The 576716-nt window shown below is 36.7% G+C and overlaps 4 protein-coding genes and 1 long non-coding RNA gene across 6 annotated transcripts; 4 read left to right on the top strand and 1 right to left on the bottom strand.

Moving 5' to 3' along the window:
* The first annotated feature begins 154121 nt into the window (after positions 1-154121).
* On the top strand, positions 154122-175094 carry ZC3H15 (zinc finger CCCH-type containing 15). The gene is made up of 10 exons (XM_060016466.1): positions 154122-154336; positions 162282-162383; positions 166893-167004; positions 167660-167812; positions 168262-168353; positions 169450-169632; positions 170941-171087; positions 171253-171354; positions 172103-172226; positions 174057-175094. Exons 1-10 carry the CDS (start codon positions 154262-154264, stop codon positions 174245-174247), a joined length of 1281 nt encoding a protein of 426 aa, XP_059872449.1. The 5' UTR covers positions 154122-154261; the 3' UTR covers positions 174248-175094.
* Positions 175095-177378: 2284 nt separating this feature from the next.
* On the top strand, positions 177379-226437 carry LOC132428084 (uncharacterized). Its single transcript, XR_009520067.1, has 4 exons — positions 177379-177660; positions 177975-178015; positions 224958-225012; positions 226177-226437. It is a non-coding gene; the product is annotated as an uncharacterized lncRNA (long non-coding RNA).
* Positions 226438-239006: 12569 nt separating this feature from the next.
* Positions 239007-326112, top strand: ITGAV (integrin subunit alpha V). Of its 2 annotated transcripts, none has more exons than XM_060016465.1 (30): positions 239007-239475; positions 249802-249932; positions 272785-272876; positions 275337-275451; positions 281334-281395; positions 283385-283430; positions 286007-286132; positions 286994-287038; positions 287798-287841; positions 287929-287985; positions 290450-290502; positions 290906-291108; positions 295441-295632; positions 298283-298328; positions 299918-300025; positions 302537-302595; positions 304137-304291; positions 307193-307330; positions 310833-310900; positions 311508-311655; positions 312183-312275; positions 314150-314229; positions 314608-314688; positions 315196-315301; positions 315943-316101; positions 317065-317178; positions 320991-321104; positions 321206-321313; positions 321926-322048; positions 322306-326112. In XM_060016465.1, exons 1-30 carry the CDS (start codon positions 239291-239293, stop codon positions 322399-322401), a joined length of 3147 nt encoding a protein of 1048 aa, XP_059872448.1. In that variant the 5' UTR covers positions 239007-239290; the 3' UTR covers positions 322402-326112. The 2 variants fall into 2 exon arrangements, with proteins under 2 accessions (XP_059872448.1, XP_059872447.1); XM_060016464.1 differs by having other exon boundaries at positions 239169-239475; positions 249805-249932.
* A 9724-nt stretch (positions 326113-335836) lies between these two features.
* FAM171B (family with sequence similarity 171 member B) lies at positions 335837-401653 on the top strand. Its single transcript, XM_060015618.1, has 8 exons — positions 335837-336160; positions 371212-371445; positions 376299-376391; positions 379358-379516; positions 387854-388024; positions 391190-391306; positions 396659-396782; positions 397026-401653. Exons 1-8 carry the CDS (start codon positions 335941-335943, stop codon positions 398368-398370), a joined length of 2463 nt encoding a protein of 820 aa, XP_059871601.1. The 5' UTR covers positions 335837-335940; the 3' UTR covers positions 398371-401653.
* Positions 401654-461342: 59689 nt separating this feature from the next.
* Positions 461343-479629, bottom strand: ZSWIM2 (zinc finger SWIM-type containing 2). The gene is made up of 9 exons (XM_060015617.1): positions 479465-479629; positions 478251-478327; positions 476633-476673; positions 470554-470764; positions 469204-469455; positions 466167-466251; positions 465354-465463; positions 463077-463230; positions 461343-462155 (listed from the first exon to the last, which is right to left on the bottom strand). The coding sequence occupies exons 1-9, from the start codon at positions 479627-479629 to the stop codon at positions 461343-461345; spliced, it is 1908 nt and encodes a 635-aa protein (XP_059871600.1).
* Positions 479630-576716: the final 97087 nt, after the last annotated feature.

Genomic DNA, 576716 nt, shown 5'->3' with positions numbered 1-576716 from the left:
GAATATTAACTTAGTTGAAATGATGTATATGCTTCTCCACATAAACTTTTGCATCCATCTCTCTCAGAGGCAACCAATCTCCAGAATTTTGTGTCAGAAAGACATTCACTTACATTTTCTTTTAAATTTTTGAAGAAAAAAATATTCACATTGAAAGTTTTACTCCACCTGGAAAATTCCTTTGTTTTTTTTTTAATTTATTAATTTATTTTTGGCTGTGTTGGGTCTTCGTTTCTGTGCAAGGGCTTTCTCTAGTTGCGGCGAGCGGGGACCACTCTTCATCGCAGCATGCAGGCCTCTCACTGTCGCAGCCTCTCTTGTTGGGGAGCACAGGCTCCAGACGCGCAGGCTCAGTAGTTGTGGCTCACGGGCCTAGCTGCTCCGAGGCACGTGGGACCTTCCCGGACTAGGGCTCGAACCCGTGTCCCCTGCATTGGCAGGCAGATCCTCAACCACTGCGCCACCAGGGAAGCCCCAATTCCTTTGTTTTAGCTTGAGATAACGTGTCCTTTTTTTTTAAACTTAGATGATCAATTATCCAGGCACCACATAATGAGAAGATGTTCTTCTTTCTACTTATTTGTAGTTCTACTGATGCGTTTATATCCACATCTCTGTCAATATCAATTTATACATATTTATGCATAGTACTGATTCTGATCTCTATTGGATTTTTAGGATTATTCTTGTAACATTTGTCTTCTTGACTTTTTTCTTTTCAATTTTACTTAGGAACAGCTTGACACCTTTCAAGGAGAAACTTTTCATTGTAATTGCATTTGATTATAAACTGAGAAGGAATGAGTTATTTAACATATTGGGTAAACACTGCTTATTCTTTTTCACCCTTCAGTGTGATTTTATGTTTCTCCATATAGGTCTTGCACATTGTTAGATTTAGTCCTAGATATCTTACAAATTTTATGGTTTTTTATAGGAATATTTTTGCACATTCTATATTCTGGTTAGCAACTGTTGGTGTATAGAGATGTTATTTTTTTTATGTTGCTTTGCCTTCAGGAAATACTAAGCCCACAGTTTTAATAAATTCTTTAGGATTTTCTATAGAAATAATTATAGCATCAGAATAAAAAGAAGTGGACACATTTCTGTTCCAATGTTATACATCATTTGCTTCCTTATTGCATTGGTTAAGACCTCTATTACAATGATGAAGAAAAGAAATGATAGCATTTTCTCTTGTTCTTGACTTTACTGGGAATTTGTGTACAATTTCACCATCATTATACTTGATATAAAAAATTTTAGATATACTTTTGAAGGTTAGTAAATTTTTTCTCTTAATTTGCTAATGGTTTTTCTCCTGATGAATGGTAAACTTATCAATTCATTTTTCTGCATCTACAGTAATGATCCTTCACCCTCTTTAATCTATGGATGTTGAAAATTTCTTGCATTTCTGGTATGTATCATTGAATTGAGACATATTACTGATTTTTACATAATCCTGAATTTGAGTTGTAAGTATATACTTATAAACTATTTCAGTTCATAAATCAAACTGGTCTATAATTTTATTTCCTTGCACTATAGTTATTCAGTTTTTGTATCGAAGTAATAGGAACCTCATAAATGACTTGAATAGTTTTTGCTGTTTCTACTCTGAAAAGTATACATATACATATAGATAGGTATTCATAATAAAAATATTAGAAGTACCTTTTTTCAAATTTGCTGTTAGATGATGAATAAGTTCTGGGGATCTAATGCACAGTACTATGATTATAGTTAACAATACTGTCTTATATACTTGACAGTTACTAAGAGACTAGATCTTAAATAGTCTCACCACAAAAAAGAAATGACAATTATGTGTTGTGATCGAGGTGTTAGCTAACGCTACAGTGGTAATTATATTGCACTATATAAATGTATCAAATAAACACATTTTTACATCTTAACTTACACAATGTTATATGTCAATTATATCAATTAATAGATATATATACTTGTGTATATATATATGAAATATCTTTTTTAAAGAAGTTTGATAAAATTAATCTGTAAGACCATCTAGTTATGATGTCCGTTGTTAAGGGAGATTTTAATTATTGATTTAATTTATTTAATTTTTATTGATTTACTTGGATTTCTATTTTTTGTTCAACCTCTTCATTTACATTTACTAAAAAATTTTCTATTTCATCCAAGTTCTGAAATGTATTGGCACAAAATTGTTCATAGACTTCTCCTAAGATTTCTTTCTTTTTTTTTTTTTTTTGCGGTACGTGGGCCTCTCACTGTTGAGGCTTCTCCCGTTGCGGAGCACAGGCTCCGGACGCACGGGCCCAGCGGCCATGGCTCACGGGCCTAGCTGCTCTGCGGCATGTGGGATCTTCCCAGACCGGGGCACGAACCCGTGTCCCCTGCATCGGCAGGCGGACTCTCAACCACTGCGCCACCAGGAAAGCCCAAGATTTCTTTTATTAATCTTAATATATTTCAGGTCATGTTGCCTTTTTGTGATGCAACTATTATTTATCTGTGCTGCTTCTCTTCATTCCTTGATCATTCTAGCTAAAGATTTATACATAATTATATTTTCCAATAACCATCTTCTGGTTTTATTAACCTATTATTTCTAATATTTCTTTTTAATTTTTTTCTACTCATTTTTATTTTGCTTTGCTCCTACTTCTTTGTTGTTTAGTCTATTGTTCTAATCTAGATTCCTGACTTAACACATAACTTTTTTTTTTTAGTCTAAGCAATTGAGGTTCTAAATTTACCTCTAAGTACCATTTTGACATCCCACAAATATCAACATGTAGTACATTCATTTTCATTCAGTTATAAATATTTTTTAGTTTCCCTTATATTGATGATATTCTGAGAATATGACCTTGACAATATTTAGCTATATCTACATAGACCAGGGTGAAATCTACCCTGAAAACTGAGATTCTCAATCTCATTAAGTGTGAGCTGCCATAAACTCATATGGAGACAACCTTTGTGATCCTGAAGGAATAGGATGAATTGTCAGCCAGCGCTAAAGTGAGTACCTCAGGCCAAAATAGTTGAAGCTCTCTGGTGAATTCAGAAGTTTGCATTTTAAAAGGCCATTTTTCCTTCCACAGTCATAAAGAATGCTGCAGAGCCTTATCTGTTAGCCAGAAACTACATTGTTCTTATCACCACAGTCTTCTGGAAAAAGTGAAAGGAAAATCCTATTTAAAAATAACATAAAATTTATAAGATATCTAGGACTAAATCTAACAATGAGGTTTTGATTTCAGTCCTACTTCAGCTTTATAGTTCTGCCAGGATTACGTTGCAGGCAGGTAAGACATCCTGCTTACATCAGTAGGCAGGCACTAGAAACATCCCTTTACGTTTTCTGTAAATTGTTCTCATCAATGCAAGTTTTTAAATGTAGTCAATTTATCCCTGCCACGGTTATAACACTAACAGCTCTGGCTAACGCATTATGTTGGCAGAATAATGTTGGCATTATGTTGGCAGCTCTGGCAGAATGGAAGAGTAGCATTCTCTGTCAAGTTACAACACACGATTAATTTATAAGAATGAAGTCAAAGATTACGATGGGAGTAAGAACATATTTTGATCAGTGCCGACCTTCAAAAACTGTTAGGACTTCTGGTTTGTATTAGGAAGTATTGTGATTATCCCTGGCTGAGGAAACCTAGAAAGAAAATCACTTTACAGGTAGATATTGTACCAGTATTTATGTATGAACACAAGTATGCCTCTTTTAACTTAAACATTACAATCAGTGAAGTATATTCATATACATACTTTTTACTCAAATGTAATTAAACTAAAAAGACTACTTTTCTTGTGATTCACCAGTCTTTCTTTTATCTCAAATTTGGTAATCACAATTGTTTTGAATAAATTACATTTGGAGAAGACCAAAACAAACTTAATTATCTCTATTATCCTTCTTCTTTAGAAGGTGAGGGAGCAAATCTTTGTGTTCCATGGTGGCCACTCCAGAAAACACACAGATAATTCAAGGCATCTTAACAGTTTTATTATTCAGAATTTAGGATGTGATAAGGGAAAGAAAAAAGTAAAGAAAATTGTCAGGTGAGACAAGACATGAATATAAGTATATTTTTAAAACACAAGATATAATTACTAATATAAGTAATATTTAAAAGCATAGCAATGTGTAACTGTGATTTTTAGGAACATAACATAAAAAATAAGGACTGATTCATTAAAATGTCTTAAAAATTTGCCATAAGGACAGAGTTAACATAACATTTTGACAGTAAAAAGGAACCTGTGTTATCTAGGCATAAAATAATTTGATCATTTCACAACAGAAAACCTAAATTTCAGTTTTACTTTTCTAATAATTTGTAATTAAAGATGTAACAATTTGTAATGAAGTATATCCAAGATGACTGTCATGTCCTAGAAAATTCTTTTTAATGGCGTTAAGAATTGTTATATACTACACAATGGCTTTATACTTATAAAATATAAGTACACTTATACTATACTTTATACTTGTTATATACTTCACAACCCTTTATGCCAATGCAAGTGGACAATCTGGAGAAAGAGCAAAAAAAAAAGAAAGACATGTTGGCAAGAATGTGGAGAAAAATGAAGTCTTGTGCACTGTTGGTGGGAAAGTACCTTGGTGCAGCCAGTACAGAAACAGTATGGAGGATCCTCAAAAAATTAAAAATAAAATTACCATATGATCCAGCAATTCCAATTCTGGGTATATACCCAAAGGAAACAAAGTCACTAACTCATAAAGATATCTGATATCTGCACTCCCATGTTTATTGCAGTATTATTTATAAAAGCAAAGACATGGAAACAATCTAAGTGTCCACTGACAGATAAATATATAAAGAAATTGTGAATGATATAATATATGCATATATGTGTACATATATATATAATGTATACAATGGAATATTATTCAGCCATAAAAAAGAAAGAAATCCTGCCATTTGCTACAACATGGATGGACCCTGAGGGCATTATCCTAAGTGAAATAAATCAGACTGAGAAAGGCAAATACTGTATGATCTCACTTATATGTGGAATCTAAAAAAAAAAAAAAACCAAACTCATAGATACAGAGAACAGACTGACAGTTGTCAGAAAGGGTGTTAAATGAGTGAAGGTGGTCAAAAGGTACTAACTCCAGTTATAAGAAATAAATCTTGGGGATGTAATGTATGACACAATGACTACGGTTAACAATACTGTATGTATATTTGAAAGTTGCTAAGAAAGTAAATCTCAAAAGTTCTTATCACAAGAAAAAATTTGTAACCATGTGTGGTGATAGGTGTTAACTAGACTTGTTGTGGTGATCACTTTTACATACATATATGTATATATTTATATATACATACCAACATACAGGCATACCTTGGAGATATTTCAGGGGTTCAGTTCCAGACCACCACAATAATGCAAGTCACATAATTTTCTGTGGTTTCCCAGGGCATACGAAAGGTATGTTTACAACTATACTGTAGTCTATTAAGTGTGCAATAGCATTATGTCTTAAAAATGTATATACCTGAATTAAAAAATAATGCTGTTGGAAAAATGGCACCAATAGACTTGCTCAAGGCAGAGTTGCAATAAACTTTCAATATGTAAGGAATGCAGTATCTGCAAAATGCAATAAAGCAAAAGCAAAGTGCAATAAAATGAGGTATGCCTTGTATGTGCATATATACCAAATCATTATGTTGCACACCTAAAATTAATACAAGGTTAAACATCAATTATACCTCAATTAAAAATAAAATTAAAAATTTTTAAATAAATATGAACATGCTAAGAGACAAGAAGAAACTCAAGATGCAGGAGAGACAGACAGAAAGAGAGAAGACTGAAAGAGAGAAATTGATAGAGCAAGGTCCTAAAGAATAATGATCAGAACATGGCATCAAAAGCACAAGTTGAAAGATATGCCTTGAACAGAAGGATGAACATGTATTCCCCTGAGACCAGTAAAAAAGTACAGGATTCTGCAAATGCAGCCATGTTGGTCAATGACAGTCAGATTTGAAGGCATCACACTTTTTCTGTGATATAGGCGGTGAGGTTGTTCATTGTCTAGAATGTGACTTAGTCTGTTCAGGCTACTATAGCAAAATAGCAGATTAGGTACCTTATAACAACAGAATTTATTGCTCATAGTTGTGGAGGCTGAGAAGTCTAACAGCAAGTCACCAATATGGTCACATTTGATATGGGCCCTCTTCCTGCTGCATAGCTGACATCTTCTCTCTGTGTCCTAACATGGTGGAAGGACCTAGGGATCTCTCCAGAGCCTCCCCTATAAGGCACTTATCTGGTTCATGAAAGCTCCACCCTCAAGACCCAAGCACCTCCCAATGCCTGCCTCCCAATATCATCATCTTTGGAGTTTTGGATTTCAACATATGAATTTGGGGGGAAGGAGGAACAAACACTGAGACCATAGAGAATGATAAGGTGTGAATCTTAGATTGAGGATTTTGAGAGGACACTCTTGAAATAATAAGTGCAAATGAGAGGGATCTAAACAAGGACAAATATGAGAATAGATAAAGGGTATTGGAAGTTCAAATGATACAAAAACTGAACTTGTAGGGGACCAATCCATCAACATGTAATTTTATTTGCACTGAGCACTCAGGCATAGGACCAGAAAAGTGTGTGAAGTATGAAGTAATTTATTAAAAGAACAAGGAGATGAGGAGCTTATGGATATAGTCAAGAGAGTAACTGAAGTAAACTTGAAAGGTCAAGAATCTGAAGACCAAAAAAACAGGAAAAATGCAGAAGGGAATGTTTATGCAGTGTCTGCAATGAGCCTGCCATGCTGCCAAGTACTTTGCCTTTGTGATTGTTATTCAGCTGTCACAATAACCTTTTGTAACAGTGTTTATTTTACTGATGGATAAACTGAAGTTCAAAGAATTAAAGTGAGTTTGACCCAGATTATTAACCTAGAAGGAAAGGAGGTGATGATGAAAGAATGGGATATTCAAGTTTAAGATTTCAGACATAGAACTGAAGAACCTGGGCATATCTGAACATAATTTAGTGTTGTAATCAAATAAAATCTATAGTAATAATTTGACAGATATTAATGACATTCATCACAGTTGTTACACATAAGGTAATTATCCATGGATGATATGCAGTTTTCATTATTCTTATTGATGACTATCATTAGTATTAATTTTATACACCGAAGTCAAGTGATTTTTTTTTTTCTCTTATTAGTTCTCTGATAGCTATAAAAACCCTTGGTGGTGGCAGATATTCCTGATACCAAGGAGTAAAATCATTATCATGCAGTGTTAGAAAATTGTTTCTGAGCTCACTTATTTACTTCACAGAGCTTCCTTTTATTTCTCCCCAGTCCACTCAATAGTACCAAGTACTAAAAAGGAGAAAAGGCCTATTAATTGTGTGTTATGAATAAAAAGAAGAAAAAAGAGAAATCAAGTGCCCTTTCCCCCAATCTCTACTGCTAGGTTTAGGGCAGACATTCTTCCACAGGATAGATATGTTAGCAAAAAACTGATGTTAAGTGACCACTCTTAGACCAAGACACAGTCCCTGAAAGGCTACCATTTTTAATTGCTCCATTGCTTTTCCTGGCAAAGAATAAGCGGCAGAGTGTACTAAGAGAGTGGTAAATGGAATCAGACTCCCTAGGTTCTAATCTCAGCCCTAGCTGTTATGACTAGGATAACTTAGCGAATGGACCACAGAGAGGTAATCTGGAAGACAGAAAGAGTAATTGCAACATTAACTGTTTTTAGTATTTAAACTTCTTATAATCAAACAAGTTAATGTCTCACAGCAAATCCAATCCCTGAGGGGCTTTGCCCCTTCTCTTATTATCTGACCAACAGAGAAAAGCTAATTGCTCACCAGTCCTGTACCATTTGTATTGTACTGTATAAGAAGCTGAGGACTTTTTCATTATTTAAGCTCTTTATCCAGTGTGCAAATATATACAAAATTTACTTTATAAATTTTATATTTTAAACCAAAACATGCTTATTATCTGAATACTTGACATTAATAAAGGATGTGTTAATATAGAATATAGGCTATTTCAAGGATAGAAAATTATAACCACATTCTGCACAGGAAAAACCCCAAAACACAGGTTGACCCCTGCTGTCATCTCAGCCTCCAAGATTAGTTAGTCACAGACAGAATATTATGAACCAACTCTATGCACTAGTATACACATTTATTGGAAAGCACATGCTTTTGGTCCAATCCAGCAGCCAGGAGGTCCTACGCCTCTCCCATCTCCAGATGCAAGTCTCAGAGCTCCCCTCTCCACATTGAGAGATTTTAGAGCTACACTGCTAGACGGTCTTTGCTGCTCAAACTTTCTTTTCAGGAGCATCCTCTTTTGTGACTGCAAAAGATCTCATGTCTCTGAGGCTGCTTATCAAAGTGAGTTTTCTTTCCTTCTCCTGAATTATTACTGTTTTCCTAGGGTCTTTTTTTTTCTATATGTTTATCTCAATTCTTGTGGATTAGGCTTTTCTCTGTATGTACAGATGCTTGGTTGAATGTTAATATTTAAGAATTAATCCCTGAATAGACATTTCTCCTAAGAAGACATACAAGTGTCCAACAGCCCATGAAAGGATGCTCAACATCATTAGTCATTACAGAAACAAAAATCAAAATCACAAAGAGATACCAACTGCATACCTATGAGGATGGCTATCATTAAAAAGATAGTAACAAGTGTTGGTGAGGATGTGGAAAAATTGGAATCCTCATACATTGAGAGTAGAAATGTAAAATGATGGAATCTCTTTAGAAAACAGTTTGATGGTTTCTTAGAATGTTTAACAGACTTACCATATGACAAAGCAATTCTACTCTTAGGTATATACCTAAAAGAAATGAAAACATATGTCCATGCAAAAATGTGTATACAAATTTCATATAGTATTATTCATAACAGCAAAAAAAAAAAAAAGTGGAATTGAATTAGAGCAGTGGCAATGGAAATGGACAGATGTGGAGAGGGAAACATTTTAACCGTAGAATCAACAACTTGATTAATAGGGTGTGAGAGGTGAGAAAATGGGGTTAAGGATTCCTTACAGATTTGTTAAGCAAACAAATGGATGGTGTTTCACTTAAAGATAGAAAAAACTGGAGATGGATTTTTGTAGAGAAGATCAAGAGTGCAGTGCGGGATACCTTAATCATTCTAAGATATGCAAGAGCAGACATCAATATATTTATTTCCTCTGTTCAGTTACCTAAAGTATTTTTTTACTAACAATCATTATTTAGTTAATGGGCTTTTCTCCTCTACTTTCCAACCCTCTCAAGAATTTTGTTATATAATCTACATAAAATGTTTTATATTTTAATTAAATTTTAAAAATTAGAATGTAAGTTTTGTATACAACACTGCGTTGAATAAAGGTTAAACTTGAATACTGCAAAAAAATTTAATATTGCATTTTCCTCCATAACAACATAAAAATACATTTTATACAATTGTCTGTGGAAGGAGAAATTAAATAGAAGCAAAGCTTAAATAGTTTTAATTTTTTCCATCCCATAACCCAGGTTCACTTATGTAGTTACAGGGTAAAACTGAAATTACATGGGCCATTCAATTACTATGAAAAAAAAATGGAATCTAAGTTTCCTGCTAGAGATTTTGAGTCAGTGGAAAACAACTTTTCTTCTTGACTGGTACAGAACCTGAAATTCCCTTCACATTGATCTAGATTTACGTGCCATTTCTCTTTCAATCATACTAGCAAAAGCAGTGAGTATTCTCAATTCTTTTTTGCAACATGTAGCACATGCTTTACTTTTAATGGTAATGGTAATAAAAATACTAAAATTCATGATTTCATATCTTCTAAGAAAAGAAAATCTTATCAGAATTGAATACTGCAAGCATCACTTTATATTTTATTTCTTGTTGAACTCTGTCACAGAATAGTTTTTCTGAATTTCATGTGACATTGAAAGTATAACTAAAATTTTTCCTTGTTAAAAATTTTTTAATAATTATCTTTATTGCAGGGCTTCCCTGGTGGCTCAGTGGTTGAGAGTCTGCCTGTCGATGCAGGGGACACGAGTTCGTGCCCCGGTCTGGGAAGATCCCACATGCCGCGGAGCGGCTGGGCTCGTGAGCCATGGCCGCTGAGCCTGCACGTCCGGAGCCTGTGCTCCGCAACAGGAGAGGCCACAACAGTGAGAGGCCCGTGTACCGCAAAAAAAAATAAAATAAAATAAAAAACAATTATCTTTATTGCAATGTGTTCATAAACAGTCTCAAATCATTTGTGTCTGCATAATTTGAAACTATATAAAATATATAAAATGGGAAGTAATACCTGATTTTTGAAGAACCCTGGATAATCATAACTTTGCTCCCTGTCCTTTGAACCAAAATAGAACTACAGTTTGTGTAACATGTGCTCAACTTTTACTTTGTGCTAGGAAATGTCACACATGCTATTTGATAGAACATCCTAAACAGTGCAGATGACAAAGGTAAAGAACAGAGAGGTTGAGTAACTTAACCAGAGTCACCAAGGTAACATATGGCAAAGGCAAAGCTCACACCTCAATCATGTGCCTGCAAGTCCAGGTTCTCTTCACAGAAGAAAGCATACTATTTATTTTTCAATATACGTGGGAAGAATGAGAGAAAAATTAGAAATTAACTTTAAAAGTACTTTACTGACATATTAAAGAAGTAAAACACTGAGTAGATTAATATGAAAAATTAATATTCATGGTTTTTTACCTCTCAACTTTCTGAAGGCAAAATTTGGAACCAGTGACTCATAATGCCAATGGCATAACCATTAGGTAGTTGTTTTGGTAGTTGTTTTCTCTAAAGTGTTCAAAGCTATTATGAAATTATTTTTTAACTGAATATTCCAGCAAAGTAAATAAAGTGAAAGGGGCCGGAAATTCAAGTCTCAACATGAACTTCTCTGTGGCTTAATACTCTGAAGATCAACAATTTATATCATTAAGTTTTGAATTATTATTTTTAAAAATCCAACTACATATGGGTAAATGAAATTGCATCCAAACAAAGAATATCTTCCATTAAAAGAAAATGCTGACAGCTAGATGGTAGTCAGGCTGGAGAAGTAGCAATGGTTACCATGGAGGCAAATTGGAACAGATAGAAAAGACCACAATGTATCAAACTTAACACCTCAACTTGCTTCTCAGTAATTACTTCATATCAACATCCTGTTGCTTTAAAGGCATTCTGTGCTGGTTTGTTGTAAGAGCACGTTGACATACCATTAGGCCTCAGGTCTTTGTGACTCCTATATAGGACTTTAGTGTGATTCTTCTTGTTAATCTTCCTTATGTTTTCTCATTGACATTGGCAATCGTAACTACAGACTGCTGAATTTTTTTAAATATAACATTTCCTCAAAATTAATGAAGAACATCCTACTTTCTAACCTAATATGTTCGTAAGAAAAATGTTCTGAGTCCAAAATTAAAAGTAAACATGACCATTTTTAGGAAAGGAATATTTACTCTTTTACACTAATAATACTTTAAAAGATCCATTAAATAGGATATGAAATGATTAAAAACAAACAAAAAAAAGTTGCTTTCATTCCTCATTGATTGGTTCCCACTAGGAACAAGGGGTTCACTCCAGTAACTTCTATCTGCATATTTTAGATATAATCACAAATTGAAGAAATGTTCTACAGGCCTAATGCGTTACGATATGTATTATAGGCACAGTATATCTATATCATTTACATATTTTCCCAATTTTTTTAGTTAAATATCCATACTTTCACAGTAAAGTTAATAAGATTTATTTAATTTCTCTACCCTTCAGGAATCACTATCAATGGCCAAAAGAAGTCCAATGCATTGCAAATATTAAAATATTGAAATGCATATAGATTGCAAAATTACAAATAAAAATAGCTTTATTGGGCTTCCCTGGTGGTACAGTGGTTGAGAGTCCGCCTGCCGATGCAGGGGACACGGGTTCATGCCCCGGTCCGGGAAGATCCCACATGCCGCAGAGCGTCTAGGCCCGTCAGCCATGGCCGCCGAGCCTGCGCGTCCGGAGCCTGTGCTCCGCAACGAGAGAGGCCACAGCAGTGAGAGGCCCATGTACCGCAAAAAAAAAAAAAAAAAAAAAAAAAAACTTTATTTCCCCCAACTGCATTATGTTAACTGAAACCTATCCATTCTGGCACACTGGTTTATTTTAACACATATTCTTCATATAACTAAATTGGCCTAATCTGTTGAGCACCTCATTACATTATACCACTTCTTTTATTTGGTCTCATTTTCAACTCTCCCACTTCCAATAAGTCACATCAGTATTAAATGTGATACTTAACTGAGCTCTGTGAACGTTTTACAACATGCATTATATTATGTAGTGTATAATACATATGTATATTTACCCCCCCCTCCTCTTCCCTAAACTTTCTTATGAGTTTATAGAGATAGAAGACAGTGAATACAATATGGAAGTTTCCCAGTGGCATGCCTCCAACAGGTTATATGTGGGCCACAATATTATATTCTCTATCTCACTGGCTTCTATCACCACACACTCAGTCACCCAGGTTAGAACTATTAATCATACATGACCCCCTCCTCTCTCTCATCACCATTCTAATCATTGTCAAGTTTAACTTCTAGATATTTCTCCAATTAGTCCACTCTCCTCCATCTGTATTTTCACTCCCATAGTCCAACTCATCATCATCTGTCATATGGAATATGTCCTCCTAAATGGTCATCTGGTTTGTACTTTTTTCACCTTCAAAATTATCCTCCACAGAGCCACCTTTCCAAAATTAAATCTGACCATAGCGCTCTCTGGCCAAACTAACACAATGGTTTCCCATCATCACTAGAATAAAGTCCATGCTTCTTAAAACCGGGCCACAAAGAACTCCATGATACAGCCAATATCTATTTCTTTGGTCTCATATTTAGCTAAATCCAGCTAAAGATCCAGAAGTATCACACTGCTTGTATTCCACTTCATACAACCAACTCTTTTTCATCCTTATGCAGTGATGTGGTATAAATTGCCTTGGGACTGGCAGGGGATGTAAGTGGAACACTGATTTATAACATTTGCCAAGTTCCATATTATAAATACTCCCACCATGGCCAATTTCAAGCTACTAACATGGCAACACTGAACATGAAGTTGGGAAGAGATGCACAGTAGTATATAATTACATAGCACTTCCACCACCTAGACAAAATAAACATAAATAATCTTCAGCACATATATAATAATAAGATGTAGTAAAATAATTAGGAAGTGATGTTTTCCATGTTTATTACTTTTGCTTTTAATATAATTTACTTAATTGCAAGTTCATATAATTTAATCTAATAATGACTGTGTTTAACAAGTGGCTCACAAAATTCCTGAAAATTTAACAACCAATGCTTGCAAGCCAGAATGAAAGGCCCCAGCACACTCACTGCCTTTATGCCTTTGCTCAAGGGTGTTCTTATGCAATATCTTATTCAATTCTGCAGCCTGCTTCCTGCCAAGCTGAGGGCTACTCACCCTTAAAAGGCAGGGTTTTTAGAACTATGAACATGAACCACCTGCATGAAATCTCCCGCAGTGTTTGTTAAAATTCAGGTTCCTGGTATTCACCTCCCACACTTACTGAATCTAAAATCCCCTGAAGGCCTAGGAATGTATAGTTTAGCAAGCTAGCTTGCTAGGAGAGTCTGAAGCACACAAAAGTTTGAGAACCATTCGTTACAACTGCTTTTCTGCTAAGGTGTCATATCACTCAGGAAACCTTTCCTGTCCGACTCACTCCCAGGAGGACAGGATGGGGAAAGAATAAACAGAGTCACAGTAGCCTGAAATAGGCCCAGAAAACTGCAGGAGGTTCAGCAAGCCTCTAGGATGAAGAATGGGAAGCATAAATCAGGACACACAGGTCAAGAGAAGTTGCTAAGGGCTTTACCACAGAAGGCCTTTTTTTTCCGATTGGGGACTTTGGACTTTATTATAAAAGCAGTGAAAAAATAATTGAAGGGTCTGAAGCTAAAGAGTAATGACCAATATATTAATAAGACAACTCAACCTTCTTTATGCAAACTTTAATAACTCACTGAACAGTATAAAACCATTTTAAATAAAAGCATATAGGTTTTTCTCAGAATGACTGAGATTTTGCATATTTTATCCATATGATAAATGATCTCCTGCATTCAAAACAGAAAGAAACAAAAGAAAATAGTTCCAATTATTTTATTCCTAGGTGGATCATCTCTCTCTGAGCAAGGGAGTTGACAAAAAGCAATGATTCCTGTTCCTTCCATTAGATCTTCTCCTTTGGATTCCTTTACCCTATTTTGAACCAGCGATGACAGTGTTACTCCCCAATCTGCTCACTCTTAAACCTTTTACAGCTTTGACCCATGAACAATTTTGAATTAGTAAAAGAATGAATTTAAGGAGTCTAAACATGATTGTTTGAAAGGAACATGTCCATTAGAATTTTCCCATTTCATAAATAAATGTGAGGCTTTGAAAATCTAGCTCTGTAATTTGTGTACAGCTAGAATAGAGTCCTACAGCAAATAAAAGTTCTCACCATTAATTACTTATTAAATCTCATTCATTTGAAATTACTACACAGTTCCAAACAGGCATCTAAGTCCTTTTATGGTGTTTTTTAATTTTTTTTAATTAGAGTTGATTTACAATGTTGTGTTAGTTTCTGGTATACAGCAACGTGATTCAGTTATCATACATATACATTCTTTTTCCATATTCTTTTCCATTATGGTTTATTATAGGATATTGAATATAGTTCCCTCTGTTATATAGTAGGACCTTGTTGTCTATCTATTTTATATACAATAGTTTGTATCTGTTAATCCCAAACTCCTAATTTATCTCTCCCCCACACCCTTTCCCCTTTGGTAATCATAAGTTTGTTTTCTATGTCTGTGAGTCTCTTTCTGTTTTGTAAGTAAGTTCATTTGTATCAAATTTTAGATTCTACATATAAGTGATATCACATGGTATTTGCCTTTCTCTTTCTGATTTACTCCACTTAGAATGATAATCTCTAGATCCATCCATGTTCCTAAAAATGGCATTATTTCATTCTTTTTAATGGTTGAGTAATACTCCATTGTGTGTGTGTGTGTGTGTGTGTGTGTGTGTGTGTGTGTGTGTGTGTGTGTATACACCACATCTTTATCTATTCATCTGTCAATAGACACTTAGATTGCTTCCATGTCTTGGCTATTGAAAACAGAGCTGCTATGAACATTGGGGTGTATGTATCTTTTCTAATTACAGTTTTGTCTGGATATATGCCCAGGAGTGGGATTGCTGGATCATATGGCAACTCTATTTTTAGTTTTCTGAGGAATCTCCAGACTGTCTTTTCCCCACTGTATATTCTTGCCTCCTTTGTCACAGATTAATTGTCCATAGGTGTGTGGATTTATTTCTGGTCTCTCTATTCTGTTCCATTGATCAGTATGTCTGTTTTTGTGCCAGTACCTCACTGTTTTGATTCCTGTAGCTTTGTAGTATTGTCTGAGGTCTGAGAGGGTTATGCCTCCTGCTTTGTTCTTATTCCTCAGGATTGCTTTGGCAATTCTGGGTCTTTTATGGTTCCATATAAAGTTTAGGATTATTTGTTCTAGTTCTGTGAAAAACTCATGGGTAATTTGAGTGGAATCACAAAAAATCTGTAGATTGCTTTGGGTGGTATGGCCATTTTAAAAATATTAATTCTTCGAATCCAAGATCATGGGATATCTTTCCAATTCTCTGAATCATTTTCAGTTTCCTTTATCAATGTTTTATAGTTCTCAGCATATAAGTCTTTCACCTCCTTGGTCAGGTTTATTCCTAAGTATTTTTTAATGTGATTTAAAAAGAGATTATTTTTCACTTTCCCTTTCTGATATTTCATTGTTAGTGTAAAGAAATGGAACAGATTTCTGTACATTAAGCTTGTATGCTGCTACCTTGTTGAATTCTTTTATCAGTTCTAGTAATTATTGTGTGGAACTTTTAGGGTTTTCATATCACCTGCATGTAATGACAATTTTACCTCTTCTCTTCCAATTTGGATATTTTTTATTTCTTTTTCTTGTCTGATTGCTTTGGCTAGTAATTCCAATAATATGTAGAATATGGTGAGAGTGGGCATCCTTGTTTTGTTCCAAGTTTCATCAAGAAGGCTTCAACTTTTCACCATTGAGTATTATGCTGGCTGTGGGCTTGTCATAAATAGCTTTTATTATTTTGAGATATGTTCCCTCTATACTTACTTTGGTTAAGAGTTTTTATCATGAATAGATGTTGAATTCTGTCAATGCTTTTTCTGAATCTATTGAGATGATCATGTGGTTTTTGTCTTTTCTTTTGTTAATGTGGTATATCATGTTGATTGATTTGTGTAGGTTGAACCATCCTTGTGACACTAGGATGAATCCAACTTGATTGTGGTGTATGATTTTTTTCATGCATTGTTGGATTTGGTTTGCTAATATGTTGTTAAGAACTTTTGCATCTATATTCATCAAAGATATTGGCCTGTAATTTTCTTTTTTGGTAGTATCTTTGTCTGGTTTTGGTATCAGGATGATGGTTGCTTCACAGAATGATCTTGGGAGTGTTCCCTCCTCTTCAATCTTTTGGAAGAGTTTGAGATGGATCGGTGTAAGTTCTTCTTTGTGTGTTTGGTAGAATTCCCTAGTGAAGCCATCTGGTCTTCGACTTTTGTTTGCAGGGAGTTTTTTTTATTACAGATTCTATTTCACTTCTAGTGATCAGTCTGTTCAAATTATCTATTTCTTCTTGATTCAGTTTTTTTGTGGGCCGTATATTTCTAGAAACTTGTCCATTTCTTCTAGGTTGTCCAATTATTTAGCATATAATTACTCATAGTATTTTCTTATGGTTTTTTTGTATTTCTGCAGTATCGGTTGTTATGTTTCCTTTTTCATTTCTTATTTTATTTATTTGGGTCCTCTCTCTTTTCTTCTTGGTGAGCCTGGCCAGAAGTTTGTCAAATTTCTTTACCCTTTCAAAGAACCAGCTCTTGGTTTTATTGATTTCTTCTATTGTTTTTTAATCTCTATTTTATTTATTTCCTCTCTGGTCTTTATGATTTCCTTCCTTCTGATGACTTTAGGTTTTGTTTGTTCTTCTTTTTCTAATTGTTTTAGGTGGTAAGTTAGGTTGTTCATTTGAGATTTTTCTTGTTTTCTGAGGAAAGCCTGTATCACTCTGAGCTTCCCTTGAAGAACTGCTCTTGCTGCATCTCACAGATTTTGTATGGTTTGTTTGCATTGTTATTTGTCTCAAGGTATTTTTTAATTTCCTCTTTGATTTCATCGTTGACCCATTTGTTTGTTAGTAGCACACACTGCTTAGTCTCCATGTAATCATTTTTTTCTTGTTTTTCTTTCTGTGGTTGATACCTAGTTTCATGCTGTTGTGGTCAGAAAAGATGCTTGAAATAATTTCTATCCTCCTCAAGGGATTTGTTGGGGTTTATGTCCTAGTATGTGGTCAGTCCTAGAGAATGTTCCATGTGCACTTGAAAAGAATGTGTATTCTTTTTTTGGATGTAATGTCCTGAAGATATCAATTAAATCTAACTATTCTACTGTATCATTTAGGATCTCTGTTGCCTTACTAATTTTCTGTCTGGAATATCTGTCCGTTAATGTGAGTGGGGTGTTAAAGTTTCCTCCTATTATTGTATTCCCATCAATTTCTCCCTTTATGTCTAGTACAATAGTATTTGTTTTATGTATTTAGGTGCTCCTATATTGGGTGCCTATATGTTAATGAGTGTCTTATCCTCTTCCTGTATTGATCCTTTTATCTATATATAGTGTCCTTCTTTATCTTTCCTTACAGCCTTTGTTTTAAAGTGTATTTTGTCTGATATGAGTATTGCTACCCTCACTTTCTTGTCATTTCCATTTGCATTAAATATCTTTTACCATTCCCTCACTTTCAATCTATGTGTGTCCATTGCTCTAAAGTGGGTCTCTTGTAGGCACTATATTGTAGGCTCTTGTTTTGTTTTTGTTTTTGTTTTTCTGCAGTATGTGGGCCTCTCACTGTTGTGGCCTCTCCTGCTGCGGAGCACAGGCTCCGGATGCGCAGGCTCAGCGGCCATGGCTCACGGGCCCAGCCATTCCATGGCATGTGGGATCCTCCCAGACCGGGGCACGAACCCACATCCCCTGCATCGGCAGGCAGACTCTCAACCACTGTGCCACCAGGGAAGCTCTAGGCTCTTGTTTTTTAATCCAATCTGCCACACTGTGTCTTTTGATTGGAGCATTCAGTCCATTGACATTTAAGGTAAATATTGATACATATGTATTTATTGCCATTTTAAAGACTTGTTTACCAGGTGATTCTATGTTTCTTCTTCATTCCTTTCTTTTTCTTTTTGCGGTATGGTGGTTTTCTTTTATATTATGTTTGTATTCTCTTCTTTTTGGTTTTTGTGAATCTATTGTATGTTTTTGATTTGTGGTTATCCTATTTTTTTTTAAGTACGTTAACCAATTACTATATCTACTTGCTTTAGACTGGTAGTCATATAGGTTCAAACACATTCTAAAAAAAAAAAATCTGCATTTTCTTACTCTCCTTCCCCAAATTTTCTAATTTTGATGTCTTCTTTTACATCTTCACGTTTATCCTTTTGCTGTCCATTGTAGCTATCATTGCTTTCACACACAAAAAAATTGTTTAATCTGTGTACTGGCTTAAGTGATTTACTTTCCAATTGTGATTTTCTCTTTCCTATAGATTCTTGCTTCTTTTCTATTTAGAGAAGACCTTTCAATATTTCTTTTAGGATAGGTATAGTATTGCTGTATTCTTTTAGTTTTTGTTTGTCTGAAAAATTATCTCTTCTTCTATTCTAAACGATAATCTTGCAGGGTAGAGTATCCTAGGTTGCAGGATCTTCCCTTTCAGGACTTTGAAAATATCTTACCACTCCCTTCTGGCCTGCAACATTTCTATATAGAAATCAGCTGATACCCTTATGGGGGTTCCCTTGTAATTAACTCTTTGATTTCCTCTTGCTGCCTGTAAAATCCTCTATCTTTAACTTTTGCCATTTTAATTAGAATATATCTTGGTGTATGTCTATTTGGGTTCATCTTGTTTGGGACCCTCTGTGCTTCCTCTACTTGGATATCTGTTTCTTTCTTTAGGTTTGGGAATTTTCAGCCATAATTTCTTCAAATACATTTTGCATCCCCTTTTTTCTTTCTTCTCGTTCTGGGATCCTTATTATGCATAGATTGACATGTGTTACATTATTTCATAGGTTTTGTATACTTCTTTCATTTTTTTAATTTGTCTTTCTGTCTGCTGTTCTGATTGGGTGATTTCCATTATTCTATCTTCCAGATCACTTATTCACTCTTCTACATTATTCAGTTTACTATTTATTGTCTTTAGCTCAGCTCAGCTTTCATCTGGGCAAATGAGTCTTCTAATTTTACTTGTTTCCTCTTTATAGTTTCTAGTTCCTTTTTACAGTAATCTGCATTTCTATCAATGGCCTTTCTTAATTCCTTCAATACTTTCATTACCTCCTTTTTGAACTCAGAGTCTATTACACTGGAGAGATCTGTTTCATTGTTTGTTCTTTCAGGGGAATTCTCTTGATCTTTTAATTGGGAATAGTTCCCCTCCTTCTTCATTTTACTTGTATTTCTCTGACTCTGAGTTTAGGAGAAACACTTATCTACTGTGGTCTTAGAGGGCTATTTTTATGTGGGAGCATCCCTTTGTAGCCTGCGTGAGTCTCAGGTTCTGGGTTCAAGGGCTGTTTTTAATATGGATGCCTGCAGTGTCTTTCCTTGGTGTGTGCTGGCTGTTATCCCCTTGATAGGGGGTGTGATTTGTGTTGTGGTGACCAGAGCCTGCACTGGATGTTGAGCAGGGCCTCCTCTTTGCTCTGTGGTTGTCACAGCCCTGTCAGGGGCAAGGTCTCCTCCCCAGATGTCAGAGTAGAAGCCACCAGATCTGTTTCTGAACTGTGGTGTGAGGTAGGTGGTACTCAAACACACTCCCTGGGAGATGAGCCATTGAGTATTTCTCTGCAGGACTTGTTCACTGGCAAGTGCACTCTGTGGTGTCACCTGTCACTCAATGTGCAGGCTCACAAAGTACACTATTGTTTGCACTGCCTTCAGCCCTGCCTCAGCCATGGGAATGCAAGCAATAGGCCCTGGTGTCCCTCAGGCACTGTGTTCGAAAAGCCACTAGTGCAGATCTGTAGGCACAGATCCACTGAAGACAGGCACCAGGATGCAGTAGTCACACACCTGGACCCACTGTGGGAGCTAGCAAAATAGCCCAGACCCTGGTTCTGCCTCAGTGTATCAGCGGCTGCACCCACAAAGCTCACAGCTGCTAATGCCAGACATGCCCCAGCCACAGGAGCACCAGTATTCTGCTGGGATGTCTCACAGGTACTGAGTTTACAAAGCCTGTGGTGGTGTAAATCTGAGGATTGCACAGCCGTGGGGAGAGAGCTCAGATTTCAGCCCTGCTTCCTAAGTCACACAGCCCCTGGGGATCGGCTCGGGTTTCAGTCCCACCTCCACGAGTGGGTAACCCACTGGCACTTGCGAGCAGCCAGAACTGGTAGAGGCAAAGCCACTCCCCCTGTGAGCAGGTGACAATGAGGCTGCTGTGGCAGGCCCTGCCCTCCCTTCAAGCACAGAGGTTAACAATGGGGCTTCAATAGCGGACCCGCGCTGCATCCCGCACACACTCTTGGTTGCAGCCCAGAGCACACTCCAGCCCCTCCAGGCTGTCTCCGTGCAGCCAACCCCAGTCCTCTCCCCACATCTGTCCTCTGAAGCCTGAACTTCTGCACCAGCACCTGCCCATACCAGCAGGTGCCCGTCTCAGGCTGGGGGGCGCAGGGAGGTGGCCAGGACCCTTCGTGCTGGTCTCTCTCTGTTCTGCCTGTCACAGTCCAGCTGCTACACTCTCCTCTGAGCCTCTGAAGCTCACTTTCTGTCCTGCTGATCTCCCCGCCAGTAAAGGGGGTTCCTAGGGTGAGAGAACATTTCCTCTTTCACAGCTCCCTCCCAAGGGGCAAGATCCCATCCCAGTTCCTTTTTTTCTTTTTTTTTTCTCTCATCCCACCCGGTTACATGGTGATCGTTTTTGCATTTTTGGTTTTATGAGATCTTCTGCCAGCATTAAACAGATACTCTGTGAGACTGGTTCCACATGTAGATGTATTTTTGATGTATTTGTGGGAGGAGGTGAGCTCCATGTCCTTCTATTCTACCATCTTGATCCGGCTCTATGGTGTTTTAAAGAAACAGATTTTGTGAGGTTTTAAAAATAATTTCTGGTGAAATGTAAAAGTGTTCTCATTAATTCACAACGGATGCCTTTAGTTAAGGAAGCACCTGTTTGGGAGTGAGGGGAGAATACAAGTCCCCAAAATGTGTCATTTTGGCATATGGATTATTTTGAGCTGAAGGCAATCAAGACCTGGCAGACTCAAGAAAAGCTTTTATCTTTCCCTTAACTATCTAAAAGAATTTATACAGGAGGCCTATCTAAGAAAGGAGGCCTATCAGAAAGAAAGCTATTACCAGAGTTAATTTTTTATCTGAAAGGCTTATCTGTGGGACTTCCCTGGTGGTCCAGTGGTTAACAATCCACCTTCCAACACAGGGGACGTGGGTTCAATCCCTGGTCAGGGAACTAAGATCCCACATGCCACGGGGCAACTAAGCCCACGTGCCAAAACTACTGAGCTCCAAAACTACTGTGCTCTGGAGCCCACACGCCACAACTAGAGAGAAGCCCGTGCGCCACAACAAAAGATCCTGTGTGCCGCAACTAAGACCCAACACAGCCAAAAAGAATTAAAAATAAAAATAAAGAAATTGATGAACCTCCAAAAAACATAAATGAGGAGGTTTGTGGTTAAAAAAAAAAAAGAAAAAGACCTATCTGTATGAATGCTTTCTTTGTCTCTTTGAGATGTATGTAAATCTTTTTAAAAGCTAAATGAGTCTTTTGCCAGTTTTGTATCCCTAGGAAGGTCTTTCTTAGGGACCTGAAATCAATCCCTTTGAAATGTGAACATCAGGGAGGATGATGCCCTATTGCCCTGTCTCCTCTGGAGTTTAGCTGAGGTGCCTGGCTCCAAGTTATAACTTCCTGCTTGTCAAGAAGATAAAGGAAGTTTTCTTTTTCCTTGGATAAAGACAATTAACATGTACATAATAGATTATGTCTGCCTGGCTACATAAAAAGAGTATGATTTCTTTTTGTCTTTTCAATTTCTTTAGCATATTGCCTATAATGCACATCACAGTCTGATTTAATGATTTTACAATTAAAAAAACTGTTTCATTCTTTTTACATTTCGTGGAGAGGATTCACTGGGTTGGCAGGAGATTTTATTTTTAATTATATTTCCTCAGTAAGATTCAGATACTCATTTTTTTTAATAATTAGTTTTTGTTATAAACTTGGAGTTGAAGAGAAAGACTAAGCTGTGTTAAAACAAGAAGACTGAATAAAACAAAACAACCAGACTCAGGCATTGAACATGTTTCTTGTCTATTAAAAATGGAGTAAATGCCATGTACTTGTATTGGGGCAAGGACAAAGATTGTAGAACTAACGTGCTATAAACTGAATGTTGGGAAGCAGAGCTTGAAAAGCTCAGAAAATTCAGAGCTTTTGGTCTTAGTTAAATCCATCTCTGTAGGTTAATAAAAGGAAACTCAATAGTTCTCACATCAAAGCAACCAATTTATTTCAATGACAACTAAAAAGGAATTAAACTACATGCTAATAAAGATATTTAATTGATGAAGATTGGGGGAAAATTCTCAAAAACTTAAAAACGCAAAGGAAATACCCACATCAATTAATACATCAAAACCTCACCATAGGAGTGGTCTAAAAAAAATTCATTCCAAAAAAGCTCACATTATCTGTATTATCCCTAATTATCACTTGATTACATGTTTACATCATCTAGTCTAGCACAAGAAGAAAACTTACTGAAGATCAAAACACCATTCATATGCTTCTTCAATATCAAAAACTTGTCTGTATAATTAGGAACTTTGGGTTTATAAGCAAAGAGTTCTAATTAAATAACTGACCAAGAGAGCCTTAACAATCCCCTTGACCTGGTTAAATTTTAGACAGGCTTCTTCCTGACTCTGGGCCCTGGCCTCTCTTGGAGCATTTGCTTTAGAAAACTCGTAATTTTAAGTTCTTTCTTTGCCCCTTTGAGAGGTACATTTTTTTAAAGGCCTCTTGGCTGTTTTATAACCCAGGAACACCTTTCTCAAGAGCCTGGGGTCTGTCCTTTTGATATGTAATCAACAAGGAAGACAGTGCCCCTATCTCCCAGTCTGGAAGAGGGCAGGAGCCTAACTCCTTTGATAAGCACCAATTAGCAAACACAGATGGCCTAATCACAGAGAAAAATAGATGCAAACTCAGGAAATAACTGAATGTGTTCAACAGATCCCATTGATCAACCTCCCCTTCAGTGTTTTTCCACTAGTTTACCTCAGTTCTTAAAAATCCTCCTGCCCATTGTTTCAGTGGAGTCGAGACTTAGTTTTGCTTTTACTGTCCTATTGCAACTGCCTTGAATAACATCCTCTTTGTCTGTTTATCTTTATCCAGTGCAATTTTTGCTTTGACAAAACCTAACCAAAGAACTTTTTAAATCTCTACCAAAAAAGAAATAAAGTAAAACTTGAAGAGGATAAGAACTATTTAATCATTTATTTTGTTTCAAAATGAATTTTGTTGATTGCTGATAGATAGCATAGATGCATATTACATTACAGCAGATATATGTATCTGTACTTTACATATATAATTATATATTTATATAAATATATTGAAGAGAAACAAAATATGCCACCTCGAATATGACTCTGATATTATTTTGAGCTGAAGGCATTTGAGGAATAGCAGATGCAGGAAAATCTCTAAAAACAGAACATAAATTTTCCTTTTGTAAAGGAAATTTAAATTTACAAAGGAAAGTTCCATTTGTAAAGGTGTCTTCCTCTCCTGTACCAGGAAGAAGGAAGACAACTCTTAATTTAAGAGCATCATTTTTATCTTGTTAAAATCATTTAGCTAATTATGTACTTAATAATTTTTAGTGAGAGAGAGGAAAGGAACAGAGAGGAAAGGAACAGAGAGAATATACTTAGCCAGAGTATATTTAGCCAGAGGGGAATTTTTAGTTAGTTCTGCTCTCTTCCTATAAACAGAGACAAGGTATGAGTATACTGAGCAAGCTAAGCTACTAATGGAGGAGTTTTACTAACTTAAACATCTTAAATGTTCTTCTAAGAGAAGACACAGACCAACAATGTGATTTTAAAATCATCACTTAACCCATGTAAAGAAGAGGTGAGGTATAGTGTTTCCTATTTTCTAAAGGTTTTTGACATGTAAACTTTTGTTTGTTTGCTGGTTTGCTTGTTTTTGTGTTAGGTACTGAGCATTAGGTTACTGCAATCTGATGAGTAAAAACTGAGAAATGCTGGAGTAGATTATTTAATATTTTAATATTTTACTACTTCAAGAAATCAAAAATGAGCAAAAACTCCAAAAAAAAAAAAAAAAACTATTATAGTAGCCTCACTCTTACTACCCCCAAAATCCAAAGGGAATAGAGAAAGCGTGCCAAGGCATTTTAATTGATCTTTTTAGTTTTTCCTTTGACACTTGGGGCACTAAATCTTTTTTCTTCTGTGGATAAAACAGTACTACAAATCCTTTACTCCCATAGATTAATTCAGATAATTGAAAGATCTCTCCTTTCTTCTTTCATAGCTTAGCCAAAGCCATAAGCCTTTCATTCCAGAATCAAACCAGAGCCTAAGCGTTGTCCCAGGAAGGTTTTCAACGAAAGCATCACAGCTCCATCCAAACTAGACACTTATCTTTCACTTTAAATATGGATCCTGGACCTAAGTCCTATGTGGAAACTCTCACCTGTTGTCTCCTAAATGTCCAACTTTTAAATTCCTAGAATAGATGGAAGGTTGATATCAAGGCACAAATGACAATACAAGATTCATAATTATTCAACGTATCAGTAAAGATAAAAACAGAATTGAATCCAAGACCCAAATGAATACTATAGTATTTTACAAATCATGCACAATTCTCTAATGCAATAACAGACTTTTTTTCATTGACTGATCAGACTCCATTTGACTGGCAAAAATGCAAGAAAAAGAGAAAAGCATCATGGTCAGGTTTTTTAGGGTCTTGAAAAAATCCTTTTCAATTTTTTGGAGTTCCTCAATGTAAAACTGGATTAGATACTGCCATTGGGAAGACTATGTGTTGAAAATATTTATAGACTTTTGTAACGATGATTACAAGCCCGGGTCTCCTTATAACATCACATTTCAATGTGTTTGAGAGCCTCTCCATGTCCGCCTTTATTCCTACATTCTTGCACCTCAATTCTGAATTATGTGGACTCAGTCAAGAGATACAGCCTCTGTTCTTTTTCTGAGAAAGATTCTTTACTATTGTGAAGAATAGTGACAATACAGGTGGCCATCTGAAAAACATTCACAGGTTCTCCCTCCCCACATAATTATTATGAGCCACACATTTATTTTTTATGTCAGATTTCTGTCACCCTGACTTCTGTCATTACTGCCTGCTTCGGAATTCCTTGAGCCTCTAGCTCCTTATTCCTACAGAAGAGTCTTTCCAGGTTCTTATGTTTGCACACCACTTTGGCTCCTAGATTGTTGAATTAGACCTGCTCTTAAAATGCTTTCTAAGATCTACCTTAAAAGTCTTTGCCTCCCTTTGCATTTTTTAAAGTCTCTTTTCAGCTCTTGCTTTTCCTTGCCCTTAGGTGTCCATTCTACTTTCATGGTTCTCCAAACAGCCTCTGCAACCATCACATAAGACCTAGATCTCCTTTCTTCAAGTTTTGCCATGCTACCTGCACTTTATAAAGTTCAGTTGGGGTTATAAATTATTAAATGTACCCCAATTTGGCCTCACTATGCTATTACTAATTCTTCTATTCCTATTTCCCACAGTTTCAGTCTATCTCTATTTCTATTTTCCAGTTTCTTTTTTAAAAACAAGATTTTTAAAACTAGATTTTTTTAAGAGGCCAGTTTGACCTTCAATTTTAAATTTGGCCTTCCATGCTATAGGAATTTTCTTTAAACACACTATATATTCTGAAGACTTCCCATATAGCCAATGTTTTCCTAATATGTCTGAGCAAATATGGCTTTCAGATCCAGAAAGTTCCAAGCAAAGACTGTAAATATTCCTTCCTGATTCAGTAAATTTTCCTATATCTCAAGCTAAGTTGGTTTCTTTTTTTAACTGCCACATAACAAAGGAATCTTTTTTTTATTTTTTTGCGGTACCTGGGCCTCTCACTGTTGTGGCCTCTCCCGTTGCGGAGCACAGGCTCCGGACACGCAGGCTCAGCGGCCATGGCTCACGGGCCCAGCCGCTCCGCGGCATGTGGGATCTTCCCGGACCAGGGCACGAACCCGTGTCCCCTGCATCGGCAGGCAGATTCTCAACCACTGCGCCACCAGGGAAGCCCCAATCCTGTCATTTTTTATTGAAGGATTTTACCCACCAACACACTTGGTTACAGATAACTATGCCCATGATGAAGATTTAGTTAAAAGTCCACTAGAAGTCTAAAGATTCCTAAGCAAAGGATAAAAGAATAGGGGAGCTCATGGACCCCCAGCAATCAAGCCATGAAAGTAATCATGAATTGATACTTTTCAAAGTGTATATACTTACCCACGTAATTTATTATATCCCCAAACTCTATTTTCTCTCAAACATTTGGCACTGAAAAGCAGAACAAATGAATTCAAGCAAACTGCAGAGTCTAAAGTCGATTAATGCAAGTGATTCTGCCACCGCTCCCTTCTTGACCCTGAAGACAGTGAGGAAGGACATTAGAAGGCCTAGAAAATAAGGTGCTTGATGCTTACTTCAAATCTTCCTGAGAAACAGGGAGAATAGGAAAAACTCTGAAGCTAATATTCTGTAATGGCATAAACAAAGTAATGATAATGATGATGGTGATATAGCAAGCAGGTACGTAAGGAAAAAAATTCCCAGTGCTACAAAAATTGTTTTTCCTACCAGAGATGAGTAGAAAAGTGACAGAGAACAGGGTATCTATAACAGGCTTCTCCTGAGACCTACAAATTGTAACAGTGAATGAAAAATTATTTATTCCAAATATTTAACATATCATAAACTTTACAGTCTCAAATTAAAATATGTGAAATTATGCTATATTTTTCCAGTCAATAAATTTATTGTGGATTTGATTTAAGTTGTTCAATATTTTAGTACTTCATGAATTACTAAGGCTAAATATATTTGTGCATTATTGCCTAAAACTAAATCATTACAAAGTCTATGCCATAAAAAGAACCTAATGCCTGCAAGAGATAGATGAAAAGTGATTAATGACTCTCTTAGTTGAGTATTATCATTTACTATAATTGAATTACTTTAAGAAATTGGCCCAGTATGTACTATTACTAAATATATACAGAACAAGTAAAACATGCCAGGGAAACAATGTCTTTGACCTTCAGAAATTCACAGTTTAATTACTTAACCAATTCAATTTATGATCAACAATGCAGAACAGCCTCTCAGTGTGGGATTCAAATATATGTCCTATGTACTGCATATATGTGGGATACTTCCAGACCATTTCTTTAATCTGTCGTATATCATGACATATCAAATATCTCCCATTGCTATCATTTGAATTTTGGATGCTATTTATACCTATTTTTTCTCAAAACGACCTACTTTCACTATTAGAAAATTATTATATCTTTGTCATTCGTTATCTGGGGTAGGGAGGGCAATTTTCACTTAATGTAGTTTCAATTTTATATAGCTTTTTTCAATTAATTAAAGAAAATTACTCATACTATAAAAGTATAGAATATATAATAACTGGATGTTACCTCAAGATAAAACTGTTTGTTAAGAAAGTTTGTGATTTACAAGACTGATAGCTTGAATTGCACTTACTAAACATGTTCTTCAGATATGCTTTTTCTCCCAAATCTGACAGGTTTTTATCTGTCTTTGTAGCAAGGATTTTACTTTCAGCTTTCATTTTTTTAATAACTTCATAGAGCTATATTTTACATATAGTAAAATTCACCCATTTCAAATTTACAATTCAATGTTTTTAGTAATTTTACCAAGTGGTAAAACCACCATCACAAATTATTTTTAGTGCATTTTCATTCCACCAATAAGATCTCTTATGTCCATGTATAGTTAATTCCTGTTCCCACCTCTAGTCCCAGGAAACCACTAATTTACTTTCTGTCTTATAAACCTGTCTTTTCTGAGCATTTGAGATAAACATATAAGTCTAATACCTAAATTCTAGGTATTAATCAATTGGGAGAAAGGAGTTAAAGCAACTGGATGGGATTCATTTCCCTCCTCATTTGGTTGCGGAGGGGTGACTGTCCTGGGGAAAGAAAGAAGGCCTAGGTCCTGGTCTAATCTCCTTATAAAATGCTGATAACTGGACCACCTGGTAAACAGAATACTGATATTTGATAAAAGGATAGTCCTTATCTCTGGAACGTTATGAGGAAGATGTACATGATTTAGTATTGTTTATAATAATCAAACATAGGATCTATAAATTTACTGGGAAAAACATCAAATAAGCAAAGTGACCATCAGGGTATTAAGTGGATATATTTCATACCCTAAAGGCTATACTCTTCCCATGAAGCCCTCAGCCAAGACTGAGCACAGCAGGTGTACTAGGGTCTGCCCATTTCTTCCCATTACAGGATCCTAATAGGCAAGTACAGTATTTGCTCCAAGTTCTCCATTGAATTTGCCAAGATCTGCATTATTGGCTAAGGTTCTCCCTACCTACTTCTGCTTCCTTCCCTCATTCCTTTCACAGGTGTTAGATTTGCATCATGGTCTGAAAGCTTTCCTTGCCTAATTAATGCTTCTTTCCCTTTTTATCTTCCACAGGTATTACCTATCAATAAGGCTTATAATGGACTGAATTGTATCTCCGCCAAATTCATACATTGAAGCCCCAACCCTCAATGTGACTGCATTTGCAGACAGGACCTTTAAGGAGGTAATCAAAGTTAAAGGGGGCCATAAGGGTGTGGCCCTAATCCAATATGACAGGTATCCTTATAAGAAGAGGAAGAGACACCAGGGTAGTGTGAAGAGACACCAGGGTAGTGTGTGCACAGAGAAAGGGCCATGTGAGGACACAGGGTGAAGACAGCCATCTGCAAGCCAACAGTAGAGACCACAGGAGAAAACAAAACTGCCAACACCTATATCTTGGACTTCCAGCCTCCAGAACTGTGAGAAAACTAATTTCTGTTGTTTGTCACCCAATCTCTGTCATTTTGTTATGGCAGCCCTAGCTGAGTAATACAAACTTCTTGCAGCCCTAACTCACTCTCAGCATTGCTTCCCGAAGGACCCAAAAGATATATTCTCCAAGAGTAGATCATAACATATCAGTCTAACTAAGGATTGATTTCCTACTTCATGAGATCAGGCTAAGAGAGATCCCTTTTTATCACATAAATTAGCCTTTGCAGAGACACACACACTTTCAAATTACGACTATAATATAAGCTACCCTTAATGTTGCCTCTCATCCTCTTGAGAGCCAGTGGGGAAGAAATTCTAGCCAAAGAAGGAATATAACAGCTGCTGTTTCTCACTACTCAAGTCTGCATTCCAATCATACCAACCGTGGAGTTATACAGGTGCATCCATTCTAACAGTCTGGAGGTCCCCAAGATACTGGGGCTTTCTTTGTCTAATTAGAAGAATAGCCTTCACCTCCCTTTCTCATTGGGTGCAACAGTAGTTACACAAACTAATTAACATACTTATCCTGTTGACTCATGCAGTCTGTCTTAGAGAGAAGACAATCAGAAATTCACTTTAGTAGTGTCAGTTGGATTATACACTCAACTTTTATAGGGCAAGACATGCAAGGGTCAAGTAATCTAGGCATATTGAAGTTGTCTATGAAAGTAGGGGCTGGAATGCCCAGGAACAAAAATCTTTTTAAAAAATGCATATCCTATACATCCACCAGAATGACTAAAATTAAAAAGACAACATAAAATTTTGACAGAAATGTAGAGCACTCAGAACTCTCGTGCATTGTTGATTGGGGTGTAAAGTGATACAACCTCTTTTGGAAAAAGTCTGGCAGTTCCTTATAGAACTAAATGTATACCTACGCTATGACCCAGAAATTCTATTTATTGGTATTTATTTAAGAGTAATGGAACGATATATTCATTATAGCTTTATCAATAATAGCCAAAGACTGGAAACGACCCAAGTGTTCATAAGAAGGAGAATTAATAAGCAAACTGGTGTATCCATAGAATATATACTCAGAAATATAAAGGAACAAACTAACAATACCCACAACACAAATGAATTTCAAAAACATTATGCTGGGTAAAATGGCCTTATCTGAAAGTGCACACAGTGTATGATTCCATTTACATGGAGTTCTAGAAAAGAGAAAGCTAATTCATAATTTTTAAAAATTATAAAATGAAAAACAATTTGTAAAATGATTGCCTCTTGAGGGGGAAGTTGGACAGAGATTGACTGCAAATAGACCCAAGAATACTTTCCGGAGTAATGTATTGGTCTACATCTTAATAGAGATTTGGTTTATGAAGGTGAATACATTTGACAAAGTCAGAAAGCATAACTTAAGCTTTATGAATTTTATTGCATGTACATTTTACCTCTAGAGAAAAAGAACTATAAAAAATATTGAACTATAGTTAATGATATGCATTGCTAAAATATTTAGGGAGAAATGTACTGATGTCTGCAATATACTTTAAAATGGATCAAAAAAAGGCAGATTGGTGATAGAGAGATGAATGTAATTATAATACAGTAATATACTGAAAAGCTAATGGTAGAAGCTAAGTTTAATAAATTTTATATGTTGAAATGTTAGAAATATATATGTGCATGTGTAAGAGCATACTATATTCTTATTTTTCAAACACAGTATGGACACCTATTTTAAACTGCCCTATTATATGCAGTTGCATCTTTTAGCTTTATATCTAGTACCTTCTTATCTAACACAACCAAAACAGATAGTTTATCAGTTAAGCAAAATGTCAGTTAAAAGGAAAAATAACACATACCAATGCAAGCAAATCTTTTTATATATATAAATTTATTTATTTATTTATTTTTGGCTGCATTGGGTCTTCTTTGCTGTGCACGGGCTTTCTCTAGCTGCAGCGAGCGGGGGCTACTCTTCGTTGCAGAGCATGAGCTCTAGGAGCCCGGGCTTCAGTAGTTGTGGCACATGGGGTCAGTAGTTGTGGCTCACAGGCTCTAGAGCACAGGCTCAGTGGTTGTGGTGCACGGGCTTAGTTGCTCCGCAGCATGTGGGATCTTCCTGCACCAGGGATCAAACCCGTGTCCCCTGCATTGGCAGGCGGATTCTTAACCACTGAGCCACCAGAGAAGTCCCACAAGCAAATATTAAACATTTTCTTTTTAACTCTAAACATACAAATATATAAAATATTTCTCAATGTTTTGTCGTAGGATTTGTTTTTTTTTAAATTATTGTTCTAATCACTCTCATAATGCATCATATACTATTTCCTTTCATGGTTTCTTCAAATTAGAGGAAAAACAACCCTGCAAACAACTAAATCTACAATTCTTATATATTTTTGTCTTTTAGAATTTTCTAGCATACAACTAATTTGACAAAAAATTATCTTTGAAGTGAATATAGAGTCTTCTCAAAGCATTCATTTAAAAACTCCTTATTTCTTTGTCATCTTCCATTTTAGGTACCATTTAATTAAACTGTTTTACAAATTATTACCTACCTACAGTAGCAAGTATACCTGTCATAAAGAGATTGGGTCAAAAACACAATTGTAGCTATACAATCAAAATTCTACTATAACATAAAAATCTAACCTGATTGTAGTATTTTTAAAACTTTAGTTAAAAAGAAAAAGATAAAATAATAACACTTTCTTCTGTCAATGTCATTCAAAGACTACTCTTTGCTTGTACAGCAGCTCTAAATTCCCTTCAACACAGTCCCACTTAATTCCTATTGAGGCTTTCTCTCCTGACAAATTCTTTTTAAAAAAACATTTTTTTTTTCAGAATGCTGCTTGGCTGTTTCACTTATTACCACCACCACCACCTGCCCACTGTGCACTCCTTTGTCTAGATTACTGACCACTGAAATAATTCTCTCTCTTCCTCTTTCTCTAACTCTCTCTCCCTTCCTTCAGCCCTCCCTCCCTCTCTCTCACCTATTCAGTCTCTCTCCTGCATATGCCCTCCACCACTATCAGTACAGTAGATGGTGTACATTGGCTCATTCAACACCTATTCAAAATAATGAGATTCCCAGCCCACCATGCACCTAGGTGTGGCCACATGGCATAGCTCTGGACTTTGAAATATAATCAGAAGTTTTCAGGGAGTGCTTACTTTCCTGAATAAAGTCAAACAAGGATCTTAAGGCACTTCCAGTTTTCAATCAACCAAAAAATATTCAAGTATTTCATGCAGCCAATATTTTCTAAGAAAATATTTCAAAAAAATTTTTAATGAGGCTAAAAATAAAAAATGAGTTTTTCTGTTTAACAAATAAATAACACACTTTGTTATCTAAGTGTTCTGTTTCATAGCTTGATTAGTTTATTCATATATAATGAATAAACAGGGGGAAAAAAGGTGGCCATATATTTTTAAAGTTTTTTTTATTGAAGTATAGTTGATTTACAATGTTTCAGTTGTACAGCAAAGTGATTCAGATATATATATATATATAATATATATATATATAATTCTTTTTCAGGTTCTTTTCCATTATCGGTTTTTAGAAGATATCGAATATAGTTCCCTGTGCTATACAGTAGGTCCTTGTTGTTTATCTATTTTATATATAAGGGTGTATATGTTAATCCCAAACTCCTAATTTATCCCTTCCCTGCTCCCCACTATCCCCTTTGGTAACCATAAGTCTATTTTCTATGTCTGTGAGTCTATTTCTGTTTTGCAAGTAAGATCATTTGTATCATTTTTTTAGATTCCACATATAAGTGATATCATATGATATTTGTCTTTGTCTGACTTACTTCACTTAGTGTGATAATCTCTAGGTCCATCCACGTTGCTGCAAATGGTATTATTTCATTCTTTTTTATGGCTGAGTAATATTCCATTGTGGGTGTGTGTGTATCTCACCTCTTCTTTACACATTCATCTGTCAATGTACATTTAGCTTGCTTCCATGTCTTGTCTACCGTAAAGAGTTCTGCTATGAACATTGAGGTACACGTATCTTTTTGAATCTGAGTTTCGTCTTTTCCAGATATATACCCAGGAGTGAGATTGCTGGATCATATGGTAGCTCTATTTTTTGTTTTTTAAGGAACCTCCATACTGTTCTCCATAGTGACTGCACCAATTTACATTCCCACCAATAGTGTAGGAGGGTTCCTTTTTCTCCACACCCTCTCCAGCATTTATTATTTGTAGACTTTTTGGTGATGGCCATTCTGACTGGTGTGAGGTGATACCTCATTGTAGTCTGTAGTTTTGATTTGCATTTTTCTAATACTTAGCAATGCTGAGCATCTTTTCATGTGCCTGTTTGGCCATACATTTTTAGTAGATACCATGCTTTAAGAACATGCTTCCTAAACGAGGATAAATATATCCAGTACTATCCAAAGAAATATATGAAATAAAATAGATATGTCTCATTCTAGTGATGTATTCCTTTTCTTTGAAAGCAAGTCATTTTAAACATTATATTCATATTAAAACAACATGGAGGGGCTTCCCTGGCGGGGCAGTGGTTAAGAATTCACCTGCCAATGCAGAGGACATGGGCTCGAGCCCTGGTCCAGGAAGATCCCACATGCCATGGAGCAACTAAGTCCATGCGCCACAACTACTGAGCCTGTGCTCTAGAGCCCATGAGCCACAACTACTGAGCCTGTGTGCCACAACTACTGAAGCCCGTACACCTAGAGCCCATGCTCTGCAACAAGAGAAGCCACCGCAATGAGAAGCCCATGCACTGCAACGAAGAGTAGCTCCCCCTCAATGCAATTAAAGAAAGCCCACGTGCAGCAACACCCAATGCAGCCAAAAATAACTAAATAATTTAATTTAAAAAAAAAATTTAAAAAACAACATGGATATAATATGGAATAGAATTTTTATACTTGCATGAATATATATCTTAAAATAAGAGAAATATTATGTTTTGAATAATGTCATGAAGGAGAATATTAAAAATTGAATTTCTAGACACAGATGACCTTTTGCTTTTTCCACTGACTCTGCACTAGTCAGTGTGAATAATTAATCATGTAGTTTATATCTACGCTTTCTCACTTGCAACCAAAATACCAAAAAAAGGAAAACAGCAGCAATATTGTAACAAACTCAATAAAGATTTTAAAAATGATCCACATCAAAAAAATAAGTATTATTCTTAAAAAAAAAGTTTTCTTCTTGATCCTTGGTTAAAACAACATCCTTAGCATAGTCATGGTGCTAAAATATAAAGAGAAAATGCCTGAATATCCCCTTCCAGCCCTATGAATAACAAACTTTTATCCTCTGAAATCGATAAAATATAAAGCTTTCCTTTTTTCTCTCCTCTCTATATCCTCCTCTTCATATTCTCTGCCCCAGTGACCTACTCTGATAAAACTAAAAATAAATAAACAAAAAGAAGGCAATAGCATATCATTCACAAACTCTTACCTATCATGGCATGTATCATTTATGTGATGAATTGCATATGCCTGTTAGTGGCTCAACAACTTAGTTATTTAGTTATTTTAGAGCTTTCAGTCAGCCTCCTTGATTTATTGCCCTGGGAAATAGCAATACATTCCAAGACCAAAGAAATATCACTGTATGTATCTAAAACAGAGGATAAATCTTATTCTACAATATAGGGTACAAGATAAACCAGTAGAGATTAACATGAACAATGCAGGATCTTCTCATTTTTTTAATGCTTTTTTAATTACTAAATTTATTTATGTATTTTTGGCTGCACTGGGTCTTCATTGCTGTGCACGGGCATTCTCTAGTTGCGGCGAGCGGGGGCTACTCTTTGTTGCAGTGCATGGGCTTATCATTGTGGTGGCTTCTCTTGTTGTGGAGCATGGGCTCTAGGCACACGGGCTTCAGTAGTTGTGGCTCGCAGGCTCAGTAGTTGTGGCTCACGGGCTCTAGAGCACAGGCTCAGTAGTTGTAGCGCACGGGTTTAGTTGCTCCATGGCATGTGGGATCTTCCTGGACCAGGGCTCGAACCCGTGTCCACTGCATTGGCAGGCGGATTTTTAACCACTGCACCACCAGGGAAGTCTCAGGATCTTCTCTTTTTGTAATACCAAAAAATGAGTACATAGTAAACAAATCTATAGTACTCAAAAGAGGATAAATGATTTCTCTATTTTCCCTTTTTTCATAAAATGATTTATCTTTAATAATAAGGTCTCTAAAAGGTCACTTTTATATGTCAAAGCCATAATGATAAATGTATGATATAAAGTATACCATCAGACTTTTAAAAGAGCATTTGGATGGGAAATCTCTAGAGTTACAAAACAAAAAGAATACATAAAAAGATGTCAGAGGCTTATTGATCTCAAAAAGGATCTTAAGACCCTCCCCTTTGCCTCTTCCCTTCCTTAGTCTTCCCTCCACAAAGTCAGTATGAAGGGCAAGTACATTTTGATGGATCTCAGTACTACAGGTGGTGATATCCACAGTCACAAGTATGGAAGTTAAAGATCTGAGCCTGTCTGGGTGTTCTCCTCCCAGCTCCCTTTGAAGGTTCTGAGTACCTGTTCCCAGTGGCTGGGAGAAGAATCAACTGCGGTTCAGGAGCTAAACCACCCTGAAAAGGTCTCTAGTGAAGTACCTAAGTACAATGACAGTACGTACAACATTCTGTGATTAAGAGTGAGAATTGAGAAAATGGATAATGGTACATTTTAAAAGTCAAAATCCTCATGTTTTATAATATAATATATATATAATGGCCAAAATGTTCGTTCGGGTGTTTCTGTAAGATCTTATGGAAGATGTTATGGAAACACCCAAACGATCTTTTTGGCCAACCCAATACATACATGCACACTGTGCAAAATTTAATCATCTTTCCTTAGCTAAAAAAAAAAATGTTAATTACCTCATTAATATGACAATAAGAGGAACTGTTCTGACAAATATTCCTTCCAAAACAGATTACACCATTTTCCTTTTAAAAAATTCTATTAGGCTATGAAATATGTAAGCAAAATTATGTGTTATTTACCTATATTACTAGTTACTGCTGTGTATACTCCATGGAAAAACATTTGCTTTAAATAACTGAAATCACCCATCACTCAGAGAAAAGGTTTCCCTTAAACTGCATTCATTTTTAGAAAAAGCAGGGAAATGCCCTATTTACTATATTATAGCTGCTCGCAAATCTATACTGATAATGAAATCAGTATCATTATAGCCTTTGCAATTAGAAAAAACATAGAACTTGTTAAATATCCCAGATAAAAGACCCACGATAGAATATTAAAGATGTTCGTTCGTCAGAATAAGAACTAATTGGATGTTTCTCAGTTAAGAAATGCTGGCATTAGACAACAACCTGGTGTGCAGTTAGAAATAAAAAGGACAATTCAATTTGAGAAAAATTATGTAGAATCCAGGGATGTGGAAAAGCAGAACAGGCTAAACATGAGTAATCTCCACCATAATTTAATGCCTGAATAGATGTCCTATCAGCAATATCTTCTCAGAAGTCATTACATAATAGATACACAGAGAGAAGAGACTAACTATAATTACTGCTTAATAGCACACCTACTGAGTCTCCTACATGCTCAGTAATAATAGTTTGAGTGCTTTCTACAAGGGTCTGCATTGTATTTACTAAGAGTTAATAATAACATCCAACAGGTAATAAGCATGTATTTGTGCCAGGTAATGTACTAAATGTTTTACAATGGATTATCTGATTTAGTGATCAGAACAAGCCCGTTAGTACTATTTTCCCCATTTTTACCATTGAAATAACTGAGTCTTAGACTAAGTAGACCAAGCAAAATCACACAGTTCTTAAGGGTTGGAGCCAAAATTCAAAATCAGCCAGTCTAATCTAAGAACACTTCCTCATAAGCTCTATGCCATTTTCTAAAAATATTACATATACTACGAAGTTTTACAAAGGGAAAAAATGAGTCCTGGAGTGTTTTAATAATTTTTAAAAGAAAAAAAAACTAATAGGTAGATAAGAGCTTTATGGTGAACTCAAAGCTGCTTATGCTCTTTGACTATGCCACATATTACCGCTCCATCAACAAAAAGGTAGAATCTGAAGAAAAAAAAAATTAAGCTTCTGAAACAAAGATTGGTTTTTAAAAAGTAATCCCTCAAATGAGATGCAGATTTCACCATTGTCATTAGTCCTTCTCTTCTTTACAATTACAATGTTCTTTGGAAGCAATGCAACAGCAGGAAGCAACATGCCCAACTTTCCTCACTCACCAGGCAGGGAAGAACAACAGTTTCCAGACTAACATTATTTTGAAATCACTTTGTACTAAGATTGCTAGGAGAACCTGTCACAGCTTTTCAGTGAAGAAACAAACACATGACTCCTGTTGGGCCCAGTCCTATGATAAGCAGTGAATTAAAGGATTCAAATTCCAGGCTAGACACAATAACTGTGCCTGCTAAACTCAGAGGACGAAGAGAACTTTTAAAATCTATTTTTCTAATGATGACTTAACTACATGCAACTTTCAATCATTTCAAATGCTTATATCTACTTGTTTGTATCAATCTACTAACATCTCTAAAGTAATCCTGAAGTAGTTGCTAGCATGTAGCATGTGTATCTAGCAGTTTGGACAGACTCAGAATGAGTGGCATTACCCTTAACTGAGAAACTTTCTGAGCGTAAGTTAAAGAAATACAGTAGTTTGGAGTTAAGGGGCCCTAAAGATGATCTAGCCTGACATTTTCTACCTAGTGAGAGAAAGTAGGACTCATGGAACTATTTTCTGATTAAGATAGCATCTAACTAAAAAACCCTAACATGGTTTTCTACATATAAAACATCTGACTAGAAAACTGTAACACAATATTCTCACTGAAATATTTATGAAGACACAGAATATATATGAAAACTCAACACTGTAAAACTTACATTTAACCTACTGACAGATCTATAAAGAAATTTCATACAGGATATATGGTACTTAATTAGTAACCATTATCAAAACTTGACAAATGCGTTATCATTGCTAACTTTGTTAGCAACAACAAAACACATTCTACTAAAAGTTAGTCGAAGATACTTGATCTCATTGGTTGTGTACCCTGGCTGAAAGTCCTAGGATTTGTACTGACCATAGAGTGGGCAGGCAGATAGTTACTGTTTTACGAGATGACTACATTGGCTCATATACAATTAGTCTGTTACCTTCTCCAAATATTCAAAGATGGCCACCATAGTGGAAATTGGAAAAGATTAACCATCAATCCAACAGACTGAAGTGCTACAGGGCTTCAGAGATACAATGTGTTGCTGATCACAGAAACATGATCAGTGACGGCCCTCTTTGTTGAGACTGGACACTCAATTACAATTGTTTTATTTCACAAAATCACTTAAAGCTTAAATTAGAGCAAGTCGATATATTTTTGCTGCAAGTATATTTTTGAAATTGTTGCAATGCTGCTTGACACAAGCAATACCCAAAAAGGCATTCTTATATTTTCAACACAGCTCATTTAGGAAGAAAAATTTTACAGAAAGAAGGCACTTAAAGACCTACTAGTTCACCCCCATCATTTTTTCAGCTGAAACTGAGGCTCATAGGACTAAGAAACTTGTCCGTGTTCAAGTCTACTTATGACAGAGCCATTGTGCCTAATTTCACTATTGTTTTAACATCCAATACTGCTCAACTATACAAGATCAGAAATGGTTAAGTTTGTGATTTCTAACACTAGGAAAGAGAGGTCATATGAAGAAGAGAAAAGAGCTGCAGGAGAACTACACACTGGGTAATTATCCCTTCCATGGAGGGGGAAAAAAAAAATATGTTTTCTTTTTTTCCTAAACAGTAAAAGGGTTGTATTTACATGAGGTTTGCTTACATTCATCATTAACTTTTCTACTAAAATTCTGTGAGTGATTAGAGTGGGCCAATTTTTCTTCTGTTAATGAGCCAATGTGCAAATATTACCTCTAGTTAATTAATCTTAATAAGCAAGCCAGTGTTACAACCTAGATTTTGATATGTGAAAAATAACTCACATTTAGGACCCGATTCTGGTAGGTCTTACTTAACAACCTATAATTTAAAAAACAGTAAGCCAGGAGGCACTCACCTCATGGCCTCACTATACTAGAACACAAAATTTCAATACCAAAGCAAAGCAAAGCAATTTTTTCCTATTGCTTATAAATGGTAAATTGAAGACACAATTTAGAAGAGACTTAGTTGAATAGGTGAATATTGATTTAAAAAGAGATACTTCTGCATTGTTCTAAATTGTGCCTTTAGTAATTAATATATAATTTAGAGGTAACCTTTACACATACTACTGAACACAGAAAAATTACTGGTAAATCATGATTGAGGATTATCGACATTTTGAATTATAATAACTTCTAACATTTTATGTTTATCTGTGATTTATTTATATTCCGACTTGTTCCTGTTGTGTATTAAGGGTGACTTGCAAAAATACATAAAATATAAATAGACAGCAGAAATTTAAAGTTTTTAAGAAAAATGGGGCAAAAGTAAACTCAGAAATGTCTGAAAGAACCAGGTACAAGGGGAATCAAGAGAAGGAAAAACGTTTACGTATGCTAATGTCTTTATTCATAGTTGCAAATCTGTAGCTAGTCTCTAATGCTGAAAAAATATCATTGACAAAATGCAATGACCCAATTTCTTAAATTTTTTTAGTATCTTTTTTAGTTCTAGAGAGATACTCCAAGGCTTAATATAGTTCTGTGATTAAAACCAAGTATTTAGTGTAAAGTTTAAAAATTACTTCAGTTTCAGGTTTTTATTAAATGCATGTTAAATGTCACATTTTAATTTAAAATTGCATATAAAGACATGAGAACATGGGGAGGAGGAAGGGTAAGCTGGGACGAAGTGAGAGAGAGGCATGGACATATATACACTACCAAATGTAAAATAGATAGCTAGTGGGAAGCAGCTGCAAAGCACAAGGAGATCAGCTCGGTGCTTTGTGACCACCTAGAGGGATGGGATAGGGAGGGTGGGAGGGAGACGCAAGAGGGAAGAGATATAGGGATATATGTATATGTATAGCTGATACACTTTGTTATAAAGCAGAAACACACCACTGTAAAGCAATTATACTCCAATAAAGATGTTAAAAAAAATAAAAATGATTAAAGGAAAAAAATTGCATATAAATTATTATCCCATCTGCTCCAAAATTATTTTTACCTAGCTATCTATCTTTCTACCTGTATGTACACAAAGAGATATCTTAAATGTTATTCAGCAAGTATTTAAAGTGATTATTCTCTCACAAAGACTTTGGCTGATTTTTTTACTTTCTTCTTTGTAATTTTTCATTTTTAGTTCTTTATATGTACTGAAACTGTTCCATTCTTATGAAAATAATACATACATTAGTCTTTTTAAATCAACTTCAAGCTGAGATTTTTTAAATATTTTAATGCAGATGTTGGGCATTTGGATGTGCTTAAATGTATGCAATGCAATTTAACCTGCTAGTAACCTTGTTCCCAAGTTAGACCATATTTGCGGACAATAAAGAGCTAAAGTGTAATTACAATCTTAATTATATAGGGCTCCAAATCCCAGCCCAGTTTTATGAATGGGACTGCTACCATAGCCGCCGCCACACACACACACACACACACACACACACACACACACACACACACCCCCTCCTCCATAGCCGCCGCCACACACACACACACACACACACACACACACACACCCTCCTCCATAGCCGCCGCCACACACACACACACACACACACACACACACACACCCCCTCCTCCATAGCCGCCGCCACACACACACACACACACACACACACACACACACACACACCCTCCTCCATAGCCGCCGCCACACACACACACACACACACACACACACACACACACACACACCCCCTCCTCCATAGCCGCCGCCACACACACACACACACACACACACACACACACACCCTCCTCCATAGCCGCCGCCACACACACACACACACACACACACACACACACACACACCCTCCTCCATAGCCGCCGCCACACACACACACACACACACACACACACACACACACACACACACACACACACACACACACACACACACACACACACACACACACACACACACACACCCTCCTCCACATTTGGGGACTGGTTTCCACTCCGTTTACAGGACTGATTTCTGCAGCCAAAGAGGGAAAACCATTACTCTCTCATTCCTGGGAGGTCCTGCGTTATTGTAATTTCTACTATTTCAGCTTTCTCACTCTTTTGTTCCTGTTAATGAAAGAATTCCCTTCCATCTTTCAGATAATATTCAGTAATCAGACCATTCAGGACTTATCAACTGGCCTCATTTTTTCAGGGCCCTCTGCTAAGGAACCCACTGAAGTTCCTAAAAGCAGGCACTACCAGGCCATTTGAATCAACCTAGTGAGGATTGAATTTTCAAGGCAGTCCTTACCAGCCATGAATTTGCATTCTGAGAAGCATTTAATGAGCTTTTCCTCCTGCAGCAGGAAAGGTTCTAAATCAGGGTTTGAATTCCAGTCCTGACACTTACTAAGTAGGTGACTTGGTCGTATTTCCTCACCTGTATGTTTTGAAGCTGTGAGGATTAACTGCGTGAAATTTTCTAGCACAGTATCTTAAGCTAACAGGCAGGAATTCAATAAACTTTCCTGCCCTTCCATTCTTGGTTCTTTCCTTACTTCCTTTTTTTTTTCTTAAGTTCCTCTGTTCTACTGCTTCCTTCCCTTTCTCTCTCCTGCTCTTTGTCCACTCCCAGACCATCAGACAGCCTTCATATCACATTCTTTTCCTGGCAAGTTCTAACCCAGAGCTCCTGAGGACCTGGCCATCTGTTACAAACTCCTCCTAACAACTTTCCCAGGACATACAGGAAATCCAATGGAAATATAAAACGTGGAACCTAGACTTGATCTTCCATAGGCCCTGAGGTGAGTAACTACATTAGACACTGCAAATCACATTTATCCGTGAAGAGATGAAGGAAAAGCTGACATAATCTTGACTTTTTTTCAAGAGCTAACAAAGGGAAAATAAAATCTGTGAAATCTTGGTTCATGATATAAAATTAACACCAAATATGAGCTACTTGACACATAAATATTAACCATATGAGCAATAAATACATGCATATAAGTAAAGACTGATTAATGTGACTGTTTAAAAGGAATACGATACCAATCTTAGGCCCACATGGTGGACAGAGTATGAGCTTCTGTCAAAACTTAAAACAATTGAAAGAAATTTTAGTTAGGATGTCTGATTTCTATCCTACCTCTAACACTAGTTATCCTTGTCACTTCAAGTTGATACTGTAACAACTTTAGCCCTCGATTCCCTCATTTATAAAAAGAGGAGTTGGGGTTATACAATCCAAACAGCCCTCCTTGCCCAAGAATTCAATAGAATAGTTCATTCTTGTTTCTTATTTGTAAGAACAAGGTAATGACAGTATGTGCTACACAGCATTTCATTAAAGAATCACTGATCCGCATGGCCCTTGCTTGTAACTATTGGGCATGTAATGATAGTTTAGTGCCTCTTTTTTTTTTTAATAATATCCACATGATAGCACAAAACATCAACATCAATTACTCCCTGTAAACTCTGCCTGCCTTCTTAGTGTTCAATATCCACATCCAAATGAAAAGCAATGGTATCTGTGAGTAAACATCTCTTTGGTTTATTGCTAATTTCTATCAAAACATATATGATAAATACAAAAGAGAGGCAACGTAGATAGCTGTTTTATATTCAACCTTCTGTAAGAAATTACTCACGCCAATTAACTAGAATGCTGAGGTGTTCCATTTATTTTAAAATATTCATTTTCTAGCCCAGTAGGTTAGAATTTCAGGAAACAGTATTTGTGTTCTACTAAGCTCAAGGAAAATTATGTTTTTCCAAATCTCCCTAAGAACTGTTATTAACATTTTGCTTAAAGTAACCATTCATTCATTTGTTCAACATTTAATGATTATCTATGACTGTGTCAAGAGCTAATGATACTTAAATGAATTAGATAAATTCCCTGCCTTCTGGAAGCACATGGCTCAGTGAAAGAGGCAGATAAATATGCAGTTCTTGACAATTCAATTTGATAATAGAGATGTGCACAGGGCAGAATAAGAAGTGCCTGGGAGTCAAGGAATTATTCACAAAGAATTGAGTAGCACAGTGCCTGGCACATAGTTGATGCTTAATACGAATTTCTGAATATTAAATGAGTTGAGTTTTGAGCTGAGTGTTTAAAGGATATGTAGACACTTGAAAACAAGATAGGGAATGACATGGTAAATAGGGAAAACAATTTCTGCAAAGAAGTTTTTAACATTGTACCCTGAGATGTGTAACAGTTTAGTGAGATAGATGAAGCCAAAGAAATAGGAAAGGTCTGACAACTGCTGGCCTTGTATGTCAAGATAAGAAGTTTGAGTTTTACCCTGATGGATATGGAGATCATATATGCATTTAGAAAGATGACTGGGAGAATCTGCAGAGGAAAAAGATAGGATGCAGGTGAACGTGTCAGAAGGATATTATAATAATCTCTGCAGAGAGGACCTGAAATACAGCCTTTTCAGAAAGAAGAGAGGCATACTGAAAAGAATTTAGGAGATGACAATAGATCAGTAGCAGAAGGTAAGGCAGAGGGTGGTGTCTAGAAAAACTCCTAGGATACTGGCTTACAAACGTCAGTTAACAGTGACACCATTTACTGGGAATTTAAGAGGAAATACACAAGAAAGCGAAGAAGATAATATACGTTTTAGACTTGTTAAGTTTCAAATATTTGTGTAACATCTAGGAGTGTACATTTAGCCTGTTGTAGGAAAAATGGATATGAAACCAAAGAGGACAGATTCTACTAAACATCAAAACCTGAAAACATCATTTTTCACAAAGTAGTTGAAATTGTGGGCACTAGGGAGATCACCTAGTTATAGTATAGAGAGAAGAGGGCAGAGAATGAGACTCCAGGAAATGTCATATATTAAAAAGGGAAAAGCTAATGAAAAAGCAGAGTATGCTGAAGCCGAAGAGGCATGTGAGAAGACCCCCAGATAAGTAGGAACTGCAGAAGAGGAAAGAGGAAGGAATGTTTTTAAAAAAAAAAAAAAAAAGAAATCATCAATAATGCCCATTCTACAAACAGTCAATTAAGATGAGAAGGAAAGCTAGCATTATTCATTGATCACCCATATGAACAAGCCAATAAGCTATGTTTTTTACATAACTAATCTCATTGACAATTCTCAAAAACCTTGAGTTATGTATTATTTCACCCATCTCACAGTCAGGAACTGGAGGCTCAAAAATTCCTACTTTCCTAATAAGGACGAGAAAAGAAAATCAAACACAATTCTGCCTGGCTCTAAAACTCTTGTTTTAGAGAAACAGAAAAACCAAGATTCCCAGAAAATTAACAATTTTCATGCACTAGTCGAAAATGCAAAATGAGAAAGGTAAACTTCCTGGCTTCGACAATAAATGGCTAAGAAACAATGAAGGCAGTGTTGCTTTGCCATCAACAAGAAGTTAAAAACACACAAAGAGAAACTTCCATTTGTCTATGAAGGGCCCCATAGAAAAAATGTGACACATAGCTGAGCTCACATAGGATTCACACAGGAAATGGGAGGCTCAGGTCTGAGCAAAGGGCAGCCATTCCTACCACACGGAATGCAGCAATGCCATTGTACCCTAACCACACACATAGGCTACAACTACAAGAGAACCGATTACCCATCTCCTTCCTCTCTAGATACCAGTGCATTTGACACACCACTGTCAGGTTATATTTTCTAAAGCTTGGACCCCTTTATTTTTTCACCCAACTCAAATGAATTTTATCGTTGTCCACTATCTCCATCCAAACTGGAGAGCCAGAAATTCAAGTCTGCTCATAATATTTTCCCAAATTTATCATCTTTATCACACCCACAGATGTTCAAACTGAATTCATCTCAGCCTCATGCAGATACACTGAATTTCCACTTCCTTCCTCATTTCACTTTTTCTGCCTGGGATTCCCTTTTCCCATGGCCTCTTGTATAACTCCTACTCATGCTTCAAGGCCTTCCTAAATATCATTTCCTCCTTAAAACTGTTCACATAGTAATGTTTGAATTCATCTTTGTACATTATGCAAGAAAAGATCTCTAAAGCCCTGAACTCAGTAGGTTTTTGTAACACAGAAGTTGAATGGATCCTCTCTTGTTAGAATAATAACATTCCTGGTATTTAAATAAATCCATCCCAAGCCCTTTTTTTCATTACATGGTTCATATTCAATTTTATAGTATGAATGAAGAATAAAAATCAATTTTATATCCCATAGGCTTCACTTGCATTATGATACCTTCAACTTATTATGAATAAAATGTCCTTTGTCAATTCAAAACTTCTACCTATCAACAAAAATACTTTGAATAACCATTATCAATGAAACATTAAATGACTGAGGTACATATAACTAATTCATTAAAATCATAATCATCGACCTACATGCTATGTGCAAATGTATATATTACGGTGTCTTACAGCAAAACACAGTGAAAATGCTGTGCCTTAAATGCCCAGTGTTCATGGTTTAACCAGCCATTCCAAACTATGTTTCCGCTCTGGTCTGACGTATGTCATCGCTAATTAAAATTCATACTGATAATCTCTCCTTGGACCATCAACATCTTACTAACTCGAAGAGAGGTAAGCCCCCATTGGGGAAGGAACAATGTGCTCACAGTAAGGAGGAGGAACATTGGAAAAGATTGCCCTAGGCTAAAACAGAAGAATGATAAAAGATGAGAGCCTGCCATATGGTAGAAAGAGAGGAACACACTGAATGAAGAGGCCCAGGGGCTCCCTCGGACTTGAGGCACCTAATTCCCCACAGGGGCCGTGGGTAAAACTGACAGTGGGGAATGAGCTGAATAAGTTTCTGACGGACCTCACCCTGAAGTTTTTCACCAGAATAGCTTGACATCAGAGTCCCACCAGAATGCTTTAAGTCTACAGAGGGCTCATGAAAATCCCAGAGAAGGAGACAGAGCTCTTCCCCCCAAGGTCTTAAAAATAACCCAAAGACTGCTGTCAGGCATCCCCAGATGGGGACTCAACACAGAGAAACCTGCCCCATTGAGGACTGAAAATCAGACTTTACTTAAATGCCTTGAATTGCAGGAAATTTCAGATAACCTGCTAGTGTGTGTGGACACTTTTCCAGGATGGGTGGAAGCATATCCCACAGACAGAAAATCTCTAAAGTGGTTAAAGCCCTCCTTAGGGAAATTATCTCCTTATTTGGATTAAGGCATTAAAACAACATTCATCCTGGAGACCACCACCAACAGAAAAAAACAAGAAAATGAATCATACATTAAAAAGGAAAGTCGCTAAAATATGTCAAGAGACATTTAACTTGGGATAAGGCCTTGCCGGTTGCCCTGTTACGGATCAGTGGCTCCCAGAAGCAGGCTTAAATTAACCCCTTTAAAATACTGTATGGTAGGCCATTCCAGGTGTCTGCCCAGATAGGAGAATCTATAAATGCTAAAAGACCTAGCAGTTGCCAACTATATTAAAACTTTGGGCTCTATGCTATTCATGAGTTTGCCTCCAACAGGTCTTCCTATCCAACTGAGGTAGATGGGAATTCCATCGTAGCGGAGAAGGGGCAACCAATTTGTTTAATTTTGTCCAAATAAATAGCACAGGAATTTAGTATATGTACTGGGAACTGGAACCAAAACCCCAAGTCCAATTATGAATTAGACAACACAGTGCTAAGAGGTTGCATCTGGTTCAAATAGTTGTGGCTAAAAAATGACTGACTAAAGATTCTAAGGAATATTCATCACCTCCATTCAACAGAATGGTCTTCATTCCTCTTCCCAGAAGTGTAAGGTCGGATCTTAACAGACGGCACCGCGAAACAGAGGAAAGCTTCAAGTGAGCTTTATTAGGGAGCGCTCCCGGGCGAGGTTCACTGGTCCGAGAGAAAGGGGCCAGAGAAGTCGCACCCGGGCGAGGGTTGGGCAAGATTTTATAGGGGAAGAAGGGAAAGGGGTGTGGTGAATCTGGGAGGGCGCAGGGTATTCCTTATTTGGCGGTCTTTTCGGGTATCCTGGGGGACGGTTGGTCCCGCCCCTCGAAAGGCGGGAAGGCTGGGCTGGGTTCAAAGTCCCCAGGTCAGTTCCTGGAACTGGGTGGTCCGGAATGTCTCCAGGGCAGTTTCTGGAACTGGGTGGTCTGGAGAATTTCGGTCTGATGCAACTTGTGAATCTGATTGTGTTCCCCAGCCTCGGGCCAGTTGGCCTTACAAGAAGATCCTGGAAAGGACATTGACAGTGGGGAACTGTAATAGAGAAGAACCTTTCCTATACTGTTACAAGTTAATCACTAAAGGGACATTGCCTGTAAGCTTAAATTGTACATAATGGCCCATCTCTGGGAACCCTGCTTCCCAGGCAATAAGCATTAAGCTAAAATACCTTTGTTTAGCTCACAGGAAACATCCTGACCAGGTCCACCTGTGAATGACTGCAGAGAGGAAGAAATTAACACATCCCCTCCAGAGGCTGATGGGAACCAGGAAGTGCTGATTTTACTCCCTCCCCTTTTAGTATAAAAGAAGCCTGAATTCTAACTCAGGCAAGATGGTTCTTTGGGGGTACAGCCCACCGTCTTCTCGGTTAGCTGGCTTTCCCAATAAAGTCGTTATTCTTCGCCCCAACAACTTGTCTCTCAATTATTGGCCTGTCGTGCGGCATACGAGCTTAGACTCGGTAACATTATATTTTTTATAGTGATCTGCGATCAATGATCTTTAATGATCTTTAATGTTACTATGACTTACTGAAGTCTCAGATGACAGTATCTTTTAGCACTATTTTTAAATTAAGGTATGTACTTTTGTTTTTAGACATAATGCTATTGCACACTTAACAGACTACAATAACATAATTTAAAATGCACTGGGAAACCAAAAAATTCATGTGACTTGCTTTTTTGCGATGTTCACTTTATTGCAGTGATCTGGAACTAAACCCACAATATCTCTGAGGTATGCCTGTTCTCATCTTGTGGCCACCCAAGACAAGTCTTGTTAAGTAAGTTTCCTTACTTATTAAACCTACCACCTACCGATCTAGGTGTAAGGCCAACTGGCCCGAGGCAGAGGAACACAATCAGATTCACAGGTTGCATCAGACCGAAATTCTCCGGACCACCCAGTTCCAGAAACTGCCCTGGAGACATTCCGGACCACCCAGTTCCAGGAACTGACCTGGGGACTCTGAACCCAGCCCAGCCTTCCCGCCTTTCGAGGGGCGGGACTAACGGTCCACCAGGATACCCGAAAAGACCACCAAATAAGGAATACCTTGCGCCCTCCCGGATTCACCACACCCCTTTCCCTTCTTCCCCTATAAAATCTTGCCCAACCCTCGCCCGGGTGCGACTTCTCTGGCCCCTTTCTCTCGGACCAGTGAACCTCGCCCGGGAGCGCTCCCTAATAAAGCTCACTTGAAGCTTTCCTCTGTTTCGCGGTGCCGTTTGTTAAGATCCGACCTTACACTAGGGTAGTCTGCCTTTTTCTTTGTTCCCTCCTTGTCCTCGGAGTATGGGGACTGGTCTCAGATTACACCCAGGAAGCTTCCAAGGAGGTTGGGAACACAGAGCATTCTTGAAAATGTAGTTCCCAACCTCAGAAGAAATGATGATTGTGCTGAGTTGACAACAGACAATGCAGCACAAGCTGTTAGAAGCAGTCATTTGTTGGATGATTTTCAATCACAATGTAAGCTTAAATTTTTTCCAAATTTACCCACTCTAAATTATGACTAATTTGAATTTCATTTATGGGTGCAAGCAAAATTAGATTTTGTCCTGTGTTAAAAATGCAAATTTATAGTTTAATAAAATGTGTTAATTTGAATAAATCAATGAGGTACTTTCTTGAGATAGAGCTTTAAAGAGAAAACAAAAGAACAAAACCTAAGAACTTTAAGTTCCTGAGAAGGATCAATACCACAGAGTAAGAACAAGGGGAGAGAAGAGAAAAACAAGATATTGAGAGAGACTAGCCTAAGTGTATCCTGAACAAAGTGAGGGGGAAATTGTGTCCGGTTTCCATCATAAAACAAATAAGATAATTTAAGGTACCCTTATTAAATTGTAACAATAAAGTTATTGGTTAAAAATAGGTCATTTTACAGAGAAATTTATTTTATAATTAAACTTTTAATCATTGATAAAAGTAAATAAATTTATCATGGGACTCATGCTATAAAAGATAATTATGTCTTAATCAGTCAAATTGAATTTCACTTCGTTCCTTTTAATAATCAGTAGGATTTTTTCCCCCTAATGTTTTATTCAGAAAATTTTCCAATGGTAGGATTGTTTTTATGGCTCCCTCCTACCAGAAGAAAGCAAACGTGATTTTTTTTTTTCCTTAGTAAAGTCATTTACCAGCCGTTGATTGCTAGAATTCAATCATCTGAGAGGTGACCACAATTAGGAAAGCTGAATCTCTTGATATGTTTATTAGGAATATAAAAAAACTGCTGCAAGACTGGACTAGTGTACACACACAAATTAACAAAGTTGGAGTCCCCAATTCCTTTCCTACTAAGTATTTGAGGAGACCCCAGGACATGTAAAAGAAACTGTAATCCCCGAAGAAAATGCCGAGGCAAAACTGCCTGAAAGATATGAAAAAGATATCTTGGTAAGGGAAAAGAGAGAGGATTAAGATAAATACCAGAGTTTTCAGAACACAATCAGAAGAGCTGAGACTAGTAATCCCCTGTTGACATATAATAGGAAGCACTGATGTAAAGTGCCTTTCAAGATACCGGCACTATGAACTGAATTCATTGAAGAATATTATTTACCTGTGCTCAGTCTGTGAATGTACTATGTAGAAAATAATGATGGAGATCAAAAATTTCAATCTTACTGACAATACTTAGGGATGATGCTCTAAGACTGCACTGGCAACTTCATCTTAAAGTTCTGCTTTCAATTGTTATAAATTTTCTCAAAAAAATAATACTTCAGTGTTAATATTTTTCAACTGGTCTCTTGGTGACTATTATAAGGAAGATTGAGCAAAATCTATTCATCTGTTTTGTGTACTTCATCTAGTAAATATTATTTCCCAATATTAATCCATAAACCTGTCATCATATGGTTCCCCGCAGTGATCAAAATACATTCCCTGGGCTTCCCTGGTGGCGCAGTGGTTGAGAGTCCGCCTGCCGATGCAGGGGACACAGGTTCGTGCCCCGGTCCGGGAGGATCCCGCATGCCGCGGAGCGGCTGGGCCCATGGGCCATGGCCGCTGGGCCTGCGCGTCTGGAGCCTGTGCTCCGCAACGGGAGAGGCCACAGCAGTGAGAGGCCTGCGTAACGCAAAAAAAAAAAAAAAAAAAAAATACATTCCCTGGGATCTAGGATTAGATATATTCTGCAAGCACAATAAACAGCAAATTAAGGTTTTAACACAACAGGAAACAAATAGAAGAGCAAGCAAGAAATATATATAATATAAAATATAATAAAACATCTTAGCCCTAGTCACACTCTTAGGTAAAACAGATTTATTACCTTAGAAGTATATTTTCACCCCCACATTTAGGAGACCCCTAACCCTGCCTAAAGAATAAGTTTACTTGGATGATTTTACCTTCCCTAATTGACTTCTTACCTAATGTTTAAAACTTCATGATTAAAGGTTTCTCTTTTCAACTAAAGCATTAAATTAGCTGTTTAAAATGGTACACTAAGCCTTTTAAGATCTTCCCCCTTTCATGTAAATCATTTATCTTATGCTTTCTGAGTAGAGAACTCAAAGTGGCAAGAGTGTGACGGCAGGAGCCATGGAAATTATCTTTTCCCTATCTTTTCAAATTTCCCAGGGCCAACTCTGGTCCAAAATCCCAGGGAAAAAGTCCAGGGAAATTATAACTAATCTATGGGTCATCTCAAAAAGGAGGCAAGTTTCTGAGGGGTAGAACATGGTTTATAAGGAACTAAAAAAAGATTCAATTAGTTCATACAATGATTTAAGAGATAATTTAATGAAGAGGCAAAGATCAGAACAAGAAAGAGTCTGAGCAAATTCATCTAACCTCTCTTTCAGAGTCCCCTGAACAATAGAATGTATGTGTAATATATATATATTACATAGTATAGTACTATACCTTATATAATAATTTATAATTATTATATTAATATATTATAGTACTAGAAAACAATAGTGATATTGACAGATCAAATATTTAGGGGATTCCAGGAAGATAAATTGACAGGGAAAGGAAAACAAAGACAATCCACAGCCAAATGAATGCAGGACAAAACTACACAAAGGTAAGAGCAATTTCAGAGATATCCAAACCTCAGAAACAGTATATATAAAGATAAGGGGCCCTGAAGTAAGTAAAGAACTTCGTAAATTCTACAGCTAAACCAAAAGACTCTTTATTCTCCTCTTTCACCTTGCCAAGCCAGAATCAGCAATGGCTTTAGCAAAAAGAGAGGTTTGTCTAGAGAGAGCACCCAGAACTAGATAGTCGTTCTCAATACTGGTTACACATTAGAATCACCTGTGGAACACTTGAAAGTCCGGATGCCCAGGCCTTACCCTCCCCAACTAATTAAATCATAATCTTTGGAGGGTAGGGGACCCAGACTTCAAGTTTTTAAAACTCCACAGGTGAATACAATACACAGTCAAGGCTGTGAACCACCATCCTAAAATAAACAGTAGGGCTGGAGAAGGAAGGAGAAAAAAACCTTAAAAGAAATTCTAAAACTCTACTAGGAATATAGAAAAAGAAATTTTTAAGAAAAAAAGAAAAGAAAGAGTAATATCAAATAGAAGAGATTTAAAGTAGAGATTCCAATAGGAACATTCAGAGTTGATTCAGGGACCAGACTGGCAAAATGATTGCTTCTAGCAGGTAGCCTCGCTTAGTAGGTAGAGATCACAGGCACAAGCCTTATAACTAAGAATGTACTGAGGGGCACACTGGCTCAATGATTGGATCTGTTAGCCTGAATACCTTCACAGGCAGGATCACAAAAGAAATAAAACATAATATGCAAACAATACAAATGAAAAGAAGCTGGATGGAGTAAATATCAATATGAGTCTAAAGCAGAACTTAAGGCAAAAAAAGAAAACATTAACAGGGATTAAAAAAAAAATTCCTAGGCCTTACATAATAAGAAAAGGAACAATTCAAGAAGATAAAATGATAATGGTTATGTTATACCTAAGATATACCTAAAACATTCAGTCTTGATATCTAGAGAAAGCAAAAATGAACTCAAATACAAGGAGAATTTTAAAAGCCCTCAGTCAGTTGGGGACATTTTTAACCCATATATATCAGATATTGATAGGACAAATTTTATATAAAGTTTTATAAAGCAAAATTAGCACGTGTGATCTAAGACATACAATGAGCTTTTTTTCCATATACAAGGAACATTTACAAAAATGATCTCATAAATGGTAAGAAAGGAAAAGTCAAAAGCTGTCAAAGAATTCAATTACATGCACTATATTCTCTGATCACAGAATTTAATTAGAAGTCAGCAAGTAAAAACAGCCCCGGTGGGGTGGGCGTGGGGGTGTGGGGGTGGGACATATACATATACCTGTTTGATGACAATTACAAAATATTAAGAATCAAACAATGCAAGCACTACCCATGGGATTCAGCTGAAGTGATATTAGAGTTTAATTTACAGCCATAAACCCATACATTTTAAAACAAGAGATTAAAAATAAGTGAGTTGTGTTCAATTCAACATGCCAGAATAAGAACAAGAAAGTAAATCTACAACATGATGGTAGGATGAAATTTTAAAAAGACAATGAAAGACATTATATAGGAAAAAAAGAGGAAAAAAACACACAAAAAAACAATTTTTAATTAACAAAAGCAACATATCTCCAGCAAGACTTACAGAGAAGAGAGAAAGCTGAAACTAAACAATATTGAGAATGGAAAATGAAACAAACCTGAGGGACATTAAAGACTGTCAACAAATTTGAAATGTAATTTCCTATAAAGATAGACTACCAAATTGATTCAGGAGAATGGAATTAAGCAATAAACATTAACAAACTAATCATCTATCAGAGTCTCTTGTCTCAAGACACCATAGCCAGACAACACTATTTTCTTAACCTCAACAAAAACAAAACAAAACAAAACAAAAAAACAGCAATTTTAAGCTAGGCTAAAGAAAAATAAGAATTCACATGCTGCTAGTTGTCACAGTGTTAAAATCACCTCAGGGAGCAAAGAGCAATGTTGCATCATCTAATGAAACTGAAACTGGCCATAGATAAGATCCAACAATTCCAACTCTAGGTATCTATAATAGGGAAATGCCCAAATATATTATAAGAAGTAATATACCTGTTTCTTGCAGCATCCTTTACAATAGCAAAATTTGGAAACATATTAAATGTTCTTCAACAGGAAAATATATACATGTATGTTGTGATATACTCATAATGGTACACTAGTCTGCAGGAAAAATAAATGAACTAGAGTCACATATAAAAACATGGTTATTTCTCGGAAACATTTAAATATTAAATGAAGAAAAGACATGGCTCATAATGATGCCTACAAGTAAGATACCATATAAAAAAAGTTAAACACACACATGAAAAAACCAGTATGTGCTGCTTATGGACATATATAAATGTAATTAATAGTATGTGAAAATGAAACTAAAATTAGTTCTTAAAAGTGCTTTCTCCTGGAAAGAAGAATATCTATAATGAAGAAAATCAAACAACATAATTTAGGCAAGTAAAGTATATTTAGATTAGTTATTTTTAAAATATGCCCTGCTTTAAAATTATATTTTTATCTTGGTGTTTTAAAAAATCTTCAAGAGTTAAAAATCTCTCTTTGCTGTTAATGTCAAGGTTTCTTAAGATTTGCCTAGCTCTTTTTATGGTAATGTATGAAATTACTATTTTATTTTGCAACAAATATCCCCACTGTATTCCATGAAGTATTTTCTTTATTTCTAAATAATGAAAAATCCTGAAAAGTGAGAATAAGAAAATAAAAGCCAAGAACTTGTATGAGTGTTGAGAAGAGAGAGATGCAATCAAATTCCTCATCATTAGTTGATACTCTCTTCTAATGTTCTGAGGAAATTAAAATTATAAGCACTGGCAGATGAAAGGGAATTATAATCAGTAATAGAAGGTAATTGTGTAAACCGTGAGGTACTTATTAATTATCTGATGATGATTTAATAATAGTAATACATATTAGTCTATTTGTATTTAAAGGAAGCAAAGATACTCAAACCTGCTGCCAACAGGGAAAAATTATTCTTCATTATGAAGAATCAGACTCTACTCTTAAGGGACTAAGAAAAGTAAAAATAATGATCATTTCCTTACCATATATGGTCCTACTTTCTCACTTGATAGCCATGCTTCTCAAACTTTAATGTGCATATAAATCAACTAGGGATCTTGATAAAATGCAGATTCTAATTCAGGAAGTCTAGATGGCCTATAAAACCTTGCTATTTAAAGTGTGGTCCTCAGCCCATCAAAATACACAACATCTGACAGTTTGTTTAAAATGCAAAATCTCAGGGCTGAAAAAGAATCTTCATCTGACAAGACTTCTATACAATTTATATCTCAAATATTAGAGTTGAGAAGCACTAGTCTATATGATATATGATCTGAAACCTTTAATAAATCAAAGACAAAAAGGGTGAGGAAGATTTTACAGAATAAAAAAGACTCAAGAAATATAACAACCAAATATAACATGTGGAACTTGGTATATGGTATCTCTAGTTAGGATGATACTAGAGAATTACAGTTAATTCTGTTAGTTGTGGTAATGGGATGTGGGATAATATCAAAAGTCTACAATGTATATAACTGGAGCCTCCGAAGGAGCAGGGGGAGAAAAAATATGTGACAACATGATGGCCAAAATTTTCCCAATTTGATAGGAATCATAAAGACACAGATCCAAGAAATTAAACAAAATCCAAGCATAATAAACAAAAACCACACCAGAGCACATAACTAAATTGCTGGAAACCCGGCATAAAGTGAATAAAAGTAGCAACAGAAAGAAAAGACACAATACATACAGGGGAACAAAGATAAGATTGGCAGTAAAATTCTCGTTAGAAACTATGCCACCCAGAAGACAACAGAATATCTTTAAATTGTTGGAAAAAATTGAAAGAAGCTTAATCTAAAATTCTAGACTCAGCAAAAATATCCTTCCAAAATGTAGATGAAATAGAAACTTTTTGAAACCAACAAAAGCTAAATAAACGGTTTCACTGCAATGCCACTAACCCCTAACCTGGAACAGAATAAATGTAAAAGAAAATCTTCAGGCAGAAAAAAAGTGATGCCATATGGAAATGGTGCATTTATGGATGAATATAAAAGAAAATGTTTTAAATTTTTCAATCTTGTAAAGATAATTCATTGTTCATAGCAAAAACAATAATGTATTTTGACATTTATAAGTAAAATATGTGGCAATATATAAATATATATACACCCAAAAACAGAGCTTGAAATACATGAAGCAAAACTGACAGAACAAAAATGAAAAATAAACTCACAACTACAGTTGGAGATTTCAGTGCTGCTCTCTTGGCAACTGGTGTGACAAATAGACAAAACAATCAGACAAAAAATATAGGAGACTTGAAAAATACCCTGTAATATTAATTGAAAAAGACCACATATTGGCCATAAAACAAGTCTCAACAAACTTACTGAGATAAAAAAAATACTGACATTATATAGAACATGATTTCTGATCAAAATGGAAATAACTACAGATCAGTAAGAGAAAGAAATCTGAATAATCTCCAGGCACTAGGGAATGAAACAACATATTTCTAAAGGACCCATGGTTCAAAGAGAAAATTACAAAGGAAATTTTAAAATATTTTGAACTTAATTAAAATGAAAAATGCATATCAAAATTTCTAAGATACAACTCAAAAATACTGAGTTTGGCACTTTCTCACAAATTTGAACTTATACTTACCATATGACTTAAAATTCTATTCCTATGTATTTACCCTAAGAACTGAAGATGATACATAGATAGATCCACTCAAAATTTGTGTGTGAAGTGATAACTAGTGCTGGTATGGATGTGTAGAAAAGGAAACCCTTGTGCAGTATTGGTGGGCTTGTAAATTGGTACAGCCAATGTGGAAACCAGTATGGGGTTCCTCAAAAATTAACAACAGAACTATCATATGATCCAGCAATTTCACTTCTGGGAATATATCCAAAGGAAATGAAAACACTAACTCAAAAAAATATCTGCACCCCTATGTTCATCTTAGCATTATTTACAATAGCCAAGACATGTAAACAACCTAAGTGTCCACTGATGGATGAATGAATAAAGAAGTTGTAATATATATAAAGACAATGGAATATTATTCAACCATTAAAAAATGAGGAAATCCTACCATTTGCAACAACATGGATAGACCTTGAAGACATTAAGTGAAATAAGTCAGAAATACAAATGCTGCATGATCTGACTCGTATATGGAATCTTAAAAACAAAACAAAACAAAACACCAAACTCATAGAAAAATAGATTAGATTTATGGTTACCGGAGGCTGGAGTGGATGGAGGGCGAGTTGGAGGAAGGTGGTCAAAAGGTACAAACTTCCAGTTATAAGTACTTACAAGATAAATAAGTACTAGGGATATAATGTACAACATGATGATTATAGTTAATACTGCTATATGATACATAGGGAAGTTTTTAAGAGAGTAGATCCTGAGTTCTTACCACAAGGAGGAAATTGTTTTTCTTTTCTTTTTATTGTATCTATATGAGATAGTGGATGTTAATTAAACCTATTGTAATCATTTCATGACACATGTAAATCAAACCATCATGCTGTACACCTTAAACTTATACAGTGATGTATGTTGATTATTTCCCAATAAAACTGGGGGAAAATCTAATGTGAAGCACAAAATTTTTTTAAAAATTGTATGTGAATGTTTGAAACCATTTTATATAAACTAATGTAATAAAAAAGGAAACATAACATATGCAAGAGCTATAAAATGAAAATTACAGATATTGCTGAAGAAAATTAAATATGACCTAAATAAATGAAGAGATGAACCATCTTCAAGTTCCAGAAGACTCAAAGCTATAAGATAAGAATTTTTCCAAAATTAAGCTACTGATTCTACAATATGCCAATGAAAATCTCAGGAGGATGCTTTTGTAGAAATTGACAAGTTGACTCTAAAAATTATATGGAAATGCAAAGAACGTAGTATAGCCAAAAATTTTTTGAAAAACAACAAAGTTGCAGACAAACTACCTGATTTCAATACTTACTATAAATCTACAGTAATCGAGACAGTGCTAGTATTGGTGTTAGGTGTTTAGATGAATGGAACTGTAGAAAAGATCCACTCATATAAAACAATTGTGCAAGTTGAATTGTGGTAAGTGATCCTAAAAATCAATTGGAAAAAAACGATTATTTTGTGACCTTTACAAACATTTGTTAAAACATTAAAAACTCTCTGACTGTTGGTTATAAATATATAGGGAATTTTTTAAAAGTGAAACTGATATTTATTCAACATATTATAATTTATAAATTCGTTCTGGAAGAGGTAATGAAAAGAACATGACCACCAGATAACCTGTGACCTGGATCCAGGCAATCTCGGAGTTCCCTCACCCCTTCCCTTGCCCACGGAATGTGCGTTCCGCTTGCTTTCCCCATGCTGGAAGCTGCCCAAGGTCACAGCCTTGAGTTAGTAAGGTGGTGTTGAGGCCTTCTAGATGGTGTACATGACTGAGCCTAACTAAAGCCTCTATATATACTATTAAGATTCTGGCAGACGGGTGTGGAGATCTACTTGTATTATAGCCACCCAAGACAAGCCTCAGATGTAAGTTCTCTTGCTTATTAAACCTGCCACCTACCAATCTAGAGTGGTCTGCCTCCTTCTTCAGTCTCTCCCTACCCTCTGTTTATAGGGGCCCATTTCAGGTTCCCCGGGAAGCTCCCAAGGAGGTGTTTTCTTTATAAAATACACATGGCCCCCGACTTATCACTGGACTCGCGATTTTTCAACTTTACAGTGGTACAAAAGCAATACACATTCAGTAGGAACTGTACTCCGTATTTTGAATTTTGATCTTTCCCCAGGCTAGTAAAATGTGGTATGATACTCCCTCCTGATACCAGGCAGTGGCAGAGAGCCACAGCTCCCACCCAGCCACACAATCATGAGTGTAAACGATCGATACACTTACAACCATTCTGTTTTTCACTTTCAGTGCTGTATTCAATAAATTATATGAGATATTCAACACTTTATTATAAAATAGGCTTTGTGTTAGATGATTTCGCCCAATTGTAGGTTAATGTAAATGTTCTGAGCACATTTAAGGTAGGCTAGGCTAAACTGTGATGCTCAGTAGGTTAGGTGTATTAGATGCATTTTTGACTTAACAATATTTTCAACTTATGATGGGATTATGAGGCTATAATACCATCATAAGTCAAGGAAGATCTGTACTAACAAGAGTAGTATGAACAGTGCTTCCTTCTACTTCTTGTCATATAATACAATACAGAGCAAGCATCTTTTCTGTGCCGTGAAAACTGTCATATTCCTATGTTTGGATTGGCTTCCACCATTTTATCTTTGTATTTTCTTTTTCTTTTCCAGGAGGCAGACTTCCTGGGAAGGGACAGGGCAGGAGCGGTGGCCTCTCCCACCACTCTCCCATGAGTCAAGAACCAGGGTGTGCTCTCAACAGAAAAGTTCATGTGTAATAGATGCTCCTGTTAGTTCTGTTCACTCTTTTAGAACCATCTCAGCTCCCATGAATATGGCCAAGGTTCTTCGTTCATAAAGGTTATTAGTCAGGTCAAGGTTTTATGGTCATTGGTGAAGGAACAAGAACACTGGTCTTAGAGTTATAAGTTCTGGGCTCAAGAGTCAGCTCTAGGGACTTCCTTAGTGGTCCAAAGGGTAAGACTCCGGGCTCCCAATGCAGGGGGCCCAGGTTCGATCTCTGATCAGGGAACTAGATCTCTCACGCATGCCGCAACTAAGAGGTCCGCATGCCGCAACTAAGACCCAGCACAGCCTAAATAAATAAATAATATTTAAAAAAAAAAAAGAGTCAGCTCTACCACTCTGTGACACTGAGCAAGACACTTAACTTCTCTGGGCCTCAGTTTACCCAATGATCATCTGTTTAATGGGCATAATAATACCTGGGCTACCTAATTAAAAGTATTAGTATGACAGGCAAATGAAATTATGTCTCAAAGCACTTTGTAAAACATGAGACTATATGATTTTTATTCCATATGAATTTGGAAAAGAACTCAAAAAGCATTCCTAGATAATTTTTCCCAAAAAAACAAAAAGGAAATGAGAAAACTGGGTTGGCTTCACTTTCAAAATGGAGGTACAGCTTGGCTTCCCGTTCCCACCCCCCACCTCCACTTTTTATCTTTGTATTTTCAATGTCATAAAATATTTCCAAATGTTCCTATAATGTTGTTTTCTGAGACAGTGTCACTTTCTCTGGGACATCTTTTCATTACAACCACTTTCCTCATTTATGGTGATAAGTTTACCTTTACCACGTTCCTCTGGCTGCGTATCTAGAGTCTCTCCAGTGGATCACTGTTAACATTCCCACAGTCAGCTTTTACTTCTATAATGTCATTTACGTTCAACTGGAATTTCATGTCAAACATTATCACCTTCTGTTTCTTTGCTCCACTTTCATCTTGATTAGCCAATTTCCTCCTTCAAATATCTATTTGTGTGTAAAATGTCACCTTGATTTACCAATGGGTTACAAAGAGGCTACACAACTTCACACTTTGCATGAATCAAATAACATGCACACTGACCAATCACCAACAGACTTTGAAAGAAGTGACATGATTGGTCACTTTATCATAATATTCATCTATTATTTATGTAGTAATTTGTGGACTGAAGAGGTAACAGTGAAATCTGTATTTTATGTATCTAATATACTACAGTAACTGAAATTTGAGCTGTGTTGTTGGGAAACTGGTATCATTTAACTAAACCATGGTAATTAAAGATCATGTACATTGGAATTATGTAAAACAAGAACTTCCTTATTGAAATAAGTGTTAAATTTCAATTATTTTGAATACTTCTGTGTGTCTACCTTGAATATAAAAAAAATTTTACTTACACTTACAAAGGTTTTTACTTTTGAAAGTGTTTTCACATGTATTAACTCTTAATGATTTTTCGCAAATCATAAAATTTAAAACTAGAAGGAAACCTCTACTGTATTAGTAAGATAGGTTTATTGTTTAATAATAACCTCAAATTTTCAGTGGCTCAATACAATAAAAGTTTTATTTCTTACTTAGACAGTTGCCAAATGTGAGACAGCAAAAGTAGTTCTGGTCCATGCAGTCATTCAGGGTCCCAGGATTATTCTGTCACGTGACCTGCCCTGTACAGTGCCTTACAGTTGTCTCCATTCAGCAGACAGATAAAGAGACATTTGCCTGTGGGAATTTTTATGGGCCAGGACTGGAAATTATATACATCACTTATATCAGATTTCACTGGCCATAATTCAGTCACATGGGCACCTGTAAATGCAAAGGAGGCTGCGTGTCCAATAGGAAAAGGGAATCTGTTAAACAACTATCCAGTTCATGTCCCAGGAATTTTCTAATCTGTACGTTTTAATTTAAATAAAAGGCTTTTGGAGTCCAGGGAAATAAAGGTCACACAGTGAGTGACAGTCAGCCTGGGACCGGAATTTACATGATCTGACAGCCATTTCAGTTCTCCTGCCTTTCTATCAAATGACAACAATTGCTCTCACATCTATTCTATTTTCATCATTGCTTATTTGCCCTTTAATTGAATTCATTTTAAATTCAAATACTAAAATGGATTGAAAGACAAAAAAATTAAGCTGCTGGTAAATTATACAACTGAAAATTACCTCAAAGTCAAGTTTATTAGGGGTTCAGATGAATACCAAGTAAACTATAAGTTCATAAACATATAAATTGTTTTAAACTATCTCCCTTAAATGAGACATGATAGATGAATTGTATTTAATTGTACGTGCAAAGATAACTCAGTCATGAAAAACTTAGCCCTCAGTGTTGACTCTTGTATGCCACTGCTACACATTTTCTTATTTCCTCCTGAACATCAGACTTTCTGAATTAAACAAATATATCTATACCTTGTGATTACAATTCAACGATTAAAACCTTGGAATTTAAAGAAGTATCATTTATTTTAGAGCATGAAGAGTTGTTCGTCTTTCCAAATAACTAGAGAAAAGAGGTTCCCCACAGTTCACATGCTGTTTATGCAGGTAATATTGTGTAATTCATCACTAGATAAAACATGACAGGCAAGTTCAAAGAAAGCAATGGCATTTTAACTTTTGAGCCTGATGAAGCACATGTAACAGCAGAACATTCTATTAGTATTTCATGGTATTAGAGCATGAACTTTCTCCCACCTCAGGCCCAAGTTAACTTTACTATTAACAATGGCAGTATTATCCTTGAACTGTTTTATCTTCCCATATCACCTAAATAAATAAATCTACCTTACATTTTGTTCTACTACTTTTGCTTAAATACTCATCATTATTTACCATTATTTTCTTTCCTTTTGCAATTTATTTTCCCATTCTTAGACCTCATAACACATGGTAGGTATGGTCTATGCTCTACTTAAGGAGGACTAGGTCCTTCTGTCACACTGAAAATTTGCCTTGTCCTAATTAAATAGATAGATTTCTAACTCAATGAAGTTAAATGTTCATAATACAAATACAAATTATCTACACTGTGCTCCAAATTTACCATATACACACAGTGTCCTTATTCACAACTCACATCATCCAGAAAGGTAACTAAAGATGAAATAACCCTAATCTCCAGGAAGTTAGAATTTGATAGAAAAATCTCACCCTGAATCCACCCTCCTGTAGAATCTAACGAGGATTTTCAATGTAAAACCTCACATTTCCTCATTATTTGCCATTACTTGGAGCCCAACCCAGTATAATATGTGGCTTTGTTTCACCAACACCTTACATATCAAAAAGGGCATAAATACCTGAAATGACCTTGAATTCTAGAGAAGTCCAGAAACATAAATTATTAGACAAAGACTATTTAGAAAACTTGGAAGTAATATCATGATTGTAAAAATATATTACATAGATAGGTTCAAGTTCAAATAATATTTTAGAGATAAGTAGGTATAATCATCAAAGGAAGAATTCCTTTGTACCAAAACCAGAACCAAAGAACAAAGACACCAGAATAAAATAGATTGGTCAATTTAACACTAATTGGTGTCTGTAGGATAAACTTAAGTAGCTTGGGCTTTGTTTGTTTGTTTGCTGTGTACAATTAAGACTACAAATGCATAATACTGTTTCCATGTATTGGAAGCAAACCAACCAGGATTAGAAAGTACTATACAGTTACCAAGCAAGGTAGCCTGGGACCCCAAACCTCTTCCCATAGTATACTGACATAATAGTAGTAGTATAATAAAGTAGATGCCCAAGCCTAATAATGGCATAAAATAAGTAGCTCTTTGAGGACTATCCAGGAAGTGGCACATATTGTTCCTAGGGCAGAAATGGTGGGAAACTTTGTGGAGACAAAAGAAGGAACAATGAAGGGGGTTAGATCTGTATTTGTAAAAGTATGCAAACCCTGGCATGCTTACTTAGAACATTTCAGGGTTGCAGACCTTTCAGTGCTGCCACTGAGCCAGTAGCCAGCCAGTGTGAATAAATCAGTATTATCTGATTTCCTGTTGCTTCTCTTCCTCTACTCTTCTGCCTACTGGCACCTGTGCAAATTCTTAGACTAAGAATCAGAGGAGGTAACTCTCTGAGTACTTGGGAATAGGATTGGCTTTGTGGCAATCCTGACAGTCAACTAACTTTTCTCGTGTCTCTTATAGCTGCCAAAGAAAGGTGAGATTGCCTAGATTAAGAAAAGGAGATGGGGCAGTCAATAAAAGAGTATAAGGATAGGACACAAGTCATAATGACATTGAGTGTGAGCTAAGAACTAGAGTAGACACTGAGAGGAAGTAATGGCCAGCAGAAACTTCCTCAGGAAAACTGTACATTAGATAAAAACTGTAAATTAGTTTATCTCAAATATTATACATGATTATTATGCTTATTATAGTCGGGAAAAAATCCAATTTTCAGTGCCTGAATTAACAGTAAGTACATAGAGACCTGCTTTTTAACCAAGAATTTGTCCCCAAATAGCTAAGTTATCTTGAGAAAAACTGTGCAAATTAAGTCCCTCTGGATCTTAATTTTCTTATCTTGAAAACAGTCATTTTTATTAGACTATCTCTTCTAACATGAACATTCTACAACTACACTAAAATTAAGTACATCAAATTTTCACCAGTAAAAGAAATTCAAGGTTAAGTTCACAAGTTCTCCATTTTTAGCCTCTGGCTTTGGATGACATTAGGCACTCTAATATCACAACCATTACGACATTACATGCTGCTTTTTTTTGGTCTTCCTTTCCCATATTTCTTCCTTCTTAATTGTTTTCTTGCCAAGGTGTCCAACATCACATGATTTAACACCTGGCCGTCACTGAAGATTAATGTACTGGTCAGCATATGAATTGCTAGGTAGCCTATGAATCTTTTCTAAATCTGGTCTGAATCCAAGATTTTTGGAAATGGCAGAGGGCCAAAAGTCTAACATACTACAAGCTATGGAATACAGAAAAAGTTATCTTGTCTCAAAGATTAAAAGGAGAAAACCAATATATCTTGGATAGCAATTTCAGGAAGTTATATATATTCCTATATCAAATAATTGTAAATGTTTACCTTTTTCCATGCACACGAACATACACACACACACACACTCACATTCACACTCACTCACAGGCTTCTGCCTACTCTATATTCTCTAGCAAATCCAAACACAATCTTCCCTCCAGAATCTTTTCAATCTAAGACAAAAAATATTACATGGAGGAAAAAGCCTGCTAAGGCAATTAACAAAAAGTATTTGTAATCTGCATGCAACCTCTTATAGGTTCCTCAGAAATAAATCCATATGAATACATTCAGTAATTCCAGAAAACATCCATCCCACCCTTAATTTTCCTACCCTTTAATAATAAGGCTCTGAAGGTAAATGAAAAGTTTAAACCACAATTTAAAATAAAAAGACAAATAAATGAAATTGCAGGATCTAGACGACCAATTTTCTATGCCTCTGATGTCAGGCACAATAATAGCTTCATTCCCCTGAAACCATACAGAAAGCATTTCTATTTAAGACATACATGAAAAAGGAATATAATGGGGCTTCCCTGGTGGCGCAGTGGTTGAGAGTCCGCCTGCCGATGCAGGGGAGACGGGTTCATGCCCCGGTCCGGGAAGATCCCACATGCCGCGGAGGGGTTAGGCCCGTGAGCCATGGCCGCTGAGCCTGCGCGTCCGGAGCCTGTGCTCCACAACGCGAGGGGCCACAACAGTGAGAGGCCCGCGTACCGCAAAAAAAAAAAAAAAAAAAAGGTACTGAGCCAGACATTAGCCTTCCAACAAATATGATACTTTTCAAGCATAAAATAAATTCAACTGGACTTCTGCTACTAATGACAGAATAAGCTAAAACCAGACTCACACAGAGTGTGTGTGTGTGTGTGTGTGTGTGTGTGTGTGTGTGTAAAAAATACAAAAACAGCTATCTGAAGATATTTTTATATTTGTCATACCCAATACAAGATGGCAAGGTTCTTGAAGGCACAGTATTAAATTATCTTCTTATACTCTGAATTAATTACTATAATGTTTACTATAGTTACTGTGCAATATATATTTGTTGATGTGAACACTCTGTGCTCAATAAATACAAGAGTGGTTAATTGTAACCAATTAGCAGAGCTACAGAAATGTCTTTTCCCTAGTCAGATCCTACACATTGACTATTGTTTACAGGTTTTTTTCAAGAGGCACAGGTCTATCGGCATGGTCTGATACCTCACACTGGACAAAAGCATAGCAGAATTATATTTTTCAGTATCTTTCCTTCCACCACAAATATGGCAACACTTACTAATACGAAGTGCACTGTCCCCTTACAGTGTTCAGGATTCTTCCTGGCTAACCCTCCCAGATTTAAGGGGAAATAAGGAAAATGTTAATAGCATAGAAAAAAACCTGAAAATTATCCCAGAATCATCTCAACTCTTAAAACAACAAAATTCTGACAAATAGAAGAAATAATTAAAGATTTACTTATCTTCTTTTTTCTGAGGGGCCAAGCACAAGATGACAGGTCAGTCCTTAGAGCAGCCTGACACACAACAGGAATGTTTTGAGGGCATTCTTTTTTTTTTTTTAATTTATTTATTTATTTATTTTTGGCTGTGTTGGGTCCTCGTTTCTGTGCGAGGGCTCTCTCTAGTTGTGGCAAGCGGGGGCCACTCATTTTCCTCTCCCGTTGCGGAGCACAGGCTCCAGACGTGCAGGCTCAGCGGCCATGCCTCACGGACCCAGCCGCTCCGCGGCATGTGGGATCCTCCGGACAGGGGCACAAACCCGTGTCCCCTGTATCGGCAGGCGGACTCTCAACCACTGCGCCACCAGGGAAGCCCTTGAGGGCATTCTTTACAACATCAATGAGTATCATTGTCTGAGGTCTATGGGTGCAAGTTCTCTTAGGTTTCAATATAAGAAATAACAAAAACTATCACGAAGCTGTCTTGAATCTCAAAAGAGATATTATACATTAAAGTATTCAGCACACTCTCCAGCATATGAGGACTCTGTAACCGGTACTATCACTACAATTATTACTATATTCCTAAATAACTGGGACTTCCCTGGTGGCGCAGTAGTTAAGAATCCTCCTGCCAGTGCAGGGGACAAGGGTTCCAGCCCTAGTCTGGGAAGATCCCACTTGCCGCAGAGCAACTAAGCCCGCGTGCCACAACTACTGAGCCTGCGTGCCTAGAGCCCGTGCTCCGCAACAAGAGAAGCCACTGCAATGAGAAGCCCACGCACTGCAATGAAGAGAGTAGCCCCCGCTCACAGCAACTAGAGAAAGCTTGTGCAGCAACAAAGATCCAACGCAGACAAAAATAAATTTATTTAAAAAAAAACAAAATAACTGCTTAATTCATAGCTATAAACACATAACTCATATGATCTGTTCACAGCTAATAGAAAATGAAAAATCTAGTATTTAACCCAGACACTTACTGACTTCCTACTATGTCCCAGACTCCTCCTCTTTCCACAGAGTAATTTTACTAATATGTGGTCAATACCTTTTGATCACAAGACAAAATATTTCAAGTGATCTTGTAGCCACAGGATGATGAAGTTTAAAGCCTTTGGGGAACCACACCTCAATAGCAATAGTCACCCTTCATGAACATGGATCAGGGTTAACAAGTTTATGCTTTTTGTGTGACTGTTTTGTTTGTGTTTCCTGGTTTGTTGTTGTTCTTGTTTGGTGGATGGTTCTGTAGTTAGACTATCATGAGGTACGAGAAGCTTTAGTGAAGGCACAAAGGACTTATACCCAAGAGTAGTCAACATAGAGAGATTAACCAGTTCAGAGAGGTTAATATCTTCTTTTGGTTTGTTACTGTAAGATCAGCAAATTGCATAAAGGAGTGAACTGGGAAAGAAACTTCCCAGTCCCTACCACTAGTATCTAGAGTGTGAAAGATAAAAACAAAACTGTTGTGGTAATGAGCAAATAATGCCAAATTTAAAAAGCATGTGGTAATAAAAGTAATGAACAAATAAGGCGGAAGCAACCTGGGAACTAGCAGATGCAGTGTATGATATAGGAGGCCACTGGGGAGCAAATGTTGCCCCAAGAAAGAAAATGGCTTTAAGATCTTAGAGAGCAGGGACATAAAGGGTTTATTTTATTTCAATAAACATATATTAAAACAGTGGTAGATGATAAGAATACATCTATGGAGAAAAGAAGAAGACTATGTTTTGTTTATTGCTTTGCCATGTAGCAAAAAATCATTAATGAATATTTATGGATGAATCCCCTTTAATAAGCAGAGTGACAAATATAGAGAACAGAAAAGCCACACCTACCTGAACTACCACTGCTACTGCTGTCAAAGCACACTGACCATATGTTATTAATAAAAATATCCTTTTTCCCTTGGATATACTGAATATAACATTCTGCATGTGGGTAAAATCACCAACTCATTCAAGACAATTAAGTTAACCTGGTTCTGGAAAGCATCTGAGGCTGTTAGAAATTGTGTCATTCATAAAACTTAACAAATCAGGTGTATGAAAAGATGCTCCAATCACCAATCATCAGGGTAATGCTAGTCAAAACCACAATGAAATATCACCTCACACCTGTTAGAATGGCTATTATCAAAAAGACAACAGATAACAAGCATTGGCATGGATGTGGAGAGAAGGGAGCCGTGTACATTGTTGGAGGGAATGTAAATTGGTACAGCCACTATAGAAAACAGTATGGAGGTTCCCCAAAAAACTTAAAAATAGAATTACCATACAATCCAGCAATCTCACTTCTGAGATATATCCAAAGCAAAAGAACTCAGTATCCTGAAGAGATTAATGCACTCCCATGTGCATTGCAGCATTATTCACAATACCCAAGATATATATGGAAACAACCTAAATGTTTCCATACACACTCTGGACTATATATATATATATATATATATCTCCACATACACAATGGAATATTATTTAGCCTTTAAAAAGAAGGAAATCCTTCCATTTGTGACAACATGGATGAACCTGGAGGACATTATGCTAAGTGAAATAAACTAGACACAGAAAGACAAATACTGCATGGTCTCACATATAAAGAATCTAAAAACGTTGAATTCATAAAAGCAGAAAGTAGAACTGTGGTTGCCAGGGGCTGGGGCAGTGGGGAAAATGGGGGAGATGTTGGTTGAAGGATATAAATTTTAATTTATCCATGATTAATAAGTCACAGAGATCTAATGTACAACATGGTGACTACAGTTAGTAATACCGTACCGTAGACTTGAAATTCGCTAAAAGAGTGGATCTTGTAGTCTCACCAAAAAAAAAGGAAAAAAAAGTAACTATGCGAGTATGTGAGGTGATGGACATGTTAACTAACTTGACTGTGGTAATCATTTCACACAATGTATACCTATATCAAAACACCATGTTGTATATTTTAAATACATACAATTTTTATTTGTAAATTTTAACTAAATAAAACTTGAAAATGTTTTAAAAGAGGTATTCCTTTGAAATTGAAAGGTTTTAATATCAGAGTTATGTAGAATAACAGGATGAAAGTTAATCAAGAAACTCATAATACAGTTTTCCTTCTTTTTTATTTACAAGGAAGTATTATACTTCACCTTTGAATATATTATCACTACTATTAAAAGCCTTAGTATGGGGCTTCCCTGGTGGCGCAGTGGTTGAGAGTCCGCCTGCCGATGCAGGGGACACGGGTTCGTGCCCCAGTCCGGGAAGATCCCACATGCCGCGGAGCGGCTGGGCCCGTGAGCCATGGCCGCTGAGCCTGAGCGTCCGGAGCCTGTGCTCCGCAACGGGAGAGGCCACAGCAGTGAGAGGCCCGCATACCGCAAAATAAATAAATAAATAAATAAGCCTTAGTATGAACTTTTAAAAGCAGTAACGCATCTTCTCATACTTTTATAATCGAGAATAGAAACAAATATTTTAGAAAAAGAACCTTACATATTTCTAGTAGTAATGCTATATCATAATTATCAACATACTTAGAAACTTGCAATCAGATTTTATTTAGAAATGTCTCTGTTATAGTTGTTAATGCTTAGATTCCCCCAGACTCCAGTTATGCTTCTATAGTGCTGTGGTTACAGAACAGAATATCTGTCTAAATTTAGGAAGCTCTTTTAAGGTAAAGAATCATTAACATTTTCAAGTGTCAAGTTGTTAACTTGCCGACTTTTATTTACAACTAACATCTGAATGGCAACTGGATATAGTAGGTACAGGAGATCTATATTTCTCATTGCAAACTCCCATTAATACTGTGAACTTGAACAGACCACGGTGCTTTCCTGGTCTTCAGTTTTCTTATTGGTAAAATGAGATGATTTGAACTGAATTCTAGGATCACTTCCAAGTAGAAAATGCTTTGAAATCAAAGAGCTACAGCCTAGAACGTTCTTCTCTAATTTGAAGGTGAAATAATGACACTAATTGAGACAAATTAAAAGTGAGACAATGACACGAATTGCAGGAGAAACAGGACCACAAGATGTGGCCTGTTTATTGCTTTTACTGGGGACCAATTTAGCATATAATCTTTACTGCCAAAGACAGATGCTGAATGGCAATTTGTCCAAGTTGCATTAATAGGTAATTTCTTGGGACAGTGAGTTTTCCCCAGTGATATCTCTGAAGTTTTTCTGCATGCCAAAATCTGAAATGACCTTTCTTTTTTCCCTCAAAAAGTAGCTGAAAAGTAGGAAGATCAAAGTTTAAATGTCTCTGCTGTTATCACCAGGGCCAAGTCAAACTCAGACCACCACAGACATTTATCTTCCACTTGTGGGGTCCAATTATAACTGTTTGAAAAATTAAATTCAAGAAATGCAGAGTTAGGGGCTCCCCTGGTGGCGCAGTGGTTGAGAGTCCGCCTGCCGATGCAGGGGACACAGGTTCGTGCCCCGGTCCGGGAAGATCCCACATGCAGCGGAGCGGCTGGGCCCGTGAGCCATGGCCGCTGAGCCTGCGCGTCCGGAGCCTGTGCTCCGCAACGGGAGAGGCCACAACAGTGAGAGGCCCGCATACCGCCAAAAAAAAAAAAAAAAAAAGAAAGAAATGCATAGTCAGTATATATATTACTGTTCAGATTATGTCTAATTCTAAAAATAAATATTTATGTCTTATGGGTATGATTCATCTACTTTATGAGAAAAATCTGGTAAACTTGAAATGTATCCATTTAGAATGATGAAATAAATGGTTTGTTAGCAGAAATTGCTCCTCAAATAAATATTCGACTTTTTTAATAATTCTTTGCACAATAGGATTCTGTAACTTTTTGTCATGTGAGAGGTGATGGCCAAGCACAAAGATGTGGGAGCCCTGAGTGTATATGTATGGAAGTCATTTCTACTAAGTTTCTCCACCCAAACAACCTGTGACATGTAAAATCATTTTTCAATAAAATGTAGTTTGGAGCAGTGATTTTTAATTTATCCTTTCAGTGAAAACTGCTCTATAAAGACTTTTGTCCTTCTATTTTAATTCCTAACTATTTTGAATGTTGAATTAAAAAACACCATGATTTTGATAACGTAATTGAGATATAGTCACTATCATTTTCTCCAACTCTACTGCTATCATAGTTCTTGGTGATTTTCATATATTCAATCTTGATGATTTTCAATATATTTTCATATATTTCAATATTCATGCAGTTCCTTGACCTCTACTCTTTCAGTAACTTTGATCTCCACCCTTCTTAAGTCACACACTGCCCTAAACTGCATTCCTTTCACAATCTCAAGTTGAAACATTATTCTCTTTTATCACCACCCCCATTACATGTTTCTCCATTCCCTCTGGTACCAGATTTTCAATATTTCTTCTACCCACTGAAAACCACAAACTTGATTTTTTTCACAGTTTACTGTCCCCATTATATTCTAACCCCTTTCCTTACACACCTCAGATTCTGCAGTCCATCTTCACAATCTCATCTCAACCATTTTGCCCATTGTGATTAAATTCAACCCCATGTTTTCTTTGCACCTATATTCACACGGGTCCAAGTAGCTGGAGAAAAACACATAACCATGCTGACTGGTCTCACTTTAAATTCAAGAGCATTAATCTCAATTAGGCCCTTTATTTTGCCCAAGCAATCATAGTATATTTTCCTACCTTATTAACTTTCCTTGTGAGTATTTCACAGCTTTTTCACTTTCCTCAAAACTTTAACACCTCCACCCTCAAATTATGACCTGGCTTCCATTTCATTGAGATATCTGAAGCAAACAGAATTCCCACAGGCTCCCATCACCACACCTATGCCCATACTGCATCCCTGCCAAAATAGTCCACCTTCTCTCCAATCTTAGACTGACCTCTGCACTTGTGCCCTAGATCCCATTATCCTCCACCTACCCACTTAACTTCTAGGAACACTCCTCTCTTTAAGGCATCATCCCCTTCATTTGCACACAAATATGCAGTAATATATTCCATCTTACAAATAACTTCTTGTTACCACATATGACCTTTACTCTGCTCACCTTTATAGCAAAACTCATCAAAAAATTTACTGTACTAACGCTTTTTCTTCTGTTGAATGCCATCATTGAAACCAAGGCCTTAGTCACCACTACTTCACTTACGTGAGGACTTTCCTGACCACCCTATATGAAATCAAAATACAGCCTCCAACCCAGAAGCCCCAGCCCCCTCATGCATTTATTTTTCTTTATAGTACTTATCATCTGTTATATGACATACTTTTTTTTTCTATTTTGTCATTCCTCATTAAATACAGGCTCTGTGAGTATAAGAATATTTGTTTGTTTGCTTGTTTGTTCATTCACTTCTCTAACACCTAAACAACACCTGGTATATAGTAGTAACTCAATAAATATTTGTGGAACAAAGAGACCATTTTACATAATTGAACATCAAAATCTGATCCAAAGAGTCTGTCATTATTAAAAAGCACAGAATCTCAAAGCATTAGAGCTAGAAAGAACTTTAGAAACTATCTACCAAAAATAAAATGTTTCCATTGTCTTCCAAGGATACCCCCATAGGCAAAGGGAACATGAGTTAGGACCAGGGAAGTGTAAGGCCTCAGTTACCACTCTGCTGCAAACACAAACAAAGCAGCCCTATTTTCTAATTTGTTTTCTCTTTTAGGCTTAGATATAATGCTTTAATAAATATTTTGAAGAAAGATCTGAAACCGAAAATCTTGTACTATAGATCAGGTGTAAATCCCCATTCAGACAAGGAGATTGAGTCCTGAAAAATGAGGTGAGTTAACCCAGGTCAAATTACGAGAGTTTGAGAAAACAAAGGCTGGAATTCAAGGCTCCTCAATCTTTTAATTGAGCTCTCCCCACTCCAGGCCAAGGTTTCTCCATGCAGAGCTCTTCATTAGTGGCATAACTGAGTTCGATTTGCATTGCCTTTCCAAAAGGTCCAAATGTTACTTCAGATTTAAGTGATTACCATATTCTCGATTTCTTATAAAATTTTTGAAATTTCAAATTCAATAATTACTTTTGCAGAGTGCTGAAAATAATACACATATAGTCAAAGTTTTCATAACTTTTCATAAAGAAAACTAATTTATATTCCAATTGCTAAAGCAGCGCAGAGGGCTCGATTACAGTTTGCTATATTTAAGTATCTCCCCAAATAGATGATATAATCTAAATTTTCTGCACAGTATTTCTCAATTTCTCTTCACTACACAGTCCATGGAGCTGAACTGGTTTGTGATCGGAACAAATGAGAAAGAAAATGTATGACCCATGTGCATTCTACTAAGCTAACACAAGCCATGTGTTTCTGTGCTAGGTTTAGATTATCCACTGATTTGATGCACCAACTGTCCCATTTCTTGTAAATGGGTTTTCTTCTGTTCAGTGTTTAGTAAGCCCCTTGTCAACAAGATAACTCCCTAGGCTGAATAAAAATCCCCTTAGACCCTGACAGCCTTGGAGGATTATTTGCTCACTAGTGATTTTTAGAGGCCTCTGACAACTTCATTTCATATATTTTCCCAGAAGGTATATAACTAAATACCCTAAACACTTAAACATTTGCACTTTTAAAGTCTTGATGCTCAGAGAACAATGGGAATTCTACCAGGATTTTTGATGGCTATCTTGAAGATGGGATGGCTAATTTGTTTCTTCATTTATTACAAAGAAGATAAATTCAAGGCAGCAGTAATTCACTTGATCAAAAGAAGTTTTCAGCCCCAAAGGACTGTTTGTGGTTCCTATGACTGGTCCTGTAAGGAAAAAAAAATAGACCGAGGGCAAGGAGTTGTCCCAGCATGGGCTCCATGTACCATCTACATTTCCAAGATTCTATTTCTTGGTAGCTGAATGTTGAAAACTAAATAATGGACCATGTCTACAGCTTGCAATCATAGTCCATAAAATATTATTTATAACACAATAGAACTTATTGCTTTCTTACTTTAAATAGTCAGTGATCTTTGTATACTCAAAAGTATTTGCTATATAAATTCAGTATACTCAGACCTTGAAATCTATCTCTGTCACCAATTAGCAGTATGACTTTGATCTTGGCCTCATAGGTATATGAAGATTAAATGGGATAATATATTCAAGGTACCCAGTACAATGAATGGCACATAATAGTCTGTCAACCAGTGTTAATTTCCTTCCTTCCTCCTTTCTCCCTTTTCAAGCACATACAACCTTATTACATATAATGCCATAATTTCAGTCACTCATTTATTTTTAAAAGTATTACGTATATACTACGGATCAGTTTTTCTGCATTGCACTGGGCAACAGAGCTGTACAGAAACCCTGCAAAGCCCCTGTCTCATGGAATTTACACTTTGGTGAGAGATAACAAAACAGCAGTGTTTTACCTTAAATGGTAAAACAGTCAAGAAAGGCTTCTCTAGAGAGCTGAAACAAAAAGTCATGTGAAATTCTGGAAAGGATTTTTTGAAACAAAGAATGGCTAATGCATAAACTGGAAGAGCACATGGGTGCGTTGGAACTTAACACTAAGTGGGGTAGCGTAGCCAAAATTCCTGATGGAAGACAGAGACTTAGATGATACTCTCTTATTCATAAAATGATGCTGATAAAAGCTGCTTCCAAAACACTGGCTGACCCTATGGCTTCTGTGACACTGATCTTAGGAGGAAGAGGATGAGGATAGACTGTTGACTACTGATGAGTCAAGCCACCTACAGGTTGGGTGACCAACATACAATATCCTCAATGTGACAAAAAAGGAGCCCCAACCTGTTAATAAAATAATCTTCGGGACCAAGGAGCCAGGAAGAAACATTTGCAAACCACTCTACGTTAAAGGAAAAAACACATCGGAGAAAAAGACCAAAAAAAAAAAGTCTTTTAAAACCTTCTATCACCTCTCTCTCACTTGTTCGCTCTAGGGAAGGTGTGTTACCATGTTGTGAGAAGCCCTTGTGGAAAGGCCACATGGTGAGGAATTAAGTCCTCCTGACAACAGCCATATGAGGGAACCTTCTTGGAAGCAGATCCACCAACCCCAGCCAAGCCTTCAGAGACTGCAGCCCCTGCCACCATCTTGAATACAGCTTCGTGAAATGCCCCAAGCAAGAACCACCCAGCTAGGCTTTTCCAGGATCACTGATCCTAAGAAATCATGACCAAAACTTCACCAGTCTTTCCAGCCACCACAGGACATCATCTTCTGCTAAAAATGTTTCCTCAAGGCTGTAAAAGCTCACACGTGAAGTGTGTTTATCATTTAGTGCAAAGGTCAGAGAAGGAACCTGCCGGCGCACAGGTGGGACAGTGAGCTCCTGGGAGAGAACAGTCTGGACTCTGGGGTAGGGGAAGATAACAGCACAATTTCTCCACTTCCAGAGTCACGTCTCTATCATGGAAACATAGTGCTGGCTGAATCAGAAACATTTCCATTCATCCTCAAAAATCTTCAATAGCCCAGATTAATGAGATTGACCTTCAGCATCCTAGATGACCTGCCTCAAGGCCCACTTCTAGCCTCACCTGACATCTCCTTCTTTCCCTCATGTTCGTTCCATCTGAACATGTCAAAGCCTGGCCCAAAAGGCTCAGTGATGAAAAGAAAGGTCAAGAACCACAGTCCCAGCCACACAGGGGATCTTGAGAGTCTTGAGAGAAATGATCATGTTCATCAAATCAGGCATTTCTCCCCCATCATTAAGTGCATTTCCCCCCTTGACTGCCTCCTTTAGGGGCTTCCAGTTTAGAAATACATACCCATGTCTTTCAACTTCTCACATCTATGTCACAGTTACAAGCTTTGTGAGAAAGTAACCTGAGCAAGTTACTCTGTCTCTCTGAGTTGTAAAGTTTCATCTGCAAAATGAGAACGACTTTTAAATAGCTAAACAACTCTTTCTCTTCCATCTGATTGATAGTCACTCAAATTAAATACAACTTTCCTTGGAAGCTATGACTTATTGAGAGCCATGCGCCACAGGACACTTTCCTTTATCTTATTATAATTCTCTAAGGTGGCCTCATTATCTCCATTTTAAATATCCCCCTTTTAAATTGAGCCTCAGAGCCCACACAGCTACTAAACAACTGAGGTAGTGTTTGAATCCACAACTTTATGTCCCTGTAACATCCTCAGAATGGAGACACAGGTGTTCCGACTTCAGTGCCCCTCACAAGAAGACCTCCTAGTAACCATCCATAGACAAGACACCATTATGAAAATCTCAGAAGCGTCAGGGGGAAGCTGAAGCACTCCCATGGACCACGGAGACCAAGAAGAGCCGCACTGGAAGGGTAAGAGGAGCAGCTACACTTAGACCACATTGCAGATTCATAGGTCTGCCTAACTGCAGCGCATAGTCTCCAGTCCCACCCCTCTGGGACACACCTGGAAGCTGTGGAGCACAGCCTGCCACCCTGGCAGGGAGCCAAGCCACCAGCCAGGCCCAGCTGTCGAGCTTGGCTTCTGGCCCCACTTAACCAGGGAGCCTGAACAGTGCCCCTGAGCAGCCTGGGCGCCCCGCCTACAACCGCACCCAGCAGCGGTGCCCAGCACTGGGCCCCTGCCAGATGGCTGAACGCAGCCTGCAGCCTCGCTGGGATAGAGAACCCAGCTTGTGACCCCGCCCAATCCTGGAGCAAGGCCTGCGGCCGCACCTAACACTTAAGCCAGAACGAGGACCCAGCCTGCTGCGTGGGGAGCAGTCTCTAGCCCCACCCAGCTACAGAGGCACTACAGCGTCCCCGCTCACCAAAGGAGCACAGACAATGGCCCACCTGATTGCGAAGCCCCGCCTGTGGTTCTGCACAACTTTGGGAACCTTCTGCATTTCCACTTGATCTCAGAGCACAGCTCTTGCGTCCGCCACCAACCGAGAAGCCGGCCCGTGACCCCGCCTGAACGCAGCGTCCCGCCATACGCGTCATCCAATCAATGAGTACGCCTGACGCCTCGTCCAACCAGGAGTGAGCGCGGAGCCCCGAGCCCTGCCCAAAGGCAGAATCCAGCCCGTGGCCCCGCCCCGAAAGGGAACACGGCTTGCAACTTCTCGTGACGTGTTCGCGGAGCCCAGCTAGTGGCCCCAACCTGACCGGGGAGCCCACCCAGCAACCCCACATACGTACAGAGCCTAGCTCGCAAGCTTACCCGGGGCCCAGCCAGTGGTATCCCCTCACCTCAGGGCAAGGGCAGTGTCCTCACCCAACAAGAAACCGAATAGCAGGCCCCACCTGCCTCCAGATGCTACCAATTGACTCATCCAGTACCCTACACTGAGCTGATTGTAGAAGGTCTGTCCTTGCTGAAGTGCACCTGTGAAGTCTGGAAGAAGCGACCACTTACTCAAATGCACAGATACCAAAGCAAGAATGCAAGGATACAAGGATCACAAAGAATCCGGTAACGCTCCAATAACTGACCCTAAAGAAATGGAATACTATGAGGTCCCTCAAAAATTAAAAATAGAACTACCATATAATCGGGCAGTCCCACTTCTGAGTATATATCTGAAAGAGATGAAATCACTATCTTCAACAGAAATCTGTACCCCATGTTCATTGCGGCATTGTTTACAGTAGCCAAGACATGGACACAACTTAAGTGCTCATCCTTCATATAAATATAAATTCATATAAATATTCCATTATTCATATATAATACATATATATTCCATTATATGCATATAATGGTATATTATTCAGCCATAAAAAAAGCAGGAAATCCTGCCATTTACATGGCAAATGATCCTGGAGGACATAAGCTAAGTAAATAAAATAAGCCAGTCACAGAAGAATAAATAGTGAATGATCCTCACATTATGAGGAATCTAAAATTGTCACACTCATAAAAGCAGGTGGTTACGAGGGGCTGAGGGCAGGGAGAAATGGGAAAGTGTGAGTCAAAGGGTACAAAGTTTCAGTTATGCAGGGTGAATAAATTCTGGAAATCTACTGTACAACACAGGACCTATAGTTAACAATATTGAATTGTATACTTAAAATTTTTTCTAAGAAGGTAAATCTTAAGTGCTCTTATCACACAAAAAAAATAATTTTTAATAAAAGGGGATGAGGGGAGACCTCTGGAGGATGGATGAGTTCATGGCCTTGGTGATGGTTTCACAGGTGTATATCTCCAAACTCATCAAGTTGTACAGCCTGAAATTCAGGCTGTTTCCATCCTGGAAATCATCTCAACAGGCAGCTTCCTTGGTTACCAAGACAGAGAACAGATAAACTGAGCATCCTGAAGAAGTTCTTCAGTACTTTAGCCCAGCAATGACACACTTGACTTCCACTAATAGGCAGCTGGCCAGAATTTGTCACATGGCATGACCCAACTGCTAGGGCCTAGCAGGTGTGTTGGAGTACATGCTAGTTCAGTAAGTGTTACATGTTTCTGTGGTAGCAACTAACAAAATATTTGTTAGTTTGTCCACAATGTAAAATTGAACAATATTACAAAGGAAAATTAACCCAAAAAATCATGAGTTTTAATTCACTTCTTTTAGAGAAGGAGAGGTCAAGCAAAAAGAAACAATAGTATGTTATTTTCAGACATATGTAGTGAAATAAAGTTTTTAAAAATGCACAGAAATGCTGAATACTATCTTCAGGACAGTGTGGGTTCTCAAGAGGAAGTAATGGAACCAGAATTAAGAAAGACTACACAGAAGATTTCAACATTATCCATAATTTTATGAATTTTATGTTCAAGCTTCATACTGCATAGATGATACTAGTTACATTATTCAATATTTTTGTATATTGAAATATTATGTAATTTTTTAAAGAATATATACATGTCTGTAATAGTTTTCTATGCTGTTCACAAACTTAATGGCTTAAAACAACATACATTTATTATCTCACAATTTCCATGGGTCAGGAGTCAGGGTATGACTTAGCTGCATAATCAGATTCTCAGAAGGCTGTAGTCAGGGTGTTGGCAAGGACTGGAGTCTCATCTGAGGCTTAGGATCCTCTTTTAGAGTCACTTGATTGTTAGGAGAATTCATTTCCTTGCATCTGTAGAACTCATGGTGGTTTGGTTCTTCAAGATTCAGCAGGAGAACTTCTGAATGCAGTCAGCTAAGGCAGAGTTGTGTACAATGTAACATAATTATCATCTTGCCATATAATGTAATCTAATCAAAGGAGTGACTACCCCCTCATATTCACAGGTCCTGCCCACACTCAAGATGAGGGGGATTATTCACAGCAAGTACACCAGGAGGCAGGAACCTTGGGAGCTGCCTCAGAACTCTACATACCACAGTACCTCAAGGCTCTTATAATCTGGTAGAAGACATAGACATAAGACCAACAGTTTAAAGAAATGTGAGATGAGCTATATTAGATGTGTATACCTGTTTGGGTCCCCCAAAAGGTGACCCAGATAGAAGGCCTTGAGTGCAGTCTATTTTGAACCAGGAAGCATAAGTGAGACAGCGAAAGTAGAAAGGCCAATATAAAAGGTGCATTAAAAAGCAGTTTAGGGGGACTTGCCTGGCAGTCCAGTGGTTAAGAGTTCATCTTCCAGTGCAGGGGGTGTGGGTTTGACTCCTGGTTGGGGAGCTAAAATCCCATATGCCTCATGGCCAAAAAATCAAAACATAAAAAAAAAAACCCACAGAAGCAATATTGTAACAAATTCAATAAAGACTTTAAAAATGGTCCACATCAAAAAAAAAAAAAAAAACCTAAAAGAATAAAAAAGCAGGTTAGGGACTTCCCTTGTGGTCCAGCGGTTAACTCTCCACACTCCCAATGCAGGAGGTGCAGGTTCGATCCCTGCTCAGGGAACTAGATCCCGCAGGCCAAAACCAACAGCCCCCATGCAGCAACTAAAAGATCCCTCTTGTCACCACTAAAAAAGATCCCACATGCTGCAACTAAGACCTAGTGCAGCCAAATAAATAAATATTTTTTTAAAAAAAGGAAAGCAGGGCTTCCCTGGTGGCACAGTGGTTGCGAGTCCACCTGCCAGTGCAGGGGACACGGGTTCGTGCCCCGGTCTGGGAAGATCCCACATGCCGCGGAGCGCCTGGGCCCGTGAGCCATGGCTGCTGAGCCTGCGCATCCGGAGCCTGTGCTCCACAACGGGAAAGGCCACAACAGTGAGAGGCCTGCGTACCGAAAAAAAAAAAAGGAAAGCAGGTTATCACTATGGGCACTGGGGCTAAATCCCACTGTGGACCCGCTGACAACCATATGAAACATACTTCACAATTGCCCCACAAGTAGATGGAAAAGCTGAAGCACTGTATGCACTTGACATCTGTCTCCTATTGGCCAAGGCTCTCTCCCACTCTTCTGAGTTGCCACTGTGCCTGGCGAGCTTCATGTGGTGCCAGAGAAATCCCTCAGACATTGAAGCAGAGAAGTGAAGATGTTTAAGATGCAAAGTGGTCAGTGTGCCAGAAACCCTCTACTCCAGGTGCGGGTAGCTCAAAGCTGAGGATGTAACAATATGGGAAAGGGCATTAAGAACATGTTACATCGTGTGTATTAGATAAAGTAGGGCTTGCTGTTGTAACAGATAAGTCCCCAAATCTCAGTGACTTAATACAATAAAATTTTATTTCTCACACAAAATTCAATCAATAGGACTGTAGGACTGAGTTAGGATGGAAGAGTGGCAGATGTATTCCTTCCGTCATTCAGGAACCCAGTTGACAGGCTCTGGCATTTCAATATACGGCTTTCAAAGATAACTTGTCTGTATAAGCAAAAAACTAAGACAAGAGAAGAAAGAAGAGCAGATTGTGTGGGAGAAATTTAAGTGTAAGGCTACATGGCCACACCAGAGCACAAGGGAGTTTGGATAATGTACTCTAGGTGAGTGCCCAGCAGGAAAAGAAAATGGATTGGTTGAACAGCTAACAATCTGCCACAGGTGCTCTGGAAAGCAATTAACTCAGCCTATAATGCTCAGAAAAGGCTTGAAGGCACAGAGCACCTTTGGGTTAAATATAGGAAGGTGTGATGGTTAACTTTATGTGTCAACTTGACTCGGCCAGGGGAGCTCAGATATTTGGTTAAACATTATTCTAGGTGTGTCAGAGTGTTTCGGATGAGATTGACATTTGAATCGGTAGACTAATTAAAGTAGATTGCCTCCCCAACGTGGGTGGGCCACATCCAATCCACTAAAGGCCTGAAGAGAATAAAAATGTGAAAAGAGAATTCTTTCTCTGCCTGATGGTCTTCAAGCTGGGACATGTTTTCTCCTACGTTTGGACCCCAGCTGGAACTTATACCATAGTTCTTCTGGTTCTCAGGTATTGGGACCCAGCCTAAAACTATACCACCAGCTCTCCTAGGTCTTCAGCTTGCTGACTGCAGGTCCCAGGACTTCTCAGCCTTCGTAACCACATGAGCCAATTTCTTACAATAAATCTCTTTATATGTATATTTCCTTTAGTTCTATTTCTCTGGAAAACCCAGACTAATACAGAGTGTAGAAATTTGTCATGGGATTAAGAAGGGATAATAGCATTCCAGGCACACAGCAAACAACATATACAGGGGAACAGAGAAGAACTCCGGCAGATTCAGAGAACTAAAGTAGATTTGTTTTGACAGGACCCAAAGTGGGTGTGGGTGCACCAAAGAAGAATCTGCAAATACAGGCAGGAACCTGACAGTAAGATTTCTCTTGACTTTACACGAAGAAGGCAATGAGGGGCTAGAGGATTATAAACGAAAGTATAAACTTATGAAAGGGGTTTTACAATATGACTTAGGCAACATCAAGAAAGATGTTTTGTAAGAGCAAAAGGATTTTCTGCTAAATACTGTTAAATATCAACTGTCTTGAGCTCCGTGATGTTAAACAAGGAAGGATTATGCAGTTAATCAAATGTGCATGGGCTGGATGTCAGACCTGAGTTTAATGTTATCTGGTAAATTCGTTATAAGAATTAGATAGTTTGTATGTAAAGCTGCCAGCACAATGTCTGACAAAGTAGTATGTGTTCAAAGGAAAAAAATAGCTCTTTTCTTTCTTCTCTGAACAACAAAATAAATAGAAAGCATGAGTTTATTTGAGAACCAGAGGAGGAGAAAATGAATTGGTTGAAGCTCTGCAGCCTGAAAACTACTTGATATTGCTAATACCCTTTGTGAACAATTGTACCCTGTGAAAGTAATAGCCAAGAAATTCTAAATTTGTAGCTTACAAACTCAAACTCTGAGCAATGCTAAACCTAAGTGCTTGCTGATATGTACTAATTGGGTTTGAGAAATGTGCAGCAAAATATTTAAAGACGGTAATAATACTGAGCCCCAATATTAATATTGAGAAACATTGACAATTTATAATAAATCGAAATCTTAAAATGAGCAAGAAAAATACTTTTGGGGCTTCCCTGGTGGCGCAGTGGTTGAGAGTCCACCTGCTGATGCAGGGGACACGGGTTCGTGTCCCGGTCCGGGAAGATCCCACATGCCGCGGAGCGGCTGGGTCCGTGAGCCATGGCCGCTGAGCCTGCGCGTCGGGAGCTAGTGCTCCGCAACGGGAGGCCACAACAGTGAGAGGGCCGCGTACCGCAAAAAAAAAAAAAAAACAAAAAAAACTTTTGAATTAAAATTATTTGACTCTGCATGAATCAGCTGCCTAAGTATATTTCTTACATCCTATTCACTTTTTTAAATTAACATTTTTAAAATAAATTTATTTATTTTATTTATTTATTTTTGGCGGCGTTGGGTCTTCGTTGCTGTGAACGGGCTTTCACTAGTTACAGCGAGCGGGGGCTACTCTTTGTTCCAGCGTGCGGGCTTCTCACTGTGGTGGCTTCCCTTGTCGTGGAGCACAGGCTCTAGGTTCTCTGGCTTCAGTAGTTGTGGCACGTGGGCTCAGTAGTTGTGGCTCACGGGCTCTAGAGCCCAGGCTCAGTAGTTGTGGAGCACAGGTTTAGTTGCTCCACAGCATGTGGGATCTTCCCGGACCAGGGCTCGAACCCGTGTCCCCTGCACTGGCAGGCTGATTCTTAATCACTGCACCACCAGGGAAGTCCCCTATTCACTTTTTAATGAAATGTTTGTTAACAAGAAGTTTGAACTTCATAATTAGATACATAATATTCATGCCTTGTGATTCCCCACAGAAAACAATTTATTCTGTATGTTTAGTATTTTTAAACTCAGGCAATATATTTAAGAAAATTAATTTAAGGCATGACAGGCTGAAAGCATGAGCCAAAATTCCATACAATGAAAATCTGAAGAAGACAAATCTTATTTGGTAATTTGACCCAAATGAGTAAGAATTATTTGATTTAAAAAATAATAAAATAAAAGCTAAATTAAAGTTTTTTTTCTTAATGAAGTAGGGCTTTTTTTGTATAATTAAGAAGCTAATATACTTCTGTGTTACAATCATGTCACATCTTTATTTACTTTTACCGTGCTTATTTTAAAGTTTCCAATCCATAGAGCAATGGTTCTCAACATTGGCTGCACATTTAGAATCATCAGGGGAGCTTTTAAAAATACTTGTACTTAGGCTTCACCTCAGATCCACTGAAAAAGAATATTTGAGAGTGGACCCCACAGGAGAATTATTTTTTTAATTTATAGCTTTTCACACTATCACTATGCTGTTCAGACCTTCAGTATCATTTATCTAGACTGTGACCCACCCAAGAAGCCACCCAAGGTGTCTCATCACCATCCTTCTCCCTGTTGCCAAATTAAATGTCCTAAAATGTAAAATAAGCATTTTCAGAACTCTAATGGAAAACTGATGAACTCATAAAAGTGCTAACAAAAGATCAAGATGAAAAAAAAAGTAATTACATGTGACTGAGTGAACTGATGAGGATGATTATAATTTTTGTGACTTTCTGTTTGAATTAAAAAAAAAATCCCACAGGACTCAGAGGCAAAAAATATACAAATCAATTTTCACTGCAAAGTAAAGGAGCTGTTACAGTGGAGGATTACTGGACTGAATGTCAATATTATGACATAGTATGAGTGTGTTTCGTGTTTGGTAATTGCAATCATCGTTGCTTTTGTTGTGGTCATCCATTTACAATGCTTGATGTCAGTCTATTCATCTTTTGGAAAAATAAAATACAGTGTGTGTGTGTGAAAAAAATAATAACGAAATACAATCAAAAAAATTTACTTGTCAAACTTGAACATGCATGTAAATCATGTGACGGTCTTGTTAATATGATCATACAATAAAGGCTCTAATTCAGTAGATCTTGGGTGAAGCTTGAGATTTTACATTTCTTTCAAGTTCCCAGATGGTGGTCATGCTACTGTGATCCAAAACAACCACACTTTGAGAATCATGTTCTAATTGTATTACCAAACAAATTGATTAATAGTTAAAATAAAATGTGTTTTTATTATTTACCACCCTAGTGTGAACATAATAACATTTTTAATGAAGCAGAGAAAAGTAACAGTACGTTCTTACAAGTATAAGAAGTTACACAGACCCAAATATATACACACGTACATATGCACATATGCAAATTAGCAGAGTTGCTAAAGTATTGCTCGCTGCAATACTTTAGATTCCTAAAGTATTTCAATTACTGATCGTGCTTCAGCACTTTCACTCTAGTCTTTTTTTTTTTCAGACTTCATCCATAGCTCTAAGTTCTTTATTTTACTTCAACTTGAACTATAAAATTATTTTCAACCAATTAACAAATAAATATGTATTGATTGCCATTACTATATATTAAGACTTCCAGAGTCATGAAGAAACTACTGGTACCACTTTTTCATTTTTTTTTCTTTCTTAAATTTCTCCTAATTTCATTTGACATTGTACATTTAAAAAGTAGAATTTTTCTCCGGCTGTTTAGTGAGTATCCATGCTAGTTAATATGTTCAAGTAAAGATAGATTTTTTGAGGACTTGAAACTCTGGGACAGTTCACAGGACAAGTTTGATGTAAAGAGTGCTCTCCCCTTACGGACAGATACTGTAAGATATAATATTTCTCCCTGAGCAAGTTCAGGGTCATATATACTAAATATACCAAGGGTTGGCAAATAGCACTACAATACTTACTTATTAAAAATTATAATTTATGGTAGGTAGGGGAGAAAAGGAAGACGTATAGTTGGAAGATTAGAGAAATACATCTAACTTAAATCTTGCTTCCATAATTTTCCTAACCATCTATTACTGGATTTTTAAAAAAAATCTTCTTCTTATGATAGTCTAGAAATTAGCCATGCTATCTGAAAACTAATACATAACTGGTATTGTATACCCATTTTAAATAACAATACCTGGAAACATACAGACTGAAAGAAATTATCCAGGAATTGTTGACAAATATTATTTAATCTTAGTGTAATGAGACATTTCCTTCCTTTGTGGTTACCTAAAATCCTTAACAAGAAAATATTAATAGTTTGGGTGTTCAAGCCTTCACATCTGCTTTCCTGAGTTTCCAGCTTGCCAGCTACAGATCTTTAGATTTTTCAGCTTTCATAGTCTCCTAAGCCAATTCTTTACAATAAATTTCATATATATATTTTATATATATATGTACATATATATATATATACATATATATATACACCCACACACCCTATTGGTTCTGTTTCTCTGGAGAACCTAACTAATACACAGAACAATAGGTGTAAATTTTTAGTCATGCAAGATGAAAAAGTTCTAGAGATCTGCTGTATAACGTTGTGTTTAAAATCGATAATACCGTATACTTAAAAAGTTAAGTAGATTTCACGCATTTTATACCACAATTTAAAAAAGAAAAGAAAAAAAGAGGATTTCTTTAGTCAGGGCTAATATATTTTGAATAATGGCAGACTCATTGAAATAAGTATACAAATTGCTAAGAAAATAATACTCACTGGAATATAGAAATTCTAATGTTTCTAAATTCTTTCATTACTTTGTCAGTATTTACACTGAAGTATATTTTACTATTTGCGGGTTTCATCAGTAGAAAGTAAAGAGCTTTGTATAGGCATTAAGATGTTTTAAGCCTGGATTTTTTAACTGGATATCAACTATTAAATTATAGCAAGTGTTTTTATAAGCAGGCAGCTACCATTCCTTATGTAGCTATTAGTTCCAGATCAGTGTTAACACCATGAGAGTTGCAGTTTTAATATTTAAAGTCATCACCAGAATTGCAAATACATCACAAGCTATTATACCTGTGAAACCTTGAAAGTGTACCCTGAGAGCCTTTCCAGCCTAAAATGAATTACAAGAAATGAAGTAAATTACAAATATGTCCCTAGCCTGGGGTTAGAAAGCTCATGAATTACAATACCAAAAGAACCCCCAAGCCCTAGATATTATTGTAAACCTCATCTACTTTGTTGTTATGGGTAGAACTATTTATAATATCAAAATAATAACATATATGGGATTTTCCCCTGTAATTCCAGTATACATAGTAGTTATAGTTTGTGTCTCAAACTACCCTTGAGAAAAAACACACATTAACGCGATCATAATGAAGTCACTGGAGGACTACTGTTGCTTAGGAACATAAAATTCTAGCATGGATTGAGGATTTATTATCATATGAGCCATTGAAATCAGCAATTGGGTGCTTTTCTTTTGATTAAATGCTATATATCAATGTGGCACCTCTAATACTTCCCAGTTAAGCTGATGAATGAAATCAATTTTATATTACATTACTCAGTGTTTGCTGTTTAATTTGGAAATAAAACCGTACTCTTATAAATCTGAAAATACAAACTAGAAATGTAAACACAACATAAGTCGTTGTTTTCCTGTTGTAAATGTTTTTACTATTTTCTAAGTTTTACTCACGTTCATGCGTTTAGTTCTCCTTGTCACCTTTCCTCTTTATCAGGGAAAATACACAAATAACACATTTCTCAAAGTCTATTGATGCATGAGCACTTATTCAAAGGGCCATTTCTGATTACTAACATACTATGTGCCGTGGCGATTTATGTTTACAATTGTAGAAATAAGTGGCTCGTGTTTCAGATTTTCGTGAAAAAGATAAGCCTCCGAACTCAGAATTTTATTATGTATAGCATTAATTTTAAAAGTGACATCTTGAAAAATTTTTAAAAACATTTCAACCATCTGCTTTGTCAGCTAAACTTTATAGTGTGTGCCAAATCATTTTTCTTGGATTAGCTCAACCTATTAGTCAGTTTTGGAGGAATACAGCTCATCTTGTGTTCCACTTAAAATTTATCCATTGATGGGACTTCCCTGGAGTCACAGTGGTTAAGAATCTGCCTGCCAATGCAGGGGACACGGGTTCGAGCCCTGGTCCGGGAAGATCCCACATGCCATGGAGCAACTAAGCCCGAAAGCCACAACTACTGAAGCCTGCGCGCCTAGAGCCTGTGTTCCACAGCAAGAGAAGCCACCGCGATGAAAAGCCCACGCACCACAATGAAGAGTAGCCCCCGCTCACTGCAACTAGAGAAAGCCCACATGCAGCCAAAAATAAATAAAAAAATAAATTTATAAAAAAAAGAAAAAAGACTTATCCACTGATGTGATGTAGAACATAGAACGTATCACTGGAGTCTAATGAATTGCTCCCACCCTCTCCTTTGTATTTTATGTGTCATTATTATGATGAAGGGGTAGTAGAAAAAGAAGGGGGAAGAGAAAAACTATTGGGTATATTATAAAGTCAAACTCTGAGAAAACAAAGGACAATTAATGTTTCCTATTTTACTTCAAATACCAGATTAATTATTAGAATAAGACTAAGAACAATTTGCCACATTGCTTGGAAATTCACTTAAGAGGGCATATCAAGATAAGTCTAGGTACAAGACTAAAAATAATGACTTTTCCATATCATAGTTAACAAGTTTTCTAATAATAAGAAACTATACCAGATTATTCTGACACAAGATGATTAATTCTTATCTCAGGAGAATCTACGTTCATTAACAGCTGGTTCATTCACTGGATCAGTCAGTTAACAAATATTTACTGAGCTCCTTACTTTGTGCTATTCTAGATGCTGAAAATAAAGCTGGAAACAATACAGACAAAACCCCCTGCCCTCTTAGAGCTTTCTGTCTAGTAAGAAAGACAGGCAAAAAGTAAATAGACAAATAACAGAATGTCAGACAGTGATAACTTCTTCAGAGAAAAATAAAACTAGAATTGAATAGAGAATTATGAAGGAAAGCTTTCACTTTTAGAGTGAACAAGAAAAGCTTTGCTGAAGAGATGATATTTGAGCAGAGACCTGAATGAAGTAAAAGAGTAAGCCTCGTGAATATCTGGGGGAAACATATTCCAGGGAGTGGAACAGCAAGTGCAAAGGCCCTGAGGTAGGAGTGTGCCTGGGATGCTTAGAAAACAGCAAGGAAATCAGTATGGCCAATACAGTGAGTCAAGAGGAAGAGTAGCAAAAAAAGCACAGGTAAAAGAACTAGCCAAGAGAAAATCATACAAGTTTTATCAATTACAAGAATTGTAATTCAACTATTGAGGTAGGGGAACACTGGGGAAGAAATAGGATTGAATGGAGGATTTCTGTTTGAGGTAAAAGGTATCTACTTGAACTCCAAGTAGAGGTTTTGAAAAAGACAATTTGATAAATGAGTCTAGAACTCATAGAAGAGGCTGGGGATATAACTATGAGTCAAGTTTACCGGTGGAAATCAAAGCCGTGGCACTGGATGAGATGACCTGGCGAATGCGTGTAGCTAGAGAAGGAATAAGGAGCAATAGAAAAGTTAAGAAGAGGAAATAAATGCAAGGGAGACTGAGAATGTGTGACCAGTGAGGTGTGGGTAAACCCAAAAAGGAATAGTATCCTAAGTCAAAGAAGACAGTGTTCAATGTATTGGGTCTAATTGTTGCCAAATGATGCAAATAAATTCAGGTAAGATGAGAATTGAGATCTGGCCATTGATTTTGGCAATTTGAAAGCCAATAATTACCTTAACAAGAGAGATTCTAGAGGAATAGAGAAAATGAAAATCCTGTTGGAATGTGTTCAGGAGAAAGTTGAGGTAAAGAAGGAGATAGAGTGAAGATAGATAACCCTTTTGAAAGGGTTAAGAAAAATGGAGATAATAAATAGGTTAAGATAATTAGGATAAGAAAAATAAGATCGGTACATGGAAAAGAATGTAAGGACAGAGAGAGTTACTTTAAAGACAGCGAATATATTGGTGTCTTGTTGGCAATGGTCCATCAGGAAAAAGGAAACTGTTAGTAAAGAAGAAAAGGGAGTAATTGCAGAACCAAAATCTTTTAACAGGGTGGGATCCAGTATACAGGTGGAAGTGTTGTCCCTAATAGGAGCAGAGAGAGTGGATCCATTGTAACAAGTGGTAAAGTAGGGTATGTGATTACAGATACCCGAAGGTCCTAAATTTGCTGATACAACCAGAACATTTTAACCCTGGGATGTTAAAGTAAGCATTAAGTAGCAACCTCACTATCTGCTCCTCAGCCCAGGTCTCTGATTCTCCATGCCTGAAATAGCTGAATCCTGATCCCTCTAGCAAGGTAACAGAGGACATGGACCATCTTACCTAGTTCCCTCTACCCCCTCTCCTAGGCACTACCTTCCGTGATCCACACCTTGAAAGTCCACAAGAGGTAACAATTGCCTACAAACATTTACTAAGCCTGGTTTCAACAAACCTGACCTACATTAATCAAAACTTTTTCTTTCCCTGTGACTCTACCAGCCCTTCTGCCCTTGACCATTTGAGTTACTGGCTCCTTCCAGAGGGTGCGAGCCTTTCCAACCTGGTTTATTCCTTTCTTCCTCATAGCCATCCACTCCTAGTCTTCCACCTTTATTCTTCTACTTCATTCTAATCTCACTCCCCCTTTCCTATGCCAGTTTGTAACTGACAATGACAATCATTTCTATTGGAAATAAGTAGGTCAAGGTTCTTTATGATTAGTTCTCCACCTACCTCTCCCTCAAACTTTAGAACATTCCATTCACTGTCTTTCCTTCTGCTGTACTGAATAACTTGTGAACCGCCTAAATCTTCATGTTATTTCATAATCCTTTCAAATGCCTCTTCAAAATGCCCCTTCCTCCTATTGTGACATCCCCCATTTCTTCATATAGCTAAATAAAATGTCAACTCAAGTCTCAACTCTTCTGGGACCCCATCTGTAAATATCCAGATCTCTGATTCTCAAAGTTGGCTGCACATTAGAATCCCTTGGAAAGCTTATACATGTGGAATCTAGAAAAATGATACAGATGAACTTATTTGCAAAGTAGAAATAGAGACACAGACGTAGAGAACAAACATATGGATACCAAGGTGGGGGAGGAGGGGTGGGATGAATTGGGAGATTGGGATTGACATATATACACTACTATGTATAAAATAGATAACTAATGAGAACCTACTGTATAACACAGGGAACTCTACTCAATGCTCTGTGGTGACCTAAATGGGAAGGAAATCCAAAAAAGAGGGGATATATGTACACTTAGCTGATTCACTTTCCTGTACAGCAGAAGCTAACACAACATTGTAAAGCAATTATACTCCAGTAAAAGTTAATAATAATTGGGACTTCCCTGGTGGTGCAGTGGTTAAGAATCCGCGTGCCAATGCAGGGGACATGCGTTCAAGCCCTGGTCTGGGAAGATCCCACATGCCGCGGAGCAATTAAGCCCGTGCACCACAACTACTGAGCCTGTGCCCTAGAGCTTGTTGCTCCACAACAAGAGAAGCCACCACAATGAGAAGCCCGCACACTGCAACAAAGAGTAGCCCCTGCTCGCCGCAACTACAGAAGGCCCATGCTCAGCAACAAAGACCCAACGCAGCCAAAAATAAATAAATAAATAAATTTATAAAAAAAGAAAACAAGCCTATAAAAAATTAATAATAAAAAAAGAATCCCTTGGAAAGCTTAAAAATAAAACTGAGGCCTGGGACCTACCCTCAGAGATTCTGATTTAATTGATTGGGCTGCCACCTGGGCATAGGAATTTTAACACCTTTCCAGGTGATTCTAATGTGCACCTAAAGTTAAGAACTACTGCCCTAGATGATATGAATATCATCCTGCTTCAACTCCCTATCTCTTTGCTCACCATTATCAGAACTTCTCACCTTGTATATTTGTCTGTGGACCATATTTTATTAGATTTTGCATCCCCAGTACCTGCTTCAGAAAATAGAGGAATGTTCAACATACAGGTTTTAGGTGAATGAAGGAATAAAATTATTTCATGTTTATTTATGAATGTTATTACTACTTAATCAGATAAGAAAACCTGTAATATCTTGGGGAAAATCACATAACTGGAGAATAAAGGAAAAATATAGTTGGAGGTGGTTGCATGATACCAGGGCAATGTTTGGAGCCAGGAAAATTTTAGAGTGATTCTTGAGTTGCACCGAAAAAAATCAGCAGATCTTTTACATAAGTAACAAAATGAGATAGCAGACAGTCACACTTTCTCCCCATTGTCCTAAAAGTGTCAACATAAATGAATCTTTAGCACTGCTCTGGTACCTGCTCTTTCATAATTCTGAAGATTAAATAACATGTCAGCACTTTTAAACTTTATCCTACTTATTTGATCCCAAATCATGAAGTTGTTGTTAAGTTACTGGAATCTAATACCCTTTAGATTACTGAAGCACCTAGATTCCCCTTACTTTATTATCCATAATCCATCTACTTACTTATTTGAAGGCAAAAGAAGATAGATTAGAAAGAAGATACAAAGACAAAAACAAAAAAACATGTATAGTAAAATCAGCATGAAAATAAATACTGGTAAGCACTAGGAGACTAGACATAATGCGTAACATTAGTATTTAATTGGAACATCGTCCAATTATGGTATGTTTAACCTTGGGTAAATATTAACTATAAATCCAATGATCAGAATGTAAGGTAATATAAGCCAATTTTGCAAAACAAATAAAACCTGAATTTTAGATTCATGCTTAAGCATATATTATGATAACATTTACTTTTTGTTAAATGGGTAATAGCAATTGCAATAAAAAATCAGAGCATTGGGGGACATATTATTTTCAAATTGAAAGGAAAGAAAATATTTTTAAGAAAAGCTAGCCCTGCCATTGAAGGTACAATCTCCAAAGCTAACATTAATAATTCAGCAGAATTCTATCAATTTTCAGAGGGCCAGGAATTAAAACTGTTGATTTTTAAGATTTCTAAGATTCCTGATTTATAAGAGTATAGGTGTGTTACAAAATGGGCCATGTTGAAAACCATAATTCAAAAAGAGTCATGTACCACAATGTTCATTGCAGCTCTAGTTACAATAGCCAGGACATGGAAGCAACCTAAGTGTCCATAAACAGATGAATGGATAAAGAAGATGTGGCACATATATACAATGGAATATTACTCAGCCATAAAAAGGAACAAAACTGAGTTATTTGTAGTGAGATGGATGGACCTAGAGACTGTCATACAGAGTGAAGTAAGTCAGAAGGAGAAAAACAAATACTGCAATGCTAACACATATATATGGAATCTAAAAAAAAAAAGAAAAAAAAGGGTCAGAAGAACCGAGGGGCAAGATGGGAATAAAGATGCAGGCCTACTAGAGAATGGACTTGAGGATACGGGGAGGGGGAAGGGTAAGCTGTGACAAAGTGAGAGAGTGGCACGGACATATATACACTACCAAATGTAAAACAGATAGCTAGTGGAAAGCAGCCACATAGCACAGGGAGATCAGCTCGGTGCTTTGTGACCACCTAGAGGGGTGGGATAGGGAGGGAGGGAGGGAGGGAGACGCAAGAGGGAAGAGATATGGGGACCTATGTATATGTATAACTGATTCACTTTGTTATAAAGCAGAAACTAACACACCATTGTAAAGTAATTATACTTTAATAAAGATGTTTAAAAAATTAAATTTAATTTAATTAAAAAAAAGAAAATAGTGTTATTTATGGAAGGGCTTTAAGTATGCTACCATTCTAAAGCTGAAAAGAGAGAGCTGATCATTTTTATCTATTTAGGTCAAAGTTAATTTGTTTTTCTTTTTTGGTATAATCAGGTATTATTTTTGCTGTTGCTGCTCGCTCTTTGGCTTTTGAAAATAGATGAACACAAGTATCTGAGTTTCTATTACAGTTGCTAACTCTCTAGTCGGTAATCTCCACATTCAACTCACAACTTAGGAAAGGGAAATTGTCTTGCCTAATAACAAATCCTTAGGATGGAGGATTATTTCAATATTCAAAATCATGGACAGCAAACAAATATTTACAGGAGCCATTCAGGTAATGTAAAGGAGAGAAGCTGGCCACCAAGACAATAGGGAATGTTGAGAGCTAAAGAGAATTGCAAATCTCATATCCCATATAAGGGCACTGAGATTTATGATAATGACGATGATGATGATTATGCTATCTACCATTTGGTCCCTACATTAAATTTAATAATTTATATAATGATTTTCCCTAAAATAAGAGATTCTTATACTAAAATTGGTCAAGAAGTTACACAAAATAAATTTTTGTTTAGAGATATTCCTTAGTCCTAAATAAACAACATCCATCAGCAAAATTGCCTAGCTTAACTTGGTACACAATTACACAAAAATCTTTTCCTATTGTACCGTATTTTCTTAGATTTACACATTACCTAATATACTTTGTAACTAAGAGGCAAAAATAAAGAAAATTTAGAAATAGAGATGAATATTTACTGAGTACCTAATATTTCTAGACCCTATATTAGAATTATTTCATACATTAGTGTATTTAATCCTCACAATAAAATTATAAAATAGGTTTTATTAACCCCAAGGTATGAGGAGCTTCGAGATGGCGGAAGACTAAGACGTGGAGATCACTTTCCTCCCCACAAATACATCAGAAATACATCTACACGTGGAACTCCGACAGAACACCTACTGAACGCTGGCAGAAGACCTCAGACCTCCCAAAAGGCAAGAAACTCCCCACGTACCTGGGGAGGGCAAAAGAAAAAACAGAGACAAAGAATAGGGATGGGACCTGCACCAGTGGGAGGGAGCTGTGAAGGAGGAAAGGTTTCCACACACTAGGAAGCCCCTTCGCGGGCAGAGGCTGCGGGTGGCGGAGGGGCGAAGCTTCGAAGCCGCGGAGGAGAGCGCAGCCACAGGGGTGCGGAAAGCAAAGCGGGGAGATTCCCGCACGGAGGATCGGTGCCGACCAGCACTCACCAGCCCGAGAGGCTTGTCTGCTCACCCGCTGGGGCGGGCGGGGGCTGGGAGCTGAGGCTCAGCCTTCGGAGGTCGGATCCCAGGGAGAGGACTGGGAGAGGCTGCGTGAACACAGCCTGAAGGGAGCTAGTGCGCCACGGCTAGCCGGGAGGGAGTCCGGGAAAAAGTCTGAAACTGCCGAAGAGGCAAGAGACCATTGTTTCGGGGTGCGCGAGGAGAGGGGATTCAGAGCACCGCCTAAATGAGTTCCAGAGACGGGCACGAGCTGTGGCTATCAGTGCGGACCCCAGAGACTGGCATGAGATGCTAAGGCTGCTGCTGCCACCACCAAGAAGCCTGTGTGTGAGCACAGGTCACTATCCACACCTACCTTCCTGGGAGCCTGTGCAGCCCGCCACTGCCAGAGTCCTGGGATCCAGGGACAACTTCCCAGGGAGAACGCACGGCGCACCTCAGACTGGTGCAACATCACGCTGGCCTCTGCTGCCGCAGACTCGCCCCGCACTCCATACCCCTCCCTCCCCGCGGCCTGAGTGAGCCAGAGCCGCCGTATCAGCGGCTCCTTTAACCCAGTCCTGTCTGAGCGAAGAACAGACGCCCTCCGGTGACCTATATGCAGAGGCGGGGCCAAATCCAAAGCTGAGCTCCTGGGAGCTGTGAGAACAAAGAAGAGAAAGGGAAATCTCTCCCAGCAGCCTCAGGAGCAGCGGATTAAACCTCCACAATCAACTTGATGTACCCTGCATCTGTGGAATACCTGAATAGACAACGAATAACCCCAAATTGAGGTAGTGGACTTTGGGAGCAAGGATATATATATATTTTTTTGCTTTTTCTTTTTTTGTGAGTGTGTATGTGTATGCTTCTGTGTGTGATTTTGTCTGTATAGCTTTCTTTTACCATTTGTCCTAGGGTTCTAATTGTCAGGGGTTTTTTTGCTTTTTGTTTTGTTTTTAGTATAGTTGTAGCCCTTGTTATCATTGGAGGATTTGTTTTTTGGTTCGGTTACTCTCTTCTTTCTTTGCTTTTATTATTTTTCAATTTTTATTTTTAATAATTATTTTTAATATTTATTTTAATAACTTAATTTTATTTATTTATTTATTTATTTTTCTCCCTTTTATTCTGAGCCGTGTGATGACAGGGTCTTGGTGCTCCAGCCAGGTGTCAGGCCTCTGCCTCTGAGCTGGGAGAGCTGAGTTCAGAACACTGGTCCACCAGAGACCTCCCAGCTCCACATAACATCAAACGGCAAAAATCTCCCAGAGATCTCCATCTCAACGCCAAGACCCAGCTCCACTCAATGACCAGCAAGCTACAGTGCTGGACACCCTATGCCAAACAACTAGCAAGACAGGAACGCAACCCCACGCATTAGTAGAGAGGCCACCTAAAATCATAATAAGGTAACAGACACCCAAAAACACACCACCGGATGCTGTCCTGCCCACCAGAAAGACAAGATCCAGCCTCATCCACCAGAAAACAGGCACCAGTCCCTTCCACCAGAAAGCTTACACAACCCACTGAACCATCCAAAAACAACAGAATACACTTTCTTCTCAAGTGTTCATGGAACATTCTCCAGGATAGGTCATATCTTGGGTCACAAATCAAGCCTTTGTAAATTTAAGAAAATTGAAATCGTATCAAGTATCTTTTCCTACCACAACTCTCTGAGACTAAATATCAATTACAGGAAAAAATCTGTAAAAAATACAAATACGTGGAGACTAAAGAATACACTATTTAATAACCAAGAGATCACTGCAGAAATCAAAGAGGAAATCAAAAAATATCTAGAAACAAATGACAATGAAAACATGACGACCCAAAACCTATGGGATGCAGCAAAAGCAGTTCTAAGACGGAAGTTTATAGCAATACAATCTTACCTCAAGAAACATCTTAAATAAACAACCTAACCTTACACCTAAAGCAATTAGAGAAAGAAGAACAAAAAAACCCCAAAGTTAACAGAAGGAAAGAAATCATAAAGATTATATCAGAAATAAATGAAAAAGAAATGAAGGAAATGATAGCAAAGATCAATAAAACTAAAAGTTGGTTCTTTGAGAAGATAAACAAGATTGATAAACCATTAGCCAGATTCATTCAAGAAAGAAGGGAGAAGACTCAAATCAATAGAATAACGAATGAAAAAGAGAAGTCACAACTGACACTGCAGAAATACAAAGGAACATGAGAGATTACTACAAGCAACTATATGCCAATAAAATGGACAACCTGGAAGAAATGGACAAATTTTTAGAAAAGCACAACCTTCCAAGACTGAACCAGGAAGAAATAGAAAATACAAACAGACCAATCACAAGCACTGAAATTGAAACTGTGATTAAAAATCTTCCAATAAACAAAAGCCCAGGACCACATGGCTTCACAGGCGAATTCTCTCAAACATTTAAGTACAGCTAACACCTATCCTTCTCAAACTCTTCCAAAATATAGCAGAGGGAGGAACACTCCAAAACTCATTCTATGAGGCCACCATCACCCTGATACCAAAACCAGACACGGATGTCACAAAGAAAGAAAACTATAGGTCAATATCACTGATGAACATAGATGCAAAAATCCTGAACAAAATACTAGCAAACAGAATCCAACAGCACGTTAAAAGGATCATACACCATGATCAAGTGGGGTTTATCCCAGGAATGCAAGGATTCTTCAATATATGCAAATCAATCAATGTGATACACCATATTAATAAATTAAAGAATAAAAACCATATGATCATCTCAATAGATGCAGAAAAAGCTTTCGACGGAATTCAACACGCACTTATGATAAAAACCCTCCAGAAAGTAGGCTTAGAGGGAACTTATCTCAATAAAACAAAGGCCATATATGACAAACCACAGCCAACACCATCCTCAATGGTGAAAAACTGAAACCATTTCCACTATGATCAGGAACAAGACAAGGTCGCCCAATCTCACCACTATTATTCAACATAGTTTTGGAAGTTCGAGACACAGCAATCAGAGAAGAAAAAGAAATAAAAGGAATCCAAATCTGAAAAGAAGAAATAAAGCTGTCACTGTTTGCAGATGACATGATACTATACATAGAGAGTCCTAAAGATGCTACCAGAAAACTACTAGAGCTAATTAATGAATTTGGTAAAGTAGCAAGATACAAAATTAATGCACAGAAATCTCTTGCATTCCTATACACTAATGATAAAAAATATGAAAGTAAAATTAAGAAACACCCTCATTTAGCATTGAGACAAAAAGAATAAAATACATAGGAATAAACCTACCAAAGGAGACAAAACAACTGTATGCAGAAAACTGTAAGACACTGATGACAGAAATTACAGATAATACAAATAGATGGAGAGATATACCATGTTCTTGGATTGGAAGAATCAACATTGTGAAAATGACTATACTACCCCAAGCAATCTACAGATTCAATGCAATCCCTATCACACTACTGCTGGCACTTTTCACAGAACTAGAACAAAAAATTGCACGATTTGTATGGAAACACAAAAGACCCTGAAGAGCCATAGCAATCTTTTTTTTTTTTTTAACATCTTTATTGGGGTATAATTGCTTTACAATGGTGTGTTAGTTTCTGCTTTATAACAAAGTGAATCAGTTATACATATACATATGTTCCCATATCTCTTCCCTCTTGCGTCTCCCTCCCTCCCACCCTCCCTATCCCACCCCTCCAGGCTGTCACAAAGCACCGAGTCAATATCCCTGTGCCATGCGGCTGCTTCCCACTAGCTATCTACCTTACTACGTTTGTTAGTGTGTATATGTCCATGACTCTCTCTCGCCCCGTCACAGCTCACCCTTCCCTCTCCCCATAACCTCAAGTCTGTTCTCTAGGAGGTCTGCGTCTTTATTCCTGCCTTACCCCTAGGTTCTTCATGACATTTTTTTTCCCTTAAATTCCATATATATGTGTTAGCATACGGTATTTGTCTTTTTCTTTCTGACTTACTTCACTCTGTATGATAGACTCTAGGTCTATCCACCTCATTACAAATAGCACAAAAACAGAAAGATAGATCAATGGAACAGGATAGAAAGCCCAGAGATAAACCCATGCACATATGGACACCTTATCTTTGATAAAGGTGGCAGGAATGTACAGTGGAGAAAGGACAGCCTCTTCAATAAGTGGTGCTGGGAAAACTGGGCAGGTACATGTAAAAGTATGAGATTAGATCACTACCTAACACCATACACAAAAATAAGCTCAAAATGGATTAAAGACCTAAATATAAGGCCAGAAACTATCAAACTCTTAGAGGAAAACATAGGCAGAACACTCTATGACATAAATCACAGCAAGATCCTTTCTGACCCACCTCCTAGAGTAATGGAAATAAAAACAAAAATAAACAAATGGGACCTAATGAAACTTCAAAGCTTTTGCACAGCAAAGGAAACCACAAACAAGACCAAAAGACAACCCTCAGAATGGGAGAAAATATTTGTAAATGAAACAACCGACAAAGGATTAATCTCCAAAATTTACAAGCAGCTCATGCAGCTCAATAACAAAAAAACAAACAACCCAATCCAAAAATGGGCAGAAGACCTAAATAGACATTTCTCCAAAGAAGATATACAGACTGCCAACAAACACATGAAAGAATGCTCAACATCATTAATCATTAGAGAAATGCAAAGCCATAGCAATCTTGAGAACGAAAAACGGAGCTGGAGGAATCAGGCTCCCTGACTTCAGACTATACTACACAGCTAAAGTAATCAAGACAGTATGGTACTGGCACAAAAACAGAAATATAGATCAATGGAACAGGATAGAAAACTCAGAGATAAACCCATGCACATATGGTCACTTTATCTTTGATAAAGGAGGCAAGAATATACAATGGAGAAAAGACAGCCTCTTCCATAAGTGGTGCTAGGAAAACTGGACAGCTACATGTATAAGAATGAAATTAGAACACTCCCTAACACCATATACAAAAATAAACTCAAAATGGATTAAAAACCTAAATGTAAGGTCAGACACTATCAAACTCTTAGAGGAAAACATAGGCAGAACACATAAATCACAGCAAAATCCTTTTTGACCCACCTCCTACAGAAATGGAAATAAAAACAAATATAAACAAATGGGACCTAATGAAACTTCAAAGCTTTTGCACAGCAAAGGAAACCATAAACAAGACGAAAAGACAACCCTCAGAATGGGAGAAAATATTTGCAAATGAAGCAACTGACAAAGGATTAATCTCCAAAATTTACAAGCAGCTCATGCAGTTCAATATAAAAAAAAAAAAAACCCAATCCAAAAATGAGTAGAAGACCTAAATAGACATTTCTCCAAAGAAGATATACCGATTGCCAACAAGCAAATGAAAGAATGCTCAACATCATTAATCATTAGAGAAATGCAAATCAAAACTACAATGAGATATCATCTCACACCAGTCAGAATGGCCATCGTCAAAAAATCTGGAAACAATAAATGCTGGAGAGGATGTGGAGAAAAGGGAACACTCTTGCACTGCTGGTGGGAATGTGAATTGGTTCAGCCACTATGGAGAACAGTATGGAGGTTCCTTAAAAAACTAAAAATAGAACTACCATATGGCCCAGCAATCCCACTACTAGGCCCATACCCTGAGAAAACTATAATTCAAAAAGAGTCATGTACCACAATGTTCATTGCAGCTCTATTTACAATAGCCAGGACATGGAAGCAACCTAAGTGTCTATCGACAGATGAATGGATAAAGGAGATGTGGCACATATATACAATGTAATATTACTCAGCCATAAAAAGAAATGAAATTGAGTTATTTGTAGTGAGATGGATGGACCTAGAGTCTGTCATACAGAGTGAAGTAAGTCAGAAAGAGAAAAACAAATACCATATGCTAGCATATATATATGGAATCTACAAAAAATAATTTTAAAAGGTCATGAAGAACCTAAGGGCAGGACGGGAATAAAGACGCAGACCTACTAGAGAATGGAGGTAGGGGGAAGACACCGGGATGGGGAAGGGTAAGCTGGGACAAAGTGAGAGAGTGGCATGGACATATATACACTACCAAATATAAAACCGATAGCTAGTGGGAAGCAGCCGCATAGCACAGAGAGATCAGCTCGGTGCTTTGTGACCACCTAGAGGGGTGGGATAGGGAGGGTCGGAGGGAAGGGAGACGCAAGAGGGAAGAGATATGGGGATATATGTATATGTATAGCTGATTCACTTTGTTATAAAGCAGAAACTAACACACCACTGTAAAGCAATATTACTCTAATAACATCTTCTTTATCCATTCATCTGTTGATGGACACTTAGGTTGCTTCCATGTCCTGGCTATTGTAAATAGTGCTGCAATGAACATTGTGGTACATGACTCTTTTTGAATTATGGTTTTCTCAGGGTATATGCCCAGTAGTGAGATTGCTGGGTCGTATGGTAGTTCTATTTTTAGTTTTTTAGGGAACCTCCATACTGTTTTCCATAGTGGCTGTATCAACTTACATTCCCACCAACAGTGCAAGAGGTTTCCCTTTTCTCCACACCCCCTCTAGCATTTATTGTTTGTAGATTTTTTGTTGATGGCCATTTTGAGCAGTGTGAGGTGATATCTCATTGTAGTTTTGATTTGCATTTCTCTAATGATTAGTGATGTTGAGCATCCTTTCATCTATTTGTTGGCAATCTGTATATCTTCTTTGAAGAAATGTCTATTTAGGTCTTCTGCCCATTTTTGGATTGGGTTGTTTGTTTATTTGATATTGAACTGCATGAGCTGCTTGTATATTTTGGAGACAAATCCTTTGTCAGTTGCTTCATTTGCAAATATTTTCTCCCATTCTAAGGGTTGTCTTTTTGTCTTTTTTGTGGTTTCCTTTGCTGTGCAAAAGCTTATAAGTTTTATTAGGTCCCGTTTGTTTACTTTTGTTTTTACTTGGGTGGATTCTGTATTTGACTATCAAAATTAAGTGAACAATAAAATGAGCATTAGAATCTTAGGATAGTATTTTTGTGACCCATAGGAAGTTCTGGATTATCTATTAACTGGATATGCAATTATATTTTATGTTTAGTTATTCTAATACATTGAAGTTTCATCATTTCCCTAAATTGACTACACTATCATGTCTTTAAGCACTATCAAATGACACCTTTTTGACCATACTTCAAACCAAATCAGTTGCCAGTTTAACTAACTTCTTAATGTTTGATACCTCATCATAACTCTTTGTGTTTATGTGTTGGTAAATTTGTGTGTATACCTAACACCATTAAATATATTCAATGTGTTGGTACAAATGATGTCATGAAAACTTAAATAGGGGCAAATTCCAGAGAACCCTATATCCTTCTTTTAAAATTATACAATTTTAAATGATGTATAGGAAACATCTAATTTCGTAGCTTCAAATGATGGAATTAAATTTCTCTCCCAAGTGGGAGACTTCCCCCCTATGTTTACAACAGTAACGTACAAACTGTTATCCAGCTGGTCCATCCACTACAAACTCAAACTGGTAGATTCATTCAATAATTGCCTGCTGTCACTAGTGTTAAACACAAGAAAAAAACAGGGCATTTATCTAAGGCAAATTGAAAATCGACTTTTACTCAAATTGCCACACACATTTCCAAAGCTTTACAAAAAAGGAAATTGTTACTTTAAATTAATTAATTAATTAAATCAAAGAGAAATGACTTAACTGACTCAGCTATTCAAATAGCAAAAAATTAAATATTGATCATACAAAACAATATCAGTTTATTCAACCAAAACATTCACTTGATTTTTTTAAACTTCTGTTTATACAGTATTTACTTGGTTACATACTAATATATCCTATGTTCTAATCAACATTTCTGCACTTTTGTAATTAGAAAATAAGAATGGTCACATTTCCCACGTAATATTCTCCTATATTTTGTGTAGAATTCTAGGTTAAAATTCTAAGTTTTCTGCTTCCAACCATCACTAAATAACTGGCACTAAATTAACTATCTTGTTTTAAACATATATAAAACTAAACAAATATATGAAGCATCAGATGTCACATTTTTGGTGACAGGTAGTGAAGAACCGTAATCCATGAGAGAAAGGAAACTCATCAGGTGAGTCCCACAATTGCTCGGACTTTGGTCTGGAAGCACTTTCCGAACCACTGCACAAAAATGTGGAAGCCAGGCAGAGCACAGAGTCCCCTTTTTGTAGAAACTGACAAAGCTGTTTGTAAAATTTACATGAGAGTTAAAAGGATGTGGAATAGCCAAAATAATCTTGAAATATAAAAACAAAGTTGGAGGATTCACAATACGTGATTTCAAAACTTACTATAAAAGTTATAGTAATCATTAAGGTAGACAAATAGATCAATGGAATAGAATAGAGTCCAGAAATAGACACACAGTTATATGGTCAATTGATTTTTACAAAGGCCTAAAGTAATTCAATGGGGAAAGGAAAGTCATTTCAGCAAAAAGTATTGGAACAACTGGATATCTATATGAAAAAAAAAAAAACAACTAACTTCAAATGTCTCTCACAATGCTCAAAAATTAATTTCAGAAGGAGAATAGATAGAAACACAAAAGCTATTATTACTGGGTTTTAGGAATTCTTTATATATTCTGATAAAAATTGTTTTAAAATGTTTTTCTTGCATGTATTTTCTCAAATCTGTGAATGCTTATTCATTTTCTTGATGGTATCTTTTTGCTAAACAGAAGTTTTCAATTTTTATGAAGTCTTATTTATCATCTTATCATTTTATGCTGTGTGCTTTTTGTGTCTTGTCTAAGAAATCTTTAACACCAAGGTTGCAAAGATATTCTCTGTTTTCTTTACCTGGTAGAGCCTCAAATACAAAAGGTTGTTTGTAATGACTGCTCAGGTGTCTTCTTCAGTGGATATTTTTAAAAATGAAGGATTTATCAAAGGCTGCTGAAAACATTAACTCTCACTTCTAGAGCAGACCATTTTGGGGGCACACAAATGATAGCTACAAATGTCAATTTTATTCTTGCTTTAAATACTATGTCCTAAAGTTTGATCCAGAATGAAAAATAAGTTACATGATATCTCTCTCAATTTTGTATATAATATAACAACAGACAATATAGACCATTTAAAATAAAACTTAAAAATAAAAAACAAAAAACATTTTTGACCCACACGACATTCTATTGGCAAAGAAAAATTGTGCTAAGGCTCAACAGAGGGACTTCCCTGGTTGTCCAATGGTAAAGAATCCGCCTTCCAAGGCAGGGAATGCAGGTTCGATCCCTCATTGGGGAATTAAGATCCCACATGCCGGGGGGCAACTAAGCCTGCGTGCCACAGCTACTGAGCTCCTACACCTCAACTAGAGAGAGGAAATCCACACACCACAAATAGAGAGAAGCCCGAGTGCCACAATGAAGAGCCCATGTGCCACAACGAAAGATCCCACATGCCGCAATGAAGATCCTGCATGCTGCAACTAAGACCCGACACAGCCAGAAATAATAAATAAATAAATAAAATATTTTTTTAAAAAAAGCCTCAATAGAACAGTCCCACCAATATCATATTTTCAGTCCAGCACCATGCTGAAATTATGATAGATCCTCATCTGTTTCTAAAGTGCCTTTTGCCTAATTATTTACATTACACAAAAAACTGCCCAAATCTATTCTGTCGTACAAACTACACCTTGTATGGATTTTAGGGAAAGTGTGATGTGCTATAGCCTGGCCTGACACAAAGAGAAATAAAACTTGAGTGTGCAACAAGGTATTGCTTTATAAGGCAGTAGGTAGACCATTTAGTGCTGGCCTGGCTGCTTCCCTGGCTGATGTAGCTCTAAGCCTACAGTTTCTTACACTATGGGTACGATATTGATCATCAAACTAAGTACTCATCTCCATGAAAAACTGGAAATTTGGAGGAACTGTATCCATTCATATATATTCTTTGCAATCTTGATTGCTGATTCAGCAGAAAATCAAAGAGAATGATCCAAAGTAGATTCATAATGTGTATCAACCTATGAACTTCAACCAGCCTTTGAAACCTGACATAGTGAGTAAATGCCCAGACTTTCTCTAGGCTTAGGGAATACAAAGATGAATGAGGCAACCTAAACCCTCAAACTGAAATAGCTATCAAATATTCTGAATTCGAATTTTCTGAATTCTGAATTTAACTGGTACATGACCCATAGCCAATCTACCTGACTCTTGACTTACAAACAAATTTGGGGAGTATCACTATTTATTAACCTTATTTAACAAGAGAGCTATAACTGTGTTATCTTAAACTAGAATCCATCTGTGCCTTAAAGTCTATAATATTGTAATATTTTTGTTGACGCAAGTATGCATTGCTACATACTGTTGGATTAAATAAGCAACCCCAAATTGATAAATCATTGATAAAATGACATCAAAATATCATGATTTTTAATTTAAAATCAAGAATAGCAGCAATTTAGAAATCACAGTTAAGAGAGGATGTACTTGTAAAAGTATCCTTCCTGAAGTTACTGAAAATTACAACTAACAAACATTGCTTGAAAAAGGAAAAGAATTCTAAGAAGAATATAATATGTAATAATAACGTGATAGAGTTTATGATGCAAATTTCAGCAATCTTTATAACTCATCTCACAAGCAATCCTTTGCTTTCATTCATTAAAAAAATTATTTTGGGGGTCTTACATGTGCTAGGTGCTGGCAGTATAATGGTAAGCAAAAAAATAGCAAAAATAAATGATCGTGCCATCATGGTACAAACACTTTAACCGAGGAAACATGTAAATCAGTCAATCAATCAATTACAAATAAATAGGAAATAGAAACTAGGAAATCATGTAAATGCTTTATGTACACACACACACACACACACACACACACACACACTCCACTAATGGATTTTGGCTTCATCACAAGGTCAGAGGAGATCTCCTGAGGAAATGACCCTAGAGTTAAAATCTGAAAGATGAGTATGGGTTAATTAGAAGAAAAAGATGGTTACATTCATTTGAAACCTCAGGAAGACCATAAGTAATGTGTATGGTGGGAGCAAGCTTGGGGAATACTTTGGAGTCAACAAAGACCTCTGTGTCTGCAATAGGCAGTGAGAGGGAAAGCGCAGTGTGTGATGAGAATGGAAAACTGGGTTAGGAAGAGAATATGTAAGACTCTGTAGACCTTTTTAAGGATTAACATCTAACAAAATGGAGTGTTTCAATTTAATATTTAGTTTATAGGATATCCTGATGAGACTGTGAGTAAGCTAGAAGAGAAATTATCATCTCTAAGAAATACTTGGTGTCTTTTCTTTTAGGGGAAATAGTGAGGATATTTTTATACACAAGGGATAGTTGCGTTATATGGCATGATATAGTTGCTACTGTCTAAATGTGTATAGTTTAAATTTGGATGATGTGGACTTCGCTAGATAGTGTGTGGATACTCAGTAGAATAATATATAAGATCAAGTGTCATGTGAATGTAAAACATATTATATTTTTAAACAGATATTAGTGGTATCATGAATATGTGATCGAAGATGTTCAGCATCGTGAAATCAAGAAAACACTCCCATTTACCATTGCAACTAAAAGAATAAAATATCTAGGGATAAACCTACCTAAGGAGACAAAAGACCTGTATGCAGAAAATTATAAGACACTGATGAAAGAAATTAAAGATGATACAAATAGATGGAGAGATATACCATGTTCTTGGATTGGAAGAATCAACATTGTGAAAATGACTCTATTACCCAAATCAATCTATAGATTCAATGCAATCCCTATCAAACTACCACTGGCATTTTTCACAGAACTAGAACAAAAAATTTCACAATTTGTATGGAAACACAAAAGACCCTGTATAGCCAAAGCAATCTTGAGAACGAAAAAAGGAGCTGGAGGAATCAGGCTCCCTGACTTCAGACTATACTACAAAGCTACAGTAATCAAGACAGTATGGTACTGGCACAAAAACAGAAAGATAGATCAATGGAACAGGATAGAAAGCCCAGAGAAACCCATGCACATATGGACACCTTATCTTTGATAAAGGAGGCAGGAATGTACAGTGGAGAAAGGACAGCCTCTTCAATAAGTGGTGCTAAGAAAACTGGACAGGTACATGTAAAAGTATGAGATTAGATCACTCCCTGGAGTGACCATACACAAAAATAAGCTCAAAATGGATTAAAGACCTAAATGTAAGGCCAGCAACTATCAAACTCTTAGAGGAAAACATAGGCAGAACACTCTATGACATAAATCACAGCAAGATCCTTTCTGACCCACCTCCTAGAGTAATGGAAATAAAAACAAAAATAAACAAATGGGACCTAATGAAACTTCAAAGCTTTTGCACAACAAAGGAAACTATAAACAAGACCAAAAGACAACCCTCAGAATGGGAGAAAATATTTGCAAATGAGGCAACTGACAAAAGATTAATCTCCAAAATTTACAAGCAGCTCATACAGCTCAATAACAAAAAAACAAACAATCCAATCCAAAAATGGGCAGAAGATCTAAACAGACATTTCTCCAAAGAAGATATACAGACTGCCAACAAACACATGAAAGAATGCTCAACATCATTAATCATTAGAGAAATGCAAATCAAAACTACAATGAGATATCATCTCACACCAGTCAGAATGGCCATCATCAATAAATCTAGAAACAATAAATGCTGGAGAGGGTGTGGAGAAAAGGGAACCCTCTTGCACTGCTGGTGGGAATGTGAATTGGTTCAGCCACTATGGAGAACAGTATGGAGGTTCCTTAAAAAACTACAAATAGAACTACCGTATGACCCAGCAATCCCACTACTGGGCATATACCCTGAGAAAACCGAAATTCAAAAAGAGTCATGTACCAAAATGTTCATCGCAGCTCTATTTACAATAGCCCGGAGATGGAAACAACCTAAGTGCCCATCATCGGATGAATGGATAAAGAAGATGTGGCACATATATACAATGGAATATTACTCAGCCATAAAAAGAAACAAAATTGAGCTATTTATAATGAGGTGGATAGACCTAGAGTCTGTCATACACAGTGAAGTAAGTCAGAAAGAAAAAGACAAATACAGTACGCTAACACATATATATGGAATTTAAGAAAAAAAAAATGTCATGAAGAACCTAGGGGTAAGGCAGGAATAAAGACGCAGACCTCCTAGAGAACAGACTTGAGGTTATGGGGAGGGGGAAGGGTGAGCTGTGACGGGGCGAGAGAGAGTCATGGACATATACACACTAACAAACGTAGTAAGGTAGATAGCTAGTGGGAAGCAGCCGCAAGGCACGGGGATATTGGCTCGGTGCTCTGTGACAGCCTGGAGGGGTGGGATAGGGAGGGTGGGAGGGAGGGAGACGCAAGAGGGAAGAGATATGGGAACATATGTATATGTATAACTGATTCACTTTGTTATAAAGCAGAAACTAACACACCATTGTAAAGTAATTATACCCCAATAAAGATGTAAAAAAAAAAAAAAAAAAAAAAGAACTACCATATGACCCAGCAATCCCACTACAGGGCATATACCCTGAGAAAACCAAAATTCAAAAAGAGTCATGTACCACAATGTTCATTGCAGCTCTATTTACAATAGCTCGGAGATGGAAACAACCTAAGTGCCCATCATCAGATGAATGGATAAAGAAGATGCGGCACATATATACAATGGAATATTACTCAGCCATAAAAAGAAACAAAATTGAGCTATTTGTAATGAGGTGGATAGACCTAGAGTCTATCATACAGAGTGAAGTAAGTCAGAAAGAAAAAGACAAATACCGTATGCTAACACATATATATGGAATTTAAGGAAAAAAATGTCATGAAGAACCTAGGGGTAAGACAGGAATAAAGACGCAGACCTACTGGAGAACGGACTTGAGGATATGGGGAGGGGGAAGGGTGAGCTGTGACAGGGCGAGAGAGAGTCATGGACATATACACACTAACAAACGTGGTAAGGTAGATAGCTAGTGGGAAGCAGCCGCATAGCACAGGGAGATCAGCTCGGTGCTTTGTGACCGTCTGGAGGGGTGGGATAGGGAGGGTGGGAGGGAGGGAGACGCAAGAGGGAAGAGTTGTGGGAACATATGTATATGTATAACTGATTCACTTTATTATAAAGCAGAAACTAACACACCATTGTAAAGCAATTATACCCCAATAAAGATGTTAAAAAAAATAAAAAAAGTTCTCAAACATGAAAAAAAAAAAAAAAGGTGTTCAGCATCATTCTTGCCCTTCTAAAAAACATTCCTCATTACCACAAGGACTAGAACCCTAAAAATACATTTCTCAGAAGACTTTGCAGGCAATTTTCTGGTTTAAATTCTTCAAAGAGGAGCACTTTCAGAAAACATAGAAGATTGAAGAGAAATAAAAGTATTGTTCTCCTCCAGAAGCAGTGTACAAAACATGTCTTAGACCATGAGCAAGACTTTGAGTGCAAATAGCTTGATTTGGAATTGATCCAGAAGCAGGAGAAAAGAGTGCAGAAGTAAAATAAGAAAGGAAAGAAAGGCAATAAAAGGACATTGACATGTGGATTACAACTATAGCCAACTAGGGCTCAGTCCTGCTGGAAACCCTCCAAGGGACTAGGTAGAACATTTCAAAGTTGTCCCACTTAAGGCAAAATTGCCTTAATTGTCCCACTTAAGGCAAGGAAGCTGCTGTCCCTCAGGGTTGCTCCTGAGGCATTCACTTCCTGCCACCTATAGCCTGTCCCACATACAGTATGCCACTACAGCCAGATAAAGCCCTCAGAGAGACACAACATCTAAATACACAGAAATTGATCCTACAAAGTTTCAAGGGATGTTCAAGATAAGCCAACGTCAACAATGAGGGCAGAGCTCTTAGGACTTGCTTCAGCATTGCAATCACAACTTCCCTGTGATTCCTGCATTTCTGGACTTCCTAACTACCAGAAACACTTTCTTCTGATCTTCCTTCTCTCAGCCTTCCAATAGTGTTGTGTCTAATTTTCTGTATCAAATACCTTCCACCTAAAATGATTTCTGTTTTCCTCACCACACTAGCTGAGAGGGACAATATAGGAATAAAGATGTGGAGATATTCAAGTAATAGTTAATAGGAAAATTTACCTTGGTCAATAATTGGATTGGGGGAGGAGGTGAAAGAGGGGAAATCTATAGCAAGCAAAGTAGGATATACATATGGAGCAGATGTGTTCAAGTTGGAGTGAGGGGCAAGGAGAGGAAGATAGTTCTTTTCCAGACATGTAGAGTTTGATGAGACTTTAGGATAGGTACTATAATTCCTAATAAGAACTATATTTAGGAGGTAGTTTGATAGATGTATGAGTGTATTATACATTTCAGAGAAGTTGTTGGGACTGATGACATAGATTTAGTAGTCATATGAGTTCCAGAAATATTTGAAGCTGGATGAGATTTTCCATGAAGACTATTTAGAGTAGGTACAAACATTGAAGGTGCTAATGGGGAGACCCTGGAAAGAAAATTGGGGAGCAGCCAATAAAGTGTAGAAGGAAAACTAGAAAAGAATGATGTCAAAGGAGCCAAGGAAGAAGAAAATTTCAAGACTGACCAAAGTTTCAGACTGAACAGGTTTGGCAAGAAAGATAAGGTCCTAAAGTGTCCTTTGAAATGGGTGATAATAAGATTATTGGTAATTGAAGCAAAAGCATTTTCAGTGGTATAACTGGGAGTAAGTATAACTGAAGCAGGTTGAAATTTAGAAATTTAGCTGTGAAAGTGAGAAAAGAGTAAGGGAGGTTGCTAGAGAAAAATATATATAAATGTAAATGTCTATATTATGAATTCCATAATAGATTCTTGTATTATTCATTTACCTATGTATACTCAGGTTCATAAAAACACTATGAATATAAATACAAATATTTTTATATTTATTCAATACTTCATCAGTTTTTTTAAGACTGTGTTATTCACACCGAAAAAGAATAATTTTCTCTTGATTTATTATTTTATCTCTGGCTAGTCATTTAAAATGTACAACTTTTCTTACATTTAAGCAATATTAAAAATTTGAACTCCTTTATATACGCTAATCATTTAGCTTCTATGCTCTTTTCATGCTGAAAGAGTTAAAGCTTTTAATACACTAGAGCTGCCTGCTAGAAGCTCAGAAATGCTTGTATTAATTGAGAATTTGTCAGTATGCTACCCCTGGATGCATGTGGATAGATCACACTGGTATTAGCAGAATCACAAAAATGCAATGCAGTAAGGCTTTACAGCTTTTTATTTTTAACACAATTCATGGCTCATGGCATATGCTACCTCTTAAAATATGAATTTAGAAAATCCTGTGCTGGGCACAGTGGAAGTAGTATTTTTTTCCTATATTAGAATTTACATAGAGGTACAATCTAGAAGAATTCCATGGGTCTACATTCAATCAGTCGTGCCAGAGCCTATGCTAAAAACCAGAGATATGGGCATCAGGAAGACTTGCCTCGGAGTAATTTTTTTCAAACCACAGCTTGAGACCAATTAGAGATTTGTTAAATGAATATATTGAGTTGTACCAATGTTTTTAAAAAATGGAATTGAAAATAGCAGAGTACAGTTCCCATAATAAATATAAGTATTGTTTTGTGCAATTTAATTTCAGTTTTATGCATAACTCACATAAAATGTATTTCTTACTATGGTTGACAGCAAAAAGATTTGAAAGTTACTCTTCTAGAATATCTCACAGTCCAGGGAGGTGGTTGGGTCAGAGGAGAATGTTTGGTGATAGACATGTAAAGAGAAAATTTCAAGGTAATAATATAAATTCTATGATAAAATTATATGTAGGGTTGTATGGAAACTGGAGAAAAGGCATTTATTTAAGCCAGCCTATGAAGAAACAGGAGTCTTTAAAAAGGAAATAAATGTAAGTATCTATCAGTTATACTATTTAACAACATGAGCTTATTTGTTATATAAAATTCTAAATATGTAAAAAATTTTTGAAGTACTGCTCTTAGAAATGTTTTTACAATATGCACATATTTTACATACTACTTAAATATTAAGGCTTCACAAGCTACACTAACATGCCCTTTAATCAAATTAAGAAAAAAAGTTATATGGTAACTTTTATCCACATATTTTTTGTTTTAGAGTTCATTTTTCAATTTACAGTTACAAAATATGTCTTAAAACAAGATTATATTATTCACATTCAGATACTTTTTCAAATTGACTTTCTTACTATTTAAAATAGGTAGCTCGGGCCTTCCCTGGTGGTGCAGTGGCTAAGAATCCACCTGCCAATGCAGGGGACATGGGTTTGAGCCCTGGTCCAGGAAGATCCCACATGCGGTGGAGCAACTAAGCCCGTGCGCCACTACTACTGAGCCTGCGCTCTAGAGCCCGCGAGCCACAACTACCGAAGCCCACGTGCCTAGAGCCCATGCTCCACAGCAGGAGAAGCCACCGCAGTGAGAAGCCCACGCACCACAATGAAGAGTAACCCTTGCTTGCCACAACTAGAGAAAGCCCACAAAGAGCAACGAAGACCCAATGCAGCCAAAGAATAAACAAATAAAATAAATAAGTTAAAAATAAAATAAAATAGGTAGCTCCATATTAAAGAAAAAGAGACACAGGTCCAAAATGCAATATACATATTTTAAACATTTATATTAGACTTTAGAATATTATCACCAAACAGATGGACACACTCACCTTGATTCTAACTTTGATTTTTTTTTTTTTTTTTTTTTTTTTCTAACTTTGATTTTTATACTATTCTACAGGGCTTCTAGGGATTTACATGGTGATGATCCCCAAGTCTATATTCAGCTCCAGACCTTTATTTCCCAGTATTGAACATCTCCTTCTGAATTTCCCACAACTATCTGAAATTCAACATTTTCAAAATAAATTTATTATTTTATTCCAAATATAGGGGTTCTCTTTTATGTACCCTACCTGTTATTGGCATCACCATCTGACTAATAACTTAATCCAAGAATCTACTGGTTATCTTAGACTCTTTCCTCTCCATTATACATCATATCCAATTAGTTAATAAAACCAGTGGATTTTCCAAACTGAATTCATCCCTCCCTCTTCACCTTCCACTGCTTTAGTTTAACTCATTTCTTATAAAAGTTTATTAGTTTCCCTACCTCCCTTCTTGGCCTCCTCTAGTCCAACCTCTTCTCTGCAGTCAGAGTGATGTTTCTATAAAAGAAACCAAATGATGTTTTTCCTCTACTTAATATTCTTCAATAGCTCCTTATTTCTTATAAAATAAGATCCTTAGTATGCAAGGGCTTTCTACTAGCTTGCCCTCAAAGGCAGTAATCCTATCTTTCCATCATTATTCCTCCAGCCCAGCAACTTGTTAACATGCTTAATGTCAGATGTTCGTTACTAGTTGGTACCCACTCTCCTACCACAATTCCCATCACCCTTTCTCCTTTACATGCACATTATTTTCCAGCAATACTAAGCCACTTGTAGGTGCCTGAGGACACAATTCTATATCAAGATGTGACTTTTCATAGCCTAGTCCTTTTTCCTGCAATTACAATTTTCCTTTTACCATTTACATTTCAAGACTCAATATAAAGGTTCCCACATACTTTATGACTATTTTTTTTCTGAACTTTTTGAAAATTTTTCTAAAATTCTCAAGTAATCAAGGCAAAGTTAATTATTGCCTCTTCTGTATTCCCATGGTCACTTATAGTTCCATTATAATACTTATCATACAAGTATTTTGTTAATATAGTATATTAATTATATTATTATAATATTTATAATATTGCCATAATTACGTTTTTATCCCCACCACTAGGTATTGAACCTTCAATGTTTGTGGCTCTATTCATCCTTGTATTCTGAGCATGTAGCATAGTCTGACACCTAAGAAGTGAATTTAATAAAGGTATGTTGAGTAAATAAAACAACATAAGACAAAAACAAATAGCATTAAGTGGTTGTTATCTTAAATACTTGCTTTCCTCTGAAAAGACTCCATGAAAAGAATGTGTGATCATTAAGCTATATTCAGATTAAACTTGAAGATGATTATTGTTGTCATATGTTTATACACAATCAAAACCTTGCAGTTATCATGTTACTTCTGTTTTTTCAGTATTGGAGAGACTAGTTTCAATGCTTTCAGGATTCTTTTGTATACCTCACTATGCACTTTGCATCATGGAATATCTTTCTCAACATGGAAAAGCAAGTGGCAGGGGCAGAAGAAAGACTAATTTGGCTTGAATTCATTTTGGCACAAATATGTTTTCTCTTCATGATTTGATTAACACTTCCTTCAACATTTTTCTCAGAATTCATTTATCAGATTGTAATTTCTAGTATTCACTTTTTCCCTTCCTGGAAATCAAATTTCTCTGTCTATAGTTGTTTATCTTAAAAATCAAAGTTGATTATACCTAGGTTTTTTTTATTTCTCAAGTTTTTCAACATTCCTACAAAGTTTCTGATGGTTCTTTGATCACATACATTAATGGTACTATTTATGTATTTGTAAAAAATGTAATTCACCCAACCCAAAGAGATGAATTCATTGAAGTGATGATACTTTTAATTTTTTCTCACCTGATATTGGACTTCAATTATTCTTAATTATGATTGTGTCATATTTTGAAGCCCATTCCCTCTTAATAGGTAAAATAGGAGTAAAATACACATTGAGTAGTTGGGCTTTTTCCTAACATTTGTTAACACTACACTAACTGCTTGAAACAGCAAACCTGTCTCTACTTCATTCTCCCGTTCTTTCTTCCTGTCTCAAAATAGGTTTTAATTCCATTTTTTAATTATTTGTGGCATATTTCAAAAAGTTAACTCATGAACTTTAGTTATCCAATTTACCACCACTGTTATAGGCCCATACCATTATTTTTGTATTTATTTTCTTCCCATCTTCTGTAAATGGTCTTTAAACTCTCTGTTCAGCATCTTGTTCACATTGGTTTCTTCCACTGCAGCTCCCTATTCATTATCAATAGAGTACATGGTACATTCTGCATTTAATTTCATGCTTCCCCAACCATCTAGAACCATATTTCCACTTAAGTCTCCAAGCATGGTCTTATGCCTATCTTTTTTTCTGAAGTTTTTGAAATTTTCTTTCCTAGAATCCACTATATATACTTGACTATGTTCAGTGTCACACAGAGTTTTCTCTCAAGCTACACATCAGTTCCACATCATCAATCAATACTTTCTTATTTGGAGCCTGCGTTGCCACAGAGCTGGAACTCCTGGCTCGGGGTCTCTTCCCTCCGCCATCACAGAACTGCCCCGGAGCCCGAGGGGAGGTCGGCCTCACCGAGGCTGGCGGTTCTGGAGGAGCCCCGGTGGCCGAAGCCGCAACAGTCTTGGGGACGGCAGGCCAGGAGTTGCTGGCCTGCCACCTGCTAAAGAAGAGGATGTGTCACCCATACCTGCTGCTGGAATTTCTCCCTGGGCAGAGCCAGGAGTCAGTGCTGTGCCTCTGAGGTGGGAGAGTCAACTTCAGGGCACTGGTCCACAAGAGACCTCTCAGCTCCACATAATATCAAACGGTGAAAATCTCCCAGAGATCTCCATCTCAACACCAGCACCCAGATTCACAAACGACCAGCAAGCTACAGTGCTGGACACCCTATGCCAAACAACTAGCAAGACAGGAACACAACCCCATCCATTAGAAGAGAGGCTGCCTAAAATCATAATAAGGCCACAGACACCCCAAAACACACCACCAGATGTGGACCTGCCCACCAGAAACACAAGATCCAGCCTCATCCACCAGAACCCAGGAACTAGTCCCCTCCACCAGGAAGCCTACACAACCCACTGAACCAAATTTAGCCACTAGGGACAGACACCAAAAACAACAGGAACTATGAACCAGCAGCCTGCAAAAAGGAGACCCCAAACACAGTAAGATAAACAAAAGGAGAAGACAGAAAAACACACAGCAGATGAGGGAACAAGATAAAAACCCACCAGACCTAACAAATGAAGAGGAAATAGGCAGTCTACCTGAAAAAGAATTCAGAATAATGATAGTAAAGATGATCCAAAATCTTGGAAATAGAATAGAGAAAATGCAAGAAACATTTAACAAGGACCTAGAAGAACTAAAGATGAAACAAGCAATGATGAACAACACAATAAATGAAATTAAAAATACTCTAGATGGGATCAATAGCAGAATAACTGAGGCAGAAGAACGGATAAGTGACCTGGAAGATAAAATAGTGGAAATAACTACTGCAGAGCAGAATAAAGAAAAAAGAATGAAAAGAATCAAGGACAGTCTCAGAGACCTCTGGGAAAACATTAAATGCACCAACATTCGAATTATAGGGGTTCCAGAAGAAGAAGATAAAAAGAAAGGGGCTGAGAAAATATTTGAAGAGATTATGGTTGAAAACTTCCCTAATATGGGAAAGGAAATAGTTAATCAAGTCCAGGAAGCATAGAGAGTCCTATACAGGATAAATCCATGGAGAAACACGCCAAGACACATATTAATCAAACTGTCAAAAATTAAATACAAAGAAAGCATATTAAAAGCAGCAAGGGAAAAAAAACAAATAACACACAAGGGAATCCCCATAAGGTTAACAGCTGATCTTTTAACAGAAACTTGACAAGCCAGAAGGGACTGGCAGGACATATTTAAAGTGATGAAGGAGAAAAACCTACAACCAAGATTACTCTACCCAGCAAGGATCTCATTTACATTTGATGGAGAAATTAAAACTTTTACAGACAAGCAGAAGCTGAGAGAGTTCAGCACCACCAAACCAGCTTTACATAAATGCTAAAGGAACTTCTCTAGGCAAGAAACAGAAGAGAAGGAAAAGACCTACAATAACAAACCCAAAACAATTAAGAAAATGGGAATAGGAACATACATATCGATAACTACCTTAAATATAGATAGACTAAATGCTCCCACCAAAAGACACAGATTGGCTGAATGGATACAAAAACAAGACCCATATATATGCTGTCTACAAGAGACCCACTTCAGACCTAGAGACACATACAGACTGACAGTGAGGGGATGGAAAAAGATATTCCATGCAAATGGAAACCAAAAGAAAGCTGAAGTAGAAATTCTCATATCAGAAAAAATCAACTTTAAAATAAAGACTATTACAAGAGACAAAGAAAGACACTACATAATGATCAAGGGATCAATCCAAGAAGAAGAAATAACAATTGTAAATATTTAGGCACCCAACATAGGAGCATCTCAATACATAAGGCAAATACTAACAGCCATAAAAGGGGAAACTGACAATAACACAATCATAGTAGGGGACTTTAAAACCCCATTTTCACCAATAGACAGATCATCCAAAATGAAAATAAATAAACACAAGCTTAAATGATACATTAAACAAGATGGACTTAAGGGATATTTGTAGGACAGTCAATCCAAAAACAACAGAATACACCTTCTTCTCAAGTGCTCATGGAACATTCTCCAGGATAGATCATATCGTGGGTCACAAATCAAGCCTTGGTAAATTTAAGAAAATTGAAATTGTATCAAGTATCTTTTCCGACCACAACACTATGAGACTAGATATCAATTACAGGAAAAGATCTGTAAAAAATACAAACACATGGAGGCTAAACAATACACTACTTAATAACAAAGTGATCACTGAAGAAATCCAAAGGGAAATCAAAAAATACCTAGAAACAAATGACAATGGAGACACAATGACCCAAAACCTATGAGATGCAGCAAAAGCAGTCCTAAAAGGGAATTTTATAGCAATACAATCCTACCTTAAGAAACAGCAAACATCTCGAATAAACAACCTAACCATGCACCTAAAGCAATTAGAGAAAGAAGAACAAGAAAACCCCAAAGTTAGCAGAAGGAAAGAAATCATAAAGATCAGATCAGAAATAAATGAAAAAGAAATGAAGGAAATGATAGGAAAGATCAATAAAACTAAAAGCTGGATCTTTCAGAAGATAAACAAAATTGATAAACCATTAGCCAGACTCATCAAGAAAAAAAGGGAGAAGACGCAAATCAATAGAATTAGAAATGAAAAAGGAGAAGTAACAACTGACACTGCAGAAATACAAAAGATCATGAGAGATTACTACAAGGAACTCTATGCCCATAAAATGGACAACCTGGAAGAAATGGACAAATTCTTAGAAAAGCACAACCTGCCAAGACTGAATCAGGAAGAAATAGAAAATATGAACAGACCAATCACAAGCACTGAAATGAAACTGTGATTTAAAATCTTCCAACAAACAAAAGACCAGGACCACATGGCTTCACAGGCGAATTCTATCAAACATTTAGAGAAGAGCTAACACCTATCCTTCTCAAACTTTTCCAAAATATAACAGAGGGAGGAACACTCCCAAACTCACTCTACGAGACCACCATCACCCTGATACCAAAACCAGACACAGATGTCACAAAGAAAGAAAACTATAGGTCAATATCACTGATGAACAGAGATGCAAAAATCTTCAACAAAATACTAGCAAACAGAATCCAACAGCACATTAAAAGTATCATACACCATGATCAAGTGGAGTTTATTCCAGGAATGCAGGGATTCTTCAATATACGCAAATCAATCGTGATACACCATATTAACAAATTGAAGAAGAAAAACCATATGATCATCTCAGTAGATGCAGAGAAAGCTTTCAGCAAAATTCAACATGCATGTATGATAAAAACCCTGCAGAAAGTAGGCATAGAGGGAACTTTCCTCAACATAATAAAGACCATATATGACAACCCCACAGCCAACATCGTCCTCAGTGGTGAAAAACTGAAAGCATTTCCACTATGATCAGGAACAAGACGAGGTTGCCCACTCTCACCAGTCTTATTCAACATAGTTTTGGAAGTTTTAGCCACAGCAATCAGAGAAGAAAAGGAAATAAAAGGAATCCAAATCGGAAAAGAAGAAGTAAAGCTGTCACTGTTTGCAGTTGACATGATACTATACATAGAGAATCCTAACGATGCTACCATAAAATTACTAGAGCTAATCAATGAATTTGGTTAAGTAGCAGGATACAAAATTAATGCACAGAAATCTCTTGCATTCCTATACACTAATGATGAAAAATCTGAAAGTGAAGTCAAGAAAACACTGCCATTTACCATTGCAACAAAAAGAATACAATATCTAGGAATAACCTACCTAAGGAGACAAAAGACCTGTATGCAGAAAATTATAAGACACTGATGAAAGAAATTAAAGATGATACAAATAGATTGAGAGATATACCATGTTCTTGGATTGGAAGAATCAACATTGTGAAAATGACTCTACTACCCAAAGCAATCTACAGATTCAATGCAATCCCTTCAAACCACCAGTGGCATTTTTCACAGAACTAGAACAAAAAATTTCACAATTTGTATGGAAACACAAAAGACCCTGTATAGCCAAAGCAATCTTGAGAACGAAAAAAGGAGCTGGAGGAATCAGGCTCCCTGACTTCAGACTATATTACAAAGCTACAGTAATCAAGACAGTATGGTACTGGCACAAAAACAGAAAGATAGATCAATGGAACAGGATAGAAAGCCTAGAGATAAACCAACGCACATATGCTCACCTTATCTTTGATAAAGGAGTCAGGAATGTACAGTGGAGAAAGGACAGCGTCTTCAATAAGTGGTGCTAGGAAAACTGGACAAGTACATGTAAAAGAATGAAATTAAAACACTCCCTAACACCATACACAAAAATAAGCTCTCAAAATGGATTAAAAACCTAAATGTAAGGCCAGAAACTATCAAACTCTTAGAGGAAAACATAGGCAGAACACTCTATGACATAAATCACAGCAAGATCCTTTTTGACGCACCTCCCAGAAAAATGGAAATAAAAATAAACAAATGGGACCTAATGAAACTTCAAAGCTTTTGCACAGCAAAGGAAACCATAAACAAGACCAAAAGACAACCCTCAGAATGGGAGAAAATATTTGCAAATGAAGCAACTGACAAAGGATTAATCTCCAAAATTTATAAGCAGCTCATGCAGCTCAATAACAGAAAAACATACAATCCAATCCAAAAATGGGCAGAAGATCTAAACAGACATTTCTCCAAAGAAGATATACAGACTGCCAACAAACACATGAAAGAATGCTCAACATCATTAATCATTAGAGAAATGCAAATCAAAACTACAATGAGATATCATCTCCCACCTGTCAGAATGGCCATCGTCAAAAAATCTGGAAACAATAAATACTGGAGAGGGTGTGGAGAAAAGGGAACACTCTTGCACTGCTGGTGGGAATGTGAATTGGTTCAGCCACTATGGAGAACTATGGAGGTTCCTTAAAAAACTACAAATAGAACTACCATATGACCCAGAAATCCCACTACTAGGCATATACCCTGAGAAATTCATAATTCAAAAAGAGTCATGTACCAAAATGTTCATTGCAGCTCTATTTACAATAGCCCAGAGATGGAAACAACCTAAGTGTCCATCATTGGATGAATGAATAAAGAAGATGTGGCACATATATTCAATGGAATATTACTCAGCCATAAAAAGAAATGAAATTGAGCTATTTGTATTGAGGTGGTAGACCTAGAGTCTGTCATACAGAGTGAAGTAAGTCAGAGAGAAAAAGACAAATACTGTATGCTAACACATATATATGGAATTTAAGGAAAAAAAATGTCATGAAGAACCTAGGGGTAAGACAGGAATAAACACACAGACCTGCTAGAGAATGGACTTGAGAATATGGGGAGGGGGAAGGGTAAGCTGTGACAAAGCAAGAGAGTGGCATGGACATATATACACTATCAAACGTAAAATAGATAGCTAGTGGGTAGCAGCCGCATAGCACAGGGAGATCAGCTCGGTGCTTTGTGACCACTTAGAGGGGTGGGATAGGGAGGGTGGGAGGGAGGGAGACGCAAGAGGGAAGAGATATGGGAGCATATGTATATGTATAACTGATTCACTTTGTTATAAAGCAGAAACTAGCACACCATTGTCAAGCAATTATACTCCAATAAAGATGTAAAAAAAAAAAATAATACTTTCTTATTTAGAATTAATCACAGACTGGCAATACCCCTTAGTCTCTTTTGACCTTTTGAGAGGTGAGATTGTAAGCAAAATGTGGCAAGAATTTGTCAGAAAATCTGCTTTTACAGAATGTGATTTCTTGTACTTCGGAGATGGTTGCGATAAAGAATGATATATTCAAAATAACTCTGATATTACGCTCAGGGGATTTAGATAATGCTCTACCACTTATTATTTGTGTGATTTTAAGAAAGTTACTTATCATCTCTGATCCTGTTTCCTCATCTGTAAAATTAAGTTAAAAATATCTCCTGCAGTTGTTATGGAGATCAAATAAAATGATTACATGAATTTAACATATGGCAGGTAATATAATATAGATAATAAACACTTTAAAAAACAATTTAATTATACTATTATCAATGTTACCTCTCTAAAATCATTGATAAAGCACAATAAGGTATTTAAAAGTATAAAACTATAATGCTTTAATATTAAAGGATTAAAAGGGTGAAGGGAGGAGTGTTATGAGCAAAATCTTCTTTATTCTGCATTGATGTATAACTGACAAAATTGCAGTATACATTGTGAAAGGATTCCCATCATTCAGTTAATTAACACATCTATCATCTCACTTTTTTTTTTTTTTTTTTTTTTGGTTAGAACACTTAATTTCTACTTTCTTAGCAAAATTTTCAATTATAAAGTTTGTACCTTTTTAGAAGCATCTCCCTATTTCCCACCTGACAACCACCATTCTACTCTCTATTTCTATGAATTCAACTTTTTTTTTTTAGATTGCACATATAAGTGATATCATACAGTATTTGTCTTACACTACCTGGTTTATTACACTTAGCATAATGCCCTCCAGGTTCATCTACGTTGTCGCAATGGGAGGATTTCCTTCTTTATTAAAGCTGAATTTTATATATATATAATATGTATCATATATATAAAATTATACCACATCTTCTTTATCCATGCATCTATCAATAGACAATTAGGTTGTTCCCATGTCTTAGTTATTGAAAATAAGGCTGCAATAAATGTGGGAGTACAGTTATCTCTTCAACATAGTAATTTTGCTTACTTTGGATAGATACCCGGAAGTAAGATTGCTGGATCATATGATAGCTCTATTTTTAATTTTTTAAGAAACCTCCACACTGTTTTCCATAGTGGCTGTACCAGTTTACAGTTCCACCAGCAGCGTATAAGTGTTCCCTTTTCCCTACATTCTTGCCGTAATCTGTTATCTGTGATCTTTTTGATGATAGCCATTCTAATAGATGTGAGGTGATATCTCGTTGTGGTTTGATTTGCATTTTCCTGATGATTAGTGATGTTGAGCACCTTTTCATATCAGTTGGCCATTTGTATACCTTCTTCGGAAAAATGTCTATTTGGGTTCTTTGCCCATTTTTTAATTGGCTTGTTTTTTTACTGTTGGGTTGTATAAGTTCTTTATATATTTTAGATATTAATCTCTTATCAGATATGTGGTATATTTTAACAGCTTATTTTAAAATAACAACTTAATTTCAAACATATACACAAGCTCTACATTTTTTAAAAATAGATCTTTATTGGAGTATAATCGCTTCACAATACTGTGTTAGTTTCTGTTGCACGACAAAGCCAATCAGGCATATGCATACACATGTCCCCATATCCCCTAACTGTTTTATTTTTTTTTTGCGGTACGCGGGACTCTAACTGTCGTGGCCTCTCTCGTTGCGGAGCACAGGCTCCGGACGCGCAGGCTCAGCGACCATGGCTCACGGGCCGAGCCGCTCCACGGCATGTGGGATCTTCCTGGACCGGGGCACGAACCCGTGTCTCCCGAAGCGGCAGGCGGACTCTCAACCACTGCGCCACCAGGGAAGTCTCCACTAGCTCTTGAATCTCCCTCTGATCCTCCCTATCCTACCCCTATAGGTCATCACAAAGCACTGAGCCGATCTCCCTGTGCTATGCTGCTGCTTCCCACCAGCCAACTAGTTTACATTCGGTAGTATACATATGCCGATGCTACTCTCACTTCGCCCCAGCTTCGTCCTCCCACCCCATGTCCTAAAGTCCATTTTCTATGTCTACCTCTTTATTCCTGCCCTGCAATTAGCTTAACCAGTATCTTTTTTTCTTTCTTTTTTTAGATTCCATGTATATGCTTTAGCACACAGTATTTGTTTTCCTCTTTCTGACTTATTTCACTCTGTATGACAGAAGCTACGTCCATCCACCTCACTACAAATAACTCAGTTTCGTTTCTTTTTATGGCCGAGTAATATTCCATTGTATATATGTGCCACATCTTCTTTAGCCATTCATCTGTTGATGGACATTTAGGTTGGTTCCATGTCCTGGCTATTGTAAATAGTGCCACAATGAACTTTGTGGTACATGTCTCTTTTTGAATTATGGTTTTCTCAGGGTATATGCCCAGTAGTGGGATTGCTGGGTCATAAGGTAGCTCTATTTTTAGTTTTTTAAGGAACCTCCATACTGTTTTCAATAGTGGTTGTATCAATTTACATTCCCACCAACAGTGCAGGAGGGTTCCCTTTTCACCACACCCTTTCCAGCATTTACTGTTTCTGGATTTTTAGATAACAGCCATTTTGACCAGCGTGAAGTGATACCTCACTGTAGTTTTGATTTGCATTTCTCTAATAATTAGTGATGTTGAGTATCTTTTCATGTGCCTTTTGGCCATCTGTATGTCTTCTTTGGTGAAATGTCTATTTAGGTCTTCCACCCATTTTTTAACTGGATTGTTTATTTTTTTGATATTGAGCTCCATGAGGTGTTTGTATATTATGGAGATTAATCCTTTGTCTGTTGTTTCATTTGCGAATATTTTCTCCCATTCTGAGGGTTGTCTTTTCGTCTTGTTTATAGTTTCCCTTGCTGTGCAAAAGCTTTTAAGTTTAATTAAGCCCAATTTGTTTATTTTTGTTTTTATTTCCATTACTCAAGGAGGTGGGTCAAAAAAGATCTTGTTGTGGTTTATGTCAAAGAGTGGTTTTCCTATGTTTTCCTCTAAGAGTTTTATAGTGTCTAGTCTTACATTTAAGTCTTTAATCCACCTGGAGTTTATTTTTGTGTATGGTGTTAGGTAGTGTTCTAATTTCATTCTTTTACATGTAGCTGTCCAGTTTCCCCAGTACCACTATTTGGAGAGGCTGTCTTTCTCCATTGTATGCTTTTGCCTCCTTTGTCATAAATTAGGTGACCATCTGTGTATGGGCTTATCTCTTGGCATTATATCCTGTACCATTGATCTATATTTCTGTTTTTGTGCCCGTACCACACTGCCTTGATTACTGTAGCTTTGTGGTGTAGTTTGAAGTTGGAGAGCCTGATTCCTCCAACTTCATTTTTCTTTCTCAAGATTGCTCTGGCTCTTCAGGGTCTTTTGTGTTACCATACGAATTGTAAAATTTTTGTTCTAATTCTGTGAATAATTCCATTGATAGTTTGATAGGGATTGCATTGAATCTGTAGATTGCTTTGGGTAGTATAGTCATTTTCACAATGTTGATTCTTCCAATCCAAGAACATGGTATATTTCTCCATCTGTTTATGTCAATGATTTCTTTCATCAGTGTTTTATAGTTTTTCTGAGTACAAGTCTTTTGCCTCCTTAGGCAGGTTTATTCCTAGGTATCCTAGGTACTTTTTTTTTTTTTTTTTTTTTGCTGTACGTGGGCCTCTCACTGTTGTGGCCTCTCCCGCTGCGGAGCACAGGCTCCGGACGCACAGGCTCATCGGCCATGGCTCACGGGCCCAGCCGCTCCGCGGCATGTGGGATCTTCCCGGACCGGGGCACGAACCCACGTGCCCTGCATCGGCAGGCGGACTCCCAACCACTGCGCCACCAGGGAAGCCCTCCTAGGTACTTTTTTCTTTTTGTTGCAGTGGTAAATGGGAGTGTTTCCTTAATTTCTCTTTCTGAATTTTCGTTGTTGGTGTATAGGAATGCCAGAGATTTCTGTGCATTAATTTTGTAGCCTGCAACCTTACCAAATTCATTGATTAGTTCTAATAGTTTTCCGGTGGCATCTTTAAGATTTTATATGTCATCTGCAAACACTGACAGATTTACTTCTTCTTTTCCAATTTGTATTCCTTTTATTATTTTTCTTCTCTGATTGCCGTGGCTAGGTGTTCCAAAACTATGTTGAGTAAGAGTGGTGAGAGTGGACATCCTTGTCTCGTTCCTGATCTTAGTGGAAATACTTTCAGTTTTTCACCATTGATTATGATGCTTGCTGTGTGTTTGTCATATATGGCCTTTATTATGTTGAGGTATGTTCCCTCTGTGCCCATTTTCTGGAGAATTTTTATCATAAATGGGTGTTGAATTTTGTCAAACGTTTTTTCTGCATCTATTGAGATGATCATATGGTTTTTATTCCTTAATTTGTTAATGTGGTATATCACATTGATTGATTTGCGTATATTGAAGAATCCTTGCATCCCTGGGATAAATCCCACTTGATCATGGTGTATGATCCTTTTAATGTGCTGTTGGATTCTGTTTGCTCGTATTGTGTGCAGGATTTTTGCATATATGTTCATCAGTGATACTGGTCTATAATTTTCTTTTCTTGTGATATCTTTCTCTGGTTTTGGTACCAGGGTGATGGTGGCTTCATAGAATGAATTTGGGAGTGTTTCTCCCTCTGCAATTTTTTGGAAGAGTTTGAGAAGGATCAGTGTTAGCTGTTCTCTAAATGTTTGTTAGAATTCACCTGTGAAGCCATCTGGTCCTGGACTTTTGTTTGTTGGAAGATTTTTAATTATGGTTTCAATTTCATTACTTGTGATAGGTCTGTTTATATTTTCTAATTCTTCCTAGTTCAGTCTTGGAAAATTATACCTTTCCAAGAATTTGCCCATTTCCTCATGGTTGTCCATTTTATTTGCATACTCCTGCCCTATTTTATGTTTTTGATGTCACAAGTCACATCTTGTTATCTTGTGTATCTGTTAACAAATCATTGTAGTTATAGTTGTTTTTAATACTTTAGTTTTTTAACCTTTATACCTGATTCATGAGTGATTTACCCACCACTAGTACAATATTAGAGTATTCAGAATTTAAGTATATATTTAACTTTACTAATGAGTTTTATACTTTCATATGTTTTCATGTTACTAAATTAGTGTTCTTTCATTTCTGCTTGAAGAACTATCTTTAACATTTCTTGTAAGACTAATCCAGTGATGATGAACTTATTAAGCTTTTGTTTGTCTGGATACTATTTATCCCTCCTTCAATTCTAAAGGACAACTTTGCCAGGTAAAGAATTCTTGGCTAGCAGTTTTTTGTTTTATTTTATTTCAGCGCGTTGACTACATTATCCCATTCCTATCTGACCTACAAGGTTTCTGCTTAAAAATCTGCTGACTGCCTTATGGGGGTTCCTTTTATGTAACAAGTTGCTTTTCTCTTGCTGTTTTCAATTATGTGTCTCAGTGTGGGTCTCTTTAGACATACATTTTCTGGAATTTTCTGGGCTTCCTGGATATGGACATGTATTTCTTTCCCCAAGTTAGGGAAATTTTCATCCATTATTTTTTGAATAAGCTTTCTGTACCTTTTTCTCTTTTGCTTCTTGGGCCCCTATGAGGTATATATTGGTGCCCCATAAGTCTCATAAGCTATCTTCACTCTTTTTTTATTCTTTTTTTCTTTTTTGTTCCTCTGATAGAATGAACTCCACTGACCTGTCTTCAAGTTTGCTGATCCTTTCTTCTACAGTATTTAGCCTTTTGTTGAACTCCTCTACTGAATTTTTCAATTCACTTATTGTATTCTTCATCTTTATGACTTCTGTTTGGCACTTTTTAAAATATAAATTTATTTATTTATTTTTGGCTGCATTGGGTCTTCGTTGCTGCATGCAAGCTTTCTCTGGTTGTGTCAAGCGGGGGCTACTCTTCATTGCGGTGCGTGGGCTTCTCATTGTGGTGGCTTCTCTTGTTGTGGAGCACAGGCTCTAGGCACGCAGCCTCAGTAGTTGTGGCTCATGGGTTCTAGAGTGCAGGTTCAGTAGTTGTGGCGCATGGGATTGTTTGCTCTGCAGCATGTGTGATCTTCCCAGACCAGGGCTTGAACCCGAGTCCCCTGCATTGGCAAGCATATTCTTAACCACTGTGCCATCAGGGAAGTCCCTGTTTCGTACTTTTAATTAATTAATTAATTTATTTATCTATCTATCTATTTATTTTGTCTGGTACTTTTTCGCATTTCTGTTTGTTGAAATTCTTGCTTTGTTCATGCACTGCTGTACTGGACCTCAGTGAGCATCTTTATGACCATTATTTTGAACTACTGGATAAAGCGTTTCTCTCCATTTTATTGAAATTGATTTCAGGATATTTGTGCCTTCTTCTTTTGTTTGAAACATATTCTTTTGTTTCTTAATTTTCCTTGACTCTCTGTGTTGATTTCTGCACATTAGATAAAACAGCCACCTCTCCCTATCTTGACAGACTTCTGTAGGAGTTGAGTCTCATCAATCAGCCTGGTCTGAGCTCCTGTTTGCCTCTCAAACCTTTTTAATTGTCCAAGTTGCCATCTTTTTTCTTAATGGTTCCTAGTAGTTAAGGGTGTGCCAAGACCCAGCAGTGTCCCAAAGGGGAGGATGGAAGTCAGCACCTAGATGCAGGCTGGGTAGAAGCCAGACTCTCAAGCAGCACCTGGGAAAGTATGCAGTTAAACTCCTTCCAGGTAGGAACTGGGAGATGGGCATTTTGGCATGCTCCCCCAGTGCTGAGCCCAGGTATATAGCCTGCGTTGGAAGGCGGTGCTTCTTTACCCATTTAAAAACTGCTGTTTTGTGACTTCCCTGGTGGTCCAGTGGTTAAGGCGTGCAGGTTTCATCCCTGTTCGGGGAACTAGGAGCCCACGTGCTTTGGGTGCAGCCCCAAAAAATAAATAAGTAAAAATAAAAACTGCTTTTTTCTTTGCTGTAGTCTTGTGGGCCTTGTAAATGCAAGTTCTGTTGGCTATCAGAACTGCATGATTTGTAGACTGTCCCTCAGGTAGTAGCCATAAAAATTGGGGCACTAGATGTGTGGACAAGGGACAGAGTAATGCCTTTCCTTACCCTGTAGGCTCACATAATAAAACAGCTTTAATATTGTACAAAGTAATGTATTCATAGGTTAAAATAGCCCCTTAAAACAAATGCAAATGCAAAATCCTCACTGTATTGGCCTTCTTTTCTTGCTTTATGAATTATGAATTTAACCAGAAAAGTATGGTATTCAAAAAAAAACCTCAGTTATTGGTTCTGACATACTTTCTAAATGATATTATTAATATTTTATGTGTTTAATTTGAATACCTCTGAAATATTCATTAATATCACAATTTATTCTTTAATCCTCCTGCTCTGTAGGTAATTCTAAGTCAATATTGTGGCAGAAACCAATGCTCTGAGGGCAGGAGGAAAGAGGAGAAAGAAATGTATTCAGTTTGCCTTGTAAAATACTCTGAGGAATCTCTTTAAAGCACACTTACACAATGAGATATCTACATTTAGAATTTCAACAGTTTTATTCTTTTAGTGATCTCTTCAATGCTGATGTTATTAAAACCAAGAAATCACATTAAAATTACCATAATAAAGTATCAACATAATTCATTTATTTTACAAAAGGTGTTGGCTGCCATCTCCTGGACTATATGAGCCTTTTGCTTTCAAAAACAACAAACAAATTAGGCCTTATATTACTAATATTTCTTCAAGAAGGAAATAAGAAAAATTGTAAAGAGCTGAGCTGCAAAAAATGTTATTTGCATATACTTGATTATTTCATGAAAAATCTGGTTTCTAAAATATTTATATATGTGGTTAAATTTTCCTAGATGTGTTAAAAGAGGTTTATCCCAACAGGAGGCACACACACACACACAAAAGTACTGTATACATTATCCCAACTTTAAGCTTTATGGATTTTTAAAAAAAATATTACTTGTGTACTTCCACATGGTCATTTTTCTATCTTATATAGTTATGGCTACAACACTGTTCATTTCTCTCCTTAATATATTAGTTAATAAGATGCCAAGGCTGATTCATTTCCTCTGAAGGTAGTTGACAATGTGAATCCTCAAGAGATAAATAATTATTGTTTTTCATTAGAATCAAGTTTATTTTATGGACGTCGTATAGTTGGAACTAATAGGACAAAAAGAAGGCATAATTATTGGTATAAAACTAGAGTACATGTAAATTATACTCACTTTATGGAAGTTAGTGATAAAAACTCACATTTTAATCTTCTCACTACTCATGAGTGCTTCTGTATGACATCTGTTTGTATTTTTTAAAATATTTTATAGACTAGTGATTTTCTAAAAGTTAAGGAGAAGGTATTTGAGATGCCTCAATCTCTAAATATGTATATTTAGTTTTACCTAGGAAATAAAGTACAAGACTGTGAAAATTAAAACCACAGAATATTAAAACAAAAGCAGTTTATCACTCTTTTTTTTTTTTTTTTTTGCGGTATGCGGGCTTCTCACTGCTGTGGCCTCTCCCGTTGCGGAGCACAGGCTCCGGACGCGCAGGCTCAGCGGCCATGGCTCACGGGCCTAGCCGCTCCGCGGCATGTGGGATCCTTCCGGACCGGGGCACAAACCCGTGTCCCCTGCATCGGCAGGCGGACTCTCAACCACTGTGCCACCAGGGAAGCCCAGTTTGTCCCTCTGTTTTTGCGGTACGCGGGCCTCTCACTGTCGTGGCCTCTCTCGTTGCGGAGGACAGGCTCCGGACTCGCAGACTCAGTGGCCATGGCTCACGGGCCCAGCCGCCCCGCGGCATGTGGGATCCTCGCGGACCGGGGCACGAACCCGCGTCCCCTGCATCGGCAGGCGGACTCTCAACCACTGCGCCACCAGGGAAGCCCTGTCCCTCATTTTAAAAGGAATCCTAAAACAACCTGCAAGTAAGTAAATGAACATTTTTAAATGATGCTGCTTTCTAAAGTAATAAGTGTTAATAAGCTCAAACCTCATAATCCCACTGAGGCTTATTGTGTATGTGAGAAGTAGAAGTTATTATTGGCAATTAGTAAATTGCAGTAATGTTATTAAAATTAAAGAATATTTTGTCACCTAAAAAAAACTTTGGTTTTCTATTCTTAATGTGTTCTATTAAAAATTTGAGAAGGTAAAAAGAACACCATTTAATTGTGTCTGGGGTTGAGAAAATTGCTTAGGTATTTGAAATGATCTAATTTTAAAATAATTGTTATTATGTTATTGAGTATTGCACGTGCATGTAATTATTAATTATTTACCCTCTCACCAGGCAGACCATCTAAGGATGAGATTACAGAAAAACTAAGGAATAATGGGTCTAATATACACATCATTTTGAGTTCTGACTCATTTGTTTAAGTACTAAAATCCACATTGCTTGATTTCTTATTTATCTAGGCAAAAAATTCAAGGGATATTACAAGTACATGGAAAGTCAAAAATACATGAATACAAAGAGAACTAACAATTGTTTTCTTTTTTATTTCTGCCTTAACATATGTTTATTTTTCAACTATTCTGTAGATTTTGTTTTGTTAATTTAAATTTTTTAGATAATTGTAGATTCACATGCATTATAAGAAATATGGAGAGATCCATTCCATGTACACTGTAACCAGTTTCCTGTAATGATGACATAACGTAAAACTGTAGTATAATTTCACAACTAAGGTATTAACATTGATACAATCCACCAATCTTTTTTTTTAACATCTTTATTGAAGTATAATTGCTTTACATTGTTGTGTTAGTTTCTGCTGTATAACAAAGTGAATCAGCTATACGCATACATATATCCCCATATCCCCTCCCTCTTGCATCTCCCTCCCTCCCACCCTCCCTATCCCACCCCTCTAGGGGGTCACAAGGCACCAAGCTGATCTCCCTGTGCTATGTGGCTGCTTCCCACTAGCTATCTATTTTACATTTGGTAGTGCATATATATGTCCATGCCACTCTCTCACTTCTTCCCAGCTTACCCTTCCCCCTCCCCGTGTCCTCAAGTCCATTCTCTACATCTGTGTCTTTATTCCTGTCCTGCCCCTAGGTTCTTCAGGACCATTTTCCTTTTTTTCAGATTCCGTATGTATGTGAAAATTGTTACCAAGAGAAGAAATTGCTGGCGTCGCTGGCTTAGAGTTGTAAACTCATTGTGACACCTGGTGGATATTGTTGAAAAGGCAAGTAATAGTAGTTTGCTTCCAATACGACAGCCACTAGCCACTTGTGGCCATTGAGCACTTGAAATGTTGCTAACCCAAACTGAGACTTGGTGTTCAAAGACAATATTTTACTATAATGTTCTATATTGATTACATTTTGAAATGATAATATCCTGGATATACTGATTAAATAAAACATATTAAAATTAATTTCACTCATTTCTATTTACTTTTTCTTATGTTGCTACTCAAAATTTTAAAGTTACATATGTGGCTCACGTTTGTGGCTTGCATTATACTTCTACTAGATAGTGCTGTGATAACATCTAAGCCTTTGATATTATATAGGTATTACGGAAATTCTCAGCTCATTTGTGAAAATAGGAAATATATCCGTAATTTAAGATTGATGTATGTGGTAGGCAGAATTTAAGATGACTCCCAGTGATCTACACCCTTGTATAATCCCCTCCCCTTGAGTGCAGGCAGGGCCTGCAAATATGGTGAGATATCATTTTCTTGATTAGGTTACACTATATGGCAAAGGTGAAGGAATTTTTCAGATGTAATGAAGGTGCCTAATTAGTTGACTTTGAGTTAATCAAAAGGGAGATTATGCTTGGTGGGGGCCTGCACTAATCAGACGAGCCCTTAAAAGAGGCTCAAAGCAGCAGCAAACACCTTCCTGTTGGGCTAGAAGCAAACTGCCATGTTGTGGAAAGAGTCACATGGCAGAAACCGAATTCTGCCAGCAACCTTGGCAAGCTTGAAAGAGAACTCAAGCCTCAGATGAGTTGCAGCTTCATCTGACAGCTTTATTGCAGCCTTCTGAGACCGTGAGACAGAGGACCCAGCTAAGCTGTGCCCAGACTCCTGACCCATGGAAACTGCAAGGTGTAACTGTGTGTTGTTTTAAACTACGAAGTTTGTGATAATTTATTATGCAGCAATAGAAAACGAATACACTATGCCTTTGAGTTTTTTACTTTACTTGTTTGTGTTATATTACTATAGTTCATTTTTTTTGTTTTTTTTTTAACCTGACATATTCATCATAAGAAATCAAAATCAGCAATGATAACCGTAACTTTATTATAGCATATAATTTACTGTAACTTCATTGTAGCAAGCACTTTATCATGGTAAGCACAATGGAAACAGAAATAAATACAAGGAAATAATATAAAGGCTAATATAAACCTCTCATTAGAGCTGTGCTGCTATATAAATCATGGTAGCTCCAGCCCAGAGCTCTTTTAAATTTAAAGGAGTGATGCATTCCTTTTTCTTCATCATTTAGTGCTGTTTTGGCACTTAAGGGCACTAGACCTCGAATGGTCAAGAGACAAATGGGTGCTAGTAAAGGGAAATTCAGGTACATGGAGAGGTGAAACCAATCCTAACCTAAGCTGGGGCCTCTAAACAGAACTCCTAACCATCTAGAAGTTCATCTAGTATCAGAGACCTTTCGCTCTGCTGCTTTGAATTCCCGATATTTATAGCATAGTCTTGACCCAAGTTCCTCAAGTCGAAGATTAGCTCACAGAGTAGTGGCACTTGAAGAGCTGTGCCCTGTGGCCTTGCCAATGATTCTAAAGGTGGCAGCTGTCATTAGCTCCTCCGATCAACCTACTATTCATCAAACTCACCATAATTTTTCTATGCTCTTGAGCCTTTGCACATAAATTTTGCTTTTCCTAGAATAAATTTTCCATTACTTCCATGCCTGGAGAAGGTCACTTCCCTTGAGAACCTTTCCCATTACCTTCTGCTGACTTCCTGGGTAGCTTTTGACTTTTTTCCCAGTCAAATGTTTCTTCTATTCAGTGAGTCCAACTGGGAGAACAAGTATGGCCAACAAGATTATGTGGCCATTTTGTGATTTAGTATCTGCACTGATTTCATCAGAGTCAGTGAGTGAGGCTACTGTAGGTTTGCGGTACCCAAAGAGTTCTCAGGTGCACAGGCTTGGATGTACATATTTATACAAAAAATCAAAAACTCCTCTTCCCTTTGTTTCCTCTCTTGACCACTCCCCCCTGGGATTACATTAGACCCATGCCTCTTCCTATTCGCATATTATAATACAGGGAGCTACCTGTCCCCTTGTTATTTCTCCCTAATGCCTGCTGGCATTAGGCCAGTGGGGTCTGTTTTCTCACTATCCTTGTATTTTCACTTCTGATCTTTGGAAGAGGCCTTTTTTCTTAAATTAATTTTTACTATGTCAACACATTTCCAAAATACTATAAGACCTACTTTTACATCCCATTACATTTCTTGTCACCCTAATATAAAGTTCATTGTTCTTGGCACTATGGTTTCAGAATACTTTGCTGACTTCTGTTACAGAATTTACCAAGTTGTATAGTAACTACTTCATGTCTATATCCACCATTATTAAGGACAGGGACCATGCCTTATTCAGCCTGGCATCGTTAATCTCTAAAACACAACAAAACAAAATAAAATACACTATCTAACTTAGCTTAAATGAAACATTTAGGATGAACTTGTGTTATCACTAATAGTAACCTTCCCATCCCTCTGCTAAAGCAATAGCTGATTGCTTATTGCTTTAGCAGAGGGATGGGAAGGTTACTATTAGTGATAGTTGGCTGAGCCAATGGGGGAGGGGAAAGGAGAGGGAGGAATAGGCATGAGACTGCAACTGTTTCCTCCCCTTCCAGTTCCCAGTGACTAGATAATTGTCATTATCTAAGATTTCAGAGCCAGAACTTCTTTAACAAGTATTTTTTAAATTACTTAAAATGACACTTCCTTATAGGTGAAGCTGATGTTGTAGATTGTACAAGAAGAAGAAAATGAGAAGAGGTGAAAAGGAGGATATAGGAAAAAAAGATTAAAGCTATGCTCCAGTTTTCCACACTGAAGGTCATGAGTACCCTTGAGGTGTTTTGGTTAGCTTCACTTCTCATGACTTGTGAGATTTATTTTGATAATTATAGTATAGAAATTTTTTTTATGAACATCTTGTGACTCTATATTTATCTCAGTTATTATCTCTGTATGAACTTAGCTATTGCTTGAGCCTGTCTCAGCCAAGTTTATTGGCAATTGCAGTCTATTTGCCAACAATTTAAGAAGCACCAACTTTAAACTAAAGTACACCCAATCCTTAAATGCAATCCTGCCTCAGGTTCATAAAACCAAATCAATAGAATCATTCAAATCCAAGGTTAAATCTTATCTTGGAACTAAGCTCATTTTATTTTTGTAAACTTTTATTTTTGCCTTATTATGAAGACCAAAAGGACCGTGGGAGGGCTGTAGAAAGAAAGCACCATAAACAATCTATTTATGTCCCTTTGTAATACCAATTAATTCATATAATTTTTACTTCCAACTTCATTCCAAGTATAATTGTGTATCTTCTCATATATAAGAATTGTCTTTTTCTGTTTGATGGAAGCCTTTTCAAATACCAAATATTATTAGGATTTTCTAAAAATATTAGGGAAACAGAGGAATGGAAATAAGTCAGATGTATTGCACATGAAACGGTCACACAGCTTTCTATAAGATCAGAGAAGAAAAAAGTGTGTTTGTGGAAGCATATTTCTCAGAATTAATCTGTTTTTAAAGTATTTTAATTTACACTAGAACTGTAATTGACACTAAAAAAGAAGTTGATATTTTTATTCCCTCTACTTTTTCCTGGACATTTTGATATTCTTTTTATTTTGTCTATGATGACAAAAGCAAATATACAGGTAAATGTAAAGAGAAAAGATTTATGGAGCAAAACTAGAGTTTCCCAGAAAAGAAGGAATGCCACCTCAATATGGTAACAAGATTGCAACATTGACTCTTACCTGAATATCCAGCCTGCCCGCCTGCCCTACAAATTTCAGGATGCTAGCTCCCAAAATCACATGAGCTAATTCCTTATAATAAATAAATACACATATATGTCCACGTGCACACTCATACACACACAAACACACCCAAGTTCTTTGCAGAATTCTAACTGATATAATAGGTATATATTGTATTTTCAACTACAAAGAAGTGTGCAGGAAATGTTAAACTCCATTATTTCTTTAAAACCAAATTAATTCCAACTCCAAGTTTCCATTCCACAGATCAGCAAAAAATTTCAACCTAGGTCATTTAGAGTTCACAGATATCCTCTCAGCTTTATCATATTTCCCTTTGATATCTTATTTTTTAAGGCCTCTTGGTTCCTGAAGGCAGATGGCTCTGTTCATTCTATGTCAAACCTGAGCACTGGAATCTCTGTCAAAGCTGGGAGTCCCATTTCCCGGTCCAGTCTCTCTAGGAGCACCACACAGCAGATCAACTCAGATGTCTTGCCAGTTCCTGAAGGTACTGCCAGGGAATAGAGGGTGGATCACCACTATTTTTGAAGTTCATAAACCTCCAGGCTCAGTGTTGGGGGATTTCTCTTTCCTCATTCACTTCCCTCAAAGGAATTTAACTCTCTTCTTTGCCCTAAATATTCTTCAGAAGCTCGGGTCTCACTATAAAATAAAAACTAAGAAAACAAGCTCTTTGGCAAGCAGTATCTACTTTCTATCAGGTAATACAAATTCTTTTGAGATGAGGAATCCAAAATTATATCAATAAATTTTCATACTCTGTTACATAAAATGACCCACCTTGCACTATGAGTAGATCTTTTACCCACATATAATTCTGTTAACTCATGCATTGGTCTTTTGAAAAATATCAGTTCAATGAGTTATATAGATTTTCCAAATGTTTATTATAAAATTATTTTTTTAAATCACATTTGTTAATATCACCACCATGTCATCAGAAAAATCTTTAGACAGTATGAAGCTGTCAAGCCCATAATGACAAGTACAAGTTTTTCAAAATTCTAACTTTTGCTTGAAAGGCTGAATTTTACCATTGACAACAATTAATTTTCCTTGAAGTGATAGTCTCACTCAGTTGTTTTTCAAGAAAATATTTGCAAAATACCCAAGTCTAAATAACCATAGTTTATCAGTCAGTCTTTTAAATAAAAATTCTGTTCCATAAGAAAAGCAACTGGTTCAGCTTCCAACCCAAACAGTTGCACAAATGCTCTTCTTTGAGACAGCCATTGTGTTTCAGTATGCATCAGAAGAGCTTTATAAATAATTCTGATTTTTGCCACACAGAATGCTACATAGATGTATTTAAGGGTCAAGTTTTAATAAACTTCATAGTTTACACTACTTTATCAAGGACATTCTAAAGTGAAACTTGCTTTTTTTCTGTAAGTGGCAACAAAGCATACAAAGACTGCTAATATTGTTGGGTGCCACTGCCTTGATATGCACCATCAGTGCAAATGTTAAAACATGTGAAAGGCAAATAAAGTCTCAACTTCATTATGAAAATAATTTTGACCTCATGGACCCCCTGAAAAGGCTTGGAGGCTCCCTCCCCCACCCCAGTGTTTATGTACCTTGATTTGAGAACCTCTGATCCACAGCACTGAAGTACTGGGAACTAAGGAACTGGCAAACACCCCCCACTTATCTCCTGGCAGAAATGGGCAACTCAGTACCAAATAGCTGCAACTTTATGTACTAGTCCTAACCTAGAAACAGACCTCCAGACTAAACAGGATGCAAAAATCAAGTTTGTGTAGAAAAGATTAGAAGAGGAAAACCAGTAGGAAGGCATTTGCAATCATTCAACAATAATGTAAGAAAAACTGGAACATAGGGTAGTAAAAGTTACAATAGAAGAAAGGAAAGATAATTTAAAAGGCATTGGAAAAGTAAATATGTCAATAATGCCTTAGCTTTGGGGAACTATGGCAGAAGTGGTATAAAAGACAAGTCCAAGATTGGTGGTACTAATAGGAGAAAAGTAGAATCAGGAGAAATCACTGGAAAAATAGAAATAATAATAACAATAACATTTACTGTAATAATGTACTAAGTAGTATTCTAAGCACTGGTTTTAGACACCTTTTTGTTTGGGGCTTTGTTTTTATTTTTTTAAAAAATGAGAGGATGCTGATAAAAAAACCTGACAAATTTTAAAATTTCAGTCCCACCTCTTTGCTAGTGTCTCTTTCTTCTTTCTCCATTACTGTATTACCACTGCAGTATCTGGCAACTGTGTTATAAAGAATACCAGACACAAGTCAAAGGATAACACTAAAATCTTAGCATTATTAATCTTCGTTAATGTGTAAAATCAAAAGTACATGCTCATTAAGTAGAAGGGAATATGAGTCAGTCCACATATTTGTCTGTGAAATTATTGCTCTTAATCAATACAGATTGTGTGATAGGTGCTTTCTAAGATGCCCCTTGATGATCTCAGGACCCCTGCCCTGGTATTCATAACTTTGTGTAATCCACCCCAGCCCCAAACTGTGGGCTGGACTTCGTGGTTTGCTTTACGAATAGAATGCAGCAAAAATGGCAGACTGTCGCTTCCAAGATTAGGTTACAACAAGACTTTGGCGTCCAACTTGCTTGCCCTTTCTTCCTCTCTCCCTGGCTCACTCTGATAGAAGCCAGCTTTCATGTTGTTACTGCCTGATGGAGAGGCCCATCTTGTCAGGATCTGAGGGACATCTCCAGCCCACAGTCCATGAGAAACTCAGGCACTCAGTTGAACAGCCCACAAGGATATCAACCACTTGAGTGAGCAGGAAGTAGCTCCTTCCCTAGTTGAGACTTCAGATAAGATCACAGCCCTGGCCACCCCTTGATTGCAGTTTGAGGACCCAGTAAGCCAAGCCCAGATTTCTGACAAACAGAAAGTGTGAGATGATAGATGTTTTTTGGGTTAAGCCACTGAATTCTGGGGTAATTTATTATGCTGCCACTGAGAACAAGTACACATGGTCAACATTTGCTCAACATTCATTTATTCATTCAGTGAATAAATACTAAATGTCTTTGTGTCAGTTATTGTACCAAGGAGAGGCAGATGTGACTATCTCACATGGGCCCCCTACACTCGAGAAAATCAGTCTGGTGAGGGAGATAGTGAGGTAAATAATAGTATATAATATCTATAGCAGAGATTGAAGAAAAAATCATGTGGGACTATGAAAAAGAAAATAACTCTATTTGAGAAGGCTTTACTGAGTAACTGCCATTTGAACTAGATCATAAAGTTTGAGCACATTAAGACTCCCTGGCACATGGCACTGATTTAGTTCAAGCTGCTACTTCCAGAAACCAAACCTAGAATTCTGCATGTAATCATTTTCAACCTACAGGCAGTAATTACATAAAGCCATGAGAGAGAATAGGATCTCTTTAGGAAAAAAAAAAAGCATGTAGAGAAAAGCAAAGACTCAAGGCACACATAGGCAAAATAAGGGAAATGATTAATAAGATGAATAAATACAGGGTCAAAAAGTGCTTACGTATAGCATTTGACACAACTCCTCCTCCTAAAAACTTTCTTCTCTTGGCTTTTTCAACACTACTCTTTCTCCTTGTTTCCCTTCTACCTCTCTGATAACTTTTTGTCTTTTTTCCTTCAATGTCTTTGTATTAGTTATGTATTGCTATGTAAGAAGCTACCCTAAAACTTAGTGCATCAAAACAACAAACTTTACTTATCTCAAAGTATCTGATGGTCAGGAATTCAGGAGCAGCTTGGGGTGGGGAGACAGGGACATTCTGGCTCAGGGTCTCTTATGAGGTTGCAGTCAAGGCATTAACTGGGGCTGCAATTATCTAAAGGCTCAAATGGGGAGAGGGGATCCATTTCCATGAAGTTTCACTCACATGGCTGTTGGCAGAAGGCCCCAGTTCCTATGTGTCCTATATGTCTCAGTTCCTCACCAGCTGTTTGCTAGAAGCCTTAGTTCCTCACGATATGGGTCTCTCCACGGGCTACCTAAGTGTCTTCACAGCATGACAGATAACATCCCCCAGATCAAGTAAAGAAGGACAGACAAACAGACAAACAGAAAAGCTGCAGTACCTTTTATGCCCTCCTCTCTGAAACTGTCCACTCTTGGAAGTTAGCCAATAAGTTCATCCCAACACTGAAGAAGAGAGGAATTAGGCTCTACCTCTTGAAATGTATCAATTTGTGGTATATTTCTTAATTACCACAGACTACTTCATTTCATTTCTTGAATTGTTACTAAGAGGTCTTACCAGTCCTTTCACCATCTCACTTTATTCACTCACCCTGGGTGATCTCAACTACTCCCATGGTTCCAAGTGCCGTCTATATTGTTGAATATACGCATCAATATTGAATCTCAAATCATTATTTGAGATTCATTATTTTAGTCTTCATCTCTCTTCCAAAACCCATATTTGTATTTTCAACGGCCTATCACACGTCACCTAGAAAGCCAGCTTAGCCTAACCAAAACCAAATGCTTGTCCTCGTCTCTCTTTGCTTCCAGTTTGGCTCTTCTATATCTTCAATGCAGTTACCCAAGATAGAAAACATGAAGTCATCCTCAATTGCTACCTCTCCTCACCTCTTATATCTTTGTTATAGATTTATCCTTATTGTTTATGCCCCCTAAATAACTCTCAGTTTATTTCCTCTCTCCATCATCAGCATCTTTGTACAGGTCGTCATCATCTCTCTCTAAGACTACTGCACTAGCTTAATAATTGATCTTTAGGTCTAGTCTCTCCTTTTTCTAATTTATCTTTTGTCAGATTTATCTTGGCTAAAATATGTATCTGAAATCATATATCTCTATAAAAACCTTGAATGGCTCACTAATAACTTCAGTTTAAAGCCCAAGTCATTTAAAATGATATATAAGGCCCTTTAAAATCGGATCCTAATATGTTTTTAGCTTCATCTCTTGTCACTGTCTCAACACATCTTCCCCAAATCATTGCCGTTCCCCAAAAATGTCATGTACTTTTATACATTCATATATTTGCACATGCTCTTTTTCTCTGCCTGGCATACCCACTATCTCCACGCTGCTTGGTAAATTCTTATATTTCAAGTTCAAACAACCTCCTCCAAGCTTCTCCCTCTGACTTCCCTAGGTGAGAAGTCATTTTCATCTACTATGGTTTCACATCATCTTGCATACACTGTTAGTATATCATTTTTTAAAATTTTATTTTACTTATATGGCTGCGCCGGGTCTTAGTTGCAGCACGTGGGATCTTTTAGTTGTGGCATATGGGATCTAGTTCCCTCACCAGGGATTGAACCTGGGCCCCCTGCATTGGGAGTGCGGAGTCTTAGCCATTGGACCACCAGGGAAGACCCCTGATGGCATATCTTCATCACCTATATGTCATGGATGTTTTTAGAACTGTTTCAGTTTCTAATGTTCTATCTTTATGTCCTCATAAGAACATGAATAAATTTATCAGAGTGCTTCCCACTTTTAATGCAGAAAATATGATTACTAGTGACACTACTTGTCCCCTCTAGGAATTCCAGAATAACCTATTACAGGAAGAGGCTTACCTGTCTCTTGCAGAATTTTTGGAATCTTTTCTGATTTTATGTTGCAAACGTGCATCATCGAAGAAGGCAAAATATCATTTAAAGCCCAGAGCACAAGTAAATATTTTATCAACGTTTATATCCTTCTCCACATTGCCTGTTCCCCATTCACCACAACCCCCACCACACCATTAAAAACCCACATTCCATAATAAGCAGCAGAGATGTCATCAGGAGAACTGAAAGAAGGGAAGCCTATAAATGTGTCTGTACATCTAATTATAGATGTGTATCCTCAGAGGTCTCATCTATTAATTTTTCCTGTTCTTGTGGAATCTTGGCATTTAGTGACATATAGCATCCCCATCATAACTGGAAAATTCCCCAGTTGGATCTAGATCCTCATAACATCTTGGCACAGAGGCTTTTATTAAGCTCGCCTTCAATAGATGAGATAAATACCAAAGCTAAATACACTCTTGCAGAGCAAATGAGAAAGAACTCTTGTCTCTCTCACCTTAGTTCCAGGCCATCACTTTTTTTTTTTTTTAACAGATCTTTATTGGAGTATAATTGCTTCACAATACTGTGTTAGTTTCTGTTGTACAACAAAGTGAATCAGCCATATGCATATATATGTCCCCAAACCCCCTGCCTCTTGAGCCTCTGTTCCACTAACCCTATCCCACCCCTCTAGGCCATCACAAAGCACCGAGCCAATCTCCCTGTGCTATGCTGCTGCTTCACACTAGCTATTTTACATTCGGTAGTGTATATACGTTGATGCTACTCTCACTTCGCCCCAGCTTCCCCCTCCCACCCCGTGTCCTCAAGTCCATTCTCTACGTCTACATCTTTATTCCTGCCCTGCAACTAGGTTAACCAGCACCTCTTTTTTTTTTTTAGGTTCCATATATATGCATTAGAATATGGTATTTTTTTTTCTTTTTGACTTAACTTCACTCGGTATGACAGACTCTAGGTCCATCCACCTCACTACAAATAACTCAATTTCATTTCTTTATATGGCTGAGTAATATTCCATTGTATATATGTGCCACATCTTCTTTAGCCATTCATCTGTTGATGGACATTTAGGTTGGTTCCATGTCCTGGCTATTGTAAGCAGTGCTGCAATGAACATTGTGGTACATGTCTCTTTTTGAATTATGGTTTTCTCAGGGTATATGCCCAGTAGTGGGATTGCTGGGTCATATGGTAGTTCTAGTTTTTTAAGGAACCTCCATACTGTTTTCAATAGTGGTTGTATCAATTTACATTCCCACCAACAGTTCAGGAGGGTTCCCTTTTCACCACACCCTTTCCAGCATTTGCTGTTTCTAGATTTTTTTTGATAATAGCCATTCTGACCGGCACGAGGTGATACCTCAATTGTTGTTTTGATTTGCATTTCTTTAATAATTAGTGATGTTTAGCAGCTTTTCATGTGCCTCTTGGCCATCTGTATGTCTTCCTTGGTGAAATGTCTATTTAGGTCTTCCACCCATTTTTTAATTGGATTGTTTGTTTTTTTGACATTGAGCTCCATGAGCTGTTTGTATATTTTGGGGATTAATCCTTTGTCTGTTGTTTCATTTGCAAATATTTTCTCCCATTCTAAGGGTTGTCTTGTTTATGGCTTCCTTTGCTGTGCAAAAGCTTTTAAGTTTAATTAAGCCCAATTTGTTTATTTTTGTTTTTATTTCCATTACTCTAGGAGGTGGGTCAAAAACGACCTTGCTGCAGTTTATGTCAAAGAGTGTTTTTCCTATATTTTTCTCTAAGAGTTTTATAGTGTCTGGACTTACATTTAGGTCTTTAATCCATTTGGAGTTTATTTTTGTGTATGGTGTTAGGTAGTGTTCTAATTTCATTCTTTTAAATGTAGCTGTCCAGTTTTCCCAGCACCACTTATTGAAGAGGCTGTCTTTTCTCCATTGTATGTTCTTACCTCCTTTGTCGTAAATTAGGTGACCATCTGTGTATGGGTTTATCTCTTGGCATTCTATCCTGTGCCATTGATCTATGTCTGTTTGTGTGCCAGTACCACACTGCCTTGATTACTGTAGATTTGTGGTATTGTTTGAAGTCAGGGAGCCTGATTCCTCCAACTTCGTTTTTCTTTCTCATGATTGCTTTGGCTTTTCGGGGTCTTTTGTGTTTCCATACGAGTTGTAAAATTTTTTGTTCTAATTCTGTGAAGGATATCACTGGTAGTTTGATAGGGATTGCATTGAATCTGTAGATTGCTTTGAGTAGTATAGTCATTTTCACAATGTTGATTCTTCCAATCCAAGAACATGGTATATTTCTCCATCTGTTTATGTCATTTTTGATTTCTTTCATCAGTGTTTTATAGTTTTCTGAGTACAAGTCTTTCACCTCCTTAGGCACGTTTATTCCTAGGCATTTTTTTCTTTTTGTTGCAGTGGTAAATGGAAGTGTTTCCTTAATTTCTTTTTCTGAATTTTCGTTGTTGGTGTATAGGAATGCCAGAGATTTCTGTGCATTAATTTTGTAGCCTGCAACCTTACCAGATTCATTGATTAGTTCTAGTAGTTTTCTGCGGGCATCTTTAAGATTTTATACGTATAGTATCATGTCATCTGCAAACACTGACAGATTTACTTCTTCTTTTCCAATTTGTACTCCTTTTATTTCTTTTTCTTCTCTGATTGCTATGGCTAGGACTTCCAAAGCTATGTTGAATAAGAGTGCCGAGAGTGGACATCCTTGTCTCGTTCCTGACCTTAGTGGAAATGCTTTCAGTTCTTCACCATTGAGTATGATGCTTGCTGTGGGTTTGTCATATGTGGCCTTTATTATGTTGAGGTATGTTCCCTCTGTGCCCATTTTCTGGAGAATTTTTATCATAAATTGGTGTTGAATTTTGTCAAAAGCTTTTCCTGCATCTATTGAGATGATCATATGGTTTTTATTCCTTAATTTGTTAATGTGGTGTATCACATTGATTGATTTGCATATATTGAAGAATCCTTGCATCCCTGGGTTAAATCCCACTTGATCACGGTGTGTGATCCTTTTAACGTGCTGTTGGATGCTGTTTGCTAGTATTTTGTTCAGGATTTTTGCATCTATGTTCATCAGTGATACTGGTCTATAATTTTCTTTTCTTGTGACATCTTTTTCTGGATTTGGTATCAGGGTGATGGTGGCTTTGTAGAACGAATTTGGGAGTGTTTCTCCCACTGCAATTTTTTGGAAGAGTTTGAGAAGGATCAGTGTTAGCTGTCCTCTAAATGTTTGCTAGAATTCACCTGTGAAGGCATCTGGTCCTGGACTTTTGTTTGTTGGAAGATTTTTAATTATGGTTTCAATTTCATTACTTGTGATAGGTCTGTTTATATTTTCTAATTCTTCCTAGTTCAGTCTTGGAAAATTGTACCTTTCCAGGAATTTGTCTGTTTCTTCGTGGTTGTCCATTTTATTGGCATAGAGTTGCTTGTAGTAGTCTCTTAGGATGCTTTGTATTTCTGCAGTGTCTGTTGTAAGTTGTCCTTTTTCATTTCTAATTTTATTGATTTGAGTCCTCTCCCTTTTTTTCTTGATGAGTCTGGTTAAGGGTATATCAATTTTGTTTATCTTCTCAAAGAACCAGCTTTTTTTTTTTTTTTGCGGTACACGGGCCTCTCACCGTTGTGGCCTCTCCCGCTGCGGAGCACAGGCTCCGGACGCACAGGCTCAGCAGCCACGGCTCACGGGCCCAGCCGCTCCGCGGCATGCGGGACCTTACCGGACTGGAGCACGACCACGTGTCCCCTGCATCGGCAGGCATAGTCTCAACCACTGCGCCACCAGGGAAGCCCAAGAACCAGCTTTTAGTTTTGTTGATCTTTGGTATTGTTTTCTTCTTTTCTATTTGATTTATTTCTGTTCTGATCTTTATGATTTCTTCTACTGACTTTGGGTTTTCTTTGTTCTTCTTTTTCTAGTTGTTTTAAGTGTAGGGTTAGATGTTTATTTGAGAGTTTTCTTGTTTCTTGAGATGAGATTGAATTGCTATAAACTTCCTTCTTGGAACTGCATTTGCTGTGTCCCATAGGTTTTGGGTCGTTGTGTTTCATTGTCATTTGTTTCTATGTATCTTTTTATTTCTTCTTTGATTTCTTCAGTAATCTCTTGGTTATTTATTAGCCCACTGTTTAGCCTCCATATAATTGTGTTTTTTACAGTTTTTTTCCTGTAATTGATTTCCAATCTCATAGCACTGTGGTCAGAAAAGATGCTTAAATTTTCCAAGGCTTAATTTGTGACTCAAGATATGATCTATCCTGGAGAATGTTCCATGTGCACTTGAGAAGAAAGTGTATTCTGCCACTTTGAGGTGGAATGTTCTATAATATCAATTAAATCTATCTGGTCTATTATGTCATTTAAAGCTTGTGTTTCCTTATTTATTTTCTGTTTGGATGATCTGTCCATTGGTGTAAGTGGCGTATTAAAGTCCCCTACTATTATTGTATTTCTGTCAATTTCTCTTTTCATGGTTGTTAACATTTTCCTTATGTACTGAGGTGCTCCTATGTTGGGTACATAAGCATTTATAATTGTTATATCTTCTTCTTGGATTGATCCTTTGATCATTATGTAGTGTTCCTCCTTATCTCTTATAACAGTCCTTATTTTAAAGTCTGTTTTTCCTGATATGAGTATTGCTACTGCAGCTTTCTTTTGATTTCCATTTTCATGGAATATCTTTTTTCCAACCCTTCACCTTCAGTCTGTATGTGTCCCTAGGTCTGAAGTTGGTCTCTTGTAGACAGCATATATATGGGTCTTGTTTTTGTATCCATTCAGCCAGTCTGTATTTTTTGGGGGAGCTTTTAATCCATTTACATTCAAGGTTATTATCAATATGTATGTTCCTACTACCATTTTCTTAATTGTTTTGGGTTTGTTTTTGTGGGTCTTTTTCTTCTCTTGTGTTTCCCACCTAGAGAAGTTTCTTTAGCATTTGTAGTAAAGCTTGTTTGGTGGTGCTGAATTCTCTTAGCTTTTGCTTGTCTGAAGAGCTTTTTATTTCTCCATCAAATCTGAATGAGATCCTTACTGGGTAGAGTAATCTTGATTGTAGGTTTTTCTGTTTCATCACTTTAAGTATATCCTGCCACTCCCTTCTGGCCTGCAGAATTTCTGCTGAAAAATTAGCTGATAACCTTATGGGGATTCCTTTGTATGTTATTTCTTTTTTTATGTTTTTCCCTTGCTGCTTTTAATATTTTTTCTTTGAATTTAATTTTTGTTAGTTTGATTAATATGTGTCTTGGTGTGTTTTTCCTAAGGTTTATCCTTTATGGTACTCTCTGCACTTCCTGGACTTCGGTGACTACTTCCTTTCCCATGTTAAGGAAGTTTTCAAATATAATCTCTTCAAATATTTTCTCAGACCATTTCTTTTTCTCTTATTCTTCTAGGACCCCTATAATTTAAATGTTGGTGCATTTAGTGTTGTCCCAGAGGTCTCTGAGATTGTCTTCAATTCTTTTCATTCTTTTTTCTTTTTTCTGTTCCTCAGCAGTTATTTCCACCATTTTGTACTCCAGCTCACTATTCATTCTTCTGCCTCAGTTATTCTGTTATTGATTCCTTCCAGTGTATTTTTCTTTCAGTTATTGTGCTGTTCATCTCTGTTTGTTTGTTCTGTAGTTCTTCTGGACCTTTGTTAAACATTTCTTGTGTTTTCTCAATCCGTGCCTCCATTCTATTTCCAAGATTCTGGATCATCTTTACTATCATTACTCTGAATTCTTTTTCAGGTAGATTGCCCATTTCCTCTTCATTTATTTGGTCTTTAGGTTTTTACCTTGCTCCTTCATCTGTGAAATATTTTTTTTGTTGTCTCTTTTTTTTTTTTTTTAAATGAGTGGGATTGTGTTCCTGTCTTACTGGGTGTTTGGCCTGAGGCGTCCAACACTGGAGTTTGTAGGCTGTTGGGTAGAGCTGGGTCTTGGCGCTGAGATGAGGAACTTTGTGAGACCTCACCCTGATGAATATTCCCTGGTGTCTGAGGATCTCTGTTAGTCCAGTGGTTCGGACTTGGAGCTCCCACTGCAGGAGCTTCCGCCCAACCTCTGGCTCATGAACCAAGATCCTGCAAGTCACGTGGGGTGGCAAAAAAAAAAAAAAAGAGAATAACAAAGTAAAAAATAAAATTAGATTAGGAAACTAACAGATATGTCAGAAAGAATATAAAAATAAAAATACAGATGAATGAACAACCAGAAGGTACATCACAGTACCACAGTAGTAAAAAAGAGGAGGGAAAAGGAAAAAAAAACGAAAGAAAGAAAAAGGGGGGGAAAGGCCTTGGCTGTGGAGGGAGGGTGGGACCTAAGCAAGGGGAAGGTTTGGGTGTTGGGCGGGGCCTATACTTAGGACCCACAGAGCAGGAAAAGGCCCTGGGGGCTGTGGGTAGTGGGGTTTAGGCTCAAGGAACAGAAGGGGCCCAGGCATGCCCCCTGCCCCTGGTCTCAGAGGGCAGGGCACCTCACCTGGGAGCCCAGCAGGTTTCCTGGGCTTGAGGTGGAGGGGCAAACGTCCTCCTCTCCTCTCTTGCTCCTCTGGTCCTGGAGGGCCCTTCCCACCGGTCTCTCCTGTTGTCCCCGCCCTCCCTCCTATGCCCCCAGAACCAATGCGGCTGGGGGCAGGGTGTCTTGGAGGTCAGGGGACTAGCCAGGGAGCTCAGCAGCCTCCCCAGCCCAAGTGGGCCAGGAGATTGCCCTCTGCTCCTCTCCCGCTCTTTCCAGAGGGTCCCTCCCGCCTGCTTCTCCTGATCCCCCTGGCCTCAGGGGCGCCGGTCCTGTCTGGCCTCCACTTCTCCTTCTCCCTCAGTCCCCCCACGTCCTACCAGTTCACTTGGAGGTTCCTCCTGTCTCCTTGGGCATCAGCGTCCCCCACCAGTGGCCAGCAGGTGCCCTAGTTGTGGGGAGATGCTAACTCGACATCTTCCCACACTGCCATCTTGACTCCGCCCCCATCACTTATTTTTTGACACATGTATTGAGATCCTTCTAAGAGACGGATTGTGTTAGGGGCCATCAATGGAGCAGTACACAAGAGACCCAGGATCCCTACTCCAATGAAGCTTATATGCTGGGGCAAGAGACACCCAATTAAGAAATAAAGAAACAAAATTACAAAGTAATTACAGCTTGTGGTAAATGCTATTAAAGAAATGAAGAGAGTGATGAGATAGAGATTAACTGGGAGTAGGGGAGGGAGGCCCTTTAGCTCTAATGGTCAGGGCTGGCCATTCCGAGGAAATAGCATTTGAGCTGACACCTCTGGGTGAAAACAAGCCAACCACGTGGAGATCTGGGAGAAGAATATACCCTAAAGAGGGAACAAGGGCGACCATACCCGAAATATAGTACCTTAATCACAAAAATGCATGTTATTAGCAGACAGCAGTATCCATATACAAGAAAAAAAATATAGGCCAAGATAGTTTGAAATATCTACTAATTTAAGACTTCTATGTCTTAAATCGGATGTCCAGTATGTCTCACCCTATTTCTGAATGAGTAGCCACATTTTAAAGCCAACTCCAGAGTCAAAACTACCCTGGTGACAACCTCCGACTTGAAAGGTTCTTCTCCCTAAGCATCCCTATCATAGTTGTCTCTTGTCACTTTGCTTCCTGAGCTGCTTCTTCTATATTTGCCTTTTAAATGTTTTTCCCTTACATTCCTACTCTTTTTTTGCTCTGTACAATTCTCCTCAAAATTCTCCATTCCCATTGACATCCATATGTTCCAAAGTCTCTCCCGAATTTCCAAGTCAAATATCCATATTCCATTGGATTTCTCCACATGGATGTCCCACTAGCACTCTAAATTCAACAGAGCCGAAACTGGATACATTACTCCCTGCCCTGCCCACATACTCCACGCATTGCCTATGTAACCTGTCTAGCACCATCAGTGATCATTTGCCCACACTTGACACCTGGAAGTCCTCTCCTATTTCCTGACTTCTACCCCCTCAGCTCCCACACACAGTCACCCAATCTCCCAGTTTTACAATCTTAACGTTTCTTGGCGTGAGTTCCCCCAGATTAAGTCAACAATGAATTCTTTACTTCTTTACACTATGAACTGGAGTTATAGTAACATAAACTAATTATGTGTTTAACAGATGTTATGCATTCTGAATGATTCACATGCATTATGTCATTTCATCCTTCCAATAGCCCTGTGAGTTATGAACAGTATGATTATTTCTCTTGTGTATATAAAGAAACTGAAGCTTAGAGGTTTTTAGCAATTTCCCTAAAGTCCCCTATGGAAGTGGAAGGGATGAGATTTAACCTACACTTTTCTGACTCTAAAATCTGATCTTTTAAACATTATATCATAGAAAAGTAAAAAAATTAGCTTTCATAACAGAAAAATTAAGCATTTAACTTGACAGTTCTCCCTAGGAACAAACGTACCACTTTAAAGATTTTAAAATTCTGGGATAACAGGCACTAAATCCAGCTATGAAGGTGACATGGTGTTCGATTAATTAAATCAGTTATTGTGAAATGTGTTCAGAAAACAGACATCTGAAAGTTGTGGTGTTATTTGGGTAACAACCAAAACAATGACACCTTTAATTTCACCAAAAACCTAGATCTAATGTTTCTAACAGAAAATAAGACTATATTTTACTTAAATAGCTCCACATTATTTGGAATGTCTAAAAAACACTTTTAGTCACATGAAATATTTTATCCATCCATTCCTGCTGGTTTCTTCTTTGTTCATTTGTTTTATGACTTGCTAGCTAAAAATGCTAGCAGCCTGCCCATTTTTAAAGAACAAATGTGAAGGAGAAATTTTGAAATTGAGAGAAAGAGTTTCTTGCAGTAGCCCAAGCAAGAGATGTGGCCCTGAAATAAAGTAGTGAGGTAGGAAGGGCATAATTTGAAAGATATTTAAGAGATAGAATCAATAGGACTTGACTGGATTTGGAGGTAGAAGAAGGAATCAAAGATGACTCACCAAAGTTTCTATTTATAATAGATGGAACATAGCAGTTTTTGTTTGGGGTTATATACATAAAACTATAGTGGTCCCCATTTATCCACAGTTTTGCTTTCCATGGTTTTAGTTACTTGTGGTCAACTTTGGTCCAAAAATATTCAATGGAAAATTCCAGAAATGAACTACAGTAAATCCCCTACATACGAATGAGTTCCGTTCCAAGAGTGCATTCGTTAGTCCAATTTGTTTTTAAGTCCAACAAAGTTAGCCTAGGTACCCAACTAACACAATCAGCTATATAGAACTGTACTATAATAGGTTTATTATACTTTTCACACAAATAATACAAAGAAAGACACAAAAAGTAAAGAAAACATTTTTAATCTTACAGTACAGTACCTTGAAAAGTACAGTAGTACAGTACAACAGCTGGTATACAGGGGCCGGCATCGAGTGAACAAGCAAGAAAAGTTACTGACTGGAGGAGGGAGAGGAAGTGGGAGATAGTAGAGCTGAAAGGTCATCAGCAATAGGAGACGGAAGGCAAGCTGTAATTTCACTCACGCCTGACGATGATGGCACAAGTTCTGGTTCCTTGCTGGATTCAATTCTATCTACCCTCTTGAAAACACGATCCAGTGATATCTGGGTAGTAGCTTTTTTTTTCTCGTCATTGATGACACGGTAGCACTGGATTGCATTCTGAATGGCTGCTGCAAATTTCGTGTACCATTCTACATTCAGGTCCTGTGCCTCAAACACTAACAGTGCCTCCTCAAATAAAGAAAATCCTCTTGCCATTTCCCATGTCGTGAATCTCATCAGTTCTTCAGTTACTTCTTCCTCCTGTCTCTCTTCATCCTTTCTCTGGGCCGCCATTTCCTGGCGCTTCTTAGCAGCACCAGCTACATCACCGCTGCTTTTACACTTGCTTCCAGACATCCTGGGCTTGAAATAAAGACACTGTACTACTGTACTCTATACAGTACTGTACAGTAAAGTACACAAAAGCACAACCACTTGCAGAAGATGCAGACACATGAACTAACTTATGTGACTGGACACGGGAACGCAGGTTCGCTTCTTTGAAAGTTTGCAACTCGAAAGTTCGTATGTAGGGGACTTACTGTATTTGTAAGTTTTAAATTGTGTGCCATTCTGAGTAGCTGTTCTGAGTGGCATGATGAAATCTTATACTATCCCACTACATCCCATCCAGAACATGAATCATCCCTTTGTCCAGCGTACCGGTACTATATATGCTACCTGCCCGTTAGCACTGTACAGGAAAAGAAAACATAATATATAGAGAGTTTGGTACCATCTGCAGTTTCAGGCATACATTGGGGGTATTGGAATATACATACCCCCGATGGATAAGGGGGGACTACTGTATTTATGAAAAGCTCTAAGGCAGTAGAGAGTAATAGGTGGGGTGTGGAGAGATAGGTGGGGTGTGAGAGATAGGAAAAGTTGGCCTAAAATGGGCAGTATAAACTGAAATAATAGAAGATAAAAAGCAGACATAACTGGGTGGAGGAAAGAGTGGAATCCCTTGTATTAATTCAAAAGGACATGGGAAACCATCAGAAAGCTAGTACTAGGGAAATGCTGTGATTGATGGGAATCATGAGAAATGGTTTTAGCTTCAATGAAGCAAAAAAATATTTGGAAATTGTACATCTTGATTTCTTGACAAATGCCATAATAATTTTATCATAATGGCACCAAGAAATATTTCAAATAGAAACAGATAAGTCACACATGTAAGTCACCCATTTAAGAAAACTTTACATCAGCGTAGGCTGAAGTGAAGGTTCATAGAATTGAAACTCAAACTGACAAGTTAAAAGAGATTTTACATGCGCTACTGAAACAATGGCACATCTTTTGTAATAGTTTATTATTTGGGAGAGGAAAAAATGTCTTAAGGAAACTGCCAACGTGTCAGAAGCATTTTGAAGCCCTCAATATTTAAATCAAAATACTTTCTAATATGTACTGCCTCAATCCATAAATCAGCAACTTACATGGCCAGTCAAATTAGTCTTGTCTTGATGACAAGAATTTATTTACATAAACTAGTAGTCTTGCCTCTGCTCACCGTAACAACACCCACAGCATAGTTTGGTCCTTTATCAGTTAGTATATTAGTATGCTATGATAACAAAATATCACAGACTTGGTGGCTTACACAACAGAAGTTTATATTCTTATGGTTTTGCAGGCTAGAAGTCCAAGATCAAAATGTCAGCCGATTTGGTTTCTTCTGAGGCCTCTCACCTTGGCTTGCAGATGGCTACTTTCTTGCTGTGTCTTCAGGTGGTAGTTCCTTTGTGCACATGCATACCTAATGTTTCTGTGTGAAATTTCCTCTTCTTATAAGGACACCAGTTAGATTGTATCACTATTAGAGCCCAACCTAAAAGCCTCATTTTAATTTAATCACCTCTCTAAAGTCCTTACCTGTAAACACAGTCACATTCTGGGGCACTAGAGATCAGTGCTTCAACATATGAATTTGGAAGGGTGGGGGGAGGCACAGATCATCCCGTAACAGTCTTTAGGTGCAAACAACTAAAATCAAGCCCAATTTAATATATATATATTAAATATATATATATTATATATATATAGGAAATGTTGCCCACAGAATCTAAGGAATCTGGTAAACTTAGGATATCCAGAATCTTGAGAAGCCTGGAGAATCAGGCTGGGAAAACCTAAAGAGCAAGAGATAATAGCAAAGAATGTAATTAAAGTGTAAAGCAGATACTGCCACTGACCTACCACCTGGATTTGTAATAAAGTGTATTCTTCTAATGCCCTGAAAGACTCCAGAACTCTTCCTGAGTCTTGTCTCATTCCTTTGAGATAAAAAAACGTAGACATGGGGGTGGGGGGAGGTGGCAGGAAGAATCTGCCTGCCCAACCCTAAATTATGTAGCTAGAATCTGGTTCTGTGGGATAAGGGAAAGGGAGAAACTTGCCCCTTTAGTTTCTAAAGTGGGAATTTTAACGTAATGGGTTATCCCTCTCTCTCTCTCTCTCTCTCTCTCCCCCTCTCTCTCTCTCTCTCTCTCTCACACACACACACACACACACACAGGAAGGACCTTTGGTTTTGTTTGTTTTGGATCTTGGATCTCTATTCTTTTCTCTTACCCCCGCCCCAGATTTATCGAGATATAATTAACACATAATATTGTGTAAGCTTAAGGTGTACAATATGGCGATTTGACATGTATATGTTGTGAAACTATTACCACAATCAAGTTAGTTAACACACCCATCACCTCACATAAGTTACTGTGTGTGTGTGGGGGTGTGTATGCGTGTGTGAGCAAACTTTTAAAATCTACTCTCAACAACTTTCAAGTATACAATACAGTATTGAGTTTTTTACTATTTATTCTAAAATTTATTATGCATCTTTTTAAAAATTGAAGTATAATTGATTCATAATACTATATTACCATATTGTTAACTATAGTCAGGAAGCACCTTTGGCTGCTGGGTAGCAAAGAAATAATTTCTTCAGTACCAAATCTCCTACTCCCTAGAGACTCAGGTCCAAGTAATATATTCTGATGTCTTCTGAAGAGGTAGTTAAGGGAACAGACTACATCCAAGGCAATAAATCCACAGCCTGTCTACCAAATCAATCAGGCAGGACCAACATTTTTTTTAACTTTTTTATTTTTTGAGCTCTTTTATGGTGGGCATTTACCTCAGGTTTGACGCTGGTCCACTATTCCTTAGTGCAGGGGTCCCCAACCCCCAGGCCTCGGACCGGCGGCCTGTTAGGAGCTGGGGCGCACAGCAGGAGGTGAGCGGCGGGCAAGCACGCTCCCCATCCCTCTACATCGCTCGCATCACCGCCTGAACCATCTCCCCACCCCCCCCACCCGACCCCAGTCCGTGGAAAAATTGTCTTCCACGAAACCGGTCCCTGGTGCCAAAAGGGTTGGGGACTGCTGCGCTAGTGTATTTCATTCATCTCGACACCCATGTTTATATCCCTGCTTTCTGGGGCATTTGAATTTGTAACCCCTGGACTACACCTTTAAACTTTGTTTTGTGGAAGTTTAGTTTAAATTATAAAGGAGTAAAAGGTATTGAATTCCTAATCCTACTTTCATTTGCTACTGGATACCACAAACAAGTAATTATCTCAGAAAACAGTGAATTCAATGAGTTAGACTTATTTCTAATCTATGAAGAAATGACTATGAGGGACGAGGGCTATCAGAGGAGGTACTATATTTTAAAATGTATATATTCCACTTAAGGCAAGACAGGATCTTTTTTTTCTGCCTGGATCACAACTGCGGGGCAGAAACAAAAGTAATGGTCGGACGTAGAAGGGAATTAAGACCTATGAACCTGGGGCCACTACTATAATTTAGTTTCTAGATTCTTTATAATGCCCCCATATTTGTTACTTATAATTCATCAGTTTTATAAGAATGATTACCGATAAAATTCTTCAAAAATCAAAGGGCCCAAAGCTATCCTTGGGAGCACTAAAAAGAGAAACAAGGCAAATACATTTCACCCCCACGGGAAGTCTTAAAGGAGAAGATTCTCAAAAAATCAAAGATTATAATACTGAATAGAGAAGAAGGTGGGGGTCCTTCCGTCTTCTGACATGAACTACAAAAATAATAAAAGATAAACAAGAAAGTAAATAAGTAAAAGACAGGGGAGTCCACCCATCAACCAGGGATAGGATCCCAGATGAAGTAAAATACGTCACACACACACACACACACACACGGGATTCTTTGGCATTATCTTATGCAGAAAGTTTCGAAGTTTACTTCTTCGTAAACCTTCACAGTAACCTGAAGCACGCTGCACTCGCCGGCCGACCGGCCCTGCCCCACCTGGGCACGAGAAGAAGGTAACTGGGTACCCTGAACCTCCAAGCATCCCCGAATTGCTGCGGCTGCTCGGTGATCACCCAGGCTGTGGATGCTACAGGCGACCACTAATCCAGCAGGCAGAAAAAGCCTCCACCCGAGGCGAAGATGGGCATGAGTCGCACACCCTCAGCGGAACAGGATGCGCAGGGAGAACTCAAGCGCAGTGTGTTCCAACCCGCTCGCCCCAACCATTATTAGGCCTGCCGCAACCAAGAAAATGCTAGGCGCGTAAGTGACATCACGTGTGACGCCCGGTCATTTTTCCCACGTCCCGTCCCTGCCCCATCCTGGCCGGCCGCTGCGGAAGCGCACGCGCACCTCCGCTTCCGCGCTCCTCCGCTTCCGCGCTCCTTCGCTACCCACAATGCTCCGCAGCACCGAACTGTCGCAAAGGCCGCGTTTCGGCGGCGAGTGAGCGACTAGCTTTCCGTGTGGTGCGGCGGCAACGGCTGCGCGCGTCTCCCTCCTCCTTCTGTCGCGGGGCCAGAGTGCCTGAGGGAGTCCAGCTACGCTTAAGTCTGGCCGGTGCCACCTATCTCCGCAATGCCCCCCAAGAAACAGGCTCAGGCCGGGGGCAGCAAAAAGGCGGAGCAGAAAAAGAAGGAGAAGATTATTGAAGTGAGTACCCACCCCCTCCCCCACTCACGCCGCGAGTCCTCAGGAAAGAAGTCTCCCGGTTCCCCGCTCCCCGGCTCCTGTTCGCGTCTTCCGGGGCCACGTGCCCCTCCCTTTGGTTCTGTGTGCCCACAGCCCCTTCTCCAGCCCCCTGATGACGCTCACTGCCTCTCATCGCTGTAGTGACGCCGCTGGCGCCTCCGCACCCAGCCTTTGCTTCTCCGCCCACACGGTAGCCTTCACTGGGTCGCGTGCGAAACGACCCCTACCCCAGTGCCCACACAAGGTTGGGTCCTTCGCTAGTCACCGAAATTGAAGACGTTTTTAGGCTAGTGTTTTAAAAAATACGCTGAACTGCCCCGGACCAGACTGTTTCTGGGAGGCCGACTCATTACGAGCCTTTGTGTTCCTTGTTTCTTTACCCGTCACCTAGGAATAGTGGTTACTTCTTTCAGAGCAACAAATTAGTTCTTCATGGCCGTCTCGATCCATCTCTAAACTGTTTGAAGTTACATAAAGAGAGGAGGTTTCTTTCATGTCGTAGCCCACCGTCTTGTACATGGCGCTTGTCACAGATTCTGAGTTACATTAAATCCAATGACGTTTTAAGAGAGATTAGGTCTCATGTCACTAGCTCTGTACAGTGCCGTATCTGGATTTGTTATATATTATACATATTCATTTAGTGCACTAAGCCTGTTGCCCTTTAATGGCAGAGGAACGTTGTTGACGTTCTCAAATGTTTTATAAGTTTGTAGTCCAACGACTGTATCAATGAGTTTCCTTAAGAGAGTGGACCGTATTTGAGATTCCATAAACGTATAGTGTAGTCCCCAACAAGATATTTCTTCCCTCAATTCCTGTTATTAATCCTTCTCATAATTAAACAGTTCCTCGTGTACGTTAGAAGTAATTGGAAAAGCCATGACCGTTTTTCCTGCATGAGGTATATCTGAATAATTAATGCAGAGCCTTTTGTGGAATAGTTAACTTTTTATTAGAACACGACCAAAATGCGTGTTGTGCGTGTTTTGAAATGAGATGTTTATTTATAAATGATTATTATTTTTAATATTTAGTATTTATAGCCTTGAAAAATAGGATTGAAAGCCCCCAGGGTTTCATTGTATAAATCTAATCATAACTTTGTCAAATTTCACAGAAGTTTTAGTCTGTTGGTTGAGTTTAACTAACATGCTTATTTAGAATTCTGGTAGCCTTGGCCAAGTTCCAACACTGAAACAGAACCTGTATTCTTATTGCCAGTTTGTGCTATTTAGAACTGTCATGAGTAGCATAACCAGAGATTTGAAAACAGAATGATTGTCACCTTCACACCTGTGTCTGCTATACCTTTTTGAACAATCTGGACTCCTGGCACTTAGGTAGATCTCTGGGGATGGAGATCTGATGGCATTCGGTACTGTGTAAATAAACCAGGAGCATTTTAGGGATGACATTTTACCTGTTAACTTCCTTTACTGAGGTTGTATTAACATGTTAGACCATGATGCCAAATACAACTCCCATATAGACATGAAATTAAATGTTACATGACAATTTAAGTATACTTAACACATTATCAAGTTTTAACTATATATGATTGTTTCTGTTTTTAAATAAATATTTATTTTTGTTTTAAGGAATTGTAAATGAAAGTTACTTATAGTATCCCATCGACTAAAAATGGTAGTTATATTATGGATTCATTCATCTTGTTACAAGGTTATTTTTAAGATAAAGAGGACTTTAGTTTCATTAATGAAGACTTCACAAAAGAAAATTGCAAAATAGCTGTATTCTTTAGCCAAAAGTATTCTAACGGAATGGTGAAATTAAGCCTTTTTTCCTCACATTTAACATATATGATGAGTGTGTGTTTTTTTGTTTTTTGTTTTAAATGGTAGTGTGCTGCATAGATCTTTGCTACCACCAGAGAGGAATGACAATATTTTAAGTTGTAGGTTAAGTTATATCATTTTTTGTGAAACTAGATTTATAGAGAATATTCATCCTGGTTAGGAAACAGTATATTCCATTTTGTTAAATATCATATGTGACTTTTTTTTTTTTTTAAACTTACCTAAAGCCCTAACATATCTCAGTGGCTCTTGCAAGGGGTTGAGGAGAGTTATAGCAGGCTTAGCTCCCAGCTCCTCAATCAGATTCCATCCAGAACAGCACTTTATCAATTTTTGTATAATTTGCATAATTTTGAATACTAGAAAGGATTTTTATTACCAAAGCCTTTAAAAGTTAAGATGAAGTAAAAAATATATTTTTAAGAATTCTACATGTTTTTTAATTTTTTAAGTTTTATATACAACTTCTAAAGGTTACTTTCCATTTATAGTTATTACAAAATATTGACTGTATTCTGCGTGTTGTACAGTACATCCTTGAGCCTATATACACCCAATAGTTTGTACCTCCCACTTCTCCACCTGTATATTCCCCCCTCCACTGGTATCTAGTAGTTTGTTTTGTGTTTTATTCACTACTTTGTTGTGTTTTTTAGAGTGCACATATAAGTGATATCATACAGTGTTTGTCTTTCTCTGTCTGACTCATTTAACTTAGTATAATGCCCTCCAAGTCCACCCATGTTGCTGCACATGGCAAAATTTCATTCCTTTTAATGGCTAAGTAGTATTCCATTGTGTGTGTGTGTATGTATATGTACCATACCTTCCTTATCCATTCATCTGTTGATGGACACTTAGATTGCTTCCATATCTTGGCAATTGTAAACAATGCTGCTATGAACATTGGGGTGCATGCATCTTTTCAAATTAGTGTTTTGGGGGGGGTTGTATATATACCCAGGAGTGGAATTGCTGGGTCATATGGTAGTTCTATTTTTAGCGATGTAAAATATATTCTGCAACAGACTTATAATGAACGTAATTGGAACCTGGTTCATACTGGTTGTTTATCTCTATGACCATAATATTTGTGGAAAAAAATATTTCTTTAAAGTCTATACTTTGACCTGTAAAAGGCTAATACTTATTTAAGTGTCTGGTTAATTTTGGAAAGTTTTTATAGGACTATGACCCGAAATTCTAAGTTTACCAAAAATTGACAGTTAAGTAGAACATACGCTTTTTAAGCAGTACTTTTGAAGAGATTTTAAAATAAGTGGTTGCACTACTTGCCTGTCCCATCTTCTGTACCTCTGTTGCTTCCACTGCCACCACCATAGGCACTCACTATAGAAGAACAACAGCAACACGTAGCTTTTGAGAACTCCAAGTAAAGGAAGTAAAAAGAGGCATGAGAGACAGTCTAATTTAATGAAAGAAGCACTGGCTTGGGGTGAGATAGACCTGCATTTGAGTCCCATATTTCACATTAAAATTTCAAATTTTGGAGGCTTCCCTGGTGTGGCAGTGGTTAAGAATCTGCCTGCCAATGCAGGGGAAACGGGTTCGAGCCCTGGTCTGGGAAGATCCCACATGCCACGGAGTAACTAAGCCCGTGCGCCACAACTACTGAGCCTGTGCTTTAGAGCCTGCGAGCCACAACTACTGAGCCTGCGTGCCACAACTACTGAAGCCCGCGTGCCTAGAGCCCGTGCTCTGCAACAAGAGAAGCCACCGCAATGAGAAACCTGTGCACCTCAACAAAGAGTAGCTCCTGCTTGCCACAACTAGAGAAAGTCCGTGCGCGGCAACAAAGATCCAACACAACCATAAATAAATGAATGAATGAATAAATAAATATATATATATTTCAAATTCTGTAGTTCTAGGCAAGTTACATGACCTATCTGAACCTCAGTTTCTCATTAGCAAAATGGAGCTAATTCCTATATTACAGAGCAGTGGATGACATGTAAAGTACCTGACGTATGGTATATGTTCAATTAATGGCAGTTGTTAATTTATTAATATAAAAAGCTAGTTAGGGGAAATAGACTGAACTGTACTGTTATGCAGTGCTTACTTTCTATCACTTGAAATAATTTCCTTATGGTGCCTTCATTTTTTTTCTTTCCCTGTTTAAACTCCCCAAAATTTCATGAATTCATTTGCATTTATAAGTATTTTCTTTCCGAAATGAGTATATCAAAAAGGGTTATTTAAAAAAAGGGTTATGGTTCTGTTAAACATTCACACTGTTGTCTCAAATGGCATGCACTATTTGCTTTCTTTGGATGAAATTTAATAAACTGAAGTCAGCTTTGGGAAATGGAAGGTTTGTTAATGGAAACGGGGGGATAATCTGGGTTTAGGGCAAGCAAATAAAGGATGTCCAGCTAAGGCCTTGTAGCAGCAAGGAGGTAGTAATGGAGACCTATAGGGATAGGATCCAGGTATGTGAAGGATGGAGAAAGAAATGATTCTCGTTGCCAGTGAAAAACTTCAGCTAAGGTCAGCTGTTGATTACTTGAATCTATATTAACCAGCTGCAGAATATCCATTGCGTGGATAGACAACAAAAGTATACTGGAGTGCATTTGGGGAACAAACTAATGAGGTAAAACAGTGCTGGCCTTTGTTTATACCAGTGTCCCAAAAGGAGGACTCCAGTTATCTTGGAGTACTATTCATTATTGACCTGCACTCCTGCCCGCTTCCTTTATTCAGACATCTTATTTAAGGAGTAGAGGCTGTCCTGTAAAAGAAGCAGGATTACTGAAGAGTGGACGGGGGAGAAACTGTCAGTTTTAAGTGAAGTCTGGAGTTCACTGAGTGTTAAGGCTTTTGGAACCTCTGGGAGTCGTCCTTTTCTTAGAATTACTGCCTGTTCTCTAAACTCCTTCGTATTTAATTTCCCAAGTCTGAAACACACACTGTTCCTTCCTTATCACTTAATGAGGACCACTGTTTCCCTAGTTTTATTTTAACCATGATTTGGGGTTGAGTATAACCTCCAGTCTTCCCATCTCATATCCCCTGACCCTAAATCCAGGTTAATCTGTAGGTAAGGTCTGTCCTGAACTCAAGAAGAAGGGAAAGGAAGCCTTTTGGAAGTATTCTGAATTTCAAACTATCCTATTTTCAAGAGGTACTGTTAGTATCCCAGGTCCACAGTGTAATATTCAGAAAACGTTGTGTACCAACCGACCCAATAACCTAACTAGTTTCTCTGGGAAGTAGTTTTTCCTGGTGGAAAGAACAAGGACTTTGCTTGGAGTCAGATATACCTGGGCCAGACACAGTTCTCAGTGTTTTGGGGAAAGGAAGGAAAAGAAACAAGCCATCTACAAGTGATAAATTTACACAGCTCCTTTAATTCTCTCACTGAGATAAGTACCTTTTTGCAGTTGAGGAAACAGAAACAGGTTAAATAACTGGCCCAAGGTTATTAAGCCGGCAAGTGGCAGAGTCAGGATTCTGGCTCCAGAGTCCTTGATGTTAACCACTGTGTTCCACCTCTTTGTAGTAACCCTAAGAGGTTAGAGTGAGACCCACTTTACAAATAAGAAAACTGACAAAGAAGGTAATTTGCCCAGTCCTGTTTGGGATTAGAATTTGGCCAGTCTGACTCCAGAGCTTATACTCTTGAATCATTACATTGTACAGCCTGCCCCTTATTAGCAGTGTTACTTCAAAAGAATTGTTGCAGATTTCTGAGTTTCAGTATCAACATTTACAGAATGAGGTAATAGTATATCATATGATTGTTAAGAGGATTCAATAAAGTATATATTCAGAAGTTTATGTTTAGTGAATACTAGGTAAATAAGTATCCCTTATCTCTGGAAAAAAATAACAATTTCCAAGTTCTAACCTAATTAGAGACTTCCAAGACACAACTCATTCATTCTCTTTAGACTGGTTAATTATGTGCTAAAGCAGTGTAATTAAACCTGAAAAACTTTTTCTCCTGGAATCTGGAGCTTATATACCTCTACCAGAAGCTGTTGTCATGAGTACTTTCTTCTCTAGCTGGCCACATCCCCTTAGAGGACTTTTTTCTTTCCTAAGTTTTCATATATCAGTATCTACCTTGCCGTTTGGCCTTGTTTATTCACAGTTTGCTTCTCATCTGTAGTTACATGTGGGGCATGAGTTGAACCCCAGAAACGCTGTTCTCTGATGAGACATATGTAGATGGTGTTGTACTTTTGAACCTCAGCATATGAAGATTGATAGTAGATGGATGAGTTGGTTAACTGGCTTAGTAGAGCAGAGCAGTTGGGCCTGAGGGCCCACCTAGGAGTGTGCGATTGAGAAGCAGGTGGGTTTGCTCTGAAGAAGTCTGCAAAAGCTTGACAGTGGGAGGTACTAGGTAATGCAGAAGGCGAGTGACTGAAAACTGGGTGTTAAAAGTATAGAAGTAGCTGATAGCTCTTACCTATTCCTCTCGCCAGAAAGGGGGTGGAGGGGATAAATCAGGAGGCCTCTCTGCTTCTGTAACTACGCACAAAGGATGTGGGGAGCATGGTTAAAATATGAGCCTGAAAAGGGCCACTAAGGAGTCTGTGTAGTAAACTAAGAGACACCTTCTCCCACCTGCTCTCTTCTCCAGTCCTTTAGCCAGGGTTATTGCTCTCCTAGCTAGAAGATTCTTCTCCAGAGAAACAGAAAAGACAGGAAAAAAGACTTCAGATACCAGTGTTTGGTGGTTTCCTGACAGCCTTTTCACCCGTTTACCTTAGAGTGAAGCTCACTCAGTCTAGCTTCTTGTGTTAGTTTCTTAGGGCTGCCATAACAAATTACCACAAACCAGGTGACTTGAAACAGAAATTTATTCTTTCACAGATGTGGAGGCTAGAAATCTGAAATCAGGTGCAGGCAGGGCAGTGCTCCCTCTGAAGACTCTAGGGAAGAACCTTTTCTTGCCTTTTCCTGGTTTCTGGTGGCTTCTGGCAGTCCTTGGCATTCCTTGGCTGATAGCTGTGTCACTCTAATCTCTCTGCCTCTTTCTTCACATTGCCTTCTCTCTCTATGTTTGTGTCCTTTCCTCTTCTTATAGAGATACCAGTCATTGGATTTAGGGCTCACGGTAATCCAGTGTGACTTCATCTTAATTTATTACAGCTACAAAGACCTATTTCCAAATAAATTCTCACATTCTGAGGTCGGGGTAGGCATGAATTTGGGGGGAGGACCCTATTCAACCCACTGTAGCCCCCAAACACACACACAGTTGTGCAGTGCTTTCTAAATGTTTTTGTGCTGTATACTTACTAAATATGAATAAGTAGTCAAAGACTACTGTTAGTGCCTTGCACATAATGAGCATACCATAAGTGATAGCTGCTATTGTATTAATAACTTGCCCAAATTACTATTTAATAATATTCCAAATTTAGATTGTTGCTTTTTAGTTAGGAATACTTCAATTTTAATATTTCCTTTTTAGCAACAACTAGTAGTGTATATTTTAGTAGTTTGGTTTCTATAAATTTAATTGTTTTGAGAGGATAGCTCTATTACCCAAAAAAAACAATCCAGAACTTAATGTATCTTCTTATGCAGTATTCCCTAAAATGTGTTCAGTAGTGCATAATCCCTCAGGATACTCTGAGAAAAATGTTTTCTGAGGTAAAATAAGATTTGGGATTGCTGCCTACTGTATCTCCTCTGGTAAAGGCTCTCACATATCTTGTGCTTGAGAATTAAAAACCCTGTTAAATAAGCATTTTCCTAAACTTATTTGACTGTTGAACTAATTATCCTGGTGTAACAACTCTGCACATCCTGTAATACTGATACTCTAAAAACACAATTCAGAAAAAGCATTATAGGCTAACAAGCTTATTGACGATAGTTATAAGTATGTATTGAATCCTAAAGAATCCTGGGTGATGTTTTGAGCTCATATGTTGCCTAGACTTGTCGTTGTAGTGTTTTGCATGTCTGTGTATAGCATAAAGAAAGAATAATTTTCTTACCAATGCGTAAATGAAAGAATGATTTTTAGACATGACTGAAAAAATAGATAAGAAATTAATATAAATTGCTAAGATATCTCAATAATTTTTCTCACTTAGGACAAAACTTTTGGTCTAAAGAATAAGAAAGGAGCAAAGCAACAGAAGTTTATCAAGGCTGTCACTCATCAAGTTAAATTTGGTCAACAAAATCCACGTCAGGTAAATAACTTAAATTTCTTCGTTTTCTTCATATGGATGTAGTACAGCATCGTTGCAGATAAAAATGTTTGATATTGTAATTGTGTTTCAAAATGGAATCCTAGGGCTTCCCTGGTGGCGCAGTGGTTGAGAGTCCGCCTGCTGATGCAGGGGACACGGGTTCGTGCCCCGGTCCGGGAAGATCCCACATGCTGTGGAGCGGCTGGGCCCTCTGTGAGCCATGGCCGCTGAGCCTGCGCGTCCGGAGCCTGTGCTCCGCAACGGGAGAGGCCACAACAGTGAGAGGCCCGCGTACCACAAAAAAACAAAAACAAAACCAAAAACAAAATGGAATCCTACTCTATAAACTTTCCTGCATCTTGCCTTTGTTACTCAGCAATACCTTTTAGATATTCCTCCAAACCATTTTGATATAGTTCTAATTTATTCTAATGGCTGCATACTATGATGCGGATGTACAGTATCCATCCATTTCACTATAAGTAATCATTTTGTTTCCAGCTTTCTGACATTAAGAACAATTGTACAAGAAATATCCTTATACATGTGTTTTTACATGCATTTGTGTTTTTATTTCGGTAGCATAAATTGTCTGGTGACACATTTCTAAATAAAGGGAAATGGATTTCTAATTTTTAATAAATTTGCCTGATCATTCTCCATAGAGATTGTAATACTTCAGATTTTCATTTGCAGTATGTGAGTTTTAGGTACTAAAGCTCTTTTTAATGTTTTCCAATCTGATTATGTATAAAGTGATACCTCATTTTTACTCTTTCCCTTACTCCTAGTGAGTTTGAGTACCTTTTCATAAGCTTGTTGGCTAATTTGGTTTGTACTTCTCTGACTTGTCTATTCAAATCCTTTGCTTTTTTGGTTATTTGTCTTTTTATTGTCAATTTATGAGAGACACCTTCTGTCTACATTATAGATAATTTGTGATGTTTCTGTTACATTTTGTTGTACAACAGTTTGTATTGTCAGATATGTCTAGTTTTTCTTTTATATGGCTAAAATGTCTCCCCTGCCATGAGATTATGTGTGTTTTTCCTCGATTTTTTTCTAATTATTTTGTTTGCACAGTCTGTAATTTTATCATATAAATTTATTTTGTATGATACTAAGTTTATTTCTTTTCAAATGAATAGCCACTTATACCAGCATCGTTCATCTCACTGAATTGAAATACCCATATTGACATATATTAAAGTCTCATGTATGTTCAGATCTATTTCTGGATTCTCTTTTCTTTTCTGTTTATTGTCTTTCCCTAAACCAGTATCACATTGATTTTGATTATAGTGACCTAGTAACATATTCTGTTAGCTATTAAGGCAAGTCCTCCCCCCCCAAGATGTTACTCCTTTTCTGTTTTTCCTGGCTGTTCTTAGGCGTTTATTTTTCCATATGAATTTTGAAATTATTTTATCATTCATCAGTTTTACCATTTTATTCAAAAAAATTTAGCTCCATTTTCTTCACATCTCTGTATTCTCAATTCTTCATTTTATATAGATCTTTCACTTTATTGAGTTCAGGATTTTACAGACATGGACCTTTATTTTAAAAAGTACTTTTTTCACCACCCTATCTCCTTTTCCTCAACTTTTGGAAACACTTTTTTTTTTCCATCTGAAAATATCAGAATATATATTTGTGAGATGGTTAACCTCTGTCACTGATGCTGTCTACAAATTAGTGCCTCCAACACTTTTGTTTCTCTTACACAGTTTGACTCTAAAGCCAAAAGCTTGATCTTCCACACTGCTGACTTAATAGCTTGGTTTCATAAAAATGCATGCTCAGGCCTTGGAATCAGATCAACTTGAGTATGCATCCGCCTATCTTATTTGTTACATGATCTTAAATTATTTAGTGACACTGGTCTTTAATTTGTAGTATAGTATAAGGGGGGCAGTTACCCTTGTAGGGTTTCTGTGGTTTAACTAAAAGAGAAGATAATGTAAATCATCTGGCATAATATAAGAATTCATTTCAAACATGTTCCCTCCCCCCTGTTTTTTCTTCTAGTGGGAAGTATATTGACTGGTATTCAAATTTTATAGACCTGAGAAAGCCATAAAATGTGTTTTGGTTGTTAGGCTTGATAGTACATTTAATAATATATTTTTGATAATTTCTTGGGTACCTGACCTTTTATCTGTGAGCTTGAGTTATCTAAACACCATCCGTAACATTGGAAATGAGCAGCAGTCTTGCTGTTGGAGCCAAGCAAGAGATGCCTCACCCTAAACCCTGTGATGCCGAGGATGACCCTACTCTGTGTCTCCTCCAGATGTACCTCTCCCCACACCAGCTCAGGGCCTGCAAAGGTCAGTTACCCCAAGTCCATCTTAGGGTATACTACACTGCCAATATGCCTGAAGTAGTCAAAGGCAGGATATGTGCTAGGAGTGTGGACAGAGCCTTGATCCATTCCATGTTCTCCTCTGCACCTTCTTTCTCCCTGCACAAATGTGGTGGGATGAAACTCAGGGTGGGAAGCGGAGGAGCCAGGGGTTGACTCTCACTTTACTGCCATGCTCCAGTGTGGAACTCCATGGAGCCTAAGCATTTTAAATTTGAAACTGTCCTTCCAGGTCACAAGGTATGTTTGTCAAGTAGGGGTACAAACCATACTAGGTACAAACCATACTTTATTTAACATTAGTTTGATTTCTAATTTATAAATATTTACAAAAATGATTTGTAGGCATCCACTGAACTCTTGCTTGGGGTCCCACAAATGTCTGAGATGGGCCTAATGAGCAAAGAATACTTTTTATTAAAAATAAAGTGACTTAAATGTTTTCTTTTTAGAAAACTTCTCCCATTTTTCTGTTTAAACACATCCGACCCACAGGGTCAAAGTCAGGATTTAGAATGCCTTTAACCCTATTATAGTATTTGGCCAATCTTTCCCTAAAATTTCCTCTTCCTTTAATACATCTTTGTCCTGGATTTCTGTTTCTTTGATGTTTCTTTGTTCCTTTAACAGGCTTTTTAGGTTCTGTTGGCTTGTTTAATATTGGTATTCTTCAGGGAGCTGTTCTCTGCTCTTACCACTTTTTTATGCTGTCCTTGCGTAATCTGATACACACCCAAAGTTTACTTATTTGTAAGCAGCTGTTTCTAAAATCTTTATCTCAAAGCAGACGTTCTCTCCGGGAATCAAGATCCATGTCCAGCTGCCTTTTAAATAGCTCCACCTAGATGCCCTGTAAGCATCTCATACTCAGTATGTCTAAAACTGAGCTCATCCCCACCTCCTGCCCTGAAACCTGTTCCTCCTATATTCCCTGTCTTGTTTAACAGCACTAACCATGCAAATGATAATCCTAGACTCCTCCCTCTCCCTTATACTTCATGTCCAGTCACTTAGTCTTAACAGTTCTACCTCCTTAAGAGCTCTCCTTCCCCTTTCCTCCATCCTTGCTACTAATGCCCATTTAAATTAAAACTCTTGTGCTTTCTTGCATACAGCAATTTCATTAGCTTCCTAATTTTTATTGCCTTCATTCTTGGGCTCCTTCTAGTCCACCCTTCGCAAAGTTGTGATCTTTATAAACTACAATCTGATTGTATCACTGGCTTACTTTAAACTCTTGAGTCTTATCCTGTCACCTGTTGATACAGTCCAAATTTCTCATTGATGTCTCTCATACCTTTTTCATATCTTTGCACTGACTGACACTCTCTGCATTTCTTGCCCATCAAAAGAATTCATCCGTAAAGTATTAGCTCAGTCTAATTTTCTTAGGCATATTGGCATTCTTTGTTCCCAGAGCACCATGTATTATATTATAGTTGTTGACATGTCTGTCTTCCCACTAGATTCCGAGCTTCTTTAAATAAGCATCTTTGTCTTTTCATCTTTGTATTCCCTGTCATCTAACATAGGACCTGACATATAAATGTTTGGATGAATCCTCTAATCATATTAGGTATGTAAATTGTGTGCCTGGAATTATGTCATATGTCATGTTTTGTTTTGTTTTGTTTGATCTCCCCCATTGACCTAGCCCAGTGTTTTTCCACAAGGGTACTTATAGGTATTTGGGTTGGTACAATTCTTTATTGTGTGGGACTGTGCATTTCAGGATGTGTGTATCTCTAATCTTCAAAATGCACCTACTTGTTTCTGGGTTGTTGTCACAGAAGAAATTCCCAGGTGAGAACCATTTGCTAAAAATGCTGGGCATGTAGCATATGCTTAATAAATACTATTGCTATAAGCTTTTGAATATGCTTTTAACTTGGCATGGTACCATTTATAGGGTTTTTTTGGTAAAAGTCAGCTGCTACAAAATTTAGCAATTTCATTTAATAGTTTAACCACACCATTTAATATATACTGGAAGGCCATTGTAACACTGATATTAAGAAGTAAGAACTATATACATGTAATATGCACTTGTCTTTATGTCAGTGATATTGTATATTACTATATAGTAAAAACAATTCATTATATGAAATCAAATTTACATTTTATACCTGGGAATATTATAGGTAGCACAAAGTGAAGCTGAAAAGAAGTTGAAGAAAGATGACAAGAAGAAAGAATTGCAAGAGCTAAATGAGTTGTTCAAACCTGTAGTTGCTGCTCAAAAAATAAGTAAAGGTAAACTTTAAATTTCAGAAACGTTATTTTTATCAAATGTAATTCATATTTTAACACTCTTACTATGTTTTCTTCAGATTATAAGCCAGTTGTGTATGCTATGAAAATAATACTCCCTTTGTCAAAGTTATCTTTGTCAGTGACTTTCTTATGGTTCCTTTATACATGTGCATAGCTGTGTCATACAACTGTAAGACCAGCCATTAGCCCCTCACTTAAGGGAAAATTAAGGATTTGGGGCAGTCTGCTAGTTGATTTATAATATCCAATCTTTGGTAGTGGGCAAAGCAAACCTATGGTTGTAAAAACTGTAAATCCCAAACTGTTGGTAGTATACCTGCATTTATATTTCTCTTTTGCCTCCTGCCTCATTGACGCTAACTAGACAAGTGATGATAGAATAACCTATGTGTTTGCTTGGTTTCTCACCCCTGCTCTCTTTCTTTTTGGTAAGAAAAAAGGAAACAAAAATAGATATAAAATGCTATAGAAAGAACTTAGAAGAAATGTCTTATTGTTCATTTATATATGGCATTTCCTCTCACACCAGTAGTAGAAAATAACAAGTTAACCAAAAGTAATTATATCTCAGATAGAAGCTCTACTTTGTGATCTGGCAGAGTATAGTACAAATACCATATGCTATTTGACATAGGTGCAGATCCCAAATCCGTGGTATGTGCATTCTTCAAGCAAGGACAGTGTACTAAAGGAGATAAGTGTAAGTTCTCTCATGACTTGACTCTGGAGAGAAAATGTGAAAAACGAAGTGTTTACATTGATGCAAGAGATGAAGAGCTTGAAAAAGGTATTTTTTTTTAAGATATTCTCTTAAAAATAAATGTATATTACTTTTGGTTTGTTGTCAATAAGATATTTAATAACTTGAAGACTATTTCAGTCTTAGTAGGACTGTGTTTGTCCTAAAGAATAGTTGTGTGTTGTTGTTTTTCATAAAATCTGAATTTACCATATTATGCCCTTTGATTAAGTAAATGAAGATGTTTAAAAAACAGTGGATTATTTTGTATTTGTCTCTTACCCATTCTTCCAGTACTACTTTCTCATTTCCCTAAAGTACTTAGATTTTAGTGGATAATCTCACAACAGTGTTATTCCTACCTTTGGTGTTTTAAAGGAAATGTGTTTGGTTGTGGGTCTTAAAATAGAACTTTCCTGTGTAAGGATATATGCAGTGTGTTTTGGGGACAGTAGATAAAATTACAGTATTTAGTCTCCATATCTCTTTTTATTTAGATACTATGGATAATTGGGATGAGAAAAAACTGGAAGAAGTAGTGAACAAGAAGCACGGTGAGGCGGAAAAGAAAAAACCAAAAACTCAAATAGTATGTCCTTTTCTTGAATTGAGTTGCTGTGGTATTTATCATTAGGGAGAATTAAGTGGCAAGGTATTTGCTGCTGTTTTCTACTGGATTATTCTTTAAGTTATTGCCTCTTTTCATAAAGATTAGGTGAATCAAGCTTTGTTTTTGGAATTTACAGGTGTAAGTTATACAAAATTTGTTTCTTGTTTAAAAGTGACTTGAAAACCATGTGACTGAAGTCCTTCAAATGCCGTTTTCTGAGGTGGTTTTACTTTCTCAAACATGTAGAATTCTTTATTTTTTTGTGCAAAATGAATGGAGGTAGAACTATTAAATTAACCCACTTAATTCGTAACATATTCTGTTTTAATGGTAGGGAGACATTAATAAATCACAAGGGTGAAAATATTGTTGCATATGAATTGCAAAATGAATTTTTATTCTGTAGTATAGTTACCATGAAAAACCTTGCCGTGTTAGAAAAATTCTAAGTATTGTTTTTACTTACTTCTATTGTATTTTTTCAGGAAAAAAATGATACTTATTAGTTAATTTTTCCTTCTTGTTTGTAAAGCGTGTTTACCTAAGGCTTCAGTACAGTTGCATCTTGCACCCATTCATGTTTTAAAGGGTCACTATCCTTTGTGTTTCTTTTGTGCCTTGCTCCTTTCTTAGATGTAAGAAATTGCCTATAATTTCAGGTAATTCAAATAGTGTTAGTATCTTTACGCATGTGATTAGTTTTTAGGAAAGATCAAATCAAAACAAAGTTGTTGGTTTTTATTTTTTTGTAACCATTTTTATTTTCTCATATTTGAAAACCAGACTTTTGGATTACATTTACAAAGCCTAAATGGCAGCAAATCTTTTTTGTATAATTCAGTTTAGAGCAATGTCAAAAATAGAAATTTTATACAGATCCTCTCTAAAGGGAATTTACCATTGTATTAAGTATTTTAAGATTAATTTATATTTACATTTCTGCACGCAAGGTGCTCTGTACGTAAGTGGTTAGCCTAAAAAAGATGTGAATTGAGTATACTTGTTCCATATACCTAAGCATTTACCTTGGAAATGGACCACACTGAGCCACTGCTTGTGAATATTGTCTCTATAGGTGTGCAAGCATTTCCTTGAAGCTATTGAAAACAACAAATATGGCTGGTTTTGGGTATGCCCTGGAGGGGGTGATATTTGCATGTATCGGCATGCACTTCCTCCTGGGTTCGTCTTGAAAAAAGATAAAAAGAAAGAAGAAAAAGAAGATGAAATTTCATTAGAAGATCTAATTGAAAGAGAGGTAACTAGTATCTTTTTCCTACCATAAAACACTAAAGCAGTATTTATTGTGAAATTCTAATATTTACCACTTGGGGGCAATAGCATGTTGTTATGAAAAGGAAATGTAAGCCTAGCCATAATGATTAGCCAAGCATGACATTAATTTTAGGATTATGAAATATTTTTTTAAGTACTAGCTGCTGGCTTATCAAATAAACTGTTTCCATAAGATTGATATACTGGTATATCAGTTTGTGAAAATGCTTAGTCAGTATTCAGAGTGATGGAACTTGAAGTTTTAGATATTTTCCTTGGTGTCTTTATTTTTTGTCATTTTACTAATTATTTAGTAGTTTTTAACATGTGTGGAAGCAGACAACTCCACTACAGTTTTTCAGCTATGTGTTTTATCATCATTCCTGGACTCAAAGACTCTTCAGCTGCTCATCTCTGGCTCAGCACAAGAGTTTTATTCTTGAGCTAGCAGATAGGGTTACTGAGTTAGCAGATAGGCTCTTGGCCTTGACATGAAAAATGTTGAGATTATTGGAAATACTAGATTTAGGGTTGTATGCTTCAGACTGTATCCATTTTGCCTTGTCTTGGGTAATCTAAATGTGTTGTGTACATGTCTAATGTTGAGATTATATACATTTGTTCTTAAAAGGACATACTGTTTGGTGTCTCACATAGGCAATATACTGTGATAGAAAATGTAGACTTCGGAGTCAGATATATTTGAGATTACTATTTGTATCCTGGTTCTGCCACATATTAGCTAATAACCTTTGGTAAATTTTCCATCACCCTCTGTTTGCTTATTTGTGGAGATGGATGTGTTAGCATATGTGTATGAAGTATTTAACATTGAATACCTGGCAGATGTTCAGCAAGTATTATTTTTCTGTATATTTATTATTTGATTATTGGCCCTGAGGAAAGCAGATGGTGCCTTTTGCTTAGTTTGTTTTCTCATCTCTTGAGGATCACAAATGAAACTTGGATATTGTCATGGTGCTTTTCGTATTTATTGTTTTCGGCAATTGACTTATTTTAAAACTATTTCTTGTGACGAGTTTTACTCATCTTCAATTTTGAAAAGACATCTAGCTCAGGATAATATATTTTATAATGTTTAGAAATGTTTGTATCTCTGGACATGCATTTTGCTCCTTGCCATGTAAAGTGAAAATAAATCAGTTTATTCTAAGTTTAATGTCTTCATAACAGTCATAGGCAAGGGCTTAATTGAAGTAGGAGAAAACTGTTAGATCATAGTATCATAGATGACTTTAGGGGGAGAAAATTAACTTTTTTATCTTTGCAGCGTTCTGCCCTAGGTCCAAATGTTACCAAAATCACTCTAGAATCTTTTCTTGCATGGAAGAAAAGAAAAAGACAAGAAAAGATTGATAAACTTGAGCAAGATATGGAAAGAAGGAAAGCAGACTTCAAAGCAGGGAAAGCATTAGTGGTATGTCCCAGACTCACCCAAATAGATTCTCTATTCTTTCTTCCATTTTATAATTTCTGTATTATGCAAGATTTTATCCTTATTTAATTATGTGTATGTCTAAAATAAGTGACCAAGAAATGTTTGAATTTTGTCCTGAGTTGATATATGTGTGTATTTGAATAGATCAGTGGTCGTGAGGTGTTTGAATTTCGTCCTGAATTGGTTGATGATGATGATGAAGAAGCAGATGATACCCATTATACCCAGGGAACAGGTGGTGATGAGGTAAGAGGAAGCGTTGTCACCTCATCTTCTCATGTTGATTGAGAGAAGCAGTAGAGAGTGACAGTAGAGCAGTATAGTTAAGAGTACCAACTTCGGGGCCTTGGTTCACATCCTGACTCTAACCTGGGAAATTAGTTACACGCTGGGCCTCCACCCCCATCTGTAATACGGACATAATGATAATCCCTACATCACAGAGTACTTGTGAGAATTAAATGAGTTTATAAGTTTATGTTTATTTACAGTTCTTTATAGAACTTAGGTCAGTGCCTAATATATAGTTAAATGCTTATGTGTATTAGCTGTAAAATATGTTGTTTTCTCCCTCTAAAAGAAAAAAGCGTTTTGTTTAATATTTTATACTAAACAAAAAAAATCATGAGACAGACACTAAAAAGTACAGAGAAGGGAACAGGAGACAGCAGCAGAATTATTTGGTGATACAGAGACTTAGTATTAGCAGATAGCTTTTCATTTTTCATATGGTTATCATAAAATTCTGACTTCTGCCTTTGAGTTGAAAGATGGAAATATATATGTAAAAATATGATGTCAGAGGAAGAAGCTTCAAGTATGGCATTGCTATTCCTTTTTCAAGAAGTTTAGAAAAGTGAATTTTGGCAATAGTCATTTGTTTTCATTTGGCATTATTAATAATTTTATTTCATTAAGATAAATGTCAGAGGTAAAAGGCAAGTAATTTATGAAAACTTATTAGTAACACTTTCTTTTCTATGTGTTTTTAAAGGTTGATGATTCAGTGAGCATAAATGACATAGATTTAAGCCTGTACATCCCAAGAGATGTAGATGAGACAGGTATTACTGTAGCCAGTCTTGAAAGATTCAGCACATATACTTCAGAAAAGGATGGTAAGTATGCTGACTTTTGTGTAATTCTGAGAATTCAGAAACTGTCTAAAGGGGGTTAGGCCAGGCTTGGCAAACTTAGATGCCTGCAGGTATCTGACTGGTAACATATAAACATGTGATTTGGCCGTATATAAAAGTAGTAAACAGTGGAGGCTGTGGAAATGGGTGGCTGGTTGGATATTGAAGCCATTAACAAACTAGAAGTGGGCAAAATGAGTTTCGAGATGTAGCTAATGAGTTCATTTCAGGACCTCATGAGTATGAGATATTTTGGTTATTAAAAGTGGCGTTGTCTAGGGTACTGTGTAGACATTACCAGGAGGAAAAGGTTTGAAAGTCATCTGCATTGGTAGCTGAGAGTGAATGAACACACCCAGGCACAATACATATGATGAAAACATTCTAGAACAGACTGCAGAAAATATCAATGTTTTAGAGTAGTCAAAAGAGAAAAAAGCTTGGGAAAGACACTGAGAAGGACAGAGAAAAATTAAGAAGAATTTCAGGAAGATTAAGTAGGATGAGAATTAGAAATAATTCCTTAATTGTGATTAGGGAAGGAGTTGTAGGAATAGGGTACACAGTTTTCATTGGGACTGCAGTGGTATGAGGAATGAGGAGAAAAAAATGACTACAGATCACTCACTCTTAAGAACTTTGAGGGGGAGACATGGTCAGGATGTCATTTCATTTTAGGATATGGGAAATCTAAATATATCTGTTGGCCAGAGAGAAAGGATCTGGGAAAGAATGAAAAATTAAAAATGAAACAATATCAGGTATAGAAGCAAGATCTGGAAGTATAAATAATGAGTTCAGTTAAGAGTGAGAATGGAGGAGAGGCTGGCTAGGTGTATTTGGAAATAAGGATTGCTGATACAATTTATATCTAATTGTGCCTTGAGTGAGGATTTGAAGAAAAAAGTAAAAGTTTGGCATGGTTGCTGTGAGAGAAAAAGGTAGACTACTGATCAAGGCAAAAGTTGAGGGAAAAAAAGCTAAACGTTGTTTTTACAATAAAGGAATAAAAGTTATAACTTGAAAAACTGGCCTGTTCTCCTGAGATTTGAGAATGCTGTCAGACTACTGTCTTAATGCCAATCTGCAGACTGATTTGCTCCTTTGAAAAGTAGGGCTTTGGTGACAATAGGCACAATTGCAAGTACCTCAGAGGTTATAATTCCCAAGAATTTGTCATCAAAGATGTTTGAAATAACTTTAAATTAGGCTATTAAAAATTCTGTGTGTTCAGTATTGATGTCATTGAACAAGAAAAGGCAGCATTTTTGTTTTCTCAGTCATATAATTATAGCCTGAAAGGAAAAGTAGCTCCATAGCCCCAGGGTTGTTGGGTTTTTTTCCCACAGTTTGATGACAAGATGAAATATTTCTGCATTCACACTCATTTACAGCATTACAACTAGTGTGACTTAACTGCTATTTGTAAAACCAAAAGCTAAGTAGCTGCTTATATCATAAATGTTTTTTTTTATTCCATAATCATTTATTCAAACAAAATATGTGGAAGTTGACTGTTTAAAAACCTAATTGTTGGGTCATGTAGAGGACACAAGGTTGTATAAGATAAATCTTGACCTCAAATGTATGAACCGTTAAGCAGTCAGATGTCTACAGTGAAAGACATATGTTATAGTAGGTATAGATAATTGATACAAATAAGCTCAGAAAAAGAGCAGTTCTTGTTGGAATAATCTTAGGGAAGGCTTTCATGGAAAAAGGAAAAGAAGTGTATCAGTCTGTGACTGTCCGTTGCTAATGGACTAGTGTTTTCTTTTTCTAGGCCTTACTGATTTCAATTTTTATTTTTAGAAAACAAATTAAGTGAAGCTTCTGGAGGTAGGGCTGAAAATGGTGAAAGAAGTGATTTGGAAGAGGACAACGAAGGGGAGGGACAGGAAAATGGAGTCATCGATGCTGTTCCTGTTGATGAAAATCTTTTTACTGGGGAAGATTTGGATGAACTAGAAGAAGAATTAAACACACTTGATTTAGAAGAATGACACCAAAGAAGTCAATGAAAAAATTAAGTCAGCTCAGCATGAGTTGAAATTGACTACATTAATTTTTTTCCACCTAGAATTCTTCAACAGGATGTTTGTTTCCCATGCTGATTCTGGAGGGCTTACTCTCCAAAAAAGGAATATTCTCCCTACATCTTGTCTTCTGACTTTGGCTACATCTCATAGTAAGTTCAGAGTAGTTCATGATAAGTTAAAAATATAATGGTCATTGCAGAAAATGATTGATTGTTGTAACTGTCCACTCAAGTAGGAAGTGTAACTGCTTTTCCAGCTTTTGATTTTCAGTGGGCATGCGTTATTACAAGGACAACATAAGTGTAAATTACCCTTCATTTAATGCAGTTTTTAATGAGTGATTTTATTTCCTTTGTATTTATATGTTTAAAAGACTGCCTGAGATATGAGCCTGTACTTCATAAAGGAAACTGCATATGCAGATTCAGTATTGTATATCTTTGGACAATTAGATGGACATTTAAAATGAAACTTCATTAATCTGCCAGGATCAGCTGCAGTGCCCTGTGTTAAACTGTTTTAAACTATTCCTTTTCTTTTTTGCCAATGAAGTTGTAAATAAAGACCGTGATACATTAAAATCCAAGTATGGGCCTTTTTTTTTTTTAAGATTTTTCTATGAAAGTTTTCTTACCATTTCTAGCTTGAGAATTTTAACTAAATATCTGTTAGAGTTAACTATCACAGAAGGCACAGACACCTAAAGGGGTCTCTTAATACTGATTATAGGACTGTGTAGAGTGCTGATAGCCCTACTATGAGCTTAGTAACACCAATACTTAGCCTCAGAATGAGACCATAGGTGATGTTATATGAAAGGGTAATTACTGAATTGAGGATCATCAACCTAATTAAGTATCATCTACAGTTGAACTAGATACTACTAAAGCATCATTGTGGAGATCCATGGTGTTATAATAGTACCTGATAAAGTTTGATTACTCTGTTTGAGAGAGTGTAAACAAATCCACAAGAAAACTGGGCTGGGGGCCTTTGATATTGAGATCCCCTGAAAAATTAGGGTGATACATTTAAAATGGACATAATTTGCCAGTAACATTTAATACTAGTTATACCTTTTTATCATTTTTATGTAAGTATATTTTCAAATATTAATACAGTGCTTCTTTTGTTATTTGCAAATATAAGTGGATTTTAAGATAATAGCACTAAAAGGTCAGGTGACCTGGGCCCTAATTAATTTCTGCCTCAGATAAATTATATGATTTTTAAATCCCTGAACCTTAGTTTCTTCATCTGCATAGAGAAGTTAAAGTGCTTCTGAATTGTAAAACCTAAGAAAACGTGACTGTAAATTTTGTCAAATGATAACATCAAAGTTGGTAAAGAAATTGAGTTCCTGGCTGTTCAGTACTATAACATAATTGACATTTTTAAAATGTAGAATGTCATGAGCCAAGTTTCCCATCTACCGTGGAATTATACTTAAATACTTTCTATGAAAGATTTTTTCATTGTTTTTATTAAAAAGTTTTAAATGTTACTTATGCTTGATTTAATAATGAAACATTTTCAGTTTAAAGTATTACTACCTTACAGTAAGCATGTGATTTTGAAAACCAAATTTTCTTTAATCAGTGAGTTAAAAGGAAAATGCTACATTGTGGAAGTAATTTTTGAAACCCACAATTCTTCATCTAGCCTATAAGTGTCTTTCATTAGAAAAACAATATATGCTCAGAGAACGCAAAAAAGCATTTAAATCTGAAAAAATCAAAATGCAAAATTAAATTTGCTTCTAAAGTAACATATACAGGCATACCTCAGAGATATTGAGGGTTTGATTCAGACCACCAGAGTACAGCAAAGTATTGCAATAAAGCAATTACACGAATTTTTTTGATTTCCTGGTGCATGTAAAAGTTATATTTACACTATACTGAAGTCTATTAGGTGTGCAATAGCATTATGTCCAAAAAACAATGTACATTCCTGAATTTAAAGCTATAGCTAAAAAATGCTGTCATCTCAGCCTTCAGGACGTCATTGCATTAATATCAAAGATCCCCTATCACATATCACTAAAACAAATATAATAATGGAAAAGTTTGCAATGCTGCAAGCATTACCAAAGTGTGACACAGAGACACAAAGTCAGCAAATGCTGTTGGAAAATGGCACCGATAGACTTGCTCAGCGAAGTACAATAAAATATGGGTATTGCAGTTTTAACAAAGATCTGTGGCATCCCTGCATCAAGCGAGTATATCAGCGCCATTTTTCCAACAGTGTTATTTTTAAATTAATGCTGTTTTTTAATGTTTGTTTTTTTAGATGTAATACTATTGCATACTTAATAGACTATAGTATAAACTTAACTTTTATATGTACTGGGAAGCCAGAAAATTTGTGTGACTCATTTTATTGCAATATGCACTTTACTGTGGTAATCTGGAGCTGAACCTGCAATATCTCCGAGGTATACCTAATATTGTTTACAGTGTAGTTACCCTGTCTTAGTATAATAAATCTGAAATTGGCTCTTGTTTTTCAAACTCATTTACACATAACTTTAAATAGTTTTTTCTTACACATTGCTCTTTTATATAATTTCCATTGTAAACATAGTCTCTGTAATCTAATTTTAATTATGTGATGACTTAGCTTCATTTTTAAAGATTTGTGATTTAGAAATTTAGAAACTTACAGTGTAAGCCTTCTACAGGAGGAGAACTGTGGCTTTGCACCTATTTCCATATAATTTGTAAATGAGATCATTTTCCAAAACATAAGAACTTTTTATGTTCTCGTTAACATCTAGGAATTACATCACCCCTACACTCTTTTATCCTGTACTCAATAACAGTTACAACCTATAATGATCCCTTGTTTGCCAAAATATTTCTAATGCAAAATAATTAAATTATGAATTTTAATTTATTTTTGCACAAACGATTTCATAATAGGCCCACCATGGATGGACTGATACCAAATTGTGTAATTGTTGTACCATATATTTGAATTTTAGTCCATTCTGATCATTAAGTGATTTAGAATGTGATAAAAATGAAGCTGCAGGATCACACATTTAGGTATAGCACATCATTAAGAAAGCATTGCATCCATCCTCAGGTTTTAACACACAAAGTACACAGAGAGAGTTTGTGACAAGTTAATACAGATAATTAATAGTATTACTGAATGAGTTCCATTCGTATTCTGGGTATTGAACTTCGTATAAAGAACTTTCAGGATCACAAGCTGTAGGCTACTCCTCACTCTATATATTAAGTTCAGGTCTGTGATTCTGATACATATACTATTATATTAAAGCTTCCAGGTATTAAAACACTTCGCACCGTATGAACTCATGTACGTGTTGCAATGAATGTATCACAAGGAATACTGTATGAGAGGTAGGTGGACTACCAAAGTCTTGTGTTTTGGGTTTTTGTCTTTTTTCTGGTGCATATCCCATTGGTAATAGCAGTGTTTTCTTAATAAAGATAATACCTTGTTTCTCAATAAAAACTACAAAGATTGAAATTAGTAGAAGCCCACAGCATTTTAACTTTAAACTAGAATTTAGTAACATCCACAGAATTTCATGACATCTTCAGAAATAAACCTGAATGGCATTAGTACAAAATGTATTTCCAAATACTCCCCTCCCCACCCATTTTAATGTTGTATGTTTACCCTTTCACTGTTCATTGCTTTCTGTTTATAGGCAAAGAAGAAAGAATTAGCTTTTATTCATTCAATTAACAGGTATTTCTGTTATTATTATTCTCTCTAAAACTGTCAAGTGGTTTTTTTCTCCAGCCTTAAGTAGTTTCCTAACATGCACGAGCTAGTCAGCAGTACTCAGTTGAAGACACAAGAGAGACCCTTTGTGTGTCTCCAGAGTTCTCTCTGTGTGTGGCTTTCATCCCTGGCACTTTGCCTTGCAAATTCTAGCTGCCTTGGCTTCCCTAGACTCCATCTCCTCCTGGGTTTCCCCTTCATATCCTTTGGCTAGAAACTCCAGGCAGTAAGCTTGGAAAAATCATGGGGGTCACTTTTGTTTCCCATCTCTTAGAAATCATTGCCTATTGTCTGATATTTATATCTTGAAAACAATTGTTTATATATTACATCTGATTTTTTAATTGTTTCAAGCGGGAGGTAAATCTGATTCATTGCATCATCTTGGCCAGAAGTAGAAGTAAAATCTGAATTTAGATTTTCATCACTTTTTGATACAGGAAATATTTAAATGAAAGCTGATTAATTTTCTCTACAAAATCTGCTAAGATGTGGGTGTTCACAAAGTACCAAACCCCTAGTTAATTCTTCACCACATTTCCTATGTTTACCTGGGTAACTTATGGTTTTAGTCAGTACTACTCATAAAAATCTACTTGACAGAAATAGCTTTGCTAATATTAAGAATGTTCATATTCCCTCAAAAATCTGGTTTTCCAGATTCTTTTTTAATGATTAAGTATTGGAATAGAAATTCTCTATATGTGAATATAGTATAAAGTATTAAAATCTCATGAAAGCAACTCAGATGTAATATAAATAAATGTCAAGAACTTCAAGGGAAAGAACTTCAGGAGTCTACTAAGTGTCTGAGAAAATGATCTTTTACCTAGTTCTTTGAATTCACTGTTGAAGAGATATATCAGTATTTAAAATGATTCTGTGAAACAAAGAAGATTCCCCCAAATTACTGTTCTTTCTTTCTCAAGGCTTTTAATGTAAAACCCACAATAACTATAGAACTTTATAGAAGCTGAAATATTTAGTGGATGACCTTCTCAGAGAAGATACAAATATATCTTTATGTCTTGTTTTCATTTCCATATGTTTAAATTAAAAGCTGTTGCTTTAAATTGGATCTCTTGGTTCCAGAAGTATCGGAGTAGAAATTCTCTAAATGTGAATGTACTATAAAGAAATATATATTTCTTGGTTCAAGAAATATTTGGATACATTTGACCACTTTTGTTTTCTTGGTTCATTTACTTACCCATATATTGATGATGAAGACTGAAGCTAACAGCGCCCTAAAAATGGGGAAAACATTTGAAGTGATAATAACCTGTTTAAGATCTTAACTTTAAAACTTAGGCTCTAGAAATTCAGGGAACATAGAGGATAACAGTTTATTTTACCTCAACCTCTGTACATATCATCCACATAATTATTTAGCTGTGTAATCATCCTGGGATGCTCAGCATCTGCACAGGCTATTTACTAAACATATTGCCAAAAACAGGTCACAGAATTTTTTTTTTTTTTTGGCTGCATTGGGTCTTGCTGCACGTGGGCCTCTTCTAGTTGCAGCTAGCAGGGGCTACTCTTCATTGTGGTGCGTGGTCTTCTCATTGCGGTGACATCTCTTGTTGCAGAGCATGGGATCTAGGCACACGGGCTTCAGTAGTTGTGGCATACGGGCTCAGTAGTTGTGACTCACGGGCTCTAGAGTGCAGGCTCAGTAGTTGTGGCTCGCAGGCTCAGTAGTTGTGGTGCACGGGCTTAGTTGCTCCGCGGCATGTGGGGTCTTCACGGACCAGGGCTCGAACCCATGTCCCCTGCATTGGCAGGCAGATTCTTAACCACTGCGCCACCAGGGAAGTCCCTCACAGAATTTTTTTAATGACATGAATATTGCAGTCCATTTTCAAAAAACAAAGATGAAGCCATTTATAATGTCAAACAGCGTATTGTCTAGAGAAATTCTAGCCAGTCATTTAGTGACTGTTTACAACTTATTATTGAATGTGCTTTACCATCAGGAGCAAGCTTCCCATGGTGATCATATTAAAAATTATCAGTTTTACATTTGAAAGGCCCAATGCCAACCTGGAAAAATTGGTTGCACTGATGAGTAATAAATTGCATATTGCAGATTCCCATATTGCCTGAATTCATTTCATAATATTGGCAAAGAATCTGAATTTTTAACTGGATACATACATGTTTCTCTTCCAAGCAGGTATTAAAAACACATTGTCTACTTTTCAGAGAATCATAGAGTTGCTGCACTATGTCTTTCTGACAGTAGTTTAAGGTTTGAAATTTATTGAAATTGCTTGAAAAGATTCATTATCCTGCTCTATTTCTCCTCCATAAATTTAATATAACTCCAGTGCACTGTACCATTTGTTTTTAGATGTATGGATGGAGAAATACGTGGTCTACTTTGAAACTGTTTTCCCTCCAAAAATGAATTTTGTTAAATGATGGAAAAGAGTTAAATAATTGCAAAGTCACTATTTTCAGTTAGACTTGTAGTAAATGATGTATATTATTGATACTTATTGAAACATCAAAGTTTTTTTAAAAGGAGACAAGCTTAAAAAGCATGCCAGTACTCCTGCTGTTTAACTCCAACTTTCTAGACAGTTAAATAGAGTTTTGCATTTGAAGTATTTTCATATGGCTTTGTTTTAAGGGCAAAAGAATATGAATTTGCCTTTCAAAATGTAAAAATTTTAAATGCACCTTTTTTCTCACTTGTCAAAGCAGCCTTGAAATTAAACTGAAATGCCCTTTTATATGTTTTTATCAGTGCCGTATAGTAATTTGAAGGTGTACCTGGTCTTTCATAGGTAAAATTTATCTCTCTATATAAGTGAAAGAGTAAGTCCTGGGCTTTCCCATATGAACACTAAGCAACTTGTCAATATACCATATAGTTCTGAATGCACTAATAATACAGAGCTTAATTCTGTTCTTTAGTCTTCATGTCATCACTGATAACGGTGGGAGAACCCTCAGCTTGACAATCTACAGCAAGTTATGTAGGAAACAATAACATTATTATTCTTATACATATATTAATGTACAGGAAAATGAGTGACAGAATGTAGATACTTGAGTGGCCCATATCACTTACGGCTGTTTTTAATCTTCTTTTATCAATCACTGTAGTCCTGAGCTAAAAATATATTTATAACGTAACACTCAGGAGTTCACATCAAAAGAAAAAAGTTGATAAAAATGTCATGAAATGATAAAAAGCAGGAAACAGTTTGTGAAGGTGCCCTTTGGTTTCCTGATGAGCTACTTTCAAACTCAGCATTCCACGTGGGCAGTTGGTAATTTTGACTGGGCTCAAGATGATCAGTAATTATAGAACTGTCTATTAACCTCATTTAGTATTTATAAGATGAGAGTTTTTCTAAATAGGTATTCCTTGAGGTCCTTCAGGCCTCTTTGCCATCTTTGATTATTCTCTATTCCTTGGCAATCTCATTCACTCTCATGATTTCAGTTATAATTTCCATATGTACAACAGTATTCCAGCCTCACATTTCCAGTAAGCTACCACACAGCTCAACATGATATCCTGCCAGTATATCAGATTCCAAACTAAAGTCATCATTTTCTCTCCTAACTCTTTTCTCCTTCCTTTTTCTTTAATCTCTTTTTTAACCCATTCTTGAGATTTTTTTTTTCTTATCCGGCCACTTGAACTAAAAAAATACCTATTATTCTACCATGCCAAGATTTCTCTCACGTCCATCCTCCTTTCTTTTCACACTGCCACTATCCTATATTACTCAGATTCTCATCTCCCTTCATATTTAATCACATGGTTATTTCTCTTCCAAACCAGGACACTTTGGAGTGTAAAAGGGACATTATGGAGAGTGAAGAAGGCTCTTTTAACACTTATATTAGGACAACTGTTATACACTCAGACTGTCCCTTGCAAACTTGGGCATATGATCACTGTACACTAGTTAATTAATTTATTTCCTTCCTTCCTGTAACAAATCCATCCACAGCAATACCAGATTTGTCTTCTTTTTTTTAAATTGAAGTATAGTTGATTTACAATATTGTGTTAGTTTCAGGTGTATGCCATAGTCATTCAATATTTTTGCAGATTATACTCCATTATAGGTCATTACAAGATAATGGGTATAATTCCCTGTGCTATACAGCATATCCTTGTTGCTTATCTATTTTTTTAAGAACTTTATTTATTTTTGGCTGCGTTGAGTCTTCGTTGCTGCGTGTGGGCTTTCTCTTCATTGTGATGTGTGGTCTTCTCATTGCGGTGGCTTCTCTTGTTGAGGAGCATGGACCCTAGGCACATGGGCTTCAGTAGTTGTGGCTCGCGGGCTCTAGAGCACAGGCTCGATAGTTGTGGTACACGGGCTTAGTTGCTCCTTGGCATGTGGGATCTTCCTGGACCAGGGATCGAACCCTTGTCCCCTGCATTGGCAGGCAGATTCTTAACCACTGCACCACCAGGGAAGTCCACTTATCTATTTTATATATAGTAGTTTGTATCCGTTAATCCCATAACCATAATTTGGCCCTCCCTGCTCCTCTCTCCTCTTAACCACAAGTTTGTTTCCTATGTCTATTTTTCTGTTTCTATTTTGCATATACATTCATTTGTATTATTTTTTAGATTCATATATAAGTGCTGGCATACAGTATTTGTCTTTCTCTGTCCAGTTTATTTCACTGAGCATAATATTCTCTAGGTCTATTCACATTGCTGCAAATGGCAGTATTTCATTCTTTTTCATGGCTGAGTAATATTCCATTGCATATATATGCCACATTTTTGTAAGCCAGTCATCTGTTGATGGGCACTTGGGTTGCTTCCATGTCTTGGCTATTATACATGGTGCTGCTATGAACATTGGGGTGCAATTAGTGTTTTTGTTTTTTCCAGATATATACCCAGAAGTGGAATTGCTGGATCATATGGTAGTTCTACTTTTCGTTTTTTAAGGACTGTCCATACAGTTTTCCATATTGGCTGCACCAATTTACATTCCCCCCAACAGTATATGAGGGTTCCCTTTTTTCCACATCCACTCCAACGTTTATTTGTAGACTTTTTGATGACAGCCATTCTGACAGTTGTGAGGTGATACCTCGTGGTTTTGATTTGCATTTCTCTAATAATTAACGATGTTGAGCACCTTCTCATGTGCCTGTTAGCCATCTGTGTATCTTTGGGAAAATGTCTATTCAGATCTTCTGCCCATTTTTTGATTGGGTTGTTTGTTTTTCTGATATTAAGTTGTATGAGTTGTTTATATATTGTGGATATTAAGCCCTTGTCTGTCACATCATTTGCAAATATTTTCTCCCATTATGTAGGTTGTCTTTTCATTTTGTTGATAGTTTCCCTTGCTGTGCAAAAGCTTTTAAGTTTAATTATGTCCTATTTGTTTATTTTTGCTTTTATTTCTTTTGCCTTGGGAGACTGATCCAAGTAAATTTTACTGTGCTTTGTGTTAAAGAGTGTTCTGCCTATGTTCTTTTCTAGGAGTTTTATGGTTTCAGGTCTTAATTTATGTCTTCAAACAATTTTGAGTTTATTCTTTTATATGGTGTGAGGGAATGCTCTAATCTCATTGTTTTACATTTGGCTTTCCAGTTTTCCCAGCACCACTTGTTGAAGAGACTGTCTTTTTTTCATTGTATATTCTTGCCTCCTTTGTCATAGATTAATGACCATAGGTACATGGGTTTATTTCTGGGCTCTCTATTCTGTTCCATTGTTCTATGTGTCTGTTTTTATACCATTACCATATTGTTTTGATTACTGTATCTTTGTAATATAGTCTGAAGTCTGGGAGGGTTATACCTCCAACCTGGTGCTTTTTTCTCAGAATTGCTTTGGCAATTCAGGGTCTTTTGTGGTTCCATATAAATTTTAGGGTTATTTGTCCTAGTTCTGTGAAAAATGTCTTGGGTATTTTGATAGGAATTGCATTAAAACTGTAGATTGCTTGCTTTGGGTAGTATGGCCATTTTAATAATATTAATTCTTCAAACCCAAGAGCACAAGATATCTTTCCATTTCTTTGAATCATCTTCAATTTCCTTCATCAATATTTTATAGTTTTCAGAGCATAGGTCTTTCACCAGCTTAGTTAAATTTATTCCTAGGCATTTTTAATGTGATTTTAAATGGGATTTAAAATTTTTTTCTCATTCTGATATTTCATTATTAGTGTATAGAAACACACCAGATTTCTGTATATTAATCTTGTGTCCTGCAACCTTGCTGAATTCATTTATTAGTTCTAATACTTTTTGGATGGAGACTTTAGGGTTCTCTATATAGAGTATCATGTCATCTGCAAATAGTGACAGTTTTACCTCTTCCCTTCCAATTTGGATACATTTTATTTCTTTTTCTTGTCTGATTAATGTGGCTGGACTTCCAATACTATGTTAAATTGAAGCAATGAGAGTGGGCATCATTGTTTTATTCCTGAATTTAGAGGGAAGGCTTTCAGCTTTTCACTGTTATTTTGGCTGTGGGTTTGTCATAAATGGCCTTTATTATTGGGATATGTTCCCTCTATACCCACTTTGATGAGAATTTTTATCATTATAATGGATGTTGAATTTTGTCAAATTCTTTTTCTGTGTCTGTTGAGATGATCAAGTGATTTTTATCTTTCTTTTGTTAATGTGGTGTATCACATTGATTTGCATATGTTGAACCATCCTTGTGACCCTGGAATGAGTCCAAGTTGATCATGTTGTGTGATCCTTTTTATATATTGTTGGATTTGCTTTGCTAATATTTTGTTGAGGACTTTTGCATCTATATTCATCAAAGATATTGGCCTGTAATTTTCTTTTTTTGTAGTGTCTTTGGTTTTGGTATCAGGATAATGGTGACCTCGTAGAATGAATTTGAGAGTATTCCCTCCTCTTCAATTTTTAGGAATAGTTTGAGAAGGATAGGTATTAGTTCTTCTTTATATGTTTGGTAGAATTCCCCTGTGAAGCTGTCCAGTTGTGGACTTTTGTTTGCTGGGAGTTTTTAGATTACAGATTCAATTTCACTTCTAGTGATAGGTCTGTTCAAATTGTCTGTTTCTTCTTGACTCAGTCTTGGCAGGCTGTATGTTTCTAGAAATCTGTCCATTTCTTCTAGGTTGTCCAGTTTGTTGGCATATAACTGTTCATAGTGTTCCTGTATGGTTTTTCGTATCTCTGTGGTATTGGTTGTTATTTCTGCTCTTTCATATCTAAGTCCTCTCTTTTCTTCTTGGTGAGCCTGGCTAAAGGTTTATTGATTTTGTTTATCTATTTTAAAAAACAGCTTTTGGTTTCAATGATCTTTTCTATTGTTTTTCTTTAAACTCTAATTATTTCCTCTCTGATCTATATTATTTCCTTCCTTCTGCTGACTTTGGGCTTTGCTTGTTCTTTTTCCGGTTCTTTTAGGTGATAGGTTAGGTTGTTTATTTGAGATTTTTCTTGTTTCTTGAGGAAGGCCTTTATCACTATGAAATTCCCTCTTAGATGTGCTTTTTCTGAATCCCATAGATTTTGGAAAATTGTGTTTTCAGTTTCATTTGTCTCAAGGTATTTTCTGGTTCCCTCTTTGATTTCATTGTTGATCCACTAGATTTTATTAGCATGTTGTTTAGCCTCCATGTGTTTGTTCTTTTCCTGTTTTTCTTTCTGTAGTTGATTTCTAGTTCATACTGTTGTAGTTGGAAAAAATGCTTGATATAATTTCTATCCTCTTAAGTTTGTTGAGGCTTGTTTTGTTATCTAGTATATGACCTACCCTGAAGAATGTTCCACGTGCACTTGAAAAGAATGTGTATTCTGCTGTTTTTGAATGTAGTGTCCTGTAGATATCAATTACGTCCACCTGGTCTACTGTGTCATTTAAGACCACTTGCCTTATTTCCTGTCTGGAGATCTGTCATTGATATCAGTGGGGTATTAAAGTCTCCTACTATTATTGTATTATTGTCAGTTTCTCCCTATATATTTGTTAGTATTTGCTTCATATGTTTAGGTGATCCTGTATTGGGTGTGTGTGTGTTAACAAGTGTAATATCCTCTTCTTGTACTGATCCCCTTATCGTTATGTAATGCCCTTCTTTGCCTTTTGTTATAGCCTTTGTTTTAAAGTCTATTTTGTCTGATATGAGTATTGCTAGTTCCCAGACTTGCCTTCTTACAACATTGTTTTAATCATGTCTTCCACCTTCATAATTCTTCAGTGGCTCTAAATTTCCTACCAAATAGAATCTAAATGTTCAGGCATGCTCTTCAAAGTCTTCTTTAGTCTGATCTCAGCTTCCTTCTCTTACATTATTATTTCTTTTACAGTTTTATTGAGATGTAATTGACATACAGCAATATATACATTTAAGATGTACAGTGTAGGGACTTCCTTGGCAGTCCAGTGGTTAAGACTCTGCGTTCCCAATGCAGGGGGCATGGGTTCAATCCCTGGTTGGGGAACTAAGATCCCCACATGCTGTGTGGCATGGCCAAAAAGAATATTAAAAAAAAAAAAGATGTACAATATAATGACTTGACTTACATATGTTGTGAAATGATTACAGTAAGGTTAGTTAACATCCATCATCTCATATAGATACCAAAAAAGTGGGGGAAATGTTTTTTCCTTGTGATTGGAAATCTTAGGATCTACTCCCTTAACAACTTTAAAATATACCATACAACAATGTTAACTACAGTCATTGTGTTGTACATTACACCCTCTGTACTTATTTATCTTATAACTGGAAGTTTGTACCTTCTGCCCACCTTCATCCAGTTTTTCACCTCCCATCTTTGGCAAACACAAATCTAATCTCTTTTTCTGTGAGTTTGGGTTTTTTTGGTTTTTTGGATTTCACATATAAGTGAGATCATACAGTATTTGTCTTTCTCTGTCTGACTTATTCCACTCAGCATAATGCCCTTAAGGTCATCCATGTTGCAGTATTATCATTTCTTTAGTCAAGTAACTCACAATGTTAATATTTACTTAACTTTTCTGATCCTGAGTTACCTCATTAGTAAAATGGGGATCAAAATGTTTATTTCTCAGTTATAAAGCTGAAAGGGGTATTATATGTAAAGAATGTAGCTTAGTACATAGATATTTAGTACTTGCCAAGTACTTAGTACATAGGCACTGAGGAACTGGTAGCTATTATATTATTACATACTGTAGTTTTGTATGTCTTATCTACCTGTTTCTACTTTGTGAAATATTCTCTTCCTCTTCTCTAGTCTCCCTATCTCCGCATTCCTAAATCCTTCCTATCCTTGAATGTTCCGAAGATGTATTCCCTTGAAACTACCTTTGATTCCCTGCAAACTGGGGGTATAAAATTCACATGATGATTAATATATATGTCTTTCCACCTTGTTTATTTGTGTGTGTATCTTTGCTTCCATAATAGAGCATTGTTTGCTTGAGGACAGGAACTCTGTCATCCATTATAGTGCCTTCCCCACACCCCAGTGCTGTGCTTTTAGTCAATGAATATTTGTTAATTTAAAAAATTTTTTTCATTAAAGGGCTCATTTTTTTGGATGTATGAAGTCTCTGAGAACTATGGTACTACATTTGCCAAATATGGTACATTCATGTAGTGAAATATGCAGTTGTTTAAAAGAATCAAGTAGATTTTTCCATTTACTGACATGAAAAGATGACCATGATATTCTATTGAGTATTTAAAAAGAAAAAAGGCAAGTATGAGAACTCTACTGAAAAGTATGTATGGGTATATCTGTATATTCCTTTAAAATAAAAAAAAAGAATGTTTTAAAACTGTATACCTGTTAACAATATTTGTCTTTGTAGTATGGTGTTTATGTAGTATGTTTGTAGTTGTTTGTAGTAGGAAGGGAATGTAATTACAGAGACCCTTGACTTTCAGATTTTTTCTTTCTGTGTGTGTGGCAAAAAAGAAAAAACACAATATACATAACATTAAATTTACCATCTTAACCATTGTTAAGCGTCAGTTCTATAGTGTTAAGTATGTTCATGTTATTTTGCAACAGATCTCTAGAACTTTTTCATCTTGCAAAACTGAAACTCTATACCCATTAAACACTAATTCCTCTTTTATCCTTCACCCTACCTAAAGCTATGGGCCACCACCTTTCTGCTCTTTGTTTCTATGATTTTGATGACTTTAGATGCTTAATATAAGTGGAATCATACAGTGTGTGTGTGTGTGTGTGTGTGTGTGTGTGAGAGAGAGAGAGAGAGAGAGAGAGAGAGAGAGAGAGAGAGAGAGAGAGACTGATGACTTTGCTTAGCATAATGTCCTCCAGGTCCATTGATGTTGCAACATGGGACAGGATTTCCTTATTTTTAAAGGCTGCATGATATTCCACTGTATGTAAATACCACATTTTCTTTATCCATTCATCTGTCAGTGGACACTTGGGTTGTTTCCACCTCTTGGCTATTGTGAATAATGCTGCAATGAACATGGGTGTATAAATATCTCTTCAAGATCCTGCTTTGAATTCTTTTGTATATATACCCAGAAGTGGGATTGCTTAATCATATAGCAATTCTATTTTTATTTTTTTAAGGAAACTCCATAATGTTTTCCATAATGGCCACACCATTTTACATTTCCACCAACAGTGCACAAGGGTTCCAATTTCTCTGCATCCTTGACAATATTTGTTATTTCTGTTCTTTTGATAATGGCCATCCTAATGGGTGTGGGTGAGATCTCATTGTGATTTTGATTTGTATTTTTATGACTGATTATTGATATTGAGCATCTTTTCATATGCTTGTTGGTCATCTGTATATCTTCTTTGGAGGATTATCATTTCAAGTCCTTTGCCCACTTTTTAGTCAAATTATCTGCTTTTTGTTGTTGAGTTACAGAAGTTCCTTATATATTCTGGATATTAGCCCTTTATCAGATATGTGATTTGCAAATATTTTCTCCCATTCTGTAGGTTGCCTTTTCACTCTTGATTATTTCCTTTGGTGTGCAGAATTTTTAAGTTTGATATAGTCCCATTTGTCTATTTTTGCTTTTGTTGCCTGTGCTTTTGATGTTATATCCAAGAAATCATTGCCAAATGTAATGTCCTGAAGCTTTTCCCCTACTTTTCTTATAGGAGTTACAGTTTTAGACCTTATGGTTTAGGTCTTTCATCCATTTTGAGTTAATTTTTAATATGGTATAAGGTAAGCTTCCAAATCACTTTTGGCTTGTGGATATCCAGTTTTCCCAACACTGTTGTTGCAGAGACTCTCCTTTTCCTTTTTTCAGTCTTGTACAAATTGTCTGGCCATATACGTGAGGGTTTATTTCTGGGCTCTCTATTCTGATCCATTGGTCTATATATCTGTTTTTATGTCTGTACCCTTGATTGTCTGTAACTTGATTGGTCATCTCATATATTCCTCATAACAACCATGTGAGCTGGGTGTTATTATCCCTATGTTACATAAAAGGTAATTGAGTTCCAGAGAGGTTAAGAAAATGTCCCAAGGTCAAATAGCCAATAAGTGTCAGAAGCAGAATCAAAGCTCAGTCATTTTTAAGGGTATTATTTTATGAATAGTTCTTTATTCTTAACCATAGCTGATATACTGTGGGGCTATTGTGATCACCAATATGAAAATTGGCATTACTATGATTTAACTAGAAGAATATCTGAGTCTATTCGACGGCTTACTTCTGGGCAATGGATTTGCAAGATGAATTAATTGGGCCAAGGCACAGCAGAGCCATTCAGAATAAATACTGAACCCTGGGATCCAAATGATCATGCAGTGATACCAGTGAACTCCTGAAGCAAAAGCTTAACCATTTAATGAATCTATTCATTTCATTCCTGGACCTACTCATTCGTTTCTTCTCCACATGGCATTTCCCTCACAACAGTTCTTATAACAACTTTTTAGTTAGAACGACATGCTGTCATTATACATAGCATTTACTGTGTGAAGCTGTTGTGCTTGCTTCACATGGACAACTTGTTGCTACAGAGTAATTCATTTAAAGTCATTATAGGAGAAGGGACCACTTGAGTGCTGTGTCTTCTTAGAAATGACTTTAGTTCAGTCAAATATGGAGGGGAAAAAGTAGTCAGATCCCTCTAGTTCTGTGCCTTTGTTAAGCATCTCAACTTTTTCATTTATTCAGCAAACACTTATGCAGCTACTATGTGCATACACTACACTAGGTGTAGGGGATACCAGAGGTAGAAACAAAACAAAACAAAACAAAACAACCCACCTATCTTCACGAGACCCCAGTCTCATGGGAAGATGGGAAAATAAATGGATGATTTTAATATTGAATACATTGTAATAGAGATATGCATGTGCCCTATGGAAGCCTGTGAGGGAAGAGCTTAACTCGAGAGAAGATCAAGAAGGTTTCCCACAGACACCTTCTTATAATAATACTTTAACTAAATCTACAGAAGTGTGAGCAAGCGTGGATCATAGTTCAGTACAATTGGAACATGAAAAGGGGTCGTGGGAGATTTCTGATTTCATGGTTGAAAGCATTCTAGGCATAGGAAACCATAATTAAGATTCAGGATCTTAAAAATCCAAAAGCAAGTTTACAGTCAAATATAATAACATTGCTTAAAGTAAGGGAATATTATAGGCTCAATTCTTGGATTCTTCTAAGACTTTTAATGACTTAAGTAAACTAGTACTTCTGGCCTTTAGATTAGGCTAGAAAGTGAGATTTGAAGTCCTGAGGTACTGAGGGGGCTTGTGCAGGGGAATGAAGCCTACAGTGAGCCTTTACACCTGAGATAGAGAAAGAGCCCGCACAGTAAAGAGCTCATCACCTCCTGCTTCTTAAAATGGCTGAAAAATTTTTGCTGCCTACTGAGTCCTGAATATTACCAGAGATAGTCATCTCCTTTAGCAGTCAATTTAATCAAACCCAAGCAGTAGCCAAGTTAATTCTACTATGTTATGCCATCAAAGAGCCAGGTTTTGATCTCCAAATGGTGGATTTTTCCCCTTACTTGCATATCCCACTCACCCCAGTCTCCTCCAGTTCTTAATGAATTACTCAAAAATAACTTTCAAGTATAGTTATTATTAATGTCTCGGTCTAATATGTTTATAATTCAATAGACATTAGACCATTTAGAGCATAAATTAGATTTGATTTAATTACATTGACCAAATTCTCTAATATTTACTTAATTAGATAACCCAGAAAAAAAAGAATTAAATAATCTCTAATTAATGTGATAAATGAAAAATTTGAAATAATGGATTAAGTTATACATGTCTGGTATTAATATACAAAATTTATTCTTGAATTCCTTCATATATTCAATATTAAAATGAAAAAAATCTTATTTTCAGAGTTTACCCAAATTTCAAGTTAGTTTCTATCAACTGTGTGAGTCTTTCAACAATTCCCTTAGGTTTTTCTTTCTGAAAAATAGCAAAATAATACATTGGAGCTTAATATTTCCTGCAGATTGGAAGGTGTTACTATACATATGTTTTGGAGTCCCACGTTTGAACATAAAAAGAAGAAATGTTTCTCTCTCCTTACATAACTCCATCCTTGGCCCCCATACTTATGCACAGACCACAAACTGACAAAAGTTGTATATCCCAAAACTGGATAAAGAAGAAAGAAGAAGCTTACCTAGAAGTCATGATTCCTTGCTTCTTAGGGTCCCTGAAAATTACGTCATGTCTAAGCACATTCATAGCATCAGATGCTTCACCCAATGGCCAGAAACCATGTAAGCAAGGCATGGTTGCCAGCATTAGTAAGGATTTCTTGAATCTGGACCCAAAGTGGGTTGAAGAGTACAGAAGTGTAGGCACAAGGGCCCTCTTGGCCTCAGAAGTAAAAATTCATAGCCAGTGTGTCATCCCTCCTCCTCCCCCAGCTGTATTGGAGTCTTGTTTGCCAAGTGTTTTTCTCATCTGTTTACAGACACTGCTGTATATGTGTATTGAAAGGTGTGGCTGATTTGGACTTGAATAAACTTTTTCTTGGAATCTTTTAATTGTATGATATAACACCATGAACAACTTCTTTGTTATATGAAAGAAAAGCATGATAACACACTGGTGGCCCCAAATGGAGACTGGCTGCTATTGCAAATTGTTGGGAGAGCAGAAACAAACAAATGTTATATAGATTAAAATATTGTTTTGATTGGCACAGTATAAAATGCTCATGGGGATGAGGACATCTTTAGTAACAAATGAACTGAACATTGACTCTAAAAGTAAAGTGGATATCATATTAATACAGGTAGAATATCAACCATAAACCTTGGTAGAACAGTGGTCCCAACAAAAACCCCAAATGTAGAGTTTTTAAATATATATGTATTCACAAGCAGTATTGGAAAACTTTTGTATCCATTTCTCAGCATCTCAATACTGGGAATATGTAATGTATTTTGGCATAGATTCAAAGAATAGCAATAAAAATATGTGAGACAGATTAAGTTAGAAGACATCTAAAGGATTAAATGGAGGTTGGTTATGAAACGGATTGACAAAGAATACCCTGCCCTTATTTCAGTTCTCCTTGTTCCATGAAGGAGGTGAACTGGCCAACCATTTAAATGACTACTTTGTGCCTGGGATATAGCTCATCCCAAATAGCTTTTGCATTGCCAACTCACAAAAGAGAAAAAGAAGAAGAATTCCTCAAGGGTTTCTAGGGGCTGTGGACTAGTTTGAATACACCGTGCTCTCTGTACTTAGTATCCAGCAGAGTTCAGAACACAAATAGGCACTTAATAAATAATGTTGACTTGAATGGATTAACTAGGTTTTTTACTGTAGTTTAAAATCAATCTCTTTTGGGACAAATATCAAATTATCTTTCTTTAAATGTTTCGAATGTTATACTATTTAAATCACAGTGTAAAAGTAAATAATCATAATTTATTTATTTATGCCTGTGTTGGGTCTTCATTGCTGCACGTGGGCTTTCTCTAGTTGTGGCGAGCGGGGGGCTACTCTTTGTTGTGGTGCGCAGGCTTCTCATTGCGGTGGCTTCTCTTGTTGCAGAGCACAGGCTCTAGGCACGCGGGCATCAGTAATTGTGGCACGTGGGCTCAGTAGTTGTGGCACACGGGCTTAGTTGCTCCGCCGCATGTGGGATCTTCCCGGACCAGGGCTTGAACCCCTGTCCCCTGCATTGGCAGGCAGATTCTTAACCACTGCACCACCAGGGAAGTCCACTAATCATAATTTATTAAACGTATGCTATTCAAAAAAAACTTGCTCACTGAAAAGCACGCTCAGAGGCACCCTTAAACCAACCCTTGCCCTAGATACTAAATTTCACTGCATCCGGTAAGAACAGATGAGCCGATATATTCTATTTATAGTTGATTCATATCCTTCTCCATCATTGAATGGGTTCCAGGAGATAAGTGGGATGTTGTCACTTTGTGCAGTAACATTTTATCATTCTCTAATTCATTAGAAGTGCTGATGGGTAATTTCTTCCTCATATTTCTACAAAGCGTGAATTGCAAGATTTTAAGCTCAATGGTAAGAACACAGCTACATATTATTACCCTTGACATTTGCAGACTGAAGAGAATTCTTTTTTCCACTTGGTTTCTGGCTTCACTCACTGACTCAATAAACAGGACTTATTTATTGGAGAAAGATTTAAAGACCAAACCCAGCATGGTGAAAATGGCAAGAGAATAGATTTAGGAGTAACACAGCCCTAGTCACAAATCCTGACTATTCCCCTTAATAGCTAGATTACCTTGACCTTCTAACATTCCTCATCTGTAAAATGTGGAGAAAAAGATTTGTCCTGGGGACGCTGAGTTTTTGAAGAATAAAATGCATGTGAAGCACTTAGCACAAAGCCTGACAGTTTATAAGTGTCAGCTCCTTCCCCTCTCTCTTCTCTTCTCTTCATGTTGTACAACATAATAATGACTCCAGAAGAAAAGATCCAGCAATACATTTCTCCATCCTTTATTTAGACAAATTAAAGTTTTCCTTCTGCTAATACTCATTATACAATTCTACCACATTAAAGTATGAACAGTATATTATGATTAAAATATAATAATGATGATGATATTTTTTATGTACAACACCTTCCAAGTTATTTGCCACATATTGTAATAAGCTCTAAAGGGCATGGTTGCCTCATATAACAGCTCAGGAGTAGGGCTATCATTAGGCCAGGCTTGATCTAGATGTTCAAAGGATGTCATCAAGAACTTGGTTTTGAAGTTTTTACATAATATACAGGCTAGGTCCTCCCCTAGTGGCCCTGATGATGCGGGAGAGGGAAATTCTTTGAGAGAGATACTGGAGAAGGAAGAGGGGACGAGCAGAGACATTGAGCAGGTTGCCGGGTGGAAGGACACTCCAGGCAGAGGGAAATCAAATGCAAAATTAATGGCGAAAGGCGTGTATTTGGTATATCTGGAGAAAGAGCAAGGAAGCTAGTGTGCTGAAGCAGAGTGAACTACAGAGTGGTAAGCGATGAAATCAGAGAAGCAGCAAGCAGCCAATTAATCTAGGGCCTCCCAGGCCATTGCACAGATATTGGCTTTTGCTCTGAGTAAGATGCACAGCCATTGGAGGATTTAGAATAAAGGAATGGCACGATCTGACCTACATTTTAAAAGGTTCACTCTGGTTGCTGTGTTGAACTAGGCCAAAGGGAAATAAGAGAAAGCCCGGGAGACAGATCAGCAAATTTTCAATAGAGCAGGTAGAAGATAATAGTACCTTGGACAAGGATATAGTGATGAAATACTGGGAAAGTTTGAATTCTGAATATATTTTGAAGGTAGAACCCCTCGGATTTTCTCATAGTCTAAATGGGGAATATGATAGGAAGCAAGGAGTTAAAGATGTTAGGAAGGTCTACAGGAGCGAGAACTTAAGGGAGAAAAATGGGAAATTTGGTTTTAAACATGTGATGTTTGTGATGCCTAATAGACAGCCAGCATGTTTTTAGCTGATTATATAAAGTACTTACTGTGTTCTAGACAGTTTTAAGTGCCTGTGTGCATTAACTCATTTAATCCTCATTACAACCCCATGAATTGGTGTGTTTTTTTTGTCTTTTTTAGGCATCCTCGGTTATCAATAGTATTTAAAGCCATGAGTCTGGATGAGACCACCAAGAAAGTAAGTGTAGATACAGCAAAGAAGACCAAAGGCTGAGCTCAGTACACTCCAATGTTTAGCATTTAGAGATATGAGGGGAAACCAGCGCAGGATATTAAGGAAGAGTGGCCCACAGGGGAGAAGGGGGACATTAAAAATGGACATCCCAGGAACCAAGTGAAGTCAGTCTATTGAAAAAATGAAATTATCACTGTGTCTACAGCTGCTCATATTTCAGGTAACATGAGGACTGAGAATTGACCACATTTCAGTGGAATAGTGAGGGCAAAATCTTGGTGGGAATAGATCCAAGAGAGATGGGAAGAGGGGAAATAGAGACAGCTAGCGAGTACAGGCAACTTTTTGGAGGAGTTTTTCTCTAAAGGGAGCAGAGAAATAAGGTGGCAGCTGGAAGCAAATGTAGGTCCAGGAAGGTTTTTTTATTTTGTTTTTGTTTTGATTTTAAATTGACTTTATTTTTAGAGCAGTTTTAGTGCACAGCAAAATTGAGCAGAAGATAGAGAGGTTTCCCACATGTCTACTGAGCATACATGTATATATACAGCCTCGCCCACCATCAAAGTCCCACACAAGAGTGCTGTATTTGTTACGATTGATGAACCTGTATTGACACATCAGTATCACCCAAAGTCCATAGTTTACGTTAGGGTTCACTCTTGGTGTTTTACATTCTTTGGGTTTTGACATATGTATAATATGTATCCACCACTATAGTATTATACCTAGTAGTTTCACTGCCCTAAAAATCCTGTGTTCCACCTATTCATCCCTCCCTCCCCCAAACCCTAGCACCACTGATCCTTTTACCTTCTCCATAGTTTTGCCTTTTCCAGAACCAAATTCCCTAAAACTCCTCAGTGCTCTGCCTATTCATATCCTCACCCCCACCCCACCCTTGCAACAACTGATCTTTTTATGGTCTCTATAGTTTTGCCTATTCTAGAATGGCATATAGTTAGAATCATACAATATGTAGCCTCTTCAGATTGGCTTCTTTCACTTAGTAATATGCATTTAAGATTCCTCCATGTCTTTTCACGGCTTGATAATTTATTTCTTTTTAGCACTGAATATAGTCAATTGTCTGAATGTACCACAGTTTATTTATCCATTCACTTACTGAAGGACATCTTGGTTGCTTCCATGTTTTGGCAACTATGAATCAAGCTGCTGTAAACATCTTTATGTGCAAGGTTTTGTGTGGATACAACTCTTCAATTCATTTGAGTAAATACCAAGGAGTGCAATTGTTGGATCTTATGGTGAGACATGTTTAGTTTTGACAGAAATTGCCAAACTGTCTGCCAAAGTGGCTGTACCATATTGCATTCCCACTAGCAATGACAGTTCCTATTGCTCCACATCTTCACTAGCATTTGCTGTTGTTAGTGTTTTGGATTTTGGCCCCAACTAATAGGTGTATAGTGGTATCTCATTGTTATTTTAATTTGCACTTCTCTAATGACATATGACATATGATGTTGAGCATCTTTTTATATGGTTATTTGCCATCTGTATGTATTCTTTGATAGAGTGTCTGTTCAGGTCTTTGGCTCATTTTTCAATGTAGTTGTTGATTTTCTTATTGTTGAGTTTTAAGAGTTCTTTGTATAGTTTGGAAAACCGTCCTTTATAGATATGTCTTTTGGAAATATTTTCTCCCACTCTAAGGCTTGTCTTCTCATTTTCTTGACATTGTCTTTTGCAGAGCAGAAGTTTTTAATTTTAATGAACTCTACCTTATAATTCTTTCTTTCATGGATCATGCCTTTGGTGTTACATCTAAAAAGTAATTGCCATATCAGAGGTCATCTAGGTTTTCTGCTATGTTATCTTCTAGGAGTTTTATAATTTTTGTATTTTACATTTCTATATGATACATTTTGAATTAATTTTTGTGAAGGGCGTAATTATCCTTAAAATGTTCATGGGATATTTTGTGATGTCCCTTCTTTCAATTCTTTCTTTCTTCTCCTCCTAATATTCCCATTATGTGTATGTTACCCCTTTTATCATTGTCCCACAGTTCTTGGATATTCTGTTCTGGGTTTTTTTGTCTTTTTTTAAAGTCTTCTGTTTCCTTTTCAGTTTTGGAGATTTCTATTAACATATGCTCAAGCACAGAGATCCTTTTCTGAGCTGTGTCCTGTCTACCCATAAGCCCATCAAAGGCACTCCTCATTTCCATTACAGCTTTTTTATCTCTAGTATTTCCTTTTTATTCTTTCTTAGAATTTCCATCTCTCTGCTTACATTGTCCATCTGTTCTTGCATGCTGTCTACTTTATTTGTTAGAGCCCTTAATTAGCATATTAATCATAGTTGTTTTAAATTCCTGGTCTGATTATTCCAACATCCCTGCAATATCTGAGTCTAATTCTAGTGCTTGCTGTCTCTTCAAACTGCATGTTTTGCCTTTATAACCAGACATAATATATTGGTTAAAAGGCACTGTGGTAAATAGACCTTTAGTAATGTGGTAGTAAGGTGTGGGGGAAGGGAAAGTGTTCTCAGGTCTCAGTCTTTCAGAGAGCCTGTGCCTCTGAACTGTGAACTTCACAAGTGTGTCTCAGTGTTTTCCCCCAGGTGGGACAGAATGGCTAGAGGGAGATGGAGTTAGCTACTTCCCTTCTCTCACATGGAAGGCTAAAAGGGATTGGGATTGGATATTTCCTTTCTCCCACGTGGAAAGCTAGAATGGGCTAGACTTGGGTATTTCCCTTCTGATAAAATCTCAGTAGTTTAGGCTCTGTAAAATAGTTTCTCTTATGGGCAGGACTTGTTAAGAAAAAAATGCTCTTACGTATTTCAAAATGATTTCTTTTCTCCTCCTCCTTCCAGAAACCCAAGCAAATTTTCCTCTGATATTCACTGCAAGAACCAGGTCAAGCTCCTGGAGATAAAACTCACAAAATTGTGGGGACCTGCTGATGACTGGGTCCCCCTGGAGTTTTTAACTCTCAGGCTTGTACACACTGAGCCTCCAGCAATTTGTCAATTACAGTTCAGGTTTTCATATCCCAGCACCGGTTCTCATGAAGGTTTCTGCTCCAGTAAGTTGTGATTCTCTGTATTTACCTGTCTCTCCAGTTTGGGAGGTAGTGGTTTGCCCATGACCTCACTTCTCTGATGGAGCTAAGAAAAATTGTTGATTTTTCGATTTGTTCAGCTTTTTACTTGCTGTCAAGACAGAATGACAATTGCCAAGCTCCTTACAGGCCAGATCAGAAACCAGAAGTCTGTTTTTGTTTTTAAGATAGGAATATTACAGAATATGTGTCTACTGATGGGAAATGACTTATGGGGGTAGGAAAACTGATGATACAGAAGAGAGGGTATATTTGAAAGAGAGAGATCCTGGAGAAGGTGAGGGGATGGGATCCAGTGCTCAATAAGGAGCTACTGGATTTAGATAAGCACACAGACATTCATCCATGGTGAAAGGTCAGGCAGAGTACATGGGGCCCAATGCAAGTAGGTCAGTAGATGTGGTGTGGGGAGTATGTGGAAGTTCTCTTCTGACTGCTTCCATTTTCTCAATGAAATGGGAAACAAGTCATTACAGAGTGAAGACTGGAGAAGTGGCAACAAAAGTTTGAAAAGAGCTAAGAGGTAAAGTAATTAAGAAATGAACTGACTGGGAAAGTAGAGTAGGCTTTCAGGGCTGTGCCAAAGCATGAATCTAAAGGGAGAATAATCAGCATGGTCATTAGTCTTCAGCTATGTTCAGCTTTTTTTTTTTTTTTTCCTGGGGTAGATATATTTATTTTGGTAATATACATTAAGCGGCGCTAATTACACAATAACTATAAGGTACCTAACGTGAAACCACAGAACTGTAACTTTGCCACAGCTGCGTGGACTTGGGCCTTTATGGCTGAGCACATTTTCAAAAAACTGGATTGCCACCCAGAGCTATGCCAATGAAATCTGTTAAAATGAGTAAAGCTCTCAAGTGGTGGCTCACCAGAGTACCTTGCAGCTGACAGATGATGGGCAGGACATGTTAGTTATAAAGTAGTTACAGCCTAATTCATAAAAGTTACCAACTGTTTGTCTTTCAGAAAGAAGCAAGAAGTTAGGAAATTCCTTGAATTAGCACCTATAGCACCTAGTGTGTCAGGTGGGAGTGCAGAGGAGGGCTGTTAGAGCAGTGTCAGAAGGACCCTGGTGGGTCAGGCAGGGAAGTACAGAGTTGAATTTAACCAGAGAGGAGTTTGGCAGCAGTGCATGAAGGCGAAGAGTATACACTCTGGAGTCAGACTGATTAGATTTAAATCATGGTTCGGCCACTTGGAAGCTAGGTGGTCTTGAACAAACTGCTTACTCTCGCTGTGCTTCAGATTCCTCACCTGTAAAATGAGTATAGTCTGTTTCCCATTTACAGAGAAACTAGGAGCATTTAGAGGAGATCTTTTACATGCTTCCACCACCCTGTCTCTCAACCTACCTGCATCTGGGCCCACGTACTCTGCCGTATACTCAGAGGGTGTTGTTGAGTGAATAGATGGACAGTTCTAAGCACTGAAAGAAGAGGAGGCAAGGGGAAGGGTGGGGAGGAGAGGGGAAGGGCACAGAGAAAACACAACAGAAGTACTTTATTATCTTCTAAGAGGGTAAGATGGAGGAATAAAGTAGCAAGAAAGCTGAGGATATATACAACTGAACGATTAAAGTGATGAGTGACGACTGAGGTACTGAAATCTTGCTAGTTTAGATCTCAGCAAAAGTGCAGGAAACTCCAGTTAGCTTTAGGGAAACCCCTTCATCCAAAAGAACATTCTGGAATTTGATTTGAGCCTAAATGAAAGTGAGGCAGACTTGAAACACATGATCTCTCATAGAGTTCAATAATGAAAGGAGAAACATGTGCCAAGAAAATGACAAATTCTTAATGCAAATCAGAGAAATTCTGCAGCTTTGTTGAAAATGGTCTTTCTTTTTTCTGCTGTAATTACTTTAGTGGTGTAGGATTGACTATAATCCCTGCTCAAAAGCAGCCTTAGAGCAGTTTTTATACTACCAGTTTCAGGAATCTAGAGTTACATGGCGGCTTGCCTCATATCTTAAGTATTTCATGTTCATTGGCCACAAAATGACTTCCATATTCTCATTTGTTGAAGAAAAAGCAGTCTTGGTAGTTGTCCTTATAGAGTTCCACCAGTTTCTTTATTTTCTGTTAATTCAATGACTATATCATGTTTGTCGTGAGGACCTTTGTTTCCTAATATATCATAAGGGAGTCTAGTGGAGAAGAAAGAAGAGAACCATTTTAGGAGGTAGCAAGGCATTGGGTACTCATACAGATGAGCAAGTGATGTTTAGTGCTTAAGAGTGGCCTCTGAAGACAGACTGCCCAGGATCAGCACCCACCTCTCTTCACTACTATCAGCTGTACATTCTTGGAGATTTCCCTTGGTGTTCTCATTTGTAAAATGGGCATCACAATAGAGTTAGGTGTGAAGATAAACTAATATATAAAATGTTCAGAATAGTATTTGATGCAATATGCACTCAATAGATATTATATATTTCAATTAAATAAATTACACAGGAATGGACTGTAGTTTTCTGTAATTTTCTTCTTAAGTCCCATGCCTTGGGATTGAGCATGTCCAAACCGCATTTGAATACTCCCATCGTTTTTTTGTTTTTTGTTTTCTTTTCTCAAATAACCCCGAGCTTGTCCCTAGCAAAAAAAAAAATGTCTGCTATCTTAAAGATATATATATATATATATATATATATATATATATGGAAGAAAAAGGTGAAGCAGAGATTTTCAGGTAGGATCATGAGTTCATATATTCTACCATATACTCATTGGGTTATTGTTGAGTTAGAGTTGAGTTCATATGAGTAAAGTGCTTAAAACAATGCCTAGCTCAAGTGTTTTTTTATCTGCTAGGAGAGAAAGAGGAGGAAGAGAGTAGCAAGGACTCTGAGGGAGAACTAGCTCCAGTGATCCAAATCAATTCTAAATCCTGTCTGTTTTCCCTTAACTACCTTGGGGATACATCCCCTTACCGCCAACTTCCCTGAACACACTGTGCCCCCTGCTGCAGGACCCTGTAGGTGCTAGTTGTTTCTGCCTGGCATGCTCTTACCACAGGCAACCCACCCCTCTTTCACTTTGTCACCCCTCTTCCTCCTTCAGATCTCTGCTCAGGTGTTGGTTCTTCCTGAGAGAAGTGGGTTTTTTTGACTTCGCAGTTAGGTCTTCAGTCCTTTGTTATAAAGAGACTTATCTTCAGCTGTAATCACGCTTGTGATCATTTGGTTAGTCTGTCTACTTGTGGTTAGCAATCTGTAAAAATCTACTGAACAGTGACTGACCGCTGCTCCCATTCTCACACTTTGAAAGTTTTCTCCTTCTTCCTAATTCCTTCACTGTTCATTCTTGGACAGTGACTTAAAGAAATAGCCAGAGGAGAAAGGGGCTGGGGGCTATATCATCTTGTGGCTACATAATTGGGGCAAAGGCAAAAAAAGCATAAAGTTCATTAAAAAGTGTAGAATACAAGAGTTGGGAGTATTCGTAGAGATTTTCTAGTCCAACTTCTTTGGTATTGACAACATAGGGTTAAAACCCTAAAGTCAAGGACTTTAGCCAGTTATCTTCCAGACCACAGCTTCATACACAAATAAAAAATATGTTTCGAACTATAAGAGCTTAAATGTGACTCATCAACATCTGCTTTCTTTAAGTATTTTTTTCCTCAGAGACTAAAAACCGCTTACAAGGATAGAAAAAATTCCCCCAACTTAACACATGGCAAAAGAGAAGTCTTTTATGCCATTTTTCTTTTTTAATTCCCTTGTTTTCCATCTGAAATGACTTTATCACAGGACTCTTTCGTGAGGAATGTTTGAAAGGATATATTGAATCATAACTGTGGAACTGCTTATTTAAGTTTGCTTTAATTAAGGAAATAATCAAAGTAGCATCTACTTTCAGTGGAAAGTTATCACATTTTGATATTGACCTAGCAAGTAACCCAAATGTTAGAGGACTCTAGCCTAAGGGGAGAAAAAAAAATATCAAGGTTTGTTTTGAGAGTATTTCCCTTTTCGTCTTTCTCTTTTCTTCCTTCCTGAGAAAGAGAAAAGTTGTCTTGAAGCTACCTCCTTGCTACCCGAATCCTTCCATAAAATTTCTTCAAGCACATGAGCCATGCACTGTTTCAAACATTCTTTACTTTCCCTGTACATCTCATTCCCTCTGATAAAAATAAATGGCGGGCTTCCCTGGTGGCGCAGTGGTTGAGCGTCCGCCTGCCGATGCAGGAGACACGGGTTCGTGCCCCGGTCCGGGAAGATCCCACATGCCGCGGAGCGGCTAGGCCCGTGAGCCATGGCCGCTGAGCCTGCGCGTCCGGAGCCTGTGCTCCGCAACACGGGAGGCCACAACAGTGAGAGACCCGCGTACTGCAAAAAAAAGGCAAAATTTAATCAGAGAGCACAATTATTGTTAATAGGCTAATATCCTGTCTCAACAAGATAATAACATCCTTCACACAGTTAAAATCCAAGTTCCCAGAAAGTCCCTTGGGAATGACTCAGGTGGGAAAATTCAGACATGGCATCAGACTCATGGATTGAAATACATTTGAGCAGTTGAGCCTTTCTCTCCTTATCATTTAAATGACACTGTGTAGACAGCTTCCTGTACTTGACTTTGGGCAGGGTTGACCTGGAGATTAAACAACTGCATAGTTACTGCCAGTAGAACAACCTAAGAACCTTAAGAGTACAAAAAATTTGTGCAAATTAAAAGTTGCTTCCTACAATAGACACCTTAAACAAAGCTAAAAGACAAAAGATAGACATAAATGGCAATCAAAGGATTGTTATATAGTATCTAGACTATATGAGGAATTTCTATAAGTGAAGAAAATATGAACAACCTAATAGAAAAGCAAGCAAAAGTTGTAAACAAGAAACTCATAGAAAATTTAGTGCAAATAATCCAAACATTTGAGAAGCTAGTCAACTTCATTTGTAACCAAGAAAATGCACACTGAAAAAGCAATGTGATAAGTTTTTCATCTGCCAGATTAACAAATATTTAAAAGTTTAATCTTATCAAACTTTGGATAGGAAGTAAGGAAATTTTTTTTTGTACTACTAATTAGTGTGTAAAGTGGTAATGGCATTTGTAAGATTCTGCAACACTTAAATGTTGCCGTCTGTGGAAACAATTTGACATCTCCCTATTCATCCTACAAAATACTTCACATATGCATAATGAGGCATCTACAAGCGTGCTCATTGCAGCATCATTTGTGCAACAAAATGTTAAATGGTATTTCTCTGTTGTCTTATTCCCCAAACTGAAATCAATAGGTGCTAGCCCTCTCACACTGTAGAGAGATCCACTAAGGATCCGTCAAACTCAGTGCCTAACGGTACCTGAAGCTTCAGCCATGATATTGGGGCCATGTTGAGAAATAGTACAAGGGGACAAGCCAACAAGCAGAGAAAGCATCTGGGTCTTTCAAGATATCATTAAGCCAATGGCACTAAACTTTGGAGCAGTTCTACCTGGGGATTTGTTGTTTTGAGGTAGTCAGTATTGTTGAAGGCATTTTTAGTTAGGCTTTCTAACAGTCCTTACCCAATCATCCACTAACCTCTAAAACCTGATACAGTATCTTTTTCACTGACTTTAGTATTCCATCCACAGTCTTCCTCTCCACTTTAAGCTCTGTCATCCTCGCAAGGATAGACACTAAGGTATGATTCATGAAATACTGAAAGCTAACACTAAATATTAATAAGAGTATGTTCTGAGCCCTTATCAGGTGTCAGATGTGAGATACTTTACATATATTATCCCATTTAGTCCTCCCAACAATTCTAAAAGTTGGGAAGCAATATGACCTCCATTTTACAGATGAGAAAAGAGATGTGGAAAGGTTTAGTAACGTGCACAGGGTCACCCAACTGAAGAGTGATAGAGCTGGGGCTTAGAACCCAGACCACTCTGACTGACCCACTGGATCATATTCCTACACAACCTTTCCTCACTGCTTTCTGGACTTTGGAAGCTGAGCTCCACTCCACGAGGTGACCCCCCTGACACGGCCCCTCTAGACTTCATCTCACTTGGTGTTGCTCCACTTCTAAGATCTTAAAACCCCTGAGAATCTACATTCTAATCTCAACTTCAATTCCTTCCATATCTTCATGATCACCTAACCTGTTTTTAATCCTAATGGTATCCATATGTGTCTTGAACTCTCTCTTTTCTTCAATATATTCTCTCTGTTCTGGGTTCATTTGTTATGTCAGGTATATACCAAGCCATGTTAGTAACTTACTGTTAATTACCACATGGCATCTCTTGCCATTTTTATGTTCCCTCATTTCTGCCTCAGCATTATCAAGTTTAATATAATGCAAAATATGCTTTCCCTACCTCCCTCCTGAAGATTGATCATTTCTAGGGAAAGTCAATAGATTGGGTCTACAGGATATCATTAAACCAATGGCACTAAACTAATTATCTAATTTCAGCTGAGCTCTCTACTGCCCCAGAAATTATTGAATTCAGCTACAGTCAGCTCTGCACAGCAGCCTTTCCATACGGCTTTCCTTGTCCTTCAGTTCCCACCCACTTCTGGCAATCTCTCAGAATACTGTAGTCACTTTCTTGTTTACCAGTAAGATCCAAGATAGCTGATGGAGACCTCTTGCAATTCCATTTGCTCCATCTTAGTATCTCTTGGTAATTTTAATCTGCCTACTCCTTTGCTTTACTCTGGCCTCCAAGAGAGGCTCATGTCTCTGCTTTTATAAAGTTCAACCTAGCCTCTATTCCCATTCTTCCCTGTTTCCTCTGGGTCCCTATTCCACCAAGGACCTCTCTTTTTTTTTTTTTTTGCGGTACGCGGGCCTCTCACTGTTGTGGCCTCTCCCGTTGTGGAGCACAGGCTCCGGACGCACAGGCTCAGTGGCCATGGCTCACCGGGCCAGCCACTCCGTGGCATGTGGGATCCTCCCGGACCGGGGCACGAACCCGCGTCCCCTGCATCGGCAGGCGGACTCTCAACCACTGCGCCACCAAGGAAGCCCTGGATTCTACTCTTGATTCTCTTTCTAAAACTGTTCTCTCAAGGTCACCAATTACCCCATAATTGGCAAAGCCTACAGTTTTTCTCAAGCTTTTATGTACCATTTAGCAATGTTGAACATCCCTGTCCTTCCTGCAGTGTCCTCCTTTCTTGGGACTGTGACGGCTGTCATTCTACTTCTGCATCACTCATCTTTTCTTATGAATCCCTTCCTGGCCTCTCTTCCTCCTCCCATCTTCAATGAGCAAACACCTGGTAAGGTTCATCAGGCCTCCTTATTCCCTATACTCCCTCAACGTTCTCAATTATTATCTCTATGCATGTATTCTAAAATCCATACCTTAAGGCCCCAAACCCTAAGTTCCCAATAAACAGAGCAAAGTGCCCTCTAGATATCTTCAATTTATATTTTAAAACATCCATCTATCTATCTATTTTCTAAGTAAATTACATATTGAGAAAATTCTTTAAAGAACCCACAATTAATAGAGAAGTAACAACCAAATATCTACCTAATGCAATGTAGTTGTAGTAGTAGCAATGTAATTATAATAATAATACCTAACATTTAGAATCTTGACTGTATGCTGAATACATTCAAGAACTTGTTGAATCTTCACAAGAGCTCTGTCTGGGAGCTACAAGTGCTATCCTCTTAAGAAGTTCTATGCATAGATCATCTCATAAGTCTTTACAACAACCATAGTTGTTGTAGTTATTCTTATTATCCCCCATTTTAAAGATGAGCAAACGAAGGTTTAAAAAGATTAATCACACAGCTAGTAAATGACAGAGCCAGTATTTGGACCTGACTCTGTAAGGGTGATGATGATGGTGATCGCTATCGTTTCTTAGCACCAACTACATGTTAGGACCTGTGCAAGGTAGGTACATATGTTATCTAACTTCGGAAGTCTATGACATAGGTTTTCCTTTTGCGATGTTAGGAAACTAAGGCTGAGAAGGATTAAGGTAAAAGCCCTAGGTTACAGGGCTAATACATTGTAAAATTGGTGTAGTACATTCAAGGTGGCAACAAATTCTTTGCAGAATTGGAGGTGGAGTCTATTTCCCTACCAATTGAAGGACAGAATAGAGCCAGAAGTGACTAGAGTTATTCACTTGAATGTCCCAGTAACATCTCAAACTTACTATCTAAGTCTGAGCTCATTGTTTTATCCTTCTAACACAAATTGTTTTTTATTTGCTTTAATCAGATAAGTCAAGGCTTAGAATCATACAAATAGGGAATTGAATCTCAATTCCATCTCAGTTATTCCCATTCCCTTATCTCTGAATTGAAACTGCCTTATGTGTCACTGCCTGATTCATCTTCTTTAAAAGCAACTCTAAAGTGAGTACCTTGTTCAAAAATTTTCCATGTGTTTCCACAGCATGGTCAAAGCCTGTCCAGCCTCTTCCCCAACTTACTTATACTCTAAGTTTCAGCCAGAATGAATTACTTGTTGTTTCTCCACAGATATCTCCTTGCCACCCTCCCTCTCCTGACACACATACTCATGCTTTTCTGCCTTTATGGTATTGCTGTGTGTTTAAAATGCTCTCTCCCTCCCCCATTAAATCTGTCAAAGTAATAACCACATTAAATACTATCTCTTCCATGAGTTTTTTTTTCCTGATGCCTCCAGAAGGAAGTGATTTCTCCCTCCTTTGAATTGCCCACAAAATTTGCTTTTCTTTTTTATTTTATGTATTTATTTATTTATTTTGGGCTGCATTGAGGCTTCGCTGCTGCATGCGAGCTTTCTCTAGTTGTGGCGAGTGGGGGGCTACTCTTCATTGCCGTGCGCGGGCTTCTCATTGCAGTGGCTTCTCGTTGCGGATCACGGTCTCTAGGCGTGTGGGCTTCAGTAGTTGTGGCACATGGGCTCAGTAGTTGTGGTGCATGGGCTTAGTTGCTCTGTGGCATGTGGGATCTTCCCGGACCAGGAATCAAACCCGTGTCCCCTACCATTGGCAGGCGATTCTTAACCACTGCACCACCAGGGAAGTCCCCACAATTTGCTTTTCTTATTTTAATTATTCATCCTGTGTTATAGTTACTTATGAAAAGTTATCATTCTTTTTACTAGATTTCAAGCTCCCCGAGGAAAAGAAGTTACCTTAGACATTAATGTATCACCTACAGAAACCTCTGCGAACCTTACACATAGTAGGTTTTGAGAATTTGGGGACCCAATAAATAAAATATTATTCTCCCTCTGAGTCAAAACCAACTGAGAAAAAGACATCCTAGTCATATGGTGGAGAAATATAAGCTTTGTTACTGCTAAAAAGTAGATTGGAAAATAGGTCCAAATAATGGATATCATAGCTCTAAAATAGTACACTTATCATCTACCTTGTCATGGAAGAGCTAGACAAACTCAAATCTTCCCCACAGGGCCAGGCCTGACTGTTGGTGGAGAGCCACACCAGAATGTATCTGGTCGACACAATGACAGATCCACTGACCACACAGCCCAGGTCCTTCTCCCAAACCCTCTAGGGTGAGAAGTGAGTGACAAGGCAGAAACCTGAGGTATTTGGCAGTTGAAGTCCCTCCACATGACAACTTGAGGATTGGCCTTGATGAAATGATGAAAACTGAAAGGACAGTCTATCTTCAACTAACACCCAACCAGATTAACCAGATTTATGGAATAAGGAATAGAAGAAAAATGATTTAATATAGAGAAACTTAGAGAGGTACGTGAAAGTAATAATAATGAGAGGGCTGGGGGGCAATATATGCTGAATTTTACAATGAGTTAGGACATTGTTCCAAGCCTCTAGAAAGAATGTACTAATATTCCTCTAGAAAGAATGTACTAATGTTATCTCCCCTCTACAGACAAAGAAACTGGGATATAGAGAGGTTTAAAAATTCGTCCAAGCTCACACATCCAGTAAGTGGTAAAGCTGGGATTCAAAGACAGTCTCCCTCTAGAACCCAACTGTTTATAAGCCGAGAAATATTAACAACGCTTTTCATATTGCTGTGCTACCTAAACCTCCCCAGCTCATACGCCACTTCCCTACCCCCAGCAATTCCAATAACTCGAAGTTTCTCTTTGTCACAGTTAGGTTACCATTGGTTTGGGAGTCTGCAAATAAAGAATGTCTGTTATTGTGTGATCAGACCGTTAAACGGTTACATCAATAAAGAAACCCCAGATTGGTTTCCAGAATCTAGATGCCCTTCAAGTAGCAAAAGGCATCCTCCAGTCATTCTATTTTTTTACTGCCCTGGTTTTCCATTGTAAAATGTGTCTTTAAGTGATAAAATCTCTTGTCTGGAGATGCCTCCTCTTTACCCTCACTCCCATTCTCCAGCACATGAATGTGTTGGGTTTTTAGAAGTTCAGTTTACTACTAGGATACTTCGCTTAACTAAGAACACATGATAGAGACTGTATGGCATGTAGGCATTAGCCCGGGAATGAAAAATTCCTTGCTGATTACATGCAGACCTGACAGGCTAGACTGATTGTCTCTTGGGACTTGCTGAGTTAGCACTACTCAAGAGCAATGTGCTATGAAAAGAAGTAGGTATCCACAGCTCCCAGTTACTGAGGTCAGTTGCCTCCTATGCTGCAACCAGTATGAAACTCCAGAAAGACACTGACACACAAGCCTAACACCAGATAACAAACTGTGCCCAGCATTACTGCAAGCAGGGATGTGACTGCCTCCACTTGAGAAGTCCCAGAATACCCTAGGATGCCTGAGTAGGATGGGGTAGGGAGGGGAATCAGGATAAGGTGAAAAGAGCAACACACCTGGACTGATTTTTTTTTTTTTCAGTACGCGGGCCTCTCACTGCTGTGGCCTCTCCCATTGCGGAGCACAGGCTCTGGACGCACAGGCTCAGCGGCCATGGCTCACGGGCCCAGCCGCTCCACGTCATGTGGGATCTTCCCGGACCGGGGCACGAACCCATGTCCCCTGCATCGGCAGGCGGACTCTCAACTACTGTGCCACCAGGGAAGCCCCTGGACTGATTTTTATAGTGCCACAGTCATTGCATTGCCTTTTGATGGCTGCTTTAATGAAAAGCAAGGTTTAAATTATCTTTGGAATGTAGACAAAAGCTGGGTAGAAACTGATATGCCCCACTGTCTTTGAACAGCCCTTCCTAAACCATAGTCGAGGCCTTGGACACCCCTTAGGAAGAGTGACAGTTTCACTTAGCTGCTTAGGGAACAGTATCTGCCTCCGACCTTCCATGCGTTATCCCACTGGCTTTGTTTTGGCATATACAGTGTCATTAGTATTCAATAATATTTATTGAGCAAGGAAGGAAATAAAATAACAGTCCCTACCTTCATGAAATCTGTAGTCTAGACTAGAGGGGAATACACATTCCTGTGTAAAGCACTAAGAAAGTCCTTACCTCATAGTCAGTGCTACACTGATATTTATTATTATTATTTCCTATTGCTTCTTGCCTATTCAAGCTTCAGAGAATTCAACTTCTCTGATTATTCCTCTTAGATTTATATCTTGTTTGGACTCTGATTTTTTTTTTTTTTTTTTTTGCGGTACGCGGGCCTCTCACTGTGTGGCCTCTCCCGTTGCGGAGCACAGGCTCCGGACGCGCAGGCTCAGTGGCCATAGCTCACGGGCCCAGCCGCTCCGCAGCATGTGGGATCCTCCCGGACCGGGGCACGAACCCGTGTCCCCTGCATCGGCAGACGGACTCTCAACCACTGCACCACCAGGAAAGCCCTTGGACTCTGATTTTGCTTCCTGGCATTGTCTTGTATCACCCTGACCTCCATGTTTCCCAGACAATTGGTCAATTTCCATATGTCCCTCCATCTCTATCTCTCTGTCTCTCAAATACACAGGCTCCTACCAGAGGATCAGAACTCAAGTTCAGTGCCTCAGATTTAAATGGATACTTCTCAACCTTTAAACTGATGACTTTACACCTTAGTTCTAATTGAAAGGGAAAAAAATTCTCTGTCCTTCTCTGGAAAAAATTGTCTGTGCCCAAAAGAATAATAGTATGGGCCTATCTGCTAAAAAACAGACTGGTAAATGATTAAAATTAATTACTAGAAATTTTGTTTCTATTTAAAATGGGAGTGGTGAATGAGCAATTGTTCTGTTGAAGGATTGTATACATTTTTCCAGTCAGCAGGATGTTGTTCAAATGTGTTTCTAAAGAACACGAGTTACAATGATTTCACACTTGCCAAAAAGAATTATAATTCCTGTTTTGAAGCCAGTGGAAGCTCAAACGCTTCTGACTGTTTCGGATCTGACTGGAAACAGAGCCCTTAAGTGAATGAATCAGTAAATAAATCATTTATTAATACTGACATTATGTGGGGCAATCAGCTAGACCCCTGCCTTCTAGCAGCTTGTGGGGTAACGGGGAGACAAATGCGTTGATATGAACAACATCATTGACACTAAAAAGTAGTTTGAATTATATCCAATGAGTAGGATCGCTCAGTACTGCTAAGACTCTCTAAACTGGAGTGTGGAACAATTACTAGTGCCCTTTAGCCTCTAAGGAAGTTTCACACTTAATGCCAAAGCAAGGGTATGGTTCTCAGGGTTCCCACTGTGTATAATACAGTAGCATTTCAACAGTGCCTACAACACATGGCAAGAGAAAATAATGGGTAGTGTAGTAAACATTTTTTTCTGGCTATGCACATCTATTTACCCTACTTCTGGTAACAGCCCACAATTTATGTTTGGGGATTGACCTCCCCTCCCCGCTCAGTCCATGTGGTTCCTGTGCAGATAATTCCACTTTCAACTCTGGAGGGTGTTACGTGACCCATACTTGGCCTGAGCCAAGTTACTAATTCACAAGCAGGTCAATCATGCTAATGAGACTCCAGGACTTTTGTTGGAGCCATCAAGGTGGCAGACTTCTTTCCTGCTGGACTCCAACTAGAAGCGTTGTGAGACCGGGGCTGCTGCAGCTCTCTTGTCACCAAGGGGAGACTTAGAATGGAGCATGACCATGTCACACATGAATCTTCATATGGAGATTAAAAAGACAGACGCCAAGAGCTTCCTTCTCCTGGGTTTTTCAGTTATGCAAGCCAGTAAACTCCTTTCTTAGTTAGTTTGTGTTTGAGAATATTGTGTTTTGGTTTTACCTAATGCAACTGGCAAGTGTGGTTTATTTTCTCTTAGGCAAACAGTGGCTGATTCAGGAGCTAGTCCTTAAGGAAACTCCCTTTGTCTCAAATCCACTGAGTCAGTGCTGTTTCTTCTCCAGAACCCATGACTCACATGGCTGCAGCCAAGGTCGTTGCTCCCCCTGAGAGGAAATTTCAAGTCAGATTTTCTTTACCACCCACCTGACCTTGGAAGTTCCCCAAGAGCCAGTATAGGTGGGATTCTATCACCTTCTCCCACCTTCCCACCTCATGGTACTGCCCCTTACTTGTTGTGGGACCTTGGAAAACCCTCTCTTTGCCTCCCCCTTCTCCTCTCTCACTGCCACCCCTGCTGGAGTCCTTCCTCTCAGCACTGATAGTTGAGGAACTGTCTTACCTCCCCATGGAAAATGTGAGCATCATCTCCTAACATTCTGTTCTGTGGACAAGTAGTAATTGTTAACATATGTTGAATGCACATTAGAGACCATGACTGCTAAAAGTTTTACATAATCCTTTCAACAACCCTGACCTGTCAGTTTATTATTCCCACTTTACAGGTCGGCAAGTGGCGGCATAGATCAGTTAAATAAATTTTGCAAGGTCACACAACCAGTAAGCATAAAATGGGAAGGAATATCACATCCTCTTGCTGTGCTTTTCTGGACTCCACCCAGATACTGGTAATTCATGTACGTCACAGGACTGGAAGGGGATGTGGAAGAAGGAGCCCAGGGTCAGACAGAGACAAGATGATTCAATTAAGTAGAGATAAAGTAAAAGCATATATGTAAGATCTTTCTGGGGTGGAAAAGAACAGAATAATAATGGAAATAACATTTCAATAATAATGGAATAACTTCCAATTTGTAATTGTTCATAGTAAAGACTATTCTGGAAAGATGTGATGCCTCACAAATTCATGTATCTTTTATCTTTGAAAGGCACCTTTCTGGAAACCTTATCTTGTTATGTGATCTGTCAACATTCTTTTCCTATCACTGTGTCCTTACATATTTATTCCAACTCAGCAAATGTTTGTTGCTTGTTTATTACATACCAGGCACCACACCAGGCATGGGGATACAATCTCTGGCAAAAAAGGGTTAGTGTGCCTGAGTTAATGGAGCTACACTGTCAATCTATATATTATACAAATAGGTGTAAGCTTACGAAAGAGAGACAGATGGTCACATCTACGAGAGCCTAGGATAGGAGATGTGCCCAGTGAAGGAGGCCAAGCAAAAGAGAAAGAAAAAAATAAAAGATATATATTTGGAGGACATTTGTTCAGGCTCTTAGTCCTCACGTTGGTTTCAGTTGAGACACTCCCATTCATTATTTTCTTTCTTATCCTTAACTTCTTTTTTTTTTTGGTACGTGGGCCTCTCACTATTGTGGCCTCTCCTGTTGCGGAGCACAGGCTCCGGACGCGCAGGCTTAGCGGCCATGGCTCACGGGCCCAGCCGCTCCGCAGCATGTGGGATCTTCCCGGACCGGGGCACGAACCCGTGTCCCCTGCATCGGCAGGCAGACTCTCAACCACTGTGCCACCAGGGAAGCCCATCTTATCCTTAACTTCTTAACATTTTTACATCCTCTGCACTGAATGTCCACACTTTCCCACAACCCCACACTCACAGTGCCTGCCTTTCCATACCCTTTCCCAAGCTCCAAGTCTCCAACCTTGGTCCCAATCAAAATGTATGTCTTTATGTCTTTGTCCCATTCCCCAAGGCTTTTTCTGTTTTAAAATCATGTGGTTATGTTTTAAAATCATTGTACAGATGTGGCAAAGGCTGCCAACTGCCTGGCCAATGTTTGCTGGTCCCTTCTTCTTTAGTATTAGAATTTTTACTTTATTTGATTTATTAATGTGCCTACCTGAAAATACTGTATTTCTCAACCTCCCTTGAAGCTAGGTGTGGCCATACGACTAAGTTCTAGCAAAGGAGTTATAAGCAGAAAGGTTACATGAAAGCTCCCAGAAGACTTCCTGAAAAGGCAGCAAGTGTAGGCTGTTTTGCCTCTCCTTCTTTCCTATCTCTTTCTCTTTTTTAGCTGGCTAGATTATTGATACAGTAAGTAAAATTTTTGAAAAAACACACTCCTATTACTCTTTCTGTGTCTCTCAACTCTCAATGCTCTACTTAGGAACACTTAACACTTGTAACACCAGATGTGTGGGTTTTCCACATGCCGATCGGTTCTGTGACACCAGCTGTGTGTTCTAAAATATAACTCAGTTCTGACACTACCTGGAGATAGCGTCACATCCCACAGGTTAAGGGTTCAGTCCCACAGACTGCCACTCCCACACCCCCACTGATGCCAGTCGCAAGCCCAGATTGTCATCTGTGCTTCTGACAGACAGCTATAAATCAGAGGTTCCCACAACCCCCTCCATGCGTTCAATTAATTTTCTAGAGTGGCTCACAGAACTCAGACAAACAGTATACTACTAAATTATCAGTTTATTATAAAAGGAAACACTGCAGGAACAGCCAGGTGGAAGAGATGCACAGGACAGGTATGTGGGAAGGGGCGAAGAGCTTCCATGCCTTCTCTGGAAAGGCCACTCTCCCAGCACCTAGTCAGGGTTGGTTACCCTGGCAACCAGCTCCCATCGTTACGGGTTTTCCAAAGTCACCTCGTTAATATAAACTCTGATGTAGTTGAAAGGTGCTTGTTATGAATAACCAAAGATACCTTTATCTCTCTGATCACTTAGGAAATTCCAAAGGTTTAGGAGCTCTGTGCCAGAAACCAGGAAGAAGACCAAATATATATATTTCTTATTATGAATCACAATATCACATGGTGGCTGGAGCTTGAGCAGCTATTTTGATCCTTGAGGTGATCTTGGAATGGAAGTTGCTAGGAGATATCCAACAAGAAAAAAAGGAGACTGAATTTTTGAGGGTGTTTTGGATCAGGGTTGCCGTAATGACCTTAGGCTGTGTAGCTCCGTAAGGAAAAAACTCTGATCATGTTTAAGCCACTGTTGTTATGCACATCTGTTACACTTCTAGGAAGACCCCTTAAAAGAGGACATATCGTTAGCATGCAGCTTTTTTGCTCTTCTTCACTTCTACTTCTTGCCTGGAACGTGGACACCAGAGCCAAAGCATTGACAGCTATTTTAGCCAACTCTGAAGATGATAAATAGAAAGAGACAGGGTGCCCGATGACTGGAACTGCCTTGCCAGCTCTGGACTTATTTTCTGTGAGAGGAATACAAAATTCTCTCTTGCCTGAGCACTAGTATTTCAGTTCTTTAGTACTTTAGCAGCTGAATACAATTTATAACATAAAATCTGCAATTCTATAAAGTATCTCCTGTATCCACCTAACACAGCAAAAGCTTTCGTTTCCTTTTTTTTTTATGTCTATTTTTTTTAACTGGGGTATAGTTGCTTATGTTGTGTTAGTTTCTGCTGTACAGCAAAGTGAATCAGCTATGTGTATACATATATCCCCTCTTTTTTGGATTTCCTTCCCATTTAGGTCACCACAGAGCATTAAGTAGAGTTCCCTGTGCTATACAGCAAGTTCTCATCAGTTATCTATTTTATGCATAGTAGTGTATATATGTCAATCCCAATCTCCCAATTCATCCCACCCACCTTTACCCCCTTGGTGTCCATATGTTTGTTCCCTATGTCTGTGTCCCTATTTCTTCCTTGCAAACAGGCTCATCTGTACCATTTTTCTAGATTCCACATGTATGCGTTAATATACGATATTTGTTTTTCTTTTTCTGACTTACTTCACTCTGTATGGCAGTCTCTAGGTCCATCCACATCTCCACAACTGACCCAGTTTTGTTCCTTTTTATGGCTGAGTAATATTCCATTGTATATATGTACCACATCTTCTTTATCCATTCATCTGTTGATGGCCATTTAGGTTGTTTCCATGTCCTGGCTATTGTAAATAGTGCTGCAATGAACATTGGGGTGCACGTGTCTTTTTGAATAATGGTTAAAAGCTTTCTTTTTTGTGGTTTTACAACTTTATTTTATAATCAGCTGTTAGCCCTCATCCACATTGGCTGTAGATCTTTGACAGTAGTGATAGGTACGTAGATAACCAACATATAGAGCTTGCTTGTTTGGTGAATCTTCATCGTCGTTACACTTTCTGGACAACCACACATGGAAACAGTATGGGATATTCCTATTCCTTTGGCCCAGACAGCTTTGTTGAGCCTGGTGTGAAAGTGCACATCTGGAGTTCCCATCTCCTTCATGGCAAATTTCCAGATCTCTCTGAGTGCCTGAGGGCCCCACTTCTTGAAACTCACTTCGTGGATGAGCTGGTGAATGTCAAGGATGTATCTTCTGGTCTCTACCTCCTTGACGGCAGAACCATTCTTCTTTGCCTGAGCCATTCTCCGGGCCCAGGTTGGAAAGGAAGAGAGTGAGGTATTGTGGGAGAGGGAAAACATTTTTAAGTTATTGAAAACTCTTTGTGATTATTGTTGTTAATGCCAGCATCATAGTTCATCGCATAGGTGCATCATGATTTAAATATACAGGGCCCCATTTTCAGATGTTCACAACTTTTTCTTTCATTTACTTGCCATTCTAATCCATACTTAGAAAAGTATCCTACGTTCAAGTATGATTATTACACATGTCATGACCTACCAATACTCACAGTTTTCATGTTTTCAGTTTTGTCACACCAGGCTATTTCATGAAGAAAGTTAAATTGGGTCTGAATAAATGTAGGGCACTGAGAGGCGCCCTCTCCACCTGCTAAGGGATGAGAACTTGGGTACCCTATTAAAAGCAACTGCATTCTACTCCAACAGCCACTCAGTGCACCTCTCTGTGATCTACTACCTGGGTGCTATTTCAAACCTTCTGCTCTAGTATTCCTGATTCCAGACTTTTGCTTGATGACTAGATTTTGTCTATTTGCCAGATCTCTTCTGATGACACGTCATTTGCACTATCTGCCTGGATTTTCATTTTCCTTTAGACGCTGTATCTCTGTCTGCTGCATTTCCTACAGCCTGGGTGCCAGTCTCAGCCCACTCCTGTGTCCAACATGGGCCATTCCAGGTATAACATCAGGTAATCTCCCTGAGAACTCCTGTAGTATGTTTTACTTACTTGGATGAATTTTGTTCAAGTGTCTCCCATACTTGAATTTTCCAGACTCTCAGGCCTTTGACACCAAGCATGATATTTGGGGGATAGTTTCACTGTTTTCCTATTGGCTGCAGAGCCATATTCTGCTTGTTCTGGTTGCTCAAAACTACTTTCCAGGGGCTGGCCTCTTTTCACACTCTGCTTTGCCTTGTTTCCAGATGACATTTCTAGAATATTTGGACTCTGTGTCCTATTTGACCATCATTTATGCTCTGTACTTTGAAAGCTTCTTTCCATTCCTCTAAACTATGACTTTGATTTGGACTTTGCATACCCGGGCTTCATGAGACTGAATTTGCAATATCCAAATTTAGCCTATGATATTTGACCCTTTATCCTGGAAACTGAAAACCTGTCCTAGTTTACCACCAATCTTGCTAGCTTTTTACTAATTCCCCTCCTTCCCTTAGGGTTAGCTTCCTTGCTGTCAATTTGCCACCTTTACGGGGGAGAGGTATATTGGTAGACCCCAACCCCTGGGTCTCTCTGGTTTGCTAGGAGCCAACCATGACAACCAAAGCTGCTGTTGCATCTAGCAGGGAGAGAATCACCAAGGTAATTTGGTGATTTGCAGTAGTCCTGTCAAATTGTTGCTGTCATGAAGTGTCAACGGTCATGTCAGAGATCAATCCCAGGTGAATCCTGACAATACCAGTGATAGCATTCAGCCAATAAAGGTTTACATTATTCAGATTCTGCTACAGTCGGCTCTCTTCTTCTCCTCCCTAACTATTCCACCAATCCTGACAAACAGGTGCTTTGTAGATGATTACCCCAAACTGAACAACAATGACAACTGAGAGTTTGCTCAGGTTTATTGCTCTAGAGGACTGTCCATAACCAGATTACGGAAACACTGTTACTCTGTGCCATATCCAGGTCAAGGAGCTAGATTTTTTTATATCAGACTTCTCTTATGAGGTTTGTTGTATTGGACATTTAACAAATACTTCATTGTCTTCCGGTAATACAGTCTCCAGTGTAAGGACCTATAAAGGTTATTGTTAATAAAAACTTATCATTTTGCCCTTCTTGTAGATTAGCATTATTTTGCAGGTATTTTCTCTGCATTCCCAGGATCTCAATGCAGCTATACTCATATTGCTCCTTCCCCACTTTTTGTTATGTCTCATGAAAGCCATCTCATGCATAAAGTGCTTAAAATGTCAGCAAACACAAAGAAGAATAGAATGTGAGAGTTATGTGGTTGATGCCATATGCTAAACTGTAGTGAAATGAACGTGCTATATCTGTCTTTCTAACTAATCCTGATTACAGGGCGAATTGTGTCTCCTCTCTTCCAAATATGCTAGAACCTCTGAAAAGGTGTTTATTAAAATCTGAATTATGCACCTAGGGGTTTAAGTGATCTTACACAGCTAACAAGGACTGGCCTTGCGTTTTCTGCTTTTTGTGTTTTGAGTGTGTGATTTGATTTTACTTTTTGTCAGGGAACCAGACCTGGGAGAGTTAAGGGCACTAGCTTAAGCTGGGCCGTCAGCGTGAAGCTGATCACACAGATAAGCAGCTCTGGAAGAATGTCTGAAGTTAGTCATCAACTAGAGAAGGCAGTTTGGTCACCCTTTCAGGCCATAATTACATTCTATTCCAGTGACCAGTGGTAATTAATTGTACTTTGTGCCCAGTGTAAAAATAGACACATACAGGAGAAAGCGCAGTGTCTGGTAAATGCCACGGGCATTCTTGGAATTCAGAATAGTTTCTTTAAATGGTGCAAAGGAAGTGGAAGCCTCGATTTCTTCCAGAATGATATCAAGTTGTAACAGGCAGCTGACCTGTAATAGTGCCCTCCCCCCCACCCCCAAATGAGCCTTTAAGTTAGATAACCTTTCGTAACAAAAACAGAAGCTTTACAAAATAAAGCATTAACATGGCTTATATTCTCTCAAAAAACATGTGAGTTGTACAGGCTACACAAAGCTTCACCTAGATAAGCACTTTGGAAGAAAGGCAAATAAATGTGCAGACCATTTCAGATACATTGAAGAAAGCTAGAATAAAAGAGCTAGAAGAAACAACTTAATTTGATCTTTTATTTCTTGATGGAGAAACTGAATTCAAGGAAGGTATTAGGACCTGCATAAGGTGAGTGGCAGAGGTTGGATCAAACCGGGAGCCTCTGAAAGTGAATCAAGAGCTCTTTCTACAATATAATACACCCTCATAGCATGGAATGAGGAATAATTAATTTTTCCGTAGTCTGGAACTCTAGAATCTAGAGCCTAGGGGAATTCAAAAGCAGTTAACATTGTTTTCTTTAGGGTTAGACTTTTCATTTCTTCCTTAATTCAGACATTTTCATGCAGCTAATGGAAATAAGACTGCAGAGTCTTTTTGGTTTTTTTCTGGTTGTTTTGTTTAAAGTATTCTAGACTTTAGCCATCACAGTACTAATGCCATGATTTTTGACATATCTGCATATCAACTCTACTACGTACTTTTTTTTTTTTTTTTTGCGGTACGCGGGCCTCTCACTGCTGTGGCCTCTCCTGCCGTGGAGCACAGGCTCCGGACGTGCAGGCCCAGTGGCCATGGCTCACGGGCCCAGCCGCTCCACGGCATGTGGGATCCTCCCGGACTGGGGCACCAACCCGTGTCCCCTGCATCGGCAGGCGGACTCCCAACCACTGCGCCACCAGGGAAACCCCCTACATACTTTTTTATAACAGTATTTAAATTTTATTTTAAGAGGATATATATCCCTACCATAAATGGAAAACAAAAGGAAAGAAAACAGAATCACTTGCCATAAGTAGAAGGCAACATTAGAAATGAATACAAAGCAATGTTACTAAATTCTCAGTAGATACTGTTGTCTCCCCTAGTCCAAGGCCTGCCTTCTTTGTTAATAAAGGAAGATTAATACAAATTAGCACCAATCTGAGACTTAACTTTTGTTACAATCAGAAAGACTGAAAGAAAATTGAAAAGAGAGTAAAATTCTTACTGTGATTCACTTAGCTAACACTTCAAATAATCTCTTTAACCATTGGTTTAATTTGGAGAAAACTACTACAGTGAATGCATTTACTACCATTAATACTTAAAATTAAGGTCCTTTAGGATTCTCTTATTCCCTGCAAGTATCACATAAGAGGCAGTATCACATAGTGGAGTCCCTGGATATATTTAAATACGTGGTAGCTAAGGTATATGCAGGGTTTCACCTCTAATTTGATTTGTTTGGCTTCATATCCTGGCTTTACTACCAATTATCTGTGTGACCATGGACAAATCATTGTTCTCTAAGCTTCAGTTTCTTTATCTTTAAAATTGGAGTAGTGATAGTATTTGTTGGGGTGGTTACAAAGCTTTAAAGGTCTAATGCATATAAAAACACATAGTGAGTGCTTAATAAATGTTAGCTTAGTTATTATTATATTGTACAGTGCAATGCTATACTGTGGGCTCCGTAAGAAAATGTATATAAGCCTTTCATGGCAGGAAGAGTAAATTACCATAATTTAGAACAAATACATTTTTAGGTAGCTACTTTGTATGCAGGACAGATCAGGTTAATTTCCTCCTCTTCATGGGAGACTTCTGCTGCCTAGAGCCACTTTCCACCTTTCCCTCCCCAGGCAAAAGTTCTCTGAAAGGGCACACCAAGAACCCACAGTTAAATGTTTGCACGGCAATTTGCCACCCACTCGATAACTGTCTTGTTGTACTTCTTCTGAGCCAACTTTTCATCTTGGCAAATGGGCCCACCCAGGGTCATGGGCATGTGTGGGCTTCTTAAGGTTGTTTCCCAGGGCATGGTGATGACTGCTGGAGCTGGTGAGGGATGCAGGTCAATTAAAGGTCTGTTCACAGATTCTAGAATGTTTGGGCCCAAGGGAAGGAATGGAGCAGAGAAGTGATGGAGGGTGTAAGCTAGGCATGAACAAGAGAAAAGAATGCATGATGAATCAAGTGAACCAAAAAAACCCAACAACAACAACAAAAACAAAAACACCCACCAGGATAAAGTTTTAAAAAGAAAAAAAAAAATCTTTCAGTAAAAAATTCAGTGTAAGGTACAAGAAACCCAAAAAGCATTCTTGGAGCTAAACAATACTGCAGAAAAGATCGTGATTTAAGGAAGATGGCATAAAAATTGATGACACTAAAATGACATAATTAGAAGAAAAAAGAGGAGGGTGTTTGGTTAAGAAGCAAGGCTTTTTATAGACATTTCCCACAGCTAACTTTATGTCAGCACCTGTCTGTTTTGTGTAAACATGTGTTATATCCATGCTATATTCTTAGTAGTAGCTTTGAAGGCATGCTTTTATTTTTGTTGACATCTTTGTGTGAAAAACAACAAGAACTTAAAGATTTGATTTTCTTCCCTAAGTCACATTTCCTGACTCTAGCCAAGCCTCACAAAGAGTAATGGACTATAAATTCCAGTTTTTTCCAAGCCAGACTGACTCTGAGGTGGTGGCTGTTTGGTTTCCATTAGAAACATTAAGAGAAATAAATTATTTTGGACTCATGGGAAAATGTGTGTTACAGATATAAAATTTCCAAATTTGGAAAATATTTGGTGATCTAATAGTTAAAATAATAAAATCTGTTGCTCTCCTCAGTTACTTAGAAAGCGTAATTGAAAGTGGACACATTGAAAAGACTGTGGTGACAATCCTTCCACACATCAGTCTCTCAAGATTACAGTTAATGTGTAATAAAGCACCATGTCAATTTAAAACAAAAAAAAGCTTTGCCTCCCAGGTAGTTGATAATAAACATTAACCAACATCAAAGTGGATGCATCAAAGACAGTGGTTCTCAACACTGGCTGCACACTGGAAGCAACTGAGGAGCTTTAAAAAATACTGACACGTGGCTCCCACCAGCCACAATTCGGATTTAACTTGGATGGGATACAGTTTGGGCATCAAGAGTTTTAAAATCTCCTCAGCTGATTCTAATGTGCAGCAATGTTTGAGAAACACTGAAAACTTTGCCACTGTGGGCCCAGGGACCAGCAGCATTGCTATCATCTGGGAGCTTGTTAGAAATGCAGAACATCAGGCCCACCTCAGGCTGCTGAACTAGAATCTGAATTTTGGCAAGATCCCCACGTGACCTAAATGTACATTAAAGTCTGAGAATCAATGCTCGAAGGAATTCTTGTCTTTGATAATTTTTTGCTTTCTATAATGTTAGACAGTAATTACATGATTAATAAAAGATGAAAGAAACATGGTTCAACTTTTCTTCTCAAAAACTCAGGAAACAGACTTTCATATCTCTGACATTCTGCAGATAATAAAATGTGGATGATATGAAGTAAGATCCATGTTTGTAGGATTGCCAGATAAAATATAGGATGACTAGTTAAACGTGAATTTCAGATAAGAAATGTTTTTTTTTCAAGTGAAAGTGGGTTACGAATATTGCATGGAATATACATACACTAAAAAAAGTATTCATTGTTTATCTGAATTCCAAATTTAACCGGGCATCCTGTATTTTTATTTGCTAAATCTGGTAACCCTACATATATTCCCAGGAGCGTCTCTTTGCTCTCTAGGCTCTCAGTAATAAAGGGGAAATGATACCATAAATGGCCAAGTGGCTGTCTAGACTGATTGACTGTAATGTTGTTTCTCATCCCGCCCAGACAGCCAGGACTGTGACATCCCTAAACTGGACTGATGACTCACCCAACTGGGAGAGTAATGGGAAATTTACTTGCTGATTCAGGAAGACATAAAACTTGGCAAACTTTTCCTTCAGCCTAAACCAAAAGAAAAAGATTTCCAAAGCAAATGTTAAATACAGTACAATATATAAAACACTTTAACTTGAGGCAGCAGCAAATTCAAGGACTTGTAATAGCATGTTTTCCATTAGTTGACTATAAGATATTTTCATGGTTTGTTCCACCATTGCACTCAGAGTTTGGTATTTTTCTTTAGAATTACTGCTACTTAAGCACCCTCAGAGGCCACTCTCCAAGAATACATGTTAGATCCGTTTTCTCAATACTGCATGTAGTTTTCAAATAAAGTAGCACATTTTTGAGCAGAGATGGGGGTGTGGATTTGATGGCTACCCTCCCTTTGTCACTGACTCACAACAGGCTTTGCAACTATAGGCAAAGCTGATATCTCAGTCCTTCCTCCTGGAATGATTATTTAGTTTTACACTCTGTACCTAATTTCTCAGGTTGTCTTTAATCCTTCTCTATTCTGTCCTACAATTTTACTATTTTAAATTAAGACCACTTGTTATCAAAATCACTGAAAGACTAGCTTTGGTAGAAGAGGAAACTAAATTTACGTTAGCCAATTCTGACCTTTTGGTTTTTAATTTGGAAAATTTTTGATCAGAAAAGTCTGAATAAAATAGCTGTGAAAAGTATGCAATATTAATGATTTTTAAAAAATAATTCCATAGTTGATTTTGAGTAGGTTGAAAACGTGAGTGTAGATACCAACACTTTTTTTTGACAATCCTAGTTTCAGGACCTGAAAGCAAATCAACATTTTTCTAGCAAATGCAGGCAGAAACTTTCATTTAAAAGCAAAGCCCACGAATAACATATTCTAGAAGTTTCAATCTCTGCAGACATGATGATGAAGGCTGAAAGTATTAAGTACCTCATATATACTTAGCAATACACTATGGTGTGTTGGGGAGTATAGCTATAAATGCTTTGCAACTCTTCTATCAAAAAATGAAATCAATTTCCCATGCTTTGAACCTGGTCTGGCCTTGTAACTTGCTTTGACTAATAGAAGTGGCAGAAATGATGTGCCAGGAAAGCCTAGGCCTCAGGAGAGCTTGCAGCTTCCACTTGTGCCCTCTTGGAACACTGCCTTGAGAATGCCATGTAAAGAAGCCACCCCTAGTTTGAGGAGCCACAGGAAAAGAGAACTGAGGCACCCCACTGACAGCCAGCGCCAACTGACAAATATGTGAGTGAGGCCATTTTGGACCTTCCAGGCTAGAGTGATGTTGCATGAGTGAGCCCAGGAGAAACTGCTGGTCAATGCACATAGAATCACGAGAAGTAATAAGTCATTGCTTTAATCCACTATGTTTGGGGGGTAGGGGGAGGATTGCTACTTAACAGTAAGTGACTAAAACTCCCAAAGGAAATTGTTGAAAAGGCACATCCCAGGTCTCCTTTCCAGAAATTCTGATTCAGTAGGCCTGGCTTGGGATTCTGATCACACTTTTCACACGAGGACCCCATGGAGGCGATCTTCAGACCAGCCTTTGAGAGAATGTCCTAGTGAGATTTTCCTCAGCACAGAGCAGGCCTGAGGCAGGTGGCCGCATAATTGTGCATCAGCCCTGCAAATGGTGCTCTTGCATTTGTGCAGTGCACATGTACATCAACACATGCAATGGCCAGGTACAGATAGAAACTTTTTTTAATGTTTGCATAAAAAGATAGACTGTATATATGTGGCTATATATACATATATTTGTTATATATATATAACATAAAATAGAAATCAAAAATGTTATTTTTAAGCTTCCCCATTTGCCTAATATGGATTGATTGAGGAGGGGGTTGAATAGGGAAGCAGTAATAGCACAGACCTCCTGGGGGAACAAAAATTTAGTGGGAGATTTTTTTTTTTTTTTTTGCGGTACACTGGCCTCCCAATGCCGTGGCCTCTCCCGTTGCGGAGCACAGGCTCTGGACGCGCAGGCTCAGCGGCCATGGCTCATGGGCCCAGCCGCTCCGCGGCATGTGGGATCTTCCCGGACCGGGGCACGAACCCGTGTCCCCTGCATCGGCAGGCGGACTCTCAACCACTGCGCCACCAGGGAAGCCCAGGTGGGAGATTTTTGAATGAAATTGATATGGGCTAAAGTCTTGAAGTAAGAGAGGGTAGGTGTTTTTTAAAAAGCAGCACAATTGAGGCAGAAAGAGAAAAAGAGTGTGCAGGTTTCTTAGAGCGTCGTGAAAGGAGGAGGCAGGAGAATTGGAAAGACAGATGCTCAGGGAGGTTTATCGGAGTGAGGGGCAAGACCAACTGCAGGTGAATATCCTGAAGCTGCTGTAGAAAGACAAAGGCAAATCTGCTAGATAGAAACAGCTGAGTCTTTTACTTATGTGTACGCGCCGCGATGGGTGCATCATGAGCCCTAGCAGGCGTGCGTCTTTAAAGCCTTAGCTTTTTCGGTTGTGCTGGATGATGGTGATCCTCGGAGCGTCTGGGTCCTGCTTTTATCCGTCTCATACATGTGATTTCTGCTAACGTGCCATTGGAAGAAAGGGTTCCACTGCCAGGAAACATTTGAAAACCAAGGAGTTAAAGCATGAAGGCAATGTTATTTAATTGAAGAGAAAGATGATCAGACCAGTGATATTTTAGTTTCTGACATCACTGCTTCTCAGTGGCAGATATAGTCAAATTCAGTCTTCTTATGATTCTCTTTTGTTCTCAGGAGGTGATGGGAACCCATAAAACCTTCAACAACTGCCATGTCCCCGGGTCCTGTGGTGAGTTCAACCTGCATTTTCTTTGCCACAGTGAAAGTGAAATAACTTGTGGTGAAAACCCCAATTTCTTGTATAGTAAAATAACTTCTCCTCAGAAGTCTCCCTTTTTAGGAGCTGTTTGTGAAACTTAAGTGGCTGAAATAGAGTAAGAAAAAAATCATAGATATGTACAGGAAGTTGTCATTTAAGATCCTCCCTGGCTTTTTACGGGCTTGAAGGCTCTCTGACACTCACCAAATTATGATTTTTTCCCCCTTTCTCTTGGGAAAAAAGTAGAATTAGCTGTCACTCTTAGGAAATCACATAAACATACGTGTGTGTTTGCCTAGAACATAAATTATACATATTGTAATAAGGGAAAATATATAGTATTTGTGTAATTACAGTGAGAATCTTTTTGTTTATAAAGTATGATAACTTGCAACTTACCACATCTGCATTTATCAGATTGGCTAGGATATATTTCAGTATCAAATTAATTCAGAAATCTCAGTGACTTAACCCAGCAAAAGCTTGTATTTCACTCTATTGCATGAGACACATTTAGTAAAAATATGATACAAACATCAGGTTTTTTATTTCTTTCTATATACCAAGGTAGTATGAGTAGAAAATAACACAAATTATGCTTTCTAGCCAATAAAATGCCTATGAAAATAATGGTAAGTTTTTCTGTCAAGGCTAAAACAAATTGTCTCTAAATATAGTAGCAACCAATGTGTGGTGAGGACAAGAAACAATTTTCAAGCCATCATAGCCACAAAACTAAGATTAACTGAGGAAATGACTTGTTAGATTGACATAGTTTTCACAGTGTCTAAAGACAAATTTGTCATTTATCATATAAAGAAAAAGTTTTAAACCAACATTGCCTTTGACCACCACAAAAATATTACGCCAATGATCAAGTAATTTTCACATGTAGTTTAAAACTAACAAAACCAGATTTATATAACAATAAGGACTGGGGGAATATTTAAATTTTATAATTGAGATAACTGATTAATATTGGAATTAAAAATTGGGGGCACATGTGGGGATATTTTCCCATATATAAATACTAAGATTTATATGGGACAAACTCCTTGAGGACAAGACTTGTTACTTATCAATCCACAGTGGGCAGATGTATTTATATGCTTGGTTGTATCCTTTTCTTTGCAGAACTACCCTTCCTCCATCCTGAATCATTAAGAACATCCTATCTACTACAGTGCTGTGCCACATCCTTGCTACAGGAGTGATTATGTGACCCAGGCATGGCCGATCCTAATATCTCACTCCTCTGAACACAGTGATTGGTTCAGGGGTAAGTAATTATTATAAACAGAGCCAATAAGAATCATTGCCTGGAGTTGATATACCGGTTTGAGAAGTAGGCAGTATTTTTAGCTAGGATGGGATTGCTAAACTATGACACATAGTCTGAGATCGTGGGTAACTATCTTCCCTCATCAACTGGGGAGCCTGAAGCAGTAGGAGAGGAGAAGACTAAAACAAAGAAGGAAGTAGAGCTGGAAAAGGAAGAGGCAGAAAAAAGGGAGGATGGGGTGCGGGGAAAACACCACATTCCCTGGGAATTGTGTTGTGTTTCCAGCCAGAACCGACCCTGAGCTTCCTGTTATGTGAACCAATCCATTTTCTTTCTGCTTTGGGTCATGTGAGCTGGGTTATTGTCACTTGCAATTGAAATGGTCCTGACAAACACTTCATTTTTAGAAGCCCTGTAGGATCTGCCATGTGGCCATGGTATTTTACATACAGTGCTGAGTCAGTAAAGGTTTTAACTCAGTGAAAGCATAGATGAATCTATCTTCCGGCATCATTGAAAGGTGTGGTAGGTGCCATCACATAATTTTGTGAAAATAATTATTGTTGTCTACTTGCTTCTTTAACTCAACTTCAAGAAAAAAATTATTTTCTTCTTTAAAGTTCCATTTCCTTGGTGTAACATTGGATCCTCACAGTGTAACTGAATTCTTTTTTTTTTAATTTTTATTGGAGTATAGTTGATTTACAATGTTGTGTTAGTTTCAGGCATATGGCAAAGTGCATCAGTTATACATATACATATATCTTGAATTCTTAATTAATGTACCCATGGGAAATAGCATAAGTATGGTCGGTCTCTCTCTCTCTCCCTCTCTCTATATATGTGTATGTATGTATATATATATATATCAAGCTATTTTCAATCACTTTTAAAATCTGTACAGTCTTCATTTTTATATGATTCCCGCCCCCCAGATGTCTGCGTCTGCCATGCCATTTTCTAGTGCTCATGAACTTTTCCAATTGGAGACCACATTGTAAGTGGTTGTGAGATTCTCATACATGTTTATAAAATCTTATTTAACCCATATAGTTTATGGCTATAATTTAATGGAAGGATAAATTCTCTTCAAGAGTTTTGTCTTCTAGTCGCCGTAACACCTTTTATTAATTTTACGACCATGGCCAAGTCTTTTCTGAAACTACTTTATAGTAATATACAGTTATATAGCATATGTAGTTATATGAAAAAGAGAAAATTTTACTTCAAAATGTGGAAGTAGAATCCTTTTTTAGGGTAAGAAGTTTTTTATACTTACTTTTTTATTTGAAATTTTGAGTCTGGCAATATAAGTCCCAAACATCTGAAAAATTAGGGCAAAACAGAGAAGACTGAACTGCTCAGAATGAAAAAATGAGGGAGATTTAGACATGGCCTTGACCCAGAGTGAAGAAATGGGGGTTTGGGAATGAGGTGAAGAGAAAGAAGAGGACCTGGTGGAGGTGGGTGCGAACATGATGGGAGGTTGGGAATCTGAGAAAGGGCCACAGGTAGGAAGAAGCCACAGTAGGAATGCTGATGTCTTTAAAGAACAGGGTTATTTAATGTTCACCTGTAACACAGCCCCTTCCACTATTACCCTCCAACTTTCTACAGAATTCTGCTACATGTAACTACCTTGCATTTAGGTTGTTTTCTAGAATCAATGTAAAAGGGACTGTGTTCCATGTTTGCGTGTATATGCAGGGTTGAATGAACAGACCAGATGCAGGACTGAGGTACAAGTGAGACTGAGAACTCCATATAGGCTGAAGCTCCTTTGAGAATCCTGGGAAACATTGGGAAAGAGGCTGGCAATAGTAGGAATTACTTATAGCTCACCAGATGCACATCTCACATGTGCAAGTAATATCATTTTACTTTAAAATCGACTTGAATCTGATTCAGAACCCTTATTTCTCCTGCATGACACCATCAATTCCTGTGGCTTTGCTCCATCCAAGCAGAGAGATCTCTGGTGAATCTGGAAGTTCCAGCATTTAGGTACGGTCTCCACAGCCTGCTACCTAGACATCATATTTGAAGATGAGAGAGGTGTCCCAGAAGGGAAAGGTTATTGAAGGTAGTAAGAGGAAAATCAAGAAGGTTGGAGGGCTTCCCTGGTGGCTCAGTGGTTGAGAGTCTGCCAGGGGATGCGGGTTCGTGCCCCGGTCTGGGAAGATCCCACTTGCTGCGGAGCGGCTGGGTCTGTGAGCCATGGCCGCTGAGCCTGCGTGTCCAGAGCCTGTACTCCGCAACGGGAGAGGCCACAGCAGTGAGAGGCCTGCATACCTCAAAAAAAAAAAAAAAAGGTTGGAAATATTAATGCCAGAGCAGATCCAGGTTTTTTTTTTCCACTGCATTTGGCACACTGTAGTTCTGCAATGACTAAATTAATGCCTTGGTTAATTCCAGGTATTAGAAAGAGGGAAATTTCAGTGCAGAATGGAGAAGAAAACTGAGAAGAAATAAAGTTTAACTACTCATTTTTGCAGCTATGGCGATATAAAGTTGGAAGGGAGTTTAGAATCCATCAAATTCAATTCTTTCACCTCCATGAATACCATCTATAACTATACTATCCAATTCAGGAGCCATTAGCCACATGTGACTATTAAAATTAAATAAAATTTGAAATTTAACTTCTCAGTCATACTAGCCACATTTCAAGCATTCAGTAGTCACATGTGGCTAATGTAAGTATTTGAGGCAGTAGAGATACAGAATATTTCCATAATTGCAGAAAGGTCGAATATTTCCATAATTGCAGAAAGGTCTATTATATCCCTATCAAATGATCATCCAGCCTTAGCTTAAATTCTTTTTACGAATGTCATTCACTATTGCATTTTGGGTCAGACGTAATTGTTAGGTTGTCCTTGAAGTTTTCTTCCATATATTTATCCTAGATATTTTACACGTATGAAAATATTTATTCTCTATAGGAAGCATTTTATTACAATAACTTCAAAATTTTTGTTAATGATAAGGATATTCTGAACTGAAATAGAATAACTAACCTGAAATATTTAGAATAAAAAAGTTAACTCAGTTTCTTAAAGAATCTCATTTCTGCTTAAAGAGTAGCATTGTTGTAACTATCTCCATAATAGTAGTTTATTTTTTCGAAACTCAAAAGAAAAACTAACTACGGAAATGCCTTTATGCTTCACAAAAATGCTGAACATGTACCAAAGCTTTTATTTAATTCTTTTATGTTTCTATGAGCTAAACCTAATACAATTATGTGATTAAGAGCTCTGCATCTAACTCCTTTCTGAATGCAATCATTTCCTATTAAATCCAGATATTTAACATTTCATGAAAATCCCCTGGCACATTTCCGTAATGACTGAAAGGTGGAAATCTTTAATTAGTCTTCAAGTTTTTAGAGGAAGTATGAGTGGAGAGTTTAGAAAAACCCTCAAATGACTCATTTAAAAGGAACAAAATAGGTGAGGGCACCAGCCTATCTAAAAGAGTATTGCTCACAAGAACTTAATTCATACTTGTTTTATTAATACCAACAGTTGAACGAGCTTCCACAGGGCATACAAAACTCTATGAGGCACTAAAAAAGTGAACCAACCCTGCTTTCTGTAAATAATAATAACCTTGTATCATCAAGAAAGCTGTCAATGCTTTTGTTTTAGTTACTTTAAAAAGTAGGAAGAGTGGTCAATATATCTGGAACAATTTCTGTCAAAATAGGGTAAGAATCCAAATGTTTGGTACTCAAAATTTAAATCTGTTGTTTGAGGAATTAAGGTGGGTATATCAGTTAGGATTAGGTTAATCACAGTATAACTGAAAACCCTTGTAATATCTATTTAAACAAAGATAGAGGCATATTTTTTCTCTCACGTAATAGAGAGGTTTACTCCCTAAGACAGAAATGATGGGTCTGTGGTTATCAGAAACCCAGACTTTCTGCTGTAATTCTTAAATCATGACCTTCATTACCAAATATACCTCCTCTTGTTTGCAGTGAGGCTGCTGCAGCTCCAACCAGCACACCCATGTCCCAGGCATCAGCTGTAAAGAAACTGTAGAGGAAAAAGGGCTCCTGATAGTTAAGCTAGCCCTCTTGTAAGAGGTTTCCTAGTAGCCCCACATGACAACTTCTACTGACATCTTTTGGTCATCTATAAGGGAGGTGGGAAATGCAGGTTTTTTTGTCTTTGTTTTTCCCAGTTAGACACATTATTGCCATCACACAACATAGGAGTATTACCAAAGGGGACAATGAATATTTGGTAGGTAGATAGTGGTCTCTGCTGGAGCAGGTGGTTTATCCCTTCCCTGTGCTATACTTCCATTGTTGGATAGGTCACACTTTATCCAATTATTTATATAGGAGACAGTTGTGTTGCAGTAAAGAGCATAGACTGTGACTAGACTGATCCTGTGTCCCAGTTTGCCCTAATAGTTCTGGTGCCTAGCTGTTGAACCACTATAATTATTATCACTATCCCCATTACTCTCTAAAAAGTGTCCCTGTTGGACAATAAATTATATGATTACTTTAGCTATAACTTACTGGCTGAAACACCTCTAACACTTCCTAGCTCTGTGACCTTAGCAAATTACATAACTCCTCTAAACTCTGTGTCTTAGTTATCTATTGCTGAGTAACAAATGTATTGGCTCAAAGCAGCAAATATTTATTATCTCACAGTTTCTGTGGGTTAGTAATTATACCACAGCTTAGATGGATAGTTTCTGGCTCAGGGTCTCTCTTCAGGTTAGATGTTGGCAGGGGCTGCTAGCATCTGAAGGACTTGACTGGGAAGAAGCAGCCACTTTGAAGGTCACTCACTCACATGGCTGTTGGGAAGAGGCCTCAGGTTCTCACCATGTGGTCTTCTCCATAGGGCAACTTGTAAGTTCCCACCACAAGGCATCTGGCTTCCCATCTGAAAGAGCAAAAGGACACCCTTTATGACCTAGTCAACAAAGTTGCATGGTCACTTTTTTTTTTAATCCTATTCATTGAAAACAATTCACAAGATTCAGACCACACTCAAGGATGGGGTATTAGGCTCCACCTCCTGAAGGGAAACATACTTTAACATCGCTACACTTGTTTTCCTCTGTAAAATGGGCTAAAATTACCCACATGCAGTAATCGTATTGTTATGAAGAGGTGTAATCCATATAAAACATTTTAATACAGCACTTGGCAAGTTGTGAAATATGTCCCTTAATTGTTAGCTAATTTTATTTACTTGAGTATTTGCCTAATTAAACTGTAGGTTCCTGGCAGGGGGGTTCATGTCTGTTTTGTTTTGCTAATTCAAGCTCCAATTGCAGTGTTGGGCATATAGAGGGCACTTAATAATAAATATTTGATGAATAAATGAATGATTCACTAGTCTTTAATAAGACTAGTTAAGTGGAATGTTTCTGAAAGTGGAAAGAAAATTCAATAGTCATGTGAATGAATTTATGTTTTATTTGTGTTAAAAATCAGATTTTCACAGCTGTTTATATAATAGAACATGAAAAAGTGCATACTAATGTAGTGTATACTGTTACATAATTTTAATATTATTCACTAATATAAAATGCTATTGTAGTGGGAGTTCCCTGGCAGTCCAGTGGTTAAGACTTGGTGCTTTCACTGCCGTGGGTCCGGGTTCGATCCCTGGTCAGGGAACTAAGATCCCACAAGCTGTGTGGTGTGGCCAAAAAAAAAAACATTAAAAAGTTAAAAACAAAAAATGCTATTGTAGGATTACCTTCTTATGTTTTTGATATTGAAGTGTCTTCTGCAAAATTGTGTTATGTAGACATATGTCTAGCTATGTCTTTTAGCGACATGGAGATGATTTTTTTTTCGTTCTTTTGGAGATAATTTTTAATAAGAAAATAACAATCATTTAGATGACATTACTAAACAATAGTAGGATTAAATCATGTATCTAAGGAAAAGAATTTCAGGACCTATACATACATATTATACAAATACTGTGTTTTGTCATTAATGACACATCTTCTTGCCATTTTTTCCAAGAAATAAACATATGCATGACTCTGTAGAGTTTATTTTTTAAAGATCTTCTGATTATGAGTGTTTAAATTTATTATAAATCTGATGGAAAAAAGAATTAGGGGTTTTGGGAATTCCCCGGCGGGCCCGGATTCAATCCCTGGTCGGGGAACCATGATCCCACAAGCTGCATGGCACAGCCCAAAAAAAAAAAAAAAAGGGAATTAGAGGTTTTGGTTTATAATCTCCAGTAAAAATAAGGCTACATTTATACTAAATGATTAGTAGGAGGAAAGCATTAGCAATCATCTATCAAGGGCCAAAAACATTTAAACTTACACCACGATTCCTTCTATGACTCATGGCATTAAAAAAAACAGTGATTTATAAAAAATTCTATGGTTTTTATGTATTATTTTTAAAAAATATGTTTGCTAATTCTGAATATACTACAAACACTTTGCTCTCTATATCTAAGCCTCTAATTTGACTTTCCAATGATTGAAGAGTAGCAGACAGCATTACCCTCTTCCACACATGGATTTTTTTTCTTGTATTATATGTGCTGTACTGAGAAGTGTGATCTATTTCTTAGCACACATCAGAGTACACATCAACACTTTAAGCCTTTAAAAAAAATTAAATCCCCTTAAGCAGTTATAATGTAAGAGGAGTCTGTAATATTTAATTAGTTTAAATGGAATAATATGCATGATCTTCCTTTTACATTTTTACATGTTGATCATTTGAAGGGAAATTCTGAAAACCATCAGGCGTGTCCTTGGAGTAAAGAATGCCTATCATGAAAGTAAAGTGGTTTTTCACAAAGAGATGCAGAGAACCCCAAGAGTGCACAGGATGTTTCTTGCTATTCATGATTAATTTTTATATCCTTCATAAGCTCCATATCCTAATCCCAAATTGCAACAAGGAATGGAAAACAGCTACTCTTCTAGATGAAGTTAGTAGCTTAATCCCATTTCCTTGCTACTTATAAAATGAATCTATTAGATATCCTTGGACTTTCCTACTTCTTGAAAAGTACATCATTCATTCATTTATGCAAGACTATTTATTGACTTGTTACCTTCGTGTGTTCAATTTAAGGTCACAATTCCTTTTTTACTCACACTTTCATTCATTTATCCTTCAACAAATACTTCTTGGTTTCTTGCTATTCAAAAAGAACTGTGCTGGGCACTGGGCATTTAATGATGGGTAAGATCAACACAGTCATTGCAATTTTATTTGTCAAGTATACCTCAATAAAGCTGGGGGGAAAAGATCAACATGTCCGCTTCTCCCATGGAATTTACAGACAAAATTCATCAACAGGTTCTTTGTGATTTTTTTGAAATATAAATTCAGCACTGTATTCAATGTTATGGAAGAATATATAAATTATGAAAACATAGCTATTTTTAAGGAACTGATAATTTCACTAGGAAGAATCTAAGATACCTGAATATATCAAGAATTAATATTAAATAGAATTATATTCAAATACTGTCAAAAACACCAGGAAATTAACACAGGAATAATTAAATGCTAAGTTGTGAGTGGATTAGACTTGGAAATACAAGCCATTTTAAAGAAAAGGGAGACAATGAAGCCATGTAAATCTCCCTGGAGAAGTCTTGCGCTGAATGCTGAAGTTTGGGTGGAATTGCGATAGGAGAGCAGGTGAAAGAATGATATTCCAGGGTGAGGAAAAAAGAACCTCAGGAACAGAGGCACAGAGGAAGGGGTGAGTGCGGCATATTTATAAGACTGGAGGAGATCTGCACGGGTGCTTACCGACCGTACTGGTACTGAAGCTTCCTGCCCAAAGTGCTCTGCTCCCTTCAGGCACAGAACAAGAGCTTGTTCTGTTCACAGGCATGAAAGTTACCTGTTTTGTGATTTCGATTTTGGTGCTTTGAATCTCAACTTTCTAGGATATCTTCTATCATAGGTTATTCAAACCCTGAAAGTTGTTTGAGAAAGGACTCTTAAGGCAATAGAACCAGGAAAAAGATGCTCAATAAATATGCATTTTCAGGAGGAAATATGCTGGATATTTTAAATCTAAGTTTGAATCTAATAGAAACCATATGTTTTATGTATAGTTTCTTAATCCATTCACTAACTTTCTCTTCACACTTGAGATTATGTAGTGATGTCATTATTTTCAATTTTGGCATTCATACATGTACATTCTTAGGATTTTTATACAAAAGTAATCAATATGGTCTTTTCAGTTTGACCTTTAAGTCCCATGATATTAAAGAGAAAAGATGAAAATTTAAAAACCAGATTGTATGAGATGAATAAACTAAATGCATGTTGGAGAGAAAAGAAATATATAGATGGTGAAATGTTACCTATTAATCAGGCCAGATCTTAATCTTTTGACAATACATGTTTTCTTTGGCTTACCAACATACTCAGTGCTGAGTGGGAAAAATCCAAAGAAGTTTCCTGGATAGTAAATATTTCTATTAAGCAATAGTCCATTTAAGTTAAATCCATTAAAAATAAAAGAGTTTAGAGAAGAGCTGCATTTTTGTTTTTGAAACTTTGAAAGATTAGTTATCCATGTCTTGTTCTTTAAACAAGGGAATGAAGATATTTCCACATTTTTCCCAGCATTTATCTCAGACTTCTCAAGTTTGTAACTAACTTTTCCTAGTACGTGGAAAAAGTGTTCTAAATGCCACAAATAATTGATTTCCTACTGTTATGAAAATATAAATATATTACTTATAGATGAGGATGAAAAACAATTCTCCTCCTTGATATTCATGGATGTGAGCCAATTTCTCCTTAGTGGACATCATTATTCTGCCTAGTGTGGGGGAAGGAGATATGAATGAGACCAGATGACTTTGTTCCATGGGGGCTGTCAACAACCACCCTAGTTACTCTGGGGAGGTCACTGAGTCCCCAGGTTCTCAGGGGTGGGGAGGACCTTGGAGATCATCAGCAGTGCCCTTCCTTGACCACAAAGATATGGAGGTCAGAAGATGTGAAGAGATTAGAAGATGGAATATACATACGAAATTGTCTCTTCTCTTTCATATTAACATCACAAAAAATTCACTTACAACTATTTTCTTCATAATAAAACTTTAGTAGGTTAAGACGATTTCTAGTTTTTACTACCATTGTTCAGTTACTCTTTTATAATTTCTTCTTAGACAAACCTTGCCAAGTTAGTGATGAATACAACCAATAATAAAGTTTGATTAAAATATTTTATTGGTAAACATGCTACAGCATGGATTAAGGGTAAAGATAATTTAAGTAAACTTTCAGATCACTTTGAATATATTACTCTTTTATCTTTGTTATCCTTGTATTGTTATATTATGTATCTTTATACCGTAAGAGGCAACTTAGTGCTAATGGGTGTGAGCTTGGAGTCTGACCATCATGCATTCCAAATCTGCCTCTGCCACACTACCTTTGTGACCTTGGAAAAATTATTCGATCTAGTAGAGAATCAGTTTCTTCGTCTTTAAATTGAGCATATTAATAGAAACTACCTAACAAATGACTTAATATATACACAAAATACTTAGCACAGTTCCCAGTACATAATGAATATACTTAATAAAAATGTTAGTTATTATTGTCTCTGAACAATGGAATTAATTCCATTGCTGTGCTCAGTGTTGAGCTCAGAGGATACAAAAGCAAAAGGCATGGTTCCTGATAGAAGGCTTCCTAGAGGACATGATGATGCCTGATACACATCTTGAAAGGAGAGTAAGAAATAGCCAGGTAGAGGGCATTGTGTAGGTTTGTATGTGGCAGAAGGATGAAGGCTGATTGAGGAGGAGGGCTAATGTTTTCTAGGAAGATAGAGACCTGTGAACAAAGATGGCATTCTGGGGACACCGTAAATAATTAATTTAATATGTAATTGATTTAATATGGCTAAAAGTACTTTGTGAGGTGGGGAGTGGTAAGGGCATGACTGTGAGTAAGATCATGCTGGGGATGTGTCGGATGAGAAATGCAGTGAATCAAACACAGACACCAGGACAACCCTAACATTGAAGGAGCAGATTAGGAAACAAAGCCCAGAAAGGAGACAAGTTTTCTGCCTTCCTTCTCTTCTCTTCCACACACCCAAGGGCTGGCGGGGATCTTTTGTGATACAGAGAGGAAAAGGCAGCTCTCTGTAGGGTACATAGAAGTAGAAATATAATGCTGTACCCATGAAAGTTATATAATGTAATAAACCAATGTTATCTCAATAAAAATAAATATAAAAAAGAAAGGCAGTACTGGGGGTGATGTGGCCAAGTAAATCTCCCTAATAAATAGCTGGGAGAGGAGAGGCAAGCGAGAGTTGGACAAAAAAGCAATGCAACAAACACTGTAGGGTCTGTTGGGTTTAGTGGATTAAGGGCTGTAGAGAAATGGAGAGTGGAAAAAGGGGATTTCAAAAGGGTTTCTGTGGATTATGAACTGAATCCTCCTTGATGTCAGCTGAAAAATAAAAATTTGAAATTCCTCTTAAATTATTTTATGGTAACTGGACTGAGCTCCTTTGATAAGAAAACTGAGGCACATAATGATTGGAGTCATTTGCCTAGGGTCACAAAACTAATTGAACTCAGGCATTTGAATTTATAGAAATCAGTAGAATCAAGATTTTAATCATAGGATAAAGCAGTAGGGGGTAAAATTCAAAGTCAAAATCCTTTTACTATTTACTATTTTATTTTCTCTGTAAAAAAGTGATTATACTTAATGTCAATATATTATATAGTTGTCTTAAATTGGAAAATTGTTATAATGTAGTTTAAAGAGTGCCATGGGAATGGGGGAGGGGCATAGGTTTTCATCTGTAGCATAAAATACACTCTTTCCCTCTCCTATACATACAGTACCCAGCACATTGTGGATTCTGAATAAGCGCTGGCTGAATTGATATGTACTGTAATAAACTCCCTCAATTTGCAAGGTGCTGGATAGATGACCGCTCAAGCCTGACTACTCTGTTACAAAAATGCCTGCATTTACAACCCTGGGTGCCTTAAGATACTGGCTTATCCTGGTTCACAGTCTCCTCATAGAAATGTGGTCCTCATTCACTCAAGTTTCAGGGGGCACATGCATGTTGCCATGGCTTTGGCTTTTTCCTTTTCCTGGTTTTCTCATTTCTTCCCTCCACACCTCTGGTCTGTTGGACCTCTGTCCTGGATCAGATGTTGAGGAGTGAGAGAGCTTACTGGGTCCAGTCAGCGTTCAAACACTCTTCTGCCCTCCCTATCTGGGTGGATTTCCAAGGGGATTGGTTCTCAGGCTTTTAAGGCATAAATGACCCTTTGGGTTTGTGTGTACATACCTGTGGCCTCTCTGTGTACCACAGAACATGGTGAGGAGAAAGGTACATTTGTATTTATGTGTAAGTATTTGTGTAGGATTGCCTGTCTCACATGGTAATTTCCTTTAGGCAAGTGCTGGACCATATCTTGTAAAACATGCCTGAGGTTTTGCTGCATATCTTTTAGTCACATTTAAAAGTCAAAATATATGATGCAATGAAGTACTATATATTCAAATTAGAGACTTCAATTTACATACATATCCCTTCACAGGATTAAACTCAATTAATGTGCATTGTAATTGAGTGTTAATAGTTACATTCGAAATTACTGTTCTAATACTTGTAAGTTTTTAAGATCCAAAAAGTGCTATTTATACTGTTCACCAAATTCTTTAGCACGTGATACAGAATATGGGGAAGTCACTTCTCTGGGCAAAGTTTACTCATCATTTCATCTCCATTCATTCATTCATTCAACATTTTAATGATTGCTTACTGTCTGCCTGGCAAGGTGCTAGGACTTGTAAATATAAAGGAGAAGGTCAAGGTTCCTTCCTCAGTCCCGCTGGCGGGGGCCTGGATGGAAAACACCAGCAGCAAGCAAGCCCCAAGGGACCCCAAGGTGCATATTCCTTCTTCCAACTCTAAAATCGTATTTCTACCCAAATGTCCTAAATCAACCAGTTAGTTATCCGAATCATGCGACTTCCCCTAATAAACTAGGAATAAGGTTTCGACTAATCTGATGTGATTTAAAACGATTTCTGCTGATTCTTTGCCTTGCCCATCCTTTCGTGGACGGCTGAAGTTCAGCTTTAATACAACTTGCCTGGAAGAGGCTGTGCTAGCATTCTGAAAGTTTATAATTAAGTTCAGTGTTTGCGTGTGGGCTCGAGTGGGGAGGAAAACGACCATAATTATAGAGTTTCGGTTGTGAGTGCCTGCGAGGCTTTTAAGTAGCAGAAACACGAGAAACGGATAAAGCTTTCCTCACTTTTAAATAAAAGTCGCACAGGAGTTGCCGGCGGCATTCGGGTGCCCTTGGCGCTCTGTTGGACGCGGGCGGGTTGGGACGCTTAAGCATCTCCCCCCACCCCGCCACCTCCCTCCTCCCGGTCCTGGGTCTGAGGCCCTAGTCCAGGAGTGCTCCCAGAGGGCTCTGAGCGTCTGGGGCCTCGGTACAGGAGCTCTGTTCTCGGGACAGGAGACGACAGCGCGCGCGGAAGTGCGCTCGACTTGTCCCAGGCCGAGGCCGACTCTCTTCCCCCACTTCCTCCTGCGCGTTGGCTCAGCCTCCGGGGCGGTTCCTCCTCCTGCTCTGCCTCCTCCCACTGGCCGCGGCAGCGCTCTGGCTGGGGGTGCGGCGCCCAGACCAGCAGTCCCGAGCCCGAGGCGCGGCGGTGAGCGGCCGAGCGAGAGGGAGGCGAGGGGCCGCCCGCGCTGCTATCCCCGCCCCGCGCGCCCTGCGCCCCACTTCCCGGGCGGCCGCTCGGGAGCTCAGCCCTCCTGCTTCCCCCGGCGCTGTCCGGGACTCGCCGGGAAGCGAGCAGCTGGCAAGTTTCGGCGCGCGCAGGCGGCGGGCCGCGGGCACCGTGCGCTCCGGGCGGGGTGGCCGCGTCTCCGGGCTCGGCGCCCCGCGCGCACTTCGGCGATGGCTTCCCTGCCGCGGCGGCGGCTGCGCCTTCGCCCCCGCCGCCTCCTTCTCCTTCTCCCCGGATTCCTGCTGCCTCTTTGCGGCGCCTTCAATCTAGATGTGGACAGTCCTGCGGAGTACTCTGGCCCCGAGGGAAGTTACTTCGGCTTCGCGGTCGATTTCTTCGTACCCAGCGCGTCTTCGTAAGTGGCCGCACTTGGAAGGGGAGTCGGCCCCCTCCCCCATCGCGCGCACCCACCCTGCGATTTCCCACAGGGAGAGATCTCTGCAAGAGATCCCGGCGCCTTTCTATCCGTTTCCTCTAACCCTCCCTCCCCCCACTGGGCGATTTAGGTTCTGGGTGGATGAAATGCTTGGGGGAGGTGAACCCGCGCACCTCCCACCACCCAGTTCCCCCTTCTCCTCTCCTCAGAGGGAGCGCTTTGAAGCAGACCTGTGCTTGAAATTAGGGGAAAGTCGGAAATCAACAAAGGCTGGTATGGCTGGACACCGCGCCGCCTTTGCCGGTGTCCGGGACTTGGTCAATTTAATTTCCGAACTTCTTTTTCTCCCGTACTAGTTAGCCTTCCCTGGAGTCTTTTTGTTTTTTGGCTTCACAGACTTAAACACCCGGTGTTTTTCGCTCTTCCTAAACAAGCCCTTCCCAATTCTTTACTCGTCTCGGTCTGATTCTGTTTCTCATCTCCTTTTCCAGACATTCTGATGACTAAAATGACCATTCTGTCGTAGTAAATTCATTGTGTCTTATCTCTGAGACTGTCAAACCTTTGCACATTTGAGGGTGAACAGATGAATTGGATGTGTCATCTGTTCTTTTTATAGTGATTCATTATTTAGGTCATTGTTCAGAAAGAACAAGCATGTTTGCTGAGTTTTCACTCACTAAAGGTCATTTGAATACTGTAGTATTTAAGAATTCAGTTATGTTTCAAATTGCCAGCGTTTCGCGTTGCACAGGATTTGGAACAGAGTTATTGTCATTATTGGATTAAAAGTTGTCTCTGACCTTACCGAACGCTGACGTCATTCTCACCACACCACCCCCTTTTTTAGCGTTAGAAATACTGATTTAATGTGTTCCCTGGATGTCTTCTGATGTTTAAATCTTGTTTCCAAGAGGGAGAACTGTTCTTAGAGTTCTTTCTAAGCTCTTAGAAATTGTAACAACGTATTTTTGTTCTTAATTTTTTTCTATACTTTAAAGTATGGTTTTTTTGGGGGGAGAGGGAGGATAATTGTAATGGTCATTACTTTTTAGTACTATTTTTCCTATTCCTACATGCCTAATTTGAGGATGATCTAAATATTTTTCCATGACTCTTACAACATTCGTCAGGATGTATGCTTTTATAGTGCAGAGGATTTTAGTTGCTTCCAAGGGTGCTGTTTTGGATTTAATTTCTACAGAAATTCTAATAATTTTGAAAATATATATTGTCTTTTGTCAAGAGTTGGTACTTAGAGTAGCCAGAGTTAGCACTTAAATACTTACAAATTGATGGAGTGGTTTGCAAATGTTGCTCTTGATTCGGTGGCAACCCTCTGAGTTCTGTCGTGTAAAGACACATGACAAAATGATAAACTTTAAGTGTTTTTACTATGGAAAATGCAGTAATACTGAACTGTTAGCATATTTCCTATTTTTGGTTGTGAGGCTGGATGGCTAATTTGTGATTAGTCATTGTAGTTGTTGAATATACTATGACCTCACAGGTTTGTTTACATGACCTCCCACGTGGGCCTTTAATGGTAAGGTAAAATTGAACTTGGTTTGGTTTCATATAACATTTTGAAACTTTCTTCAGTGACTTTGTTACTGATAGACTAGTGAGGTCTAGGTATAGCCTAAGATAAAAAATATAAATCAACTTTGAGATTAAAAAACCCCAAAATATATGTAAACAAAGGTTTCTACTTCTGAGCTTTTCAGGTTTAACAAAGATTAATGCAAACTTATGCTTAATTTTGTAAAAGGGTACTTTTAAAGTTAACACGCATTGGAATCCAGGGTGCATGAGGATGCCATTTACAATATTACCAGCTGCATTTATTGTTGTTATTTGGTGTGATAATAAACTTCTAAAGGGAAAAAAAATTCACATAATAGAAAAGTGCTAATTAAAGTTTCCTTTCTTCTGAAGGAAGAGTGCTAGTATTAATGAGGAAGCAAGGGTAATGAGGTCTCCTGCTGCTTCCGGTTTCTATAGGTGTCTAAATACCTCTGGCAAGCTATAGAACTGTTTTCTGTCTCATTTTTCTTGTTTCTTGTTACAGAAAATTGTTATTGAATTATCTCCATATTGTTGTGAAAACTAATGAATCAATGTTAATTAAAAAGAAGGAAAAAGAAAGTACTAAGCAAAAACATTAAGGTGACTCCACAATAAAATTCCTCCAGAAATGAGTCTTAGGTTTGAAGTGAAAAGTCACAAAAATTATGATTTGAAAAATATAGAAAACAAACTTATGGTTACCAAAGAGGAAAGGTGGGGGAGGATAAATTAGGATTTGGAGATTAGAAGATACAAACTACTATATATAAAATAAATAAACAACAAGGATTTACTGTATAGCACAGGAAACTATATTCAATATCCTGTAATAAACTATAATGGAAAAGAATATGAAAAAGAACATATATATTATATGAATATGTGTGTATAACTGAATCACTTTGCTGTACACCAGAAACTAACACAACACTGTAAATTAGCTATACTTAAAAAAGGAAAAAAATTGTGAAAAATAAAACATTAGCACTTCCTATTATTTTTCCTGTATGAATTAATTTATGGTGACTATATTGCCAAACTTAACGTAAAATTTAAATACTGTATACAGGCCAAGAAGTAAAGGCATGTTTTTCTTGTGGAGAATAATTGGAGAAATTAAAAATTACACCCTAGGCTTAGTTATAATAATGATATCTTACATTGCTTGACCTATTTTATAATTTACAAAGCACTTTTACTTGTGATATCTCATTTTACTCTACACCATAGACCACCAGGGGAAATAGGGAAGCAGATAAATTCACTCTTACAGAACAGGAAACTGAAGCCGGAAGAGTTTGCAGCCTTTAGCTGTTTGAGTGGGATGGTGTGGGGTAAGGGAAAAGATGGGAACAAAACGCAGAGGAAATGAAATTCAAATTACGTTTAATTTTTTGTATTCAAATTTTAAAATTTTAAGAAGAAAATGAATAATTTTCTTACTTTTAAGATATGTTATACAGTTCTCATTTTACATATATATTTATTTTAAAATAATGCTATAGTGAGCAACACCGGATTACAAGACTTGCTTTTTCCCCTGTTAAACACTGTTGGAGCCTTATTTACAGTTACTTCATGTCCTATGACCCCAAAGACAAGGTGTGGGTGAGTGTGCCCTGGTCGCAGAAGGTCCCACAGAACATACAATGGTTCTCAATCCTAACTTCCTATTTGCAACACTTGGAGAGCTTTTAAAACCATACTGCTGCCCTGGCTTCATCTTCGATCTAAAAGCAGAGCTCTAACTTTATATTCAACAGCCTGTGGATCATTTCTTCTTGAGTAGAAAGAATTTTACAAAAAATGAACTCTTTTTCACCAAGTGATGTCAGTTGTACCTCTGTTTCTATTAATGGTACCATCATTTTCTCTGTCGCCCTGCAAATAATTTCATATTCCTCCCTCTCATTTTCTATTTTTCTTTGTCTCTCCTACTGGACACCCCTAATATTAGTCAGTGATTAGTCACCAGGCAGAAGATCCTAGAAATTCTTCCTTGTTAATGTTTCTTTTTTTTATTATTATTAATTTATTTATTATTTATTTTTGGCTGCATTGGGGCTTTGTTGCTGGGTGCGGCTTTCTCTAGTTGCAGTGAGCGGGGGCTACTCTTCCTTGCGGTGCGCGGGCTTCTCATTGCAGGCTTCAGTAGTTGTGGCTCGTGGGCTCTAGAGGGCAGGCTCAGTAGTTGTGGCGCACGGGCTTAGTTGATCTGCGGCATGTGGGATCTTCCGGACCAGGGCTCGAACCTGTGTCCCCTGCACTGGCAGGCAAATTCTTAACCACTGTGCCGCCAGGGAAGCCCTTGTTAATGTTTCTTGCATCCACCTCTGCTTTCCACTTGTAGTTTGGCCAGTCGTTACAAGCGTGGTCTGTGGCACTCAGGTCATCACCCCTCTGCCCATCATTTAGCTCTCAGACCTGCAAAACATCTTACATGTTTCTAATAGTTTTATCTTTCTGAAGCATCTTTTGATCCTGGTATTCTGCTGCTAAAATTTCCTCGAAAATGTTCTCATGTCCAGAGATAAAGTCCAAACTGCTTAAACTGAATGAAGGCCCCTTTCAGTCTGTCCCAGTCTGCATCTACTTTTAAAAGCTTATGTCCCGTTTCTCTCTTCACCTTTGTAACCATCTTCACAACCCTTTACAAAGCGACACCAGCTTATTTTACTGTGGCTCTGGCTATATTGGTTCTTCTTTCTTTTTTTAAAAAATTTATTTATTTATTTTTGCCTGCGTTGGGTCTTCTTTGCTACGCGCGGGCTTTCTCAAGTTGTGGAGAGCGGGGTCTTCTCTTAGTTGCGGTGCCGGGCTTCTCATTGTGGTGGCTTCTCTTGTTGTGGAGCACAGGGTCAAGGCGCACGGGCTTCAGTAGTTGTGGCTCGCAGGCTCTAGAGCGCAGGCTCAGTAGTTGTGGCGCACAGGCTTAGTTGCTCCGTGGCACGTGGGTTCTTCCCGGACCAGGGACCAGGGCTCGAACCTGTGTCCCCTGCATTGGGATGCGGATTCTTAACCACTGCACCACCAGGGAAGCCCCTAGTTCTTTTTTCTTATCATAAATAATATATGTGCATAGATTCTATCATCATTATATACTTAGAAGGCAAATCCTATGTTGATTTCTCCTGCTTAAGGCCCAAGGTTTATAGGATATTATAGAAGAAAAGGGAAAATGTATAGGATTTATAGTTAATGCATCTGTTTTACATCACATAAATGTTGACTGTAGCTTTTTTTTTTTTTTTTTTTAGTGAAAGGTAAATGAGACTGGAATTATAGCTCTTAAGTAACATTCAGTAACACGTTTCTTTATATATACGTATATGATAATTTTTCAGAAGTTCCTTTTGGTGAAGCCTCACTGGTCAGCCAGAGTCAGCCAAAATATATTAACCATGCTTTATCTTGGAAAAGTCAGTGCTGAAAGCAGCCAAATAACTTAGTTCATTTGGAGAGTTTAAAAAATGTACTTGTCATTGTTTGGCTGGTTGTCTCTCCTTGGTAGTCAAGGTCATGTTCCCTGAAGCAGCTGCCCTTAAAGTACACTTTGGATTGAAAGTGCATCCGAAGGGCATCCTCCTGGTTGGCTTCTCGAATCCTCTTGTCTCTCCCATCCTCTCCCCCTTCCTCCCCCTCTCCGTTACTACCTCCCCTTTCTTCTCTCCTTCTCCCTCCCTTGCCCTTGCTCCGCTACCTCTCCTCCCTCCATCGTTCTGTCCCTCCCTCTCTCCCTTCTCCCCCACTTTCCCTCCCTCCCTCTTTCTTATTCTCTTACCCCTCTTCCCCCAAACACACATTGCTACTCTTTATCTTTCAGAATTTCTTGGCATGATATTAATGGCTTGCTCATATATGTAAACCTTAATTTTAAAGTCATTTAATGAAAATGATTCGAGTCATTTAAAAAGAATGGTGAAGGGCTTCCCTGGTGGCGCAGTGGTTGAGAGTCCGCCTGCCGATGCAGGGGACACGGGTTCGTGCCCCGGTCCGGGAAGATCCCACATGCCACGGAGTGGCTGGGCCCGTGAGCCATGGCCGCTGAGCCTGCGCGTCTGGAGCCTGTGCTCCGCAACGGGAGAGGCCACAGCAGTGAGAGGCCCTAGTACCGCAAAAATAAATAAATAAATAATAAAAAGAATGGTGAGGATGGGGATCCTGATACTGTTCTTGGGCAAACTTTTTGGAAGGGAGATGGATTCTGTCAGGAGGAAGTTGCAAGCATATGAAACTAAGTTGCTCAGCTTCAGATTTTTGCTGCTTACCAGAGAAATCTCTGTCAGCCTCAGCTAACTCTGTGTATCTTCCCCAACTCTCCACCATTGTCAGGAAATGTTGCAAGCCAACTATTACCTATCCTTTTTTTTTTTTTCTCTCTTGAGAGCTTGCGTTTGGGTTAATTAATGGCCCTTGAAAACAGATTTTAACTTTTATTCCTACTTCATTAAGGAGTATTTTATTGTTTTTAGTTCTGCTGTCATCATCTTGTATTTTTATGATGCGTTCACATTTTCTAAGTTTACTTTTATCTAAACTATCCACATTCAGAAATTTTCTTTTTTAAGTAATTATAGTGGGCATTGTTATTTCCATTCAATAGAACAGGAAACTGAGGCTCAGAGATTTAAAGTGACTTTCTCAGTTGATTTATATGGTGACTGGAACCTTTAGCCCCAAACTGCCCATTAGACAATGCTGCTTATATTGCGAAATTTTTTCTGGTCTGTCACTTCTTTTACCTTAATTAAGCTGTTGTAGACATTCATTAGACATTCCTAGATGAACTTCAAGTCGTAATGATTTAATATTTTTGTAAGGCATTTCATTAACAGGCTGTTTTTTGTTATTGTGGCAGAAAGACACAAGACATAAAATTCACCCTCCCGACACATTAACAGGCTTTTGTTTTCTGTAATATGTGTTGCTTTTATAGTCCTTAATTTTCTCATATAGCATCTTTCACCATTCGGTACCCTTTAATCTCTACAAATACTTAATTTTTCTCTCCACACCTCCCTCTTAGGACTTAACATTTGTCTAAGGCAGTCTTACTGTCTTTATCTCTCCATTTTTCTCTTTTAAAACTTTCTATAACACTCTTAAAAGGAGCTTAAATATCATGTTGACACTTTGCACAAAGAACTTTATTTCTCAGCTTTTTCCCCTCATTAACCTAGCACTTAGAAACTGAGAATGCTCACACATTCCTTTTATATTATTCTACCATTTCTGTGGCATTTCACCAATGTGCAAGACTGCACATGAAGGTATGCTTAGGAAAACTTGATGAACACCCATATTAGTACATCTAATTACCATCAGTTCATGCCTATAATGTGCAAATGGTCTGATGAAAAGCAGCAGTCTTGTTCCTGATCCTATCCAAGGAACTAGAGCTCTGTGCTGCCAATAGTGAGTGCAGTTTCCATTCAGAACTCTCCTCGACGCCCTTTTTTCTGTCTTTGCTGAAGTCTGTGTCCCCTAATAACTTTCCAGCCCTCTCTGTCTTGAGTGCCAAGTAAAGAAAGTATCTGAAATCCAAAATTAAGAAGAGAAACGTTACAGAAAGAAATTATTTTAAGGATAATTTAAATAATCAGATGTTTATTAGAGGATGATTTCTGCATTCTACAGGGGTTGGTGATAGTGGAGATGGCTTTTTATGTATGGCTGTTCTGATTGAGAATTATAACTATCAAATTTACTTGCTACTCAGTTGTCAATTTAAAAAGCTTTTCTTGAGTGCTTGTTATGTGGCAGCACAAAGATGACTGAGGGTCCCCTCCATTCAAGGAAGCAGTTTATCATAAGGTAGGAAGAAGTGCTTTGATAAAAAAGTATTAAAGATTCTGTAGTGTGCCATGTGAGGACAGTCCAGAAATGAGTTTGCTTGTAGTTTTCTAGGCAAATTCTGAGAATCAGCTCCTGTCCTGATCTCCTGGAACTGGCCATTATCCACAATATGAAAATCATACACATACCTGTGCTCGTATTACCCTTATTAGGGCTATTGCAGGAATGAGCCTATGCCTCTTCAGATGTAGACCTGAAAAGTATACTTATCTGAAATATTTTTTTTTGCCTATCATGTACTAAAACATCATTTAATCCAGATGGGGAGGGGCAGTTTTGTGATTTTGTGGCCAAATTTTTGACCTGTTGAAAAAGGTAAATTTCATATATGTGTGTGTGTGTATAATTTAGCTGTTAACCGGCTCTGCTGTAGAAAAGGAGGGCATAATGATACTTAGCTGCTCTCTTATTCATGGGGTCTGAGGGCTATCTTAGTCAGCTTTATAATATTTCTTGCTGAATGAAAACTAAGTTGGCTATGAGGAGAAAGAGCCAGCATTGGTGTTTTACTGATGCCAACTATGACTGCATAAAGCTTTATTAAACAGGGTGTGGTTTGGTTGGGAGTTTTGTCTTTATCTTGAGTATGGAGTTTTAAGATAAGTGTACGAAAACGGGGTTCCAGCATTTCATGCAGCCATCTTTTGACTGGTCTAAATATGATTTAGCAGATACATCCAGAAGAAATGAAATTGATAAATAAAAGTTAAAATGAAAGCATTCCATATTTAAGATGTAGGTTTGTTCATAACTTCACAAAAAAGTGAAAAGCAATTATGAGTATTTTCTTTGCCAGAAGAATGTAAGTGGCTTAGTGTTTAACAAGGAAATGAAATGATAATGGTGACAGCATTTATTGAGGGCCTTCTTTGTCTATCTGTATCCTGTTTTCTTCTCCTATATTTCAGTTAGCTTCTTCTCAGCCTCTTTTACTCTATCCTCTTTCTCTGACTTAAATGTTGTTGCTTCCTCTCTTTCCACTTCTCTCTGAAGCCTCTCCCTGTGTGAACCCATCCGTTCCAAGTTGACATTCTCAACACGTTATCTCTAAGGGCAGAACTCTCCTCAGAGCAACAGACCACCAATTAGGTGTCTCACAGGTGTTTCGAGCTAACATGTTAGGAACTGAACTCTTGGTTTTCCTGTAAGTACTTAGTCTGCCTTCTGCTTCCCTACTCTCTGGGCTTTTCTAGCACAGTAAGTGGTTCTCCCATCCCTGCACTCCAGAAAGAAACCTAGGTGACGTGCTTTATTCTAATCTTCCCTTTCTACCACATTCAAGCCTCCAGCTGTTCCCGTTCATTCTACTCCAGATATTTCCCAAATCTGCCCGTGCATCTCCTTCTCCATCTGTCCTCCCAGCCTAGTTTACCGTCACCTCCTCCCTCAGGTGCTCAAAGTCTCTCGCTTTTCTTGTTCCATTTTTGCCCCCCCTCCCCCTTAATACTTTCCCCATGAGGTGCCACATTTCATTTTCTTTATTAGATCATTCCCTTGCTTTAAAAAACATTCAGAAGCTTCACGTGGACCTTATGATAAAATCCAAAAGTTTTACCTGGCTAAAGGACCTTGTGTGATTTAGCTCTTGCCAAGCTCCGCAGTTTTATCTTGTGCCATTCCCAGCTTGCTCTCCTTTAGCCACACCTCTTTCCTTGTAACTCTTGGAGACTAAGCTCTTTCCCGCCTTGAGTCTTTGTACCTCTGCCTGGGGCCCTCCCATCCACCTCTCCATCCCACTCACTTAGCCCCTCACTCCCAACACACAGACACTCCTTGGCGACCTTCTTCTAATCCCGTACATCTCAATTTACTTAGAGGTAAATCCCTTTGCTGCTTTATCTGAAAGAGATCTCTTCTCCCTGTTCTTTAAAGATAACTTCCTTAGACATCCCTTTATCCAAAGGAAGTGTCTCCCCTCCATTCCTTAGAGGTAACTTCCCTTAATCTAAAGAAGGTCTCCTCTCCTTGTTCCCAAATAATACCTCTCAGCCAATTGTTGGTTCTTTTGTAGCACTTGTAACAGTGACTAATTTTCTTGGCAAGTTTCTGGATTTCTTCCCAAAGGGAATGTAAGCTCCACTGAGAGCAGGAACCAAGATTGTCTTATTCATCCTCGTTTCTCTAGTGCCCATAGCTGTGCCTTAGTAGAGGAGACATTCAATCCATATTTTTTTCCTGAATGAATAGAAACAACTAAAGAAAAGATCTCTTTTACTTAAAAATCTGACTCCTGATTATTTTGTCTTTTGCTAATTTTATCCTGTTAAGAAATTGAATAGTGCTTCTATTCTTTGACCAGGAATTGATTAGATTAATCCAGTGAAAAAAGACATTCGTTAGTCACTATTAAAAAAAAAATTGAAGTATGTAGTTTTAAAACAAGGTAAGTTTTCCCAATGGAAAAATGATAATATTTAAAATTACCATACTTTAGAACTATTTATTTAGAATCATTTATTTTTTTGGTTCATTATTCAGGATATGGAAAGTGTACAGAAAATCACACACAAAAAAAACAAAAATCAAGACAAATGTCCGTGTCTCTAGCCAGCATATATTTTAAACAAATTAATTGAGCTATAATTGACATATAATAAACTGTACCTATTCAAAGTGTACAGTTTGGCCAGCATAAATTTTTAAATGACATATAACCCTGAAGTTGCCTTATAATGTGTTACTAGGATGAGTAAACTATATTGAATAATGTATGTATGTAAAAGAGCACCAAGTGAATAATGAAGGTGGATTATGCTCTCAGTGAGTGGTTTTTAAAGAATATTTGTGGATAAAATCAAGAGAATGATTGCTCTTCCTAAGTCATAAGATATTATTTATGCTTTTGCCACTTAAAGTCTTGTCTTGCCTTTTGTATTTTAGCAGGATGTTTCTTCTGGTGGGAGCTCCCAAAGCAAACACTACCCAGCCTGGGATCGTGGAAGGAGGGCAAGTCCTCAAGTGTGACTGGTCTTCTCACCGTGGGTGCCAGCCAATTGAATTTGATGCAACAGGTAAATGTTGATGCAGTGGTCCCTTTTCTTAATTTCTGTTATTTGATATTTTCCGCCTACCTTTGCCTCTCCCCATTTGAATAGAATTTTATATTTTTAATAAACTTATTTATTTATTTATTTTTTGCTGTGTTGGGTCTTCGTTGTGGTGCGGTGCGCGGGCTTCTCATTGCAGTGGCTTCTCTTGTTGTGGAGCACAGGCTCTAGGCTTGTGGGCTTCAGTAGTTGTGGCACGTGGGCTCAGTAGTTGTGGCACGTGGGCTCAGTAGTTGTGGCACGTGGGCTCTAGAGCACAGGCTCAGTAGTTGTGGCGCACAGGCTTAGTCGCTCCGCAGCATGTGGGATCTTCCCAGACCAGGGCTCGAACCCGTGTCCCCTGCATTGGCAGGCAGATTGTTAACCACTGCACCACCAGGGAAGTCCCTCCCCATTTGATATGTTTCAAAACATGATTTAATTTTTGAAAGTACTTGCTTTAGCTTAAATGTAACAATTTAGTGAAATAATATGTATAAGCACTTCAGATCCCCAGAGAAAGTTATATAAAGACAAATGACTTATTATATGATTTTTTTGTACAGTTTTGTGGCATATAAAAGCCTTAAAAATATATTGTGTTTCCACACTGCTTTGGATGTCTTCAACTTCCCTGATAATGTCAATCTGCAGAAGTCTGGGGAAAATCTGTTAAAATGTTTTTGCACCTCTTCTGAGAAAGGCTTTTGTCCTTTCTCTTGTCAGCAAAATTGACTCACTGACTCCTTAATCGTGAAATAATCTAAAGTCTTGGGTTGTGCTGTCAAAACCAGTTGAGGAATATTTTGTATTCAAGTAGATTTGGTTGACTTAAAAAACAAATTCTTATCCAAAATTTATTGGGAAAATAATATGTTATGGTTCTGATAACATTAAATTTTTATCTAACAGAGACAAATTCCAGTGTCAGATTGTGGTGGTAAGGAGGAAAATAGCATAAGGAAGATGACAAATAAGAAATAAGTTTTACATTTACATCAGTAAAATAAAATATACATAATCCTGTATACATTTGTATTGATATATTTATCCACATATGTGAAAGTTTAGAGACTCCTCAAAGAAATAGTGTGACATTCTTCTGGTACAATAGTTCTGCAAAATTTTTTACCAGTTTTGATTTGCTGGCTTTGACAAAATATTTTAAGATAAGCCTGAAGAAAATTAATATTTTTTTCCATATTGTTATTTCCTGCTGGTTCTAAAACATATTCATTCTGGGAATTATAATACCAGTGAAACAGAAATCATGTTGTGGACTGTTACATTTGATATCATGACCAGTACCAAAATGAGTGTCGTTAAGCCAGTTCTTCATAGGGATTGGGTCACATGTTTGCTTTTTTCCATTTGAAACTATCTACATTAAACTTTGTTGTTTTTTCCATATATGACTGGCATTTGGAAAACCCCAAGAGTATGTAAATAGGCTCAGTTTTACCACAAATGGAGAAATATACCTGGGATTCAGGATATTATGGGTCAGGGCATTTATATCTTCTAACAACATGTGAACGCTAATAAAAAAATGTTGAACTGTTCAGATACATTTCTGTATTCAACACCACAGGTTTTGTGCAGTGCCAGATAATTTATTACTGGTCTTTTTTGAAATTTGGCTTTAGTATTATTTTTATTGAAAAAATTTCAGACAGTCCAAGAGGGTAGACAGTGAAAAAATAGGACTTGCTCACATTAGCCTGCTTAGAGGCAATCACTTTAAATAGTTTCTTTGATCTTCCTAGAATTTTCTTATTCCTATATATCTGTATATCCTTAAAAAAAAAACAACTCACAAATAGGAATATACTAAATATTACTATTAGCTACCTGACTGAGCCCCCCGCCCCTCCCTGCCCAATATAATCTCTCGTAGACATATATAGATTTACCTCATTCTTTGAAAACCACTGATAGTATTCTGTTTTATAGTATATATAGCCTAAATTATTTAACTCATATTTCCTGTTGATGGACATTTAGATTGTTTCTGTTTTTTTGTAATTTTAAACACTGCTATAGTGAAAATCTTATACACAGGTATTTGTGCAAGTGTGTGAATATGTATGATAAAGTCCTAGCAGGATTTTTAGATCAAAGTATATGTATTGTTTTAATACTACAAAGCTACAGTAATCAAAACAGTGTGGTATTGGTACAAAAACAGACATGGATCAATGGAACAGAATAGAGAGCCCAGAAATAAACCCACACACCTACAGTCAATTAATCTTCGACAAAGGTGGCAAGAATGTAAAATGGGAAAAAGACAGTCTCTTCAGCAAGTCATGCTGAGAAAGTTGGACAGCTGCATGTAAATCAATGAAGCTAAAACACACCCTCAAACCATGCACAAAAATAAACTCAAAATGGCTTAAAGACTTAAACATAAGACATGACACCATAAAACCCCTAGAAGAGAGCATAGGCAAAACATTCTCTTACGTAAATGGTACCAGTGTTTTCTTAGGTCAGTCTCCCAAGGCAATATAGATAAAAACAAAAATAAACAAATGGGACGTAATCAAACTTACAAGCTTTTGCATAGCAAAGGAAACCATAAAAAAAACAAAAAGACAACCTACGGAATGGGAGAGAATATTTGCAAATGATGTGACGACAAGGGCCTAATCTCCAAAATATACAAACGGCTCATACAGCTCAACAACAACAATAAAAACAACCCAATTGAAAAATGGACAGAAGACCTTAATAGACATTTCTCCAGAGAAGATATACAGATGGCCAGTGGGCACATGAAAAGATGCTCAATATTACTAATTATTAGAGAAATGCAAATCAAAACTGCAATGAGGTACCACCTCACACTGGTCAGATTGGCCATCATTAAAAAGTCTACAAATAACAAATGGTGGAGAGGCTGTGGAGAAAAGGGAAACCTCCTACACTGATGGTGGGAATGTAAGTTGGTGCAGCCACTATGGAAAGCAGTGTGGAGGTTCCTCAGAAAACTAAAAATTGAATTACCATATGATCCAGCAATCCCACTCCTGGGCATATACCTGGACAAAACTTTAATTCAAAAAGATACAACCCCCCACGTGCATAGCAGTACTATTCTCAATAGCCAAAACATGGAAACAACCTAAATGTCCATCAACAGATGAATGGATAAAGAAGATGTGGTACATATATGCAATGGAATACTACTCAGCCATGAAAAAGAATGAAATAATAACATTTGCAGCAACATGGATGCAACTAGAGATTATGATACTAAGTGAAGTGAGTCAGAAGGAGAAAGACCAACACCATATGATGTCACTTTTAGGTGGAATTTAAAATATGGCACAAATGAACCTATCTACAAAACAGAAACAGACTCATAGACATAGAGAACAGACTTGTGGTTGCCGAGGGGGCTGGGGGAGGGAAGGACTGGGAGTGTGGGATTAGCAGGTGTAAACTGTTATATATAGGATGTATAAACAACAAGGCCCTACTGTATAACACAGGGAACTGTATTCGTTATCCTGTGATAAACCATAATGGGAAAGAATATAAAAAAAGGAATGTCTACATGTGTAGAACTGAGTCACTTTGCTGTATAGTAGAGATTGGCACAACATTGTAAATCAGCTATACTTCAATGAAAAAAAAGTATATGTATTGTTTTGATAGAAATTGCAAATTATTTTTCACAGAAGTTTACACTCCTCCAGTGTTTTCTGACATCCATGCCAATACCATTTATCACCATATTTTTTATCTTTGTCAATTTTATATTATATATCATATCATTATTCTATGTATTATATATGTATAATTCATATATGTAATATATTATTATATTATTTTATATTATATTAATTTGTATTCCTTTAATTAACAGTAAGACTAATCACCTTTGCATTTGTCTGTAAGCCATAGTATTCCTTTTCCTCTGAGCCACTTTTAATATATTTGCACATATTTTCTGTTGATTAGTGGATTAAAAAAAATGAATCTCAGTTGATGGCACTCCATCCTTTTGGTTAGTTAGGCCAAAATTTGGAGTCATGCTTGACATAAAATCTCAGCAAGTCATAGTCTAACTGCTTCTTTGTCCTTCTGCTGCTAACATCCTAGTTCAAGCCACAATTGTCTTTCACCTGGACTGTTGCCCTGGGCTCCTGAATTAGTAAAGGAAAGAGATGGCACACTTAAATTGGGATAGTTTGAGGAGCTTTTAGTAAGGGGACTATTTACAAAGTAAGTGGGCACTAGTTAAAATTTGGCCTCTAAGCCTGAAGGGAGAAAGGGAAGGGAGCAGTTACCAGAATCCAGGCAGTGGGGCGAGCCACGTGAGGGAACTGTGGCTTTTGTCAGAGGACAGTAGCCAGCCCAAGGTGACTGGAAAGAACACGGGAATAAAACCCTGGCCTCACTCTCCTTCCTCCCTTTCATCTCTGTGCGTGCTCCCCACTGGCTGAATCCAAGTGGGAGCCAGCGTGCCCGGCTGCCCATGAGTTCACACTGGTCAGCGTCGTGGGCAAAGAGCAGGGTGGGGAACGGTGGAGAGGAGACCTGGAGGGGCAGAGGGAAGAGAGCCGGCACCCCCCTCGCAGTTCTCCCCGATTCTGCCCTGGGTACCCCCTGCTGTTTGTTCTCTAGAGCAGCCAGAGTGATTCTTTTAAAATATTCAGATTATGACACTCCCGTTCAGATTCCACTAATGTCTCCCCATCTGTCCTGCAGTAGCCGAGAGGACTGAGTATTCCAGCCCACCATTTCTATCTTTACCTTCATCTTCTAGTGTTCTCCCCTTCTTCATGCTCTTCCAGCCTCACTGGAGCTCCTTGCAATGGCTTGTGAACAGTAGGCACATTTCCACCTCACCTTCCCCTGGACTGTTCCCGCTGCCTGGAGCATTGATCCCTCCAGTGTACATTGGGTGCCCCTCCACCACCTCCTGTGGGAATTGCTCAAGTGTTATCTTCTTAGTAATGCTCTGACCAGCTTATTTAAAATGCCAGTTCCCCTTTTCCCACTTTGTGCTTCCATCCACTTTTCAGCTTTATTTTTTCCTTAGTACTCACATTGCTATAGAAGTTATTTATTTTTAGTTAATGCCTCTTTCTTTCAATTAGGATATGTATTCCACCGGGATAGTTTTTATCTGTTTTGTTCACTGCTGAAATCCCAGGGCCTAGAACAATGCCTGGTGCCTGGCACAAGTGGTACCCAATAAATTGAATAGATGGATGAATGAATCATAAGAGCTTTTTCTATAGTGAGGAAATAACTAAAGTCCTTTCATTATATGTTTACAAATACGGATTTTTTGTTCTATTCTCTTTTTGTCCTTGCTTATGATATTTCTCTTAATCATTTTGTATAACCTCTGAGACTTCTCTTATGAAAAGAATATACAAATTGACTGCATTTTTTACATTGGAATTTTTATCCAAATAGTGTTTGAATTTAAGAAAAAAGGAGAATATAGTTTTCAATAATCTAGTCATGAGCATGTACATATATCTGGACACAGCACCATTAGACTGTGTCTTGACTGTGGAAGAAATGCTTACAACTTACAGAATCCACCTGAACTTTTCTCACACCTCTGTCCCATCTGAGCCCAAACACATAAACATCTCTGCCCCACTGATGCCTTTTATCTTCTCCGTTATCTCGAGGGAGAATAGTGGCTTTTCCCTCTTTCTCTCCCTCGCCCCTGTCTTGTGTTGGGAGACAGTAGCTGAGTGGATAAATGTGGTTTCTGAAGGCAAACTGCCTGGGACTCAAGCCCCAGCCCTGTAGTTTACAGCGGTTTAACTTGCACAAGTTACTAACAGGTTACTACCCTCTCCCTGACTGAGGCATCAACCCTGCTCCATAGGAATGCATTAAATGGAATGAGTTGATTTACATGTGTTAAGACATGTAAAGTGCTTAGTGTAGGGACTGGGCACACTATCATGGCTCACTTAGTATAAGCTGGGGTTTTTTTTGTTTTGTTTCTTGTTTTTTTTTTGCGGTACGCGGACCTCTCACTGCTGCAGCCTCTCCCATTGTGGAGCACAGGCTCCGGATGCGCAGGCCCAGCGGCCATGGCCCATGGGCCCAGCCACTCCGCGGCATATGGGATCTTCCCGGACCGGGGCACGAACCCGTGTCCCCTGCATTGGCAGGCGGACTCTCAACCACTGCGCCACCAGGGAAGCCCAAGCTGTTTTATATTTTTATTACTTCTCCCTTCTCAGGAACCTTCTCATTTAACTCTATGTTCCTGCTCTTCCCCTGCTCCCTTCTTTTTTTTTTTTTTTTTTTGAACTTTCAAACATGGTTAATTTTTTCCTACCTGGAAAACTAATCAAAACAGCTTTCCCTTGAGCATGTGTCTTCTTTTAGCCATTTTCCTTTCTCCTTTTCTTCACAAGCAGGGTATTGAACACGGTGCCTCTCTTCATCACTTCCCATGCTCAGCCATTTCAATCTGGCAGCTCCCTAAGCCCAGCCCAGCAGTGGCCCGAACTGCAATCGCTGGTGGCAGCCTCCTTCAGTGGAGACTTGATCCCTTATCTTACTGAACCTCTCTCTTATAATTCGCCTCACTCTTCATTCCTTCCATATTTAATGTCTCCACTCTTTGCCTGTCTGAAACTATTGATATCTTGTCCCCTTACTCCTCCTAACCTTTTTAAAAAAATTTTATTGAAGTATAGTTGATTTACAATATTGTGTTAATTTCTTCTGTACAACAAAGTGACCCAGTTATACATATGTATGTATTCTTTTTCATATTCTTTTCCATTATGGTTTGTCACAGGATATTGAATATAGTTCCCTGCCTCCTAACCTTCTTGATACTCTTGTGGAGTTTACCCTTTAACTCTTCTTTCTTCATTCACTCCATCCATATTTGCTATGCATTGTTGTGTCATGAAAAAGAAATAGGCCATGGAGTCACACAGGCCTGGGTTCAAATCCAGACTCTGCCGTTCTTCCAGTGTTACCTTGGGAAAATTACCTACCTTTCCACAGCTGTACTACATTCCCAGGGTGATCATGAAAAGTTTCAATTAATTAGCTTATTTTCTCTACTTTATTGTGTTTCTGAATCCAGAGGAGACTTTAGTGCTTAAAAGGGCTCCATCCTCATGTTTTTAATATTTGGGAAGTAAAATTTATAAAATTATTTTATTTAAATTATCTCTTACATGATATGGTAGATATTACAACTGTTCATTAGTATCATATTTCTGGGAATAACCTCGAATTTCGGTAAGCCCCTGTGACTTTTGCTAGCCAATGAAACATGAGCAGAAGTGTGTCATTGATGGGTGGAGGTGTTTAGGAGTTGGGGCATTGTTCTGCTTCTTCTCTTACCAGATGCCATAGTGAGTAGTGATAGTGTAAATAATAGAACCTCCCTCAGCCTGGGTCCCTGAGTGAGGAAGACATAAAGGTTAGACTCTTACTGACCCACAATGTATGTGTATAAAGTAATCCTTTGTTATTTTTGACTAATAGTTATTGGGGATGCTTGTTACTATAGTGTAATGCAGCCTAACTGAATAATACACGTAGGGATATTAAAGTTGAGTAAAATTATCAGTAGTCAGCTTTTGGAAAATGGTCATTAAAACTCTTTCCTATTCTGTATGCCAACTCGATCTTCTGTTAAGTTTCTTGTTCTGTTTTACTGGGTCCTGAGTGGCTAAGTGACTAGGTATCATTGCTTATGCTAAGAATAAGCCCCTGGTTGGTATATTGCATTTAGACTGGGAGAAACTGTAAATAGACTAATAAATACCTGATGGGGAAGCCATAGCTTTGGAGTTCCCTGAGTTCAGTGACTCTTACAACTGGCATGTCCTTTGCGGGAACTCTGGAAGCTCTGGCTATGAGGTCATTACAAGAGATACCATTCCTATGGGGCAGGAGGCTTTGAAGCATGGGTAGCTGCTGTACCCACCACATCTAGTTTCTTCATACCTGAGCTGTCTCCTGATGAGGCAAAGAGAAGAGCTCTGGACAGCTGTGTGTACTGCTGCACAGGGAAGTTCATGTAAGGACTCTCATCGGGGAGGTTATGCCTGGTTCTGTACTATAGCCTCTAAATAGGTTGGTGCTGTGTGTGGCCTTTGGTAGTTTTGTGAGTCTGAAAGTTTAGCTGAGCCCCGAGAAGACTTCCTGATAGTTGTTGCATCAACATTTGAAGTTTGTAACTGTTTGAAGTACTGCTCTAGGCTCATTTGTTTCTTGGGCTATTTCTCTTTAGAAAAAACAGAATAATGACTTTATCCCTTCCTGTAAAAAGAACAAACTTCAGCTAGCTCCAGGATCACCATAAAATTTTTTAGAGTAAGGTACTTTTTGGAGATACTATAAATGCTTGGCGTTAAATAGTATATTATCAATGTCCTTTCCCATTTCCTTCTTCTTCCTTTTAGATCAGGTTCTGCTATACAGGCTGTCAGTGCACTAAGTACAGCTCTTTTTCTTCATTTAGCTGAAATTTATACTTGTTTTCTTTTCTTTTCTTTTTTTTTTCCGGTTATCTTATGATGTGTTTGTTTTCCTGATTAGACTGTAAACTCTCCAGAGAGGGAACAGATGTGTTTCTGCTCACCATTGTGTGCTAGTGTATGGAGAAGTGTCTGGCATATGGTAGGTTGTATATGTGTGTTTATTGCATGCAGGTGTTGGGTTCTTCGTGCAAAGCAATAAAAATTGACTTTGGCTGAATTTTGCTGAATAGGAATTTATTGGCAGGATATTGGTAACTTGTAGCTTTCTGAAAAATGAGCAAGAGAAGCTAACAGAGGAACCAGTAGTGTAGGGTTTTATTGCTATTGGAATTGCTCTTACTGACTGTGGGGCAACACCATGGGAATAATTTCTTACCCATCCCTGGCTCTCTGCATCACTTGCTAGAGATTCAAAGCTTTTATGGTAGTATCTGACTGAGTCTAAGCCATATGCCTATGAAAGTCAGAAAAAGTCTATCTTATCTGGCACAGCTAAGAAATGATAGATTAGAGCTTGTTTAGAGAACTAAAACTTAGGGTCCTTCAAAAGAAGAAAAAGAATAGTAGTAAGAGAGTACCTTTTTCTCTTTTGGGCTGGAAAAAAAGATACTAGTCAGAAAACATCCTTTACAAATCCAGTGTGTATCTGTTACTGATCAATAATTCATGGACCAATTTTATGTTCTGTTTACCAAAGATGTACCTAGATATTAGACGATGTATAATTTATTAGGCCATTTTATTGTGGGTCGTCACATGCATTAAGACATGTAGTAGTAGCTAAGGAAGAAAGTCTGGATTTTGGTATTAGGATAGTGTAACACTTAGTTTCTTAGCTCTTAAAGAGGAAATATGAATACTTTCAGTGTGCTTTTCTTCTTACTCCAGGCATGATTTTGGGTAGAGGGAGAGGAAGGAAGATTTCAGAAATATGTTTGGAAGACCAATCTAAATTTACTTCATTTTAACTCTGAGAAGTAGACACAAATAGATTTATACCAAAATAAATGAGGCATACCTGGAAAGTATCTAATTCTGCTTGGGGCCTTTGAGGAAGGCTTCCCAGATCGGTTGGTGATATTTTAGGTAGCTAATAAAAGATGAGGTAGAATTCACCAGATGTGGAAGAGGGTTCCAGGCAGAGGAAACAATATATGCATAGATTAGTAAAAGATGTTTATGAAGGAAAATCAACAATTCCATGTGACCCGCGTATATGCATCTATCTATAAGATTTATATGTGCAATGTGAGAGAGTTGAGAGCATGTTGAGAAATGAAGCTGGAAGTAAACTGAGGGAGGATCTAAATGAACTTTAAAAAGATATTCTAAACCAGCAGTCCAATCAAATAAATTCACCATCAAGCCTAACACACACAAGAGCATTGTATTAAAAATAAAAGGATCTAGAGCTCAATGGGTAGATCTTGGTTCCTTGCCATGCTAAGTAGATTTGATGTGACCATTACAGAGAAAGTAACACTTTCAGTACCCATTCTATTAATTTTCGTAGTCATTATTTTTGGTAGAATTATACAAGTTACATGAAATAATGAATATTATCATGTGGATATCTCCAAAATATTGTAGACATGCCTTTTAAAAAATTAAGGGAAAATGTAGGGTTCTGCGATGAACAGTTTAATTTAGCAGAAAATTCAATCCAAGATGGTAAGCTTACTTAGTGCTTTGATTTTTGAATGGTATTTGTGCATTACTGAGTCTGCAGCAATAAAAGGAAACCTCAGTCTAAAATTTCTTATTTCATGAATTTGTGAAACTTAGTTCCCAAACATGCTCTCTGTTTTTTCTTTCAGGCTTTTGACTTTTGCTTGTCTTTTTTGTTTTGCTTTGTTAACTTCTAAACATGAACTTTATTACATTTCTAGTTGTGTCCTTTTGTGTGACTTGTCTTCTTTTTCTTTTTCCTGCTGATTTTCTTGATGTAATATGTAAAGAAAACCACAACTACAGGGTTAAAAAGGAAAACCTAGTGTCTTATTTTACATGCCTGTATGGTGATTGAAATATTATACCTTGCTTCAAAATACTAGTTGCCCACTTGGATTTTTAAACCCCTTCATCTAGTGACTCCACAAAATTTGTAGGGTTTTTTTTTTTGTTTTTTTTTTTGCGGTACGTGGGCCTCTCACTGCTGTGGCCTCTCCCACTGCGGAGCACAGGCTCCGGACGCGCAGGCTCAGCGGCTATGGCTCACGGGCCCAGCCGCTCCGCGGCATGTGGGATCCTCCCGGACCAGGGCACGAACCCGTGTCCCCTGCATCGGCAGGCGGACTCTCAACCACTGTGCCACCAGGGAAGCCCAAAATTTGTAGGTTTTAACCAAGGTTTACATAATGGCTGAAAACTGATTTTCCCCTAAATTGACAGAATAATCTGAACTTGGAAACATTGTTGAATTAGTGAAAATTAAAAGGTCATTTTGGAGTATGATTTGTTTGTTTTGTACTAAGATGATTTTTTTAAAAAAATTAAGGTATAGTTGATTTACAATATTATATACATTTTGGATGTATAACATAGTGATTCACAATTTTTAAAGCTCATACTCCATTTATAGTTATTATAAAATATTGGCAATATTCACCGTGCTGTACAGTATATCCTTATAGCTTATTTATTTTATACATAGTAGGTTGTATCTTATTCCCCTACTCCTAAAAAAAAAAGATGATTGTCATGTAGAAAACACAATTTATCTGAATGTAGATGTGGAAAAGTAGAACTTAAGCAAATCTGCTTTAGTTTAAGGATTAATGATCTATGTATTTTAGGAAGTAAAAATATTCTAAAACTGTATTATGTTGGTATACAAAACAATATCAAGAATATTTATGTAGCAGCCTAGGGGTAGTCTGTTATCTCAATTTTGTCTTCATGCCTCAATTAGTTTCTTATTGTTGTCATAACAAGTTACTATAATCTTGGAGGCTTAAAAACAACACAAATTTATTATCTTCAGTTCTGAAGGTCAGCTGTCTCATTGGGCCAAAATCAAGATGTCTGCAGTGCTGCATTCCTCTTGGGGGCTCTAGGGAAGAATCTGTTTTCATGCCTTTTCTAACTTCTAGAGGCCACCCACCTTCCTTGGCTTGTAGCCCCTTCCTCCGTTGTTAAAGCCAGCAGTAGCTGGTTGAATCTTTCTCAGGCTACACCACTCTGACACTGACTCTTCTGCCTCCCGGTTGTGACTATATCAGACCTACCGAGAAAATCTGGAGTAACCTTCTATTTCAAGCCCCTTAATTTAATCACACCTGCAATGTCCCTCTTGCCATGTAAGGTCACATATTCAAATGTAAGTTTCCAGGGGTTAGGACTTGGACATCTTCGGGTGGCAGGGTGGGGGGGGATTCTGTTACCACAGTGCCCTTTTAAATATTTTGTTTCATATTGGTTATACTATAAGCTACTTTAGGCACAGCCATGCGTATGTAAGTCGGCCTTGTTCCCTCTCTTGTTGTTTTTGCTTTGGTTCTGTGGTTATGGGGAATGCAAACTAGAAGGTGAAGGCTCAGATTCAAGCTCTGACACGCACTAGATGCGACCTTGGGCAAGTGATTTAAGTTTGCCAGCCTCACTTTTTCCCATCTGTCAAATAAGCATAATACCTACCCTTCAAGTTTGTCATGTGCATTTAATGAGATAATGTCTATGAAGGTACTTTATAAGCGATGAAGCAGTGTACAAATGAAGAAAGGATAGTTTACATCATGCCCATACTACAGTTGTGGGGAAGTGAATGATTATGGAAAAGGAAAAAAACTAAAGATAATTGTGGATATTCTTAAATGGATTATATCTTGGTTTGTGTTGTAACCTCTGTTATGGTGGCATTTGGGAAAATCTCCTTGCAGCATGCTTTCCATTTTTAGGAAGCAGATGTTACTAACAGACTGACCATTGCCCAGTTTTCTTAATAGTAAGTCTTTTCTCAAAAGATAGACTGATGATGTGCACTGACAGAGGAGAACATGTAGCACCTGGCACGGTCAAAGTCTCTTTGTGTAGAAAGATGGGCTTGCCTGCATGATTGTTAAATACGTCCCTTAATAAAGGGAGAAGCGCCTATGTTTATGTTCCAAATTCAGTGAATGGATGTCACCTCTCACCAACAATATCTGTTCTAGAGAAGGTCAGAAGTCAGATCACTGCCCTGCCACCCAAATGGCTTGCTGGAACACTTATTACCTGTTCCCCTAAGGGCTTGGCCGTAGGCTGGGCAAACCCTGGCCATGCCAATTTTCCAGTCAAGAAAGATGCTGTGGAGTATTTTCTGGATATTACAGCGCTTTGTATTTAATAGAAAATAGAAAACTTAGCTGCTCTCTGGCCTCTCTGCCGTACAGTTGCCAGCTCATTGCAATTAAAACAATCAGGCCATCTCAAAAACAGCCTCCAAAGTTTGCTTTTTTCCTCTAGGTGAATTTTCTGTCTTTCAGAGTGGTGTCTAGATATCTGTCCAGTTGCAACAGTCCTGCAAATTAGAAAGTTAAAGAACACAGAGAAAAATAGTCTCCCTTCCCTTTGTTAATACAAAATAAATTTATACTAAAGAATTATATATATGTGTGTGTTTTTTAATGAAACTGTTTCTCCTGATATAATCTGTTGTTCCCCAGTAGAGAATTATACAATTGGAGAACTGGCAGGCAACCTAGAAATCAATTAATCCAATTCCTTTATTACTAGTTAGTTGTTATTTTAACTCATGCAGTTAGTTGGTATTTTAACATTTTAAATGTTTTACCAAAACTGAGTTCATGTATTCCTTTAAACTTATCCTCTTCCTGGCTCATTTTGACCTGACTCACACCCATTATTTTAAGACTTAACATTGACTTGGGTTTCTTTTTTTTTTTTAACTTTAGTAAAGAGTTTTTGTTTTAAAATGTTAGATGCTTTCAGGATCATTTCCTTCTCATCACTAGGAGGAAACAAACCAGCATTGATGGAGCAGTGGGTGTTTTCAAAGGGCCTGTATTCTTTGTGCTTGCTCCATGAGAAGCATCAGAATTGCTCACGGAAGGAGAGGGAGATTTTGATTCTCTGTTCCCCGTGGTGGTAATAATTCAATAAATAAATAAATGCCAGTCCCCAGTGAAATGAGCTTCATCATATTTTTTTCTGGCTCTACTTTTCTGACTCTTCTTGTTTGCTTTTAGAAAACAGTTATATCTAATTTTATATAAAAGATGTTTTTGGATAGCTCTAGGTAAATTAGTATCACTTTCTCATGTTCATAGACTGTGATTTCAGAACTTATTTTTACATTCACAAGTGATTAGTTTTTCAATAGTCTGTGGACCCAAACACTGGATTTAGAGACCTTTATCTCTTGTTATTTTAAGTCAATGCAATTATGCTTCTAGAGACATTTAAAGACACTTTAAAGTTATACAGCAAATCATCATTGCATTAATACTGATACCTAACCACTGCATATTGTCTTTCAGAGTTTCGTAAATTAAGAAACTGTATTTTCTTACTAAGTCAAAGAAGTTATTAACCTCCATTTTGATCTTCAGTAATATCTGGAATTTTGATTTTTTTAATGAATTATTTTTCACAGTATTCTACTCTAGTAGTTTGAGTACTAGGAAGTATAATGCTTATTGAATATAGGAAGAATAATGCTTATAAAAATTGCTAGGAGGAGCTTGCTCAATTTAAATGTTCTTGAATTTCATGAACTAAAACTTTTATGTGTGGGAGATGAAAATGTAAACAAAGTTAATTAAGAGGGGATGTGGAAGCTTGTAACTAAGCTTTTGTATGTGAAGATTATTGGATATGTATCCACACTACTTTTTTTTTTTTAACCTTTTAAAACATGGAAATAATGCATATTCATTGACTGAAAAAAATGAGAAAACTTCGAGGGGCCGAAAGGAAATAAAAATCTCCCAAGTCCCATCACCCAGGAAATCAATGGCCATAGGATGTATTTGGATGGGTGTGTATAACATGTTTGTGCATGTACCTTGTGGCCTTTGTATATACTGTGTGTGTGTGTGTGTCTGTGTGTATAAATATGTAAAATTATAATTTACTCAATTTATGTCCTATTGTGTTGGAGATAGATTTTTTTGCTGTTTTTAAAATCTATTATAACAGTGCTTTGAGCATGTTTATTAAGTGTTTGTTCATATTTTAAATTATTAGGATTAATTTCTAAAAATGAAATTTGGAAGTCAAAGAGATGTGTTTTTTAACGTACATTTGATAGATATTTGCGAAGTAGGAAAATATTGATACAACCTATCTCTGAACCAAACTTGATATAATCTTTCTTAGTTTGGTGCGTGAAACATTTATCTTGTTTTAACTTGCATTTCTGATTTCTAATGAGGTTAAGTCTTTTCTCATATGTTTATTAGCTCTTTCTGTGTTTTTGTTTTGTATTGTCTATTTGTATTCTTGGTCTATTTCCCTTCTGAATACATCTGTTTGTTTTTTTTGTTAATTTTGAAAAAGTCTTTATTATATACATGCATTTCTGTCATGTGGCAGCTGCTTTTCTACCTGACAAGTTTGTCATCTTTTAAAAACAGTTTTATTGAGATATAATTTATCATAATATTCACCTGTTTTAAGGGTACATAATTATAGAGTTTTGCAGATATTATTATAATCTAATTTCAGAGCATTTCTATCACTCTCTAAAAAGAAACCTCATGTTCAATGCCAGCCACTGCCCAATTACACCCCCACTGATGTTAAAATGTGCTATTTAGGTACTACTGAAAAATGCTGCTAGTTATAATTATGTTACCATTGACTGTAATACACATTCATATTTCAAAGCTGTTGATATCTGAATATTTGCAGCTCTGAGTCAATGAAATACATTATTTCACAATAGCATTATGTTACAAATACATGATACTAGCTGCTGTCTGACTACTTTTTCATTTTCTCTCATGTTTCTTTTATAGTATTTGTAACTCTGAAAATATTTTATGTAGTTCTTTATTATTTCTCTCCCTTGAAAGCAGGGACCTTATCTGTCTCATTTAACTGCTATATTCCATTCATTTAGACATAGGAGTTACCCGTGATTTATTTATTTAACTGAATGATCAAAGAGATTTCTTTCTCTGTCCTGTTAATTTTCACATAAATAAGTAAACCATATTGGGAGATTTTTCTTTCAGGCAAATTTGTTATAGGAAGTGTGACTGAGCAAAAGTGATGTTTGAGGTAAAAAGCTGCTTAAGGAAGACTGCAAATTGTCTATTTTATTAAAGGGTGAATATGGGATGGCATTTTTTTTTAATTGAGGTATAATTGACATACTAGTTTCAGGTATACAACATCATGATTTGATATTTATATATATTGCAATATGATGAGCACAATAAGTCAATTAACATCTATCACCATTCATAGTTACAAAGTATTTTTTTCTTGTGGTGAGAACTTTTGAGATCTGCTCTCTTAGCCACTTTCAAATATGCAGCACAGTATTATTAACTATAGTCACCATGCTGTACATTACATCGTTTTAATAGCCACTTTTTTGGGGCAAAATATAAGCCCTCTGAGGACCTACATCATTATTTGTAAAGTAACGAATGGGAGCTGAATGACTAAATACACAGGTCACTTCCAAATAAAAGTTTACTGTTTTGCTTTTCTAATGTTTTGGCATTCTTCTGGCCTTTGGCCTTTTCAAAAAAGGTGATGTAGTCTTGTTGTTCCGAAGGATATTCTTTAGGCATGAAAAGAAGAAACAAAAAAATGTAGCTTTAGGGTGATAAAGTAACTTTGTCTTAAAAATAAGCATCTCCTGTAATTCTCCAGCAAGTTAAATGTTCGACAGTGTCTTTTCACACCGTTGGAGGAAATGAGAAAAAAATGAGAGGAGTTGGTTACTAATCAGCGGGCAGAGTCTAAAGCTATGACAGTTTGCATCATCCAATATGCTTCTGTCCCGAAGTCTTCAATCACGGGAGTCTGATAAAGTGCAACTGGCAAGTTTAAAAGCTGACCAAAATAGGTGTTAAATTTTCAAGTCTCTGGTGATGTACTTGCTAATTAACTTTAAGATTCTCTAGCAGCATTTCCTTCTATGAATTTCCGAAAGTGATAGTATGGAGTCCTTTGTTAATTTACATAATACGGGGCAATTTCTTCTCATTTTTGCCATTGTGTGAGACACTCTTTTTCCTTTTAATTTACTTGGGAGATCAGAGCTAATATTTCAAGGTGTTTTACAGAATTATGGACAGAAATCATTGTTCTTTCTCGACTGTTCCCTGAGGAAGCATTTCCTTCAGCACTGGAATTTCTGCAGTTGTCTGTACTCTGTATCCCTTTCAAGGTTGGTGGCATGGTCCAAGCAGCCTGGGGAGTTCCGGCATCACTCGAAATGGTGACTCAGGGCTGTGACTCAAAATATTTACTTCCGTCATGTGCCCTGGATTAGCTGCCAGTTTCAGCCAGGTCATGAATGAACTTCTTGTCAGTGTGTTTGGAGAACAGGCTTTCCTTTTCTTTCTCCCCACCCACCTCTATTCACACTTCCTCTGAGTGAAACTTCTGCCTGAGGTTGAATTGGGTATTTTAAGACTTGGTCTCTGGATAAAAAAGTTCTGATTGGTAAAGAAGAACTTCCCATTGAGCAAACTTCTTAAAAAGATGGTAATTTGAGGTTGTGACCCTGTTGAAGCTGAAGGCGTTCAAAGCAATGGGTGATAACATATTTTTTTGGAAAACTGTTGACCAAGTTTTGGCTGCCAATATATGCCAATGCGTTATAGCCAAATACATTTGACTTCTTGTGTTTGTTAATGTAATTGAAAACACCTTTAATCACTGGATGCTATAAGATACGGCTGTTGTCTTGGTTTTTCAAATATACTTTTTAATCAAAAAGAGCCATATTGCCTGGTGCTTTTTCACCTTTGACTGGTGCTGCTTCATTTTTCTTAAATGCTGTGGGTAAATTGCTTGCCATATTGGAAAGAACTATGGATTTTTGTGTATAAAAATATATATACAAAATATATGTAAAATTTCTACTTATTTTCCAGGACATTTTTTTAGCTCAAGCTAAACCTGATGTCCACAAAGGCAGATAACCATAATCATAATGGTAGGGGATGTTTTTGATGCTTTTTTTAAAAAAACAGGACATAGAACATGGTAGCAATGAGAAGCACATAATACCTGACCATGCATAGCAGCGTCCTATGCCACCACTTACAAATTTAGAGAAAAGTCCATTTGTTTAGGAAAACTAAAATCTATGGAAGCAGTTTTTCAAAGTAGTAGGAAGAGAATGGGATAACATTTTACAGAGGAAACTTCTCTTCCTCCTTTCAGAAACATAATTGAAGAAAAATTGCTTAGCATAGAGGGCAATTCAGAAATGCCATGAAGTCCACTCTTAGCGTTGCATGAAAGCTCTTGACCACTGTTCCCCTCTAGACCCTTTTCTCTAGTCACAGTGAACAACTCACAAGTCTCTAAAAAATCCAAGAATATCCACTCCTTTGTTTCTTTGCGTAGGATCTTCTCTTGGCCCAGAAAGCATTCCCTCACTTGTACTCTGCCACCCTTTTCCCATTACTCTTTACACAGTCCTCTACCATTGCTCCACTGTAATTACTTGTTCCCATGACTGTCCCTTGTATCAGATATTTCCTTCAGGGGCAGACTACCATTTCATCATGCGTTAGGGTCATGGACAGCTACACCTGACTTTTCAGTTAGGGTTTGGATCAAACATGGAAGCAATAAGGTTTTCTAGGTCAGAGGCCCTTGGGTACAGAGGCCTACAGGGCTTGTGTAAGGGACTGGGGACTCAGGGTAAGGGAACTCTTACATATAGAAATAAGTTTATCTTGGAACCTTGATTAAAATTTAGCCATTAGAATAATACTCTATATTACATACCATTTTCCAAAAGGTTTATCATCTTCATTTAGCAAAGAGCTCATGCTCAGATAGCTTATAATGAACTTCCGTGTATATTGGAAGAGTAAGTAGATGTGACTTTGAGGGAATATGTAAGTCTCTTAAATCAAAATAGAAATATTCCTAAACTTGAAACTGAAGGAGATACAGGGGGTTGATTAAATAAACTGCTGTACAGCTGTATAATGTTGTACTCAACAACAATGAAAACGGTGCTGTAGGTCTACTCTTACTGACATATTGTTACAGGGAAGAAAGTATATACATTTACATATATAGTAATAGCTTGAATTTTTTTAAATATTGGCTTAATATCTACTTTGCATAAAAGGATATGCATGTATTCCTAAAACAAGTGTTTAAGAATAGACACTAAAATGTGATCAGAGGATATTTCTTTATGGTGGGATGGTGGTATTTAGATTCATCTTTACATATGGCTTTATTTTGTGTTTTATGTTTTCATTTGTTTTGTAATATTTTTAATGATTATTATTAGAGTACATATAATAAAGAGTACAAATAAAGAGAAATAGAAGATATTCTGTTGTTGGCCTTATAGTACATAATATCTGTACTTGCTAACTGCTGTACTTTTATTTTGAAAAATTTTAAACTTACAGAAAATTTGAAACTGTAATACAATGAACAATATACCCTTCACCTAGATTCAAGTATTCTTGCAGACATTGTGAAACTTTACCTCAAAACACTTCAGCAGGCAGTTCCTCATAACTGGGACTTCCCCTTATATAACCACAGTACTGTCATCATCATCACATACTAGAAATATGTCATTATTACAATACTGTTATGTAATAAAGTCCATTGTAACTTGAAAAATTTCTTCAGACACAAGATTCAATCAAGGATCACATCTTGCATTGGGTTGCCATAGATTGTTCTCTTTTAATCGTGAATCTTACTTTTTTGGTCTTTCATGACATTGACATTTTTGAGGAAACTTTACCAGGTGTCTTGTAGGCAGGAATATTGTATTGGCAAGAATATAGTGATGTTGGGTCTGCATGTCTTTTTTTTTTTTTTAAACAAATAAATTTATTTATTTATTTATTTTTGGCTGTGTTGCGTCTTCGTTGCTGTGCACGGGCTTTCTCTAGTTGCGGCAAGCGGGGGCTACTCTTCGTTGTGGTGCATGGGCTTCTCACTGTGGTGGCTTCCCTTGTTGTGGAGCACGGGCTCCAGGTGCGTGGGCTTCAGTAGTTGCAGCATGCGGGCTCAGTAGTTGCGGCACGTGGGCTCTAGAGCACAGGCTCAGTAGTTGTGGCGTATGGGCTTAGTTGCTCCATGGCATGTGGGATCTTCCCAGACCAGGGATCGAACCCGTGTCCCCTGCATTGGCAGGTGGATTCTTAACCACTGCGCCACCAGGGAAGTCCCTACATCTCTCTCTTTTTTTTCTGAATCGAAGTTTTAGAGTATGAGGAAATACATGGAGTCTTAAATTAATTTGAGTACCACCTCTCTAATATGGTACTTTCGTTCATGGAAGATTTCCTCTAATATAGAAAAGTTTTGCTTCTGCTTTAACATCTTTAGGGTCTTGCTGAAAAGGCTGTTTTAAATGAAAGCAGAAGCAGGAGGTAGCAGTTGTGATAATGCTGTACTTTTTGTTCAGATACATTAGATCATAAAGTCAGTTCCCTCAGGCTAAGCTTACCTGAGTTTATCATGATGCTTATGGTCTCAAGGGACAATGAATAGAAGTGAATCCCTGCAAGCACCGACTGTTTCACTGTCATACTGTATTTCTCCTGCTTCATTAATGTAAGGGGGGAAAATGCCTTTATTTCCTTTGTAGAAAAGAATAGAATAGAAATCCAGTAATACAGTGAGAGAACACAGTTAGCTTGCAGTGGAATTTTTTTAAAATTCTATTAAATAACTTGTAAGCATATATTTTATGGCTAAAATCCTTGAAAAAACTATTAATTGAATCCAATTCTTCCAAGGGCTGAGCTTCTTTGTAGTTGTAGGTTAGTCCATTTTGGATATAGCATTTTGTTTTTAGAACATATATTACTCAAACTGTGCTAGGCTATACTGCAGTAGCAACATAGTTTGGTTTTGTTTTTTAATATACAAACAAATCCCAGATCTCAATCACTTAAAAAAGGATAATTTCTTGCTCATGTCATCATCTTGTGTAGGTCATTTGGCTATTCTTGGTGGTTTAGAAACTTGGACTGAGGCTGCTTCCATTAAGGGATTCCACACCATCTATTCTTTCAACCTCATGGCTGGGAGAAAGAAAACATGGAGAATACCTATCCACTGTTTTTGTTTTATTTTGTTTTTTAAAATGAAATGACAATTTGAGATTTCACATACAGGTGATATAATGAAGTGTTTGTCTTTCTGTGTCTGGCTTATTTCACTTATCATAATGTCTTCTAGGTCCATCCATGTTGGTGCACATGGTAGGATTTCTTCTCTTAAGGTTGAATAATATTCCATTTTAATTATATACCACATTTTCTTTTTTTCATTCACTTGACCATAGACATTTAGGTTGCTTCACACCTTGACTATTGTGAATAATGCTTCAGTGAACATGGGAGTACAGAGGTCTCTTCAAGGTAGTGGTATCATTTCCTTCAGATATATACCTGGAGTGGGATTGCTGGATCATACAATAGTTCTGTCTGTAATTTCTTGAGTAGCCTCCCTACTGTTTTCCATAATGGCTGCACCAATTTACATTACCAGCCAACAGTTGTATCAGGGTTCCCTTTTCTCCACATCTTCTGATAATAGCCACCTTAATTGATATGAGATGATATCTGATTGTGGTTTTGATTTGCATTTCCTTGATGACTACTGAACTCATATCCACTCTTAACTGACTTGAATTGGAAGGGACACATGCCACTTCTGCTCTTAGCAGAACTCATTTTATTGATAAAAATGAGTTATGCGGCTTTAACCTAACTATGGGAGGATGGGAAATGTAAGGGAGCACGTGAACTGTTAGGTGATCTATAGGTCACTGATGTGTGAGGTCGGCATGTGAACATAGGCTTCAAAGGCAAGCCAGCTACTGTTGGGAAACTTTGATTCATATGGTAAAAGGCATGTACTAGCTAGTTTGTTCCTCCTTCCTCCCTCCCTTTACTAGTAAATGGTGCCTTTGTGACCACTGACAAAAAACAGTGAGTGGTGTTTAGACTACAGATAGAGGACTTTGGAAATTGACACATTAAAATTTTTTTTGCAAAACAATGAAAATGTTCAAAGAATAGTACAACTAATATGTTAACACCTTGCCTAGATGACATCTGGCATTATTGAAATGATCATTAATTATGTATAACTCTTCAATTGGTCTTAAGTCCTCAGAATGGAATTGAATAACCATAAGCACTACCTTAGATGGGTGGGGTTTAGGGAGTAGATTTAACCAAACCTTTTGATGATATTAACATGTTGGCTGGCATTCTTAAAATTGACACTTGTCTGATGTATTTGTCCAATACAGTTATTGAAATATATGTTTATAAGGAATGATTATTATGAACAGATTTTAAGAGGAACAGACTGGACTTTAAAAACAGTCTCTCCTTCCCCAAATACTTTATGCATATATTTCTGTAATTTTTTCATTGACCAGATCAAGAGCTTTCTCATGGAAAAGATTTTTATCTTTATCTTTTTAAATCTACAGTGCTTTACATGAGTGCCTGTTATATCAGGAATAATTTCCTCAATAATGTAGGCTGAAAAATAAGTGTTTGCATGTAGTGTGCCAAATCGAATTCTTTTTCCAGCCAGCCAAATCATGTGTTCTGGATTCTGACTCACATTATAATGTCATTGGTAAGATCTTAGTCTTTTACTAAGTGTTACTGTAGTGTTAGCTAAGTGTTTTACTAAGTCTTTAGTCTTTGACTAAGTGTTAGCTAGTGTTCTATAAAGGTGTTTCATAGCCTTCTATTTTTGTAAATATCTTCATGCCACAGAAAGAAGTTCTGGGAGTACAGAAGGTAATCATAAGTGTTTGTTTAATAGTTAATTTTCTTACAATTTAGCAACTGGAAAATTTCACATGCTGTTACTTTTTCACTTCTGCATTATGATAATTGGTAGGATTAATAACAAATCTGCATTGTGATAATTGGTAGGATTAATAACAAATCTGAGACACTTCTAAGTCATCCTGTGTTTTATTTTTTCTAATTAGTTGAAAATCCCCAACGTGTGTAAAGTATATGAGATAAATAGCTAGTGTACTATTTGATTAATCAAAGGCACACTGGTCATAAACCTGGTTGGATTGAAAGAAACTATGTTATACTAAGTAAGAATATTTTGTTTCTCACTCCTCACAGTTTTTTTTTAAAATTATTTTTTAACTTAATTTAATTTTATTTTAGGCAATAGAGATTATGCCAAGGATGATCCGTTGGAGTTTAAGTCTCATCAGTGGTTTGGAGCATCTGTGAGGTCAAAACAGGATAAAATTTTGGTAAGTGTTTTAGATATTTAATAAGTTAACTTTAGTCAATTTATGTGGGAACACAGGAAGTTTTATGCTTGAAAGCTGATAGTAAAATTCAGTGTGCTAAAGGGCAGAGAGTTTAATCAGATCACTTAGCTCTGATCAAAGGCCACCCCTTCTAAGGATACCCTCTCTCTCACCCTTCACAGACTTGGCTTTTGCTACTTTCACCTTCATTCCTACACTGTTCATTTTTTTTGCCCTACTCGATGGTTCCCATCAGTTTGTTTCTATCCAGCCAGGTTTAGGAATAGTGTGCCGTTGATGAATCAAATGCCCTAGTACCTCCTCTCCTTACGAATAAAACACCCCTGCCTTTGCCTCATCGTCCCCTCTGCTACAGTCCCCTTCCTTTGCTCCCCTTTTCAAAGACTTGTTGAAAGTGGTTTCTGTAGTAACCATCTCCACTTCCTCACTTCCCATCCTCTTCCCAACCCCTCCTGTCAGGCTCAGGTAGGCATGGGCAAGGTCATCCTTGACTTGCAGGTCAAGAATACTTTTCTTGCCCCCTCAAAACCATTCAACAAGGTCATTTGACCCATGCTTTTTGAAATACTTTTATTTCCTTGGCTCCTGGGACTCTGTACTTTTCTGGTTTTCCCCTTTACCGCTGGTCGCTCTTTGCCATCTCCTTTAATAGCTCTACTTCAGCTGAGCTTCTGAATGTTGAGGTGTCTCTGAGCTTTGTTCTGGGCCCTTGTCTTCTTCAACTACACCTTTTACCTAGCTGCTCCTATCCTATCCTGTGGCTCTGAATACAATCTATATATCATAATCCCCAAATCTATAGCTCTAGCTCTTAATTCTCCCTGGATCTTTAGAAGTTGTATTTCCAAACTACCAATTTGACATTTTCATTTGTATATCTCATATATTATTCAAAATGAATGTGGACCAAAATGGAACTGTTACCCTCCATCATAAAGGAAAAACCACAAAAATAAGTATTTCCGTATAAACTTCCCCATCTTAGAGGCAGGACTCTCTACCCCATCCACCAGCAAGCCCTGTCAGTTCTGTCTCCAGCTTCCGGAATATATCCCACGGCCCTCAGTAAATCATCATCTCCACTATTTCTACCCTGTACCAAGCCACCGTCGTTCCTCACCTGGGTCAGTGCAGTGGCTGTTCTCATCCCTCTGCTTCCTCTCTTGCCCCAGCTACAACCCATTCTTTATAGAAGGACCAGAGTGAACCAGAGCATTTCACCTGCCTGATTCAAACAGTCAAGCAGCTTTTCATCCCTCTCAGGGTAAAAATCTCATGCTCATCCTAGTTTTTATAAGCATCTGCGTAATCCAGTCACCAGCTGCTGTCTCTTTGGTATCATCTCACTGCACCTCACATGTGTAGCTATACTAGTCTTTTTACTCCTTCCATACCAAGTCATTTCAGTTAGATCCTTAGTGTTTGTCCCTCTGCCTATCTTATGCTCATCTTACTGCTTTTCACTTGGGCTGGCTCCTTCTCATTCTGATTTCAGCTCTACTTTCATTTCCTCAGAGAGCCCTTCCCTATTTTAACCACTTGCATAGTATTTATTATTTTCTTCTTTTTTCCATCGGATTGTGGGGCATCAGGGAAGGATTTGTTTAGGAAGTGAAATTTCGGCAGAGCTTCAAAGGATGTGTCAAATTTTAGCAATTGGAGGTGAAGGGAGAGGTTGAGAATGGTGGCATTCTAGGCAGAAGGAGGTACAAAGAAGCAAAAATATGCAGAAGTGGCAAATACTCCACTCGGGAACATCAGGTACATGTAGAGAAGTGGCAGTGATTTCTTACTTTAAGTTTTTAGGGTAAATATAAAATAGCCCAGTGTTATCTGTAGTGTTTGTATTAAAATGTTTTGCTTCAAAGGATATTATAGAAAATTCATTGAATTTTTTCCAGCAAATTAAACTGTTATACTTTGGTAGATTACTATGCTGTTAAAAAACATGCATTCTACCACTTTTACATGGTGTTGAAGTCTATAAATCTGAAAGCAAAAAGGTCATAGTTTATTTGGAAAGTAAATAAAATAAGCACTGCAAATTCTTTTACTCTCTTCTTACTTGATAAATTATTTGCTTTATAACTTAGGGATATATTCTACACACATGAGAGTGTTATTTAGTTAAATATTGATTTCGTCTGTGCCCTTCAGTTTAGCACCTAACGTCAAGAAAGGTGCTACTCAAAATAATGATTTTGCTATTTTGAAAAAAAAATACCTAGACTCCAAATATGGCCTTTAGAAGCATATGAGAAGAGTACTTTAAAAATCTTTATCCACTACTGTGATAAGGAATTTAAGGTAAAGGATAGGTTTGATTAATTTTTATAAATGCTTATAAAGCTATATTGTAATCTGAGGTAGTATAGATTATATGAAACACTAATTTTTTTCAGAGAATTTTTATGTGTGGACTACCCCCTTTGATTTCAGGCCTGTGCCCCACTGTACCACTGGAGGACTGAAATGAAACAGGAGAGAGAGCCTGTTGGAACATGCTTTCTTCAGGATGGTACAAAGACTGTTGAGTATGCTCCATGCAGATCAAGTATGTATAGGAAATTGACCAGCTTTTACAAAGAGGTTTGGGAAGCCTAGGCTGTTAAAAAAGTGTGTGTGTGTGTGTGTGTGTGTGTGTGTGTGTTAAAATTTGTAGACATACCGTGCTGTTTGATGACAGCAAAATGAAGGCAATTTTATTAATGTAAAGAAATTTAGAATATGCAGTCAACAGGCTTATCTTTCTCCCTAAGAACTAGTTTTCATCTTCCTTGGTCAGTAATAATTAATATTTGATTTTGGAAATCTGCATTTTTAGTCACTATTAGTCAAAAGGTGCTCCCTTGAGCTTCTCTAACAGAGATGCAGACCCCACAGCTAACGATTCTGATTCAGCAGGTCTGGGTCAGGCCTAGCCACCTTCATTTTTAACAGACTCTACAAGGTAATTCTGATGGATACCAAAATTTGAGAACTGCAGCTCTATATTAATAATGATGTTAAAAGTAAAAAATAATTGTCATAAGGAGCCAGAGTTTTTATAAGAAGGTGAAACATTGGGGTCAGGAGCCGGAGTCTGAATTTCCTTGCTTTTAATCAGTCTCTTTGTCAGTCTGTCGACTAAGCTCACTCCTCTTGATCTAAAAGATCTCACCCTGTTCTCTAATATTATTTGAAATTTCCAATGAAATTTATATTGTGGCTAAAGATGATTTTGAGCACTTGTAATTCTGATTATGCTTTTCCAAACTCTGTATACTTTTTCCTTCTTGGAGGTTGCAGTCCTTTTGCTTCTCCACTATTGTTGAATTGGCCACCACTCCAGATCCTCTTTATATCAGAAACATAAAAATAGCTTCTTGAAATGCAGTGTGGTGTTTATACCTGGACCACTTTTTAGGCCATTACTTTTTCTGTTCCACTGGTCACCAAGTAGTGTAGTAAAGAGAATTAATAACAAAAGTACAACATGTAAGACTCTTATTGCTAGACTTTTTTTCCATATTAGGTAACTTGTGACACCAAAGTATCTATTTAGTCTTCAAAATTCTAAGCAGTTGAACCTCTGAGAAATTGCAAAATGATTTCATGAAACACTTATTTGTTAGCCCACTGCCCTGGCCCTACTTGTTGTAAGTGGGAGGTAAACATGAAAAGAATGATACATACCCATAACCGCTTTATTAGAGTAGGTCAGAAAGCACACCCTGCGAGAATGGAGGAGGTGGGCAGATGTATCCTTAGTGTCTGACTACACCACCTTCTATTGGTGTTTTGGTCATAGTACTGTTGTCTTTGGTGGCATGTGGAAAATGTGAGGACTAAATTTGTGTTTTTAATTTCTGTATTGCAAAAATGTTCCTATGGTGAGAAGATAATTTCGTAGCTCTGAAGGATGAGCTAACCCTTGTGTGCCAGGCTTGTAACCTATTGTTTATGTGATGGACACACCTGTAAAATCACCTTTATTCTTTTCTGATACATGTGGGAACTGAGATTCAGACAGTTGAAGTCATTTTTTTCCTACATCTTATGGTAGTGAGTGATCTAATGAGGATTTTAACCCAGGTCTGTCTTATTCCAAAGGAATCTTTTCCCTGTATTACTAACAATAGAAAATGTATTCCATTTCTATTTCCTCTGTATTAAGCACAACTTTTCTACAGAGAATACTGCTTTCAGAAGTGCAGGTTTGGGGCTTCCCTGGTGGTGCAGTGGTTGAGAATCTGCCTGCCAATGCAGGGGACACGGGTTCGAGCCCTGGTCTGGGAAGATCCCACATGCCGCGGAGCAACTGGGCCCTTGAGCCACAACTACTGAGCCTGCGCGTCTGGAGCCTGTGCTCCGCAACAAGAGAGGCCGAGATAGTGAGAGGCCCGCGCACCGCGATGAAGACTGGCCCCCGCTCGCCGCAACTAGAGAAAGCCCTCGCACAGAAACGAAGACCCAACACAGACAAAAATAAATAAATAAATTTATTTATTTAAAAAAAAATAATAGTCACAGGACAAGGCAGCTCCCATTCTACCATTTAACAGCTTAGAATACTATTCACATGTCATGAAAATTGCTAAACATTACAAGGGAAACACTTTAAAAAAAAAAAAGTGCAGGTTTGGATAATTCCTGATGTAAGAGGACAAGAACCCTTCTGAAAACAAGCATTCTAACGATGATCCCTTGAGGATATACTGCCATGTTCAGCTAGTATTTTTCATCATTATGCCTCTTCAGTAACGACCAGTTCTCTTCTTAACATGTATTTAAAGGATTAAGACTGCGTGATGTAGCTGCTCATAATGCTTTCACTTATTTGGTTTAAGCACAGACAGTTTAACCTTATTTTCTGAAGTATTTAACATCCAAATCAGATCAGCAAACTATGGCTTGTGAGTCTGTTTTTGTAAATAAAGTTTTATTGGAACATAGCCACACCCATTTGTTTACATGTTATCTATAAAGGGAGAGTTGAGTCCTTGCCACAGAGACTGTATAGCCCCTAAGCCTAAAACATTTATTATCTGGCCCTTTACAGAAGATGTTTGCTGATCCCCGGTCTCAATAGTAATACCTCAAATATTAGAAAAAGCAGAGAGAACAATCTTAAAAATATCAAAGTGAATGCCTTTCTTCTTAATAAGCTGGCTTTCAATATCTCTTGATCATTGTATGTACTTTAGGGCTCAACCTTTGAAGTATTAAGCTACCTGCAGCCCACAGTGCAAGGGGCAACCTGCCCAGAGAAGAACGCTCAAGAGTGGGAATCTCAGAACTTGGGTTATATTCTTGCACTCTGCCAACAACCTGTATATCTATAGTCATGGGTGATTCATCACCGGTAAAACGCTGATTTAGGCAAAAGACTTCAGAGATGCAGTTTTTGTATTTTATGTCTTTTTCATACTTCAATAAATTGTGTAACCCAATGGCTGATTTTACACGAGGCTGCCAGTTTTGTAGGGCTACATTGCCAACTTCTTGATAACTGCTTGTTTTGGTGGTGGTAGTTTGTGGGTTTTGTTGTTTGTTCATTTGTTTGTTGTTTGCTTTCTTTTTTTTAACACCTTTATTGGAGTATAATTGCTTTACAATGGTGTGTTAGGTTCTGCTTTATAACAAAATGAATCAGCTATACATATACATATACATATATCCCCATATCTCCTCCCTCTTGCGTCTCCCTCCCACCCTCCCAATCGCTCTAGGTGGTCACAGAGCACTGAGCTGATCTTCCTGTGCTATGCAGCTGCTTCCCACTAGCTATCTATTTTACATTTAGTAGTATATATAAGTCCATGCCACTCTCTCATTTCGTCTCAGCTTACCCTTAACCCTCCCCGTGTCCTCAAGCCCATTCTCTACGTCTGTGTCTTAATTCCTGTCCTGCCCCTAGGTTCTTCATAACCAATTTTTTTTTTTTAGATTCCATATATATGTGTTAGCATACGGTATTTGTTTTTCTCTTTCTGACTTACTTCACTCTGTATGACAGAATCTGGGTCCATCCACCTCATGCTTTTGTTTTTTGTTTTTTCATGCTTTTGTTTTTAATGTGACCTATATGGATCTGTGGAACGTCACTCTATAAAAGTTTACCTTATTACTGATTATGTTTGCTTTTGGCTTCTCATTACTGTATCTATGACCATTCTTGGCATTATACAATAGGCTAAATGTCTTTCTGTTCTAAAAGTGCCTGAACCACAAATCATATGATTTAAATACTCTTTCATCTCCATGCTCAGACTGAGTCTTTGTTCTTTCTGTCTACTTTCTGATGATAATGTTATTTGCATATAGATTTTTCTCAGTTGTGATTTCTAGTTTGTTTTTTCTTCCCCTTGATGGTTGCTTAGGGAATTATAAATGCACTGCTGGCTTGAGATAGTGCAGCCTAGTGGTGTAGACACTCCTCACCTCAGATCCATGCTCTTTTATTTACTAGGTGGTTTACCATAGTCAAGTTCCTTAATTTCTGTGAGCCTCAGTTTTCTTATATGTAAATTGTGACTAATAATAGTATCTCTCATAGAATTGCTGTATAGATTTTAAAAGATTTTAAATGCTTTAGTACGGTACTGGGCTCACAGAAATTAAGGGCTTGATAAGCATTAGCTGCTCTTACTATCATAACCAATAACATTATTTATAATATTGTCAGGCTTAACAAATAGCAGAAATATTAATTGTCCATAGAAATAAAAACAAAAGCCTTCACTGAAATAGATTATAGTCAACATAAAATTCTTTACATTCGCACTGTTTAATAGGTACCTGTTAAAATTTTAAAGGACGGTTATGTTTCTAGCTGGATGTTCTGGGAAACCAAATAAAGTAGATAATTGTACAGTATGATAATCAAAAAAGGATGTCTTTATAAATAGCTTGAAATAGTTCCCCAGATGCAACTTGAATAAAGGAAATAAACGGCTGACTTGAGGTCAGAGCAGAATTCCTTAGTATGATTCACTAGACACTGGAAGCCCCAGCCCTGCATTTTCCCATTGCCTCTTGGTTAGAAAAATTTACATTGGGGTAGCATTATACTCTTGAGGCTATTTTCTAAAAAAAATTCTAAATTTAGATATTAAGTGTGTAATCTTGGGGCAGTTCCCAGGTTTTAAAATGGGTTCAAAATTTTAGATGGGAGTATTTGACAAAAATTCTTGCAAGTTGTCCTCATGACTGAAAGTAGATATTTTTGGTTCCTGTATTTGGGTGGCAAATACAGGAATACTATAGCAAAATTATTTAGATATTGTGACATTGACTACAAGAATTCCTTGATGACTGCAGAGCAGCTGTTTTTCATTGTTGCTTATTATCCTCAAAATAAAACAAGGAAGAGTTTTCAGGCTCACTGTTACTTCTAGGTACAGTATTACTCATGATTAGAGTTAATTTATTATTAATTAGAGTTAATTATTATTGGCCAATTTAATAATTGAGTATAAAGGAGTAAAACAGTTGAGTCTGTTATCATTTGGAGAATACTTAAAAGTGTCATGTTTAAAAAAGTTGACTTTCCAAATGTGTTGTGAGAGTAGGAGTAGTTTTCGTATTTTGCTCATTGCAGAATATTAAATTAGGGTCTGGCCATCTCCCCAGATTCTGAACTACTTTTTTTCAGGTTTGTTGTTGTTGTTGGATATAAGTGTATATATAGGAAATGTATCAGGAATGTAGGTATCTCCTTTAAGTATTCATAATAACTTAGTGAAGACCTAACAACTGTAGGAGAATAATAGTAAGAAATAGAAATTTCAGATTGGAGTTTTTAACTCAAAGATTACAACTCATCATTGTTTTATGAAATCAAAGTATGAGTCATAACCAGTAATTTTTAAAAAATGGAATGAAATATAATGTGTGTATGTTGGGTTGTGTGGGCTATGATATAAACTATAATCTTGTGGGTTGTGGTTAAAAATAAAAAGTTTGAAATCCACCATCTTAGGTGATCTTTCTGTCCCCTGCTGACTGGTCCAGGTACTTTCATCTCTCTCTCTTGCCATTTCTGATTAATGGGTGCTGGTAAACATGCATACTAACTTTTTTTGTGTGTGTGTGGTATGCGGGCCTCTCACCACCGTGGCTTATCCCGTTGCGGAGCACAGGCTCCAGACGAGCAGGCTCATCGGCCATGGCTCACGGGTCCAGCCGCTCCGCGGCATGTGGGATCCTCCCGGACCGGGGCACGAACCCGTGTCCCCTGCATCGGCAGACGGACTCCCAAAAACTGCGTCACCAGGGAAGCCCCATACTAACTTGTTTAGAATGTGTTAATAACTCATTAAGTGCCTGAGTGAATGAACACTCTCAGAGACTAGTACATTATCTTACAGTTAGAGTGATATCAGATTTTTCTCATGTTTTGTTTTGTGTTGTTTGTTTTGGGGTTTGTGTATATTTCCAATCTTTTTATTTTAGAAAATATTGATGCTGATGGACAGGGATTTTGTCAAGGAGGATTCAGCATTGATTTTACTAAAGTAAGTTCTCATTTAAGACTGAGTGAGATTCAGATCTACCTTATTATCTAAGCCATGGTTAAAAATTAACTGGTTAATACTTCAGATTCTCTGTAACTATTACCTGTTTTATGAAAACAGCTAATAAAAATGACCCATGCATTTTGATATCCGTTGCTTTATATTATTCTCTCCCTAGGAGACATTGCTTGTTTGAAATAGACATCAAAATGGAATGAAGGACAGTAGAAAATCTCCTGAGTAGAAGATAAATAGCTGTTATGACTTAATATTACAATTTCCAGTTGGATAAATTGATAGACTATTAAACCTTTCTATTTTTGACTGAAATTGAGTTTTTGTAAAAGCTAGCAATGGGAGCTTTCTTACAAAATCAGAGTTTAGTTACATAAAAGTTGAAAAACATGCTTATTTACCATCTATTATGTGCCTACAGGCAACAAGTAAAGTTGAAGCAATTTAATTATTGTAAGAAATCTCATATACAGGGCTCTATGTATTTTTAGCTAAGCTGATGTGCTCTCTAGAGTTGATAGTTTTTAAGCTATTTTTTAAAAATAAGAATTCCATTTATATTTTCAAAGGAAATTTTTCTTAAGTACTTCTCTTTATGTAATTTTCTTTTGTGTGTGGGTTTTTTTTTTGTGGGATATATGAACATTTTGAATATCAAATTGAGACTATTAATTACTCCTAGAGAAGTCTCAAAAATACATTGCTTGGTTAAAAGTAGAGCTTCCTTAGAAAGCTTAATATGGCTTTCTTAGAAAATGCAAACAGAAGTGCCTTAAATTTATTAAAACAACAGAAACTATAATCATGATTCAGAAAAACTAATAAAGCATTTTCTTATTTTTTTAAATTTGTATTTTATCTGTATTAAAATTTTTTTTCTAGATTAGATACTGGTAATTATAGTTGACTCTCCTTATTAAGTAATTGATTTTAATTCACTCAATTTGAAATTCATAATTCAAAACTTATTCATAATTACTTATAATTTAAAATTTAAGGAAGCAAAACAAAGAGAGATAAAGTATATTAATGCATATTAGGTTTCAACTCATATGATGTGTTTTCAAATAGGTGTTGTATTAAAGCAAAAAGTGTCCTTATTTTCTGTACTTATGCCAGTACAACTATAACCCCAGAAATATTCCCATACTATGAACAGTCATTGCTATATTAACTGTTTGCTTTCTTCAACTCATTTCTGAAAAATGGTGTCATTTTAAAGCAGACAACTTAGAAATATCTTTAACGTAGCCATGGCCAGAGGTTGTTGAAAGCTTGAAAGGCTATATGTCCATTTGGAGAGAGAAAAATTTTCTCTTAACCTCCAGCAAGAGGAAATTTTAAAAATACTATGTTCAAACACTAACTACCTTGAATTAGATACTTATAATTTGTTACAGATGTAAGAAATGCTAGTCAGGTATAATTTGTATATATAATATACCCTGAAAAATTTACCCTCTAACCTCACTCTTGTTTAGATATGCAAGACACTAAAATTTTTCCTTTAGCTGAAAAATTTTTAATGATTATTAGAAAGGAAATTTGCCTATGTAGTCACAAAGGTTATATACAGAATTAAGGAGTGACTTTTTTCTTACTGTAACCAATAATACTATGCTGATGGCACGTCATACCACGTGTGTGAAGTAGCCAAGATCTACGAATCTATATGTATATATATGTTTGTATATTTTCACATATTAAGTGAATATATTATAAGTTTCCTTTTTGATATTTATTGCATTGTGTTTTAGAAAAAGTATAGTGAAAATTACTGAATTAGATGAGTTTAAGACTTATGATTTTGTTTGCTTTAATATATACATGTTTAATATATGCATATAATATTTGCATATATATGTCATATATACATATATACTTGTATATGTAGCTTTTATGTTTATTACATTGCTCTCCATTTTTAAAGCTACCTGTTTTAAAATATGTATCTTTTTGTTTGATTTAATCTAGGCTGACAGAGTACTTCTTGGTGGTCCTGGTAGCTTTTATTGGCAAGGTAGGTTAATCTTTCAAAAACTACCTAATAATGACTGTGTTTCAGACTCATCTGGCTTATCATGTGCCTATGAGACCTTTCAAATTATTTTAAACAAAGAAATGGAAAAATAAAATTTAAATGTATAATCGCTATCTTTGTATAAATTGTATAAAAATTGTGTACAATTTTTTTTAAAAAGGACTATAACATCATATAAGGTGTATGTAAAATATATAAATATATAACATAATATATAACGTATATTATATATATTCCTAGTAGAAAATAAACTGAATATTTTAAAAGTAAATTATAAAGTAAATTAATAAAATAATTTATTTTTATTGTTTATGATATGTACTTTTTCATCTCTGTACTTCAGAGGAAATGATGTAATTAAGCATTAGAAAGTGTGTGGAACTGATTTGTAATAGGTAAATTGTGGCCTTCCAAAAGCTCATGGTTTTAAACTTAATTTGAATTTGCACATTAAAATATTTAAATGGTTATTTTCTCATTAATCGCTGACATCAAGAATGATTTCTTTGTGTTTGGGGAGTTTTTTAAATAGAGGATCTTATTAAGTTTCAAAAGAATATATTAAACTGGCATTGACGATTGATGTAAAGATAAAACACTACATTCTTTAGTCATTTTCTGAGGACTAATAAAATTACCATTTGAACAAATGTATAACAGATCATTATTTTCTGACAGTTTGAAAACAGGTAACTATATCTGCTTATTTTCTTAGCTTATGATTCATTTATCATTAGAGACACATTTATTTAGTCAATATAGTCACATGTTTATTTTCTGCTAAAAAGTGCCATTTACCAGATTCTGTTATTCAATCATTGTCAATATTTGGAAGAACTGGAAAATCTATGACTATATTGATTTGCAAGTACTTTCTGATTCTGAATTTTACTTCTGTATTCTGCACTCTGCTTTCTTTACTTGCTTCCTTGTAGGAAAACCCGTGCTTTTGCTTTATAGAAAGGGAAACTAAAAGAGATTTGCTGAAGGAAAACAGGATGGAAGGAAAATAAGAAGGAATGAGAAATGGGAATAAGTGAAAAATTGGAAGGGATGGCAAAGGAGAAAAAGAAAAATCAGGCAAAGAGGATCAGTATGAGAAACATACTAAAACTGAAAAATTTGAATTTCTATGAATTGTACCTCTATTGGAAAATGAAATGATTTAGGAAAATTATACTTGAGTTTTACAGTTTTACAATAAAAATTAAAATAGCAGCTCTGACTCTATGTAAGAAAATAGATATTAATGCTTTCTAATTAGCTATAAAACATGGATTTATTTTTCTTCTTTACTGCTAGGTATGTCATTCAGTGGAAGGGAGGGAAGTGTCTGATGAGCATGTGAGGGAACCAAAGATAGATTTTGTGATTCTCAGTCAGGACTCTTTGTTAACTCTGCCTTTTTAAGAGACACAGCTGTGAACATGTTTAAATGACTTGTTCTTTTAATACCTTGAGCATGCACAATGTATGCATTCCTGTTTATTATAAATTAGGACAGATACTATTAATATTATATTCACTAGAGATTTATTATAAATGGTATATAATATGTAACTTTTGAAAACTCAGTGACTGGACGGAGAATATTTTGTTTTAATAAGATTAAAATCAGCACGTTTCACTGTGAATAGGTAAGATATTAGGATGAATTTTTCTATAGATCTCAGAATTGTCTCTGTAAGAATAGAGAAAATGATAATGGTGTTTTATTCCAAAGACATGATAAATTTTCCTGTGTTCTTTGATTCAAGAAATATTTAATGAATCCCTCCTATGTGTTTGGTACTGTTTAGGCACAGAGGGTAAAGTAGTGACCCAGACAGAAAGTGTTTCTGCCCTACAAACTCAGCTTATGTGACTGGAAAAATTGGAACAAGATTAATATCTTTAGCTATTATGATTTTCTTTCTGAAATAGCAGAAATGAAGAGATTATTTTTCATATGTTATGGAGATGGCATTTGATAAATCAAACAACCTTTCTTGGGGCAGGGAGGCAGTCGATTTTTATGTAGTTGTCTGGATTTCTTGTGTACTTAATAACTTAAGGTTGGGAAGAAAAGTGAACTCACTCATTCAGGCTGCTTTCATAAAAGTGTCCAAATAACTTGTTAAAAAATCAGTTTAACAAATTATTATGAAGGTAAAAGTAATTATTTCAGTAGGTTTTTCAAGTTCTAACTTGAAATTTGGTTTGGAAACAACCTTTGATTTTATGATTCCATTTATTTAACATTGATTTTTTTTTAGTGAATTAAAACTAATTCTGCATTTATAAATTTTTGTTTTTTAGCAGAGACTAATTTTAAGTACTAGCTTGAATAGAAATAATTGTGACTTAAAAAATAATCAAATTTCAGATTTAGTATTATGAAGAAGAGTTATTTAAGGCTAATAATTAGAAAGACATATCTAATCTATTTTCTTTCATGCAGGTGCTATCCATCATCTGTGTCATAAAGTTCCCATTAGAAACTTGTCATTTATTTTATATATTTTTTTCAGGTCCACACATTTCAAATTATAATTTATTTTATGTATTTATTTCAGGTCAGCTCATTTCAGATCAAATAGCAGAAATTGTATCTAAATATGACCCCAAAGTTTATAGCATCAAGTATAATAACCAGTTAGCAACTCGGACTGCACAAGCTATTTTTGATGACAGTTACTTGGGTAGGTAAAATCAAAATATGGATTTATTTTCTGGTGTTGTGGTGGATTTGTCCTGTATTTACATATGCTGCTTTCAGTAGGAAAATCTTTTATGTGAAATAGATTAAGATTTTCTTAAAATATAGGGAACATATTTGTTATGAATACTTAGGTTATATTGTATGTCAGTAACTGAAATTTAAGAGCGTGATTATTAACACAATGATAATAATAATAGATAACCTTTAAGATATGCTTGGCCCATCCTGGGCATTGTTCTAAGTGCTTACTTGTATTAACTCATTTAGTCCTCACAACAGGTCTATGAAAGTGTCCTAATGTTTTACTCCCATTTTATAGATAAAGAAACAGGCACAGAGAGGCAAAATAATTTGCCTAAAGCCCCTCACTTGTAACTTGCTTTTCTGAGATTCCAACCCAGGCAGTCTGACTCCTGAACTTTTATTCACTATGTTAAACTACAGTTTTGGTTTAGGATTTATTAACTTTTGTTCTCTCTCTTTAAATTTCTCATATTCATTAAACCAAACAATACATGACAGAAATAGTATTTTGCTGATTGAGAAAACCTGTTTTCGCTTCTTTATGATGCAGATTTACCCTGTTTTTAACTGACTCCTTTGTAAAGTTGATAAAACAGGTTTATATTTCTAACAGAGATATACTGTTTAAGTATTTAACTCCATTATTTTCTTTAAGATATATTTATCATATACATATGAATCTATTACTCCTAGAGGACAAAATATTACATAATTAAAGGAATTACTTGAAGATATTTTCCAGGAAAGCTTAGTCAGCAAGTACGCTGAAGATAACCAGTCCTGCCCTGATGGTGTCTTACCTTTGGTTCCCCTTTAGGTTACTCAGTGGCCGTCGGAGATTTCAACGGTGATGGCATAGATGGTATGATGCACTTGAACTATATTTAATCCTCTTTAAAAAAATGAGGCTAAGCATTTGAAACAAGTGGCATAGAAAAATTTCAGCAATGAAAGAGTTTTGAAATTGAGCTTGGTCTCTGGTAAACTTTGTCTAGCAGCCAAGGGGGCTGAGGGCCTCAGTGACCTCTTGTCTGCTCCTTTCCAGCCCCCAGCACTTCAGTTATTTCTTCAGCTCCTTCATTCTTGATTTCAGCAGATTCAGTTCTCTTGGAGAGGCATAGTTTAATAGTTTCTTCTTTCTTCAGGCCCGTAATTTGTAACCTTCCAAGCTCTGTCAGTAAGGCTGTTACCCCATCCTCTCTCTGTTCATCTTCAGAGCTCAATCTGGGGATCCTAGGCTCTACCAGATTTTGATCACATTTCTGTGCCACTGCCACCTCTACCCTGTTTCGCTTTGCTCTGAATTATCTTTCATTACTGTATGTTTAGCTTTTCTTCATTCTTAAGCCCTTTGCTCTTGTCTCTTCTCTTTCACAAGACTGTGAATACCTTGAGGGCACACATGCATTTATTTGAGTTCTCAAGAATCTTTCCATGTTTCTTAAAGATTTGATTTTGTGGTTAAAAAATGCTGGGGTCATTTATTATGGAGTACCAAGTTTTTAAAATCTCTTACTCATTGTCTACTGAAATAATACTTAAAGCTTTCTGACATAACCACTTATTCCTGCAGTTGCCAATACTGGCCTTAAAAATGAGTAATTAAGTTTTTTCTTTTCAGACTTTGTTTCAGGAGTTCCAAGAGCAGCAAGGACTTTGGGAATGGTAGGAAAGTTAAAAGGTGTTTTCTAAAAATATCTGGGTTGTTTTATATTTTACTCTATTTCATATGCTTTTGTTTTTCCTGCACAGGTTTATATTTATGATGGGAAAAATATGTCCTCCTTACACAATTTTACTGGTGAACAGGTATGCTTTTAAAGTGTTGTGTTTTGTTTTATTTTTTTTCTCACTTAACATTTTAACACCAGCACTTCCTAATGTCTTTAAAACTTTTCTTAGTAATACTCTGATGGTTTAATATTCAATATATAGTAACTGTTTAATATTTGATATTATAGATATAAAATAAGCTTTAAATATTTCTCCTTTGTTATAACCAAAGTGATTTGTTTAAGTAAAGACTTGTAATTGCCCTAATAGCTTTTTTTTTTAAAGGAAATGCAGAATCTAATTGCACACGTACAAAACCAAAAAATTCCTTTTTCCTTGCTGATGACATTAAATTATCTTTTAAAAAATGATCTCTGCCTTTTAATTTTATTAGATGTAAAACAAAGCATGGCCCAGATGTGTTTACTATAGATATTACAAGTAAACTTCATTTGTGCTACAAGAAATAAAACATTCTTCAGTTAAAACTTAGTACTAGACATTCTCTACAATTACAGGCGTTTTATAATATTCTGTATTGTATGACTCAAAGATTGAAGTGGTAAGTTAGTACAGACATACCTTGTTTTATTGTGTTTGGTTTTATTATGCTTCATAGATTCTGCGTTTTTTACTAATTGAAGGTTTGTGGCAACCCTGAGTTGTCAGATGATGGTTAGTATTTTTTAGCAATAAAGTATTTTTAAATTAAGATATGTACATTGTTTTTTTTAGACATCATGCTATTGCACACTTAATAGACTATATAGTATAGTGTAAATGTAAATTTTATATGTATGGGAAACCAAAATATTTGTGTGACTCACTTTATTAGGCTATTTGATTTGTTGTGGTGGTCTGGAACTGAACCTGCAATGTCTCCGAGGTATGCCTGTAATGATAAAGGAAAAATTAATCAATAGGTAGAGAAGAAACGTCTCCTAGTTTGCAGATCTGGGATTTAAGCCCACTTCTTGTTCAGTTGACTCTGTTGGGCTTTGTGAGAGGATTGATAGGATGGGAAACTAGACCCGAGGTCCCCAGTAACCTCTTCCCGTTTGTGTGGTGGTCAGGGTTGACACCTGCAGTTGACAGCCATTAGGCTTGTGGCAGGGGTGGCTGTCCCTTTGTGCTGTTGTGACTTCTTCACCTCAAGCAGCTTCTCCTGTCCGATGACCACGTGTGTCTCTGGATCTTGTTGTACTTGATCCTTGATGCTTTCTCTGTTCTTCCTCAGCTCTTTTGTGGGGGAAAGCACGGGCTTTCCATTAGGACAAACGTGGGCTCTCACTACTCACTACTACATTGGGCAGGGTGTTTCCCACTGTAAATCTGGTGGCTCATGTATAAAAATAGGGATACTGGTAACTTGCTCATGGGGTTGTGGTGAGAATCAAAGGAAAATATTTTAGTGATAATACCCAGGCCAGGACTTGTCTCAGTAAATGCCATCCTTTCTTTACAGTTTCAGGCCTGATGCCCTGAGAGACCAAGGCCCAAGAATAGTATTCTGTTAAATTCCAGTCAGCACTTCATCATGGTACCCCAAATACAATGCACTTTATTACCTTGTGATTGAACACAGATTGCACTTTTCATTTTCTCAATTACACTGTATAAATTCAAAATAGATTAACATATTAATCTCCCATATCATTCCCTCCTGATAGCTCAGCTAATCAAATTTTGGAAGCTTTGCTAACTTTACGTTTTTTTGGTTTGTTGACTCATCCTTCATTTTAGTTTGTCTTTAATCTGTCACCTCTCCTAGTTTTGTATGTCGGAGTCTCTTTAGAACTTTCCTTTTTCACATGTATTTCCAGCCCGGCTGCTCTGTCTGTGATGGCCAGCAGTCTCCTGTGGTGGGGAGAGGACATTCTTTCTCCCTCTGCAAAACAAGCCCATGATAAAACCAAGTACATTTGTACTGTGTGTAATTCAAAAGCAAAACCACTGGCACATAGTTGATTGAGATGTGAAACAAAAATGAATTCCAGTCTCTATCTTTCCGAACAGTAATTTCTTTAGAGTTGTAGTGGTTTCACATAGGAAGAACCATTTATGACCTATTAATAATTATTATTTTTACTGCATAGGCGTCATTTATAACTTCTTGGGTTCAGTTGAAACGTCTGTTTGTGACTGTCTCTCTTTCTGGTAGTGTGTTTGTCTGGTGTGCTTTGGGTAAGTGGAGAGGAAGGGAGACAGTAGGTGGGGCCTTGGAAGGAGGCTTGATTGTATTTGGACTTAAATGGCATGTGCTGAAGACACCAAAATGATATACATGTGCTATGTCTTGCCAGTAAATCTAGGAGAGTATGCAAGCCTCATTAACTGATTGTCATTGTTTTGGTAGGATAAGCGAAAGAAGAAATTTAGATTGAAGCACTATATGCAGAGAAAAAAATAACCCTTTCTATTTCATAAATATACAACAAATATTAACTGTCTAAGCTAGTTGGATGAAATGTAAACATTTCATTTTTGTCTTATTATCCAGATGGCTGCATATTTTGGATTTTCTGTCGCTGCCACTGACATTAATGGGGATGAGTAAGTTTAAAAAAATGTTTCCAGAAACAGTTTTCCTCTGTGTTTATGAACGCTTTACTAAAACTAAACATTTTTTCTTCTGTTTCTCTGTCCCCTTCCTGCTAATCTTTCTATTTAAGGAACCGATTTGAAGCAACCTTAATCACAAATACTAGAAAACCTTTATGTTGTTAATAATTTCTTTCAATAGCTTTTGTAATATGAAGGAATAAAGTAACTTTATGAATTACTCATAGTTTCTTAAAAGAGCTGAAGGAAGGCTTGAATTAGAAATGATCATTTCAAATGTGGCTATACGAGCTGTAGAAAGAGGAAAACTTGAGTTTTAATAAGAAAGAAAATGATTATTAGTAGTCACATGGAATTTGATCTTGCTTTTGGTGAAAAAGATTATGTTTTTTAGTTACGCAGACGTATTTATTGGAGCGCCTCTCTTCATGGATCGTGGTTCCGATGGCAAACTCCAGGAGGTGGGGCAGGTCTCAGTGTCTCTGCAAAGAGCTTCGGGAGACTTCCAGACAACCAAACTGAATGGGTTTGAGATCTTTGCAAGGTTCGGCAGTGCCATAGCCCCTTTGGGAGATCTGGACCAGGACGGCTTCAATGGTAAGGTCAAAGTTTATAACAGCTGTGTGTCCTGATTTTCTGTGTCCACCTGGAAAAGTCCTGTACCCCACCCGTAGAAGTTCACTTGAGCAAACCTCCTTCCTGGAAAGAAGGATTTGAGTGACACATGAGGTTCAATGACAAGTTGCTCATTTTCCTTAAAAATCAGAGCAAAATTTTCAAAAATTGATTCTCATGAGTTATTATTCATGCAGCCTCAGATTAGAGCGTTAGAGTGGTTAATTTTAAAAAAAAATTTTATTGGAGTATAGTTGATTTACAATGTTGTGTTAATTTCTGCTGTACAGCAAAGTGAATCAGTTATACATATATGCATTCTTTTTTAGATCCCATATAGGTCATTACAGAGTATTGAGTAGAGTTCCCTGTGCTATATAGTAGGTCCTTATTAGTTATCTGTTATATATATAGTAGTGTATATATGTCAATCCCAATCTCCCAGTTTATCAAAGTGGTTCATTTTAGAAAGGAGCTTGCATTCCAGGGAGCCCAGTGTGAGCTGGTGATTTTCTGTGTCTCTGTCCTGCTTAACAGCAGTGCCCTCTGCTGTCCATTTGGATACAAGTGTAAAAAATGCTCCCAGGCATATTGTCAAGGCAATGCTGACCCTAATGGATCCCTCAAAGGTATTATTTGCCACTAATATTTTATTGTTGTAGCTGTCCAGAATATTCTGAGGGAGGTTATATCTCCCTTCATGGGGACAAGTAAAAAGGTATAAGCTCAGTGTTTTATAATAGTCCCATTTAAAAATTTAATTAATAGCTGTAGATATCTTTAAAAATCAAAGTTGGCATCTACTATAGAGTAAAATATAGATTACAAATTACCAAGTTTTTTTTTTTTTAAAAAAGAATACTGCTAAAAACCCTTCTAGAGCGCACAAAATGAAGAATTGAACTGTTGGTTTGTTTTTATAATCAACAATATATAGAAATATGCCCCTGAAAATGTAAAGAAAGTTATAAATTAAGATGAAAGCTTCAAAAATGCAGTTGACTCTCAAATCTCCCAGTTAGTAGTAGAAAAGGGAAATGTTTGTTTGGCCTCAAGACCCCCACTCCTGCCTTGTGGGTAGTTTTATGTCACACTAGAAGTGTCATCTCTCACCCTAGAAGTTTTCATTGTTAGTGAAAAACTACTCAAGGGGACATTTTGCTTCCTAAAATAGTCTTAAAGATTTTTTACCACCAAGAGAACTTAACATAAATCAAATGGAATTCTGGTATAAAGTTCAACATAGAACTGTAAAAGAATACTATAGAACAGACCAAATCATTACTTATTGATAACAAAGACTACCTGGAAAACACAGGGCCAGATTCGAGGTTCTACCTTGAACACACCTGAGTTCTTTGCTATAGCTGGGCCTGTCTCCAGGTGTTTTGGTAGAGCCTGGACGTGTTTGCTGTCACCTTGTCTTGAGGATATTCCACACACTTTAAAGAATGTTTCTTTAATATCAGGATCCAGACAACATCTCATCCTGTTTTCCCTATTTCTATTAAAATGTATTATCTGTGAACACAAAAATTACAAGCAATGACAGCTAAAAAATATCGAAGTTTTACAACGATTTTACAAAGAGATTTTACTTTTAGAGAGAGATACCATAGAGGATGATTTTATTCTCCCAAAGTATCTCCTGGGGGTCTTATTGTCCCAAAGAGTAGATTGTGAATGACAGTGTCTTCAGGAGAAAATGATCTGAGCTGTTATTTATGTAACTATATTTATATAGTTTATATGTGTATATATATGTATTTGTAGTTTATATGTATATATAGTTTATATATACATATAATGAAGTATTAGTTGTAACCTGGATCTTTTCCTTGTTCAGACCTGATGACATTGACTCTTTGTTATGTCTTTGCTGCTGTTTTCCTCCCTTTCCACTTACACCCACTGGAAAAACCCTAGGTATCATCAAGAGGGTTGCCGAAAACAAAACAATAAAATTATGTTCCACAATTATGTGGAGTTTTTGTCAATACTTCTCCAGAAAGGCAGAGGGGAAAAACACAGAAAAGAGAAATTAAAATGATCAAAGGAAGAGACTGATGACATGAAAAAGTAGGGCTCTCCAGACTAGACAGATACCAGCCAAGAGAAAAGATGATTAGAATGTACAAAATAATGAAAGGTTTAGAAAAGGTAAGGAGAATTTTTAAAAACCATCTCTCAACAGTAGAGCCATATTCTGTTGGAAAATTGTATTTTAATTAAAACTTTCTTAATGCACATGTCAATTTAGAAGTTATATTTATCTTTTGAAACTTGAAAAAGATAAGGAAGGACTCTTACATAATTTAAATACTACTTTTTATTTAAGGATAACAAATTCTTAGTTGGTGCTTACTGCAGGCCAAGCACTGTTCTAACTGCTAAAAATGAGAGGATAAATTAGAGCCCATCCATGTCCTTAAGGAATTTAGCATCAGTAGGAACAAGTTTAATGTGAACAAGTAAACACTGGAATGTAGTCATCACAGTGTTTGAGATATTCTTGGGCATGATGGTCTTAAAGAAAAGACGAGTGACCAAGGTGTCTTTGATGTCTCAGGGGTTGCAGCATTGAGGGGGCTGAATACCTTTCAGGTATATTAAGTAAATAGAGTCAGTTTGGAATGGCTGGTACATAGGGGCTATCATAGGCAAGATGGACACATCCTTGCTCTCGTGAAATTTATGTTTTGTGGAGGAGCCATAGAGTAAACACATAAAGGGGAAATTCGGATAGTGATAAAGGCTGTGGGTTTAAACAAAAAAAGACAAGGTAACGTGATAGAGTACCTAGATGGAGAGGGGAGAGTGCATTGCTCCATAGCATGGCCAGGGAAGACCTCTCTGACAAGATGACATTTGAACTGTGATTTGGACAAACAGAAGGAGCAAAGCTTGAAAAGCTCTGGAGCAAGAACTGTTAAGGCAGAGGGAACAGCAAGTATAAATCCAGAGATGGGGACTAGCTTGCTGAGTTTAAGAAACAGAGAAAAGGGCCGGGATTGGTAGGAAGAGTGAGTGAGGGTAGACTTGGGGTTGGGAGTGGGGTGATGAATGGACAAACCAGGTAACACGTAAAAGCTTTGGGAAATACGGATTTTAAGAAAGAAGATAACATGATATTAACATTTGGCAGTTTTGAAGAGAATGGATTATAGGGGCAAGAGTAGAAGTGGGAGGCCACTTAGGCTGCTTTAGGGGTCCAGGCAAAGAATGAGAATGGCTTGTCCAGGGTGGGACCAGCAAAGATAGAGGGAAGTGGGCATAGTTATTTGTAATATATTCTGGAGTGAGGAAAGGTCATAGTGACTATTTGGTGTACTGTTTTGTTTTTAAAGCATTTCAAACTTTTTATTGTTTATTTCATTTCAGTATAAGTTGAGCAAGATAGAGATGAAATCATAACTTGAAACTTTCTGAGTCAGGTTGACTTCTCAAAAAACCTGAAAACCATGCCCAACTAAATTAACTAGAATTCTAAGAGCTAGAATGAACCTTAGAGGAATCTTTTTACATGTCCCTTCCCCTCTATTTTAAGGATGAGGCATTTGAGGTCCAGAATGGTTAAGCGATTTGTCCAAGGTCAGACCCGGAATATCTGGTTAAGCGATTTGTCCAAGTGATTAATTAAGCTTGGACAAACCCAGACAGACCTGGAATATCTGGCTCCAAATTAATGTCATTTCCATACAGTTTTGCTTGAATCTCCTTGAATCTGGTTGTTGCTTTTGAATTAAGAGTACCCTACTGCCACCACGCATGGCTGCTTTGCCTGAAGTAGAGAGCCTGGCTTCCCAGAGGACTCATTCCTTCTTGGAGGGCTTCCTACTTTGAGTAGCAGGTTGTCATCTTGGACATCATCACATGAGGGTGCCGTGGGACCACAGCTGCCTCTGCTTCCTGTGCAACTCCCGGCCGCAGGAAGTCTCCTAGGTCCCATGGGGTAGCCCAGCCAAAGGGAGAGGAGAGAATGGCCAGGATGTGTCCTGGAATGGGGAATGGGAAAAGTTCATTCCCAGAAAGAGAAGAGAATTGTACATGCGATCCCAGGGGAAATAAAGGTTTTATGGCACTGGTTTAAAAAAAAAAAAAAGAGTACCCTACTGAACTTTGAATCGATAAACATGATACATGGGTTCTAAAGATGTTAAGATCTTTTCCACAGAAATAATGATGAGTACTAAGACTTCCTTCTCTCCATCCTTGCCGTCCTCCCTCCCACTCTCCTTTCCTCCTTTCTTCCTCACCTTCTCCCCTCCCTCTTTTCCCTCTCCTCCCTCTTCCCCTCTTCCTTTTCCCCCTCAGATATTGCAATTGCTGCTCCATATGGGGGTGAAGATAAAAAAGGAATTGTTTATATTTTCAATGGAAGACCCACAGGCTTGAATGCGGTACCATCTCAGATCCTTGAAGGGAAGTGGGCTGCTCGGAGCATGCCACCAAGCTTCGGCTATTCAATGAAAGGAGCCACGGATATAGACAAGAATGGATATCCAGGTGCTTTCCTAGAAATACAAAGAGCATCTTAGATTTTTCGGTCCTAATAGCAAGTAGTATTAGTTACTGCTCTCTTGATTTCTGTTATAAATCATTTAAATTCAGTATTTCAACTACTGTTCAAGCCCTTGCCGTTGCTCAAGGCACTGTTCTCGTTACTGAGGGCATACAAAGCACAGACAGCTCTGTTTCCTGGGAGCTTCCAATATAAAGCACGTACTTCTTTTATTGTCTTGAAGTCTGTAATGAAATGTCAGAATGTGGAAGCTATAAACAAAAGCTTAGTCTAAGTTTTCAAATGTCAGCCATCTCTTTTTGTTTTTAATGGTCTAGCAGTTTTATGGACTTGACTAATCATCGTGATTTTTACGACATATATTATCTCAGTAAATTCTCACAATAAGGCTGGTGAGGAATATGAGGTAGCTCAGCTCATTATTATGTCATTTTCTGGATGAGAAAAAAGACTGAGAAAGGTAATTTGCCCAAGCTTGCCCACTGGTTTGTGCTGGTACAAGAAGTGAGGCCTTTTTCTGGCTCTTATATACTTTGGAATATTTTAATGGATCTAGGATCATAACGGATATATTCTTTAAGTGAAATATAATGCGGAAAATTTAATTACTTTGCTGTTCAAACAGTTAATGAGCTCAATATATAATATGTTGAAGTGCTTTTAGAAACAGGACATGAAGTTGATTCTTATCTATGTTACTGTTATTTCAAGAATTTTTTGTTATAAATGTAATATATTTATTATAGAACTTTTAGAGAATATAGCAAAGCATATCATTCAATATGCTTTCCTTTTTCCAGTGCATTCACACAATTTTTTTAACAAAATACAATTATGCACTGTTATTAGCATATTTTATTCACTTAAAGTATTAGATATTTCCCCATGTTATTATTCTTCTGAAGCATGAATTTATGTTTTCCATTCTATCAAATATTTGTATCATATCTTATTTAACTTTATTTTGGGGCATTTGTATCCTTATATATAATTCCGGCGCATTCCTCTGATTATTTCCTTAGGACAAAATTCTAGAATTGCTATGTCAGAGATTAGGCACTTTTTTTTTTAAGGCTGTTGATACACCTTGTCAAATTACAATCCTAATCCCTCTAAAGAAGGTTTTGCAACTTTTTAAAGCACTTACCAGCAGTAAGTGAGTTATTTTCCCACATTTCTGCCCACACTGGTGGTCATCTTTTATTTATTTTTAAAATAACTTTATATGATAGGTGGAAAATGTTATTTTGTTTTAATCTACAGTTTTGGATTATTAGTGAGGGTAATAAGCATTTTTGTTTGCTTGCATATATATATTTACTTTTGTGAATTTCCTTTCTACATCTTTTTTTCTCCATTTCTATTGGAATGTTGTTTTTCTTTTCTTTCACTCATTTTTTTTAAACTTGTGGCTGTTCCTTAAATATCGAGGGTTTTAACTCCTTAACTCTTACATATATTTCTCAGCTTTGTCATGTTTTCTTGGGGGGCATAAAGAAATTCTTAATTTTTATGTAATCCATTGTACCTGTCTTTATGGTTTCTCATGTACTTTTCTGCTTAGAAAGGGCTTCGTCAAATTTAGCTTGGGTATACTGAGAGAGAGTTCTGATTTCATTTTTTCCTAATTGTGAACCAGTGGTACCAGCTACATATAAAAACTAATGCATTCTATTCTTTTTGATTTGGATGCTATCTGCTGTCATTCTAAGCATTCTAAGTACAGTTGACCCTTGAACAACGTGAGTGTTAGGGGTGCCAACCTTCTGCACAGTCAAAAATCCACATATAACTAACTGTACACTCGGCCCTCTGTATCCACAGTTCCACCTCTGCGGATTCAGCCAACCTTAGGTTGTGTAGTGCTATAGTATGTGGAACAAAAAGTGGACTTTTTTCAGTGGAAAAAAAGTCCACTTATAAGTAGACCTGCGCAGTTCTAGACCCGCGCAGTTCAGATCTATGTTGTTCAAGGATCAAGTGTATATGTATTGTGCTTTTTTGGTTTTGTTTTGTTTTTGAAACAAAATAAGTAAATGAAAAAGAGAAATTTTACAATGAAATTGTAAAATCCACAGGCATCTATAAAGCTTTTTCCTTTGGGGATGTGTGTGTGTTTGCGTGGTATACACTTCCTTATTGTTGCTGAATTTTACTACGTATCCATTAAAAAGATTCTTGTCTACCTGGATGGATGAAAAAATTAGTTTTATGATGAGTGTTTGCCATTGATGATAGCATATTTTAAGTTTTCATATACATTTTAGCCTTTTAGATGTTGTCTTACAACCACTTAATGAAGAATAGTTTTTTTTTTTTTTTTTTTTTTTTTTGTGGGCCTGTCACTGTTGTGGCCTCTCCGGTTGCAGAGCACAGGCTCCAGATGCTCAGGCTCAGCGGCCATGGCTCACGGGCCCAGCCGCTCCGCGGCATGTGGGATCTTCCCAGACCGGGGCACGAACCCGCATCCCCTGCATCGGCAGGCGGACTCTCAACCACTGCGCCACCAGGGAAGCCCCGAAGAATAGTTTTGAGACTATGTCTGTATCTTTATTATATGCATTGAGAGCTTTATGGAATGATATGTGAATTAAAAAAAATCATTATTAACATATTTTTCTGCTCTCTTTTAAGACTTAATTGTAGGAGCTTTTGGTGTAGATAGAGCTGTGTTATACAGGTAAGCATTTCCATTATCTGGTAATATAGGAATATTATGAATTATATGAAAGTTTTATAGTTAAGCACCAGTGTTTGAATTTCAGTTTAATTTTCTTGAAGTAATGATAAAATTTGTTCTTTCTATTTAAGATTTGCTTCAGGCAAGTAGTAATGATACAAGGAGATCCCAAAGTAGAGAAAGCTATAGATTTTTTTTTTTTTTTTTTTGGTGGTACACGGGCCTCTCACTGTTGTGGCCTCTCCCGTTGCGGAGCACAGGCTCCAGACGCGCAGGCTCAGCAGCCATGGCTCACGGGCCTAGCTGCTCCGTGGCATGTGGGATCTTCCCGTACCGGGGCACGAACCCGTGTCCCCTGCATCGGCAGACGGACTCTAAACCACTTGTGCCACCAGGGAAGCCCTAGATTTTTTTATTTAGGAAAGCATTCAGAATTTTCCCTTTTTGTTCTTTAAATTATGTTCAAAGGTGTTCTCCTGTGTTTTAGATTATATGAGTTTAAAATTAGAGGAGTTTACATTTTCCTCTAAGAGACAAGAACTTAACTTGGTGTTTGTGCCATAGCATTCTGTGACCACAAGGGCAGTATGTAATGATTCTCCAAATGAATATTTTTATTAGAGCAATATGTATAAATCCACATATCTCCATTTCCCAGCTTCATACATATTCCCAGTATTTCTCTGAATTTCATCAATTCCTCGTGCCTTACAATATCAACTAGCCTCCCAAGTAGATTAAGATGTTTACTCCTCTATGGACTGTGCTTATACATGGCAGGAAAACTAACACTGGTACTGTGTAGTGGAGGTTGTGATGGGTCAACTTGATTGTGCTTCTCGGGGCAGCTTGTGTCTGTACAGATTCCAGGATTTATCATGATTGAGACAGATACACTGCCTTGAGGCTGCTGTATTTTTGTACAGAGCGTAAACCTGTGCATCTGAACTTTGGAAACTGTATTTTAATTTATTGTTTCAGTTTTTTGAATTGCTATTAACAAAGTAATACATACATGTGGTAAAAATTCAAGCAATGTAAAAAGGGCATACAATAAGAGAAATATACTTCCTCTCACACCAGTTACTAGTTTTATTAGTATATCCTATCAGAAGTATTCTGAGCATTAAAAAATTATGTGTGTGTGTGTGTGTATGCATCCTTTGTACATGGTGTTTTTTTCCTCTCATTATGTCTTGGCTATTATCATCCCATATTAGCACAGATGGCTTTACAGCACTCATTTCCCCCACTGTATTGCACTGCATTAGGTAGATATCCCACAACTTGTTTAACCATCTTGCTTTAATGGGCTGCATTCAGATAGGTTGTGACCAGTGGTCCTGCTTTGCCTGGAACTGAGGGGGATTTACCAGGTCATGGGACTTTCACTGATAAAGTCAAGACAGTCCTGGGCAAACTGGAATATTTGGTCATGCTAAGTTTAGGCTGTTTCCATTCTTTTTGCTATTATAAACACTGCTTTAGTGAACATCACACTGTATATGCAATGAATGTGAACCTGAAATGCTTAGATCAATCTAACATTTTAAATAACTTTTTTTTTCTTTTCTTTTCTTTTAAACCAGGGCCAGACCAGTTATCACTGTAAACGCTGGCCTTGAAGTGTATCCTAGCATTTTAAATCAAGACAATAAAACCTGCCCACTGCCTGGGACAGATCTCAAAGTTTCCTGGTAAGGATGTTTGTTTAGTAATAGTTATTATTGTGATTATTGGTTCAGTCATTATAAAAACAGTTGAAAATGGAGGGGGAGGCTGAAATATTGCTAAAGCAGTTTCTGTGGGTACACTCTATTTTCTTGTCATAGATTGAATTATAGAAATATTGTTCTAAAGAAGATATGTAGAAGGCTCTAGAAATATGCTATAAACTAGTAGAAAACTAATTTTAAAAAATTATGCATGCTCAGTGAATATATTAAAAAATAAAGCCAATAAGATTTCAGAACTCATATTTAATGCTAAACAAGCCTGTGAACATTTTCATTTTAATTTTTAAAAACTAATGATCTTTTTCAGATTTAATATCTGTGACTAGCTGTACGAAAAAAATAGTTTGTTTTAATGTATTGGTCTTCTATTTGTTCTTTTACTAGTTTCTAAAGAAAAATATATTTTTGTAAGCTTCATGTCTGAATTCTTCTCTAGTCCAGTATTTCTTAAGTTTCCATTATTTGTATGTTACTTGTCTCTATGTTGTATGATTTTTTTGCTATGTTTTCATTCTGCCTGTATTTATAATTTTCTTAAGGCTTTTTTCTTTAAACTGACTCATGATTTACTTTAAAACATATTAAAATAAAATAGAGAAACCAGTGTCTTTCTCATACATGTCAAAATAAACATAAAATTAATAATGAAAAGTCTTGACCCATATATAAACTCACCATGGGGAATTCCCTGGTGGTCCAGTGGTTAGGACTCTGCACTTTCACTGCCACGGGCCCTGGTTCAATCCCTGCTCGGGGAACTAAGATCCCGCAAGCCGCATGGCACGGCCAAAGGGAAAAAAAAAAAACCTCACCATGAGTACTCCACTTTGGGAAACACTGTTCACTTCATGTTCCTTGCTCACATAGAAAAATCAGAGAGAACTTACAGAAGAAGGGTAAAATGATTGGAAGCTGGGAAAATTTTCCTTCAGAAGAGCTAATGAAAAGATATTTAAAAAAAAAAAGAAAAGATATTTTTTCTGATTTTGTTTTTGAATTATGTATTATTGTTATTAAAATCATTTTTCAAAATTTTGTTTATAATAAAATATATTAAATAAATAAACATGTATATAATAAAATTTTTATTTCTTTCATTGGATTGCATTAAAAATTCAGTAATATTTAGTCTTCATTTTCATTGACTGGCAGTGAAGTTGTTCTCAAGATTTTGTAAGTTTTACTGACTTCCATCCCTTCGCTCACCCTTTGTGTCCTGGTGAAGTTGCTGCACATGGCTGATGATGTGCTTATGATTATGGCAACAAGGTGAAGGCTTCGAATACACTAACTAGACCAGTAGCTTTCATATGTTTTCGAATATGACGTGTAGGATGAAATACATTTTACATCATAATCCAGTAAACACATGCATGTAATTAAAACAAAAGTTTCATGAAATCTCACCCTTGATACTTAACTCAATTTTACATATTCATTTTTTTAAGATGCTGGACACACCCATTAAACTGATGTCATAACCTAGTAATAAATTGTGAAAATACTGTTCTAGAGGAGCTTGCTAATTAAAGGGAGCTTTATGGGGCTTTTTCATAAGTGAGACATTTATTTTAAATCTGGACTGTCATTTCCCTCATTTAAATTTATCAACAGATTCTATAAGCTTGACAGGAGGTTAGGAAATTCTTTTCTTTCTCTCTTTTTTTTGTCTCATTCCTTTCCATGAAAGGAAACATGCCTAAATTACTGAAGGATGAATTAGATTATTCTGTATAGCTTCATGTTTTAAAAATAACATTAAGACATAAAGAAAGATACAAGGCTTCACAATGTGAATTAAGTATTAGAAATATGAGATTTAAAAACAAAGAAATGTGAGATTTGGGTCATAATAAAAAAATGTCTAGCTAAGTAAATATTATCAGTGTAACAAAAGTATAACAACAACAACAAAAAATAAATATTATCAGTGTAACAAAAGTGTAACAACGACAAAAGTTTTAGAATCGTACAGACTAGAGTTTGTATTCTAATTCTGTTCAATATGTGTTCCATGAAAATGGGAAAATTAATAACATCCAAGCCTCAGTTTTCAATCTGTAATATAGGGATGATAGCTTATCTAATAGATTATTATGAAGAATGAGAGGGTATTAGGTATCCTAAACTGGCATAGTGTAAATATTTAATTTTTTAAGCAATATACTATAATTTCATCTACTTTGTGTATTTTGGGGGGAAAGGGGGAAACTGTTACATGGTAATATCAGATTATGTCACCTATAGTGAGTTTTTCAAATAATAAATAAGAGAATAAGAGAGGCATAGATAATCTCTTTTACTGTCTTTTTATAAAAATTAATTGTAGGCATTGTGACTTTTTGGTATTTTAAAGTTTGAATTGTAATTCCAATTCCAAGATAAATAAACAAATATTTGTAATGCTATATAAATGGGAAAAATGTCTAACCTGGATTATGGGATTTGTATTTATTTTTTATTTTTCTACAGTTTTAATGTCAGGTTCTGCTTAAAGGCAGATGGCAAAGGAGCACTTCCCACGAAACTTAGTAAGTGTTCTATGGAAAAATTATATTATTTTAATGATGCTGCATACATAGCACTTAAAAAATGTTTTAGGACATTTGAATAGCTATTCAAATAGTTGTTATTGCTTTTTTATTTGAATGTTTATGCTTAAGGACATTTAATATTGCAACATAATTATTTTGTTTGGCAACTCTTAAGCCAATTCAGAAATAATACATTTATTGACATTGTGAACAGTTAGTGGTAAATATGGCCTTCACAATGTTAAACAGTTATCATTATGAGACAAGTGAACTCTAGGAGAAATAAGTATCATTGTTTATAAGTCAGTGACCTACTGAAAAGTTTACACTTTGTCTTAGAGAAGCCCCAGTCATCTCCAGAGTAGAGGTGGTTTAGAAACAGAGAGAAGGAAAAAAAGTTAGACCACTAAATTTAGCCCACACAGCAAATTCTAACTTGACTCTTCCGGTCCAAAAAATGGTTTATGTGATTCTGAGAGCAAGGTAGGAGAGTTAAGTAACTGTTGTGGAGATTTGTCGGTATATGTGCTAAGGAATAACAGTAAAGCTCTGGATAGAGGACTGAGTCTCTTGGGGGTGTGTTTGTGCGTGAAAGTTCACATAGAGTAGCAAGAACGGGTCTCTCTGGAAGGTAACTTTTCAGTAAAGACCTGAAGGAAATGAAGGAGCTAAGCGATGTCTGGAGGAGTATTTTGCACAGGCAAAATGGCAATTTCAAGAGGCCAGAAGCAGGAGCTTGCTATTTCTCACAGGGTGGGTGGAACAGAACAAGAAGCAAAATGACCCTGGCTTTTCACTCAGATTTGACATGAAGTTCAGCATTTAGAGAAACTTAGAAAGAGACTTGTGGTTTTAAAGATCTGCACTCTCATCTCCTTTGAATAAACTATTTAAAGAAGAACTGATTTTAGAAGGCAGTAGTCTAGCAACTGTGCTTCAGACTGTTCACTGGCTGCACATTCATTTTAAGATGATTCTTGACCCAGTCAGCCATATTTGGTTATTTGCTTCACGAGGGACATATTTACCTGATAGTTTGATACAATAGCTTCATTAGAAGTAGGAGTTGCAAGTGATGCAAACTGCTCATTCATCATAATGGTGAATGTAATGGTATGGGGTGTGGGTGCATATTAGTAAACATTTCTTAATCACAGTCAGCAAGAGTCCTGCTACCTGCATTAGTGATAAAAGTCTTAATTCATATATTTTATTTCTGAACTTCCTCCTCTCAGCTTAAATTAAAAGAAAAAATTTCCCCTCTATCTGATAGTTGTTTTATTACCATCATTATCTATTGTCTCAATTTAATAGATGACATTAATTTGGGGATAGTTGGATCAGTTATTTAATTATTAAATATTTATTCAGAATTAATATGTTGTCATCTCATTGCAGTGTATAGACATTTTTAATGAGTTAGAAGCAGATTACTTCTTAAGGGATAAATATCTCTGTTTAAATGAAAACTTGAGATATTTAGGACAGATAGGTGTCCATAAAGATTATGTTGGTTATAAATCCTTTGGTTTGTATAGACTTCCAGGTGGAGCTTCTTTTGGATAAACTCAAGCAAAAAGGAGCAATTCGACGAGCACTATTTCTCCATAACAGGTCCCCGGGTCACTCCAAGAACATGACCATCTCAAGGGGGGGACAGATGCAATGCGAAGAACTAATAGCATATCTGCGGGTAAGAGATTATCCATTATCTCTTCTTTCTACTTATTATTTTTTCTTTTCATCTAAATGATTTTCACTTTCTGTAAATTTTTTTGGTAGTAAATCAAAAAGAAGACAGAAAAATGCATTTGAGGAAATTGGGCTTTTTAAAGAGTCAAACTTGAGTAATGGACTTCTACGCTTGTCAGACTGGATATTGCATGTGGCCTTTCCACAACAATGCTACTGAATAAATTATGACAAACATATTTCTTAAATATTGCTGGACTCTCAAGACAGTAAAAGAAATCCACCCCACCCCCCCGCCCCCCACCATAAGCAATCAATGAAAAAACTACATTGGCTAAACCTGACTTACGAGTTGTAAGCAAGTGTGTGAGCCAGGATGGCTAGGGAGGGAGGGATGGAGCCTGGGCGGAGGGTGAGCTGTACTTGCAGACACCAGCACAGGGGTTCAGGCTCGCCTGGGGCCTTCTGCAAACCAGGGGTCTGACCTGAGCCTCCTGCATTAGGTCCAGAGTCTTCCACAAGGCTAAAGTGTTCCCAAAACAAAGATGCGCCCTGACTTCTGCAAGAGTAAATACAAGGTCTCACTGGAGCAATCTAGTATGGGTCCCATAGGTTAAGTTCAATCAAATAGGAATTCATTTCTAAAAAAAGTACTAAACACACCAGGAAATAAGCCATTAGAAGACACAGCAAATAAATCTTAGTCCTGCAAAAGCTTGAGATGTTAGAATTATCAGTTACAAAATATAAGTGTGTATAAAATGTTTAATGAAATAAAGGATGAAATTTTTTTTAAAAGACAAAAACATCAGGACTTCTCTGGTGGTCCAGTGGTTAACATTTCATGCTTCCACTGCATGGGGCGCAGGTTCGATCCCTGGTTGGGGAACTAAGATCCTGCATGCCCCATGGTATGGCCAAAAAAAAAGACAAAAACATCAGTAAAGATTTAGAAGACTCAACATAATTAACAAGCTCGATTTAGTAGACCTATACACCTATATAGAACTTGACATCCAACAATTAGAGAATATAAAATTTCCCCATATATACATATAAAGGAAGTCTGAACAAATATGAAACAATTGGAATCATGGAAAATATGCTATTTGATTACAGTGCAATCTTTAGAAATCAATAGCAAAGATAAATTGGGAATTAGGAATTGTGATTTTTAAGTAACTTATGGATCAAAAAAAGAGATCATAGTAGGAATTTACTTAGAAGTAAATTATAATGAAAATACTACATATCAAAATGTGTAGGATATCCCAGAAGCAGAATGTAAAGGTAAATGTATAGCTTTAAATGATATTTAATTTAAATGAAAGATTGAGAAAAAGATGAAGGAAAAACAAACCCCCAAAAGCCTCTACAAAAATAGGAATTGAAAAAGGATGTACCTATAGATAATGGAGGAATTAATAAAATATTATGAATAACCTTCTGCTAAGACATAGAAAAACTGAGAGAAAGCAGACATTCTTAGAAAAACACAACACAGCTGTCATTTGAAGAACCCGAACAATTCATTTAACCATATAAGCCATTAAAAAAAATTGAACTGGCAGTTAAAAATCTTTACACAAAGGAATCACAAGACCTAGATGGTTTTATAGGCAATATCTAACAAACTGTCAAGAATGAGACATTCCAATGTTAAACTCTTAGAATAGAAAAATAAAATATATTTCCAGCTTATTCTGTGAAGGTAGTGTAACTGATACCCAGACTGACCGAGGCTAGTATAAGCAAGGAGAATTCATGACAGTGTTATACAAAGACATAGATGTAAAGTTACTAACCAAATATAAGCAAACTAAATTCTAGAAGTTTATAAAAAAAGATTAAAAAACAGACCAACTTGGATGTATCCTAGGTTGGGTTAACATTGGAAGTATAGAAATGTAACTTTACACATGAATAGACTGAAAACATGGCCATCTTACTTAAGTGCAGGGAAAGGTTTTTGATGAAATTAAATAACTATTCATGATGTGAGCAAACAAGACAAATACCTCGTTACAATTATGAAGAAATACCATTTTACACTCAAAGTCTGCCAGTACCTATTGCTTGGTCAAGATGTGAGTTAATCAGAATTCTTACACATTGCTCGTGGCAGTGTAAGTTGCCAATATGAAGAATTTGGAAAATAATATTGTATCTTACAGAGCTGACAAATCTCCTTGCCACTATGTAGAACAATACATTACAACATTTTTTTTTGTAATAGCAAAAACAAACCAAAAACCCAAAGCAGTCCAAGTAACCTTTGACAGACGAATTGATAAATAAATTGTAAATAAATTATTATATGATAAATATTACTCAACAGTAAAAATTAACCTCGCTACATGTAACAGCATGAAGGAATCTTAAAAAGTGTTGAACAGAGAGCAAATGACAGAAGAATACGTATGGTCTCATTTTAAAATAAACAGGAAAAGCAATCTGAAGAACATATTGTTCAAGGACACACACACTAGAGTAAAACTGCTGAAAGCAAACAAGGGAATGGTTACCTCTGGAAGGAAGACAAAGGGATGAAAAGAGAAAAGAGCATGTGGGTAGCTTTAGCAATATAGGTTATGTCCTAGTTATTATTTATATTGGGTGTGTATTTGAGTGCTCATTTTATTAACATACCTCATATATTTTTGTGTGAATCAAGTATTACATTATAAAACAAAGTTGATTAAGTGTTCTCACTGGATAATCATAATCTTCTTTTTGGATATTCTATTCTTATGTAAGTGTAGTTTTTCAAAGAGTTTTTGTAGAATTTGATCAAGGGGTGAGTGAATACAGCTGGCTTTGTATTGTGTACTTATGGATTTCTCCAGGTAGCTTGATGTCATAGGTTGATGTCATCATTAATTCAGAGCTTTTCCATTTTTAGGATGAATCTGAATTTAGAGACAAACTCACTCCAATTACTATTTTTATGGAGTATCGGTTGGATTATAGAACAGCTGCTGATGCGACAGGCTTGCAGCCTATTCTTAACCAATTCACTCCTGCCAATATTAGTCGACAGGTACTGTACTTTATTAATTTATCATTAATTTTATACTTTTGTCTTTTTAAAGTCTTATAGTTCATATTGTTAAGTAGCATAAGGGATTGCTTTTATAATGTTGGGTTTTAGTCAGAGAAGTCAGGAGAAGGAATCTGGATTTTCAGGTCAAAGACATTTAAAGCCACTCAGAACTTAGAGGTATGCAGAGGAAGACAGGGTCGCATTTCATACACATAAAACAGTAAAATAATTCAAGGAAAACAACAAAATGCCAATTTGCTTACATAGTATTTTATATTTTGCTAAACAAGTTTATTTATATTACCTTTGATTTATATTTTAATTGTAAAAAATAGTATATGTACACACATATATGCATATATAGTACATAAATCATTCTTTTCACAAAACCAAATATAGCAACATAAAATTTTATAAAGACTATATTAAAATATTTTTAGAAAATCCTATGTAAAACCCATACATTCAAATGTTATTGTATTTACTATATTTTCCTCTTTTATTACATATTCATATTTTTAGATTAATATTTCTGCTCTCATAGAATGCTTTACCCTAAATTTAGGTTGTTACTTCTTTGTCTAACTTGTTAAGATCTCATAAACTATTTTTTTTCGTAATTTGAGAAGACTATATATACATGACAGCAGCATAAGGCAAATTAAAATTTTTTAAGTCTTTTGTAATTTTTATATTTTAACAATTTATTTTATATTTCATTTTGCACATGAATAGTATATGTGCTAGTTTCTACTACCCATTAATATAGAACTTTAAAACATAGTTCTGTGTTCATATTTCTTACAATTTTTATTTTTAGGGGATATACAATATTATGTTGATTAATAATTTAATAATGAACAGCTGAGCCTCTTAGAGTCTGTCATTCAATTTTACATTTTTTAGAAAAGTTAATCATTGCTTGTCCTTTTACATTATGTGTTTCGTTATAGGAGTTATGATTATTTTCTCTATAATTTTTTGGAAACTGTTTATTAGTGTTAACATTACTTTTGTTTAGTTTACTGAGATCACCAATCTCTTTAATACCAATACAGTTTAAAGCCAGCTAATCAAATTGGTTAACTTTTGAAACCACTTTGAGGGAATAATAACTTCAGTAATATTTGGTTTTCTTCCCTGTCCCCACCCCACTTTCTTCATTATTTGAATCTTTGTTTCCTTTGTGTTCTACATTTGTTTCAGCACCGACATTACCTACTCTTAGGCATCTTTTTTTCTGTATTCTTACCTTTATTATGTACTCTCATTTTGATGTTAATTACCTATCCCATCATTCTTATTTACTTCTCTCTAAAATGGCCCTTTATTTCACTGGTCATATTACAAACTTTTTTACTGTACTCTCTCTACGAAGTACTGCTGTCTGTTAGAAATATAACGTTAGCCACATTTGTAATTTTAAATATACTGGTCAGTAACATTAAAAAAAAACATAGAAAACTGGTGACATTAATTTTAATAATATATCTGTATTAGTTTACTAGGACTGCCATAACAAAATACTACAGAATGGGTGGCTTAAATAATAGAAATTTATTTTCTCACAATTCTGGAGGCTTAAAGTCTGAGATGAAGGTGTCTGCAGGGTTGGTTTCCTCTGAGGCCTCTCCCACTGGCTTGTAGGTGGTCACCTTCTCCCTGTGTCTTCACATCATTTCCCCTCTGTGTCTATGTCCTGATCTCCTTATAAAGCGCCAGTCATATTGGATTAGGGACCGCCCTAATGATGTCATTTTAACTTAATTACTTCTTTAAGACCATATTTCCAAATAGTCATATTTTCTGTGAAATTTTTTAAGTTCAGTTTTTTACGGTCTTCAAAATCCAGAGTGTATTATATACTTACAACACATCTCAATTCAGATGCTAAAGCTTCATCAGAAATATTTTTTCTGTATTTAGAACTCATATAATTTATAATTGAAAAAGTAGATTCACATAGCCAAGTTGTTCTAAACATACTGAAAGTTTTTCGGTAGCAGAATCAAGTATCAGTTTTAAATTTAAATTAATTAATATTAAATGAAATATAAAACTCAATTCCCCAGTAGCGTTAGATACATTTCAAGTGCTCAAAAGCCACATGTGGCTCACTAGTGGCTACTATATCAGACAGGGCAGCTTTTGAGTTTCCCTTTCTGTACCCTAATCCTTTGGAGTTAGAGATTTCATGCTTCCTGCAGAAAGAGAGTTTTGTTTTTCCTACCCTCCATTTATTCATTCAAATATGTATTAAGTTCTTACTCTGTACAAGATATTAAGTGTGTAACCGTAGAGATTTAGTTCTCTGTGAATGGAAGACATTGCTTTGTCTTTTCCATCTCTGAAACTATCTTTCCTGACAGCATATTTTAAGGCTATAGCTGCACCAATGCCAGTTTAATCCTCTCTCTTCAATGTAGAATGGTAGTTAGTCGAATATCCCTTTACCATAGTTTATTAATATTTCATAATAAAGGGTAAGCTGGGAGGAAGTGAGAGAGTTGTATTGACTTATATACACAAAAGCTCAGTGATTTGTGTTCACCTAGAGGGGTGGGATAGGGAGGGTGGGAGGGAGACACAGAGGGAGGAGATATGGGGATATATGTTTATGTATAGCTGATTCACTTTGTTATACAGCAGAAACTAACACACCATTGTAAAGCAATTATACTCCAATAAAGATGTTGAAAAAAAATATTTCATAATACTTTTCATTCCAAACTTCAGATACTCATCATTCTAACTGGGACTTTTAATACACACCATATCACATATCATTAAATCCGTTCTTTGTTCATGAACTAAATTAGCAGTGATTGTATTTGGTATCACTTATGGAGTCACCTCAAGTTTCTTCTACTGGTCCTGGCCTTTCCCCCCATCTTCTTGAAGTGCATAGCAGCTGTTTACATCTAGGTCATTGAATTAGTTTACATGTACTGTTGGGTTTCATCCCAATTAAACTGACAGTTAAGATCTCTACCATACAATTCTATTCTGGGGAGCTGTGCCTCCCTTGTGACTTGGAAACATACAGTTTTTGTTTTGTTTGTTTTGTTTTTTAAGAAAGCCTGTCACTGTTTTTTCCCTTTAAGATCCCTCTTGATCCCTCTAAGGTCACACAACTTGGCTAGCAGCAGCTGAGTAAAGTAGAACCCTCATTTCTTGAATATTACTTTCTCTTCTATACTTCATTCCAAAATCTTAACAGCTTAATTTGAGGTAGAACTAAAAGGTTCCAACTAGTTGTATTATACCCTATAAATCTTTTTCTTTCTTTTCATTCTTACTAGCTAAGACTGACCTATTTAAAAACAGGCAGCCATGATCCCTTTTGAATTCAGGTATATATACAAGTAGAGTATATATAAATATATACATGTGTACATAAATGTATATTCATATACATCCACACATATATTGGTATATACTGCATATGTGACCTGTACTGGTATTTATTCATGTAGAGAAAAATAAAATTTTTTTCTAGGCTCATATTCTGCTTGACTGTGGTGAAGACAATGTCTGTAAACCCAAACTGGAAGTTTCTGTAGATAGGTAAGTTTTGCTCCAAATTATAGACTGTATAATAAGAAATTTAAATGAAAGAACACATTTTTCTATTAAAGTAATAGTAATGAGAATTAGTTATGTTGGAGGATAATGCGTGGTTTTCAGTAAAGCTATAAATACTGAGCTTTAAAAAAATAGGTGCTATGTTTTCACTGGCTACCTAGGTTAGCAGATCTCTTCCTATTCAGCATGGAGTAGTGTCACAAAGTAACATTATATCCTCTTAAAGATACTCTTAACTAAAGGACTCATTACCATTTTATACGATGTACAAATTATAGCGAATATTGTGAGTATCATGACAAATGATTAATTCAGCCTTTAGAAAAAAAATCAGGGGATTAATAAGTACAAAGAGATATAAAATTACTTCCGTAATACATATGAGTGATAGTGATATGCTAAAGGCATCAGTGTTCTTTTACTGGGAGAAGCATTGGATTTGCACCCAGTGTGCTATTTCCAGTTTTCTGTTGAGCTGTAGAGTAGTCTTAAAAAATCTCGAGACACTGTTGAACATGTCAGTGCTTTGAATAGTCATGCTCTCGCCGTGCAGTCTTTTTTCATTGTCTAGATTTGTATTAACTCGTAGTGATCAAAAGAAGATCTATATTGGGGACGACAACCCTCTGACCTTGATTGTTAAGGCTCAGAATCAGGGGGAAGGTGCCTATGAAGCTGAGCTCATCGTTTCCATCCCACCGCAGGCCGATTTCATCGGGGTGGTCCGCAACAGTGAAGTAAGCAAGCTGCCCCTTTAAAAATTGAAATGCACTCATAGTTCACATTAACATTAATGAGCTGCTCCCCTATTTAGTGTAGTACAAGCTTAGCCTTTCTACCTAAGGCTAAATTGCTAGACAATAGAGTGCCTATCTTACATAATTCCTTTCAAGCCTAATAACTTTGCATAATGCATTGATAGGACATTTACAAAACTGCTAGCTAAGTGCCTGAAACAGGGTCAGATGGATAAAGTGTCTAAGCCTGGCCATCAAATAATTTTTCAGAGGTAATATGGTTATGTATCTATGTCCTCTAGGGATCGTTCAGAAACACTCTGACTTTATATGTGGTACTTGTACACAATTCTGCTTTCCCCTGTACCCCTCATTGCTCAAATAGATGCATTTGCTTTGTAAAGCCAGAAACCTAATCATCCAACTGCATGATATTGTCTAGGAACTTTAAAGTCTTATTATGGCTTCTGCATTTTTTTGGTCATTAATTTATTTTCCTTTCAATCCTTTCTCTTTGTCTATCAAAGGCTTTAGCAAGACTTTCCTGTGCCTTTAAGACAGAAAACCAAACCCGCCAGGTGGTATGTGACCTTGGAAACCCAATGAAGGCTGGAACTCAAGTAAGGCATTTTAATTAAATGGATTGTTTTTTCTTTTATAGAGAATAGCATATTTTTCTGTGGGTTTGTCCATAGTAATTTTTTTATAAGCACTTCAAAATAGTGTGTAAACTGGCTTTGATTTAGAATGTAATGATTATTAGAGTTTAGTTTTGGTTAAGATACTAAAGTAATGCGTTGTGTTATTACCTGTATTCAGTAAGCTGCTCTTCACCTTCAATTTGGTAAATGGATGAGAACATGGTTGAAACTAAGGACTGAGATTGTAACTTTGATATTTTAAACTAACACTTTAATGCATCCTCAAAGCTACTCTGACAAATACCAAGACTGTCATTCTTAAGTGAGTTACAATGATCTCATTAACTTGAAACCTATATGGTCATCCCAGTAGGATCAAAGAGCACAGTGGTTGGATCAGGCTCCCCTTCAGGGGTTGGAGAAGGGAGCCCAGGAGCTTGAGAAGAAGCACTCAGTGAGTTGCTTCCCAAATCCTCTAAAAAGGAAACAAAAATATACCTTGTAGAATTCCTATTATCAATGAAAAAAAAAAAAACAGCAGTATATTTCATGTTACCTTTTCAATAGAATTTAATTTAATAAGCACATAGATATTGGTAATTTGAAGATCTATGATATTATGGGGCTGAATATTCCATATCTACCCATATAAACAACATCTCTCCTATTGGATGTTGTTTAAGGGTACAGACTTGCAAGTAAGTCTAAAGCTCTAATGTGCAGCATAGTGATGATAGACAACAGTAACGTATTATAATCAAACTTGCAAGAGACTAGGTCTTAATAATTCCAACCAGAAAAAGGAAATGATAATTATGTAATGTGACAGAGGTGCAATTATTGCCACAGTGGCAATCATATAACAGTGTATAAATGTAGCAAATCAACCTTAAATTTACAGTGTTATATGTCAAATATATTTCAATAAAAATAAATATTTCATATTTCTTTAAATATATTTTCCATTAAAAGTCATTATTATTTCTAGATATAAGGTCTCTTAGGGAAAAGGGCTTGAACAAAGTACTCAGAGTTGCATTTTTTCACATGTGTTTAACACAGTGTTTAACTACAATGTTTCATTAACAAGTGAGCATGCTTTTTATTTTCTTATATTCTCGTTCCCTCTATCTTTCTCACTCACTGCTCACTCAGTATAGATAATTCCAGGTTGATTCTTGTGGCTGGTTCCAAGCTTTGTAAAGTGGGAGGCAGTTTCACAAGGTCCCCTAGAAGGGCCATTTTTAGATGTCATTTATGTGACCCCCCCCCCCAAGAAGGCTGCTTTCCCTTACCTTGTAGCTCAGTTTTTTCTTTAAAATAACAATTTTCCTCCTGCAGAAGTTAAGATGTTCGTTATTGATGGAGTTGTGGGTGACGTGGAGAAATTCTGCTTCTGGCCCTACATCTGTCCTTTTTAGCCAAGTTCTCTCACTCTTGTAAGCCATCTGTTTCTTCCTTCCTGCTCCATTAACACAAGTTCATGTGTTAGCTTCCTGTCACCAAATTATTGTGCATAACTACTATACTGTCATTGGGTCAACAAGCAATTCCTCTTGCATTTTTCAGAAGGTTAATATTAGTTAATATAATAAGGAGATAATTAGTTAATATTATAAGGAGATATAATTATGGTTAATCATTGTTAAACAGGCTCCATTATGGATTGGCCCAAGTATCTGAAATAATAGAGATTTGATAGAAGATCAGACTTAATTACCTTTGCTAGAGTACTTTCAGTTTTATTGTAAGTTCAGAGAAACACTATTCTTTTTTCTTTGGACGGTGGATTTGGAATTTCACTAATTTGACACTGTTCTAACTAACATTGCCATCTTTCCCGCCTCCTTCAGCTCCTAGCTGGTCTTCGTTTCAGTGTGCACCAGCAATCAGAGATGGATACTTCCGTGAAATTTGACTTACAAATCCAAAGGTATGAAAACAACTTTTTTCCGTTTATAATAACTATGGAGCAAATATTATTTGTTATAAATATATTATGCAGTATACTTAAATATTCTGGAATAGGATAGACTAAAATTTTAGTACTTAATTATAGCATTTTAAAATCAATATTTACATCATAAGAATAATTTATGTTGCTTTTGAGTTTGTAAAACAAAACTAAAAGTTAACTAAAATTCATCTTCTTGGAATTAAATGCTAATGAAAGTAATTATTTTGATTTGTAGTTTGTCATTTCTTTACTGCTTTTAATTTGTTTACTTTTAGTTTCACTACATTTGCCTCTGTATGCTATTGATGACGATTATGCTCTAGTCAGTCCTAAATATATTTTTTTCTTTTTCAGCTCCAATCTTTTTGACAAAGTAAGCCCGGTTGTATCTTACAAAGTTGACCTTGCTGTTTTAGCTGCTGTTGAGATAAGAGGGTCAGTATGATTACCCAGTTGAGTATCTCATTCTCATGATTTAAACTACTTTAAAAGTAGTTACTTCTTAAAAGTAAGTCCTAGGGCCCCTAGCTTCTTTTGGATAGTAGACGCTCCATGTTTCGGTGTCGTTTTACTAGAGCTGTAGCTTCTGTAGAAAGAAGAAGGTCCTGGGTGTATTCCAAAGCCCCAAATATTTATTTGATAATCCTTTGGAAATAAACCAGACATGGCAAAAGTGGCACAAAATAAATTTATTGAACTTTTATGCAAAAGTTCACCTGTTATCAATTCACCTGTTACATTAGATTCAATAAAGAGTGGTTTGTATGTCCATCTGTGCATGTACACATACAAGTATAGTTTCTGTTTTTGTTTTGTCTGTTAAAGGTATGTTTTTTTTTTAATTAACTCTGATTTTATTCATTTGGACACTAGGTACTTTTGAAAATGAACTGACCATATCATTTTGATATTCATGGTAGGTTTTCTTTGGTCATTGTTTAGAGTCTCAAGTCCTGATCATATCTTTCTTCCGATTCCAAATTGGGAGCACAAGGAGAACCCTGAGACTGAAGAAGACGTTGGGCCAGTTGTTCAGCACATCTACGAGGTTTGCAGCTGTTGGATTTAACTGATACCTGGTAGACAGCCAACAAAGAGAGGAATAGATAGGCTCTTTTTAAAAAACAAGTCTATTTAACTTTTACGTAAACTCTGCATAGTTTAAGTATGTACCAGAGATTTCTTTGAATTTTTTCCCTATTCTTAAGTTCATTTTTATTAGACAAGTAGCTTCCAGTAGTAAAAGAAAGCTGTTTATACAAATTGTTGTTTAAAACCAATTAGTAAAAAAAATAATAATAAAAATTATTAAAAGTAATATTTTATTATTATTATTTTAATAATAAAATAAAACCAGTTAGTTCTACTTGAGTAAAAAGAATAGGGCACTGAGTAAAATTTTGGTTCTGTAGGAAGAAAATTTTCTATGCCACTTATCAGTAACTTTTTCACGTTTTCCTCTTTTGTTTATATATTCATCCTGATTTATACTGCCCTACGCAGAGGCAGATGTTGAGTTTGATTCTTTTGCATAATAATGATCATGTTGTAATATTAGAGTAACTATGGAAACTGTTATTCAAACTGTTATTCAAATCCTGTTGCTTAATGATCCCTAAAGTTGCTGTAGGGGAAGGATTATAGAATAGATTTTTGCCCTAAGTATTTACATTTCCTTCTCCTCATTAGCTGAGAAATAACGGTCCGAGTTCATTCAGCAAGGCAATGCTAAATCTTCAGTGGCCTTACAAATATAACAATAATACTTTGTTGTACATCCTTCAATATGATATTGATGGGCCAATGAACTGCACTTCAGATATGGAGATCAACCCTTTGAGAATTAAGGTAATGTACTTAATAGCAGCTATTTATTATGATGATATTTTATTGCTTTTCTTTCTAAATCTATAAAAGAAATGCATGAAATAAACAATTGCTTTAATAATAAATCTATTCTGCGAAAATATTTTAGCTCATAACCAGTATACTATGAATTAAATTGTTTATTTGTGTAATGAGTAAGGATGAATTTTGTGAAGTCCTAGTAAACCATTTATTTATGTAGTGTTTAGTGAGCCTCCGGAGATACTCTTTGTTTTTTTTTTTTTGGCCGTGTCTCGCAGCTTGCGGGTTCTTAGTCCCTGACCAGGGATTGAACCCACGCTCTCGGCAGTGAAAGCGCGGAGTCCTAACCACTGGACCGCCAGGGAATTCCCATCCGGAGTTATTCTTAAGTGACCCAATTTGAGTTTGGTTTTATCGCAGAGTGGTTTATCCACATGTAATATGTGTCAAGGGTGTTTGGATGTTGAAATTTTTGTCTTTGGGATAAGATATAACATTTTACTCTTGGCTCTTTTGACTTGACCTAGAAAAATGTCATTTTATGGAATTCTATTTGGATATAGTCTTCTCCATCCTAGCACATATGTTTGGATAAGAAGCTATTCACAGGTCAGAGTAAGGAAAGTTAAGAAAACAAAGCAAAAAATGTATACTCATGATTGACATACATCACAGATGTACACTGTGAAATTTCAAGCTGTTTCTAAGTATTTTATCAGTTTCCCCTCTAGCTATGCAAGGGGAGAAAATGATGGCTAGGTAGAGGTAATTTTTTTCCCGCATATTAAGGACTCTAATCTTTATTTCCTTTGCTTAGTTTTAGCAATATATTAAGTGGTGAATTTTCTGTCATACCAAATTTTTAGTCACTATATTTTAATCATGTATAACAGTTTATGCCAAAATGTCAGTGCCAAATATTTTCCATTGTTATTTACCACCAGTTTATTTATGTAATCCTAGATCTCAAATTCGCAAACAACTGAAAAGAATGACACAATTGGTGGGCAAGGTGACCGGAACCATCTCATCACTAAGCGGGATCTCACCCTCACTGAAGGAGATGTGCACACTTTGGTAAGTGGCATTTCAACAACAAGCACTTTAAATATTTTAAAATATGTGATTATAGAACTGATGCTAAAGAACATTTCAAAAGTAACAACAGCTGTGCTGGAAAGAACTCCGTATATTTTTATACCATTCACTTCTCTTACTTTCCTTGTTCCTAATTGAATTAATGCCACATTTTCTTCAAATGATCTGTCTTTGTGTAGATTACTAATAAAAATATTTTATGTTCTAACTTATTTCTCTGACTGCACTCCTTTAACTGACCTCTTTCTCAGTCTCACCCTAATCTTTGAAACTTATGTTCAATATTGCAGAAAAAAACAGAAGGGCTCAACAGAAATATAAGAATAATTAGCATTATGATCAACTTTTGTTGAGTCAGCCTATCTAATGACTATAATGTTATAAAGAGGTTTGTCACTTAAGTTTTTAAAATTTAACAGATCTGCAAACCATCAACTAACAGAGAACCTGGTATAGTGTTTATGTTCATTAGTGATCACCAGTTACTTTCACATCTCCAGATGCCATGGTTCTTCTTAGTTCTCATTCAGTTCAACTGCAAAGTGACTTTTTGGCACAATTAATCACTTCCTCTTTTGTGAAACACTCCTCTCTCACTTCTTGGGCACTACTCTCTTGGTTGTCCACCTACCACAACTGGCTACTTTGTCTCAATCTCCATTTCCAGACCTTTAAGCTCTAGAGAGTATTCCAGGGCTCAGATCTCAGACTTCTTGTCTGCTCCACCTACAGTCATTCATTAGATCTGTGCAGTCCAGTGTTGTAGACACCAGCTACATTTCAAGTGTTCAGTAGCCACATGTGGCTAGTGGCTACCACTTCGGGAAGCACAGGTATCTCCACACTGATGATTTCTGTCATTGTAGAAGGTTCTATCTGACAGTGCCATATGAAATGATCTTAATCATTCGTATGGCTGGTAAGTACCATTTCTATGTAGATGACTTTGATTAATATTTCCAACCCGATCCTCTGCATTGAACTCCAGACTCCATTATCCTCTGGAACTCCTCTTAAATATTTAATAGGAATCTTAAACTTAATTCTAAGAACATATCCTTGAGTTTTCTCAACTCTGATCTTTCTATGGTGTTCCTCATTTTAGTAAATATCAACTCTGTTCTCTGTCCCAAACTTTGGCATGGGGCTTGACTCTCCTCTTTCTCTCAAACTTCATAATCCTACATATCAGCAAATTCTATCATTATCTACTTTCAAAATAGCCAGAATGTGGCCCCTGCTTGCCATCTCTACCACTGCCACGACCTAACCTAGACCACCTTCCTCTCTCACTTGAACTATTGCCAAACCTCCAGTTGGACTCCATATTCCTGCCCCTGTCACCACGACAGTCTATTTGCCACATAGAAGCGATAATGATCCTTTTAAAAGTAGGTCAGGTCATGTCACTCCAGTGTCTTCCTGTCTAACTCAGAGAGAAAACCAGAGACTGCAAAGCCTGGGGTTTTTTTTGTAGTCATCCTCATCGGAGTGAAGTAGCATCTCATTGTAGTTTTATTTGGATTTCCCTAATGACTAATGATGCTGAGCACCTTTTCATTTGTATATCTTCTTTCGAAAAATCTCTGTTCAAACCTTTTGCCCATATTTAAATTGGGTCGTTTGCCTTTTGTTGTTGAGTCATGAGGAGTTCTTTATATATTCTGGATACTACCCTTATCAGAGCTGTTACTGCACATATTTTCTTTCATTCTGTAAGTTGTCTTTTTTACTTTCTTGATAGTATTTGTTGATGGAAAAAAGGTTTTAAATTTAAAGAAGTCCAAATTTCTTTTCTCAAGTCTATCTCTCCTTGTGTTGCTTATATTTTTACTGTCATATTTTAAAAACCATTGCCTAACCCAAAGTCCTGGAGATTTACACACAAGTTTTCTGTTTTTCTAAGTTGTTGTTTTTTTTTTAAAAAAATATTTATTTATTTATTTGGCTAGGCCGGGTCTTAGTTGTGCACGCGGGATCTTCGTTGCTGCGTGCGGGATCTTCATTGCTGCATGCAGGAGCTTTTAGTTGTGCCATGTGGGAACTTTAGTTGTGGCATGCAGGATTTTTAGTTATGGCATGCGGGCTCTAGTTCCCTGACCAGAGATCAAACCCCAGGCCCCCTGTGTTGGGAGCATGGAGTCTTAACTACTAGACCACCAGGGAAGTCCCTGGTTTTCTAAGTTTTATACTTTTAGCTCTTACTTTTATATCTCTGATCCATATAGAGTTAATTTTTGTATATGGTGTGAAGTAGAGGCCCAGATTCATTCTTTTGCATGTGGTTTTCTAGTTCTCCCTGCATCATTTATTGGAAAGACCTGTCTCTTCCCTTTAAATGGTCTTGGCTCCCTTGTTGAAAATGAATTGACTGTGAATGTATGAGTTTGTTTTTGGACTCTCAATTCTATTCCATTGATCTATACATGCATCCTAATTTTTTTGATTGTTGTCCTTCTGCAGTAAGTTTTGAAATTGGGGAGTGTGAGCCCTGCAGTGTTTTCATCTTTTTCAAAATTGTTTTGGCTAGTTGGGGTTCCTGGCAATTCCATATGAATTTTAGGATTAGCTTGTCCATTTCTACAAAAATGGTAGTTGGAATTTTTTTTTTGGAATTTTGATAGCAATTTTATTGGATCTGTCTATCATTTTGGTAATATTGCCATCTTAATATTAAGTCTTTCAGTCCTTGAACATGAGCTGTCTTCTGTTTATTTAGGTCTTCTTTAATTTCTTTCAAAAACATTTTGTAGTTTTCAGTGCACAAGTCGTGCACTTCCTTAGTTACATATTTTATTCTTGTTAAATGCTATTTAAAATAGAATTTTTTTTTTAAATTCATTTTCATATTTTTCATTGCTAATGTATAGAAAACCAATTCATATTTGTATACTGATCTTGTATTCTGTACCTTTTCTGTACTTGTTTATTAGCTTTAATAGTTTTATTGTGGATTCTTTAAAGTTTTCTGTAAGTAAGATTCTATCATCTTTGAATAGAGATAGCTTTACTTCTTTCTTTCCAATCTGGATACCGTTTATTTAATTTTTTTCTTGCTTCATTGCACTGGCTAGAACCTTCTGAACAATGTAGAATAGAAGTGTCATGAGTGGGCACTGTTGTCCAGTTCCTGATCTTAGGGGAAAAGCATCCATTCTTTCACCAGTAAGTATGATGTTAGCTGTGGGCTTTTCATAGATGCCCTTTACCAGGTCAAGGGAGTTCACTTCTACTCCTATTCATCAACTGGAGGTGTCACTTACTGGATAACACTGTTGTGAGGTATATGCATATGACATGTCTAATGCAGTTTGACCAGCACGTAGAAGGTGGTGAATATTTATTACTTTTGACTGTCTGCCTTCAGGTTACTGATAAAAACACTCATGCCACTTGATTTCTACAGGTCTGATGTGGAATAGCTATTAAAGATTCACTCTGTTTCTTTTTCTTTTCCACAGGCCTATTGTGATCTGATTTTCATGTCTTACTAAAATCACCATGCTCTGGGTTTGCCTAAAGAATGTTGAGTTCTAGCTATAACAATAAATATTTTAATATTATAGCACTTATCCTTCCATAACAAATCACATTAAAACCAACCCCTTCATAACAAGAAGCATTCATAGATTCAACTGTTAGCCTACTCATTTTAAATGTTACTGCTATTAAGGCAAAAGAATCTAGATCATCTCTTTAGCCTTCACATAAAACAAGTCAATTGTCTGCTTTTCATATGTTGAAGAGATGATAGAATGATCTTTTCTTTTAAGTAAGTAATTTTTTGGCAGGGTTGTGGAATTGCTGAATGCTTGAAGATCGTCTGCCAGGTGGGGCGACTAGACAGAGGAAAGAGTGCAATCCTGTATGTAAAGTCTCTGCTGTGGACTGAGACCTTTATGAATGTAAGTGGGCAGATGCAGCATTCAGTGAACTTATCCATTTTTTCAAAGAAATAAAAAAGGCCTGACATATAGAAAATCATTTTATTGTTATTCCCATATAGAAGGAAAACCAGAATCATTCATATTCTCTGAAGTCGTCTGCTTCATTTAATGTTATAGAGTTTCCATATAAGAACCTTCTAATTGAGGACATCTTCAACTCCACATTGGTAAGTCATTGATTTGGGGAAATGGAATAAATGCACTCAGTTCAATACCATAGATATTTTTATTGTATTTTAAATAATGGCAGTTAATTATTTTGATAATTTAAAGTAACTTGAGTTATTTGAATGGATTATAACCTAGTATAAACTAGTTTAATATTACTATTTTCCTCCCCCCCATCCCAGAATTATTAAAGGTAGACCTTTTACTTTAGCATCTTGTCCTTTGTAAGCTACTTAGCATCAATAAATTTCATGAGGGAAAATTTTGGGAATTTCTCCCCACAGAGTTAGAAAGTTGGAAATTAACTGCAGTTAAGTGAGGGCATTTTATAAATCTTTAATTTGAGGATTAGAATGGGACCAACACATCGTAAACTGGGTTGGATTATTTAAAAATCATTTCAGAGTCAGTCAGAGGTTAACCTGTTGAGAGTTTCGTGTGTGTGTGTGTGTGTGTATGCTATTGATACCAAATGTGTAATCATAAATTATCATGTACTAGAAAAGAAAATAATGTGAGTAACATTGACATAAAATATAGTAGACATTCAGATATTTGTTGAATGATTCAGTGAACTATTTTCAAAACTCAAGAACTTTTTCCCCCAACAGGTTACCACTAATGTCACCTGGGGCATTCAGCCAGCACCCATGCCTGTACCTGTGTGGGTGATCATTTTAGCAGTTCTAGCAGGATTGTTGTTACTGGCTGTTTTGGTATTTGTAATGTACAGGGTAAGTGATGGACTTAGGAAGAGAGGGAGGGAGGGGAAGCAGAAGAAAAGGAGAAGGAAGGGAGCAAAAGAAGGGAGGGAAAGAAGAAAGGGACCTTTAATGATGATGCATGATGAGCAGTCCTTATCATTTGAAGGAAGAAAAATTCAACTAAGTGCCATTTAAATTTTCTTGGTCATAATATGGTCACTCAGAATACTTTCAGTATTCTTCAGTGATGTGCAGTAATGTGAGGTGTTTTTTTTTTCAACTGGCAGATGGGCTTCTTTAAACGTGTCCGGCCACCTCAAGAAGAACAAGAAAGGGAACAGCTTCAACCTCATGAAAATGGTGAAGGAAACTCAGAAACTTAACTGTGATTTTTAAGTTGTGCTACATCCTGTCCCATTAGAAGTACCAACTTCAATATAGGTTTTTAAATTTCCTTCATGAGGAATAAAGTTCCAAGACTCTACTGCTGATGGTACCCATTGGTATTAACCACAAAGTGAGAGCAATATTTGTCAACCTTTTCATTATAATTAAGTTCAGACATACATTTAATACACATCCACTGACTTGTATTTTAGGTATTTAAATAATAACATTTTAAGGATAGATCTTCTTCAATGTACATAAGACAGGTAGTGCCTGAGTTACCACTTTATCTAAAATAGTACCTCCTACAATTATTGTTTCTGATTTTGTATGTTGGATTTTGTTTGTTGTTGTTTTTGTTGTTTTAAAGCAATCCAAATTTGGACCTTAGGATCCACATCTTTTGTAGAGATACTTACTGTTAATACACATTACACTACAGTTGAGTTTTCAAGCTAACTTTATAACTGCATAAACTTGGATTTTAATATTACCTAAATGGTAGAACTTTTAAAAAAGAAAAATGCATGATCCCATCAAAACTCCTTGCTGTAATAGCAAAGGTACAGTTTTTTGTTTTAATCTGAAAATTGAATACATGCTATTAAATTTTTATTTATATTTTTATCCACAGTCCATTTGATTACATTTTATTTTGTATAAGTTTAAGTTCTATTTCAAATCCTTTAAGTCAACTTATACTAAAAATTAGTTTTGTAATCAAAAATGCCTCTTTTGTGTAGTCATTTAATTTCTGCTAAACATCATGATGCTTGAAGCCATATGGAGTTGGAAATCATTTCCAAAGTACATTTATTCCATTGCATTAGTCTGGCTATATACAATACAATACAAAAAAAAGAAAAAGGAGCATTTAAATTAAAAGACTATGTTTGTAGTTCTTTGACAGAGTTGCTTATTAATAGTTTGTTCTTAGATTAAAGCAAGAGTTTTTAGTTGGGATTAATTTATTTTCCTCCTATATATATATATGTATTTTTCCTTCCGTTTCCAAAACTGTTACTGAGAATGTGTCAAGATCAATGAGGAATCTTTACAACTTAGAGGAACCTGCACTCAACCTCCCAACCCTGCAAGAAATGCTTGGAATTGAAATTCTTAAAGTAGCTCACTGGTTTACTTCTAGCAATAGTGTAGTACTGCTCAGATGGATATTACCTCAGTTGAAGCCAGGTGTAACATGTAAAACCAGTCTCAGCTATCAAAATGACTTCTTAGAGGTTATTTTATAAGCAATTCAAGTTATTGGAAACCTTTTTAAACTTTTTTAGGTTTATAATATAAATTACTTTTCTAGGATTTTTAAATAAAAGCTGCACAGGTGGCAAGTTGTAGTTTTATAAGTCCGTAGGGTGATGAATCTTCTAGAGGAATATGTGAATTATTCACAGTTCCTCCAGGCCTGGGGATGACTATTAGTTATACCTATTTTTGTGCAATTACATCATGTTGTGCATTAGAAATTGAGAGTTTGATAGCTTTTTAACTACTGTCTTCATTAGGCAATGATAAATATTTCACTTAAATAACTGAATATTTTTCTATGTTTTAAAAATAATTGAAATTTATCTTGCCATGTCTTGTGTTATAACTCCCTAACAAGTGCCTACGCTAGAATATATTCATAAAACAGAGGCATATGTAGGTGAGTTATACAAGTTAGAACGTTGACAAGACCCTATATTTAGCTTTAGTGATTTTTAAAATTAATAGGTGTTGTAATATAGATTTTATTAGTAGCTCAAAAGATCTTAGTCATATGCAGTAAGTATTTTTATTACCAATAAATTTAAAGTTTTTTAAGAAAAAAATATTTTTATCCTAGGGCCTGCCACCAGACAGTCACTGAATTGGTCTAGAACAATGTTCACCTTACCTGTTTTCCCACCTAATAGCAGTCATTCCTGAAACTATCTTTTGGATAGAAAGTCACTCTTTTAAAAAAATGTTACTATTTGATTTTGCACAGTCTATTGCTTTTATGGCCTCTTATCTCAAGGTATAATCTTCTACCAGAGATTGAAGGAGGAGCCAAAATAGCTCAGTTGGGAGAGCCTGAGACTGGAGGAGATTGAAGGGTGTTGTCGTGGAAATTAACATGATGCTTTAAATTGCTCTTATGGAATGTAGTTTAAAGCAATAGTATTTTCTTTAAGAAAAATGAAGATTTATATCTGTACAAAAATATGGTAGGAGTATAATTTAAAAACCTAGTCCTTGAGGAAAATATTTGGGAAATGTTGAGTTTTTTCTTTTTACCCTAAAGTAGCATGTGAATGTTTTAGATAAAATGTCAAAAAATAATCACTGCTGTGTTTGTGATTTATTGAGAATTGAAAGCCATTTTGAGTGTAAAATTCTTATAATCTGATTCAGTTTAAGAAAATACACATGGTTGGGGTTGAGAATATTTAAAACATTTGATATTGGTAAGAAATATTGATGCTGTTGTTGATTCCTTAAATAGGCATTTATTTCAGACTTGATACTTTGAGAAATATTTGTGTGAGGGAGGTGCTTTCCTTTTCTTCCCTTTACCTTTTTCTTGTAATTGGTGATTATTGTAATTCTGATTAAGTTCTTAATACTGAATTGTAAAACAATCAAAATATTAGTGCCACAGTTCTACCTGTTATGAAACTACTTAGTCATAGTCAATTCTCATTGATACTTTATATAAAGAGAAAATTCAAGTATTAGAGACTATACTGGCTTCCTTAAGAGGATGTGAAAGATTTTTCATAGTGAATCATGACCCTAAGAGAGATGTATGTGGCAAAAGTATAGTATATAATAAATAGATCCGCTGGTTTTTTATAAGGCAAACAACTGTAAGTTGATTGATGTTCCTGTGTTACAGAATGTAGTGTTGAGCTTGGCAAAGAATAAGTCATTCGTGGAATACTTGTGTATGACTGTTGCTTATCTCAGTGTCACTGTGTTAGTGCTCTTGGATAGCTTGTATATGTGATAGTTTGATTAATAAGAAAAAAATATAAAATTTGAAAATTGAATATAGGATCCAAAATGGTGAATGAAATGACTTAATACTCAGTGTTTTGGAGAGTATTTCTTTTAACCTGTTGGTAGGCTAGTTTGAACGATGAACCTATGGACATGTAGCATGCATATATGCTTGTATTTCATTGTAATTTCTGATATATAATGAATTTCTTGGGAGAGGTACTGAATCTTTGATTTTTTTTGTCATTCTTCTCAAGTGCAATATAACAATGTAACCAAACCTAGATATTTCAAAGTCATTATTAACTTAGTAAACCTAATCTAAACGGAGATTTATTAGTATTTTTGTTAGCAAGAAGGAATGATTGAGATGGATATACGAATGAAGTTATTTACCCCTAAAAAGTCCATTTTACACTTTATTTCAGGCTGGACATGAACTATTCCCCACTAGTTTTGAAACACTTTGCAATATCTTAAAGTAACTTGGAAGCTGTGTATATCAATTAATTTCCTACCTAAGTAACATAGAAAGTAATTTTCTTTATTTAGCTCTCTTGTGATCACCCACATTGGGTGAGACATAAAATGAGTGTCTTCTAAAATTTGTCATTTGCTAACTTGATTTGAGTTAGTGAAAACTGGTACAGTGTTCTGCTTATTAGTCTCCAGTGTGTAACTTGTGTCTGTTCAATAAACTTGAGCATATGGTGCCACTTATGTGCAAGGACTTTGTATTTTCCTTCTATTATGTTGTTTTGTTTTGTTTTTTAATCACATGAGCTAGCAGTAGTGCACTAAAAGGATGACCTCAAAGAGGTGACATACCTCTTTAAAAGTCCACATTCTTAAGAGTGTTAGTTATTTGAAAAAAGGTGTCACAAACAGAGCAAAAGGAAACTAATGTTAAAATACACCAATTACAAATCATAGTATCATAGACATTTGAAATTTTAAAGGGGCTTCCAATTTCAATAATGGCAAAGTAGCTTGTATCAGATAACAATGAATGAAATGAGGAATAAGAAGCAAAAAAGAAACTTTTAAAGACACTGCAGATACTAAAAGCAGGCAGAAACTGGAGGGAATTGGTCTCAAGGAAGGGAACCACACTTTTCCCTGAGTTTACTCTCTGTTGTGTGGATGGAATGCAAGCAGAAAAGTGCCCCCTCATTTCCTAGAATGATGGGACTGCCATCATGGCTAGAAATTGAGGGATGGGGGGAGGGAGAAGCCACATTGTGGGAAAGGGGAACATTTTCCCTTCAAAGCCTTGGCTGACCCTGACTCTGCTCTAGTGAGGCCCCAAAAGGAAAACAGCAGATGGAAGTTTGAAAGAACTGAGCAGTTATTCCAGCTACTGTCCAATGCAGGAGAAACAAGAGACTGTAGTTCAAGTCTTACCCAGTGACAGAGCCTTGGAAACACCCCCAGTCTTTCCATTGAAACCCCAGAGGATCTATTCCTTGGGAATAAATACTACATCCCAAGATTGATTGATTCACCCTAGGATAAAGGGTAAAACCAGTGTCCCACCCTAACAAAGCATGAAACCAAGCTTCCACAAGTTTAAGGTGACCCACCTGAAATTTACTTGTCTGCTCATAAAGGGAGTTACTTTCAGAGGAAGGTAACACAACCAAAAGACTGCAGTGTATCATTCATAAGGTCGTGTGTGTGTGTAAATGGGAAGAAAGGAAAATGTGATGCTTGGCTTTGAGAAGAAATAGTCAATAGAAACAGACCCACAAACAATTTAGCAGGTATGACTTTAAATAACTATGATAAATATGTTAAAGAGTCTATAGGAACACATGAACATTATGGATGAAAAGACAGGCATTTCAGGAGAGGTTTGGAAACTAACAAAAGAGACTCAAGTGGAAATCTTCAGACTGAAAAAATATATCTGAAGTCAGAAATTCATTGGAGGGGGATTACAAGTAGATTGGGTAGGACAAAGGAAAGGATCAATGAACTTAGAGATAGATCAATAGGACTTACCCAAACTGAAGCACAGATGGCAAAAAAACCCAAAAAACAAACAAAAAAACAGTGATCTGTGGGACAAATCTAGGTGCAAAAGGAGTCTTAGGAGAGAGAAAAATGGGACAGACAAAATATTCGAAGCCAAAAAGTTTCCAAATTTCATCAGAAAGAGCAACCTGCAATTCTGGAAGCTCAACAAACCCTAAACAGGACAATTGCAGATAACACCATCTATGCAGGTCATGGTCAGATTGTTAAAAAGCACACGTTGGAAGGAGTTACCTCACTCCCTTCGTACTGTTAACCATGCCCAGAGGGTTCATTACTTGTCTAAAGAAGTTACCGGCAGGATTGGGACTAAAGCTTGCATATTCAAACACCTAGTACGTTATGCATTCTGCTGTGCAACACTGCCTGAACTACTAGTCACAGTTTATAAAATAGATTTGTTACTATCTAGGGGATAGGTTGGGATGCCTGAATATCAATTGATGTACCACCAGTGCTTTTCCGATTACAGTTGACTCGAGCAACAGGATTTGAACTGCATGGTTCCACCTATACATGGATATTTTCAATAGTAAATACTGTTGTACTGCCTGATCCTTGGTTAGTTGAATCCCCAAATGTGGAACTTTGGATATGGAGGAACCACAGATACAGAGCACTGACTGTAAATTATACTTGATTTTCGCAGAGAGTCGTAGCCCCTTACCCCTGTGTTCAAGGGTCAACCGGAATATTTTTACTCATTTTCTAAACTGTCCTGAATTGCCTAGAGAGTTATATAGTTAGGTTCGCTTTTACACTCAGGTTCACTTTCCTTGTCAACCTCACTTCCTGAAGCATAGCAAATACATAAATTGGTGTTGTTTTAATAGAAGGAGGACTTAGATTTTGAACTTCACACAGTAACTTACCTTCATGTTATTAACCTAATTTTTTTTCAAAGTAATTCTCAAAGTTCTTCTACATCATTTCTCAGATATTAGAGTGTTGAAATGGAATCTTTAGGGATTACTTTTTAGTCAATCTTGTAGTCAGAATATTAATTACTTGCTACAAAGTTATTCACAAAAAAGCACTAAGTAATGTACAAATGTAGCAGTATTTAATTTGGAGAATTATGCTCTCCACTTGAGTAATAGAAGTGATTCTTGATTTTGGATAGGGTCATGGTAAGTTTACCATAGAAAGCAAGAAAGTTCTGGTGGCTTATAAATTTTCTCATCTTTCAACAGTGCAGTTAAAGTTCTTTTTTGAGATTGTAAGTGACATAAACCCCTTTAAAATTCAGAAATATCATCACCTGATTGGCAGACAAGTGAATGATTTTGAATTTTTCAGTACACCTTAGTGAGGAAATAAAAGGGAAGAGTTTATTAAAGAATAAGCAAATTTCCTACTTCTTAGTAATGCCAGTTTTGACCTTCTGACGAACCTTTACTACTAAACCAGAGCGAAGCACTTCACTATCATGTGGTACTAAATTACTAGCAAAAATTGAACCTGAAGTTTCTTTTCTCAATCACTACACAGGTAGGTATTCAGTGATTACCAAGTAATAGAGATGACAGAACAGAAACTAATTTTACCATATTCCCACTGAACAGTCCTAGCCTCTCAAGGGAACCCTAAAATAGCGGCAGTATAGGAGTGATTTAATAACAGAGCTGAGAATCTGGTTTACACACTGTACAGAAATAGTTCCCTCTTCTCACCTCTAATTCTCCAAATCCAGTTCTTAACTTTTTTTTTTTGGCGGTACGCGGGACTCTCACTGTTGTGGCCTCTCCCGTTGCGGAGCACAGGCTCCGGACACGCAGGCTCAGCGGCCATGGCTCACAGGCCCAGCCGTTCCGCAGCATGTGGGATCTTCCCGGACCGGGGCATGAACCCGCGTCCCCTGCATCGGCAGGCGGACTCTCAACCACTGCGCCACCAGGGAAGCCCCAGTTCTTAACTTTATCTACTCCATATCCTTTCCTAGATCCACGCAGACTTGGTCATTGCATGAGGCTGGTGACCTCATGCCTTGGATAGTGAATTAGTTTTAAATTATTGCAGTCTCTTTGCCATGATAGGTAACATATTCACGGAATCCGGCATTAGATCATGAACATCTTTTGGAGGGCATTATTATGTCTACCACGGTCCATGGTCTGGCCCTCAAAGATTCCCATCAATCTCACAAGCAAAATACATTCAACCCATTCCTAAAGTCCCCCAAAGTCAAACCACTGCAACATCAACTCAAAGTCCAAAACGACTTCTTAATCTCAGCAGCTCAAATGTCCCAAATCTCATCATCTAAATTATGGGCAAGGCTTGGGTATGATCCATCCAGGGGTACAATTTGTCTCTGTATGTGAACATGTGAAACTAAAGAAACAAGTTTTCTGGTCCCAACATATCACAGTAAGACAAGCATATGATAACAATTACAGACATTCTGGTTTAAAAAAGGGAAGAAATAGAAGGAAAATAAAAGAAGTCACTGGTCCCAAGCAATTCCAAAATCCAGCTGAGCAATCTATATTTGGTTTCAAAGTCTATGAATTTCTGTGGTTTCAAACTATGTGGTTCTCAAACTCTGTGGCTCATGGCTTCACCTTATGAGTCATCGTTTCTCCCCTCATGAAATGTAGCAAATGTTTACAGCTGAGTATTGTTATCATTTTCTTCCTACTGATAAGACTGTGTGGGTTCAGTATGCTTTTTCATTTTGTACACTATCCCTTTAGACTAAGCTGGCAGTGTTTCTGCTGATATAAAATTCACAGGAACCTTACGGATCGCCTGTGTATGTCAAGGATATTTCACTCCATTAGACTAGAGGCTACGCCACAGAGCTTTCCTAAATAATCTCATCTCTATTTTTGGCTTCTGTTGGGTTGTGTGAGGAGAATCTATGAGTTACACACTTAATCTCTTCAAAGAAAAATTTCTGAGATATTAGCAAATGTTTGTACAGTCTCTGTGTTCTTTCTAGAGCAAACTCTCTAAATATATAAATCTCTTAATTTTAGCATCTTCTGCAATCTGGATATGTTGAAAAGTTCCCAAATCATAAAGTCCTGGCTTCCTGGGTTCTCTTTTTTAAAGATTCATATCTATTTAATGAATTTAGATAGTTAAGGTCAAGACACACAAGAGTGGGGTCAGAGGGCTTGGCACATAGGCCCTCAACAGTCTTGTCCCTGAAACAATCCAAGCTTTTGAAAATCTAGATCTGGTCTTGAAGTAAACTCTGGCTTGAGCCTTTTAATCTAGTTTGAGCTGGCTCCATCACTTCCCTCTACACATTGGGCCATCCTAGCCGTAGTGCCTAATGAACTCTTCTACCGAGCCACCATATTTGGAGCAACCTTGTTGGGGGTGAGGGTGGAAAGTACCTGAAATGCCATGGATAAAATTGCACAGCAGGTAATCCATGCATGCTGACCCCAGAGAGTCTTAATGATTTACATGCCTGTACCTGAGAAGGACCTCTAAACCCAGAGTTTAGTGACTATTTGAACCATATGACCCACTTTGGTTAATAATCCCAAACTGTCCCTATCTCTATGGATAACCCTACCCGGATAAATGGTTCTTAGTCAAAGAAATACAAATTTGAACTTTGTGCAACCCTCTTTAACAGTTAGTCCTTTGGTTTTCAAACTCAAATTAAATGGCTCACTATCAAATGAAGGCAGCAGTGTTGGAGGAAGAGTCATAATTTAAGGAAACAGTCAGTTACTAAACCTTGCAAATCATATTTCCAAAAAGGTAAACGTTCTTACCCCTTACATAAATATATATCTAATATGTTTAATATGTTATTAAATCTAACTCACTCTGTTCCTCTAGGAACAATGGTTCAGTATTTGCTAATTGAGTGTTTGCAGTGACTATATAAAATATAACAAGAAAAATAAGAATTGATTACATATAAAATTTTATATACATTATAAAAATATACAAATGAAACAGAACAATACTACATAACATTAATAAAAGAAGTAATGGCTGACATTTACTGAACAGTTCCTATAGCAAGAAGCTCTAAGTATTTATATGTTATCTTATTTTGTTATCTCCTTTAGGCTCTGTTATTTCTCCCACTATACAGTTGAGAAAACTGAGCCCGAGAATCTTCTGTAAATCACATAGCTGTGAGGGGTGGATACCAGAGCTGTCTGACTCCGGGCTCTTCTCCATTAACTAACAGTTCTGCCGCTTTAAAATCGATTTGTTGATTTAATCAACCAAGTAATCAGACAACCACTGTTGGGCATTGTGGCAGGAGCTGGGGATACAGCTGTGAACGTGATGGCCCTGACCCTTGTGGAGCCTACACTGGTGAGGATACAGGCAAGAAAATATCCACTTTAAGTAACAGAGTCCTAAGGGGAAATACAAGGGTCATGAAAGTTCATAGCAAGGGCTCCTAATCAAAGCCAAGGGTGTCAGGGAAAGTACCCTAGAGGAAGTAATACCTAAGCTAAACTTGAGGCTCTGTGGGAGCCTGTCAGTTAGAGATGAGGGAGTAGAGTTCCAGGCGAGGAAATCAGTATGTGCAACCTAAATAAGTCTAGTTCAAGGGAATAAAAGAAATCCTTCCTTTCCCTTCCCTTCCCTCCCCCCACCAACCACCATCTCTGTGTTTATGTAGGAAATATTAAAAGGTGAGCCTGCATAGTCAGAGGATATATTGTGAAGGGCTTTGTAAATCTGTTGGGGATTTTGGACGTTATGCTAAGAGCAATGAGGAGGTACCAGTAGATCTTAAGCAGGGAAGAATTATTATATACGTATGGTATTACAATCTGCTTTCTGATGGCTCTTGCAGTATATTTATAAAAATGAAGACATTCTAACATTAATGATTACATTGTATTAAGCATGAACAGTATCATGAATTAGGAACCTGAAAATAACTTCCTAGATCAACCGGCATCTTCCATTCCTTTGTAAAACACACTGGCTGACATGTAAAGTACATGAAATTAGCAGGATACCCTTTCCTGAACATCTGCTTGGTTTTGCCCCCACCAGTTGGTCTGTGTCTGTGCCGAAAGTCAGTTATGTTTGTTTACACAGTTGTTTTTGGCAGTTCTATGTGTTATAAGGTATGGATGAAATATAAATTTAAACGAAGTATATTTTTCTATGAAAACTAAGTTTAATACTAAGTGGGTGAGAAAATGGTAAAATTGGGGAAAAATTGAAAATAGAAGGATTTGGCATTCGAATTGTTTGTCAAGAGTTTTTAAGAACTCCTTCCACTTAATCGAAAACTGCAATTAATAATAGGGATGCATTGTAATTGTGGTTTACTACTTCAAACCCTAGGATGTGGTTAGATTTAAAAAAAATTATTGGCCCTACGTCAAAAGATTGGTAAATGAATATATATTTGCCTATTTTAAGATAAAATAAGCAGCATAAAATATATTGATTTTTTTTGTCTCTTGACCTGCTTTTTTGACTCACCGACTACTAGTCCTGATTGCATCCAATAATATGGCTTTTGTATATTGCACAGAAATTAAGCATAAACTATATGAGTAATGGAGCAGTTAAAAACCATCTAAAACCCATCTTGATTAGCAAAGCTTATTTCTTTAAACAGTCTGTAGTATTGAAGGATTTCACGTCTACCCTCCACTGAGGGCTGTGAAATCAGCAACTTTGCCTCTGGAAGGTCAGCTTCTAATATATTAAAGATGACTTGGCCACCGTAAGGCAGGATGACAGAAATCGTGGCAGCATTCCTTTCCTTCTGATCTGCCAGTCAGGATTCTGGAGCCATTTCCATTTTCTCCTTTCTTCTCTCCAGGAGCAGAGGTAAATTGGAGGAAAATGCAACAAAAACAGCTTGATGAAACTAATGAAGACTCTCTGCATTCAGCCTCCCCCCCCCCCCCATAATTCCTGCTCACACAGGTGAGGCAAAGCCATGATGGAATAGTGGTGTTTTGTGTGAGGGACCTCACTTTGGCATCTCTCTTCAAAAAATTATGTAGCCTATATTATGTAGTTTATTTTCATCTAAAAATCACTAAAAAACAATGCAAGCTCATGGCGAAAGTTTCAAACAGTGCTGAAAGGTAAAGTCACTTCTTATTAGTGTAGCCTTGGGCAAGACAGTTGCCTCTCTGATCTTCAGTGTTTCCATTTGCTAAACAGAATAATGAGAGCTAATTTGTAGGACTGCTTTGAGGATACGAGATAATGTATGTAAAATGCCTATTATTATTATTAGTTATAGTTATAACTATATAACTATATAACTATAGTTATAACTATATAGTTATGGTTATATAGGCACTAGTTTCACATCCTTGACCAAAGAATAACTTTCCACTAGTGAGAAATTTGTTCTTTTCCAGCATGTTGGAAACATTGGGATGAACACACAAAAGAGTGGTGAGTGTGGAAAGGGACTGTCCAATCAGCCAAATCATCTGAATCAACTATGATGGTAAAGGATGTGATGTCACAGATCACATTTTACATATATTATGAGATGTCCCACAGACATTCCAAATACAAAGAGACTACAACTGAACAAGCCATGGCTTATCACTTATTCTGTAGTCAGTAGTACCAGCTAATCTTGATAATGTCATAAGCAGCCACCCAAGATCTCAATCTGGCAATTTAAGTGTCATACTACACATGCCCATCTTTCTCCTTTTCTCTTCCTCACCCAAACAATCAACCATTTTTGCTGATTCTAGCCCTACATACTGAATCTCCCACTCCTTTTTTCTCCTTTCTGGTCTCACAAGCCTTTGGTATCTCCTCACTGGCTTTTGCAGACACCACTAAACTGGCCTCCTCTCCGCCAATCTATCCCTCTTCCTCTTCCATACCGATAGCAAAGTGAAAACACAGACTGGTAGCAAGTCCCTTCCCTGATTAATTTCTTTCACTATTTCATAATCACTTGCAATGTAAATTTCAGTTTCCTTGTATAGCATCCAAGGTTATTACAGGAGTTAATGTATATAAAGTGCTTGAACAGTGCCTGGGCACAGTAAGTACTATAGAAGTGTTTGCCGTTATTTATTTTTTTTTAAATTTTATTTATTTTTGGCTGCGTTGGGTCTTCATTGCCGTGCACGGGCTTTCTCTAGTTGCAGAGAGTGGGGGCTACTCTTCGTTGCGGTGCGCGGGCTTCTCATTGGGTGGCTTCTCTTGTTGCGGAGCACTGGCTCCAGGTGTGCAGGCTTTAGTAGTTGTGGCCTGCTGGCTCAGTAGTTGTGGCACACGGGCTTATTTGCTCCGCGGCATATGGGATCTTCCTGGACCAGGGCCCGAGCCCGTGTCCCCTGCATTGGCAGGGAGATTCTTAACCACTGCGGCACCAGGAAAGTCCCTGCTATTATTTTTTTAATGACCTGATCTCCACTCTCCTTTTCGATCTAAAACACTGTCACTCTGTCACAATCATTGCTGACAATTTTCCAAGCACACTGTGCTGTTACACACCTCTAGGTGTGTGTGCACGGGCATACACACACACACACACACACACAGAGCTACACTTTTTAGATGACCTGGTTACACCCACCTATGTGTGGAACTCTTATTCTTCTTTAAACCCCACCTTTCCTAGTGTTTCATAGCCCCCATCCATATACCACATTGTTAATTTCTTCCAATTCAGTGCAATCTCTGCATGCTGTAGTGTTTCTCCAGTGGCAGGCACCACCCTGGATTATAATTTGTTTATATGTTCCTCTGTCCTAACAGGTAATGAGCTCCTAGAACGCAGGGATTGTATGTTGCTTATTCCAAGCACCTGACTAAATACTGGCACGTGGTAAGCACCTAGCAGGCATTTAGAAAAATATTTTTTGAGCAAATGAAAAGTATAGACTATAATTAGACAAAACGTAATTAAGAATATTTTACGATATAGAAAGAAATTCCAATTTGGGCAGAAAGAGGAATTTAATCAAAATCTGGAGAGCCGCAGTTTAATTTCTAGCTAACCAGTGATGGCTGTGATACCCCAAAGCCCACATGGTTAAGAGATCCTGGCTTTTTGATCCGCTGGTGCTGCGTTAAGTGTTGTGGGAGCGTAATCAATACACCACCTTCTCTTCTACTTTGCGGTCAGGTGGAGGGAATTTTATTCCACTTTCTGCAAAATTTCCCGGTGTCTCGGTAGGGGCTAGAGGATCTGAAGGTCTACCAGCCCCCAGAAAGGCTCTCCTTTTTCGTTTACCCTAGGAAGCCACCACCAGCACTGCGCCCCAGCGCCCCGCCGAGCGCGCGCGTCCGAAGCCCCTGAGCCCGGGGTGAGAGCGTAGACGCGGCGCCGGGCGTGAGGCTCGCCCCACCCCGCCCCGCGCGTCACGTGCGCGAGGATGCTAACTTCCCCCTCCTCCTCCTCCCCCGGCGTCTCCGCCGCCACAGCGTCCTCCTTCTGGTGAGGGTGTGCGAGGCAGACCGAGCGAGGGGACCGAGCGGGCGGGCGCTGCCAGAGCCCGCAGCCCTGGCGCCCGCCGCCGCCGCCCGGACCTCCGCCGCAATATGCCGCCGCGGCCCTCTGGCTCTCGGCCATGGCGAGGCTCAGCCGGCGCGTCCCTTGCACCCTGCTCCTCGGCCTGGCCGCGGTGCTGCTGAAGGCGAGGCTGGTCCCTGCGGCCGCCAGAGCTGAGCTCAGCCGCTCCGACCTCAGCCTCATCCAGCAGCAGCAGCAGCAGCAGCAACGGCAGCGGGAGGAAGCTGAGGAGGAGAGGCCAGAGGTGCCCGGGGCATCCTCTACCGTCACTGCTCCCGGTAGGTCCCGGCAGCCCGGCCCTGCCTTTCCTCCTCTGGTCTTGCTGGCCTCCTCGCCGCTTCCCTAGCCAGATGGTTTCCCATCGCCTGCATCTACACCCCCCCCACCCCCACCCCCCCAAACGCCTGCCTGCGTGACCCGGATTCGGGCTCTGCTTTGGTTTGGGGAATCTGCCCTTTGGGTGGTGAGCTTTCTGGGAAGCGCAGAGCACTGCAGTGGGGTGGGGAGGGGTCGGGAGGGATGGGAGTGAGTGCCTGGATTGATTTTTTTCTTCTCCCTCCCTTCCTGAATTTTTCCCTCCGCCCTGGGAATGATTGTACACACACACACACACACACACACACACACACACACACACTTCTCAAATCCTTTTAGCCTTCTGTTCTTTATCCTTTTCTCTCCTAGAGACTGAAAAATCTTGCAGTAGACACCCACACACCCCTTTTCACCATCTCACTCCGCCTATATATTTAAATTTAGCTCTGGAGAAAAGAAATCTTAATTTATTTTATTATTTATTTCTGTCTCTTCTTATCCCGGGAATGGTTGAAGGCAGTTTGCAAGAATGCCTTCAGTATAATAAGATGAAACAAACCAAAAAAGAAATAGGAGCTTGTGGCTAAAGGAAAGGGAAAAGGACAGGGGGCTGGATGAGGTGAAGTCTGTAGCGGATGTTAGTACAGCAAAGCCTGCCCCCAGAGAGGGGAATCTCCTTACTTGTTAGTAGAAGGTAATGAGGCAGATTCTCCACACTATTCAGCTGAGGGTGAGGAAAGCCCGTTTGGTATACGTGGCTGTAACAGTCCCTCAGTTCCTGCCTGGTTCCCCTCCATTAAAGCTACGCCGGTAAGCAAAAAGCTGGATTATCCATATTAATAGCTTCTCCCTACCCCCCAACCCCAGTCCCCTTCCCTACTGTAGAAGCTGCCTGCTCTTTGGAAAGAAAAAAAGCCATCAGTTTTTTTTGGCAAGTGGGCTTAGGTTTCTGCAAAACCAAAGTGAATTATAACATTTGTTTTCGCTTTAAAATCCTGCCTAGTAACGTTATACGAGATGCCGAAAATGAGATTTTAAAGAGTAGGGTTCGGTATCTTATTTTGTACTGTTTGCTCATCATCAAAGAGCAATACTCAGGTACACCAGCTGCGATTCCTGACACAGCCAGAATGATTTAATTTATCAGAGTGCTCTGAGCGTAGGATGAAATCACCAAAGTGTGCCGGAAAGCATGTGTTTCTGACACCCTCTCAAACCATTTAATAACACTTGAGCGTGGCTGAAACTCCTGAAAGATGTGCTGTGTGTGGTGGTTTTCCTACCTGGCTTTTTATAACTGAAAGTGCTAACCACAGGGTACGGGCGAGGCAGCGATTAGATATGCTGTTGGGTAAACTTAAGGAAATGAGAGATAGGAGAGTGATCGAGAGCCTGTCTTCATTATGGGAGGGATTTCATAAATGATGAAACAGAAGTCAGAGTGGTGATGGATTTTATGATTTGCAGTATATTTTTATTTCGATTTATCATCTTTCAGGAATATTAGTTAAATGGGTTTTGGCTACTACCATATAGATAGGTTGTGATGAAGGTTACGAATAACGGAAATAATATGAGAAACATCTGTATCCAGTGTACGTGTGAAAATATTTGTTTTCTGATATTTGTGATGTAATATTTTTGAAAAGGGTTATTTTGGGGGAAACTAGCAGTTTTTATCTTATTTACCTATTAATGGAGGTAAAGGAACCATTAGCCAACAGATCAAACTACAGCCTGAAAAGTAACATAAGATGACTCTTGCATTTCCCTCAAAAACTCTAACCCTCCAAGCCAGTGGCAAACAAGAGAGCAATTCAATTGACTGCTGTTTTAGTTTCAGGAGTATTTGGGTTGTATAATGAAACATAACCTATAAACAAATGAACTTAAAATGTTCCTCTGAGCACATTGTGATCTCTAGGTTGAACTGGTCTTCCTGCTTCAACCTTTGCTCCTCTGTCTGTTCTCCTCACACAGTTAGTGATCTTTTTTTTTTTTTTTTTTTTTTTTTTGCGCGGTACGCGGGCCTCTCACTGTTGTGGCCTCTCCCGTTGCCGAGCACAAGCTCCGGACGCACAGGCTCAGCAGCCATGGCTCACGGGCCCAGCGGCTTCGCGGCATGTGGGATCTTCCCGGACCGGGGCACGAACCCGTGTCCCCTGCATCGGCAGGCTGACTCTCAACCACTGCGCCACCAGGGAAGCCCTAGTGACTTTTTTTTTTTCCTAGTGATCTTTTTAAAAACATTAAATAGGATCATTTCTGCTCACAGCCCTCCAATAGCTTCCCATCTCCCTCACACTAGATGCCCAGACCCTGAAAATGGCCCACAAAGGCTGAGATCCTCTGCGGCCCTCTCACTCCCATCTCCCTCAGCTCTGACACTAATTCAGCGCTGGGGCCACACTGGCTCTTTGTTTCTTCAGTTTGCAAGTGGGCTGTGGTGTGGGGCCTTTGCACTTGTCATTTTCTCTGCCTGGAATTCTGGACCTTCGATTCTTCAGGTTTACTCCAGTCACGCTAACAGAAGCCTTTCCTGACAGCTGTATTAAATAGCCATCTGCATGCTCTTTCCTACTGATTCTCCTCCATGGCACTTACTATCCTCAGCCCTTCTTGTAAGCCTGTCTCCCCTTACTAGAATGTAAACTCTTTGAGGGCATGAACTTTGCTTTGTTCGTTATTACATTGAATTATTACATATATTTCTAGCACCTAGAAGAGCACTTGCTACTCGTAGGAACACATATTTTTGAATGAATGAATGAATGAACAAAAATGCTGGCATCCAGGATCTCCTTTACTTTATGAGTGTTTGTTATTTCACATCTTGTGAAATTCTTCATTGGAATTTAGCAGGGTCATATAAACATAAAGAAATGTTAGGTAGAAATATTTGTAAGTGGAGGTTATAAAGTATATATATTTTGGACTTTTAATTTTAGCTAATTTCAGTGTTTATCTTGTGTTCACTACAGAGAACTGCTAGATACAATACTTAAGTCCACTTTTTAGGTTCTGTCAAGAAGATTCTTTACCCAGGTGCACTTATAATCCTCTTATGGGTATTAACATACCTTTAAATAGCTCTAGGAGGGTATTAACATACCTTTAAATAGCTCTGACTGAGCTTTAATTCATTCTTTGCCTCTGTGTGGTGCTTCTGATTCTTTGGACATGTTTTGTGAAAAGCTATAGGACTTTTCTCAGGCAATATTTAGAAAACTAATAAGACTTGTTTAGTGACTGATACATGATTGAGCCTCATAAGTCCATAGTAGAGAAACTGACTGCTGACTCTGGTTACTCTGGATTTTATTATTTTGAAAATTTATGTCTCTTCATATTGCTGAGAAATAAGAAAGTGAGGTTAAAAGAAGTTGAATATGAGATTTTAAAAATTCAGGATGTAAAAAAAGTAAATTTTCATTTTCTCATTAACTTCTAAAACACCATCCTCAGAGAGTAATGAGAATAAAGACTAAGGTTGAGATCTGTTTTCTCCGGTGTCTGCAGCAGCTCTGATTTCTCCATCTGCACCAGTATTTGTTAGAAATAAATATTCGAGGGATGAGGGAAGAATTAATTTGGGGGTTGGTGGTAGCGGAGACAACCATATCATATTCAGTCTGATGGCCCATTAGATGGGAGGCATGCTGGGGATGGGGGCAAGGGGAGCTGGAGAAAATAACAAGCTCCATTTCAAATTCTCCATGCGAAGCACAGACACTGGGGATCTCCGTGGATTTTTATAAAAGTCTTCTGAATACAGAGAAAGCCTCTTGAGGGATATATTTTCACAGTATAAACATTTTTGATTGTACATTTTACTGATCTATGTTTTTAAACCTTTTACCTTGGAAAACGTCAAATATATAGAAAGTAAACAGGATAGTATTAAAAACAGCCCATACCCATTACCCAGCTTTAACAATGATCAAGTTCTGCTGTGACTATTTCACTCACACCTCCATCCATTTCCATTATGTGGGATTTTTGGGGGGAGCGGGGAGGTAAAATGTACATACATTAAAATGTACATACCTAAACTGTACTCCTTTTTTTTTTAACAATAAACTATAGTTTATTGGGTGGGGAAAGTGGTGTTTGATTTACAGAGTTGCCACATTATATATATATATATTTAAATATTAAAAAAATATATATATATATATATTTTTTTTTTTTTTTTTGCGGTACGTGGGCCTCTCACTGTTGTGGCCTCTCCCGTTGCCGTCCGATGCGCAGGCTCAGCGGCCATGGCTCACGGGCCCAGCCGCTCCGCGGCACGCGGGATCCTCCCGGACCGGGGCACGAACCCGTGTCCCCTGCATCGGCAGGCGGACTCTCAACCACTGCGCCACCAGGGAAGCCCAAAATATATATCTTTTAATTGATGTTAGAATTTTATTATCACTCTATGTTTGCCTTACAAAAATATTCAAAAGTAATTTTCAAGTGAGCTTATGATTATATACATTTTGTAAGTATTGGTTTAAAAATATCAAAAGTCATAAAATGAAAAAAAGCTGTAAAAGCTACTTAATGGATGTCCATACTTCAGATTCTGGTATTAACATAAACTGTATTCTCTTGACAAATGGATATACCTTTGTAACCATTACCATATCAAGATATAGAACATTTATATCACCTTAGAAAGTTCCCTCATGCCCCCAGGCAATCTTTGCTCCTGACCCATTGACAACTGTTCTGATTGTTTTCGTCACTGATTAATTTTGTGTTTTCTAGACCTTCATAAAATACAACCATAGAGCATGTACTTTTTTGTGTCTAGCTTCTTCAGCTCAGTCTAATTTCCATAGGTTTCATCCATGTTGTTGCATGGATGTTCAGTAGTTTATTCCTTTTTACTGCTGAGCAGTATTCCATTGTATCAATTACTGCAGTTTGGTTTATCACTTCTGATGGATATTTGGGTTATTTCCAGTTTTAGCTATTGTAAATGAAGCTGCTACATTCTTGTACTTTTAAAGATTTTTTTCATATTCTATGTAGCTGGGACCTACTTAACAAAATTTAAAAATACTGAAATTCAGTAGAGAGTATTACTGTATACTTTTTATTAAATTCAAATAACTTGATTTAAACTTTGATTTAAGCAAACCTGATTGAAAATCTCCTATCCATGAAAGCATTTGTTTAGTTTTTTTCCGTTCAAGGAATTTGAAAATCAATAGAGTGGTACTAGACATTGGCTGTTTTATCTAAAGTACTCATGCTTTGAAGGCCGTATTCCCAGATGGGGTAATTATGATTTCTTTCCAGGATTTTAATAACCAAAGGGAGCTATTTCTTGGTGTTGATTACAGGTGGAAAAACACATGCCATTGTGTTGAATTTCAGTCCAGTTTGTTTTAGTGGTGGTTTTTCAGTGTTCTTAATGTGCCTGAACAGAAACAACCAAATATTTTTCTGAAACAGAACTCTTCCCCCTAAGTATATAAATATTGAACTTAATTCTCTTTCAGCATTCTGACTAGGTACTAGCTGCAGTACTGTTGTCATTCATTGACCTGGCTTAGTGTAATGTGTCTTAATTTCCTTTCCTCCAAGTTGCCTTAGCTAGGAAATGGACATAATATTTTCCATCTGCTATTGATAAAAAGTATGCTTTGGAATAGTTACCTGGAAAATTCTAAAACTATGAAAGCTATGCATTGTAGTGAAATACATCATAGGCTTAAGAAAACAGCTTCTGTTTGCTTTGAAGATTCTGTTTGGAGATGTCTCTTTAATTGCCCTTTTGTGTAAGCACAATCCATCTGTCCAAGACATATCAGATTCTGTGCCTCTTAAATTTTTTTTTTTTTTTTTTTTGGTACGCGGGCCTCTCACTGTTGTGGCCTCTCCCGTTGCGGAGCACAGGCTCCGGACGCGCAGGCTCAGCGGCCATGGCTCACGGGCCCAGCCGCTCCGCGGCACGTGGGATCTTCCCGGACCAGGGCACGAACCCGTGTCCCCTGCATCGGCAGGCGGACTCTCAACCACTGCGCCACCAGGGAAGCCCTTAAATTTTTTTTTTATGACTGTCTATGTTATGAGGACTAGGCAGTATTCTTAACTACTTGTTGATAATGTCTCGGAGTATAATTAGGCCAGTTCACTTGGGCCTGAAATGAGGAATGGTTTCCGGGTGCCCTTTCATGTAGGGTAGAGAGTGTCAAGGAAATGGCAATTGCTTTCCATGTTAATAACGTGTCAAATCTGTGACCTAGTGAACCTAGACTGTAAAATGTCTCAGCAACGTCTTGGGCTTCTCTGAAGCCTTGAGTTGATAATACCTGTTAATTTCTCCATGTTCAGTTTCTGTGTCTTGCACAAAAAACAAGATTTAAAATTAATTTTATTTATATGTGACAGAGATTTCAATTGTTATTTAATGTGGTTTTTTTTCTCAAGTAGGTTTCTATATCATGACACGAGGGTCTAATTTAAAATTAAACATTTGCCAGTATTATCAGTTATTGTACTTAGTTTAGTTTTGTTCCTATTCCTAGAGAAACAGCACTTAGAAACTATATAGTTTTAGTTCACTTGTTAGCTCTGCTAAAATTTAGAACACATATATAGCTAAGCCATTAGCAGTTCATATCTGTGGACCTAAATACTAGTTGGGCTTTCAGTGACCACTTGATCAATTGGAAACTCGTAGAAATGTCCAGCCTCACCTGGGGCTCATGCTGTAAGGCCTTTGGCTTACCTCGGGGGTAAGTGCTCCAGGGATGTTGTAGAATTCCATATTCATTGTTCTTTCTAAAATAAAATAAGACCAGTGTCCATGGTTTTATTCACACCTACCTGTTCTGCCACTTTTTTGTAATAGGAATGTGACACAAACAGAAACAGCATGGGTAGATGGATAATTTGTTTTTTCTAATGGGTTAACTATAACCAGGAGTTGAATAGAAGCTGCGAAGGTCCTGGATTTTGTGACCCATTCCACCCTTGCCTGTTTCCCACCCCTGCCCCCAACTGCCAGTGTTTTTGAAAATGATAGAAATTAAGCTGTCAAAATATGGCTCTATATAGTTAAATGGATTATGTTTCTTCAAAACTTTAAACATGCTGCTAATGTTTTCATATTTGTATGAGTAGGATTTGTTTATAATGTCTGGGTGACTGAGACAGGATTACCAAAAGAATATCCATTTACTGTAAAAATGAAGTAGAGGGAGGCCACACTTTTTGCGTAAGGGGAAAAATGTCACCAAGGATAATGGGTATAGTACGACTTATTTAATTATTTTACTAAGTAAAATGAACCATGCATGGATCAATAAGTGTGTCATGAAGCACAGATTATGATTAATTCATGTTGTGTGCCTGAAGTTAAAAAAAAATCTATCTGGTCACTTACTTTTAAATGAATTGGTGTATTCCAAATATTTGCATTTAAAAACAAATTACTTCTCCTCATAAAATAAGTACATTCCAAAATATATTTTACAATATTTTTGTGCTGTTAGATTCTGGACTTTTAGCAGAAAAGCTATGATTTAATGATTCCCCAAATTCCAGTGTTTCTTTAAAGTAATCAGAATTTAAGTCTCATTCATAATCATATGCAAGAAAAGTATCTCTGTACTAATGTATGAAACAACTAATCTGATCTTCTAATGCTATTTATAACGAAATGATGTCTAATATCAATTAAAATATGCAGTAATTTAAAAAAACCAAAAGTTTTGACTTCATAGATTAAAATAAGACTTGGAATCATAGGCTCTTGGAATTGGGATGAGGTAGAAATGACCTTCTCCTAAGTGCTTTGCTCTGGCAGTGTTTTAAAAGTATATAACATAAGCTGGAACACATCCACGTCTTTTCTTTTTTTTTTAATCTGGTAATTTGTAAATTTTCTTTTTTTTAAAGACAGTTATTTTATTTTTTATTGAAGTGTCACTGATTTACAATGTTATATTAATTTCAGGTATACAACATAATGATTCACAATTCTTAAAGGTTATTATACACCATTTATAATAATTATTAAATATTGGCTATCTTCTCTGTGCTGTACAATATATCCTTGTAGCTTATTTATCTCATACATAGTAGTTTGTACCTCTTAATCCCCTACCCCGTCTTCCCTCCATCCCTGTAAACACTAGTTTGTTCTCTATATCTGAAGTACTATTTGTTTTATTTTTATTTAAAAATTTTTATTGAAGTATAGTTGCTTTACAATGTTGTGTTAGTTTCTCGTGTACAGCAAAGTGATTCATTTATACATACACATATTGAATATATATATTTTTTTCAGATTTTTTTCCATTATAGTTTCTTAACAAGATATTGAATATAGTTCCAGTGCTATGCAGTAGGTCCTTGTTGTTTATGTGCTACTCCTAAATTTCTATGTTATTCCCAAATTTCTAATTTATCCCTCCCCCCGCCTTTCCCCTTTTGTAACCATGTTTGTTTTCTATGTCAGTGAGTCTATTTCTGTTCTGTAAATAAGTTCATTGTATCATTTTTTTAGATTCCACATATAAGTGATATGTGATATTTGTCTCTCTGACTTACTTCAATTAGTATGATAATCTCTAGATGCCACATTCACATCTTAAAAGAAATTGTGGTACCACCTGGCAGTTACAGATTCTGATAAAACTGTTACTTAAGGATAATTTGATGATTTGCTTCATAGCAAATATAACTAAGGTAAGTGAGCTTTTTAATAGTTTTTCCCTACCAATGGATTCAATTTTGTGAATCAGAATAGTCAAAAGAATGTGCCTTTTTAAATTGCTTCTGTGCCATAGTATTTCTAATAGGAAAGAAGTCTTGTGAATCCATAAAGTTTGGTAAATATAGGGTGTCAAGATGTAAAAGGTGAAGATTTTGGAGGCTCATAAGCAAAGAAGAGAGAGGTAATATAATTCGCTGTGACAAGTTTGAGGGGAGGTCAAGTAAGTTCATAGGGAGAGAAAGTACTCACAAATGGTGAATCTTCTTCTCCCCTGTTTGTGTAAGGGACTCACTGTCCCTTATACCCTATATGGCAGAGGTTCTAGGGAACCAGTGGAAGGGTGTAGAGGGTTTATGAGCACCCTGAAATTAATTATACAATCTCAGTTATCTAGTGTTGAGATCATCTGTAAGAGTTTCAAAGGAATCCTTGACCACCCCCAAAAGGTTAAGAAAACCTGCCATGGTTGATTAGACCTTTGTAAGTGGACTCAATAAGAAAAGAACAAAGGTAACGTTCAGACTCAAATAACATTTTTGTGTTTTCTTAACATGTGAGGTTTCTGTTATTGTGTACATGTGATGGGTAGAATTAGTAAGCGTGACAGCAACATAACCCGTCCTGCCAGAAGGCCTTAACCCTTGAAGAAACTGATTGTGTGGGATGCACGTACCTTGGTCGATTCTTTCAACCTTTGGCTTTTCTTTCAACCTTTGGCTTTTCCATTCTGTTTGTATAATGTCTACCAAAATGCAATAATTATCTTTTGATAAACCATATGACTCTGAATTGTTTTATATCCAGGTTTCATTATATAATAACCTAGTGGGATATCTTATACCTGAAAAAACCCTCTGTTCAGAATTTTTTGGCAGTCAACCCAGAAACTCTCTGCATCTTGGCTCCTGGCTCTTGCACTGAAGGATAGGGTCACTAAGACCAAGTTAATAATCTTAATAAGGGCTCTGATTACTTTGTGATTCATCCAGTCCCTCAGGCCTGATTATAAACTTCAATGCATTTTAGCAGATGAGGGCCTGCCCTGGTTGTTATTAGCCTTCAGAGAAGGCATTTATAAAAACCTAAGCCATTTCCCACCTGCTGAAGCAAGTATTAATCTTTGGGTTTTTAACAGTTTGGGGGTCAAAATAGTAATTTCAGGCTACTGTGATTTACGTCTGTGATTGAACTTGCTCTTTTCATCACCAGTGCTCTTCTCGACTTTCAGAATTAATATCATCTCTAAACTCATTGAAACTCATGTTTTCCTTATTTACTTTTTTTGATTCACACCTCTCCTGGTTTCACTAATAACTGACTACATTGGAAAAGCTAGATGCTAGGAAGAGTGAATAGCAGAGCGATTCCTTGTTTTGAGGAATGGATTTATATTGCAAAATTTTTCTTTCATTTGAAAGTCCAAATGGAAAAATTTGTATTTCAACACATTCTGATGTTCCAAAGATAAATAATAGCATGTGCTGAGACTTGGAAAGCTACAGCTTCAGAGAATGGCACGGGGGCACAGACAGGGAGGTCAAAAAAGACATAAGCTTCCCCTGACAAATCCATCTTACTGTGGCCTTTGTGTTTCCTGTATGTAAGGACTGGCTCACAGACTGGAACTGTATGCAGGGACTGTATATGGGGCCCTTCATGGATCCAGCAGCTTAGAGATAGATCTGACAAAGGAAGATGAAAATATGGTGACCCAATTTACTCCCCTTTCTTCCCTATCAATATCCTTTGTCAGTAATACAGTCTCAAGTCTGTAACTGTTAAATAATTTGCTATGCAATAATTACATTATATTGTAAAATTATACTTAAGTATTATAGGCATAAAATATTTGATAGTGTAATATGTACGTAATTAAAATACCTTTATATTCTAAAAGTAGAAAAAAATTTTTTCCATTTAATTTAACAGTCTCTCTTCTCATTCTCCTCTCTCACAAGGTGATCTCATCCCCTCTAGTTGCTTTAAATACCACCTATATGCTAAGACTTCCCAGAGTGCACTCCTGAATATACCCACCAATTATTTTGACATCTTTATGTGGATAGATCACAGGTATTTCAGTTTAAGCATGTCTAAGTCTGGACTCTTCATTTCTCACCAGACCTTCCAGGATAAAAAAAAGTCCCCTTCTTATTTTTTTAAACTAGGGTCATCATGCTGTACATTACCTTCCAGAACTTATAACTGGCAGTTTTCAGCTTTCGACCACCTTCACCATTCATTCTTCCTTTTGTTACTAAAAACCCCACTGTTATTAAAGTGCCCCTCTGGCCAATAAGGAGAGTTGAGGGTGCTGTCCTTGCCGCTTCCTCTACCTTCCTCTCCTAGTCCCTCACCAAACCCACCAAGTCTATCTCCTAAATATTCCTCATCTGTTAACGTCTCTTCATCTTCACTGCCCCTGCTCTAGCCCAGGTCACTCTTAACACTCTAGTTCAGGTTAGCATATTAACTGGCCTCCTTGTTCCATTCTTGGTGCTCTAAAAATCCATACTCCAGTTATGGGAATCCTCCCCCAAGACCCTACAAATAGTGTTTATTTTTAAGAACAAGTTTTATCAGGCTTCCCATGATATTGAGAATCAGTGACCTATAAGGGCCTGCATGCTTTCCCACCCCAGTCTCAGCTCCAGTTCTCTGTGCCTTGAGTGTGACAGGTTTTGTACCTCAGGGCCTTTGTACAGGTTGTTCCTCTGTATCTCTGCTTGCAGTACTTCCCTGATCCATCCAACACACACACACACACACACACACACATACACATACACATACACATACACATACACACACACATGCACACTCACTCTCTCTCTCTGTCCTGGCTAAATTCATTTAAACTTCAGGTATTAGCTTAAGTGCCACTTCGTTTAAACAGATTTTCTTTAGCTTTCCAGTCTGAGCTAGGTTCCTCTGTTAATGTGCTCTTGTAAGCACTTCCTAATCACTCATGGTCTGTAGTTGATCTGTAGCTAGGCATCTATTCCATAATTCCATATTTGTCTTCACCTCTAGATTGGAAGCAAGATGAAGCCAGGTGCAATAACTGTTTTGGTTGGGACTGTATTCCTGTATAAATAGTTGTTGAGTGAATAAATGAATGACTGAATATAGTTAGATATTTGTGCAGTTGATTATCTTCTTTCATCCCCAAGCTTGAGTGGGCTTCTCTAGAGAGTATATGTATGAAAAGAATATTATATAGGGAAAAGACTGTAAGACATGCAGAATGAGTGGCCAAAGTATGCAGGTTTTATATCAAGAGCAATTCCATGATTTGAAAAAAATATACTGAAAGAGGAACTGGTATTTATTTGGAGTTAACACATCATATGTTGGTTTATATGTGGGGCTAGAGATAACAAAGATTCATACAGTAAATGATTTCATTTTTTTCTTCTTTTTTTTTTTTTTTCAAATCTCACTAATTGCAGAGAACACTTGGTGGAGACAGAGAGAGACCACAAATCATAACAGAGTGTGATAAGTGCTTTATTCGAGGAGTATATAGGGGACAGTGGGAACACAGGCTTGAGGGGAAATAATTTGGCCTGTTTCCTGGAAGAATGCACATTTAAAGTGTGTCCCAAAGTGATATAGAAAAGCAAAAGGAAATTATTTATTATTTTTGATTTAGATCTATTTTTTCCATTTCTTTTGTGATTAACAGTATAATAATTCTGTTCCTTTTATCTTTAGTATTCTCTAGAATTCTTTTTTCTTTAATTTCTCTTTATTTCATACTTTTACCGCTCATCATTCCATGCTGTTAGAAAAAAATAACATAGTTCTTCCACCGTTTCCTCATTTCTTGAAGACACCAGATGTGCCCTCTCCTTTCTAAACAAAGGAATTGAATTCAGGATTCAAAGATAAGCCCCATTTCTATCAATTTAGGTCTGCTGTGAATTAGCAGTGACTGTGTCTTGCCTTTACATTGATATATAGCAGAAATAACTCTCCCCTGCCTTTAACAGTGGGGTATCACCACCTTGACCAAATTGTGCTGTTTTCTTAACATCTCAGTTCTCCACATGAACACAGCACAGAAAGCTGTGTCTTGACGTCTCCTGTAGCCTCTCTCTCCCATCTGGGCCAGCCTGTTGGCCATTTCCCCACCCTATCATGGGAACAACTTGGTTTCTCTTCTTTCCTCCTCAGTGACCCCAAATTTTATTTCCACACCCCACCACAAGGCAGTGAGTGATTTAAGATTTATTTTGTTAATGATTGTGTTTGCACCATCCGAATTGAGACTTTAAAAAAATGTAATTGCACATAGCAGTCGCCTGGTTTTCTGCTAAATCAGAAAGTATATGAAAAATAATAGATAGGAATTTTATATATTCATGAACTTTTTCTCCATTAAGGTTAATCTAGAGGTGTACTCATAGCAAGAGGCCATTTAGCTGAAATTACCAATGCATGAGAAAAGTTCTCACATTTACTTGAAGCTATATACATTGAGGTATTTTTGTGGATACAGTCGAAGTTTGCTCTTACCACTTTAAAGCACCCTATCATGCAGTTTTTGCATTTTTAAAAAATCCCTGAAATTCTGTAAATCTTCCAGGCTAGGGGAACTGAGACACTGAAACAGGTGGCTTAACAGGGGGAGCATATGGGCTGACTCTGGCTGTTTTCCCCCAGGCTCTAGCCCAGTGTGTCTGCCTCTCGTTCTTAGGGTGCTTGTGTGGTACGTTGTCTTTGGATTTTCACAGACTATAGGAGGAGATTATACCACATAGTCAGCATATGAACTATATTTACATGGAAGAGGCAATATATTAACATATTTAATGAAAGACATTGTCTTAACCCGACAAATCTGTTCCCTGCTTTAGACCTTATCTATTTCTATCCCTTCCCTAATCATTTGACTTGGGGAACCAGAGATCATCATTGATTCTGTCTTCTCTCTCTCCCACACTCACCTGTCACTCACTGGTTCTTTTAAGTATTCATCACAGTCTTTAGTATCCATTCCTTCTGTTTCATTTTCACAGCCTCCTTCTCAGTCCAGCCCATTGCTGCCCCGCCCCCCATCTGTTTGGACTTATACAGTAATCTCTTAGGTCTCTCTATTTTTTACTACTTCTAATTCAAACCATACCCTTTCTACATTATCTTCCTGAAACACTACTTTCATTTTTTATGCTTTCATTATATTGTCATTTAAAATTTGAAGTCTTCTGTCAGGCTTCTACTTCCCTCCAAATTTTTATAATGAATACTTTGAAATACTTTGAAATACTGTATACTGAAAAATTCAATTAGTGTAATGGGTATCCATATATCCTCCAAGATGCAACAATTGTTAACATTTGTCATTTTTGCTTTATCTCTATTATTATCTGTCTTTATACACACACACACACACACACACACACACACACACACACACACACACACACACACACACACACACACACACAGTATTGCAGAACCAATTGAAACTTAAATTTATACATCCTGACTTCTCATCCCTAAAAGCTTTAGCATGCTTCTCTTAAGATCTGGGGAACATTCAGTGGGCAAGTAACACTTTTTTTGAAATGGTAAAACAATTATTAAAAACTTTTAATTGAACTGTATAACATCAATGAAGAAAAGGTATAGAGCTTCAAGTAAAGAATGAATGAGTAAATGAATCTTATAGATTGTATATGGAATTTTTAAGAAGGTTTCACTTTGGCTTGTTATATTTGTGCAAATAACACATTACACATCCACCAGGTTGTGATAAGACTGAGTTTTGTATAAAGGTAGCAATTTAGCTACATTATGCTACAAAATGGGAGGTTCTGCCAGGCTTTCAAGTTACTTTGTTTTTTGGTCATTTCCCACCAATCTAGGATCAATTCCCATTAATCAAATTTTTACTTGTAACGTTTATGGTGGACGTATATAGAACTGTCTGTCTGGTACCTATCTTCCCCTTTCTTCTGCTTATGCTGCCCTTATCCATCCACATTTGATGTTGGAAATGGTAAGATGTAAAACCTGAGAGTTGTCTTCAGCCATGCTGCCCACCATGTGGAGAAAGCCTATGAATGGAAATGATGAAGCCAGTATTCAGAGATGGAGTTCCTGGTCCCAGTCATTCTCCAGATCGGCTGGATAGTTGCCATCCCTGTGGTTTTCTTGTACAACCCTTTCTAGTATCCATCAGTTGATAAATTTCCATTTTGCTTCAGGAAACTCTGGTTGGATTTCTATAACTTTAGTCGAAAAAGTTGTAACTAGCTTAATAGCTTAATATGTTATTTCCCAAGCTAAGTCCTAGCTCCAAGGAAATTTTAAATCCTTTGACTCTTTTCCCTCCCCATTGGCACTGCCCTACCTCTTTTTTATCTCTAACTCCACCAGAAACCAACTTAGCTCTCCTTTTTTTTTTTTTTTTTTGGCGGTGCGTGGGCCTCTCACTGTTGTGGCCTCTCCTGTTGTGGAGTACAGGCCTGGGATGCACAGGCTCAGCGGCCATGGCTCACGGGCCCAGCCGCTGCATGGCATGTGGGCTGGACCGGGGCACGAACCCGTGTCCCCTGCATTGGCAGGCGGACTCTCAACCACTGCGCCACCAGGGAAGCCCAGCTCTACTTTTCTCATGAAGCTTTTTCAGTCCACAATTATTTTCTCTTGCTACATCAGTCAGTCTCTATTTGGTGATTCAGTACTTGATAATATGGTGTTCCTTTAGAGCATAGATATTTTCCTTCATTCGTTTTTACATTCCAGAATACCTAACACTCAGTAAGTGCTCAATAAAAGCATGGCATGTTGATTCATAACATGCTATGATAGTATATATTAAGAGAACTATCTAAGAACCAAGGATCTTTTGTTATTCATATTATTCATTTACTCCTCATGCCTATCACGGTGCTAGACACAGGGTAGGTGCTTTAAAATTCATGTTAATGAAAAAATATTTGTTCTTAGATTTATGAGTTTGGGGTAAATGCTGATGATATTCAAATGAATTTGAGGATGATGATTTGAATAATACTTTATGATGCTTTAAGATTGTGAACTGTCAGTCAACCATGTACAGTTCTTAAACCCAGAGTACTTTGTCAGAGCCATTTTCTTTCCCTTTTCTATATTTTTGTTTCCTTTTACTTCTACCTTTATTTTTTATCTCTCATTAGCACTTAGTTTTGTCACTTTCTGGTCCATGATGAAAAAACATCATGCCTCTCACTCCCGCTTCCCATTTTTTCTCACTTACATTTCCCCCTCACTTCACAGTACTAATTTAGATGTCCTTAGGTTTCCATAAAGGGATCTTATTTTCTCCGAATATTGCCCTCAGGCCTCTGACTCACAGAAGCAAATTTCTAAATCTACATTGCAAACAAGTACATTTAATTAATCTAGTCCTCAATAATTATCAAATAAAAGTTCTGTGTCACAAAAAGCATAATAAATGAGGGTAGTCGTTAAAGATTATTTTTTGGCACTTTAAAAAACTGGGCGACTAGCTGAACTGCGGTTCATGATTGTAATTTTGGAGAGGAAAGGCCTTGGTGAGTTTGAGCTGTGGAAGAAGGCCTGTGTGGCTGCCCTGGGGAGAGTGAGATGAGAGGGTGGGGGGATGGGGTGGTTAAGGGATGCAGGTATGGTTGGTTGTGGCAGCACATTGACTTCCGTGCACTCCTACTTGCTTCTGTGGTTGATGTCTTTACCAGAAGAGGAATCCTTCTAGGGTGCGTGGTTTGGTGGCTAGACCATGGCCTTTGGAGTTTGAGCAACTGGAGTTCAAAATCTGCTCTGCCTCTTCTTAGGTATGCTCTTGGGCAAACTAATTAAACTTTCTCTGAGACAGAGATAATGATACTTACCTTGCAGCGTTGTTAAGTATTAGAGTTGATGTATGTGAAATACCTAGAACTTAACAGATACCTATCAATTACTGCTAGTATTAGAGATGATTTTTAGTAAATTAAATATTTCAGAAATATAAATATTCTGTCTTGATTTATATTCTATGGTGGTAAGGATTGAATAAGTAGACAGAAAAGGTAACGTGTCAGTTTTACCACTTTCTAGTAAATGAGGCTGGATTTCTTTTCATTGCTTTATTGCGTTTCCTATAAATTGACTCTAAAGAGAATATGTTTATATAGTAAGAAGTATTAAAACATATCGTGGAATAAAATTTCTGTTTTTCTTTTAAAGCAACCTAGAAACAACATTGTCTTTGGAACGTTACCTCAAGCAAGCAAGCAAAATATATTTGAAAGCCAAAAATCAGAGGGAGGGTATTCATCTGTGAGCTTCATGTTTTCACTACTATATTGATTCCTTTTGTTTTGCTGAGAAGACAAATTGGCCCTTAAGAAAGGCTGAATTCAAACAGTAGTTTTTATTATTCTTTCTTCTGTCTAGAAAATCTTAACATGAGCTGGAATATTCTCAGCATACAAATAAGCCAACGGATACTGGCTGTGGTCCTTTGGAAAACTTTGTATGGAAAAGGTAGTGTTTCTTCTTTATGGAACAAACAGGAATGTTTTGCAGCTCACCTCCTTTCTCTTTTTGCTAGCCTTGGCATTGTGCTGGGGCGTCAGATCTGTCCATTAAAATGGTGTGTCTTGAAACATTCTCTTTAGAAAAGAATTCTGCAAAGCAGATGAAATCTTAATTTAGTTTTGAATACGTGTCTCAGAGGAGTAGTAAATTATGTTTCTTTGTAGTATTGCGGTTACTGCCCCACAGCAGAGAAGGGCATTGACATCCTAGTGGAGCCAGCTGATTGATTAACGTTATTGATTAGATCTGGAAGATTGTGTGGAAGATTGTGTTCTGTAAAATTCAAGGCTGATTGAATTCTCGATTGGTATGGCAGTTGCATCTAACCAGTTTAAAATTTTCTAATGTTAACAACATTCACAAGTCAAACAACATTTTAAGGAGTCTTCATTAAAAGATGGGATGAAAGAATGAAATAGAATTATTATAAACTACACATTAAGAGAAAAGGATTCTGAAATTATTTGCCATTCTTCTCTCTATAAGTAGGAAGCAGGAGACAGTCATGAATTGTAAAGGCCAAATAGGATTCATCAGGAGTTTACTGAAAATTCCTAGTCATGATGATACAGTTATGTTCAAATTTAAGTAGTAAACCAGATGAAGGTTTACAAAGTTCGTAGGACAAAAATAAATCAGAGCAAGTAGTTTAGGAATTATTTTTAGTCCACTTTGAACGTACATGGAAACAAAGGATTCAGCTATGTCAGACTGATTTTTTTTTTTTTTTTTTCTCTGTACTTTCAGAGCCTGGCAAGTGGCAGGAAGGCATTATCAACCCTGGACTTGTGTTGGGTTCACAGTAATAGCTTCCTGAATGGTTGGATCAGTGGATAAATGTATGCTTCCTGATGGGTTAGGTGGAATTGATTGACCGGTGTGGCAAAGGCTAATAAGGCAGCTGTGTCTAAAGTGATGGCTGGCTAAATATAAGATTTGATTTCTACTGCTCAGTTCTTTACCTAAAGCAGCTTTTGCTATCTTCTCAGGCATTGTCATGAGAAAGAATTAGAAGCACTTAGTTTAGAAGTGGTAGTTTCTTAATCTATTAAGTCCAATAGTTAAAAATTAAATGATATACTGAAGTTCTAAGATGGAAAATTATTCAGTCAGATAGAGAGATGGGCGTATAGTCTAACACTCAAAGTCAATATAGCAACTGCAGGTGAACATTTATTATGCAAAGTCTCTTTGACTTTTTGAAGGAACTTTGAAAAGTAAGGTTTTTGCTCTCAAGATACTTAACATTTAATTGATGGAGAGGGCATAAACATATGTAAATATAATTTAACATAAGTTGCCATAATATGCCCCATTATGAGTTTCAAAGTGCTGTGGGAACCTAAGGGAAGGAGAGACAAACTTTCAATCATTAAGGGACTGATTTCCCAACTGCTTATGGTTTAATTACCTGCTTTTTCGTCACCACAGTTTTAGAGCCTACATTACAGGGGGTGGCTCGAAAGCAATAAGGAGAATGTTTTTTGTGCTGATTGTCTCTTAGTAGAAGGCCAGATGGTAGGAGGAAATAGAAACTAAGATTTTGGTTTGTGTTTTTGTATTTACTCACCTATTCACTGTAGGAATACATTTTCCCACTTCTATTCTGTTTTTATTTTTTACAATTTCATCTTAATTATAAAAGACTTCAAACATAGAAATATAGTCTATATAGTTTCATCACTGAAATTAATCAAATATTAGCCTTTTGCTCTATTTGTTTCAGATTTCTCTCTCCGTCTTTTTTTAGGAAATAAAAATTAAAGGTCAAATCAAGCCCCACTTTCATCCCCTTTCCCTCATTATCCAGAATTCATCACTATCCTGAAACTGGTGTTAATCTGTTTCAAAAACTGGAACAGATGTGCATACGTATTATACATATCCTTTAGCAGTTTGATTTTTTTTTACTCAATATCATGTTCATTGTTGATACATTAACATCTCATTAATTCAGCTTAATTGCTACATAATATCCCATTGTATAAAAAAGCCACACTGATGGGCAGTTAGATTTTATCTAGTGTTTTTTCAGTTTTCAATAAGCTTCAAGAAATATGAGAAAATTTAAAAAGCACCTATACTTTTTATTCAATATATACAGTTATTTGTATTTGGTGCATAATAATTATTTAAAGATGTATTCTGTTCTCTTTATTTATGAAGTAATACTGCTTTCAAAGCATTCAAAATGAAAGCAATTCATAAGGAAAACGATTCATGTCATACCTAGTATTGGTGTGAAGGATGCGGTCTTAGCCTTGGAAGGGTGTTAGCAAAATTATTTTTTAATGTGGTAAATATTACTTTCGATGTTTGCTTAGGCCTGACACAGCATGCTTTGTGTCGAAGGATGAGACCACCATTCGATATCTGAGACAAAAGCAAAATGCTGAATTTGTCGCATGCTTGATAGGGAGAGCTATGTTGGTCGGGCACAGTTTTTCTCAGTAGAGCAGGAAACTGACCTTACATGGAGGTTTTTGAGGAAGTGTTGAGTTCTGAGATGGACGGGCTTTCAGAGGTGTTGTGGGATGACGTTGGCAGGGGAATCTGGCTTCTCCGGTGAGGCTTTTGCTGTTTGGGTGGCAGGGCAGAGGCACAGTCGTTGGAGTGAGTCTGCTCCCGATAGGCTGATGCTTAGGAGTGTTGGTCGCTGAGTGGTTGCCTTACAGAGGGGCGTTCACTGAGGCAACTTGTCAATGTTGGATTGGTTAAAGGAGTTGCAAACCAATTCTGTGAAACTGAAGGCCCCTAACTTTGGTGCCCTTTCTCATGCCAGTCCTTCTTCCTGATGTGACCTTGCGTCAAGTCTGTATTTTAAAATTTAGCTACTCTTTCGAGTTTAGCCTCAGTTAATTCCTACTTGAAAATACCTCACATTCTCACGTAGAATTCATATTTCCCTTTTCCGCATACCTATAATACTTTGTTCATATCATTTTTGTATGCCTTTCCTGCTAGATTTTGAACTGTTTCAGACCTGAAACTAGGTACTATTAAATAGAATCACATAAAAATTTAGCAGAGCATAGTTTCTGATACAAAGATGGTGTTGAATAAATAAAAGTTATGATATGTGCTCCACTGGATCTGGCATTTAACCTGATGCCTGGTCAATATTCAATAACTGGTTACTCAAGTGAATTTCATCTGGAGTTTTGAAAATATTGTGATGCTACCTATGGACCTTTCTTTCATACAAAATGCATACTGCTTTACCTTTTAAGATCTTTTGATTTCATGTTATTTTTTTCACTGAAAAAAGAAATTAATGATTTGTTCTGCTTGAAATTTCCAGGCCAGTATATTGCCTCTCTGCTAATACTGTAAACTGCATCCCATTCAGGCTGTAGTAGTCATGCTATGGTCATGCTTTAGGCACTCGTTCTTCAAACACCTGAATTTCTGTTTACTGGTCAGTATTCCTTTCAGATGTCTAATTAAAGGGAAATTGCTACATTTTACTAAGTTGTCAGAGGAGCATTGGAGAAAATGCTGGTACTCATTCTGTTTAAATCTAACCACTCTCCCCACAGGGTGGGTCTCATCTGCTTAAACGAAATGCTGACAGTAAGTTTAAGACCCTTTTAAAAAAGCCATGCTGAAGCATGTATCTGGCAGGTTCTAAATAAGTTCCATTTTCTCTGTACTGATTTAGACATATTTTGCGTGTAGAAAGAACAAGGAGAGAACAAGGAGAATGTCTTCTGAAAAAGGGAAAATGGATGTTTTATTAAGTCCTTTCCACTTTATTTTCCCGTGAATAAAGTCTATAAATTCACCAATGCCATCCCAGAACAACAAAATACGTAGTATATGTTGGGCTCTTTGTCAGGCTATTGTTTGTCTATTTAGTTTTGTTCATAAGAAAGCTCTCTCAACCTATCAAGAGGGTGTGAAGGAAAAAAAACAACAGTGTTAGGAATGAAATTTAAAGTAAAAGGAAAATAGAATAAATGATTTCAAAACTTTACTGAATAGTTTTCATGGTAACTCCCTGGGGAGACAGGAGCAGTCATATTGATATATTGACTACAGCAAAATAAAATATGAATACTCTTCTGTTTACCCTATAAATTGGTATCATATTCTGGAAAGCAGTTTAATAATACATATCAAGAAGCTTTAAACAGTTTATACATTTTGGCCTATTATTTTTCCTCCCAAGGAAATAATTGAAAATTCAGATGGAGATATATGTACATGGATTTTAATTAAAGCATTGTTTGCAAATGCAAAAAATTATAAATGACTAAACATACACTAATGGGAGAATAGGTAAATGAATAACAACCCATAGAATATTCTTCACTAATGAATACGGTAATTTTGAAAAATATTTAATAGCATGGATACATGTTCACAACACAATCTTAACTGAAAAACACAGCATATAACATTCTTTATTTTCTTTTTTCTTCTTACTATAATGCATGCTCACTGTAGTAAGTCACATCGCATGTTGTATGTAGTAAGTCAGATAGTATCACCCCATGACCCAATTAATAATAGTCAGTGTTGGGCTTCCCTGGTGGTACAGTGGTTGAGGGTCCGCCTGCCGATCTAGGGGACACGGGTTCGTGCCCTGGTCCGGGAGGATCCCACATGCCGTGGAGCGGCTGGGCCCGTGAGCCATGGCCGCTGAGCCTGCGCGTACGGAGCCTGTGCTCCGCAACGGGAGAGGCCACAGCAGTGAGAGGCCCGCGTATCGCAAAAAAAAATAAATAAAATAATAATAATAATAGTGTTAACAATTTGGTCAGTTTCCTTCACACCTTACTTCATGCTTATATAAACATATACACAATTATATACATATATACAATATGTTTTTAATTTTATAAATCTATTTATAGATTTTTAAAGTACTGGGTGAAATCCAGTACTGTATGGAATCCAGTACTTTTAAAATCTATAAGTAACTTGGATGGAATCCAAGTTATTTCTGAGAAATTGGATTAGGAAATTTTTTTATTTTTCTGTATTTTCCAAAGTATCTATATAGAACATTAAAAAAAACACTGAGTGAAGCCATACCTGAGTTAACCAGGTATTTTGAATGTGAGAAGGACACAGAGATAAATGATTAAAAAATAGCAGATATCAGTGATTTAAAAAATACCCAAAACCACCAACAATAACTATTAGTAGACGTAGCCACCAAGGTCAGCTTTCTTTCATGTCAGTATCCCATGTCTCTGATTCCCTGGGGTGCTTATGCAAGCCATGGAATAAATGTGCAAGCCATGGAATAAATGTGCATGCCGGTTTCAAAGATAGGAAGTTTAAATACTTTTGTAGTAAAAGAAACAGAATACTTGAAGAGGATGGCTTTAGGTCATGACCCTATCCCCTTGGGATATACTTATTGTTTAGGTCAGTGGTTCTCAACCTTGGCTGTGCATTAGAACCATCTGGGACCTTATGAAAATTTGATTCCCTGGACTGCATCTGCAATGATTCTGACTTAATTGGACTGGGGTGGGGCCTGGGAATATACTAAAGGTTCCCCGGGTAATTTTGATATCTACACAGGGTTGAGAACCACGGTCCTAGGCCAAGAGAGTTGCACATGCTGGAAAAGGTAACAATAGTAACACATCATGCAAATTGATAATTTTGAGGTTTTGTTAGATTTTCATTTAATATTTCATGTATTTGTTCAAGCAATCAGTCACACATTCAGAAAATAATTGAGTAGACACATGCATGTTTACAATTCTAAATGTGTTTTTTCCAAAGAACAATTGTTTTCTGGAATGTTCTTACTAAGACAAAGTGAACAGACACTTTTAGAAAGATGGATGCTAAGAGTTCACATGAGACTCGTTTCTTGCCTAACATTGTTAACCAGAATAATTTAATCATACAATTCTCTTAACTCAAACATCTTATGTGCACTTTTTTTTGGCACTCTCACTCTTTTCATTTGATTCTCTCAGGTAGATATTTGAAGGCAACTAATTTCTTTGCATCTCTCACAGTGACTAGTACAGATCATGCATATTGTAGGTGCATGTGTAGCATAAAATGACTGCTCAAACCCAGACTCTGGAACTTTCTTGGTTCACAGTCCTTTTAGTGCCTCAGTAATTTTTTTTGTGTGTGTGGCCGGACAGCAACTTCTAACAACTTAGTAGTCATTTGAAAAAAATAATCCATATTTGCTAATTACTTAATGGGATGTACTTGTCTGTTAGACACTGCACAACTTCTCTGACCCTGGAGTGAGATGGAACACTGCCATCCTCATTTCTGTTCAACATTGGTTTTCATGCAGTGTTTACTTTTTAGCAGAACAATCACTGAGCACTCAGCTTCTCAAAGATCTCATGTCATTGATTTGAGTATAGAATGTTGAATTATGGACTCTCAAATTAGTTTGCTTTCATGAAAATTTAAAATATCTTCTGACACCTCTGAGTTTGTTGTGTCACCTTTGGTGGCTTCGAGCATAGTTTAGGTTTTTGTGGCCCCAAATCTGGGGCTTCTGATGTTTTTCTGTTATAGGCACAACAGAGGATTTGTCTACTAAGTTTTTGTTGCTTATGTTGTTTGCTTTAGATATCCAGTTGCTAAGCCTACGCATACATTCTAACAGAAGACTAATCATAGTCTTTCTTTTTTATAGCATTAAGATGTGGAACCACTAAAAATAGATACTTAAAAAAAGCACTTGGATTCAAGGCACTGTACTAATAAGTACTTTATAGTATCATATTCTTTGATTCTATCATGTTTTTGAAATTGAACGATCTCACAAAACTTCCCTGATGCAGGACAGAGAGGAATAAGCTGTCTGTCCTGTTGTGTTGGGCTTAGAGATGGTGGTCTTTGGGCAGTGCTTGACTGTTCTCTTGGCAGGAGGTGGAGGGTGCTGGACATTCCAGTTGGGATGGACCGTGACCCTACCTGAAAGCTAACGCGGGCTCCAGGAATGAGTTCTCTCTTATGCCAGGTCCCCTGGCTTGGAGTTGTGCAGCCCAAAATAATAATCCCACTTTACAATTATTTGCTCTTTGGAGTATTACATCCTTTCTGGGAACTTGGTGGGGAATATTTTGGGGGAATAATTTGAGGGAGGCATTTTTAGTTTGGTACGCTAAATCTTTTTCAGGATATTAATTATATAAATAGCAATAGCTTGATTCTCCTTTTGGCCTGGACGACATAGTCCTTTCCAGACTTCATCCATCAATTTTACTAAATTAGGGATACTTAAGGAAATTGAGTCATTAAGTTGCAAAGGAGGCTAGAGTACTCTGTATTCAGTTCAAAGAGTTCATACTTAATTCATTCCCAAGTGGGTATTGTACACCAGCTAATACATCTAACCCGATTTCCATTGTTACATTCACGAGAGGGAACATTCATTGATTGTTGGTTCTCTAAAGGTCTTCTCTCCTATATACGATCATTAATATATTTGAAATATCTAAGGGAAAAACATTTACCACTCACAGATTCCTAATGGACTTTTCCTTTTAAATAGCGTTTTATTAAGAAATCTAAGTCTGTGTGAAATAGATTTTGTAACAACTTTATATTTTTAAATTCAATTATTTTCCCAAATGGGTTTTTTTCCCTTATAGCAGTCTCTTGTTTTCACCCATATTACTTGTTTCCATTTTTATTGTCAACTTCAATTTTGGCTCCTTGATGATCTGCTACAGAGATTTTTCCAATTAATTATTTAGAATTGGGCAATAATTGGTAGAACTTAATCATCATTTAATTGCTTTTCTAAGGAAAAGCCACAATGGTTGTCCTAATCTTGTTTTGTAAAGTTCTTTCTCAACATCACAAGAGTGAACATATCTGTTGAAGAATTTATTGAAAGAACAACTGGTAAAGAATCAAAGAATCTGTACTTTGCTTAAAGTACATAATTATGAATGTTCTCTGCACAGAAATGGTTGCTTACACATTATCTCCTTGCCCCTCCCTCCACTGCAAGACTTATGTACTTCATATCACACACTTGCATCCTCCCTTGCAGTTATTAAGTTGACCTCTCTGGGCATGGCTGATGCGTTTATTTTTCATGTTGTTTTTTACTCTTTATCCTTTTGCTGTTACAAATCTTAGTTGTGAGTGTGACCTGCCAGTAAGTGGTACCTTTTGCCTTCTGCTGAATCACTGAACGTGAAAGTGGTCTTGGGACCCCTGAGACATAGAGCAAAAAGGACTGGGAGGGTAGGACTCATGAGAAGTATAATTTTGACTTTAAGGAGGTGAGAGTAAGACATTTGGATATGTGGGAGGGGGCGGGGGGTGGGAGAGAGAACTCTCGGCAGAAGGAACAGCCTGTGCAAAGACCCAAAGGTGGGCACTTGCCTGGCTCAAGGAAGTGCAAGGGGCCGATGTGGATCAGAGGAGTGAGGATGGAGTGGCGAGGATTAAGCTCAAAGACTCAGTGGGACACGTCATCTCAGGCAAGGACCTTCTTGAGGGAAGGGGATGATGTCAGTCAGCATATGCTTGCTGGGTAAGTCACTAAATTCCCATCTTTCCTCTAAGGAGGAATATCTGCTTCTCACGTTTTCTTAGCTCAATCATTTGTCTTTGGTGGAGACTTCACATATTCTGTTTAACCTCATTGTTCTTTCCTCAGTCTTAAAAATTTTTTTTGCTGATTTTTCTCAGGAAAAGAAATCTCTCTTTCTCTCAGTCTTTTCATCTGTGATGCCATTGGGCTGTCAGTTCTTCTGTCACTCCATACTTAGCACCTTCGTATATAGTGTACGTAATTAATGCATGTTGGGCGAAATTTGTGAGTGAATGAATAATTGTGATTCTGAGGCAGGATGAAAAATTGAGAAGACAAGATAAAAGTTAGGATGAGAAATGCCTGTGGAGTGAGCTTGGGCAATATGTTTTAGGATTTTGATTTGTTTATTTATCAGACTGATTTATTTCTACTGAGGGAAGGGGCCCTTTGGGTAGGCAAGAAGAAACTGAGTCCAAGTACTAATGGTTCACTTTCTCATTTGTTCCCTATTCAGTCACCTGCAATGTGCTTGTTCTTAAGTTATAAGGACTCTTTTTTATGTCATTCATTTCATTAGTTTTGGTGAATCACACTCATTTAAGATTCTGGTCCTAATGGAGAAAATGTGCATTTTACTTGGTCTATAACATTTTTCACCTTTGGAGATCATGTCCTTATTCTATCTCTGTAATTTCTTCTTAGATTTGACATTTTCTCTGTAATGAATATTAGTACAATAAATTTGTTTTTGCTTCAAACAGGCACAGATTTTTTTTCTCTTAAACTCCACAGCCAGTAAGAATTTTGGATCCAATCTGATGCTTAAGCAATGAAAAGGAGGCTTTTCTAATTTATTGAACTTTTTCTTTAATTCAGCTCCCTTTTGTTCCTTTAAAAGAAGGAGGCTGTGTGTCCATATTTGAAATGCTGTAAAGATTAAACTGTTGAAGCCCTTTCCACCCTGCTTTACAGAATGTGGAATAATATGTTCCTTTCTTTCACAAGCCCCTTTGTTGTCCTCACTCTTTCCTAAACTTTCGGCCCTCCTTCCAATTAAATACGGAAATTGTGCTGGTACCCGGGAGAAAGAATTTTAAAACTACTTTGTTAGTATTGTTTTGTAATAGTGAAAGTAAAGTTAATCTTTGATGTAATACAATTGCATTATATTTATTTAGCAAGTTTTGCTACTTATGTGTTCTCTAGTCAAAATTTCCAAGTTAAATATTCTTAGAAAGAAGGAAAAGTCGTATTAATTTCCAAAAGGAAAAGGAATCTTAATATTTGTTTTTGTGATTTTTGTAATAATGTAAAATGTTTCTTATTGGCAACTGTGGGATTAAGCTCAAAATTTCACCAAATACTGGGGCCGGAAAGCTGGCTGTAATTTCAAGTGGCTTCTGTAGAAATCCTATAATTATCATTCTTTCCCCAGTTCATGGTCACTTCTGATCATCTCTTCCTCTCTTCCTTCATTTCTTCTCTTTTTCCTGCTCTTCTCATCTTCCCTCCCTTCCTCCCCACCCCTGTTGCATTCATCTAGAATCTACATGCTAAACTCTGGCGAAACACAAGGCTGAGTTTGAAACAGTATCGGCTGTCAAGGAGATTGTTCTCACAGAGAAGACAAATGCACAGAAAGTAAAACATACACCATAAATACTATGTGCTATCAGACGAATCAGTACAGAAGAAAAGAGCCCATCTAACTGGGATAAGGCCACATTTATTTGAAGAGTGTCGTTTGACCTAAACTTTGAAGGATAGCTTAGGATTTTTGATGGGTAGAGATTAAAATTAAGATTTTTTTCAGATAGAAGAAAGGAATGATATAGCAGGAGAGTGGGTTGGTCTTGGATAGTGACTAGTGACCCATTCATGTGACGATATAAAGCAGAGTTCTGCAAACTTTTTCTGTAAAGTGCCAGAGAGCAAATAATTTCTTCGTAGACCATATGGCCTGTGCTGTTGAAGCAAAAGCAGCCATAGGTAATCCATAAATGAGTATATTGGCAGTGTTCCAATAAAACTTTATTTACAAAAACAGGCTGCAGGTCAGAGTTGGCCTGCAGGCTGTAGTTTGCTAATCCCCATAAAAGAGTGGTTAGTGGGAAATAAGGCTGGAATGGAAGGTGGTAGCCAGATGTCAGCTTTTGAATGCTAGGCTAAAGGCTTGGGAATTAATTGAAACGCTCTTTAGTGAAACCATGATGATGTCTCTACTAAAGGCTTTAAATACCTTAACATTTAAATGTGGAACCAGATGTTTTCTATTTACATCCTAAGATATCTGTATAGCTAGCTCTATTCCAAGGTTTCTCTGACTGAATATTTTGTATGAAAATGGTGGGTGGAGAACAAACTCTAGGCCTCTGAATGCCCCCAGTAAAGTTTGATTTGAGTCATAACGTCTTTGAGTCATAACATAAAGTCTCCACTGGAATGGACCAAAAAGTCAGATCATGGAAAACAGGAGAGAATGAATGGGCAGGCCCTTTGGAGATCTGAGCTCAAAATGTCCACAGTTTCCCTGTTCAAGAAATGATAATGTGAACTGATTCCAAAATAGATATGAGATCCACATTTTTTAAAAACCATTTTATTGAGGCATGGTTGACATGTAAAGGCTGTAGATATTTAATGTATGTAACTTAATGAGTTTGGGGATAACTATACACCTGTGAAAACATCGCTACCATCAAAACCATAGACATATCCATCACTTCCCAAAGTTTCTTCCCGCCCCTATTATTATTATTATTTTGTGGTGAGAACACTTAAAGTAAGATCAATCCTCTTAGGAAATGTTAAATATATAGTACAGTATTGTTAGCAATAGGCTCTGTGCTGTATACTAAATCTCTAGTGTTATTTATCTTGCGTAACTGAGACTTCACACCCTTTGACCATCACCTCCCCATTTCCCCCTCCTCTCAGCCCCTGGCAATTACCATTCTAATCTCTGCTTCTATGAGTTTGAGTATTTAGTTTCCACATATAAGTGAGATCATACATTATCTTCTTCCTGTGTCTGGCTTATTCCACTTAGCATAATGTCCTCCAGCTCCATCCATGTTGTTGCAAGTGGCAGGATTTCCTTTTTTTTTAAAGGCTGAATAATATCTCATTGCATGTATATACGAGTTTTCTTTATCTGTTCATCTGCTGATGGCCGTTTAGATTGTTTCCATATCTTGGCTATTGGGAATAATGCTGCAGTGAACATGGGAGTGCAGGCATCTCTCTTTGAGACTGATACTTATAGGAATAGTGACACATGTTGATTCTGAATTTCTACATAATTTCATAGAAGATTGTATTAGGTACTATAGAAAGTTGTTCTTGGTTTCAATATTGCCTTTTTAAAACTTCCTCTATAGTAATATCAGATAATTCTGCAGTACTGTTTTTTCACGTTTCCTTAGAATCTTCCTCAAGGTAAGAATGTATCCTATTAATGTTTGCAGCCCCATTACCTAGCTAGTGCGGATCTGGCCAAAGTCAGGCAGTCAATAAATATTTGTTGAATCAATCAATGTAGGTAAACATTTCTAATTGTTCCCAACCAATTATTTAATTTCACTATATTTTTGTGTTCTTTATTTTTTTATAGCTCTCATTTAGAATGCATAAACCTCAAAGCTTTAAAATTTTCATTGTTAAAATATTTTATTAAATTTTATCTGTGATCTGTTTATAAAAACTTTATCTACCTAGTATATTTTTAGCTCTATATTCCTAGAGAGGAAAAAAGTTGTATATTAAATTATTGTAGATGCTTGAAACATAATTGAAAAGAAGTAGGCTTGTTTTTGTACTGGAGAAATCTGAAAAAGTTTCTCCATGGGTATAGTTGTAACCTACATAATAGTAACAACATAATAAGATGATGTCAGATTCTCTTGAAAAGAAGTGGGGTTGTAATTTCTCAGCGCACCCCACTTCAGATGTCGTCAAATAAATAGCTATTTTGGACTTTGATTTACCTATCTATATCCTGTAGCAAAACCATAATACAGTGTTGATTCTAATATGCTTTTGCAAGAACATTTCTTTTATACCTATTTAGTAGTCTTTTGAATTTGTGATTCTCATTCCTTAATGCTTCTAATCATGTGCTAAATAGTTAAATCTTTGTCAGCAACCTCAGACCTCGCTCATGGGTGTGTATTTTATTTTTCCTTGTTTCTCTCAACATTTAGATTATATGTTTTCTTAGGGTGCAGTTGAAATCATTTGATATTGAACCATTTTTAAACCAATGGTGACATACTGAAAAGAAAATTATGTGGGCAAGACATAATGATTATAATTACATGACAGAGAAAATAACATGGGCATGGAAAGCTGAAAAATACAATGGAGAAGAGTAGGTAGATTATGGAGACAAAAGCACCTCTGGTTGAAAATCATATATTTAATCACACAATCTGCCCCGTCTAAATGCCAGAGTATTTTTGTTGGAGAAGAGAGCTAGTGAGGGGAATTATTATGGATATATATTACTTCTGGCTGCCAGTGCTGTTTGCCTGGTCAAACTTGACATCACAGAAGTCAGAGGCATCCTGTTTAAGTCAATGGCAGGTAATTCTTTATAACTTTTTATTTGAAGGAAAAAGAGTTGTTTGTGCCTCTTTAATTGCTGTAACCAGGCTTTCAGCCAAGATTTTGTTTTTCGGGTTTTTTTTTTTTTATTTTAATGCTATTTTTGCTGCGGCTTATGTCGGGGCCAGAAAAACCAGGCTGAGCAGAGGGGATGAGCAGGTCAGAGAATCAGCAAATGAGCACTTCCTTCTCTGCACTGGTTGGGAGGAAATAAGTGAGCTAGTGAATATGATGGAAACCAAATTCCTAAGGCTTTTCAATGAGAGAGAATGTGGAGTAAAACACATGGAACTTGGAGTAAAATGAACCTGTTAATCCTGCCTGTAATTTATTAGCTGCTCAACTTTAGCCTCGATTTCCTTGCCTTAAAAGGGGGAAGTTTTGCAGGTTTGTATTAGGATGAAATTGGACAACATGTGTAAAGTTTCTAGAACTGGGCCTGAGGGAGCAGGGTGTGTGTGTGAATGTGTGTGTATTATACAAATAACTAGTTTTTCCCATTTGAGCTAGAGAGGACAGTGCTGGTCAGGTCTACAGTATGTCTTAAGTCTGTTAGGCAATCTAAGGTACAGACATAGGGGATCTCCACAGACAGGCTATGAGTTTGATAGCCAAGATGTGACCTTTGCAAATTGTTTTTTCTGAATTTGATACTCATTTTCTCATCAAATTTATTACATTAACATTATTAGCACATGTGGAAAAAAATCGTCCATTCTGGATTAGAAAACATTTTATGAATCAAACCCAGCTTCAGAATGCCAGGAGGCTTTAGGGTGTCTTATTTTGGCAACTGTACTTTTACAAAGATGAAACATATGGAATATGCAGAGGTTTTTTTTTTTTAATGAGTTTAGCTTAAGATCTTACTACAATTGGACTTTGTCTATAAATCCAAAGGCTCTGAGAATTTCTAAAATCTTTGGAGCAAACAAATTAATAAAAATTCCCTGTTGAGTCCCATTCCTGAAAATGCGGTTGAAGGAACCATTGTAGGTACATTTGATTTGAATAAGACCCATTACCAAATTTTAATAGGGAATGTTAATTCCTTATCTTCTAGTTATGTGCAGCCTCCCTCTTATGTGGTTTCTCATATTTTTGGTACATTAGCCTTCCCTCCTTTGCCTTCTCTTATAAAAGATAGGGTAGCCTATTAAATAAAATATCATATATTTACAGTTGTATCCCATGTCATTTAAGGTACTTGCTTTGGAAGCAAGCAACAGAACCCAACTCTGGCTACAAGATTCGGGGGAGGGATTTTGATATAGCTCACAGATCAACAGAGGGACAGTACAACCCAGCTTCTGGAAGGAGAGGGACATGTAAGCACTGGAAATCACAGAGAGTAGGAGTTCATAGACTATCTCAGATGATTCAGCTCCAGCAACTGTTAGCCTCTGTGTATCTTTTTTCCCATTTTGAGGGCCTGACAGACTGTCTGGCCTGCGTTAGTTAGACGCTTTATGCCAGTGGCTCAGTACATTTTGTCTAGGGGATTAGGGGCAAGTGACTGGGGGAATTATTTTGAATTGAGCAGCAGCTACTTGTCCTCTACACATAACTAGTGTTTTGTACTAGGTGGCTCTATTCAAGGACATTGGTTTAGAAGCCCATCATGCCCTATTTACATATGGCAACCTTTTACTTTTTTGCCTAAGAGTTGTATTTCCCATTTGAATTTGAAGCCATGGTTTGGCATCAGCATGTATGTATAATTACTTTTTTTCTTTTTAATTGATGTTGTATAAGGATTTAAGTTCTCAGTGATGATTGCAATCATACATTCCTTGAATTAACTTGAGTAATGTGACCCCAGGACTCACTATAACATGATATAAAGATGGCTTTGGAGTCATGCATGGGGGGGACACTTGAAGGCTGACACAGCTTCTTTTTTTTTTCTTTTAGCATCTTTATTGAAGTATAATTGCTTTACAATATTGTGTTAGTTTCTGCTGTATTGACACAGCTTCTTAATGACTGTGAGATTTGAGGCAGTTTGCATAGCTGCCTGAATGTCTGAAATCTCACTTCTTCATCAGTAAAATGGACTTGATATTATATATTTTACAAAGGTATATTGAGATGTTTTTTGATAATATACACACAAGGCTTGGCAACAGGAACATGTATTTATTCCTAGCCCTTTTTCATATTTTGATTTTAAATTGTTAGCAACATGATTTATTTTAGTGTGAATTTATATGATGGGGAGGTAGTTAAATAATTTGAGGAAAGCTTGGAGTTACAGCCAAAGGCTTAGTTGACCTTTTAGTACCAGATGCTCCTGAATTTTTCTATTAAAAGTAATGATAGTAATGACTGCTCACAAATAATTTAACCTCCCACAAAGGCTTTTTATTATTAAAAATGCCGAGAAAGTAGAGGTGTGGATGAACATCAGTTATCTATATTTTTCCTTGTAATCTATTCTCCATATTTACATTTGAATATATACAAAGTTGTTTTGGAAATTAACCATTTTTCAGATATACTAATGGAACCTCATTTTAAGGTATGACTCTACAGGAGTCATTTTTTCCCCCAGTTCTTCCCATTTCCATGCTCTAAAGTGGGACTAGAGTAGCTTTTAAGGGTATAATCAGGCAATTGTAGTGCAATAAGAGCACAAGCTTTGAGGAGAGACTGCGGCAAGTTTGTGTCTGGTTTCCTCCATGGCCAACTTACAAACCGTGCTAACCTGCAGTTACCAATATATGAAATGAAGACAGTCGTATCTATCTAACGGGGATGTTTTGAAGAGAAAATGGAATGATGCACTTAAAAATTAACACAATGCCTGGTTCATTAACCGCCAACACATTTTAGTTCTTATTAGAGTTAATTATTATCATGTATGAGGAAATATATGAAAAATATGTTTGTGTCTAAATATGTAAAGAATTGTGTTTGGATAACATTTAACCTCATTTTTTGATTTTTAAAAGGTTAAGGACTATTTTATAACTTGCTGAATGATACCTTTCCTAGGACTGGGCAGTTACAGTGGTTCTATTTGTATTTAAAATATCTTTGTATGGTCAAAAGCAATTTAAAGTCTAGCTTATCTTAACAAAAAATAGATACGGTGTGACAACAGTTTTGTAGCAATATTGCAACTCAATCATTGTTGACTAGGATTTTTTACCTGACGTGATGTTCTTGCTAAAAATTCTTTTTAAAAAATGGGTTTGTTTACACAAATGCATAACAGCATAATTAATCCTTATGAGATGTTTCTCATTGAAGTACTCATGTTTATGAAGTGGTCTCCAGTTGTGAAGTAATAATTTTTGTTATAAATAACGATACTAACATTAGATGTGACAACCAAACACTGTACTGAGCACATTATTTGCATTATTTTATTTTACTAGCTCAAAATAGTTGCTATCTCCTGCTTTTACAGATGAGCAAATGGACCGAGAGGTGAGTAACTCACCCAAAGTCACATGTCTAGGGAATGGCAGAGATGGACCTTGACTGGCTGCAGAGCCCATTATGGTAGAAGATAAGGCATCTTTAGCAAAGGTGTTATGATACAGGCTTTGCAAAGGCATTTCCATGATGGTAAAAGTTCTTTTGTAGCCAGACATTATCATTGGTAAATGCATGGACACATTGTCAAGATCTATAAGGCTGGAGGTTTAAGTAGAAAAAGCTTTAATTCTTATTTTCTTGACTTTATTATTTTCACATGTTGTATCTATATATTTAATGGATAATGTTTTTTTATATTTTAGAAAAAGGGTTTTTTTTTTAACTTAAGTATAGTTGATCTACAATCTTAGTTTCAGGTATACAGCATAGTGATTCAGTATTTTTGCAGATTATGTTCCATTATAGGTTATTACAAAGTAACGGCTATAATTCCTTATGCTATACAATACCTTCTTGTTGCTTATCTATTTTATAGATAGTAGTTTGTATCTGTTAATCCTATACCCCTAATTTGTCCCTCCCCCTTCCCTCTCCCTTTTGATTACCTTAAGTTTATTTTCTATGTCTGTGAATGTGTTTGTTTTGCATATACATTAGTGTTATTTTTTAGATTCCACATATAAGTGACATCATAGTATTCATCTTTCTGACTTATTTCACTAAGCATAATATTCTCTAGGTGCATCTGAGATTCTGTTTTGATATTTTGTAATTTGGAACTAAAACACATCCCCTGCTTTCCAGACAACAGAACAAAATAAAGGAGCTAGCCATGCACTAAGGGGTTTGGTGAGATGGCATTTTATTCTAAGACCTTTGACTGTATTTTAAATTAGTATTAAATCTATATAACTTGATAATATTAGAAATTAGTAACATAAAGTAAAAATTATTTTCCTAAAGCCAGAAACTCTTTCCATTATTCACTGTTCTCCCTTCTTCTTCTAAATGGCAGAGAAAATGGAGTGATAATCCTGCGCCGTGTTAATAATAAATTCAAATTTATTCAGTTTTAGGGAGAATAATGAATTTGTTGGAATGTTTAACACCTCTTTCTATCCATCCATGTGTATGTATTTCCTAAATTTTTCAACAGTTTTGTACTGTTGGTTCAGGTGCCTTAAATGACATTTTAAAGTATAGTGACATATGCTTTCTAGGATATAACGTGCTGCGATTTTCTTTTTCTCTTCCAGTGTCTGTATTTATGCTGAAGGTCCAGGTGAATGACATCATCAGTCGTCAGTACCTGAGTCAAGCAGTTGTAGAAGTGTTTGTAAACTACACGAAGACAAATTCCACAGTAACTAGAAACAATGGAGCAGTGTTGATAAGAGTACCCTACAAGTTAGGACTCAGCCTAACCATTATTGCTTACAAAGATGGCTATGTGTTGACACCTCTGCCTTGGAAGACTGGAAGAATGCCAAGTAAGCAGTTAAACAATGTTTTGCTTTCACTAAATGTAAATGATTTTTTTCTCTTGTTCTGATAAACCGAAAATGAGACTATGTGAAGCCAATATAAGGAGGTAGAAAGGCGTGCCAGTTTGAAGAAAACATGAAGGTCTTTTTCCTTCTACAGAAGCTTGAAGGAATCCCGAGCTACAGCTCTGCTCTGGCACAAAGCTTGTCTGCAGGTGGCGGAGAGGGGTGTGGCATGCCCAAAGAATTAGTTAGAAGCAGGATAGTAAAGTAAAGTAAATTATCTGGCCCAAAGTAAAGTAAAGGGCCAGATAATTAAAGGACAGTCTCAAAAGATAAGATGAACAGTTTAGATTTATGTGACGAATAATTTAGAAACTGAATTTACAGTGTATAAAGAACAGGGCAACAGCAGGGCTAAAATGGATTCAGGGAGCCTGGCTATGAAGCTGTGGTTGTGCTGCTGGACAGTAGCCTGATGTAAGAAAGGAAATGGAAAGGAGAGGTGAGAGTACAAGAGGCATACTGGAGAAAGAATTATTAATTATTGTGGCAATCATTTCACAATATAAAAACATATCAAATCATCACATTGTACACCTTAAACTTACATGATGTTAGCTGTCAATTATATCTCAATAAAGCTGGAAAAAAATTGGTAGGAGTGATTATAACTAATTGAATACTGGGAAAATTGGCCATACAAGGTACCAGAATACAAGTCTGATTGACTGGAAGGATGATACATTAGGTAGTCAATCTTTCTAAAAATTTTATTTTTTATTGTGGTGGTTCTTGTTGTTAGGTTTTAGATATTTTATTTAGTTTCATAATGGAAACATTTGAATTCCTGAACTATTTAAATTTAGAATGAGAAAGAAAATGAAAAATGAATTAGATAATTTAATAAGACTCATGTGAAATTGTAATAAAATGACTGGAAAATCCAGATAAGGATGTATTTGAGGTGACTTCATGGTATCAAATGCTTTAAATTTTTTTAAAGACAGAAATTAAGTACAACTATTCATTCAACAAAAGTGAGAAAAATAATGAAAGACGAAACCAACTAAAATGGGAAAAAGGAAATAAAAAGATTGAAGTAGATTGGCATATATTAGAAAAATAAAAAGAAATAATTGACAAAGTGTTAGTTCTTTGAAGTAAATTATACATACATCTAGCTAATTTAAACAAAAATGAGGGAAATAAAAGATAAAAATATATAAAAGCTTTAAAAATCATAAAAATTATCAAAAAATTTGGCAATAATCTTAAAAATCCAATAAAACAAACAATTTTGTGATAATATAAATGGTATATTGATTTTAGATGAGGTAGATTAATAACCATGGGTAAAATGTTCTGGGTAAAAATAACTTCAAAGGCTATAAGGAAAAGTGCCCCAGATCATTTTACCGAATCAGTACAGCCTTGATTCTGAGACCTAACAAAGGTAATACAAAATTAAATGCCCTCATGTGTGCATACTGTCTCTCATATACACACACCTCTCTATTGACCAGTCATACTTATAACTCTAAATGTAAAATTCCTAAACAATACAGAAAAGAATTTCACCATTATTTAAATATAGGATACTGTCAAGACCAAGTAGGATTTTTCTTCTTTGCAGAACTATAAGGATGTCAAACTTCATTAATTTTATGTATCATATTAGTAGAACAAATTAGAACTAATATGTGATAATATCAACAATTGCCTGAAATGTTGCCTGAAATGCATTTTATAAGTTCACCATTCATGCCTAACCAAGAACACACTCTTTAAAAACTAGGACCACAAAGATATCCTTAGGTATCTCAAAATCATACTTAACTGTAAAATATTAGAGGTGATCCTACTAAAATAAGAAACTAAACACAGATGTCTATATTATTTTACATTGTAGTAGAAGTTATTATCAGAGCAAAAAGATATTAACAGATTAAAAAAAGGGAATAGCTATTAGGAAGGAAGAATCAAAACCATTTTTTCTGGTTATGATCATATCCCTGGAAAACTACAAATAAGTATTGCTACAAATCAATACATGTTCTTATATACCAGAAGTAATAAACAATTAGGAAAAATAATGAAAAGAAATCCCTCTCAGAACAACAAGAACAAACAAAATATGCAGGGAAACCTACAAAAAAAAGTGAAGTAACTGTGGGGAGGGAAAATAAAACTACCAAATGTTACTGATAGACCTAAAAAAAAAAAACCAAATCAACTAAAGCAACAGAAACTGGAAAAATATTTTTTCTTAGCTTGAACATTGTAAAGATTTGAATTCTTCCCAGATTAATTTATAGATTTAATGCATTAACAAAACACTTGGCAAAATAACTCTTAAAGAACAGATGTGTCAAAATACCTGAAATCTTGTTTTAAAAGACGATTTATTAGAGGCAATTTGCCATTCCAGATAACTAAAATATATAGCTACAGAATTAAGTGATATTGTACTATGATTTGTAATGTGGTACAAATCAGATACTAGTAGGCATAAAAAATATAATCTATGATAGGAATCATAAATCATTGAGGAAAAAGCTGAATATTCAAAAAGTAATATTGGGATACTTTGGTTAACTATTTGGAGTAAATTAATTTGAATCCATATTCCAAAATATATTGCTCAGAAAGTTAAAATATGGAAAATTAAATTATATTAAATTTAATAAACTATCTTATTTTTTTAGGATGGTCTTTTTAAACTGAAAAGCAATGAAAGATGTCATAAAAGGTAGATTTCCCCATAATTTTAAAAAGTAGTAAAAAAATATATGAAATAATAAGGAATGATATCCTTAATGTGTTAAGAATTCATACACATCAGTAAAAAACCAAGGCCCTGCCTAAATAAGGTGAATGGATAAAATCATGACTTAGTTTTCAAAACAGGAAATACAAATGATTAGTAAATACGATAAAATATTTTACCTTCCTAATAATCCAAGTACGCCTCCAAAATACACATTTCTTAGATTTTTTCACTTTAGAAACATTTTTTAAAAGTGAACATACTCAATATTGACAAGCTGGGCAAGATGGCCATCCTCAAACACTGCTGGTGGGAGAAGTCGGCAGTGTTATCTGGATAACAACTTTGAAATGTGTGTGTCAGTGTCTTCGAAATCTTCATCATCATTGACTGCTGGGAATATATCCTAAAAACAAACATACAAATAAAGTGGACAGATATCTGTGCACAAGGATGTTGAGTCAAATATTATTTTGTAATAGTGAAAATGGAAACAATCTAAATATACAGTATTGTACAGTGTAGTGGTTAAGTGAATCTTGATACTTTAAGAAATATGTGACCTTGAAAATGTTATGAAAGTTTCTATTGAGGAACAGAAATGCTTACAATATTATTTTAAGTGAAAAAGCAGGGTGAAAATATTCTGTATACAATATCATACTCCCTCTTTTTAAAAACAAAATCACAGGAAAAATCCAGGAAGAGCTACACTGAAATACTAATAGTGGTTGTCTCTGTGGTGGTATTGTGATGACCATCATTTTCTTCTTTCCTTTTCTGTATTTCTCAACTTTTCCAGAGTGGATATATATCCCGTTTATAATCAGAAACATTTTTTAAAGTCAAAGGAAATCTGAATCCAAGTTTAAGTGACTTTCTGAAAGATTCTCCTCAGGTTTAATAGAAGAGCCCTTTTTAACCTCCCTGGGACTAAGAAAGTATCCAAATATGGGATACAATCATCTCGGGTCCAAGCTACTACCCTAACCACCTCCTCTCCAATCTAATACGTCTAACAATCCATCTAAATGTTAGTGTATTCTCAATTAAAATTACTTTCATTTGGTAGTCCTCTATTCCTACTTAAGAAAAAAGTATATTATTTTACATCCACCCATACATCATCGTATACTTTTAATATTTTATCCTGTCTTTTCCGTATTTCCTTTACAGCTCTTTGAAATATCTCCAAATTTTAAAAGTATTCTCATGCAAGTGTGTTTTATCCTTTCTTAAGTGATTTAGGGGTATTGTATCATTTCTGTTGATATTTACTTGCATTGCATGGAGGAGAGAGATCAGTGAGAACTTGAACTCTAGGTGATGCCTCAGAACTTATTTTTCTTTTGCAGGATTGGTCAGGTTGTTTGATTTGGTCTTGCTTATAAAACGATGGTCTTTTGTCCCTGCCTCTTGTTCCTGATCTTGAAAGAATTTAGTTATCTTTCAGGGGATCTGCACTTACTCATCCCACCAGGCATTTCAGGTGCCTACTCTTGTAGGCGGGTCCAGCCCCATCCTCCCTACTACTAAAGGTTGCCTCTGGATCATTTTATGTGTTAAACTGTTTCTTCCTTTGGCAAAGCACAGTCTGTTTGGTGAACCACACTGTGAAGAAGAGCACTGCACCTTTGTATGGGGAGTTAAAAAAGAAGAGTGGATATACTCCCCATCTGAGAGAACCTTGAATCATGGGGCCAGGAAAAAACGGCTTAAAAATTATTCAGTATAAGAAGGAAATAAGTAACGATTATATAGAGAAAATAGCAGAGGGTTGTTTAAGCATTTAACTTGACCAAATATATCTGGGCTTAGTTAGAGAACATTATTAGTCACCTTGGTACAAACTACTTATAAAATTTTAAAAAATTAGTAAAATAGTAATGCCAAATCGTCTCACTTTATTATGTTCCTTTTTTTCCTCCATCATATTATACATGCATTCTTCCTTTGTTTTGAATTGCTTTTCCCATCACAGAACTTCTTTTTCCCCACAATTTTAGGACCTGCCAGAGCAGAACTATATTTGTCCCAGTTTTCCCCCCCCATGTCTAATAAAATATCCTAATTATGCTATATTTCACAGTATATTCATCAGTTACACTTTCACTGTTCCCGCAAAGCCAAGCAAATATATGGCTATTTGAAGACACTGTTTTAATTACTGGAAAATTAGCTGGTAAGTACACCACTTCTTACTTAGCTAGTAAGTAAAGAGACTATATTGTGATTATATTGTATAACTATACTTCTTCACCAGTGGATCAGTGTTGATTATAAGGTGGGAAAAATCTAAGTTGATCAGGGATGATTAGTACTGACTATAAGTTGATCTGAACTGATTCTTATTTCACTATCAAACTATAGCATTTGTGTGTGTGTGTGTGTGTGTGTGTAGTGGGAATCATTCTCTCTTTTACCATTTTAGCCACCCCCAGTAGAACATCTGACTTTCAGAAGTACTGGAAAGAGTCCCTGAACTGCTTTCCAAATCACATCTCTCACTGAGCTTTAGTGGTTGGTGAAATTGGGAAAAGGACTCAGATCTCTGGGGCTTTCTAGTTTGCAGGTCACTTTCATTCCTGCCTCTGACATTAATCTTGCTGCCTGTGTGGGAAGGGTCTGAGGCTGGGGAGTTAAGTATCTGCTTGGCAGACATGATTTGCCCCACTCACATATCCCAAGGGCAGGAATACAGGAAGCGTGATTTGGGGTCTGATTCAAGCTGTGTCCTCCAGCTCTGCTTTACCAACCACGAAGATGACAGTTTTATCCTTACCTCACCTCCTTACCCCCTTAACTAGTCCCAGCATTTTGTGACTCTTAACTGCATATTATGTAAAACCCCTATAAATGACAATAATTGGCTTTTGTTTCTTTTGGGAAATTAATGTTGAGAACTAAAGCATAATAAGAATGACTGGTAAAGGCAGAAAACCTCAAAGTCCAATACAAGAGTCATGGTAAAAAGAACTGTTTTTGAAGTTCTCTTCATCTTCAGAAGCTTATCTTATTTAGTCCTAATGTATTAAAAAAGAAAGCCTAACACTATCATTTGGAAAAAATTAACTAGGGCTTGATTAATCTTAGAGTAATTTACTGAGCAAGGCAGTAGAATCTCTTACTCTTGCACTGAGTTTGCCGGTGCATGGCAGAATGGGTGGATGTAGCGTTGAGTATGAAAGGTGGAAAGTAAATAGGAAGTACATGTTTGCAGAGAGAGGCCACATTGTACACTGCTGGGACCTTAGTGAAATCAGGTTCTCCACAGTCCTGCTTCATTTGTTTGTTTTGGTTTTATCTTGACACATCCTACTCCTTCCTGGATTCTTCAAACCCCATCACAAATTGTAATTTCTGCTGGGTTATATGAAAAGGGTCAGCGTGAGCATGTTCATGTACCACTCCTTTGCCACTGTACGAAGCTGTGGTGTGCTCTCGTCTGTCTGGGTGGCACTGCACATGCCATGTGCCCATCTCTGTGAGAACACTGTGAGCCCTCTGGAATTCCTTTTACTGCCTCATTTCCCTAAGAGTTGACCTATTGGTGAGGCCAACTAAGAAGGGATGGATGTTTCTGATGATGTTAAATCTTTCCTTAGGAAAGTACACATCCTCACTTCTTAACTTCCAGAAAACGTTAATATTTTTCCTTCTAAGATTTTATCAGGAAGTTGTTCATTTTGTGTAGTGAAAAGTATGTTAGGCCTGTGTGTAAATATATTTGTAGTAAAAGGAGCAGCAAAAATTGGGAACTTCAGGAATGTGTAAAACCTTAGAGAAGTTCAGTTAGACATTTCCTTTAGTGTACATGTTTTCAGTTGTAAAGAAGTTTGGATTTTCATCATAATTAAGCCACACATTTTAAAAAAGTAAGTTGTAGATAGTACCTGTAAGGGATCAAAAGGTATTACATTGTTCCCTCAAAGCAATTTAACAAGGATAATATAGATGTGTTGTTTTTTTCTTTATATCCCTTAACTGTTTATTTTCCAGGTACCATTTTTCTAGCTTCATACATAAATGATAAATAAAACAATGTAAGATAATTCTCAGTCAGTGTATAGTTTATTTTTTATTGTCATGTAACTCTTTAAAAATGGATACTTTTTTCATCCTAAGAACTTAACTGATTGTTTCTGATAATTTTTAGTTTTAATGATATGAGTTGACCCTTGAATTGTTAAAGATCTGCTGAATACAGAAAAAAATCAATATTGTCCCTGGGTTCTCGATAAATTAGAGGATAGTCAATTCAAAGTTATTTACATGAGATAATATTTATAAATTGAATGCCTGGCATTTGAAAAACTTTTAATGCATGTTTAATTGCCTGATGCAGAAACCTACCCACTTAAGTATATGGCTTATCATCAAAGATACTTTCTGTTGCAAGTTGCTGAAAACCCAACCCGCAACTAGTTTAAGCCCAAAGGAAGCACTTATTTATTGCTCAAATGATTGATAAGTGTAGGAATGGGACCACCTTTAGACATGGCTTGATCAGGGCTTCAGCTGAAATAATTGAGAACTAGTTTTACTCTTTCTGTTTCTCAACTCTCCGGTCCTTAAATATTGTCTCATTTTCAAAGGAGCTCTCATTTTTGGTCACAAGATGGCTTTTGCAACTCCCAGACATATATCTGCTCACATAAAATCTAGTGGGGAATAGAAGGTCTTTTCCCCTAGAAGTCCAAGCAAAACTCACATTTTATCTCATTAACTGTGGTTGTCACAAGTCCCATAGTTCAACAAATCACTGTGACCAACAGGATAATGAGATGCTTTTGACTGGTTTCAGCCCATTCTGGCATGCACCATTACCTCTACTCTTGTTACAGAAATGAAACCCCAAGTGAACCACATGGGTCAATGTGTGGTTCCCTAGAAGTGAAACTCAAAGGGTGAAGAAATTCTGGGCAAGTGAATCAAGCACTCTCTAGGCTAAAGGTGCCTTGTATGATCTAAAGAAAGGGGCATTTCTTATTTATTCAGATCTGAATATAAAATAATAATTATAATTAGGAGATGTCAGTAATGTTTTAGAAATAACTGGTTCACTTAGGGTAAAATGTCCTGACCAATAGTGCTGTGCTTAATATGCATTTGTTTTGTCTATTTGCTAATGAGGTTTCCTTTTTCCAGATGCCAAATCTCAACCAAGTGTTCAGTTTTCAAAAGCCTTAATTAGACTACCCAACAGCCATCACATTAGCAACGTTACAGGCTACCTTACAGTCCTACAACAGTTTTTGAAAGTGGATAATTTTCTGTATACGACTGGAATTACTCTCAATAAGTCAGGTATTTTCTAATTTTTTATAATCTAATCTATTTATAAAAACAGCACATAAATCTCTCATCAAGTACTATTTATTTAGATGTCTGAAATTCATTTAAGCTTTGGAGGAGACATGTCACTTTTGAAACATAAATATAGTTATTAAAGTGTTTATAGGCAGTCCCTTTGATCCAATGAAAGATTATACCAGTCTTCTGCATACATTATTTCAAATTAATAGAGAGTTTAATTTACAGGATATTTTTATCCAAAGGAGGTAATCAAGGTATAGAAAATAGTAATGATTATTGTATAATTTTGCAAATTAAAAAATATTGAAAGTAGAAATTTGATTAAGAAGTTTACATATATATTATAATTTGACCTATTCATTCTTATCAAATTGATCAGCAGTGTCAATAATCATTAGATATAAAAAAGTTTATAGATTAGAGTAAGCAACTGGAAATTTTTCTTTTCAAATATATTTGATATACTTTGAGTAAAACGGTAATATTGAAAAGTACTTTTTACATTCAGCAGCACTAGTACACTTACATAAGGCTGTCATGACCTACATTACGAAGATGATGGAATCTTACACTTTATTTAACAATTAACTTATGAATGACACCTGTAAAAACTGTATCTTCCCTCTGTACATCCACACTTGTTCTACCATTTCTACCAGTTGTTGCAATTAACAAACTCCACTGTTTTTATTTTTTTTATTATTATTTTTTCACTTTGAGTTACCGTGTATTTTGCTAAAACTTTAAAAACTTCACAAGGTTATTTTTTTAACATCTTTATTGGAGTATAATTGCTTCACAATGGTTTGCTAGTTTCTGCTGCACAACAAAGTGAATCAGCTATACATATACATATATCCCCATATCCCCTCCCTCTTGCTTCTCCCTCCCACCCTCCCTATCCCACCCCTCTAAGTGGACACAAAGCACTGAGCTGATCTCCCTGTGCTATGCGGCTGCTTCCCACTAGCTATCTCTTTTACCTTTGGTAGTGTATATATGTCCATGCCACTCTCTCACTTGGCCCTTCCCCCTCCCCATGTCCTCAGTCCATTCTCTACGTCTGTGTCTTTATTCCTGTCCTGCCCCTAAGTTCTTCAGAACCTTTTTTTTTTTTTTAAATTCCATATATATGTGTTAGCATACAATATTTGTTTTACTCTTTCTGACTTACTTCACTCTGTATGACAGTCTCTAGGTCCATCCACCTCACTACAAATAACTCAATTTCATTTCTTTCTATGGCTGAGTAATATTCCATTGTATATATGCACCACATCTTCTTTATCCATTCATCTGTCAATGAACACTTAGGTTGCTTCCATGTCCTGGCTATTGTAAATAGTGCTGCAGTGAACATTGTGCTACATGACTCTTTTTGAATTATGGTTTTCTCAGGGTATATGCCCAGTAGTGGGATTGCTGGGTCGTATGGTAGTTCTATTTTTAGTTTTTTAAGGAACCTCCATACTGTTCTCCACAGTGGCTGTATCAATTTACATTCCCACCAACAGTGCAAGAGGGTTACTTTTTCTCCACACCCTCTCCAGCATATATCATTTGTAGATTTTTTGATGATGGGCATTCTGGCCGGTGTGAGCTGAAACTTCATTGTAGTTTTGATTTGCATTTCTCTCATGATTAGTGATGTTGAGCATCCTTTCATGTGTTTGTTGGCAGTCTGTATATCTTCTTTGGAGAAATGTCTATTTAGGTCTTCGGCCCATTTTTGGATTGGGTTGTTTGTTTTTTTGTTATTGAGCTGCATGAGCTGCTTGTAAATTTTGGGGAATAATCCTTTGTCAGTTACTTCATTTGCAAATATTTTCTCCCATTCTGAGGGTTGTCTTTTGGTCTTATTTATGCTTTCCTTTGCTGTGAAAAAGCTTTTAAGTTTCATTAGGTCCCATTTATTTTTGTTTTTATTTCCATTTCTCTAGGAGGTGGGTCAAAAAGGACCTTGCTGTGATTTATGTCATGGAGTGTTCTGCCTATGTTTTCCTCTTAAGAGTTTGATAGTGTCTGGCCTTACATTTAGGTCTTTAATCCATTTTGAGTTTATTTTTGTGTATGGTGTTAGGGAGTGTTCTAATTTCATTCTTTTACATGTAGCTGTCCAGTTTTCCCAGCACCACTTATTGAAGAGGTTGTCTATCTCCATTGTATATTCTTGCCTCCTTTATCAGAGATAAGGTGACCATATGTGCGTGGCTTTATCTCTGGGCTTTCTATCCTGTTCCATTGATCTATCTTTCTGTTTCTGTGCCAGTACCATACTATCCTGATTACTGTAGCTTTGTAGTATAGTCTGAAGTCAGGGAGCCTGAATCCTCCAGCTCTGATACTCTTTCTCAAGATTGCTTTGGCTATTGGGGGTCTTTTGTGTTTCCATACAAATTGTGAAATTTTTTGTTCTAGTTCTGTGAAAAATGCCATTGATAGTTTGATAGGGATTGCATTGAATCTGTAGATTGCTTTGGGTAGTAGAGTCATTTTCACAATGTTGACTCTTCCAATCCAAAAACATGGTATATCTCTCCATTTGTTGGTATCATCTTTAATTTCTTTCATCAGTGTCTTATAGTTTTCTGCATACAGGTCTTTTGTTTACTTAGGTAGGCTTATTCCTAGGTATTTTGTTGCAGTGGTAAATGGGAGTGTTTCCTTAATTTCTCTTTCAGATTTTTCATCATTAGTGTATAGGAATGCAGGAGATTTCTGTGCATTAATTTTGTATCCTGCTACTTTACCAAATTCATTGATTAGCTCTAGTAGTTTTCTGGTAGCATCTTTGGGATTCTCTATGTATAGTATCATGTCATCTGCAAACAGTGACAGTTTTACTTCCTCCTTTCCGATTTGTATTCCTTTCATTTCTTTTTCTTCTCTGGTTGCTGTGGCTTGAACTTCCAAAACTATGTTGAATAATAGTAGTGAGAGTGGGCAACCTTGTCGTGTTCCTGATCTTAGTGGAAATGCTTTCAGTTTTTCACCATTGAGAACGATGTTGGCTGTGGGTTTGTCATATATGGCCTTTATTATGTTGAGGTAAGTTCCCTCTATGCCTACTTTCTGGAGGGTTTTTATCATAAATCGGTGTGGAATTTTGTTGAAAGCTTTCTCTGCATCTACTGAGATGATCATATGGTTTTTCTCCTTCAGTTTGTTAATATGGTTTATCACATTGATTGATTTGCATATATTGAAGAATCCTTGCATTCCTGGGATAAACCCCACTTGATCATGGTGTATTATCCTTTTAATGTGCTGTTGGACTCTGTTTGCTAGTATTTTGTTGAGGATTTTTGCATCTATGTTTATCAGTGATATTGGCCTGTAGTTTTCTTTCTTTGTGACATCCTTGTCTGGTTTTGGTATCAGGGTGATGGTGGCCTCGCAGAATGAGTTTGGGAGTGTTCCTCCCTCTGCTATATTTTGGAAGAGTTTGAGAAGAACAGGTGTTAACTCTTCTATGATGTTTGATAGAATTCCCCTGTGAAGCCATCTGGTCCTGGGCTTTTGTTTGTTGGAAGATTTTTAATCAGAGTCTCAATTTCAGTGCTTGTGATTGGTCTGTTTATATTTTCTATTTCTTCCTGATTCAGTCTCAGAAGGTTGTGCTTTTCTAAGAATTTGTCCATTTCTTCCAGGTTGTCCATTTTATTGGCATATAATTAGTTGCGTGCATTAATCTCTCATGATCCTTTGTATTTCTGCAGTGTCAGTTGTTACTTCTCCTTTTCATTTCTAATTCTGTTGATTTGAGTCTTCTCCCTTTTTTCCTTGATGAGTCTGGCTAATGGTTTATCAATTTTGTTTATCTTCTTAAAGAACCAGCTTTTAGTTTTATTGATCTTTGCTATCGTTTCCTTCATTTCTTTTTCATTTATTTATGATATGATCTTTATGATTTCTTTCCTTCTGTTAACTTTGGGTTTTTTTGTTCTTTCTGTACTTGATTTAGGTGTAAGGTTAGGTTGTTTATTTGAGATTTTTCTTGTTTCTTGAGGTAGGATTGTATTGCTATAAACTTCTCTCTTAGACCTGCTTTTGCTCCATCCCATAGGTTTTCGGTCATCATGTTTTTATTGTCATTTGTTTCTAGGTATGTTTTGATTTCCTCTTTGATTTCTTCCGTGATCTCTTGGTTATTTAATAATGTATTGTTTAGCCTCCATGTGTTTATATTTTTTACAGATTTTTTCCTGTAATTGATATCTAGTCTCATAGCATTGTGGTCAGAAAAGATACTTGATACAATTTCAATTTTCTTAAATTTACCAGGGCTTGATTTGTGACCCAAGATATGATCTATCCTGGAGAATGTCCCATGAGCACTTGAGAAGAAAGTGTATTCTGTTGTTTTTGGATAGAATGTCCTATAAATATCAATAATTCCATCTTGTTTAATATATCATTTAAAGCTTGTGTTTCCTTATTTATTTTCATTTTGGATGATCTATCCATTAGTGAAAGTGGGGTGTTAAAGTCCCCTACTATGATCGTGTTACTGTCAATTTCCCCTTTTATAGCTGTTAGTATTTGCCTTATATATTGAGGTGCTCCTATGTTGGGTGCATAAATATTTACAATTGTTATATCTTCTTCCTGGATTGATCCCTTGATCATTATGCAGTGTCCTTCTTTGTCTCTGGTAATAGTCTTTGTTTTAAAGTCTATTTTGTCTGATATGAGAATTATGACTCCAGCTTTCTTTAGATTTCCATTTGCATGGAATATCTTTTTCCATCCCCTCACTTTCAGTCTGTATGTGTCCCTAGGTCTGAAATGGGTCTCTTCTAGACAGCATACATATGGGTCTTGTTTTTGTATCCATTCAGCCAGTCTGTGTCATTTGGTTGGAGCATTTAATCCATTTACATTTAAGGTAATTATTGATGTGTATGTTCCTATTACCATATTAATTGTTTTAGGTTTGTTATTGTAGGTCTTTTCCTCTCTTGTGTTTCCTGCCTAGAGAAGTTCCTTTAGCATTTGTTGTAAAGTTGGTTTGTTGGTGGTGAATTCTCTTAGGTTTTAATTTCTCTGTCGCATCTGAATGAGATCCTTGCTGGGTAGAGTAATCTTGGTTGTAGGTGTTTCCCTTTCATCACTTTAAATACTTCCTGCCACTCCCTTCTGCCTTGCAGAGTTTCTGCTGAAAGCTCAGCTGTTAACCTTATGGGGATTCCCTTGTATGTTATTTGTTGTTTTTCCCTTGCTGCATTTAATATTTTTTCTGTGTATTAATTTTTTGATAGTTTGATTAATATGTCTCTTGGCGCATTTCTCCTTGGATTTATCCTGTATGGGACTCTCTGTGCTTCCTGGACTTGATTGACTATTTTCTTTCCTATATTAGGGAAGTTTTCAACCATAATCTCTTCAAATATTTTCTCAGTCCCTTTCTTTTTCTCTCCTTCTGGGACCCCTGTAATTCGAATGTTGGTGCATTTATTGTTGTCCCAGAGGTCTCTGAGACTGTCCTCAATTCTTTTTTCTTTATTCTTCTCTGTGGTAGTTATTTCCACTATTTTATGTTCCAAGTCACTTATCCATTCTTCTGCCTCAGTTATTCTGCTATTGATTCCTTCTAGAGAATTTTTAATTTCATTTATATTGTGTTGTTCATCACTGTTTGTTTGCTCTTTAGTTCTTCTAGGTCCTTGTTAAACGTTTCTTGTATTTTCTCCATTCTACTTCCAAGATTTTGAATCATCTTTACTGTCATTACTCTGTATTCTTTTTCAGGTAGACTGCCTATTTCATCTTCATTTGTTTGGTCTGGTGGGTTTTAACCTTGCTCCTTCATCTGCTGTGTATTTCTCTGTCTTTTCCTTTTGCTTATCTTACTGTGTTTGGGGTCTCCTTTTCACAGGCTGCAGGTTTGTAGTTCCCATTGTTTTTGGTGTTTTCCCCCCGTGGGTAAGGTTGGTTCAGTGGGTTGTGTAGGCTTCCTGGTGGAGGGGACTGGTGCCTGTGTTCTGGTGGATGAGGCTGGATCTTGTCTTTCTGGTGGGCAAGACTGCGTCCGGTGGTGTGTTATGGGGTGTCTGTGAACTTATTATGATTTTAGGCAGCATCTCTGCTAATGGGTGTGGTTGTGTTTCTGTCTGGCTAGTTGTTTGGCATGGGGAGTTCAGCACTGGAGCTTGCTGGTCATTGAGTGGAGCTGGGTCTTAGCGTTAAGATGGAGATCTCTGGGAGAGCGCTTGCTGATTGATATTACATGAGGCTGGGCCAGGAGGTCTCTGGTGGACCAATGTCCTGAGCTTGGCTCTCCCACCTCAGAGGCTCAGGCCTGACACCCGGACAGATCACCAAGACCCTGTTAGCTACACAGCCAGGTACGTGGGCAGTTTCTTGCCTTTTGGGAAGTCTGAGGTCTTCTGCCAGCATTCAGTAGGTGTTCTGTACGAGTTGTTACATACATGTAGATGTATTTTTGATGTATTTGTGGGGAGGAAGGTGATCTCCACATCTTACTTAACTCCTCTGCCATCTTGAACGTCCCCTGGCAATTATTTTTTTTTAACTTCTATTTATTCCACTCTTTTTAAAATCACCTCAGACAATATGTAATTTTTATGGTTTCCCTTGAGTCAAATTTTTGGTCCATATCGTTTGGGGAGTAGTCAGAAATTAGAGTAATAAGCATATAGATGTTATGGTTAGATAGGCTTTTTTTTTCTTTTTTTTCCTAACTTGCTGTAGCTGATGCTGTTGATACCCCAGCCAGATGACCCTGTCTTCTGTTACAAGCCTATGTTTCCTACTGCGACTCTGCCTAAGGGCATTCCCTGGTCCAGGATGCAGACTTGGCCCTCACAAGGGGCAAGCTCTCAACCAATGACAGATAAGGAACACATAACGCATACACACCTGTTCATTAACACATCCTGTGTTGGCTTCCTTCTTCTGTGTTACTCCTCCATTCCCTCAGTGGTGGGTGCTTCCTCCATATTGTTATTTCAGGGTTTGCTTCTTGAGGAAGCCAATCTAAGATACCTGCCAAAGTTTTCCAGTTGTAAGTTACAGGATGCTTTCAAAATAAAAACATCACAAGAATGGTACCAATATATACACTATTGCAAATGAAGCTCATGGTGCATTGGAGGGTTTTTATGAACAACACTCATTAGATTCAGTGGGAAGGAGTCATAATGTGCTGTGCCCTTCAGCGTTCCTCTACCCCCTGCTTTTGAGATTATTCATTAAACATTTCAATTGTCCTGAGAATGCTGCTAACATTTTTAAAGTTCTAGAGCTGTGCTGACAAATGGGAATGTTCTGCTCTGCCCCGTCTGGTAGCTGCTGAGCCACATGTGGCTGTTGAGCTCTTGACACATAACCAGTGCACTGAGAAACTGTATTGCTCATTTCATTTAAATTTAAATTGCTGCATGCGCTTCTGGCTACTCTACTGGATTGTACAGTTCTAGAGCTCTACGAGTATGAAAATTCTTTGTGAAAGTTTCCTCCTCATTGTTTTTCAGACTCTTTTTTCTTTCTTCTTTGAGTTGGCCTTATCCCAAATGGTGGGATGCTGATTTCATCAGTTTCAGCTGCATTCACGATGTGAAGCCACCGACTGTATAGAACTGAGGGGTGGAGTTAAGAAAGCCAGCTGGCTTTATAAATAGTTTGATAGAAGAGATTATAATTACTTACAGATTACATAGTACTTTTTACAGTGCATTACTGACCAGTGCAACTAGTCTACAGAATATGTATGGCATTATTTTGCTTACCTTATGGTTAGAGTTTCAGGACGTTTGCAAAGGTTAATGGTGGCAGCGATAATAAGGATTCCTTTCGATGGCCTCCAAGGCGCTATGCTATTTCCATCTCTCTCTGACCTCCAGGCTTCTTTCTTTCTTACACATGCCAAGATCACTTCCGATTTGGGAGCTTTATGCTGGTTTCTTCTGCCTGGAAGGCTCTTCTCTGAGGTCTCTGCATGGATGGCACCTTCTCATTTGGCCACTGCTCAAATGTCTCCCCCTCAAAGAGGCAGCCTTCCTGTTGGTTTTGTAGGTTTTTAAAAACATTGAATTAGATTCCAGTGACCTTAAATCAGAGGACTCAGAATTTGATCTTTAGGCTCATACTGATTTATCAATGTTACATAAGCATAGCATTTATTTATGATATATTATATACTTTAAAAATCCTTAAGTAGAATCCAGTATCTATTTGATATTAAAATGGATAACCCTGGGTGAAATAGAGGAACTAGATATTTTAGGCCCATATTAGTCTGTTGTTAATACACAACTACAGTTTGTGTTTTACATATGATTTTAATGAACTGTCTTCTGTTTTTAGGTTTTGAAGGCAATGAACTGACTCCTCTTGCAGCAATATGTGTGAAAATATATTCTGGAGGAAAAGAATTAAAGGTGGATGGCTCTATTCAAATTTCTCTCCCACTTCTACGTACAAATGGTATAAGTGCAGGGGATCACATACCTGCCTGGACATTTGATATGAACACAGGTATGTGAGCTAGGTGAAAAGGTTCTGAATATTTTAGAAATATGTTTCTATATTTTTATTTAAAATTTTCATCTTTATTAAGGTATAATTGACAAACTTTCTGTATTTTATACACAATATTAAATTTTAATATGCATTATTTAAAACATTAAAATATTTATATTTGAATGTTTTATCTTTAGTAGAGTACTAAATCAGTAATATAATTTTAAGCACTTTGTTAATGACGAAAAGTGACCCTACTTTGATTAATATAATACAATTGTGGGGAAAAGGATATCACTATTACATTTTAAGATAGCATTATTTACTCACATTCCCATGTTTTTATATTTTGAGCATAAATAAAATTTTTAAAATTATTTCTGCTCTTATGAGTTTATTTTTGTTTTGATAGGAAATATGAAGTTATATATAAAAGCTTGGCTAAAACAATTGATAAATATATGCTAATTTCATGAAAATAACACTGTTTTTTATATGTATGTGTGTGTATATATTGTGTATTATATTTATAGAGAGAGAGAGAGAGGGAGAGAGGGAGAGAGTAGAGAGATTATTTTCCAAAAAAAAATCTTTCGTACCAATTTTGTTCCCTGAGTTTAGCCTCCTAAATAGCAGCTGGATGCACTTTTTTCCCTTCTGCTTCTCTTGGTTTTCTTGTGTTTCCATGTAAATAAGGTGGGAATCTTTACCAAAAAACAAAAACAAGAAAAGATGATCAGTCCAAAACTGGGTCCAGGGGTAGAACTGTCTTGGGTTAAGTCATGTTACACAACCTAGACAGTTTTGCAGGACTTGATTTCTTTCTCATCTGTTTCCTGTGTTAATACCTTTCTGGAATAGGATTTCCCTTCTGAGTATCAAGAAGGCTGTAGGTGCTCTCACTTTATACTACCCAGGTTAAAGTCCAACGGAAAGAGAAGTTCTTTTCCTAGTAGCTATTACCTAAGCCCTTGGATTCACTGCATTTGTAGAATGGGGTTTGCATGCCCATCTTGGAACCAATCTTTGTGGTCTGCAAATAGATTGCACAAATTTACTTAGGCTTAAGTCATGTGTTGGAACTGGGATGGGAGCCCTAAGCTAGTCATGTGGACTGAGAATAGGGAGCAGTAGATCCTCAAAGGAGATTTGGAATGAGGTTTCACTATAACTGGAAGGGTAGGTAGTGAGGCACAAACACACACATGTTCACTATAGAAGATAAAAACATGGATATATTATTGTTTAAGAAAGACTGGAAACTATATAAGTAACAATGGTAGTTGTAAGGGACAAACTCTTCTTCTCTCAACTCTATTCTACACTCAAAACTTCACTTCTGGTCACCAAATGTGAGGGTGTTTTTTCTGTACCAAGCAGGACTCTTAACACGAGCTAATAAGTGTCCTAAAATTTCATTCAATTTAGACACTCTCTACCTGGAGTTAGTGTCAGATCCTACAGGTTAAGGACTCGGTCCTGCAGCCCCCAACTCAAGAGGCCAGTTGCAAGTCCAGCTTGTCACCCATGCTTCTGCCCAGCTGGCTATAAATTGGAGGTTCCCATGACCCTCTCCTCGAGTTTGATAACTTGCTAGAACAGCTCACAGGAAGACAGTTTACCAACTAAATTATCAGTTTGTTATAGAAGGGTACGACTTGGTAATAGCCAGATGGAGGAGATGCACAGGGCAAGGTATGGGAGAAAGGGCCTGGAGCTTCAGTGCTCTCTCCTCTGGGTGCTCCACCCTCCCAGCACCTCCACGTGTTCACCAACTCTGCTCTCTAAACCCTGGAGTTCAGGGATTTTTATGGAGGCCTTATTATGTAGGCATGCTTGATTAAATCGTTGAACACTGGTGATTGAGTTCAAGCTCCAGCCCCTCTTCCTCCTCTACAGGGGTGCATAGGGGTGGGGCTGAAAGGTCCAACTCTCTGATCACGTGGTTGGCTCCTCCGGCAACCAGCCTCCTAGCCACAGGGACTTTCCAACATTCATCTCATTAACATAAACTCAGGTGTCATTGAAAGCAGCTTGTTATGAACAACAAAAGACACTCTCCACCTTTTTGGACCTTATCACATAGGAAATTCCGAGGTTTTAGGAGCTCTGTGCCAGGACTGGGGATTAAAACCACATATATATTTCTTATTATAAATCACAATGTCACAGTGGTATACTACTGTTAAACATTGGATTAAGAGCTCTAAGACCTGGATTCTGGTCCATTTACCAGCAGTGTGATTTTGAACAAATCACTTAATTTACTCCGGCCTCAATTTCCTAATTTGTTGGATGAGAGAATTGTTTTAAGACACTTTAAAGAAGAATATCTGCTTTGAGTTCTGCTTTCTGATTGTTTCTCCTGAAAAAGGCTTTTGTCTCTAATGTACCTTCCAGTGGCAAAATTTTTGAATTAATTTGTCACATATGTAATGCTTAGTTTTAATGTGACTATTTAAAAAGCAGTAGGTTGACTTATTCTGATAATTCCAAGTTTGTCTACCTTATTAAAAACACTGTTTTACATGTTATAGATATACATCATTACAAGGAATCAATAAACCAAATACAACTATACACCAAACTTATAAATAGCTTTGTTATGCTGGACTTCATAAAAGATACTGGCTTTACTGAATGCTTTTTTCTGTGGATAACATTTAATTGAATCCAAATAGCATTTTTTAAAGTTTTAAAAAATTGAGCTCTAAAAGAGCTAAGCCAGCAGTACTAGAACAAAACAGTATTTAATAAATAATAAGGCCATAAAACATAGACTATAAGTGTTTAATCAGAATCCCAGAATAGGTAACAACCACCTGTTGATAAATGTGGATTTAATTACTCACATTCTTATTAAGACATATCTCAATATGCACAATGTAGACATTATTTGGAGTCATGATTTCCCTAAATAGATCTATATCCTTAGTTTATTAGTATTGATTTTATTTCCTTTAGTCTTAACAAATCAAATTATTCTATTTAATATATTATAATATGTACTGTATTATGATGTAATATATATATTATCCCATGATAATATATTGCCACAGTTTTCATAATCTTTGAAAAAGTCTTGCAAAGTATTCTATACATGACTATCAGCAAACTCCTGTCAGCATTAAAGATATATAAACTAATTGATTAGTATTTTTTACTTGCCTTCCTTTGTAGGTGCTTGGGTAAATCATGGCCGGGGAATGGTCAAGGAATATAACAATCATTTAATTTGGACATACGAGGCACCTCATTTGGGCTACTGGATAGCAGCTCCACTTCCAGGAACTAGAGGTATGGTAAAAATGAAACAAAGAGTAAATTTTAAAAAGTCCAAATAGTCATGCTGAAATTGATATTAGGAGATTCCTATTTTATTCTGAGCATTGCTACTTACTGTATGACACTGGAAAAAGCTTTTAGTCTCTTGATCTCAGCTTTATTTTATTTTTTCCATGTGTATCAGGAAAGATTAAATTCCGTGAACTCGAAGGTCCTTTATAGCTGTAATATCTGATGAATCTGAAGTATGAAGTGTATTCAAATCAAGAATTTCCTTAGTTTACTTTTTATGAATAAATTCTACCCAGATCAGTTAGAGTTTTTGGTTGCAAAAAACAGGAATAGATTTTAGATAATTAAAAAAATGTGTTAGGATATAGGGAGTTTGCAGGATCCTAGGGAAAGCTGAAGAAGCAGATTATAAAAGGCAGGAATCCTAGAGGGCCCAGTTAGCAGACCTACTTGACTGTCTTTGGAAGACTGCTGCTTCATAACAGCTGATACTAACCCTTTGCAGTCCTTTCCTCATACTGGTCCTGATCTTTCTAGAGATGTGGAATTTAGATGGGCCCAGACTTAGGTCGTGAGCATTCTCCTTGGTGGGGCTGTGGTGGGGAGGAGGAGGGGCTGTTGAATAATAGTGTCCCCAGACTGTTTCCGAGATAAGACAAGTGATAGCTCAAATGGAGAGTGGCCTGACATATGCACAGAAGGTGGACAAAAACCAAGAGCTATCTGCTAGGAATGGCCTATTCATATTCTAGGAGAAATAAGTATTTCATTTTTCCTAGATTTAACATGGTATCAAATTATCTATTTACTTTGTGCTTAAACACAACTCAAGACGTAGGATTTCTATCTCAAAATACTCAAACATTGCATGTTTCATCCATTAATTCATCTTAAAAAAAGAAATACTCTAACCTACTGTAGTGTAGACTGGTTGCATCATGGACCTGCTACCACTTTCTAGGGCATCTGGGTGTTCACTGGTATAAATTCTTGGCTTTCCCTGCTGCCAGCTCTGCTAAGTCAACTTTCCAGCAGTCAGCATCTTGTTGCTCTTGTCTCTTATCTCAGTCTGCCTTAACCTATGGGTTTTTGTCTATTTATAAAAACAAAACATCATCAAAAAGTCTACAAACAATAAATGCTGGAGAGGGTGTGGAGAAAAGGGAACCCTCTTGCACTGTTGGTGGGAATGTAAATTGATACAGCCACTATGGAGAACAGTATGGAGGTTCCTTAAAAAGCTAAAAATAGAACTACCATACGACCCAGCAATACCACTACTGGGCATATACCCTGAGAAAACCATAATTCAAAGAGTCATGTACCACAATGTTCATTGCAGCACTATTTACAATAGCCAGGACATGGAAGCAACCTCAGTGTCCATCAACAGATGAATGGATAAAGAAGATGTGGCACATATATACAATGGAATATTACTCAGCCATAAAAAGAAATGAAATTGAGTTATTTGTAGCAAGGCAGATGGACCTAGAGACTGTCATACAGAGTGAAGTCAGTCAGAAAGAGAAAAACAAATACTGTATGCTAACACACATATATGGAATCTAAAAAAAAAAAAAAAAACGTTCTGAAGAACCTAGGGGCAGGACAGGAATAAAGATGCAGACGTTCTACGTTCTTGAGGACACAGGGAGGGGGAAGGGTAAGCTGTGACAAAGCGAGAGAGAGGCATGGACATATATACACTACCAAACATAAGGTAGATAGCTAGTGGGAAGCAGCTGCATAGCACAGGGAGATCAGCTCGGTGCTTTGTGACCACCTAGAGGGGTGGGATAGGGAGGGTGGGAGGGAGATGCAAGAGGGAGGGGATATGGGGATATATGGATACATATAGCTGATTCACTTTGTTATACAGCAGAAACTAACACAGCATTGTAAAGCAAGTGTACTCCAAGATGAAAAAAATAAAATAATATAAAAAAAAACAAAACAAAGCTTTCAGTGTCATTTTAGTAAAGTTTAGGGAAAGTGTGAAAGCCGTATGCATATGTCATTCCTTCATCTTTAATCATGTGTCAGAGAAAATTCTTTTGGTTTATCTAGTGTCTCGGTTCCCAGCTGAAAGGCAGCTGCAACCTGGCTATTTCATGCTGTTCAGGAATAGTCCCAGTGCACACCCTGATCCAGGATGTGGATATTTTACATACATTTCTCTGTAGCAGTTTATCTGCTAACTTTGTTAGCAATTTATCTGCTAACTTTGTTAGGCTTTGCTTTTTTTCTGCAATTTAAAAAATAGTTTGATATTTTCATTTTACATTTGACAACCTTTGAATTTTAAACCATGCAAGGTAACAAGACTTTTTTTCATTGAAGCTAAAATTTAGTATTTCAATAGAAGAAATATGAGCTATTAATATTAACCATTATGATCAAGAGGATGTTCTGTTTTTGTTTGAACTTAGTGCTTATAAGATTTATTCAGAAACCAGAGGGTGATTACTTTTGTTTTTCATGGTGCAAAGTATCATGCAGTCTTGCCAGCTATCTGACCATATCCCATTCTAGATTTGCCACTATAAAATGATGAAAAGATGAAAAAGAACAATATTTAATACTTCAGCTAAATCCAAGTTCTTTCATTTCTAATAAAAATGACCTAAGGGGCACTTGAGTTTTATAGAGAAGTGTGCTTTCCACTGAAAATATACCTGAAGCAACCAATCTATACAAGATGACTATGAATTCTAAAAGCTGAAATAATTTTCTAAAATAGGTGGAAGTTTTGTTTTAGCTTGTATGTCAGGAACGATTTTGTGTGAATCAGAGTACTAACACAGAAGTGTGGGATTCCCGTTCAGTTTGAATTAGATACCTTCTAGTGATGGTTTTGAAAAATCCATACGAGAAATATGGATAACTTGATAACTTGACTGTAGTTCTGACTTTGACAGTAATTAACAGGGTAAGCTTGAAATAGGTACTTACCCATCTGAGTATTCGTTTTCTCTTTTCTAAATTGCGGGAGTTGGATATGAGGATCACTAATGTCCCTAAACATTTTAGGATGCGAGTGCTACAGTAAACTCAAAATTGGTCCTATGATGGGCCAGTTAGTGTCTGGTGTGCTAGAGCTACTTTAGTTATAATTTGGTTAATAATATACTAAATCTGTTTTTAAAGTAAATCTTAATATTTTTTCAAGGAATTCTAGAAATCTGTTTAAGTGCAAGAAATTAAAATCAATTGGTTTTTCACAGATTGCTACAGGTAAGTAGGTGGCTGAGTATAGAATTTATTAAACAAGTACACAAGTACCATTACTTTTTTTAAATATGCATTTTCAGGTATATTTGAATGAAAATATATTGTAATTTTCTACCTTTCTAACCCCTTTTGGGCATGCGCATATACACCCAGTGCGCCCACACACACATGCAGATGTATGCTTTTTTGCTATTGTCATACATATAAGATTTGGGACAAATGCAACAATGTCAGCCTCTTAATTCCAAAAGTGAGTTCTGTTGGAATTCTGTGGAGTGAAAATTGTTAGCATTACTCTATTGTGGAAATATATATTCAATATTCTTTTGGAGAAGAAGTTGAATTTCACCCAGTGAATAGCCGAACTTTACTCTGTTGCAGCTCTGGATCCTGAATAAGAATCTGTAGGTAGAATTGTTACCCTTATCTCTTTTTTGTTTGAAGAAATTTCATATTGTGCGATGCTGTGCTTGGTTGCCTATTCAATATGATAAACATTTTATTATCAGTTACCATATAGGAAAGCATGGTCAATACTGAAGTGCCTGTTCTTCTATAACCTTGATGTTTCATTTAACAACAGTGGTATAATACAGCTAACACTTACTGAGTGCTTATCATGTGCTAAGCACTGTCGTAAATATTTATACGTATTGACCCATTTAATCTTCGTAACAACCCACATGGGTGAGGTATGACAGTTATGGACTGAGACACAAGTAAATGAAGCCTGCCCAGTACCTCACAGGAAGAAAGGGTGAGGCCAGGATTCCAGTTCAGGCATTCTGGCTCTAAAGTCTGAATGCATAACCACAACACTGCTTCTCCAAATCCTTTAATATTACTATTACTTTAATCAACTTAGATGATGCAAAAGTTAAAGGATCTAAAGGCCTCATGATCCTTAGTCTTTCCAGTGTCCTTGGTGAAGCTGAAAGCTTCACGCTGGACATCTTCTCATGGTCAAGATGACCAGAAAATCGGGTGTCTCATCACCTTGAATACATATTAAAATCCAGTTGATACTGATCTGTGGAGTTGTTGTTATATACATTTTTGAGCAAAATTAGGTCTTAGTGACGTTGAAACATTACCTCAAGATAAGTTGCATTTATTTTCGTGCAGAATATTCATAGCCTGCACTGATCATCTCAGTGCTTAGTCTGCTTTTACTGCAGTTAAGCTAATTACAACAGCACTGTATATGTGTGCTCATTGTATATATGTGCTCATGAAGAAGAATAATGGCTCACCTGTGCCGCTGCTGGGCTTAGCTTGCTGGGATCATAGCGTCATCTTGTTCTGGAGTCCAGCCTGCAATTAAAAGTTGCAACTTTTAATTCCTCAGGTCCCCCAGTTTTTGCATTCTCTTTGGTCCTTTTCATCCCTGCTTACTTTGGCAAATTCTTTTTGGATTTATCTTTAAAATTTCTTTTTTAATCAAATGCAGCTAATCATAGTCAACGCTCACTCCATTCTATCTCAAAACCTCTTTGCACAAAGCTCTCGTTAGAAATATTTTCTCCCAGTTTATTCCAGCAAATATTTTGCTACCACATGGCTTGGGCCACCATTTGTATTGCCTCCTGCAACAGTTTCCTCACTGCCTGGCTTGGAAGCCAGTGTCACACATTTTAGGTTTTGTCATAGCAGCACTTCAGCATCTCGCTGCCACTGTCTGCAATACTCAGCCATAAGTAACAAATAAACCTGTTATCTCAGCAGCTAACGATAGCAAACACTTGTTTGTTGCTTTCACTTCATGACTGTTGGGCTTGGCTTGGTTCAGCTCAACATTTTTTCTCGTTCCAGGACCTAGGTTGAAGGAATAGCAAAACTTTGGGATATACTATTCACATAATAGAGGGCCTTAGCAAGAGGACAGGCCATTCAGGCGGCCTCATTTAAGATGCTCACATTTCACTGAGAGCAAGTCAATTGATTAAGCCCAAAGAGGGTAGGGAAAGTAATCTCCACCCACAAAGAAGCCTGCCATGGGAGGGGAGCAAATAAATACAACTGTGTATACACGTATTTAGTCTGCCTTGCCCAAGATAGGACATTGAAAATTTGACCTAAAATAATGTATTTTCTCTTTGTTTATTTTGAACCATTTAGGGTCAGGTATAAATGGAGATTCAAAGGACATAACTGCCTACCACACAGTGTTTCTTTCAGCCATATTAGGAGGAACAATAGTTATTGTCATTGGATTTTTTGCTGTACTTCTTTGTTATTGCAGGTAAGAACAGTATTAATGTGTATGAACACAGAAACTATCAGACTATAGTATCATGTCAGTTCTGTGTATTACAATATTAGTAGAAATCAATGGTTTGATCTTTAAAATATGTAGATTAAAATAAAAATGATATATTCTTAGAGTAGCATTGCATATATTAATAAACATATTATGAGACGATTTTTTTAAATGAAACCTTCTAGATAAGTTTTAAACATTTTTTTGCCTTCTCTTCTACTCTAGGGATAAGTGTGGTACTCCACAGAAAAGAGAAAGAAATATCACTAAACTTGAGGTCCTCAAGAGAGACCAGACAACTTCAACAACTCACATAAATCACATCAGTTCAGTCAAAGTTGCATTAAAAACCGAGGACAAGTCACAGTTATTCAGTGCCAAAAGCTCCTCGTACAACCCTCAGAAAAAGGAACCATCAAAGGTAGAAGCAGAAGAAAGAGTTTCCATGGTAAAAACTCGGGACAGTTTAAAAATCTACAATGAAGATGTTTCATTTCTGTCAGTCAATCAAAATAATTACTCAAGAAACCCAGCTCAGTCTTTGGAGCCCAATGTAGGATCCAAACAACCTAAACATATTAACAACAATATATCTTCATCTCTAGGTGATGCTCAAGAGGAAAAGAGGTATCTCACAGGTAGTGAAGATGTGTATGGGCATTCTCACATTCCAGAACAGCTTATGCATATCTACAGCCAGCCCATTGCCATCCTTCAGACATCTGACCTCTTCTCCACTCCAGAGCAGTTACATACTGCTAAGTCAGCTACTTTGCCAAGAAAGGGACAGTTAGTCTATGGCCAATTGATGGAACCAGTAAATAGAGAGAACTTTACGCAGACATTGCCCAAAATGCCAATGCATTCTCATGTACAGCCACCAGATGCCAGGGAAGAGAATATCCCACTCGAAGGTCAACAGAGCTTGCCATCCCAAACTGCAGATTGGAGCCGGTACTCAAACAGCCTACTAGAATCTGTTTCTGTTCCTGGAACACTAAATGAAGCTGTTGTAATGACTCCCTTTTCATCAGAGCTTCAAGGAATTTCAGAACAGACCCTCCTAGAACTGTCCAAAGGAAAGCCCTCCCCCCATCCCAGAGCCTGGTTTGTGTCTCTTGATGGAAAGCCAGTCGCACAAGTGAGGCATTCCTTCATAGACCTGAAAAAGGGCAAGAGAGCCCAGAGCAACGACACGAGTCTGGACTCTGGGGTAGACATGAATGAGCACCACTCAAGTAGAAAACTGGAGAGGGAAAAAACGTTCATCAAAAGTATGCATCAGCCTAAGATCCTTTACTTAGAAGATTTAGACCTGAGCAGTAGTGAGAGTGGAACCACTGTCTGCTCCCCCGAGGACCCAGCTTTAAGGCACTTCCTAGATGGAGGGAGTGGAGCTATCATGGAGCACCCTGGGGAAGAGTCCCCAGGAAGAAAAAGCACCGTTGAAGATTTTGAAGCCAATATATCCCCCACTAAAAAAAGGGGAAGACCACCACTAGTCAAAAAAGATAGCAAGACTAATATCTGGAAGAAGCGAGAGGAACGCCCACTGATTCCCATCAATTAACAGCAAGAGTGGTTGTGTCTCTGCTGTCTCGTGCTGTTTATTCTTGCTTGTTGTTGTAAACTGCCGTATGAACTTCTGCAGAAGTTGAGACTGAGCAATCTCATGGTCCCTGGACATGTCTCAAGCAGAGTAAATAGTAAAATGGTAATTCAGTAGTGAGAGAAAGATACCAAGGAATGCTTTTTCTGGCCTATTCTTTTCATTTATTTTTGGGTGATGAATTTGAAGTATCCAAGAGTTCAAAATGTGAAATAGCTTCAAGATGTTAGTTATCCAAAAATGTTGCTCAGTCAGCAAGTTGAGTCCTGACTCTGAAGAATAACAGTGAAAATTGTACTCCTAAAGTTGCTTCCAAAAATGTTGCTTCTGCTTTGATGACTACCCCTGTGAAATGTTTAGAAATGAAACTGTATTCTTCAGGCATCATATTCTTGTGAAATGTTACTATTATGTTCTCCATTGCCTATACTTGAAAATAACTTGATAAATATTCTGGATTGATGTTATTCTAGAGTTCAAAGGCCAAACCTCATTTTCTTTCTTTTTTTAAACAGCATGTGTATTGTTATCAACCCAAAAGTAAATTCCATACTCACATAAGATGGGCAAGAAGCTACTTGGTTGTTAGAGAGGGAAATGCCAGCTCTTTGGTTGTTTTTGGATACAACGTCACAGAATAAAAAGGTTAGTTTATTTAGAAATCTGAGAAATGAATGCCCTGATACTGAATTTTTATTTAAAAATTTCTTACCCCCTTCCCCATCACCAAAAGTGAAGTGAGCTTAGCTGTCAAGGAAAACTTTTTACCAATCTAAAAAAAAAAAAAAAACCCAAACATTCCTCCCCCTCCCCAATTTTTAGTTTAAGACTCACTGATACATGTAGGCTAAAATCAGTTTTAAGGTATTTCTTCTATTTAAAAAAATTTAGTCACTTAAACACTATTAAACTTGATTTAAAAAATCAATGAATTGAAAGTTTCTTATGAACACTCAAAATTAAAATATATGGAGCTAAAGGAAGTAAATATTTCAATATTTTCTGAAATGTCAAGCAGAAAAAAAAATGCCATTTCCCTGAGAGAGACTCAAAAATACCTTCATGATACTAGGTGTATATCCAGCTCTTTTTTTTCAGTTGACATTCATAAAAAATGTTTGGGAAAAACAGTTTCAATTTCATGGGAAAAGTAAAAGATTTTTCTTAAATCACTTAAATGCTTTAAGTTATATAACATTTTTTCCAAGTTTGGAAGTCATATATTCATATTCTTTTCATCATAGCAAAGAATTCAGTGTGAACACATTCAACAGCTCTTTTTAATTATGTGTTTTCAACTCCAAATTATCATTCCTATGTCCTAAAAATGAAGCTCTTTGTTAATTAAAATCAGCTCATCCCATTTTTCTTAATTTCCATAAAGACAGATGTCTGAAGCAGCTTCCCCTTTCCCCTGGGGAAAAAATGAAACTAAACTGCTTTATTTCTCATGCCCTACTAATTAACTTGGAAGCAACATAGAGACCCAAGGCACATAAACAAGTTGAAAGAACTAAAATTAGCCACATTAGCTTCAGTCAAATTATATAGATATACAACAAAAGGCAACAGCTTTTTCCCCAAGACAGTAGACTTCAGCCAGTTTTTTCCTGCAACCATTTCTGAAGCATCTAACATGTCAGATATAACACTCCTACCTTTCTGTATTAACCCGAAGAATTTAAGACCTAGGCAGAAGTTTGCTATATTCTACCCCAATCCATGAAACAGATAAATGTTTTGGATAATACCTAGATTTACTTTTTTTGGGGGGGGGGAGTGATAAGGTCCAAAATTAGAAGCGGCTTCTTATTGGTTTACACAGAAAGATGTAGTAAAAGCGGCATAAATGAAAATGATTTGGAAAAGGTTAAGGAGTTAGTGCTCTGCTGAAGTGCCTTTGATATAGACTTGCTTTATTAGAAGGATATGATAACATCTTTCTTAAATGTGCATTTCCTTTCTGTTAGCCAAATTAAACAGATGTGCCGTTTTTATTAATTAAAAATATAGACCTCGTGTTTCACGTTGGAACAATGAATTTTGCATGCCAGTGACATCTCTTTGTGTGTTTAATTATTTTTTGAATCCAGTTTATATTGATACATTGTTATGTTGGAATGAAGTTAGAAACTATATAGTAATATATTGCACTTCAATATTTTAAGTGTATATTTTCCCCACCCTTAAAAATGTTTAATCTCTTATCTTGGTAATGGAATACACACATTGATATAAGGGTATACCATTCAGGTATGCCACTTACTCATTCTTGTGTAAAGGAAATGAGAAGATGTATCCCCAAGGGCTTTTCTAGAAATACTGTTTTTGGTTTCAGAATAAAGTCTTATTTTTTTATACACTGCACATTCTGTTCTCAATTGGGAAGTATAGGCAATTTATCTTTTCTAATGATCCAAACAAAATGTGAGTAGTTCACAGATTTCCTGTTAAAAAGCTGAAGCCATCTACTTTTTCTTAACCCAAGTGATAATAAACCTGCAATATTCACAACTTTCTTAAAATTTTTAAATTGAAAACCAACAGTTTTTTGCAAATGAAAACCTTGAGAATTTTGGTCACAAATGTTAACATCTGTGGATCCTTTATATATACTTTGGATATATCTTAAAGGCAAAATTATCCCTTAATTAACTGATGGGTTCATTTACTAAAGCACAGCTATATGTATTTTTGAATACATATTATGATCTTGAATTTATAAAATCCATTTTTATGACATTTATGCAGTTGTATAGGGATTACGCCCTTTTATAATACACAGTATAGCACGAAGGTCACCAGTATTGAGGAATAAAAGCACTTCTTTGCTTTGGCAGTCATTTTCAGATCACTTTCTATGTGTTTGAATCCTCTGGTATCAATACATAGTATAGAGTTTTAGGGGTCTGTGGGTCAAATTGTGTCCCTCAAAACTTCCCAGGAAGGTGAAGCTCAAAGTTAACGTATTCATTTATAGGGAATGAAGTACTCATTTCTCCATGTACTAGAGTTGTAAAGAATTTGACTATGTTAATTTCCATCTCAGACCTAGAGTTGACATTTTGCTCTCTTGTTTCCAAGTGTTTCTATCTTTTGTATTTTTTCATCAGAGGAATCTCACATTTCAGTGTACTTAGTGCCATTACTAGGATATTTACTGCTGAAAACTGTTAACAATCTGAAGATTTGAAAAATGTTAAACATAGTTCAGTAAAGATAATAAAATAAATCTAAAAATGTACTTGATGCATTGTTTTATTTTGGGTAAACTATGAAACATTCCTTCCCAAACTGTTGTTTAATATAGCGGATATTCAATTATTTTTTCTTTATTACACTCCCTATAGTAAAATAAACATATTTGAATACCCTTTGTTTATATAATGAACTTGATTTCTCTTTGTATTTCACGTTCTCCAAGGTTCACATTTTTACTACTAAAGCTGAGTATAGACATTATTTTTCCATTCAATGAGAATACTTTTCAAGATAATCTGATAGATATTTAGGTAGTTGCAGTTTTATATTCTAAAGGAGAAATGATACAATACACCCTCCCACAGCCCCTGCAAAAAAATTTCTTTTGACTTTAAACCAAAGACTAAATGATGACACAAAGGCTGTTTACACTTAGAGAGTTAGATCTCCTTCAAGACGCTTTCTGCTCAGTTAATTGAACAATGCCCAAGTTCATGCAGTCTGTATTTTGCGGCTTTAGATCTTTTAGAATGATTATCCTGACTTCATGTTTTTAGACATTTTGTACAACTTAAATAAATATGGTACTAGAAATACCTGTGGTCAGTTCTAATGGGAATTGGGCTCTGAATCTACTCACAAACACAGTGGAGATTATGACCCTCAACACTGGTGTTGAAATAGACACTTCCGCTTGGATCCCCAAGTGCAAGCCAGGCTATGGCCACCTTTTTCAGGGCCTGGTCTCCATCTAGGAGAGTGTGGAGTTTTAATAGAAATGATGTAGCCCCTGGAAGAATCATGCAGGACCCAACCTCACATGGAATTGGTTGTAACAGAAAAGAGATTTCATAAATCACAATCAGAAATTTAGCTTCCAAACAGACTGAAGTTCATCACATTCTCAAGGGAAATTAATATGGGAAGACGGATATGTAGGAACTACAGGAAAAAAAGTGAATGGAGTTAGTAGGTATTTTTAAAAGTTTATCAAAAGTCTTCACTCATCAGTTCTTGATAATTGTGACAGCTAATCAGGGACCCTTCCTTTGAACTACATGCTGGAAAAATGTTAAACTATATGGTAGTGTTGCTTTATCTAGACTTCATAAAATCATCTTTTGGCCTTTTTATAGGTGGATTTCTTTATCATAAGCTACAGTGAGATAGCTTGATTCCAACAGTAAGCTCTCTCTAAATAAATTGAGTTAATTTCTTTTGCAAAATCAGCCCTATTGTCTTAGATTTGGATATGTTTTCTCCATCAAAATAAATACTTTTTGGGCTTCCCTGGTGGCGCAGTGGTTAAGAATCCGCCTGCCAATGCAGGGGACACAGGTTCGAGCCCTGATCCAGGAAGATCCCACATGCCGCGGAGCAACTAAGCCCATGAGCCACAACTACTGAGCCTGCACTCTAGAGCCCGCGAGCCACAACTACTGAAGCCCATGTGCCTAGAGCCCGTGCTCCACTACGAAGAGTAGCCCCCGCTCGCCGCAACTAGAGAAAGCCCACATGCAGCAATGAAGATCCAACGCAGCCAAAAATAAATAAAATAAATTTATATAAATAAATAAATATTTTTCCTTTGACTTGTTTTCTTATCTTTTTCCTTTATTTTGGGCCTCTAATTTGGGACTGTGCACTTCTCACCATTGACTTAGTATTTTTCGTTATAAAAACATTTTCAGTTTGACTAGAGAAAAATTGATTTCTAGGACTTCCCTCGTGGTGCAGTGGTTAAGAATCCACCTGCCAATGCAGGGGACACGGGTTCCATCCCTGGTCCAGGAAGATCCCACATGCCACGGAGCAACTAAGCCTGTGCACCACAACTACTGAGGCGGAGCTCTAGAGCCCACGAGCCACAACTACTGAGCCCATGAGCCACAACTACTGAGCCCGTGTGCTGCAACTACTGAAGCCCATGTGCCTAGAGCCCATGCTCTGCAACAAGAGACGCCACCACAATGAGAAGCCCACATTGCAACGAAGAGTAGCCCCTGCTTGCTGCAACTAGAGAAAGCCCACGTGCAGCAATGAAGACCCAATGCAGCCAAAAATAAATAAAATTTAAAAAAAAATTGATTTCTAGACAATCACAATTTATAATGTTAAATACCAAAAGTTAACTCAATTACAAATGATGGAGAAACATTTTCATTAGATATATATGAAAAATTTCTTAAGGGAAAAATAACTATTTTTCTTGATAAACACTTTCTTCCTAAGATAGCTAAGCTTAAAGGTCACATTTTAAAATTACCTGTGGTGTTTGTCAAAACACTGCAGTAAAACTTTTCTCCACTTTGTGTTTGCTATAGTAGATGAATATCTGCCTGTTTCTGTTGGGAAAGTTCACGTGTTGAGAAGAAGCATATGGTATTTTTTTTAACCTTTGGTGGCAAAACTTTTCTTGGTTGAACCCTATATTTCCTGGTTTTCAAACCTACACTTGTTACAATTGTAAATAACATTCCACAGTCCGGTAGGGATACTCCAGTTTCCCAAATGATTTAGTCTATTTCTTTCTACTTATATTCTTCAGGTTGACTAGAAGTTTCATAATTCATATGTTGACTGGTTCTAATCCCTATAGACCTTATTAAAACACTAGGCTAACTGCAGACATTCTAATTCAAAAGAAACCAGATAATTACATTCCCAGGAGTCTCTGGCCTTATTACACTTGAACATCTTGGTTAAGAACATTTCCTAAATACTGTATTGAAAAGTAGAATTGTAGCTATTAAGTAATGTGCAGTAGATATTTTTTCAAAATAATTTTTATTTTATATATCCCCATATTTCAGTCTGGAAAATAAAGATTTTTTTTGTTTTATGTAGAAAATACTTTTAAAGTAAGTTTATTCAGCTTAAATTTATCTCTAATATCCAGCATTCTGAAATAAATACTATCTTGAAACCCTGAGTTCTAACTTAGATAACTGCTGAAAGACTTGTCCATTAAATACAGAAATGTTTAATTATTAACATGTACTTTTACATATATTCTCATTATTAATTTTTTAATTTGGTGTTTGTTACTGATTATTTGGGTAACTAGGTGACTGCAGGAAGGCTTGAGAGGAGATCTGTCATTTTCTTTTGGATATTCCAAGTTAAAAGGATCAGTGTGGTATCTAGGAGATTTCCTGTGCACCTTTGAATCCATCTTGGGTTAGCTATTAGGGTCACATCAGATGTTAGATATGCAGGCAGTAGAGATTTGAAGAATTTCAGATGGTTGTTTGAAGCTACAGGCAAAGGTGAGATGGTCAAGAAAGAGTATGTATGGTGAGAAAAGACTCCCACTGATGTCATTAAATTATTTATGTAAAAAATAACTTAAAAATATAAGTAAAATATCAATTCTATTTAAGAATATTGGTTTTACAAACAAACTGATGTGTATATATTTAAGTTGAAAGTAAAAAGACAGTGACTTCAGCACCTCCTTTTATATTTCATAGATACGACTTTCACTTTACATCTCAAGTTGAATATAATTTTAATTTTTGTAAGTAGAATCTTATTTAAAAATAAGTGGCAAATAAGTCAATTTCTTCATTACTAAATTTGTTCTTTTTTTCTATCTTGCATTTTCACAATGTAGATTTTCAATAAATATTTTACAAGTAGTGGAGCAAACGTTAGGAGATCTGGGTTCAAGCCATGACACTTCACATTTCTAGTAAACTTCAGTTTCCTCATGTTACCTGGCTCTGACAATGTTCAGAACAGTAATATTGTAAGACTGAAGGTGGTACAAAGGAAAAGCACAGACCTGGCAAATATTAGTTATTGACCTATGGCACTACATTTGATGAATTTACAAATTACAAGGGGTCACTTTTGTGATTCAATCCTTTTTAACCAATAGGATTATCTCCAGTTAAGAGCTGATTATCACTGCACACTAACACCTATATCACTGATAGCTAATTCTCAGAGTGTAGCCTCCAGATGCCAGAGTTCTCCTTACAGCCACTATTGTGCTTTTTCACTTAGGACCATTAGGAATTGGGGAAAGAAGAGAACCACTCAAATTATTCAGGGAATTTGATAAATTGGGGTACGGCTCTCATGCATATCCTGCCTCCCATACTTCATATTGTCTCATATAACTCAATAACTGCTCAGCTATCTAGAATGATTTAGCAACAACCATCAAAGAGGCATAAAAAAATCACCATTATTCAGTGATTCATGAATCAAAGGAACCTGAGTTATTTCTAAACATCCTCACCCTAGTAGTTTTCTCCTACATTTTTATTAATCTGAAATATGTTATACAAACTAGAAGTATTTAATTATACAGTTTCCTTCAGAAACAGATTGTTTCTAGAAAATTTTTCTTGATCTCTTCACTGATATTTTTAATGTATTCTAAAACTTGTAAAAAATGGACCAAAACATTGAGTGGGAGCTTTCCTGGTAGCCTGAAGAATCAAGTCCATAGAAGAAGAATAAAACACGTGTATTTTCAGTCCAGAGAACCCTCAGTTATCAGGTCAACCATCTCTTCAAAGTGTCTGTTGAGAGCAGCTTTTTTGCAGAATTGGTGCTAACTTCACCCCCCACCCCATTTCATTAATGCAAGAGGAAGATGGGGAAGCAGAGAAGTGCCCTTTCTGGGGAGAGGTTGTCATTGAAGGGAGCTACCCCTCACCTCACCCCCTGTGGTGGTGAAAGGAGCACTTTACTGGTACTCCTCCCAGAAGTTTCAGTGGGGGGACAAGAGGATCACCAGTGAAGTTTGGGGGTATCTACAATAAGGGGACACAGACATCTCTTTCTATGATTGGATTGCTGTCCTGTCCTAGTGCAAGTGGGGGAAAAGTACTGTGGGAGATGGCATTGTGATGCCACCAGGTGGAATAAGAATTATTTCTTTTTTGGATCAGATCAAGATGGCAGAGGAGTGGGACATGGAGCTCACCTTCTCCCACAAATACATCAAAAATACATCTACATGTGGAACAGTTCTCACAGAACATCTACTGAATGCTGGCAAAAGACCTCAGACTTCCAAAAGGGCAAGAAAATCTTCATGAAACTGGGTAGCACAAAAGAAAAAAGAAAAAAAAAAAAAAAGGAATTGTGATGGGACCTGCACCCCTGGAAGGGAGCTGTGAAAGAGGAAAGGTTTCTGCACACTGAGAAGTTGCCTCACTGGTGGGGAGATCAGCCAGGACAGAGGGGGAGCTTTGGAGCTTCAGAGGAGGGTGCAGCAACCAGTTTGCAGAAGGCAAAGGGGAGAGAGACTTGCAGAGACGGTCTGTGTCACTGCCTGGCACTCCCTGGCCTGAGATGCTTGCTCATCTACTGTGGTGGGTGGGGACTGGGTGTTGAAGCTCGGGCTGTGGAGGTCAGACCTGGGGAAAGGACTGGGGTTGGCTGTGTGGAGACAGCCTGAGGGGCCTGGGGTATGGTGCGCCCCAACCAAGGGAGTATGGGAAGAAGCCTGGGCCCGCCAGAGAGGCAAGGAGAGGAGGGTGTGCAAGGAGAGGGGTGGGACCACCATAAGAGTTTCTTTTTCTGCGTGTGTGCGCTCTCAGGCAGGAGGGCACTGCCTACACAAGCTCCAGGGATGCGTGCAAGACACTGCTGCCATCTCAGACTCCAGAGGTGGGTGCAGACTGCTGTCACTGCCAAGGGTCCTGCAAGTAGGTGTCACTTGCTGCCCCCACCTTCCCGGGGGCAGGCACAGGCCACTCACCTGCACAGCCCCTATCAAGGGAATAATGGCAAGCACATGCTAAGGAAAGAGACAGCCAGCATCCAAACCAAAAACAGCCCTCATGTGAAAAAAATATTAAACCCACACAAGCTAGGCAGGGACCCTCCCACATATAAATAGCCCCACAAGACTACAGTAGATAATTGTCTCTCCTAAGCTCATAGAGTAAAAGAAATATAAGCAAAATGAAGAAGCAGAGGAACCACTCCCAGATGAAAGACCAAGAAAATTCCCCTGGAGGAACAAACGGTGAAACAGACCTCTTCAATCTAACAGACACTGATTTCAAAAAGGAGGTAATGAAAATACTGAAGAAATTAAGAAAGGCTATCAACAGAAATGTAAAAAGGAACTAGAAATTAAAAGGAGGAGCCAAGAAAAATTAGAAAATTCATTTGCTGAGACGAAAGCCGAGCTAAAGGCAATGAATAGCAGAATGAATAATGCAGAAGAAATAAGTGATCCGTAAGATAGAATAATTACCCAATCAAAACAGCAGATAGAAAGCCAAATGAAAAAAAAAAAAAAAAAGAAAGCAATATGAGACCTATGGGATAACATAAAGCATGCCAATCTATGCATAACAGGGATTCCAGAAGGAGAAGAAAGAGAAAAGGGGACTTAAAATGTATTTGAAGAAATTTGGGCTGAAAACTACCCAAACTTAAAGAAGGAAACAGATATCCAGATACAGGAAGCACAGAGAGTCCCAATCAAGATGAACCCAAAAAGATCTACAACTAGACATATAATAAAAATGGCAAAAATTAAGGATAGATGACTCTAAAGGCAGCAAGAGAAAAACAAAGAGTTAATTGCAAGGGAACCCCCATAAGGTGATCAGCTGATTTCTCTACGGAAACTCTGCAGGCCAGAAGGGAATGGCAAAATATATTCTAAGTCTTGAAAGGGAAAAATCTTCAACTTAGAATACTCTACCCAGCAAGATTATCATTTAGAATAGAATAGGAGGAGAAATAAAGAATTTCTCTGGCAAGCAAAAACTAAAAAAATACAACAATACTAAACCTATCCTAATAGGTTTAGTGTTGAAATATTGAAATGTCTTCTTTAAATAGAAAAGAAGAAGATACAGGAAGGAGGAAGTCACAGTTGGAAAGTAAATCACTTGAATAAGCCCGTATATAGATCAGAAAAGAAAAAAAAACCATGTGTGAAAGCGATGATAATCACAAGGGACAGCAAAAGAATTAATATAAAGAAGTAAAAAATGACATCAAAATCATAAACTGTGGGGAAGGAGAGTATGAAAATATAGATTCTTATTTTTAAGAATGTGTTTGAGCCTATATGACTATCAGTCTAAAGCAAGGAGATATAGGAAGGGGTTAACATACTTGAAAAACAGGGCAACCACAAATCAAAAACATGCAATAGATTCACAAAAACTAAAAATAAGAGAACACAAGCATAAAATAAAAGGAAATCATCAAACCACAAAAAGAAACAAAGAAAAAGAAACAAAGAATAAACATAGAATCAACTGGAAAACAAGGTTTGAAATGGCAATAAATAAATATGTATCAATAATTACCTTAAATGTCAATGGACTGAATGCTTCAATCAAAAGACATAGAGTGGGGAATTCCATGGCAGTCCAGTGGTTATGACTCTGCGCTTCCACTGCAGTGGGCATGGGTTCACTCCCTGGTCAGTGAACTAAGATCCCACAAACCACGTGGCACAGCCAAAAAAAAAAAAAAAAAGACAGACTGGCTGACAATAAAAAAAGAGGCTGCAATATGCTGACCACAGGAGACGCATCTTAGGGCAAAGGACACACATAGATTGGACATGAGGGATGGAAAAAGATATTTCATGCAAATGGATATGAAAATAAAGTGGGAGTTGCAATACTCATAACAGACAAAATAGACTTTAAAACAAAATAGACTTTAACACAAAGGCCATAAAGAAAGACACTATATAATGATAAAAGGATCAATAAGAAGATTTTACACTTGTCAACATATAGGAACCTAATAGAGGAGTACCCAAATACATAAAACAAATACTAACAGACAAAAAGGGAGAAATTGATGGGAATAAAATAACAGTAGGGGACTAACACCCCACTCACATCAATGGAAAGATCTTCTAGATGGAAGATCAATAAGGCAACAGAGATCCTAAATGATACAATAGAACAGTTATACTTAATTGATATTTTCACAACATTACATTGAAACAAACCACAGAATACACATTCTTTTCAAGTGCACATGGAACATTCTCTAGGATTGACCACATACTAGGGCACAAAACTAACCTCAACACATTTAAGAGTATAAAATTATTTTAAATAACTTCTCTGACCACAACGGCATGAAACTAGAAATCAACCACAGGAAAAGAAATGAGAAAAAACAATTACATGGAGGCTAAACAACATGCTACTAAAAAACCAATGGGGATGGGAGAGGGGGCAGATGATGGAAGAGTAAGATGCAGAGCTCACCTTCCTCCCCACAGATACATCAGAAATACATCTACACGTGGAACAACTCGTACAAAATACCCACTGAACGCTGGCAGAAGACCTCAGACCTCCCAAAAGGCAAGAAACTCCCCACGTACCTGGGTAGGGCAAAAGAAAAATGAATAAACAGAGACAAAAGAATAGGGACAGGACCTGCACCAGTGGGAGGGAGCTGTGAAGGAGGAAAGGTTTCCACACACTCGGAAGCCCCTTTGTGGGCGGAGACTACGGGTGGCGGAGGAGGGGAGTTTCTGACCCACGGAGGACAGCACAGCAACAGGGGTGGGGAGGGCAAAGAGGAGAGATTGCTGCACAGAGGATCAAGGCCGACCAGCACTCACCAGCCCGAGAGGCTTGTCTGCTCACCTCACGGGCCGGGCGGGGCTGGGAGCTGAGGCTTGGGCTTCGGAGGTCGGATCCCAGGAAGAGGACTGGGGGTGGCTGCGTGAACACAGCCTGAAGGGGGCTAGTGCGCCACAGCTAGCCGGGAGGGAGTCCGGGGAAAAGTCTGGACCTGCCGAAGAGGCAAGAGACTTTTTCTTCCCTCTTTGTTCCCTGGTGCGCGAGGAGAGGGGATTAAGAGCGCTGCTTAAAGGAGCTCCAGAGACGGGTGCGAGGGGTGGCTAACAGCGCGGACCCCAGAGATGGGCATGAGACGCTAAGGCCACAGCTGCCGCCACCAAGAATCCTGTGTGCGAGCACAGGCCACTCTCCACACCTCTCTTCCGTGGAGCCTGTGCAGCCTGCCACTGCCAGGGTCCCAGGATCCAGGGACAACTTCCCTGGGAGAATGCATGGCACGCCTCAGGCTGGTGCAACGTCACGCCGGCCTCTGCCGCCACAGGCTCGCCCCACACTCTGTGCACCTCCCTCCCCTGGCCTGAGTGAGCCAGAGCCCCCAAATCAGCGGCTGCTTTAACCCCGTCCTATATGAGCGAAGAACAGACGCCCTCCGGCGACCTACATGCAGAGGCGGGGCCAAATCCAAAGCTGAACCCCGGGAGCTGTGCGAACAAAGAAGAAAAAGGGAAATCTCTCCCAGCAGCCTCAGGAGCAGCGGATTAAATCTCCACAATCAACTTGATATACCCTGCATGTGTGGAATACCTGAATAGACAACGAACCATCCCAAACTGAGGAGGAGGAGAGCAAGATATATTATTTTTTCCCCTTTTCCTCTTTATGTGAGTGTGTATGTGTATGCTTCTGTGTGAGATTTTGTCTGTAGAGCTTTGCTTCCACCATTTGTCCTAGGGTTCTGTCCGTCCGTTTTTTTTGTTTGTTTTGTTTTACTTAAAAGAAATTTTTTAAAATTATTTTTTATTTTAATATCTTTATTTTATTTTAGGCTCTTTCTTTCTTTCTACTTTTTCTCCCTTTTATTCTGAGCCGTGTGGAGGAAAGGCTCTTGGTGCTGCAGCCAGGAGTCAGTGCTGTGCCTCTGAGGTGAGAGAGCCAACTTCAGGACACTGGTCGACAAGAGACCTCCCAGCTCCACGTAATACCAAATGGCGAAAATCTCCCTGAGACCTCCATCTCAAAACCAACACCCAGCTTCACACAATGACCAGAAAGCTACAGTGCTGGACACCCTATGCCAAACAACTAGCAAGACAGGAACACAACCCCACCCATTAACAGAGAGGCAGGCTAAAATCATAAGTTCACAGACACCCCAAAACACACCACCAGACGTGGACCTGCCCACCAGAAAGACAAGATCCAGCCTCATCCACCAGAACACAGGCACTAGTCCCCTCCACCAGGAAGCCTACACAACCCACTGAACTAACTTTAGCCACTGGGGACAGACACCAAAAACAACAGGAACTACGAACCTACAGCCTGCAAAAAGGAGACCCCAAACACAGTAAGATAAGCAAAATGAGAAGACAGAAAAACACACAGCAGATGAAGGAGCAAGATAAAAACCCACCAGACCTAACAAATGAAGAGGAAATAGGCAGTCTACCTGAAAAAGAATTCAGAATAATTATAGTAAAGATGATCCAAAATCTTGGAAATATAATAGAGAAAATGCAAGAAACATTTAACAAGGACGTAGAAGAACTAAAGAGGAAACAAGCAATGATGAACAACACAATATATGAAATTACAAATACTCTAGAAGGGATCAATAGCAGAATAACTGAGGCAGAATAACGGATAAGTGACCTGGAAGATAAAACAGTGGAAATAACTACTGCAGAGCAGAATAAAGAAAAAAGAATGAAAAGAACTGAGGACAGTCTCAGAGACCTCTGGAAAAACATGAAACACAACAACATTCGAATTATAGGGGTCCCAGAAGAAGAAGAGAAAAAGAAATGGACTGAGAAAATATTTGAAGACATTATAGTTGAAAACTTCCCTAATATGGGCAAGGAAATAGTTAATCAAGTCCAGGAAGCACGGAGAGTCATATACAGGATAAATCCAAGGAGAAACACGCCAAGACACATATTAATCAAACTGTCAAACAATTAAATACAAAGAAAACATATTAAAAGCAGCAAGGGAAAAACAACAAATAACACACAAGGGAATCCCCATAAGGTTAACAGCTGATCTTTCAATAGAAACTCTGCAAGCCAGAAGGGACTGGCAGGACATACTTAAAGTGATGAAGGAGAAAAACCTACAACCAAGATTACTCTACCCAGCAAGGATCTCATTCACATTTGATGGAGAAATCAAAACCTTTACAGACAAGCAAAAGCTGAGAAAGTTCAGCACCACCAAACCAGCTTTACAACAAATGCTAAAGGAACTTCTCTAGGCAAGAAACACAAGAGAAGGAAAAGACCTACAATAACAAACCCAAAACAATTAAGAAAATGGGAATAGGAACGTACATATCGATAATTACCTTAAATGTAGATGGATTAAATGCTCCCACCGAAAGACACAGACTGGCTGAATGGATACAAAAACAAGACCCATATATATGCTGTCTACAAGAGACCCACTTCAGACGTAGGGACACATACAGACTGAAAGTGAGGGGATGGAAAAAGATATTCCATGCAAATGGAAACCTAAAGAAAGCTGGAGTAGCAATTCTCATATCAGACAAAATAGACTTTAAAATAAAGACTATTACAAAAGACAGACACTACATAATGATCAAGGGATCAATCCAAGAAGAAGATATAACAATTGTAAATATTTATGCACCCAACATAGGAGCTCCTCAATACATAAGGCAAATACTAACAGCCATAAAAGGGGAAATTGACAGTAACACATTAATAGTAGGGGACTTTAACACCCCACTTTCACCAATGGACAGATCATCCAAAATGAAAACAAATAAGGAAACACAAGCTTTCAATGATACATTAAACAAGATGGGCTTAACTGATATTTATAGGACATTCCATCCAAAAACAACAGAATACACATTTTTCTCAAGTGCTCATGGAACATTCTCCAGGATAGATCATATCTTGGGTCACAAATCAAGCCTTGGTAAATTTAAGAAAATTGAAATCGTATCAAGTATCTTTTCCGACCACAACGCTATAAGACTAGATATCAATTACAGGAAAAGATCTGTAAGAAATACAAACACATAGAGGCTAAGTAATACAATACTTGATAACGAAGTGATCACTGAAGAAATCAAAGAGGAAATCAAAAAATATCTAGAAACAAATGACAATGGAGACACAACGACCCAAAACCTATGGGATGCAGCAAAAGCACTTCTAAGAGGGAAGTTTATAGCAATACAATCCTACCTTAAGAAACAGGAAACATCTCAAATAAACAACATAACCTTGCACCTAAAGCAATTAGAGAAAGAAGAACAAGAAAATCCCAAAGTTAGCAGAAGGAAAGAAATCACAAAGATCAGATCAGAAATGAATGAAAAAGAAATAAAGGAAACAATAGCAAAGATCAATAAAATTAAAAGCTGGTTCTTTGAGAAGATAAACAATATTGATAAACAATTAGCCAGATTCATCAAGAAACAAAGGGAGAAGACTCAAATCCATAGAATTAGAAATGAAAAAGGAGAAGTAACAACTGACACTGCAGAAATACAAAGGATCATGAGAGATTACTACAAGCAACTCTATGCCAATAAAATGGACAACCTGGAAGAAATGGACAAATTCTTAGAAATGCACAACCTGCCAAGATTGAACCAAGAAGAAATAGAAAATATGAACAGACCAATCACAAGCACTGAAATTGAAACTCTGATTAAAAATCTTCCAACAAACAAAAGCCCAGGACCAGATGGCTTCACAGGCGAATTCTATCAAACATTTAGAGAAGAGCTAACACCTATCCTTCTAAAACCCTTCCAAAATATAGCAGAGGGAGGAACACTCCCAAACTCATTCTACGAGGCCACCATCACCCTGATACAAAAATCAGAAACGGATTTCACAAAGAAAGAAAACTATAGGCCAATAGCACTGATGAACATAGATGCAAAAATCCTCAACAAAATACCAGGAAACAGAGTCCAACAGCACATTAAAAGGATCACACACCATGATCAAGTGAGTTTTATTCTAGGAATGCAAGGATTTTTCAATATACGCAAATCAATCAGCGTGATACACCATATTAACAAATTGAAGGAGAAAAACCATATGATCATCTCAATAGATCTAGAGAAAGCTTTCGACAGAATTCAACACCCATTTATGATAAAAACTCTCCAGAAGGTAGGCATAGAGGGAAGTTTCCTCAACATAATAAAGGCCATATATGACAAACCCACAGCCAACATCGTACTCAGTGGTGAAAAACTGAAACCATTTCCTCTAAGATCAGGAAGAATACAAGGTTGTCCACTCTCACCCCTCTTATTCAGCATAGTTTTGGAAGCTTTAGCCACAGCAATCAGAGAAGAAAAAGAAATAAAAGGAATACAAATTGGAAAAGAAGAAGTAAAGCTGTCACTGTTTGCAGATGACATGATACTATACACAGAGAACCCCAAAGATGCTGCCAGAAAACTACTAGAGCTAATCAATGAATTTAGTAAAGTAGCAGGATACAAAATTAATGCACAGAAATTTCCTGCATTCCTATACACTAATGATGAAAAATCTGAAAATGAAATTAAGAAAACACTCCCATTTACCATTGCAACAAAAAGAATAAAATACCTAGGAATAAACCTACCTAAGGAGAAAAAAGACCTGTATGCAGAAAATTATAAGACACTGATGAAAGAAATTAAAGATGATACAAATAGATGGAGAGATATACCATGTTCTTGGATTGGAAGGATCAACATTGTGAAAATGACTCTACTACCCAAAGCAATCTACAGATTCAATGCAATCCCTATCAAACTATCACTGGCATTTTTCTCAGAACTAGAACAAAAAATTGCACAATTTTTATGGAAACACAAAAGACCCCGAATAGCCAAAGCAATCTTGAGAACAAAAAATGGAGCTGGAGGAATCAGGCTCCCTGACTTCAGACTATACTACAAAGCTACAGTAATTGAGACAGTATGGTACTGGCACAAAAACAGAAATATAGATCAATGGAACAGGATAGAAAGCCCAGAGATAAACCCACACACATATGGTCACCTTATCTTTGATAAAGGAGGCAAGAATATACAGTGGAGAAAAGACAGCCTCTTCAATAAGTGGTGCTGGGAAAACTGGATGGGTACATGTAAACATATGAGATTTGAACACTCCCTAACACCATACACAAAAATAAACTCAAAATGGATTAAAGATCTAAATGCAAGGCCAGAAACTATAAAACTCTTAGAGGAAAACATAGGTAGAACAATCTGAGACATAAATCACAGCAAGATCCTTTTTGACCGACCTCCTAGAGAAATGGAAATAAAACCAAAAATAAACAATGGGACCTAATGAAACTTAAAAGCTTCTGCACAAGAAAGGAAACCATAAACAAGACCAAAAGACAACCCTCAGAATGGGAGAAAATATTTGCAAGTGAAGCAACTGACAAAGGATTAATCTCCAAAATTTACAAGCAGCTCATGCAGCTCAATAACAAAAAACAAACAACCCAATCCAAAAATGGGCAGAAGACCTAAATAGACATTTCTCCAAAGAAGATATACAGACTGCCAACAAACACATGAAAGAATTCTCAACATCATTAATCATTAGAGAAATGCAAATCAAAACTACAATGAGATATCATCTCACAACGGTCAGAATGGCCATCATCAAAAAATCTAGAAACAATAAATGCTGGTCAGGGTGTGGAGAAAAGGGAACACTCTTGCACTATTGGTGGGAATGTAAATTGATACAGTCACTATGGAGAACAGTATGGAGGTTCCTTAAAAAACTACAAATAGAATGACCATATGACCTAGCAATCCCACTATTGGGCATATACCCTGAGAAAATCATAATTCAAAAAGGGTCATGTACCAAAATGTTCATTGCAGCTCTATTTACAATAGCCAGGAGATGGAAGTAACCTAAGTGTCCATCATCAGATGAATGGATAAAGAATATGTGGCACATACGTACAATGGAATATTACTCAGCCATAAAAGAAATGAAATTGAGTTATTTGTAGTGAGGTGGATGGACCTAGGGTTTGTCATACAGAGTGAAGTAAGTCAGAAAGAGAAAAACAAGTACCATATGCTAACTCATATATAAGGGGTCTATGGGGGAAAAAAAAGTCATGAAGAACCTAGGAGTAAGACGGAAATAAAGACACAGACCTACTAAAGAATGGACTTGAGGATATGGGGAGGGGGAAGGGTAAGCTGTGACAAAGTGAGATAGTGGCATAGACATATATACACTACCAAACGTAAAATAGATAGCTAGTGGGAAGCAGCCACATGGCACAGGGAGATCAGCTTGGTGCTTTGTGACCACCTAAAGTGGTGGGATAGGGAGGGTGGGAGGGAGGGAGATGCAAGAGGGAAGAGATATGGGAACATATGTATATGTATAACTGATTTACTTTGTTATAAAGCAGAAACTAACACACCATTGTAAAGTAATTATACTCCAATAAAGATGTTAAAAAAAAAGGAAACCAATGGTTCAATGAGGAAATCAAAAAGGAAATTAAATAATACCTTCAGACAAATGACAATGAAAACACAACCGTACATAATCTATGGGATGCAGCAAAAGCAGTTTGTACAGGGAAGTTAATAGCGATACAGGCCTTCCTCAAAAAGAAGAAAAATCTCAAATAAACAACCTGACCTACCACCTTAAAGAATTAGAAGAAGAAGAACAAATAAAACCTAAATTCAGCAGAAGGGAAGAAATAATAAGATCAGAGAGGAAATAAATAAAATAGAGAGTAAAAAAAATAGATAAAAATCAAAGAGCTGGTTCTTTGAAAGGGTAAACAAATTGACAAAACTCTGGTCAGGCTCACCAAGAAGAAAAGAGAGAGAATCCAAATAAAAAAATAAATGAAAATGAATAAATGAAATGAAAAAGGAAAAATCTCAACTGATACCACAGAAATACAAGATCATAAGAGAATACTATGAACAATTATGTGCCAACAAATTTGACAACCTGGAAGAAATGGACAACTTCCTAGAAACATACGGCCCACCAAAATGGAATAAAAAAGAGATAGATAATTTGAACACACCAATCAGTAGAAGTGAAACAGAATCTGTAATAAACAAACAAAAAAACTCCTTACAAACAAAAGTCCAGGACAAGATGGCTTCACAGTCTAATTCTACAAAACATACAAAGAAGAATGTATACCAATCCTTCTGAAACTCTTCCAAAAGGCTGAAGAGGTGGGAACACACCCAAAGACATTTTATGAAGCCAGCATCACCCTGATACCAAAACCAGACAAAGATACCACTAAAAAAGGAAATTACAGGCCATTATCTTTTATGAATATAGATGCAAAAATTCTCAGCAAAATATTAGCAAACTGAATCCAACGGCACATAAAAAAGATCATACACCCTGGCCAAGTGGGATTCATCCTAAGATTCACAAGGATGGTTCAAAATATGCAAATCAGGGGCTTCCTTGTTGGCGCAGTGGTTGAGAGTCCGTCTGCCGATGCAGGGGACACGGGTTCGTGCCCTGGTCCGGGAAGATTCCACAGCTGTGGAGCAGCTGGGCCCGTGATCCATGGCTGCTGAGCCTGCGCGTCTGGAGCCTGTGCTCCACAACGGGAGAGGCCACAACAGTGAGAGGCCCACATACAGTGGAAAAAAAAAAAGCAAATCAATCAATGTAATACACCACATTAAAAGAGGAAAGTCAAAAACCACATGATCACCTCAATAGATGCAGAAAAAAGCATTTGACAACATTCAACATGCATTTATGATAAAAACTCTTAACCACAGTGGGTATAGAGGGAACATATCTCAACATAATAAAAGCCATTTATGACAAACCCACAGCCAATATAATACTCAATGGTGAAAGGCTGAAAGCCTTCCCACTAAAATCTGGAACAGGACAAGGATGCCCACACTCACCATTTCTATTTAACATAGTATTGGAAGTCCTAGCCACAGCAATCAGACAAGAAAAAGAAACAAAAGATATCCAAATTGGAAGAGAAGAGGTAAAATTTTCATTATATGCCAATGACATGATGCTATATATAGAAAAGCCTAAGGGTTCCACACAAAAACTACTAGAGCTGATAAATGAATTCAGCAAAGTAACAGGATAGAAGATTAATATTCAGAAATCAGTTGCATTTCTTTACACTAACAATGAAATATCAGAAAGGCAATGTAAAAAGACAACACCTTTTAAAACTGCACCAAAAACAAAACAAAAAACTAGAAATAAACCTGACCAAGGAGGTAAGACTTATATGCTGAGAACTGTAAAATATTAATGAAGGAAATTAAAGAGGGTGCAAAGAAATGGAAAGATATCCCACGCTCTTGGGACTAGAAGAATTAATATTGTTAAAATGGCAATATTATCCAAAGCAATCTGTAGAGTTAATGTGATCCCTATCAAATTACCCATGACATTTTTCACAGAACTAAAACAAATAATCCCCCAATTCTTATGGAACCATAAAAGACCCAGAATTGCCAAAACAATCCTGAGAGAAAACAACAACAACAAAGCAGGAGGCATATATCTCCCAGACTTCAGACAATACTGCAAAGCTACAGTAATCAAAACAGTGTGGTACTGGTACAAAAACAGACATAGGATCAATGGAACACAATAGAGAACCCAGAAATAAACCCACACACTTACAGTAAATTAATCTTTGACAAAGGAAGCAAAAATATAAAATGGAAAAAAGACATTATCTTCAGCAAGTGGTGCTGGGAAAGTTGGACAGCTGCATGTAAACCAATGAAGTTAGAACACACCCTCACACCATGCACAAAAATAAATTCAAAATGGTTTAAAGACTTAAACGTAGGACATGACACCATAAAACTCCTAGAAGAGAGCATAGGCAAAATATTCTCTGACATAAATTGTATGAATGTTTTCTTAGGAATTGCTCCCAAAGCAATATAAATAAAACCAAAACAAACAAATGGGACCTAATAAAACTTACAAGTTTTGCACAGCAAAAGAAACAATTAAAAAAACCAAAAACCTATGGGATGGGAGAAAATATTTGCAAATGATGCAGCCAGTGAGGCTTAATCTCCAAAATATACAAACAACTCATACAATTCAACAACAAAGAACAAAACCCAATCGAAAAATGGGCAGAAGACATAAAGACACATTTCCCCAAAGAAGACATACAGAGGGCCAGTAGGTACATGAAAATATGCTCAACATCACTAATTATTAGAGAAATGCAATCAAAACTACAATGAGATACCACCTCACATTGGTCAGAATGGCCATCATTAAGCGTCTACAAATAACAAATGCTGGAGAGGGTGTGGAGAATGTAAGTTGGTACAGCCACTATGAAAAACAGTTTGGAGGTTCCTCAGAAAACTAAAAATAGAGCTACCATATGATCCAGCAATCCCACTCATGGGCATAGACCTGGACCAAACTGTAACTCAAAAATATACATGCACCCTTATGTTCATAGAAGCACTATTTACAATAGCCAAGACATGGAAACAACCTAAATATACATCAACACATAATGGATAAAGAAGATGTGCTACAGTGGCCAGCAAGATGGTGGAGTAGAAGGACGTGAGATCACCCCTTCTTACAAAAATACCAAGATCACAACTAACTGTTGAACAACCATCAACAACAATAACAACAAAATGCTGGAACCTACCAAAAAAGATACCCTACATGCAAAGACAAAGAAGAAACCACATTGAGATGGTATGAGGGGCACAACCATGATAAAATCAAATCCCATACCCACTGGGTGAGCAACCCACAAACTGGAAAATATTTATACCACAGAAGTTCTCCCATAGGAGTGAAAGTCTTAAGCTCCACATCAGGCTTCCCAGACTGGGGTTCTGGCAACAGGAGTAAGAGACCCCAGAGAAGCTGGCTTTGAAGGCCAGCTGGGTTTGACTGCAAGAATTCCATAGGACTGGGGGCAACAGAAACTCCACTCTTGGAGGGTGCATACAAGGTCCCATGCACACCAAGACCCAGGGAAAAAAGCAGTGACCTCATAAGAGACTGAGCCAAACCCACCTCCTAGTATTGAAGGATCTTCTGTGGAGGTGGGGGGTGACTGTGGCTCATTGTGGGGACAAAGATACTGGCAATGGCAGTTCTGGTGAGTACTCATTGGCATGAGCCCTCTGGAGGCTGCCATCTCCTTCCCAAGACCTAGCTCCACCCAACAGCCTGTAGGCTCCAGTGTTGGGGTGTCTCAAGCAAAACAACCAACAGGGTGAGAACACAGCCCCACCCATCATCAGACAGGCTCCTTAAAGTCTTCCTGAGCATGGCTCTGCCCACCAAAGGGACAAGACCCAGCCACACCCACCAGTGGGGAGGAACTCTTCAAGCAGGAAGCCTACACAAGCCTGTTAGACAGCCTCATCCACCAGAGGGCAGACAGCAGAAGCAAGAAGAATACAATCCTGCAGTCTACTGAATGCAAGATGCAATCACAGAAAGTTAGACAAAATGAGATGGCAGAGGAATAGGTCCCAGATGAAGAAACAAGATAAAACCTGAGAAGAACAACTAAATGAAGTGGAGATAGGCAATCTATCATAAAAATAATTCAGAGTAATTATAGTGAAGATGATGCAAGATCTTGGAAAAAGAATGGAGGCACAGATTGAGAAGATGCAAGAAATATTTTAAAAAGACCTAGAAGAACTAAAGAAAAAACTAACAGAGATGAACAATACAGTAACTGAAATGAATATACTAGAAGGAATCAATAGCAGAGTAACTAAGACAGAAGAATAGATAAATGAGCTGAAAGAATTGTGGAAGTCACTGTCATGGAACAGAATAAAGAATGAAAAGAAATGAAGACAGTCTAAGGTAGGAGTCACTAACCCCTGGGCCACGGACCAGTACCAGTCCGTGGCCTGTTTGGAACCAGGCTGCAAAGCAGGAGGTGAGCAGTGGGCAAGTGAGTGAAGTTTCATCTGTATTTACAGCCTCTCCCCATCACTCGTGTTACCGCTTGAGCTCCACCTCCTGTCAGATCAGTGGTGGCATTAGATTATCATAGAAGCACAAACCCTACTGTAAACAGTGCCTGCAGGGGATCTAGGTTGCATGCTCCTTATGAGAATCTAACGCCTGATGATCTGAGGTGGAGCTGAGGCAGTGATGCTGGTGCTGGGGAGTGGCTGCACATACAGATTATCATTAGCAGAGAGGTTTGACTGCATAGTGACCATAATAAATCAATTGCTTGCAGACTCACATAAAAACCCTATCAGTGAGTGGAAAGTGAAAACAAGCTCAGGGCTCCCACGATTCTGCATTATTGTGAGTTGTATAATTATTTCATTATATATTACAATGTAGTAATAATAGAAATAAAGTACACAATAAATGTAATGCACTTGAATCATCTCAAAACCATTCCTCCTGCCCTGGTCCATGGAAAAATTGTCTTCCATGAATCCAGTCCCTGGTGCCAAAAAGGTTAGGGGCTGCTGGTCTAAGGGACCTTTGGGACAACATTAAATGCACCAATATTCACATTATAGGGGTTCCAGAAGGACAAGAGAGAGAGAAAGGACCTGAGAAAATATTTGAAGAGATAATAGCTGAAAACTTCTCTAACATGGGAAAGGAAACAGTCACTGAAGTCCAGGAAGAGCAGAGTCCCATACAGGATAACACATGGAAGAACACAGCAAGACACATAGTAAACAAACTGACAAAAATTAAAGACAAAGAAAATATATTAAAAGCAACAAAGGAAAAGCAACAAGTAACATACAAGGGAACTCACATAATGTTATCAGCTGATTTCTCAGCAGAAACTCTGTAGGCCAGAAGGGAGTGGCACAATATATTTAAAGTGATGAAAGGGAAGAACCTACAACCAAGAATACTCTACCCAGCAAGGCTCTCATTCAGATTCAGCAGAGAAATCAAAAGCATTACAGACAAGCAAAAGCTAAGAGAATTGAGCACCACCAGACCAGCTTTGCAACAAATCCTAAAGCAACTTCAAGTGGAAAAGGAAAGGCCAGAACTAGAAACAAGAAAATTATGAATGGAAAAGCTCACTGATAAAGGCAAACATAAAGTAAAGGTAGGAAATCATCTTCACAAAAATAAATCAAAATCAGCAACTGTGAGGAGAGCACAAATTCAGGATACTGGAAATTCATTTGAAATTAAAAGACCAGCAACTTAAAATAATCTTGTTTATATACAGACTGCTATATCAAAACCTCATGGTAACCACAAACTGAAAATCTACAATAAATATTCACACACAAAAAGAAAAAGGAATCCAAACACAACACTAATGTTAGTTATCAAGTCACAAGAGAAGAGAACAAAAGAGGAAGGGAAGAAAAAAGACCTACAAAAAACAATCCAAAACAATTTAGAAAATGGTAATAGGAACATACATATCGATAATTACCTTAAATGTAAATGGATTAAATGCTCCAACCAAAAGACATAGACTGGCTGAATGGATACAAAAACAAGGCCCATATATACGCTGTCTACAAGAGACCCACTTCACATCTAGGGACACATCCAGACTGAAAGTGAGGGGATGGAAAAAGGTATCCCATGCAAATGGAAATCAAAAGAAAGCTGGAGTAGTAATACTCATATCAGACAAAGTAGACTTTAAAATAAAGACTGTTACAGGAGACAAAGAAGGACAAAATATAATGATCAAGGAATCAATCCAAGAAGATATAACAAGTGTAAATATATATACACCCAACATAGGAGCACCGCAATATATAAGGCAAATACTAACAGCCATAAAAGGAGACATAGACCGTAACACTATAATAGTGGGAGACTTTAACACCACACTTTAATAAATGGACAGATGAACCAGGTAGAAGATCACTAATGAAACACAGGCCTTAAATAACAAATTGGACCAGATCAACTTAATTGATATTTATAGAGTATTCCATCCAAAAAAACATTCTTCTCAAGTGCACATGGAACATTCTCCACTATTGAGCACTTGCCAGGCCTCAAAGCAAGCCTCGGTACATTTAAGAAAACTGAAATATCAAGCATCTTTTCCTACTACAACACTATGATATTAGAAATCAACTACAAGAAAAAAACTGTAAAAAAACCAAACATGTGGAAACTAAACAATATGCTACTAAAAAACCAATGGATCACTGTAGAAGTCAAAGAGGAAATCAAAAAATACCTAGAGACAAATGAAAATGAAAGGATGACAATCTGAAACCTATGGGACATGGCAAAAGCAGTTTGAAGAGGAAAGTTTTTAGGAATACAATCTTATCTCAGGAAACAAGAAAAATAACATACAAACAACCTAACCTTACACCTAAAGTAACTAGAGGAAGAACAAACAAAACCCAAAGTTAGTATTATAGAAGGAAAGAAGTCATAAAGATCAGAGCAGAAATAAATGAAATAGAGACAAATAAAACAGTAGCAAAGATCAATGAAATTAAAACCTGGTTCGTTGAAAAGATAAACAAAATTGATAAACCTTTAGCCAGACTCATCAAGAAAAAAAGCAAGAGAGCTCAAATCAATAAGATTAGAAATGAAAAAGAAGTTACAACTGACACCACAGATATACAAAGGATCATGAGAGAATACTACACGTAACTACATGCCAATAAAATGGACAATCTGTAAGAAATGGACAAATTTTTAGAAAGGTATATAACCTTCCAAGACTGAACCAGGAACAAATAGAAAATATGAACAGACCAATCACAAGTACTGAAACTGAAACTGTGATAAAAAACTCCAAACAGACAAAAGTCCAGGACCAGATGGCTTCATAGGTAAATTCTATCAAACATTTAGAGAAGAGTTAACACCTCTCTTTCTGAAATTATTCCAAAAAATTTCAGAGGAAGGAATACTCCCAAACTCATTCTATTAGGCCACCATCATCTTGATACAAAAACCAGACAAAGATACCACAAAAAAAGAAAATTATAGGCCAATATCACTGATAAACGTAGATGTAAAAATCCTCAACAAAATACTAGCAATCCAAATCCAACAATATGTTAAAAGGATCATACTCCATGATCAAGTGGGATTTATCTCAGGGATGCAAGGATTTTGCAATATCTGCAAAGCAATCAGTGTGATACACCACATCAACAAATTGAAGAATAAAAACCATATGATCATCTCAATAGATGCAGAAAAAGCTTCTGACAAAGTTCAACACCATTTATGGTAAAAATTCTCCAGAATTTGGGCATAGAGGGAACATATCTCAACATAATACAGGCCATATATGACAAATCCACAGCTAACATCATACTCAGCAGTGAAAAGCTGAAAGCATTTCCTCTATGACCAGGAACAAGATAAGGATGTCCACTCTTGCCACTTTTATTCAACATAGTTTTGGAAGTCTAGTCACGGCAATCAGAGAAGAAAAAGAAATAAAAGTAATCTAAATTGGAAAGGAAGATGTAAAACTGTCACTGTTTGCAGATGACATGATACTATACATAGAAAATCCTAAAGATGCTACCAGAAAACTATTAGAGCTCATCAATGAATTCAGAAAAGTTGCATGATACAAAATTAATACACAGAAATCTGTTGCATTTCTACACACTAACAATGAAAGATCAGAAAGAGGAATTAAAGAAAACAAAATCCTATTTACCATCACATAAAAAAGAATAAAATACCTAGGAATAAACCTACCTAAGGAGGGAAAAGACCTGTACTCTGAAAACTATAGGATGCTGATAAAAGAAATCCAAGATGCTGCAAACAGATGGAAAGATATACCATGTTCTTGTATTGGAAGAATCAATATTGTGAAAATGACTGTACTACCCAAGGCATTCTAGAGATTCAATGCAGTCCCTATCAAATTACCAATGGCATTTTTCACACAACTAGAACAAAAATCTTAAACTTTGTATGGAGGCACAGAAGACCCCAAATAGCCAAATGAATCTTGAGAAAGAAAGACAGAGCTGGAGGAATCCGGCTCCCTGACTTTAGACTATACTACAAAGCTACAGTCATCAAAACAGTATGGTACTGCACAAAAACAGAAATACAGATAAATGGAACAGGATAGAATGCCCAGAAATAAACCCAGTCACCTATGGTCAATTAATCTATGACAAAGGAGGCAAGACTATGCAATGGAGGAAACATAGTCTCTTTTAATAAATGGTGTTGGGAAAACTGGACAGCTACCTGTAAAAAACCAAATAGAACATTCTTTAACACCATACACAAAAATAAACTCAAAATGGATTAAAGACCTAGATGTAAGACTGGATACTATAAAACTCTTAGAGGGAACCATAGGCAGAACACTCTTTGACGTAAATCACATCAATATCTTTTCTGAGCCGTCTCCTAGATTAATTGAAATAAAAATATACAAATGGGACCTAATTAAACTTAAAAGCTTTTGCACATCAAAAGAAAGCACAAACAAAACAAAAAGACAACCCACAGAATGGGAGAAAATATTTGCAAATGATGTGACTGACAAGGGATTAGTCTCCAAAATTTACAAACAGCTCTTGTGGCTCAATATTAAAAAAACAAACAACCCAATCAGAAAATGGGCAGAAGACCTAAATAGACATTTCTCCACAGAAGACATACAGATGGCTAACAGACACATAAAAAGATGCTCAACATCACTAATTATTAGAGAAATGCAAATCAAAACTACAATGAAGTATCACCTCATTCTGGTCAGAATGACTAACATCAAAAAGTCTACAAATAATAAATGCTGGAGAGGGTGTGGAGAAAAAGGAACCCTCCTACACTGTTGGTGAGAATGTAAATTAGTATAGCCACTATGGAGAACAGTATGGGTGTTCCTTAAGAAACTAAAAACAGAGCTATTGTATAATCCAGCAATCCCACTCCTGGACATATATCCAGAGGAGAACATGGTTTGAAAGGATACATGTGGGTCTTCCCTTGTGGTCCACTGGTTAGGACTTCGTGCTCCCAATGCAGGGGGCCCAGGTTCGATCTGTGGTCAGGGAACTAGATCCCACATGTCACAACTAAAAGAGCCTGCACACCACAACTAAAGATCCTGCATGCTGCAAGAAAAGATCCTGCATGCCAAAAGTAAAGATCCTGCATGCTGCAACTAAGACCCAGCACAGCCAAATAAATAAATAAATATTTTTTTAAAAAAGAAAGGAAACATACACCCTAATGTTCACTGCAGCACTATTTATAATAGCCAAGACATGAGAGCAACCTAAATGTCCACTAACAGAGGAATGGATAAAGGAGATGTGGTATATATATATATATATATATATATATATATATATATATATATATATACACACACACACATACATACATACATATACATACAATGGAATATTACTCAGCCATTAAAAAAGAATGAAATAATGCCATTTGCAGCAATATGGATGGAGCTAGAGATGATCATACTAAGTGAAGTAAGTCAGATAGAGAAAGACAAAAATCATATGATATTGCTTATATGTGGTATCTAAAACAAATGATACCAACGAACCTAATTACAAAACAGAAACAGACTCATAGACATAGAAAAACACCAAGAGGAAGGAATACACCAAAACTGATTTTACAAGGCAAGCTGATACCAAAAGTAGACAAAGACACTACCAGAAAAGAAAACTACAGGCCAGTATCCCTGATGGATATAGATGCGAAATTGTCAATAAAATACTAGCAAACCAAATTTAGCAACACATTTAAAAGATCATTCACCATGATCAAGTGGGATTTATCCCTGGAATGTAAGGATGATTCAACATTCACAAAATCAATGTGATATCACATTAATGAAATGAATGAAAAAAATTATATAATCATCTCAATAGATGCAGAAGAAAAATTTGACAAAATTCAAGATCAGTTAATGTAAAAACTCTTAAAAATTATGTATAGAAGAAATGTACCTCAACATAACAAAAGCCACATGCGACAAGCCAACAGCTAACATATTTAGTGGTGAAAGTAGGAAAGCCTTTCTGCAAAGATCAGGAACAAGACATGGGTGCCTACTCTCCCCTATTCAACATAGTAGTAGAAGCCCTTGCCAGAGTAATCAGGTAAGAAATTAAAAAAGGTCAGAATTTGAAAGAAAAAAGTAAAATTGTGTCTATGTGCAGACAACATGATTTTTATTAGAGAAAATTCTAAGGACTCCACAGAAAAAGTATTATATCTACCCAGTGATTTCAGTAAAGTTGTTGGATACAGTATTAGCAAAACAAATCATTAGCACTTCTATACAATAACAATACATAATCTGATAAAAAAATAAAGAAAATGATCCCATTTAAAAGAGCATCAAAAATAATAAAATACTTAGGAATAAATTTAACCAAGAATGTGAAAACTTTACACTGAGAACTACAAGACATTGATGAAAGAAATCAAAGAAGACAAAAATTTACCCCATGTTCATGGATTGGAAGAATTAATATTGTTAAAATGTTCATACTACACAAAGCCATCTATATATTCAATACAATCCCTGTGAAGATTCCAATATTTTTTTCACAGAAATAGAACAAACAATTCTAATACTTGTATGGAATCACAAAAGTCCCTGAATAGCCAAAGCAATACTAAGAAAAGACAAAGCTGGAGGCATCATGCTCCCTTATTTCCAACTATATTATAAAACTACAGTTTTATAACATAGTTTTTAAACAATTTTAAAACAGTTTTTAAAACAATATGGTAATGGTACAAAACCAGATACATAGACCAATTAAATAGAATTAAGAGCACAGAAATAATATTAGTCAATATTAGTTCACCATGTATACATGGTGAACTAATATTTGACAGGGGAACCAAGAATACTCAGTAGAAGTCTCTTCAATAGATGGTGCTGGGAAATCTGGATATTCACATGTAAGAAATAGAATAGACCCCTATTGTACACCATTTACAAAAATTAACTCAAAATGGATTATAGTCTTAAATGTTAGATGAAAAACCATGAAGGTCCTAGAAGAAAATGTAGAAAAGAAGAAAAAAGAAAAAAAAAAAAAGAAAAAGAAAAGAAGAAAAGCTCCTTGACATTAGTTTTGGCAATGATAATTTAGACATAACATATAAAGCACAAGTAACAAAATAAAAAATGAAGAACTGGAAATACATCAAACAGCCTCTGCACTGCAAAAGAAACAATCAGCAAAATGAAAAGACATCCTATGGAATGCGAGAAAATATTTGCAACCCATGTACATACATATCTTACTGTATTGCACTCCACATTGTTATGCTTAAGAGATATGGATTTTTTTTACAAATTGAAGGTTTGTGGCAACCCTGTATTCTAACATGATGATTAGTACTTTTTAGCAAGATACCTTTAAATTAAGGTATATACTTTTTTTAGACATTATGGTATTGTACACTTAATAGACTACAATATAGTGTAAACATAACTTAAAAAATTTTATTGGACTATAGTTGATCTACAATGTTGTGTTAATTTTAGGTGTACAGCAAAGTGATTCAATTATACATATACACATATCCATTCTTTTTCAGATTCTTTTCTCATATAGGTTGTCACAGAATATTGAGTAGAGTTCCCTGTGGTGTACAGTAGATCCTTGTTTGTTATCTATCATATACATAGTAGTGTGAGTATGTTTATCCTAAGCTCCTGAGTCACACTTACCCCACACATTTCCCTTTTGGCAACCATAAGTTTGTTTTCGATATTTGTAAATCTGCTTCCTCTTTTGTAAATAAGTTCATTTGTATCATTTTTTAAAAAATTAGATTCCTCATGTGAGTGATATCATATGATATTTGTCTTTTTCTGCCTGACTCACTTCACTTAGTATGATAATTCCATTCATGCTGCTGCAAATGGCATTATTTCATTCTTTTTTATGGCTGAGTAGCATTCCATTGTATATATGTACCACATCTTCTTTATTTATTCCTTTGTCGATGGGCATTTAGGTTGCTTCCATGTTTTGGCTATTGTAAATAGTGCTGCAGTGAATATTGGGGGACATGTATCCTTCTGAACCATGTTCTTCTCCAGGTATATGCCCAGGAGTGGGATTACTGGATAATAATAATAACTTTTATATGTATTGGGAAACGAAAAAATTTGTGTGATTTGTTTTATTGTGATATTTGCCTTATTGCAGTGGTCTGGAACCAAATCTGCAATATCTCTGGGGTATGCCTATATCTGATAAGGGCTTAATATCCAAAATATAAAAAGAACTTATATAACTCAATAGCAAAGCCCCCCCCAAATAATCTAATTTTAAAATGGGCAAAGGACATGAATTGATATTTTTCCAAATAAGATATATGAATGGCCAACAGGTACATGAAAAGATGCTCAACATTACTGAAAATTAGGGAAATGCAAATCAAAACCACAGTGAGATATCACCTAATACCTGCTAGAATGGATAACATCAAACAAACGAGATAACTTGGCTGGTGGGGATGGGGAAGAAAGGGAACCCTTATGCCTGTTGGAGGGATTGCAAAGTGGCCAATCCCAGCCAATATAGAAAACAGCAAGGACGTTACTTAAAACACTAAAGATAGAACTACCATATGATCGAGCAATTCTATTTCTGCAAATATACTGAAAGGAAAGAAAAACACTATGTTGAAGAGATATCTGCACCTCCATGTTTATAGGAAAATTCTTTCCAATTTTCAAGATATGAAACCATCCTAAGTGTTTTGACAAATGAATGGATAAAGAGATTGTGAGACATATATATATATATATATATATATATATATATGACAGAATATTAATCCAACATGAATAAAAGAGAAAATCCTGCAATTTGTGACAGCATGGATGGACATAGAGGGCATTATGCCAAATGAAACAAGTCTAAAAGAGACAAATACTGTGTCATCTCACTTATGTGTATAATCAAACAAAAACAAAACTCATAAAAAGAGATCTGACTTGTGGTTACCAGAGGTGAGAGGAGGGGAAACTGGATGAAAGGTGTCAAAAGGTACAAATTTCCAGTTATAAGATTAAAAAGTACGAGAGATATAATGTATAACATGATGACTAAAGTTAACCCTGTTGTATGGTATATATGAAAAATGTTAAGAGAGTAAATTCTGAGTTGTCATCACAAGGCACAAAATATTTTTTCTTTTTCTTTCCTTTATTGTATCTGAGATGATGAATGTTATCAAAATTTATTGTGGTAATCATTTCACCATGTATGTAAGTCAAATCATTATGCTGTACACCTTAAACTTATACAGTGTTGTATGTCAATTATATCTCAATAAAACTGGACAAAAGGCATACAAATTCCTCAACCAAATATTAAGAAACTGAATTCAACAATACATTAGAAGGATGATATACCATGATCAAGTGGGTTTATTCCAGGGGTGCAAGATTGGTTCAATATCCACAAAATCAATGTGATACATCACATTAATAAAATGAAGGATAAAAATCATATGATCATCTCAATAGACACAGAAAAACCTTTTAATCAGATTCAACATTCTTTACAATTAAAACTCTCAACAAAGTGGATACATAGGCAACATACCTCAACATAAAGTCCATATATGACAAGCCCACAACTATCATTGTACTCATTGATGCAAAGCTGAAAGTTTTTCCTCCAAGATCAGGAACAAGACAAGGATGCCCACTCTCAACACTTTTATTCAGTACAGTATTATAAGTTCTAGCCAGAGCAATTAAGCAAGAAATAAAAGGCATCAAAATCAGAAAGGAAGCAACAAAACTGTCATAGTTTGCAAATGAAATGATATTACGTATAAACACTCTAAGGACTCCACTGGAAAACTGTTAGAACTAATAACCAAATTGAGTAAAGTTGTAGGATACAAAATCAATATACAAAAATCAGTTGCATTTCTATACACTAATAACAATCTGTCAGAAGAAATTAAGAAAACAATCCCATTTACAATTGCATCAAAATGAATAAAATACCTAGGAATGAATTTAACCAAGGAGGTGAAAGGCCTGTATGTTGAAAACTATAAGACGCTGATGAAAGAAACTGAAGATAAGGCAAATGGATTGGAAGGATATTGTTAAAATGTCCATACTACCCAAAATATTCTACAGAATCAATGCAATCCCTATAAAAATTAAACGGCATTTTTTCCCACAGAAATAAAACTAATAACTGTAAAACTTGTATAAAACCAGTAAAAACCCTGAAGAGCCAAAGCAATATTGAGAAAGAACAACAAATATGGAGTATCACACTTCCTTATTTCAAAGTATATACAAAGCTATAGCAATCAAAACAGTTTGTTATTGGCATACAAAGAGACACATAGATAAGTGGAACAGAACAGAGAGCCCAGAAATAAACCTACTCATATATTGTCAATTAATTTATGACAAAGGAGGCAAGGATACACAATGGGGAAATAACAGTGTCTCCAATCAGTGGTGTTGAGAAAAAGAATGAAACTCGACCACTATGTTACACCATATTTCACCATACACAAAAATCAACTCAAAAATAGACTAAAGTCCTGAATGTAAGACCTGAATCCATAAAATGTCTAGAAGAAACCATAGGTGGTAAGCTCCTTGACATCGATCTTGGTAATGAGTTTTTTGCATTTGATACCAAAGACAAGACAACAAAAGCAAAAATAAACAAGTGGGATTACATCAAACTAAATGCTTCTGCACACCAAAGGAAACCAGCAATAAAATGAAAAGGCAACCTATTAAAGGGGAGAAAATATTTGCAAATCATATATCTGATAAGGGGTTAATATTCAAAATATATAAAGAACTCACAAAACTCAAGAGTAAAACAAAATATATGATTAAAAAATGGGCAGAGGATCTGAATAGACATTTTTCCAAAGAATACATACAGATGGGCAATAGGTACATGAAAAGGGACTCAACATCAATAATCATCAGGGAAAATGCAAATCAATGTCATAATGAGAGATCACCTCAAACCTATTAGAATGGCTATCACCAAAAAGAGAACAAGTGTTAGCAAGGTTGTGGCAGAAAGGGAACCCTTGTGCACTGTTTTCGGATTAAATGGGTGCAGTCCCTATGCAAACAGTTTGGAGGTTCCTCAAAAATAACATGTTATGGTGACTATAGTTGATAACTCTGTATCATATAATTGAAATTTGCTAAGAGAGTAAAACTTAAATGTTTATATATGTATGTGTATATGTAAATACACATAAGTGTATATATATATATGTACACATACATATATATGTATGTATTACTAGATGGGAGGAATCCTTTCACAATATATATGTCTGTCAATACATATACCTTGACAAACATATGATGTACACTTTAAATATCTTACAATTTTACTTGTTAATTATATCTCAATAAAGCTGAAAAAATAAGAAAGTTAATCTTTAGTGAATTATGTGGAGAACTACTAGGAATTGTATAGCTAAATTCTCATACAGAATATTAAAGATATGTTCCTGCATATTCCTTTGGTTATATTTTTCTCTAGACAACATTCTTTCTCATTAAATTATATAATACTCTCTTATTAAAGTCTAGGACTCCCTGGCTTCTAGGAAATCAGGTATTGTCATTTTTATACCATCCTTCAAAAATACTGAAGGCATTTGGATAGTTAGAGAATACATGCAGATATGATGCATTTCAGATTTAATTTTTTAAAATGCTTTAAACATCAGATAAAATACTAATTTTCTAGAGGTAATATGAGTGAATTTACACTGGTTACAACATAAAGTTAATATATTTTAGGGGAGGAGATTAAGATGGCAGAGTAGGAGGATGCTGAGCTTACCTTCCCCCATGAACACATCAAAAATATATCTACATATGTAGCAATTCTTACTGAAAGCAAACTGGAAACTGGGAGAAAGACTCTTATACAAAGAAAGCTGTAAAGAAATATCCACTTGGAGTCAGGTAGGAAGGGAAGAGAAGTGATCATGTAGGGCTATGCACCTCTAGGAGGGGACACAGAAATGGGGGATTACACAGGTTCAGATATCCTCCCTGGGGAGTGAGCAGTTTGAAACACATATGGGGTACCCAAGTCCTGGGGTTCAACACTAGGAAACTAGTCCCCTTGGCTAATTTGACAACTAGTGGGATTGTCAGGGGTGCTTGAGCAACATGAACTTCATTCATAAAGAGCATACACTTGGTTGCTTGTTCCCAAAACAAGGTAGAGGAAGCAGGTTGAGAGTGCCTGGGACTCTGGCCAGTTTCCTGTGATAGCCCCAGCGCATGCTCTTGCCCATGTCAAGTGCTCAGTCTTGCCCCTCCTGCTCCATGATGCAGCTCCCCACTAGGGTGAAAGTTGTCACTGCTGATGAGAGTGCTCAGTTGTGAGGGATAGTGCTGTCTAGGACCTGGCAGTACATCTGAAGGGGGCAGGGGTGGCCACTGCTGGCATGCTAGGAGGCAGCAGATCAGGAGCAGTCTGGAATTCTGACTGGTGTGCTGGGGCCACCCCAGCATGTGCAGTAGCATGCACTGGGTGCCCAATCCAGCCCCTCTTTCTCCAGATGTTGCTCCCTTCTGGGGCAAAGGTGCCAATGCTGGGATGGGGGAGAGCACACAGAGGGAACAGAGCCAGCCCCTGACCCTCAGGGCTTCTGCTTCAGCACCTTGGGACCTGACCTTGTCCCCAGTAGGATGGTGTCAGCCACTAAGCATAGGAGAAGTCCTGACTCATACCTGGTTCTAGCTCTAGCCCCTCCATCTCCAGCCCCACTTCCCAGCAAGGTGATAGCCACTAGCACACCCTGGGGGAAGATATGTCTCTTGCTCACTTCAGATCCAGCTCTCCCACCAAAGACACTGGGCACTTTCAGACTGTATAGGGATGTACCCACACAAGGACATCCTTTTGAGACTGGGATAGGTAACTGTTTCACCTAATCTCATGGAGAGAGAGAAGGTGGAACAAAATGAGAAGACAAAGGAGTTTGTTTCAAATAAAAGAAAAAGAAAAAAAAAACCCTGAAAAACAACTAATGAAACAGAGATAATTTACCAGATAAAGAGTTCAAAGCATTAGTAATAAGAATGCTAACTGAACCAGGGAAAAGAATAGATAAATACAGTGAGAATTTTAATAAGGAACTAGAAAATATGAAAAAAAATCAGTCAGAGCTGAAGAATACAATGACCAAAATGAAAAACACACCAGAAGGAATAAACAGCAGACTAGGTGATATAAAAAAGCACATAAGTGATCTGGAAGATAGAATAGTGGAAATCACCCAGTCAGAATAGCAAAAAGTAAAACAAATTTAAAACAATGAGAACAGTTCAAGGGATATCAAGCATACCAACACTTGCATTACAAGAGTTCCAGGAGAAGAGAGAGAGAAAGGGGTTGAAAATATATATGATAAAATTATGATTGAAACGTTCCTGAACCTGAAGAAGGAAACAGATATCCAGGTACAGGAAGCAGAGAGAGACCCAAACAAGATGAACCCAAAGAAACCCATACCAAGACCTTTCATAATTAAAATGGCTAAGTTAAAGAGAGAATTGTAAAAGCAGCAAGAGAAATACAATGAGTCACATACAAGGGAACCCCAAGAAGGTATTGGCTGATTTTCTGCAGAAATTTTGAAGGCCAGAAGGGAGTGGTATGATATATTTAAAGTGAAAAGGGGAAAATATTACAACCTAGAATACTCACCTGGCAAGATTATCATTCAGAATTGAAGGAGAGATAAAAAACTTCTCAGACAAGAGAAAACTAAGAGTTTATCAATAGAAAACAGACTCTAAAAGAAAGGTTAAAGGGTTTTATCTAAGTGGAAAAGAAAAGGCTATAACAAGAAGTAAGAATCTATATAAGGGGTAAAAATCCCTCTAGAAAAGGCAAATATACAGTAAAGGCTGTGATCAACTACTTAAATAAGCTAATATAAGGATTAAAAGACAAAAAAATTGAAAATCAACTATAACTACAATAAACAGTGAAGGGACAAAGATGAAGCTGTAAAATATGACATAAAAACCACAAAACGTGGGGGAAGGGAGTAAAAACATGTAGATCTTTTAGAATATGCTTGAAGTTAAATGACTACCAGTTTAAAACAAAATTTTTTTTTTTTTTTGCGGTACGTGGGCCCCTCACTGTTGTGGCCTCTCCTGTTGCAGAGCACAGGCTCTGGATGCGCAGGCTCAGTGGCCATGGCTCACGGGCCCAGCCACTCCGCCGCATGTGGAATCTCCCCGGACCGGGGCATGAACCCGTGTCCCCTGCATCGGCAGACAGACTCTCAAGCACTGCGCCACCAGGGAAGCCCACAAATATAGTTTTATGTCAAAATATATAAACCCCACGTTAACCACATCAAAAACTTAAAATAGATATACAAAAACTAGAGAGAAAGGAACAGAAGCATACCACTAAAGAAAACAATCAAACCACAAGGGAAGAAACTAAAAGAAGAAGGAAAGAACAGAGAAGAATTACAAAAACAAGAGAATGAGTAACAAAATGGCAGTAAGTATAAAGCTATCAGTAATTATTTTAAATGTCAATGGACTAAATGCTTCAATCAAAAGACATAGAGTAGCTGATTAGACAAAAAAAACAAGACCCTATATGCTGCTTACAAGAGATTCATTTCAGAGAGAAAGACACACAAAAGTGAGGGGATGGAAAAATATTTTATGCAAATGAAAACAACAAGAAAGCAGGGATAGCAATATTCATATTAGACAAAACATACTTTAAAACAAAGGCTATACAAAAAGACAAAGAAGGGCACTCTGTAATGATAAAGCGATCAAAACAGGAAAAGGATATAACACTCGTTAATATATATGCACCTAATATAGGAGCACTTAAATATATAAAGCAAATATTAACAGACATAAAGGGAGAAACTGACAATAATATAACAATACAGGAAACTTTAACATCCCACTGACATCAATGGACAGATCATCCAGCCAGAAAATCAACAAGGAAACAGTAGTCTTTTTTTTAAATTTAATTTTTTTATACAGCAGGTTCTTATTAGTTATCTATTTTATACTTATTAGTGTATATATGTCAATCCCAATCTCCCAATTCATCCCACCACACCACCCCCCCGCTTTTCCCCCTTAGTGTCCATATGTTTGTTCTCTACATTTGTGTCTCTATTTCTGCCTTGCAAACCAGTTCATCTGTACCATTGTTCTAGATTCCACATATATGCATTAATATATGATATTCATTTTTCTCTTTCTGACTTACTTCACTCTGTATGACAGTCTTTAGGTCCATCCATGTCTCTACAAATGACCCAGTTTTGTTCCTTTTTATGGCTGAGTAATATTCCATTGTATATATGTACCACATCTTCTTTATCCATTCCTCTGTCAATGGGCATTTAGATGGTTTCCATGACCTAGCTATTGTAAATAGTGCTGCAATGAATATTGGAGTGCATGTGTCTTTTTGAATTATGGTTTTCTCTGGATATATGCCCAGTAGTGGGATTGCTGGATGATATGGTAATTCTATTTTTAGTTTTTTTAAGGAACTTCCATACTGTTCTCCATAGTGTCTGCATCAATTTACATTCAAGGAAACAGTAGTCTTAAATGACACATTAAACCAGTTGGACTTAAAGATATCTACATGACATCCCACCCTAAAACAACAGAATACACACTCTTTTCAAGTGCACATGGAACATTCTGCAGGACAGATCACATGCTAGGCCACAAATCAAGTCTCAATAAATTTAAGAGGATAGAAATTACATCAAGCATTTTTTTTAACCCACAATGGTATGAAACTAGAAATCAATTACAGAAAAAAAAGTGGGAAAAACACAAACATGTTGAGACTAAACAATATGCCACTAAAAAACTGATGGGTTAATAAAGAAATCAAAAAATCACTTGAGACAATGAAAATAAAAACAAACTTTCCAAAATCTATGGTATGTGAAAAAAATCAGTTCTAAGAGGGAAGTTTACAATGATACAGGCCTTTCTCAAGAAACAAGAAAAATGTCAAATAAACAACCTAACATATAATCTAAAGGAATTAGAAAAAGAATAAACAAAGCCCAAAGTCAGCAGAAGGAAGGAAATGATAAAGATTAAAGAGGAAATGAACAAAATAGGTACCCCCCCAAAAAAACCCAACAATAGAAAAGATCAATGAAACCAAGAGCTGATTTTTGAAAAGATAAACAAAACTGATAAGCCTTTAACCAGGATCATCAAGAAGAAAAGAGAGGCCCAAAATAAACAAAATAAGAAATGAAGGAGGAGAAGTAACAACATATCACAGAGATACAAAAAATCATAAGAGAATAAAACAAACAGTTATATGCCAACAAACTGGACAGACTAGAAGACATGGACAAGTTTCTAGAATATACAACCTTTCAAGAATGAATCAGGAAGAAACAGATATTATGAACAGACCAATCACTAGTAGTGAAATTGAATTAGTAATAAAAAATTTCCCAGTAAACAAAAGGCCTGGACTGGATGGATTCACAGGTGAATTCTACAAAACATATAACGAAGAGCTTATACTTACCCTTCTCATACTATTCTAAACAACTGAAGAGGAGGGAAGACTCCCAAATTCATTCTATGAGGCCACAATTACCCTGTTACCAAAACTAGACAAAGAAACTACAAAAAAGAATTATAGGCCAATATCTCTGATGAATTTAGATGCAAAAAATCCTCAACAAAATATTAGTAAGCCTAATTCAACAATATATAAAAAGGATCATACACTATATTCAAGCGGGATTTATCTCAGGGATGCAAGGATAGTTCAGTATACTTAAATCAATCAATGTGATACACTGCATTAACAAAAGGAATGATGAAGATCACATGATCCCCTCAATAGATGAAGAAAAAGCTTTTGACAAAATTCAACATCCATTCATGATAAAAACTCTCATCAAAGTGGGTATAGAGGGAACATATCTCAACATGATAAAGGCCATGTATGGCAAACTCACAGCTAACATCATACTCAATGGTAAAAAGTGGAAAGCTTTTCCTCTTAAATCAGGAAAAAGCAAGGATAACCACTCTCACCACTTCTATTTAACATAGTATCGGAAGTCCTAGTCACAGCAATCAGAAAAGAAAAAGAAATAAAAGGCATCTAAATTGGAAGGGAAGAAGTAAAATTGTCACTATTTGCCGATGACATGATACTATATATAGAAAACACTAAAGTCTCCACCTCAAAACTATTAGAATTAATAAATGAACTCAGTAAAGTTTCAGGGTACAAAATTAATATACAGAAATGTGTTGCTTTTCTATACACTAATAATGAAATATCAGAAAGAGAAAACAAGAAAACAATCCTGTTTAAAATTGCATCAAAAAGAATAAAATATCTGGTAATAAACTTAATCAAGGAGGTGAAGGGCTTATATTCTGAAAACTATAAAACACTGGTGAGGGAAATTGAAGATGATACAAAGAAATGAAAAGATATCCTGTGTTTATGGATTTGAAGAATTAATATTGCTAAAATGTTGATACTACCCAAAGCAATCTATAGATGTAATGCAATCAATCCCTATCAAAATACCCAAGACATTTTTAACAGAAACAGAACAAACAATTCTAAAATTTATATGAAACCACAAAATACCCCAAATTGCCAAAGCAATCTTGAGAAAAAAGAACAAAGCTGGAGGTAGCATGCTCCCTGACTTCAGACTATACTACAAAGCTACAGTAATCAAATCAGCATGGTACTGGCACAAAAAGAGACACATAGATCAGTGGAAGAGAAAAGACATCTCAGAAATAACCCCAGGTACTTATGGTGAATTAATCTATAAAAAAGGAGTCAAGAATATACAATGGAGCAAAGACAGTCTCTTCAACAAGTGGTGCTGGGAAAACTGGAAAGCTGCATGTAAAAGAATGAAGTTAGAATATTTGCTCAATCATATACAAAAATAAACTCAAAATGGATTAAAGGCCTAAACATAAGATTGGAAACCATAAAACTCCTAGAAGAAAACATAGGCAGAACACTCTTTGACATAAATTGCAGCAATTTTTTTTTTTTTTGGACCTGTATCCTGAGGCAAAGGAAACAAAAGCAAAAATAAACAAATGGGATCTAATTAAACTTAAAAGCTTTTGCACAGTAAAGGGAACCATAAACAAAAAGACACCCTACAGAATGGGAGAAAATATTTGCAAACAATGCAACTAACAAGGGGTTGATCTCCAAAATATGCAAACAGCTCATACAGCTCAATATAAAAAAGAAAAAACAACCCAGTCAAAAAATGGAGAGAAGATCTAAAAAGACATTTCTCCAAAGAAGACATACAGATGGCCAAAAGCACATGAAAATATGCTCATCATCATTAATTATTAGAGAAACGCAAATCAAAACTATAATGAGGGGCTTCCCTGGTGTCACAGTGGATAGGAATCTGCCTGCCAAGGCAGGGAACATGGGTTCGATCCCTGGTCTGGGAAGATCCCACATGTCGCAGAGCAACTAGGTCTGTGTGCCACAACTACTGAGCCTGAACTCTAGAGCCCATGAGCCACAACTACTGAAGCTTGCATGCCTAGAGCCCATGCTCTGCAACAAGAGAAGCCACTGCAAGAGAAGCCTGCACATGGCAATGAAGAGTAGCCCTTGCTCGCCGCAACTAGAGAAAGCCTGCGTGCAGCAATGAAGACCCAACACAGACAAAAATAAATAAAAATTAAAACAAAACAAAACAAAAAACTATAATGAGGTATCATCTTACACCAGACAGGATGGCCATCATCAAAAAGTCTACAAACAGTAGGTGCTGGAGAGGGTGCAGAGAAAAAGGAACCCCCCTACACTCTTGGTGGGAATGTACATTGGTGCAGCCACTATGGAGAACCGTATGGATGTTCCTTAAAAAAGTCAAAATAGAGCTACCATATGATCTAGCAATCCCACTCCTGGGCATATATCAGGAGGAAACCATAATTTGAAAAGATACATGCACCCCAATGTTCATAGCAACACTATTTACAATAGACAAGACACAGAAGCAACATAAGTGTTCATCGACAGATGAATGGATAAAGGAGATGTGGTATATATATACAGTGGAATATTACTCAGCCATAAAAAGGAATGAAATTATGCCATTTGCAGCAACACGGATGGACCTAGAGATTATCACACTAAGTGAAGTAAGCCAGACAGAGAAAAACAAATATCATATGATATCACTTATATGTGGAATCTAAAAAAAGGATACAAATGAACTTATTTACAAAACAGAAATAGACTCACAGAAACAAACTGTGGTTACCAAAGGGGAGGTAGAAAGTGTTAAATTAGGAGTTTGGGATTAAAATATACACACAAAACAAAAGGGGCAGTGAAAACCCTGGAGAGTAGCACATGCTAAAACATGAACAATGAATATTTGGAAATAATAAGATGTTAAACAGGAGTGGAATAAAGGCTGATTGAGAAAATGAGTGATGGGAATGTAGGCAGAACAAGTAGTTTAAGGTCAGATTATAAAATGATAGATTATAAACCATATAGTTGTGAAGAACTCACAGACATAGAAAACAAACTTATGGTTACAAAAATGGGGTGTTAAATTAGGAGTTTGGGATTAAAATATACACACTATCTATAAAATGGATAATCAACCAAGGACCTACTGTATAGCACAGGGAACTATATTCAATATCTTGTAACAAACTATAATGAAAGAGAATGTAAAAAAGTATATATTAATATATATTTGTATAACTGGATCACTTTACTGTACACTTGAAACTAATACAACATTGTAAATCAACTATATTTCAATAAAAATTTTGAAAAAAGCTTGCATGGCAAAGGGAACCATCAACAAAATGAAAAGATAACCTACTGAATGGGAGAAAAGATTTGCAAATGATATAACTAATATAGTGTTAATATCCTTGATATATAAACAACTCACACACCTCAATATCAAATAAACAAACAATCAAAAAATGGGCAGAAGACCTGACTAGACATTTTTCCAAAGAAGACATACAGATGGCTAAAAGGCACATGAAAAATGCTCAACACTGCTAATCATCAGAGAAATTCAAATCAAACCACAATGAGATATCACTTCACACTTATCAGAACGGCTATCATCAAGAGGAACACAAATAATGAATGTTGGCAAGGATGTGGAGAAAAGGGAACCCTAGTACACTGTTGGTGGGAATATAAATTGGTACAGCCAGTGTAGAAAACATTACGGATATTCCTCAGAAACCTAAAAATAGGTTTGTTTTTGTTTCACTCCTGGATTTCACTCCTGGATATACACCTGAATAAAATGAAAACACTAATTTGAAAAGATACATACATCTCAATATTCGTAGCAGCATTATTTACAATAGCCAAGCTAAGATATGGAAACAACCTCAGTGTCCAACAGATAAATGGATAAAGATACACATACCACATGGCACATAACACATGTACACAATAGAATACAACTTAGCCATAAAAAAGAATGAAATTTTGCCATTTGCAACAATGTGGCCGTCCACATAATACCTGGAGGGTATTACACTTAGTGAAATATGTCAGACAGAAAAAGACAAAAAAAAAAATACTGTATGTTATCACTTATATGTGGAATCTAAAAAACAAAACAAATGAATGAATATAACAAAACAGAAAAAAACTCACAGATATAGAGAATAAACTAGTAGTTACCAGTGGGGAGAGGAAAGCAGGGGACAGGCATGATAAGGGCAGAAGATTAAGAAGTACAAATTACTATGTATAAAATAAATAAGCTACAAGGATATATTGTATAGCACAGGGAACATAGCCAATATTTTATAATAACTTTAAAAGGTTTATAATCTATAAAAATATTGAATCACTTTGTTGTACACCTGAAACTGATATAATATTGTAAATCAATCGACTATATTTCAAAAAAAATACATTTTAAAACTCCCTATCGCCAAAATAATCAATGGAAGGTTAAAAATATTACATTTGAGAATTATCATGATCATATTCTTTTTTTTTTTTTTTTTTTACGCACGATCCCTTAGCAGTCTACAGTGTACAGTAGAATCAGGAACTGCGATTTTTTAAATTACATTTTTTGAAAGTTTTCTTATAAACAAAAGTATACAAATTAGTGCTGTTTCCATATTTTATTTTCAAAATCTGTGTCGTATTTATAATGGTTTTATTATTTTATTTTAAAGTAATTATATAATTAGTACTACAAATTGAAATAATCAGCATCTAGTCATTTTAATAATCTTTTGTTCAAAATAACTGATTTTTGAAATTTTGTGTTTGAAAACTTTGACTATTAGACTCTTATTCTATTTTTCTTCTGTAATGAACATTTAGAATTTTAGCATTTTAAAGTTATTAATTATTCATAATGAGAAAAAACTAATAAGCAAATTATTTCTGTTTTAATTAACCAGTGACAGGCATGTAAATTTTTGGAAAATTAACTATTATAGTCTAGTGTTTTTATAAGGTATAAAAGGAATATATGTTATTATTTCTAGCTTGAATATGTTTCTCCTAAATTTATAACTCATATAGTAGTATTTTTTTGGAGAGAGGAATTTTTATTAGTATACTTTGATTGTTTTACTCAGATATTACTGAAATATCATTGAAACATACCTCTAGTCCATGGTTGACATTTTTCAAATAAAAGCAACTACTTTAAAAAATTTACATTTTCTTTCTTATCTTGCTCCTTTATACTATAAGAATAATATACTAGTACATAACTACTAAATTAAAGTTGTATCTGAAGCACAATTTCATCCTTAGTATTACATCTTCTAGTCCTTATTCTGAGGATTTTAATGTTTGAACAAGCATACATTTTGGAAATGTATTTTAATTATGAAACAGATGGCCGCAAAACAGTATAATTTATTTAGAAACTGAAATCCAACTTTTAAACACGAGAGCCTTTTCAGTGATTTAAACCTCTGTGGTAGGCCAAATTGTCTTTTAGATGAATCAGTGTTTTCTACTCAAATTTGAGAATGCTTCCTCTACTCCAGGGAGATCAGTCACTCACCAAATAATAATGACATTTTAACTTAAAAGAAATTGGTCATCTTCTTTAAAGAGCACATTAAAAGAACTTGTTTCACAGTACTCATCACTTAGAAAAAAGCATTTCCCTCAGTTTTGAATCCTCTAATTGCTTTTTTGAAATGTTCCTGCAATCATGTCACTGAATATTTCATTATAATGGCTTATTTGAATAAAATATTTATTACCATATGTACAAGCATATATATGTATACTAATCATGATAATGAAGGTATTTATTCACTATAAAAGTTAACTACACACCACTGTTAAGAGCAAAATTTTGCCTTTACAAACTCCAGAAAACATTATCTAGCCATAATAAGAAAGATTAGTTTAAAATGGGATAATACAACACTCCCTCAATTTAAAGCTGAGAGAGATTGAAAGAGGGAGAAGGAAAAAGTTGAGAGAGAGAGAACGTCAAACTAGGAGCAAGGAAATGTGGATTTTTGGGGTATAGTTTTGGCTACTTGGGTAAAATATTAAAGCCCTTTAAACTTCATTTTCCTCATAAAGAAAACAGGATTTCCCAAAATTCTTTCAGCTCTTAAACTTTGTGACTCTGGCAAAAGACTAAGGGAAATCAGGAGACCACAGAAAAGGGTTTGAGCCAGACGCTGGCCTCCAGTCTTCTTTCACCCAAGTCTCCTACTGTGATCCCCTCTTGGACCTTTTTACCGTTGCTCAGCTCTGCTGACCACCAGCCTCCTGTTCACTTAGGCTCCTGCTGTCTCTCTATATGTTTTTCTGCCATAACACTTGGCAACACAACTGGGCCTCATATTTGCTGCCGACAGACTGAGGGTCAGGAGCATACAGTGCTAAAGCTCACATCCACCTGTGGATCTCTCCACCTAGCCACAACCCAGCAGGGGCTAAAACTCTTAATAATCTTTGAAATGACCTGTTCTCTCTGCCTCAAATTCCCATTTCTCCGTCACTTCTCAAGTTAAGTCCCATCTTCTTTCCTTTTATTTCAGATCACAGCTCCAGACATTCTTATAAAAATGCCAGTTCCAGGCTTCCCTGGTGGCACAGTGGTTGAGAGTCCGCCTGCCGATGCAGGGCACACGGGTTCGTGCCCCGGTCCGGGAAGATCCCACATGCCGCGGAGCGGGTGGGCCCGTGAGCCATGGCCGCTGAGCCTGCGCGTCCAGAGCCTGTGCTCCGCAACGGGAGGGGCCACAACAGTGAGAGGCCCGCGTACCGCAAAAAAAAAAAAAAAAGAAGAAAAGAAAAAAGCCAGTTCCTTTGAGGGGTTTACCATTTTTTACTCTCCCTTTATATCCCCTCATCTGTAGACATTATAGACATTCCATCACTGAGGATTTTTGGCAACTTGTTTACAAACTTTCTTTCCTCCCTAACTCCTGTTATCAAGAAGGATGTAATGTCCAAGAGGCTGACCCAGTTATCGCCATTGCTGCTCAGTTTCCTTTGTGTTTTCACCCCTGCAGCCCTCTCTCTGTTACCTCCCCCAACCCATGGCCACACCTGGGACCTCACTCAAACCTGCCCCACCTCTGAAACCTCTTCTTCAGGCATTACCTTCTCTGATCCAAACTTCCTATTTTTGCAGCTTGCCTGCCTAAGCACTCTTTTTTGACTAATCTTTGTCCTCTGATTCATTTGCTCATTTATTTTACCTATGGGTCAGCCTTCTTCTGGGTTCTCTTCTAATCCAGTTTAGATTTTGAGTCTCTCTCTTCAATCACTCCCTTGTTGAGGCCCCAAACTTTCTTGTCCATTTTCCTTTAATTCCAACTGCCTACCAAAACTGCAACTGTGAGTGACTCCAACTCTTCAACTTCTCTGTGCTTGCACAAAGATTGTTTCGGCAGCTAAAAGTCTTGCAAGGAAGTCAGATTGGTAACTATATAAATTCATAGCCAACAAACTTAAAAGGACTTTAAAATTGCGTGAATTTCTGTCATGGGTCAGTAGTCAGTTCACTTTCTATTTCTCTGAGGAAAGTAAAAGGTTCTTTAATCTTTTTCGATGACTGTGAACCTCTTCATTCTTTACTCACTCTCTGTTGACCTAGATTACAACTTTACCACCTCCTGCCAGCAAATATCCAAACCTGCCTACATCTGTAATACCCTCCCCCTGCCCCCCATCTTCCTTCTGTTATAGGGGATACGTTCCTGCATCCTACCATAGGCTACCCCAGCACCTGTGCTCTAGATCCTCATTAGTATCAATTATCACCAGCTGTATCTTCAGTGACTCAAACGTTTGAGTCTTAGTTTTAAAAAACCCCTGAAACAAACACCCTCTTCCAGTTACTTTTATCCCTTTATTCATAATGATAGTTATCTATACATCCTGTTCTGTGTCCACACCTGCCATTCTGTCTTCACCCCAACCCAGCCTGGACTTTGCTCCCACCACTCCACTAAAAGTCTCCTAGCCAGGATCAGAAATGCCCTCTTAATGGCTAAAGCAAAACTGCATCCCTCAGTGCTGTTCTTATTGACCAGTCCCTGCTAGCTGACTATACTTTCTTTCTTTGGTTTTCTAATACCACATATTTTTACTTTCCCCTCCACTTCTTATCTGGCCATTTTTCTTTATAATTCAATAGTTCAACAAATATTATAGAATATCCATGTATGTCAAGCATGTATGTTGAGCATGTTAACAGCGAAAACAACCAGGCCCTTGCCCCTAAGTACCTTATATTTTAAGGGAGGAGAGATTAAGTAATGTCATATAGCCTTCAAAAGTGTTATGAAAATAGTAGAATAGTTATATTAGATCCCAGATTAAAGTATTTCTCACTCTTTCTCAGCTTCCTTTGCTACAGTCTTCTCCTGAGTTTTTTTCTTTTTTTTTTTTTGTGGTACGCGGGCCTCTCACTGCTGTGGCCTCTCCCGTTGCGGAGCACAGGCTCCGGATGTGCAGGCTCAGCGGCCATGGCTCACGGGCCCAGCCACTCCACGGCATGTGGGATCTTCCCAGACCGGGGCACGAACCCGCGTCCCCTGCATCGGGAGGTGGACTCTCAAACACTGCGCCACCAGGGAAGCCCTTCTCCTGAGTTTTAAATGTTGGAGCTCTCTAGAGCTCTGTCCAATGCCCTCTGTTTACTCTGTATTCACTCCTTAGCTGATAGCTGATTCTGACACACTAGATGTCACACAATTTACAATTTTCGTCTACATGCCTATAACGCCTAAATTTAAAATCTCAACCCAGACCTCTTCTGAGCTCCAAACTTACATTTAAGTGCTTACCTCAAGGACGCAGGCTGCTGGAGGATCCACTCTTTCGTTGCTGTACCACATGGAATATGTGGCTTCCCAAATACCGTAGCTGGGGAAGAGAGACTGGATGGTGAGACTGTCTCTGGTTGGCAGTGATGTACTTCAGCTTTTCTCACATTTCATTCGTCCTGAGCTAGTCACAGAGCTCTACCTGACTACAATGGGGCTGGGGAGTGTGGTTTCCCAAAGGCCCAGAAAGGAACCAGATATTGATGAGCATGAGTAATATCTACCACAAAAAGAATTATTTTAGACTTCTTTATCCTCCTTTCCCTTGCCAACAACCTCTAAATGTTTCTTTAATTCAGTAATTTCTCCATCTATACTTACAGTAAACAGGAGATGCACTGCCCACAAATCGGCCTTCCCGGAAGGACTTGTTGCCTGGGCTGCTGGGATTGCAGTTAGAAGACAGCCTGCAGCTGTCAGCATCTCCCGAATCTGCCTCAGCTGCAGAGTATTACCTAGGCCAAGATCACACCCTTCCTGCTATGGCAACATCCCATGATTGATTGTCATGACCAAGGCTTTACAGTTCTACTTCTTTCTCCAACAAATCTGGTTTTCTTTCCCCAGGGAAGGGACTAGGGTGAGGAAAGATCATGAACAAAACAACGTTTTAAATAAAAACAGAATCAGGCGCCTCCTTCCCACAGGTGTTAATGCTTAATAAATAGCTTGTACATCAAATTCTATTTAAGCATCTGTTTTTGGAAGAAATAACTTATGCCAGTTGGTAATGGGAGGTGTCTGAAAACAGATGATAAGATGAGGGTTGGGAGTAAGATCACTTTCAGCCCAGCTGGGGATGAGGAACCTGTCATTGGTAAGGGGAACACAGACATATCCGGACATAAGGTGGATGTCCAGTTATTAAAACTCTCTCCATTGGTGAATTATGATGTATACCACTGGGGAGGGGAGTATGCATTAGCTTGTGTAAAGTATCAGACCTCTGAGAAGAACTGGGAAACAAACTTTAAAAATAATGGGAATGAATGTCTATTGTTAAGCCCATTGATACCCTAGAAAAAGATCGTGGAAAGGTGTGGGCAATTGATCACCAAGTGTGAAAGTCAACGCAGTAACCTTCCTGATAGCTTACAAAAACAGTCTCCTGCAGCAGGAAGGCAGAAGAAGCTGAAGACCAGGAGTTAATGGAGTGGTAGAGCTTCAGATAAGATTAAATGCCCAATCAAGGCAGGTTGGTTATGACAAGATCAGGGCTTGGCTGGGATAAAATGGGATCCTGACATTTGGAAAGAGAACATCTGGGTGGATGATCCTGAACATTTTGAACCTGCAGACTCTTCTGAACTCTGTAATGCAGAAGTGAGCCACCCTTCCTTCCTTTGTCTTGAGGGCTAGCCTGCCCCACCCCCCCTTGCTTGAAGGCAAAGCAGAGTTCTCTCCCCAAGAAATATCATGTGCCTCCTGCCTTTCAGGATTTGCCTTTACCTTCTGTTATGGCCGTTAGTGTATATAATTAGGGTTAAGTCATAGCATAACTCAGCCATTGATACACTGGTGTTAATTATACCTAATAACCTAAAGAAGAAACAAAATTTAGCCATTGTGTATTGTCAGGTGCTGGAGGAGAACCTGTGGGTCTGAATTCTAAGAGTGCTTAGTTAAGTGGACTAGACAATAAGATTGGTCAAGAGAGCTTATTTACTTAGGAGCTTTCTACTGATATTGGATTGAACAGTTTGGTGAGGACTCCAGCTGATGGTGCATACTCACTACTGAGATGACTCCGAGAGGCCTAGAAAAAGCAATGGCTAAAGCTAATTGAAGTTGCTATGCCAGAATGCCGTAGTAGACAATAGAATAGGGGATTAAAAAACCCATGGAAGCCAGCATGCTGGAATGAATATACTTTGTAAGTCTAGGAACCCTACCAGATGGTTATGTTCTATGGGAAGGCAATACATTATTTACCAAAGCCATAAATAATGTGTTGGTGTGGGGCACTAGGATCACTAAGAGTTCAGTGGTGGTTCTCTTCTATAACCCAAGGCTGATGGTAGGATAGGCTCCTACTATTAGGATCACTTATACCAATGGGGATGATTGGATCCAAATAAAGGCCAGGTGGTAGCACTTAACTGCCAAAATCCAGGTTGATAAAAATATTGTAATAACTGGTAGCATCAAAGTAGCAGCCAGGAGGCCTGACACAATAGTTGGAGATGGTTAATCAGATTAAATGTCTGTTTTGTCAGTAGGGGCAAAATAGATGGGAATCCAACAAAGGTGTCCTAATCAGCTTGCAGTATCATAAGAAATGAAGAACAGATGACCAGGAGGCCAAGGGCAATTGCCTTAATTACAAGTTACAATCTAGTGCCAAGTTTCTGAATCTGAGGTTGTTTTCAGACGCAGAACCCCTCTACTGAAGAGGAGGCCAAGTCCCTAATAGGAAGGAAATTGCAATAGCACAGAAAATATGCTAAGTAATGATTTCCCCACTATTGCCCCCAAATTGTTTACTTGGGTGACTGTTAGAGTGGCTAACAATCACAGATTTCCCAGAATTCAGGAGTTTCTTGGGACATTGAACATTTTTTTTTTTTCCATTGGGAAAAGTCCTGAGCAAGCTGGGATGAGCTGGTCACTTCAGTACTATATGTTGCAGAAAGGGGAATAGCCAATATTTCAAGAACTGTTGGACACAGTCTGAACTGACAGTGATACCCGGAAGCTTGAAGCCCTATTATGGTCCTTCTATTAGAGTGAGGGCACATGGGGGTCAGGTAATTAATTGAGTCCTGAAAAACATCTGGCTTGTGATGGGTCCATTATTTCTTCAGATCTATCCAGCAGTTATTTTCCTCAGTCCCTGACAGTATAATTGAGAATAACATACTAAATAATTAGCACAAGCTCCACTTTGAGTTCTTGGTCTATGGGATAAGGATAATTACACCCAAGCAGAGGCTTCTAAAACTGCTCCCCAAACTCAGCTGAGATAATAAAACAAAAACAATGTTACATCCCAAGGGGGATGGTGGAAATTAGTGTCAACCTTAAGAATCTAGAGGATGCAGGGGTGTTGGTCCCTATCAAATTTCCATTTAATTCACCATTATGACCCTTGCCAAAACTGGAAGAATCTTGGAAAGATGACAGCAGGCCACCGCAAACTCAACAAAGTCATAATCCCAATTGCATGGTCATGCCAAGATGTGATATTTTTGGTAGAGAAGATCAATATGTCCTCAGGTTCATGATATAAAGACATTGATATGGTGAATGCATCCTTTCTCTTCCAGAGAGAAAAAAGGATCAGAAGGACTTCTCATTCACATGGAATAGGTAATAATATACATTTCTTCTTTTGCTCTAGGGCTATGTTAGTTCTCCTGCCTTCTGCACCATTTGAACATCCTGCAGAACATTACTAGTTGATTCACTACATCGATGCCATTACATTAATTGGGGAAGATAAGCAAGATGTTGCTATCATGCTCCTTGGTAAGATATATGTGTTCTAGAGGATGGGAGATAAACTGAAAGAGATTCAAAGCCTTCTCATTTAGGGTTCCTATGGACAGAGGCATGCCAGGATATCCACTCCAAAATAAAAGACAAATTATCATGTGTTGCACTTTGCACAACAAAAAAAGAAGCTTAACTAACCTGGTCAGTATCTTTGAGTTATGGAGGCAGCATATTCCACTATTCCAAACCTGAGAATACTGCTGGTGGCCCATATGCTGGATGACACTAATGGCTACCAGCTTTGGTGGGACCTAGAGCAGGAAGGACTTCTGCTACAGGTCTAGAGTATAATGTAAGCAGTTCTGCTGCTAAGGCCACGCAGTCTCGAGGTGTTAGAGGTATTGGTGATGATACAGATGAGCTATGGAACTTATGGCAAGCCCACATGGGGGAATCATATGTGGGTTCCTGAGGTTTTTGGAGCAAGGCCATGAAATTTGCCTTTTGGAAAACAACTCACAGCATGCCCTGATAGACATGGAGCCCCTGACCATGAGATACCAATAGATGGATCATGTATCCACAAAAGCCAATCATGAGCTGGGGTGGGTCAGATTCATCATGTCACAAAGTTGGTTAGGCCTAGCAGCAATCCAGCATAAGATGGAAGTGGTACATCCAGACGGCATGAGCAGTATCAGAAGGCAAGCTGCATGACAGAGGGTTCAGACCTCCATTTTAGCCAGCAATGTTAGATAATGTTGGACCAGTGCCCCTCCTTTGGCTAATATCTATGACCAGCTGACAGAGAAAAAATCTGGGCTTTGTTTCTGGATGGTTTGGCTGAATATGTGGGTACAAATTGAGGATGGAGGGCCAACTGCCCTGTAGCCTCACTAGTGGCTTCAAGAGACAGTGGTGAGAAAGAATTCTTACAATGTATATTTTTGGCCCTACTTTTATATATCAGAAACAAGTCAAACTTTCCATTTGTTTTTAAAATTCTGCTCATGCTCTAATTAACTCTTGTTAATTAGAGTTAGTTACTGTGACTAACTACATTTTAGTAATTACTTTTTGTTTGTAATTAACCTCAATTTAATCAATCATTTCTTTAAATTCAAATGCTGTTTTCAAAGAACTTTCCCTTTCTGATCTCTTCAAGATTTGTTTCATAGAACTATGTATTCCATTACCATCATGACAAATATTATGTAAGGTTTTTTTCCTTTGCTATAGATAATAAAATCAATGAAATCATCAATTTAAAAAAATAATAAAATTAAAAAGTTACAGAGCCACAAAATTTAAAAATGAAAAAGTAAGAATCTAAGGCTTATATTTTTCAAATGAACATTTTGAAACAATGGTTAATTATTTTGGAAATAGAGCCAGTTAAAAAAAAAACAGATCCTTCAATAGTGATTGTATAATAAGAAATTTTTTTGGGGGGGGATCAAGACGGTAGAGTAAGAGGACATGGAGCTCACCTCCCCTGACAAACACATCAAAAATACATCTACATGTGGAACAATTCTCATGGAAAACTAACTGGAAACCGGCAAAAGAACTCCTATACATCCAAGGTTGCAAGAAAGATTCCCACATAATTGTGTAGGATGGGAAGAAAAGCACTGGGTCAGGACTTGTGTCCCTGCAAGGGAACTAAGAGGAAAAGGGTGATCACATGGGTAGACACCCACCCTGGGAGTGAGTGGGTCAAGTCCCAGTCCTGGGGCCCTATGCTGAGGAGAAAAGCACTCTCGGCTGCTTGGGGAACCGCTGGGACAGAGAGAAAGGCTGGAGAAGTCTAGACTCCACTTGTGAGAAGTGTGTGAGTGCTGGCTTGCCACCAGATATGGCAGAGAGAGGTCTGCCTTAGTGGCTGCCACTTTGCTGCACTCCCCAATCTGAGCTGAGCAAATACCCGGGCCCCATTTACTCCACAGCACAGCTTGGCACTGGATCTAGGGCAGCCAGACCTGAGAAAAGACTTGATCTAGGAATGCAGAGGCAACCTGGGGGCCCAGGGAGTGGTCCAGGTGGGGCAGCTGTGGCCATTGTTGACACTTTCTCAGACTGTGCCTCAGAAGCAGCCCAGACTTCTGAAGCAGCATGGCTGCTTGAACTCTTGTGACCAACACACCATGATCCCACCTTCAGCTGAGCAAATCCTTGGGCTCTACCCACTCTACACTGCAACCTCACACTTGATGTCAGATGACAACAACGGGAAAAGATGCAACTTTGGGCTGTATCTGAGTGGAGCTGAAGATGCCTATACAGGCAGTGCATTGGAACTCTGTAGTGCACAAGCCCCACTTGTTTCAGCACTCCCCTCCTTTCCAGCAAATGTCCCAATGTGGGGAGAAGGAAAAACATACACTTAAAGGGAATAGAGTCAGCTCAAGCCTGACCCTCAGGGCTTCCATTCCAGCAACTTGGGAGCAGACCCCACTCCTGACAGGGTGGCAAATGTCACTGACCAGAGAGGAAGTCCCTCCTGAGACCCTGAACACACTCCAGCTCCTCTAACACCAGCCACACCTCCTATCAAGGTGATAGTGGACAGTACACCTTGAGAAGTGACATGGCTGGCATCCATGTCAAATCCAACCCTCACACCAATGTCATTAGTCACAAGCAGTCTACAGAGGAATGCTACCACATAAAAACTCTTTCAGGACCAAAATAAATAACTGTTTCACCTAAATTCATAAAGGCAGATAAAGTTAAGTAAAATGAAGAGGCAGAGGAACTACCTGCCTTTTCAATTGAAAGAGCAATAGAAAAACTCTGAAAAAAAAATAATGAAAGAGATAATCAGCCTACCAGACAGTGAGTTTAAAAATTTGGTAATAAAAATGTCAACAATTAAGAAAGAGAATCTAAGCACAGACCATTTTGACAAGGAATAAGAGACTATAAAGAAGACCTAATTAAAAATAGATAATTCAATTTCTGAGATAGAAAGCACTCTAGAAGCAATTAATAGCAGACTAAATAACACAGAAGAATGCACATGTGATCTGGAAGATAGAATAATGGAAATCACTCAATCAGAACAGCAGACAAATACAAATAAAAAAAGCACAAGAAACAGAGAAGATTTATGTAATAACATAAAACATGCCAACATTCACAATATAGGGGTTCCAGAAGGAGAATACAGAGAGAAGGGAATCAAAAATATTTTTGAAGAAATTGTGGCTGAAAACTTCCCAAACCTAAAGAAGGAAAGAGATATCTAGGTACTGGAAGTACAGAGGGTCCCAAACAATATGAACCTAAACAGACCCACACCAAGACATGTAATTAAAATGGCAAAAGTTAAAGATAAAGGCAGCAAGAGAAAAACAAAGAGCTATATACAAGGGAACCCCATAAGGCTATCAGCAGATTTCTCTGTAGAAACTTTAAAGGCCAGAAGGGAGTGACATGATATATTCAAAGTCCTGAAAGGGAAAACCCTGCAACCTAGAATATTTTACCCAACAAAATTATCATTTAGAATAGAAGGAATGATAAAGAATTTCCCAGAGAAGCAAAAACTAAAAGAATTCAGCAATACTAAGCCTATGCTAAAAGAAATGTTGAAGAGTCTTCTCTAAATGGAAAAGAAGTAAGAATCTACAGGAAAGGGAAAAATCCTAATGGGAAAGGTAAATACATAGTAAGGATTGAGGTCACTTAAATAAGCCAGTACATAGATTAAAAAAAAAATAGCAAAGCAACTATAACTACAATAAACAGTAAAGGGATAAGATGAAAATGTAAGATACATCAAAAACACAAAATGTGCTGGAGGGGAGTAAAACATGTAGATCTTTTAGAATGTGTTTGAACTTAAATGATTATCAGTTTAAAGCAAGTTGATATAATTATGGGTTAGCATATGTGAACAACATGGTAACCACCAATCAAAAACCTGTGGAAACAACAAAATAAAGCATGGGTAGCAATACTCATATCAGACAAAATAGACTTTAAAACGAAAGCTATAACAAAAGACAAAGAAGGGCATTCTATAATGATAAAGGGATCAATATAAGAAGAGGATACTATACTCATTAACATACACACACCCAACACAGGAGCACCTAAATACATGAAGCAAATACAAACAGACATAAAAGGAGAAACTGATAATAACACAATAATAGTGGTGGGAGACTTAATTTAATACTCCACTGATATCAATAATAGATCATCCAGACAGAAAATCAGTAAGAGAACCGTGTTCTTAGATGACACAGTAGACCAGTTCAACTTAATAGACATCTGCAGGACATTACATCCACACAAACAAACAAACAAGCAAACAAAAAACTAGGATACACATTCTTTTCAAGTGCACATGGAATGTTCTTCAGGATAAGCCACATTCTAGGTCACAAAACCATCTTCAACAAACTTAAGAGGATAGAAATTATATCAAGCATTTTTCTTAACTACAACTGTATGAACTAGAAATCAACTACAGAAAGAAAAATGGGAAAAGAACAGAAAAGTGGAGACTAAACATCATGCTACTAGAAAATCAATGGATCAACAATGAAATCAAAAAGGGAATCAGAAAATACCTCAAGAGAAATAAAAATGAAAACATAACTTTCCAAAATCTATGGGATGCAGCAAAAGCATAGAAGGGGCAAGTTCATAGTGATACTCGAGAAACAAGAAAAATATCAAATAAACAACCTACTCTACCACCTAAAATAATTGGAAAAAGAAGAACAAACAAAGCCCAAAGTCAGCAGAAGGAAGGAAATAATAAAGATGAGAGAGGAAATAAATAAAATAGAGATAAAAAACAGAAAAGATCAATGAAACCAAAAGCTGCTTTTTAAAAAAGATAAAATTGATAAACTTTTAACCAGGTTTATGAAGAAGACAGAGGGCCCAAATAAACAAAATAAGAAATGAAAGAGGAGCAATAATAACTGATACCACAGAGATACAAAAAAATCATAAGAATACTATGAACAGTTATATGCCAATGAATTGAACAACCTAGAAGAAATAGACAAATTTCTAGGAAAAGATAGCCTGCCAAGACTGAGTCTAGAAGAAAAGACGATTTGAACAGACCAATCACTAGAAGTGAAATTGAATTTGTAATTTTAAAAAATCCCAGAAAACAAAAGTCCAGGACTGGACAGCTCCACAGAGGCATTTGACCAAACATATAAAGAATAGCTTATACCTATACTTCTCAAACTATTCCAAAAAACTGTAGAGGGGGGAATACTCCCAGATTCATTCTACAAGACCACCAGTACTCTGATACCAGACAAAGACACTACAAAAAAAGAAAATTACAGGCCAATGTCTCTGATGAATATGGATACAAAAATCTTCAACAAACTATAAGTAACCTTAATTCAACTATAGGATCATACACCAGGATCAACTTGGATTTATTCCAGTGTCACAAGGATGATTCAACATACTCAAATCAATCAAAGTGGACACACCACATTAACAAAAGAAAGGATAAAAGTCACAAGATCATCTCAATAGATGAAGAAAAAACATTTGACAAAATTCAAATCCATTTATGATAAAAACTCTCATCAAAGTGGGTATAGAGAGAACATATCTCAACATAATAAAGGCCATTTGTGACAAACCCACAGTCAACATAATGCTCAATGGTGAAAAGCTGAAAACCTTCTCACTAAATTCAGGAATAAGACAAGGATGCCCACTCTCACCACTTCTATTTAACATAGTACTGGAAGTCCTAGTCACAGCAGTCAGACAAGAAAAAGAAATAAAAGGTATCCAAATTGGAAAGAAGTAAAACTTTCACTATTTGCAGATGACATGATACTCTATATAGAGAATCCTAAATTCTCCAACCCCAAACTATTAGAATAAATGAATTCAGCAAGGTTGCAGTATACAAGAAATCTCTATACACTAATAATGAAATATCAGGAAGTAAAAAAAAATACTATTTAAAATCATATAAAAGAAACCTTTGAATAAACTTAACCAAGAAGATGGAAGACCTATACTCTGAAAACTATAAAACATTGATGAAGGAAATTGAAAATGATTCAAAGAAATGGAAAGATATCCTGTACTCTTGGATTGGAAGTATTAATATTATTAAAATGGCCATACTATCCAAAGTCATCTACAGATTTCATGCAATCCCAATCAAAATACCCATGACATTTTTCACAGAACTAGAACAAGTAATCCTAAAATTTCTATGGAACCCACAAAAGAACCCAAATTGCCAAAGCAATCCTGAGGGGGGAAAAAAAAAACAAAGCTGGAGGCATAATGCCCAGACTTCAGACTATACTACAAAGCTAGAACAATCAAAACAGCATGATATTGGCATAAAAACAGACACACAGATCATTGGAACAGAATGGAGAGCCCATAAATATATCCATGCATTTACAGTCAATTAATCTATGATAAAGGGGGCAAGAATATACAGTGGAGAAAAGACAGTTTCTTGAATAAGTCATGTTGGGAAAACTGGACAGCTACATGTAAAACAATGAGATTAGAATATTTCCTCACACCATATACAAAAATAAGCTCAAAATGGTTTAAAGTCCTAAATTTAAGATGTGAAACCATAAAACTCCTAGAAGAGAGCATAGGTGGAACATTCTTTGACATACATTGTAGCAAACTTTTCTTGGATCAGTCTCCTAAGGCATAAGAAATAAAAGCAAAAACAAACAAATAGGTTGTGTTTGGATTCCTTTTTCTTTTTTTGGTGTGTATAAATTGTAGATTTTCAGTTTGCAGTTACCATGAGATTTTGATATAGCAGTCTATATATATACAAGATTATTTTAAGTTGCTGGTCTTTTAATTTCAAATGAATTTCTAATATTCTGCATTTGTACCCTCCTCTTCTCACAATTGCTAGGTTTGATATCATATTTGTGTGTGGATGATTTCCTACCTTTACTGTATGGTTGCTTTTACTGGTGAGCTTTCACATTTGTAATTTTTTTGTTTCTAGTTGTGGGCTTTTCTTTTCTGCCTAGAGAAGTTCCCTTAGCGTTTGTTGTAAAGCTGGTTTGGTGGTGAATTCTCTTAGCTTTTGCTTGTCTTTAAAGCTTTTGATTTCTCTGTTGAACCTGAACAAGAGCCTTGCTGGGTAGAGTATTCTTGGTTGTAGGTTTTTCCGTTTCATCACTTTAAATATATTGTGCCACTCCCTTCTGGTCTACAGAGTTTCTGCTGAAAAATCAGCTGATAACGTTATGGGGATTTCCTTTTATGTTATTTGTTGCTTTTCCCTTGTTGCTTTTAATATTTTCTCTTTGTCTTTTTTTTTTAATATTTTGATTGGCATTTAAAAATTTTATTCATTTATTTATTTATTTTTTGGCTGCACTGGGTCTTTGTTGCTGTGTGTGGGCTTTCTCTAGTTGCAGTGAGCAGAGGCTACTCTTTGTTGCGGTGTGTGGGCTTCTTATTGCAGTGGCTTCTCTTGTTGTGGAGCATGGGTTCTAGGCGTGCAAGTTTCAGTAGTTGTGGCATTCAGGCTCAGTAGTTATGGCTTGTGGGCTCTAGAGTGCAAGCTCAGTAGCTGTGGTGCATGGGCTTAGTTGCTCTGCGGCATTGTGGGATTTTCTTGGACCGGGATCGAACCCATGTCCCCTTCATTGGCAGGCAGGCTCTTAACCACTGCACCACCAGGGAAGTCCTTTCTCTTTGTCTTTAATTTTTGTCAGTTTGATTACTTTGTGTCTCACCGTGTTCCTCCTTGGGTTTATCCTGTATGGGACTCTCAGCACTTCCTGGACTTGAGTGACTGTTTCCTTTCCCATGTTAGGGAGGTTTTCAGCTATTTTCTCTTTGAATATTTTCTCAGGCCCTTTCTCTCTCTCTTCTCCTTCTGGAACCCTTATAATGCGAATGTTGGTGCGTTTAATGTTGTCCCAGAGGTCTGTTAAACGGTCCTCATTTCTTTTTATTCTGTTTTCTTTATTCTGTTCCACAGCAGTCATTTCTACCATTCTGTCTTCCAGCTCACTTATCCGTTCTTCTTCCTCATTTATTCTGCTTTTAATTCCTTTTACTGTATTTTTTCATTTTAATTATTATATTGTTCATCTCTGTTTGTTCTTTATATGTTCTAGCTCTTTGTTAAACATTTCTTGTATTTTCTTGGTCCATGACTCCATTCTTTTTCTGAGATCTTTGATCATTTACTATTATTACTCTGAATTATTTTTCAGGTAGATTGCCTATTTCTACTTCACTTACTTGTTCATTTGGGGTTTTATCTTGTTCCTTTATCTGGAACATATTCCTCTGCCATCTCATTTTGTCTAACCTTCTGTGATTGTGGTTTCCATTTTGGAGGTTATAGCTCCTCTTGCTTCTGGTATCTGTCCCCTTATGGGTGGAGCTGGGTCTTATCCCTCTGGTGGGCAGGGTTGTGTCAAGGGGTGTGTATAGAGATGGCTGTGGACTCAGGAAGATTTTAGGCAGCCTGTCTGCTGAAGGGTGGGGCTCTTTTCCCACCCTATTGGTTGTTTGGCCTGAAGTGTCCCAGCACTGGAGCCTACAGGCTATTGGGTGGGGCCAGGTCTTAGTGTCAAAATCGTGGCCCCCAGGAGAGCTCACGCCAAAGTGTACTCCCTGGTACCTCCACCGCCAGTGTCCTTGTCCCCACAGTGAGCCATAGCTGTCCCTGCCTCCCCAGGAGACCCTCCAAGAGCAGCAGATGGGTCTGGCCCAGGATCCTATGAAGTCACTGCTTTTTCTCTGGGTCCCAGTGCACACAAGTCCTTGTGTGCACACTCCAAGCATGGAGTTTCTGCTTCCCCCAGTCCTGTGGAGTTCCTGTGATCAAGCCCCACTTGCCTTCAAAGCCCAATGCTCAGGATTCTCCTCCTCCTTCCAATGCCAGACACCCAGGCTGGGGAGCCTGATGTGGGGCTCAGAACTCTTACTCCTGTGGGAGAACCTCTGCAATACAATTATTTTCCAGTTTGTGCGTTGCCCACCTAGCAGGTATGGGATTTGATTTTATTGCAAATGGGCCTCTCCTACTGTCTCGTTGTAGCTTCTTCTTTGTCTTTGGATGTAGAACATCTTTTCTGGCAGGTTCCAGTCATTTTTATTGGTGGTTGTTCAGCAGTTAGTTGTGATTTTGTTGTTTTCATGGAAGGAGGTGAGCTCAAGTCCTTTTACTCCAACATCTTACATTAAAAGAAAACTTGACAAATACATGTTGAACAAAAAGCAAATGCTCTCAAAGGAAAGTTTTTTACTCCAACAAAATAAAATTCAATTCATCAATCCAAAAAAGCCAAGAACAAACAAACAAATGTGACCCAACTAAACTTAAAAGCTTTTGCATGGCAAAGAAAACTACTGACTGAACGAAAAGACAACCTAAGGAATGGGAGAAAATATTTGCAAATGATATGACTAACAAGGGGTTAATATCCAAATATGTAAACAGCTCATACAACTCAGTATCAACAAAACAATAATCCAATCAGAAAATCTGCAGAAGACTTGAATAGACATTTTTTTCCAAAGAAGACATACAGATGGATAACAGGCACATGAAAAGATGCTCAACATTGCTAATTATTAGAGAAATACAAATCAAAATCACAATTAGGTATCACCTCAGACCTTTCAGAATGGCTGTCATCAAAAAGTCTACAAACAACAAATGTTGGAGAGGTTGTGGAGAAAAGGGAACACTTGTACACTTGGTGGAATGTAAATTGGTGCTGCCACTATGGAAGAGATTCCTTAAAAAACTAAAAATAGAACTACCATACGATCCAGCAATCCCACTCCTAGGTATATATCCAGAAAAAATTAAAACACTAATTTGAAAAGATACATGCTTCCCAAGGTTCAGACTAGCACTATGTACAATAGCTAAGACATGGAAGCAGTCTAAGTGCCCATCAACAGATGACTGGATAAGAGGTGGTATGTGTGTGTGTGTGTGTGTGTGTGTGTGTGTGTGTGTGTGTCTGTATATATATGTATATATATATATATATATACATATATATATATAATGCAATATTACTCAGCCATAAAAAAGAATGAAATACTGCCATTTGCAGCAATGTGGATGGACCTAGAGAATATTATGCTTAGTGAAATAAGTTAGACAGAGAAGAGAAATACTACATGATATCACTTATATGTGGAATCTAAAAACTAATAAAATGAATATATATACAAAATAGAAACAGACTCACAGATATAGAAAACAAACTGTGGTGACCAAAGTGGGGAGGAAGCAGGGAGGGACAAATTAGGGATGTGGGATTAACAAATACAAATTATTATATATAAAATAGATAAGCAACAAGGTTATACTTGGGAGTTATACCCATTATCTTGTAATAATCTATAATGGAATAGCACAGGGAATTATACTCATTATCTTATAACAACCTATTCTGGAATATAATCTGCAAAAATATTGAATCACTATGCTGTACATCTGAAACTAACACAATATTATAAATCAACTATACTTCAATAAAAGGGGGAATTTGGTAGTACTTATATATTTCTTGATGGAAAAAAAAAAGCCCAGTAAAACCACTATAAATGTGGCATAGCTCATAGCATTGTAAGGATATTTTATTTCATTTCCTATACAAGAAACCTCCTTTAAGGAATAAAGTAAAAAAGAAAACCACCATCTGGATTTTCCTATAGGTTTGTGGTGATTATTAGTGCAAGAAAATGTAAAAATACCTGGAAAGAATCCCTGTATGTTACATGTCATCAAGTGAAATGTTTGAAAATAGTGACTCAGGGCATGGAAAATCTATTTCCTTAATTAAAAACAATTATTTTAATTAGTGTAAAGTCATATGTGAAAGTTCTAAAAATTATTTATAATTCATAACATACTGAACATACTCATTAAGATACCTAATTCTTTAAGTCTTATAAGGAATGAGGCCATTTCCTTTAGCTGTAGGTCATTATTCATAGACAAGTAGGCAAAATAACAACAGAGAATATTTGTCAAGAGTATATAGTATTTTTATGTTCTACAAAAAAAAATTTTATGTTCAATATTCAAATATTTTCTGATTTTAATAAAATACATTTTTATAACTGAACTCCTTCCAATATTAAAGATAGCTCAGTACTTTTTGTACTTAAAGGGTGAGATATAGGCCTTCTGGATAAATCATTACATTTTGGTCTAATTTTCCCCATACACTTATTATACCTCTTAGACAAACTAAGCTTAGCTGTACCCCAATTGACAATAAGATTTAAATCTTCTGGAAGCAAAGTATTTGGTCTCGTGTTGTCCTCTCTTACTTTATTACCAAGAGTCTTCTTTGAATTGTGGTTAACACGTTTACAGTCTTTGTTTATCTTCTGGCTTTGACTGGCATGGTGTTTTTTACTGATACATGGCTTTTCCGCTCCAGTTGGATATATAATATTCTTGTGATCAATAGAAGGAAAAAACGTTTGAGATGATATTTTTCCAAAGGATCCAGTGGGTAAATCTTGGAGATAGCTGGGGAAATGTTGGCTAATTTTATATTCATAGATTGATTTTCTTGAATTTGAATCATCTACTTTGACAGAATACAGATCATCTATTGTTATATTCTGATAAGTATCTATTGGACTTTGAGGTGCATTCAACTTTTCAGAATTACGCTGAGGTATGATAGGTAAAATTCCAAGTCCATTTTGTTTTAATACTAATCCAGTACCAGGAATAAAAAGTTCTGGTTCTTCCTGTTTTGACAGATGAATGATGTTTGTGTTTGAAACAGATTGATGTGCATGTCCATTCACTGCTCTATCTTTCCAGATTAAAGGGTTATATATAACTTGTCCATCAACAGGGCATGAATTGCACTTGTGGAGTAACCAACTGTCAATACATTTCCTATGAAACTTAAAAAAAAGTTATAAGTTAATCAGAGATATATTATCTTGTTTATAATGTATACTATCTATGTAAAATTTCCCCACTTTCATTATTGTGTTACTTTTAACACTGTTTCATAATATTGGAAGGTAATAAAATTCATCAAGTTTTATGGAAATATTTTGAAGTTCTCTTAAAAATGTAATTGGTTAGAGACTGATCTTCATTTTCCACATTAAAATGAAAAGCCTTCTATGGATGTCATTTTTTCAATTTCATTAAAAACTCACTACTTATTCAAGCCATTAATTTCACTGTTGCTTTCTAATGAATGAAAATTTTAATAAAAACATCATAGCCAACTAGAGTTGAAAATTGATATGATGATGGTAAGACATAATGTGACAAATCACCTTCTAGGGAAGAAAAGAAATTATCAGTCATTTTAAGTAAGGGTGACTCTAAAGCTATAAAAGTTTATTTATTAAAACAACTTTATCTCAGAAAAAACCTGGTTACCACTACATAGTGATTCAGCAACTTTAGACTGATTCCAGTAAGTTCATTTGAAACAATAATAAACTATGTCAAATTAAGCATTTCTGTTTCATCTAAAAAATCATAAAAATAACATTAAAAAGTTAGTATTCTATAAGCCTTTTCCTTTTACAGGTAACTAAAGTAGATAAAAGAATCTAACTTAAAGTGCCATTTTATCTTTCCTCAATAGTTTATACAGAAATGAATCCTAATTAATAGGAATCCATCCTTGGGGGGCAGAGCTGCCTTCTCAATAGTCTCTGCTCTAGCTTTCTGCACACACTGTTCAATTTGAACATCTCTGCTCATAATTCAACTAAAAAGTAAAAGGAGAGACTTAAATTGCCACTTCATTTGTGAAAACTGGCCCTACAGGGAAAGTCAAACTAAAATGATGTGACTTCTACCTTGTGAGTACATGGTAGCAATCTTGTATGCTGACCAGGACAAAATGCCTTCAAACAAAGTCGACACTGGTACCCTGGAGCAAGCAGCTTACTATTTTTTGTGATCAGTAAGAGAGGCAGTGACCTTACCACGTGTTTTGGTGTGTAAACTTGGCTAAATGAGAATAAACAGAGAGACATGAATGGTCATATGTGATCGTAGATAAGGAAGTAATCAATAGTACAGGTAATAACCTCCAAATAAATAATGCAAATGAACCCAGTGCTTTCTAGAACTGAAGATAATAAATCTCGTACATTATAAAGTTACAAAATCTATTGTATTGATCTTGAACAAGATGGATCCAACTTCAACATCAACTTCATAAGGAACAAAATTTAATTTAGTCATTTCAAATAAAAATACTAACCTGAATTTTTTTGATTTGTACTTTTTAACATCAGTGAAACCAGAACATAATTTTGAGAACGATATACTCAAATTATTTGCACTTTTTAACATCAATGAACCATATACTCAAATTATTTGCACTTTTTAGCATCAATGAAACCAGAACATAATTTTGAGAACCATATACTCAAATTATTTCAGACTGAGCCAACACACAGGCTTGTGTTTAGAAAAATACAACCCAATTTACTCTGTCATCTGGTAGGAAGTAAGATGTGTGGTAAACCATATTAAATATTCCAGCTACTATTATAAACCGGTAGGTCATAATCTATGAGGAGACTTATTTCACTTGGGGTATATGCTTATTACTTCTGTATTGTTAGACCATGTTAATGAACTCTAAAGATACAAACCCCATTTTTGTACCAAAAGTACCAACAAACATAACTAAGATTACACAATGTAAATTTGATGCCACTAGCAACTGATAAAACACGTAAAACAAATATTTAAAAACAAAATCTTGGTTAAAAGGTTAGATGCATTCCTATTATTCAAAAGTCATTCAGAATAAAGTTCAAATATATTCTTTAGACAACTTTATACTTCTCATTACTCTTCAGATAAACTGTCATAATGCTACAAAAATTGCTTTTACCAAGGTCATTTAATTGTCAACTAAAAAAAATCTGCATGTTTTTATTATTTCAGGTTGTTAATCACTTTTTAAAAAAAATCTTGAAACTCTCTCCTTTTATTTATTCCATTTTCTCTGCCTAGAATGTCCTTCTACCCCTAATATTCTCTTGTCTCCCCCTACAATATCTCCTGAACAATTAGTTATACAATTTATCATTCTAATAGGTTGAAGTGTGATACCCAGCCAGGGCCAAGGGAAATGGAGATGGAGAGACTTTGTATAGGCTCCTTTCATACCCACAAAGCATTTTATGCTCCACAAGAGTTGTGGTCTCTGAAGTGTGTGGAGCATCCACAGGGCATGGGCTAGATATCCACTGGGTTGGATAGAAATCTATCTATCTATCTACTATATATATGTGGGATAGAAATACATATATACACACATATATATGTATAAACAAGCACAATTTTTGTTTGGTTAATTCATTGAAATGGTCCTTTAAAAAATATTTCAATTTTATCCCATCCTATTAAAATGAGCTTTGTATATATTTTATAGTGTACCTAATATGTTAATTATACACGGTGCGTTTAATTTTCTTTAATTGATACGAAGTATGGCAAAAGGTCTGGACGACTGTCCACTAGTCAGGGTTTTGAAATACAACCAATCCCCTTAGCACTCTCCTTCCCTGGGGGTGGAATAGAGGGCAATAAGGAAAGAAAGACTTCCTTCCCATAGAGGTCATTTACTTCAAAGCAAATCTCAAAGCTCCCTGTATTTTTTCTTTACATAACATGTATCAGTTTTAATTTTACATTTATTTAGATGATCACTTAATTGCTGAGGAAACTAGATATCCCTAATACCTAGTACAATCTCTGGTAGAATTAATAATAATAATAGACAGCATTATTTGAATATTTACTGTATTAATTCATCTCATATGCACAACATTACTATGAGACTGGTTTTATAATTATCCCCATTTTAAAGATAAAAATGTGGCAAGGAGATGTGAAGTAACTAGCCCAAAAGTTGCATAGCCAACTTATGGTTGTACTAGGATTGGATTTAAGCATTCTGACTCCAGAGGCTTGCTCTTCACTTGAATACTATGTCACCTAGTATATATAAGTACTCAATACATATTTATTGAATAAAGAAATGAATAAAACTTATCTGAACTGAAAAATTGTTTAAATATCCTAAGAAATATAAATTTCACTGAGAATCTCACCCTTGCTTTTCTTGAAAATGTGGCATCTTTTCTATCTCATCTTTAATATCTATATATTTTACAGTTTCATCTGATCTTTTTTCCAACGATCTCCATTTTTGATTTCTCTTCTGTAATAGGTAAAAGGTGAATGTTACTTTGTAAATTGTGGAAGCTTTTATCTTGTGCATTAAATCAGTAGGCTGTGTATCAATAACATAATAATGTAAATAAAGACTAATCATTTTAAAAGATAGCTTTTTAACACATTAAAGAATTTGCAAATTATTAGTGAGTCTAATATACTGTTGCACAGCTACTATAACAGTTACTTTTTAAGGTAAAAATATTTATCTATTAATCAATAATGGTAATTGTGGATGTTTTATCTTGTGTAGTAAATAGAAGGTAGCATTATTATTCAACATCAGGAGATACTTATTTACTTGTTAGATTCAAATGATAGCAATAAAATTCCATGATGTAAGAAATTTTAAAACTGTAAATGGTTGTCAGTAGCATTATAAGTCATTTTGTAGTGTTGAGATCTTTTTTTAAAATGAATTTTCAAGCTTGATGGCTGTAATTTCTGTCCTTAAGATTTATGTATGATATCATTACATATTTGTTATTGTGTTGGATTTTATAAATTACCAATGTAAGAATTGATTGCTTATAAATCCTTATGAAAAAGAGTTCTCCAAAAATTATGGTCTTTGGTTTTTATTCAAACACAGTCAGCTCTATTCCAGAGAGTTACCTATTCTTAGATCTTACTTAGATTTACAATAGGAAAATACAAACACTATACGAAATTCAAGATGGATACTGTACCTCACGAAATGTAAATGAGTGAGAAAGATGGCAGCAGCTATCAAAACAATTCTGGCATAAGTGATATTCTATACATTTGGTACACCTAAAAATGCAAAACACCAAAACATACAAGAAAAAATCCAATTATTTTGATTGTTTTTGGTGAAAAATTCTGGCCAAGATTTCCTGGGAACTATGCAGATATGACAAGGCCCATCTTAAATCTCACCCCATATTAGCTTCCTGTTGCTACTGAAACAAATTACAACAAATTTAGCAGCTTAAACAACACTTTATTATCTTACGGTTTTGTACGTCAGAAGTCTGACATGGGTCTCAATGGGTTTAAAATCAAGGGGTCCACAGAATGGCATTTCTTTTTGGAGGCTATAGAGATCTGTTTCTTTGCCCTTTCTTCTAGAGGCTGCCCACATTCCTTAGCTTAGCTTGTGGCACTTTCCTCCATCTTCAAAGCAAGCAATGCAGCATCTCTCTGTGCCTTTCTTCCATATTCACATATCCCTTTGACTCTCTTCTTTGCTGCCCTCTCCCACTTTTAAGAACTCTTGTGATTATACACTGAGCCCAGGCAATCCAAGATAACCTCCTTATTTCAAGGTCAGGTGATTAGCAACCTGAATTTCATCTGCAACCTTAATCCCCCTACAACATGTAACCTAAAATACAGGTTCTGGGCATGGGGATGTGGATATATTTTGGAGGGCTTTATTTTGCCTACCACATATCCCTACCATGGTGTCTTCCTGGAATGCTTTATCTTTCATTTATCTCTTTTTCTAAGTTCCTTTAGGATGTACAGCCTATTGGACATTCTATCATTTGATTACCCAGTGTTTTCCTATTATTTCATGAATGCTAGAGTTATACTTAGCAGAATACTTCTTGAAAACAGGAATTGCACTATATTCCTTCTTTGTCCTCACAAAATAGAAAAAGGTATATGTATAAAAAGTTTGCAATAAAAATCATTGATATACTAAAAAACTTCATTTTCCACAAAGCTCAATCTAAACATGTATCACTTATAAAAATTTTGCCACAAGCAGAGAATTTTAATTTACTTTCAGCAATATTCACCAAAAATAACATTTCAAGCAAATAAAGTTATTTTCTTACTCAAGTTATCAAAGAATTAGAAGACTATTTCTAAGAGAACGCTGGGAAAATATATCCTTCAGACATCTTAGAAGCAGCAAGTATTAATTTATTCATTATTATTGTTTATACAAACAGGGAAGATTCTTAATAATTAACATCAACCAATCAAAGCAATGGTGCAGTTTATTCAATACATCAAATTGTGCTGGGCTTCAAAAAGTTAAGTATCTCTATATTTTAATATATATATATATGATAGTTTTGGAATTAACTTCTTAAAAGGTAAGTAGCTATATTATGAAACTTTAATGAAGAGGAACTGAAAAGCTTTCTAGTTTACCTTATCTCCTACTCAAACCATTACTAAAACTAACAGAAATAGTTTTTTCAGGCTAACGGCTGAAATGCTAGCATTTGAGGGAGTGGCAGGAGATATGGATGTGAATAATTGTGAGCCAACTGCGTAGAGAAGTTATTCTGAAAGGAGAGTGCAGAGCAGCAGGCAGGAAGCAGAACAGTGGAGAATGCCTGTATTGAGGGGTAGTAGGAAGAATCACCCTTGGGGACAGAAAGCAGTCAGAGGGACAGAGGAGAGCACTGTCATTAACAAAATACTTAAAAGCAAGATTTGAGATAATTTACCAAAGCCACCCACGCATTAACAATTTGAGGAATACATCACTATAAAAACTGAAAATTTTACACCATGGCTTTCACCTGTCCTTGTCACCCCCAGCTGTTCCTCCCAACCCACCTTTCCACACGTTACCTTAGTATTGTTCTTTCCACACGTTACCTTAGTATTGTTCTTTCCACACGTTACCTTAGTATTGTTCTTACCCACCCCTTTTGAAAAAATTCAGATTGCCCCAAAAATGGCTGCTAATGCCAAATATCAAGTCTTTCCTTTTTCTAGAACTCTCTTTAACCAACATTCCTGAAACTAGCTGAACACCTCCTGCTAAACTTTATAAAAATTCTGCCCTTCTTCCTCAAGTGAGCTTTCTCAGGCTTGCTGTTTTCAATAAAGACTTTTGCTAATGGTGCTCTAGTTGATTTACTTCTATGTGACACATTGAGAAAACAAAGGACTAAAACAGTTTAAAGGAGAAAGGTATCATTCACCTTTGGGGGTGATTAAAAACAGTTTTATGGTTTTATGAGAGGGTTTTAAATATATTAATTAGACTCATCATAATGTAATTCCAGGAAGACTGAAAAGTAAACTGATGCATTTTAGAAAAAATTTTAACAAAGACTGAAGCAAAATATTTTCTTCTTAACATACAATTAAGATTTCAATTAAGAAAGCACAATATCCCAAGCATAGCAATTAATTGATGTTTTATTGTGGAATTGTGGGAAAGTTTGAGGAACACTCAAAAAGTAATGAAAATTTCTTTCTCTAATAAGTATCTTGTTGTTGTTAAGGTATAAGATGTGAAAGAAAACAAAACACGCATCATTGCAGTTTGGAGTTGGGGAACTCAAGTTCAGTTGATCTAGTCAATATCCCTCTGGCTCAGTCCTAGGAGTTTTTGGCAATGACCTCATTGGTGGTTCAAAGAAAGTTACAGGGGGTGAGAGGTCTATCTAGCAGGGCTCTGAGCTTGGAAACTCATTTAGGCCAAACTACCAAGCCTGTGTTCAGAGATTCCAAGAAAGGATGCTACTTCAGACTCTCAATCTAGACTGGAATACAAAGCCAATACTCTGTGTGAGTAAAGAAAATAAAACTACTGAAATTCTTAAGGTACTGGGCTGACACAGATCACTAGTCTGAAAATCCTAAATACGGAGCCATCTTTAAGGCTAACACACTATATAAAGGAGGAAAAGAAGAAGGCTAAATGACTAGTACTCTAATGTTCAAAGTTTCCTAAAATTAAAAAAAAAGTTAGACTACAAATTTATAATATTACTGATTGATACTTACTTATAACACTTCCCCTCAACTGGAAACTGTCGACAGTTATTACAGGGAATTCCAAGGTGTTTGTCTAGTCGCTCTTTCTCAGCTGTAGCCACAAGTTTGCTAGAGTTTTTGAATTCCTCTAAAATAAGTTTTAATGGTGCAAAGTCTTTCCTACACAAGGGACATTTCAACATGGAAGTGTGTGATACCTTATCCTGATAATTAGCTAAGATCTTCATGCATTTTATATGAACACTATTGCCACAGCCAAACCTGTTAGAAATAAAATCCAAGTTTACCATTTGTGTACAGCAAAGTTATACATATATATATATATATATATATATATATATATATATATATATATAAAATGTTTTCTGTGCTACCATCTTTATTTCCTATAAAAATAGATTCTGAACTGATTATCCAGATATAGCTTGATTACACACATAAACACTATTTTATCTATCTAATCTAATCTATCATATTTAATTTAGTACATCAGAATTCCAAACAAAATCTTTCCCATTTCAATGAACTGATGGTAAAAGATTTTGCATCATTATAATATTTTTCATTTTTAAAGTGAGAATGCATATAGTCTTAACAAAAAGGAAAAGTATAACAATAATTATTATTTTTAAATAAAAAGCATCACTGAGAGCAGGGGTGTCACCTTATTTTTCTAGAAATCACACAATATGAATGTGGTTGTATCCAATAAATATCTGCTGAGAGAAATAATATTTTGGGAAATAGTAACTTTAAAATATGCAAAAGAAGCAGCTATGTGAAAAAAATACAATGTGGATGAAAATTTTGGTAAATAATCAGGAAAAAAAAAGAACTGAAAAGTTCAATACCAAATGGTTGCCCAAATTTTCCAAGTCCAAATTTACAGTGCCTTTGAAGCATAGTTAAGTACAATACTCTCAAAAAACATTTATGTATAAGTGATATTTTGAATTATTTAGTTTTAAAGATAAAATTTAGAAAAGCTGAAGAGAATTTTTATCATTTTAAAATAAAATAATCTTCACTTTCAGAAAAACTGTTTGTAACTACTCTAAGCCGTGGCATTTATTCGTGTGTATAAAACAGAAACATGAAAATTATCTACTTTAATAACTTAAAGTGAAAAAGTAAATAAAGTGGAGTTATTTTTTAACTTTCACCCTTTAAAATGTAGCCCAGAAATATTTAGAGTTAGAACAGGACCTCTGACAACATGTTAGGAAATAAAAGGTGGCCAATTAAGTATAATTGTTTAAATATGTATTATTTTTCTATCAACGTTTCATAACATATTACAAATATATTAAATTAGAATTTTTTCCTAAGTTTCTAGAATCCAAAGAAAAATCATGTCACCTGCAAAAGGTGACAGGAACCTTTTTCTCTAAAAGTACTTCTTGACAAATAGAGCATATATCATCTGAACTAATTTCCTTCTGTTTAATGTAACCATCTTCTTCAATCTGTGCATTTTCATTGTTCCTTCCTTGTTGGGGAGTTTGAACTCGATGTATCCCTCGAAGCAAGTCGCTGATTTCTCTTTCCACAAGACCTAATTGCAAAGCAGCTAATGATAAATTCCAAAGTATTAAAATTCAGTGGCAAATTGGAGACAAAGAAACAACTTAGGCAGAAAATTAGCATTTTTTTCCCGAATATCAGAAAGTTTGGTTGAATTATTACACTGACATTTACCACTTATCGTATTCCTTTCAGAGCCAAAAGGTCAGAAAAGAGTCATTTATAAAAAGAATAGAAGTTATCTCTTGTTTTCCTGTTACTGAAAAGAGTCAGTGTAACCAGTGCATTATAAAGGTTTCAGATTAATTATAAGACAGTGTTCCTCCTTGGATTGGTGCTATAATCATCTCTTACATTTTGATCTGTTCTCTTGTTCATAAACAAACACTTATCATCATACAGGAGTATTAAAAGAAATGGGCATAAATACAGAAAGGAGAAGAGAGATTCGAGTGGTTAGTGTAATTAACATTTGTTAGATGAATAAATTAGTAAATAGATAATGAGAGAGCAAGACACAGTTGCGCCTATTTTCCTTAGTTTTACGTCTCTACAAGTGTCTCGGTAGCCACATTCTTCATAGATTTGGTCAGTATTCCTCAGGACAATCTGTTAGGAACTATATTGCCTATACATTTGGGATACACAGTCTTTGAATTCTGAATTTTCTCCATCCTGCTGTCCTTCTAAGAAATGGTGTACTAAGTGCATATAGTTTTGATCCAGGCATCTTAGATTCCCTTTTTCTCTGGCCCATTCCCATGCCCCTCCTCTTTCCCTCTTCTTAACATAATTTAAATGCCAGGTGTTATTGGTCCCCTTAAGTTCTATTCATTTTATATATTCTTTAATACATAGAGATTAAAAAATCATTTGTAAGATAATGAAAAGCTCCATTTCCCCTAAAAAGATTACCAAATAAACATTAACAATACTGAAAACATCACAGTTACATTTCAATACAGAAATCTCTGTTCCTTGTCTGAGGTGGCATGGCAGGTGGAATGTGGGAGGATATCATACTTTAATTAACCATTACTTTGGAGGATGAGGGCTATTTGTCACAGAGACACAGCAAAATCTGCTCCCTAAAAAAATGAGGAGGAAAATGAAGAACAAAAGATTGTGCTTTGGGGGATAAAGATTCTCTAGAGCAGCAGAAATACTGAAACATAAAATTTCATAAGAGGAGTTGGCTACAAACTGTTCTTTGTGGTATAACATGAATTGGAGAATAAAAGGGAGAAACAAACTCTTCTGAAATTAATTTGGAAAAATTAATGTATGAGACTATAAAAGAATATTCTTTCATAAAGGAGAGCAAGACAGCTAACCTTATCAGATATCATAATGTATTATAAAAAAACAAAACTCACTATAAAAATTATGAAACAAGGATGAAAAGCACTATTTAATAGCTGTTATTGAGATCACTAGGTAGAAATATGGAGAAAATTTAATTACTTCAAACCAAATACCAACTTCCAATTTATATCAATACAACTACACATGGATGCTATAAAGAAGAATAAAAATAAAATAGAAAAGCTAGCAGAAAAAAAAAATCTCTAAAATACTATGGAAGATAGACAACTTTCAAAGTATCAAAACAATACATATAAAAAGTAAAAATGGTCAGATTTAGCAACACACAAAAATCCATATACATATATATAAAAAAAATTTAATGAAACCATATAAAAAAGAATTATGACATTAGAAAAACATTTGCAAGGAGGGGTAATCCCTATATTTAGGAAGAGTGTGTAGTTTTATCCCAATAAATAAATAGCCGAAGTTTAATTTACACATGTAGTACAAATATTAAAGTCAACAGATGTTCAATTTCATTAATATCAAAAGAAAATGAGTTAAAATCAAAATGAGGTGCAGACACAGAATAAATCTAAATAAAAGGTAATAAATAAATAGAATGTTACATCTTGTTTGCCTCATGTTATTTTCTCTTTTTATTTGAAAAAGTTACTTAATTTACTAGGAATGAATAGATTACTATGAACTTTGTATCTGTTATTTTTTCCCACTTTGTGTGACTTAGTCTTTTTTTCTAATATTATAGAAATATTATTAGCTTTTCAAAATATTTCCATGTATCTTTATTTTCTTTGGAGACTTAAATATGCTGTTAATGTCTTCCATTTTATGCTTAAGTAATATGGTTAAATATGCCTAAAACATAAATCCAAAAAGCAAAGCTAAAATTGCTGAAATCATAAATCAGCAAAAGTATTGCTATAAAGCAATACCTATGGGTGACAGACATAAAAATATTAATACTTAAAAAAAGGAAAAAAAACTCGAACTCACAGATACAGAGAACAGATTGATGGTTGCCAGATGTTGGGCCAGGGGACGGCTAGGAGGTAGGAGAAATGGCTGAAGGTGGTCAAAAGGAACAGACTTCCACTTATAAAATAAGTAAGTCATGGGGACATAATGTACAGTATGGTGACTATAGTTAATAGTACTCTGCTGCATATTTGAAGGTTGCTAAAAGAATAAATCTTAAAAATTCTCATCTCAAGAAAAAAAAATTGTAACTATGTGTGGTAGTGGATGTTAACTGGATTAATTGTGTTGATCATTTTGCAATATATACTTACACTGAATCATTATGTTGTACACCCAAAACTAATGTAATGTTATATGTCAATTATATCTCAGTAAAAAAATAATAGTTTTACTGCAAGATCCAGTTAATGAGACTTCAGGCTACAGAAATAATTGAGAGGAGAAAAAGTTTCATTTACAAAGAATATAACAGGTAGTCAGAAGTAAATTAAATGCCTCAAATGGAAGAATGTTAAATAAATTATGATATACCATACACTAACATGGTATATCATAGTTTATTTAACATTCACTGATGACTTGAATGAGAGAGACTACATAGCACTGAAATAAAGTAACAGTGTGTGACAAAAGCAGAACACAGAATTCCCACAGACTATTAGGTATACATAAATACAAGGTCAAAAAAGAAAATAGAAAATAAAAAGTTTATTATATCTTTGTGGTGGGGATTTTAAAAATTTTCCTAAAATGCAGTTTTTATTTTATCCATAAATATTTAATTGAGAAAAGGACAAGATGGCATTTACTAGACATTGTATTTAGGAAAAAACATTAGGTAATAAAGCTAGGTTTTACTGGGAAGCATTTGTTGGGTGATGGAAAATAATATTCAGTGTTCAAAAACTGATATCTTTATAAAAAATTCCTATGTAATCATCTTTATAGGTCTTCAAAAATAAAAGAGAGTCTCAGGTTTCTTGTATGCAACACTAGGGCACAAATAATTGTTTCCAGATTTGTTTTAGAAAAGAATCTATGAATGATGTTCAAAATGCTTCTGCTTCAATACCTCCTTCTCCACACTTATGTACACACTTTACATAATATTATTGAATAATTGTTTATAGCTTTCTTTGAATTACTTTATTTTCAAACTTTCATTTAAATGATAAATTTCAACATTATTGAGACTTATACTTTCTTTGAATATTTGTGCACAAAGGATTTTCTCAATGTTGAGTAGCTAAAACGTCTTTTAAATATGAGGTATAAAAAATATTTTATTTTAGTAGGAAATATAATTTTTCAAAATTAATATATAGGATCAAATTTAGACAAAAAATTTCCTACTAAATTTCCTAATAAAATAGGGATATTTATAATAAGAATAAGATGTGGTTTCTGCCTTCAAGAGCACAAAGGATAATATGATATAAAGTATTAGATTGATCCATATGAAATTGCTATTTTTGTAGATGAAAAAATATTGGCAATTCATATGATTCAATTTATTAAAAAAATCACCTAGTAGAATTCCTGATTAATATGCAGTACAATAAATATTTGTTGAATGTAATTGGGTAGAGCTGCACTGTTCAATATGGTAACCATCAGCCATATGTGGCTGCTGAGCACCTGAAATGTGGATAGTGTGACTGAAAATTGAATTTTAAATTTTGTCTTATTTAAATTTAAATGGAAAACAGATAATCTATAGTTTCTGGAAAATTTACGTTTATAACAATTTGGGTATTATATGAATTTATTTTTCAACTGAATATTTTACGATGTCTAAATGCAGATCAAGCATTTCCAATGAAAATATAGTGTCTGAGGTGAGATGCATTGTAAATGTAAAATACACACTAGATTTTGAAGGCAGTATGAAAAAACATTAAAATATCATAATTTTTATATTGATTACATGCTGACATGATATTTTGATGTATTGGGTTAAATTAAAATATGTTATTAAAACTAATTTTCCTGTTTATTTTTACTTTCTATAATATGTTAGCAGAAAATTACATATGTGGTTCACATTATATTTCTGTTGGGTAGCCCTAGTATAGAAGCTTGTGAAAATGATATGGAAAATAGTGTAGATAATAACTAAGACTTTGAAGAGATATGACCATTTAACTTCAGGTGTATACAATGGAGAAATAGAGAAGAAAACAATATCCATGAACTCATCCAACCTAATTATTGTGTATGAAGGGATTGGGAGAGAGGATGAAGTACAGAGTAGGTGACATTTCAGAAAGAACCTTTTGTCTACAATGTGAAGGAGAAAGCAACAAAGTGCAGATGCTGGAAATGGAGGCTACAAAGAACAGTACTAAGGGCTGATGAAGGTTGAACAAAGGTAAGAATGAGGATGGGGAAGAAAAATCACTGTTGAGAAGTAGGTAGGATGTAACATAAACAGGATTTGTTTATGAGAGAAGAGGATGAGAAAGGAAAAAGCCAAGGTTTCTAGCTTTGGAGACTAAAGTAAAAGGAAAGCCAATATGTGAGATAGGGAATACAACAGGAGAGCACATATCGGGGGGAATTTACTATTCCAAATGCCTGCGGGACCTCCAAAATTGTGGTGCTCAGAAGGCAGCTGGAAATACTGGTCTGCTGATGAGATGTGGAAATCACTGTTACAGAGGTAACAGGTGGAGACAGAAAATATGAGATGTTTCTAAGAAAATGGGTAGAGAGAAGAATACAAAAGAAAAATCCCTATGAAACACTAATATTAATTTATTATCTAGTAGGACTTTTAAATGTCAACTGTGCTTGTACTTATATAATAGTTGCCTAAACAGAACCAATAACCTGAATTGAATTGAAAAAAAATTGAAGACTGATTATCACTTTAATTCTTTATGAATATTATAAACATTTATTAATAAATGTTAAATGCCTTTGCAGTTCTTAGATGAATCTAGTATAGGTTAAATAAATCTTTGCAGGAAACATTTCCATAATGATAGCATCTTTATTATAAAATGTATAAATCGAAATAACCTGTGATAGAATTATTTTTCTTTCTCTTTTATTTTTGAGGACTCTAGAATTTAATTTTAAATTAAATTTCAAATTGAAAATTATAAAAAATGTCATATGCCTGACTTTAAACTCAATGTAGGTACTGACATAAAAACTATTTAACTGTAAAATACATATATTTTTTGCATTAAAAACTTGTCAGTAAACATTTTTAAATGAAATTATATATCATGTCAACTATTTCTGGGACCTGAAAAATTACATTTGTCATTTTTCTCATAATTAAAATAAATTTAGATACAGAAACTACTGTAAATTCTTGCTTAGAATTCATGAGGGAAAGTTTTTCTACTGAAAACCTGGCCATTATTTCACCTCATTTTTTATTAAGTGCTTTTTAATGTGAAATGGCATATAAAGTTACATTTTTTTGGTAAATAGGAAGAAAAATGTTCCAACTGTCTTAAATGTAACAAACTGTGTTACAGTTTTCAGACTGTCTGGACAATAACTGTCTAAATTTAGAATATGTCTAAATAAACAATTATTAAATTCGTTAGCTTCAAAGTAGTAAAAACACGCAAATGCAACTTACATTCATGATTCCTTGGAAGCCTGAATTTTTTCAACAAGACCCTAATATTCAGAAGTAGAAAAACAAAATAAAACATTTATTTCTGACATAACCTCAAAAGGTATTATTAATTTTAGAATAGGAATGGCATTACAGAATTTATATTGCTGAAAGTATTAGGGATAAACTTAAAATTCTCATCAGTTTTCTGTTACAAGAGTCGTTAAATTTTTGTTTTAAAATAAGCATATGTGTAAAAAGTATGATACATGGAAACCAAAGACATTTGCAGTAAAGAGATTTGTCGGAGAGAGTCCATTTATTTCTTTATGACATAGAGTAGCTCACAAAGAGAGGTTAGTGAGGGAATCTAAGTATTCACAGCACTCTTTTTAAACTTCCCTGGAAGTTTCTTACTCCTGGACATGGAGGAATTTTCTGGATAGAGTAACAAATGACTGTTTTCCTATACATACCACTTTAACGTATGACAGAAAAATACTTTCAAATATCACCAATTAAAATGGAATATGACTTTTTTTTAAAAAGTGGGAAATATATATTAAATTCTTACTTAAATATATTAAATATACTTTAGTATGTTAAATACTTGGATTATATTTCCATTAAGTTTATGGTAAATATACTGTAAAAAATAAGTTACATTACATAAACATCAGAACAGAATGCCCTTGCTCTGAGGAAGCTGGCATAAAATAAAAATGGAAAAAACCTATTTTATGTATAATAATAAAACCAAATTGCAAATTCTGAAGGGACCATATTTTATATTTTTATGCTAACTAGAGCAAATAACTTGTGTTAGTAGATGCTCAATAAAAACTGATCAAGACAACAAAAAACTTGGTAAATAAAAGCATTAAAAAGAACAGCTATATGTATATATACTGTTTTCTAACCTATAAAGAAAAGCATTAGAAATATGATACACACTTTTCTTAATTTCTTGTTTGATTTTTTTCTCTTAAAATATTAATTACAAACTTTCTATAATAATATAATTAGTGATTTGTTGGTATAAGTATAGTAGGTAAACAAATGAGTTGATGTGGGTTTAAATTACATGGAAGGAATTTTTTTGTTTTTCATTTCTGGGATCACCTACAAACAGGATCTGACTCTAGAGGAAAAATTTTAGATTTGACAGAAGTAATCTTCAGCAGAGTCCTATTTTAATCTTAAAAGATTCAGAGTCAAATGCTTATTGAAAAGGAAAATAGTAAAATTTAAAAATATCATAATGAACCATGCAATTATCATCAGTGGTGTGAACAGGGGAGATTTTTTGTTTTATTGTTACATTTCACCTTTGTACATAATGAAAATCTAAACATTGACTTTTTTCTTATTAAAAACAATAACATTCCAAACATATAGAGGTGGTAGTATGCTTTCCTCACTTTAATTTTTAAACCTCACTTAATTTTTAAACCTCACTTAATTTTGGGGATGAAATAAAATATCCAAAACGATATTGACAAGCTACAACCATTTTACCTTTAAGTTCTCCCAACACCAAATTTCTTTAATCTTGCAGTACTCAAGCCATGAAAAAGGCAAAACATGTAATATACCAAGATGTTCCTTTGTGGAAGATCTTCATTATAATGTCACTTACCAGCATATATGCTTACAAAGTTCCCCTCCTTTCAGAAATATGGAACAATTACAAACATGAGGATTTCCTAGAGAAACCTTCAAAAGAAAAATGGAAAAATGCATACTTAAAAAAAAGTTCCAGTCAGTTTTTAGAGTTATAGAGTAAAATTAATAGATAATTGGATTAAAAGAGATTTCAAGAGATATTTTAGTTTAGGTGACTCCAAAAGGTTGAACATAGTCTACTGGAACATCTTAATTCTTGACACAAGTCTAATTTTTCACTTCCTTATTCTTTGCCTTGTTCAACAAATTGCATTGTCAGCTAAGACTGTTTTTAAGAGACCTACATTCAGGCAAGTGAAAAGAAATCTAATTTTAAAAACTTGAAAAAAAATCTATAAATTTTTAACTGAAAGGAAATTCTACTTTGCAATAGAGCTAAAGACCTTTTGTAAAGTAGTTCTTCTGGGGTTTTTGTTTTGTGCGTTTCAATTGGTGAGTTTACTTTATTTAATTTTATTCAAGAAAACGAATTTTATTCACCAAGTCTATACTGGTTTAAACTATTTATTAAATGCCCTAAGGGTTATAAAGTGAAAAAAGGACGTTTGACATAAGCAGTATGACACTAAATTAAAACTTTTCAAGTCAACTCCAGGGAGGTAGAGTGGTGGCTGACTTTTGAGTGGTGAGAGTAGGATATACGAATATGAAATATCTGTGGTCTTTCAGCAAAATTAAAAAGAATTTTTATTCATTAAGACATTTCCAAGGAATCACCATTTAAGCCATACTTCAAAAGGGTCTTGTTATAGCTTCAGACTGACTAAAAAGTAAAGAAAACCTGATTTTATTTATTTAGCAAATATATACGGCTTGTAAACAGATTGTACAATTTTCATTTCGTTTGAATTACAGGGTTAGTGACTGCTAACGGATCTGAGAACGCACGTAAATGCAAACCATATATTCAGATAAAATGTCTCCCGTTTTTAAGTCCAGAGATCAAAGGCCATAATCTTAGGAGAGTTGGATGCAATTTGGAGTCCTAACCTCCAATAATGGAACTTTTCTAACAAATACTGTTTCAATCTGCAGTGTGCACATATTTAGAGTCTGGAACACTCGCGGGTGGGGTTCGGCAGCAAGTGGCTACATACAAGGTGGGCCTGGGGGTACCGCGCGGGTCGGCCTGGCAGGGAGCCAAGGCGGGTTTGGGGGGGTAGTTACTCGGAAATCCCTGTTTTCCGGCTCTTCCTCTCTCAGTAGAAAGGAGGTGGGGCCCATCTCTCGTAGAAGGTAGATGCTGCTGCTCAGCGCCTGGTCTTGTTGCCAGTTGAGGCGGTCGCTAAAGTGTCTTCGCCTTTCAGAGGCCTTACAGCCTCCGCGAAGCATCTTGTCTGGGTAGGGGCGAAGGCAGCCCCTCCGCTTTCTGAGTCGCCCGCCGGTCTCCATGACAACCGCGTGCCCGCCGGTTGCCTTGGAGACGGCGGTTAAGTCGCAGTGTCCCAGAGTGCCTTGCGCGGAGGTTTGTTTCCGCAGCTCGCCCCCGCCTCCACTCCTTCCTGAAGCGACAATCCTGACTGTAGAGTGTTTCTAATACCCAACTGGCTGATTTAAAAGCTGGTGGCCAAAGTCGTCGCTGTCAAATCTCTCGCGTTCCTTCTGCTGGTTCCTCGCAGGCGGGGGCTTGTGAATTCTGTGTTAGGATAGTCGCACAACCCCCCGGTTACAGTTTGGGCTCTGGATGCTGAAATGATCCTGTGATGATTCATCATTTTTATCCGAAAGCCCAGAGTGACTGTTGACATTCAACAGTGTTCCAAAAACATTTTCCGATTGCATACTAGGTGCATAATCTGAATGAAGCGCTGGGGGAAGATCAATGATGTGGAAGACAGGATTTTAACCTGGGAAGTTAGACTCTTAAGTAGGGATGTGTGTGTTGGTGGGGGGATGGTCTTTAAACGAGGGGAGCATCTTTAAGTTGCATGTTTGTGTAGGGATGGGTGTTTGGGGTGGGGTGCGGAATCCATTGCCTCTATGCCCTCTAAATTTACAAATCCCAATTTAAGGAATAAGCTGTGCAATGTTGACTCAATAGTTCAAATTGTCTATGAGCTTTGTTACTACGTTCTAGGGGGAGAGCTGTAATACAGTATGAGTCAAGTAAAGAAGCCATATTACTGGAATATCTCTTTCAGAAATTGAAATCAGGAAATAGCCAGTTGGTGGCGAAAATATAAAGCTGGGGGATATTTGTCCCATTTTATCATGGGAGGAACTCACAACTAGATTATGTCAAGCGCAGGAAGGAGAAAATGGCCAAAGGCCCCAGTATGAAAGAAGATGATGGAAATGGCAGCTTTCACATGTGAGACATCTGGATAAACAGCATCTAATCCTAGGTCTAAGATTTTAACTTAACTAAATTTTATCTCTACTCTCCTATTTTTACTAATAACAACTAATGTACGTACTACCATACTGCCACTTTACCATCAATTTAATGGTGCTAGATGTTAAACTTTATGCATTAAGAAAAAACTTCATATTGAAACCAAAAGAACTTATAAATTGAATTAACTTAGTTTATTTATTAATACTTATAATTTAAAAAACTCCAAATAAATGACAATCTACACTTTCTAAATGAGAAGGTGAGTAAGGTTTCAGAGTGAAGCCACTTTATTCAACCACCATTTCCCTCTCTCTCCATATACACACATACATACATAATATATCTCCATATATATTACATATATTATGTATATAGTTATTTAAGAATTACCTTGAAGGGAACTTTAAGAAACAAACAATAGCAAATAATTGTTCAAATTATTTTTGTAAATAAGTAAATTGTTTTACTTATTATAATTAGGTAATAATACTTGATACACGTGTAACTGGTAAACAGCATTCTCAAAAGATCGCATCTTTAAGACACAATTGTCATTATGTCAACTGAATATAGGTTCATAAATTCTATTTTGGGGAATGATAAAAGTAACAGTATTCATACTTTTATGGAAATTAAAAAGAGAAAGCACAGGTTGCTAGACAGAACTTTAGCTATAAGACATTTGTTTTTGTATCTCTGTTAAGACTTTAAAAACATTTTTTTAGCCAGGTGACTATCCCATATGTTTGCTTCATCTCTTAAGAGTGTGTGACAGGGGTAATATTTTGCAAATATTTAAGGGAATTGTTCCCCTCCAAGTTCTATTTTGAAGCATAATGCCCTCGGAAAGAGGGAAGTGGTTAGTGCTAGAAAGTCATTGATAAGCTTTGAATTACATGAACTAAGTTTTAGGCCCTTTAGCAATACAATTTGGTTATAAAGGCAGGAATTAAAAATTATTATAGCTACAGATTAAGATATAAAAAACTGGGCTTAGAGTATTAGGCCTGGGAATTATATGAAAGAGAATGCCCTGAGGGGTTGGGAAGAAGAGTAACAGAAGTCAGTGGAAAAAGTCAGCTGCCACTCTCAACATGGGTGGGTATGTGTGTGTTGGGGTAAGAGTGGGAGTAGGTGGAGGGATGGATTGAAACTATGAGCTGGGTTTGGGAAGACTGAGAACATCTAGGGTGTGTGTGTGTGTGTGTGTGTGTGTGTGTGTGTGTGTGTGAGGAGGAGGAGGAGGAGGAGGAGGAGGAGGAGGAGGAGGAGGAGGAGTATGCTTACTTCTGAAATAGTGTTAGGGAGGTACAGGCTAGTAGGAAACTTGAGTTTCTAGTTTAGTGCCCTAAAACACGATAAGCAATATGCAGAGGTGCCAGTGGAAGACAGGTAAATGAACTGGAGGTAATGCCCTGGTTCTCAAGGGGTAAAGATATATAATGAATATAGGAATTTGTGTTTACCCCTAGAGAATGGTCACAAAAGAAGGGCAGAATACTAGTGGATACAAAGAGGGTGCAGAACTCAATGACTTCAAGACTGGAAGCAAATAGAACCAAGGACTCTAGTGGGAGGAACCAACATGATACCTTCCATTAAAAAAAAAATCCAATAGGTCCAGAACAACTCAGTGATTACTAACAGGTGATCAACAGTGGCCACACTGCAGAAGTGACCAGCAAGAATCCAGGGGACATTGTATGGATTCAAGGTCTCCATCTTTCATCATCAGACACAAGGTTACATAAGCTTCACTTTCCTCAAACACTCATATACATTTGTGGAGAGAAATAGGTGATGGGTAGAAAACTGAAATGCTAAACATTTTATCCTTAATAGTGACCAAAGTAGCCTTAACATTCCTCTCACCTTGACTAAACTTCAGACAGATTTCTTCTGGACTTTAAGTCCCTGACCTCCCTTTTCTTAGAGCATTTCCTTTAGAAAACTTTCAATTGTAAATTCGTTCACTGCCCCTTTGAGATGCAGATTTTCTCACAGAATCTTGCCAGTTTTACAACCTAGTAATATCTTTCTCAAGAACCTGCTAGCATAACTGATTCACTTTGTTATAAAGCAGAAACTAACACACCATTGTAAAGTAATTATACCCCAATAAAGATGTTAATAAAAAAAAAAAAAAAAAAAAGAACCTGCTAGCCATCCCTTTGAAATAGAATCAAAAAAGATACTGTTCCTATCTCCCAGTTTTTGTGGCAGCGTGGAGCCTAACTTTGATAATCACCAAATAGCAAACATAAATGGTCTAATCGCAGTGACCAATCTTATCCTTAAGGTCCTCCAGTACTTTCCAACTAGCTCACCAAAGGATTCAAAACTCCCACCTTTTGTTCCAGTATAGTTGAGCTCAATCTCTCTCCCCTGCTGTAATGTCTTGAATAGACTTCTTTGCCTGTTTACTCTGCCAGTGCAATTTTTCTTTGGCAATATATACCATTTATCTAAAAAGACTTTATTAAATCAGACTAAATGAGTTTATGAAGTTATGCTTCTCCCCCCCATTAGGGGAGTAGTGGCTAGCAAGTGATTGAATCATTTATAGAGAGAACATACTTCAATATTTTGCACATCCAAGTCTAATATAAATTTGTAACCAACTATGAGTGTGATTGATACTATTAAGATGCAAAACTGAGTAGTTAATGTCAGATCCTTTTCAATCTGAAGAGCTTATGAAAATAATAAAAAAATAAAAAAGGTTTCAACCTCTGATATTAAAGTGAACTAGAGAGGGCTGAGATAGGCAGAGTTTTAAGAATGACCCCAATGACCTTTGTCCTTGCATAATTCCCTCTCTTGTGAATATGTCATGTTATATGGCAAAAGAGATTTTGCACATGTAGTTAAGGTTACTAATCAGTTGACTGGGTTAATAAAAAGGAGATAATTTGGGTCATCCTAATCTAATCTCACAAATCCTTTAAAAGCAGAATTTTCTTTGTCTGGTGGCAGAAGGAGAGGCCAGGATTAAAACATGATTCTCTTGTTGGCCTTGAAGATGGAGGGGCCCATGTGATAAAGCAGTGGTGATGGTGGTGGTGGTGGGGGCTCTGGAAGAAAACAGCAACCTCTGACTAACAGCCAGAAAGGAAATGGTGACCTTAGACTTATAGCAACAAAGAACTGGGTTTTGCCAGCAAGCTTAACGAGGTTGAAATCAGATTCTTCCCCAGAGCTTCCAGATAAGACTACAGCCTAGCTGATACCTTGATTTTGGCCTTGTAATATCCTGAGCAGAGAACGTAGTCAGGCCTGCCTCAACTTCTGACCTATAGACCTGTAAACTAATAAATGGGTGGCCACTAAGTTTGTGGTCATTTTTAACACAGTAATAGAAAATGAACTGGCAAATTTCAACAAACTACCAGGATATATATGGATGGAAAGTACTGACTGGTGAAAAGGGGGATAAGTGAAGGCATGAACATGGAACAGTTTACTCCTTGTTATCTGCCAGCGTTGGGTTTGACAATAGAATCACTCTGGCTGATTCTAAGTATAAAGAAATTTATTATAGCATATAAGTTAGCTTACAGAATATTTAGAAAGGCCACAGAATCAAGGTATGATCCCACTCTAAAGTGAGGCACTCAGGAAAACTGTTCACTCCATGAGATTTTTCCTTTGGAAATCCCTCCCAGACACTCTAGAAGTTAAGGATTAGATATCAGTACTTCCACTATTATTGCTACAGAAAAACCAAAGGACTTTTTAACTGTGATTGCTAGTTGGGCTGGGTGGTCTCAAAAGCTTCTCTTCTGCCTTTCAAGTCTTGGCAGAAGCTAGTCATGTCTTTACAATCTAGAGGCCAAAAGAAAAAAAAATCTCAGAAATATGGAAAGGGGGTATTAACAAATTGGAGAGCTACCAGAATGGGTAAGAGGAGAGAGATAAAAATGGTTTAGCCAGTCAAAAGTAACACTCAGAGAATAAGAAAGAGCTTTTCAGTATTAAAAATGATTGTCAAATAAAAAGTTCAATAGAAGTTTTGAAAGATGAAGTCAATAATCCAGAATATAAAGCAGAAAGGAAGCAAGATGATAAATATTAAAAAGAAAGAAAGAAAGAGGATTAATGTAAGATGGACAAATTCAGACTATTAAGATTTCCAAAGGGCAGAATGAAGGTGAGGAAATTATCAAAGATTTACTAAAAGGTATTTCCTAAAACAAAGGGGGAGAACTTACCTTCAAATGGAAAGACCTTATCAAGTGCTGAGTAAAGATGAATGAATAATGATTTATATCATACCTAGATATTTGGCTAATAAATTTCAGAACATTGAAGAGAATGAGAAAAACCTAACTGTTTACACTATGGGAAAAATAGGTACAAAAAGGCAAAAATTAGATAAGCATCCAATTTTTCATTTACATCAGGGGATGCTAAAAGACTGGGAGGAGTTCTGAGGGAAAATGACACCAACACTAGAATTTTATATCTAGCTAAGTTATCAAAAAAATATAAGGACACATAGGATTTAGAAAGCTTATCTCCCATGCATGATTAATGAATAAGGCACTAGAGGATGTCTACCAGATAAACCAGGGTTGTTTAAATTTGTATTTATGTATTATTATTTTTTATTGTTTAATTTTATGCTTAAATGGTTTCTATTAATCAACACCTGTCCTTTTATATCCCAGCTTATTGTGTGATTCACCAATTACTCGGTACAATAAACCCTCTTGCCTTAATTAGCTTGAGTGAGTCTCTGCTTTTTTGTTACCAAATGAGGTAACTTTTTTGTACGTAAAATGAGGCTCTTCATTAACTTAGTGGTTGTCGAGATATAGAAGAAAGAATGGGTCTCAAGCATAGAATCAAAATGCCTTAGAAACCAATGAGATATGGATGATAGCAAGAGGGAAGAGTCAAAGATGAGTCTCAAACCCTTGGGAGAGATAACACAGAAGAAAGAGTTGATCAGAAAGTTGAACAGAAAGATCTTGAGTCCAGATTTAAACATGTCAAGTACAGGTTTAAACATGTTAAGATTGTAGTGCCTGTGGGACATTCAATGAAGATGCATATTAAAAAGTTGGATACATTAGTTTGGACTCATCTTAATGCAATATTCTTTTTTCCCCCAGAAATAAGACTTAATTGTCATGAAACATTTTTATGTTGAATTATTTATAACTAAGGATTTTGACAATGATTTGATCTGCAAATTGACATAGTAAGAGTACATCAAACTAATATAGTAACATACCATTATTAATTAAGCTTTCATTCTTTTAAAATAATCATATTATTTTAATACATACTATTTGACCTTCTGTACTTTGAGCACAGAATTGTAATTCATAAAACTTGAATATTTTATTCACTTGATAGTATCCTTCTTACTATAAGTCAATAAATTGTAACCCTTTTTTATACAGGAGTCCTTTGTGAAATTTTTTGTTAGTGTGAGCTAGTTGCCAAAGGACTGAGCAATTCTGAGCCACCAATAAAATTATGTTTCTAGAGGCACAAACTTGAGGAATCAGTCATGAGCTTATGATGCCTCCAAGGTGATTCAGGTGTGGACGTGGACAGCGGGACTCTGTAAATATCATCTTTAGTTCTGTTGCACTGAAACACGTATAAACTGATATCTGTAATATATTTTGGTTTTCCTTCTCAGGGCCCTAAGTGGCAAAAAAAAAAAAAAAAAAAAAAAAAAATCTACTAGCTGAATAGAATGCAAGGTTGCTGCTTGATAAATGAAACATATGACTCTCACTAAGCTACCTTCCAAAACCCCAGTGACGTTATAGTAAAGGAATGTTTTAAAAGGAATGAACCCACAAGTACAAAAGGATGAGAGTGGACACAGCAGCAACATAATTTTGGAAAATGGTAGCTGCCATAGCCAGCTGGTGATAGCTGTGTATTGAACCTGTGTTGCAAAAGGTGAGAACCAGTCCAGTTTACCTTGAAGAATTCCAAAGGAGCCTAAGGATTAATGGGATCAACTACCCCTGGCAGTTGGAAGATGCAGTGGGATGATATTCTAAAATAAGAAAAATTGATTAAAAGCTGCTTAGGAAGGAGTTATATCCCCAGTTCCCCTTCCTTATTCTGAACATTCAGACAACTTCCTCCACCCAGGTGAATCAGCTGAGGTTTATTCTCTGCAGGAGGTAAAACAGAAGGGATCTACATTGGGGGACCCCAAGAATAATCAAGGGTGGTAGTATCATACTGAAAAGAGAGGTATTAAGTAAGCATATATGTATTAGAGGATGAATCCCAGCCCATTACTCTACCCACAACTAGATCACTGTTGTCAGATATTTACTTTCCAAGAAGAAGGAAGGAAGAGTCTTCTCTAGGGAAACTTCCCCAAGATGAAAGACCTAAACATTGACCACAGGGGCTCCCCAGTGACAATGACATGGCCCAGCCAGATCACTTGCAGTGCTGATTACAGTCAGCAAAAAGCCCCACCTGCAAACTCAGAGTTTCAAACTGGGATTTTCCATCACCCATTCTTAAATATGAGCTGGTAACTAAGGATTAGAAACCTAAGGGAGACCTTTAACATAAGAGATAGAGATCAAATAGCTAAAAGCAAAAAACTTTGAGAAAGAAACCGAGACTCAGCAGGGAGAAGAAAACATGAAAAGTTTTGCATCATCTTTTCAGAGAGATAAGTCTATCAAAACCTTAAAAAAAAGAACAAAATGCTATCATGAAGAAAATTTAAGAAAACAAAAAAATAGCTTTTAGCAATTTAAAATATGACACAAGAAAGCACAAGAGGATTGTAAGAACTGAGGAAATTTACCCCCCAGAGAAAACAAACATAACAAAGCAACAACAACAACTCCCAACTAACCACCACCGCCACCACCAAAAAACGGAAGAGAATTTAAGTGAGAAAATAATACTGTAAGACAGTACAAGAGATGTAATACCTCATAAATAGAAATTCCAGAAAAAGACCAAAGAAAAGAAAGAAGAAAACATTAAACAAACGATACAAAATATTTGCTGGAACTGAAAGGCATGAATTAACTGATTGAAAAGGGCTTATAAAGTGTAAAAGCACATCTGTTGAGGTGGGTGTATAGGTTGGGCATTGAATCACCCTAAGGGGGCACCCTATATACATAAGTGGAGTTGTGCAATGCTGATATGTATGCTGCATATGGTGGCCCTGATGCCTAGTACCAAGGCTCATGAATGTAAAATTTCATAATCATGGAATCAGAGAGAAGGTTTTACACTGTGTGTGTGTGTGTGTGTGTGTGTGTGTGTGTGTGTGAGAGAGAGAGAGAGAGAGAGAGAGAGAGAGAGAGAGAGAGAGAGAGAGGAAAGACTGAGAGAGAGAGAGCGCATCTGACTAAATGATCTGGAATCAGAATTTTACTTTTCATCAACACTGAAACTATAAGACATGGACTTCAAAATTCTAAAGAAAAGTCATTTCAAACCTAGAGATCTATAACTAGCCATATCTAGTATTGTGCGGATAGGATAAAAACATTTTCAGACATGCAAGATTTTGGAATGTTTACCTTCCATCAATTTTTTTCCCCCTAAGGAAGATACTGGAGCATATGCTCCAGCAAAACACAGAAGTAAACTAATAAAGAGAAAGACACACACTATTGGACATAGGAATTCTAACAGAAGATATACATAGAGGGAATATCCAGGATAATAACTGCACAAGGAGTAGAAGAAAAACAGTCTAGACTGGAGCAGTTGAGGAAACATCAGGAGATTTTTTTCAAAAAGATAAAATTGATAGAATATGTCATAGAATATGTGATGTGTCTAAAAGTTTTGAGAGGGGTTTTTGATATTATTTTCAGAGTTTCTGGTTAAATCAGTGATAGGAACAGAAAATTAAGGAGTAAACTTCATCAGAACACCTTATGTGTCACCTCAGGTTATCTTGGTTACAATTCTTTTGGTGGTTTTTGGGTAACTGTTTCCTTATGTGGGTCCAATCTGACAGCAACTCTTCTCCAGCCTTGGATTCCTCAGTCTGACCTATTGCTCTTAGGTATGAGATGTCCTTCAGGTGACCAACTGTCCTGGTTTGCCCAGATCTGAAAGGGGTGCCCAGGAAGCAGAACTTTCAACTCTCAACTGGGTAAAACCATGGGCAAGCCAGTATGACTGGGGCTTGGAAATGTTGGGAATTTAACATCCATGGGGAGACTAATGGGAGACAGGAACTGGTGGATAAGTTGTTTCCCTGCCCTGACTCCATATTCTCCTGAAATACAGACTCTGAAGATGGTCCTGCAAGATGGAGCAATCAGCTGTGCTTGATATCAAGCAGAGATCAGTTTCAATAATTCATTCCCTCATATTTGCTTATACTATTTTCCTGCCCCTCTCTCCTTTCCTTTATTCCTGTGTTTCTGGGTTTTCACCCCCCAGTAAAATACTGGCATACAAGTTTCACCTTAGGCTTGGTTTTCTAGGGAACCAGGCTTAGAGGCAAACCAACCAACCAACAAACCAACCAACCAACACTTCTTCAACAAATACTAGTTCTAAGAGTAAAAATAATGTACAGAAATGCAAAACATATTTGTAGTTTACTACATGGCTTTACTCTGATTAGCATTTACACATTCATGACACAGTATTTTAACACATTGAATAATGACCTAAATAAAAGTATGCTGGAACTCTTCTGTGAGAATGAGAGGATGGTAAGGGTAACTGTGTGTTGGTAGTATAGGGGTGAGAAAAAGCTAAACCTTTAACTTCCATTAGTTAAAGTTAAAGCTTTACCTTTAACTTCCATTGTGGGAAGTAAATGGAAAAATTAAAAAGTCATTTGAAGATACAGACATAAAAATAAAAAGAATCAACTAGTAAAATAACTTAAAATATTTGCCTCTGGGGAAGGAGAAATGGGATGTAGAGGGGGCAGAGGCTAATTTTTGTCTTAATAAACATTGATCTTATAAATATATTCATTTAAACTTTGGTTAAAATAACAATAAAGAAAAATTCATGGCTACTTTTAAATACATATAATTTTCACAGGATTTGGTAAGGTATTATTATTTGAGATCCAATAGCATCTGTTTTTAATTGCTTTCTTATTAAATTGGCCCCAAGACCATATTGTCTTTCAGCATATATTATATGTGTATCGTGTGTGTGTGTGTGTGTGTGTGTGTGTGTGTGTGTTGTTTACTGCGTAGGTTAAAGTGTGAAAAGCTTAAAAACAGGTTTCTTGGCAGCCCTGGACTCCTGTTTTTATTCCACTAGGTGTCAGCATAGCACTGTGAATCTGAATGTTGCTGGGTGAACAATTATTAAATCATTGCTTGTTCATAAACATGTTTTTATTCATCTTTCTGAGAATGATGATATGAAATGTAGATTTAATAATGTAATCAGTTTGTGTGGTTATAATAATTATTGTCTACCCAAATGTTCATTTTTGTTTTTCCTATTCAAATTAATGTCAGCTGCTGGGGTGGTAATCTACATCAAGGGAATAGAAAAAGAAAGCAATCACACACAGGAATGACAGTCATGAGTATGCTTCCTGCATCTGTATTTTGGGTTTTGTCAGTGGCTTTTTCCTTCAGTAGGTTATAAAAGACATTTGACCAATAGAGAAGATCAAAAATATGACATTTCTCCCTTCTGTTATCTAGTTTTTAAATATGCTTTAAAGGATATGAGCAATAATTGACTAGCTTAGTGTCATGCTGACTGGTAAACTTTCTTGTTAAGAGGATGTGTTGGGTAATTTATGAGTTAGATATTTTTAACTTATTTTTTCCGCCTATGACTACTCAATGTAGCATCTCTGGTTTTGGCTTTATGTTGACTTCACCTTAATTCATCTGAACATCAGTTTCATCTTACATTAAATAGTGAAGATGTGCCTTAGGTCATATCTTCAAAGGCCAGAAATAGCTTTATATTTGTGAAAGTTATTTCATATTGAGTTGTTTTCCTTAGTATGCAAAAACTGTCATTTTGCTTAATACAATTGTTACTATATTTTAGAGGAAAAAAATGACATGCTGAATTATTTTTCAAATAACAGTACATAGAAATGCATTAAAGTGCACCATTTTGGGCACTTGTTTTTAATGTGGTCAACATTGTAATAAGTTTTCAGCCACAGAAGGTAGGGGGGGATCCTGTGGCAATGTATTCTGATTTTAATAAAGTATTATAAATCTCAATTAGTTAATTTTGGGTTATAATCTTGTCATTTTTCTTTGAAAATTTTCCTTGAAATTCACAGGAATTTCCATTCCTTCATGCTAGTTTTTCATAGTAAAAGACTTATTTTCAGTGTTAATTTACTCACAATATTGGTCAATTACATAATAAAAAGCCAATATCAAATGAGGTAAACTATATAAATTTTAGGATATTAACTTATTCTATACCGTAGGGAAAGAGTATAGAGAAATATTAGGTAAACTGATATCTCTAAACGCCTTCCTTTTTTGGCAAAACAATCTTTTAAAAGTTTAAGTTGAATAAATATTATGATACAACTCTAAGATGAAGGGTATATATACACACATACATATGCATATCCATATACACATTTAGAAATACAAGGAACACATCTATATTTATCTTCTGTTAATTATGATTAGACTAGTACCTGGAACATAACAGGTATGTAATAAATATTTGTTAAAAGGATAAATTAACAGACATGAATAGAGAAGATACATGTGTGATTTAATCAATAAAACTTGGTCACGTATGGAAGCAGAAGGTTGAGAAATTGAGAAAGACTATTGGGGTTTTCTAACTTAGAAGGCTTCGTAGTGGCATTCATTAAAAATTGAGACTCTAGGAAGAGGCACAAGTTTTCAGGAAAGATGATGAGTTCAGATTTTGCCATTTTGAGGCAGTCATACCGTATTTAACACCGCCTTCTACATAAGTGATATTTATTCATTGTTACAAAAACTAATTAGAAAACAACAAAACAATGAAAAACAATTCTAGGACATATTATAGAAAGGAAAGTGTTGGGAAAGAGAAGAGCATTGGCAGTGAGGGTTGAAGAAGCATTGAGTGGTCCAGGAATGAGAGCATATGAAAGGAAAGCTCAGTAAGGGGTCTGAATTTTGTGCTGAACAGGATAAACAGCCATACAATGGGATTAATCCTGCCAGGTTTGAAGGTTCTAAGTAGATGTAGACAGAAGCCTTAGGTGATGTCAGCTGTCCAATGAGGCCAACTATCTGTGACTTTAGTTTCTCCTCAGGATTCATGACTTTTAGAAACGTATTCAAGACAACAATGACTGTGATTGGATGGATCCTGAAGAGAACCTCCGATCAGGTGGTATGAGGGGATTCAAAACCTCTAAGAAAACTCACCTCTTATGGAATAAGAGCTTGACTGTTTTCTTCAATACAGTATTCTCAATGCTTAGGACCCTGCTTGCCATAGGGTGCTCAAGTATTTTGTGTTGAATGAGTTGGCAGTGATTGGAAGTACCCAAGACTCCTGAGTCTTAACTTAGTGGAACTAATTTGAATTGCCAATCTGTAATAATGCCTATTTGAATTTATGAATTCTTTGTTCACGCCATAAAGAATGGAACAAAAATAGGTTCCAGTTATATACTTATGCTTATATAATTCAGTTTGAAAGATCTCTTGCAAATAAATCTTATCTCTTTCATCACCTAAAATAAAGGATGGTGATGCTACAAAATAGCAGAAAAAAGTTTAATTCAAATGATAATGTTATTAAATTACATTCTATATACCATACTTGAATTATTTGTTTATGGCATCATGTGTTAAAGAGTATTTATGTGTTTGGATTATGGTAGAGAAGTAATAGCCTAAAACTGCTGATCAGACTTGGTGTCATGGAGTTAAACATGTCACAGATTTAGTTTTTAATAAGCCAGAATGATCATGTAAAATAAGAATCTCCAACTGACATTCTTGGGAACATGGGGATGACTTTGAAGTTAAGAAGTATTTTTAGATTAAAAGTCTTGACATTTCCTGTCAATTAAAATGACTAATTAACAGCTATTTTAGTCAAGAGTTATTGCAAATTATAGAAATCCAACTTTAATTAGTTTTAAGAGAAGTGGGAAATTATTGGCTCAGAAAAGTGGGAAGCCCAGGATGCATGTGGCTTTACCACAGCTGGATGCAGGTGCCTAAATAATATCATCAAGACCTTTTCTTTCTTCTTCTCTCGGCTATGTTTTCTTTTGTGCTGCATTTGAACTTCTAGGTGGATGTTCCCCACTTGGTGGCCAAGAGAGCCTCAAGAATCCAAGCTTGCTTGCCTTTAAGTTCTGAAGGAGATGGATCTTGTTGCTGACATTTTAAATGAAAAAAAGCTGGGAAGGCTTTTATGGGCCTGGCACGGGCCATGTTTCCAGCCATAAAACATTCATGATGGTTAGCATGTTGCAATACTGTGAGTGACCAGATCTGGGTTCTCTGTATCCTTGTTGAAAAGGCTGGTGATAAAGGCATCCCTACCTGAATTACATGGATTGAAAATACCCCCAAATAGATTATCAGACAAAATAATATGATATTGTTCATATATTATATTTGTACTGATTAAAAACTGATGCATCGAATAGGCTAAGCAGCTGTAACAAAGAAAATTAAATATACAGTGGTTCAGTCCCTCTAAGAACAACATTCCAGAGACAAGTAAGAAGTTTAGGTAATGTAAGTGGCTCTTCTTCTTAAGGTCAATCAGAATTTGAGGTTCCTTCTATTATATTGTTTCTTGTTTCCTAGTGCCAAAGCTAGCTCATTGGCAACAGCCCACAGAGGGGAAAAGAGGACACAGAAGAAGAAGGAAGAAAAAAAAAGAAAAAGCAACTTCTGTTTAAGGAAATGATCCAGAAGTAGCATACATCACTTCTGTTCATAAGCTATTGGCCAAAATATAGTCATATGACCATCTCTGGTGGCAAAGGAAGCCGAGAAGTATGGCATCTACCTGGGTTATGATGTGTTCAGGAGGATTGTATTACTAAAAGGAAAAAGGTGAGAATACATAATGGGAAAAGTAGTTGTCTTTGCAATACTTACTTCTTTTAATTTTTAGATGTACAAACTTAAATAGAGTAAATTTTTAAAATTACTCTTACTATGGAAAACATTGCTAAAATATGTCTTTATTTATATGGAAAAAGAGAAAAGGGGATTTCTGCTTCTATATTAAAAGAAAAAGTTGCAGTGTAAGTGTTTAGAACATTTTAAAGTCCTTCACACATGGTAGTACTCCTGAGGGATGCTTTAATTTCTGATATTACTATGCACATTTTAGAAATAATAATTGCACATATTTTTCATTAGAAATGGATATTGATACTCTCAAAAGGGTTATAAATATTCTGGTCTTGAACTTCTATGTCATCAGCCAGTATATCTACATTTTTAGAAAGCATGGAGTTTACTATCTTGCTTTTGTGAAGAATCAAATTGCTGTAGTATTTACTGTAAAAGAGTAGATTATGATTCAAATCAAATGGAATTGCAAGATTTTATCTCTTTCTAATGCTAAAAACTTACTGAGCTGGAAAAAGTATAATTTAGCATCTCACCCACTTGCCAAAAAAAAAAAAAAAAGATGCCTGGCTTGGATTTCATCCAGGAAGACATCTGTTTGCCTGGAACTAATAATAGTACAACCCTAATTATGCGCCAAACAAGTGATTTTAATAAAAATGCTTTGTTTTGAGAGGTTAACTTTGGTTACTCAGCAGAAGTGATGTGTTTATAAGGGGATTATGCGTGAATCTTCAACTAACAAGCTTGGGAAGTTTGGTGGTGCTGCTGCACATTGAAAAGCTAACCCAACAGAGTACTCTTGACCTCTAACTGACCTCTCAAGTTAACCACATTAAGATAATGAGCTCAAGGTAGTAGCAAATCACCATTCAAATTTTAGAACAGATATTGGAGACTGTCGATTGTTTAAAAGAGCACAAATATTTATTCAAATGCCTATCAACTGTTTCACAAAATTTACTCGAAAATAAAAATTTTACTTGGTTCATTTTGGTTCCACAATTTCTCACTCCTTATTTTCCTCTACGTTATCAAAACTTTTTTTTTTTCTGAGACTCACCCTCTTTAAATACTAATGGAATCTCAAATTTACTTGTGCAGACTCAAAAGTGGTATGAGTCAGTCATGGCAATCACATTTTCCTCGGCCAAGTAGTTCCTTTCCCATAATTCTTTGCACCCAAGAATGAGCATATGAAACTGTTCAGACAAATGAGAAGAAAGGAGAAGTCTGTTAGAGAACATTTAGGTAAGATTTTTCCCTCTCATAAAAAGGAGGGAGGAATACAAATTTATCATACTCTAGTCCCATTGCTTTCTCCCTTCCAGAATCCTGCTTTAGACAAATGATGTCTGGAACTATAGCAGCTACCTTGCAAGCATGAAGGAAAGGTCAAAAGAACTGTAGACATAAAATTCCAGAACCTTGTCATCGTTAGCTTGTCAACAAACCTTGAAATTGTCCACCTTCAGATTTCTTATTATGTGAGATAACAATGTCTGTTATTTAAGCCATTTTATTATGTTATTTGCAGTCACTGACATTCCTTACTCAGAAAGTACCATCTAGTCTAGAAATCAGTTCAAGGTGGAATTGCGGCTCATGGTTTCAGAATTCTGATTACTACAGTTTGAAAATGTCCACTACTAATTTCTACGGTAACTTCATGCTGTACATAAAATGGATTGGCACCTAAACACTTTCCTGGAGAATTCTTAAACCTATCAATTCACTTAAACAATTACAATTGTACACCACTATGATTTGTCATGAGATCTTACTAGGCTTGCTCCAATATCTTCTGGATTGGTTGCAGAATTGTGAAAAATATATTGATTATGATACTACAATTCTCTTCTAGAGTCAAATTTAAGCATAATTTTCAGATTATTCTCTAAAAAGAGGAGAGAATTAACCAGAAAATATAATGAGTCTTGATAGGAATGTACTGGCCATGCTACCCATTATTATAGTCTCATAATGGTTAATATAAAGTTGCTCAACTGATACATTTTGTTATCTTGAATTAGGCATATATAATATTAAAATAAACAATAGAATATATCTTTTTTTGTTTTTTTAGTTAATTTTTATAGGAGTATGGTTGCTAGAATGTATCATTTACTTTGGAGAACTGAAGGAATATAAGTTGTCTTTAAGGCAAAATAGAAAATGAATAAAAATTATTTTAGTAGGTAGATCACATTTTTGTCTGGGGTCTGTCAAATATATGCTATTATTACTTACTATTAAATACTTGTTTCAAAGTTATTCCAAACCAAGATCCTTGCAATTTTGTAGCCACTGAACAGGAAATCCTGTGCTTAAAGAACTGTTCTCTCTGCCATGAATGTAGGTATGTGCCCACTGGGAATAGCCTGACAGGGCAATTGGTCCTGTAGAAATATTGGAATAAGATAATATAAAACTATGAAATGCTCTTGTTAATAAAACAGCCTAATACTTTAGAAGGAAGATAATTTTAGATTTGTCTATTTTCTGTCAAACTCTTTTGCAAAGAGGGCCAAAGTTTTTGACTGAAGTGTCCATATTCAACAATGACCCCAAAATATACTTGAAAGATATTAGAAATGAATTCTTTTGTATATAAGATACTCAATGAATTATTTCTTTTTAAAAAATATTTATTTATTTATTTTTGGCTGTGTCGGGTCTTCATTGCTGCGTGCAGGCTTTCTCTAGTTGCAGCGAGCAGGGGCTACTCTTTGTTGTGGTGCACGGGCTTCTCATTGCGGTGGCTTCTCTTGTTGCAGAGCACAGGCTGTAGGCGCACAGGCTTCAGTAGTTGTGGTTCACGGACTCTAGAGCGCAGGTTCAGTAGTTGTGGTGCACAGGCTTAGTTCCTCCACGGCATGTGGGATCTTCCCGGACCAGGGCTCGAACCCATGTCCCCTGCAATGGCAGGTGGATTCTTAACCACTGCACCACCAGGGAAGCCCCATGAATTATTTCTTGAGATAGTGCTAAGAATAATAAAGTCACCTGTGTTTGGGATTGAATAGTAAACTCCATATATCTTTGTCAATATTTCATAAAATAATTCTGCAAATGTTAATAGATAAGAATAATTTTGTGATTTTATTAGCCATTCAACAGTCTAAGGAACAACCACTTTCCTTTGTTTCCAGTACATATAAAACACTTATTCTTGAGAATGCTTACCCAAATCTTTGTTCATTTAAAATAATAAGGCTACTAGATTACTGGAGAAATGCAGCAAATTTATGGTACTTTAGATTACTGAAAGGAACTTCTTTGAATTTTTCTTGAGCTGTCTTAGAACTCTTAGAATGGAAGAGGTTTTAGAGATTATCTAGTTATGTTATTTTAAGTGTCCTGATTTACCCACCAATATGCATATATTTTTTGAGTTGTAGGAAAAGGGGTAAAGTTATAGAGAAAGTACCAGGAATTTCTCCTAATCTGTTGTCCATCTCATCTGTTCAAGAGTGTTGTGCCTGTGAGCTGCCATCTGCCATGGCTGCACAGAGATAGTTTGAGAAACACTGATCTATATAAATTACTATATATGGGAATTCCCTGGCGGTCCAATGGTTAGGACTCGGCACTTTCACTGCCATGGCCCGGGTTCAGTCCCTGGTTGGGGAACTAGCATCCTGCCAGCCGTGTGGCGTGGCCAAAAAAAAAAAAAAAAAAAAAAATCACATTATATAGTTGAGAAATTCAGTGATCAAAGAAGTGAAATAACTTGCTTAGTATAAAATAGCTATCTAGAGGCATAGGGTAGAGGAAAAAATCCTCAGGTAGAAATCAGTACACTTTGGATCTGGCCCTATAAGTGCCACCAATTTGTTGGAAACGGCAACAGAAAAATGACTGTAACTATGACCAATAACTTACCTAGAGTATGTAGTTTACAGACTCAGGACACAGTGTCCAAGACCCATTGCCATGTGAATTCAGCATGCTCACATCTCCTAGACAGGGCTACCCTTCATGCCTCAAAAACCTAGCTGTGGGCAACAATTATTTAAGCAATAGAGGACAGTTGACCCAATATTAGCCATATCATTGTGTCGTATTGCTCAAATAGGATGATGAATCAGTTGGGGAGAAGGACCAGGTGGTTGTGATTGTAGAGTTTGGGCAGCAGCCATGTTGAACTTGAGTGATTCAGTGTACACAAAGAAAGAAGCAGAGATAATATGAGAACTTACACTTATTACATAACTACAAGTATTATTCTAAGAACTTTACATCTCTAATGTCACCATATCTTTATTAGAGAGGTACTTTTTTGTTCCCATTTTTTAGATGGGGAAAATAAGCCTTAGATATAATAAATAGTTAATCTAAAGTCATATAGCTAGCAAATGGTGGAACAAGATTTTAGACTTAGGTAATGTGACTCAAGGCCCACATTCCTAAGCAATGAGAAAAGCAGAGATATGGAGAACAACCTTATGTTAATAACTTTCCAGGATATGTGAGATTCATCACATACCTTCTTTTCTACCTTTTTTTTTTTTTGTGGTACGCAGGCCTCTCACTGTTGTGGCCTCTCCCGTTGCGGAGCACAGGCTCTGGATGCACAGGCTCAGAGGCCATGGCTCACGGGCCCAGACGCTCCGCGCCATGTGGGATCTTCCCGGACCGGGGCACGAACCCACGTCCCCTGCATTGGCAGGCGGACTCTCAACCACTGCGCCACCAGGGAAGCCCTTCTACCTTTTTTTTAAGATGAGTTTATTTTTAAATTAATTAATTAATTAAATAATTAATTAATTAAGTTTTGGCTGCGTTGGGTCTTCATTGCTGCGAGTGGACTTTCTCTAGTTGCGGGGGGTAGGGGTTACTCTTCGTTGCGGTGCGTAGGCTTCTCATTGTGGTGGCTTCTCTTGTTGCAGAGCACAGGCTCTAGGCGCATGGGCTTCAGCAGTTGTGGTTTGCAGGCTCTAGAGCACAGGGTCAGTAGTTGTGGTGCATGGGCTTAGTTCTTCTGCGGCATGTGGGATCTTCCCAGACCAGGGATCAAACCCGTGTCCCCTGTCTTGGCAGGCAGATTCTTAACCACTGCACCATCAGGGAAGTCCTTTTTCTACCTTTTCACATGAGCTGCTTGTTCATTAAACAAACAAACAAAGAAACAAACAAAATCCTTTACTAAATGTTGGGAAAACAGAGGCTGAGAGTAGAGATTACAGAGAGTTTTACGAACAGGACATTGAAGTTATTTATATAAAATGTAAAATACAGACAGGGTAACATTTTAACAAAGCCATCTCTACCTGGAGGTAAGAGATCTGGATTACAGAAACAGTGCAAGGATGGACAGAATAGGATCTATAAATAACCAGATCATGTTGAAAATCTAGAAATTCTTAGAATGGATGTGTGCCAGATTTATGCTCAGAATTTTAAAGTGTTCTGGAATTCAAGAGCAGGGAGTGGAGTGATGTGTCAATTGGAGGAGCTTTCCAATAAAAAAGGGCTGTGCTATTATTTGACACTCGTAAGATGTTCAAAATTTGTTGAGTACTATACATTACATGACACAGAGGATATTTTACCTGAGTAATTCTTATGAAAAAATTGAACAAACGGATACAAATGCTATTCCGATTATTATTTCTTGAATAACATCTTTGGATTGCAAACACATCATTAAGCAAAATGATCTGTGTGTTACCCAAGTACAGTATTTTTTTTACCCTCTTAAAAATTTAAGTCTACAGTACAGTAATGCTAACTATAAGCACAATATTGTACAGATCTCTAAAACTTTTTCATCTTCTAAAACTGAAAATTTATACCCATCAAATAGCAACTCCACAGTTCTCCCTCCCCCCAGCTCCTGGAAACCACCATTCTACTCTGTGCTTTGATGAGTTTGACTACTTAGATACTTCATGTAACTCGAATTATACAGTATTTGTTCTTCTGTGACTGGCTTATTTCACTTAGCATAATGTCCTTAAAGTTTATCCGTGTTGTAGCATATGACAGGATTGCTTTCTTTTTTTATGGCTGAATAATTTTCCATTGTATGCATATACTACACTTTCTTAATCCATTAATCTACTGATGGGCATTTAGGTTGTTTCCACTTTAGGTACTGTGAGCAATGCTGTAATGAATACAGACGTACAGATGCCTCTTTGAGATCCTGATTTCAGATCTTTTGGATAAATACTGTACACAGAAGTAGGATTGCTGGAGCATATGGTAATTCTATTTTTAATTTTTTGAGGAACTTTCAAATTGTCCTCCATAGGCTACACCATTTTACATTTCTACCAACAGTGCACAAGTCTTTCACTCTCCACATCATCATTTATTATTTTCTGCTTTCTGGGTTTCTTTTCTTTTCTTTCCTTTTTTTTTTTTGGTAATAGACATTTTGTCAGATGTGAGGTGATATCTCATTGTGGTTTTGACTTGCATTTCCATGATGATAAGTGATATTGAGCATCTTTTCATATACTTGTTGACCATTTGTATGTCTTCTTTGGAGAAATATCTATTCAAATCTTTTGCCCACTTTTAAAATCAGGTTACTAATTTTATTGTATTTTTTGCTGTCAGGTTCTAGAAGTTCCTTATGTAGTTTAGCAATTAACCCTTTATAAGATAGATGGTTTGCAAACATTTTCTCCCATTTCATAGGTTGTATTTTCATTTTGTTGATTGTTTCCTTTGTTGTGAAGAAGCTTTATAGTTTGATGTAGTCCCACTTGTGTATTTTTGCTTTTGTTCCCTGTGCTTTTGGTGTCATATTCAAGAAATCATTGCCAAGACCAATGTCACAAAGATTTTTCCCTATGTTTTCTTCTAGGAGTTTTACAGTTTTAGGTCTTATGTTTAAGTCTTTAATCCATTTGGAGTTGATTTTTGTGTATTGTGTAAGATAAAGGTTCAATTTTATTTTTTCACATATGGATATCTAATTTTCCCAACACCTATTGTTGAAAACAATTTTTTCCTCATTGTGTATTCTTGGCACCTTTGTTGAAGATCAGTTGACTGTATATGCATGGGTTTATTTCTGGGCTCTCTATTCTGTTCTGTTGATCTATATGTCTGTCTTTACACCAGTACCATGCTATTTGATTACTGTAGCTTTGCAATATGTTTTGAAATCGGGAAGGTGGAAGCATCTGATCTGTTCTTTCTCAAGATTATTCTGGTTATTTGGGGTCCTTTGTGGTTCCATATGAATTTGAGGATTGTTTTTTCTATTTCTATAAAAATGCCATTGGGATTTTGATGGGTATTGAATTGATTCTGTAGATAATTTTGGGTAGGATGGAAATTTTAGCAATGTATGTCTTCTGATCCATGAACATGGGATCTTTTTCTATTTATCTGCATCTACTTTAATTTCTTTCGGCAATGTTCTGTAGTTTTAAGTATATAGGTTTTTTGCCTCCTTGGTTAAGTTTATTCCTAAGTGTTTCATTCTTTTTTGATACTATTATAAATAGGATTGTTTTCTTAATTGCCTTTCAGACTGCTTGTTGTTAGTAGAAAGAAACACAATTGACTTTTGTATGTTGATTTTCTGTCTTGCAAATTTACTGACTTTGTTTATTAGGACTAACAATTTTCTTGTGTATGTGAAGATGGAAATGGGGAGGGGGCAAGGAGATTTGAAAGTGCAACCGTCAATATTCTGCCTAACAGAATATCCTGAGAGACTAAATAAACTTAGTTGGGAATAAACAAACTGCAACTTAAATATAAGTAAAATTACACATTTGTACTTTATAAACAAGTTTATAAAAATTTGCCTTAGTTCTTACTTTTTAAACACAATGGATTTCAGACTTAATTTCCAATAGTCATAGTGAGTTAATTCTTTTGGTAAAGAGCATTTGCCATAGTGATTGCAAGAGGAAAATTTATTGCCTGTTATGCTTTTCTTGTTACTTTCTTCAGTTTATCTTGGTATGGTTTCGTTGTCTACAAGGACTGAAATTTGTAGAAGTAATTTTCTAGTGCCCAAACAAAAAAGATTAGCAGTGACAGTTTTCTAAAATATATGTTTCCTAACAGAGGCAACCTTCATAGCCCATTTCCTTTAATGATATCTGGGGAGGATCTGATAAGCCTTATTCTACTTTGCACAGGTTAAAGGGCATTGTCTTCCCTTTCACTCCAGCAGCCAACAACAAAGCCAGGCATATGTTATCACCATCACACAGGAAGCTTCAGGCTTGCTTGTGTTAAACAGAGCACAAATACAGGAAAAGTGTCAGGCAGGTTACAATCTGGTAAAGCTGTGCTAAGAGAATATTATGCTAATAATATTACAGACAGAACTGAAGATATCTAATAATATTATAGACAGAACTGGAGATATGGGATTAGCCTTCAGCATAAAATGCTTAGAAATCCTTAAACATTAAAAACTCTATAAAAGTAGCCATTTTATCTTCTTCACTTTGGACTGATGACCTCCATTTTTTAAAAATGGGAAAATAATGGTTAAATTAAAAAGTTATGTCAGGAAATAACACAATATTTCAAAACATACAATTAAACATTTCTTAATAATTTAAAAATTGTGTTCATCTGCAATGTATGTTAAAAATTCCAATTGTATTCTCTTATTTCAGAAGAAAAGGGAATTTCCATTTCGTGGCTAAACTTTTGCCATAAATAAAGACTTTGTGCCTTTTGTAAACTAAAAAACTCATTTCATTTAGGGATTTTTATTTTGTATATTTTAATTGGGGTATACATCTGTTGTTAAAGAGTTACCTGAGTGATTTGAGAAGATGTAAGAGTAAGAGTAAGAAGAGTAAGACGCGGAGAGTACGCAGAAGAGTAAGATGCGGAGATCACCTTCTTCCCCAAAATACATCAGAAATACATCTACACGTGGAACTGCTCCTATAGAACACCTACTGAATCCTGTTAGAAGACCTCAGACCTCCCAAAAGGCAAGAAATTCCCCACGTACCTGGGTAGGGCAAAAGAAAAAAGAGAAAACAGAGACAAAAGAATAGGGACGGGATCTGCACCAGTGGGAGGGAGCTGTGAAGGAGGAAAGGTTTCCACACACTAGGAAGCCCCTTCGTGGGAGGAGACTGCGGGTGGTGGAGGGGGAAAGCTTCGGAGCCACAGAGGAGAGCGCAGCAACAGGGGTGCTGAGGGCAAAGCGGAGAGATTCCCGCACAGAGGATCGGTGCCGACCAGCACTCACCAGCCTGAGGGGCTTGTCTGCTCACCCCCCGGGGTGGGCGTGGGCTGAGAGTTGAGGTTCGGGCTTCGGAGCTTAGATCCCAGGGAGAGGACTGAGGTTGGCGGCGTGAACATAGCTTGAAGGGGTTAGTGCGCCACGGCTAGCTGGGAGGGAGTCCAGGAAAAGTCTGGACCTGACGAAGAGGCAAGAGACTATTTCTTGCCTCTTTGTTTCCTGGTGCACAAGGAGAGGGGATTAAGAGCCCTGCTTAAAGGAGCTCCAGAGACTGGCGCGAGCCACGGCTATCAGTGCAGACCCCAGAGACGGGCATGAGACGCTAAGAATGCTGCTGCCGTCACCAAGAAGCCTGTGTGCGAGCACAGGTCACTATCCCCACCTCCCCTCCCGGGAGCCTGTGCAGCCCGCCACTGCCAGGGTCCCGTGATCCAGGGACAACTTCCCCGGGAGAACGCACGGCGCGCCTCAAGCTGGTGCAACGTTATAGAGGCCTCTGCCGCCGCAGGCACGCCCCGCATCCGTACCTATCCCTCTCCCCAGCCTGAGTGAGTCAGAGCCCCCGAATCAGCTGCTCCTTCAACCCAGTCCTGTCTGAGCAAAGAACAGATGACCTCAGGCGACCTACACGCAGAGGCTGGGACAGATACAAAGCTGAACCCCGGGAGCTGTGCGAACAAAGAAGAGAAATGGAAATTTCTCCCAGTAGCCTCAGAAGCAGCGGATTAAATCTCCACAATCAACCTGATGTACCCTGCATCGGTGGAATACCTGAATAGACAACGAATCATCCCAAATTGAGGAGGTGGACTTTGGGAGCAAGATATATTATTTTTTCCCCTTTTCCTCTTTTTGTGAGTGTGTATGTGTATGCTTCTGTGTGAGATTTTTGTCTGTATAGGTTTGCTTTCACCATTTGTCCTAGGGTTCTGTCCGTCCGTTTTTTCCTTTTTTCTTAAAAAATTTTTTTTTCTTAATAATTATTATTTTATTTTAATTATTTTATTTTATCTAACTTTATTTTATTTTACCCCCCTTCTTTCCTTTCTTTCTTTCTTTCTTTCTTCCTTTCTTTCTATTTTTTCTCCCTTTTACTCTGAGCTGTGTGGATGAAAGGCTCTTAGTGCTCCAGCCAGGAGTCACTGCTGTGCCTCTGAGGTGGGAGAGCCAACTTCAGAACACTGGTCCACAGGAGACCTCCCAGCTCCACGTAATATCAAGCAGCGAAAATCTCCCAGAGATCTCCATCTCAACACCAAGACCCAGCTTCACTCAACGACCAGCAAGCTACAGTGCTGAACACCCTATCCCAAACAACTAGCAAGACAGGAACACAGCCCCATCCATTAGCAGAGAGGCTGCCTAAAACCATAATAAGGCCACAGACACCCCAAAACACACCACCAGACGTGGACCTGCCCGCCAGAAAGACAAGGTCCAGCCTCATCCACCAGAACACAGGCACTAATCCCCTCCACCAGGAAGCCTACACAACCCACTGAACCAACCTTAGCCACTGGGGACAGACACCAAAAACAACAGGAACTACAAACCTGCAGCCTGCGAAAAGGAGACCCCAAACACAGTAAGATAAGCAAAATGAGAAGACAGAAAAACACACAGCAGATGAAGGAGCAAGGTAAAAATCCACCAGACCTAGCAAATAAAGAGGAAATATGCAGTCTACCTGAAAAAGAATTCAGAATAATGATAGTAAAGATGATCCAAAATCTTGGAAATAGAATAGAGAAAATGCAAGAAACATTTACCAAGGACCTAGAAGAACTAAAGAGGAAACAAGCAATGATGAACAACACAATAAATGCAATTAAAAATACTCTAGAAGGGATCAATAGCAGAATAACTGAGGCAGAAAACGGATAAGTTACCTGGAAGATAAAACAGTGGAAATAACTATTGCAGAGCAGAATAAAGAAAAAAGAATGAAAAGAACTGAGGACAGTCTCAGAGACCTCTGGGACAACATTAAATGAACCAACATTCAAATTATAGGGGTTCCAGAAGAAGAAGAGAAAAAGAAAGGGACTGAGAATATATTTGAAGAGATTATAGTTGAAAACTTCCCTAATACGGGAAATGAAATAGTTAATCAAGTCCAGGAAGCACAGAGAGTCCCATACAGGATAAATCCAAGGAGAAATACGCCAAGACACATATTAATCAAACTATCAAAAATTAAATACAAAGAAAACATATTAAAAGCAGCAAGGGAAAAACAACAAATAACACACAAGGGAATCCCATAAGGTTAACAGCTATTCTTTCAGCAGAAACTCTGCAAGCCAGAAGGGACTGGCAGGACATATTTAAAGTGATGAAGGAGAAAACCTACAACCAAGATTACTCTACCCAGCAAGGATCTCATTCAGATTTGATGGAGAAATTAAAACCTTTACAAACAAGCAAAAGCTGAGATTGTTCAGCACCACCAAACCAGCTTTACAACAAATGATAAAGGAACCTCTCTAGGCAAGAAATACAAGAGAAGGAAAGACCTACAATAACAAACCCAAAACAAGTAAGAAAATGGGAATAGGAACATACATATCGATAATTACCTTAAATGTAGATGGATTAAATGCTCCCACCAAAAGACACAGACTGGCTGAATGGATAGAAAAAACAAGACCCATATATATGCTGTCTACAAGAGACCCACTTCAGACCTAGGGACACATGCAGACTGAAAGTGAGGGGTTGGAAAAAGATATTCCATGCAAATGGAAATCAAAAGAAAGCTGGAGTAGCAATTCTCATATCAGACAAAATAGACTTTAAAATAAAGACTATCACAAGAGACAAAGAAGGACACTACATAATGATCAAAGAATTGATCCATGAAGAAGATATAACAATTGTAAATATTTATGCAACCAACATAGGAACACCTCAATACGTAAGGCAAGTAGTAACAGCCATAAAAGGGGAAATTGACAGTAACACAATCATAGTAGAGGACTTTAACACCCCAATTTCAAAAATGGACAGATCATCCATAATGAAAATAAATAAGGAAACACAAGCTTTAAATGATACATTAAACAAGATGGGCTTAACTGATATTTATAGGACATTCCATCCATAACCAACAGAACACACATTTTTCTCAAGGGCTCATGCAACATTCTCCAGGATAGATCATATCTTGGGTCACAAATCAAGCCTTGGTAAATTTAAGAAAATTGAAATCGTATCAAGTATCTTTTCCGACCACAATGCTATGAGACTAGATATCAATTACAGGAAAAGATCTGTAAAAAATACAAACACATGGAGGCTAAACAATACACTACTTAATAACGAAGTGATCACTGAAGAAATCAAAGAGGAAATCAAAAAATATCTAGAAACAAATGACAATGGAAACACGACGACACAAAACCTATGGGATGCAGCAAAAGTAGTTCTAAGAGGTAAGTTTATAGCCATACAATCCTACCTTAAGAAAGAGGAAACATCTCAAATAAACAACCTAACATTGCACCTAAAGCATTTAGAGAAAGAAGAACAAAAATTCCCCAAAGTTAGCAGAAGGAAAGAAATCATAAAGATCAGATCAGAAATAAATGAAAAAGAAATGAAGGAAATTATAGCAAAGGTCAATAAAACTAAAAGCTTGTTCTTTGAGAAGATAAACAAAATTGATAAACCATTAGCCAGACTCATCAAGAAAAAAAGGGAGAAAACTCAAATCAATAGAATTAGAAATGAAAAAGGAGAAGTAACAACTGACACTGCAGAAATACAAAGGATCATGAGAGATTACTATAAGCAACTCTATGCCAATAAAATGGACAACCTGGAAGAAATGGACAAATTCTTAGAAATGCACAACCTTCCGAGACTGAACCAGGAAGAAATAGAAAATATGAACAGACAAATTACAAGCACTGAAATTGAGACTCTGATTAAAAATCTTCCAACAAACAAAAGCCCAGGACCAGATGGCTTCACAGGTGAATTCTATCAAACATTTAGAGAAGAGCTAACACCTATCCTTCTCAAACTCTTCCAAAATATAGCAGAGGGAGGAACACTCCCAAACTCATTCTACGAGGCCACTATCACCCTGAGACCAAAACCAGACAAAGATGTCACAAAGAAAGAAAACTACAGGCCAATATCACTGATGAACAGAGATGCAAAAATTCTCAACAAAATACTAGCAAACAGAATCCAACAGCACATTAAAAGGATCATACACCATGATCAAGTGGGGTTTATTCTAGGAATGCAAGGATTCTTCAATATATGCAAATCAATCAATGTGATCCACCATATTAACAAATTGAAAGAGAAAAACCATATGATCATCTCAATAGATGGAGAGAAAGCTTTAGACAAAATTCAACACCCAATTATGATAAAAACCCTGCAGAAAGTAGGCATAGAGGGAACTTTCCTCAACATAATAAAGGCCATATATGACAAACCCACAGCCAACATTGTCCTCAATGGTGAAAAACTGAAACCATTTCCACCAAGATCAGGAACAAGACAAATTTGCCCACTCTCACCACTATTATTCAACATGGTTTTGGAAGTTTTAGCCACAGCAATCAGAGAAGAAAAAGAAATAAAAGGAATCCAAATTGGAAAAGAAGAAGTAAAGCTGTCACTGTTTGCAGATGACATGATACTATACATAGAGAATCCTAAAGATGCTACCAGAAAACTACTAGAGCTAATCAATGAATTTGGTAAAGTAGCAGGATACAAAATTAATGCACATAAATCTCTGGCATTCCTATACACTAATGATGAAAAATCTGAAAGTGAAATCAAGAAAACACTCCCATTTACCATTGCAACAAAAAGAATAAAATATCTAGGAATAAACCTACCTAAGGAGACAAAAGACCTGTATGCAGAAAATTATAAGACACTGATGAAAGAAATTAAAGATGATACAAATAGATGGAGAGATATACCATATTCTTGAATTGGAAGAATCAACATTGTGAAAATGACTCTACTACCCAAAGCAATCTACAGATTCAATGCAATCCCTATCAAACTACCACTGGCATTTTTCACAGAACTAGAACCAAAAAATTCACAATTTGTATGGAAACACAAAAGACCCCAAATAGCCAAAGCAATCTTGAGAACGAAAAATGGAGCTGGAGGAATCAGGCTCCCTGACTTCAGACTATACTACAAAGCTATAGTAATCAAGACAGTACGGTACTGGCACAAAAACAGAAATATAGATCAATGGAACAGGATAGAAAGCGCAGAGATAAACCCACACACATATGGTCACCTTGTCTTTGATAAAGGAGGCAAGAATATACAGTGGAGAAAAGACAGCCTCTTCAATAAGTGGTGCTGGGACAACTGGATAGGTACATGTAAAAGTATGAAAGTAGAACACTCCCTAACACCATACACAAAAATAAACTCAAAATGGATTAAAGACCTAAATGTGACGCCAGACACTATCAAACTCTTAGAGGAAAACCTAGGCAGAACACTCTAGGACATAAATCACAGGAAGATCCTTCTTGACCCACCTCCTTGGGAAATGGAAATAAAAACAAAATTAAACAAATGGGACCTAATGAAACTTCAAAGCTTTTGCACAAGAAAGGAAACCATAAACAAGACCAAAGACAACCCTCAGAATGGGAGAAAATATTTGCAAATGAAGCAACTGACAAAGGATTAATCTCCAAAGTTTACAAGCAGCTCATGCAACTCAATAACAAAAAAACAAACAACCCAATCCAAAATCCAGAGGACCTAAATAGACATTTCTCCACAGAAGATATACACATTGTCTACAAACACATGAAAGAATGCTCAACATCACTAATCATGAGAGAAATGCAAATCAAAAGTACAATGAAGTTTCAGCTCACACCAGTCAGAATGCCCATCATCAAAAAATCTACAAATGATAAATGCTGGAGAGGGTGTGGAGAAAAGGGAACACTCTTGCACTGTTGGTGGGAATGTAAATTGATACAGCCACTATGGAGAACAGTATGGAGGTTCCTTAAAAAACTAAAAATAGAATTACCATACGACCCAGCAATCCCACTACTGGGCATATACCCTGAGAAAACCATAATTCAAGAAGAGTCATGTACCAAAATGTTCATTGCAGCTCTATTTACAATAGCCAGGACATGGAAGCAACCTAAGTGTCCATCAACAGATGAATGGATAAAGAAGATGTGGCACATATATACAATGGAATATTACTCAGACATAAAAAGGAACGAAATTGAGTTATTTGTAGTGAGGTGGATGGACCTAGAGTCTGTCACACAGAGTGAAGTAAATCAGAAAGAGAAAAACAAATACCGTAGGCTAACACATATATATGGAATCTAAGAAAAAAAAGGTCATGAAGAACATAGGGGTAAGACGCAAATAAAGACACAGACCTACTAGAGAATGGACTTGAGGATATGGGGAGTGGGAAGGGTAAGCTGTGACAAAGTGAGAGAGTGGCATGGACATATATACACTACCAAATGTAAAATAGACAGCTAGTGGGAAGCAGCCACATAGTACAAGGAGATCAGCTCGGTGGTTTGTGACCACCTAGAGGGGTGGGATAGGGAGGGTGGGAGGGAGGGAGACTCAAGAGGGAAGAGATATGGGAACATATGTATAACTGATTCACTTTGTTATAAAGCAGAAACTAACACACCATTGTAAAGGAATTGTATATATTCCAATAAAGGTGTTTTTTTAAAAAAAGTGTTACTTGAATCATGGTGGGTATATTCTAGAGTTATCTACCAATGTGATAAAACCTATTGTTTGAGCCATATTGGATTTGTTAAAAAATAATTTGAGAAGTTTTTCACAATGGTTTCCACATTCCTTCTTTTCAAAAAGGTTAAAAAAATGAATTATCAAAACTTCTGGAGAGAACAAAAATAATAGTATATAGTCTTCACCAATTGACATAGCCACTGTGAACATTTTGATTCGTTTTCTCTCCCTGTATGTTTTTCAATATATTTTCAAGACTGCAATCAAATGTGTATATACACACACATACCCAATGCACATATATATGTACTTTTAATTTTGAATATAACTTTTTCTTAAAAATTAATATTATAGAATACACATTTTCATGGTTTTTGTATATTTTATAATCTTCATTTTCAGTGACTACATAAGGTTTCATTGATTGAACAAGTCATTATTTATTAGTGAACAACTGTATGGGATGCACAAATACCTTATTGGACTCCTTTAAATCTTCTGGTTACCTTAGAGACAGTGTCTCCCTATATCTTGTATCTTCTTATGGCCATGATCAGGAAGACCCATGTCATGTGGATCAACTACTGAATTTAGTGAATCTATTATAAAGCACATGCCCTTAGCATAAAGTAATTAAATGTTAAAATATTAAGCTGTCTCCAGGGGAAAGTTAATTGTGTTACACAGGAAGTGTCGTGGTTCTATACAAATACAAGAGCCATTTCCAGTTTGGATTCAAGCAGGCAGAGGCTGTAGATTGCTGAAGAAGCTTAAAATATCTATCATCCAGGCATCCATTAGAGGAGAAATAAGCTGGTTTCCTGCCAAAGTGCAGACAGAGAAAACTCATGCTTAAGATAATACCAGGGTTAATAAGTAAAAATGGTACTGGAAAATCAGTGTCTTAAAGTGCATTTTTGTATTTTAAACAAAATACACTACGGCCATATGTGACATCTTTTTTTTTTTTTAAACTCTTTATTTATTTTTGGCCGTGCCATGTGACTTGTGGGATCTTAGTTCCCTGATCAGGGATTGAACCCGGGCCCTTGGCAGTGAAAGCACTGAGTCCTAACCACTGGACCACCAGGAAATTCCCATATGTGATATTTACATACCTATTTGTGCTGGAAAAAACTGTTGGTTGTGAATTTTTGCTCTTAGGACCCTAGGACAATTCTGATAGTCATACACTGATTGTCTTCTCTATTGCTTATGAAGAACCAAACACAAAGTCCTAAAGCACACCATAGTTTATCAAAGCGCTTGTCATCATCCCCAGGAGCTTCTCTGCAAGCCCTCTGACACTAAAGAAAGGAAATCTTATTATGGCTTTACACCTTCTTTCTTCATTTTCTTTTTCTTCCTTTTTTGTTTTTTGGGTTCTTTTCTCTCCCCCATGGCCACTCTCTTTGTTTAGAGAAGAGGACTAGACAACCAGATTAAAAAAGAAAAAATCAAATATATTGAAGTTATTAAGTATCTTTTGCTATGGAGAGTATAACATAGAATAAAGGGTCATTTCTATCTTCATGGGAACAATGATGTTTTTAATAATTCTGTTTCTGCCTCTTTCTGTTGATCTTATCAGGTTTTACCATTGAAGAATTCCATTTTTTAAATTTACAGACATTTTTTCAACTAGTTTACCACTGAATAAGTATATTTAATGTTTTATTGTGAGAAATTTTTCTTAAAAATTTTTTCTTAAGAAAAGCACAATATAAAGCAAAGGCAGCCTAGTACTACAACTTGATTAAAAAACAAACTCTGCCTTATTTTTATTTAGGATAATCACACATGGAAGTATCAAAAGGCAGACAGAATATTATTTAGCTAGTTTAGTTTTGTTCTGTGCTGATGTTGGACACAACAAAAAAGAGAAGAATCTTTCTCTGCTGTAGCCCAGATGTTACGAGGCTGTTGAACTTGGGTCTGAGTGACCCAGGAGAATCAGTTGGCTGCTACAGCGGCCTTGCTTCTGGCTTTGTGGAGATCAAGGAAAGCCCTTTCAGCATGTCTGAGAGCCAGATCCAGGGTGTCTCAGGCAAGCTGGGGAGCACTTTGGCAAAAATCTCCTGAATTGTGCAATCTTTGACTCTGTTTTTTCCCAACGTTTCCCTCTCAAAATCACATGCTTAAATTGGGCCATGCAGCTGTTTGTGGGTGGAGTGCTTATACTCAGAGCTCTTAGGTCTGATGGTGCCTAGTCAGTGGTACACTATTTCTTACTCCGCCCCTACCCTGAGAAACTTCAAAAGTAATCCCTCAAGGTAAGTTGGTAACCTGATCTGTTCACCCTAAATGTTAAAATAGGGCTTGCCTCTTCTTGGTATTATACATGTGTAGTTCGTAGTTGTCAGGCAGTTTCAACATGTTTCACTTGCTTTTAGAAATCTATTAACAAATGATATATATCAGTAGTTTTATATCAAAGAGGAATCTCAAACTTAGTATCAGTTTAAAGAAGTCTACATTTCTGCAATTTTAATTTTTAAATTTAAAGTTTTACAGATGCTATATTATAGTACTGACTATTGTAATTGTAAAAAAAAACCCTCATATTTTATTTAAAAAAAATATATATATATATTTATTTATTTATTTTTTTGCTGTACACAGGCCTCTTACTGTTGTGGCCTCTCCCTGTTGTGGCCTCTCCCGTTGTGGAGCACAGGCTCCAGATGCGCAGGCTCAGCGGCCATGGCTCACAGGCCCAGCTGCTCCGCAGCATGTGGGATCTTCCCGGACTGGGGCACGAACCCGTGTCCCCTGCATCGGCAGGCAGACTCTCAACCACTGCGCCACCAGGGAAGCCCCTAAAAATACATTTTGAAACACTCCTAATTTTACTTGCCACTGACTTTCTTTGAATTATGGAGCAGATATTTCAGCATACATAAAGAAGGACTTGGTCCTAAGGACAAAGTTAATCTTGCAAGTTCAAAGAATAATTTGTTAGTGAGTAGTTATCATGGTCCCTAGGAATGTTACTCTGTGTCCTCTTGGATCCAAAGACATTACATTTTATTACTGCTGAGTCTACTAGCTGCCTCTACCTTCACCTCCTCTTTCTGCTCCTCATCTTCCTCATCCTCTGGCCCCCTTCCCAGTTAAGGAAGAGACTTGATAATTAGATTAAAAATTTCACATGCAATGATGCTATTGAATTTCCAAGGTCTTTTGCCAGGAAGAATAGAATATAGCAATAAGAATAATAAAAAATGTTAAAGGAATATCATTGATCTTTATGAAACTATTGTAGTGGATATGAGTTAATCTAATAGAATTCTAATTTTATAGATACAAGACAAGCTTTAGGAGAGTGATTTCACCAAGATGACGACATAGGTTGTTTCTGACTTTGCTCCCCTCACAAGAGGAACAACTAACAATTTTTCAGGGACAAGACACCTCTGAGAGAATCCTAGAAAACAGAGGTGAGACTGAAGCACCCCCTGCACCACAGAGATGAAGACAGACTGCATTAGAAGGATAAGAGAAGCAGCCATAAGTTGACCACATTGCCCTTTCTCCAGGCCAGGACAGCACCATAAGCAGAGGTCTCCCTGAGCCTCTGTTCCTCCAGTGGGAAAAGAGAACCCAGAGGAACAACTAGTCACCTCCCCACAGCATTGTGGGCCTTTTTGTGGGAACCCCTACTCTGATCTCATCCCACAGGGGTTGTAGTCAAATCTGCAGGGGCTCAACCACTGGTAATCTGACTGTGATGGAGAAGGGAGGAGGGGCATGCTACTATCAGCACACGAATCTTGGCAGACTGAGTTCATACCTGCAGTGCCCAAGCAGTAATCCCAACCAGTGGCTTTGCTCATCTGCAGAATGGTGCACTCTGACCAGAGAATTTGGCAGGGTGTAGACCTACCTGACTTGGATTCTCAAAAGAGTTTTGCCAGGCCCAGAGCCTGATTTGCTTAAGCCCAGGTAAGGAGCTGAGCCATAGCCTCACCTGCTCTGGAGAGTGTCTCCTGGCCCCTCATGACCAGAGGGACTGTTGAGAACCCTTGGAAGCTGTATAGCCCAGCAACCAGAAGCACCCAGTACTGAAGTAGGATCTCCAGGACTGAGAGGAGGGAGGATATCGGGAAAGAGGCAGATAAGAATATAAAAAAAGCATTAAAGGGACAAGGTTCTTGCTGACTGTAACAGGACTTCAGTCATCCTGTGGCTTCTTGTCATGCTCCTGAGTGCAGTGGTAAAAGCAAGTCTGGTAAATGGAATGCTGTTAGAAGAAAGGAACAGGATCTGGGGGTAAGGATGAAACTACAAATATGAGCTATGTATAGTCTTACCTTATTGAAAGTCCAGAAGGCAGAGAAAACCTCAGATATAACAGCACCAATGAATAGTCTGAAGACACTACCCAATCTGAAGACAATTAGTAAAGATTTAAGGAGGTGTCTGCTGCTTCAAATGCAAAAGCAACACTGAAAAACTATAATGAAAATGAAAAATCAAGGAAATATGTCATCACAAAAAGATAGTAATTCCCCATTAACTGAACCCAAAGAATTTTGAGATCTAACGATAAAGAATTCAAAATAGCTGTTTTGAAGAAATTCAGTGAGCTACAAGGAAACTTGGAAGGACAATTCAATAAAATCAGGGGAAAAATACATGAACAAAATGAGATGTTTACCGAAGAGATAGAGATAATAAACCAAGCAGAAATTCTGGAGATGAAGAGTTCAATGAATGAAATGAAAAATTCAATAGAGAGCATCTGCATCAGAGTACAGCAAATGGAAGACAGAATAAGTGAGCTGGAGGGCAGGAATTTTGAAATAACTCAGAGCAGAACAAAGTAAAAAGATGAAGAAACCTAATAGCCCACATGATGTATAGGACTCCATTAACAAAATATTAGAAAAATTGGAGTTCCAGAAAGAGAAGAGAGGGAGAAAGGGTCTGAAATTTTATTTAAAGAAATAATAGCTGAAACCATTTAAAATCTGGGGAAAGATCTGGAGATCCCGGTTCACGAAGCTAACAGATCACCCTATTATCTCAACGCAAAAAGACCTTCTCCAAGACACATTATAATGAAAACATCAAAAATAAAAAATAGAGAATCCTAAAAGCAGCCAGAGAAAAATTATTAAAATCTATAAAGGATCTCCCATTAGGCTATCTGTGGATTTCTCAGCAGAAACCCTGTATGCTAGGAGAGAGCAGAATGACATATTCAAAGTGCTGAAAGAAAAACTGCCAGCCAAGAATATCATTCTGGCAAAATTTTTCTTCAGATATAAAGGAGAAATAAGGATTCCCCAGACTGAAAAAAAAAAAAAAAAAAAAAAGAAAAAATGCTGAGGGAGTTCATCACCCCTAGACCTGCCTTGCAAGAATTGTTGAAGGGCGTTCTTCAAGTTGAAATGAAAAGATGCTAACCAGTGTCATGAAAACATGCAAAAGTATACAACATGCTCATAAAGGTAAATATACAGTCAGACTTAGAAAACTCTAATTCTGTAATAGGATGGTGTGTTAACCATAGTTAAATATGTACAGTCTATGTCAATACACTGTAAAAAGTGCAGATTCTGAATCAGTAGATTTGGGGTGGGGCCAAGAGTCTGCATTTTTAATGAGCTCCCAGGTGCTGCTGCTGTTTCCATACCATATCTTGAGTGGCAAAGCTCTGAGTCTTAATTTTGTCACATATATATCATTTGAGTATGCAATAGATTTATATGGCTGGTACCATATTGGATAGCACAGACAGAATATTTCCATCGTTGAAGAAAGTTCTATTGGGTGTCAGTAGTCAAGATTCTTGAATACATTGGTAACCATTAATCTTGTCATACCTATTAAGTATCTCCCAACTATGACTTGTCTTAGTGTCCACTCTCTCAGGCTGAATGCCTTCCCCTCATAAAGTGTTGCTGGAATCCCATTCTGATTATTGATTACATTTCATTTCATCATATTCTTCACTCTGACTTGCGTTAGAGTTGGAATAAAGTTAAAAGACTAGAAAGTTCAACTGGAGGCAGATATTAGTTCAATTTAAGGAGGAGCTTCCTAACAATTTAGACCTATCTAAAAATCTCACTTTCCAGCAGACTCCTTCACCATCCAGAACATTCATGTTTCAGGGTTCCTGTGGCTGTACTCAGGACTGCGCACAGGTTTGAGGAAGTTCCAGTGTGGCTTCTACCACTAAGAGGCGTGGCCTGAGGTAAATCAGAACTTCTCTAGGAATAACTTTCTTCTCTAAAGTAAGGGGGTTGAACGAGGTTATTATTTCTTCTGATTCTCACATTCCATATTCTTCTGCTTATTTCAGAGTTAACATAGCATGAAGCCAGAAAGAACTTTAGCTTCTTAGCACTGGATAAGGAGTGGGTCTGACTATGTGTCCAAAGTGATTAAGAAAGTTTTTGGCCCTTTACAGAAAGCTTGACAATCCCTGGTATAAACTGTACAAAGGTTGGCACTGACTAACATAAGAGGCTACTTTGAACAATTATATGTGAACAAATTGGACAACTGAGAAGAAATGGATAAATTCCTAGATACATACAACATAACAAGACTGAATCAGGAAGAAATAGAATATCTGAATAGATAAATAATGTGTAAGGTTAGATTAAAACAGTAATGAAACACCTCCCAACACAGAAAACCCCAGGACCAAATGGCTTCAGAGGTGAATTCTACCAAACATTTAAAGAAGAATCAATGCCAATTCTTCTCAAAATCTTCCAAAAAATTGAAGAGAACACAATACTTTCAAACTCATTTTATGAGGCCATTGTTACCTTGGTACCAAAGCCAGATAAAGACACAATAAGAAAAGAAAACTACAGACCAATATCCCTGAAGAATATAGCTATAAAAACTCTCAACAAAATATTAGAAAACTGAATTCAAAAATATAGTAAAAGAATTATACACTTTAATCATTTGGGATTTATCCCTGGGACCCAAGAATGGTTCAACACATGCAAATCAATGAATGTGATATACCACATTAATAGAATAGAAGATGAATTTTATACGATCATCTCAATAGAAGCAGAAAAAGTATTTGACAAAGTTCTTGCAAACATTCTTTGATGAATAAAAACCCTCAACAAATTAAGCACAGAAGGAACATACCTCAGTAATAATAAAGGCAATATAGGACAAACAGACAACTAACATTACACTCAAGGATGAAAAATTGAAAGCTTTACTTCTAAGTTTCGAAACAAGGCAAGGGTCTCAATCTCACCACTCTTACTCATTATAATACTGGAAATCCTCGCTAGAGTAATTAGTCAATATAAAGAAGTAAAAAGGATCCAAATCAGAAAGGAAGAAATAAAATTGTTATTTGCAGATGATATAATATTAAATATAGAAAATCTTAAAGACTCAACCAAAAAACTGTTAGAACTAATTAATGAATTCAGTAAACTTGTAAGATACAAAATCAATACACAAAATTCAGTTGCATTTCTATACACGAGCAATGAAACATCTGAAAAAGAAATGAAGAAAACTATCCCATTCACAATAGCATCAAAAATAATAGGTTCCAGGGGCTTCCCTGGTGGCACAGTGGTTGAGAGTCCACCTGCCGATGCAGGGGACATCGGTTAGTGCCCCAGTCTAGGAGGATCCCACATGCTGCCGAGTGGCTGGGCCCATGAGCCATGGCCGCTGAGCCTGCGCGTCTGGAGCCTGTGCTCTGCAACGCGAGAGGCCACAGCAGTGAGAGGCCCGTGTACAGAAAAAAGAAAAGAAAAAAAAGGTCCCAAATCAAGATGGCAATGTAGGATATTCCAGAACTCACCTCCTCCCATGGACACACTGAATCTGCAGTTATATTTGGAACAATTTTCTCTGAAGGAAATCCAGAAACTAGCTGAATGACACCTACACAGCAGGTGAACAAGAAAAACTCATTGTGATGGGTAGGAGAGGTTGAGAATCAATCTCACCATAACCCCCACCCCTGGTGAGGTGACATGCAACTGGGAGGAAACTCTGAGGTGTGAAGGGTTTGGACCCCACATACGGCACCCCAACATTTAAGTCTTTCACCTGAGAGATGGGCCCCAAAATATCTAGATTTGAAAGCCAACAGGGCTTGCATCCATAGGCTATAGTGATCCCATAGGCTATAGTGATCTGAGAATCAGTTCTTACAGGGCTCATAAACTCACCCACCCCAGGCACCACCACAGAGGTAGCAAACTGAAACATGCCCAGTCTTCCCATGAAGGAGGTCTATTTGCTTATCTTAAAAGCTTTGGTCTGAAGGGCAGGCTTCTAATTTAACATATATCTATGGGCCAACTGCAATACTCTCCAGAGACTATGGAGGCCAGCAGTTGCCATCTTCATGTTCACCCTCTACCTCACCCCAGGTTGCTGGTATCTCCTGGAAAGAAGCTTGTGCACATCTTTGGTGCCCTGGTCTTTGTGGCTGCCACCAACGGGACACCCCTAGATAGCCTGGTTCTGGTGACCAGTGGGGCTTGCACTCAAGGGTCACACAGAACTATAGTGACAGAAACAGTTCTTGGCTGGCTATACACTCAGGGCATAGTGCAGAGGCAACAGATAGAAATACCCAGTGTTTCCATAAAAGAGGCCTATTTGCTTATTTTAATAGCTGAGGACTTAGGGCTGCTAACTTAATATACTCTGAGCCAACTGCCAAACATTACAGAGGCTGGGAGGCCATTGGAAACCATGTTTGTGTTCTCCCTCTGTGCTGCCACCGGTCTGCAGTGTCTCTGAGAAAGAAACTTGTGTATATGTCTGGAGCCCAACTTTTGTGTCTCCTGTCCAGAGGACACATCCTTTGACAGCCTGGCTCTGGTGATTAGTTGGACTTGTGTTTATGGGTTCAAGGGTATCAAACAAAGAAACAGTTCTTGACTGGCTATCATCCTGAGGCTCAGTACAGAGGGATCAGAGAGAAACACCTATCTGCCAGTCTTCCCCTGAAAGAGGTATATTTGCACACTTTAAAAACTGCTGCCTAAATCTAGGTGCTGACAGACCCACCCCTTTGGAACACTGCCAGGTCTTAGCACACCCTCAACTACTACTGGGAGTCATAAGAATAAAGGGGGCTGCTTGGACAATCACAAAGGTTTGACACACAAACAGAGATAGGACAGAGTTGAACAATAAGGCTCATCTCATACACTAGGCCACTCCTTCAAGACCGGGCATGGTGGCTGTTTTATCTAATGCATAGAAACCAACACAAAGAGTAATGGGAAAAGAAGAAACAGAGGAATAAATTCCAACTGAAAGAACAAGACCTCAGAAAAAGGTCTTAATGAAACAGAGATAAGTGATTTACATGATAAAAAGTTCAAAATAATGGTCATGAAGATGCTCACCAAGCTCAGGAGAAGAATGGATAAACAAAGTAAGAATTTCAACAAAGACATAGAAAATATGAGAAAGTACCAAATCAAAGTCACAGAGCTGTAGAATATAATAATTGAACTGAAAAATATAACAGAGGGGTTCAATAGCAGACTAAATGAAGTCTTGTCTTTGAGTTCCTCTAGAGACTCAAAGACAAGGTGGTGGAACTCAATCAAAGCAATGAAAGAAAAAAGAATGAAAAAGAGTGGAGATAGCTTAAGGGGCTTATGGGACAATATGGGACAAGCAGACCAACATTTACATTATAGGGGTCCCAGAAGGAGAAGAAAGAGAGAAAGGGGCAGGAAACTTATTTGAAGAAATAATGGCTAAAACTTTCCTAACCTAGGGAAGGAAACACATCCAGATCTAGGAAGCCCAGAGAATTCCAATAAGAGGAACCCAAAGAGACTCACATCAAGATACATTATAAATAAATTGTCAAAGTTAAAGACAAGTAGAGAATTTTAAAAGCAGCATGAGAAAAACAACTTGTTACATACAAGGCAACCTCTTTAAGACTATCAGCAGATTTTCTGTAGAAACTTTGCAGGCCAGAAGGGAATAGCATAATACATGCAAAGTGCTGAAAGAAAAGAACTGCCAACCATGAACACTCTACCTGGCAACTGTCTTTCAGAATTAAAAGAGATACAGAGTTCTCCAGATAAGCAAAAACTGAAGGAGCTTAGCACCACTAGACTGGCCTTATAAAAAATGTTAGAGGAAATTTTAAAAGTTGAAATGTAAGAGTGCTAAATAGTAATAAGAAAACATATGAATGTATGAGTCTCACTAATAAAGTTAAATATATAGTTAAATTCAGAATAAACTAATATTGTGATGGTGGTTGATTAATCACTTATAAGTCTAGTATGTAATTTAAAAGATAAAAGGAGTAAAAATAATTAAAACTACAATAATTTGTTAATGGATACACAAGAGAAAAGGATGTAAATTGTGACATCAAAAACATAAAACATGGTGTGTGGGGGGGGAGAGAGTAAAAATGTAGAGCTCTAGAATGCATTTGAACTTAAAATAGATGGTTATAACTATAAGATGTTTTATGTAAGCTTCACACAATCACAAAGCAAAAACCTATAGTAGATACACAAATGGTAAAGAGCAAGGAGTCTAAATATACTACTATAGAAAATCATCAAATCACAAAGGAGGAGCAAGAGAAGAAGAAAAGAACAAAAGTATTACAATACAGTAAAAGAAAAATTACCAAAATGTCAAGAAGTCCTTACTTATCAATAATTACTTTAAGTGTAAATAGACTAAATTCTATAAACAAAAGACTAAAGTATATGGGTAAAAATGGGTAAAAAAACCCCACAAAACAGACTCAAGCATAAGTTTCCTATAAGATACTTCAGCTTTAAGAACCCACACCGACTCAAAGTGAAGGGATGGAAAACATATTCCTTGCAAATGGAAACCTAAGGAAAGCTGGGGTGGTTATAGTTAAATCAGACAAATTAGACTTTAGGACAAAGAATGTCATAAGAGACACAAAAGGTCATTATATAATGATAAAGGAGTTGATCTAACAAGAGCATATAACATTTGTAAATATTTATACACCCAATGTAGGAGTGCCTAAATATATAAAGCAAATACAATAATGGGAGGGAACTTTAATACCCCACTTTCATCAATGGATAGATTATCCAGACAGAAAACCCATAAGGAAGCATTGGACTTCAATTGCACATTAGGCCAGATGGACTTAACAGACATTTACAGAACCGTCCATCCAACAACAGCAGAATATATGTTCTTCTCAAGCACTCATGGCACATTCTCCAGGATAGATCATATGTTAGGCCACAAAACAAGTTTTAATAAATTTAAGTGGATTGAAATCATACCAAGCATGACTGACTACTGTGGCATGAACCAGAAATCAACTACAAGAAGAAAACTGGAAAATTCACATATGTGTGGAGATTTGTGTTCGGTACCATGCTACTGAAAAACTGATGGCCAATAATAAATCAAAAGAGAAATTAAAAATATATTGGGACAAATGAAAGTGGAAATATAACATACCAAAACTTATGGGATGTAGCAAAAGCAGTTTTAGAAATGTGTACTTTAATAGGTGAGAAATTTCTCAAATAAGCAACCTAACTTTACACCTCAAGGAATTAGAAAAAGAAAAATAAACTAAGCCAAACATTAATACAGGGAAGGGAATAACAAAGATCAGAGCAGAGAAAAATAAAATAGAAACAAAAAGACAATAGAAAAGATCAATGAAAAAGTTGGTTTTCTGAAAAGATAAACAAAATAGACAAACTTTTAGCCAGACTCATCAAGAAAAGAGAGAGAACACAAATAAAATCAGAAATGAAAGAGGAGGCGTTACAAATGATATCACAGAAATGTAAAAGGTCATAAGAGACTACAATGAACAATTATACACAAAGAAATTGGACAACCAAGAAGAAATGGATACATTCCTAGAAACATACAACCTACCAAGACTGAATCATGAAGAAATAGAAAATCTGAACAGATTCATTACTAGTAAGGAGATTGAATCAGTAATCAAAACCTCCCAACAAATAAAGTCCAGACAAGATGGCTTCACCAGTGAATTCTATCAAACATTTAAAGAATAATTAGTACCAACCCTTTTCAAACTCTTCTAAAAAGTAGAAGAGGAGGGAACACTTCCAAACTTATTTTATCAGGCCAGTATCAACCTAATACCAAAACCAGACAAGAACTCTTAAGAAAAGAAAATTACAGGCCAATATTTCTGAGGGATATAGATTTAAAAATCCTCAATAAAATATTGGCAAACATAATTCAACAATACTTTAAAAGGCTCTTTGTTGGGGGGCCTGTAGCTGATGTGTTAAATTAAGGATATGTTTATTATGATCTGCTGAATGAGGAGGCACAAGCCACCCTCACAGTGTCGGCAGGTAGCTCTCTCAGCATCTGAGCTCCCACTCTGGGGAAGTGAAAACCCCAGGCCGTTTTCATTGAAGTTGCAGTTTCAGTATACTCATACAAAGGAATCCAAGTCACAATATTTTATTAATTATGGATCCCAGAAAAGGGGTGGGTGCAATGAGCTGGGGGAAGGGTGGTCCTCCATCCCAGGTCATGAGCGAGCAGAAGATAGAGCAGAGTAGTGAGCACCTGTTACTTATAAGGTGTTATGGGTAGCAGTTACTAACTTTTCTTGAGCTTAACTTTAAGTAGTCTTTTAAAAAGGTGCCCTGGGAAAAGCAAAGTGAGAATTTGTGGTAGGAATCCTAAGCTTGGATCCTTATCTAAATGTCCAGACTCTAGGTGTGAGCAGGACTGTCATACTAGAAAATGCCTAGGCAGGAACACAAAATAACTGTTTTCTCATCACAGGATCATACACCATGATCAACTAGGATTTATTCTAAGGATGTGAGGATTGTTCAACATCCACAAAGCAATCAATGTGATACACCAATTAATAATATGAGGGATAAAAATCATATGATAATCTCAATAGATGCAGGAAAAGCATTTGACAAAATTCAACATCCATTTATGATAAAAAATTCCCAACAAAGTGGGTATAGAGAGAATATACCTCAACACAATACAGGCCAGCCATATATAACAAGCCTACAGCTAACATCACACTAAATGGTGAAAAGCTGAAAGCTTTTCCTCTAAGATCAGGAAAAAGACGAGGATGCCCACTCTTGCTACTTTTATTCAACATAGTATTGGACGTCCTAGCCAGGGCAACTAGGCCACAAAGAAAGCATCCAAAGTGAAAAGAAAGAAGTAAACTATAACACTATCACTATTTGCAGATGACATGATGTTATATATAGAGAACTCTAAACACTCCACCAAAAAACTGTTAGAACTAATAAATGCATTCAGTAAAGTTGCAGGATACAAAATCAATGTACAAAAATCTGTTGCAATTCTATACACTAAAAATGAACTGTTGGAAGGAGAACTTAAGAAAACAATCCTATTTACAATGCACCAGAAAGAAAAAGATACTTAGGAATAAATTTAACCAAGGAGGTGAAAGACCTGTACGCTGAAAACTATAAGACATTGATGAAAGAAAGTGAAGAAGACACAAATAAATGGAAAGATATTCTGTTCTCATGGATTGGAAGAACTGATACTATTAAATATCCAAACTATCCAAAGTGGTCTACAAGGGCTTCCCTGCTGGCGCAGTTGTTGAGAGTCCGCCTGCCGATGCAGGGGACACAGGTTTGTGCCCCGGTCCAGGAGGATCCCGCGTGCTGTGGAGCGGCTCGGCCCGTGAGCCATGGCCGCTGGGCCTGCGCGTCCGGAGCCTGTGCTCCGCGGCAGGAGAGGCCACAGCAGTGAGAGGCCCGTGTACCGCAAAAAAAACAAAGTAGTCTACAGATTCAGTGCAATCCCTATAAAAATTCTAATGGCATTTTTCACAGAAATAGAACAAACAATCCTAAAATTTGTATAGAACCATAAACCCCAAATAGCAAAGCAATCTTCAAACAGAAGAAAAAAGCTGGCGGCATCATGCTTCCTGATTTCACACTATATTACCAAGCTATAGTTTTCAACATAATATGGTGTTGGTATAAAAACAGACACATTGATCAATGGAACAGAATAAGGGACTAGAATAAACTCACATATATATGATCAAATAGTACACATAACAGACAAAGGCACCAAGAATATACAATAAGGAAAGGATAGTCTCTTTAATAAAGACCAGTGCTGGGAAAACTGGACCACCATGTGTAAAAGAATGAAGCTGGACAACGTTTTTACATCATACACACAAATCAATTCAAAAGTATTAAAGATTTGTACGTAAGACATGAAACCATAAAATTTCTAATACAGTTGGCCAAGAGGCACATGAAAAGATGCTCAACATCACTAATTATTAGAGAAATGCAAATCAAAATTACAATGAGGTATCACCTCACACTGATTAAAATGGCCATCATCAAAAAATCTACAAACAATAAATGCTGGAGAGGGTAAGGAGAAAAGGGAATCCTCCTACACTGTGCATGGGAATGTAAATTGGTACAGCCTCTATGGAGAACTGTATCGCGATTCCTTAAAAAACTAAAAATAGAGTTACCATATGATCCAGCAATCCCACTCCTGGGCAAGTATCTGGAGAAAACCATAATTCGAAAGGATACATGCACCCCAATGTTCATTGAAGCACTAGTTACAGTAGCCAGGACCTGGAAGCAACCTAAATGTCTATCAACAGAGGAATGGATAAAGAAGATGTGGTACATACATACAATGGAATATTACTCAGCCATAAAAAAGAACAAAATCATGCTATTTGCAGTGACATGGATGGACCTAGAGTTTGTCATCCTGAGTGAAGTAAGTCAGACAAAGACAAATATATGATATCACTTATATGTGGAATCTAAAAAAATAGTACAAATGAACCTATTTCCAAAATAGAAATTGAGTCACAGAAATAGAAAACAAACATGGTTACCAAGGGGGAAAGGAGGGGAGGGATAAATTGGGAGATTGGGATTGACATATACATACTACTATATATAAAATAGATAACTAATGAGAACCTACTGTATAGCACAGGGAATTCTATTCAGTACTCTGTAATGAGCTATATGGGGACAGAATCTAAAAAAGAGTGGGTATATATATATCTGATTGAATTGACTCACTTTACTGTGCAGCAGAAACTAACATGACATTGTAAATCAACTATACTCCAATAAAAATTTCATTAAAAAAATAAAAATTAGGGCTTCCCTGGTGGTGCAGTGGTTAAGAATCCACCTGCCAATGCAGGGGAGATGGGTTCGAGCCCTGGTCTGGGAAGATCCCACATGCCTTGGAGCAACTAGGCCTATGCGCCACAACTACTGAGCCTGCGCTCTAGAGTCTGTGAACCACAACTACTGAAGCCTGTGCACCTACAGCCCATGCTCTGCAACAAGAGAAGCCACCACAATGAGAAGCCCACACACTACAATGAAGAGTAGCCCCCGCTCACTGCAACTAGAGAAAGTCCGTGCACAGCAACGAGACCCATTGCAGCCAAAAATAAATAAATAAAAATAAACAAAAAAAATAAAAAATAAAATAATATGGTAAGCTCCTTTATGGAAGTGCAACAATGATTTTTTGGATATGACACCAAAAATAAAAAGCAACAAAAGCAAAAATCAACAAGTGGGACTACATCAAACTAAAAAGCTTCTATACAGCAAAGGAAGCAATAAACAAAAAAAAGACAACCTACTGAACGAGAGAAACTATTTGCAAATCATATATCTATTAACAGGTTAATATCAAAATATATAAAGTACTCATACAACTCAATAGCAAAAAACCAAATAATCCAATTAAAAAATGGGTAGAGAATCTGAATAGATCTTTTTCCAACAAAGACATACAAATGACCAACGGGTTTATGAAAAGGTGTTCTACATCACTAATCACCAGGGAAATGCAAATGAAAACCACAATGAGATATCCCTGTATCTGTTAAAATGGCAATTATAAAAAAGATAGGAAATAACAAGCGTTTGTGAGGGTGTGGAGAAAAGGGAACACTTTTATACTGCTGGTGGAATTGTAAATTGGTGCAGCCACTATGGAAAAAAGTATAGAGGTTCCTCAAAAAATTAAAAATAGAGCTAATATATGATCAAGCAATTCCACTTCTTTGGGTACTTATCTCAAAGAAAACCAAATAACATATCACTTATCTTGAAAAGATATCTGCAACCCTCATGTTCATTGCAGCATTATTTACAATAGCCAAGATATGGGAAAAAAACCTGTGTTCATTGACAGATAAATGAATAAAGAAAATCTGGTGTATATATGTAAAGTAGTCATAAAAACAAAGGTAACCATGCCATTTGCAACAACATGGATGGACCTTGAGGACATGGTGCTAAATGAAATAAGTCAGACAGAGGAAGACAAATACTGTATAATATAATTTACATGAGGAATAAAACCCCCCCAAACTCATAGATATAGAGGTGGTTATCAGAGCTGGGGCATGAGGAATGGGCAAAATAGGTGAATGTTGTCAAAAGTTACAAACGTCCAGTTAGAAGATTAATGAGTCCTGGATATAAAGTACAACATGGTGGCTATAGTTAATAATAGCCTACTGTATATTTGAAAGTTGCTAGGAGCATAAATCTTAAAAATTCTCATCATAAGAAAAAAAATGTAACTATGTATGGTTTATACATACATAAGCCATAACCATAACCATACATACATAAACCATATCACAATAAGTTTGGAAACTTATTATATAATATAATATATGTATATATTAATTCTGTAATATATACATATATCAAATCATTAAGTTGTACACCTAAAACTAATACAGTGTTATATGTCAATTATATCTCATTTCAACAAAAACAAAAAAGCAATAAGATACTTAGAAATAAATTTAACCAAGAAAGTGAGAGATGTGTACAATGAAAACTACAAGACCTTGATGAAAGAAATTGAAGAAGACACAATTTAAAAGATATTCCATGTTCCTTGATTGGAAGAATTAATATTATAAAAATGTCCATAATACCCAAAGCTATCTATAGATTTCATTCAATCTCTATCAAAATTCCAATAGCATTTTTCACAGAAATATAGAAAACAATCCTAAAGTTTACATGAAACCACAAAATACTCCGAATAGTCAAAGAAATCAAGAGTAAGAATAATAAAGTTGGATGCATCACACGTTTTGATTTCGAACTATACTATAAAGCTATAGTAATTAAAACAGTACGGTACTGGCATAAAAATAGACACATAGACCAATGGAACAGAATAGAGAGCCCAGCAATAAACCCACATATATATGCTCAACTAATATTTGACAAGGGAGCCAAGAATACCAGTGGCAAAGAATAGTCTCATCAACAAATGGTCCTGGGAAAAATTGAATAACCACATACAGAAAAATGAAATTTGCCTCCTATCTTACACTATTCGCAAAAAAAAAAAAAAAAAAAAAAAAAATCCTTGAAATGGATTGAGGACTGAAACATAAGACCTAAATAAAACATAATATTGTAAAACTCCTGCAAGTAAACATATGGAAGAAGCTCCTTGACACTGGTCTGGGCAATGATTTTTTGGATAATGCACCAAAAGCTCAAGCAACAAAAGCAAAAATCAACAAGAGGGACTACACCAAATAAAAAGCACAGCAAAAGAAACAATCAACAAAATAAAAAGGCAATGTATGGAATGGGAGAAAATATTTGCAAACCATATATGTATTGGATAAATGGTTAATATCTAAAATATGTAAAGAAGTCATACAACTCAATCAGATGGCCAACAGGTATATGAAAAGATCTCAGCATCACTAATCATCAGGGAAATGCAAATTAAAACCACAATGAGATATCACCTCTCACCTGTTAGGATAGCCAATCATGGAGAAGACAAGAGTTAACAAGTGTTGGTAAGGGGGGTGGGGTGGAGAAAAGAGAGCACCTGTACACTGTTGGTGGGAATGTAAATTGGTTCAGCCAATTTACATGGGAAACAGTATGGAGGCTCCTCAAAAATTAAAAATAGAACTACCATATTATCCAGCAATTCCACTTCTGGGAACATATCCAAAGGAAATGAAAATAGGATATTGAAGAGGTAAATGCACTCCCACATTTATTACAGCATTTTTCACAATAGCCAAATATGAAAACAACATAAGTGCCTGTCAACAGATGAATGGATAAAAGATGTGATGTATATATATACCACAATGGAATATTATTCCATCATGAGAAAGAAGGAAATTCTGCCATTTGCAACAACATGGATGGACCTTGAGGACATTATGTTAAGTGAAGTAAATCAGACAGAGAAGGACAAATACTGTAATGATATCACTTATATGTGGAATCCTAAAAAACCAACCTCATAAAAACAGAGTAGAACAGTGTTTACCAGGGGATGGGGGATGGGGGAATTGGGGATATGTTATTTAGGGGTACAAACTTGCAACTTGTAGATAAATAAGTCCTGGAGATCTAATGCACAGCATAGTGATTACAGACAATACTGTGTTATAAACTTCAAAGTTGCCAAGAGACTAGATCTTAATTATTCCCACCATAAAAAAAGAAGTGATAATTATCTGCTGTAATAAAGGTGTTAGTTTATGCTATCGTGGTAATCATACTGCAATATATAAATGTATCAAATCGATATTTTGTACACCTTAAACTTATATAATGTTATGCGTCAATTATATCTCAATAAGAATAAATTAATGACATTTGCAGCAACTTGGATGGACCTAAAGATTATCATACTAATTGAAGTAAGTCAGACAGAGAAAGACAAATATCACATGATTTCACTTACATGTGTAACTTAATTAAAAAAAAATACAAATGAACTTATTTACAAAACAGAAACAGACTTACAGATATCCAAAACAAACTTATGGTTACCAAAGGGGAGATGTGGGGGGAGGGCTATATCAGGAGCTTGGGATGAACATACACACACTACTATATATAAGACAGATAACCAACAAGGACCTACTGTATAGCACAGGGAACTCTACTCAATATTCTGTGATAACCTATATGAGAAAAGAATCTAAAAAAGAATGAATATATGTATATGTATAGCTGAATCGCTTTGCTGTACACCTGAAACTAACACAACACTGTAAATCAACTATACTCCAATAAAATTAAAATATTAAAAAATTATATCTCAATAAAATTAAATTTAAAAAAGAAAATGGAATTAGATAAAATTTAACTGTGAATTGAGGTTTACTCAAGTTTAATAACATAGTGACCTTCTGAACTGCTATCTTAAAAACAAGCTGCTAAGGACATACATTAGTAAGAGAGTATGAATTTCACTATTTACTGTCTACCAAGAGCCTTTGGCAGAACAATTTTTCATTTCACAATTCCATGATGAAATAGTCTGATGCTATGCAACCTTTGGCATGCCTCTAAATCCCAGGGGATGGAGATGTTGAATAAAATTAATTTTTAGAAAATAAAAAAAGCTAGATATATATTTCCCTGACAGGGAAATAGATTATTTGAAGACTAAGAATATTTATCTAAACTCATTTCATATGTTGAACACATATTTAGTATGTCTAGATTGATCCTAAATGAATGTTCTTAGAAACTCTTAAGTAGTGAAAGAAATGCATGTATGTGAGAAAACAATTTAGTCCTCGGATAATTAAAAATGAATTTCTTATTATTTTGTTGGATTTTGGTAGTAAGTCATAGAAATAAAATTATTCTTAAGTGAAATATTTTAAAGCTCTTTTTAGTATAGATGAAAATGCTAAATAAATGATTACCAATTGTAACAAATCGGAGGTATCTGGTACTTTATCTTTTAAACTCTACTTTAAACAAAGTATGTATGTCCTGCAAACGAATATCTCATAATATTTAAAAATAACCATCATTTATTGAGTACCTACTCTGTGCCAATAACCATTTTTAGTCATTTGTTTAATCTTCATAAAATCCCTAGTAGAAATTGCTATCAGCATTTCACAAATTGGCAACTGAGGATTATATAGAAACCATAAAGCTAATTAAGGATGAACTGATAATGAACTCAGGTTTATCTGACATCAAAGCCTATGGTTTTTCCATTTACACTGGAGCCTCGAGGGAATTTTCAGCTCACCTACTCTGTGCCAGCCCTGCCTCTACATCCTCCCTTGACCACCCAGCACCTTTGACCATTCTTTACTCTCACACCCTATTTGGCCACAGTTAAGTGGGAAAGTTTCCTGCACTTTAAAAGGCACTAGTCTAGACTCTGCTCTTTCTTGTTTTCCATTTTATAAAGTTGTATAGTAATGGTGCCCTGGGCCAATTCCTCCCTTTCTCAATTTTCTTTATCCATACAGCTAACCAGAAAGTGGTTAAGATTCCAAACTTTATATTCAGGTTCATTTGTGTGAATGAAGATGGAGGCTGAAAATGATGGTAGAGAATATAAATAGATTGTTGATGGCTTCTCGTTGGTCTTATTCCTGACCTTATGAGCAGAGCACAGCATTGAGGATGCTGTGCTTGCTCTGATATTAACAAAGTATCCTTTGATTTATTCTCCTCTTGGCCCATTGTTTTGATTCCCCTGTTCCCCTGCCTCCCAACCAAGGGAGGAAGGACACTGTGCAATGCAGGGTTTATTTGTTCCTGGATATATGCCATAATACCATTAAAATATCTTTAAAAATATCTTTAAAAATATTAAAATATCTTAACAAACTTTGCTTCAAATACCCTACATCATCTCTACTTTTCTTCATCGTGATCGAAATACTTTCATTTTTAGAAAACACAGTATTTGTTTATTATAAAAGCATTGCTACAATAAAAAATCAATATGTAATTATGGTAATTTCTTTTGTTTTTTCTGTGTAAATGAATCATGGAAGGAGAAAGTCTTGATGTAAATATTCAATTATATTGTTCATACATAGATCACAATGAGATACTTTGATTGACAGAAGGAGAGCCTATCTATTATTTGTGTTGTACTTAATCTCTTATAAACAAAGAACTTCATTGTGGAGGTTTGGAAATGTTGAGATTGGGAAAGCCTGCTGGTCAAATTTCAAGAGGCCAAAGGTGACACAAAGTAGAATTACAACACTGGTGATTTCACTCTGGTCCAGCTTAACAGATTGAGAGACTCAATCTTGTGAATACCCTACAATTAGTCATATGTGTTGGATGACTCACACTGACTAAACTCACGAGAGACTGAAGTATATAAATCAGAAAGCCAGTGTGTTATTTGACAATAAGAAATATAACAGCCAACATAACACAACACTCCTGTCTTTTAGCCAGAGTGTTCTTTTTTACAAATAACCAGAAATGTGCTTGGTGCACATGGGAACATCATAAGTGACAAATATGATCTGAGGGTTTAACAGAATTTCTACAATAGAAATAAGTTCTAGTCAACACTGCTTAGGTGGGCCAGTGCCAGCATTTGTCTTTCAGATCTTATTGCTGATATACTCCTCACAATTTATATATTTGTTTTCCTTTGTATTTTTTTAAAAATACATTTACTCCTGTTATGATCTGGTCTACTCTTGTGCTTCTTTACATGATATTCTAAATTATGGTGAATATAAAAACAAAAGTTGTATTTGACCACTGTAGGGGAAGATTTGTATTGATATAGTTCTTAACAACTGTATTTACTCATTGAAAGCATATGTGGGAAATTAGATTCTCCAAATGTTGTCAATGATATGCTCCTAGCTAGTCAAGTCTATGGGCTGTCAGTGAATATATAGAATGTATCACAGTTGACAAAACTACCAAAAAATTCTAAAGAGAAGGAAAAAATGTTCATGTTATGTCAGAAAACAAATGTCACGTATAGTTTAGAAAACAAAGCAGAGATTACATATCTACTATAATTCCAAAATGTACACAACTTTAAAATTTAAAGAGAAAACTCCAAAATTATGTCAACCACCTAAATATTTCTGTGTAAGATAAATCAGTCTTGAGCCACAACCAAAGGAATTTATTTACTTAAATGCCTAATAAAGGAGCTCATTGTGATCATCTTGCCGAATGGAATGGTCCTATGAAGAACCACATAGCTACACTCTAACCTAACTATAAGCAGCTGCTATTGTAACACTGTCAAATAATATCTATTGTTATATTTTTTTCTCCTTTGGACCAACTGGTGGAAACTAGGAGAATATATTTTGGAACCAGGTAAAAATTGCTAAAAATTTTCTGCCTTCCCCGCTGCTAACCTTGACAAGTGGCTTGAGTAGGTACACATTAGGGAAGAGAAACAGTTTCTTACCAGGTGAATATAAGCTCTGAAAAAAGGGTAGGATTCATTTATCCATGTTAAAATTCACACCCATAAAAGGATATTTGCCTGTACTGAAGGCTATTTTTTTCTATTTACTATGTTTTATAGGTCATGATAAATAATATATTTTTCCTCCTGGAAAGGTCGATGAAGTCATCTGAATTTATTTTATTAATACCATTGGCTTACTGTTATAGATTATATTATTTTACATTTTATACATGAAAATATTAAATATATATTTATAAATACATATAACTTTTAGGTTTATTTCAAGAGTTACACTGAATAATTTGTAAAGTGAATCATCAACACCTAGTTTATACTTGTCTTTTAAATCTAAGATTATCTTAAATTAAGCATTTGGCTCACAGTTTACTCTGCTCCAAGTTCTGCCATCTCCTTGGGTAACGTTAGTGTCCACGAGGATGACCCATCTGGCTCTTGCTCAGGTCCTTGATTTCCACATCTTCAGTGACTTTTACTTCCACAGCACTGCAGTCAGCCATTCCCTCAGCCACATCCGGGACCCTTTTATCACTCATTACTTCCTCTCCTTTCAAATGTTAAAGTCAAACAACCAGTTCTCAATCTCATATCCTTACAGCTCACTCTTCGGGCCCAGGCTGCACATTAGAGAAATTTGAAAAATCCTGATGCCCAGGCTAAGCCACATCCTAGATTAATTAAATCAGAATTTCTGGACTCTCTGGAGGTGCAATCCAAAATTCAGTAGATCATAAAGCTCCCCAGGTGACACTAATATGCCTCCAAGATTGAGAACCACAGTTTTAACTCTTCCATTTAGTTACTCCACTACACTTGTTTTTGAAACATTAATCCCTCAGCTGTCGCCAATCCACATTTACGCCCTTCCTAGCTCCACTGACTTTTTTTTTTTTTTTTTTTGGTACGCGGGCCTCTCACTGTTGTGGCCTCTCTCGTTGCGGAGCACAGGCTCCGGACGCGCAGGCCTAGCGGCCATGGCCCACGGGCCCAGCCGCTCCGCGGCACGTGGGATCCTCCCGGACCGGGTCACGGGAGTCGGCAGGCGGACTCCCAACCACTGCGCCACCAGGGAAGCACCTCCACTGACTTTTTGTTTCATTCCCCAGCAGAGTGTCAATCCTGAATAAACCGGATGGTCCCCTGCCTGCCTTGGTAAGTGAACGGCTGAGCACTGGTGGTGAAAATCAAGTCACGTCACAGGACAGGTCCTTCCGTTTCAGCTGCACCTGGGGTCTCAGTGATGCCAGACGAGCCTTATTTTGCCAGTCATGTAATTCTCCCTTTCTCCACAATACTTAAAATATGCCTCATTTTTCTCAAACTACAAACTATATGGAATTACGAAATCAAACTAACTTCATTTATCCTGAAATATCAAACATTCTCATTTTCCTCCCTTCACCTAAACTTTCTTCTTTATTGTTTTGTATCTCACAAATGGTATTTTCATTCATTTGGTAGAAATACAAACATCTCCCTGGGATCCTTTTTTCTCTCTCTCATTTTATCAAAATCCCTAAATCCTGTAGCTTATACATTTTAAAAATTGGTCCGTTTCTCGGCATTGCTACTGTTATGACCTTAGACTGAGCAAGCACTTACTCTTTACTTGGTTGCTGCAACAGACTCAAATCTGGCCTCCTTCCAAGCAGTTGTCTAGAGTGATATGTCTAAATGCCTATCAGATTGTGTCTCTCCTTTGCTTATCAGTTTACCAGCTTTTCAGCTACACCCTCAGAATGTATTCCAAATTTCAGAATCTAAAGGCCCTCCAAAATCTGTCCTTCATCTTTCTCTGCTGCCTCATATAATACATTTTACAAAATCCTATTGCTTACAAATCTTAAATACTTGTCCATTTTTCAGTGCTATTGTCTCTGCTTGGAACATTGTTTCCTCTTCTTTCATTGGCTCAGTTTGACATTGTTTTCCCTGGGAGGCCATTATCTTTGTCTGGGACTAGTGGCCCCTCTACTTTGTTTCATTCTTCCTTGTTCTTCTACTTCTATCATAGCTCTTATCCCATTTCTTTGAGAGTTTTTTTTCTTTCTTTCTTTCTTTATACGTATCCCCCATGAAACTGTAAGGGCAGGGAGCATTATAATGGATTTTAATATAATGTAACATAAAATAATGCAAAATAATATAATATAGGTTTTACTCATAATTTCAATAAATAATTGGTGGACAAATTCAAGTGAATATTCAAAAACTTTTAATGATGTATAATAAAGTTTGGCTAGAACTCCGCAGAATTTCATAATACAATAAAACACCCAATAGAGGACTATAAATAATAATAATGAAAAATCCTGGGACTCAAGTGAAAATTAGTTTAGCGATCTCATATTCATGTTTAGTTTTGAGATCTTTTTCCATATTTGATGTACTGGGCATGATTCACAGCTCACCCAGAAGATCATTAGGCATAGATCGAGAAGACAACAAACTTTATTTGAGATTTGAAAATCGCCTGAAAAAGTCTGGGCCAAAACCATGTCCTTAGCACCTAAGACTTTGGAGCTATATAAATCTGGGTGTGAAACTTGAATCCACTATCAACCAAGTAACCTTGGATGGATTACTTAAATCTTAGTTATTTTCATGTATAAACTGAAGATAATTAAGCTTGCATTACAGGGATATCATGAAGGTTAAATGAGATAATATATATAAAATGTCAAATACAGTACCTGCTAAAGCAGATGCTTAATACTTTTACTTTTTTTTAACAATGGTGCCTCAAATACTATATTATTTTGGATTAAAGGATTATATCTCCAGGAATCCCCAGTTAAATGCAAACATAGGATATGAGAGGCAAACATTTACATTTTAGCTTCAGCTAATGTATGGGTATGTGTGCGTGTGTGTGTGTGTCTATTTATATACATATTTATCTCTGAGGTGGTAGAATACTGAGAATCAGTCACGGAAGAAATAGATAGGGTACCTATGGGCTTTTGACATATATGAGGGGTGGTGTGATAGGTATGAAATATAGGACACTGACTAAGGGAAGGTTTGAGTATACATTTTGGTCCTAGGCCTCTAAAGAACTTTGGATTTTTAGAAAAGAGGGAGATAAAGTCTCAATGCTGAGGCTTATTAGGAGCGGTGCTGATGGACAGGGAAGAGTGCATCTAAGAAAAGCTTCAAGCTCCTCACATTAAAATTTTTTTCTAAATTAATTTTTATTGGAGTACAGTTGATTTACAATTTGTGTTAGTTTCAGATGTACAGCAAAGTGAATCTGTTATACATATATCCACTCTTTTTTAGATTCTTTCCTCATATAGGCAGTTATAGAGTACTGTATTGACTAGAGTTCCCTGTGTTATACAGTAGGTCTTTATGGGTTATCTATTTTGTGTATAGTAGTGTGTATATGTCAACCTCCTTACATTTTAACTTAGGGTGGTTTTAACTGCCTTGTCTCAGTTGGTCTCTGAGAACCTGAAAGGAAACAGTTAGATTGAAGCTCCAGGTCTCTGTATAGTGGAACATTTCTGTGACTCTGGGCCCTTTGACGTTTTTGGGACAACATTCCTTTCCTCCTGCTCCCTTTCTTTGGCCGTATCAAAGTACAAATATCTGTGGGAACTACTTAGTAAAAATGTGGGTCTTGGCTACAAGTCATTTCTAGTTAAATCCATCTGAAGAATTGTGCTGCTTCCTTTTTATCTTGCACTCTAGTTTTATTTATCAAGAAATTTAGATATTTAAAAATATGCATCTTGAAATAAAAAGAAAAAACACAAAAAAGTAAATTTTTGATATTAAATTACAATGAATTTCTCTTTCAATGAATTCTTTTTAGACGTGTAGGTATTTGATATTACATGAATTCTAAGAAACGTTTATAATCTAGCTAGGTTTGGGAAATTTCATTAAAATCCTTGTTGACAAGGACCTACTGTATAGCACAGAGAACTATATTCGATATCTTATAATAACCTATAATGGAAAAGAATCTGAAAAAGAATATATATATATATATATATACACACATGTATAACTGAATCACTTTGCTGTACACCTGAAACTAATACAACATTGTAAATCAACTGTACTTACAAAAAAGAAATCCCTGTTGAAACGCTTATGTACCATTTACATTTCATTTATCTGTCACAAGAGGGAGTAAGAACTCTGCTAAATATTACATATTTTCAAGCTTTTCCAAGAAAAGTTGTATGAAGAGTATCCCCTTGATTTCTAATGATAAAATACTTTCTCTTTTCCCTAATCCATCTAGGAACTCCTTTATCAGCTCTGATTTTGAATTGACATGACATTGTATCCAAATTATAAAATCTAATTCATAAAAATATTAGAATCTATGCTTTATAAAAGATCATTTTGTAAACAATCTGAAAAGGTCTGAATGTGATTTTTATACTATTTGACTAATATGCCCAAGTTAGCCACCATGCTTTCAACATTTAAGAGATTGCAAACAAAGTTGTGTCTTATTAATAATGATGCAATAGAATGATGAAATACATTGCAAAAGTGAAAAATAATCTTTAGAGGCAAATCTGAAATTTCTTTCCTAGAATGTCTGTAACCTATGACAATTTGTGGTTTTCTTGTCTCTTCATTGTTTTTATAAAAAGCTATGTGCTAAAATGCACTCAGTCATTTCACGTACCTTGATACGCTACAGATCATTAGGTGGTTTTTGGAGTAAAATTTTAAAATGTCTCCCATGAAAAGTGCAACACTGCTGACCTTTGAAAAAGTTCTTAAAAAAATAAAAATTTGTACAAGCTCCTTTTCAGAGTTTAGGTTTTAAAAATGTCACATGGATGTTTGTCTTATATCCTTTGATAGAATGAATATAATTTCTCCTGAGGATTGCTTCTTCTAGTTTAGATATAAAGTAAAAGTACCCAAGTATCTAGTAGCTTTTTAAGGAAAGATCTCCCCAAACTTAATATTGAATGAGTCATATATATACTTTATTTTGTGAATAATAGGATAGAAATTATGATAAACTGATGCTACAATGCATTTTTTTAGGCTTAATATAAGCTATAGATTTTTTTCCTCAATTAGAAATTCTCACTAGGATAACATATGGAGAGCAAGATATTTACTAATATGAAATAAATTATGCAGCTTAATATATTAATCCTTTCTTATTGTTGATTAAATATAAAAACATTAAATGGCCTAGAAATTTTGTTCATTGGAATATGTGTGAAAACTATTCAATAAAAATGTGGCCTTGGCTACAAGTCATTTCCTGTAAATTCATCTGAAAATTTTGCTGCTTATGTTTCATCTTTAAACTTTAATTTTGCAGTACGAACTATGAACTGCGAAAGAAGCACTTGTTATTGTTTTTAATGCCTTAGCTATTACACGTGTCAGCTAACAATGAGAACTTCTGGGAATCCTGAAGAAACATAGTGCTTCCCTACCCCACCCACTACTCCTAGTTTCCCACAGTTTTTTTTTTTCTTTTTCTCTCTCATGTGGCTTAAACTGATGAGAGTGTGAATACTAAGGGTCATTTGTAATAAAAATTCAAAAGGAATGACTTTAAATACATAACCTCAGAGCAGTTAGATCACAGTTATTTTACATGGAAAAATACAAGCTATACTTTTATTTTAATAGAACAATTCTAAAGCCTCATGTTATTTAGTGAGTTACTGACTTAACTAAAATTACCTTCTGGAGAAAGTTTCATTATACGTACTATATTACAAACGTAGGATAGAATATCTATACATATAGAGTAGCTCTAGCACTTAGTCACTGTTATATCTATAACTTTTGTTATTAAACTTGTACTGATGATAGAAGGTTAAAGAATATATGAGAATTTACCTCATGTAAGGCAAGAGAATTTTACAAAGAAAAGTATAAGTGTAAATTCAATTTAATTTAAATTCAACAATTTATCCCATTTTTCAATTATTGAAGAGATATTTTTGAACACCTGCCATTTGCTTAATCATTTTAACCCAGTTTGTTTAAAAATAAATTTAAGCTGATTTACATAAATGTAACTAATTGAAGAAGATGAAATCATTTGAAGTTAGTAGAAGAGATGAAGCAGGTAGAAGTAAAGAAGCAAAAATAAGATGGAAGCAGGAATTGAATATTTTATAGAAAACAAATGCCCTGGCATTCTATGCACTTGTTATTGGAGAGTATAAATTGTTCTTTCATTTTCTAACAGCCAATGGGAAAGAAGGAAACAAAACCAGAAATTTTATTCCTTATAAGATAGAAATAACCCATTTTTTCTAGAAAAGCACAACTATTTATGATACTGAGAGCAAACAGTAATTCTCCTTTGGGTTCTCACCTTGTAAATTAATAAAGAATACCCCCAACAACATTTTTACAGTGAATTCCTACTTCTTTGCAGTCACACGTTAAGCACTGGGGATTCAAAGCTGATTTTGACCCAGTTCATGCTCTCCAGGGAGCTGTGATTTAGCTAAGGAGAGAGACACAAACATATAATTAAAATGCAGCACAATAAGTTTTATGATACAGGTAAAATCAAAGTATTGTAGGTACAAAAATTCCTGCCAAAGAAAATGTGTCCAATAGGGAATGAAAATATTTTTGGTCTTATTCAATAACATACAATGATAAAATATGTTTTCATAGGTCATAATCTTCCCACGTGTAATGTTTAATTCCATAGCTACAGGCCCTCATTGCTTTATTCTTGAACTGGTATAGTATTCTGGCTGACCTTGCCCCCTTCAAACTATTTCCTGTACTGCTTCTAGATATTCACTGGATTAAAGCTCATAGATGATTTGTGATTTAAAATTTGTTACAAAATAAATTTCAAACTCTTTACTTCTTTATTTAATTCTTTATATGATCAGATCACAAATAATATCCCCATAAATTATTAACATTTTTGAGAGCATAAATCACTTCAAAAGATTGGTTTTGTATTTTTTCTATTTCCAATGTTTACTTCCAGTGCCTTGTATGTGATATGTGCTCAAAAATATTTGTAAAAAGCAATGGATAAATGAATTCAGCTGGCTGAATAATGCAACGATTATTTAACCGTCCTATTAGTAGGCATGTTAAAAAAAATCAAAACGCACTTATGCTTTTAAATTTTCTATTGCAAAAATATGTCTATTAAGTATATAGTAAAATTCCCTTATTAATATTATATTTGGTGACTACTTCTGAAAGAAATTCATATTTAGATTTACTAGAAAAATCATATATTCTTCCATATATGAAAATACCCTATGAGGTCTATTTTTTTTTTTTTTTTTTGCAGTACGCGGGCCTCTCACTGTTGCGACCCCTCCCGTTGCGGAGCACAGGCTCCGGATGCGCAGCCTCAGCGGCCATGGCTCACGGGCCCAGCCGCTCCGCGGCATGTGGGATCTTCCCGGACCGGGGCACGAACCCGTGTCCCCTGCATCGGCAGGCGGACGCTCAAACACTGCGCCACCAGGAAAGTCCGAGAGCTATCTTTTCTATGCCTGTCACTATAGTGTGTAAGTACATATGTGTACAGACATTTTAAACATTATCAGCTTACTACAAAATAAAGAGCCTTTGGTATGATTTCAAACTCAGATCAATTCAGTATTATTCTATGTATATCTTAATCTGTGTGTAGGTTAATCAGTGGTTAGCAACTTGAATATTTTTAGCAGAGCAGCCAAGTAAAGATCACATCCATATATTTGATACATGAAAGACACATTAAATATTTAATAACAACAATAATTTAATGCATTGCCTTTATTTTACAGCTCTTTTAAAATTATCATCTCTTCTTTAAGTGGTATCTACCTCATAGATAGATTATTCAGGGAATACTAACCAACACAGAGATAGTAAACCTTTACTTCATATTTGGTTGTGATAAATCAAAGCCTACAGACCTATTTTTGAAGATGTTAAATCAGAATTTATGCATTTAACTATGTTTTGTAGAATGCTGCGATTTTGTGAAGAAACAGATTTTGTGAATTTTAACTGATTTCTAAATTGAATAAGTTTTTTATATATATGTTTTATATATATATGACATTTGGATTAGAATTACTCATTCGTTTATTACCTAACAGCTATTGGGCACCTTCTGCATGCTTGGCATGAGACAAGTGCTGGGAATAGGAACACGGTTTATAATTTCATGTCATCTTCAGTTCAAGTCTAAGGATTTCTCACAGGGTGTTTTGGGAGCCCAGAAGAAGGGAGGAGGATTTGGGAAAGCTTCTAGGAGTAGCCAGTGTTCCAGCTGCTTAGGAGGAGTAACCAAAGAAAAAAGGGAAGAAACCACAGGGTAGAACAACTTGGAATGTGTGGGGAATTAGAAGCCCTTTGATCTTGCTAGAGAACAAATTGCTAAATGAGGAGTGTCAGAAATGAGACAACAGTCATTCATTTATGTATCTATTTAGTCAACAAAGTTTATTAACTGAAATTTATTATTTAGTTTGTTATTGAGTGATATTATTCATCAGAAACTTTGCCGACGATACCACGGAGAGCAAGATATAAACAATATCTGTCATCATGGAGAGTCAGTCTGGGATTAGATCGTGGATGCCTTGAGTTGCACATTAGAGAGGTTGTAATTTAGCCTGTCGGCAGTGGGAAGCCATTCACATTAGTTTAGTCAGGAATGTGAGTGGGTCAGACTTCTGTTTTAGATGAATTACTGTGATAGCTGTGTAAGGTGGGCCTATTCAGAGGAAGAAAATTTACTTGTGGGGCTGCAGCTGTAATACAATGGAGATGTGGTAAAGACACTAACCAAGGCAGTGGAAATAATGAGAGTTAGAGAGTAACCTCTTTGGGAATTAGGATATAAAATGATAAACAGATGACTGCTTGGTTTGGGGGTATGATGGAGAGGGGGGAGTTGATTCCTTTGTGTTTCTACCTTGTTTGATTAAATGGATTGATAATATCACCACCAACTAAGAATAGGAGAATTCAGTTTAGAAAATAAGCAATTTTTTTCCTTATAGTAAACCTCTGAAATTCAAAAGGATATTATTAAGTCTATATGATATTTATGATTTTCAAACAACTGAATATTTTTGACATTTTTGCTTTTCTTCTCTTATTACATTAAGCAGTGTGGAATAGAATGGGGAACATTGTATAAGAATAAGCATGAAAGATTAATGGAGCGTTTAGACCTTCTATTACCACCCATAAAAATCCATTTATTAGTTCAAAAATTATTTAACTGGGCCTTCAAAACAAGTATCTACTATCACATTGTAATTTGTTTATTGAATGTGAATTTTGCATTAAAATCATAGGACAATAATATTTAGTTCATTTTAAATGGCAAAAAAATGGACAGAAAAATATACTTTGTAGCTTAAGGATGGGATTTAGACTTTTAAGTGATACAGCTGGGATCAGAATCCAAGTGGCTTCTGCTTCACTTTTTCCAATCAAAATTTCCTGCCTCGTTAAACTGCATATCTCCACTGCATATAATTTTTATTTAAACTCTATAGCCAAGCTGGCATTTGTAATCCTTATATTTTGATAAGTGACATGGAATTGTCTAAAGTTCAATCCTGTTTTTAATGACTTCGTCTAAAGCTTGAAACCTTATGCAGCTCTTCTAGTAGTTATTCTTTTTATCTACAATTAACATTTTCCATAGGAGGATTTATTTATATACTGCTTATACAATAACTTATTACTCTGGGTATCTTCTATAACATAAAATATTTTGAAATGTTTTGTTTTTAATCCCTGAAACAGTACTGATAATCTGGTTGCAGTTACTTAGAGTCAGGAGTTTAAATTTGAGATCGTAGTAACACGTCCATCTTCCATATCTTACTTCCTACCATAGAAATTTTTGTGAAAGGGATTCCTGGTGCTATTTCTGCCATTTGCTTACATATATTCTGTTCCAAGTGGGCACACCCTGTGAGTGTGGGAATAAAATTCGTTTGGGCAGAGACTCCAGTGCTGCAATTATCTTAGATGAGTCTGTTGGCTTGCTTGATTTCTCCAGAGAGTTTGGTAATGTAGCTGAACACTCCTTCTGTTGTGCTTCCAGCCACACTTGTTTTTCAATGTGCCATCTTAGTACAATTAACTCACCTCTAACCTCGAATAACATGAACCTTCTAATTCTGACCCATTACTGAAATCAACTCTGGAAAGACTTTATAATAAGAATTTTAGAGGGGAAGTTATGCTTTTCCACACTGCCTTGTCAGTTGCAATGCTTCTGAAACTCAAAATTCAAATTGTTACTACAAGAGAGTACTTTTTGGCCTTGCTACATTATAGAAAAGGGGAAAAGTTTGCTAACACAGAACTAATCTATATTTTGACTTATGTTTTTCATTTAAATTATTAAGATTTAATTGAAGTGGATTAATTGGACATGGTTCTAATGCTGTGCATATATGAATACTAAACTTTCAGGGTTTAGTGAGTGTATCATAAGCAATTCCCAAATTGTCCATTTTTAGCATTAAATAAAATGCAGATTATCAGTGCCTAGTATTGGAGCTAAGAAGCAAGACTGAATTGTTAATACGACAATAAGTACAACTGCCATCTGCAGGTTTACTATGTGCTAAGTTATGTACCTGCATTATTTCCTTTAAGCCTCCAATATGACAATATTATGGTAGAGAGGCAGTATAAGTTCATATTTAAGTGATGGGCTCTGGAGCCAGGCTGTTTCAATTTGAATTCTGACTCTACAACTTATGAGCTGTGTGACCTTGGTCAAGTTACCTAATCTCTCTGTGCTTTAGTTTCCTCACGTGTAAAGGAAGATAACACAGAGTTGTTGAGAGGATTAAGTGAGTTGTTTATTGCATGAACAAAGCCTGGAACATAGTAAATGCTCAAAAACTGTTAGCTATTATTATTACCCTATATCATAGTGTTGTGAAACAGTTTAGGTACTTTACTTGAGATTTTATAACTAGTTTAGGTATCTAAACTAGTTATAAATATTTTAGGTACCTTACTTGAGATTTCATAACTTATAAATGCTGGCATTATAATAGGAAATCTGAGCTCTTGGACATCACAGCCAGTGTGCTTGAACACTAGGCTTTGTTATCTAAGTAATAAAGAATACTGGCATAATTTTGACAGCACCTTCAGGTACAAAATGATGCAGCAAGGTAAAAGAATAGATATACAAGACTGATATTTTCCCATTGAGTGCTGCTTGGCTTTTTCTGACCTCAGGTGCAATAGATATTTTTGTGTGCGAATGACGAGCAAAGCAGTCAGCTGGGTCTTGGGAACACAAAAGCAAACCCCCTGCCCTCCAGGAGCTTATGGTGTAGTGTGAGAGAAAAAGAAGCAAACAAACAAAAAACAAACAAACAAACAAAATACTGTAGCTCAGTAAAATAATGATACAATAGGAACTGCACAGTATTCAGGGAGATCCAAGAAGCAACCCATGCTGCTTAGGGAGCCAGGGGAAAAGTCACAGCATTTGAGCGGTATCTGAAGGATGAGTAAGGAAGGGCTTGTCAGGTGGAGCAGATTACAGAAGGAATCTAGCAGATGCAGGAACATGTGAAGGTGAGGAATGGGGAGAGAGCCTGGCATTTTGGGAACAATTCTTAGAATTGTTTAGAATTGTTGGAGAGTAGAGTGTGTTCTGGTGCAGGATATGGGGCATGGCAGGAGAGAGTCTGATAGGTAGTCTGGTAGAAAGCCTCTGTATGCCATGTAGTTATGTCAAGATTTACTCTTATAGGAGTTATCAAGTAATAGGAACAGATCCTGCAAAAGGCAACTGCAGATACAAACCAAACCTGGAGAATTCCCAGGTAAATTTTTTGCTTACTCAATCAACAGATTTTATTTTATGTCATGTCGACTAAAAAATTATTCACAACCTAAAAGTTGAGAGCTATGTCTTATTTGGTGGGAATTTTTAGGACTTCAAGCCCAGGAGGCAGCATCTCAAGTAACCCTGAGAGAACTGCTCCAAGGAGGAGAGGGGGGAGCTAGGATATATAGGAGTTTTGCAACAAAGGGCAGGTAATCGGGAACATCAAAAGATTGCTATTAATTAAGGAAAACCAGATATGGAATGGCTGCAGTCTGATGGCTGCTAGATGGAAGGTATTCTTTCCTGAGTTCCCTCAGGGCTCACCAGCTCACCATAGGCTGTGGCTGCAATCGCTGATGACTGACATCCTTTGTTTACTGGTATGGCAGGGAATATTCTATTTCTCAGTCAGTATTAGGGTTTATGGGACAACACATAATTACTGTCTTTTTCCCCCCTCTACCATTAGGAGGTTTAATAGAATTTAATGATTTTCCTTGCCCACAAATGGACTTGAGGCTGTGGCCATCATATTTAAACATTTTCTAAGTTGAGTCACATTTAAAATATAGAAAACATTTTATGTTGCTTTAAAAGAAACAGTAAGCATTTCAAGCCATTTAAATAACTTTGTTTTTTTACAGTCCTCATTTTTTTAATTTTTAAGACTTTATCTTTTAGAGCAGTTTTAGGTTTACAATAAAATTGAGAGGAAGATACAGAGATTTTGCACATACTCCCTTCCTGCACACAAGTATAGCCTCCCTCATTATCAACATCATTCATCAGAATGGTATATTTTTAACCAAGGATGAACATACATTGACACTTCATAATTCATCCAAAGTCCATAGTTCACTTTAGGATTCACTCTTGGTGTTGTACATTCTATGGGCTTGGACAAAAGTATAATGACATATATATCCATAATTATAATATCATACAGAGTATTTTCACTACCCTAAAATATCTTCTGTGTGGTTACCTTTTTAATATATCAGTAATTCAGTAGAGGAACCATATCTTCATAAAATAAATTTTATTATTCCACTTCAATTTTCTCCTTTACTTCAGTTCTCCTTTATTTGTACTTCATGATTTGGTTATGAGTCAGCGTAATTGATTACTGGGATTAAGTTCAGGGTGAAAAGGAAGATGGCAAATTTAATTTATTGGAATCTATTTCATAATGCCCTTCAGTTTTCATATGAAGAATTGGATTTAAGTAGACTGGCTAAATTTGCCTTGTCTTGGGCTACTAATAATATTAAGTAATAAATGATATTAACAGATTTGAGGAAAGGAGCACAAACAGAAGCTGTAGTTTAAATAGCAGCAAAGTTAGATAACATGACCAATGGCAAGACCTTGTGAATTATCTGCTAATCTACTGATGCTCTCTTTGAGTCCAATCTAGAGTTTATTCTGTCATTGGAATTTTTTTCAGTGTCTTCATTTCTAATATCCATTTTTTCTAGGTGATTACCTTTTCATGTCCACTTGGGCTTATTTAATTAATGCTTATTTTTGTTTTAAAAATTCTTGCTTGCTTTAAATGGTTGTGTTCTTTGTTTATAATTTTATTTTATTGTGGTAAGGACACTTAACATGAGATCTACCTTCTTAACAAATTTTTAAGTGTACAATACATTATTGTTGACTACTGGTACAATGTTGTACAGCAGATCTTTAGAGGTTATTCATCTTACTTAACTGAAATTTTATGCCCATTGATTATAACTCTCCATTTTCCCTTCTCTCAAGCCCCTCCTTCCATTCTCTGATTCTGTGAATTTGATTATTTTGGATATCTCATATAAATGGAGTTGTACAGTATTTGTCTTTCTGTGACTGGCTTATTTCACTTAGCATAATGTCCTCAAGGTCCATCCATGTTGTCACATATTGCAGAATTTCCATTGTATTCGATACCACATTTTCTTTATCCATTAATGTGTGGATGGACATTTAGGTTGTTTCCACATCTTGGTTATTGTGAATAACCAATGGATGGCTGCAATGAACATGGGAGTGCTAAAAGGCAATCTATGGAATGGGAGGAAACATTTGCAAACAGTATATGTGATAAGGGATTCATCTCTAAAATACGTAAGGAGTTAATAGCAAAAACCCCCAAAATCAAAAAACAAAACAAAACAAAACCCTAACAAGCTGATTTAAAAAATGGGTTAAGGATTGAATAGTCATTTCTTCAAAGATGACACACAAGTGGTGTATGAACAGGTATATGAAAAGATGCTCAAAGTCATCAGTAAAACGGAAACCCAAACCACAATGAGATACCACCTTGTACTGGTCAGGATGGCTATTATCAAAAAAACGGAACGTTAACTTTTAAAGTGTCTTTTAGAATTTAAGATTGCAAGCTCATTATGTGTGCCAGTTTTCTTTTTGTAATTTTATCTCCCTCTACCTTCTTATTTCTCCCCTCTCTCCCCTGCCCCCACTCTCTCTCCCTGACTACTGGTGTGGTTCTCCCCTGCCCCCACTCTCTCTCCCTGACTACTGGTGTGGTTATTTCCACTTATCCCTCAGGCTTTCAGTTCAGATTGGGATTATATCAAGGCATTCAATTTTTTGGTTAAAACGTTATTTGAATGGGTTTTCTATCCCAGATTCATATATTTTTTTTTAATATATAAATTTATTTATTTATTTTTGGCCACGTTGGGTCTTTGTTGCTGCGCGCGGACTTTCTCTAGTTGCAGTGAGTGGGGGCTACTCTTCGTTGCGGTGCACGGGCTTCTCATTGCGGTGGCTTCTCTCCTTGCGGAGCGCAGGCTCTTAGGCACACAGGCTTCAGTAGTTGTGGCGCATGGGCTCTAGAGCGCAGGCTCAGTAGTTGTGGCACACGGGCTTAGCTGCTCCGTGGCACGTGGGATCTTCCCGGACCAGAGACCGAACCCGTGTCCCCTGCATTGGCAGGCAGATTCTTAACCACTGCGCCACAAGGGAAGTCCCAGATCCATATTCTTATCAGATTTGATTTTAATAATGACAAAATCTGAAAGAAGTTTTTGTAGTTCATTAGTATTGCTACTGTTTTTAATGAGAAAATATTTTAAAATGATGAAAATACTTCTTATTCCTTTTTCAGAGTACTTTAATATACTTACTTTACTTATAGTGAAATAGGTAAGGTAGTTTTAAAGTAATATGTTAAGTTTGGGAACAAAGTATTGCCTTATTTGAATAGAAAATAGAATTGAGATTCAGAAGGTTTACTGCTATGCCACTGCCTTCCTTTCAAGAACAACATATACAGCAGTCACCCATTTATGCTGTATCCTTTAACATCCCTTGGTAAGTCCCAGCTGTCCTTAAATCTCTCTCCACATTTGGAGCGTGGAATGTCACTATTTTCCTACTGTTTTCACATCACATGCTTATCTAAATAAAATTCAAAAGCTTCTGGAAGCAGTAAAAACAATAATATATTTTTGTCTAATAATCAGATGTTGTTAGATAACAGCTTACCAATGATTACAGCAATGTTGTATAGGGGGCCATAGGGGGGATGAATGAAGGCAGGAAAAGAAGTTAAAGTTTAGGTGAAGATTAACTTTCTCTAGGTCTAAAATGAAAATAGAAATGAACCAAAACAAAATTTCCTCCCTTATCTTGCCTGTGCAACACGTGACTGTATTTACTTGGTCTTTCACATGAGATTCTGTGGCCTTCATAAGAATTTACTATGCAGTTCTCAGCATGTTTTTAGAAATAGAGATATTATGATAACTGGTTATCAGAGTGATGAACTAATCATTCTTATGCGTTCACGTATTTGCCTGACACTTGCTAGCTGATGGTTTCATGTTTAACTGGATAAAAATGTGTTTTCCTGATTGACAGCTTCAGTTTGTGTAATCAGATTTCAAGATTTTATTCAGGGTATTCAGTCAGGCATGTCAATTCTTTGATCTTGGAGTCATAGACTTGAAATGGTCGATGGAGCTGGAAATGTTTTAGCCAGAAGAACAGATTTGGATGGAAGGGCAATTAACGAGCCCAGTGTTTCTCTGCTTTGAATGTGGGAGGAACAGCTTATATCCTAAATCATGAAGAACGGCTCCTGATCACTTTTTTTTTTAAGCAGAGAAGATCCAGAGGTAATACATTAATTATACAGTCTTTGATATATGACCCAGAGTTAATGATTCATGTTGTTGGTGCCAGAGCTGACATAACAGAGTTGCAATGGTTTTTGTTCAATAATGCATTGCAATCTGCCTTCAGGTAGACAAAATTACCACATCATACTATGATGAGCATGGAGGAGTCTCTCCTTTCTACAGAGCAGCAAATTGCATACTCATTCCAGATATTCTTTCATACAACTTGTTTGATGAAGAGCAAAATACACTGATGCACTATGCTGAACCCAACACAACAGTAGCTTTGTGGGTCAGGACTGCAAGGAAGGGAATGGCTATGCCTGGTTATTCTGAACACATTTATCTTCTCAAAATGCTACAAGAATAGGAATACTATTCTGAAAAAATCTCGTTTTTCATTTTTAAGGATTTTTTTTCAATTGGATTATTCATTTGAAATGAACACCAAATATTCTCCAATTACTTGTCTATGAATGACTTGTCACTGTCTCTGTCAAATGTTGCTTTCCCCCAAAACAATGAAACATTTCTACTTTACACCCTCGACTAGACTGTCTTCCTTAACAAAGAATTCAGTGTTAATATTAAAAGGATTCAGCATTAAAATGCATGCCTAGTATACTGCAAGGCATGTGGCTGTATTATTATTAGCATTATTATTACTACTATTTTATTGACCTTTAGGAGGTTTCTCTTCCCTTAGACTGCAAAAGAGGTTTTCTATATTTTGATCTGATGTTCCATGGTTCTCAGAGAGTATAGTACCAGATTTGATAAGTTAGTGCAGTTTTTCATGAGGTAGTGACAAAGAAGCAATGTACTCTCAGAACCACCAGAGAGGAAGCTACATTTTAGGAGGCTTTTCCTGTAGTATGGGGATGTGCGTAACCAAGCCAGCAAGTAAGATAAATGGACAAATAGGATCAATTTCAATCTTTATAAATCTGATAGATAAAAAATGGTAGTAGTTAATTAGCATATCTCTTATCATGAACTGAGATGGATATCTTTTCCTACTTTTTATGTTGCATTTTTTTGGTGAACTGTATGTTCATAGCCTTTGTTAATTTCTATGTTCAAAAGATATATTAGTCTTTTTCTTATTGAATATTAGGAGCTATTTTTAATTTTAATGACATAAAAATTATGAATACTTTCCCCAGTTTGCTGTTTTTAGACTATCCTCATGGTACTTTTTGCCATGTCTGTCTGTCTGTATGTAAGTATTTATTTTTTAACATTTTTATTGGAGTATAATTGCTTTACAATGGTGTGTTAGTTTCTGTTGTATAACAAAGTGAGTCAGCTATACATATATATATATCCCCATATCTCCTCCCTCTTGCATCTCCCTCCCAGCCTCCCTATCCCACCCCTCTAGGTGGACATAAAGCACCGAGATGATCTCCCTGTGCTATGTGGCTGCTTCCCACTAGCTATCTATTTTACATTTGGTAGTGTATATATGTCCATGCCACTCTCTCACTTTGTCCCAGCTTACCCTTCCCCCTCCCCGTGTCCTCAAGTCCATTATCTACGTCTGCATCTTTATTCCTGTCCTGCCCCTAGGTTCTTCAGAACCATTTTTTTTTTTTTAGATTCTATATATATGTGCTAGCATATGGTATTTGTTTTTCTCTTTCTGACTTACTTCATTCTGCATGACTGTCTCTAGGTCCATCCACCTCACTACAAATAACTTAATTTCGTTTCTTTTTATGGCTGAGTAATGTTCCATTGCATATATGTGCCACATCTTCTTTATCCATTCATCTGTCGATGGACACTTAGGTTGCTTCCATGTCCTGGCTATTGTAAATAGAGCTGCAATGAACATTGTGGTGCATGACTCTTTTTGAATTTTGATTTTCTCAGGGTATATGCCCAGTGGTGGGATTGCTGGGTCATATGGTAGCTCTATTTTTAGTTTTTTAGGTAACCTCCATACTGTTCTCCATAGTGGCTGTATCAATTTATATTCTCACCAACAGTGCAAGAAGGTTCCCTTTTCTCCACACCCTATCCAGCATTTATTGTTTGTAGACTTTTTGACGATGGCCATTCTGACCGGTGTGAGGTGATACCTCATTGTAGTTTTGATTTACATTTCTCTAATGATCAGTGAGGTTGAGATCCTTTCATGTGTTTGTTGGCAATCTGTATATCTTCTTTGGAGAAATGTCTGTTTAGGTCTTCTGCCCATTTTTGGATTGGGTTGTTTGTTTGTTTTGGTATTGAGCTGCATGAGCTGCTTGTATATTTTGGAGATTAATCCTTTGTCAGTTGCTTCGTTTGCAAATATTTTCTCCCATTCAGAGGGTTGTCTTTTCATCTTGTTTATGGTTGCCTTTGCTGTGCAGAAGCTTTTTAAGGTTCATTAGGTCCCATTTGTTTATTTTTGTTTTTATTTCCATTTCTCTAGGTGGTGGGTCAAAAAGGATCCTGCTGTGGTTTATGTCAGTGTTCTGCTTATGTTTTCCTTGAAGAGTTTTATAGTGTCTGACCTTACATTTAGGTCTTTAATCCATTTGGAGTTTATTTTTGTGTATGGTGTTAGGGAGTGTTCTAATTTTATTCTTTTATGCATGTAGCTGTCCATTTTTCCCAGCACCACTTATTGAAGAGGGTGTCTTTTCTCCATTGTATATTCTTGCCTCCTTTATCAAAGATAAGGTGACCATATGTGCATGGGTTTATCTCTGGGCTTTCTATCCTGTTCCATTGATCTATATTTCTGTTTTTGTGCCAGTACCATACTGTCTTGATTACTGTAGCTGTGTAGTATAGTCTGAAGTCAGGGAGCCTGATTCCTCCAGCCCCGTTTTTCTTTCTCAAGATTGCTTTGGCTATTTGGGGTCTTTTGTGTTTCCATACAAATTGTGTAATTTTTTGTTCTTGTTCTGTGAAAAATGCCATTGGTAGTTTGATAGGGATTGCATTGAATCTGTAGATTGCTTTGGGTAGTATAGTCATTTTCACAATGTTGACTCTTCCAATCCAACAACATGGTATATCTCTCCATCTTTTGTATCATTGATAGTATAGTCATTTTCAGAATGTTGATTCTTCCAATCCAAGAACATGGTATATCTCTCCATCTGTATCATCTTTAATTTCTTTCATCCGTGTCTTATAGTTTTCTGCCTAGAGGTCTTTTGTGTCCTTAGGTAGGTTTATTCCTAGGTATTTTATTCATCCACTAAGATCAGGAACAAGACAAGGATGTCCACTCTCACCACTATTATTCAACATAGTTTTTGAAGTTTTAGCCACAGCAATCAGAGAAGAAAAAGAAATAAAAGGAACCCAAATAAGAAAAGAAGTAAAACTTTCACTGTTTGCAGATGACATACTATACATCGAGAATCCTAAAGATGCTTGCCCAGTATTTAAAAAAAAAGTCAAATCTTCTTGATTTTGACAAGTCTTGTGTTTTGTGTCATAGTTTGAAAGGTCTTTCTCCCTGAGTTTAAAATAATCATCCAATGGTTTCTTCTTGTAATTTTATATTTTCACTTCCCTATTTAAATCATGTGTCCATTTTGAATTTATCAATTTGAATATATACAATGGAGTATTACTCAGCCATAAAAAGAATGAATTACTGCCATTTGCAGCAACATGGATGGACCTAGAGGTTATCATACTAAGTGAAGTAAGACAGAGGAAGATAAATATATGATATCACTTATATGTGGAATCTTAAAAAATGATACAAATGATCTTATTTATAAAACAGAAATAGACTCATAGCCATATAGTTACCAAAGGGGGAAAGGGTGGGGGGGGGGAATAAATTAGGACTTTGGGATTAACATATGCACAGTACTATATATAAAATAGATAAAAAACAAGGTCCTGCTGTATAGCACAGGAAACTATATTCAATATCTTGTAATAACCTAAAATGGAAAATAATCTGAAAAAGAATGTATATATATAAATATATATATAAATATATATATAACTGAATCACTTTGCTGTACACCTGAAACTAATACAACACTGTAAATCAACTGTACTTCAATAAATTTTTTTTTAAAATTAGTAAAATAAAAAGTCATGTATCCATTTTGAATTTATCAAGGTATAGGATATGAGATATGAATCCAACTTAATTATTTTTTTCTAGATGACTATTCAGTTGTCCTAAACCCACAGTCATATAATTCATCTGTTCTCCAACTGATTTGAGATCCCTTTATACACTAAATTTCCACATGCATCTAGGTATATTTCTTAACTTTTTAGTCTATTATTTTTATTAACCTGTCTCTTACACTTAAAAATGTGACTCTATAAGATTTGCTTTAGTATCAGATAGTTAGTTCCCCACTGGAGAGTTTTCCTGAATAGCGTTCACACTGAGTAGTGGATTTGCTGGCCTGTAGGTTCTGCTCACCTTCTGATATACTAGATAATTTCCAAAGAATTTGTACCAAATCAGCAGAACAGTAGCATATGAGTTTTTGTAGTTCCACATGTGGAGATTTATGACTTTATTGACAACCTAGTGGTAATAAAATTATTTCTTATTGTGACTTTAATTTATATTTTAAAAATTGCTAATGAGATTGAGCATCTTTTTATAGGTTTATTAAGCCTTTGGGTTTCCTTTTTAATGAAATATCTGTTTTGTTTCTTGCTCATTTTTCGCTTGAGTTTTATTTTCTTTTCCTTATTGATTTTGAGGAGTTTTTAATGTATGCTGTCATTATAAGTTATGTTTTTCTAGGAAATGGTCAGTTTCATTTCAGTTTTATTTTCCAATATTGTCAAAAGTTTTTAATAGTATTCTCTTATTAGCCTTAAAAACTCTGCCACACTGTGGATTTTTGCCTTTTATCTTAGTCATGTCAGAGTATTGTCAATTTCATTAGTCTTTTCAAAGAATAAGGTTTTATATTTGTTTACTATTGCACTGATCTTTGTTTTCTATATTATTAATTTCTATTCTTTCCTTATATCGTATCATCTTTAGTTTTTTCTATTTTTTCTTTTTCTACTTTTAAAGTTCTATCTAAACTAATTTTCAGTCTTTCTTATGTTCTAATATCAGAATTTAAGACTATATGTTTCTTTCTAAAAACGATAGTAGCTGCATCCTGCAAGTCTTGACATGTAGATTTACTTTACCAGTTATTAGTATTTTCTAATTTATATTTTGATTTATTCTTCAACTCTTTTTTAATTGAAATATACTTGATATATAACATTGTGTAAATTTAAGGTATACAGCATATTAATTTGACACTTCTATTTTTTTTAAACATCTTTATTGGAGTATAATTGCTTTACAATGGTGTGTTAGTTTCTGCTTTATAACAAAGTGAATCAGTTATACATATGTCCCCATATCTCTTCCCTCTTGCATCTCCCTCCCTCCCACCCTCCCTATCCCACCCCTCTAGGTTGTCACAAAGCACTGAGCTGATCTCCCTGTGCTATGCAGCTGCTTCCCACTAGCTATCTATTTTACATTTGGTAATGTATATATGTAATTTGAAACTTTTATACATTGTGATATGATTGCTTTTGTAGTGATAATTAGTACCTCTGTCAGGTTACATAATTATCCTTTCTTTTTAGTAGTTGGAATAATTAAGTTCTAACAAGTTTGATGATTACAGTGTAATATTGTTCTCTATATTCACTATACTGTGCATTAGATCTTTAGGGCTTATTTACTACTCACTGTAAATTTGTACCCTTAAACATGTCTTATCTCTCTACCCACTATCCCCTGGTAATTACCATTTTACTCTCATTGTGTAAATTTGACTTTTTAATATTTCACATATAAATGATATTTATTCTTCGAGTCAACTATTTAGATGTGTTTGTAAATTTCTAATTGCATGTTATCCTTTGATATTTAATTACAGTTTTGGTATAATTTTAAATTTAATTATGTTAGGTTAAAGAATTTTTTTCTCTATGAAACTAGATGCTTGAGTTTGTTAAGACTTGCTCAATGGCCTTAGTGTGTATTCTCTATCATAAATATTTGCTCAAAAATGTGTAGTCACCAGTTTATTGACATACATTAGATCAAATTTGTTAATTGTGTTATTAAGTAATCTAATCCTGAATGATTTTTTTTTGTATGCTTTACCTACGGAGGACTGAGAGCTTTAACAAATCTCACTATGATATAGATTTATCAGTTTGTTCTTCAAGTCCTGACAATTTTGCTGCTACCTTATTTGTTTAAAATGATTATAGCTTTCTGATAAATTGAACTTGACTTAATATGTATTGATAGCTTTATTGCTTGACATATTTTTGCCCTAGTTTGTCTGACATTATTATAATTACATTTATATATTTTTTGCTCTATATTTTTGTTCAGTACATTGTTTTGCACCTAGAGTTGCATATTTAGTATCCAATTTTTTAATCTTTGTTTTAATTGGTAAGTTAATTGGTGATTTATATGTATTGTCATTTCAGATATATTTCATTTCTGTTATATTTTGTGGTGCTTTCTTTTTGACCCATTAAAAAATATTTCCTCTCTTGCCTTCTTTTGGACTGAAAGTGTTTTCTCTAATTCTCTACCCCCTCCATTGTTTTGACATTTATGCATTTTATTTCTATTTTCTTAGGGGTCATCCTAGAAATTTTAACATTTAATACCGTCTTTCTCCTTTTCTTAATCAGTCCTGCCATGAGTTTACAAAATTTGTTAATCTTTTCAGAGAATCTCTTTGTTTGCCTTTTTAAAATAATTCTGTTGTCTTTTTTTCTGTTGAACTCCTGCTTTTCTTTTATTGCTTCCTTTATTTACTTTAGATTTAATTTGTTCTTTTGAAAAACGTTATAAGATGATGCTTAACTTTTTGGTTATATCTAAATGCACAATCAATATTTTTATTTGCATTGTTTAAATCTTCTTTACAATTACTATTTTTTGTGCTTAACTTGTCAGTTACTGAGAGAGATGTCATAGCTATAATGGTGGATTACTTACTTTTACCTTGTAGTTCTTTTGACTATTTCCTTAACTTTATTGACAGTATTTTGTTAGAAGTTCATATATGTGTATATACTCCCTGTGATTTTAAACTTTCATCCTTATGCAGTATTAAGTTTTACCTTTAATAATGGTTTATATCTTTAATTTTGTATATTAAATTTTTTGTGTTAACCAAGCCACACTTGCTTTCTTTTGATTGTTTTAGCTTACTGTGTATTTTTTCATCCTTTAACTTTCTTCCTGTCTCTATCTTTATGTTTTAGAGGTGCTAATGCAATTTGATTTTGTTCGCTAATCTAGTCCACCAACTTTTGAGTTTTGTTTGTTTACATGAATTGTGAATAGTTCTCTATTTGTAATAATTTCTATCATTTTAATTTGTTTTTATTGTCCTACTGTTTCTAGGTATGGTTTTATTCTCTCTCTCCATCTTGTAGATTATGTTTTCTTCCCGTTCTCCTCTTGGTTTAACATGTACGTATTTTCTAACTGTTCTGTAGAGGTTACTATAGCAACTTTAATGTGCTTATTTAACTTAAGAAAGTAAAAAACTAATCAATCTCTGATTCCTCCCCCCTCAAGATAAGAAATTTATAATGCTTTAACACTGATCCTATCCTCCTGACATGCTTAGACAGTCAAGTAATTTGGTTCAAACTTATATTTCCAATACTCCAAAGTAGATATTATTATTGTTTTTCTCACAGTCAACATTTCTTTATATATTTCTTCTCATTCTTAAATTTCAGGCCTTCCTTCTATGGTCACTTATCTTCTTTCTAATGTTCATTGTTTTGAAATTCTTTCCATGAAACTCTGTTACTGTTAAGCTGAATGTATTTTGTTTATTTGAAAAGGCTCTATTTGGCCTTTTTCCTTACAAAAGTAGTTTCACTATGTATACAATTCTAGGTGGCCAGTTATTTTCTGTTTTATCTTTAAAGATGTTATTCCAAAGCCTTCTGGATTCCATTGTTGGGAATTCAGCTGTAATTTTAATTGTCTCATCTTTTTAGATTAACAGTCTTTATTCTCTGACTACTTTTAAGGTTTTCTCTTGCTCTTTTGCACTATAGGAGTAGATTTGTTTTGGTGGTACAGTTGACCCTTGAACAACATGGGAGTTAGGGGCACTGACTCCCTTGGCAGTTGAAAATTCATGTATAATTATGGCTCCCCCCAAACTTAACTACTAGTAGCCTACTGTTGACCAGAAACCTTACTGATAACATAAATAGTCAATTAACACATATTTTGTATGTGAAATGTATTATATATTGTATTATTACAGTAAAGTAAGCTACAGAAAATGTTTTATTAAGAAAATCATAAGGAAGAGAAAATACATTTATAGTACATATATGTTTTTATTGAAAAAAATCTGCATATAAGTGGATCCCCACAGTTCAAACCCAAGTTGTTCAAGGGTCAGCTATATGTACATTGATCTATGAATTATATGTATGCATAGTTTTAGAAAATTCTTAGCTATTACCTTTTTTAAAGTTTCCTTTTCCTCATTTTTTCTAATACTTTTATTTGGGACTCTAAATAGACACAAGTTAGAATTTCTGAGTCTATCCCTCAATGAACTTAACCTCTCTTTCATATTTTCTACCTCTTTATTGTCTATATTTTGACTGATTTCTTCAGATATATTTGTAGCTTCTCCAATTCTTTCCTCAGCTTTCTTCAATTTTCTGTTTAACTTATCCATTTTTATTTTAGTTTTAAAAATTATAATTTCAGATTGATAATTTGTTTTATTACTTTCAGATCTTTTTGAACATTTTTGAGTCTTTTGTTTCATGCTTTTATTTATTCCTACTTTTTTTCAACATTTCACACATAATTTTTTCTAATCTATATTTGATCATTCCTGTATCTGAAGTCTTTGGATTATAATCTATAATGAACACTGATGTGTTTTTGCTCACTTGCCACTGGTGGCTTGTTTCATTGTATGTTAGCTTTCTTTTCGTTAGTTTTTTCTTTTTAAATACGAACTTAGATTTGCCTGGACTTAATCTGAAGTGCTTAGATTAAAAATGTTTTTCTCATTGTAGGATTTCTTTTTACTTTCACTGGGGGCCAGAGGTTGTTACCAACCTGTGACTTTTATCCACTCTTTAGCCTGGGGATTCCCTGATTGAAATGGTAGGAAAAATTCAAACCACAAACATGTGAAAGCAGGTCTATTGTTACAAATTCTCAGAAAGGACAATTTTTTTTTAATCACCCAGGGCAATATTGAGTACTAAAAATTACCTCTTTGTTTTAGGTTAACACTTTATGATTTAAAATACATTTACTATTTTATTTCTCTCAGGAAATTGCTCTTAAATTTTTATAAGCCCAAAAGAGTTTATTTAAAAGTATATTTATTGTAATTTATCTAGGATCTGAATGTTGTATAGGAAAGGGATTTTTAGAATATGTGATCTATCATATTACTGAAGTCAGAATGTTAAATCATACTTCCCCTTATTCTTCTGCTTAATGGTCCTGCTACTCAGTTTTAGATTTGAGTAAGTTTTTAATAATAAAATTTTAATTTTGGAATAGTTTTAGATTAACAGAAAAGTTGCAGTAATAGTGAAGACTGTTTGTCTGCCCTTCACCCAATTCCCTCTATTGCTGACATCTTACATAACCATGATACATTTGTAAAACTAAAGATCCAACATTGGTGTGTTACTATTAACTAAGCTCCAGGCTTTATTCAAATTTTACTAAATTTTTTCACTAGTTTTCTTTTTCCCTTCCAGTTTCTCATCCAGAATACCACATTGTGTTTAGTTGTCATGTCTCTTTAGTCTCCTCAGGTCTGAGACAGTTTCTCAGACTTGTTTTTCTTGACCTTGACAGTTTTGAGGATGTTTTAGAATATCCCCAGTTTGTATGATGTTTTCATCATTATGAGGGTTGTCATTTTTTGTAAAGAGTGCCACAGTGGTGAAGTGCCCTTCTCATCTATCAGATAGAGGTGCACCTGCTAGCAACATGACTCATCACTTACGATGTTAACCATGATTCCCTGGCCAATGTAGTGTTTGCCAGGGTTTTTCCACTGTAAAGTTGCTTTCTTAAATAATTATCTTTCAATATCGAAGTTATTCAGGTGATACTTTTTTTTTTTTTTTTTCTTCAGTATGCGGGCCTCTCATTGCTGTTGCCTCTCCCGCTGTGGAGCACAGGCTCTGGACGCACAGGCTCAGCAGCCATGGCTCACGGGCCCAGCCGCTCTGCGGCACGTGGGATCCTCCTGGACGAGGGCACGAACCCGCGCCCCCTGCATCGACAGGCGGACTCCCAACCACTGCGCCACCAGGGAAGCCCAGGTGATACTTTTTTTTATGGAAGCAATTTCATTTCACATTTTTTCTGAGGACATAAATTACACGTCTTCAAAGTAGTACTTTGTGTACCTTTGCTGCACTCTCCACATTTCCGGAGAGTACCTCTCTTTCTCGGCTTTGATTTTCTCAGTTGGTTAGTGATTCTTATCTGTAGGCTCATATGTTTGCTTTTAATTGTTGCTTAGGCTGACTGCTTTTTCTGATTCTATTTATTGTTGCCTACTTATTGGAGGGGAGGGGCAGGATACACCACCCTGAGGGATCTATTAGGAGCTCCCTTTTATCTTGTATGTTTCAGTTATGAGATCACTGTCCTACCTCTCTGTCCTAAGCGCCCACAATCTGTTGCTCCCCCTCTGCGTAAGATGTAGGGAATTGTGGAAGGGCTGACCATTATCCTTGCTCCTTTGTTTGCCCCCTGGTGACTTCTGCATCTGAAATCCTCGATCTCTTTGTAAGTGTTTGAAGCTGCTCCCACCTTAAAAAAAAAACAAAACAAACAAACAAAAAACAACTTTCTTCTACAAAGTTTTGGAATATTGTTTCTTTTAATATAATTTACTCTTCTTTGTGTTTTACAGTGTTGTCCCTACAGACTATTTTATTCCCTTTCCCCCCATAGGCAACATCCCCAAGGCCTCTTTACAGACTCCTTGAATAGACTGACTTTTAAGGAGACAGTATAATAGTTGAGAATATAACACTGGTACTTACTGTGTGATTATGGAAAATTGTTAATATCAATTTCCTATTTGCCAATATTGGTATAATTATAATAAGTAACTCATGAGTGTTAAACGAAATGTATCAGAGCCAGATACATAGTAGGCGCTCAGTACATGTTGGTTATTAACATTATCTTACCCTTCTCCCTCAGGCTAAAAGTAGTTTGAAATGGAGTTGATGAAATTTGGTTAGAAAATAATTTGTTAGACTTAAATAATTCTGATATGCAAGGATTTGAACAATAATTTGATTTATGGAATTTATGGACTTTCTTTTTAGTACCTATTGGCCATAAAATCATGGGTGAAATTAAGGTATTGATATATGTACATGATTAATACATAATCACTATTTGAGTTCTTTGGTTCTAAGTAGCAGAAACTGACTCTGATGAACTTAACCTTGAAAAAGATTTTTTTTAAAAGATAGAGTATCACTCACAGAACCAAGGTAAGAGATAAATATTTTGCAGCCTATTCGATAAATGTGAAATTTTGCCATTGCCAATATTCTCTCTGTTTAATACTATAAAAGGAAAGAAAGGAGAATGAAATGTGTGTACACTTACACACACACAGGCACATTTGACAATACATATTCAGAAAGTGAGAGAATTAATATACAGGCTAGAGTTCTCATTTCTGCAGTTAGTATCTGGTAAATTTCATTTTGCTTCTCCACTACCTCGTCCGTATTTCTCTTCCATTTGAACAGAATCCTGGTTGTTTGGTACTTTTTCCTTAGTGATGTGATCCAATACTTCATCTTTTATAGGACTCAGTGGTCCTTTCTATAAAGGCTTGAAGCACACTCACTGATTTTCATTATTGTACAACAATCCCCCTGGGTTCTAGCCTAACTCTTCCCAGCCCCCGTTATAGAGCAGAAATCCTATTTACTCTTGATAGTCAATCTCAAACAATAGCATAGCTGCAATTTTAAACTCTCTGCCTAGAGACAGGGTGAAACCAAAATTATCGGATGCAGCCTCTGTTTTTAACTCAGAGAAACCATTATTGTGTTCATTCGTATACACATATCTTCCTTGGGTACTAAAACTTACAGAAAAGCAAATTCCTGGGCTCAAAAGCAAATAATTTGTCAAGAAGATCATTAGATATAATTATAGGAGCCTCATCTGCACTGCTTCCCCTTCAAACTAAGACTTGTACATTTTTGGGGAAATAGAATCATATATATCAGTCATTGATTCAGAGCAAATACCACATTCTGTAAGTCAGCATACCAACCTTACAAAGTCTTGTCTGCAAACTGGTAGCGCAGCTAAGTTCCTAGTAAGGCATTTGGCTATTCCATAGGATTATTGCCTTTGAACATCAGCTTGCTAATTTAAAATGTAAAGCTGGTGTTTTAATTGAGGGCAATATTTTATGGATTGCTTCCTTTGCAATGAAAAGGCCACAATTTAATTGAACAATTACCATATAGCTGCTAGTTCCCTTAAGACATCATGTTTGGCCACTGTTGCTGGCAAATTGGACATTAATAACATTGGTCAACCGTGGAAGTAGAATGACTCACATTCACATTCAGCTTATACATCTGGGTTATTAAGGCTCCTTTTATGGGGACTGATGATGTTAGAACCTACCTGAGGTACAGATATTTTCACGATCTGGTGTTTTTCCGAGTATTCCTTTCACACACTTCTTTCCAAGCGTCCTTCCCTCCAATTTTTCAACCTCACCAATTCTTTACCATCTAGCCAGATATCAGCCTCTGTCTAACTGCCTAAGAATCGGAGTAAATTCTTGCCTTTATGGCAGAGGACTGGAAAGTGTTCTGCCCAAAGCTTTGTCCAGTGGGAGAATTTCATGAGTTATGTTTTGTAATAATTTAAAGCTTTCAGTAATTTCTCTCTTATTTAATACTGAACATGTGGGTATGTCTGTGTATAAACATGCACCATTGGAATCTAAACAGAACATTATGTAATCTAAAGAAAATCATAAAAAGGAATAATTTCTGAGTTATGGTATCAGAGAATTTAGTAGATTGTGTTTCTACTAATAAAGCCAAATGATTTACATATATAAGTAGATGATAGAAAGGCCACAGTTAATATATGAATAAGTGAAGAGTAAACTTCTTTCACAGCCAGCAAATAGGCACATTTTGTATTAGTTTACCAGTCTGCCACTCAGTGAATTTTTGGCAGCTTAGGGTGAATGCATCTGAAGGCAGTTTAAATCCTAAGAGTTACTGAACAAATTCTTTGAATTAAATTTTATCTTTTATTCTGGTTCTTATTTTCGAGCTCACAATTTCTTTTAATCTTATATTTTCTCTTAAGCTTTAGACCCATTGGCAACTTTAAATGACATAAGTGCTTCAAAGAGTTTTAACTTAGGGAAATTTTTTTTTCTTTTCATGCCAATATATTCTACCATTTTAAGATATTTTGTTTAGAATGGATGCATTTCAATTGCACATGCCCGGAAAAACTCTTGTGCCTATTGAAGGAAGAATTCCAGGGCAGAAAGACAATAGCTATGGTCTCTCTGAGGCTTAGTCCTTTCTTCTCCCTTGAGCCGTGCTGCGCAAATGGAGACTGCATGCTCAGAAACACTCTGTCCATATTACGGAAGAATAGGAAAAATGAGATCCCTAGTGAACAGTTTTTTTTTTTTGGTAGCAACTTTATTGAGATAAATAATTCATATACCATACAATTCACCCTTTTAAGTACACAATTTAATGGTTTTTCATATATCCACAGTGTTGTGTAACCATAGCTACAATCAATTTTAGAACATTTTCATCACCTTACAAAGAAAGCTCATACCCTTTGCTATCATGCTGCAACCTCCCTATCCCTCCTCTAGTTCTAAGCAGCCACTAATGTACTTTCTGTCTCTATAGATTTGCCTATTCTGGAAATTTAATGTAATCGGAATCATAGAATATGTAGTCTTTTGTGACTAGCTTCTTTTAGTGAACAGTTTTGATTACTCCACAAAGCAACAGGTTAAAAAATATTGAGTTAGCACATTCTATGTGCCTAACCTTTGGCATCCATTATAACATTGCTGCCCTTAAAGGTCCAACTCAATTCCTGTGTTCTCCAGGAAGTTTCCCATGACTGCCAACTCCATTTGTACTTGGCATATTATGGTTAATAATTGTAATTATTAATATTAATGAACATTTAGTGCACTATAGGCTAGGTACATGCTAAATGCTTAATATGCTATCTTATTTAATCCACCTTGTGAGGTAGATATTATTATTTTGACTTAACAGTTGAAGAAACATTTTAAAAGAATCTAAGTAATTTTCCTATGGTTGCATAAAAAATCATAGAGAAACCTTCAAGCCCAGGTCTGTCTGGTTCTTCAAATTGGGAGAGTTTGATATCCTTAAGACCCTATACATATATATATATATATATATATATATATATATATATATATATACACACACACACACACACACACATATCTATCTCTCTCTCTCTCTCTCTATATATATATATAGAGAGAGAGAGAGAGAGAGAGAGAAATAGCTAACTAACTAGTTAACTATTCATTCATTTATACATTTCTTTAAAATATGCCATTCAATTATGGATTAGCGTTTTGGAACTCTTTTTTTTTTTTTTTTTTTTTTTTTGCGGTACACGGGCCTCTCACTGTTGTGGCCTCTCCCGTTGCGGAGCACAGGCTCCGGATGTGCAGGCTCAGCGGCCATGGCTCACGGGCCCAGCCGCTCCGCGGCATGTGGGATCCTCCCGGACCGGGGCACGAACCCGTGTCCCCTGCATTGGCAGGTGGACTCTCAACCACTGCGCCACCAGGGAAGCCCCTGGAACTCTATTCTTTAAAGCAGATGTTCAATTTTTCTCTATGTAACAAAATTTTTTATAGCTCTTGTGCACAAGAAAACGTCAGTGTTTTAGGTTATATTTAAATTTCTGAAATATCTAAATTTGCCTGACTGGATTAAGGTACGTTTAGGTATTCATTCTTTGAAAGAATTCCCAATTGATTTTCAATACCTAGTTTAGAATCAGAGCAATTTTTGAGTTCATATTAAAAAACAGATATAATGTTAGGATCCTTACTGAGATGAGCCATTCAAAGGATTATTCAGCATGCCATTGACAGTAGGTTTTAGGATTATAAGACTGGACATTTTATATTGATCTGATGGAACATAAACACACCTGAGATGTATCAATCTGAAAATAATTTACCTACTGCTATCATTAATAGTCATACTGCTGTTAAAGTTATGGAGTTAGGAATATATTGTTACTATAATTTCTAGAATACTCAGTACTTGTTTATTAATGGTATAGTATGATTTTGTCATTAGTTTCCTTTCTTTTTGCATTATGTTATCCAAGTATATTTTTTCTTATCTAGGCACTAACACAGAGATGGCTCCAAGGGAACCTTTTAGCTTTGATAACTTGAATAACAAAACATATTAATAAAATTTTTGTTTATTGATAAGTACTTTCCTTATATATCTCAGCTTCAAGTGGAGGATGGTATTAGAGATTGGGGCTTTTGCCACAAAACTAACAAAAATGTTACCTTTCTATTCCCTGTTCCTTCTGCTCCAAACTAACTTCTCCCTGAATGTGCATACATGGAGTATATGGGCAGAGCTCTCAGTGTTTTCTACTTAAAAGAGATAATGTGTTCACTAATTCAGTCATCAATTGCACAATAGGAGACTTGAGGTTCATGACAATCGACATGCTTGTCAGACAATCAGTGTGATTTTATATATGTTGAGTACATTTGGCCTAAGGCTTCTATTCCTATCCTAGGTGGTTAGAGGAAGGAGAACGGGCACTGGATTCTCTTAGAAGATTAAGTTTACCTGAATGACTTTAGATAATCTCTTTAGGAACTTTTATGCCAAGCAAGGGAAATTGAATATCATAGACGCATTCATAATTCAGACGCCACAACTGAAGCCTCCTCACTGTGTGCGAGTAAATCATGGGCCTAAATTCTTTAGGACAACCATGGTTGCCACAAGACAGAACTAGAAACCAGAGGTCCTATTTTGGCACAGGTCTGGGTTAGTAGATTCTGGCTCCCTAAAAAAAATGGGCTCTTCCATGCAACTGATCTCTAAGAGTTCTTCCTTAAACACGAGGCTTCATTACAAAAGTCTTTCTTGCCATCCTGAGACTTCAGATTTATGGCCATGGCTTGGTCTCTCCATTCCAGAGTCATGTCTGATGACTCTGGGACTCTATTCTTTTCTATTCTATACCAAATATGACATACTTCTATTCTGATAGTTGTAAAAAATGAACCCAAGAAGATGGTGGAATAGGAAGGCCCTGAGCTCACCTCCTCCCACAGATACACAAAGGTATAGCTATTTACAGAACAACCATCTATGAGAGTGAGCTGAAGACAAGAAGAAAAGATTTTACACAACTGAAGAGATAAAGAAGGAATCACAATGAGATGGGTAGGAGGGGCAGAGGTGTGGTATAGTCAAGATCCACAACCCTGGTAGGTGATCCACAAGTGGGAGGATAATCACAGTTGCAGAGATTCTGCCCAAGGAACAAGGGGTCCAAGCCCAATACTAAGTTCCCCAGCCTGAGGGTCCTTGCTCTGGGAAGATGAGCCCCAGAACATCTGACTTTGAAGGTTAGCCAGAGGGCTATAGGAAACAGACTCAACTCTGAAAGGGCATGCACACAGAGGCATGCCCTTTAAGAGTCAGACCCACCTGCTGATCTTGGAGAACCTCTTGGAGAGGCAGGAGGCAATTGGGGACATGGATGCTTGTGGTAGCCAGTTTTAGGAGCTTGTTCTATCATGAGGGCACTGGTGCTGGGAAGCACCATTTTGGAGTTCTCCCTGTAGCCTATTAGTGCTGGAGGATTACCCACATACCAGTGGGCCAGCACCAGCCCTGGGTTCCCCTGGGACCTGCAACCTGCTGCACTGGGACCCGACTCTGCCCATTAGCAGGCTGGCAGCCACTACACAAGTCAGGGCCTGGCAGCCAACTGGGACAGGGGCCAACCCTGCCTACCAGTGCACCCACAGTAGTCAGCCCTGCCATAACAGAAGGGCACACACAGCCCACATAGGGGATACCCTTAGAGCATATAGTTCTGTTGACTAGGGAGGAGTGTGTGGCTAGGCTCCACAGGACATCTCCAAGACTAAGATATGTAACAGACCTACCTAATACAAAGAAATAAACACAGAGAATTAGGCAACATGAGGAGACAAAGGAATACATTTCAAATGAAAGAACAAGACAAAACCCCAGAAGAAGAACTAAATGAAATAGATATAAACAATCTACCTAATAAAGAGTTCAAAGTAATGATCATAAAGATCAGAGCAGAAATAAATGAAATAGAGACTAAAAAAAAAAAAAAAGAAAGAAAGAAAAATCAATGAAACTAAGAGCTGGTTCTTTGAAAAGATGAACAAAATTGATAAATCTTTTGCCAGACTCATCAAGAAAAAATGAGGGAGGGCCCAAATAAATAAAATCAGAAATGAGAGAGGAGAAGTTACAACTGATACCACAGAAATACAAAAGATCATAAGAGACTACTATGAACAATTATATGCCAACAAATTGGACAACCTAGAAGAAATGGATAAATTCTTAGAAACACACAATCTCCTAAGACTGAATCAGGAAGAAATAGAAAATATGATAAAACTGATTACCAGTAATGAAATTGAATCAGTAATGAAAAAACTCCCAACAAACAAAACTCCAGGACCAGATGGCTTCACAGATGAATTCTATCAAATATATAATGGAGAGTTAACACCTGTCCTTCTCAAACTATTCCCAAAAAATTGAAGAGCAAGGAATACTTTCAAACTCATTCTACAAGGCCAACATCCTCTGATACCAAAACCAGACAATAATAACACAAAAAAGAAAACTACAGGCCAATATCACTGATGAATAGAGAGGTAAAAATCCTCAACAAAATATAGCAAACTGAGTTCAACAATACATTAAAAGGATGATACACCATGATAAAGTGGGATTTATCCCAGGGATGCAAAGATAGTTCAATATCTGCAAATCAAGTAACATGATATATCACATTAACAAACTGAAGATTAAATATCATATGATCTTCTCAATAGATGCAAAAAAGCTTTTGGCAAAATTCAACATTTATTTCTGATAAAAACTCTCAAGAAAGTGGCTATAGAGGGAATATACCTCAACATAATAAAGTCCATATATTACAAACCTACAGCCAACATTATACTCAATGGTGAAAAGCTGAAAGAATTTCTTCTAAAATCAAGAACAAGACCGGAATAACCACTCTTGCCACTTCTCTTCATAGTATTGAAAATGTTAGCCACAGCAATCATACAAGAAAAATAAAAGGAATCCAAATTGGAAAGGAAGAAGTAAAACTGTCAGTGTTTGCAGATGATATAACACTATATATGGAAATCCTAAAGATGCCACCAAAAAACTATTAGAACTAACAAATGAATTCAGTAAAGTTGAAGGATATAAAATTAATATACAGAAATTGGTTGCATTTCTATATAATAACAATGAACTATAAATAAAAGAGAAATTAAGAAAACAATCCCATGTATAATTGCGTCAGAAAGAATTAAAAACCTAGGAATAAATCTAACTAAGGAATAAAAGACCTGTACTTGAAAAACTATATGACACTGGTGAAAGAAATTAAAGATGACACAAGTAAATGGAAATACATACTATGCTCATGGATTGGAAGAATTAAAATTGTTAAAACGACATACTCACCAAGGCAATCTACAGATTTAGTGCAATCCCTATCAAAATACCAATGGCATTTTTCACAAAAATAGAACAAATAATTCTAAAATTTGTATGGAAACACAAAACACCCTGGAGAGCCAAAACAATTTTGAGAAAGAATAAAGCTGGAGTTATCACACTTCTTGATTTCAAATTATACTACAAAGCCACAGTAATCAAAGCAGTATGGTACTAGCACATAAAAAGACACATAGATCAATGGAACAGAATAGAGAGCCCATAAATGAACCCACATTTATATGGTCAAATAATCTATGACAAAGGAGGCAAGAATATATGATGGGGAAAAGACAGCTCCTTTAATAAATGGTGTTGGGAAAACTGGGCTGTTAGATGCAAAGGAATCAGATTGGACTACTTTCTCATACTTTATACAAAAATAAACACAAAATGGATTAAAGTCTTAAATGTAAGATTTGAAACCATAAAACTCTTAGAAGAAAACATTGGCAGTACTCTTTCTGACATTGGTATTAGCCATGTTTTTTTGATATGTCTCTTCAGGCAAGGGAAGGAAAAGCAAAAATAAGCAAATGGGACTACATCAAATTAAAAAGCTTTTGCACAGTGAAGGAAACCATCAATAAAACAAAAAGGCAGCATACTAAACGGCAGAAGATATTTGCAAACAATATATCTGATTAGGAGTTAATATCAAAAATATAGAAAGTACTTATACAACTTAGTAGCAAAAATCAAACAATCCAATTAACAAATGGGTAGAGAATCTGAATAGATCTTTTTCCACCAAAGACATACAGTTGGGCAACAGGTTTATGAAAAGGTGTTCTACATCACAATCATCAGAGAAATGCAAATAAAAACCACAATGAGATATTTACCTCACCCCTGTCAGAATGGCTATTATCAAAAAGATGAGAAATAATATGTTGGCAAGGATGTGGAGAAAAGGGAACTCTTGTGCATTGTTGGTGGGAATGTAAATTGGTACAGCCATTATTGAAAACAGTATGGTGGCTCCTCAAACAATTAAAAATAGAACTATCATATAATTCATCAATTCCACTTCTGGGTATTTTTCCAAATAAAACAAAAACACTAATTTGAAAAGATTTATTCACCTCTGTGTTCATTGCAGCATTATTTACAAAAGCCAAGATATGGAAGCAACCCAAGAGTCCATCAATAGCTGAATGGATAAAGAAGATGTGGTAAATACATACAGTGCAGTATTACTCAACCATAAAAAGTAATGGAGTCTTGCCTTTTGTGAGAATAAGGATGAACCTAGAGGGTATTATGGTAAATGAAAAAAGTCACAGAGAAAGACGGATACCATATGATTTCACTTATATGTGGAATCTGAAAAAAGCAAAACAAATGAACAAACAACAAAATAGAAACAGACTTATAAAGAGAGAGAACAAACTGATTGTTGCCAGAGGAGAGGAGAGTAGGGGATGATTAAAATAGGTGAAGAAGATTAAGAGGTAACAGACTTCCAGTTATAAAATAAATAATTCATGGGGATGTATAGCATAGTGAATATAATCAAAAATACTGTAATAACTTTTTATTGTGACAGATGGTAACTAGATTTTTTGTGGTGCTTGTTTTATAATGTATAAAAATATCGAATCATGTTTGTACATCTGAATCTAAAATAATACTGCAAGTCAACTATATTTCAATGAAAAGAAAGGAAGAAAAATGAACCTAACTCAGAAAGCTGTGAGTAAAAATAGTGAAACTTAAACATTTGTTGGTGTCACTAATCCAAACTGTCTTTATATTGGAGAGTCTATTATTTCTATATTTCTGTTATGTAGTTTTTGAAAACAAAGCAAAAATAAATTGTAGTACCCACTCTAATTTTCATTTGATTCTATTGTTTAACTTAAAACTTTAAAACTAAATACTTACGATTAGAATGGTTAATGTTAAAATATATTTTCATGTTAATGAATTAATAACTTGATTAGTAAGTCAATGCTTTAAGACTTCTAAGTTGGAATGTGATTTTATACCAGTTTTAGTTAGAGAAACCAATTTAAGTTAAGCCAGAAAAATCAGTTCAATTTCTAGAAAGTCAAGTACTTTAAACTTTGTAGGTAACTTGCTCTTCAAGAGTAATATAATTTAAAAATTTACTTTAAATTATATTTTAAAAACTATAATTTAAAAAATTTAGATCTATCTACCGATATTTAATGACACGTTTAACATTTGCTTTGCTCATTAAGGCAGTAAGGGTACATAGATCTGATGTTCATAAAAATGTTGATATTTATAAAGTTCAAAGAAGTAATCAAAATGTGAAAGCAATACAAGCAAATAAATTATAATGAAAAGAAAAAGTCATGTACAATTCTCAATTCTCCTAATATAATCAAGTAAAGTAGAAAATTCCCAAGGTTATGTAGTTTAATTGATTTTTTTTTTTTTTTTTGCTTATACAACAGAAGTGTTATTTCCTCACAGTTCTCAAGGTTAGAAGTCCAAGATCAGGGCAGGGCTGGGTTCTTCTGAGGCCTCTCTCCTTGGCTTGTATACAGCTGTCCTCTCCCTGTGTTAAATGCTTTTTTACAAGTGAGAATTATTTACTGTCTATGTAAATCAAACATACAGGGAACAGCAAAATCTTGACTTTAGACTGTTGCCTTAAGTAAGTAATAAATATGAAAGAAAACTGCTGTAGCTTTAAATAATTTACACAGGCTCTCTGAATAAATATATCTCGCTGCTTTCTTCCCTACTTGCTTATTATCAACAAAGAGTGAAGTGCGGTAGGAATTCAGAGCTACACCAAAGTTGACAGAGAAAGCTTTAGCGATCCCGCACTAAGAGAGGGACACTTTGTTTTTCTTCTTTATAAAACAATCACGATGGGTAGGTAGTAGTTGTCCAATAAATATTTCTAGTGGTTAATGAATAGGTTGGAAATGAATTCCAAGGACCCTTGACAATTAGATTATGAGTTGCCTCTAGCTCCCATCAAAGAGAAACAGGCTTTGAAGTACATACTTGGCATAATCCCTTATGAAAAGTTTATTTTAAAAAATGTTTGTTTTTAATAAAAGAAAGATTCAAATGAAATTTTTTATAGCTTGTCCAACACATGATTTATTCTTTCAATGATTAAGTAATAATATCAAGGGCAGTAAGATTTATAACTTTTCTAATTTAATAAAAATTTTAAAAAGAAACATATCTACTTTTCCTGTTATTAAAATTTAGATTGCTGCTGTAAGAAAGATATATGCTCTGTATTTAAGAATTTTAGCTCTCTCCTTACACAAATAGTGCAACTGTTCTTTATCATAATTTTACTAACTTGAGTAATGAATACACTTTTGTGTTTCTTTCCACTTCCTAAGGCTCTGTCGTTTCTTTTACAGCTGCTTATCAAAGCCAGCAGACATCCTACATCTGTCTTCAAACCCTTAAAAGAGGTTTGAAGTTTAGGAGGTGCTTCATATGGGGTTATCTCTCTCTGCTTCTTGCAGCCTAAGTCAAATAATTTGAGTGTAAAAAACACTAAAAACAAATAATATATTGTTTCATGCCTTCGCTTTCTCTTCCTTTTCTAAATAAGAACCGCATTGTGTAGCACGTCTGTGGAATTTACAGTTTCCTACAGTGAAAGAAATGCTGAGCAGATCTTTACTATTCTTCAGATATCCTAGATCCTTAAAATAAATGTGGCATTTGTATTTGGGAGCAGCTACAGTTTGAAGTGAGTGAGGTGATTTGTTAGAATATTTTGTAAAATTTCAGAAGTATTTTGTCATTCTTTGACGTAAGTCATTCTGTCCACTCCTGAATTATGTCTGGGAAAACAGCATAGCTAAAAGCACTTGTATAGGATAACTCAGTGTTGGGAAATATCCTGAAAAGTTTTTAAATCAGCCTACCTAGTTGAGTAATTTAATCCTAGAAATCATTCAGAAAAAAGGTCAAAGAAACCATTGATTTTCCTAACAAGTGATTTTTCCCATTTTATTTTTTAGTTTTCTGTGGTATTGTATTAATACAAGCAGCATCTATTTCTCTTAGTACAGGCATCTATGACTAGCCTTAGGTGAGGCAGTCTGAATCAGGAGGGGGCTATTTATGTTCTAGTTCTGGTTCCTTCCTGGTTAGCCATCACCCCGCCCCGGACACATTAGAGTCTCTCTCAGTCTGCTTTTCAGTAAGGTGAGGATAGAAATCCCTCCCCTGCTTTTATCATATAGTTGTTGCCATGTATCTGTAAATATTTTGCGGTGTAATTTTCTGTACTAATATTAGTAAATAAAGGTAATGGTAATCCTGAACAATATGGGCATTGTTTCTGTCCTCAAGGATCTGCTGGTAAGCCACAAATATTTGGCAGGTCCTTTGATGAAGGGTGTGATAAGTTCAGCACTAGCAAGAGTGATGTCACATATCATCTTGCAGATGAAACCTCTCATCAGCAATGCAGGGTTGAAACTTATCCCTGACTTCAGGCACCTCAGGAGGAAAAGGTGCCATGGTGAACTAATGGGAAAAAAATTCACAGGAAAGACTTCCCTGTCATCCGAAGTGAGGAGTGGGCTGATCCAGACTTTTCTTCTCCCCCTTTTCTCCACAGGCAGGTTGTATATCGACTTAAGCTTTTATAGCTTGTTCAAGTAGGAATTATCCCAGTTACATCTCTTGATTTATAGCAAATTTTGATGCTGCTTCTACATAGTATGCATCTAACTGGGCCAAATTATTTTCATCTGAAGTAATTCTACCCTTTTTTTCAGTGCACTCTTTATTCAAGAGTTAGATTCAGATGGAGCCAGACAAATGGTGTGTGTGTCTGGCCTTCTCTTACAGGGTGATGAACAATAATGGACCCTAACTGAAGTATACCGTTGGTTCTATCACTGTTTTTAAAGCAAGTTTCCTCAGTCTATTTATTTTATGTACTTACGTAATTTGTTTTAAGTAAAAATGTTTTTTGATAACTAAGATTGTAAAACTCTTCTTAATGCTACGCAATCTTTTTAAAATGCAGGATCTAAGAGATTTAAAGTCTACATTAACTACACGACCTTAATTTCCCTTAAAGTCTTCCTATGTAAAACAAATGGATTGCATTAATTGATTGCTCCTTGAGATTTCTCCTATTAATTTTGCCAGAGTCTTTGAATTATTTCCATGGTCCCTACTTTCATACATGTGTAGCTCATAGTGTCAATTTTTTATCCAGTTAGGTAGTGGAAACTCTTAGAGGGTGGGGCGAATGGAAGGTGGGAAGAACTCAGAGAAGGCAAGGGATATGGCAATTAATTTGGGGCAGTTCTATTGTTATTAAAAGGTCAATCTTACGGTTCTGGTAGAAAAGGTGATTTAAAAAATACAGAAATTTCTTGGGCTTCCCTGGTGGCACAGTGGTTGAGAGTCCGCCTGCCGATGCAGGGGACACGGGTTCGTGCCCCGGTCCGGGAGGGTCCCGGGAGCGGCTGGGCCAGTGAGCCATGGCCGCTGAGCCTGTGCGTCCGGAGCCTGTGCTCCGCAACGGGAGAGGCCACAACAGTGAGAGGCCTGTGTACCGCAAAAACAACAACAACAAAAAAACCAAATTTCTAAATACAAAAACTAGGTCAGAAGAAGCTTGGTGCTGATTCTATTCCTGGTTTGTTCCCTTTCTAGATTTATCACCTGTTAGTGGCTTCTGAATGTTGCTCAGCTTCTGCTTCCTCACTGTTAGGAAAAGTATAGCAGGACTTTTCAAAGAGGTGCACATGGAATATTCTCTGGCAGTCTAATGGAAGAAGCAAAGCAAAACTGATGCAACAGTAACGAAATAGCCAGACCAAGGTGGTCCCTTTCTACTGTGTCATCTCTCTTTATTTCCGGTCTATCTCAGAACTCTGTCCCTGGATCACTCTCTGCTGTGAACCTCATTGATTTCCTTGGATGCCTAGGCTATCGCCTTTTCACTGACTTAGGAAGTTTCTTTTTCTATCTATCCCATTAGGATTAATAATCAATTGGATAGGGGGCTTGGCCTTTTCTCAGCATCTCTTCAGAGCCTTTGATCTTAGTCACCGTGGTTGGACCCTGTGGCTCTCAGAGAGTGAGTGTTCCTCCCTTACTGTTATCAGGACCCTGATTTTCCCACCCTGATGTTCCAGTGCCCTAGCTCCCAGTTGTGGACAAGGCAACAATTCAAGAATTTCAAATGGTACTGCAAGCCAATGATGAAAATTAATAGTTATTATTTAGAGGAGGAAGAGATATAGTTGGAAAAATTCTTTGAGATTTAACAGCTGGGGTAGAGAGTTGGAGGTTTTTTGAGATTGGGGTAAAAGGAAGGGCTGTCACTGGGGTCCTAGGCAAGATTGCATGTTGTAAAAATTTGACTTTGGTGAACCCCATTTATCTACTGGAACGGTTTTATCAAGTTTATCTTTTTATTTCTAGATTTCCCCTCCTCCCCCAATGACCAAGTCCTTTAGTTCTTTAAAATTTACTACTTTAATCACTAAAAAATCTCCTTCTATCCCCTGTTTTCAGTTATAACTGTTTTCTTCCCTGTTTCATCATTACTCCGATTTACCAGGTTTGCATATCTCACTCATGCATTGAAGTTAAGATGGCGAAAACTGGTAGAATTATTCTTCCAGGAGAATATTTCATTATAGAAGGGGACTCTACCAATGCAAATAAGACTCTAATTTATAAATTAGATTGTGTCCATGGGAGAGTTTGGGTGTGTGAAATCTTTCTGTGCATCTTTCCTTATCTCAGGTGGTTGGCCTATCCCTCTGGGTTGTACCCTCCCTGGGTAGTTTTCTAAAGAAAGTAAAATACATGAAACGGACATTGTTATGAAACATAACAGTTCACATGCGTGCCTGACTCCTCTTTACATTTCTAGGTAGCTTCACACCCTTTTTTCACTAATCTTGACAGTCTTGGCAGCAATGTTGTAAGAGAAAAGGAAACCATCCCAGACTTTTTGTTTCTATTCTAAGATGTGTGTTAAGTTGACATAAAATTACCAATACTTATTGTGTGCATGAAGATTACTCTCTGTCAAGGTTTTATTCAAAACTATAGAGCAGAATTTACTTTGAGTGGCCTGCCATCTGTACATTACTTTATTTAAAGTTTTAAAATTTGAGCACTTAACATTTCCTTTCATTCCCAAGTAGAGTCCTGGAAGGAATTCTTACAAAAATAATTTCACAATCTGCTGTAAACCTCACATATGACCTTTTTATTTTTCAATTATTCAAACTGAGCAAATTATAAAACTCTCCTGAGCCTCAGTTTCTTTATCTTTAAGATGAAGTAGGGAAGATTAAATGTCAGGATGAATACAGATCATTTGGTATATAGCAAATGTCTAGTTATTATTATTAAAAACTGTTTAATATTATAATATTTCATTAAGAAAATTGCATTAAATAAAAACTGTGCCATGCTCTGTGAGTGTACTTAATTACTGGATGTAAAGTGCTTTTGGGAAAACTCTCTGGAGAAATGCATTATAATGATAAAATAGTATATATTAATTTGAATATTTAAAAAGGAAATAAAAGTGTTACTAAATATTATCACATTTCCATATACCATAGGGATGCATAAGCATTTTATTATGCTCAGTTTGCTAGCATAAAAATCCCACAATTTCAGGCATCTCTGTATACCATAAATTGAGATTCATTGAGGACTTAATGAAATCATGGTACAATTGTGGGATAGAGAATTGTAGAATAGTCAAGAAGAAAGAAACAAAAGATGAGGAAAGAGGAGGAAGAAGACAAAAGAAAGGGGAGAAAATATAGATAAAAACTAAAATAATATCCTATAAAAATTTTTTATAGAATATGATTTGAAGGACCTGCCTCATTATTAAGAAATTCATTATCAAAAGCACAAAAATATCTGCATAAGTTTATCTTTTAATAATGTATGGATTTTAACTATTACAATCCTAAAATCAAGTTATGTTACACACAACTCTTGATCAATGAGTGGTAAAATATTTTAATTATGTTAGAATGATAAAATATTAGAAAGAAAAGAACTTAGATAATCCGATATAAGTATATTTGCTTTCCAAAGCATTGACTTTGCCTGCATTTGTTTGAATTTTTTTCCCAGTGTGAACTTTATTTTTTCTTTGAAGAAATCAGATATTCAGAAAAGCATAAAAAGAAAGAAAATAATTGTTCAACCTTCAAATCAGACGTGACTATCATCTGTATCTTGATATTAATTATTTCTAAATATTTCCATTATGTATGTGTACCCACATTTACAAACTGTCTTTTTAAAAAGGAAACTGAGATGATACAATTTCATATCTCTCTATATATAATTTTAGAATTTAAAAAAATGAAACAATATAATATAGATGTATAAAAACATAGAAATACATCAACATTTTAAATACTTGCACTATTGTTCGATGTGGGTATAAATGTTCAGTGTTTATTTAACATCCTGCCTTGTTGGATATTTAGATTAATTTAATTTTCCTGATATAAATGAAAATCCATAAATTTTCTCTTACTAGTCTTATTATGTCCTTAAGGTAAATTCCTGGAATTGGAATTTTGGGGCACAGGGTAAGCCTATTTTTATATCTGTCTGCATCTATATCATTACCATCAGTATCTATTTCTGAATCTATACCTGAATCTGTAACTACATCAATATAACCAAATAATACTTCAGTACTTCAGAAAAATCACAGCAATTCTGTACCCATCAATATAATATGACAGAGCAGTGGATATTTCCCTTTTGACCTAATTAATTTTTTTCTGCTCTGAAATTTTAAATGTTTGTGACATCTCATCTATCTTTGTTTACATTTATGGTTTCTGCCTTGGTAACATGACTAGGAAAACCTCCCCTTGCTTGACTGAACTGTAATTCTTCTATTTTCTTTACATGAAGAAAAATATTTTTTCATGGCTTCTCTAACTTAACAAATTTAACAGGTATCACAGAAATAGCTAGGCGTAGATGGAAATTGTGCTCTCATTTCTTGGTAGATTAGTTGAGGAATCTCCAGTTAGAAAATCTGAGTTAAATTGATGTGATATTTATCCATATATTTAGAAAGTATTAAGTTGATCAGAATACTTCAACTGAATGAGATACTTAAATGGGGGTAAATTATCTTACCTGGTTTCCCCTACCCTAGACTCTTTTTTTTTTTTTTTTGCGGTACGCGGGCCTCTTACTGTTGTGGCCTCTCCCGTTGTGGAGCACAGGCTCCGGACGCGCAGGCCGGAGTTTAGTTCAGGATTTAAAGTCCTATTTTGAAAAACAACTTTAAAAGTTCAAGAAAAATGTCAATGTTCATACTTACTACCCTGACTAAGTAGAAAAAAGAATCATAAGGAGCATGACCCATTCTAGCAAGAAATAAAAGTTACCAAAAATATCTTATTTACAAAGTCCCAAGTTGAAAGGTTAGTATTAGTCAAAATTAATGACACTTCTTCAGAGCAAAATAATGTTAACATCGTGACTCTTAAGCAAAATTTAGATACTAGTAATTTTAAACAACAATAATTTAATAGCTACAAGACATGGTTCTAAAATATATACATATATATATTTTTGGCAATGGTATTCAGAGATAGTAGGCTCCTCAGAAGATGGAAGCAAAGCTCAAACTATCCAAACAAAACTTTTATTAGTGGATGATTAACATGAAAATGTAGTGTTTTAATGATTTATTTGTTAATTCAACAAATATTTACAGAGTTTATATACTATGCCAAGGCCTATTCTAGGGACTTGGCCCATATCAGAGAAAAACATACTGAGCAGATTAAAACATCATAACCTTTTCAGCATTAAGTTTTCATGGCCTAAAAATATTTTTTTTTCTCTTCTTCAGATACTGTTATTATGTTTTGTTCTTTAACCCCAAATTTAATATAAATATTTAGATTTATCATAATCCCCCCTTTCCCTTGTTATGTGGTTAGAATTATGCACTTTGCAAATGAACTGAGCTGTTATCATAAATTTTATATA

Source organism: Delphinus delphis, chromosome 7 (assembly GCF_949987515.2).
Source record: "Delphinus delphis chromosome 7, mDelDel1.2, whole genome shotgun sequence".
Taxonomy (NCBI): domain Eukaryota; kingdom Metazoa; phylum Chordata; class Mammalia; order Artiodactyla; family Delphinidae; genus Delphinus; species Delphinus delphis.
This window is presented reverse-complemented; position numbering and strand designations above follow the sequence as displayed.

What these genes read in the sequence shown, in the direction of transcription:
- ZSWIM2 (XM_060015617.1), bottom strand. Translation starts at nt 479,629, where the DNA reads ATGCTTCGCGGAGGCTGTAAGGCCTCTGAAAGGCGAAGACACTTTAGC. An exon ending in GTTGAGGGGAAGTGTTATAA is followed by an intron (nt 466,252 to 469,203) that starts GTAAGTATCAAT and finishes TTGCATTTTTAG; the next exon opens with GTGTACCAAATGTATAGAAT. An exon ending in ACTCATTTACATTTCGTGAG is followed by an intron (nt 465,464 to 466,166) that starts GTACAGTATCCA and finishes TACCTATTACAG; the next exon opens with AAGAGAAATCAAAAATGGAG.
- FAM171B (XM_060015618.1), top strand. Translation starts at nt 335,941, where the DNA reads ATGGCGAGGCTCAGCCGGCGCGTCCCTTGCACCCTGCTCCTCGGCCTG. An exon ending in CTCTACCGTCACTGCTCCCG is followed by an intron (nt 336,161 to 371,211) that starts GTAGGTCCCGGC and finishes TTTCTCTTCCAG; the next exon opens with TGTCTGTATTTATGCTGAAG. An exon ending in GTACTTCTTTGTTATTGCAG is followed by an intron (nt 396,783 to 397,025) that starts GTAAGAACAGTA and finishes CTTCTACTCTAG; the next exon opens with GGATAAGTGTGGTACTCCAC.
- ITGAV (XM_060016465.1), top strand. Translation starts at nt 239,291, where the DNA reads ATGGCTTCCCTGCCGCGGCGGCGGCTGCGCCTTCGCCCCCGCCGCCTC. An exon ending in TCAGCATTGATTTTACTAAA is followed by an intron (nt 281,396 to 283,384) that starts GTAAGTTCTCAT and finishes GATTTAATCTAG; the next exon opens with GCTGACAGAGTACTTCTTGG. An exon ending in CTGCCAATATTAGTCGACAG is followed by an intron (nt 307,331 to 310,832) that starts GTACTGTACTTT and finishes ATTTTTTTCTAG; the next exon opens with GCTCATATTCTGCTTGACTG.
- ZC3H15 (XM_060016466.1), top strand. Translation starts at nt 154,262, where the DNA reads ATGCCCCCCAAGAAACAGGCTCAGGCCGGGGGCAGCAAAAAGGCGGAG. An exon ending in TGCTCAAAAAATAAGTAAAG is followed by an intron (nt 167,005 to 167,659) that starts GTAAACTTTAAA and finishes TATTTGACATAG; the next exon opens with GTGCAGATCCCAAATCCGTG. An exon ending in AAAAACCAAAAACTCAAATA is followed by an intron (nt 168,354 to 169,449) that starts GTATGTCCTTTT and finishes TTGTCTCTATAG; the next exon opens with GTGTGCAAGCATTTCCTTGA.